Genomic DNA, 576,716 nt, shown 5'->3' on the forward strand with positions numbered 1-576,716 from the left:
GACCCCGGACGACTAGTTGGCGTCACACGCTGCCACCATCCATACCATGCAACCAGGCCTGCATGCAACAAACAAGTCCTGTGACTCCTCTCCTGTCCACCTCCGTCGTCCACTGCCACCAGGGCCTGCCTGGTCAAGTTAGCGCTGGAGAAGCAAGCTGCTTGCTCTTTACTTTCGGGGGGCTGGGCGGGCAGAAATTAAAACTGCGTCATGATCATCGTCACTCACCTCACTCAGGCGGCGCCGGCGGCCCTGCTGTCCAGTGTCTGCTGTGCCACTGCTGCTGGGGTCGGACGGTCAGTGAGGTCACGGCAGGGGTCAGACGGTGGGCGACACACAGGGGGGTCGGGCTAGGCCTAGGCGGCGCCGGGCTAGTAGCCAGGCAGTCCAGTCTAGAATAAAATTAATTTATGGGCCTGGCGGGACGTGCGCACCGACTGGCTGCAGGCTGCTCGCTCCTCTCGTCAGTCACGCGCACTACATTGCCAATGCGCATGCGGGAGGAGGAGAAATGACACCAGCCGCACCCTAGTGAGGCGCGCCGCGCGCAGACGCGGCAGAGGAGGGAGGGGGCAGGCATAATTCTGCGCGCTGCGCACAGGCACCTCCCCCCTCCTCTATTCTCTATTTGTTTTGACGGACCCGACTTAGTGAGTGCACAGCACACTGCACACATACAATCAGGCCTGCAGCGGGAGGGGGGGGGGGTGTCCGTTCGTGCAGGCCTGCTGCCTGCAATGCAAATTATAAGCGAGTGCGTGCCGGCCCTGCCCTGATTTCAACAAAGCCTGTGTGAGACTGAGTGACCACACGCTGTGCCGCCGGCGCGCCGCGGGGGCAAAACCAGCCCCCAGACACAAAACCGGCCCCCTTTTCTGAAAAACCGGCCCCCAAAACCCTCCAGCTGACCGGGGGATTGCCCGGTGCCCGGAAGCGCCAGTCCGGGCCTGTAAACATAACAACATAAAACATAAAAATCACATACACAGTTATTCTTTTCTTAGGAAGGTCCTTTTTGTGGCAAAAGTTCCCTTTAGCAATGTTCTCTTTGCAAAAGAAAAACACTTGTAACGGATGTATGACGTTACAACGCAGGCTATTACAACGCCTGCCTTTACAACGCGGTTTTTACATCGCATACCATTACAACGCATAGCGCTTTTGGGTGCTGGATAGTGAATAGTTTAATTTACTATTCCAACTCCAGTCCCCGTGGACACTAGGGAAGGTGTTGGATAGTAAATTAAACTTATTCCCTATCCTAGAGCGCCCCCCAGCGCAATGCGTTGTAATGGTTTGCGTTGTAATGACTGCGTTGTAATGGTAGTGCGTTGTAAAAGTTTCGTTGTAAGTGATGTTTACCACTTGTAACCATAAAGGTATTGGCTGAGTCTGTATGACTCTCAGACTCTTGCTTCAAGCGTAGGGAAAGTCAGGCACCCTCATCGACAAATGCCCCCACTGTACTTGTAGCACAGAATGTGCCCTCCTTTTTCGCTTAGTTTCACTCTTGTAAATCACCCCTTCACGATGCTCGAGTGCGCGCCACCCAATTACAGAGCTGAGCAACCACGATGCGGCCTGCCGGCAGCGTGCTCAAACACAACTCCCCTGGGCGTGAGCTCTGGTCCTCGATCGGAGCTGGTTACCTGAAAGTGAGAGGGGGGCTTGGCAATTCGCGTTGTCCCTCTCGTGAAGCAGCTTCTTCTTTGGCGGCGCTCCCAGGCCTCAGGAGCAGCTCTAATCTTCGTTGCGGAGCGGGAGGAAGCCCTGATTTTCCTTCGCACATCCCTTCTCTCCTTCCTCGTACAGGGCCAGCGGCAGTGATCTTGGCCCCTTGGTGACGGACTCAGGTAGTGCAGGGGCACGCACTCTCGAGTGCCAAGTCAGTTGTTCAGCAGGCACGGCAAACCTCACACAGAGCCCCGCTGTGTGCTGATAACACACTGAGTTAATTACACACAGGTAGGCAGAGAAGAGTTTACAAGGCCACAGGTAGTGCACAGTAACACGCACTCAGCGCCATCACAATAGTTCCTTCTTCAAATTTTTTGTCCCTGAGTTTGATAACAGGAGTCCAGCTCTTCCCAGGCCCTTGGAGATAGGTGGAATTCAGAGGGGGGCAAAGCACACAGCATAGCTCCTCTTCAAGCAAGGGGGACACAGCACGCAGCAGAGAGTCCCTTAGTCTTTCTCCTCATTAGTAACAGCAACTGCAGGTCAGCTTCCAGACACTCAGCAATGGCAGCACTTTTCCTCAGTCTTCCTGGCTGTTCTTCTTTGGCAGGAATTAATTCTTGATCATAAAGTTTTTCCTGAATCTAATTTTACAGGGGTCTCAGCTCTACTTTTATACCCCAAAAGTCTTTGTTCTTTTTGTGTGAGGGGTCCCAGACCCTGTCCAAACAAGTTCTGGGTGCACTCTGCTGCCAGTGCACATCTTCTTCCTTTGTGAGTGTGGGCCAGGGCCATCAGACACACCGCAGGAGTTGGAGCCAACATTGTGGAAGGCAGCCACAGCCCTATTCAGACCCAGGTGTTACTACTCAATCAATCAATCAATCAATCATCACACTTGTATAGCGCGCTACTCACCCGGAAGGGTCTCAAGGCGCTTGGGGGAAGGGGGCCGCTACTGCTCGAACAGCCATGTCTTGAGTTGTCTCCTGAAGGCGAGGTGGTCCTGGGTCAGCCGAAGGTGGATGGGGAGGGAGTTCCATGTCTTGGCTGCCAGGTAGGAGAAGGATCTGCCTCCGGCGGTGGCTCTTCGGATGCGTGGTACGGTGGCAAAGGCGAGGCTAGCGGACTGTAGCTGGCGGGTGGGCGTGTGGAAGGTCAGGCGGTCGTTGAGGTACTTGGGGCCCAGGTTGTGGAGAGATTTGTGTGCGTGGGTGAGGAGCCTGAACGTGATCCTCTTGTTGATAGGGAGCCAGTGCAGGTTCCTCAGGTGGCCGGAGATGTGGCTGCGTCGAAGGATGTCCAGGATGAGTCGGGCGGAGGCGTTCTGGATGCGTTGGAGTCTTTTTTGTAGCTTGGCTGTGGTTCCGGCGTAGAGGGTGTTTCCGTAGTCCAGCCGGCTGGTGACGAGGGCCTGGGTGACCGTCTTTCTGGTTTCGATCGGGATCCATCGGAAGATCTTGTGGAGCATGCGGAGGGTGTGAAAGCATGAAGAGGAGACGGCGTTGACTTGTCTGGTCATCGAGAGGGAGGAGTCCAGGATGAAGCCCAGGTTGCGTGCGTGGTCTGTCGGCTTGGGGGCAGTGCCCAGGGCAGGGGACCACCAGGAGTCGTCCAAGGCGGAGGGTGATAGTCCAAGGATGAGGACTTCCGTCTTGTCTGAGTTCAGTTTCAAGCGGCTGTTCTTCATCCACTCGGCGACGTCTTTCATCCCTTCGTGGAGGCTGGTTCTGGCGGTGTCGGGGTCTCTGGTGAGGGAGAGGATCAGCTGGGTGTCCTCGGCGTAGGAGATGATGTTGAGGTTGTGTTGGCGTGCGATGTCTGCGAGAGGTCTCATGTAGACGTTGAAGAGGGTGGGGCTGAGTGATGATCCTTGTGGGACGCCGCAGATGACTTCGGTGGCCTTGGAGCGAAACGGGGGGAGGCGGACTCTCTGTGTTCTTCCGGCGAGGAACGAGATGATCCACTTCAATGCCTTCTCTTGGATGCCGGTGTTGCTGAGGCGTTGCACTAGGGCAGACAGTGTCGAACGCGGCGGAGAGGTCCAGGAGGATGAGTGCCGCTGTTTCCCCGTTGTCGAGAAGGGCTCGGATGTCGTCAGTGGCTGCGATGAGGGCGGTCTCGGTGCTGTGGTTGGCTCTGAAGCCGGATTGCGAGGGATCGAGGGATCCATTAGTCTCGAGGAAGGCGGCAAGCTGTTTGTTGGCGATCTTCTCGATGACTTTGGCAGGAAAAGGGAGGAGCGAGATGGGGCGGACGTTGTTGAGGTTGGTGGGGTCCGCTGTTGGTTTCTTCAGTAGGGCACTGAGCTAGGCATGCTTCCAGATCCCCGGGAAGGTGGCGGTGTCGAAGGAGGTGTTGATGATGTCTCGGAGTTGGGGTGCGATGGTGGAGTCGGCTTTGTTGAAGACGTGGTGGGGGCAGGGGTCAGTCGGAGATCCGGAGTGGATGGTGTTCATCGTGCGGGCTGTGTCTTCGGTGGTCACTGCGGTCCAGGTGCGGAGGGTGGCAGTGGGGTGCGTTGGTTCGGCGGTTGGGTGCGAGGAAGGTGCGCAGAAGCTGTTGTGGATGTCGGCAATCGTGCCGTGGAAGAATGAGGCGAGGGAGTCGCAGAGATCTTGTGACGGGGTGATGTCGTTGTTGCCGGTGCTGGGGTTGGAGAACTCCTTGACGATGCTGAAGAGTTCCTTGCTGTCGTGGGCGTTGTTGTCCAGTCGATCCTTCAGTGATTTCTTCTTGGTGGTGCGGATGAGCTGGTGGTGCTTGCGGGTCGCGTGTTTGAGGGCGGTCATGTTGTCAGTGGTCCGGTCGAGGAGCCAGGCTTTCTCGAGGGTGCGGCAGGTCTTCTTGGAGTCCTTGAGTTCGTCGGTGAACCAGGGGGCCTTCTTGCTTCTGGGTTTGCTGGGAGGGTTCTTCAGTGGTGCGAGGTCGTCGGCGCAGGCGGTCAACCACTGCTTGAAGTTGCGGGCTGCTTCGTTGGGGTCCCGTGTGCTGGCAGGTGGGCTCTGGCTGAGGGAGGTGGTGAGCTGGTCGGCGGTGATCTTGCTCCAGCTTCTGTGAGGAACCTGTTGCGGGTGGTGGTGGGTAGTGGTTCTCCTGAAGCTGATGTGGACGCAGCTGTGGTCGGTCCAGTGAAGTCCGGTGGAGTGGCTGAAGGCGATGTGCATGCTGGCTGAGAAGACGGGGTCAAGCGTGTGGCTGGCGTAGTGGGTGGGGGTGTTGACCAGTTGCTTGAGTCCAAGGTTGGCGAAGTTGTCCAGCAGGGTGACGGTGTTGCGGTCCTTGTTGTTCTCCAGGTGAAAGTTGAGGTGAAAGTTGAGGTCCCCTAGGAGGATGTAGTCGGCGGAGGGGAGGGCGTGTGGGCTGATGAAGTCTGTGATGTCTTCGCTGAATTGTGTGCGTGGTCCCGGGGGTCTGTAGATGAGGGTGCCTCTGAGGGTCGTCTTTGGGTCGATGTGAATCTGGAAGGTGAGGTGTTCGGCGGCGGTGTAGGTGTCGTCGGCGTCGGTCGTGATGCGGATGGTGTTCTTGTGGACGATGGCGATGCCTCCCCCAGTCTGGTTGACTCGGTCCCTCCTGATGATCTTGTAACCATCCGGGATGGCGATGGCGATGTCAGGGGCTGAGGAGGCGTTCATCCAAGTTTCCGTGAGGAAGGCGACGTCTGGTGATGTTGTGTCGAGCAGGTTCCACAGTTCGACGGCGTGTCTGTGGACGGAGCGGGTGTTGAGCAGGATGCAGTTGAGGTCGCTGCTGGGGTTTGGCTTGGTGGGCGCGGTGCATGTTCGGAGGCAGGGGAACTTGCAGGTTGTGCAGGTGAAGGGTCCGTGGAAGCGTTTCGGGGCGGCCCGGCAGCAGGCGGGGTTCCGGACGGAATTGAGTGCGTTGAGGGCGGCGGCGTCGTAGGTCTGTCGAGCCGTCTTGCGTCGGTGGGTGCCAGGGGTCCTGGCACTGGGCGCGGTCCAGGCGCGGACGGGCGCAGACGGGCTTACCTTTGGCGCGCCTTCGGCGCACAATCGGCGCGCCCGCTGCGCGTGACCGCTGCGCGTCCACGTGGTCGCCATTTATGGCGAAGTGGGAGGGAGGGAGGAGCAGCTGGGAGGCGGGAGCGGGGAGGGCACAGAAGGAAAAAGGGGGCGTGGCCGCTGGCACGGCGGCAGGAAGCGGGGAGCGGGGAGCGGGGCGGGCAGGCACAGGGGGCAGAGAGACAAGTATACAGCACAGGCAAAATCAAATTCACAGTTACAGCAAATGGGGAACAATTATAATGTACACAAGATACGGGGAGACAAAAGGAATGAAATAAAAATGAACAGTGCACGCAAATACGGCGGGGGCGGGGCGGTGAGGCAGGCTCAGCGAGGCTGCGGGCAGTAGCGGGGAGAGTCACACACACAGCAGCTGGGGGCCGTGCGGCGCGGGGGTGTCCTGGGAACAGGTCACACTCACCTGCGCCGCGCGGTCGCCACTACTCCCACCACTCTACATGCAGATGGGTCAATTCAGCCTAGTGCTGACTCACCCAGTCCCCTGGAGACACCCCAGCCCCTGTCACTCACAAACGAGACAGTCAATCCACAAACAGACAGTAGCACACAGACAGGCTAAACAAGAAAATAGCCACTTTCTAAAAGTGCTTTTTCCAAACTTAGGGGCCCATTAGGATGGCGGGCGGATCACCCCCACCAGGCCGGCGGTAGCCACTGCAGGCCCGGCAGGGTGATCCGCCCGCCATTTTACCATGAATGACCGCCCCCACATTAGGTTGGGTGGGTGGTCCACGGCAGACAGAAAGCCCGTCCACCACTTCAACTGGGTGGAAAAAAGGCCATATCATAGTGGTGGTGTCTGCAAGACACCGCCATCCATATTATGATGCAGGCAGTCACTCGCCTTTCTATGGTGGCGTTGGGGGGTGGGGGGTGCACATGGGGGGTACCTATGGTACCCCCCTGCATTTGCATGCATAAAGTGGCAGGCACTGCATGGTGCCTGTCACGTTGTGCATGCAAATGTACAACATGCATTTTTGACATTGCGGCGGGTACTGCTTACAGCACCGTGTGCCGCAATGTAAAAAATCGAGTATGCACCTGCCAGTGTGGCGGGCGCATACCAATGTGTATGCCGGGAGCGCCGCGACATGGTCTGTCGGTCCTGTGTCCCGATGCGGTGTCCGCCCGCCATCATAATAGGCCCCTTAGAATTTATTTATTTATTTATTTATTTATTTTATAGCATTTATAAGGCGCGCAGCTACCCACCAAGGGTTTCCCGGCGCCAGAAACGCAAAACACTCAGAAATCACTGGGGAGAGAACAGACCAAGCAATTATTTATTAAAAAGCCACGTTTTTATGTTCTTTCTAAAGTTCACATAACTTTCCTAATTTAAAAACCATCTTCACTAAAAGATGTGTTATTAAATTCTGAGTTCAGGGATACCACATTCCATATGTCTATCTTGCAGCTATGGGAAGATATGCAGGTAAGCATGTTACACAGAATTCCCTATGTTATCCTATGGGAACGATAGCCTTTTAATAGTGAAAAACTAAATTGCCGGTATTTCAATGCCAGGTCATGTTACCCACACTAGAACATGTCCTACCTTTCACATACACTGCACCCTGCCCCGGGGGTACATTGGGCCTACCATAGAGGTGTCCAATGTGTAGGAAAAGTGAAGGGTCAGGCCTGGCAAGTGTGGACACTGAGCAAGACAACATGGCAGTTAGCAAACTACCACCTGCGGTAACAGCAATAGCATTTGAATCACCAGCCCTGGCACACTCCGTGCACTTTACTAGGGACCTACTGGTAAAACAAATATGCCAATAATAGATAACCAATCACAATAATAATTTAACCAGGCAGCACTTGCACTTTGGCACTGATCAGCAGTGGCAAAGTGCCCAAAGCATCTAAACCAGCAAAAACGAATTCCAGCACAGTGTCAAAAATGAATCACTGACAGAATATCGAAGGTCAGAATATCGACCTACAAAAATATCGAAGCAAGAATATCGAAGTCAAGAATATCAACAACCTACCTACATTATGGTAAGTAAAAAATATCGGAAAAAAAATATTGTTGTTAAAAATGTAAGTTAAAAAAATAATGTAAAATAAAGTATATAGTAAATATGATTCAAATAAACATAGTTAAAAATATTTTAAAATGTTTGAAAATGATAACTTATACATTGTTTAAAAAAGTCTTATAATTTATAAATACATCTAAACACATAAAACAATAATGTAAATACAAATTAAATAAATATATGTAACAAATAAAAAATATGTAATTTTAATCTTTTTAAAATTAATTATATACTACATTATCTGAAAAAATACAAAAAATATTAGATAGCGGAGGGAATAAAATTACTATTCCAACTACAAACAGTGCAACAGTAGTAAAAATGTTGGATAGCGTAGGGATAAAAGTTACTATTCCAACTCCAGTAAGTGCAACAGTAGGGAAAGCGTTGGATAGAGTAGGGGTAAAAATTACTATTCCCACTACAGTCAGTGCAACAGTAGGGAAAGTGTTGGATAGCGTAGGGGTAAAAATAACGATTCCACTCCAGTGAGTGCAACAGTAGGGAAAGTGCTGGTTAGCTTAGGGATCAAAATTACTATTACCACTCCAGTGAGTGCAACAGTGGGGAAAAAATTGGATAGCGCAGGGGTTAAAATTACTATTCCCACTCCAGGTAGTGCAACAGTAGGGAAAGTGTTGGATAGCGTAGGGGTAAAAATTACTATTCCCACTCCAGTGAGTGCAACAGTAGGGAAAGCGTTGGATAGCGTAGGGGTTAAAATTGCTATTGCAACTCCAGTGAGTGTAACAGTGTGGAAAATGTAGGATAGCATAGTGATTACTTTAACATACTTATCAATTAAATAACTTTTGCAAAAAAAATAACATATTAATAATTAATGAACAAAAAATTACTAATAATTACCAATAACATTTAATTAATATTTACTTTGATAACATTAAATTACTTCCCACCCTATTCCCCCATAAACACAGAACGCGCTACACATAAAAAATAACACAATTAATGTATTTCTCAATTAATCAATGAATGCAAATTAATTACCACTGAAAAATGTATTAACAATAAATGAATAATCAATAACAATAAATAAACACATATTAATTAATTAATTCAAATTAAATTACTTCCCACCCTATTCCCCTATATAACCCACTACACATAAAAAATCACATAATTAATTTAAGTAATCAATTAATAAACATTATTTACCAATTAATAATATTAACACTAAATTAATTAAGAATAACAACACATAAAAATTAATAATAAATCAACCATAATTAATATAATTATAAATTAACCAATTAATAAAGACGAATTACCAATTAATAATTAATTAACAATAAATTAATTAACAATATCAATAAATAAAATCATATTAATTAATTAATTAATTATAATTCAATTACTTCCCACCCTATTTCCCTATAAACCCACAACCCACTCCGATACCAAAATGCTAAATTTACTTTAAAAAATGACTATTTTCTAAACATTTAATACATATATTTTAAAATAATGAAAATACATTTAAAAAATGTTAAGCATACATATAAAAGACATACTAAAATATATAACTCTAATACCAATATCGATATTATTGACAACAATATTTTTGCTAACGATATTACTTACTTCGATATTTAAAAAAACAATATTACTTACCTTAAGTTCGATATTCTGGTCAGCGATATTCTTAACTTCGATATTCTGTCCCTACGATATTAGGAACTCGATATTAGTATTGGTCGATATAAAAAAATCGATATTTTTAATGCGCACAGTCAAAGATATAGAAGGCAGAGGCAAAAAGGCTGGGGAAACCATGCCAAGGATGCCAGGTCCAACAGATGGGAAGCCATGGTGGTAATGGGAGCGGATCTGGACAATCTCCCAAATGACCACAAAATGTAGGTAAACTTGCTACATTTCCAAAGGACACTGAAGATTCTCTCACTCAAGCAGCATGTGTTCAATCATTATTGGATAGTATGTTATTCCGACTAGTAGAGCTGGGAGTGCATTTCTATATCTAACAAGCCAAATCCTAAATATTCAAAACAATAACCTATATATGTAGCACAACGGAGAAGGAGGATGCATCATGAACAGACACACCCACGTCCTAGCCTAGCCATGTAATAAAAAGGGAGAGCAGTGGTGCAATGCCACCACCATCATATTCATGTTAACAAACTACCAGAGAGAGAAAACATCATCAGAACTCAACTAGGTGGAAGATCCTTTCCTGTGCTTGCTGCTAATCAGCTGCACCTTCTTTTAGATTAATTTATTCACTCCCCTCTATTTAGGAAAAAGCTAAAAACAGTATTTTTTTACTTAGTGGTAGTGTACAAGCTTTTCTGTTCGGTGATATGACATGACTTAGCATGAAAAGTATTGACACATATGAGACATTAATTGAGGTATGAGAACATATATGAAACATTCGATAGATAGTATTGACATATATAACATTAAATGGATAGTACCGACAAACATCCAACACTCAATGGCTTGTACTGACACATGTCAAACATTCAATAGACAGTACTGGCACTTGTAATATATTCAGTGGATAGTAATGACAGATATGCAACATCAAATAGATACTGATGCATATATAACATTCCATGGAGAGTATTCAGATATGTGTGACATTCAGTGGACAGTACTGACACACATTCAGCATTCAATGAACTGTATTGACCTCTATACAACATTGAATGGATAGTATTGACACATGTATAACATTCATTGGGAAGCATTCAGATATATATGACATTCAGTTGATAGTACGAACACACAGCCAGCATTCAGTGGACGGTATTGACCACTATACAACATTTTATAGATAGTATTGCCACACATTAGAATCAAGGGCCTATTCAAAAACTACATTTTGTAGTATGATTGGTAGTGCTAAAATAGCACGAATAAAGTGCTACAAAATACTATTCACCAACCTGAACATGTAAATCTCCACCTCCACCTCGCCTATCTTTTCAATGGGGAGATCCTCCTGCATGTAACTTTACTACATAGGGGCCAATTATGATGCTGTAGTAAACGGCTCCGACCCTCGGTCAGAACTGTTCCTATGGCATCAGAATCAGCTGTTCAGATTAATTTCCGACTGACCAATTCGGATGGAGACAGTCGGAAAGGAATCCGAACTGGATTTCTGAAAGACTTCTGACGGGCTCGGAGAGGAATGCCGACCCAGGGGTTACCATGTCGGATTCCGAGAGCCTTTCTGTGCCGGCCTTTCCGACACAGAAAGGATGTCGAAAGTCGACTTTGGGGGCCTCCAGCTAGGCCCCCATGGGTGCACAGCCTCTGGTTGGAGGCCGAGAGGGTACCTATGGTGCCTCCATGTTGATGCCTGCACCCCGTGGCAGGCACTTTTAGGTGCCTGCCACAGGGCCCAGGGATGAACTGCACCTCTTCTCTCTACAATGAGCGCATGCATTCCAGGCAAAATGCATGCTCCCATTGTAAAGAATAGGAGTGCGACCAAGCAGTGTTCGGTCGTTTCCTAATTGCTGCGTTAGGACCGCCGACAGGAGATCTGTCAGTCCCAGTACCGAATCGATGTCGCACGGAGTCAGGTCTATCCAAAATCAAAATCGGGCCCTTAGTAGTAAGTGTGGGAGGGACCAGTTGAGAGGGTTGAAAAAGGGGCATGCATACTTACTCCTAAAAGGGAGGAGTTTAAGGTGTAGTTAGGGAGGATTTAGGAAGGGTTAGGGAGGGGTTTAGAGAAGGGCATGCACCAACCCATAAAAGAGGAAGTCCATAACTATTGATAAACTGCACTTCTAAAGTTACAACAGCCAGTACGAGACCCAAACCAGTATTAAATTACTCCAGTAACACTCTCCACTACAAAATGATGGAGGTAGGAACTTAAAATAAAGCCCTATAGGAAATTATGTTAACTAAATATTAAATTGCATAATTAAAAATAAATTTAAATATAAAATATTTTAATATCATTTTTTTAATTTATAAATTAATGTAAATTTTTTCAAATTGCTTAAAAATTTAGAATATCATTTTTTAAAAATGTGTTTATTCATTTTTCAAGACATTACAAAAACAAAAAGTGCAGCATGACATTTTCATACACATTACAATTATTAATGTGTGATAAGTGCAGAATCAGGGGCTCCCCAAGCAAGCGCAAGGAGAGGGAAAGTAAAATATAGTTACATTGTTTTTAATTCATTCTATAAATCACTTTTAATAACTATTAATATAAGAACATAATTTTTGTGTGCTCTATTTAGATGAATAAAACATTACATTCAAAATTAAGTTAATAGTGCTCCCCATTATTTAAAAAAATATATATAACTAATTTAAATTATTATTTAACATAAATATAATTTTTTTCCAGGTGAATAAACTTTTTTACTTTTACCTATAGTTTACCAAACAGAGGCACACTATGGTAAAGTATAGGGGAAAGTAAAAAAGTGCATTCAACCATATAATAAGGTTAAACATTCAGGGCCAGATGTAGGTAGCCAAATACCGGTCGGTAACGGCCGATTTCGCCCGTTACCAACCGGTATTTGGCTTTTGACATGTAGATGGCTCTGAATTTACAGAATCGGTATATTTACCGATTCGTTAAATTTACCACTTCAGTATTTTTCCGAATCGGTAAATATACAGATTCTGTTAATCCATATGTAGGTGGCACAGTTTGCAGTGCCACAGGCCCTTAGGATTTCTTAATTTACCACCCAATCCTATTGGGTGGTAAAATACCGAATTCCAGTGTACATGCACATCTGTGCATGTACACCTATGCCATGTGACACACAGACATGCACTTAGGGCATGTATGTGTGCCACATGGCACACAAGCCTGCAATTGGGGTGCTACAGGGTGTCAAAGTTACACCCCGTTCCCCCTGCCAGGATTCGGTATTTACCGATTCTGTAAATACCGAATCGGTATTTCCCATTGATTCCTATGGGCTTCAAGGCCCATAGGAATCAATGGGAAATACCGATTCGGTATTTACAGAATCGGTAAATACCGAATCTTACAGATTCGGTAATTGTAAAATAAAAATTACCTACATCTGCCTACTTCCAATTTTCCTACTCTTAAATACCGAATCGGTATTATTCGGTGTTTAAGAGTAGGTAAATCGGAATTACCTACATCTGGCCCTCAGTATGATAGCCTATGTATTACACAAAAGTTACAAGTTACAATCAAAACAGCCCCAAAGTGTTTTAAAATCAACTACTTGTCACAAATTGGCATAAACAAAAACAATTTAAAATACAGCATTAAATAGGAAAATAAAACCACCAAAAACCCACTCACTTGTGGCTGAGAGACGGGCACTGGGCACTATTTTTACTTGCTAGCATTAGGTTCTGGAGCAACCTTGCTACGCCATGCCTCTGACACTGCCACTGACACAAACAATTTCAAGCATATTTTCCACAGACATTTTCACATTGGGCGTGAGTCACAAAAACATTTGAAACCTTCTACAAAACCGCATAAATTAGCCATGCATGATATGCATGTCACTCCATCGATATGGAAGAACATTCACAAACATCCCTGATGCACGAAAATTTGACTGACCATACATGTACCAAGTGTAATCCACAAAAAATGGCGTGGTAATATGAATTTTTGTTTGATTCTTTTCATTCGCACCCCGTAACAACGGGGAATATTGGTGAATTTTGTACAATTTCTACTTAATTTACACCTTTGGTTATGTTATGTTATGTTAATATAATTTTTTAAGCGTATGGATACCCGGAGGTATCTTGGCGCTAAACCTAAATGTAAGCCTTGGGAGAAAGCGAGGGTGAATAATTAATTTAAAAATAACCATGTTTTCAGGTCTTTTCTGAAAGAGGCAAGAGATTTGGCAGCTCTAATGTCCACAGGGAGTGTATTCCATAGTTTAGCAGTACCATGGCCTATGCTTCGACCTCCCCCGCTACAGGTTTGAATCCTTGGAACCAACATCAACCTGGCATTGGTGGACCTTAGCTGTCTGCCAGGGTGGTACCAGGAGAAAATACTTTACAGAGATACCGGTCCTATATTATTCAAGGCTTTATAAGCTAGGCAAAGTGCTTTGAACTTAATACATTGTGCCACTGGAGGCCGATGAAGTTTCTGAATGTCTTTAGAAACTGATTGATACTTTGGTAGGTTCAATAAAAGCCTGGCATCTGCGTTTTGCACCATCTGAAGTTTTTTCAGATGTTGCTTCTGCATCTCAAAATAGAGGCCGTTACAGTAGTATAATTTAGACATTACTAAAGTATTCATAACCATCCTCCTGGAATCAGGGGGGATGTAGGGCAGAACCTTCTTCAGTTTCCTTATCAGATAAAAGGTGGCTAAAACTGTGGCATTGGTGTGCTGGGAGAAGGTGAGTTTACTATCAATCAGGAGCCCGAGGTCCTTTGCCTTTTCTACCGGTTTTGGTAACTCTCCGATCTCAAGAGGCCACCAGAGTCTGTCCCATCTTGGTTGGAGATTACCAAAGATCACCACTTCGGTTTTATCCGAATTCAATTTGAGGCAATGCCTTCCCATCAAGCTACTGATTTCCCTCATGCAGTTTTGAAACTGCATTGCAGGGGATGCTTGGTTTTTACAAGCCGCAATCACAATCTGAGTGTCTGAGTGTTTATGGTCATTTTAGAGGAATTAAACTGGGATTACAAGGGACACTCAGTCTATTTTTTCTCTCCTAAGGCAATTTAATACCTCAGAAGAGGTGGCAAGTGTTTTTTTAATAAACAAATTTTATTGATTTGTAATGAGACAACAATAACTCCGATTCACAACAGGGCGGTAACATGTGATAGTATCCCGATAACGCGTCAAATGTGCACGATAAAGTTACCGGGACGGCGATAAAAATCTAAACCCCAACGTGAAAAAAGTTGCGATGGGCCCAACTGCGATAGAAAAATCTGTGATAAGTTGTGCCAGGCCTGCAATTCACACAAGCAAGGTGGAAAAAATCACTATAAAAGTCGAAAAAAAACCCCCAAAAAAGCAAAACAACTGCAAAAGACAATAAAGGTAGCCGGAGCAAGTACAGAGGACAACCAGAACCCCACAAGCCCCCCCGGAAGACCAGCCTGGGACCTCGGGGTGAGGTAAGGGCATGGACAAGAAGAAGAGGAAGACGTTGTTCAGTCCGCAGGAAAACAGGATTCTTATAAAGGAGGTGATAGAACACCATCAACTACTGTTCGTCACCTCCACTGTGTCATTGGCAACAAAAAATGGAATATGGCAGTCCATCGTGGACAAGGTAAATGCAGTCAGAGTGCTGAGGAGGACAATGTAAGAGGCCAGGAGGCGCTGGAATGGTGTGAAGTGCAAACCAAGCATTAACTCGGCAACAACCAGAAGGCATCAATGCAGACTGGATGTGGGAGTCGGGCGCCACAGGAGGAGCTGGATGAGATGGAGGAAATGTTGTCCACAGTCATCAGTGTGGAGACGGTGGCAAGAGTTGGGGGACCAAACACTGCTCAACATGACCTGACACAACAGCAACAGAGTGAGTAATAATCAGGGACTGGGGTCACGTGGGGAGATGGGCTTAATGGCACACATGCACATTTAAGTATAGCACATCTGCGGACAACCCATGCCCCAGATCCCCAAATCCCACCAAGAGACCAATGTACACAAGTATGCAACATCTCAGCACTGTGTAAGCACAGAAGTTAAAAGCACATGCATGAAAGAGATAAGGGGTAGCAAAATCAAAGCTGCAGGGATGACTCTCAAATACAGTACACACACATAACATGCAGAGCACATCAACACAGACAACAAGTGCTACAAACCGCAACATGTCCACAACAGAACAGAGGACACATCTGGTGCCGCGTATGTGTAGAAACTGGTCAAACAAATTTGGGATTGCAGGGAAATGTGAGTTGACAATGTACAAGTACTAACACACATCCGTGATGTTGTCAAAATGTCCACTGTCCCCCATCAAATAGGCAGCTCCTCCCTAAAAGTCACAATGTACCATGCCATGCAGTCTGCATGTAAACATGTACAATGTGTCAACATACATGTGAACACAATGTTAAACTGCATCTCCCCTTCATACTGCAGAGGGAAAAGCAACACCCCCTTCAGAGCAGACCGAGCCTCTCTTCTCTGATGACAAAGAGGACCACCACACCTTCGACACTGACGCCCTTCAAGAGTTCCTTGATAGCTACTTCAACCCACCTCCAGGAGCAGGGCAGGCCAGCTGCATCAAGGAGACCCCACCCCTGCACAGACCACACAACAGGCAGCACCCACCACCACGGCTGCCTCCCAGGACCCCCAGGAGGAACACATTGCCTTCCAATGCCGTGTGTTGGGGTGCCAGGAGAAGCTGGCTGAACAGTTGCGGGGGGGGGGGGGTCTTTTACCATAGGCAGCCAAACTAGTAGGCCTGGGCGGTAAGTTCCATTCCGTTCGCGGAATTTGGGTAATTTCGTGTTCTGCGGAGAACGCAAAATTGCCCTAAATTCTGCATTTCGCAGCTTCGCGAAATGTTTTGCTTGTTCACGTTCTGAAAAGCGTGTTCGCGAGATATTTCCCCCGAGCACGCAAATAGCGATTACGAACAGTAAAAATGCATCGCAAACAAGCAATTCCGCGTGTTCGCGGAATTTCTGCGTGTTCGCAGAGATTTTTTACCATTTCGCAGAGATTTGCGTAATGCGATTACACAAATTCCACCCACCCCTACAAACTAGATGCTATACGTGGGTGTCTAAGTCCCATCAGGGACCACTCACAGTTCCTAACGGACACCCACAGTCCACTCCATGCTCTCCAATGATCCATGGCTGACATCGCTGGAGTCCTGACTCGGAGACAAGAACAACTGTCCAGTCAGAGTGGCTCTAGCGATGTCACACAGGAGTTGGGACACATACGGAGGATTATAGAGAACATGGAGCGGATGCAGGAGGAAAGAGCGGCTGCTACAGCTGCACACCAGTGAGAGGTAGTTGGGTTCCTCATACCCTAAAAACCCTCCTCATGGCATTGCTGCCACAAGGCCTGGTGCGGATGAATGCTGCTGCAACCACTCCATCCACATCTCCGCCCCCTGTAGTGTCAGTGCCACACAGTGCTGGAGACAGAACACCATCACCCACATGTGAGGCGCATGAAACAGCAGAGGACGAAGATGCCGATGATTCTGCCTTCGTGGTAAGAAGGACGCAGTAGTATTCATCTCTGTCATACATCCTGTTTCTGCTTGGTTCTGCCCTCTGCATCATCACCTTCCACTGTCCCCCAATACACTCTTTGCAACTCACCTTGGACCTCGACATGGACTGCCATATTCTGTTTGGTCAACAATGACACAGCATTCAGACTGCGGACTGAACTCTTCCTCTTCCGATGAACTTGTCATTCCCTAAAGGACTCAGGCTGGCCCTCCATGGGCCAACAATGTAAAGTGGGGCTGGCATGGCCGTGTACTGCTTCAGCTACAACACTCTGCTGAATGTGCATTATTTCTCTCCCTCTCTTCCTTTAACTGTCTCTCTCTTTCTCTCTCTGTAGCTCTCTTTCTCTCCCTCTCTTCCTTTCACTGTCTCTCTCTTTCTCTGTCTCTCTCTTTTTGAGACCCTTGTGGGTATGTAGTGCGCTTTACAAATGACTGATTGATTGATCTTTCTCTCTCCCTCTCTTCCTTTCACTGTCTCTCTCTTTATCTCTCTTTCTGTCTCTCTCTTTCACTCTCTCTCTCCCTCTCTCTTTCTCTCTCTCTGTCCTTTGATGAGCCCATGACGCCGTTTCTTATCTTGAATTTTGTCTTGCAGCCTGTGACTTACAGATTGTGCAGGAAAGACCCGCCATGACTCTTCCAAATAGTTGTTTTGACTTTAATTTGAATAAAATGTTTTGTTTGAAAATTCAAAGAGGAATGAGTGATTCTCCTTTTTCTGACAACACATGAATGTTGTGTTGTAATTTTGCGACATAAGGCGAATTGTTTTGTTCATGATTTCGTAAAGTTGATGTAACATATCTTTGTCCAGGTGGAGGGGGCCCGGGAGGGGGGGGCGGCGGGCCTAGGGGTGGTGGCGGTGGGTGTTGTGGCCCTCTTTGGGTTCCCAGCTGTATGATCAGTAGCTCCATGGTATCTGTTGTTCTTCAGGTGTGGGTCAGGGCAGGGCTCCCTTTTATGGTGCAGGTTGTCATCCAACTTTACACCAGGTAAGCGCAGGTGTTAGATCCCTGCTGCTAACATGCCTTATCACCTGTTTTGGGATCTTATCACTGATCTGGCTGATCATTGAGAATGTTGCAAAGTGGTGTTTTTGCCGCTTTTTTCATGGGAATGCCTTCTCTGCATATCATTAGCGTTAGTTGCCGGGATCAACTGTGGAAATGTTTTTTGTGGCTGCTATCGCAGGTAAACTGGTGAATTCTGCTATTAGCTCCAGCTTGTGAATGGGGCGATACATTTATCACCACTTTGGCTGCGATAAAGTGCTGATAACTCAGCGATAAGTACTTGAGAATATGCCCCTAAGTGCGCATGTTTAATATCTGTGAAGGCCAGACACAGAATGTGATGCAGCAGCAGCAACATTAGTAAATACCTCTGGAAAGTTATACAATCATTTTAATTGGAAAAAAAGTAAACCTTTTTACATTTATAATAAATAGGTGACAAATTATTTTCACTTTAATTTTTTCTGGTCACAATAAGTGAAAACCCAAAGTAGCCCTCGTTTCTACATACCCAAGTGTCAACCTTCCACTACATTTGTTTTGGATTTTCTTTCCTAAATTCTGCTATTTAATATTGCCATGTAGATTCATTTCTCTGGAGCCTTTACAGACCATATCTCATTATTTTTTGTACTCTTGTATTTCAGATTTTATTGTTATCTGAAGTACAATGTTTATAGAAATCCTGGAACCCCAGTGCCTACAGAGAATGCTGTTTCCGGATATGCCTTAGCCAAGGATGACATCAATTTACACCGTATGTATTCATTAACAGTAACAGCAGGATATAAAGCAGGGTACTGAGATTTCACAATTAATGCATGTAAAAAAAAAGTAAAAATAAAAAATGTAAAAAACACGAATTATACCAGCCTTCTATGGAGTCTGATGTAGAGGAGACATAACAATACCCAGCAGCACAAAGACAAGCCCTTCTTTGAGAGGTCTTATCTGAAATTACATTGAGCTTCCAACTACAATAGCATTATTAATATTTCTTACAATTCAATAGAGTTATTAACATTTCTTGCTATACAACACTGCAATATAAGAGCCTTCCTACTTTCAGTTGCCTTGTCTGCCACAGTTCCTCAGCTGCATATGTACATTTCAATGGTGTATCTTCCTGTGGGTGACCGGTAAGTGTCTTCTGAATACATGCAAGCCCCTGACCTTGCTTCTGTTAGTATGAGTGACTGATATCCCCAGGCACCTCCTTGCATGCAAGTGCTCACTTTTGCAATACAAAACCATAATGCAGCAACATGTTCTCTTAAAAAGAAATCAAGAATGCAAGACCAATCAGGGCCAGAAAGCCCAAGCCCATTTGCTGAAAACAAAGTAGTGTATCCAACAGCATGTCACCATAAAAACAAAGTAAAGCAAATGAATAAGGGACAATCAGTGAATATCACTGGATCTTTATGACAGGCTAGGGCAATCAAACAGTGCACACTTTGAGAAGGAAAAAGACATAATTCAGCAGTTAAAATGTAATTCTGTCAGCAAAGGAAAGAAACGCCACCTCTGAGTTACAAGTTGTTTTTTCATGTATGCAGTCAACCAACATCACTATGAGAATCTACAGCATCAAACTCTAAACACAGATAGGAAATGTAATCAGCAAAAGGCCTTGGATTTGACAGTGTGCCTATTGTAGCAATAGTTTGGATAGGCTGCTTTGCCAGGAAAACATATAAAAGCCAATGATTGAAAGTGCAGGCACACATGTGACAAGGTTGCGGAAATTGAAAATAGAAATACAAGATGTCAGACTGCAAAATCCAAAATGTTGACAGAAGTCCTCATAAGAGTTTTTGTGGGAGCTTGAGACTACAAGAACACCTTTAGGAAAAGCATTACTCAGCACCTTGTGGGTAGATTAGAGTTAAGTTAGATATAGATTTACTATCTTTCGAGATTGTCCAAAACATCTTGTGCTTTAATCTCCTCTGTAGGACCAACTCTATCTAGATCCCTTTTTACTCCTCTTGTTGGCACTCGAAGTTAAGGTTAGGCTGTGTTTATTTTACTTTATTACATATTTCTGCAGATTTATGACCCATGGTGGGGCACAGGGGTGAAGAACTGAAGTGCTGAGATACTTAGGGCCAGATGTAGGTAATCCCCGATTACCGATTCTTAAATACCGAATCATACCGATTCGGTATTTAAGAACTGGCAATCGGGATGTAGGTATATTTACCGAATCAATTACCGAATCGGTACAATTCGGTAATTACCAAATCGGTATTTACCGATTCGGTAATTGCCATTGATTCCTATGGGCCTTGAGGCTCATAGGAATCAATGTCAATTACCGAATCGGTAAATACCGATTCGGTAAAATTACCGAATTTACAAGGGGAACAGGGTGTCACTTTGACACCCTGTTGCACCCGATTCTGGCTTGTGTGCAATGTGACACGCATACATGCCCTTAGGGCATGTATGTGTGCCATATGGCACTGGTGTACATGCACCGAATCGGTAAATTTACAGATTCGGTAAAATTCGGGCCCCCTAAATCTCAAAAACCAATTACCGGTCGGTAACGGCCGAAATCGGCCGTTACCGACTGGTAATTGGCGACCTACATCTGGCCCTTAATCTCATGGTGGGGCACATAGGTGAAGAACTGAATAACTGAGGTATTTAACTCTTAAATAAAAGTGCTTGTCAACTAAATATTGGAGTACAAAATAAAATGATGATAAAAATAAAATAATAGAAAATAAAACATGATGTTTGTAATGCTGTTCAATGCAAGAAAATGTAAATTAAGAGTTAAGTTAATGATAAAGTTAACTCTACATTTGAATCTCCTCCTTTCAGTGTCACATTTACAAATAACTGGCCTCTTGCTCCCAATAGCCATTAGACACTGAGATATTTATAGCTGAAAAATACAGTCATTTTTAAATGGGAGAAATTTAAAGTGAAGAAATATAATTCTATAAAACATTAAGGGGCCAAATATGATGTCGGTCGGAAAGCCTCCGACGGCTAGTCGAAAGCTTTCTGACCCCGGTTGGAGGTTTGCGGTCTGACTGCCTGATTACGATGTTGGAGGTCAGAATGTAACCCAGTCGGTCATTCTGATGCAGTTCCGAACGGTTCTCAGAGTCTTCCAGCTGGTGGGAACCGCACAATAATCCCCTGTGGACGGTATTTCCACCATCGGGATTACGATGTTGGTTTCCCACAGCCTTTCCGTTCTGGCCTATCTATCACAGAAAGGCTGTCAGACAGCAACTTTGGGGGACCCTTGCAAGGCCCCTTTGCCTCCGCTGCCTACGGTTGGCAGCCGAGCAGGTTCTTAGGGTGCCCCCTGTAAATCCATGAACTCTGTGGCAGGCACAATGGGGTGCCTGTCACAGGGTGCAGGGTTTTACACGCACCCCCTTTTCTCCATTGGAGCCTGTATTATGGCCGGTGTACGACCCTGACACAAGCTTCCATAGAGAACAATGGGAATCTGACCGAACAGTGTTCATTTGCATCGTAATCAGGCGGTCGGAACATCCGACTGGAGGTTGGTCGGTCCCGAGACGTTGTCAGTTGGAGGCGGCTCCAACAGACATCGTAATAAGCCCCTTAGTCTTAATGTTATTTTTTCCCATTTTCAATTAAGCCAGTTATATTTTATTGTTTTAAGAAGTATGTTTATTCACTTTGTATTGGTCCTATTCAAACAAAAGTCTGTATTTTGCGTTAAATATATGACACTGAGTCTACATGCCACTGGGAGCAAGATGCCTGCTGTTTCTAAATGTGGCCCTTTGAAATGGGTGAATCCATAGCAACATAAAGTTAACGCTTTAGTTTAATTTTATCCAATTTCAAAGTGCCACATTTACACAAAGCAGGCACCTTGCTCCCAGTGGCTGGAAGACACTATGCCATATTTCTAACTTAAAAATACAGACTTTTTTTGAAGGGAGAAATTTAAAGTGCAAAACATATTCCATATTACGAACCTTTTGCAGAACGTTTTTCTGCACTTTAACTTTCACCCATTTAAAAAAAAAAGGTTCTATGTTTGTGTTATAGATGTAATGGTGCCACATATGGCACACGGTGTGTACTGAGCCAGAAATACATTTGACACACAGGCTCTCAGTCATACCATTCGTACACAAACATGTTCATATATTCCCACAGACAACATTCTCACTAACACACATAGCAGTCGTGTCATAGTGCCTCTGGTCAAAGTATTTTGTTCAAACCATAGCCGCTGGCTCAAGGGACATTAGGCTGAAAGTCAATGAGACTGGTTGTGGGGTTGTCTGGTAACAAAGCAAAAGTTGTTTGTCAGTAACTCACTGTGATTTTCACTGATCATACACAGTTGTCATTACAGAAAAAGGATGGAGATCCCTGGTACAGAGGTTCAATAGTTAATTACAACGGTGAGGTAGTTCTCTAAATGAAATTTAATACACAATATTTCTGCTGAGATTTCGCTTATGAAATTCTGGTTCCAACCCTGATAAACACTTACAAAGTGAGGGGTAAGAGGAGGAGTATATCCAGGAATGATCCATCCACATGTGTTGTCCCAGGGACAGGAATGATCCATCCACATGTGTTATCCCAGGGACAGGAATGATCCACCCACATGTGGTATCCCAGTGACAGGAATGGTCCATCCACATGTGTTATCCCAGGGACAGGAATGATCCATCCACATGTGTTATCCCAGGGACAGGAATGACCCATCCACATGTGTTATCTCAAGGACATGAATGGTCCATCTGCATGTGTTATCCCACGGACAGGAATGACCCATCCACATGTGTTATCCCAGGGACATGAATGACCCATCCACATGTGTTATCCCAGGGGCAGGAATGATCCACCCACAGTATCCCAGTGACAGGAATGGTCCATCCACATGTGTTATCCCAGGGACAGGAATGATCCATCCACATGTGTTATCCCAGGGACAGGAATGATCCATCCACATGTGTTATCCCAGGGACAGGAATGATCCACCCACATGTGGTATCCCAGTGACAGGAATGGTCCATCCACATGTGTTATCCCAGGGACAGGAATGATCCATCCACATGTGTTATCCCAGGGACAGGAATGACCCATCCACATGTGTTATCTCAAGGACATGAATGGTCCATCTGCATGTGTTATCCCACGGACAGGAATGACCCATCCACATGTGTTATCCCAGGGACATGAATGATCCATCCACATGTGTTATCCCAGGGGCAGGAATGATCCACCCACATGTGGTATCCCAGTGACAGGAATGACCCATCCACATGTGCTATCCCAGGGACAGGAATGATCCATCCACATGTGTTATCCCAGGGACAGGAATGACCCATCCACATGTTATCCCACGGACAGGAATGACCAATCCACATGTGTTATCCCACGGACAGGAATGATCCATCCACATGTGTTATCCCAGGGACAGGAATGACCCATCCATATGTGTTATCCCACGGACAGGAATGACCCAGCCACATGTGTTATCCCAGGGACAGGAATGACCCATCCACATGTGTTATCCAAGGGACAGGAATGACCCATCCACATGTGTTATCCCAGGGACAGGAATGATCCATCCACATGTGTTATCCCAGGAACAGGAATGATCCATCCACATGTGTTATCCCAGGGACAGGAATGACCCGTCCACATGTGTTATCCCAGGGACAGGAATGATCCATCCATGTGTTAATCCAGGGACAGGAATGATCCGTCCGAATGATCCATTCACATGTGTTGTCCCAGGGACAGGAATGATCCGTCCATATGTGTTATCTCAGGGACAGGAATGATCCGTCCACATGTGTTATCCCAGGGACAGGAATGATCCATCCACATGTGTTATCCCAGGGACAGGAATGACCCATCCACATGTGTTATCTCAGGGACATGAATGGTCCATCTGCATGTGTTATCCCACGGACAGGAATGACCCATCCACATGTGTTATCCCAGGGACATGAATGATCCATCCACATGTGTTATCCCAGGGTGTAATGGTTGCCAGCAGGTTCCGCAGGAGCGTCAGGAATCCGAAGAATATTCCACAGCCTTCCCCTACGGTCTTCCGACTCTATCAAACCATAGAATACGAGAGACTCCCCAGGGGAAAACAGGGAGACAAAACAAGGAAAGGTGGGGGGGAAGAAGGTGCTTGAGGGTGGTCTTCAGAATGGATGCGTGGTAACTCCAGTGGGTACTGGTCAGAATGAATGCGTGGCAAATCCAGTGGGTACTGGACAACAGGTGGGCTGTAACAAAAGGTAAGTAACAACCTTATCTAAAGGAAACACTATATCTCTAAATTCTCTGATATCTTTATATACAGAAACATTACATACCCAAGGGTTTTTTCTGATATGATGCAGAACTGATGTGTAGGCTAATCATAGGAAACTCTTCTTGAGTCTGTGGCAAAGATGAGACAACACAACAGTTAAATGTTAAATGTTGTATACTTGTAAAGCGCACAGCTGCCCCAGCAAAGGGGCGTCCCGGCGCTGTATACCGCTGGGGAACCCGTCCTGGCTTTCCCTGTGGGATGGTCCCTACTAGGAATCCCCAAGGTGGAGCCAGGCATCCCCGGCGTTGATGGGGCCGTTGTGGAGATTAGGCAAGCTAATGCCCAGAGTTGCCGAGTGGGATCCCAGGTTAGAGTAGGCACCGAGGCGAGAATTGTCGAGTTCGCTGACCCTGGTCCACTACCCTGCCGCGTCGGGAATTGAACCCTGGTCCCGGGCCGACTTCTGCTCCCGAGTCTACTGCCTCTAACCAGTGAGCCACACCACTCCACTTCCACAGTAGGCACTTCTTCTACTTCAATATAAGTGAGAGTAGTATTATTAATTAAACTCCTCACTCTGACGGTTGTAGAAGGCTCAAGGAAAAAACGTCCCATAGTCTGATGGACATGTAGAGAACCTTTTTGCCAACACCAGTGACCGTTGCAATAAAATCTATGAAAACAAGACATACATTCAATATTCTGTTATAGTTATAAGCCTAATCAATATAATGTATAGCGCAAGGAGCGCTGTTACCGTGATTCTATGTCGAGATGAAGAATTCTGGATTCCACTCAGGTCCACGCAAGAACTCCAAAATAGATGAGAATGCAGGTCCCCATATAAAATATAGTAAATAAAAAAGGTTTTCCAAAAAAGGGGGGTCAGCAGCAACAAAGAAAGGGAATGGTAGGAGGAGAGAGTAATAGGGACACGCAACTATCTAACTTACTAAGGGGATGGGGAGAAACCCAGACTGGCAGCGGAGACAAAGTCCGGCCGCTGGGCGGAGTAAAGCAATGGAGGAACTTAGGAAGATATATGCCCGGCCGAGCAGCGGAGACCAAGCCCGGCTGCTAGGCGGAGCAAACAATGGAGGGATTCGGTAGTATATGCCCGTCCGAGCAGCAGAGACCAAGCCCGGCTGCTAGGCGGAGCAAACAAAAGGAGAAGGAAATGATACGGCAGAGCCCAGCCGGATGGCGGGGAAGGACCCGGCCGCCGGGCGGGACTCCAGGACGGGGAAAAATGCTCACAGAGAAATCCGCCGCAGAAGACACCAGAAAGCAGGCGCCACAAATTTGAAACGCCTGCTAAAATTGGGCGCTGGAGGGAGAGAGTGAATACCGAGGCCCGCTGAGCAACGCGGGGGCCGGGAACACTCCCGCAATGGTGACAACAGGAAGTAACAGGATCGGAAGTCAGGCAAACAGGATCTGGACGGAATTGCACCCATCAGAGCTAAACGCAAGAACGTGAAGCGTTGCTCCAAAGGTCTGGGTGTCCTAAATAGCGAGTCAATTAAAGAGACAGTGTTACAGAAGGCTCGAGGCATGACACAGGGACAGGAATGATCCACCCACATGTGGTATCCCAGTGACAGGAATGGTCCATCCACATGTGTTATCCCAGGGACAGGAATGATCCATCCACATGTTATCCCACGGACAGGAATGACCCATCCACATGTGTTATCCCACGGACAGGAATGATCCATCCACATGTGTTATCCCAGGGACAGGAATGACCCATCCATATGTGTTATCCCACGGACAGGAATGACCCAACCACATGTGTTATCCCTGGGACAGGAATTATCCATCCACATGTGTTATCCCAGGGACAGGAATGATCCATCCACATGTGTTATCCCAGGAACAGGAATGATCCATGCACATGTGTTATCCCAGGGACAGGAATGACCCATCCACATGTGTTATCCCAGGGACATGAATGATCCATCCATGTGTTATCCCAGGGACAGGAATGATCCGTCCGAATGATCCATCAACATTTGTTGTCCCAGGGACAGGAATGATCCGTCCACATGTGTTATCTCAGGGACAGGAATGATCCGTCCACATGTGTTATCCCAGGGACAGGAATGATCCATCCACATGTGTTATCTCAGGGACAGGAATGATCCGTTGATCCGTCCACATGTGTTATCCCAGGGACAGGAATGATCCGTCCACATGTGTTATCCCAGGGACAGGAATGGTCCATCTGCATGTGTTATCCAAGGGACAGGAATGATCCATCCACATGTGTTATCCCAGAGGCAGGAATGACCCATCCACATGTGTTATCCCAGGGACAGGAATGGTCCATCTACATGTGTTATCCCAGTGACAGGAATGACCCATCCACATGTGTTATCCCTGGGACAGGAATGACCCAACCACATGTGTTATCCCAGGGACAGGAATGGTCCATCTGCATGTGTTATCCCAGGGACAGGAATAGTCCATCCATATGTGTTATCCCAGGGACAGGAATGATCCATCCACATGTGGTATCCCAGTGACAGGAAAGGTCCCTCTGCATGTGTTATCCCAGGGACAGGAATGATCCATCCACATGTGTTATCCCAGAGGCAGGAATGACCCATCCACATGTGTTATCCCAAGGACAGGAATGATCCATCCACATGTGTTATCCCAGAGGCAGGAATGACCCATCCACATGTGTTATCCCAGGGACAGGAATGATCCATCCACATGTGTTATCCCAGAGGCAGGAATGACCCATCCACATGTGTTATCCCAGGGACAGAAATATTGAATTAATTAAAGGAAACTTGAAACCCTAAGTATACAATCAAACGGGATGAAATGACTGAATTTTCACCTGTAAAAGGGCCAAAGATGTGAATATGTTTGTGATGAGTTCCCGAACATGTGTGTTCTGCCCCTAGGGAATGCCACTCCAGATTTGGCATTTCGCATGTTAGATGCTTCTGAGTAACCACAAGGAACATTTCATTCAAAATAATCAGTGTCAATATTTACCTTTTTTTCTTCACCTTCCATGGCATTTACTACAGTAGTTTCAAAGCACTGAATGCCAATCGACTGCCGGAAGCTGTCGGAAGCCATCGGGAAGCCCTTGATGAGTGACAGCTTCCGCTCTGTTGATGACGGCTGTGGGCAGGGGAGGGTTAGATGGACTCCCAGGGACTGCTTGCCGCTCCCTCCCAGGGTATCAGCTTTTGACAGTGCCTCAAAAATATCGATAAGGCCAGATTTCAACAGCTCCTGAGATTATTCTCGTGGGTCTGTGGTTTATTGACACATCCGGCGCCGCTCAAAGAACTGAGCAGCAGAGGATGGGCAAATACCACGTGACCTGGGCAAATTACCAATTTCAGATGTGCCCCCCTGCACCCTTCTGCAGACAGGGCAGGCTGCTATATAGATTTTATTCCCGTGGGATCTGCTGAAGAATAGAATTCAAACAAAGTTTTGTGTTTGCCCGAAATTGCTAAAGTTTTTCCTTTTTTTTTCTTTTCAAGGTTGTTTTCCAAAACTGTTTTCGAACATGAATTTCACCGGAAATGATTTTAAGAAACTCCCAGCTGATAATGTGACAGCCTGCCAGGACCTGTGCACCGACTCCTTGGACTGCCAGCTCTTTTCTTACACTAATACATCCGGAGCTGGGTGAGTGTGAAACAAAACCTACAGAAGGTAACATTGTAATCGTAACCTTTATTGCTTGATTGATTAAAATCATTGCAAACACAGCATCTTATATCACCAAGAAAAACACATTTACATTACATACAAAACATCTTCTCATCACATAATATAAAAAAACTGTCACATAAATACAATTTAACTCCTTCCATGCTGATGACGGCCCCCAGCCGTCATGCATCATGGTGGGCGTGTGCTGATGACGGCTGGGGGCCGTCATGAACCGGCCCACTCATTAAAACGGCCGCACAGGGGCAGAATCGCGGCCGCGCCCAAGGGGTTAAAAACAGAAGGTAATGTTTACTCCACAAAGCACTAAGCTGCTGGATGTCATGCACAAATACCGCAGGGACTTACTTTAAAAAACATAGGGCCTGATTTAGAGCTTGGCGGACGGACCGTGACGGGCGGTTATTTGTTCTCCATATCTAGAGCTTGGCCTTCAGGACCGCCATCTGTCATGGATGGAGGAAGGTCTGTTGGCTGAAAATCAGTCATTGCTTGTAGGTTCCTCGTCCTCTATTGTGGGACACCACACAGTCAATGCAGGTATTGTAGACACCTGCCACCAAATGTAGAGTTGTCCACCGTTAAAGTGGGAGAAAGGGTCCCTCATGACAGAGAACAGCAGTAGAGAATGGGGTTTCCGACAGCAGACACATCCGTCAACATTGACTGACACGTCTGTCAGCACCAACCTGTCCTAAATCTACTCACCAACAATATCTGCTGCTCCCACTGCACAGGACACTCCTCAAACCACACAGACTATCGACCACTCACCACACGAAACACCTGCAGGAGAACCACTGAATAGATACTGCTTAGAATGCCTGGAAGAAGAGAATACAGATTCTTAGGAAATGAGTTAACTGAGTTGATAAATGAGACAATTAGGGTTGGTCCCCAGTTGTTTGGATCACAGATCGAGACAACAGCCACGAGTCACACTAGAGGAATGTGAGCCAGAATCATGGATACGGTGAATGCTGTCTCCAACACCAGATGCTTGCAGGAGGACATCTGCAAGCAGTGGAACAACCAGTGGAGAAGAGTTTATTTCTTCATTTCCAGGCAACACAGGGAGCCCCTACAAACCAATGGTTGATCTCCCCGGCTCCTCAACCTCATTCTCTTGGAGGAGAAGGGGTCGTCCATACTTCACACTGTAGGCTTTGGAATTGCAGGAGACTGGAATGCAAAGACAAGGAGATGATGGATGGAGCGCTGAAACCTTCCAGACACTCACCCCCAGTCACAGATGTTATGTTATGTTATGTTATAGTGGCTTATATAGCGCGCAGCTGCCCCAGAGTAGGGGCGTCCCGGCGCTTGCAGCTACAAGGTGGTGGACACACAGAAACCAGAGACATAGTGACAGCCATAAAAATTTAGAAAAACCATGGATTAGCCTAATGGGCAGAGGAAAGTCTTGACCGCCTTCCTAAAGGCGAGTGAACAGTCCATACCACGGATCTGTTCCGGCAAGGAGTTCCACAGCCTAGCTGCCAGATAGCCGGAGGAATGCCCTCCTGCCCGGCTACGCTTAACCCGAGGGACAACGACCAACTGCCCGCCTACCGACCGCAAGCTGCTCTTGGGAACGCACAGAGTGAGCAAATTCCTCAACAAGCTGGGGTGGACTGATTTCACAATTTTAAAAGATAGGCAAAGAGCCTTAAATTGAATCCTACTCTCCATAGGAAGCTAATGCAGTTTCCAGATAGTGTCAGCGGCAGAGCAGTATCGTGGTAGACCTACAAGCGCTCTTGCGGCAGAGTTTTGGACGCGTTGTAGCCGACACACTTTGGCCTTATTAGCCCCAAGTAAAAGAGACCTGGCATAATCAAGGCCTGAAAGGATAGTAGCCTGTATATCAGCTCGTGTGTAATGGGATCGAAGAATTTCAAAAGGGGCTTAAGACCCCGCAACAGGCCGAGGCAAGTGCCGGCGACTTTCCTAGTATGATGCCGAAAGCTAAGGGAGCCGTCCATCCAAACCCCAAGATTTTTGACCAGGTTCTTAGGGGTGGGAACTGCACCCAGTACGGTTGGCCACCACTGCTCGTTCCAAAGATTAACGTTCTTCCCAACCAACAAAACCTCGGTTTTGTTGACCCAGCTGATCCTCTCCCTCACCAACGACCCCGCCACCGCCAGAGCCAACCTGCACGAAGGGATGACAGACGTAGCCAAATGGATGTCGAGCAGCCGCCTGAAACTGAACTCGGACAAGACGGAAGTCCGCATCCTGGGATCATCACCCTCCGCCTGGGACGACTCCTGGTGGCCCCCCGCCCTGGGCAGCGCACCCAAACCCACAGACCACGCACGCAACCTGGGCTTCATCCTGGACTCCTCCCTCTCCATGACCAGACAAGTCAACGCCGTCTCCTTGTCGTGCTTCAACATCCTTCGCATGCTACGTAAGATCTTCCGATGGATCCCCACCGAGACCAGGAAGACGGTCACCCAAGCCCTCGTCACCAGCCGTCGGGACTACGGCAACTCCCTCTACGCCGGAACCACCGCCAAACTCCAGAAGAGACTCCAGCGGATCCAGAACACCTCAGCACGACTCATCCTGGACATCCCCCGCCGCAGCCACATCTCCGGACACCTGAGAGACCTGCACTGGCTCCCGGTCAACAAGAGAATCACCTTCCGGCTCCTCACCCACGCACACAAAGCCCTACACAACCAAGGCCCAGGATACCTCAACAGTCGCCTCAACTTCTACGTTCCCAAACGCCAGCTTTGATTGACCAGCCACGCCCTCGCCGCCGTCCCCCGCATCCGAAGAGCCACCACGGGAGGAAGGTCCTTCTCCTACCTGGCCGCCAAGACTTGGAACTCCCTTCCGACCCACCTCCGCCTGACCCAAGACCACCTGGCCTTCAGGAAGCAGCTCAAGACCTGGCTGTTCGAGCAGTAGCGGACCCCCCTCCCCCCCAGCGCCTTGAGACCCCCCGGGTGAGTAGTGCGCTATACAAATGATTTGATTGATTGATTGATTGATTGACATTAAGTTGAAGACAGTTGGAGGCCATCCAACGAGCCACAGCTGCTATCCCATCTCTAGACCTAGAGGCATTAGGAGCAGAACCTTCCGCCAAGGTGACAACCAACTGCGTATTGTCGGCATATGAGACCATAACAAGGTCCCATTGCCTGGCGACCGCAGCCAGAGGCTGGACATAAAGATTAAAGAAAAACGGGCTCAGGGCTGAGCCCTGGGGTACTCCCTCATCAATGGGATGGGCTTGGGAGAGAAACGGAGGAGCGGACACTCTAAAAGATCTCTCGGTCAGAAAAGATCTGAACCAATCCAGAGCTGACCCGATCACTCCAGCTTCCTCAAGCCGCTGTAACAAGATGTTATGAGAGACAGTGTCGAAGGCGGCACTAAGGTCTAACAAAATAAGTGCTGCGCTTTGACCGTCATCAAGAATAGACCGCAGGTGCTCAGAGGTGGCCAAGAGAGCGGTCTCCATACTGTGTCCCAATCGAAACCCATTCTGAGAGACATCCAGGATATCATTGGATTGCAGGAATTGAGTGAGCACGTTGTTAACATGTGCCTCTGCGACCTTCGCTGCCCAAGCGAGCAGGGAAATAGGCCTGAAATTTTCCGGCTTGGACGGGTCCAATGTAGGTTTCTTAAGAATGGGGGATACACAAGCCTGTTTCCAAAGAGCAGGTTCAATAGCAGTGGCAAAAGAGGCATTGATTATATTACGGAGAGAGGCCTGGAAGTTGGAAAAGGACTCTCTAAATTGAGAAGGACTTAGAGGGTCAGAAGGTGAGCCAGTTTTAATTTTTCTACTCAACTGAGTGAGCTCCTCCTGAGACAAATGAGGGATGGCTGCCAACATCTGCTGTGGTCCAGAGTCTGGGTGCACTGGGATAGAGCAGGAGGGGGCTGGAGGGAAAGAATGATAAATGGCACGCACCTTTTCCACAAACAAGGTGACTAAATCATCACACTGCTGTGCCGATGATACAGCAGGCATCGAAACCTTCTTAGACCTGAGGTCTTTAAGAATCTTAAAGATACATTTTGCTGGGTTAGGTCTCAGCTTGATTTGACTCGCATAGTACTCAGCCCGAGATTTACAAATAGCTTTATTGGACTGCTTGATAGTTGCGAGATAACACAATTTTTTCTCAGGATCATGGTCCCTTCTCCACTCTCATTCAGCTTTATCTGTGTTGAATTCATCAGTGGTCTTTAGCTCACTTCACCACCTCAGTTCAGACCCCGCTGTATGCAAATCAGTCAGCCCGAACTGTCTTTCCTGGATCGGAAACAAGCATCCTGGGACCGGTTTCTGGGTAACACCCTTCATCAGATAGGCTAGCTTGTATCGAGTGGCAAAGTGAGCAAGGGACCCACGTCTGGGCATACCCTGCCAACTTAGGGCGAACAAAGCTAAATCAAAGGAGATGATGGACAGAGCGCTGAAACTTTGCAGACACTCACCCCAGTCACAGATCTGGGTTGAATCCATTATGTATTTAGCTCACTTTAGTACCCCAGTTGAAACCCAGCTATGTGCAAATCAGTCTTGACCCTGTGCCTCATGGAAACAGTCCAGCCTTAACTGCCAAGCCAGATCTCCCCTGGACCAGAAGAAAAGATCTTGGGACCGGTTTCTGGCCAACAGCCCTCATCAGCCAGGCTAGCTTGAATCCCATGGCAAAATTAGCAAGGGACCCACATCTGGGCATAGCCTGCCAACTTAGGGTGAACAAAGCAAACACAAGGAAATGACGGACAAAGCGCTGAAACTTTTCAACCACTCACCCCCAGTCACAGATCTGGGTTGAATCCATCATCGTTCTTTAGCTCACTTTGCCACCCCAGTTCAGAACCCGCCATATGCAAAAGGCCTCTATCATTTACCCACTCCACTACTGGCAATACAAATGTATCACATGAACAGCAGTGAAAGGATGCAAACCTCATTGGAATTGGGCATGTTCCCATGTAACTTACCTTCACTCAGGTGGGCAAAGTTTTACCAGTGGCAACCATTAGGTAACAATATCAAACCATGAGTTAAACAATGAGTGGGCAGTACATGGACATTTTTGTTTTTGGGTTCATTGTGTGAACATAATTAACTGCAAAACCACAGGGAATGTGTAGCCTCGACTGTGGGGAGCCTATCGCGCGTGATGTATTACTAAAACTAAAAGGGTACTCCATCCCCTTGGCTAAGGGCATTCAAGCTCTTAATCTGCCCTTAGTTTCTCAGCAATGTTAGTGGGTACAAAAAAGGGGCTTCTTTCTGGTATTGAAGCATTGGGCTGGTTCTCCTTCAGTTTTTCACATATTTTCTTTCTCCACACCTTTCTTTTCAGCTCTCAATGTTTTCTGAAGTTCACAACAAAGATCCCGTCGCCTCTTTCTATTCTCACTACAACCGGTATGATGTCTGGGTTCAACCAGAGGGACTGCTGCAGTGGTGCGGCCTGTAAGTGTACAAGAGCACACATGGGATCACCCTCTGTATGGGGGAAATGTCAATGCTCACCTGTTAGAATTAGCTACCCCAGTGATTCTTTACAGTGAAGGGGAAAGGGGAGGGCATAGGTTTTCTTCCTACTGGCCCCTAATCCTTGGTTTTAAAAGATGACAATACAGAGAGACTGTGGTAAATTTGCTAGTGAATTATTGTCAAGTATAATACAATTAAAACATGCTTGATTCAATGCTTATGTAGGCTATCCTTTGGAGACACAGCGGTGAGACATAATTTGAGTAATTTACCTACAACGTGTTTGGGTTTAAAAAAACATAATTGCTCAAAAAGAGCTGATTTCAAAGCAGAGTTGTCAATTGTCTTCCCGCCCAAGGTGAAAGAGGGCACAGTCTGAGGTTTCCCTGCCAAATTGCTAATTTGTTGCATTACAACTAGTATTTTCATCTGTTTTTACCTTGTTACTTTGTTCTTGTTTTAATGAATTTGAATTAAAAAGGGCTTAATTTGTGATCAATGATCTGTATTGTTTGTTAACTCCTTCCTATCTGTTTGAATTTGCTACTTGTCTCAAAGGTAGCTCGGATGGCATTTTTACTCTTTGGGACTATTCCTCTGGAGTTGCCATCTTGTTAATGCGCTCTAGTTGTTTTTTGACTGCTGCTGTAACCTATTTAAGCCTGTCTGTGGCACAGCTGTGCAACACATAGAGGGTACAATCTTATGTTTCCCTGTCAAAATGCTAATTTACGCATTACAACTAGTATTTTGATCTGTTTTTAACCTGCTAATTTTGTCTTCATTTTATCAAGACTAACCTTGGTAGAACCGAGGCACAAGAAAACAGACTTAAAAAAGTCCTCTAAAATCAGCCGAACTACGAATTCCGATTTACGCATCTGTTTTCAGGAGAGACCTCAGTGCTGCATCTTTCAGCACAGTACTGATCCTGAAAAGTAATTTTAACTGTACTTAACCAGTAACTTGAATTCCCTTCCATAGGATATCAGTGCCTGCTATATAATATATATATATACATTAAAAAAATATAAAATTAAAAATAAAAATATTACAATTTCAAATTTTTTTCAAACTTTTTTTTCAATTTATATTAAAAATATGTAATGTAATTTAAAAAATAAAATATCTAAAAATACATACTTTAAAACAATGTAGTAAATCAGTATAAAAAAAATATAACAATTAATACATTTAAAAATTATCATTTACAAAACCTTTGAAATTTACTGAAAAAACCATAGGTTTCAGCCACGTTATAGTTAGGAATTAGCATTTAAAAAACCATAGAAATTTACCGAAAAAAACCATAGGTTTCAGCCACGAGATAGTTAGGAATTAGCATGTAATAAACCTTAAAAATTCACTGAAAAAACCATAGGTTTGACACATGTTAAAGTTAGCTGGACATTTCACTCATACAAAACCATTGAAATTCCCCCATTTAGGTTCAGCTAACTATAACTCGCATTGCCCGCAATGCACTCCTGATGATGTCACAAATTACATCACTCATGATATGGTCAGTGACATCACTCATGACAACTACTTTGACCAGCATGCCTTGGTGCGCCCACATGGGCGGGACTTCATATTTAAAATAAAAACCAGCTGTTCTTATTTACCTGTTTCCCGCTTCATGCCACCAGTGATCAAGAGCTCAAAGGAGCTCGAAACGCGTATGGCCAGATGGAGTGCACGCAGCCCGACTGAACGCTGCCGCTTGCGAGGTGTTGTGCTGAAACCCTGTGTGTGTGGCTTTCTCTCATGGGCAACCTTGGCGTTTTGTGTTTTTGCGGCTAGTCCGGCCGCAAGAAAGCCCCGACGCTGAACTGCGGGCCCGTTGTACTCGTAAACACGAGTGCGTGTGGGACACATGGGCCTCACCCGCTTGGAGATTTAGCAGCGGTATAGGAGGACTGGCAGAGCCTTCCTACCTTACAGGAGTGATATTGAATTGAAGTGGGAGCAGGATCCACTTGGTTAATGAACGTGGAAGTCACACATGCAATATTTGGAACTACTTTGACCAGCATGCCTTGGTGTGCCCACATGGGCGGGACTTCATATTTAAAATAAAAACCAGCTGTTCTTACTTACCTGTTTCCCGCTTCATGCCGCCAGTGATCAAGAGCTAAAGGGAGCTCGAAACGCGTATGGCCAGATGGAGTGCAAGCAGCCCGACTGAACGCTGCTGCTTGCGAGGTGTTGTGCTGAAACCCTGTGTGTGTGGCTTTCTCTCATGGGCCACCTTGGCGTTTTATATATATATTTAAGGGGAGCCGCCAGGGACCGGACCATGAAATTGGCCCTTGTTACCTCGAAAATAGGTAATTGAGGTGAGGGTGTATTGCAACATTGAGGTTACGTGGTTTCTGACTCCATTTTTACATTCAACTCCATTTTGTGTTGCCTTTACACAGGCTGCATGATTCATGAAGTGTCTCTGCCCTTTTGGACTGCAACGTGTTGAAAACCCCCTCCGTCCTTGTCTTGAAACCCATCTCAGACACCAGCTGGCCTAAACTAATTCTTGTCTGGACCACCTAATCCCTGTATCAACTATCTGTTAGCCTTTAGCATTCTTCTCGTGCTGTATCTTATCTTTTGGCCTTCGCTATTCTCTCCCTGTGTTTTTCTATTCCACAAACCTTTCCTTTGAAGCACGCAAACTTGTCCTGCCATTACTGATTGACCTGTAGGTGATGTAATTGATTGACTTATGGGTTGGGCAAAAGCACGACTCAAGGGGGATGTTCTGGTAACATGATGCCTTGTTTGAATGTTTTCCTATTCGCTAATATTTGTCAGATCTTGTATGCCCATATTAGGTATTTTGCATGCTTGCAAAAGCTAGGACTGCCCCTTATTTTTATGCTGAGTTTGTAACCCTAAGCATATAAAAGGCCTCTGTGTTCTGTACTCTTCAGGCTACCTCATTCAGTTGCTACGGCTTCTGTGTGACGTGGCCTCACTTATTAAGTTTAATAATGATGTCTTTTCATATTTCAGCTTCTGTGCCAAGTTCTTCTTTCTATTAGTGAGTATTCTTCCTCAAATGGCGCCCAACAACGTGGGCCTCATCAGAGAAGTTACTATCTGTGGGAGTGATCTTGTCAGAAGACTGAAATCTACTAAGGAGGACAGAACAGGATTCTACTACGGAGGTACTCTGTGCACAGGGATTCTGGAGATTCTTTGTTTCTGCAGCCCAGTATATTTCTGATCTTCCTGATTTTGATCCTCCACATGATGTCACTCCTGACTGAGAAAAAAAAGAGACCGTTAGGTCATGCAGAACTTGACAGAATTTGGATAACCTTTTGATTAGTAAAAGTAAGGTAGTTTAGTAACGCTTACTGTAGCTTTAGAATTTTGGAATTTGTGTTGGCCAACTTTAGATATGTTTTGGATTTTGGATATGCAAATTGCAATTTGTATAGGCAGGTAATGAGGAGATTTTTCTCTATTTGGTTTTGTTGAACGGTGCACGTACGAAAAGTACATTAAGCACTACTTTGATTATAATATTTGCATAATTCTGCAAGTATTTTTTGGCATGCCTGTTTTTCAAGCTTGCATTGAAGAATGTGTTGCTTTTTTTTTAAAGGTACCATAGTGTGATGTGAAGTAAATTAGCCGGCTTCCCTAGAGGAAATATCTAAATAGGTTTAGATTTGAAAACATATTTCTTCCTTGGTGATTTTGTATCCCCAGGGAATTAAAATATGACATAATACAAAACAAGGATCATTTGATCTGCGCAATTTTATAGATGAAAGTATGCAGAGCGATTTTTTGGTGTTCTGCCAGCCAAAGCTAGTGAATTGAGAGTGTTTTGGCTTCTTGGATATGCAGCAGTCTGTTTTTGCAGTCTTGTGGAACACAATTGAGAAGCGTTTCTTGTAAATATGACTTACAACTAGTATTTACAAATGGTTTGGTTTAAGTACAGTCTGTGGGCTGTCCTTTATTTCTGTCCTGAGTATTGATATGTGGGTTAAATGTGTGTTTAAATGTCTATCTGGTTTTCCCATAAGTGCAACTTCTGTAAGTACATAGCGATGGCGCTATTTATGAAATGCATGGCTAAAGCGCGCCATATTGTGTGTCCTGAGTGTTTTGACCCCTTTCTGTTTATGTCTGCAATGAGCTCAAATGTGTGTTTGTGTTTTTATTTAGGTTTTCAGTCTATTCAGCAAAATGTGTAAATGCTAAAAAAAAAAAAATTAAAATTCACATTCACTAGGAATAAAAAGGCCCCCAAAAAAGAATGGTGTGTTTTGTAGAAAAACAAACTTATAGCATCTTTACTTACATACATTGTATTAGAAATTTCCAGGCAAGCACTTCAGCTGAAGTAAGTTTTTGCTGAACTCAAACGAACACGCATTGATGTGTCTTCGTTTGCAAAAGACTGTCACCGTGCTCATGTTACAACCCCTGAGAGACAAGCTAAATAAACAGGAATATTTATTCAGCCAGGACTTTGCCCTCAGTTGCACGGGTGAAACTTTGCATTTCAGAATGTTGTTTTAAAAAGGTTCCAAAACTAAGGTTCATTATTTTGTATTATAGGAAGACATTTCAATTAAGGGTTTCCTCTCTTTAAACATTTTTGTAAGCATATTCTTGGGTCTGTTGCTAAATAAAATTGTCCTTTTTAGAAAGAAAAAAATGTGGCGCCAAATTTTGTCATGTTATAAGTTAGGCTTCTGTGATTAGGCTTATAAATGAATGCATCTAAAAATGATAGGCAAGGGATGCAGCTTGCTTTTATATGTGGTATTATCAAAAATGATTGGGTTTATTAAAAATAATTATTAAATTATGAAAAACAATTATTAAAAATAAGTGCTACAAAATTCGTTTTTTACTATTCAGGAAGCTTAATGCTCATACTGTGACCTCCTGGCATTATACTTTAATTTGAGTTGTGTTGCACTGCATAATGAGGACATTAGCATATGGATTCTCACTTAGCGCAGGCGTACAAAACTCATTTTTCTAAGGATTTACATGGGATATGTCTAATGTTCAATCTCTGCAATTTGTAAAGAACATTCTGAGGATGATTAATATGTAACACAATTATAGGATATTTATTTTTAAGGGCCCCAAATATCAAAGTCGAATTTGGGTAAAATAGACCATTCAATCAGCATTCTTGCCATTTATAATAGCTTCAAAGTGCTTTTAGGCTTTAGTAAATGCATACATTTAGGTATAATACAAATTTGCAGGCTGTCCTCATTTGGGGTTTGCTTTTAAATGGCCCAGTGAGATTCATTTAAGGTTGATGAAATAGGTACCATTGCAACAAGCATTTGTTCTAAAACTGGTATGTGTGTTATTAGGTTCTGTGAATTATTCACAGTAAATGTTGTTTAATAATCTGGGAATAGAGATAATTTTTTAGCGCCTAAAAAGGAGACAATATTTTTTAAAATAGAGTGAATTATTGCAGGTTAAGAGGAATTAGGAAGGCCTTTTGCCTTTGACAGCCTCAGAATGAGCAGAAGGTGGGGGCTAGGGGAGCTGCAGAGGCTGGCTCAAGTCGCGCTGAGGTGCTATCTTTAGTTTCCCTGTAAACAATGGAAGGAGGCTGTCATGTCGACATCTGTGACATTTTAAATTAGGGCCTTGTCTCTGTGCAGTGCAGAATGACCTTGCTAAACTAAAAGGGAGGGTTTCTGGTTTCTCCATAAGAAGATCAATAAAATTGAAGAACTTAATTTGAAAGGGAAATATGAAAAAAGCGTTTCTTTGAAAGTTCCAACATCATGCTAAATGCTCTGCAGAACTGATACATTTGTATCTCTGCTCTAAAAAAAAATGAAATAATGTCTGCTAGTTGCTTTTATCTGACAGAAAACGAAGTGTTGCATTAAGTCTTAGACCGAAAATAAGACGCAGCCCTTTACTAAAATTTTGAAGGCTACATGCCTAAGTGAGAACGATTTGCCAATTAATAATCATTTTTCGCCAAATTAACTTGGAGTGTCAGTGAAACAATTTTACTTTTAGAAAGTCAAAATTAAGATGGCTTAATGTTGCAAGCTGACTGACAAGATGGTAACAGTTAAGTAATGGAAATTTATGTTTGTGTTTGTTAATGTGTATCATGTTTTGTCTTCTGATTAAAAGTTATCATTGATATTTGTTTGTTATGAGAAATGTTTTCTCTTTTGTGTGTTGTGTATTTTTTTTTTTTTTTTGCTTCTGCTCACAGATCATCCATGGATTGCTCTGGGTGATTTTAAGGCTGACAAGACACGTGAGTTTGGTTGGTTGAAATGAGATGTGTTTTTTGCGTAACTCCTTTGGAAAAAATGTCCATGCGTTTTTCATATTTGTGTATTTGGTCCTATCATCAATTGTTCTTGCTGGTTCTGTGTGTCAGAAGCAACCCAGTAAGTTGTATTTGATAGCAGATATCCACTAACTGGTGATCTACGGTCAAAAAGGAGGGCAAGGATTTTAAACCTGACAAATTAAGCAGGCCTGAATATAGGGTTTTGGGCTGCAGGTTCACAGTGCATAAAGTACATAACATGGTGTTATGCGTCACCGCTCATTTATATATACTATTGTTTTGTCTATGCTTTTGTCTATGCTTTTTGTGCTTGATATACAGCAAGTATATCTGATGGCTTGACATGTGCGTTTTGTGCGTTTTATGCATGTTTTTGTTTTATGTTGCTGCTTTTAAATACTATTACAAGTTTACCTGTGTTGTGAAGGGATATACATGACGATGCATATCGCGGCACAACAGTTTGGGTAGATTTGCTCTGATACTAAATTCCACAGATATGTTATTTTCATACTGTGCATGACACAGACAACACTTCACCAGTGTATGTCAATTTGGCTATAAATAGTATTCAAGAAAAATATAAAGAGATATACAGGATCAAAGTGTTTCACTTGCTGTTAGTCACGTTACTGCCCCCTTCCCTTAAAGGAATTATAGATCTGTGACTCTTGTACATGGTGACCTAATTTCTTTATTACATTAGTCAGTTTTGTTCTGCTTCCTAAGTAGTATATGGCTTTGTACCATAAAGGAAACCAGGTTTCATTTTTCCCTGAAGAAGGAACTGGAACATTAGTTGAGGTTATCGTATATGGTGTAGCGGCCAGCGGTAGAGTTAAATTTGTGTACTATTTTGACTTTTTGTGTATCACCCATACTCTTGGTATTACGTTACATGTTTGACTATCACCCAAGTAATTTCTTGTTCTTCTTATAGATTTTTCTTTTTCTCCCCTGATTGATGTCGCATTGTGTCTAGTAATTGAGGATTTTAGCTGTGTTTTAGTTCCATTTCTCTTTCCCGTATTCCTTTCACCAGTCAGCTTTTATTATTACTGGTGTATTGTTCAGGTTCACACTTCCAGACTGCAGTAATGTACCAGGAACCCCCATATTATGCATAATCCCCTTTTGTATGACCAGACTGGTTTTCAAAAATTTTCTTTAGGCCTGCTTCGATATTTTCCAGTCTGACTGTCAGGGTAGTGATGGACTGGTTAACTTACTCAATACTATAGTAAGACACGTTTTCCACCTCAATAGGAGATACCTTACGTTTATTTTTTGAACATGACAAATTTTCAATGACTATTTTACCCTTTTGTTCCTGCTTCTTTAATTTTTGATGAAATCAGATGTGTTCTAAATCATGGAAATACCAGGACTCTTTAGTTCTTGTCTTTTGTTTCCACATTTGATCATTAGCCCGTGTGTTGCATAGTGCACCTGATACACAGTTATTAAAAGGGAGGTATCTACATGTCCCTGATAATCTGTATTATGCGATTTCCCTCTTGGGATGTTCAAGATAAGGAATTTAGGAACACCTAGACTTAATCCTGTCGCTATCTACCTTTAGATGGTGGAGGATATGCTCTCACATGGAGACCCAATTGAAGAGGCTAGAGGCACTGTTTTGCCTACTGCCTTTATCTTTGTATTGCCTTTAAGAATGATAGTGTATTCTAGACCAGAATTGTCCCATGGCGTATGGCCACTCCTTTGAAGACTGCAGGCCACCTGCTTGCAGTCCCCTTGTTATACAATGAACTGTTTTTTGTACCTAATTGAAGGAAACAACGGTATCACATTTCCTACGTCACTAGTCTCAGCACCCAGAGAGTAGCAAGGCTGGAAAGTGATCGCCAGCGCGCCATCAATAATATCTTCAAAGTATTGTGCTTGCTTCATCAGAAGGCGTTGAACATCAAAGAAGAAGGAGGATCTGGTTTTGCCACAGAACCAGAATTTCAGTGCAAAAGAGCGAAAGAGAAGGATTCCTGTTGTTTTGAGGCTTCAGTTTTCCACCTGTCATGTGCTGGTAACCTCTGACAGTGTGCAGTCCCTTGAGCCCCTTGGCCTGAGTTTTGGCCACACAACCCCTTTTCCTTTGCTCCAACGGAAGTGCAGTGCACCGGAGGATCCAAGATTGGCAAAAGGCACTACATTATGGTGCCCATGAAAGAGCAGCCTGAGCGTTCTCTGACACTGAGTAACGAGTGTTGGAGCCTGAGAATGTAGACCCAGATCTGCATAAGATGATCTGTGCGCTTGATCAATGAAGAGCACACTATTTGTAGTGCCTGCCGCAGAGGAGAGAAATTGGTGCACTGCCTTGAGACATTGAGACTTTCAAATGAGCTGTGAGTGTTTGCCAGGAGGGCACTTCAACGGATACTGAAAAACACTATTTTTCATGGGAGGCCTGAATCAAGAGGCCCATGCAACAATGGGGGAAGATTTGATGGACGATAGAAGCCTGCCAGAGAGGCTTGAACGGACTCTGGGCATAATTGTTGCACAAGTGGTTTTCGTGCGATTGCATAAAATGGGTGTTAGGAGACTGATTCTTGTTGTTTTGCTGGCATTGTTTTAAAGTAGTATTCTGTTTAGTAAAAACAGAAAAAATCCATTCCCTGTGGAAGAGTATCCCTTTTCATCTGAGAGCATTGATAAGGATCGCCACTGTTCCACCTGAATATATAATAAGTTACTGAAATGCATAGGAGCCCTAAAAATGTTACTAGATACTTTTAGAATTTGCTTTTTTTGCTTAGGGTTGAGAAAAAATCATGATTTGTTTGTAATAGTGGTCATTACTTTCTCCTGTTGTCTATATGTTAATTATGACCCAATGCCCTTTTCTCTCTGTATTCCTGCTCATACCCTTAATGAAATGTTTAGAATGGAAAATGCTCGCCTAGCAATGAATTAGGATTTGCCTGTGTAATGGCAAAAGGAGGGTCTGAGGTTACGTGGTTTCTGACTCCATTTTTACATTCAACTCCATTTTGTGTTGCCTTTACACAGGCTGCATGATTCATGAAGTGTCTCTGCCCTTTTGGACTGCAACGTGTTGAAAACCCCCTCCTTCCTTGTCTTGAAACCCATCTCAGAAACCAGCTGGCCTAAACTAATTCTTGTCTGGACCACCTAATCTCTGTATCAACTATCTGTTAGACTTTAGCATTCTTCTTGTGCTGTATCTTATCTTTTGGCCTTCGCTATTCTCTCCCTGTGTTTTTCTATTCCACAAACCTTTCCTTTGAAGCACGCAAACTTGTCATGCCATTACTGATTGACCTGTAGGTGATGTAATTGATTGACTTATGGGTTGGGCTAAAGCACGACTCAAGGGGGATGTTCTAGTTACATGATGCCTTGTTTGAATGTTTTCCTATTCGCTAATATTTGGCAGATCTTGTATGCCCATATTAGGTATTTTGCATGCTTGCAAAAGCTAGGACTGCCCCTTATTTTTATGCTGAGTTTGTAACCCTAAGCATATAAAAGGCCTCTGTGTTCTGTACTCTTCAGACTACCTCATTCAGTTGCTACGGCTTCTGTGTGACGTGGCCTAACTTATTAAGTTTAATAAAGATGTCTTTTCATATTTCAGCTTCTGTGCCAAGTTCTTCTTTCTATTAGTGAGTATTCCCTGAGAATGAAGATTTCGTTTCCTCAACATGAAACTTGGTTTCCACGCATCGCTCCCCTACAGGGCAGAAATGAGGAAGGAGGGGCGGACTACAAAGACCAGCATACCTCATTGTTTCCACCGATTGCCGCGCCCACCAGGGGGCCTATATCCCCTCCAGTCACCTCGTGACGCCCACCGTGGGATTTAACAAGCACACAATGAGCCACGAACGCTGTACGCCTCTCCACCCTGCTGATTCGACCAGCCCCCTTGAGAAAGGTCTGCTGACAGACCGAAATGCATTGGGAAAAATGAAGGCTGTAACATTACAATCGGAATAAAAGCTTTTCGAATTCACCCCCAGTTGTGCGACTCACCGTCTTTCTGTGAAAGAACTTTGTTGTGATGTTAAGCGGCTGGTCCTGCCGCAGAGGACGCACCACCAAATGAAATGAGCTTCCCATCTCTGCCCACCACTGGACCAAAACCTTCGCCTGCGAGAGCAAATCCAGGGCAGGGGAAGCCGCCAGGGACCGGACCTTAGAATCGGCCCTTGTTACCTCGAAAATAGGTAATTGAGGTGAGGGTGTATTGCAACATGAAACTTGGTTTCCACGCATCGCTCCCCTACGGGGCAGAAATGAGGAAGGAGGGGCGGACTACAAAGACCAGCATACCTCATTGTTTCCACCGATTGCGGCGCCCACCAGGGGGCCTATATCCCCTCCAGTCACCTTGTGACGCCCACCGTGGGATTTAACAAGCACACAATGAGCCACGAACGCTGTACGCCTGTCCACCCTGCTGATGCGACCAGCCCCCTTGAGAAAGGTCTGCTGACAGACCGAAATGCATTGGGAAAAATGAAGGCTGTAACATTGCAATCGGAATAAAAGCTTTTCGAATTCACCCCCAGTTGTGCGACTCACCATCTTTCTGTGAAAGAACTTTGGGGTATATTATCAACAACTAGCGATAATTTTTGTCTCTAACTTGTTTAGAGACAAAAATTATCGCCGCACATCGGCGATTTTTATCGCAGATAAACCTTGCTATTAGCAAGGTTTATCGCAAATGCGATAAAAAACGGCCGCAATGCATGAATATCGCTGAAAAGTCAGCGATATTCATGCATTATCGAGCTAATGCTCTTAGCCATGTTATCCACCTCCCATTGGATAACATGGCTAAGAACTGCTCAGGGCAGGTGTTAGCTTTTGGAGATATTCGCGCTTAGCGCGAATATCTCCAAAAGTTGGTAATAGGAGATAGCGATGTTAGCAACTGTTTCCAGTCGCTAACATCTTGGCACGCCCACTTTGCATGTCATTAGTGATAAATATCACTGACATGCAAAGTGGGGCCCATGATGGTCGCTATCTCCTATTAGCTGTCGCTAACTGGTGTTAGCGACAGCTTGGTAATAGGGAGATAATTTTATCTCCGCTTTCTTGGCTAATAAAGCCAAAAAAGCAGAGATAAAACCCCTTGATAATATACCCCTTTGTTGTGATGTTAAGCGGCTGGTCCTGCCGCAGAGGACGCACCGCCAAATGAAAGGAGCTTCCCATCTCTGCCCACCACTGGACCAAAACCTTCGCCTGCGAGAGCAAATCCAGGGCAGGGGAAGCCGCCAGGGACCGGACCTTGGAATTGGCCCCTGTTACCTCGAAAATAGGTAATTGAGGTGAGGGTGTATTGCAACATGAAACTTGGTTTCCACGCATCGCTCCCCTACGGGGCAGAAATGAGGAAGGAGGGGCGGACTACAAAGACCAGCATACCTCATTGTTTCCACCGATTGCGGTGCCCACCAGGGGGCCTATATCCCCTCCAGTCACCTCGTGACGCCCACCATGGGATTTAACAAGCAGACAATGAGCCACGAACGTTGTACGCCTCTCCACCCTGCTGATGCGACCAGCCCCCTTGAGAAAGGTCTGCTGACAGACCGAAATACATTGGGAAAAATGAAGGCTGTAACATTGCAATCGGAATAAAAGCTTTTCAAATTCACCCCCAGTTGTGCGACTCACCGTCTTTCTGTGAAAGAACTTTGTTGTGATTTATATATATATATATATATATATATAGATATATATATATATATATATAAGTGTAAAGATATTTACACTTTTAGCAAAAAAATCTCTTACAAGAAATTATATATACATAATTGCATTGAAGATATTTACACTTTTAGCAAAATAATCGCTTACAAGAAATTATATATACATAATTGCATTGAAGATCATTCTCAGACAAATCACAATTCATAAATATAACTTGTTGATATATATATATATATCCACGAAGATTCTCCCGGTATATCCACCACAGAAAATAAAGACTCGCACACCAGGGTCCGTATTTAACAAGTGTGTATTATTGGCGACGCGTTTCGACCGAGCGGTCTTCTTCACTAGCCATCTTACACATTAGCATAACCAAAATTATATCGTGCACAGTGGTAGACACAAACAAAGGACCACATTTTGGGTAAACAATAATGAAGCTGGAGAAAAGACTATTGTTTAGCCCCAGCATTCTGAAAATTCATATGATTCATGTTGGTTTTGCTTCCATAATTTTAGATAAAGAATGATTAAAGAATTCAGCAAGGAATAAACTGCATACCGAGTGGTTTGGTAAATACAGATGTCTAAAAACACAAATACATTTTTGGTTTTTAAAGTAGATTAGTATACAAAAAGTATTTCAAAAATACATCCACGCTTTTCAAACCAAGCAAAATTCAATTGTAAACTTGAATAAAATGAAAACTGTCTTAAATATATTACCAACTGGCGGTCGCCAGTAGGTAGTTATAGTTAGCACCTATTTTCCATAGGAAATCCGCAACATTCTATTCGCAATAACTTTGGCGCCGGTTGACGAATCTTCACAACATTTTCAAAACTCGTGCGGTGCTCCGGTACGCTCTTATGCTGAAAGTTTTAGTGTGATTGGAAAAGCGGGGCCGAGAAAAAAAGGGGGGTCCCATAACATGTTTTCCCCATGCAATTTCCCAAAGGAAACTTTAGACACAGCTACAGCCCGAACTGCTGAACGGAATTACACCAAATTTGGCAAAAAGGTAGATCTTGGTTGAGAAAGAGAGCTTTTTGTTAAATGGTGTAAATCCGTTCAGTAGTTGCTGAGAAAATCAAAAGTAAAAACACATATATATCTATGGCCGCAGAAGATCCGCGCACCCTCCCGATCACGAGCTGTATGCTAATTGGCTGTCAACACTCTAAACCAGGAAGTGTTGGCAGCCATCTTGTGCACAAGAAAACAGAAAAAAGTGCAAAACACACAAAGGGGGCAGGGTAGAAACACCCTGACCCCGTAGGCCCGCTTAGTGGGTCCCACAAGGACCCCCAGGGCCAAAACAATTGGCAAAATCTGCACAGGGTGCGCGGATTCTGCCGAGAAAAAACAAAAACCAAGAGCGGCCTCCCGCGTTGCATTGCTATTTAGCCCCCGGGGAGCCAAGTCCCGGTGGCAATATTGTTATGTAAAGGGGGGCCCAGAGGGGCGCCCCCAGCCCCGTGGACTGCCTCCCCCCGGGGCTTCATAAATATATGGGTGGGGGGCTCAAAGGCCCCCAAAACCCTGGGGACCGCCACCCCCCAGGTCTTGTGTATTTGGAAAATTAAAATGAAAAAAAAACATGTGAGGGGGACTTGAGCCCCCTCACATGCCCCGGAAACCGCCACCTCCCCGAGGCTCTAAATATTATTATCATTGGGGGGGTCCGTGATGGACCCCCCCACCCCCAGGGACCACCACCTCCCCGGGGCTTTTAAAATGTTGGGAGGGGGGCCGCGCTGCCCCCCTCCTGGTGTCCTTGATGGCCCTGAGGACCGCCGCTCCCACCCTGCCATAGCAAACTTGGTTTGAATATTGAGAGAGAGAGCAGGAAAACCTGCTCTCTCTTTCAAAATACAAACCAAATTGCTTTTCCACACTGGGAGCTTCATCTTAGCAGCTCCCCATGTGGAAAAGCAATGCTGGCTCCCAAGGGACGCCGGGAGCCAGCGGGACCGTGGGGGGATTAGGGACCACCCCACGGTCCCCAACGGAGAGGGCCAGCCCCGGGGGATGGGGTGCCCGGGGCTACAAGTGGCCCGGGAAGGGGGCCACGGGGCTCCCTCCCCAAATGTTATTTAAAAAAATATATAAATATAAAAAAGGCCTGCCCAGGGGCCATAAGTGGCCTGAGGAGGGGGGGCAATGCAGCCCCCCTCCAAAATAATAAAAATAAAAATAAGGCCATGCCCTCGGGATGGGGGCCGATTAAGGCCCCGGGAACGGGGCCACGTGGCCCCCTTCCAAATTTTTAATTAAAAAAAATAAATAATTAGGGGGCAGGCCCTCGGGACGGGGTCCCCAGGGTCAATACATTAGAAAAAGAAGGGGGGCCACACAGCCCCCCTTCTTAAAAAATAAATAAATGAAAGACCGGCAACTCGCCAGAGGCCACGCCCCCTCCTTTCAGCACTCTGCAAGCACGCCCCATGGTGCGTTTGCAGGTGGGGAACAAAATCCCCTTGAATACTGAGGATCCCTGGGGGCCAACTAGCCCACCAGGAACTCCAGTATGCGCCAGAGGCTGCCTTGCAGAGAGGTGTTCTGAGGCCACGCCCCTTTTTACACCTCTCTGCAACGCAGCTCTGTTGTGCTTAATGGAGGTAGCTGGTGGGCTAGTTGCACCCCAGGGACCCTCAGGATTCAAGGGGAGTTAATCCCCCAACTTAAAACGTGCCACGGGGCACGTTTTCACAGTGGTGAAGAGAGGGGGCGGGGCCTGAGGTGACATGTGTGCAAACACGCCCTGTGGCGGGTTTTAAGTCTTCAATCCTAAGGGTCTCTGGGGGCCAACTAGCACACTGGGAGCTGCATCTTAGCAGCTCCCCATGTGGAAAAGCAATGCTGGCTCCCAAGGGACGCGGGGAGCCAGCGGGACCGTGGGGGGGTTGGGGAATTCATTCTCTTTTAATACTGAGGGTCCCTGAGGGCCAACTAGCCCAACAGGTATCTCCAGTATGCGCAAGGGAGCTGCGTGGCATACAGGTGTTCAGAGGCCACGTCCCTTTTTACACCTCTCTGCAACACAGCTCTGTGGTGCTAACTGGATCTACCCGGTGGGCTAGTTGTACCCAAGGGACACTCAGGATTCAAGGGGACTTTATCTACCAAATTAAAATGGCCACAGGGCGTGTTTGCACACGTCATCAGTGATGTCATGAGTGATGTCACTGACCATGTCATGAGTGATGTAATATGTGACGTCATCAGCAGTGCATTGCAGGCGCGTGAGTTATAGTTAGCTGAACTAACTATGACAGGGGAATTTCAATGGATTTGTACGAGTGAAATGTCCAACTAACTATAACACCCCTGAAACCTATGCTTTTTTCAGTGAATATATGTATATATATATATATATGTATATATATATATATACACACACACACGCACAAATATATATATATATATATATATATATATATTTTTTTTTTTAAACTTTATTTATGGATTTTGGCAAATACAAAGGTGCGACAGACTGCCCCAGGAGGGGAGATATTAATGAATCACATAAAAGGCAAGGCATCAATTGTGAACAATCAATTGAATATCCAGCAGTACACAAAGTTGGTAATTCAGCCATACATTTAAAATTCTACAGTTGACCTTATTTCCTGCTAGCTGGTGCATCATCTCAGAGAGCCGCATTCGAAGTTCAGCTGAGAGGAAAGAGTAGAAAGTGGGGGTCGAGAGCGAAGTTCAGAGGGGTAGGGTGGGGGAAGTAGAGGTGTCTCTCTGGTTGAGTATGGGGGAGGGAGTATTGATCGGGCAGCGTCATGGCTGTTCACACCACGGGCAGCGGGGCATCTGCACAGTCAGCAGAGTGGCGGTGCAGGTAACTTTGCAGAGGTTGCCAGATGTTGTGGGGGTGTTACAGTATCGCATACGTTCCCAGAATTCTGACAATTGGTTTTGGCAGAAAGTAGCATCCCTAAGACAATCATCCCTACACGGTTTGCGCTTTCGGCCCAGCATATAGCCACCCGCCTCTTGGCCAGCAGCAGGATCATGGAGGCCAGTCTCCTGATGTCTGCCGGGAGGTCCTTTAAACAACCTAGCAGAGCAAGAAGTGGGGAGCGCTCCAACCTGTACTCCAGCATTTCACTCAGCACCTCAAAAACACAGGTTCAATAGTTATCTACGTCCAAACACAGGCTAAGTGCATAAAGGAGGCCTCGGGCATTCCACACCGTACACACCTCGCATCCGCACTCAATCCCGCTTTGCGCAGCCTCACAGGAGTTCTATACAACTGATGCAGGAATTTAAAATGAATTAGCCGCAATCTGTAAATGGGTGAATGTGCGCAGCAGTAGGCCCAGACCCCTTACTCAAACGGTGTACCCAGACATGCCTCCCATTCGCGTTGAGCGGGGGGCACGAAATTGGAGGCTCGAGCTGCATGTCAGAGTATATACGTGCGATGAGTTTGTGCGGCAAGGGATTAGCTAAGAATGCTTCTTGGACTTGAAATGCTGGGGTGCGCAATCGGGAACGAAGGATACTGGGCTCGAAGCGCGGCCCTCAAATGGAAGTAGGTCATCCTCTCAAGGAGTCCAGTGTGATCCTCTACTAATGTGGTTCTAGGTCGATAAAAACTCCTTAACGGAAAGCACATCCAAGTGTATGTATCTGGAGCTTCTACAAACATTGGGAGACCCCCGCCTCAGTCGTAAAAGGCAGCGCTGGGTGCCTTAGTAAGTGGGACCGCCATTGCGAACATGGCATCCAAACGTGCTCTACGGCGGAGCTGCTGCCATGCCCACATCGTGCATCCCACGGTGTCAATCCCAGGCTGTGGGCAGCGCTGCACCTGGAACAATCATGGGGAGTGCAACTGAGTCCGCTTCATCACTCTCAGGAGCAGTATGTGCCATGAAAAGGGTCAGGTAGATCAAGTGGAACCCAAATTGGGCCTGCGCGCAACTATGATACACTTCCATGTCAGGTGCCCCGAAGCCCCCCTGCTCAAATGGGAGTGTGAGGGCTTCCCATGTTACCCGAGGTTGCCCACCCACCCATGCAAGAGAAATCAGGTTTGAACGCAGCCTCCTCTTGAATTCAGAGGTGAGGGGGAGTGGGAGATTCATGAAGACATAATGGAACTTTGGTAAAATCACCATCTTAACGATGGCGATCTGCCAGCCAAGGAAAGAGGGAGCGCTCTCCGGCGGAGCAGTCTGCTTTCCAGCCACTCCAATAGCTTACCATAATTGCATCTCCAAAGCTCCTCATGGTCCCTGCTAATCCAGATACCGAGGTATTTCACTGGAGAGGTCGTCCATTTAAGAGATAATTCGGACTGAAATATAACTGTGGTGGCCGTGAGTGGGAAAATGATTGACTTCCCCCAACTGACGCAAACACCAGACAGTCCCCCAAATCTGGTGATTTCCCGATTAAGGGGGTCAAGATTGGTCTCCGGGTGATTGATATAAAGAGTCACATCATCCGCATACAAGGACTCCAATATAACCCTAGGTGTGAAGTCGAGTCCCCTCTGGGCGTGATGCTGCTGCAGTCTAGCCGCCAAAGGCTCTATTGCAATAGCAGAGAGGAGTGGTGACAGCGGGCACACCTACCACGTACCTCAGGCTACCGCAACCGGTGGAGATATTGCACCATTGGCCCACAGTCTAGCAGCTAGAGAAGTGTATAGTAGTGCGATATTTTGGATAAAAGCGGGCTCACGTCAATATGGGTCAGTAGCGAGAACAGATAAGGCCATTCTAGCCTATCAAACGGTGTATTCGCGTCCAGACATACGACGGCAGCAGAGAGGGAGGGATCTACTCCCTGCATTACCGCAAAGAGAGTACGGAGGCTGTGAGCAGTGCTTCAGCCAGGCACAAAGCCGCATTGGTCGGGCCTGAGTATCGTGGGGAGCAGCGGGAGTAGTCGCGTAGCTAATAGCTTAGCAAGGATCTTATTATCCACATTGATCATCAATAGTGGCCTGCATGAGCCAAAGAGAATCAGGTCCTTGTGTGGCTTAAGAATGGTCACTATCAGCGTCTAACGAAGGGATTGGGGGAGAACGCCTTGTTCAAGTGAGTCCTCATACATGTTGAGGAGATGAGGTACAAAAGCGGGGCAAACTCCTTGTGGAAAGCAGGGGTAAATCCGTCCAGTCCCAGCACCTTAAATGTAAATGTAATTTGTACTTGTAAAGCGCACTAATACCCATGGGTGTCCTGGCGCTGTACCGCATACTGCTGTGGAACCCTTCCTGGCTTTTCCCTGTGAAATGTTCACTCCTGGGCACCCCCAAGGTGAAGCCAGGCATACCAGCGCTGTTGGGGCGGTTGTGGAGATTAAGCAAGCTATTGCCCAGAGTTGCAGAGTGGTTCCATGATTAGAATAGGCACCGAGGCGAGAATTATCAGGTCCGAGGAAATTGAGCCCAAGACCCGCCGAGGCGGGAATTGAACACTGGTCCCGGGCCAGACCTCTGTATCAGGGTTTGCCGCTCTAACCATTGAGCCACACTTCTCCACCTTGTCCCCGGCATGGCTCAGATTACACTGATCACCTCCTCTTCTGAGTAAGGCTCGTCCAGATACTCTCTGTGCGCATCGCTGAGCCATACTAATTCTAGGGATTCAAAAAAGGGAAACAGGTCAGGGAGAGCCTCCAGCTGTCTCGCTTTGTATACAGCTGGGGGACCCCGATAAACCTATGGCATCTGGGTAAATATCATAATATTTCTCGCAGCATATAGCGAAGAGCAATATTTGACCATTTCAGCTTGAACTGGTGCCTGCCTGGCCACAACCGCACCCTCGTCCGTGCGATGCTCACTAATGTAATCATTTGGCCATGGCTTTTTAAGGAGACCTTCCAGGGTTTTGCCGGCCTGGTTGCCTTCGCCGTACTGACACAAACCAAATAATGCGTTTCTCTGTGCCTTACCTCCTCGAACTCTGCTATCTTGGCCTTAATCTGCCCGAGCACCGTAAGCTGATTTGACGCGAAAAATTCTGACTCGAGCAAGCGTATCTCCCTTTCGAGCAGCCGCAGATCATTCCTCAATGAACGCAAAACGCCAGTTTGCATGGCGATACACTATTCCCTGATGACAACCTTCAAGCTTCCCATAACATGGATGGAGAGCTCACGAGTCAACATTAGTATCAAAGAAGTCCTGTATGGCGGACCCGACTTCCTCGCGGAACACCTCATCCCGAAGAGCTCCAGCAGGGAGTCTCCAGGTGGAGGCTCTATTCGGTACATCAGGCAGTTGAAATTCTAACAGAACTGAGGCATGGTCCGAGTGCGTTCGGGCGAGATGAGTACAGTGTCTTACCCAAGTGTCTGCGTCACAGAAGACTAGCCAGTAATTGATTGAAGACCAAGTGGGGCCCGCAGAGGAAGTGCAGGTACCCTCCTGGCCATGCTGGTGAGTGTGGGACGAAATATCTATCAGGTCGTGGTCATCCATAAGGGTCCGTAGTTGCGCCGCTGCACGGGGATGAGGTCAACAAGAAACGCTCGACCTGTCAAGGTCTGGGTTGAGAATTACATTAAAGTCACCTCCCCAGAGAACCACCCCGGGGCCCTGGGAATCTACTAACCTCCACACCTTACTGAAAAATTGGGGGTCGTCTGTATTAGGGCCGTATACACATATGAGTCTAAATGGGCGACCTGTCAGGACCCCCGCCACTAACATACAATGCCCTTGGGGATAACATATCGCAGTGCATGTGTGCCAGGGCAGGCCTTTTTTGAGGATAATAGCTGTGACCCTGGCATAATTGGCGTAGCCTGCTATAAACTTTTCGCCCATCCATCCCGCCAGCAAGCGTGAACAACTGACTGGTATCCATGAGATGCAGCTCCTGCAAAAAGCATATGTCCAACTCATAACGGTTGAAGAGCGCCGCTACCAATCGCATCTTTCTGCCATCATTCAGCCCACTCATGTTCCAGGTTACAGCTTGAGGGTGTAAGCCCTGTCAGAGGTTACAGTCATCCCTCCACCCCCATGCATGCCTACGTGCAATTTGAAGAGCAGGGACCAACAAAAGTGCACTCCGGACCAGAGAAGGGGAGGAGAAGGAAGAGAAAAGAAAAGGCATACAAGAAGAAAAACAACCCATTGCAAACGATTCACCCGCCACCCAAACACCCCCCCACTACAGCCTCCCAACATGGCTGCAGAGCATCTACCAACTACAAAGAGTCCGGTGGCTGGAAGAAGGCGCCAGAAAGGGCTATGCATCCGAGCAGTCAGGTAGCCCATTCCAATACCGGTTGTCTCATGTGCTCATAGGGTCTCCAGACCTGCAAGGTCCGGGGCATGCGCCGGTCCAGACGGGTATAAGAGTCTCCAGAGCCAAGTGCGCAAAGCCCAGCCCTTCCAAACTGATTCAGTCATTTTCATTGAGGGGGTCTTCCACCACTTGATCCCCATTTGCGGCAGCCTTCGGTTTCACACGCTTGAGGGAGCGTGCAAACTTAGCAGCAAGCTTGGGATCTGTGAAGAAGGATGTCTTGCCAGAGTGGAAGATTCGAAGCTTCTTAGGGTAGAGCAAGGAATACGTGATATCCTGTTGCTGCAGCAGTCTCTTGTCAGGCATGAATTCATAGCAGGCAGCCTGAACAGACAAGGTGAAATCAGGAAAAAAGGAGACCGAATTACCCTTATATCTGAGGTCATGCTGTTCCCAAGCCTTTCGCAGCACAGTGCTGCGGTCCCTATAGTTTAAGAGTTGCACAATGATGGAGCAAGTCGGGGCCCCGGGGGGGGAGGGGGGCCTAGGGCAAAGGGACCCGTGAGCGTGCTCCACAATGCATATAGCTGATAGGGCATCGCCAAAGAGGGATCGCAACATTTCTTCAACAAAGTCCTCCACTCTGGTCATCGCAGTTCTTTCCGGGATTCTGAGAATGTGCAGATTGTTGCCGGGACCGCGCTTCGAGGTCTTCATTTTTGCTTCGGATTACCTCCAGCACCTTCTCCATATGGACCAGTTTTTCCCTTGTTGCGGCGTCCTCATCCTCCAGCGCGGATGTCCGCATTTCGACCGCCGCAAGGCGCTCATCATGACTCGACACCTTGTCTCGGAGCCGATCCAGACGATCTGACATCGAGTCAATTTTCAAATCAATGGTGTAGAAGGAATGTTTCAAATCAGCAAACATCTCACGGATGTTGGACTCAAGTGTGGAAGCGGCCTCCATGATCACTGCAGCTGGGTCTTCCATTGACGAGGTGTTTGCTAAATCTTATGTGGCTTTCTTTCAAGAATTGTTCTATTGCTCTCAATCTATCCTTGTGGTTTATACTAGTGTACATGGATTGTACATCTAGAGTCATAAGTAACATGCCATCCTTCCACTGTATATCCTGTATATGTTTAATAAATCATTTTGTGTTTTTGATATATAATGGTAACCTTTCCACAAAACTTCTTAGAAATGTATCTATATATTTGGCCACAATTTCAAGGAGTCCTTCCTGGACTGCAATACTAGGTCTCCCCAGGGTTTCTTTGCATCTTGATGTATTTTCGGTATTAAGTAGAATATAGGAAGTTTCGGTTCGTGTACTTTCAGGAAACTGTATTCTTCACTACTGACAAGTCCTTCACTCCGCCACTCTAGTAGAGCTGTGTTGAGACCCTGCTCTACTTCTCTATAGTGTGACATACTTATTTCTTACAGTATGATTGATCCCTTTGATGGTTGTATTCCTCTGTCATGTATGCTTTTTTAGACCAGAGAACCTTGTTTCCCCTTTTATCTGAACTTCTCACTACAACTTCAGGGTTCTTGAACAATTTGCCTATTGTATTTTTATAGCTGTAGTCAGATTTGTACACACCCTTTTTAATTCTGTAACTACTCTGTCTGCATAGTTGTCCAGATCATCATTAATAGTAGGTGGCAAAGTCTCTGATTTAGGTTTCAGAGCAGAGCCTCCCTCCTCAGAGACCCATACTCCCTCCCTTTCCAATCTTTCAAATACATTCTCCTGTTCAATGCCACTCATAACTTCTCCTTCTAATTCTAATAACTCTTGCATTAAAGCTATATCACCTACTACTAGCTTTATCTATATCTGGCTGGTATTTGGATTGACATGTGCAGGTCGGTTATAAGTGTTCATTTTGTCCATTTTAGCCAATTTCAACCTCCTGATACATTTAAAATGGTCTGTTCTACTCCCAGTATAGTCAGAAATATTAGTTTCACAGTAAGATAGTCCCAAACTGAGGTTTTTGTAATCCTCTTCCAAAAGTATCACGTCTGATAGATTGATTACCTTTGTGGTCATATCTATCAATATCTCCTGTTGCTCCATATCACGCTTCCACTGTTCTCTTCTTCGTTGCCTTTATCCTTGACCACCTCTTCTCTTCATCCTATCCCTTTGCCTTTTTGCCTTGTTGTTCCCTTCCATGGTCTGTGATTTGATCTTCTGTCCAATTTTCAAAAGTCCAACTAATCTTGCAATGTGGTGTGTCCACCCACTCTTCTCCCTTCATCATAGTTTGTATCAGAGGTACTGGTGTCGCTCAGAACTGGGTCATATGTATATATATATATATATATATATATATATATATATATATATATATATATATATATATATATATATATTGTCTGTGCTGAATAAACTGCACGCTGTTAGTAACTCTCCTGAGTGCTGCCCTCTTCTTTTTCACGGAGAAGTTTTTCGAGCGCAATATATATATATATATACATATATATATATATATATATATATATATATATATATATATATATATATATATATATTCACTGAAAAAAACATAGGTTTCAGGAGTTATATAGTTAGGAATTACTTTTTAAAAAACCTTTGAAATTCACTCAAAAAACTATAAGTTTTAGTGGTGTTAAAGTTAGCTGGACATTTTACTCATACAAAAACCAATGAAATTGCTCCTATATAGTTAGTTGTACTAACTATATTTCGCGCACCCGCAATCCACTGCTGATGATATCACATATTAGATCATTCATGACTTGGTCAGTGACATCACTGATGACATCTCAAATGACATCACTGATGACATCATCCAGTGAATGTGGTTTGCTTCGTTATTTAAATATGCATTATATATATAGCAATTTACATTGAAGAATGAGTGGATATATATAAATACAAATTTGGATGGAGAATTTAGTAGCAGTGTAATTGACTGTTTACTTGACCAATTTATAATGTCTCACTAAATATAGTGGATAGTGACTAAACTGTGTGAATATCTGTATCACTTTGTCAGTTGTTGTGTAAACTGATTCTACAGTTGGTTACTAGCTATGTGAAAGTCTATTTGTTATTGATTAGTTAACTGAGTATTTGTATGGGTGTGTGAAAGTGTGTGTGGTTTGGTGGGGGGTGTGTGACTGTCCAAAGATGTGTGAATAGTTGATTCAGTAGATATATGAAGTTAAAACTACATGTTCTAACAGTTTGGGTGAGGGAATCTCTTTATGGGTGTGGTGATGAGCAAATATATTTCTCAAAGGTACAGGTCCAACAAACTAGAAAAATAAAAGGCAGTGTATGTGTCAGTTGTTGTATATAAATAAGTATACATAAGACACAATGATTGTGTGAGTGACTGTATGGATAACTGTATACTTGTAATAAGGATTTTATAATTCACTAAGTATCACTCACTATCTAAATGAATAGAAGAAGTGGTGTTTGTATAAGTGTTTTGCTAAGTAAATATGTAAGTATGATCCATTGTTTGCATAAGTGAGTAGGATGACTTCATATGTGAATAAGATGCGTGCTGTTGTTTAATGTCAATATAGATGTATAAGTATTTTTGATAGTGTTCTATTGTTCATTGACAGCATGTATTAGTGAATCCATAGGTAAGTGATTAGATGTGTGTATACATCTATGAATCACTGAGTGGATTTTTAGATACTTGTATTGCTGTGACAATGGATTTAAATATGATACTCTGTATTTTACAAACAGTGATGAAAAATTGTAATAGTGTATGAAAAGGTGTATATGATTGTCACGTGGATGATGTCATCAGTGATGTCATCAGTGATGTCATTTGAGATGTCATCAGTGATGTCACTGACCATGTCATGAATGATCTAATATGTGACATCATCAGCAGTGGATTGCCGGTGCGCGAAATATAGTTAGTACAACTAACTATATAGGAGCAATTTCATTGGTTTTGTATGAGTAAAATGTCCAGCTAACTATAACACCACTAAAACTTATAGTTTTTTGAGTGAATTTCAAAGATTTTTAAAAAACGAATTCCTAACTATATAACTCCTGAAACCTATGGTTTTTTCAGTGAATTTCAAAGGTTTTTTAAATGCTAATTCCTAACTATATAAGGCCTGAAACCTATGGTTTTTTCAGTGAATTTCAAAGGTTTTTTTAAATGCTAATTCCTAACTATATAAGGCCTGAAACCTATGGTTTTTTCAGTGAATTTCAAAGGTTTTTTAAATGCTGATTCCTAACTATATAAGGCCTGAAACCTATGGTTTTTTCAGTGAATTTCAAAGGTTTTTTAAATGCTAATTCCTAACTATATAAGGCCTGAAACCTATGGTTTTTTCAGTGAATTTCAAAGTTTTTTTAAATGCTAATTCCTAACTATATAAGGCCTGAAACCTATGGTTTTTTCAGTGTTTTTAAAAAATAAAATTGATTGGTTAACTAGCTTATTAAGTGTATCTTAGTGAATACATATATTAGCGAGTAATGTTGAAATATTTAAATATATGCATTAGTGATGTAATATGTGACGTCATCAGCAGTGCATTGCAGACGTGCAAGTTATAGTGAGTCCAACTAACTATAACGTGGGAATTTCAATGGTTTTATGCGAGTAAAATTTCCAGCTAACTATAACTGGTGTGAAACCTATGGTTTTTTCTGTGAATTTCAAAGGTTTTTAAATGCTAATTCCTAACTATAACTGGCGTGTAACCTATGGTTTGTTCAGTGAATATATATATATATATATATAAAATTTCTATGGCAAAATGAAACCCCTCATTTTGTTCCTTTCCAAATTAAATGTATTAAGTGTTACCACTTTATTCCAATCAAGGTGACTTCAGGTGTGCCATACTTTTGTCATAAGTAAGACTGTTAGCGTTCTAGTTGTTCTTTAGAACACTCTGGGACATTCTGTCATTGGGCTATAGTTGGGCTACATCTGGCTGATATTTGGGCTACATTTGGGCTCTTTTGTCTCTGGTGGCCATCTTGGGAGACTGCATATCAGAATTTTTTTAATGAAATATAAGAGGATTTGAGAAGTCACTCAAAATGTGCCCTAATTTTTCTTTCTTCAGCACTAATCATAATTTCTATGGCAAAATGAACCCCCTCATTTTGTTCCTTTGCAAATTAAATGTTTTAAGTGTTAACACTTTATTCCAATCAAGATGACTTCAGGTGTGCCATACTTTTGTCATAAGTAAGACTGTTAGCGCTCTAGTTGTTCTTTAGAACACTCTGGGACATTCTGTCATTGGGCTATAGTTGGGCTACATCTGGCTGATATTTGGGCTACATTTGTTTTTTTTTGTCTCTGGTGGCCATCTTTGGGCTACATTGGGCTACATTGGGCTACATTTGGGCTCTAACATATATATAGCCCAATGTAGCCCAATATATATTTTTTCAAAGTTAATTTTCGTAAAAACCACTGGAGCACATATCTTGAGACATAGCAAAGGCACATAGGGCTACCAGTCCCTACAATTTTGCCAAGTTTGGTGGAAAACCATTCAGCCGTTCGGGCTAAAAGTGAGTCCAACCACCCTTGATGCGGAAGCAAAATACTACGCATCCCTGGTGCTAGCAGATCTAGCTCAATGGTCGGATTCGAACAACAAAATCCCGTTAAATCAGACAGGATTCCGTCGCGGAACTGGCACTATGGCAAATTCTATGGCACTGTGCCTAATAGCCGAAAAAAGTCTACAAAACCATCAGGAGCTCTACACCTGTTTCGTGGACTTTAAGGCGGCCTTTGATCGTGTAAACAGGAAACTATTATGGGCCAAACTGAAACAGCAGGGCCTGCCAGATTCAATCTTAACGCCAATCATTGACCTGTACACTAACACCTGGATGCAGGTTAAGATTGATAATGGACAGCGGTTAACCCGAAAGATTGGCACCTTTGATGGATTAAAGCAAGGCTGTGTATTGGCCCCCCATCTCTTTAATTTATTCATGGCCGATCTAACAGTAATCCTGGACCAGACTAATGCTCATCCGCCGCGGCTAGGAAACCTGCGTGTAACATATCTATCCTATGCCGATGATGTGGTGTTGCTAAGCCAGACAAGAATAGGCTTGCAGCGCCTACTGCAAGAACTGTCCAGATACACAAAACAGAATTTACTAGAAATAAACAGCACAAAAACAAAAACCATGGTTATAACTCGACGCCACAAAGCACCTCCAATCTTTATGATAGATAACGTCAAGCTAGAAGTGGTGGAAAGTTATATATATCTTGGGGTACATCTGGACAAGCGTTTTAATTTTTCTGCACACTACAAAGGCATCGAAAAAAAGGGCATGGCATTGTTGCATGCTTTCAACACCTTAGCAACTAAACTTAAAGGGCCTCTGGTTTCCCCCTTGCTAACAGTAATGAAAGCAAAGCTACTCCCAACAATAGCCTATGGGAGTGTATTACATCACGGCAATAGCGCGCAACTCTTAGACAAAGTACAAATGAAAATCTACAAGCGCGTATTTGCGTTACCAAGTAATGCATCAACCGCACAAGTAAGACTTGAATTTGGCTTACAATCACAAGTGTTGCTGAAAAAGTACGAGACTATCAAATTTTGGTACAATGTCTGGATGAACCAGGATATTGCGGTCTATCGTGCCATGTGGGAAACAATTCACAGGCGTCCCAACTCCGCCTATGCCAAATACCTCAAACTGTCATTAGAATCAACTGAGTCGGTTGCTCTTTGGGAAACCAAACTTCCAGTACAGGCATTTAAACAGGTGGTAAAGAAGGCAGCCAACAGGCACTCGTTGCTTAATGATAAACTAACCTTCAGTCATCGAACTCATGCTTGGATGACAATCCAATCTTATAAAAAATCTGTACCTGCATCCTACCTAGACCTTCCCTTCTCACCATTCATCAAACGCAAATATCTCAATTTAAGGTTAGGTAGCTTTCCAACGAACTCTGACCAACCAAAATGGAAGCTCCAAGAAAGTGCGGAATGCGATCTATGTGGCGCAAGAAGACAGGATTTCACCCATTTGATTTGCATTTGCCCGGCCTTGATTCAGGAACGTCGGAGCTTGTTAAAAGACAAGTTTAATAAACTTGGAATTCGCACTTGCCGGTCTGCGATTGTACAAATCCTATGCTCGATAGACCCACAGCTTATTTGCAGAGCAGACAAACTTATTACCAACTTTGAGAAAAGGCGACTATCACTGGCAAAGATTTGAACTAGCAATATGCTCAGATTTAAAAAAAAAAAAAAAAATGTTTTGATTAACTGCTTTTTTTTATATAATATTTTAAATTTTATACAGCGGTGTTAACTTTCTGCTTTTTAAACATTGTGATTTTTGGTATTTTGTAATGGTTTTTATTAACTACACAATAAAGTTATATACTAATTAAAGAGTCCAACCGCCCTATGGAAATTAACATGGGGAAAACACGTTTTGGGACCCCCCTTTTATCTCGGCCCCCGCTTGAGGAATCCCCCCCAAACTTTCAGGGAAGGAGCGGAGCGCCGCGAGGCAAAGTTAAGGAACATTTCAGGAAGATTCCTCAACCGGTGCCAAAGTTATTCCCAATAGAATATTGCGATTTCCCTATGGAAAACAATCCTAACTATATATACCTACTGGCTATCGCCAGTAGGTAATATATATATATATATATATTACCTACTGGCGGTCGCCAGTAGGTATATATAGTTAGGATTTTTTCCCTATGGGTTTTTTGAAAATTCTATGTCTAATAACTTTGGCGTTTGTGGACGGAATTGGCTGAAATTTTCAGGAAAATGGCACATTTTGTTTCTGAGCAGCCCCTGAAAATTTGGGGGGGTTTCGTCAAGGGGGGGCCGAGAAAAAAGGGGGGTCCCAAAACGTGTTTTTAACATTGATTTTTCCATAGGGCGGTTAGCCTCACTTTTAGCCCGAACGGCTGAATAGATTTGCACGAAACTTGGCAAAATTGTAGGGACTGGTAGCCCGATGTGCCTTTTGTAGGTCTCAATATATGTGCTCCAGTGGATTTTGAGAAATTAACGTTTAAAAAAAGATATATATCTGTAGCAGCGGACCGGGCAGCGCTCCAGGACGCGTACTTTTCGCGCAACGGAGCTTTGTGAAGCGAAGCTGATTGGTTCTCTGGCGTCTGTCAACATTCCAAAAAGTCCGTAGCTGCCGCCATCTTGTCTCTCGGTAGGATCGAGAGACAAGAGGAGGCCAAAACAAAGGGGCAAATAACCATAAGGGGGCATAGTAGATCCTCCCTGACCCCCTAGGTTTAATGTGGAGGCTTTAAAACGGCCCCGCGGGGCAAAAAAAAATAATTTTTTTTTTGTTTTTTTGCGTGGGTAGCGCCCGGTCCGGGAACCGGGAAGCTTTCTGGGCAGCGTACTGCAATGAAAAATGAATGATAGACTTTTCAAATACTGTTGTTAATTGATTGTTGGTTTTGTTGATTATTTTTTATTTTTTTTTATTTTTTAAGGATTGTTTATTGTGTTTAATAATTTATTAAACTTTCTAACGCGGCGCGTCATATGACGCATTACGCGACAACGCAGGTCCAGAATATAGTGAAAATGTCTCCACCAACCAGCGGACGGCACACAACCCCTTTCAGCAGGCTAAATAGTTCTGTTAAATGACAACAGAAGGGACAGGCAACAAGAACCATCAGTCAAAGAGGGGAGGGCAAGTTCTTCTCTACCGGGTCACGTTGGAGCGCTACCGGAACTGATCGAATTGGTAGTCTACAGTGTTTCTGGATGTTTCAGACTGAAGCTGGCGTTAGCATGAGAGCACCACCATTTCGTAGCTCCGTCGTGGCCATTCCACGAGCAATCATGCTAGGCGCTCCCCACCAGAAGCCTGCGGGAGTCGGGGGCCCCCAAGACTTTTGTAGAATCTTCAAGGATGAGGGGACGCTTTCGAGAATGGAGCCCAAGCTCTAGCAGACAAGCGTCCGAGTTCCAAGGTGTCGCAGGCCCATTTTAGTGGACCACGCCCAAATCTGAAGAGATGGCCGCCATTTTGAGAGTCCTGTGGCAGCCGCCTATCGCTGCACCGCAAGAGCGGGAGCAACTCAAGTACATGGTGAGCGAGACGCTGTAGTCGAAAGAGCGGGCGGTAAACAGCTGAATAGCGGAAGAGGCACAGTGTAGCAAAAGCGGGCTGAATGGCAAATGAAATGGAAAAGGGGTGCCCCACTACAGCGTGTCTTTAGGTGAAACGGATTGTGGGACAAGGTGAAGAATGGAAGAGTCACCAAAAGGAAAAAAGTTCCGCTTGACCCCGGGAGCCGGCCACCTATGTCGGGGGCGATCTCAGGCCACACCAGGGCAACACGACTTGGGGAGGGGGCCGGAGCCAAGCGCCCCCTCCGAGTCCGCGACATGACACCGTCCCTCGGGGGCCTCCGTCAAGCGGTTCAGGGTGGCACCGCATCACAACAGCCCCCACTTACTTTAAGAATAGTGAAGATGAAGCAATTGCAAATAGGCTTCAGACAATGTTACAAGCACTCCTCAAAACTTTGAACTTTCAGAGTGCATGAGTTGGGACAGCGAGGGGTGATTTGGTTTCTCGGACTGTTTTTCTGGTCTCTCACCACTGGCATACTTTAACGTTTTCTTGTTTCTAGGACATTAATAGGTTTTATCATTACGTTATGTTATCGTTTCTTTGTTGTTTAATAAAAGTTCATGTTCATGTTCATCAGTGGCCTACTGATTTTCGTTTTCCTATTTTTTTCTTTCCAGGTTGTTTCATGGTAAAGTTTCTGTTAACAGGATACAGTGATCACTTCGTTATTATTGCATATGTCCTTTTCACTAGGGGTGCTCTCTGGTCGGGCCAGATGACGTATCTCTAGTAAATGGTCCGGCTGAAAAAGGTGCATCAATCAGTGGGGAGTAGATAGGCATGACAGATTACAACGGGGGAGAAAGGTCCGCATTACGTACCCTTTCACTACTTGCAAAGATTTTCCTACGTTTATATGCAAACAGGGAATACCTCCAAAAAGAACTAATTCCCAAACAGTCAATGTTCGGACAATCAATCAATCAATGAGGAATGAAATAGGTACGACGTGTTAAAGGCTTGCGTTACCTACCCTTCACTATCTGCAAAGGGAGAGAGAATATTCCTATTCTTCCTCGTTTGCAGGTAGAGAAGATCCTTAAGAGAATTAACTTCGAACAATTCAATGCTCGATTGAAACAATCAACAAGGGGTACTGTGAACACAAATGAACGCCGCTTATGTACATACGCATTGCTATTTTCAACAGGTTGTTCCTAATGTTTCTATTTTAGCGAGGTCAAAAAGAGATCCCATTAGTGGCCTACTGATTTTGCTCGATTCCTTTTGTTTTTTTACACGATTTTTCGCTATCTGCAAAGACTAAACAGAGTATTGCGACTCTGTGCTTGTTTGTAAATAGAGAATGAACCAAAGAGAACAATCAATCAAATGGAGAGAGAAGCAGGCACGACGTATTACAAAGGGGGCAAAGGGCTGCGTTAACTACCCTTCACTATCTGCAAAGAGAGAGTACTCCTAATAGAAATGAGGGGTGGGGGGCAGTATTCAAAGCAGATCAGTGTGCATAAACACGAAAATGTTTTTACTTACCACGTACTTGACATTCGACAGCTTATGATATTTGCTATTAAAAAACCATTGAAATTCACTGAAAAAACCATAGGTTATAGACCATATATAGTTAGGAATTAGCATTTACAAAACCTTGAAAATTCACTGAAAAAACCATAGGTTATAGACCATATATAGTTAGGAATTAGCATTTAAAAAACCTTATTTTACTCACACAAAACCATTGAAATTCCATATATAGTTAGTTGCACTAACTATATATCGCGCACCCGCAATCCACTGCTGATCATGTCACATATTACATCATTCATGACATGGTCAGTGACATCACTGATGACATCACTGATGACATCTCAAATGACATCACTGATGACATCACTGATGACATCTCATTTGACATCATTCTTGTGCTAATACGATAAACCTCTTCAGACTCTAATATAACCTTAGATACACTCAGTGTAAACAGACACTCACACACTGCCACTCATCCATGGAGTTACTCACACACCCAGTCAGTCATGCAAAGAAACAATCTCATCTCCATTTCTTCAACTATACAGTTAAACACACCTTACTTATTGAAACATATACTAACACATATTTACTCTCTTATACAATCCCTGATACAAGTTCACAATGATCGATACAACCACTCACTCATTCAGTGGCTCTCATGCACAGTTATTTATATATGCCAACTTTCACATGTACTGTGTTTTACATATGTACTTACTATGACATGTAGCATTGAGATATCCATTCACTCATCAATACACTCATGCACACAGTCAACTGCCCATGTAGCTGTTTCCACATGCACTCTTGAACTCATACACCTAGTGAATAAACTGCTCACACATCTATGCATAGAGTCACACACCTTCCAGCCACCCCCACACAAACTCAATCTCCCATAGAAATACTTGGGCAACCAATTAATAACACATATAGCCTCTCGTATAGCTAATGATCAACACATGCAGCAGTTTACAGAACAACAGACATAATGATGCACAAATTAAGACAGTTTAGTCACTAACCCATGCATTCAGTGAGACACATTTAATCACTCACTCATACAGTCAGTCATGCACCTACTAAATCCTTCATCCAGACACTTATACATCCACTCAAGACATATTTTAACTTTACAGAAAAATACAGTCACTGGATGTTGTCATCAGTGATGTCATCAGTGATGTCATTTGAGATGTCATCAGTGATGTCATCAGTGATGTCACTGACCATGTCATGAATGATGTAATATGTGACATGATCAGCAGTGGATTGCGGGTGCGCGATATATAGTTAGTGCAACTAACTATATATGGAATTTCAATGGTTTTGTGTGAGTAAAATAAGGTTTTTTAAATGCTAATTCCTAACTATATATGGTCTATAACCTATGGTTTTTTCAGTGAATATATATATATATATATATATATATATATATATATATATATATATACTTTATTCTTTCTATGCATACCAAACCTAAACAACAAAAAATATATATATAAGCCAGAATGCACTACTGGGACTGTTTTAATACAAAATTGTTATGATGAGGCCTTCCCCCGTGCTCTGCTGCTGAAGGGGTTTTTGAAATTTGCAAAATCACTGGTATCAACACCAAGATTTTTCAGAAGACTTGAGATTTTAGTGGACAGATGCCACGGGCCAGCCCCCCACCATCAAAAATGTTCACCAGCTGCCACTTCTAAGGGCAGATCAATAGAGTTTGTTATTTTGGTAATTCACTACATTTTGAAAGCATGTATACCATTACATTAAAAATCCTCCCCGCCTCATGTCCTTTAAAGCTAGGTAGGTTGCGAATGTTTCTAGATCTGAAAATGTGGTTGTTGTTCTAACAAGTCAGGGAAGCAGTGGGTTACAGCAATTATTTATTTATTTATTTGAAGAGTTTCATATAGCGCTAACTAGACGCGGAGGTATCAGAGCGCTTTACATGATCGTGGAGTAAGAAAACAGTTGTACTTATTACATTGGTTACAAGAGAACAAATAATACGAACAACAAGTCCCATGGAGCATAGAGGGTGGTGGGGGAGGGAATTGAGCCAGAAGCTGGAAATCCATTGTTCATTGCATTCAACTAAGTGCCCACTGCATGCAATGCAGTGTTTATTGTGTTGGACAGAATGCTCACTGTATCCAGTCCTCTGATTTCTGATTTCCGTCTCATGCTCCTACAGTCAGAAGAATGCTTGGTACATGGCAGGCTGCAGTAAGTGCAATTTAAGGATCTCGCTGAGCGCATTGGGTTCCAGACAGTACTAACTAGTAATGTATGCACTGAACCCAGTGTTCAATGCAACCTTAATGATACACAATAGAATATAAAATGTTTAGTATGTAAAATGCTGCTTTATTTCAGGCACACAGGACTGCGCGGATCTTTTCGTGCCCGGTGTGGAGTTCCAGGGCAGCAACATCACTCAGGTCCAAGCTAGTTCTGTGCTAAGCTGCCAAAGTGCCTGCACCCAGAACCCTTACTGCCACTTCTTCACCTTCCACACCAAGGACTGGAGATTGGACAAGAGTGTGTGAGTACTGGGCTGCAGGGGGTGGAGGATGTCTGTATCATGGTCAATGGGCGGGGTCTTAAGCCTGAGGACTGTTTACCATACTTGTGTTGACACCAGTAACTCTGAAGAGTTCTAAGGGATACTCATGGCCACCAGGTGAACTCACCAGGATTGTGCAAATTTACTGTGTAATATAGTTTACATGATGTGTATCTTTCTTTGAACCGGTCTATGTTGGTGTGAGCAGAAAGAATCCTTTGTAGTCCTACAAATGGTAACTATGCAACATCAGGACCCATTGCACTGTGCTGTGCCATCCTCTCAACTTACTAATGTTTGTTACATATCACTCCTTCTAGATTGGCAGCAGCACACATGAGTTAGGTGACTCTGCATAATAAGTAGCTATGTGTCTGACATACAGACAATTATCAAAAACTTGGCTTTTTAATCAGTTTTATATTGATTTTTTTTCTTATTCGGTAGCTCCTACCTCGTAGCATTTAGCAAGTGGTTTTAGAGAGTTACCTAGTTTAGAGCACCAAAAAGCCTAGCAAACGACAGCTCTACAATTTAATGTAAAGTAACACAGTGCATCTCCCTTTTAAGAAAGTATGAAAAGCAACCAGGTGGCATTTTATTGAGCATAGCTCCTGAACCCCATTAGAGGAAAGCAAATTTTGCGCACAATTGTTCAAGCAATAAGAGTAGCTCTATTCAGCCCTGTGCTGGCTCACCCTGTCTCCTGGAATTCCCCAGCCCTTGTCCCTCAAACTCCAGACAAGGAATACACAAATTAGCAGAGGCAGGCTTGGATAGTTAGGCAAGAAAATACCTACTTTCTAAAAGTGGTATTTTCAAACACAGAATATTAAAACCAACATCACTCAGGCATACTAAACTCGAATTTCTACCTAGTTCCCTGAGTGTTATAATCAAACTGCCCCTTCTGGCCTATGGGGAACAGGTAGCCTTGCAATAGTGAAAAACGAAAATGGCTGTAATTCACTATTATGACATGCCACACACATCAGGGCATGTCCTACCTTTTACCTACAATGCACCCTGCCCTTGGGCCTACCATAGAGGTGACTAATATGCAGAAAAGGGAAGGTTTAGGGACTGTCTAGTGGGTGCACTTACCCAGTCAGCATGGCAGTACCAGACTGCACACAGGCTCTGCAATGGCAGACCTGTAACACACTTTAAAGGCTGCTTCTGCGGGTGGCACAACCAGTGTTGCAAGCCCACTAGCAGACTTTGATTTACAAGCCCTGGGCACACACATTGCACTGTACTAGGGTCTGACAAGTAAACCAAACCAGCCAATCATGGAGTCACTAATCCATTCATCAATTTACCATAGGGAGCACTTGCACTGTGGCACTGAATAGCAGTGGCACAGTGCCCAAAGCATCTATAACCAGCACAAACATCTGAGGCGCCAGCAAAAAATAGAAGGGAGACCCATGCCAATGGTGCCAGGTCTAACACTAAGAATCGCAAGAAGGCACTCACACAAACTAAATAAACCTTGTGTACTTAATTTAAGTAAGACAAATAAAAGAATTCAAATCAAAATCAAAGTTCATCTCACTAAATAGAGAGCAAAGTGCCAGATGCATCTTGCATTTTGCTCCTCACAAACGGGCCGATATGAATAATCACCTGTTTGCGAACGCAAAAAATGCATTTGTGATGCAGCAAACCCAATTTTATGATTTGGTAACCTGTTACTGAAAGGAGCGTGTGGATGTCCCTTCCAAGTAGCGAATCCTAAAGGTATGCATGAATGTTTTGCGACCGTGAATGCGGTTACAAAACATTTGCATTTTACCACCTACTTCACGTAGATGGTAACCCATTCACAAAGGGGAAGGGGTTACCAAAGGAGCCCTTCCCCTTTGTGAATGTTAGTAAAATCAGTTTTTTAAGAGCAGCCAGTGGTCCCACAGACCACAGCCTGCTTTTAAAAAATTAAAAGAAAACTTAAAATGTTTTTTTTTTAAAAACGCATCACTTTTCATTTAAGGAAAACGGGCTGCAATGAAACAAAAAAAGAATTGCTTTATTTAAAAGCAATTACAGACATTATGGTTTACTGAGCCCAGCTGGTCACCATACCTGTGATTTTTGTGATTCCTAGGGGTTCACAAATTGCGACCTACCACATTAATGTTCATGAGGTAGGTCATTTGAGATACCCTAGGAATCACTAAAAGTGTTAAACACACTTTCATGCATTCCATTTAGCGATTTCCTAATTGCGAATCGCAAATTAGGAAATCTCAAAACAGGGCAATCTTACATCTGGCAAGTAGTACTTTTGCCATACCATCAATCAGCACAGAAGATTCATTCATACCCAGTGGTGACCCACCCCTGATTACCACGTTTACTCCTGTGCACCACAAGATAAATAAGCACCAGTCCATGCAAAGTTAGAACATACTCAGCTAAAAGATTCTTCTTAATTCAGAAAAATGCCTGCCACATTCTGTATTTGGCGCCTCACAAAACACAACACCACTTGCTGACCAGCTCAACAACATATCTTGAAATCATGGATCATAACGAATCCGATTAATTTAACAAACAACAAACATAAAAATGCAGATTTTTATTTGCCGCAAACACAAAATCAGTCCCTCCTCATTCAAACAAACACAATGATGAACATTAACTCACTAATTCACAAATATGACAAAATCTTCTAGATCACAGTAATCAACAACATTAAAAGATTATTGCCAAAAATCTCACAGGCAGTGTAAATTCATGTCTCCACACAAATCCACACTCTCAAATTACAAATCCCACAATGCAATACCAAAATGTCACAATCACTCGCAATGCATTCTGCCCTACTAACCCACACTCCTTCAGTTGGGAGTAGTTCTGAGACACAGAATACTCTAAAAAATGTAATCTGGCCAGGTCATGGAAAGAGAAGAATGCAGACAGATTGCAGAACCTGGACTAACATTATCTAGGAGTAGAACTGTTAACTCATCTTTAATCTTCCTTTTGGAGGTCTCCAAAAAGTGTATGATAGTCTCAGCGCCAAATGCAGAGTCGGTGGGGTTGTCCTCAGGAAGAGATGAGGCAATGAGTCCCTAAAGTGAGAATCAGAGCAGCTTTTCAAAATACAGTCAATGAGTGAGACTGACTCAGACCGGAAGTTCGAGGTCAGTAAATTAGGAAAACCAAGAAGCTGTGTTAAAATATGAAAGTGCAACCCAGAAGGCAAAAGAAAAGCAGTCTCATTAAATCGTTCAAAAGACTAAGGGGCATACGTATGAAACGTTTTTTTATTCGCAAACGCTGCGATTCGCAAAAAAAACAGAGTTTGCGAGTAAAAAAACGCAAAACGCGATGTATGAGACATTTTCGCATTGCAATAATAGGGAATCGCTAATTTTGCGATTCTCAATTTTGCGTAAGCATTTGAGGAATCGCAAATTGCGATTCCTTAAATGCTATGTAACAAGCACCCAAGTTGTGCGATTTCTCCTTAAGAACTTCAAGTTGGTGGTAATTTGCGATTCCTTTCAAAAATGCACTTTTTGGCCTTTTTCAAGGTGCCATGTAGCGCACATACATGCCCTTATGGCATGTATGTGCACCATATGTGCACACATGCTCATTTCAGGGGTGCATCAAGGTGTCCTTATGACACCCTTGCACCCTTGAAATTATTCTCAATTTGCGATTCTCAAATTGCGATTCGCAAATTGAGAATGACTTCCCATTCATTCCTATGGGCCTCTTGGCCCATAGGAATGATTAGGAAGGTATTCCTTAATTAGGATTTCGCAATTTGCTAATCGCAATTAAGGTATACCAAGAAATCGCAAAACATTTGCGAATTTTTAAATACATCCCATTTTGCGATTCTCAAATAGCGATGCTCAAAAAATCGCCATTTGAGAATCGCAATAACCGATTTTGATACATATGCCCCTTAGAACTCATTTGCCATGAAGTGGGAAAGGGTCTTCAAAAGAGATGCAGCCTTGAGCAAAATCTGTAAAATATCCGAAGTCCATAATGTGCAGCAGATCCAGGCAGCCTCCCAAGTAGAGACCAAGAAAGAACTGCTTCACCCCCAGATTGAGGGTCTTTTATAACAATTTTCATGATACAAAATAATGGAACCAGAACAGTCACCACGCAATGAGCACATGCAACAATACAAGGGCAAATCACAGTTCAGCAACATAAAACCTCATATAATACCCCCCTCGTAGCACTAGCCCCCAGAATGAATATTAAGTTTGCCCCTTCTGACCTGATGTCATCGGAGGGGTCATAACAAATCTAGGGTCATATTATCAAGAGCCTTATCTCTGCTTTTTTGGCTTTAAAAGCCAAAAAGGCAGAGATAATGTTTTTGCGCTATTAACAAGAGGGTGATAACATGCATTAGCGCCTGTTAGCACCCTTTTACCCGACACCTCCCTTTGCATCTCTAATGAGATGCAAAGTGGGCGTCACTGCGCAGAACAACCGTGTAAATATCGCTGATGTGCACATCCCGATATTTACAAGGAGGCCCAGGCATTTTTGCAGACGTTAGTTTCTGGCGGAAACCCTGGCGAAAACCGTGGTTTCCGCCAAAAACTAACAACTGCAAAAATGCTGACTTACCTATACTTTATGTTGGAGGTGGATTATGCTGATACGACCACAGGGTCGTATCAGCAATTTTATGGCCATTTTCCATGGAACATCGCTGGAAAACCAGCGATGTTCCATGGAAAACAAGCTATTGCTGGAATAATTATCGCTGTTGTGCAATGGTTTATTAATACAGCGCTAGCATGGCGATAATTATCATCGATATCCGGCGATAACAATTCTCACGCTAAGAACGGCCAGCGATAATTATCGCTGGCCGTTGATAATATGCCCCTTGGTTACATAAATAATGCAATGATTTATAAGCAGGGCCGCTGGAATTATGCAGCATCAGAGGCCCAAATTATGCATCCGGGTTGAGTAAATCATGCAGCAAGAAAAGTCAAATTATCCAGTCTAATGTGGCACATTTATTTTTTTAATAGTTACTTCATTCTTTTATACTATTTACACTTGTTGACACTGTCTGGGCATTGGGTGCACCTCATTAGTGCCTGTTTAATCCCCAAATAGAGCAATAAGCAACAGAAAGATGACCAGTCAACCTTGGCAAAAGGCCGTCCAGTGAGCGGCAGCGAGTTGCTGCCTTGTTAGTAACTTTTGAACTCTTTGAGCTAGGAACATTATTTAGGGTTAAAATCTGCAGATTACTCAGCATATGACAGATTATGTGGCAAATATGACACATCAATAGTTGTGCAAAAATCGCTGTGGCCGCACAATCGCAGAATCCCAGTGGTCCTGCTTATAAGTGGATAGACTGCAGTTTGTGACCAGGAAGAACCTTGAAAAGTATCTGGAGCTGTGTGCTGTGTCAATGAGAAATATAAACACACAATGAACATTGTGAAGCAGCAGACACATTCATTCAAAATGGAGTCCAGGCCTGGGTGAGCCCTAGTTTAACATCAGTCTGGACGTGCCAGCATTATTGTTATATTTCAAATGAATCATGTTAATATGCAAATATGATTTGAATCAGAAACTAGATTTCCCAGGGTTAATAAGAACATCTATACCAAAATGGACAATATTTGTATTAACAATATTTAACACCCAAAATTTTATGTCAGACGATATTTCTGGTTACAATGGGGCATATTATCAAGGGGGTTTATCTCCGCTTTTTTGGCTTTAAAAGCCAAGAAAGCAGAGATAAAATTATCTCCCTATTACCTAGCTGTCGCTAACACCAGTTAGCGACAGCTAGTAGGAGATAGCGACCATCTTGGGCCCCACTTTGCATGTCAGTGATATTTATCACTAATGACAGGCAAAGTGGGCGTGCCAAGATGTAAGCGACTGGAAAAAGTCGCTAACATCGCTATCTCCTATTACCAACTTTTGGAGATATTCGCGGTAAGCGCGAATATCTCCAAAAACTAACACCTGCCCCTGAGCAGTTCTTAGCCATGTTATCCAATGGGAGGTGGATAACATGGCTAAGAGCATTAGCTCGGTAATGCATGAATATCGCAGACTTTTCAGCGATGTTCATGCATTGTGGCCGTTTTTTATCGCATTTGCGATAAACCTTGGTAATACCAAGGTTTATCTGCGATAAAAATCGCCGCAGCTCAGCGGTAAATTTCTGTCTCTAACCAAGCAATAGCGATAATTATCGCTATTGCTTGGTAATATGCCCCAATATTAAAAAAATTCGACCGATAACAGAGCAAAATTTTCACGCGGGGGACCTTGCTATACACTGAACAGGTTTCAACTGAATGAGAGATTAGTACATAAGGACATATTTCACATAAAATATATTATGCCGGAGCATAATAATAACATGCACCATGTATGACAAGAATAAAGTGCTTTCACTGAACCCTAAGGCTGCTCTATTAGTCTGAACTAACCTCTTGGGTTCTAAATTATCGACACATCTTGAAGACTTTCTTAACTGAAAGATATTACAGCCCTTAATGTCTTTCTTTCATTTTCTACCCAGACTCACCTGTTATTTGAAGAAGAGCCACTCTGGAGTCCCCACTGGAATTTCTTCCTTAACCAATGTCCTGTCAGGCTTCACCAAGAAACCCTCAGAGTTTAATAAAAGTAAGTGCGGAAGTGTCTCAGCTGGGGGAATTTGTACAGTTTCTTGAGCGTTTGTACATTGTACAGAGTGTTCTCACGGTCCAACAAAGCTCTTTCATTCACTTTACAACAATTGTGGTTTAGATTGAGCTCCAATGTTGCCGAATATAGGCCAAAGTGACCTTGTCACCCTGGCCAGAGGACCACACATGGAAGGTGTGTTTTCAGTTTCCTTGTTCACCAGTTCGCTTCTAGTGGAGAGGTGCCACTGTCTGGCAAGCGGTGGGTTATAATTAGGGCTCACAGTTTAACGGCAATTACTTTTTTACATTTCCACCTATATTTATTTTTTGCTTATTTTTTTCTGTATTTATCCATATTTTTGTTGTCTAAAGTGTAAAGCTGCAATTGGTGTAGATCCACATTTAATTAACTAATAACAATATTTTACATTTGAATGGCCATTTAAAGTACAACACAGTCATCTGAAAACATTTGCATTGTAGAACAGCTTAAGGGGCGTTCCCTCTTGCTATTTACTCTTCATTACTATTTATCTTTCTCTGTTTTTTAACTTCCTTACTCGTCAGTCTGCACTCCCACTAACCTGACACTATTAAGAATCTTTCAAAAGAAGAGCTACTGACCATATTTTGCAATTTAAAAAAAAAATACACACTCCTACCTCCCATTATGTGTGCAGGGTCAAATGGTAGGTTTCCCCTCTAGAAAGAACCAGTAAATCTCCTGAGAGAGGTGCATGAATTAAAAGACATTTATAATGGATAGCAGGGCCATTGAACCTTACTGGAGGCAACAGGGAGACATCAGTAAAGCTGTGGGACTAACAGCAGCAGCTCTGGAAACCTATAGAGATAACAGATGGTCAGCAGAGAGCCTCTGCTTCAGAAAAGAGCAGCAAAGGACAAACCAGACAACTGTTAGCAACTAAGAGGCAGCAGAACGTAACCTGCTGTCAATGGATGTTAACAGTGAGTCTGCACACTTCCTAAAAATGCTCACTCTCTGAGGGAAGAGCACAACCTTTCACCACCGACCATGCACACAACCTCAACATCATCTTCGGGTCTTCTATAAATCCACCAATCGGGGCCACGGGGGGGCAGGTGAGGGATATACCAGTATCGTGAGGAATTCGAACTTAAGGGGATGGGAGAGAACACAGGCCAACTTACATTGATGAAAGCCCAGTAATGCTGTTAAATATGTTTCTCTCAACCACTGAGAAGGTAAGGCAGCCTCCCACGATGGCGCTTTGATTAGGGCAGTTCTCCTTCTGGTGGTGTTAGTCAGCCAGATCGATGACAACAGTCCTCTGTCGGTCAGATCTGATTCTTCGCAGGTTAGGGCCTCCATCTTGCCCGTCGCATTACGAGATGTACCACTCCCTCAGTCCTTCCTCTCTAAAGATGCTGCTGGCCCAGAATATTTGGTTCTTCTGAGTCTTTAATCAAATTCAAATTCAAATCATCTTTATTCGGTTTCAAGTTTTTAGAAAAACCATAAAAGAGCAAAATACAATAAACATTTAAAGAAAAACATTAAGTTCGGTCCATTACTAAAATCTTAGTTAAAAGTAAAACGTTTTGCAGAAAGAATGCATTTTACACTGCAAAATCGTTATTATTTTGTAAGTTCGAGCGATGTCTAAGACATTGTTTTAAATACTGTGCCACTGATTTTGTCATTAGATTATTTTCCAGGAGTTGTAATGCCAAATAGGCAGGGCGGCATCTACGAACTTTCAGGACTTTCAATACAGGTAGTATCCACCTCCTGCGTAGTGAGTCATAAAATTTGCAGAAAAAAAGAACATGCAGTGTGGACTGTGACGAAGTTGAGTCGCAGGGACATACTGGTACAGTGTGTGACCAGACATTCTGGGTGGGAAATAAAGCCATATAGTGATAGATGTTAAACCTGAGGCGAGTAAGGAGTAGTTTTTCAAATTGTGACAAGTCGTATTGCAGATACGGTTGAATAGTTGGAACCTGCTGTATTAATAGACAGTGTTGGACTGTTGGCTTTCCGATTTCATTCAGCATCCGCAGTTGGGAAAGATGTGACAGACAGAGAGTTTTTAGTTCTTTTTTAGTTATATCTGTCACTGACAGTGGTTCATCAAAGAATCTTTGGAGACCAATATCTGAAAGGAAAGATTTTACGTATCCCAGCCATCGTATCTTTAACATATTCTCTAGTTTCATGCAGTCCTGGATTATTGCTCTTGTGAGCTGGCATTCGTCCGTAACCCATATTCTGCGCCATAGCATGATGGGCTGGATCTTGATGATATCAGCAATGTGGTCCAGCCCAAGTTCTAGATGTTGTTGTACTCTTTGGAACTGCCAGCAGGAATTTTAGAAAAGCGTTTTCAACTATCTGCAATTGATCGACGTTTGTTGTTCCCCATACTCCCGCTCCGAAGGTAGCTGTGCTAATGCATTTTGCATTATAGATTTTAATCATCTCCATGGGGGTTTTTTTGCCAAGCCGGAGCGAGAAGGCTTTTAGAGCACCAACTGTTCTTAACAGAGATAACTTTCGGGATGTGAGTGCATCATTCCATTTAAAAGCCTCGTCGATGGTAATCCCTAGATAGGGATACGTTTTAGATCTTTGGAGGGGTAGGTTGTCCACATAAATTTTCTTCACTTTACTTCCCTTACAGCCAGCATGCATCACAAAGGTTTTTTTTATGTTCACTTTTAGGTTTAAATTTTTCATAAAGGTACAGTAATTATTTAACGCCCGCTGAAGCTGGACCGGGGTTCGTGCGAGAATTACCGCATCGTCAGCGTATAATAATGCTGGGATCTGACGGCGGCCAACTTCTGGGAGATCTTTTAAGCCCTGTAACATTGCGGCTTCAAGGCCATTAGTGTAAAGCGTAAATAAAAAAGGGGCCAGCACGCACCCTTGTCTGACCCCCTTCTGTATTGGGAAGCTGTTTGTTAATTGTCCGGCTGTCCCGAATCGCACTTTCCCCTTGGCTCCGGTGTATAATTCTCGCAGAAAGTCGATTATTGGGGTTTCGATCCCCATTTGCAGCATTATTGCCCAGAGTTTCGAGTGGTCCACACAGTCGAATGCTGCAGAGAGGTCGACGTAAACCATGTGTAGGCCAGTTTTTTTTACTGTAACATATTTACCAGCCAGTAATGTTAAATTTAAGACTTGATCTACGGTGCTCAGGCCTTCCCTGAACCCGTATTGTAGGTCTGATAATACTCCGTGTTCCTTTGACCATTCCTGGAGTCGATCAAGTAATATCCTCTCTGCCATCTTTCCGACTGAGTCCAGAAGGGAGATAGGACGATAGCAGGAGGGATTGTCTCTACAGCCCTTTTTAAAAATGGGCACTAGGATCGATGTTGACCAGGAATTAGGAAGTTCGGTCTCCTTTGCTGCGTTTAGTACATTTGTTAAAAGAGGGGACCATAAGTCTGGTAAGTATTTGTAGAAGTCCATAGGGACTGAGTCTGGTTCAGGTGCTTTGCCGTTTTTTGCAATTTTTATTGCTTTCTCTGTTTCTTTGATGGAAAACTGGATTTCTATAGGATATTTCACCAATGGAAGGGGGATAGGTGGAGTTGATGTCCCTGATTCAAGGTCTCCAAAGACCCCTGAAAAATGTTGCACCCAGTCCTCCGCATTTATGGCTACATCCAGAGAAGGTCCATCGTTGTTTTCTGTTAGAAAGGGGCTCTTGACTGTTTTCCAAAAGGCAGTGCTGTCTCTTAGGGTGCTGCTATTTAACAATTGGGTCCAAAGGTTAGCTCGTAACTCCGTTTTCTTTGTTTTATTGCCAGCGTGTAGGATTTTCTAAGTTTAGTTACCTCTTCTCTGTTTCTTTCTTTTTGTGCTAGGGCTTTCTTGAGTTCAGAGCATGCCTTTGTGCAGTTAGTGTCAAACCATCCCTTTTGTCGTACATTGTTTCGTTTACTAAATTTAGTTAGTTCGTTACTTATGGCTTTCACTATTGCCTGATAGCTTTTCATTACCTCTGTAGGAGTTGATAGAGAGTCCAAACATTTATCGATTTCAGTTCTACATTTTTTAATTATTGTTGCCGTGGTTGCTTCTTGATCTACGTTGCCCCATCTAAGAGTATAACCATTTAATCTATCTAATGTTAAGGCTTCCTGTTGGAGCAGACCAGGATAAGCCTTAGCTGTATCGTTGCGGTGGTCGGGTTCTAGATACGTCAGTCTTAGTGGGAAGTGGTCGCTGAGTGGATTATCGTCCACTTCGAAGGACTTTATGCGCGAGGCTTTGTTATTGAACACTAAAATATAGTCTATTAATGTTTCAGCACCTCTTCCATGGAAGGTAGGAGTAAATGGAGTTATGGGCATCTTTATCAGGTTCGCGAACCCAATATCTAACTCAATCATTACAGCCTGCATGTTAATGCCTTCCACCGTATGAACAAAGTGGGTAAGTGGATTTTCCTGCTCATCTGTAATCCCGCAGATAGAAGTGTTACTACTGTTGCATATATGAAGATTGAAATCTCCTCCCCAAATTAGTGAATGTGTAACTTTGGCATGTTTTGTTTTTAAGTCGTTTACTGCTTCGGAGATTTCACTTAAAACTTTATTTAGTTCTGTTGACGTTAAGTTATTGTAAAAATTGCTAATAGTGTAAACCTCTTGATTTATTCCTTTAATGCTGATAATCTGATAATTATGATGGAGTGATGCGGACGTTATTTCACGGCACGGCCACAGATTAGAGATGTACGTAGTTAGGCCGCCTTTGCTCCTCCCAGAGTTTGATTTTATTGCTTGTGAAAAGTATGTTCTAAATCCCATAAGATGGATTGGAGCGTTGAGCCATGTTTCTTGAAGACAGATTAGGTCGTTTGAATTGACCAAATCTAAGAAACTTTTTTCAAGGTATTTGGTAGCTAGTCCCGCCACGTTCCAGAATAACATATTCCTGTTGTGTGTTTTACTGGTGTTAACTGGCAATGATGACTGGACGATGATGACTTCTTCCGATGGTATGAGGGGCAGATCAGGATTCACGAGTGAAGTATTTATTTGCTTATTTGAAAAAGAATGTGTCTGAGTCATAGGTTTAATATGTTCCTCAGAACAGCATTGTGGCTCTTGTTCCTGGATTACCGTGGATAGAATTTTTGTTTTTTCTATAAAGTCAAGTGAGCTAGGTTTAGACTTGCTTGAAGCTTTGCTGGAGAACTTGCTCTTTGGGTAGTTTGCTGGGGAGATTGAGTGGTGTCTAATGTTTGGCCATAGAGACGGGTAGTGATTCTGTGATGATGGTCAATCTACCATGTCTAGGCAACTATAACTGTTGAAAGTTGGTATTCCGACCCAAGGTTCCCTGTAAGAGGGTAGGGGTGCCCTCCTACCATAATTCTTCCAGTCGCCTTGGCCTTGGAGTCTTTAATCATTTAGAATATAGGGACAAATGAGGTCACCTCCTCAAGGTGGGCTGAGCTGAGTTCTCAACTAAACATAGCATGACAAAGGTTACTCCTCCCACAGAGAAACATTTAATGCCAATTACAATTGAGGCGAAAATTAAATTTCCACTGATTTCAGTTGATTAAACATAATCACACATCAAGCAATCAATCAAACATCATTTGTAAAGTGCATCACTGTCACCCCTATGGGTATCAGGGTGCTGTGTCTCCATCGAAGAGCCAGGTCTTGGGTCTCTTTCTGAAATGTGCCAGCCGGGGCTGCACAGAGCTGGAGGGGAAGGTCATTCCAGGTCTTGGCAGTGATGTAGGAGAATGAGTGGCTACCACTATGGCTGAGACGGATGCGGGTGATTGTGCCAGGGCACTTGAAGAGGAGCGCAGCTGTCTGTAGGGTTGGTGGATGTTCAATCGACAGTTGATGTTGGCAGGTCCTAGGTTGATGAGGATTTTGTAGGCATGTGTGAGGATCTTGAACTGGCATCTCTTCTGGATGGGGAGCCAGTGGAGGTCTCTCAGGTGGGGGGTGATGTGAGTTTATTTGCCGAGGTTCATGATGAGTCTAGCTGCAGACTCTTCTGAGGAGCTGGGTGGAGATACTGGCATAGAGGGCACGGCTGTAGTTGAGGTGACTGTTGACGAGGGCCTGAGTGACGGTCTTTTTGGTGTTGGTTGAAATCCATCTGAAGATTCTGCAGAGCATGCAAAGTGTGTGGAAGCAGGAAGAGGTGAATGCACTGACTTGTCGTTTCATGGTCAGTTGGTTGTCGAGGATGACGCTTAGGTTGCGTGCATGGTCGGTCAATTTCTGCTGGCCACCAGCTGTGGTCCCATGCGAAGGTGTTCTTCTCGAAGATCAATACTTCAGTTTTGTTGAACTTGAGTTGGAGGCAGTTGTCTCTCATCCACTTGTCAGCATTGGTCATAGTGTCGCAGAAGTTGGATCCTCGGTGAGCGAGAATAAATGTAAATGTAAATGCCAGCATTTGTAAGGCACACAGCTACCTCCAAAGGAGGTGTCCCGGTGCTGGGGGCCATCAGGAAGATTAGGCAAGCTATTGCCCAGAGTCACATGGTGCTGGGCTAACCTGCCACCAGAGCCAGGGATCGAACCATGAACCCTGTGGTCCGGAGTCAGATACCCAGGCCGCTGCACCACACCTCTTCCACAAAGGATCGTTTGCATGTCATCCGCATAGGAGATTATGTTGAGTCCCTGTGATCTGATTACATCTGCAAGAGGGGTCATTTAGATGTTGAGGAGGGTGGGGCTGAGGGATGATCCTTGTGGTACACCGCATATGATGTCTTTGGGTGCAGAGGTGAAGGGAGGCAGTCGGTTGCTCTGTGTGCATCCTAAAATGTAGGATACGATCCACTTGAGGGCATCTTGTCATATGCATATGTTGTAGAGTGTGTTGATAAGGGTGCTGTGGAAGATGGTGTTAAACGCCACTGAGAGGTCGAGGAGGAACAGGGCTGCAGTTTCTCTGCAGTCGAGGAGTGTTCTGATGTCATCTGTGGCGGCAAACAGTACGGTCTCAGTCTTGTGATTTATACAAAATCCTGATTGTGAGGCATCCAGTAGGTAGCTTTGTTCCAGGAATTCGGTGAGCTGCTGGTTGATGGCTTTCTCAGGCACTTTGGTCGGGTAGGTGAGCAGGGAGACCGGACGATAATTTTCGAGATTGTTGGGGTCGGCTGAGGTTTTCATTAGAATGGTTCTGACGTCTGTGTGTTTCCATCTGTGCGGGAAGGTTGCCATGATAGGACTTGCTGTGAGGTTGTATTGGTGGTGGGTCAAGGGCCCGTGGGCAGCCTGGAATGAACGGAAAGCATGATGACTGAGGTGGGCAGGGCAGTAATCGGAGAGCCGGTGGTAATTATTTGGCTGATGCTGACTTGTTGGTTGAGGTCATTCAGGTTGAGTTGGTGGGCTGTAGGGTGAAATTCTAGTAGATGTTAGTGATCCTGCTGTGGATGTAGTCTGAACAGGTGTCACAGAGATCTTGGGACAGGTGAGTGGTGTTCTCTATTGCTGTGGGGTTTGAGAGTTCTATAACTATTTTGAACAGAGTTCCTTTATGTGGTTGGCTGCGGCGTTGATGCAGGTGTTGATGGCTGCTTTCTTGACTACTTTGATGTGCCGGTGATAGTTGCTGAGGTCTGTTTTGTGAGTTGCTCTGTTGACGAGGTTCTTGGTGGCGCGCTATTGTTTCTCCAGTAGCTGGCAGTTGCGCTCGGTGGTCATGAGTTCTGGGGAGTACAAGCTGGCATGTTTTGAAGTTTTGTTGTATTTTGTAGGTTTCAGTGGGGCAACTCTGTCTGTGCTGTCCGTGATCAGGGCAGCGACGTTCTGGACAGCCTGGGCAAGGTCTGTTGAGGCCTCTTGTTGGAGGTTAGTGAGGGCTTGTGACCAATTAGTTTTTCGGTGACCTTGTGTTATATTCTTAACATCAAGTCATCTTTATGTGTTGTGCTTTGTACATCATTCCAGTTCCATTAGAATGATGCTCTTTGATACTAAGCTTCCAGGCAGTCAGTTAGCTCTGACTCTGTAAGCCTGGGAGCTGCGTTGCTGTGCTGCTCTATATATACATTCAATTATTTTAATATAATTTATTCATTTTGGATTCTTTTAATGGCGACGAGGATGGGATGAAGACTCTCAACACCCAGGCATCAGCACAGAAGAGAACATTTTTCCTGAACCCAACAAAAAAAAAAAGGAGCAAATTTTTTTTTATCTTAAAAGAGAAGAGTCATTCAAAAGGGAATCGACATCTTAAAAAGAAAAAAACAACAAGTAAAGGAGGAAAAGCGGAAGTGGATTATCAAAACCTGTTTACTTATTCAAAAACAAAAAAAGAAAAGAGCGATTTCTACCGTAATACTTTTGGGAAAGAAAGGTATGCAATGGAACCGTCCTGAAGAGCGTCTAATCAGACTTCCGAAAACAAAAAAGGTAAAGTGACTTTCATAATTATACTTGATCATCGACACTTCAACACGTTCAAAGGTAAACTTGAACGCTTACCGGCACAGCGCGTTGACATTTTAAATGTCAACAAGGGACGGAGTTTTCTGAAGCGAATCTTCGTCCCGGTCGGATTCTCTGTTGCCGAGAGTGTCGCAAGGCATGCTGGGAGACGCAATGCATGCAGGGATGGACGTCATCGCGTGAAGATGTGGCGGCCATCTTGGTTGTCTTAGTAACAGCTTAGCAACGAAAACGCTAGCTGTAAGCAAAACGATATTGCTTGTTGTTCAAATTTTAAATTAAAAATGGAGGAATTGTTTATACGGATCTTTCGATAAACGAAGACCAAGTAATGTGAAGTAAGTGTGTTCCCTCACATTGTGATAAGAATTCACGGAATTCGAGACTGTTTGTTCACAAGAACATAGAGATTGGTATGCTTTTAAAAGTACACAGGGTGTTATTTTCTTAATTTGATTTATTGTTCACCTTATTTACAAATAACTTTAAACTTCATTAACAGTTAACCCTTGTTTATCAGAGAGATATGGCAATGCAATTTGACCCACCAGCAAAATTTTTACAAACAAAGGGTGATCCACCACTACCCTGGGCAAGATGGAAAGAAGAGTTTATAAATTACATGAAGGCAATAGATGGAGAAAGGATGGGGGCAGAAAGAAAAAAAAGCATTTTATTACATTGTCTTGGTTCGGAGGGACAAATGGTGTTTAGGATTTTGTCTATAATATCTGTTACAGAGAATGCAGAAGCAACAAATTCTTACATTTAGGCGCTATTAAGAATGGAGAAAAGGTTTAAACCTACTAGTAATATTGCGTTAAATAGGTTCAAATTTTATACCAGGAAGCAACACGATTCTGAATCTTTTGATGAATTTTTGACTGCCCTACGTTCACTTAGTTTGCATTGTAATTTTAGGACAATATCTGATGAAATGATAAGAGATCAGATTATAGTGCATGTTAAATGTAAAAAAACACAAGAACAACTATGGGTTATGGGTGATCCCAAACTTTCAGAGGCTATTTCAATGGCAAAAGCTTTCGAACAAACAGGAAAATGGATGCACACAGTCAAGGATATGAGTGAAAAAAATAATAATACTACGGAAGAAGTTGGTACCGTAAAACGGAAAGATGAACAAAAAAATGAGACACATAGTTCAAGGCCATTTATGTCTCAAAATACATATGGCACTGGCTTCAATAGGTTTGATAGGAACGAGAGAAGTATGTCTTGTTACAGATGTGGAAATAGAGGTCACATTGCTTCATTTAACGGATGTCCGGCTATTAAAAGAGAATGTAAAAACTGTGGAAGGATTGGACACTTTGCAAACATGTGTAGAGATCAAAAGAAAAATAGTAATCAATATCAGTCAAGAATTTCATATATGCAAGAAAGAGTTGGACAAGAGCTGATTCCCAGAAGAGAAGACAAGTATGTGGAGAGAACATCCAATTCAGGATTTGTAGTATCCTTAATGGAAACTGTAGGGAAAATTGATGATTCCAACAACAGTTTAGTGATTAATCCTCCTATGTGTCTCGTACAAGTGTGCGGTGTGGAACTTAATCTCATGGCTGACTCAGGGTCACCTTGGACCATCATTTCAAGAGAGTATTTTGAAGAAAAATTGAGTAGTGTTTGGAACATTGATAACATTGCACCATCAGACATAAACCCTCTATGTTATAATGGATCACATATTGATATGATGGGCTATTTTGAAACAGTTTTGCATTTTAGAAAAAGGTTTGCCAACATACATCTGTATATAGCAGTGAAAGGTATCAATGTTATGGGTTGGAAAGATCAATGGAAGCTGGGCATAATGTTGAATCCTAGACTTAAGGATCCAGTGGTATTGGATGAGTCATGGGGTATAAATTATATTTCTGAACCGGATTCTGGAAACATGGAAAAGTGGGTGAAAGATTCCTTTAAAGAAGTATTCGTCTGAATGGGTTTCACCCGTAGTTTTAGTACGGAAACCGGATAAAGAATTGAGATTGTGTGTCGATCTAAGAGCTTTAAATACTGGCATCATTGTGGATTGTCACCCGTTACCAAATATAAATGAAGTTGTTTCTATGCTCGAAGGTGCCAAAGTGTTCTCTAGATTAGACTTGAGATCGGCTTATCATCAGGTTCCTTTGACGGAGGATTCTAAAACTTTGACTGCTTTTATTACTCCACAGGGACTATACCAATATACGAGGATGCCGTTTGGCTTAGCTTCGGCGGCATCTGTATTTCAAAGAATTATGTTTAATGTATTCAGGGATGTTGAATGTTTTGTAAAATGCTTTCAAGATGACATTTTAATTTTTTCAGCCAATGATCAAGACCACCTAAAACATTTAACAGAAGTGTGTCATAGGTTAAAAGAAAATGGTTTGACCTTGAAAGGTAGCAAATGTAAAATGTTTCAGAAAACTGTGGAGTATTTGGGGCATACGCTCACAGGGGATGGGGTTGTACCAAAAAAGTCTAATGTCGATGGTATTCTTAATGCTCCATCTCCCAAGAACAAAGAACAATTATTATCATTCACAGGCATGTGTGAATACTATTCTAAATTTGTTACCAATTTTGCGACAAAGATGGAGCCATTAAGGGTACTATTGAGACATGGTGAGGTGTTTGAATGGTCTGAAATGCAGGAAAAGGCCTTTTCTAGCATCAAACAAGATATTTTGAATGCTCCAACATTAAGACCGTTTTGTTTGAAAAAACATTGCATTATCACGGTAGATGCCAGTTTATATGGCATTGGAGGAGTGTTATCAAAGATTTGCGGTAATACAGAATGGAATGTTTGTTTTGCATCAAGGACATTAAGTGAAATGGAGAGGCGTTATGCTGTGATAGAAAAAGAGTTACTAGCGTGTGTCTGGGCTATAGAGCATTATAGAAATTATATTTGGGGTAACAAGTTCACGTTGAGAACAGATCACAAGCCGTTGGTAAATATACTCTCACCAGGTGGAGGTTGGAATGCAACAGCAAGAATCGCGAGGCTCACATCAAGGTTACAAGAATATTGTTTTAATACTGAATTTGTTTCCTGGAAAAAAAAATGTGACGGCTGATTTTATGTCACGTCATCCGTGTGAGTCGGTATCTGAGAAGACTTCTGATGATTTAGATGTTGTTACCACTATACAGGATGTGGTGGTTGGTGCGTTTGAGGATATTTCAGAGATTAACTGGAAGAAATCAGAGGAAGATGATTTGTTGTGGCAGAGAGTTAAAAGTTATTTAGTAGAAGGATGGCCAAAGAGGAAGGATATTTCTGAAGAACTCATGCCTATTTTAAAATTTCAGAGAAATTAAAGTTGGATGGGGATTTTATTTACAAAAATGGTAAGTGTGTTCCACCTTTTGGTGTAAGAGAAAAAATTCTCAAATTGGCACATTCTTCACATCCAGGGGTGTCGGCTATGAAAAGGTTGATTAGGAGTTATTTTTGGTGGCCGGGAATGGATCGCATTGTTGATCGTGTGGTCAGAGAGTGTGACATGTGTTGTGCGAATGATAAAATGCTTAAAGTTAATATTCCTCCACTTAAGAATGTGGAGAGGCCAGAGGAACCCTGGAAGAAACTGGCATTTGATATTTCAGGTCCTTTCCTTAATCTACCACTTGATTCACGTTATGCTTTAGTGTTAGTAGATTACCACTCAAAATGGCCAGAAGTTAAGTTAGTGCCAATGGCCACCACAAATAGAGTTTTGGAGTTTTTTAGGGAAGTATTTTCTAGAGAAGGATGTCCCTCTATCATGGTCACTGATAATGGGGTACAATTGATTTCGAATGATATGGAGGAGTATCTTAAATGTCAGGGTATTAAGCATGTTACCACATCTTTGTATGCACCCCATGAGAACGGACAGGTGGAACAATTTAACAGAGTTTTGAAGGATTATATTTTGGAGGTGATTAAGGAGAATGGTGACTGGAAACAATTATTGAGGGAAAGACTCTGGATGTATAGAATTACACCACACCCTACGACAGAAGTTAGTCCTTTCCGCTTGCTGAAAGGTAGGGATCCCGCTTCAAGAATTTGTCCCTGGTGGCTTAGGGAGAAATGTGAGGGTAATATTAAAAATGTTTATGACAAAGTACATACCACTATAAGGGTTAAGGAGAAACAGAGGAAGTACAAAAATTGGTTTGACAAGAACTGGAACACTAAACAACATAATTTTAGAGTGGGAGAATGGGTGAGGATTAAAAAACCAGGTATACAATCCAAGTTTTCCAGTAAGTTTTATAGACCTATTAAGATCACCAAAATATTCAGAAATTCCATTATAACTCAGGATGGCAAGTTGTGGAATATCAGACGCGTTTCTAAATGCCCTGAAAATTGTAGTACTGGTGATACAGTCCACAATCCTTGTCAAGGTGACTTGCAGTCTGATGTATCTATTCCGTGTGCTTCTCATGATACTCAAACCACAAGTAGGTCTGATGGATCTATTGCTAATAGGGTTAAAGATTCCACACGTTTGAGATCTATTCCTGCAAAAATGTTTGACTATGTTACATAGTTCTTCTCATTTCTACTTTGTTAGCTTTATGTTTTTTTTCCTTATAAAAGGGAGATATGTTATATTCTTAACATCAAGTCATCTTTACGTGTTGTGCTTTGTACATCATTCCAGTTCCATTAGAATGATGCTCTTTGATTCTAAGCTTCCAGGCAGTCAGTTAGCTCTGACTCTGTAAGCCTGGGAGCTGCGTTGCTGTGCTGCTCTATATATACATGAAATTATTTTAATATAATTTATTCATTTTGGATTCTTTTACCTTGCTTCAACTGCGGAGGGAGGATATCTGATGCCTGGTGACGACTTCACTTAATGTTTCCCTCATTCTGTTTAGTGCAGAGTATGGTGTGTGTGTGAGCTGCCTTCAAATGTCTTGAACATTGATCTGGCAGCCTACTAGCTTAAGAATGTATAAGAATCTCGTGTAGACTTCTAGAATTACTACAGACAAGTGATCTAAGGTGAAGAGTATCTAGGTTCTGGGAAGCAAGGTGATAGAATAATTACATCATCAAAATAGTCTTTCTGGTTGTGACTTTGAGAAGGTACCTAGAGACAGTGGTTAGTGCTAAACCCTTTGTCACTGGTAGTATGCTCTGATGTCTAGATTTGAGTGATTTGATTAAAAGTCCCCAATAGAGGTAAATAGCAGGGATGACAGAAAGTTTTACACTGGATGTGGGAGAAAAATGCTAAACTGTTACGTTTCTCAAAATGTTGTGTTATGAGATTTTTCCTAAAGTTTTGTAAGTGAATGCAAACCTAGTATCAAAAATGTCTCAAGAGATACAACAGGGAGATTTGCTTATTTTGGACTTGTCTTTCAAAGACACATTTTCTGTTCCAATTCATCTCATGCCATTATATCATGAGAATTTTTAAACAAGGTTCACACATGCTTACAAAAAGTTCCTTAAGGTAGTGGTAACCCACATTTCATCATGAACGCACAGTTTCATGTAATACCATAACATTTCCATGGAATTCCATAAACTTTCGTGAGTAAAATGATGTGATTTTACACACTTTTTTACATATAGCAATGTTTTTAATATAAAGCATGTCTTCCCTGGACTTGAGGAGGAATGTAAAATATACTCAAAATATTTCTATTCGAAAAACAATCCGATAATAATATTAAGAGCAAAAAGAATTAGGAAAACTGGCATAACAAAATATAACAATCAATTAAACTAATATAATAAGTATTTAAAAAATAAGGTCAAGATTAAAACTAAAAATAATATAAACCATAAAATATAAATAATTAAAGAAATTAACATACAATATTTAGTAGCAATATAAAATGTTTATACATTCAAATTCACAAACATTACATAAAGTATTCAATTTTAAAGGATTATTTGACTCTTCTCTATTCTATAAAACAGTAAGGTATGGGTTGGACTCAGGAGAGGTTATATTTACTATTCACACTCTAGTCTAACCAACAGCCTAAGCATCAGTAGAGAAAGTGTTGGAGTCCAGGGATAGGGGGTTAGATTATCTATTCACACTCCAAACAACAGTCGCCAATATTTCCAAAATGAATACACATGAATACATAATTGTCAATTAAATATTAACAATTAATTTAACACATTTTAGAAATTCAATACCTTTCTACCCTATTCCTCCCAAAAATCACAAAACTACTACTAAAAATACATTACTAACAAAAATGAAAACATTAAAATATACTAATATAATAATACAAATACAAAATAAATCACATTACATACTTATTCATAAATTATGCAAATAAATGTTCATTAATACATTAATTATTTGTATTTTAATTAATTTCTTACCCTATTACTCTATAAAACCAGTACCCCATAACAAAAATATAAATTACCAACAAAAATAAAAACATTTAAAAATAATGTAAACATTTTAAAAGCATCCAATAAAAAAAATAGCTCAATAAATAACCTATTAAAATGAGTTACTGTAACATTATTCATAATTTAAAAAGTAATTAGTCTAAGACCCCCTGTTGAGCAAAAAACTATAGGCAAGGTGCGCCCAGGGCCAAGTACAATACCAGAATACTGCTTTGTGCTTTAGTTGTCAATTATAAAGATTAATATATATTTTTTTTAAACTTTATATTTTCACAGCAAGAATTGGAAGGCAAATTTTTGTTAATAGTTATCCATGCATATATAAATATGGAACTTCTTCTAGTACAATTTCATATCTCCTGACTATTTTACATATGCGAATCATGTTACAATCTCTTGGTGTGTATGTTATGTTATGTTATGTTATTACATTATTTATTAAGCGCACTAACACTGATTAGTTTCTTGGCGCTAGTGTATACCTTTTTACGTGTGGTTATAAATCTACATATTTATATATTTGCCGACCCACTGATGAGAGAAAGAAAACAAAGATAACACAATTAAAATGAATAATTAAATGAATAGAAACAAAATTTGAAGTAAAATGAAAAGCCTCAATTTGCAAATATTTATCCATGCATAAGCATATGGGACTTTATCTAGTACAATTTATTATCACCTGATTACTTGCACATGCACATCATGTTAAAATCTCTATTCATGTATACCTGTTATGCGTGGTTATGTATCTACATATTTCGATATTATTATCCACCTACTGCAGAAAGAGAAACAGTAAAACCCATGTTTCTACTCTCCCCAAACCAATACTCTCTAACTCATCCAATTCCTCTTCAAATACCCCCTATCTCCAGTCCCTGACTCATCCCAAACCTCATTTACTACTATGAACTCGCAGGAAACTTTTTCTAAACTCTCCCCTCATCCTAACCATTTTTTATCCTACTCATCCAACTCACAGGCTACATTTCCACCAATAACAATCTATATCATCTAGTACTAATCCACCACGAATCCCCCTCTGGATCCAAAGTACCTAGTCAATGAAAAGCGCTTCAACGCCTCGTCAGGGTCAGTAGGCGCTACATAAATATATTTACAATGATGCTATCATTGTTGAGTCAACGATTAGGATAACAGGTGGACCCCATTTTGAACACAGGTAAAGTCATAGGAAGAGCTGCCTGTGTTGACACTTCAAAGGCACACAGCCTCTCACATGCGATCATAGTTACTCACATGGCTGACAGAGTATGCTTAAACAATAAGCACTGCTAGCTGCAAGGATCTGAAGGTCATACATTTGATTCCAGGGAACACAGGGTCAGCTCTCCAGACTTCCCAGGTCAGAAAATTGAGAACTATGAATGAAGTAGCAGTGACACCTTTATGTAGAGTCCTTATAAAAGGTAAAAGCATGGAATGAAATGCTCTATTTGTAGCACCATCTGTGAAATTCCTGGAAATAGCGACTTAGAATGCTCCTCTTACAGGCTATAACCACTGTTATCGGCCTGCTGAGGGGGTCATTCTGGGACTTCCAAGTCCCTACTGCCTGGCATTCCTTGCCTAGGTATGGTTTCTCTCTTCCCCACCCTACTCAGACAAATTACTTTACACTCATGGATGAGTAAGGCATATATTCTGCAAAGGGACCAACACATCCTCTAAATGACTCCACCAGTGCAGCTCTTCTGCAACATTTCAGCAGCACAGCTCCTCTGCGTCACTCCAACAGTACAGCTCCTCTGTATCACTCTACCAGTACAGCTCTTCTGCGTCATTTCACCAGTACAGCTCCCCTGTATCACTTCAGCAGCACAGCTCTCCTGTATCACTTCACCAGTACAGCTCCCCTGTATCACTTCACCAGTACAGCTCCTCTGTATCACTCCACCAGTACAGCTCTTCTGCATTATTCCACCCGTACAGCTCCCCAGTATCACTTCACCAGTACAGCTCCTCTGTATCACTCTACCAGTACAGCTCTTCTGCGTCATTTCACCAGTACAGCTCCCCTGTATCACTTCAGCAGCACAGATCTCCTGTATCACTTCACCAGTACAGCTCCCCTGTATCACTTCACCAGTACAGCTCCTCTGTATCACTCCACCAGTACAGCTCTTCTGCATCATTCCACCCGTACAGCTCCCCTGTATCACTTCACCAGTACAGCTCCTCTGTATCACTCTACCAGTACAGCTCTTCTGCGTCATTTCACCAGTACAGCTCCCCTGTATCACTTCAGCAGCACAGCTCTCCTGTATCACTTCACTAGTACAGCTCCCCTGTATCACTTCACCAGTACAGCTCCTCTGTATCACTCCACCAGTACAGCTCTTCTGCATCATTCCACCCGTACAGCTCCCCTGTATCACTTCACCAGTACAGCTCCTCTGTATCACTCTACCAGTACAGCTCTTCTGCGTCATTTCACCAGTACAGCTCCCCTGTATCACTTCAGCAGCACAGCTCTCCTGTATCACTTCACCAGTACAGCTCCCCTGTATCACTTCACCAGTACAGCTCCTCTGTATCACTCCACCAGTACAGCTCTTCTGCATCATTCCACCCGTACAGCTCCCCTGTATCACTTCACCAGTACAGCTCCTCTGTATCACTTCACCAGTACAGCTTGTCTGTATCACTCCAACAGTACAGCTTCTCTGTATCACTCTACGAGTACAGCTCCTCCGATCACTCCACCAGTACAGCTCTTCTGTATCACTCCACCAGTACAGCTCCTATGTATCACTCCACCAGTACAGCTCCTCTGTATCACTCTACCAGAACAGCTCCTCCGATCACTCCACCAGTACAGCTCTTCTGTGTCACTCCACCAGTACAGCTCCTCTGATCACTCCACCAGTACAGCTCTTCTGTATCACTCCACCAGTACAGCTCCTCTGTATCACTCCACCAGTGCAGCTCCTCTGTATCACTCCACCAGTGCAGCTTCTCTGTATCACTCCAGCAGTACAGCTCCTCTGTACCACCCCAGCAGTGCAGCTCTTCTGCATCACTCAACCAGTACAGCTCTTCTGTATCACTCCACCAGTGCAGCTTCTCTGTATCACTCCAGCAGTACAGCTCCTCTGTATCACTCCACCAGTACAGCTCCCCTGTATCACTCCACCAGTGCAGCTCTTCTGTGTCACTCCACCAGTGCAGCTTCTCTGTATCACTCCAACAGTACAGTTCCTCTGTATCACTACAACAGTACAGCTCTTCTGTATCACTCCATCAGTGCATCTCTTCTGTGTCACTCCACCAGTGCAGCTTCTCTGTATCACTCCAACAGTACAGCTCCTCTGTATCACTCTACCAGTACAGCTCCTCTGTATCACTCCACCAGTGCAGCTCCTCTGTATCACCCCAGAAGTACAGCTCCTCTGTATCACTCCACCAGTACAGCTCTTCTGTACCACTCCACCAATATAGCTCCTCTGTATCACTCCACCTGTGCAGCTCCTCTGTATCACTACACCTGTGCGGCTCCTATGTATCACTGCACCAATACAGCTCCTCTGTATTACTCCACCAGTACAGCTCTCCTGTATCACTCCACCAGTACAGCTCCTCTGTAGCAGTTCTCCAGTACAGCTCTTCTGTATCACTCCACCAGTACAGCTCCTCTCTATCAATTCACCAGTACAGATCATCTGTATCACTCCAGCAGTACAGCTCCTCTGTACCACTCCAGCAGTACAGCTCCTCTGTATCACTCCACCAGTACAGCTCTTCTGTATCACTCCACCAGTGCAGCTCTTCTGTGTCACTCCACCAGTGCAGCTTCTCTGTATCACTCCAACAGTACAGCTCCTCTGTTTCACTCTACCAGTACAGCTCCTCTGTATCACTCCACCAGTGCAGCTCCTCTGTATCACCCCAGAAGTACAGCTCCTCTGTATCACTCCACCAGTACAGCTCTTCTGTACCACTCCACCAATATAGCTCCTCTGTATCACTCCACCTGTGCAGCTCCTCTGTATCACTACACCTGTGCAGCTCCTATGTATCACTGCACCAATACAGCTCCTCTGTATTACTCCACCAGTACAGCTCTCCTGTATCACTCCACCAGTACAGCTCCTCTGTAGCAGTTCTCCAGTACAGCTCTTCTGTATCACTCCACCAGTACAGCTCCTCTGTAGCAGTTCTCCAGTACAGCTCTTCTGTATCACTCCACCAGTACAGCTCCTCTCTATCAATTCACCAGTACAGATCCTCTGTATCACTCCAGCAGTACAGCTCCTCTGTACCACTCCAGCAGTACAGCTCCTCTGTATCACTCCACCAGTACAGCTCTTCTGTGTCACTCCACCAGTGCAGCTTCTCTGTATCACTCCAACAGTACAGCTCCTCTGTATCACTCTACCAGTACAGCTCCTCTGTATCACTCCACCAGTGCAGCTCCTCTGTATCACCCCAGAAGTACAGCTCCTCTGTATCACTCCACCAGTACAGCTCTTCTGTGTCACTCCACCAGTGCAGCTTCTCTGTATCACTCCACCTGTACAGCTCCTCTGCATCACTCCACCAGTAGAGCCACTGCTCCTCTCCTTGATGGGAAAGTGTGGGGGGAAGAGTGTTGTAAGACCTACCAGCAGCAAAGGAAGTAAAAACAAGTAGAGACGTGTTGGTTTATTTTCTTCTTCTAGGCCACCTTAGTGAAGGAGGGGATGGTGGAGGAGGGGGGAGGAGAACGGGGGGCAGGAGGAGGTGGAGGAAGAGGAGGAGGGAGGACGAGGAAGAGGAAGAGAGGGGGAGCTGCTTGGCGGAGAGAGCTGCTTGTGATGAAGCTGCACTGCTTGGATAGCACACAAGGGTCAGCTACATTCAGGGGGGAAGCAAGCTAACAGCCTTATTGTCCTTCTCTGCAGGGCATTAATGGTGTCTAATTGCTCGCCTCCCATTATGGGCCCTAGCCTGCAGCTGACGCCCATACCTGGAGGAAGGGTTATTATCAGCTGTTATTGACCTATGGAGCGGGCAGAAACGCCTAGTATTACAGTCTTCTGCTGAGTGAGTGCTGCCCCCCACCCTCCAGAAGGACCTGCAGCTGTTCAAGATAACATACAGTTCTCTATTGGGTGTTTTGAATTTGTCAAATAATCTTACATAAAAAGCCTGTGAGTGACACACATCTTAATAGCTGCCTAAATATGCTTTTCCATAATGCTTCTGTACCATCTCTGTAGTCAGCCGCCCTGAGCAGCTGTGCGCTGATTGGTTGATACCGCCTCATGATGGATGGTCTCTTTTATGGGCCCCACTCTCCGATGAAGCAGACATTGTTGTTTTTGTTGTCACAGTTCCAGTGACCTCTCCCACTGTGTCCTTCCGCAGGTGACAAGGACTGCGCGGACTTCCTCCTGCCGGACTTTGATTTCCCAGGAGGGGACATTGATTACATATTGGCATCCGATGCCCGCCATTGCCAGAGGATCTGCACCCAGCACCCCCGGTGCCAGTTCTTCACTTACTCCACCGAGCAGAGCCCAAGCCACAGGAGGTGAGGTCACCACACTTCCTGTGTGATGTGTATGCACTTTATTCCTGGTTTTTGACACTTGTGTATACCTTGAGCTCTTAGCCTCATAGCTGCTGCCGTCGACCGCTGAACGTTCGGAGCACTACCTGGCTGGTGCTGCAAACGTTCAACGGCCGACGCGGCCTCGCCCACTCTTTGGAACGCCCAGCACTATGCCGAAATAACGGCCGCAGCTAAGGCGTTAAGAAGTGTAACTCAGTGGGCAGGTCACAGAACCAGGACCAGAAGGAACGACAGTCTCAGAATACCTGCAAGTCTGGTTGCAGCGTTGACTGGGACTTGAGTGTTCTCAGAGGCATGAGAAGTCTCAGAGCGAAGACATAGTTATCAAATATTCACGCAGCGCCACCTTGCTGCGCTGCATGATAGGGAAAGGGCAGGAATGTGTTGTATTTAACATTGACAATTCCTAGCGCAGGCACACACTATGCTACCTAGTGCCAGTTGCGGGTGGCATGACTCGCGGGTTTGGGGGTGGGGTCGTGCGGGGGTTCTCACAGTGGTTCACGCAGGAGGGTAATTTAAATATAAAATGAACTTACTTTCCAAGGTGCCATATCTCCAGTAGCTCTTCGGGATCCGAGTGATGCTCAAGGGGTCCACCTCCAGACCTCCCCAAGCTTCTGTTCTAATATACCCAGAAGCCTAGAGGTGATCAGGCGAGGGAAAAAAGAGGGAGGGGCCAGAACGGTGCTGCGGGGAACGAGGTAACCTGAAAAACAAAGGACAGCCTGTTATTAGTGAGCCTATCCCACCTATTTGCTCTCCACAATCTCACTGGTGATACTCCACATACCTCGCTGATTATACTGCGGAGAGGTAAAGGGAAACTGCCACCAGATGAACTCTCCGTTCCTGGAGCCACCTGGGATATTGCCTACAAAACACAAGCACAGATTATACTCCCCTTCCTTGTTCAACACTCACCCATTCACCACTCCCCCATTGCTCATACATACCCAGGGTACCCCCCGATTTGTCTTAAGGGGAAACGGACAGAACAACCTCCCCACGCAAGTAACATCAACTGAGGAAAAAGGTAAGAGTTCCAAGACTGTTCCTTTTCTGTTACTCCACAGAAACCAAGAACAAGTTCCCCTGTAATTCAGCACCAGAGTAATCAAGTACAAAGTCAGAATGGGCTCCTTACGGAAAACAAAAGAAACAAGAACGAGGTGATTCCATAATTCCCTACCACTCCTCACCCCCAGCACCTAATCGGAGTCTACAGTACCTCTGGGCTCCAGTGCCACGGGTTGGATTGGGTTACTTCTTTTGGAACCGCCTTTCTCCATAAGACCGGAAGTCAAATATCCTGCTCCAAACAAATGGAACTCCCGATGATAACAAAATGCACGCATGCTTCAGCGCACAAACAAAAGGCTCTTCTCCGCTCCAGCAGAAATAAACGAAGGGGGTGAGAAGTTATATTGATCCCGCCTCCACACCAACCAGGAGTTCTGGGACACGTAGTCTTCTAATATTAGGCAGGCGCCTTATTGCCTCAGACCCTGACAGTACGTCCTCCTCCCAAGCACCTCCTAGAACCGGGTTTCCCCGGATTGCGAGCAAAGAACAGACGCACGGCCCCAGGGGCATGCACCCCCGAACTGGGCTCCCATGAGACCTCCTCCGAGGTATATCCTTTCCACGAAACGAGGTACCAGAGACGGCCTCGCCGGAATCGGGAATCCACGATCCTACGCACCTCATACTCCAATTGACCATCCCTCACCACCGGAGGGGCCGCCAAGCGCCGTCGACCAGCTGCCGGTTTCAGCAGACTGCAGTGGAAGACCGGATGGATCCTTAGAGAAGCAGGCAGCTTCAAACGGTATGCCACTGGGTTCACCTGACGCAGAACCGGGTATGGACCAATGAAGCGTGGGTGAAAAATGCTGCGGTATCGAAACCTGATGTTCCTGGTGGACAACCACACCCTGTCCCCCACCTTATACGTAGGACCGACTTGGCGATGAAGGTCTGCCCATTTTTTGTAAGTTAGTTTAGCCCGCACCAGCTCTGCACGCACCCGCTTGTTCACCTCCAACAAGTTCTCAACCGGCGGGTGGTTCATAACTTCACTCGGTATGGTCACAGGCAGAGTGTTGGCATTATATCCGGTGTTAGCCCTGAAAGGAGTTTCTTTGATTGAACTATGCCAAGAGTTGTTGTGGGTGAGTTCTGCCAACCACAACAACGATACCCAGGATTCCAAAGCCTCCTTTGCGTAACATCTCAGGAATTTCTTAAGAGTCGAGTTTAGTATCTCTGTCTGCCCGTCCGTCTGCGGATGAAAACTGGTGGACAGGGCCACCTCCACCTGTAGAGCCTTACACCAGGCCCGCCAGAACCTGGCAACAAACTGTGGACCCCTGTCAGACACGATGACCTTGGGCAAACCGTGTAACCGAACCACTTGCTCTAGTAGCATCTGCGCTGTCTGGGCAGCTGTGGGCAAGTTCTTACATGGAAGGAAATGTCCAGCTTTAGTCAAGCTATCCACCACCACCAGGATGGCGTTACACCCCTGATCCATGGGTAACCCTACCACGAAATCGAGGCTGATGGTCTGCCATGGATTGGACGGAGTGGGTAACGGCATCAGCACCCCCTTGGCTCTGCTGTTATCTCCCTTGGCCCGGGCACAAGTGTCACATTGAGAAACCCACGTCTTCACATCCTTCGACATGGTTTCCCACCAAAAAGACCGCTGCAGGGATAGTAGTGTTTTCTTGTAACCAGGATGTCCTGCTAGTACCACGTTATGACACCAGTTGAAACCCTTCTGTTGGACATCATGTTGTGGCAGATACAGATGATTTTGATGCAAGGGTATGCCGTGCTGAAGAGTGCTCTGTCGGCTCAGAGCGACCCATTCCTGCCATTGTGCCAAAGAGCAATGATTTTTCACTCGGTCCAGGAATTCGTTCACCCTGACCCCACATAGGACCCTATCAGGAGACACAATCGCCTCTGGTGTTACCAAACGAGGATTTTCTTCATTGCTCTGTCTGGACAGAGAGTCTGCTTTTCTGTTGTCAGAGCCAGGACGGAAGGTTATAATGAAATTATATTCTGCGAAAAACAAAGTCCAACGCATCTGCCTTTCGGGACAGGTGTCGAGCGGTCTTCATATACTGCAGATTGCGGTGATCCGTATATACAGTGATGGGATGTTGGGCCCCCCACAGGTAATGTCTCCATTCCTGGAAGGCCCTCTTGATCGCCAGCAACTCTTTCTCAGCCACCGTGTAGTTGATCTCGGCTTTGTTCAGTTTTTTGGACAGGAAGGCCACCGGATGCAGTTGCCCTGTCTCCCTGTCCCTTTGTGATAGGACGGCTCCGATAGCCACGTCCGAGGCGTCAGCTTCGACGATAAAAGGTATATCAGTCTGGGGGTGATGTAAAATAGGTGCAGAGCAGAAAACCTCCTTGAGTAGCACAAAGGCCTTTGTAGCTTCAGGAGTCCAAAGAAAAGGAACACCTTTCCTCAACAGCTTCGTCACCGGGGCTGCCATCTGCGAAAAGTGGGAGATGAATCGCCTGTAGTAGTTGGCAAACCCAAGAAAGCATTGCACCTCATGCACATTTTTAGGGACTGGCCATTCTTGCACGGCTGCCACTTTCCTCTCAGCCATGCTAAAACCCTGGGGACTAAGGATAACTCCCAGAAACTCCACCTTTCACACGCTAAACTCACATTTGCTGATTTTGCAAAACAAGTTGTTCTCATGTAAACGTTGCAGGATCATACACACATGTTCTGAGTGTTGTGCAGGGGACGTTGAATAAATCAGTATGTCGTCTATATATACGACGGCTATGCGATCCAGATATTCTTTCAGCACGTCGTTCAGGAAATACTGGAATGCCGCCGGGGCATTACACAACCCGAACGGCATCACCAAGTATTCGAACAGCCCGTATCGCGTCTTGAACCCGGTCTTCCACTCATCCCCTTTGCTTATGCGGACCAGATGATAGGCGCCTCGGAGGTCAAGACGAGTGTAGATGGTAGCGTCTCTCACCTGGTCCAACAACACTGGGATGAGCGGAAGTGGGTACCGGTTCCTCACGGTGTTTTTGTTCAAGACGCGATAGTTGATGCATGCCCTCAGGTCACCATTGGCCTTAGCGGTAAAGAAAAGAGGAGAGGCTGCAGGGGAGCGAGACGGACGGATAAACCCAATAGCGCAGTAATGGTCCAGGTATTCACGAAGATGTTTACTCTCAGGGTCTGACAAGGCATACACCCTACATGATGGAGTGACCGCTCCCTCCACCAAGTCAATCCTGCAGTCGTATTTGCGATGAGGCGGCAGCTCTTCGGCTTTAATCTCACTGAACACCTCTTTATATGCAGCATACTCAAGAGGAAGCTCCACCATTTTTTCTGCTGCCGTGGCCACCTGATGCACCAGAGCGAGAGTCAAAGCTATGGAATGGTGATCTCTCATGCAATGAGACAGGCAATCCATTGACTGGAAACGCACAGTTTTCTGTCTCCAATCCATGGACGGACTGTGCCGCCACAACCAGGGCATCCCCAAAATAAGCTCATACTGAGGAGCTTCGATTATATTGAGAACAATGTCTTCCACGTGATCCTGCGGATCCCCGGGCAAAGTCAATTCTAGTGTTTCGGTGTGTTCGGTGATTGGGCCTGATTTCAGTGGAGTGCCATCCACCGCTAACACTGGTTCGGGTTTTTCACTACGTACTCGGTTCAGCGCCAACCGCTGCACTAGACCGTTATCAATGAAGTTACCCGTGGCGCCGGAGTCAATCATTGATCGGACCAGATACGTCATTTGGTTGCATGTCAGCTGCATGTCCAAAACTATATGTGACTCAGAATTTTTCAGTTCTGGAATGGTCAAAGACGGAATCTGCCACACGGGGCTCCGTACCTCCCCTCCTCCTTCTATGGAGACCATCGGTTTAGGTTCAGTTTCTCCCACCAGGGTAACGGCCACTTTTTTCCCTGGGAAATACATGTTTTTTTTCTTAGGTTTGGCCGGACACTCTCGGACGTGGTGTCCCTTTTTGCCACAATACATACACAGGCCCTGGGCCCGTCGGTTCTCCCTTTCAGACCTGGATAAGGGTGGTCTAACCGCCCCGATATCCATAGGTTCTGGCCCTGATTCCTTAGGGGTAGCCAGAGACCGGTTCTCGTACTCTTTGACCGTTGACAATCTATCTCCCTTTCGGCCTCCTCCTAGTCTATCGGCCATGTGATGATTCAACCTCAGAGTGAGATTGATCAAATCAATACACGTGGTAGGTTGGGGGTCGATTTGGGCCAACACATCCTTCATGTCGTCACACAAGCCTTGGTAGTAGAGGGACATCCTCTTTTCCTCCGGCCAGGCGGTTTCTGCTATCAGGCGGTTAAAAGCCGTCATGTAAGACACCAGATCCTTTTTGCCTTGTTTAAGCTCCAACAGCTCCTTATCCGCACTGAAAGTGGTTGCCCTACGGTCGAACACTCTCTCGAATTCTTTTCTGAAACCCTCCCAATCAGAGAGCAGAGGGTCATTGTTCCGAACCAACGGAACTGCCCAATCAGCCGCATCCCCAGTAAGATACGAAATCGCAAAAGCGACTCTAGACAGATTAGAAGGGAAAGATGCGGGCCTGCATGAAAAATGCAGCGTAATTTGAGTGAGAAAGGTCTGTATTTTCAGTGGATCACCTGAGTACCACTCAGGTGAGGCTAAAGGAATGGGAGGGGGCACGTAACATGTATTTGCGAGGTGGATGGAGAAGCATCAAAAGGATTGCGGGCCTGTCTATCCACCTTCTCTCTTAACGCAGCAGTCTCCGCTTTAGAAGCAGCCAACTCCTGCTGTACCAGCACTAAAGCCTGCAGTACATCCTCCATCGTCGCCATACTGAGGATCACCCCGACCAGGAAGAGCTCTATTTCGTGTGTATTGGATTCTGTCAGATCTCCAGTAGCTCTTCGGGATCCGAGTGATGCTCAAGGGGTCCACCTCCAGACCTCCCCAAGCTTCTGTTCTAATATACCCAGAAGCCTAGAGGTGATCAGGCGAGGGAAAAAAGAGGGAGGGGCCAGAACGGTGCTGCGGGGAACGAGGTAACCTGAAAAACAAAGGACAGCCCGTTATTAGTAAACAGCAAAGCTCTCGCAACCACAAGGCAGTAAATTGACATAATATACAGTAATGACAATAGAGTGAAGAACAACAGCAGATCTTGTATTTTCAAAATTCCCAAAGACGGTTTATTTGGATCCACATTCAGCCGACACGTGTTTCGTCGTGTTCAAAAATGGAGTCAACACGACTCTTCAGGGCTGACAAAAGATAAAACAACATATGTACAAGACATTTAATTTATGGTGTGTATAATACATACTTTCGTATCCCAGGTGCGCACAGTGGTGATCGTGAATATGAGAATCAACACACGGGTGTTGCGTGAATGGTTTCTATAATCGTGCCTATGCAAACAAGAACACTGTGCACATCTGCATGCCTATATCGTGATAACAGTGCAGGCCAAGCCTGAGATACAGTATACTGTATACTATTTGTTATGGATTCTCATCACCTGTATGGTCATGCACAAAAAGATCCGCTGATGGAAGAGGGATCAGGGTGCAAAAGCAATAATGGTGCTTGATAGAAAAAGTGTCTCGTGCTCCGTACTTAGTGGTAAGATCTATCATGTGAATGTGTTCTCATGCACAATCGAGTATCTCACGTGAGTTGCTAGACGCCTACCTAGTAAAGATCCAGGCATCTATCGATAAAATAAAGTTGCCGTAATGGAACGGTGAATCTAAATATAATGGTAAGAGAATGTGGTTAGACCAGCCACAACACTTACGAGAGGCAATATTCAAAGAGGCACGTGAGTGTGATCACAGGGTGCCCAGAATTGTTGAAATTCATTCTTACTCGCTTACCCTGTGTGTAAATCGAAAAGGATCACAGTGTAAGTAATCACTATTGACTCAGATCCGGGTTGTGAATACGATTCGGTTAGGACGTGGGCGCTCACTGAAGCGCAATGGTGAAAGCAAAAAGAAACTGTAGGGAGATTAAGGAAAATGCAAAAGTCCATAAGTGTATGTTTAAATCAAACTGACAGATTATCCATTCGGTGCAAAGCAATGAGGCACCAGTACGTAATGACAATAAACGGAAAGAAAAGTTGTTTTTCTCCACATACCTAGACACGTGTGAGTGTCAGATTCTACCGGGAGGGGATCCAAAAGGCAGGGACTAGAGTAGTCTAATTGCTTGTTTTAAAACGTAAGCGTACGCTGTGGAAGACAAAAAGCCATAAAAAAGGAAGTCAAAAAACAAACGTCAAAAAACTGCACGAGTAGCTAGCTCTAAGCCTAATACCGGCGAGTACAAGAGTAGCCAGTATCTTACCTTCCATTTGGCATCCCTCCTCTGTGTGTTCCCGGTCGCCGTGTTCCATGGACGGACACGTGACCGGAAAACGGAACCACACTAATACCTGAAGAGCAAAAAACTACTAGAGTGCCCGCATGAAGACCGAGAGGCCATAATGGGTCACCATTTTGGGTGAGGAAAATTATACCAACAATGTCATGAAACCGAGGTAAAAAACGCTGGTAAACGCGAAAATTATACTCTGTAAATAATGCATCAACCAAAACGAAGTAATGGATATAAAAAACATCCGAAAAATTCTAGAACCAAAATAGACACAAACACCCGATTTGTTTAGGGGTGGAGGCTGATTAATTTCCAAAAACCGGAGGAAGGGGTGTAAAAGGCATCTGAAAATTTCTCAAAGCCAAAATAGGAAACTCCACCCGAAATTGTATTGAGGGTGAAGAGCAATTAATTTTCGTTTAAAATAAATACTAGGCTATGTTTATTTTAAGTTGCGGAATGTATCCACTAAATGATGAACCCATATTGTATATGGGTGACGATTGATTGATTTAAGACATCACGATTAAAGGGCTAAATCTAGTATAGGTTCCGTGAGGTATCCAATAACGCATCTCCAAATATCACGAAGCGGTAGTAAAATATAGACCTATATAATAAATAGGTCACATTCAAGTTTTGACTGAATGGCGACATTGAAAAAAAACGGGGGAGAAATAAAGTTCAAAGAATATGATTGATGCTGGAATAACTGGGCATGTCAATAATAGCCTGCTAAAACAAGTGGACTAAACCCAGAAAGGTGCACCCATGAGTGTAATTGAGAAAACACGCAGTGAATGGTGACTTCAAAACATGTATCAATACATTACGAGCTGGCACATAATCATATCGAGCTGGTGCAATTTCATTACTTCGTACATAGCATACAGAATATAGTTTCACCTATATCCATGTTTATGAAACAGAAACAAAAACATAACATCTAGTATGACTCCTTGATACTTCAATAGATAACAACAAGTACTGGCAAAAGGGAGTATGTTGAGCTTCTAAAATCTGATTAATATTACTGTACAAAAATCAACACTAAGTGCAACGAAAATATTCACACGGTTCATCTTTTCAATCACAAAATTCATAAGGCCAACACATTCAGTATGCTCAGTTGACCATGATTGGTGTGGATACAGACTTAATTACAATTTGATATTCAGTTCCCCAAGAAAAATTGAAGCTCCGGGTCAAAATTTAGCCCGTGTTCCACGCATTGCAAACGCATGATCCACGTGGCCTCCCTACGTCTCAATGTAAGTTCTCTGTTTCCCCCCCTAATGTTTGGGGGGATCAGGTCGATACCAAAGAAACGTACCTTCACTTCATCCTCAAGCGGTTGACAGGTTGCAACGTGCAGAGCAACAGGGTATTTAGGATCTCTCCTCTGAATGGCTCTCATGTGTTCCGCAAGTCTCTCTTTAAGGGGTCTGATGGTGCTACCCACATATAGCTTGCCACACTGGCATTCAATAATATAGATCACATATCTAGTAAGGCAGGTGATATTTTGTCTGATTTTGTAAGTGACACCATCATGTCCTGTGAAAGTCCTCGTTCCATGTTTAGCCCAAACACATAGAGAGCAAAAGCCACATTTGTAGAAGCCTAGGCTCCGTGTAGTGAGCCAGTCTGAGGCTGAAGTATTGTGTGGAACTGTGGGACTCAGTTTGTTCTTCAGAGTACAACCCTTTTTGTATGTGATGGCCGGTCGCACTGGCAGCCATTCTTTAAGGGTTGTATCACCAGTTAGTATTTTCCAATGCTTATTAAAGCTCCTGGAAATCGTCTGGTGCAGTGCATTGAACTCAGTAATGAGTCTGATTTTCTGAGTGGAGGATTCAGTTTCAGTACGTTTCTTTAAACAATCAGGCCTTGAGAGAACTTACATTGAGACGTAGGGAGGCCACGTGGATCATGCGTTTGCAATGCGTGGAACACGGGCTAAATTTTGACCCGGAGCTTCAATTTTTCTTGGGGAACTGAATATCAAATTGTAATTAAGTCTGTATCCACACCAATCATGGTCAACTGAGCATACTGAATGTGTTGGCCTTATGAATTTTGTGATTGAAAAGATGAACCGTGTGAATATTTTCGTTGCACTTAGTGTTGATTTTTGTACAGTAATATTAATCAGATTTTAGAAGCTCAACATACTCCCTTTTGCCAGTACTTGTTGTTATCTATTGAAGTATCAAGGAGTCATACTAGATGTTATGTTTTTGTTTCATAAACATGGATATAGGTGAAACTATATTCTGTATGCTATGTACGAAGTAATGAAATTGCACCAGCTCGATATGATTATGTGCCAGCTCGTAATGTATTGATACATGTTTTGAAGTCACCATTCACTGCGTGTTTTCTCAATTACACTCATGGGTGCACCTTTCTGGGTTTAGTCCACTTGTTTTAGCAGGCTATTATTGACATGCCCAGTTATTCCAGCATCAATCATATTCTTTGAACTTTATTTCTCCCCCGTTTTTTTTCAATGTCGCCATTCAGTCAAAACTTGAATGTGACCTATTTATTATATAGGTCTATATTTTACTACCGCTTCGTGATATTTGGAGATGCGTTATTGGATACCTCACGGAACCTATACTAGATTTAGCCCTTTAATCGTGATGTCTTAAATCAATCAATCGTCACCCATATACAATATGGGTTCATCATTTAGTGGATACATTCCGCAACTTAAAATAAACATAGCCTAGTATTTATTTTAAACGAAAATTAATTTCTCTTCACCCTCAATACAATTTCGGGTGGAGTTTCCTATTTTGGCTTTGAGAAATTTTCAGATGCCTTTTACACCCCTTCCTCCGGTTTTTGGAAATTAATCAGCCTCCACCCCTAAACAAATCGGGTGTTTGTGTCTATTTTGGTTCTAGAATTTTTCTGATGTTTTTTATATCCATTACTTCGTTTTGGTTGATGCATTATTTACAGAGTATAATTTTCGCGTTTACCAGCGTTTTTTACCTCGGTTTCATGACATTGTTGGTATAATTTTCCTCACCCAAAATGGTGACCCATTATGGCCTCTCGGTCTTCATGCGGGCACTCTAGTAGTTTTTTGCTCTTCAGGTATTAGTGTGGTTCCGTTTTCCGGTCACGTGTCCGTCCATGGAACACGGCGACCGGGAACACACAGAGGAGGGATGCCAAATGGAAGGTAAGATACTGGCTACTCTTGTACTCGCCGGTATTAGGCTTAGAGCTAGCTACTCGTGCAGTTTTTTGACGTTTGTTTTTTGACTTCCTTTTTTATGGCTTTTTGTCTTCCACAGCGTACGCTTACGTTTTAAAACAAGCAATTAGACTACTCTAGTCCCTGCCTTTTGGATCCCCTCCCGGTAGAATCTGACACTCACACGTGTCTAGGTATGTGGAGAAAAACAACTTTTCTTTCCGTTTATTGTCATTACGTACTGGTGCCTCATTGCTTTGCACCGAATGGATAATCTGTCAGTTTGATTTAAACATACACTTATGGACTTTTGCATTTTCCTTAATCTCCCTACAGTTTCTTTTTGCTTTCACCATTGCGCTTCAGTGAGCGCCCACGTCCTAACCGAATCGTATTCACAACCCGGATCTGAGTCAATAGTGATTACTTACACTGTGATCCTTTTCGATTTACACACAGGGTAAGCGAGTAAGAATGAATTTCAACAATTCTGGGCACCCTGTGATCACACTCACGTGCCTCTTTGAATATTGCCTCTCGTAAGTGTTGTGGCTGGTCTAACCACATTCTCTTACCATTATATTTAGATTCACCGTTCCATTACGGCAACTTTATTTTATCGATAGATGCCTGGATCTTTACTAGGTAGGCGTCTAGCAACTCACGTGAGATACTCGATTGTGCATGAGAACACATTCACATGATAGATCTTACCACTTAGTACGGAGCACGAGACACTTTTTCTATCAAGCACCATTATTGCTTTTGCACCCTGATCCCTCTTTCATCAGCGGATCTTTTTGTGCATGACCATACAGGTGATGAGAATCCATAACAAATAGTATACAGTATACTGTATCTCAGGCTTGGCCTGCACTGTTATCACGATATAGGCATGCAGATGTGCACAGTGTTCTTGTTTGCATAGGCACGATTATAGAAACCATTCACGCAACACCCGTGTGTTGATTCTCATATTCACGATCACCACTGTGCGCACCTGGGATACGAAAGTATGTATTATACATACCATAAATTAAATGTCTTGTACATATGTTGTTTTATCTTTTGTCAGCCCTGAAGAGTCGTGTTGACTCCATTTTTGAACACGACGAAACACGTGTCGGCTGAATGTGGATCCAAATAAACCGTCTTTGGGAATTTTGAAAATACAAGATCTGCTGTTGTTCTTCACTCTATTGTCATTACTGTATATTATGTCAATTTACTGCCTTGTGGTTGCGAGAGCTTTGCTGTTTTCTCATTATTGAAAGTCTCTGATTTTCGCTGAACGGTTTGGGTTATCCCGTTCGCTCTTCACGCACCACGCTACATACATTATTTTCTAACCACACTGTAACGGTTACTGTAGGCAGAGCGCCTTCCATCTGTACTGAATATAACCCTCACAGCTGTATCTTGAGCCCGTTATTAGTAAGCCTATCCGACCTATTTGCTCTCCACAATCTCACTGGTGATACTCCACATACCTCGCTGATTATACTGCTGAGAGGTAAAGGGAAACTGCCACCAGATGAACTCTCCGTTCCAGGAGCCACCTGGGATATTGCCTACAAAACACAAGCACAGATTATACTCCCCTTCCTTGTTCAACACTCTCCCATTCACCACTCCCCCATTGCTCATACATACCCAGGGTACCCCCCGATTTGTCTTAAGGGGAAACGGACAGAACAACCTCCCCACGCAAGTAACATCAACTGAGGAAAAAGGTAAGAGTTCCAAGACTGTTCCTTTTCTGTTACTCCACAGAAACCAAGAACAAGTTCCCCTGTAGTTCAGCACCAGAGTAATCAAGTACAAAGTCAGAATGGGCTCCTTACGGCAAACAAAAGAAACAAGAACGAGGTGATTCCATAATTCCCTACCACTCCTCACCCCCAGCACCTAATCGGAGTCTACAGTACCTCTGGGCTCCAGTGCCACGGGTTGGATCGGGTACTTCTTTTGGAACCGCCTTTCTCCATAAGACCGGCAGTCAAATATCCTGCTCCAAACAAATGGAACTCCCGATGATAACAAAATGCACGCTTGCTTCAGCGCACAAACAAAAGGCTCCTCTACGCTCCAGCAGAAATAAACGAAGAACCGGGGTCCGTGTCTTCAGCAGAATGTCTGCGAAGCACCACAGAGCACCGAGGGTGAGTCAGCCGACAACACCCCCTTAGTCAGACTGTACGCAAAGGAATCCGCTCAAACTCCTTTCCTGAAAGAACACTTCAAGACCGATGTTTGTGTCTTCAGCAGAATGTCTGCGAAGCACCACGAAACTCCAGCATGTTCAGCGAGCAGCCGCTCCGCTAGGTACAGGTAAACCAGAATCCAATACAACCCGACTTCCGGGGGGTGAGAAGTTATATAGATCCCACCTCCACACCAACCGGGAGTTCTGGGACACGTAGTCTTCTAATATTAGGCAGGCGCCTTATTGCCTCAGACCCTGACACAAGGTCCCTCGTCGTCTCCACGCCTGACCTGCTCTCCAGGAACAGGAAGCAGGCAGCCTCCCTCCCCTCCCCTAAGCCAATCACAATGCTGCTAGGCAGCATTGTGATTGGTCGGGACGGCAACCACGAGGTGCCTATGGGGAGCCCATTTTCTCCATGTAAGCTGCATGCAGCCTTCATGGAGAAAAGGCAGAGTGCGCATGACTGGTTCGGTCAGCCCTAGACCAGTCAGCGCCCTCAGAAGTGGGCAAGGCACTCCTCCCCTGCCTTAGAGCAGACCAGCCCCCAACCAAACACTTCTGCTTTCTCGCAGTGCGAGAAGCAGAAACATAAAATGGTAGTTTTACAATTTTATGTTTTTGCTGCTCGCACTGTGAGAAAGCAGTGGGGCGACGCTCCTCCGCGCTAGTGAAGGAGCCGCCCCTGCCTAGCGCCAACACAGGCACCCTTGGTCCCTGGTGCAAGGCTTCCTGCATTGTTAGCAGGATTGTTTTGGTGCAGGAAGGGACACCTTCCTCAACTAAAATAATCCTCTCTGGCATTTTCCTCTTTCTATGTGTGCTGCAGAATGTACCACACATAGAAAAAGAAAAAAACCAAGGGAATATTTCTCTCTGTTATGTCAGTCATGGGGCGCCATAGCATTTTGGCAGATTCCCAGGTCTTCCACGAAATCGGGGAATGCATCAAAATTCCTGGGTGGATATGTTGGAACATCCATGCCTTTCCCATGGAACCCCCCCTGAGCCGAGTAACAACTCAATTTGCTGGGGTGTGTTACTCTAGATTTATCAAGTCATGGAAGGCCACGCGAGGTGGCCGTGTGTGGCTTGATAAATCTAACTGAAGAGTTGTGTCGCTCTCACACCCCATTCAGTGGCGCAAGGGCAACACAACCCCATGATAAGTACGCCCCACAGAGACAACCACTGACAGTCTACGGAGACTCAGAGTGGAGTAACTTTGTGATTATTCATCACCATTCCCAAAAGTGTTGTGTTGACATCAAATTGGTGCACTTACCTGTGGTACATGAAGAGGCAGCAGTGAGTGGGCTGTAAAAGTATGCAAAGTGTGTGCTAAGCCCCCATGCTTATGGGGTGTATGGCAAGGCATTAATCCACCTTAAAAAATCACTAGAAAACTCAGCTTAAGGAACCTTGCTTCACAATAGAACCATGAACCGTAAGACTTCCTGCTTGTGGATAATGCGTCACTTCAGTACGAATAGTGCACTGGTTTTTTAGGTCGAGCCTAGCGGCAGCGCACATGTGCTACTCGCTCTGCGAGACTGCTGTAGTAGAGTATAAACCATTATTTGCATTTAAGAAGGGCCGCAATATTCGTAATCATCTTGTAAGAGCTAAAACCGCTGCACCCACACAGGCACCTAAAACCACGAGGGGATTGTTGGGACTGCCTCCGGTTGTGGGTCATTTCAAGTGCCGCAATTGTGTGGCATGTGAGATGACGCTAGACTCAAAGGAAGTCAACATCAATGGAAATTTGCACATTCAAAAGGTTTTCTCCAATTGTAATTCTAAAAATCTAGTATATTGTATCAAGTGTCCATGTAATCAAGTTTATATTGGACAGACTACCCAGACTATCAAAACGAGGGTCCTTCAGCATGGATCCCGCATCAAGTGCATGACCAGAGGGGCTCCTTTGGTCAGCCATTATCAGAGTCACAATCATTCATTTAACGATATATGCTGGACAGTATTATACGTGGTATCTAACAGAAACACGTTAGATACTGAGACTATATTAAACCAATTGGAGGCCAGATTTATTGAAAAATATCAGACTTCCAAAACTGGACTGAATGACAGGGATGAAATGTGGTCACTTATCTGCTAAAGGGCTTAGCTGATTCACACTACTGTTTAAAAACTACCTTCTGGTAACATTTCCAACATATATGAGGACTGAGTATGTTTTAGTGTACGTTAAACTCACTAATAGTGTATAAAATGTATATATTGTGTTTTTTATAGAACTAAATTGAATTTTAGAATGGAAAAGGCATATGGTATCACACTGGTACTTGGGTTGCTCGTTTTTACTTGCTTTCTAAAATGTAAAATTCTTTTTCTTTTGAGCTTTCTGACTTTGATTTAGATATATTTTTTTGTTTGAATGATTCTTTCATTTTTATGAGAATTAGTGAGTGTGCAGATATTCAGATAAATCGACTTGAATGGGTCACACGTGAGATTACAGGGCCGCCATGTTGGTTGAGTGGTGTGAGTGTTCGTAGTCCGTTTTTTGTTTCTCCTTTTCTTGGAGATGTCTGGTTGGTCTAAACAGGACAGGCGGGATTCCGCCCGGGAAGTTAATTAGCCCGATATTTCTCCTTCCGTTAGCTGTAATACACGCCAAGAATCAGGAGACTCTGGCTCGTTTCCCAGATGGAAGTTGGGTTTAGATACCCTGCGGATGCTGGTAAGCGTAATTTTATTTGTATACGAAGCTTGACCTCCCCCTATAGATCTGTGAATGTTTGGTTCCGGTTTCGATGTCCTTGGAGACATGTGATACTTGACTCGGTCTTTACTTGTAACATGGGGCAACCTTTGAACTGAGTGAACTTTAATGTTAAGCACTAACTCTATTTTAAATATAAGGGTTGAATTTCGACATTTAGGACACTCTTATATCTTCTCATTAATCTGGTGTAGCGGACTCGGGTCAGTTTGTGATTTTTCGACCCTTTACTTTTGATCTAGGTGATTACATCACAAGCATGAGATTCTAATGAAATTTGGACAAGTACAGGTGTGCCTTATATAGGAAGTTCGTCCTGACTTGTGTGACACTTTTGAACTATATCAACAACATTGGACGACCATACCCCTATTGGTTTTGTTATTTGGATAATAACATTTGGTATGTATAGCTAATTCGGTTAGTTGTAATTGTTTGTTTTTCCGTGCTTTACCTCACACTTTGGCACTTGACACGGTGATGAAAGGGTCTGCAGGTTGAATGACTTTTTTACTTGATTTAATAAGTGTATCCAGATATAATGATCTTTGGTGATGGCTTTCTGATCACGTTTTCCTTTTCTGGTGTGTAAATAGCCTTCATGATACCTAAACCTTGAGGATGTTTTCTTCTCATAGTGGTAGTGGCCCCTACGGGTGCCTGTGTCCGTGGAACTGACTGTTATAATTTTGCAAAATTCTGAAAAATTTGTTATACCCTTCTTTTTTTTTTTTTAGGGGATTAATAATGAGTTTTATTAATTGTGGTATATTTTTGTTTTTCTTATGATCATGTAAATGAATTTTGTTGCCCTTTGTCCTGATGAGGCCTAAAAATTAATTGAAAGGCCGAAACGCGTCGACAGTCATTATTAATTTCGGCACCTGTTTTGATTTGGAGACTTTGTGGATATATTCCCTGGGAGCATCATTTGGTTTTGAAGCCATAAAATCATTTGGGCTTCTTATGCTTCTTGCTATTTTGGTGTCCGAAAAGGAAATAAGGCCAAGAAAAGACAATGCCATGTTTTCCTTGTAAATAAATCATTGGGCTCCTTACACAAACCTTGGATTAAGGGTCCACAACAATAAGACATTTGGACCATCTGGATTTAGATTATAAATTTTGTTTTTTGGACTCACACATGTCATTCCTTACAATATTGAATATTGTTTGGTTGATTTTAAGAATGTATAAAATGAAAAAGGATCTTAAATAATTCACAAACTGAATTACTGTTTTGTTGTGTTTTTTCCTTATTTATTTGTATTTGTAATTTGGTAATAACCATCGGATGAACGTCTTAACAGATGAGAGATATATATCATACAACTTAGGTTGCGAAGAGACAGATAATTAATATTTTTTGTTCTCATAATTAACTTTCATAATTGCTGCCTTCAAATTCGTTAACAAGCTTGTTAGTCCCTCCTTAGCAGTGCCTTGTCTTCATTTGTACCCTCCCATGGCGACTGGCCCCTTTACTTCAGTTGTTACACAGGGCCCTGTTATTTAGTTTGTAAGGACTATTTACTTTATTGAGTTTCTCTTACTGCAGGCCGACATGCATTGCTTCAGCTTAAACTGCTTGTGTTATTTGAAGCAGCACCGCCGCCCGCCTAATACGGGCGCCTGCTTTCCATCACTTTAACCCAGCATTATCTCGTATCTATTTCAAGCCCCAAAGTAAAATGGATTTAGAAATGATTAGCAAATAAAGTCATGTGAATTTCAGGTAGCACATAATCCTGTGCTAATGGGCTGAAGCTGACAACAGCACATCTGTGTTACAGCTCATCTGTACAAAAGCTACCTGACAGGTTGTTTTCAAAAGCCTGTCACCACCATTACCACCACCACCAGTACCACCACCAATACCACCACAATCAACACTACCACCTCCATCAACACCACAGCCACCAATACCACCACCACCACCACCAACAATACCACAGCCAATACCACCACCATTACCACCACCACCAATACCACCACCACCACAATACCATCACAATCAACACCAATACCACCACCACCACCACCATTACCACCACTACCAATACCACAAATTCCACCACCAATACCACCACAATCTACACCCTCACCTCCATCAATACCACCACCACCAATACCACCACCACCAATACCACCACCACTGCCAATACCACCACCACCAATACCACCACCATATCACCAATACCACCACAACACCACCATTACCACCACCATCACCATTACCAACACCACCACCAATACCACCTCCACCACCAATACCCCCGCCATCACCAATGCCACCACAAACACTGCCACAACCACCACCAATACCACCACAACCAACAATACCACCACCAATAATACCACCACCACCATCAATTCCACCAATATCAACACCATCACCACCAACACCACCACCAATACCACTACCACCACCAACACCACCAATACCACCAACACCAATACAACCACAACCAATACCAACACCAATACCACCCCCACCATTACCACCACCACTACCACCATTACCACCACCACCACCACCAAAACCACCACCATCAATACCACCATCAATACTATCACCACCAATACCACAACCACCACCCTCAATACCACCACCACCACCAATACCACCACCACCAATATCACGACCACCAATATCACCAGCAATACCACCATCAATACCTCCACCACAACCAATACCACCACCAGTACCACCACCACCATTCCTACCACCACCAATACCACCATTATCAATATCACCAGCAATACCACTAATACCACCACCACCAACACCACCAATAACACCACCAATGCCTAAAGCACCACCACCAATACCACCATCACCAATACTGTCACCACCAATACCACCACCACCAACAACAATACCACCACCACCAATACCACCACCACCACCATCACCAGCACCAATAGCAGCACCAATACCACCAGCACCAATACCACCACCAAGACCACCATCTATACCACCAATAACACCACCACCAATAACACCACCACCAAGACCACTACCACCACTACCACCAATACCACCACCACCAACACCAATACCACCAATAACACCACGACCAACACCAGCACCAATACCACCACCACTGCCAATACCACCACCAATGCCACCACCACTGATAATACTACCATTGCCACCAATATCACCACCATACCACCAATACCATCACCACCATTACCACCACCACCACCATTACCACCGCCACCAATACCACCACCAGTACCAATACCAACACCACCACCAATACCCCCACTAACACCAATACCACCACAAATACCGCCACACCACCAACAACCACCAATACCACCATCAATACCACAACCACCATTACTACCACCAATACCACCACCACCAACACCACTAACACCACCAATACCACTACCACCAATACCACCACCACTAATACCACCACCACCAATGCTACCACTACCACTACCACCACCACCACCACCAATACCACAACCACTATCAATACCACCCCTACCAATACCACCACCACCAATACCACCACCACCAATACCACCATCAATACCACTACCTCCACCACAACCAATAACACCAACACCACCAATACCACTACCACCACCACCAATACCACCACTAATACCACTACCAATACCTCCACCACCACCAATACCACCATCAATACCACCAATACCACCACAAACAATACCACCACCAATACCACCAGCACCATTACCACCACCACCAATACCACCACCATCAATACCGCCACCATTACTACCACCACCAATACCAATAATACCACCACCAATACCTAAACCACCACCCCCAATACCGCCATCCCCAATACTATCACCAACACCACCAATAACAATGCCACCACCACCAATACCACCACCACCAATACCACCACCACCAGCACCAATAGCACCACCAGCACCAATACCACCACCACCACTGCCAATACCACCACTAACACCACCACCACTGACAATACCACCAGCACCACCACCAATACCACCACCATACCATCAATACCACCACCAACACCACCATTACCACCACCACCAATACCACCACCACCACCAATACCACCTCCACCTCCAATACCCCCACCACCACCAAAACCACCACAAATATCATCATAACAACCACCACCGCCAATACCCCCACCACAAACAATACCACCACCTCCACCACCACCAATACCACCACTACCACCAACACCAATACAACCACCAATACCACTACCACCACCACCAATACCACCACCACCAATTTGACCACCACTACCAATACCACTACCACCATCAATACCACCACATCCAACACCACCAATACCACCAACACCAATACAACCAATACCACCACCACCATTACCACTACCACCAACACCACCACCACTACCAATACTATCACCACCAATACGATCCCCAATAATACCACCAACACCACCACCAATAACAAAACCATTGATAATACCTATACCACTGCCAATACCACACCACCAATACCACCACCTCCGCCACCACCAATACTACTACCAATACCACTACCACCTTCACCAATATCACCAGCAATACCACCATCAATACCTCCACCACCACCAATACCACCACCAATACCACCAACAACAATAAACCACAACCAATACCACCACCAATACCACCACGACTAATACCACCACCATTACCACCACCACCACCACCAATACCACCACCATCAACACCACCACCAATACCACCAATACTATCACCACCAATACCACAACCACCACCAATACCACCACCACCACCGATACCACCACCAATACCATCACCAAAACCACTACCACCAATATCACCAGCAATACCACCATCAATACCTCCACCACCACCAATACCACTAACACAAATACCACCAAAACCAATACCACCACCAATACCACCACCGCCATTACCACCACCACCACCAATACCAATATCACCAATACCACCACCAATACCATCACCAATACTATCACCACCAATACCACCACCACCAATAATAAAACCACCACCACCTACACCACTACCAATACCACCACCACCAGCACCAATACCACCAGCACCATTACCACCACCAAGACCACCACCTATACCACCAATACCACCACCACCAATACCACTACCACCACCACCAATACCACCACCACCAATACCAATACTACCACCACCAACACCAATATCTCAGCGTCTCTCGCTACCTAGTAATAGCAGGGGCACTGTACGAGACCAGAGCAGCAGCTGAGACCATCCCTCCCTCCCTCCATGCCTGCCATAAAGCTTAGCCAGCCCTGCACCAGGAGGTGAAGCCAGGGCCCTACTACAGCTGGAGTGTTTATCATTAGGCCAAAGATAGCAATGACATCACTCAAATCACAGAGAGGGCAGGAAATAACCCCTCCTCACGCTCTTCCTCCTGAGCCACAACAGTGTAATCACAGAGTGTAAGGTGTTGGTGCACTCTGTTAGTGTTTATAGCTCGGATCATATGTAACACCATTACCAATACCACCACCACCAATACCACCACCATCAGCAGCACCAATACCACCACCAGCACCAATACCACCAGCACCAATACCACCACCAAGACCACCACCAATACCACCACCAATACCTATACCACTGCGAATACCACCAATACCACACCACCAATGCCACCACCAATACCACCACCAATACCTGTACCACTACCACTAATACGACCACCTCCACTAATACCACCACCAATACCACCACCACCACCAATACCACCACCACCATCAATACCACCACCTCCACCACCACCAATACCACTACCACCACCACCAATATCACAAGCAATACCACCATCAATACCTCCACCACCACCAATACCACCAACACCAATACAACCACAACCAATGCCACCACCAATACCACCATTACCACCACCACCACCATTACCACCAATACCACCGCCATCAACACCACCACTAATACCACCAAAACTATCACCACCAATACCACAACCACCACTAATACCACCACCACCATCAATACCACCAATACCACTACCACCAATACTACCACCAATACCACTACCACTACCACCAATATCACCAGTAATACCACCAGCAATACCTCCACCAACACCAATACCACCACAACCAATACCACCACCAATACCACCACCACCATTACCACCACCACCAATACCACCAGCATCAATACCACCAGTAATACCACCAATACCACCACCACCAATATCACCAATACCTAAACCACCACCACCAATACCACCATCACCAATACTATCACCACCAATACCAGCATCACCAATAATAATACCACCACCACCTACACCACCACCAAGACTAAGGCCTAACTCACATGTTACTGCCAGTGGAAAACAGTTTCAGTAAAACGTTTGCTGATCTTTCTTTTCACCATATTGATTTACCAGAAGAGGTATGTTACTTATTAATCCTTGGTTTGCTAATCTTGTTTCTCACCAGGTTTTCTTGTAACTTGAAGAGATCTGAGACAAAGATCCCCATAACCATCACTCCGCTACTGAACGCGGTGTCCGGATTTTCCTTAACAAGCACTGGTGTACAAAAAGGTGAGTAGATGATGCGGTACTGTGTGTGTTTTATTTTTATGCAAGTTGAATCTTGGCAGCTCCTGTTGCTGGCTCACCACACTTTGCATAATATCTGGTTTTAGCTAACCCTAGGCGAAGCACTACGCTCCGCTCGTGGAGTTTGTGAAGTTTTTGCAACTTCGCACTACGCGAGCGGCACGTAGCACAGTGCGAACATGCGTAGTGCAGCGTAGCGTAGTGCAGCGCTCATTTTTTGCTTGTTCGCGGTCCTGAACGTCATGTTCGCGACCGCGAGCAAGCAAAATGACATCCTGGCGAGATTCTCAACGCGAGGAGGTCAGGTTTCTCATTGTGAGGGGTTGCGCATGCTCGCGACCGCTCTCAATGAGAAACTACCTGTTTGCGTTGAGAAAGATGCAGCTCGAGTAATAAATCTCCTCGAGCAGCAGAAAACTACAGCTCGCACTGTGCAAGATGCCGTTTTCAATGCTTGCACAGTGCCGGATGCTTGTCCGCACTGTGCAATCATTGAAAACGCATCTTGCACAGTGCGAACATGCTACTACGCAGCTCGCGTAGTGCTACGTGAAGTTCGCGTAGTGCGAAGTGCACTTCGCGTAGCTTCGCGTAGCGCTACTTCGCGAACTACGCCCACCCTTAGTTTTATCTTACGCCAACCATGTATCTCTCCTTTGCAAGACTTGGTTTAAACTCAAATGTCTTGCAACAATTGTGAAAACGGATGTGTGTTATACATGCATGCGCTCCACCAACAACATTTATCATGAGACCTTCACAAACTGTGTTCATCACTAGCCGGCACTATCTTGGATGCTTTTCGTACACTTATGTGAAGCTCCTATGGGGATGATTACGATGGTGGATGGTCTTCAGTCCATCCGCCATCGTATCGAGAAGTGAGACTGCCCGCCTACAAGGCGGCGGCCCCGCTGGGCTGATTACAATTTGACCACCACCACAGCGGTCGCACTTAACATAGTTTACATTGCTGTACGGCACATTTCACATTTCCGTGCACTACGTGGAAGGCACCATGCGGTGTCTAGCACATGGTGCCGGTCAATGGGGTCCCACTACGGGTAGGCACAGCTGCTATTTCAGTGATTGGGAGGCCTCTGTAGCAACGGTAGGTTCAAGGAGCCCGTTGGGTGCGTGACAGTCGAAGTTTCCAACTGCCACGGTACCTCCCCGCCATTATACTATGAGTGGTCCTATGAAAACCGTTCAGAGTTGGCTAACACTGACCCTTCACAGCCCTTCCACCCCAAAAACAATGCATCTTGGAGTCTGGTCCAAACCTTGGATGATCCCACTATACGCAAAATGCTGTTGACATTGAAACCTTCCAATCACTACAATGACCCTTTGTCATCGAACCTGATCCCGGAAGTAGGATCCTCCTTACTAACACTCTGGACAACGATCGTCAATGCTTCTCTTATGCAAGGTGCTATTCATGATTGCCTTAAATCAGGTCAAGTTACCCTGATCATAAAGAAACCAAATGCTGATCCCACAGACCTTCTTTACTTTCGCCCAATCCCCAACATCCCCACCTTAGCAAAACTCCTGGAGAAATGTGTGCTCGCCCAACTCTGTCATCACATCAACCACATCCAGCTCCTGGACCAACGCCAATATGGTTTTTTCCCAGGTCACACTACGGAGTCGGCGGTGACACACATCGTAGATGATGGACTTAGAATGCTGGATCACAATGAAGCATGCCTACTGATCTTTCTTGACCTCTCGTGAGCATTTGATACTCTCAAACACGATCACCTAATTGATCTCCTGGAACATAGGATGGGGCTGTCTGGGCCAATTTTAAACTGGTTCTCTTCATTCCTTCACACCAGATCCCAAAGCTTCAAGGTGAACCACTCCTTGTCACATCCTGCACCGGTCACCTTGGGAGTTCACCAAGGTTCAGCACTGTCCCCCAAGCTCTTAACCTGTTCATGGAACCTATGACAGAAATTCGAAAGTCATCCAGCATTCATTATCATATGTACGCGGATGATACCCAACTATACCTGAAGATCGCCTCCCCCGAAGACATCCAGTCCCTCAACTCAGACCTGCTGGAAACACAAAGATGGTTGACAAGCAATAACCTGAAGTTAAATGCTCTTAAAACGGAATTCTCTACTGATCTCATGCCACAACCAATCTCCTGCCATAGAACAATGGCTGGATCAGCTGACTGCTCTTAACTGTAGACTGCACCTTGTGGACTTGGCATCTTCTCTGGGTATCATTCAGGACAAAAGTCTGAACATGCAGAAGCACATCAGTTCCCCCACCAAAGGAGCGAACTTCCAACTCAGCCTACTCAGGTAACTCGTACCCTTTCTCCCTGCTCATGACCTAAAGGTTGCAATACAAGGACTAGTGATCTCAAAGTTGGATTATGGTAGTTCAACACTTTGTGGCCTGCCTATAGCGAGGACGGCTCCTCTTAGGGCTTCCCTAAACTACGCTATTAGGCTCTTAACTGGCACAAGAAAATACCACCACATCTCTCCAGACTTGCAGGACCTGAATTGGCTCCCATCCGAAGGTCGGATACTGTTGAAAATTGCATGCATGGCTCACAAGCCCATCCACTTCCAGACCCCGCTGTACCTTGCTCAGAAACTGGAGCTCTCCTGTGGTTCTAGAGCCTACAGAAGTGCCAGCACCCTTTTGCTAAAACCACAAAAATTCAAGAAAAAAAGACATATAACCGAACCTTCTCAGGGATGGCTCAGAGGATCTGGATCTCCCTTCCACCGGAAGTCAGGGTGAACCCCTCCACTCTCTTCTTAAAAAAAGAAGCCAAAGGACTCTTGATGTAGAAATTTCTTTCTTAGCATGACTCCTTCATTTGGTTCTGGGTCCATACCCATTGACTTTTGCCCAGACACGAGGTTCACGAGATTCTTGGTCAATTCTAGATTGTGACCTTGTTTGGCTGTTGATTCTGTTGTGTCTTTTTTTTCCTTCAGGATAATGTTTGTCAATTAGACATTGATTTTGTTGCCTTGTTAATTCTGTTTTGTTTGCTTATAACCTTTGTGATGCATAATCTGTAAAGCGCTCTGATACCCTTGGTGGTCATGTTCGCGCTATATAAAACTTTCCAAATAAATAAAATAAATGAATGGTTGTGAACATGTGTCAAACCTGCCATTTCAGGCCGGTGTGTGCGCACTTGCATCTATGATGTGCTTAAACATGTGTCAAGCCTGCCATTGCAGGCCAGGGTGTGCGCCATGGTACCTATGGTGTTTTTAACCATGTGTCCAGCCTGCCACTGCAGGCCTTTGCACGCACACTTGCAGTTATGGTGTTTTAAAGCATGTATCCATACTGCCATTGCAGACATGGGTGTGTGCCATAGCACCTATGCTCAGGCAGTCTGTGCTAAATCACTAGGTCATCCGGCGGTGACTGTTAGAATTGGGGGTCTCTGGTTGGCGCAAGTATGCACTTGTGACAAGCAGGGACCCTCTCCTCTAAGTCAGGACCAAGGATGACCCCTTAGAATTACCCTTGCTCACCCTCTAGGTGCGTGGCATGAGCAGCCAAGGCTATTCTTCAGGTGCTATGGAGTTAAGCATTTGTGATAACACATACAGTAAAAATGCACCAATCACCCCACAAATGGACACCAGGCAGGTACTATCTCAAAATACGCTCCTTTATGTAAAAATATATGTATATATATATGTCAGACTTATCACAAGATCAATAACGTCTTTGTATGCCAACAGGTTGTAAATAGGCAAGCTTTCCTTTAGTTTCCAGTTCACTGTGGATTTCTTTGTAAAATCACTTCTTTTCCCAGGTACAGTAAAAAGGGGTTCTTCTCAGTGTCTTTAGACTTTTGGGACTGGTCTAAGATCTCTTCATGGGCCACAGTTCTTTAAATGCCCCTTCCAGCATCCCTTCGTGCAGTTTCCTGTCTCCCAGTGTGCTTTCTAGCGCTCCTGTCAGTTCCCGGCTCGATAAGAGGCCCGACCGGCCAAAGCTCACGCTTCTCGCGGAGCTCGCGGCCGGGTCGGGTGTACGGGCTGTCCCGCGGTGTGCGGCTCACACGGCGGGGGGGTTTGCAGGCTTGCGGAGGGCCCAGGAACCAAAAAGGGGGCACGGAGCGGTGCGAGCCTCGTCGGAGGGACGGCTTGTACCGCGGCTCAGTCTACGCACCTCCAAGGTCTCTGGTGAAGGTGGGGGCAGACGTCCGGGAGCAATCACCACGCGCAGTGTTCACAGGGGGAAAGAAGAACGTTGCGGGCCCCCAGCCCGTGGAGAACACTGTGCGCGGGCGAGTGGCAAAGGGTGAAGGATTCCCGCGAAGGCGGGTGCGGGGTACTCGGCGGCTCTTCAAGAAAGCGAGGCTGATACCCGAGGCACCCGGGCTTCACGGGGTCTGTCTCTGGGTCTGTGCAGGTCCGGTAGAGGTTTTCAGGCGGGAGCGTGGGGGCACACAGCGAGCCTCCGTCAGCGGTGGGTTCGGTGGTTTCCCTCGGCGGGGGGGGGAGCGGCTCGGCAGAGCGGGGCTCTCCCTCGGCAGGGATGGGGAAACCTGGTGATCACGGCCTCGAGGAGGGGCTGGGGGGCACCACGGCAGCGAGCCTTCCAAGGCGGGGTGACACAGCGATCTCCTCAGCGGGGGAAGAGCGGCTCGACGGAGCGGGGCTCTTCCTCGGCGGGGACGAGGAGACACGGTCGGTCACGGTCTCAGGAAGGGGCTAGGGGCACCAGGGTCACAGCTCCGGCAGTTGCGGAAATCCTTTTAAAATACCGGCAGACGAGCAGAGAGCAGGTTGAGCCAGATGGTCCTGTGGCTCAGGTCAGGGGGCAAGCTCAGTCAAGCCCTTGGAGAAAGTTTCAGCACAAATCAGCAAAGTCTTTTCATCAAGTCTTTTCCTCTCCTTCCTCAGCAAGGCAAGTAGCAGGCCAGTCCTTCAAGCGTCTTCTTCTCCTTCTATTCGGGCAGAGGTTCGTTGTGGGAAACAGGATTCTGATTTACAAGGAGCAGGGCTCCTACTTTTATACAGCATTTCTTTAGTCTTCTCAGGCCAGGGGGGCCTTTGCATAACTGCTTTCAGTCTCTGAGTACTTGTTGGGTGTACCTCTGGCTTCTGCTTTCAGTGTGAGGGCAGGCACATCAGACGCTCCACAGGGAGGTGGAGCCAGCATTGTGTGGACAGGGGCAGCCAGGAGTACCTTGATGACAGTGCTTCGCCCTTCCTGGGCCAGGTGCAGGCTGAGTCATCAGTCACTCCCAGGGGGGTGGAGCCAGCATTGTGGTGGCAGAGCACAGCCTGATTAAGAGTCCAGAGGCACTCCTACCTCCCACTAAGGTGTAATCCTTGCATTCACCACCTGTCATCCCCCAGCCCTGTCACTCACACAACCCAGACAGTCAGATACACATACTGGAGAGGCGGGCTGAAATGGTTAGGCAAGCAAATGCTAACTTTCTAAAAGTAGCATTTGCAAACACAGGATATTAAAATAAACTTTACTAAAAGAAGTATTTTGTTATTCTGAGTTCAGGCATACTAAACATTATTTTCTACCATGTTCCCTGAGCCTGCTGGGATTATAGAGTGTAATAATTCCAGCAACCCATCTGGCCTAAAGGGAACAGGTAGCCTTACAATAGTGAAAAGCGAATTTGGCAGTAATTCACTATTAGGACATGCCACACTCATCAGAGCATGTCCTACCTTACACTTACAATGCACCCTGCCCTTTGGCCTACCATAGGGGTGACTAATATGAAGTTAAGGGAAGGTTTAGGGGCTGGCAAGTGTGTGCACTTGCCCAGCCAGCATGACAGTACCAGACTGCATGCAGGTTCTGGAATGGCAGACCCTAGACACATTTTAACAGGCTGCTTCTGTGGGTGGCGCAACCAGCGCTGCAGGCCCACTAGCAGCATTGGCATTTACAAGCCCTGGCACTCCTGGTGCACTGTACTGGGGACTGACAGTAAATCCAATGAACCAATCAGGAATATCAATCACAGTTACGCTTTACATAGGGAGCACTTGCACTGCGGCACGGATTGGCCGTGGCGCAGTGCCCTGAGCGGCGGACACCAGCAAAAACATCTGAGGCACATCAGCAAAAAGTGGAAGGGAAACTCACGCCAAGGTGCCAAGTCTAACACGTGTCCCCTCTAGCTGAAATGTGGGGGGAACTACCCTTCCCCAGGGAGTTCCTCATCACTAAGGCGGAAAAACCTGGACAGACCGTCAGCATTGGCGTGATCTGTGCCAGGTCGATGTTCCACCGTGAAGTCCATACCCTGTAGGGAGATGGACCACCTCAACAGTTTTGGATTCTCACCCCTCATCTGCATCAACCATCTGAGGGGCCTGTGGTCTGTCTGAACCCGGAAGTTTATTTATTTATTTATTTAAACACTTGTAAAGCGCTACAAAGGCCCTTGGGCATCTCGGCGCTGATATCTGCTAAATTCAGTCCTGAGGAGGATCTACCTATTGGTCAAATAACCAAGTTTTAAGTTGTTTTCGAAAGGACCACAAGGAGGGACTATTCTTTATGGTTAGCGGCAAGGAGTTCCAGAGCTTGGGTGCTGAAACAAGAAATCTTCTGTCGCCCCATGAGACCAGTTTGGTACGGGTACTTCCAACTGGAAGAGATCAGAGGACCGCAGGGACCTAGCCGGCCGGTAGGGGATAAGTTGTTGAGTCAGAAAGGCTGGTCCCTGGTTATGCAGTGCCTTGTAGACAATGCACAAAGCCTTAAACTTGGCTCTGTTCCTAATGGAGAGCCAATGCAACTCTCTGATGGTGCTCGAGACTGATTGGAATTTGGGGATGTTACCCAACAGTCGGGCGGCAGCATTTTGGATAGTCTGTAGCTTGTTGAGGACTCTCTCTTGGGCATTCAGGAATAGCGCATTACAATAGTCCAAGGTGGATAAGACCAAGGACGAGATCAAAGTTTTGCCAGCTGAGGTAGGGAGAAAAGGGAGGATTTTTTTGATAATTCGCAGTTTATAGAATGCAGAGGAGGCGATCTGATTTGCATGGGGGAGAAAAGTAAGCCTGTCATCAACCATGACGCCCAGGTTTCTCACCTTACTGACTGGGGTGGGCGGTGAACCCATGGACTGTGGCCACCAGCGGGAGGACCAGTCTGGGGATAAGTGTCCAAAGATGACCACCTCGGACTTATCCGAATTCAATTTGAGGCAGTTGGCGGCCATCCAACTTCCTATAGCCTGCATGCCCAGATTAAAATTGTCAGCCACTTTTTGCCCATCATTTCTGATGGCCAAGACCAACTGGGTATCGTCAGCATAGGAAGTAAGGCTCATCCCATGAGCTCTGATGGTATTGGCAAGGTCCGACACATATATATTAAAAAGTGTCGGACTCAGGGATGAGCCTTGGGGTACACCACATGGCAGGGACAGGGTAGTAGACCGAAAAGGCCCTATGGTAACCACCTGAGTCCTTCCGGCAAGGAAGGATGCCAGGAGGGTCTTGGCCTTATGCCTAATCCCCAGGTTTTCGACACGGTCGATCAAAATAGCATGATCGACCGTGTCGAATGCTGCTGAAAGATCCAACAATATCAAGACCGCAGTGCCACCCGCATCACGAATAATTCGGATATCCTCTGTGGCCTTGATCAGGGCCGTCTCCGTCCCATGATGTTGGCGAAAACCAAACTGAGAATCATCCAATAAATGATGGAGTTCTATGAAGGCTGACAGTTGAGTGTTTAAGGCTTTTTCGACAACTTTAGCCAAGATGGGCAAATTGGCAATTGGTCGATAGTTCTTAAGCTCGTTCCTGTCTAAGTTTGTTTTTTTTAGCAGTGGCTTAAGTAATGTCTTTTTTAGGTCAGCGGGATAGATTCCTGTAGTAATCAGAGTATTACATATGTTGGTAATGGCTGGGAGCAAAACTTCCAAAATTGGTAGCAATACTTTAAACGGGCATGGATCAAGGGCAGAGCCTGATTTAATAGGTGATAAAAAGTCCCTGACCTGAGTAATAGAGACCTCCTCAAACTGAGATAGGGAAGGACTGGTTGTAGAGGAACTCGCCTTCTCAGGGGTGGTATTCACAGGCGTTTTTGCGGAGGTGGAAAAGACAGCATAGATGTCGTTAACTTTGTCATAGAAGTAGTTGGCCAAGGCATCACAGAACAGTTGGGAAGGGGGAGGTTGAAGGTTAGGTAAACAACCAGCCAATTGTTTAGTTGTCTCAAATAAAGCTTTACTTGAGTTTTTAGAAAGTTCAATTTTTTCGGAGAAATACTTCTTCTTGGCGTCTAGGATCATATTTTTATATATGATAACCGAGTGTTTGTAAATTATTTTAGCTTCTTCGGAATAGTGCCTGCGCCAATTCCTCTCATTCTTCCGACACAATTGCTTCTGTGTTCTTAATGTATCCGAGAACCAAGGAGCAGATGGTGTTGATCTATTTCGAGAGCTTTGTTTTAACTCGACCAGGCGAGTTGCAGCGGATGCAACCCATTCATTATATTGAATAATGGCGAGTTTAGGATCGTGTGACAAAGTCGGGCTAGTTTTAATCAGAGCTGATTGTAAGCTATGGCTGTCGATATTTTTCCAATCTAAGAAGGTCTGACGGTTAGTATCTTTCCCCATTACTGGTCCTGTGGTGTGACCGGTTAAAGTGGCGGTTATAACAAAATGGTCAGACCATATAATGGGAAAAATTGCAGAAACCTGGAGGTTATTTAGATTGGAAAAGATGCCATCCAAGATATGACCTCCTTCATGAGTAGGGGCGTTCACTAATTGGGAGAGGCCAAATGTGGTTAGGCATGCCTGGAGGGTGACTGTGTCACTGTCTTCAGGAAGTGAGTCCCAAACAAGTAGGGTCTTAGCTTCTTCAGTGCCCAGACCACAGCAAATGCTTCTCGCTCTATTGCACTCCACCTACGTTCCCGTGGAAGTAACCTCCTACTGATGAAGGCCACAGGTTGGTCCCAGCCCTCCTCAGTCATCTGTGAGAGAACAGGCCCTACACCATGCTCTGAAGCATCTGTTTGCACTAGAAATTCCTTGGAGAAATCAGGAGCCAAGAGCACGGGTGCCATGCACATGGCAGTCTTCAGGGTGTCAAAAGCCCTCTGACAGGTGTCAGTCCAAATCACATTCCTGGGCTGCTTCTTAGAAGTCAGCTCTGTCAAGGGGTCACAATGGTGCTATAGCCCTTGACAAATCTCCTGTAGTACCCAGTGAGCCCCAGGAAGGCTCTCACTGCTGTCTGGGTCTTGGGGGGCTCCCAAGCCAGGATGGTCTCAATTTTGGGTTGCAAGGGTGCCACCTTGCCACTCCCCACTTGGTGTCCCAAGTACACCACTGATCCCTGCCCAATCTGGCACTTGCTTGCCTTGATTGTGAGGCCTGCCTTGCGCAGCGCCATCAACACTTCCCAGAGGTGTCGCAGGTGTTCTGGCCAGGTACCACTGAACACTGCAATGTCATCCAGGTAGGCGGCACTGAACTCATCCAGCCCAACCAACACCTGGTTGACCAACCTCTGAAAGGTGGCAGGGGCATTCTTCATACCAAATGGCATAACCCGGAACTGGAAATGCCCATCTGGCGTAGAGAATGCTGAACTCTCTTTGGCCCCATCGGTCAAGGCGATCTGCCAGTACCCAGACATTAAATCAAACGTGCTGAGGAACCGGGCAGCCCCTAGTCCATCAATGAGCTCATCAGCTCTGGGGATAGGGTGCGCGTCAGTCTTGGTGACCGAATTGAGTCCCCTGTAGTCCACACAGAACCGGAGTTCAGGTGTGGCTCCCGGAGCAGCAGCCTTTGGGACCAAGACCACGGGGCTGGACCAAGGACTGCTGGAGGACTCAACCACCCTAAGAGCAAGCATTTTGGAGACCTCCTCCTTGATGCAGGCAATGACCCTGTCAGTTACTCTGTAGGCCTTATGCCGAAAAAAGGTCAGCTGTCTCCTGTGTCCACGTAATGGCGCACCAATCTGCGACACCAGGAACCAGGGAGAACAGATCTGGAAACTGCCCCAGCTGACAACCGCATAAGCATGACAACTTTGTTTCTCCAAGATAAAACGTATCTTCAGAGTCGTGGAAACAATAGATAATTATTTCACTCAGTTAATCGTGCATGCTTGGTTTCACCAGAGGTGCAGAGAAAGTAGAAAGACAGGCGTTTTCAATAAAAGGATTTATTGAACAGTCTTCTTTCTCAAGCATAAGAAATGACTGCTACAATCGTGAAACTGGTTGTAAAATATAATGCATACAGTAGAAATAATATAATAAAATAATACTGTAACAGCATTGTATGGTTCCTAAACCATAGATAAATACATACGTAAATAACAGAGGCTAAAAGTAATCAACTGGTGCTTCTAAAATACGCCTACCCCAATGTACCTAACCTTAGCTTCGTACGAAGGAAGAAGTAAGTGAGGTGTAGCATAAATATAGTATTCTTTTTGCCAAGAATCTGTCCAAGATTTCTCTAAGGGTCTAATCAGCTCCGTACCTTAGTTTAGAATGAAGAAGGTTGGTCGTGGGACTCGATTTCCCAGTGACCCGCAAGGGTAGCTTGGAAACACTGGAGCTGGATTTCTCGGCAGGGAAAAAAACAGCGTCTCTCTCATTGCGTCTGCTGGAGGGTCGGCTTCCTTTGGCACTTGCTGTAGCAGGGCACGTCGGGCAAGTAGATAGTCGAACTGCTCCAAACCACTGTGTGTTTGCTTGGGCAAATGTGGGCATATTTATACCTTGAAGGTGCCGGGTTTGACGTACGGTTGGACATAATAACGTCATCAAAGAGCCTCAGTTCTTTGAAAGCTCCATGAGTTCTTGGATAAATCAGTACTTAAGCAAGGGGAAGTCCCTGACTGCTGAAGGCGGGTGTTTCCAAGAAATCGTTGTGGATTTTCAGAACTAGTGGAAGTAGCCCTGCCGTATTTGGACTGCATGAGCTATGCCTAAATATGGTTATTATTTCTATGCCTATATAAGGATATGGTGATTTATACCTATATAAGGGCATGAATCGGGAAACTTACAATAGGCTCCTAAAATAATACATAACAGGTTGAGGCCCAGGCCCTTCTGCCGTCACTCACTGGAGCACTGGGGAACACGAAATCTGGTCACCACTGTTATATGGGATGAGGCGCCATGTGGTACTGCCTTTCCTCACCCCTGGTATTGAGCCCTTGGGTGTACGAGGGATTTCCATTGGTGCCACCCGAATGAAAATTCCTGGCTAGCATAGACTTGACTGGAGGAGAGGGGCCAGCTGGCACAATGCACTGCACCGCGTGTCATACATAGTTCCTGGGCGTCTGGCACCATGATAGTCCACCTGCAGATTAGGCATCATCGACATTTGACGGTGAACTGAGTGGCTGGGGATCGCTGGCCACTGGGGCAGGTGACAGTGGACCGCCTGGACTCCAAACTAGGCTCTGTACTCAAGTCAAGTTAGTCTTTATTCGATCATTTCAATCATAAAAGACACAATACAAACATAAAAGTGTCATAAAATAGCATATCATATAGGCATGAGAAGAGATGAGAGAGGAACATACCGGTTGATTTCATATACACAAGAAACACTTACATAAAATAAAAGGTATAGTCACCTTATTTATGCCATAAAATCATACATTTCAATGCGAAATTTAAATATCATCATTATCGAAAGTTTCCTAACACGAATCTAACATACCAGGCAATGTAATGTTTTATGTTAAAAAAGTCATAAAACAATTTACACAGAATCTATCATAAACACGAGTCGCTCCTAAGGACATAATTAAGATGAGGTTACGGGTACTATGGAAGCCTTCAAATGTATTCTGCGTAACGCCCAGGTCCAGCTAAGAAATGTTGCCATCGCAATTACTATGTCTTCTCGAGTATTGTTTTTCAAAATGCTCAGAGCAGTCTCATAGGATCTGGTGCCAAAAGTAGAGCACAACGGCTTAAGCCACCTGTTTCGCGGACCAATGTATGCTGGGCACACGGACAGTACGTGAGCTATAGTCTCTACCATGGAGGGGCACATGGGACAGTAAATATCTAAATCATCATTCTATTTTGTCGTAAAAGATTTCAACGGAAAAGTGCCCACTCTAAATTGGTAATATAGCTTCCTATCACCAGGCCTTGTGATAAAATTCCAATAGGCTTCTAGTCTTTTGACCAGCTTATGCTCCATGAAAATGTCGGTTAGGGAGCTGCTTTTCACCAATGACATCGTTTTCCTATTGATCATGTCCCAGTAAAGTACTTTGAACTCGTTTTTGTTAGGAAACGAGTTCCCTATTGGGTCATCCCACAGGTGGCCAAGCCCCATGTCATACACGCTACCCTTAATCTTTTGCAACCATGCAATTTTCGAAGACATATCTGTCTTCTTAATATGCATTACTGCATTGGCATTGGATGCTAACTCTGGTGTCGTCCACAGCATTTATCTTATCAACATTAATTATCAGATCATGGTCGTTGCAAAACACTGTAAATCTATCTAGGGCCCGTTGCAGACCAGATTTAGTTTTAGACAAAATTAGAGTGTCGTCTGCAAACATTAAAAGTGGGAACCTAGAACCGGCAAGAGTTGGAGCATCAGAGGGAAAATTGATGTAATAGGAGATCACCTTGTTTATAAATAGGGAAAAAAGGGTCAGAGCAAGGACACACCCTTACCGCACTCCCCTATTAACTGGGAAGCGATCTGTTAAGTGGCCCTGTAGTCCCCACCTTACCTGTGCATAATTTGCTTTATGTAATTTGATAATAAAACATAAGAGTTTTGGTGGCATCCCAGCCTTCTTTAGAGACTCCCACAGCTTATGACGTGCCACTAAATCAAATGCTGATTCTAAATCAACAGACGCAGCGTAAAGGGTCCCCCAGATAAGATCACAGTACTCCAGTAAATCATCATAAATCAGAAGACTTGGTTGATGGTGCTAACATGTGGTCGGAAACCCGCTTGGTAGGTAGACAGTACCTCTTGATCGGTTATCCATTCATTTACTCTACCTAACAGCAGTCTAGCCATGATTTTTTGCAGGGTATCAATTAGGCTTATTGGCCTATAGTTGCATGGACTGGCAGGGTCCACTTTTTTATATATTGGGATAATTTCCACCCCACACCAAGTTTCAGGAATTGGAGCACCTCTGGTGACCGCCCTGACCTGGTCAGAGATGGTCGCTCCACCCGCTCCTTGGCCGTCCTGCACCGCTTCTACTCGCAGTGCCAGACTTGCCCCTGATCTCGCCTGCATCCGGAGACAGATCGTATCTCGCCCTGCTTGGTCGTGGTATCGTATCTGCTGCTGGAATTGTTTCTTTGCTGCCTTTAACTTATAACTGTGCCAGACTGTGAAATAATAACTGTACCAGGCCGATCTCGCCCCGCATTGCTCTGTTGTAGTTTGGTGCCATTGTTGTTGTTGTCCCAGCCCGTCTCCCCTCCCTGCTCCCTGCCGCTGCTCCCCCGCGGCCCCACCCCCGCTCCATACAGCATCCAGAACAGATCCCTCCCCACTCGCCACCCCGCTCCCGCCTCCCAGCTGCACCTCCCTCGCTCCGCCCCCCTCCACTCTCCATTTATGACAGGGTGTCATGTGCGGCTTTCCGCAGTCCGGGCGCCGCAGGATACATGCAGAGAACGGGAGACCCGCTTCCGGACGGAAGTGGTGTCCCGTTCTAGACCTCACCACAACAATGGGATACTCACTTCCGGCCGGAGGTGGTGTCCCGTTCTAGTCCTCACCGCAACAAGCACTTCCGGGCCAACACTTTTTAAAGTGCGTGTGGCCGCCGGATCGGTGCTTCTGATTCCTTCCGTCAGACGCGCATGAGCCCAGCAGACGCCGAAGGTTTCTTCAGGTCACGGTAACGCTGTCAATCCTCACGCGTTACGTGACTGCCTGTACCTGTTCCTGTCCGCCGCGCAGGAGCGCTGCGGGAAACTCCGTCCTGAAGCAACTGCTTCTGGCACGCTGCTACTTTCAAGCCTCAGTTATTTTGTCGGCAGTAGCGCAGGAGCGTTACTGCTTGTTTCTCTTCATAGTGCAGGTGCACTATAACATTTTTTCCTCTGTTGTTTTGTCCGAGGCGCAGGAGCGCTTATTTCATCCATTGAACCTTGCTTGGCAGTGGCGCAGGTGTGCTACAGCTTGGCTCCTACACGCAGGTAGCGTGGGAGCTTTGTACATTTGGGCCGCGCTACAGCGCTTACCCGGGAGTTCTAGACATTGCCTACTGTGAAGCGCAGAAGCGCTTTTTCTTTGAGTTCTTTTTGGTTCCTTGGGGGTCCAGGCGCAGAAGTGCCTCATTCTTCATTTCCTTTGCCACGGACGTGGGACTCCTGGACGACACAGCACTGGCCTTTTATGCAGTCAACCCGAACGAATCTTGTGGTGAGTGTAAACAGGGGCTCAGGTCTGCATGTGTCTTGTGGGGTGTTGGATAGTACGAGCGTAGTCACTAGCCCTAATCTGGTGTTTCTTGTTCCCTCAGCTGTGCCAAGACCCGTCCCAATGTCCCTATCACCAAAGCCACTTCCTTGGTTCCTTTTGGCCCCCATCCCTGGTTCCACCTCATCCTTGACGGGCGTTATTCCCCGCGGGGGTTTGTTGGGGTCAGGGGCGGTGGTAACTGTCGTCTCTGCGGGATAGCCTCACAAGCCCAGGTGAGTCTTGTGGGGTACTCGACAGAATCAGAAGCCCACGTTCTTATATCCTGCCCAGACGACATGGGAGAAACAGAGGTCACCCTGCAGGACATAGCAGCCTTGCTGGCTGCCATGCAAGCAGAGAACCTCAGCTTACGCCAAGACATGACGGCCCTACAGGGCCAGGTGACGGCGGGTTTCACCAACCCTTGGGGAACCACTCCTAGCCCCAGAACCCGAACAGAGGGGTTGCTTAGACCACCTACGTTCTCCTTTGGAGGGTCCTCCTCTGCCACCGGTCAGGACACGGCTATTCAGGTCATCACGCCCCACCCGGTGCAATTGGCTCCACCCGAACGCTTCTATGGAGACAGCACCAAGTATGGTGTCTTCATCCACCAATGCCATCTGCATTTCATGGCCAGAACAGCCGCCTTCCCTGATGATGCTTCAAAGGTGGCGTTCATACTATCCTACATGGGCGGGGACGCCGCGCAGTGGTCCATCTCGCTGGTCGAAAACGATGACCCCATGCTTAACCACTTGCCAACGTTTAAGGAGACCATGCGACGGATGTTCGCTCGCCATACGTTCGTACAAGCCGCAGATAACCAGCTGCTTGGGTTAAAGCAAGGAAACAGTGATCTACTTCACTACATCACGACCTTTAGCCGCCTGGTCATAGAGGCGCAGTGGCCGGAGGACAAAAAGGTGTCGGTGTTTTATCGAGGGTTACATGACGATCTGAAGGACCTTATCGCCCAACACCCCGACCCTCCGGACATGATAGGGCCATTCATCGACATGGTGGTCAAGATGAACTTCCGCTTACAAGAGAGGAAAACCGAAAAAGGGAAAAACAGCGACAACCGTTTCCTTCCCTTCTCTGAGAAGGCCTCCGAGAAAAGCAAGGCGGAGGCTCCCTCGTCAAGCGACACCCAGGAACCCATGCAGATCGGCGGCGTTAGAGGGGCCCTAACCAGCCAAGAGAGAGAAAGAAGGAGGAAGCAGAACCAGTGCCTCTATTGCGGAAAGAACGGTCACTTCGTTAGGGAGTGCCCGGTGAAACCAAGTCGTCCACGGAACAAACGGCCTTTCGCCTTGCCCATCGAGAAAGGAAACAAGGCGGGAAACGAGACAACCCAGTAGACAAGGGGGTCCGTCCTCTGGGTTTTTCTTCCTGCACTACAGAGATCCCTGCAGTCTTCGATGGCAACCATCACATAGGCATGGAAGTGACCTTGCGGAACCAAACCGGCGCCTCTTGGAATGTCATCGCGATGCTTGATTCCGGAGCCACCGGCAACTTCATCGACACAGTCTATTCGCAATCCCTGGGAATGAGGACGACACCCAAAAAACAACCAGAAACGGTTAAAGCCGTCGACGGTACTGATCTGACCTCTGGTCTTATCAGGAATCAGACCGAAACCTTGAAGATGTGCTTCACCAACAAGCATGCCGAAGCCATCAGCTTCGACGTCATCGACGCACCACAATTTAAGGTCATCCTGGGGCTGCCATGGCTGGTACACCATAATCCCCGAGTCGATTGGGTATCGCGGGTGATCAGTCTGGATTCCGAACTCTGCTGTAGCACCTGCTACGAAGAGGACAACATGCAAGGTATCCGGTCCATACAAGCTCGGTCGTTATCAGGGCAAGGCATGGGATTGGTGTCTCAAGCCGAAGTACCAGAGGATTATCAGGACCTGGTAGACGTGTTCGACAAAAAGGAAGCCAACACTCTACCACCGCATCGTTCCTTCGATTGTCGGATAGACCTGATACCCGGCTCTACCTTGCCCTGTAGCAGGATCTATTCCCTTACTGAAAAGGAGAACGTCCATTTACGTTCCTATCTGGATGAGTACTTGGAAAACGGATTCATCCGCCATTCCAGGTCCCCAGTGTCATCTCCCCTCTTTTTTGTATCGAAGAAGGAAGGGGACCTGAGGACCTGCATCGACTTTAGGGCGATGAACACCATCACGGTAAAAAACCGATACCCGCTTCCGCTCATCTCCAATCTCCTGGACCAAGTCAAGAACGCCTCGGTTTATACGAAACTGGATCTGCGGGGGGCTTACCATCTAGTCAGGGTCCGGAAGGGAGACGAATGGAAGACCGCCTTTCGGACCAAGTTCGGCCTCTTCGAGTACCAAGTCATGCCTTTCGGACTCTGCAATGCCCCCGCCGCGTTCCAGTACTTCATTGATGAGGTATTGAGGGAGTTCCTCGACGTCTTCTGTATCGTGTACATAGACGATATTTTGATCTTCTCCCAGACCATCACCGAGCATGTACAACACGTGCGTTCGGTTCTACGACAACTTGGAAAACACAGACTATACGTGAAACTGGAGAAAAGCGTATTCCACGTTACCTCCGTGGAATTCCTGGGTCATGTCATCACCCCCGCAGGCATACAGATGGACAACAAGAAAGTGGAGGCCATTCTTCTTTGGCCCACGCCGGACTCCGTGAAAGGGGTGCAACGGTTCTTGGGGTTTGCCAACTACTACCGCCGTTTTATTACTGGATTCTCCGGGTTGGTGGCACCTATCTCGCGCTTATTGCGCAAAGGACAGCGTTTTTGTTGGGACCAGAAAGCAGACGACGCGTTCCAGGAACTGAAGAGGCGGTTTACCACACCACCAGTGCTGATACATCCAGACACCGAACAGCCTTTCGTGGTAGAAGCAGACGCCTCGAAAGACGCCTTGGGAGGCGTATTGTCACAAAGGGATGCCAACACCGGACTGCTGCATCCGGTGGCCTTTTATTCCAAGAAACTGCAGCCGGCAGAAAAGAACTACACTGTGTCTGACAGGGAGCTCCTGGCCATCAAGACGGCGTTCGAGGAATGGCGTCATTACCTGAAGGACGCTAAACATACGGTCACCATCTACACGGACCACAGAAACCTGCAGTTCTTACGCTCAGCACGCGCCCTGACCGCCCGACAGCTACGATGGACCCTGTTCTTTAACGAATACAACTTCACCATCACCTACCGACCCGGAAAGGACAACGCCAAGGCGGATGCCCTCTCAAGATTGGACGAGTCCGAGGAGGCCACCGAAGACACGGAACCACGTCCCGTCATCTCGGATGACCACTTCCAGGGAGTAGTGGCCTCCACGGACTTCATGACCCAGTTACGAAAGGACTCGGACGGTATTGATCCAGCCGCTCTAGTGCAGGAACACAAAGGCGTGGTTCGAGAAAATGGATTCCTAGTCAAAGGGAACAAGTTGTACCTACCTAGGGAACCCTGTCAACAACGAGCGATCCAGATGTGTCATGATCATGTCATCGCGGGCCATCCGGGATACCACAAAACGCTCGACCTGATACAACGACAGTTCTGGTGGGCGACCATAGAAACCGACACAAGAAACCATGTCTCCCGTTGTACCATATGCCTGCTAGGCAAGAACAGATCTGAGCCCCCAGTGGGCCATCTCCGTCCCATCCCGGTGCCACCCTATCCATGGCACACCATATCTATGGATTTCGTTGTGGAGCTACCGCTGACCAAAACCGGCCATACCACGGTACTGACCGTGGTGGACCACCTCACCAAGATGGCTCATTTCGTACCACTGCCCAAAATCCCCACGGCAGCTGAACTGGCATTGGTATTCGTGAACAACGTGGTTCGCCTCCATGGTGTCCCGGAGGTGGTGATAACGGATCGGGGGTCGCAGTTCGTCTCCCGGTTTTGGAAGGCAGTGTGCAAACTCATGGAGATGGAAGTCCGTCTATCTTCTGCCTACCATCCCCAGACAGACGGGCAGGCGGAAAGAACCAACCACACCATGGAACAATACCTGCGCTGTTTGTTGCTCTCTGTCGAGAGGGAGTGGTCTGAGGTGCTATGGATGGCAGAGTACGCCTACAACAACAGCAAGCACTCCGCCATAGGGATGTCCCCCTTTTTCTGCCTTCAAGGGAAACACCCCCGCACATCGGCGTGGATCGTTCCAGCAGAGAGTCCATTACCCACGGTTCGGGCTTATCACAAGACTCTGTGTCAACTCTGGCAAGTGGCCAGATTCGAGTTAGCCAAAGCAAAGGACACCTACAAGTCACACGCTGACGCTCACAGGCAGCGAGAACCCGAGTATCGCACCGGCGACAAGGTGTGGCTCTCCATCCGTCATCTCAACGTGCATGGTCCCAAGAAGTTGCTGCCTCGGTTTGTGGGTCCTTTCGACATTGAGAAGGTGATCAATCCAGTGGCCATGAGACTATCGCTCCCGGCCCACATGAAGATACACCCGGTTTTCCATGTCTCTCTTTTACGTGCGGTCCATCCCGACTGCTCCGTCCCCTCTCCTCCTTCTCCGGTGGTAGTGGAGGACCATGTGGAATACGAGGTCAGGGCCATTCTGGGATCCCGTCGTTCCAAGGGGCGGTTGTTCTACCTCGTAGACTGGAAGGGTTACGGTCCTGAGGAGCGGTCCTGGGAACCCCGATCCCATGTACGTCATGCCCCTGTTCTGGTTCGTGCTTTCCATCTGAGCCACCCTCTGAGCCCGCGCCCTGCTTCCTTTCTCTGACTGACTCCCCGGGGGGGGGTTCTGTTTTGAGGGGGGGGTACTGTCATGTGCGGCTTTCCGCAGTCCGGGCGCCGCAGGATACATGCAGAGAACGGGAGACCCGCTTCCGGACGGAAGTGGTGTCCCGTTCTAGACCTCACCACAACAATGGGATACTCACTTCCGGCCGGAGGTGGTGTCCCGTTCTAGTCCTCACCGCAACAAGCACTTCCGGGCCAACACTTTTTAAAGTGCGTGTGGCCGCCGGATCGGTGCTTCTGATTCCTTCCGTCAGACGCGCATGAGCCCAGCAGACGCCGAAGGTTTCTTCAGGTCACGGTAACGCTGTCAATCCTCACGCATTACGTGACTGCCTGTACCTGTTCCTGTCCGCTGCGCAGGAGCGCTGCGGGAAACTCCGTCCTGAAGCAACTGCTTCTGGCACGCTGCTACTTTCAAGCCTCAGTTCTTTTGTCGGCAGTAGCGCAGGAGCGTTACTGCTTGTTTCTCTTCATAGTGCAGGTGCACTATAACATTTTTTCCTCTGTTGTTTTGTCCGAGGCGCAGGAGCGCTTATTTCATCCATTGAACCTTGCTTGGCAGTGGCGCAGGTGTGCTACAGCTTGGCTCCTACACGCAGGTAGCGTGGGAGCTTTGTACATTTGGGCCGCGCTACAGCGCTTACCCGGGAGTTCTAGACATTGCCTACTGTGAAGCGCAGAAGCGCTTTTTCTTTGAGTTCTTTTTGGTTCCTTGGGGGTCCAGGCGCAGAAGTGCCTCATTCTTCATTTCCTTTGCCACGGACGTGGGACTCCTGGACGACACAGCACTGGCCTTTTATGCAGTCAACCCGAACGAATCTTGTGGTGAGTGTAAACAGGGGCTCAGGTCTGCATGTGTCTTGTGGGGTGTTGGATAGCACGAGCGTAGTCACTAGCCCTAATCTGGTGTTTCTTGTTCCCTCAGCTGTGCCAAGACCCGTCCCAACGTCCCTATCACCAAAGCCACTTCCTTGGTTCCTTTTGGCCCCCATCCCTGGTTCCACCTCATCCTTGACGGGCGTTATTCCCCGCGGGGGTTTGTTGGGGTCAGGGGCGGTGGTAACTGTCGTCTCTGCGGGATAGCCTCACAAGCCCAGGTGAGTCTTGTGGGGTACTCGACACAGGGTCACTTGCGCGCAGCGGACGCGACCTATGCGCGCCGAAGGCGCGCCAAAGGTAAGCCCGTCTACGCCCGTCCGCGCCTGGCCCGCACCCAGAGCCAGACCCCCTGGCCCCCGCAAAAACCACTCCACCCGCCTTACGTACGACGCCGCAACCCTCACTGCATTCAACACCGGCCAACTCCCAGACTGCCACCAAGCCGCCCCAGGACGCGCCCATGGACCCTTCACCTGCCAAACCTGCAAGTTCAGCTGCATCAGGTCCAATTCTACAACCAATAACGCCGAACTGAGCGCAAACAACAACCACCTGAAGTGCATCCTGCTCAACACCCGCTCAGTCCACAGACACGCCATTGAACTATGGAACCTACTTGACACGACGACTTCGGACGTCGCCTTTCTCACGGAAACCTGGATGAACGCCTCATCAGCGCCCGACATCGCCATAGCCATCCCAGACGGTTACAAGATCATCCGAAGGGACCGCATCAACAAACAGGAGGAGGCATCGCCATCGTCCACAAGAACTCCATCCGCATCACGACCAGCGCTGACGACACCCTCACAGCCGCCGAACATCTCCACTTCCAGATTCACACCGACCACAAGACTACACTTAGAGGCACCCTCGTCTACAGACCCCCAGGACCCCGCACACAATTCAGCGAAGACATCACTGACTTTATCAGCCCACACGCCCTTCCCCTCCGAGGACTACATTCTCCTAGGGGACCTCAACTTCCACATGGAAAAGAACAATGACAGCAACACCACCACCCTTCTGGACAACCTCGCCAATCTCGGACTCAAACAACTGGTCAACACCTCCACCCATTATGCCGGACACACGCTCGACGCAATCTTCTCCTCCAGCAAGCACATCTTTCAATCACGCCACAGGACTCCACTGGACGGACCACAGCTGCGTCCACTTCAACTTCAGAAAAACCACGACACACCTCCACCCACAACAAGTCCCCCGCAGAAACTGGAACAAAATTACCACCGACCAGCTCACCACAGCGCTAAACCAAATCCCTCCCACTAGATCATCGGACCCAAACCATGCAGCCATCAATCTCGCACAATGGATCACCCGCTGAGCTGACGAATTAGCACCCGTGAAAAACCACCACAACAAGCCAGGGAACAAAAAAGCCACCTGGATCAATGACGACCTCAAAAACTCCCAAAAAAACTGCTGCACCCTCGAGAAAGCCTGGCGAAAAAACCCAACCACAGACAACATGACCGCCCTCAAGGACGCCACCCGCAAACACCACCAGCTGATCCGATCCACCAAGAAATCAGCATTCAAGGATCGACTCGACAACAACGCCCACAACAGCAAGGAACTCTTCAGCATCGTCAAAGAGCTTACCAACCCCAGCGCCGGCACCAACGACATCACCCCCTCTCAAGAACTCTGCGACTCTCTAGCCTCGTTCTTCCACAGCAAGATCGCTGACATACATAACAGCTTCGGCGAACAATCCACTCCCATCACCACCGAACTGAAGCCCCCCACCACCACCCTTTGCGCCTGGACCCCAATCAGCACCGAAGACACCATCCGCTTGATGAATTCCATCCACTCCGGATCACCAACCGATCCATGCCCCCACCACATCTTCAACAAGGCCGTCTCCGTCATCGCACCCCAACTCTGGGACATCATCAACTGCTCCTTCAACACCGCTAACTTCCCGGAAAGCTGGAAACATGCCGAACTCAGTGCCCTCCTGAAGAAACCTACAGCAGACCCCACCGAACTTAAGAACTACCGCCCCCATCTCGCTCCTCCCATTCCCTGCCAAAGTCATAGAGAAGACTGTCAACAACCAGCTCGCCGCCTTCCTCGAGTCTAACGGCTCCCTTGACCCCACACAATCCGGCTTCCGAGCAAAACACAGCACCGAGACCGCCCTCATCTGAGCCACAGACGACATCCGAACACTACTTGACAACGGGGAAACAGCTGCCCTCATCCTCCTGGACCTCTCAGCAGCGTTTGACACGGTCTGCCAAAGCACCCTCATACAACGTCTCAGCAACGTCGGGATACAAGAAAAAGCATTGGACTGGATCATCTCGTTCCTCGCCGGAAGAACCCAGAGAGTCCGCCTCCCCCCTTCAGGTCAGAGGCCTCCGAAGTCATCTGTGGAGTACCACAAGGATCATCCCTCAGCCCCACCCTCTTCAACGTCTACATGAGCCCCCTCGCATCCATCGCACGCCAGCACAACCTTAACATCATCTCCTACGCTGACGACACACAGCTGATCCTCTCCCTCACCAAAGACCCAAACACCTCCAAAACCAGCCTACACGAAGGGATGAAAGACGTAGCCGAGTGGATGAAGAACAGCCGCCTAAAACTGAATTCAGACAAGACAGAAGTCCTCATCCTTGGATCATCCCCCTCCGCATGGGATGACTCATGGTGGCCTCCGGCCCTAGGCAGCGCGCCCAAACCTACGGACCATGCTCGCAACCTAGGATTCATACTAGACTCCTCCCTCTCAATGACCAGACAAATCAATGCTGTCTCGTCATCTTGTTTTAGCATCTTACGCATGCTCCGAAAGATCTTCCGATGGATCCCTACCGAAACAAGAAAGACGGTCACCCAAGCACTTGTCACAAGCCGACTGGACTACGGAAACACCCTCTACGCCGGAACCACAGCCAATTACAGAAAAAACTCCAACGCATTCAGAACGCCTCTGCCCGACTCATCCTAGACATACCACGCCACAACCACATTTCCGGTCACCTGAGAGACCTTCACTGGCTCCCCGTCAACAAGAGAATCAAGTTCCGTCTCCTCACCCACGCACACAAGGCCCTCTACGACCTAGAACCCAGTTACCTCAACACGCGCCTGACCTTCTACACCCCCACCCACCACCTACGATCGTCCAATCAAGCCCTCGCCGCGATCCCACGCATCCAAAGAGCCACCATGGGAGGAAGATCCTTCTCCTACTTAGCAGCCAAAACCTGGAATTCTCTTCCCACCCACCTCCGCCTTACACAGAACCACCTCTCCTTCAGAAAACAACTCAAAACATGGCTGTTTGATAAATAGCGAACCCCCTCCCTCTAGCGCCTTGAGACCCTCTGGGTGAGTAGTGCGCTATACAAATTTTGACTTGACTTGGCCAAGGCGTTTATGATAATATGGATATATTTGACCCAGTTCTTCCTATTATGTGTGAATATGTCGGTTGCAGTCCGGGCCGGGGGCCCTTCCTGCTGGAACGCATTCCAAAGCTCTTTCTATCTCCCTGTTGCCAAAGGTTAGGACAGCATCAGTTGTAGGCTCACAGTAAACAGTTAGGACATTTGTCAGGGTAGCAAATTGGGCCTGGTAATGTGAGACCCAGAGATCAGGTGGAACATTATTAGCAGGTATAAGCTCTGATTCCCCATTACCCGATTTAATCAGTTGCTAAAATTTGAACCAATTCTTCCCGTTGCTTGCATTAGTTAGTTCTACTCATCTTTTCTCATCAAAATTCCTCTTGGCCCTATGTTGGACTTTTTATAATTTACCCTTGCATTTTTCACCTCCTGTAGATCTCCCAACTTAATCGCTTGTGAGAGTTGCCTAAATGCAGTCCCACATGCATCGTCGTACCATTTGGCTGATTTTTTTGTAATTGCCTTGGCACTCTCTTACTAGTTGTAAAGAAGGTTTTCAGTTTTGCAAAGAAGTCGTCGTGTGCCTTCATTAGGCTTGAGAAGGAGTCAGCATGGGAATCTAGAGAAGGAAGAATCAATAATATTTCTGCTGTAATTGGATGTATGTCATCATAACGCATGCTTTTACTACACATGCCTTTATAACGCAGGTTTTACAACGCAAGTCGTTACAACGACTTGCGTTGGGGGGGCGCTGGATAGTGGAATAGTTTAATTTACTATTCCAACTCCAGTCCTCGTGGATAGTAGGGAAGGTTTTGGATAGTAAATTAAACTATTCCTTATCCTTCAGCGCCCCCAGCGCAATTCGTTGTAATGACTTTCGTTGTAAAACCTGCGTTGTAAAGGTACTGCGTAGTGAAAGTTGCGTCATAAAGGATGTTTCCCGCTGTAATTAGCTTATCTGGGTTAGGGTAGTTCTTCTTCTAATACCGCTACCCATTTCAGCCTTCAGCAATTATTGGACATAATTACATCTCCGGCCAGCACTTCCTGGGGAGCCCTCTGTCTACCCGATCCCTTCGCTGCTAATGTTAGCAGCAGTGGGTCGTGGTCGCTCTCCGGTCTTTGCTGGACCAGCATATCCAAAAGTCTTGGCCACAGCTCTAAGCTAATGAGAAAATAATCAATTCTGCTACTACTTATCCCATTACTGAAAGTGTTGGTACCTTCCCTGTCCGAGGGCGATCTCCCATTGATTGCCCTGAAGCCCCTCCCGGGGTTAAACTTTTAAGTTGTAACGCCTCCTCTGTCCATTTATTAATAGGCGGCAGCAATAAAGATGATCCTCCTCCACACTGAGATTGTAATCATCGTGGCCAAGAGGCTCAAATGTGCAATTTAGATCACCCGCGATTACCAATAGAGGGCCTTCCAAATCATTTATAACAGCGTCTAAAAAGACAATGGTTGGTGATGCTTTCCCGCCCGCTAGCCCTCTCGCATATACATTAAGCAGTATGAAATCTGGCTGACACTCTGATCGAACCTTTAGGGCCAGAATATCCGGGTTGTCAGTTGTTATCTCTTCAATGTGGAAAGACGTCTGTTGCCTAACCCAGGTGATCAAACCCCCACTAGGTCTACCCTTGTGGTTTACAATTACTGCTTTACCAAACGCCAGATAACCTGGGCGGTATATCATATTCACTGACCATGTCTCCTGGAAGGCAATAAAATCAAACCCCTCAATATAATTTGACCAATCAGATGATGTTATTTTGGCGGGTAGACCAGCAATATTCCATGATGTTAGACCTTGGAATGCTGACACATTCTAAACTGCAAGTCCCACAAGCCCCACCGCGATCAGCTGACTGTTGCCAATGACGCCGGCAGTGGAGTGGTAGATACTAATGATTCCTGTCAAGAACGCGGAAGCAGTAGCAGAGCCGAGCTCCGGAGACTGACAGAACCCCCGAATAGCGCGCTCCATGATTTTTGACTAAAGGTAGGCAAAGAGCGGGCCAAACGGGTTCACACACTGCGCAAATTACGAGGGCACACAGAAGGACTAAAATCCCTCCCGTTTTATTCAACAGATTGAAGAAAACGGACGATCCATCTGCGAGCAGATCCACGCTCACCGAGGGACGCTCTCCCCTAAAGGTAGAGTGCATTTTATGAAATCTCTCCACACACTGCAAAAACCAGCACGCTTAAACGTGCAATCTGAAATAAACCCTGCATTTCTATAAATAGGGAGCCCCAAAGCACAGAAACAGACGACCCAAAATCCAAAAGGAGCGCATGAAGAAAAGTTTTCACAAACGCGGTGCCAATAACAGGTATGATTTAGAGAGATATCACACTTGCAAGGGTTGAGCCCCCCCCTATTCTGCAATCACTCTAAAACAGACACAACTATTTCCACAGATTCCCCAAAAGACAGTCAGACAGCCAGAAGGCTGTGGAACCCGGCCTAAAAGCAAAGCTACAGGTATGTTTTGGCGAAAGGCAGAGTGTAGGTGAAGCGAAATGGGCATGAACAACACAACTAAGACGTTGTTCTCTCTTTTCTCTCTTTGCACACAACACACAGCCATTAGAAGTGACAAGGCCCTGATGAGACCCCGCTTAATGAATTAACGGGATCGAAACGCGTCGGCTTGGCTTATAAGAAGGATCAAAAAACCAAACCGGACTAATTGCTATGCAGATTTATTGATTTAGATTTATTGATTTGTATCGTATTAGCCTTCTTTCAGACTCTTTGTCCTTCAACTTGTCCATGAGAAAATAATTTCTTTCATTAATAATTTGTTCATGATATTAAGTATTTTTGAACAAAATGTTGTAATGTCTAATTAATGTGCAATGTATTGTTTCATAATTTAAATTGGACAATTCTTTTTGTCATTTATCGTTTTACAAATTTGTCTAAATGTCTATATGTATCGTGTTTTTCTTATACATGTAATGATGAACCTTTTTGTATTTGGAATTCATAAGTAAAGGGTGAAACTAAATAAACCCACATAATCAGAAATAGTCCTGATTAATGTATTTGCAAATTAACGCAATCAAAAAAAGTGTGAGGGGAGCAAAATTGTATTTTACTGTTCTATTAAGGTCCAGCCCCCCCCACGTCCCGGGACCTAACTCCTTATATCTTAGCATTTAAGGGCGGGTTTTCACCCGCGAGAGTCTATAGGGCACTTGATTAAAGCGTGCTTTGGACTAAAACACATTAGCTGTAGAGAGGGACCACCCGTCCTTCTCAATACGATGTCTGAGAAAGACACGTTATCCTTTTCAGAGACCCACATTAAAAACTTAATAGCTTCATCCCCATTCGGAAATGTCACTTTAAGTACCTCTGCCCAGCAACAAAACGAATCAGACAAACTCACTAGATTGAGCAAAAAACATATTAGAACCGAACTCCATGGACACTTTCTCCTGCAGCACCTGAGGGGTGGCACCATCCCTTGGGGACTCCAGGTGAAAAATGTCCCAGTAATCTTTACGGAGGACGCAGAATATAAATTAGGCTTTAGCAAGATAAACACCAAATGTAGCCGGGACCTAATGGTTCACACCATTGAGACCGCACAAAGACTGTGCCGACAGGAACTTGACGAAATTGAGAAACTAACCAAAAGTATTGCAGAAAGTGAGGTGATCCCCGACGCAAAGAACCTAATAGAGAAAATAGAGAAGGAAATCCTGCAGTTCAAAGACATCACTATCAATAATAAAACTGCCCAATACGACCGAGATTCAAAGTCATTTACCCTAGAAAAAGCATACCCATTCTTGAGGGACGACTACTACTCACAGGCGGACTCACGCGGAGCACTATACAATTACCAGGGTCGCTCTCGTAACAGATTTAAAACATTCTCGGAGACATCCTCATCAGATTCTTCAGGCTCGGATTCCAGAGGCAACAACAAAAAACAAGTTGCTTTTTTAGAAAAGGGCCAGCAGCCCAAACAAAGGCAAAAAATACCGTGGGAAATGCGGACACGCAAACAATCGTACAAGTCATAGGACCTCCCTCTTCTGTCGTTAATTTGTCCCAAAAAGTTCTAACACAGGACGAAGAATCCGTGTTGAATCTAGGGCTCAAGTTTGTTCCCAGAAAACACACAGATTTTGCAAAAATAAAAATGGAGATCATTGCTTTTTGTCGTAAGATCCGACTAAAAGCATTCTTTGCCAACCAACCCCCAAGTATTGAAATGGAAACAACGGGACTCCGGAACAAATCCACCTTTTGCCCGAACCACAATATACCAAAACAGATTCATGCATTTGAACAAGTTTTGTTATCCTCCCTAAATAAACTTGAGAAGAACCAAAGGTATGTCCCCAGGAATATAAGTAAAGGACAACAAGTGGCCTTGAGGGCTCTCAGGGAAGATCCAACTGTGGTTATTAAACCAGCCGATAAGGGCGGGGCAGTGGTTATTTGGCCCCGCGATGAATATTTGAAAGAGGGGTCCACACAAGTTAACAATCAGGTGTGGTACAGACTACTCCATGAAGATCCAACTAAACAAATACAAGGATCCATAAAAGAACTAGTACAAACAGGGATCGACAGCGGGTTCGTGGGACCCAAGGAGGCTGACTTTCTTGTAAAGAAATGTCCACGGACACCGATCTTGTACTTTTTGCCCAAGATCCATAAGAGACTCAAGGATCCACCCGGCCGACCGATCGTCTCCGGGTGTGATTCATGCCTGGAACCTATCTCCAAATACGTAGATTTCTTCTTGAAGCCGTTTGTGGGTCATGTAAAATCGTACCTCAGGGATACTACTGACTTCTTAGTCAAAGTTGAGGGAACAGAATTTGATAACAAAAATGAAATCATGGTGACCATGGACGTCACGTCATTATACACGCAAATACCACAAGACGAGGCGCTAGAAGTCATGGAAATGTACTTAGACACCAGAGAGAGACCCCACAGGGTCCCAACATCCTTCATTCTGCAACTGGCTGAACTGACATTGAAGAAAAACTACTTCAGATTCAATGATCAGTTCTTTATCCAAATCAAGGGTACGGCCATGGGATGTCCCTATGCGCCGGAGATGGCAGTGCTATACATGGCAGAATATGAGCGTAAATTTGTGGACAACAACAATCCATTTAAATCACACATCAAACAGTGGTTGCGATACATCGACGACGTGTGGCTCCTGTGGCAGGGGAGCCACACTGAGTTGATGGCATTCCACCAATGGCTTAATAACAGACACCAGGATATAAAATTCTCTATCGACCAAAGTACCAGTAAAATGACGTTTCTCGATGTAGAAATCATCAATGATGAGGGTCACCTTAAAATGTCCCTCTTCAAGAAAAAAACTGACAAAAACACAATCCTACACCATAGCAGCGACCACCCAAGAAACCTCAGAGCGAACCTCCCCTACGGGCAGTTGCTCAGGATAAGGAGAAACTGCTCAGAAATTGCCGAATATGAGCAACATGCGAAGACATTCTGTGGCGAAATGACCAACAGAGGTTATCCCAGAAAATTATTAAAGCATTCGCTCAAACGGGCTAGGTATACTCCCCGTGAGTGCTTGCTAGTACAGGACAAGCAAAAACCGGAGCTTGACAAGATGGTCTGTGTGACCACCTATGGTCCCGATACCCATAAAGTCAGGCAAATGATCTTAAAAAATTGGCATCTCCTAGAGGAACTGGAATGCCCCTTCCCGAGGCCAATATTCGCATATAAAAAGAACCAAAGCATTGGTCAACAATTAGTACGTGCTGATGTGCGAATCCCGAAAACAAAAAGTGATTTGCTCTCTCAATGGGGCCTCAAACCTATACTGGGACACCATAAGTGTGGCAACTGCGTGTCTTGCGACACCACAATGGAAGGAGTTGAATTCATCCACAAAAACACCAAATGGAAAAATGTGGGATTTTCCAATTGCCGGACAAGAAATGTTGTGTATGCCATTGTTTGTCCGTGCGACAAAATCTATATCGGGAAAACTACCCAACAAGTAAACACTCGCATCACGCAGCACAGATCAAGACTAAAAAACAAGGTAGCGAATGCGCCCATGGTGCAGCATTTTACAGAGAAAAACCATCGAGAAACGGATTTCAAATGGACTGTATTATACAGCATTAACCAGACGAAATGTCCCCCTGACACTGAAACTGTGCTCCTAATGAAAGAGGCATATTTAATTTTAAAATTCAATAGCAGCCAAAGTGGACTAAACACACTGTCAGAAGTGTCTAGGCTTTAATTCCCTTAAATCCAGATGCACGCATAGTGCTCCGTGTGAGTCAGGTGATGAGGAGTCCCCACCTTGGAATGCTGACACATTCTAAACTGCAAGTCCCACAAGCCCCACCGCGATCAGCTGACTGTTGCCAATGACGCCGGCAGTGGAGTGGTAGATACTAATGATTCCTGTCAAGAACGCGGAAGCAGTAGCAGAGCCGAGCTCCGGAGACTGACAGAACCCCCGAATAGCGCGCTCCATGATTTTTGACTAAAGGTAGGCAAAGAGCGGGCCAAACGGGTTCACACACTGCGCAAATTACGAGGGCACACAGAAGGACTAAAATCCCTCCCGTTTTATTCAACAGATTGAAGAAAACGGACGATCCATCTGCGAGCAGATCCACGCTCACCGAGGGACGCTCTCCCCTAAAGGTAGAGTGCATTTTATGAAATCTCTCCACACACTGCAAAAACCAGCACGCTTAAACGTGCAATCTGAAATAAACCCTGCATTTCTATAAATAGGGAGCCCCAAAGCACAGAAACAGACGACCCAAAATCCAAAAGGAGCGCATGAAGAAAAGTTTTCACAAACGCGGTGCCAATAACAGGTATGATTTAGAGAGATATCACACTTGCAAGGGTTGAGCCCCCCCCTATTCTGCAATCACTCTAAAACAGACACAACTATTTCCACAGATTCCCCAAAAGACAGTCAGACAGCCAGAAGGCTGTGGAACCCGGCCTAAAAGCAAAGCTACAGGTATGTTTTGGCGAAAGGCAGAGTGTAGGTGAAGCGAAATGGGCATGAACTACACAACTAAGACGTTGTTCTCTCTTTTCTCTCTTTGCACACAACACACAGCCATTAGTAGTGACAAGGCCCTGATGAGACCCCGCTTAATGAATTAACGGGATCGAAACGCGTCGGCTTGGCTTATAAGAAGGATCAAAAAACCAAACCGGACTAATTGCTATGCAGATTTATTGATTTAGATTTATTGATTTGTATCGTATTAGCCTTCTTTCAGACTCTTTGTCCTTCAACTTGTCCATGAGAAAATAATTTCTTTCATTAATAATTTGTTCATGATATTAAGTATTTTTGAACAAAATGTTGTAATGTCTAATTAATGTGCAATGTATTGTTTCATAATTTAAATTGGACAATTCTTTTTGTCATTTATCGTTTTACAAATTTGTCTAAATGTCTATATGTATCGTGTTTTTCTTATACATGTAATGATGAACCTTTTTGTATTTGGAATTCATAAGTAAAGGGTGAAACTAAATAAACCCACATAATCAGAAATAGTCCTGATTAATGTATTTGCAAATTAACGCAATCAAAAAAAGTGTGAGGGGAGCAAAATTGTATTTTACTGTTCTATTAAGGTCCAGCCCCCCCCACGTCCCGGGACCTAACTCCTTATATCTTAGCATGATGTTAGACCTGGCACCTTGGCGTGAGTTTACCTTCCACTTTTTGCTGATGTGCCTCAGATGTTTTTGCTGGTGTCCGCTGCTCAGGGCACTGCGCCACGGCCAATCCGTGCCGCAGTGCAAGTGCTCCCTATGTAAAATGTAACTGTGATTGATTTCCATGATTGGCTCATTGGATTTACTGTCAGTCCCCAGTAAAGTGCACCAGGAGTGCCAGGGCTTGTAAATGCCAATACTGCTAGTGGGCCTGCAGCGCTGGTTGCGCCACCCACAGAAGCAGCCTTTTAAAAAATGTGTCTAGGGTCTGCCATTGCAGAACCTGCGTGCAGTCTGGTACTGTCATGCTGGCTGGGCAAGTGCACACACTTGCCAGCCCCTAAACCTTCCCTTTGCTTCATATTAGTCACCCCTATGGTAGGCCCAAGGGCAGGGTGCATTGTAAGTGTAAGGTAGGACATGCTCTGATGTGTGTGGCATGTCCTAATAGTGAATTACAGCCAAATTCGTTTTTCACTATTGTAAGGCTACCTGTTCCCTTTAGGCCAGATGGGCTGCTGGAATTATTACACTCTATAATCCCAGCAGGCTCAGGGAACATGGTAGAAAGTAAAGTTTAGTATGCCTGAACTCAGAATAATAAAATACTTTTTTTAGTAAAGTTTATTTTAATATCCTGTGTTTGCAAATGCTACTTTTAGAATGTTAGCATTTGCTTGCCTAACCATTTCAGCCCGCCTCTGCTAGGATGTGTATCTGACTGTCTGGGATATGTGAGTAACAGGGCTGGGGGATGACAGGTGGTGAATGCAAGGATTACACCTTGGTGGGAGGTGGGAGTGCCCCTGGACTCTGAATAGGGCTGTGCTCTGCCACCACAATGCTGGCTCCGCCCCCTGGGGAGCGACTGATGACTCAGCCGACACCTGGCCCAGGAGGGGCGAAGCACTGTCAACAAGGTACTCCTGGCTGCCCCTGTCCACACAATGCTGGCTCCACCTCCTGTGGAGCGTCTGATGTGCCTGCCCCTCACACTGAAAGCAGACACCAGAGTACACCCAACCAAGTGCTCAGAGACTGAATAAAGTTATGCATAGGCCCCCCTGGCCTGTGAGAACAAAGAAAATGCTGTATAAAAGTAGGAGCCCTGCTCCTTGTAAATCAGAATCCTGTTTCCCACAAAGAACCTCTGCCCAACTAGAAGGCTGGAAGGACTGGCCTGCTGACTGCCTTGCTGAGGAAGGAGAGGAAAAGACTTGCTGAAAAGACTTTGTAGACTTGTGCTAGAAACTTTCTCCAAGGGCTTGACTGAGCTTGCCCTCTGACCTGAGCCACAGGATCATCTGGCTCAACCTGCTCTCTGCCCGTCTGCCAGTATCTGTGAGGATTTCTGCCCCCGCCGGAGCCGTGACCCTGGTGCCCCCAGCCCCTCCTCGAGGCCGTGACCAACTATGTTTCCCCGTCTCCACCAAGGAAGAGCCCCGCTCTGCTGAGCCGCCCTTCCCCCGCTGTGGGAAATCGCCGTGTCACCTCGCCTTGGAGGCTCGCTGGTGTGCCCCCCACCCTCCCGCCTGAAGCCCCCTCCGGACCCCAAAGACCCAGAGAACAGATCCCCCGAAGTCCGGATGCCTCCTCCCAAGGATCTTCACCGGGCTCGGGGCCCGCAACCTTTTATTTCCCCATATGATGATCACAAAGGTACGTGCCTACCTCTGAAAAGGCCCTGGGTTAGGCCCTGGGTTCTCGAGCCTGAGAGCCCCCACCTCTGGAAAAGTCCCTGGGTTAGGCCCTGGGTTTCTCCTCGAGGCTCCTCTCATCGCCTCCCTGCTCCTCACTGCAGCTGAGAGCCCCCACCTCCGGAAAAGGCCCAGGGTTTCTCAAGGCCTCTCTCTGGTCTCCATTCAACCCACACCGCGAGATGCGTGAGTCGCGGTAGGGTCTCACTCATTTTCACCGGGGAAAGCGCCCAGAAGCGCTAAGAAGCGGCCAGGGAGTCCTAAAGAGGCCTCAGGGACTAAGAACAGTTTGAAAGAACTAAGAGAACCGTTTTTGAAGTAAAAGAGCTTAAGAAGCGATATTTGAACTGCAACAAAGGGAACACTTGCCTATTTACAACCTTGTGGCTTAGCAAAACGTTATCAATGGTCTTGTGATAAATACTTGCCTGCATAGATATATATTTTTATATAAAGGAGACGTATTTTCATATAACCACAGCCTGGTGTCCATTTGTGGGGGGATTGGTATATTTACTGTGTGTGTTATTACAAATGCTTAACTCAGAAGCGCCTGGAGAATAGCCTTGGCTGCTCACGCCACGTACCTAGAGGGTGAGCAAGGGTAATTCTAAGGGGTCATCCTTCGCCCTGACTTAGAGGAGAGGGTCCCTGCTTGTCACAAGTGAATACTTGCGCCAACCAGAGACCCCCAATTCTAACATTGGACGCAGCGGTGGGATTTGCGAATTTGCATTTGTAGTTGACATACAGTGAATTGCTGATCACCACATAGTGAGAGCAAACTTATAACGCAGCCACAGATTTCCATTTCTTAATTTTGTGAGACATCTGCCATTACTGAAGCCATGCCTGGCTCACTCCCTGCTGGAAGAACACCCTCTGTCTTCTCTGGAGAAGATGAAGTAGATTGGAGAGAAGAAGCACTGAGGGACTTGACAAATGATCAACTGAAAGGACTCTGCGGAAAGTTCAGAATTCCCCAAACAGGATGCAAAAACAAAACCCTGCTTGTTAAGGCGCTGAGAGCCTGGAAGGAGTCAAGGGAACAACAGAATGCGGTGGATGTGATACCACCAGATGGCATTGTGGAGTCCAGCAGAGGCCTGTCACCAGAGGAGCTGGCAGACAGGGCAGCAGACAGGGCACATGCAATGGAGATGGCAAAATTAGCTGGGCAACTAGAAATGGAGAAGCAAAAATTGGAAATGGACAAGCAAAGATTGGCCATGAAGGCGCAGCAACGCCAGCTGGACCTTGACCTAAGATTGAAGGAGTTGGAGCTGAGAGGTTTGGGAACAACTCCTTCTGGTGGCAGCACAATGCCAGTGCAGGTAGAGTCCAGGGTGTACATACCCAAAGATGTAGTTAAGGAGTTCTTTAAGGGGGATGACATAGGACAGTGGTTTAGGGCATATGAGGTAGCCATGTCCTCCCATCGGGTCCCTGACAAGGATTGAGGAGCGGGGTTGTGGGGGAGGTTCCTTAGCGAAGGGCGGGACACCCTACTAGATTTGCACACTGAAAGAGGCCTTAATGACCGGGTATGGGCTTACCCCTGGGATGTACAGACAGAAGTTCAGGGAGAGTGTAAAGCGTCCTGGGAGTAAGTATGTGGAGTATTTGACTGTTTTTTGCAGAGCACTGGATGGTTGGGTGACGGGTAGCAAAGTAAGTGATTTTCAGGGGCTTCTTGATTTATTTGCATGGGAGCACTTGCTGCAACATTGTTTTTCTGAGCTACGCCAGCACCTGATTGATAGCAAGCTGTCCAACCCGAGGAAGCTTGCTGAGGAGGCGGACCGCTGGCTCAGCACCAGGGTCCACAAGGTTCCCTCGGGAGACTCCGCCAAGGGTGGGCAGGGTCCCCAGCAGAAGAGTGGGGGGGGACAGGGGTAAACAAAGAGGGTTCCAACCAGGCCCCCAAAGTAATCCCCAAGGGAACCAGCAGAGAGGTTCTCAGCCTCCCCCACACCCAAAGCAGACCGGGCCCGACAGGTAGGCCTGTTCCAAAGGGGCCCTTCAATTGTTTCAGGTGTGGTGACCCGGGTCATATTGCTAGTGACCCCAATGTCACCTGTTTGGTAAACAAGCACCCACTGGTGCTCCACCCCGGCAAGTAGCTAGTGTTAATTTGGGGGAAGAAGTAGTAGTCCCCGGGGTTGTAGATCCTGTCCAGATGACCCTAGGCTCTCTAGGAGACAGTGAGATGGTCCCTGAGAACTACCTGCCCTCTAACACTAAAAAATATGGGCAGGTGGTGACCATCAATGGTAAGAAAGCTGAGGCTCTTAGAGATACAGGAGCCAGTGTGACTGCAGTGAAGCAGCACCTGGTGTCTCAAGAGCAGGTTGTACCCCATGCCTACTGTAGGGTTATCTTTTTTTTTTTTTTTTTTTTTGAAAACCTTTATTCAACAGTTAAGGAGATACATGCATAGGCCCACGACCATCTCGGTCGGCCGTAAAAACAATCAATGATAAACAGGAGCAAAACAATCCAATCGGCAAACATGATACGATAGGGTACAACAAAAGCGGTTACGAGGCCTGTAGCACCGGATTGAAGGTTTTCATTTTTAAATTGAAGAAGAGGGGGAGGCTGCAACAACAAGGACACAGCACCTCACATAAAGAACACAAAGAGACAAAAGGAACATACCCCAGTTGAAATTCGAGGCAGGCTATGACTGTAGGAACTAAATAATCAAAGCAACCGTGACAGGAATACTAAATAACAGGTCATAATACAGTAAGCAATGTCCCCAAATATCACCTCAAAGGGCCCGCCCCAAGGAGGCGGGAACCAGGAGCTTTGAAGATGTCCGAAGAAGGACAGGGTGCAAGACCAAGAGACAGCCAACCCTACTAAAGAGGAAAGAACCCTCCCAAAGCCAGAAAAGAGCAATAGAGACCATAAAACAAAACAAACTAAAACAACAAACTCCCCCCACACCCTCCACCCTGCACCCCTGTAATGGCTACGGCCAACCCACTAACAGCGTGCCTGTCGCCCAGAAACGACCCCACAGAAAGGAAAAATTACAAGAAATGGAGTAGGAGGAAAGGAGTAACAAAGGAGGCAATATAGATTCGTTGAGATGACATATAGTCCGACCAGATAGCCGAGAGGGGGAGCCATACAAAGGATAATCTACAAATGGAACGACAACAAGCGGGACTTTGACGTGATCTATTACGAAAAGACACACAAACGCGGAATTGCATTAACGCACCAGTCAGTGCCACGCCCAAGCGGAATATCACTATAGGAATCACATTCCATCCTGTCCATGTATATCAGGACGTAAGAGGGTCAGCCTGTATTATAGGGAGAAGAATCCAGTGACATGCAATAAGGCAAAGCCTCACGTGGAGCAAATCATGTAACAAGCTATTCGCCCCCAAACAGGGGTAGAAGTGGAAAATGAAAACAGGACAAATAAGCATCCAACGGCTATGCACTAGAGATATTAACACTTCCAAGGAATCAATAAACAATGCGAAAGAACAGGAACACAGGATGCAAAACTCCGCTAACCCAACCAAGCACAGGACAGCCGCCTTTAAGTGAGCGTGCTATAGGGAGAACAACAGGAAAACATAAGTCCGAAATGCAATCCCACCAAACCATAGTGACCCGCCCATAAAGTAAGCTATATTAACAAATTGCATAAAACATGAAGACATAAACAATAAACCTCCCAAGGAACCCGAACCCCTACTCCCAAGAGAAATAAAACCGGAGGAGGGCCAGTATTATACGTCTGAAACATCAGTCAGGATATCCCCGGCCGCCCCACCCCCGACCCCGAAGCAAAGCATAACCATCTCCTAGCTCCCTCGGCCACCCATCCAGCAACAGCAGAGCAAAAAACAGGAAGCAGAAAGAAAAAACTTCTTTAGCCTTGTCCCTTTCGATCCAGCGGGCCAACAGGGTGCAATAATAAAACAGCTTTCCGGAATGACGCAAACAGCCGCCAGGACCACAACAGAGCGAGGCATCGTCCACCAATATCCGTCCAGGACAGAGTCATATAGTCCACAGATGAATAAAAAGGGCCAGTACGCATCCGCAATCTTCCAAAGTCAAACAGTCGAAGTAAAAGCAGCAAGCCCAGGACTCCATGGTAAGAGTCACCAGCAGATCCCAAAAAAGTTGCAAGACATGGCGCCCGGAGGCGACCGCCCAGCCGCTGCAGCCGTCCGGGAATCCCACACCTCTCAACAGGAACTGCAGACAGGGTCGCAGTGGTATCAAGTTCTCTCACCTCCGGCGCCTCCATGCATCCCTGGATAGGCAGCTCACAATAATCGAATCCGGGGTGTGGCGAAGCGCACTGCAGTAGGATGCCATCTCGGGCAGTCGAGGATAGTGTGGTCAAAATGGCTTCCAATCGACCCCCTAGGTCCCGGGCATTATCGCACAGCACGGCTCGCAGGGCAGCCAGAGCGTCCAAAACCTCGCAAGTCTGCAAAGGCATCTCAGACATTTCACCCCGTTGCAGTGCAGCGTCGGCCGTTGTAAACACCCACAGCAGAAGGGCAGGCCAACAGATGCAATCGCAGATCACTTGAAGAATGGCCCCCCTCACCGCACCGGAGAGTGAAAGGTTGAAAGAGTCGATCAGGGTGAAGGATACAAATGTATCTCTGGCAGCTGCAACGTCGAGCCAGCGTAGTGGTAAAAAGGAAGAAGGCGCTCTGCTGCGGAAAACTTGAGCGACAGCCGTTCTCCGCCGGCCGGGTCTGTTCTGCCTTCAGTGTCCGCCGTTGCCGTAGGCGGGGCCGGCCGGCTCCGAGAACAAAGACCCAGTCGCCGCCATTACACACCGGAGTGGAGACAAGGACGTTCTACCCTTCCTGCCACAGGGATTACGTCGGGGAGCACATCGGCGGATGCGGCATCACTTCCCACATCCGATACCGCGTCGTGAGTACAGGATAAAGAGCAGGATGGGCAGCGGTACGGAAGGAAGACGAGCGGGACAGCGGAGCCGAGGGTTCAGGCGGCCATCATGGTTGCAGGCTAGGCTCCTCCCTGTAGGGTTATCAATGCTGATAATTCAGAGTCAGTGTCCGATGGGTCAAGTTCCCTTCGAGTGGGGGGGGGTTGCTGGTACTATGCAGGTCTGTGTGAGGAAAGCCATGCCTGTAGACTGTTTGCTAGGGAATGACTTGGAAGACTCCCCTTGGGAAAAGGTGGAGAAGACGACTCACCTGAGGATGGTGGGTCAACCTGAATGGGCGTGCGTGACCACCCGGTCAATGGCAGCCAGTAGGGGTGCTCAAGAGATCCTGGGGCCTGAAGGAGAGGCCCAGGAACCGGCCTTAGGGAGAAGGCGCAGGGGGCATGGGAAACCGGCCCCTGAAGTTCCCACGGTCCAGGAGGAAGCAGACCTTGAGGGGGATGCCCTGGAGCCTACGGGGAACAGATTGCTGAACTGGGGGACCTGACTGAGCTGACCCATTGGCAGCAAGAAGGAGGCCCCTCCAGGGAGGAATTCTGCAGGGAGCAGAAAGAATGCCCTTCTCTCGTGGGTATGCGGCAGCAGGCTGCAGACCAGGCCAATGGTGTTCAGGCCAAGACACATTATGTGTACTGGGAGAATGACCTCCTGTATTCAGAGCCTAAGGCTGCTGAACCTGGGGCAGCCCGTGTGCTGGTGGTACCCCAGAAGTTCAGAGCCTTCCTACTGGGGCTGGCTCATGATGTGCCATTAGCAGGACATTTAGGGATGGACAAGACCTATGACAGGCTTGTCACCCAATTTAAAAAAAATCTTTTTTAGGGTAACAAGGGACTCTTTTTTTAAAAAAAATTAAAAAATGTTTTTATTGATTTAGTTTGCAAGTTTCAGAAAGGCAACAAACAGTAGCCCCAGAAATAAACACCAAAGCCCCCCTCCCACCCCTCAAGGTATAGATACATCCACCTAACCGTCATCTTTTTTCCTACTACAGGACAGGTGGTACACAGCCATTTAGCCAACAACCCAAAAAGCAGGGCAGGCAGCGCATAAATCCCACAGCTCAGCACTTACAGCAAATGCAACATAAAATTGTCGGAAACATCTCCATTCCCCATAGCGTCCCCAAGGCAGAACCGCAAATCACAGAGCGACTCAGGGGCAGCACCCAGAGCACTAGCCAAATCTAGCCCTCCTGAACCTCAGCGGCCGCAGCTCCCTCTCCTTTGCGTGCTAGATACGTTTGGTAGAGTCCCCAGTAGTTCTTGGGCCTGCTCGTAGGGGGAAGGAGTTCACAGTAATTTTCAGATTGCGTACAGCAGTATACCATCTCACGTACCCATCGCGCAGGGGTTTGAGCAGGTCCTCTCATCCAGGAGCACGCAACTACCTTACGCGCTATTAACAGTCCCATGCCCACTAGTCTACGTACAGACACCGGCAGCTGCTTTGTGTATCCCAACAGGGCCATCCCCGAGTCCGGAGCTATGTCCGATTCTACCGCAGCGCTAATTTCAAGAAAGATCTTATTCCAGAAAGCACACACCCCAGGGCACTGCCAAGCCAGGTGTAGAGACCCCGCATCAGGGGCACGGCACCTATCACATTCCGCTGTGGCCCTCAGGCCGTATCTGTAAAGTCTGTCAGGTGTATAATATATTCTGTTTATAAATTTGAAATGTATTAGCCGATGTCGGCCATTCAATGAGAGCGTCTTAGTGGCAGTGCAACAGTATTTCCACATATTATCATCAATTACCATATGCAAATCCAACTGCCATGCCAGACGTGATTTAGTGTATGTGTTTTCTCTATGCGTTTGCGAAAGTGAGTACAGGTGAGACTGCAGTTTCTGGGGAGAGGCGGCCTTAAGTACGTGCGTGAGCTCGTGCACCTCGGGCGGTTCCGCCATGTCTCCTCCCAGAAGCTCAGAGAGCGCATGTCGGACTCTGTAGAACTGGAATTTCAGTAGTGGAGTCGGGGATTCCAAGTCAGTGATCACCTGGTCCCAGGTCTTGACAGTACCTTCAAGAAAAAGATCCCCTGCTGCCTTGATATTAAGGTTCAGCATGGCAGCTACCACCCCCTTCTCTCGGAGTGGGGGCAACCACCGCACCCAGTCAATAGGCATGATAGGGGAATACAGTAACGCACCACCTTGGACCACGCATGATTAGTAGAAGTCATGGAGTCAAGTATTCCGGTCCTACGATCTGTAGATTCAAAGACCGTATGAGGGAGTGTGAGGGGCCTAGCGAACAAGGTTTCCAACTTAACGTGTGGTATATCCCGATTCCCATGAACCCAAGTGTGTAAATGTGCAGCCTGCGCCACCCTGTAGTACACTTCGAGGTCAGGTGCGCCCAGACACCCCATGGAGTAGGGTAAGGTAAGAAGCGACCATTTCGCTCAGGGTCGGCCCCCCGCCCAGGCGAGCTTCATCAATAATTGTTGCAGCCTCTGGAAGAACACTCTCGGGAGCACCATTGGAATAGCGGAAAACAGAAAAAGGAATCTCGGGAGTACCACCATCTTCATAATGGCAATCCGTCCCAACAGGGAAAGGGGGAGTTTACACCATACCTCCACATCATCCTCAAGTTTGCTAAACGCTGTGCCATAATTCGCCCTAAACATGGTCTCCGGGTCTATGTGTAGTTGAACCCCCAAATATCTAATCGTGTCAGTGGTCCATTGAAGCGGGTATTCCATGGTGGTCAGTTGAATACTGGGGGTCAAGGGGAATGCTAGTGATTTTGACCAGTTCACTTTTAAGCCAGATAAGGCGCCGTAGAGGACCACCTCCCTAAGAACAGGCAACAAGTTATTGTCAGGGTCACGGACAAAAAGCAATGCATCGTCCGCATACATAGATACTACTATCTGATAGGTGGGAAAACATACGTCCCTAGCACCATGATACTCCCGCAGGGCACAGGCTGAGGGTTCAGCTACAAGGGCATATAACAATGGCGAAAGTGGGCATCCCTGCCTAGTACCCCGGGTGATCGGGAACGAGTCAGTGACTAGATCATTCAATCGAAGCCTAGCTCGAGGACGGGAGTACAACGCCCCTATCATTTGTAGGAAGGGCTGACCCAAGCCCATCCTCGTCAAAACCTTACTCATGAACGACCATTCAACAGAGTCAAAGGCCTTCTCCATGTCAAGGAAGACCGCTAGCGCCCTCCTGTCCTGTCAAACATGCTGTAGCACCCCTAGGACAGTCCTGATGTTGTATGTCAGGTTCCTGCTCGGGATAAACCCCGCCTGCTCAAGGGCGACCAAGGCAGGTGCAAGTAGGGCCAGCCGAGTAGCCAAAACCTTGGCAAACAGTTTTGTGTCAACATTTAGCAAGGAGAGGGGCCGGTAGGAGCCGCAGTCCTCCCTGGGCTTGCCTGGCTTCAGTATTGTAATCAGAAGCGCTTCCCTCATGGAGTCGGGCATACTGCCCTCCACGCAAATGTCATTGAATAGGGCTGACAGGTGCAGGACTAGCTGGTCCTTAAAGGCTTTATAAAAGGCAGCTGTAAGGCCGTCTGTGCCAGGGTCGCTTCCCGATTTCATAGCGGCCAGAGCATCCGAGATGTCATCCTTCTCTATCGGCTGCATAAGGAATTCTCTATCAGAGTTCGATAGCACGGGAATATCTATATGGCCAAGGTAGTCCTCAATGTCATCATCAAGGTTTCCACCCCGAGACGTATATAGTTCAGAGTAGTAATCCTTAAAAGCGCCCGCCACTTCGACGGGACCTGAAAGGAGGGCTCCATTGGGCGATTTTATTTCTATAATGGAGTGTCGTTTTCTAGTCCCTCCAATATTCCTGGCTAGCAAGGCACCAGGTCGGTCCCGCTCTCCATAGATTCTGGCAGTGGCGTACTTTCCCAAGTGTTTGATTTCCCTATCCGCTTCCTCGTGGTACTCAGACAGTAACCTGTTGATGTCAGCTATCACCGTCCCGTCTGCCTGTTCTCTTTGTCTCTTCTCCATTTCCCCCAGCTGTTTCAACAGCTCAGCTGATCTCTGCCTGATAGATTTAAGTATCCCACAGTGCTTTGACATAGCCATACCACGTATATATACTTTAAAAGTTTCCCAGACAGTCTGAAAGCTCTCTACCGAGCCTAGATTAGTCTAAAAAAAGGTGTCAATGGCTTCCGCCAGTTCCCCTCTAAACACCGGGTCAAGTAGCGAATATGGCGGGAACCGCCAAGTAAAAGGGGGGATGGATCTGCCAGGTGTCAGCAGCTCCATGAGTACAGGAGAGTGATCCGACAGCGTCCTAGGTAGCACCCTACAATCCTGAACCGCACCCATACTGCAGGAGGGAACCAGCATGTAGTCTATTCAGGTGTGTATGTCGTGGTAAGCAGAGTAATGAGTGTAACCTCCCTGTTGCGGGTGTCGGGACCGCCATACATCCTCAAGGCCCAGGCTGATCATAGCTCTCTGTAACTCTATCGCTGCCGCCGACGGTCTACGGTGTGGCCCCCACGACCTATCCAGGGCCAGGTCAAGGGTGAGATTCATATCCCCCACCCAGAGCAGTAGATTCGGGTCATGTTGGCGTGCCTTGGCCTCGACGGCCCGATAAAACTCCGGGGAATCAAAGTTGGGGCCATAAGTGTTGATGATTACAAAAGACAGTACAAGACCTGTGCACCTGGATATAACATGTCTACCCTCAGGGTCCGCTTCTAGTGTGTGCTGCGTTAGTGTGGATTTTGGATTGATCCAAGTCATCACTCCCCTGGCGTGAGTTGTGAAACCCGCAGTGGCCGTATTTCCCTCCAGACCCCTACATTTTAGCATCCCGCTGTTATTTGGGAGGTGAGTCTCCTGGGTTAGCGCAACATCAACATGTTGACGCTGTGAGTAACTCAGTACCTTCCTGACCTTTCTATGGTCATTGAGACCTCGCACATTCCAAGTAAGAATCGTAAGCTTGGGCAGAGGTGTGTGGGCCGCGCTATTCGCCAACATCACCATTAATGCTGGTCTTGTGTTTCACAGTAATTGACGGCGCCTGCATGCGCCATATGAGTCCTGCGCAAGTAGGAAATGAGTACATTTTACCTTGAGCAACTGAACCAACCCGTCCCGGACCCCCTCCACCCCCCTCCCACAGTTGACCAACCCCAACTTGGCCTAACATGTTAGCCCCCTTCTCTAGAAAAACTCCCCTATGAACAACAAAGGGCTCCCGAGGGAGCAAAGAATGCACACAGCGTTGGGGCCGAGGTTGCCAGAGGTGAAGTCAGTAACTCAAGGAGGTTACAACTTGGGGACCGCCCCTCGCACCATCGCCCTGCGTTTCATACGTAACGGACTTCAGTATTACAATATCATACCAAACACTTTAGATATTAGGCCTCTCCCGCCTGCAGACTCCAATGTCTATAAATGCAAAGTCTACTCCCACCACCCCCTCAGAGTGCGTAGTTAGCACATACAGTCTAATATTGTCATAAACCAGCATTACACACCCATGCAGTTCGGAATGATCTCACCAATAAGTCAAGGAGGTCGTATCCATGCGCATATCCAGGGGATCCAGCAGCCGCCCCCGAACTGGGGCAGTAAGTTGAGTCCCAGCAGGGTCGAGAAGCGACTCAGAGTAGCGGCGGTATACCATAGAATGAGTCTTGTTTCGAGTCTTGCTCAGCATACCAGCCCCCTTTCTCATTCCTGTTCATCCAGTTGGCTGTTATTGCTCCCACCTTCTGCCTGGGTGCCGAGGTCTCTTCGTTGGTCCTTAGTCCACACCTTTAGGGTTTTTTGAAGGTCTTTAGGGTCCGTAACAAAGTGGGAATGGCCCTGCCGGTTAATTCTCAGCTTTGCTGGGTACAGCATGGCGTAGTCCAGCCCCAGATCTTTCAGCTGTTTTTTGTATGGGGCAAAACGCTTACGCTTCTCCTGCACCTTAGCCGTAAAGTCTGGATATATGGAAATCGCTGAACCCTCGTATTGCAGAGTCTTCTCTTCACGGGCAATCCGCAGGGCCGTGTCTCGAACCCTGTAGTTCAGCAGTTTCGTGATAATAGGCCTTGGGGGAAACCCCGGACGGGGCTGAGGGCCCAGCGTGCGGTGCGCTCTCTCCACAATAAACATTGGCGAGAAGACGTCATCTCCAAGCAGCAAGAGAAGAAGTTTTTCAACGAATAATTAAATTTTTCCAGTTGGAGTCGTCTCCACAATTCCCGTGATCCGAATGTTAGATCGACGTGAGCGGGCTTCCAAGTCTTCCGATTTGTCGTGTATCACCTGAAGAAGCTTTCCAATCCGCTGACGGTCCTTGTCCAATTCCATTTGTGCCTCCTCCACCTCAGTCAAGCGCATCTCGGACATGTCCAGGCGCTCTGCGTGTTTGTCAACGCGCTCCGCCATGCGGTCCATCCGGTAGGTGAGCGCGTCGATCTTGGTGCCAATGGATGTTATACTGTCCTGAAGGCCCTTCTCCATGTTGACCAGCAGACCTTTTATGTCTGAGTAGATCGTGCTGTCAGTGCTCTTAGACATGGCTGCGCCATCCGAGTCTGGGGCATCAGAGGGCTTGGTGCGGCGGCTCTCAAAGGGGAGCTTGCTTTGCGATTTATCGCCCTTACCCATCGCGGTGCGTAGTGCCACTTCGGGGCAGGGAGAAGCCACCGCTCTTGATAAGCGCTAGGCAACAGGCAGCAGAAGCGGCGACGCCCGCAGCACACCACACCAGTATTGTTCCGCTGTGAGCACAAGTCACAAGTGCGTCGCAGGCCTCCTCAGTGCGGTACGCCAGGAAAGCCGCCCCTCGCCGTCCGCGGCTCCCAGGGTGTCGCCTCGCCACCCCCGAGTAAGGGCGGTGCAGCCCCTGCTTAGCCTGGTCAGTGGTAAAGCTGCATTGGCCTAGTTATACCCCGTCTCAAGGGTGCCTCCGGTCACTCTTCGACCCCCACTTAATGTCTCTGCGGGCCACCTCTCAGGGGTCACCACGTCCCAGGGGCAGCCAAGTCCGAGGCACAGGGGGCACAGATCAGGCGATGATCGGTTGCTTCTCACCCTCCGGGGGGGGGGGGGGGGGGCGGCAAAGAGGAGTGCTCCACGCAGGAGCCATCCGGAAATCCCACTCACCCCCAATACGAGCGCCGTCCCGCAGCCACGCTGTGTCTCTGAAGTGTGGTAGGCTGAAGGGACTTATCGCTGCTCCTCTCCGCCAGCCCCAAAGTAGTCTCCAGGGCTGTCCCCCAGGGCCGAGTCATCTGCCGGGCACAGATCGCACTGGGGTGCCGCACGTCGGGTGACGCAGAGCGGCTCACGCACACTCGAGGCCCGCGGCTTCAGGGCCGAGCAGCCGCAGCGTTTCACCGCTCGTCACGGGCGTCACAGGAGCGGAGCACGGGGGAGTTCGCCTTGTCAGGATACCGGAGGTGTCCGGGTAGGTGGGGAAGTGATTTCCAGCCCCTGTGGTCCGTATAATGAGGATAACTGAAGGATATTTCGGGCGATGGTGCGGAGCTCTAGAGTCAGGCGTCTGCCATCGACGCCGGCAAGCTCCGCCACCCTTGTCACCCACTTTTATTGGCCCCAAATGCACAAGAGCTCAGATGCTCACTGTAGATCTTGTCAGACGTGCCAGGCAAGTGGTAAGAGAGGAGCGGGGCACAAGGCTCCTCTGCAACCCTTCCCCGTGGTCGATACTCCATTCCAGCGAGTGGGTATTGACATTGTTGGGCCTCTGGACCCCAAGACAGCCATGGGCAAAGGGTTCATCCTGGTCTTGGTGGACCATGCCACCCGGTACCCTGAAGCCATCCCTCTGAGGACAGTGACGGCCCCCGTGGTGGGACGGGCACTGATGGGAATTTTCTCACGAGTAGGATTCCCTCTAGAGGTGGTGAGCGACAGGGGCACCAACTTCATATCCAAGTATATGAAGTCCCTTTGGCAAGAGTGTGGTGTAACTTACAAGTTTACCACCCCTTACCATCCCCAAGGAAATGGGTTGGTTGAGAGATTCAACCGAACCCTAAAAGGCATGATCATGGGCCTGGAAGGTTCAATGAGGCGTAAGTGGGACGTCCTCTTGCCATGCCTTCTCTTTGCATACCGTGAGGTGCCACAGAAGTCCCTAGGGTTCAGCCCCTTTGAACTGCTGTATGGTCACCCAGTGAGAGGACCTCTGAGTTTGGTAAAGGAAGGCTGGGAGCAATCTCCCAGGAAACCTCCCCAGAATGTATACAGTTTCATGCTGGCCTTCAGAAACCAGACCAGGCGATTCAGACAACTTGCTGAGGCAAATCTGGAAGCCAGCCAGGAAGAGATGAAGCGGTGGTACGACCAGAATGCCACTCTGGTAGAGCTTCAACCTGGGCAAAAGGTGTGGGTCTTGGCCCCAGTGGAGCCTTGTGCACTTCTGGATAAGTGGACAGGTCCATTTGAGGTTGTGGAGTGCAAGAGTCCTGTAACCTACTTGGTGGACATGCAGTCTCCCTGGAAGCCTTTGAGGGTCCTACATGTTAACCCCCTTAAGCCCCACTTGGAGAGGTCCGAAGTGGGCATGTTGTTGGCAACTGATGATGGAATGGAGGAGGAGTCTGAGCCTCTTCCTGACCTCTTGGTAGCCTCTGAGAAAGATGGGTCAGTGGATGGAGTTAACCTCTCACCCACCCTGACACCTGAGCAACAGGAAGACTGCCGCCAATTGCTGGGGCAGTTTCCAGATCTGTTCTCCCTCGTTCCTGGTGTGACAGATTGGTGCGTCCATGACGTGGACACAGGAGACATCTTACCTGTGAGGCATAAGGCCTACAGAGTAATTGACAGGGTCAGAGCCTGCATCAAGTAGGAGGTCTCCAAAATGCTTGCTCTTAGGGTGGTTTAGTCCTCCAGCAGTCCTTGGTCCATCCCCGTGGTCTTGGTCCCAAAGGCTGCTACACCTGAACTCCAGTTCTGTGTGGACTACAGAGGGCTCAATTCAGTCACGAAGACTGACGCGCACCCTATCCCCAGAGCTGATGAGCTCATTGATCGGCTAGGGGCTGCCCGGTTCCTCAGCACGTTTGATTTAACGTCTGGGTACTGACAGATCGCCTTGACCGATGGGGCCAAAGAGTGGTCATCAATCTCTACACCAGATGGGCATTTCCAGTTCCCGGTTAATTTATTTGGCATGAGGAATGCCCCTGCCACCTTTCAGAGGTTGTCAACCAGGTGTTGGTTGGGCTGGATGAGTTCAGTGCTGCCTACCTGGATGACATCGCAGTGTTCAGTGGCACCTGGCCAGAACACCTGCAACACCTCTGGGAAGTGTTGATGGCACTGCGCAAAGCAGGCCTCACAATCAAGGCAAGTAAGTGCCAGATTGGGCAGGGTTCAGTGGAGTACTTGGGACACCAAGTGAGGAGTGGCAAGGTGGCACCCTTGCAACCCAAAATTGAGACCATCCTGGCTTGGCAACCCCCCAAGACCCACACTGCAGTAAGAGCCTTCCTGGGGCTCTCTGGGTACTACAGGAGGTTTGTCAAGGGCTATGGCACTATTGTGACCCCCTTGACAGAGCTGACTTACAAGAAGCAGCCCAAGAATGTGATCTGGACTGACACCTGTCAGAAGGCTTTTGACACCCTGAAAACTGCCATGTGCACGGCACCCGTGCTCTTGGCTCCTGATTTCTCCAAGGAATTTCTAGGGCAAACAGACGCTTCAGAGCATGGTGTAGGGGCTGTTCTCTCACAGATGACTGAGGAGGGCTGGGACCAACCTGTAGCCTTCATCAGTAGGAGGTTACTTCCCCGGGAACGTAGGTGGAGTGCAATAGAGCGAGAGCATTTGCTGTGGTCTGGGCGCTGAAGAAGCTAAGAACCTACTTGTTTGGGTCTCACTTCCGGGTTCAGACAGACCACAGGCCCCTCAGATGGTTGATGCAAATGAGGGGTGAGAACCCAAAGCTGTTGAGGTGATCCATCTCCCTACAGGGTATGGACTTCACGGTGGAACATCGCCCTGGCACAGATCACGCCAATGCTGACGGTCTGTCCAGGTTTTTCCACCTTAGTGATGAGGAACTCCCTGGGGAAGGGTAGTTCTCCCCACATTTCAGCTGAAGGGGACACGTGTTAGACCTGGCACCTTGGCGTGAGTTTCCCTTCCACTTTTTGCTGATGTGCCTCAGATGTTTTTGCTGGTGTCCGCTGCTCAGGGCATTGCGCCACGGCCAATCTGTGCCGCAGTGCAAGTGCTCCCTATGTAAAATGTAACTGTGATTGATTTCCATGATTGGTTCATTGGATTTACTGTCAGTCCCCAGTAAAGTGCACCAGGAGTGCCAGGGCTTGTAAATGCCAATACTGCTAGTGGGCCTGCAGCGCTGGTTGCGCCACCCACAGAAGCAGCCTTTTAAAAAATGTGTCAAGGGTCTGCCATTGCAGAACCTGCGTGCAGTCTGGTACTGTCATGCTGGCTGGGCAAGTGCACACACTTGCCAGCCCCTAAACCTTCCCTTTGCTTCATATTAGTCTCCCCTATGGTAGGCCCAAGGGCAGGGTGCATTGTAAGTGTAAGGTAGGACATGCTCTGATGTGTGTGGCATGTCCTAATAGTGAATTACAGCCAAATTCGTTTTTCACTATTGTAAGGCTACCTGTTCCCTTAGGCCAGATGGGCTGCTGGAATTATTACACTCTATAATCCCAGCAGGCTCAGGGAACATGGTAGAAAGTAAAGTTTAGTATGCCTGAACTCAGAATAATAAAATACTTCTTTTAGTAAACTTTATTTTAATATCCTGTGTTTGCAAATGTTACTTTTAGAAAGTTAGCATTTGCTTGCCTAACCATTTCAGCCCGCCTCTGCTAGGATGTGTATCTGACTGTCTGGGATATGAGTGACAGGGCTGGGGGATGACAGGTGGTGAATGCAAGGATTACACCTTGGTGGGAGGTGGGAGAGCCCCTGGACTCTGAATAGGGCTGTGCTCTGCCACCACAATGCTGGCTCGACCCCCTGGGGAGCGATTGATGACTCAGCCGACACCTGGCCCTGGAGGGGCGAAGCGCTGTCAACAAGGTACTCCTGGCTGCCCCTGTCCGCACAATGCTGGCTCCACCTCCTGTGGAGCGTCTGATGTGCCTGCCCCTCACACTGAAAGCAGACACCAGAGTACACCCAACAAAGTGCTCAGAGACTGAATGAAGTTATGCAGAGGCCCCCCTGGCCTGTGAGAACAAAGAAAATGCTGTATAAAAGTAGGAGCCCTGCTCCTTGTAAATCAGAATCCTGTTTCCCACAAATAACCTCTGCCCAACTAAAAGGAGAAGAATATGCTGGAAGGACTGGCCTGCTGATTGCCTTGCTGAGGAAGGAGAGGACAAGACTTGCTGAAAAGACTTTGTAGACTTGTGCTAGAAACTTTCTCCAAGGGCTTGACTGAGCTTGCCCCCTGACCTGAGCCACAGGATCATCTGGCTCAACCTGCTCTCTGCCCGTCTGCCGGTATCTGTGAGGATTTCTGCCCCCGCCGGAGCCGTGACCCTGGTGCCCCAGCCCCTCCTCGAGGCCGTGACCAACTGTGTTTCCCCGTCTCCGCAGAGGAAGAGCCCCGCTCCGCCGAGCCGCCCTTCCCCGGCTGTGGGAAATCGCCGTGTCACCTCGCCTTGGAGGCTCGCTGGTGTGCCCCCCACGCTCCCACCTGAAGCCCCCACCAGACCCAAAGACCCAGAGAACAGATACCCCGAAGTCCGGACGCCTCCTCCCAAGGATCTTCACTGGGCTCGGGGCCCGCAACCTTTTATTTCCCCATATGATGATCACAAAGGTACGTGCCCACCTCTGGAAAAGGCCCTGGGTTAGGCCCTGGGTTTCTCCTCGAGGCTCCTCTCATCGCCTCCCTGCTCCTCACTGCAGCTGAGAGCCCCTACCTCCGGAAAAGGCCCAGGGTTTCTCAAGGCCCCTCTCTGGTCTCCATTCAACCCACACCGCAAGATGCGTGAGTCGCGGTAGGGTCTCTCTCATTTTCACCGGAGAAAGCACACAGAAGCACTAAGAAGCGGCCAGGGAGTCCTAAAGAGGCCTCAGGGACTAAGAACAGTTTGAAAGAACTAAGAGAACCGCTTTTGAAGTAAAAGAGACTAAGAAGCGATATTTGAACTGCAACAAAGAGAACACTTGCCTATTTACAACCTTGTGGCTTAGCAAAATGTTATCAATGGTCTAGTGATAAATACTTGCCTGCATAGATATATATTTTTATATAAAGGAGACGTATTTTCATATAACCACAGCCTGGTGTCCATTTGTGGGGGGATTGGTATTTTACCGTGTGTGTTATTACAAATGCTTAACTCAGAAACGCCTGGAGAATAGCCTTGGCTGCTCACGCCACGCACCTAGAGGGTGAGCAAGGGTAATTCTAAGGGATCATCCTTCGCCCTGACTTAGAGGAGAGGGTCCCTGCTTGTTACAAGTGAATACTTGCGCCAACCAGAGACCCCCAATTCTAACACATGATAACAAGGTGATTGAGGAGGGCAATAAACCACTGGGATTTGACAAAGTTACTTGTGTCTTGGTGCTCGCCTGTTGTATAGCCACCGTTTGATGGAGTACTTTGTTAAGTGCTAGAGGGGAAGGTAAGTGACTATCTGTATTCGTTATTAGACTAGGGGTGGGTGGTAGTGGTTAATCACATAGATCTAAGTCCGATAGTGGGGCAAACCTATTGGAAAGTTGGATCTCAGAAGATCTTTGTGCTGGCCTGAAAGATACCCGCTGTTGCCCTGCCCCCCTTGTACGATTTAGCTAAATGCTAAAAAGGGACCCGGGTTTATAAAAGAACCCAAGTGGTAATACGGAGATTGTATCCATATTCACCCAGTGGTTCCCACCCAGGTTGTCTAATATAAATCTAGTTGCATATTCATTTTTAAAATTTACAACAACACAATCACCCTTCCCTTCCTTCCTAGAGGGGCCTATCCACGGTGAGCGTCTAGCCATAATAATATAATTAGTAAGGCCCTCCTCCCAAATCCCGATGCCCTTCAATTTAGTGTTGAACCAATGAAAGATTTTAAACAAAAGTTGATCAGTGGTTTTAGTCTGACCTTCACGTAGGGCTGGAACATTAGTCAGCACTACCACTAATGGAGCGGCAGCTGGGGGAAGGTGTAAGGACAAATAGTCAGTTGCAGATGCATTGTGTTCCAGACGACCACGTCCATGTGTTCCTTGTGGGGGCTGGCATTTTTTAATGGGGCTCTGCTTTTGCGGATATTACCCATTGTCTCGTTGTTAGTTGCCGTTGTCACTGGCGTTGTGCTTCTATCGCCCGGAGTACTCATGATCGATTGGGCGAATTAACTAGTCATATTCCCGATATCAGGTGGGGCTGTTATTTTGTATTGGATGACAGCTTCATCAATGGCCATCCTGGGAGCGTTTGGTTTCCTTGCAGGTAGACTGGGGGGCTTTACTATGTCCGAATGAGTGGTACTAATACTCAGTTTGCCCATGGGATGCGCTGCTGAGGACTCCGGTTGTACCAATAAGCCCTCAAGAGCAGAAAAGTCAGATTTAGCCTGCTTTTAAAAATTATTAAGGTGTTCCTCGATCCTGCCCAGTCTATAAGTGATGGGAGTTAAAAGAGTGGACATTAAGTTCTCAAGTCTTCTCCACATTTCCTCATTGATTTTAGAGCAGTGATCACCTAGAGAGGCGAGGTTTAAGTCTGCATTGGTAAGGGTAGTGATTTCTATGTCATTTGCAGCAACCGTTAACGCACCGCCTCCAGTTTGGTTAATCTTTGGGGCTTTTGCGGTTTTTGGTCTCTGTGGGCCACCTCCCCTCTTCCTCTTTACCGCAGGCTCAGGAGTAGCTTGGTTGATTCGATTCTTTGTAGAAGCCGCGGACCTAGCGGAAGATCGTTGGGGCATACTAGTAGCAATCGCGCTTACAGCTACAGGCAATTTGGCCACATCCACCATTAGCCCTGTTGGGGGGGTGTCTGGCCACCTGCCTCCTCATCGTTGATAACAATAGAAGCATTTAAGAGACTGTGTTCGGAGTGCGGGCTGTAGCCATAGTACCAAGTGAGGATCTTTTTGATAGTAAGGGATCAAGAGATAAGCGACGCTCAGAAATTGCTATCTCTTTTTCCAGAACTGAGGTCGCTCTCAATATAAATTGGTCAAGAGTTCCCACCACGCTACCTCCATGAGGAGCACCTGTCCTCTTCCCTTCTCGCTTGCTCATTTGAGCAGAATTGCAGTCTGACCTCTAGGTAAGTTATATGCCAAAAGTTGGTGCGAGATATAAAAGTTGATGGCACTAACTTTATGGAGTTGTCAGGTTTAGAGGGGGGGCCCGGCCTGCTCCGGTCTCTAACAGTCTCAGATGGGCCCGCCCTTGGCCCGGGCTTTGCCAGTGCGCCGCCCGCACGCTTCGCGGGTGTCATGGTGTGCTTTTAGTGCGAGGCTGCGAGGTTGACTCCTCCCAGCAGGCAGTGGTTTGTGGGACCAAAAGTCCTTCGCGGTGGCAGCGTGTGACAGCAAAGAATTTCAGAATACTTAATCATATACCACAGATCGTAGGGTTGGCAGGCAACAGCATTGCTCTTCCTGGTTAATAGTTTCCTCAAAGGGGGGCATGGGAACCAGCGTTACTGAGTCTGAGGGCAAAGGAAGATAACGCCAGGGTGTCGGATTGCAAGAAAGATTCAGGCTCGAGGCTCAAGGTGTCTGGCGATGTCCGAGGCAGAGTGAAGGGACTTTAGTCGCTCTCTGCCGCTCCTTGTTGCAGTCAGAGATCCGGTCAGGGCTGTTCTAGCTGTTCAGGCGGGCGGGCGGACCAGCAAACCAATGCTGCGGCGACCTCTGTGGTTAGCTCACTCTCTCTGCGATCCGGAACCAGAGCTGTGTTTGGGACAGGGTGAGATCCTGACCTTGTGCATTCAGCTCCCAGCTCCTCAGCTCCTGACACCTGACACCTGACACCTGGAACCTGTCACATTTCCACAGCGTGGCACAGGGGGCACAGGCTGCTCCAAGCCCCCAGCTGTGCCGGCTGATTCAGCTAACCCAAGGCAGGATACAGATCTGTGAAGATGCCCGTATGATGGGGCGAGGTCGAGGGGGTCAAGGCGAGCAGGGGCCTCAACCTCAGCCTCGGCAGAGCACAGCAATCCCTTTAGGGGCTCTGCAGGGGCTAGGCGGCGTAGAGGACGGGTGAAAAGATGGGTGAAAGCAAGGTAAAGCAGCGAGGAACGGCGCGGCATCCTCCACCACCTCACGCTGCTCTGTACTCACAATGGATACCTCTCTCGAACAAACAGGCACTTTATTTGAGGGTCGCAACAACAAAATTACAGTCGACTTCACCCTGGAGCATGCAGATGATCACAAGCTGACTTACAAGGTACACGACATTGAGCAAGAACTAGCTAAGGTCCCCCTGAGTACCCTGAGCGCAGCGCTTATAGGTGTAGCAGCTAATGAAACATGTGAAGTCACTGGCAAGAACAGCAATGCAGTGGCATTTACTGGGACCTGGTTGCATGACATACTGCCAGCAGGTGCCGTCTCCCCATTTTTTGTTGTGGAGTGGGCCCATTGAGTGCTGGTGAGCTGCACGCTGCCGGGGACAGGTCCTAGACCCTTTCTCTTCCCCCTCCGACGGGGATTGTGATGCTGTCCTGATGGAGGTATGCAAGCTGGGGGAGGAGAAAGTGGATAATACCATAGTTATTTTCTTCCCTGACTACACCACGGGGGTGCACAGGCAGAGGGGCTCGTCTCTAGTGGTTGAGCTATTCCTCCCAGAGTTGGGTATCAAATACCTTCTCTACCCATAAAGGCTGCGAGTGATTTCAGATGTTGACACACAATCATTGATGCCACTGAACAGGTCTAGACTGGGCAGCAATCACTGTTTCTCAGGTGCTGCAGACAGGGAGCGAAGGGTCTGCAGAACAAGCTGTCCTTTGAGGAGCTAGTCGTACTGGGAGTGGTTGGAGGAGCAGCATCCCTTCCACCACTACAAGCAACGTCCAATCTACAGCACTCCCATCCCCTGAATGCTCCTACAGTGACATGGGCTCCACTGCGACTTGGTCATCCGGTTCTTAGTCCATGCAGCCTGTGGATGTGACTCCTCAGATGGCAGATATCCTAATTTAATACTGGTTGTGCGTCTCTCCTTCCACAGTTACAGACAGCTCCAGAGAGTCTCTGGCTTTCTGTGGTCCCTGGTTTCCATCTCCCTGTTGCTGTAGTTCTGGTCTACCGAGGTCTGCACTTAAAAGGGATCAGGTCCAGTCATCACCCAAAGCAAACAGAGCAGTTGTTCAGGTGACCGATGCATGTCAGGAGTGGTGGTGGGGTCTTCTTGATGCTCCAAGGTGAAATGGCAGAGATCCATGGCATCATTGACATTGTCAAGGATAAGTTGTGTGAGTTCTTTTATTATCCAAGGGCCTCATTTATGAGTACCTAGCGGCACTCTGGCAACACTGTGACGTCTCTTGTTTGACGCTCCGGTGGCGCAATGTTCCAAAGCATGTTTACAAGCCACGTAAATGGATTTGTAAATATCTGTCCCTTTAACGCATTAAACAGTGTTCAAAGGGTTTTGCTGTGGGTGCTGCCATGCCAAACCAATGATATCTGAAACATTCCCAGTTTTACGAGAAATTGTAAACTTTCGGAATGCTTCACAATCTAGCACCACCACAAAGGTGGCATTTGTTAGGGACTACGAGGATAAATGTTTTAATTTCTCCTCTTTTTTCACTCTTTCTATGTGTGCAGCATTCTGCAGCACACGGAGAAAGAGGAAATACCCTAGATTGATAGGTTTTGTGCAGGTACGTGTCCCTTCCTGCACAACACCAATCAAAATAGATAGATATATATTTTTATATAAAGGAGACGTATTTTCATATAACCACAGCCTGGTGTCCATTTGTGGGGGGATTGGTATTTTACTGTGTGTGTTATTACAAATGCTTAACTCAGAAACGCCTGGAGAATAGCCTTGGCTGCTCACGCCACGCACTTAGAGGGTGAGCAAGGGTAATTCTAAGGGGTCATCCTTCGCCCTGACTTAGAGGAGAGGGTCCCTGCTTGTTACAAGTGAATACTTGCGCCAACCAGAGACCCCCAATTCTAACACATGATAACAAGGTGATTGAGGAGGGCAATAAACCACTGGGATTTGACAAAGTTACTTGTGTCTTGGTGCTCGCCTGTTGTATAGCCACCGTTTGATGGAGTACTTTGTTAAGTGCTAGAGGGGAAGGTAAGTGACTATCTGTATTCGTTATTAGACTAGGGGTGGGTGGTAGTGGTTAATCACATAGATCTAAGTCCGATAGTGGGGCAAACCTATTGGAAAGTTGGATCTCAGAAGATCTTTGTGCTGGCCTGAAAGATACCCGCTGTTGCCCTGCCCCCCTTGTACGATTTAGCTAAATGCTAAAAAGGGACCCGGGTTTATAAAAGAACCCAAGTGGTAATACGGAGATTGTATCCATATTCACCCAGTGGTTCCCACCCAGGTTGTCTAATATAAATCTAGTTGCATATTCATTTTTAAAATTTACAACAACACAATCACCCTTCCCTTCCTTCCTAGAGGGGCCTGTCCACGGTGAGCGTCTAGCCATAATAATATAATTAGTAAGGCCCTCCTCCCAAATCCCGATGCCCTTCAATTTAGTGTTGAACCAATGAAAGATTTTAAACAAAAGTTGATCAGTGGTTTTAGTCTGACCTTCACGTAGGGCTGGAACATTAGTCAGCACTACCACTAATGGAGCGGCAGCTGGGGGAAGGTTTAAGGACAAAGAGTCAGTTGCAGATGCATTGTGTTCCAGACGACCACGTCCATGTGTTCCTTGTGGGGGCTGGCATTTTTTAATGGGGCTCTGCTTTTGCAGATATTACCCATTGTCTCGTTGTTAGTTGCCGTTGTCACTGGCGTTGTGCTTCTATCGCCCGGAGTACTCATGATCGATTGGGCGAATTAACTAGTCATATTCCCGATATCAGGTGGGGCTGTTATTTTGTATTGGATGACAGCTTCATCAATGGCCATCCTGGGAGCATTTGGTTTCCTTGCAGGTAGACTGGGGGGCTTTACTATGTCCGAAAGAGTGGTACTAATACTCAGTTTGCCCATGGGATGCGCTGCTGAGGACTCCGGTTGTACCAATAAGCCCTCAAGAGCAGAAAAGTCAGATTTAGCCTGCTTTTCAAAATTATTAAGGCGTTCCTCGATCCTGTCCAGTCTATAAGTGATGGGAGTTAAAAGAGTGGACATAATGGGGCCGATTCACAGACCTAACTTAAGACAAAATCTTAAACTTACTACTTTTGGTATTCACAGAAGGAATTTAGTAGTAGTAAAGTTAGGATACTGTCTTAAGTTTGACGTAAGACGAACTTAAGACAAACTTAAGACTGACTTAAGACAGACTTAAGACTGACTTAAGGCAGACTTAAGACAAAATCCTAACTTAAGTCTGTCTTAAGTCTGTCTTAAGTCTGTCTTAAGTTTGTCTTAAGTCTGTATTAAGTCTGTCTTAAGTCAAACTTAAGTCAAACTTAAGACAAAATCCTAACTTTACTACTACTAAGTGCCTTCTGTGAATACCAAAAGTAGTAAGTTTAGGATTTTGTCTTAAGTCAGTTCTGTGAATCGACCCTAAGTTCTCAAGCCTTGTCCACATTTCCTCATTGATTTTAGAGCAGTGATCACCTAGAGAGGCGAGGTTTAAGTCTGCATTGGTAAGGGTAGTGATTTCTACGTCATTTGCAGCAACCATTAACGCACCGCCTCCAGTTTGGTTAATCCTTGGAGCTTTTGCGGTTTTTGGGCCACCTCCCCTCTTCCTCTTTACCGCAGGCTCAGGAGTAGCTTGGTTGATTCGATTCTTTGTAGAAGCCGCGGACCTAGCGGAAGATCGTTGGGGCATACTAGTAGCAATCACGCTTACAGCTACAGGCAATTTGGCCACATCCACCATTCTCCCTCTTGGGGGGGTGTCTGGCCACCTGCCTCCTCATCGTTGATAACAATAGAAGCATTTAAGAGACTGTGTTCGGAGTGCGGGCTGTAGCCATAGTACCAAGTGAGGATCTTTTTGATAGTAAGGGATCAAGAGATAAGCGACGCTCAGTAATTGCTATCTCTTTTTCCAGAACTGAGGTCGCTCTCAATATAAATTGGTCAAGAGTTCCCACCACGCTACCTCCATGAGGAGCACCTGTCCTCTTCCCTTCCCGTTTGCTCATTTTAGGAGAATTGCAGTATGACCTCTGGGTAAGTTATATGCCAAAAGTTGGTGCGAGATATAAAAGTTGATGGCACTAACCTTATGGAGTCGTCAGGTTTAGAGTGGGGGCCCAGCCTGCTCCGGTCTCTAACAGTCTCAGACGGGCCCGCTCTTGGCCCGGGCTTGGCTAGTGCACCGCCCGCACGCGTCGCGGGTGTCATGGCGTGATTTTAGTGCGAGGCTGCGAGGTTGACTCCTCCCAGCAGGCAGCAGTTTGTGGGACCAAAAGTCCTTCGCGGTGGCAGCGTGTGACAGCAAAGAATTTCAGAATCCCGCGTCGTGGGTGTTGTGACATGCTTTTTAGCGTGAGGCTGCGAGGCTGACTCCTCCCTGCAGGCAGTGGTTGTGGGACCAAGAGTCCCTCACGGTGACAGCATCTGGCAGCAAACAATTTCAGAATACTTAATCATATACCACAAATTGTAGGGTTGGCAGGCAACAGCATTGCTCTTCCTGGTTAATAGTTTCCTCAAAGGGGGGCATGGGAACCAGCGTTACTGAGTCTGAGGGCAAAGGAAGATAACGCCAGGGTGTCGGATTGCAAGAAAGATTCAGGCTCGAGGCTCAAGGACCCCCAGAGAAGTACACTGCGCTGAAGAAAGGCTGAATTACCCTTAAGCGTCTGGCGATGTCCGAGGCAGAGTGAAGGGACTTTAGTCACTCTCTGCCACTCCTTGTTGCAGTCAGAGATCCGGTCAGGGCTGTTCTAGCTGTGCAGGGGGACCAGCGCACCAATGCTGCGGCGACCTCTGTGGTTAGCTCACTCTCTCTGCGAACCACAACCGGAGCTGTGTTTGGGACAGGGTGAGATCTTGTCCTTGTGCATTCAGCTCCCAGCTCCTCAGCTCCTGACACCTGACACCTGGAACCTGTCACATTTCCACAGCGTGGCACAGGGGGCACAGGCTGCTCCAAGCCCCCAGCTGTGCCGGCTGATTCAGCTAACCCAAGGCAGGATACAGATCTGTGAAGATGCCCGTATGATGGGGCGAGGTCGAGGGGGTCAAGGCGAGCAGGGGCCTCAACCTCAGCCTCGGCAGAGCACAGCAATCCCTTTAGGGGCTCTGCGGGGGCTAGGCGGCGTAGAGGATGGGTGAAAAGATGGGTGAAAGCAAGGTAAAGCAGCGAGGAACGGCGCTGCGTCCTCCACCACCTCACGCTGCTCTGTACTCACAATGGATACCTCTCTCGAACAAACAGGCACTTTATTTGAGGGTCGCAACAACAAAATTACAGTTGACTTCACCCTGGAGCATGCAGATCATCACAAGCTGACTTACAAGGTACACGACATTGAGCAAGAACTAGCCAAGGTCCCCCTGAGTACCCAGAGCGCAGCGCTTATAGGTGTAGCAGCTAATGGTACATGTGAAGTCACTGGCAAGAACAGCGATGCAGTGGCATATACTGGGACATGGTTGCATGACATACTGCCCGCAGGTGCCGTCTCCCCATTTTTTGTTGTGGAGTGGGCCCATTGAGTGCTGGTGAGCTGCACGCTGCCGGGGACAGGTCCTAGACCCTTTCACTTCCCCCTTCGACGGGGATTGTGATGCTGTCCTGATGGAGGTATGCAAGCTGGGGGAGGTGAAAGTGGATAATACCATAGTTATTTTCTTCCCTGACTATGCCACGGGGGTGCACAGGCAGAGGGGCTCGTCTCTAGTGGTTGAGCTATTCCTGTCAGAGTTGGGTATCAAATACCTCCTCTACCCGTAAACGCTGCAAGTGATTTCAGATATTGACACGCAATCATTGATGCCACTGAACAGGTCTAGACTGGGCTGCAATCACTGTTTCTCAGGTGCTGCAGACAGGGAGCGAATGGTCTGCAGAACAAGCTGTCCTTCGTGGAGCTAGTCGTAGTAGGAGGCGTTGGAGGAGCAGGCATCCCTTCCACCACTACAAGCATCTTCCAATCTACAGCACTCCCTTCCCCTGAATGCTCCTACAGAGACATGGGCTCCACTGCGACTTGGTCATCCGTTTCTTAGTCCATGCAGCCTCTGGATGTGACTCCTCAGATGGCAGATATCCTAATTTAATACTGGTTGTGCGTCTCTCCTTCCACAGTTACAGACAGCTCCAGAGAGTCTCTGGCTTTCTGTGTTCCCTGGTTTCCAGCTACCTGTTGCTGAAGTTCTAGTCTACCGAGGTCTGCACTTAAAAGGGATCAGGTCCAGTCATCACCCAAAGGAAACAGAGCAGTTGTTCAGCTGACCAATGCATGTCAGGGGTGGTGGTCTTCTTGATGCTCCAAGGTGAAATGGCAGAGATCCATGGTATCATTGACATTGTCATGGATAACCTGTGCGAGTTCTTCTATTATCCAAGGGCCTCATTTATGAGTACCTAGAGGCACTCTGGCAACACTGTGTCATCTCTTGTTTGACGTTCCGGTGGCGCAACGTTCCAAAGCATGTTTACAAGCCACGTAAATGGATTTGTAAATATCTGTCCCTTTAATGCATTAAACAGTGTTCAAAGGGTTTTGCTGTGGGTGCTGCCATGCCAAACCAATGAAATCTGAAGCATTCCCAGTTTTACGAGAAATTGTAAACTTTCGGAATGCTTCAGAATCTAGCACCACCCCAAAGGTGGCATTAGTTAGGGACTACGAGGATAAATGTTTTAATTACCCTAGATTGATTTTGTGCAGGTATGTGTCCCTTCCTGCACAACACCAATCAATTCTGCAACACAGAGAGGGGTCACAGATGGCCCCCGGATAGGACCCCCTGCGATCGCAGCTCCTTGGGTCATTGGGATCGCAAATGAAGGATATCCCATATTAGCCCTGGCTACCATCTCTCACAATGACATATTGAATCGAGAAAAAAATACAAGATTCGAGGTTAGAAATACTGCTCACCTTTTGAACTTTTGCAATTGCCCACCATTTTCACTGTAGCAACTGAATCGTTCCGTTGCCACCCAGGTTGAGTGGGCTCGTCGGAGGAGTGTTGCGGGGAACTGCAGCGATTCGCGCCGGATGAGATCCAGCGCTTCAACGATTGACTTCAGGGTGGGCTGAGGAAGTACCTCCGCAATCTTCGGAGATTCTCCGTGACAATGTGACGGAACTGGGTGAGTGCCTCCTACAGAAATCGCTGCGCGGTGGGATCCAGCAACACAAAGGATCTTGGTAGCTGATGGAGGGATTGCCTCAGTACTGGAGAAGAGTACATAGAGCCGGTGAGTGCTTCCTCTCTCCCCCGCCCTGCCTCGTTGTGGAGACCGGAGCTGTCTCCTAACGGAGGCTCGTCCCTTGTGAGAGCCGCTGGCAGGCTGGTCAAGAGAGAGGGCTGGTGCCACTTCCTCTCGCTTTTCCAATGCTGGCACAGCTCTTCTCTCTCTTCCTCAGGGGTCTTCGCTTCCTTGCCACATTGCGGTTCTCTATCAGTGCCCAACTGGGAGGCTACAGGGTCTCAAATGGCAGAGGCAAGCCTGTGGGATTTCATCTGGGCATCTGCACCAGTTTGGAGCATGCAAGTATTGAATTGGGAAAGAATGGAAAAAGGATTACAAAATTAAAAAGGGAGAAAGACTGGGAAAATTGGGAAGGAAAACTAGGAGATTGATCATCCTATTCACCTGAGTGTTGTGACACCCAAAAGAAGTCATATCACCATTTTAATGTGGTAACATATAGGTCAAACAGACAATTCACACAAGATGGCGCCCTCCTGTGTCTTGAACTGATAAACGAATACATTCTTCCCCAGAAACAAAAAGAGGGCTGCTACTAATATCAATACAAAAAAAACCCTGCAAAAATAGCAGCCATCTTTAAAAGGCACATTAGTCACTGGCAGACCTTCATACTTTTACCCATTACGACCATCCTAGACAACTTGGAGTGAACTCCTGACAAGAAGAATACTTTATTCCCACAACTCAAAATTACCACTAACAGAAGCCCTAACACAAATAATGTGGTCTATACTAATCATATATTCTCTCATTTACCTACAACTGTAGATGGGGTTTCAGAAACGCCACCCACAAACTTTCACAATCATAGGTGGTACCTCCCAACTATAAAAAATGGAACCGTCGGGCCCCAATGCCTTTTCTATTAAATACCCCCCAACATTTCCAAAAATGCAACAAAAAAACAAACACCAATTACTCAAATCCCATCCAGAAACTCTTTTTCTTTTTTTTTTTTTTTTAAACTTTTTTATTAAATGTAAAGAACAAGAAAATAGAGAAACAAAAGAAAACAAGGCAGTTCAGTACAAGCATGTCATCATGTGGTTTTGCGGGGGGGGGGGCACAAACGTACAGCTAACAGTATCGCATTCAAAATATACTGTGGGATGGGGGGAAGAGAAGGAGAACAGAAACAATCAATATATCTATACTGCTGCGGAGGAAACATCAGGTTGGGAGGAAGACAAGTCGGTATCAAATTCCGAAAGGGGGGGGTACATATATCTCCACGGTACACGTTCCATTGAGTCCAAATTTTCCCCCACTTGCCAGGTCTGCCCCGGGAGACATACACAGTCTTTTCACGAAACATGGACCAGTCCATGTTCTGTTGCCATGCCAGAACCGTAGGAGGCCTCTGAGCGCCCCAAAGCTGGGCAATGTCACGCTTGACTATCATATTACCCAGTGTCACCCATCGAAGCTGCGCTTGGGTACAATCATTCGGTTCCCAAACATTCAACAAGCATCTCCGCGCTTCAGGCTTCAACCGCACACCCGTAACCTCACTCATTACACCATGCACGCGATTCCAATAGTGTAGTACAGCAGGGCATTCCCAAATGATCTGTAGGAACGTGGCCACCATACCGCAACCACGTCTGCACAATCCATCCGCCGAGAATCCCATGCGCACCAGACGCGGACCAGTCACATATACCCTATGAAGAATTTTGAGCTGGACAAATCGAAGGCGTGCCGGAATAGCTACCTCCTTAGGAGAAGAGAGAGCGGCCTGCCAGTCCTCATCATCCAGCTCCAGACCATCACTTGTCCACAACTCCCGAAGGCTATCCAATAGATCAATCCTAATATTGATTAACTTTTTATAAATGAGGGAGATCGTGCTATCAGGGACATGCCCATCCAGTATCCGATCCTCAAGCGGGGACGCTTCCGGAACATCCGAGCCCAGGGGGAAAACAGACCGGACCGCGTGTCGGACCTGCGCATATCGAAAGGATTCTCTATCATTCAACCCATATTCAACTTTCATTTCATCAAACGACTTGATCCTACCTTTGATCCATACATCATCAACCTTGCTGATCCCAATCATGTCCCATCGATCGAACCTCTTCGACCGCCAGAGGGAGCCAAGTTTATCCGAGGCATAAAGCGGCGTGGCACGGGTCAACTTATCAGCCCAGCCTGTAGCAGCCGTGGCCCGATGCCACACCTGCACGACTGTTTTAGTGGGCCCCGTAAGTGACCTGACGGTCGACTTCGCATACAGAGCCCTGTTGTAGTCACCACCGGGCAACAACCATTTATCCATCCCAAAGGCCGGATTTGGCGAAGGAGTGTAGGTGCCATGGTTGATGGCCCCCAGCTGAGAGGCCCAGCAGTAGCGACGGATGTCAGGGAGAGTGATGCCGCCATCGTACCACGGGAGTGTAAGCTTCGAAAGGGCAATGCGAGACCGGCCCCCCATAGCAACTGCCTCTGGAGGCCCTCGATCTCCCGAAAATAGCTAGCCGGTACAACATCAAGCGTATTCTGAAGCGCATAGAGAAATCGGGGGAGCGACATCATCTTAAACAACGCTGCTCGTCCCAGAGGAGAAAGAGGAAGCCGACTCCACGTTCCAACATCCGCATGGAGGCGCTGGAGGGGGGGCAGCAAATTGCGTTTATATCGAAGTGCGGGGTCCAAGGTAATAAAGATCCCCAGATACCTAAAACCCTCCAGCGCCACCGAGATGGGACAGCCACGTGGCAAAAGTGGAGCGTCACCGGAAAGAACATAAATACAGGATTTTGACCAGTTGATAACTAGACCGGAATTTTTATGAAAGGAAGTCAAAACATCAAAAAGGACGATTAACGACTTTCGAGGGGACGTAAGGTATAAAAGTATATCGTCTGCGTACAGAGATATCCGATCCTCAAAGTCCGGGGACCATCTAATTCCCTTCAAGGACGGTTTCCACCTCAACCAAGCCGCCAGTGGTTCCAGAGCTAGGGCAAACAAGAGCGGGACAAAGGACAACCCTGGCGTGTCCCCCTACCAAGAGCAAAGGGGGTCGAGGCCCGCCCATTCACCACCACCCTGGCTAAGGGGTCAACATAGAGCAATTGCACCCAGCGAATAAAGGCGGGTCCAAAACCGAATTTACTGAGGACCGCCCAAAGATAAGGCCACTCGATCGTGTCAAACGCCATGGTGGCGTCTAAGGACGCCAAGATGGCCGGCTCCCGCAGAGTCCCCGCTCTCGCGAGGACTCCATGCAGTCGCCGAAGGTTAAGTGCCGTGTTTCGGTGCGGTATAAAGCCGGACTGGTCCGGGTGAACCAGATCGCCTATAACAGACACCAGACGATTAGCAAGGACTTTAGCTAGGATCTTAGGTTCAGCATTTATCAGGGAAATAGGTCTAAAGGATTCACAACGGTCACGCGGCTTACCCTCCTTATGGATAACTACAATGGAGGCCAGTCTTTGGTCAGGAGGAAGAAATCCCTCCTCCAGTGACTCCAAGAACATCGATCGGAGATACGGCGCCAGTACATCCGGACAGAGCTTATAAAGTTCAATGGGGAGCCCATTCGGGCCCGAGGCCCGCCCCGAGCGAATCGAGCGGATAGCGGTCGCAATTTCATCCGCAGTGGGCGGAGCTTCCAACAGATCCCTCTCTTGATCAGACAGGCATGGGAGCGATATATGACGTAGAAGCAAGTGGGAGTCCCGCTCCGGCCGATCGGACACCGAGGAGTACACCACCCGAAAATAGTCAGCAAAGCGCGTCACGATTCCAGCTGGATCAGTGACATCCACACCATTTTCATCCACCACAACAGGAACTACCCGACTCGCGCATTCTCTCCTATCCAACCAAGCCAGCAATTTCCCAGCCTTATCACCCACATCATACAGCCGCCCCTGCCGTTCACGACCCATCTCTTTCGCAGCATCAGTCACCAGCGCTCTATATTCAAGCTGTTTCAGATTTAGAAGGTGCAGCTTCTCAGGGGAGACCCCAGAATCCAACTCCCCTTCAAGGGCGGAAATTTCAGACTCAAGACGGATGACCTCCTCCCGCCTACATCTCTTAACATGGCCAATCGATGAGAGGGCCTGGCCTCGAATTACTGTTTTGTACGCTTCCCATAGAGAAACAGAAGAGGTTACTGAACCAACGTTGTCAGCAAAGTAGTGAGTGATCGCTGCAAGGAGTTCCTTCCTGATCTTAGGATCGCGGAGGTACCACGGGTTAATCGGGGCGAGACGACCCTCCGAACCCAGATGTGCGTTCACAACCAACCACAACAGGGAATGATCCGAGATACCCCTGGCTAGATGTTTAACCTCCCCTATAAGGGAAGCCTGAGAGGAGGGCATCAGTACGTAATCAAGTCTCGAAAGGCTACCGTGGGCCCCAGAGTGAAAGGTATACTGGCGTTGCCCAGGATGATGTAAACGCCAGAAATCAGCCAGCCCCAGCGCCTCCAGGAAGTCCCCCAACCAGGATTGAGATTGTGCGATAACACGGGGAGGGTAACGGTCAAATGTCCCAGACACTACCGAATTGAGATCCCCCCCAACCACCAGCAAACCTTCGGGGACCCCCAGAATCACTCTTCCCAGATCGGCATAAGTCGTAGTTTGGAGGCCCGGAGGTATATAGACCGAAAACATAGTGATCACCTTCCCCTCCCAACGCCCAACAATTGCGGCGTACCGCCCTCTATCATCAAGTATAATATCGTCTACAGCGAGAGGGAGGGAGGTCCGAACCATAATACCCACCCCCCTGGAGCCAGAAGTGAAACCTGAGTGTGCAATGAGACGATAGCCACGCCTATTCAGTGCATGGCACGTGTTGCCGAGCAGATGCGTCTCCTGAAGCAAAACCACATCCGGAGACAAGCGTCGCAGCATCTGCAAAACCACCCCCCTCTTAATTCTATCACCCAACCCATTGACGTTCCAACACAGTATACGTAGTCCCCTATCCCCCATCCCACAGGCCACCCCAAGGTCCCCCCCACCCCCAACGCAACACGTAAATACAGAAGATCATCAGTACAGTGCCTTGAAAAAAACAGAGAAACAAAAATCGGAACCCCTCAACCCCCCAAAACATCATCGTACCCCCCACCCCGCACCCCTGCGTAAGACTCGAGAGCCACCCCAACTTGCAGTGTGCCTGTCGCCCTAATATACAACTAATCTACGAAAAGAACCCCAGAGGAGGAAGATTCACCCGACCCCCACCCACACCCCGTTCTGACAACACAATAGCAAGCAATAGTTGCGTAGCATCAAACCACTGCCGAAAGTCAACATGGCGGCCCGGGAGCCGAGTTCGCTCCTCATTCCTGCTCCACCGGGCCGTCCCCCGCACCACCGGAGTGATCAGGACAGTCAAATTGTTCTTGAGGGGGCAGTGAGTCTAGCCAATCGCTGGCTGCTCCAGGATGATCAAAGAAAAATGTTCTATCATTGTAGACCACACGCAGGCGAGCCGGGAAAAGCATGGCATATTTCATGTCTCTGTCCCGCAGTCTCCTCTTCACCCCCTGAAATCCAAGGCGTTGCTTCTGGACCTGCTGGGTGAAGTCCGGGTAGAAGTTAACCGAAGCATTCTCATAAGCCGTAGGGCCCGATGTGCGGGAAGCCTGGAGGATCACGTCTCTGTCACGAAAGTTAAAGATCCGTGCAATGATGGGCCGCGGGGGAGCTCCAAGCTTAGGCGGGCCACCCGGGATACGGTGGGCCCGTTCTACTGCAAAAAACTTGCTAAGGCCTTTGGGCGCTAAGTGATTCAGGACAAGGTCCTCCACTAGTAGATCCACCGATGACGATTCCGTCGTCTCCGGTACCCCGACCAGTCGGACGTTGTTCCGTCGAGCGCGGCCTTCAAAATCATCCAGGCGCCGAGAGAGGTAGTCACGGGCGGACCTCAGGTTACCAACTTCAGTCTGTAATTCGGAGACGTCGGTAATAAGGCTAGATGTCTTCAGATCTAGGGATTTGACCTTCTCGTTAGTCTTCGCAAGGTCCGCCCTGATCAGGGTGACATCTATGGCAACTGTGTCCAACTTATGGGTCAGGGCCTCGTATTGCTGTCCTAGCGTGGCCTTCATCCCATTAATGGCGCCCATGACGTCTTTCAACGACAGATCTCCATCCAACAGGGAGTCGTCCCCAAGGTTGGCAGGGGGTTTACTCGGTCCACCCGGAGAGCCCTTAGTGAGGGTGTATCGATCCATGACGTTGGACTGCACAGAGCCTCCTCGAGCCGCCGGTCTGGTCTTGCGTCTTTCTCCCTCGGGCTTGGTGGCCATTTTGGGTCGTGCGCCCAGAGGGGTACTCTGAGACCTAGTGAAAATGGCTACACTCGAAGTGCCCTCAACAAGTCGGAGAATCGGTAAAGGCCAGCCACCAGTCAAGAAGCAGGGACAACCAGGATCGCCAAGCGCCTGCGGGCCAGGTGAGAGGATCAAATCACCTAGGCGACCAAGGCAGAGTCCATGAGGTGGAGGCACTAGAACCGAAACCGAAAGTTGGAGACCGGGCAGGGGAGAGTCACACGTGCCGTTGTTATTCAATTACCACCCGGCTGGCAGGGAAAGCAAGCCTGGGGCAGTACCATGGAGCAGGCCAAAAACGGTCAAAAGTCCATATTTCCGGCTGCCGGGAGCCTAGACGAAATGCGGAAACGAGGAAATGATCAGCAGGGTCACGACCACAAAAGCCCGTCGTCCAAATCAGGATAAAGTGCAGGATAACCGGTGGAGGTGGCGAGGGTCCGGGAGCTCTGAGCTCACGCGACCATCTTGGGTGCGCGCTAAGCTCCTCCCCCATCCAGAAACTCTTATTTCAGACCATTATTTCTGTACCACCAAGGGAACTAATGACCTTATATTTCATACAAAAAGAAGAGCCAAATGGAGAATTATTTTTTTCTTCATGTTAAGCATTACAGACATCAGAAAAACACCACACAGACTTAGAATTTTGGTCTCTCCCTCTTCCTTCTACAATGCAAATGCTACCATATCCATATATAATAATTGGATTATACTAATATAGGCCTTAAATTAAAATCTATTCTTAATCGACAAAATCTTCCCTATCCTAAAAAAAAGGGTCTACAACAAGTCCATTCTTCCAACCCAAAATTACCCTAATGCTCCTGATGAAACCCCCACATCCTCCTTAACGCAAATGGCTAATACTAGCTCAATCAACCCACTTCCGGTCACAAGCGATTGCCTATCCATCTTCGCTACCTCCAATCTCACTCCAGAATCATCCTCACAATCAGAGATTGAGAACCCTACTAGGAATAGGCGACCAAACTCATCTGCTCCGCCTCAATATAAAATTACCATAACCCCCGACTTCATGGAACTTCCTCCACTCCACTCACCCCATCTTACCTCTTACGTACCCGGAGAGTATCAATGAGAGCCCTCCAACCACTCCCTCATCGATCAACCATACAGGGAGCAATAATATCCACAAATTCATGTCTCCTCAACAAATCAACCTTAAATCGCCCAGATCCTCCAACCATTTTACTACCACTCTTAGTACACCACCTCCCATTACTTCTAATCCTCCTCATACATATCCACAACAACAATGTCCAACTAATAAGGACCTACCCTCTCAACATGGGGTCCCTTATAACATCACTCTGCTTACAGACCTTCCAACACAACCCAACGCTACCTGTACACATGGGTTACTGGGTAATGCAATTCAATGAGATTGATCGTTGCCTAAAACATCTTAAGGAGGATCTTCAGAGACATCTGATCTGCGGCTCTCTCAGAGTTCAAATAACAACATGATAAGCAGAACTGAATAACTCACAGACATCCCCACACTCCATGTCCCACACACAGCTAATCTGGGATCGGGAACTACACCTTACACTAATGATGCTTCTCACCGAAAGAGAGAAAATCGAGATTTAGCGAGCACTGAGATCCATAAACTCCTCCTCTCTTATCAGTCCGAAAGGAATACTAACAATTCTGATCAAATTCAAATCCACACCATCCAAGAGAACCCTTTCAGAGAACTGAGCCTCAACCACAAAGGAATAAACAAGAATAACCTCAAGCGCGTCTTTTGTCACAGATGGCCTCCCTTCATGATAATAGGCAGCTGAAGTGCATGCTCCTCAATTGCAGATCAGCAAATAAATACACTGCAGATATCTACAACCTCATTCTCTTCATAGGTTCGACATAGTTATCCTCATGGAAACATGGTTAAACAACTCCTCTCATCCCATCATAGATCTACTAGTTCCACCTAGTCACAAGATCATTAGACTAGATAGATCCAAGAAAACAGGGGTGGATTAGCATGCATCTACCATAATACTCTTTCAGTACGCCAATTGGAAACAACAGCTATAATGACATGCGAATATCTTAGCATCAACACCTCTTGCAACAACAAATCAATTTGTAATATACATGCCTTCTATCACCCTCTGGTTGATAACTTTTGTTCATTGAACAAGTCATGGAAATCATCACAATGAATCAAAATCTTTAAGGACCCCAGATCTTCCTGGGCGGCTTTAATCTATTGGAAGTCATGGACTCTATCGCGCCCCTTCAACAGAAAAATATATCCAATAAAAAATCAAAGCCCTGGTTCAACGACAACCTGAACACAGAAATACGTTATCTAAGAACAGCAGAAAGAGCTTGATGATCCTCCCCATCCCTGGAACTGCTAAAACGCCTGAGAACAATGAGGAACATATACAATAGAAGAATAAGACAAATGAAAGCTCATTTGTTTAGAAGACAGCTTAACCAAGCCAGAAATAGGCCTAGAAAACTATTTGAAATAGTCAAGCAGCAATCCCGTAACACACCCAACTCGTCAGTCTCCGGATCCAGCAGCCATCCAATATGCGAAGAAATGGCCAAATTCTTCAAGGAAAAAACCACAAAGATAGAGAACAAACTTCAACTAGAAAAGGAATTACTACCAGCTATCCCATTCAATTTCTCATACACCGCCCAGTTCACGAAGGGAATGAAACATCATGACCCCCCTCCAAAAACAATGCCTCCTGGAAAACCTTCTCCCCAGTCAGCAAACATGACGTGTACAACATTCTTTCTTCCTTAAACCCATCTAACCCATCTAACCAACTCCCCCTCTACCTCCTCGCATACTCTATGAGATCAAAACCTGTGTACTCCCTTATGGACCAAGATTGTAAATGCCTCACTACGTCAAGGCACTATCCCGGACTGCCTAAAAGCAGGACAAATAACACCCATTAAAAACAAATCTATGGCAGACTGCTCTGATCCTAACAACTACCGACCCATCTCCAACATCCCTACTCTGGCAAAGCTCTTCGAAAAATGTTTCCAGAGTCAACTCTGCAATCACATAGACAAATATCAACTCCTCAACCAACACCAATCAGGCTTCTCTCAAAATCACATTACTGAATCTGCGTGTTCTTATATAGTGGATGACATACTAAAAATGCTGGATCAAAATGAATCATGCCTACTAATATTGCTTGATTTATGGGCTGCCTTTGACACCGTCAAACATGATAATCTATTGAACTTATTGGAATAAAGGATGGGCTTATCAGGGGTCGTATTACAATGGTTCTCTTCATTCCTCCAAAACAGATCCCTAAGAGTCAAAATGAATCCATCCCTCTCTAAGTCCCACGTGATCACTCTTGGCATTCCTCAAGGATCTGCTCTCTCACCCATTTTTATTTAACTTATTCCTGAAACCACTTGCTTACCTACTAAAATCTTCTAATATCCAATACCACATGTACGCTGATGACACTTAGCTGTATGTCAAAATTGCCTCCCCAGAGGACATTATATCCCTCCATTCCATCTTACATAACACACATCTCTGGCTCGTGGATAACTATCTCAAACTCAACGCTGCCAAAACCGAATTTCTTCTCATCTCTCCACTGAACTATAGCCCCAAGATTGATCTATGGTTGAAGCATCTTACAGCCCTCAAATGCTCTCCCCACATCGTACACCCCCTCAGATCCTTAGATATTACATTAGACAAAAACCTAAATATGCAGGCTCACATCAGCACAGCCACCAAAGAGCGAACTACCAACTGGGCATTCTGCGGAAACTTAAACAAGATCTACCTCATGAAGACCTAAAAGAAGCGGTACAAGCCCTAGTATTACCCAGACTGGCTTATGGTAGTGCCACACTACCTGGCTTACCTCGCTACAATTTGGCCCCTCTAAGAGCATCCCTAAATGCTGTAGTCAGACTTGTCCTTGGAACAAAACGAAACCTACTCATCTCACTGCTCTAAACTAATTAAACTGGCTACCGGATGAAGCAAGAATCCAGCTGAAAATTGCCTGCATGACGCATAATGCGTTACATCTCAATAACCCTAGTTACCTGGCTCAAAAGTTTGAAAAATCAAGGGGCAGCAGATCCTCACGAAGTGTGCTTACCCTGATTCTGAAACCCCAATGAACTCACAAAAACAAAACGGGTGCCAGAGCATTCTCGGTTATTGCACTCAAAATATAGAACTCTCTACCACCGGATGTTCGTCTAATCTCCTCTACCTCCTCCTTCAAAAAAGAAGCCAAATCTTTCCTCCTGACAAAGTTGTTACCTTAAGACAATATATTGCCACATTGAAAATGTATAGCCAGCAAACTCTTATGGGGATTGACCTTCCTATTACTGTCTTTATTCAAGACCAATCCGTGTTATCCTATTATACTTTATGATTTGTTTGGTCGTCAAGTACGTTTTTCCTGTTTTCCATGCCAAATATTACACTACTTCTCATCGTGAAAAGTGCTCTGATACCCACCACGGTAATGTTTGCGCTATGCAAACTTTATAAATAAATAAACACAGTCACCCTTGCACCATGGCGCAAGGGTGCCTGCGTTGGTGCATAGCAATCATTGTGTGCCAACTAAGGGGAAAAACACAGGGGGGCTTATTCATTAGCCCCTGGTAACCATTTAACACCACCAGTGTGTCATTTTCTTGATGTACTTGCAGGATGAATTTTGCACCACGTTGCGCTGTATTTACAAAGTGACGCATATATGCATATGCGTGACCTTGCAAAGCCCTGTGCCACATTATACCTGCATCAGGGCCATAGGGATAGGCTGGCCCCATGCATTGCTGGAGATGCATCCTGCTTGCGACCCAACTGCAGCAATGCGCCAAAATATACGTCAGGATTCCAGACGTATCTATCATTGATTGCGCTATGGAGCGCCATATAGTAAATGTGACCAGGAGCATAACACAGCGCCCGCATTACCCATGGTGCGGGGGACCCCTGAGCTGCAGGGGGCCCCCTCAGCACAGTACTTAAACCTGAGCGCTGAGCGAGGGCCCCTCTGTGTACATTGCAGGGGGGCCACTTAAACTTTCGTTACACCACTGAATATGGCGCAGCCATGGTGTCACAATGAGGGTGCAGTGGGAAGTGTTCAATCGCTGTTTTATCGCAGCAATGCAACGCTTTTCGTGATGGGGCCCAGGAATGCGCCCTATCTTATAGGTAGGGCGCATTCCTGACCTTTTGTTTTGGTGCAGGGCAGCCCAGCAATATTCCTTGCAGTAGCACCCAAACATCTTAAATGTGGGCCCAAGTGTTTCCACCAATATTAAGACCAGCTTTTTTCTGGCCTTAAAAAACGGCCTCTAATTGGACTTAGTGGCTATTTTTTGGGTTTATCGACATACTGAGATTTTCCTGTAAATGTCTTGTTTGTGTGTTTAGTAGCAGTTTGTTGACTGTAAACCTACCTTGCACTCATTTTTGTTAAGTCCCGCTAACAGAAGTGGTGAGCTTGAAAATTTCCGTTAAAATTGCACATAACTGGAGTTGTGCCACATTTCCAGGCAAATATGGAATATGCAACTCTTCTTTGTGTGAGACCGGAATTGTCTGGTGCAGCTCGTAACATCGCGCAGCAGACATTGCGCCCAGAATTGCCTGGGTGCAACTGGATTGACGTGACCAACTGCCTTCCCCTCGCCCAGGGCAGGCATTGGTTATTGAGAATGACTGGTTGGGTTGAAGGGACGCTTTTGAGATCGGTCAGAAGCAGGTCAAGAGGATGCGTGACCCCTCCACCTTATTTTTTTGCAGAATTAGGCTGGTACCAGAAATCCCTGGGCAGGACCCTTCTGAGTGACTTACTATTCCCATCAGGCCGCTTCTGCTCCACATTCTTTCGGTAAACTTCTCAAGTGATGGCCAAACTCCCCATTTGCTAATTGCCTCCTATTTAGTCCTGCTGCCTACCTGCACCTTCTTCCCTGGGACCCTCACTAAGTGTGACTTCGGCTGCGTGCTGCCTCGTACTCAGGGGGGGGGGGGCTGGTTATCTCCAATCTGTAGGTGTAAGGTAGTTGAGGTAAATTGGAGGGTGGGGGTAAGCTTGGGTCACAGGGTCTCTACAGTGTGTTACCCATTGACCCCACCAGATATCAGTTGCACCACATTATTGTGCCTTGTGCATACGTGTGAATTGAGGTGACAGTCTGTGGACCACTTGTGTGTTGATGACAGTGGCCGGCGGTGCTGTGTTTCATATTGCTTTCTTGCCAGAAGAACACCAGGTTGTTATAATTCTTGTATATACATATTTCCAATATGGTTGTTGCATGGGGTGTTCTCCATTACTCTGTGGTATTGAATTATAAGAATTGCCAAGGTGGGCCTAGGTTTGACAACGTGTTGCACTGCATAAGGGTGTTGTGGAGGACATTGAGTACGATATTTCCCAAGTGTGCATACTACTGATGTCATTTCAACACAGTTGGGCCAAGTATTGCTAGTAACACTCCCACGTGTGATTTTTGTCCAGAAGAACATGATGTTCAGGCTGTGATGGTTATTGTGTGTGTTGATTATAAACATTATTCACATACATCACAGTGATGTCTCTTGTGATGATCAGTATTATCGTGAGTGAGTGCTGTGCCAATGATTTACACATTTCCTCTGTGATAAGCCTGGCTGCTCAGTGCCAAGCTACCCAAGGGTGAGCCCAGGTTACAGTGAGTGTTATCACCCACCCCTGACAGGAGTGGCAGGTTCTGCCCGGCTAAGGCATCGACTAAGCCAACCAGAACATGCCATTTCCAACATGGTGTAAGAACCCATGCCCAGGGAAGGAAAGCCTGAGCAGGGGTAACTGCTGATTCAAGAATCCATGAGGGCAGCTTTCTCAACAAGAGGAAGAGGGCATGGATAAGGTTAGCTCAAGTTGGATGGAGATTCCTCAGCAAGAAAAATTGTAATGTCCATGCATCAGCTTTGAGCCATGATTCATAAATTCTGTTGTCTATACTTTAGGAATCTAGATCAGTGCATGCACTGCCTCTTTGCCACTTCCCTCTAGCCAAGGCCAAGCTGTGGTGAAGTTTCAGTGTATGCGCCTTGAAAGACGCATCCCTCCATGGCATCTCTGTGAGCTTTCCTCCATGTGCGCTGAAAGGTAGCGCTGCGATTCTGATGCCCCTGTTTTTTAATGCAGATGGGAAAGAATGTGCCTCATTGATGTTACCTGGTGTGGATTTCAACGGTGATGATCTTACAATAACAACTGCGTCAGATGTCTACAGATGCCAGGCCCTTTGCACATCCAATGCTCAGTGCCAGTTCTTCACATATGGTCTAAGGTACTGTATGAGAGGCGGGCATAACAAGCGGGCACATAGATTTATTTATATAATACTTGAGTTGGTATTGTTAGATTATGTAGACCAATGTAAAGCATGATTCTTACGGATAATACCTCTTTTTTCTGGGATAACCCCAGTGGTCTGTATGCCTTTTTTTAGTATGTCTTAAAGGAAAGATTTTTCGACCTACAATGCTCATTTAAAATGCACAAAGTAGTCAGGAAGGCTGTGAGTGATTATACTTTGTGCACTACTAGCTGCCCAGTGACCCAGTGATAACACCACAAATGGACACCACACTGATGTAGGAAAATAGCTTTATCTTTGGGCCATATGTATCAAGCACAAATGCATTCGCAAACGCCGAAATTTGCGGGGGACAATCCAATATGTTGGAGGGGCTCTACACATGCCTACCCCCCAAACACATGCAGTGTCCCCCATGGAAAAAGCCCTCCATGAGGGAAAATCTTCAGAAAGACAGCAGAACCCCACACTATGTGTCACTGATAGCAGGCTGGTTTAAACGGACAGAGAAATTCAAAGGCCCATAACTCAGACCCTCTTGGGCTGATTTCTTCTCTCTGTTTGGCTCATTTTTATCCTAGTGACGAGCTTTAGCGATTGGGGGCAGTTCCAGCAGTCCTCCTGGCCTAATAAAGAGGTGTACCTGCCAGTGAGATGGCTCCACTGGTCCTCTGAGTGAGCATAACTCTTGATCTTGGTCTCTGTGTGTAGAAGTCCAGATCTGTTCTGATCCTCAGGGGGCCCAAGGGGGCAAGCCTCATTGGCCCTATGTGAGACCACAGGTCCTTGGGTCAACTGTGACAAAGTAAGTGGTCCTTTTTGGGCATCAGGGTGTTTCTCCTTCCAGTTGTTCATGGCTGTCATAGTCCCAGGGTCCAGCAGCACATAACACGAAAAACACCAACAGCCTCTCTCTCCCTTGAGCAAGAGTAAAACGTTCTAGCAGCCAGGAACCTCTGGGCAATCCTAGGGTGCCACTTCATCTTGATACCTGTTGGACTTGGCCCTTTTTGCATGGTCATCCCTGATTTTTTTGCCTTCCTCCTGTATTTTGTCTGACCTGTTTTTGTTGGTTTTATGACTCAGGGTACTTTACCACTGCTGATGAGTGCTAAAGTGCTTATACTCTCCCTATTATAAATTAATGTATGAATTGTTTATTCTATGATTGGCTTATTTGGTTTACTGTTCAGACCCTAGTACAGTGCACTGAGTGTGCCCAGGGCTTGTAAACCAAATGCTGCTAGTGGGCTTGCAGCCCTGGTTGTGCCACCCACAGAAGCAGCATATAAAAGTGTGTCTAAGGCCTGCCATTGCAGAGCCTGTGTGCAGTCTGGTACTGCCTTGCTGACTGGGCACATGCACACACTTGCCAGTCTCTAAACCTTCCCTTTTCTTCATATCAGACATCCCTATGGTAGGCCCAAATGCAGGGTGCATTGTAAATATAAGGTAGGACATGCCCCGGTGTGTGTGGCAAGTCCTAATAGTGAATTACAGACATTTTCATTGTTCACTATTGCAAGGCTAACTGTTCTCCATAGACCAGAAAGGGCAGTTAGATTATTACATTTTATAATCCTAACTGACGCAAGGAATATGGTAGAAATTCAAGTTTAGTATGTCTGAACTCAGAATGATAAAATACATCTTTTAGTGAAGTTAGTTTTAACATTCTGTGTTTGAAAATACCACTTTTAGGAAGTAGGTATTTTCTTGTCTAACTATCTAAACCTGCCTCTGCTAGGTTGTGTATTCCTTTTCTGGAGTTTGAGTGACAGGGCTGGGAGATTCCAGGAGACAGGGTGAGTCCGCCCAGTGGTGAATGTAGAGATCTGCATCTAGATGCCCCAGGGTGAGTTGAGCGCTGTAGAAACCAATTAACATAACATAACATAACATAGATGGGAGGGAGGAGTTCCACCTGGGACCTGAATAAGACGGTACCTGCCCCCCACAGTGCTGGCTCCACCCCCTGTGGTGCATCTGATGTCTCTGCCCTGCACTGTGAAAGGAGAGAAGGAATCATGTCAACAAAGTGCTCCAGGGCTGTGCTTTCCCCCCCACAATGCTGGCTCCACCTCCTGTGGGGCGTCTGATGTTTCTGCCCTGCACTGTGAAAGGAAAGAAGGAGTCATGTAAACAGAGTGCTCCAGAATTGGTTTGGACTTGGCAAAGGCACCTCTGCTGTCAGAGGACAAAGGATTTTGGGGTATAAATATTGGGACCCTGATCCCAAGAAATTAGATCACTTTTGGACTACAAGAAGAAACCTTTGCTGAGGAGAGGACCCTGAAGAAACTGAGGAGAAGCTGAAGTGCGGCTTGGGTATTGGCCTGCAGTGGTTGCGTGACTGCCAAATAAAGGAGAAAGAACTTTGTGTGCTTTATTTTCAACTTGTGAAGGATCTCCAAGGGCTTGGAACATAGCTTGCCTCCTGCTGAAGTCTCAGGGACAACAGATGTTAAACCCCAGCTCCCCAGATTTCTTTGGAAGTGCCTGCTGCTGTTTTGGGGCCTTCTGAGGGACTGCGTGTCACAAGTAGCTGGAAGCGCGACTCATGAGGAAGAAGCGTGTCGCTGTCACAGCCGCTGCCGTTGCAACTCCGAAGGAGGGTGTCGCCGCTGTAGCTGATGCATTGCACCGCATCGAGAGAAGCGTCTCGCAACGAAGAGGAAGCGTGTCACGTCGCAGCCTCTGCTGTCGCAACTCCGAAGGAGGGTGTCGCCGCTGTAGCTGACGCATTGCACCGCATCGAGAGAAGTGTCTCGCAACGAGGAAGAAGCGTGTCGCTGTCGCTGCTACTGGCGTTGCATCGTGGATGTCGCCACTGTAGCTGTCGTATTGCACCGTATCAAGAAAAGCACCTTGCATCCACGGAGAAGCGCGCCGCCGTCAGAGCTGCTGTCCTGGCATCTGGGATGTCGCCGCTGTAGTTGTCGAATTGTGCGGAAGCCTCTCGCAATGTTGGAGAAGAGTGTCGCAGCCGAGGCTGTTGCCATCGCATCGCTGAACAATGGTGTCACCGCTACAGCATCTGGAAGATCTTCACGTCTTTATTTCTTTGCACCGGAACTTTGCGTCATTTCCATCGCTGCAACACTGTTTGTTGTGGAAGCGTCCCACATTGTAAGGTACATTGACTTAAAGTGTCGCATCTTAAGAACTGGACTGAACTAAGCTAAAAACTTCCATTTTAAGTATAGTATTGTGGATTTTTGTCGTTTGTGGTCTTGTGTTAAGTCTATATAAAGAATACTTATTTTTAATATAAACCTTGTGTGGTGTCCATTTGTAGTATTGTCACTGGGTTACGGTATACACCCGTTACGACGCAACTTTTACTCCGCACTACCATTACAACGCGGGCATTACAACGCATGACATTACAACGCATTGCGCTGGGGGGCGCTCTAGGATAAGAGGTAAGTTTAATTTACTATCCAACACCTTCCCTAGGGTCCACGGGGACTGGAGTTAGAATAGTAAATTATACTTACCACTATCCAGCACCCCAAAGCGCTATGCGTTGTAACGGTATTCGTTGTAAATACCGCGTTGTAATGGTATGCGGAGTAAAAGTATGCGTTGTAACGTCATACATCCCTGGGTTACTGTATGTGGTCACAAATGCTTTACACACTGCCTCGGAGATAAGCCTGTCTGCTTGTGCCAAGCTACCAAGGGGGTGAGCAGGGGTTATTTTAGGAGTGTACCCCCTTACCCTGACCAGAGGCAAGGGTCCCTATTCGTCACAAGTACCTACCTGTGCCAACTAGAGACCCCCAAATCTAACAATACCCATGTCCCAGCCCTCCTGTACAGCATCCTGGGACATGACATAATCCAGTAGTCACTGGTCACACCTGCTCTGGTTGCTTCAGTTCTGTCTCTCACTAAAATCACTGCTAGGGTCTTTCACACCAAAACCTAAAAGAGGAGCCCCCTCCATTGTTGGCACCAGTAGTTTGGGCTTCCTCCAGTGTTCAGTGGGCCTGGTCAGTTTCCAGCTCTGGTACAGAGCGACAGGTAATTAACAGATGTAGATTTGTATCCCCACCCCTTCCTCCTCAGGACCTGCGGTAAGCACTGTCAATGACTCTTTTTTCTGTGGGGCGGCCTTTGTTCCCTCTGCTGGGAAGATATGTAATTAACTTGGCTCAGCAGGGTGACAACAGGCCTGGGCTCTGATCCTGAGCTGAGCCAGAGAAATATGACAATACTGGATGACCCATAAAATGGACAGATTTGTTTTGGGACTTGTGTAATATATCTTGGCACATCGGTTTCACCCCATTTTGATATCTTAATTGTAGAGCAAATGGGAAGCAAAACTGCCCTCTAAGGCAGACTTCCCTCTATAAGTGTCACTGCGATTCAAAACAGTAAATCATACTGGCTTTCCCTTTGAGTGTCCATTTATATTATATATATAACATGGGCTTCGATAGGAATTCATAGAGCATATTATCAAGCCCATTATCGCCGCTTTATCGTCAGTTTACTGCCGATAAAAGCTGCGATAATGTATCGCCCGTCCTTGATAATATGCCCCATAGTTTTACAGAAGACGTCCCAAAAGAACTCTATAAGAGACACACACAAATCATCATTATATTTACCTATGTTTTGCTAAAAAAAAAAGTGCATGGGCAGCTCAGTGCGGAGGTAAGTGCTCTACAAAGGAGCAATCACTTAACACACATTTTGGTCAAATGGAATATGGTAATTAGGTGGCAACAAAGAGTTAGGCCAGGGACATTATCTACATATGAACATTAAGTCCAAAATATTAATAGTGCCCCCTATTAGATGTTGACTTTTGTTTTAGAAGGACAGAGTAACTCTGGGCCTCATTGATGAAAACTGTTGCATCGCTGTGATAAAAGAGCAATCCAACAGTTTTCATTGCGCCCTCCTTGCAACATGATGGATGAGCCGTATTTTATGTACAGCACTCCGTGCCGTAAGGAATGACAGAAATATCAGGAATCCTGACGTATATGTCGGCAAAAGTCATGCATTGCTGGAGTTGTGTCGCTAGCATGACTCAACTTAGGCAATGCATCGGGTAGACCAGTGGCAATGGCATTGCGCCACCTTTACGCCTGCTATGAGGCAGGCGTAAAGATTTGACAGAGTGGCGCACTATAAGTGTTGCAGTGAGATTCCATAGATTTCACTGCAACACTTCTATGACCCTTTATTACGTGGGAATGTCCACCTTGCATACATTATACCTGAGGCAGTTATAATGTGGCGCAGGGCTTTACAAGGTAACACATATGTCTAGATGAGTCACCTTGTAAATATGGGGCAACATGGCGCATTGTTTGCACTTCTGCTGCGTCATGAAAAGTGATGCAAAAGCAGCGCAAAAGTGTCACAAGGCCTTCATAAATAAGGCCCTATGTTTCAAACTAGCACCTGTAAGCCTAAAAAAATGAGTAGAGATGCAGCCCTAGATTTAGGAAGTCTGTGCGTTGTCCTTATGTCATCCAGGGCAACGCAAGGACAACGCAAAAGCTTTAGTAATATTTGCAAAACCACACAAGTCTTGGTTTGCGTGGCCTATTTGCCTTTGTAAAGAAATGCAATGCAGCGGCGCATCTGCTTGCTGAGCTTCATGTTGCATTTCAACCTGCTGGCACCACAGCTGTGGAACTCTCTGCCGCTGGCTTTGCGGGGAGCCACTAGCCTGCTGGCTTTTAGGAAGGGCCTTAAAACGTGGCTGTTCACTCAGTAGTCTGTCTTTTGTAAATTTTCTGGCTGATTCTTCTTCTCTTTTATCTGGTGTTATGTTAGTATGTCGCAGTTTCTTCTCTTTCTCCTATAAAGCGCCGGGACACTCTTTCTGAGTAGCCGAGCGCTATAGAAAAGATTTAATAACATAACATAACATAACATAACCTGGGAGCTGTTCCATGGCTGAAGCATGGGTGTTGCCATGACTCCACCCATGAATTGTAGGGCATTCCCAGATTTACGAACACTTGGGGGCAGATTTATGAAGGCCCTGCGCCGCCGGTGCGTCACTTTTTCCCATGTTAAAAGTGACGCACCGGCGGCGCAAGGCCTTCATAAATCCGCCCCTTGGAAACCTAGGAATGCTACGAATTGGTGGGCCTCCCAGCACAGGTGTTACAAAGACAAATTCCTCTGTTTGTCCCCAGTACTTCCTTTTTCTATGTGTGATGTACTCTGCATAATACATAGAAAAAAGAAAATGCCCATTAGGATTGTTTTTGTGCAGGAAGGTACTCCTTCTTGCACAAAAACAATCCTGCTCATAATGCAGGCACCCTTGCTGCAAGGTACAAGGATTCCTGCATTGTACATTTTCTCTTTGGAGCTCACTGTCCTGGACACACTCTGTTAACACATATTTCATACTCTTTTTCTTATCACAGCCCTCGGTGCGTACTGAAGAGGAGTGGCACTGGTATCCCCACCCTGCCACTGATATCGGCTGACTATATTTCTGGCTTCTCCTTGATGGCCTCAGGACTCCAGAAAGGTACAATATACATAGTTTTGTGCAAAAGAAAGTTATTGGGAACCATGTTGTTTGCATTAGCTCTTAATCAGTATGGGCCAGATGTACATATGTTATGTTATGTTATGTTATGTTAATATAACTTATTAAGCGCAACAAATACCTGGAGGTGTCTTGGCGCTATGGAAACTACAGTAAGCCCTAAAGGTTCATGGATTAGTTAAAAAAATAGCCATGTCTTCAGACTCTTTCTATATAAGGCTTAGGAGCTTATAGACCTGATATGCATAGGAAGCGTATTCGATAACTTTGCCGTGCCATGGCCAATGCTTCGTCTCCCCCAGCTAGAGGTGCGAAACCTGGGAACCGTCGTAAGTTTGATGACAGTAGATCGAAGCGGTCTACCCGAGCAGTACCAAGAAAAAATGTTTCTTAGGAACATCGGTCTCATACTATTCCAGGCCTTAAAGGCTAGGCATAGCGTCTTAAACTTCACACGACTTGCTACAGGAAGCCAGTGAAGTTTACGGATTTCGGTCGAGACTGATTCATACTGAGGCAGATTTAGGAGGAGTCTTGCAGCTGCATTCTGCACCATTTGCAGTTTTTTAATGTCGTGTTTGCATATTCAGGTACAACCCATTGCAGTAATCTAATTTTGATAATACTAATGCTGTTACCACCGTCTTCCTAGAATCTATAGGGATATAAGGAAGAACCTTCCTCAGGTTCTTGAGCAGGTAAAATGTGGTTGAAACCGTTGCATTTGTTTGATGGGCCAATGTTAGTTTCTTGTCAATTAAAATCCCGGGATATTTTACTTTATTCACTGGTTTAGGTAACTCTCCCATCTCTGTAGGCCACCAGATGCAATTCGATCTTGGTTGGAGGTTGCAGAAAATCACTCTTTCGGTTTTCTCCGAATTGAGTTTAAGACAATGCTTGCCCATCCAACGGTTAACTTCCTGCATACAGTTTCTAAAATGCAGTACAGAAGAGGCTTCCTCTTTATAGACCGCTAAGACAATCTGTGTGTCATCGGCATAGGATGTTAGGCTAAAGCCGAAATGCTGGATCAGTGGAGCCAACGTCAGTACGTAGATATTAAAATGGGATGAACTAAGCGATGAGCCCTGTGGAACCCCACATGGCAGGACATAGGGTGTTGAATGGAAGCCATTCAGAGTCACTGTTTGTGTTCTTTTGGTCAGAAAAGATGTTAACAAGGACAGAGCTAGACCCTTTACCCCTAGCTTTCTCAGGCAGGATCGCAATAGGTGGTGATTACCGGTGTCAAACGCCGCTGAGAGATCGAAAAGAATCAGAGCGGCGGCGCCACCCCGTCCATAACTGTCCTCATTTCTTCAGTAGCTTTTATCAAGGCCGTTTCCTTTCTCTGTTCTGCACGAAAACCAAATTGCGAGGAGTCAAGCAGGTCATTTTGTTGAACAAACTGAGCTACTGGTTTATTCATAACTTTCTCCACTATCTTAACTGGAAAGGGCAGCCTAGCAATAGGTCCATAATTGAGGGGCCCTAGCAAGAGCTGGGAAGTTTGTCAATATTATTTTAATCGCACTGCCTAATGCTCACACTAAGAATCTGATCATGATTTTATACATTTTAAAATTTTATTCTATCATGTATTGTTATGTTTGTACATTACGGTTTTTATTAACTTTATAATAAAAAGTAAAGTAAAGTAAAGTAAATTGAGGGGTCAGATGCCCCCTGGGAGGGGGAGGGGGCAAATTGGGGGATTTGCCCACTCCTATATGCCCTCCTCAGGGGGACAGAAAGCACACCAGGCAAACTGTATTACAAAAAGTGGCAATAGGCATTCACACCCTCTCCTTGCTCCCCAGGATGATATTATAGAAGGTGCTGTAGATGCTTGTGCACCCCTTATGTACATCTGATCATGCTGCTGCACATCTTACACAGGGACGAGCATGATGGGACGTTCCTTTATTTCCAAAAGAACGCACTTCATTGTAAATGACATAACACTTTGCTTTTCTGCCCTACTGTGTAACAAAGACACCAAGACACAGTTAGAGAGACAAAATAAAACAGTTGGCAGGTGCACTGACTATATGCCACATAGAGGTGGTGTTTACTCAGAGAGAGGCTGTCTGCCCCAATGAAAGACAGAGCTGTGGTTTCAGCCTGAGGCCCTGTCATTAATCTATGCCTGTCTGTCCTGGCATTCAGGCACCCCCCACACACTTCTGGAGCCCAATGTGCCTGTTTGTTCAAGGAGCCGAGTCTGAATAGTTCAGGCATCTCTGTGGCAAGTGAGCTAAAATTTGGATTACTTTGGATGTAGTTTTGGCATATGGGCCAGGAGAAAAGATGTAAATCCCACCAGTCTGCCTTCCTCGATAGGAGGTGAACCCTAATATAATTGTCCCCCTAAGGGGCCAAAAGACTATCTGGTATCCAAGGCTGGGTCCTACAGCCCATGTCCTGGATGGACATGCCCCGAACCCCATTCTGTTTCAAACTTGTTTCTGATGGTCTGGTGGAATGGACCGATGTGGTGTAAATTTCCCTGTATGCCCAACTTTGTAGACAGAAAGTCCACTAGAATACCAGGGACAAAAGTGAGAAAAGAAATGGGTTTGGGGGTACTTGACTTACATGACATCAGGCCTCGTCCCCAAGAAGAAGACAGTATTTCTGCCGACAGGGGAAGGCAAAATGTGGTGGGGTTACACCCTCCCTGATCAAATCTGCACCCAAAGTAATCACAGTTTCCTCTCTCTTTCCATGTGGGATGTCCTCAACATTTTAACCCAGGGTTGTCCAGCTCCAAAAGAACCTAGCAAAACCTTTGACCAAGGGGAATTTCAAGTTGGTGTGGTTTGCATGTATCTTCACTGAGATACACAAAAAGGTGATGGGTTGAATGCTTGAATGAATATCAGCCATTGGTAATTACTCTGGGTCACCAGACCACTCACGCAGGAGCAGCCATATTCAACTCAGTCTTGATCCTAATCCAATAGGAATGGTCCAGCCTGTCTGCCAGGGTAGGCCACCTCTGAAAGGGAGCCCAAACAATCCAAGAGTACTTCTGGCCTATTTGAGCATCTTCAATCCAGTTTAACTAGAGTCCTGTGGCACGTTGGATACAGAGCCCATTGTGGGCATATTCATCACACATGGGGCGTCACACTGAGGTACACAAAAAAGTGATGGGCGGAATATTTGAATATATTTCATCAACTGGCAAATTCCCTGGATTGCATCTCAGGAATAGACAGGCTCCGCACCTTCAGCAAGATCAACCTAATCTCAACGAGGACATCAACAACTGGATTAAGAACTGTGCAGACTCCCTTTCAAACATCAAACCAAACAAGTCAAGAAGATTTAACAATCAGATCAGGTGGTACTAAGAGGGACTTTGAGACACAAAATGGCACTGCAAAAAACTAGAAATAAAATATAAAGCCAGTCAGAAAACCACTGATAGAGCCACCTAAAAGGCTGCACTCAGGCACTACAACTAGCAACAGAGATACGCTCAGAAAAGAGCATTAGCTAAACAACAGCTGAGAGGAGATCTTCTCGATTGTCAAGGATTTCACCACACCCTCAGACTCTGTCAACATCACCCTCTCCCAAGAACTCTGCGACGACCTATTGAACTTCTTCCACAACAAAATCATAAATATCTACAGCAAATTCACACACTAAACTGACCATAGCATCCTCATCGCCAGTGTCCCGTTCACCAACCAAGATGACCATCTGGCTAATGGAAAGCTCTCACTAGAGATGACACAGTAGCAATCATGCGAGCCATCCACTCAGAAGCCCCAAAGAATCCTTGACTCCACCACATCTATACTTTTGGAACACCGATCAGCAGTGCCTTCACCCGCAGCTTCAACACCTCTTTCACGTCGACCTCTTTCCTGGACAACTGGAAACATGCAGAGGCCAACACACTCCTCAAGAAACCATCAGCCCCCCACAAATCAATTGAGCAACCTATCTTCCTGCTCCACTACCCACCAAAGTGATTGAGAAGGCCATCAACAAGCAACCAACAGTCCACCCCGAGCTACACCACCTGCTGGTCAACACCCAGTCAGGAATCAGAATGAACCACACCACCGAAACAGCACTATTCTCAGCCACCAATGACATCAGGACCAACCTGGACCTAGGAGAAACAGTGGTCCTCATCATGCTTGACCTATATGCAGCCTTCAACACAGTCTCCCATAACACACATCAGAAGACTCCACGGGATTGGCATCCAAGGACACACACTCAACTGGTTTGATTCCTTACTCATGGGAAGATCACAAAGAGTCAGACTTCCACCCTTCACATCAGAGACTAAGAAACTGATCTGCAGATCCTCCCCGGCATCATCCCTCAGCCACACCCTGTTCAACGTCTACATGACACCGTTCGCCAACATCATCCTATCTCAAGGCATCACCATTATCTCCTACACTGATGACACCCAATTCATCCTCTTGCGGACGAACAAGAAAACCACCGCCAGAACCGACTTCACCAACTGCTTGATCATGGTAGCACTTTGGATGACAACTAACTGCTTGAATCCCAACTCTGACAAGACAGAAGTACTGGTTTTGGAAACATAAACCTCTCAAGGAGGACACCTGGCAGCTGTTGGAGCTAGGATGAACACCAACACCCACCAACCATGCAAGAAATCTGGGGATCATCCTAGACAACAAGCTCAAAATGATGGCACAAGTTAATTTAGTGAGCACTTCCTGCTTCCACGTCCTATGCATAATAAGAAATATCTTCAATTCTCTGCTTCAGAACACCAGACTTTCTGACATGCAATCAATGATCACACACAGGCTTGACCACTATAACACACTATGTGCAGGAATCTGCTAGCAACTCCTACGTAGACTTCGGACCATCCAAAATGCCAAAGCAGGACTCATACTCGACCTCCCACATGGCACTCATTTTGTACGACACCTCAGGGAGCTCCACTGACTACCCATTCATAAGCACAGCCAATTCAAGCTCCTCACGTACACATACAAAGACTTACACAATACTGGACCAGACTCAATGAACAGCCACATACACCTTCAACAGTTTGCAAGACACCTACGCACAGCCTCACTCTCGATTGCACACACACCCTTCCTTCACACAAGTAGAGCATGAGGTTGCTTGTTCTCCTACATCACACCCAAAACATGGAAAGACCTGCCACAGCACATCAGAGCCTCCCCTTTAATTCTGGAGTTCTGCATGACGCTGATATCCTGGCTCTTCAAATAACTCCTCGGGCACCCAACGCCACACACCTGCTCTAGCGCCTGGATACCCTCACGGGTGAGAGGTGCACTATTAAAAATACAACATAACATGACAGAATGAAAGTTCCCAGAGGACGACATTACGGAAGAAGGATCATCTGTCCTACAGCAACTTCATGGGGGAAATAGCCACCCCTAAATGGTCCCCTGCTGAACTATTTAAATTGCTGTTAAGGACAATCATACCTTCCTTAAGATGATGCTGGATGAGGCACTGGAGAAGGGAGTTGCTCTGACATTTAACAGCTATCTAGACAGACACGGCTAGTCAATGGACACATATTTATGGATAATCTCTACTCAGCAGCCCAGGTTGTGATGGTTCTGTGCACAATTCAATACCCTACAGTCTCTCAAAGTCCTTGAGCCTTTTATATTTGCGGAGGGTGTAGAGACGTTGTTTTCAAACTGATAACTCAGATCCTTCCCTGTCTCGTGCCAAGGTCATCTCGGAGGAGGATGGTACTTCGTCGCTGCCATACACTCCTTTCTTATATCCCACCACTACACTCAAGACATGGACACAGGTATAAGATTTTTCATCATTATCAGTGCTGCCTTGAACCTACGTACGATATCCCTCTATTCCCCGTAGATCCTGCTGACAAATCCATGCCCTACCTATCATCCACTTGCATCAAGATATCTACTTACCAGCCCCATGAAAGATTACAATTACATGCAAAGGCAGGACTATCCCTCTTAGGACCTCCCTGCTTCACTCCATGCCCAGTTGCCAAGTGCTGCCACTACTTGTTTACCAAAGACATGTGGAGTGCTTCTTCTGATCATATGCACAAAATCAAATCTTTTCGTCCCACATGGGCCATTCTATGAACCACATGACATACCAGCCAAGCATAGTCAAGAGTAGGCTTTTACACATCCAGAGGAAGTTCTTCAGGTCCTACCAAGGGTGTGTGTCCTCTTACATCCCTTCTGAAGTGTGGAACGACCTCCCATTGCAGATCAGAGCCTCCTCCTCTCTTCTTGAATTCCACAAGAAGCTGAAGACCTGGCTTTGCAATTAACCAATCTACCTTAGGCTGGGTTTGGCACACACATCCTCATGGGTGAGCTTGACTAAGGGATTCCATCAAATACTGCCATCTCGCTACACTTGAACATAATTTATGGGGGAAAAAAGGTTTTGCTATAAAATATTCTCCTCTCTTCTCTTGGTCATCTGTCTGACTCCTTCCCTGTCACACTGCATGCCCAGGGTACAGGCCAGATACTTTTACCCTTGTTTATGGGAGTTTGGCATAGGGCAGCGCAGCAAGGCACCTTGCAGCACTGACCTAAGCCAAAGTGAAAGGCCAGGAATGCATTGTACTAAAGCAAAATGGTGCATTCCTGTCCTTTCTGACTGCACTGGTGCCTTTAAGCGTACTTTGGTGTGCGGGTGCCTGTTTTGTTGGCAGGATTGTTTTTGTGCAGAAAGGGGCACCTTCCTGAACAAAAACAATCCTAGGAGGCCTTTTTCTCTTTCTATATGTGCTGCAGCACACATGGAAAGAGGAAACAATGAGGTGATAAAAAGATATTTCTCCTTGTTACACCTCACCTCAGGAGACATACGGATTTGGTTCTTCCTCAGGGTTTACATCACTTTGTAAATCTGGGGCAGGGTCAAGTTCCATGGGTGTTGCGGGAAAACCCACTGCAATGCCCATGGAATGCCTCCCGGGCCTAGAGTAAGTGATTTTCCTTGCGTCACATTTACTCATGATTTATGAGGCCACTTAAAGTCACGCAGGGAGGTTTTGCGTGGGTTCATAAATGGAAATGAGATTTACATGGTGTAAAAGTGAAGCAGGGCTCTCATGAATAAGCCCCCTAAGATTAAAACAAAAGGGTCCAGTTAGTCAGAGCTGTACTGCCTTTAACCTCTGTGTGCTGTTACTATGGTTTAAAGAGATGTAAGATGCTCCTCGCTGTTTAACCCCTTCCGCGCTCATGACGAGCTCAGCTCATCATGAGTTACGACGCTCGTACGCTCATGACGAGCTGAGCTCGTCATGTAACGCGGCTTTTGAAAAACGCAGCGCGCATGCGGGTAAAGCTGTTTGCTCCACTTCCATTGTATTTCTAATTAGCGGCCAGTGCTATCTACCCTACTCCTTGCCAGAGAAGTGGATCTACACCTGGGAATTGTCTGGGATTGTTAAGGAAACCTGTTCTGAAAGAGCTTCTCCACCAACTTGTTTGCTCCATTTTTTCTAAATAAATAGAATTGATCCTGGTGAATGCCTGTCATGTTGGGAAAATGTGGAAATAGATCAGGGCTTGCCCGTTGGGGAGTGACCCCCTCCCCTTATCCCTTCTATTGGAACCCCGGTACCTCTACTCATGCCCTAGTACTCCTATCACTTCCTAAAAGATAGTAACTTTACTGCCAAGTACCTCCACGTTATTTCTGCTATACCTATATATACCCCGGGGCCTGTCTCGTGATTTCTTTTACCATTGACCTCTACCACTTCCTTTACCCTATTACCGCTAACCCCCATCTATACCCTATTATACTACTAGTTTTATCTATACCCTTATATCTCTCAACCTCAGCTCTCTCAATTACTCCTGCCACTTGTTCTTGGAAGGTGTTGCTTTGTCTGATGTTTTATTTTATTTTCTCAAATCGCTTGAGGAAAGGGGTTTTCCTAATATTAGCAATTCATAAAAGGGCGTCTCTCCAGTCTGTGGTCATCTGATTGCTGTCCTCCATTTAGTTTTTTCTCCAGAATGAGGCATTGGCCAGTGTGTGTGGCATTGCTACCCTGATATCTCTGACCACTGCTTCACATAGTCTACTCTTGTCACAACAAACCCTTCCTTGCCCCATGAAACTTCACAATGGCCCAATCCAGACAAAGTAGCTGTGTCTGAAGAGTGAACTTCTTTGTATAATGCTAACTCTCAATTCTTTTATTTCTATTCAGGTTCCAAAGGCTGTTCTGATCTCATCATTCCTGGTGTGAATTTTCCTGGCAATGATATTGAAATGGTCCTCGCCGTTGATGCCACGTTCTGCCAGCTCCTCTGCACTTACCATCCTCGCTGTCGGTTCTTCACATATTTTCCCAGGGAGAGGACCTCCGCCAGTATGAGGTATGGGAGCCCTTTCACCTCACCCATCACCTGGTGCAATCTTTTAAAGGAAGTATCAACCATGTCCCCATAGCACAGGCTGAGGTCTTTGATGCAGCCTAGCAGGTGTTTTCTTCAAGGTCACCTATGGTCCTCAATCTTTCACATATGCCAGTCACTTCTATCCAAGGAAAGGTAGGTTTCAGAGGCCCAGGTGAGTGCACCAGGGGTTAGGCGGGGAGGGAACTACATCACGGTGCAGATTGAGAGTCAGCTCTGGTGGCTCAGTGGACTAATGCATTCACTGTAGGAGCCTGTGTTCGACCTCATGGTCACAGGTTCAAATACCGGCTGGTCCACTCAGCCGTTAATCCTTCTAAGGTCGATAAAATGGGTACCATTTAATTGGGTAACAATAAGCATCTGCTAATCAGCGCCAAGATACCCTTCTGAGTGAACGTGCGCTTCACAAATACGCATTGTGTTATGTTAGCCTTTCCGCCCACCTACAAATCAGGCCCAGAGTGTACAGCATGGCTTAATTTGGAAAGAGAAGTGATATGTGACCAGAAATCTTCTAAGGAGACGACCACCCACTTTAGCCTCTGCCACTACAGGTACTTGATGTAATTCCATAGCAACCTGCAGACATTGGTCCTGGAGCAGTATTGTAGTCATTGCTGACTGTAGAGCGTGCCCTTGAATGTTTACAGAACAAGAGTGCAGCAATAAAGCACAAACTATCATAGTGCATTGTGAAACAAAGGGTGAGCCCGCAGTTACTCTCAGTATTAGCTCTGTACTTCTGGATCATAGACCCCCATCACCACCCCCACACTCTAAGAGCATTCTAGTACTTCTGGCCACCTCCCCATATGCTGAAATGTAAACAGAAGAGGCCAGGCCTGAGGATCTACACTTCCTCGATGAATCACAGTTTGGTTTTAGGAAGGGCCACGGCACTGAGACCGCCCTTATTAAAGCTGCGGACGAGATCAGAGCCTCCCGAGACCAAGGAGGAACAGCAATGCTTATTCTGCTGGACCTATCGGCAGCGTTTGACACGGTCAATCATGCCACCCTGATCGACTGTGTCGCAAACATGGGCATTAAACACAAGACCAAAAAGCTACTGGCCTCGTTCCTGGCCAATCGCTCATAGCTAGTGAGCCTTGGCAAATGTAATCCCCTTCCTTCACCCTCCCATGCGGGGTACCACAGGGATCATCCCTAAGTCCGACACTATTTAATATCTATGTGTCGGACCTGGCCAAGATCATCAAACCCACGGGATGGGGCTAACTACCTATGCCGATGACACACAACTGGTGCTAGCAATCAATAATGACGGAGGAGCTATAGCTACTAGCTTTCATATGCTTGACATCAGTTCCTGGATGGCTAAAAATTGCCTGAAACTCAACTCCGATAAAACGGAGGTCATGATCTTTGGCAATTTACAGCCTACCTGGTCCCACACCTGGTGGCCCGCCGCCCTTGGCCCCACACCATCCCCAGTACAGAAAGTAAGGGCGTCATATTTGACGACAAACTCACTTTCGTAGCACAGGCAAATGCGGTCTCCTCCTCTGTCTTCTTCACGCTAAGAATGATAAAAAACTTCTCCCATTCCTCGCTCCCAGTGCAGGAAAAATTCTAATAAGCACTCTTGTAATGTGTAAAGTTGACTACTGTAATGGACTGTTTCTGAATGCACAGAAAAAGGTCATTAATAAACTAGAGCTTATACAAAATGCGGCAGCCAGGATCATAACAGGTACCCCCAAACATAGACCCATTTCCGCAGTGGTGCGCAATCTGCACTGGCTTCCAATTGGCAAGCGCATCAAATTCAAAGCCCTGTGCATAGCATACAAGGCCATGCGAAACACAGGTCCTATTTTTTTAACAAAATCCCTCTGCACTCACGTTCCCGGCAGAAACCTTCGCTCTGCATCGGCCAACCTCATTACGGTCCCTCGCACATGCAAGGTCTCCTGGGGAGACAAAAGATTCACTGTTGCCACGGTAAGATTATGGAATACGCTCCCAGCACAAATGAAATCCTCTCCAACTCTGTTGGCGTTTAGGAAACTCCTAAAAACATGGTTATTCACACAATGAGCAGCAGACTATTCCAATCACCTCCGCCGACCTCAGCGCCGAGACACCCACGGGTATTTGCGCGCTCTACAAATTGCTTAAATAAATAAATAAATACACTAAACTGTGTCCCACACCTGTGCACCAAGCACATCTGGGAGAAAACAAGGCAGTCCCGCCCATATAAACACATACAATACCTAAAACCGTCCTTGTGTGCCTCTGTTGTTGACTCATTCACCATCCATCAGATTTTATCCCAGCAATGTCCATGGTTCTTGAAAACCATCCAGTGTTCGGCTTGGGGTCCATTCAATGTGCCTGTATATTTTTTAATTGCCCAACTGCAGTACCTAATTCTGACACAAGGTGTCCTTTGTTGGCAGACAATACAAAATTTACTTTTAGGCTTTGTTTACCAGGATTGCTGCTTGAGGGACAAATATAAACTCGCCCTTTACTCCACACAGATGAGGCAGCTGCACTTTACAAATCCTGATTGATTGATTGATTGATTGATTGATTGATTCACCCATCAACTCCCTCCAATCAGCTTCACTTAGAATAGGCCCCCTCCCTTCATATCATTAAATTTATTTATTTATTTATTGAATTTATAAAGCGCGACAGCTACTCGTGAGGGTTTCCCGGCGCTAATTGACCAAAAGCAACCTGACACCAAACAGAAAAGAAAACTACTGATTAAAGAGCCAGGTCTTTACTGCTCTTCGAAAGCAAGCATGGCTGTCCTCCATACGAATGGCAGAGGAAGGGAATTCCAAAGTTTGGGTCCTAGATTAGAAAAGGCACTACCACCCATTCTGGACAGTCTAAACTTGGGTACACAGAATAGGTATTGAGAAGAAGAGCGGAGAGAGCGAGAAGGAATATAGGGCTTAACAAGAGACTGAAGGTATAGGGGAGCTACACCCGCCTTAATCTTGCACTACATGCACTATTTCCTACCGTGGATTTGCATATGGTATCCTAAAGAATTCTGAATGTTGTAGACTTATTTTGCTTCCATTTGCCAAATACACTACCACACTTGAAAACAATGCTTTGTAGGTGAAAAGTTCAGTTCAGACAGTGGGCTACTTTTGTGTAAGTTTATGTTTGTTTTGGACTACACAAAAGTGTGTGTACGTTTACCTTTGTGAATCATTTACAGAGTCCATAAAGACATGGAGTGAGGTGGTCACTTTTGCTTCACATCCAATTTGCTATCCATCTCATGAGCTTTTCCTCCCATCGGGTATCTTACTGATCACCAATCGATTCCATCAGTTATCCCTCTCAACAGCTATCCCTCCAAATAGCTCATCACCCCATCATCAGTCCTCCAATCAGCTATGTATCTAAACAGCTTTCATTCCTGTCAGTTATCACTTCCATCACATATCACTCTAGGCAGCTATCATTCAAGTCACAGGCCTCAAACAATCCACTCACAACAGTGTGTGAGATTTTATCAAGTTGAGCTATTTTTAGCACTTATTTGTCCCTGCTGGTGAGTTAACTTAAGCTGGAAGGAACAGTGTTCTGTTAATTCAAAAAGTGAATGAGCAATAAAGGCCTTTAAATCTTGTTTTTTTGTCTTGACACATTTGCTGTCTGTTCAAGGACAAAGGTCAGATGTCAGTGTTGCTTATCTGTTCCTGGAAAATGGTGTTACATTTTCTTTCTTTTATTATAGTTAGTGCTTTTTGTCATGTGAGTTATCTGACAAGAATTGTGAAAGAAAAGGCTGTAAAATGTCAGTGTTTTTCTAACACAACATTTGAACAGGTTATAAATGAATACTACAGGTATTTCAAAATATATCCGGAATTATGAAATAACTTTTTTTGCAATTCTGAAGTCTGATGCAAGCAAATATTTACATATGAGCAAAACAAATCACAACACTTTGCATGGTGATATGCAAATTACAAATATTTGTAGAAACGCGATTTCCAAACATTTTACTCTATAAAGTTTTAAAACAACATGCCAGTGGGAGTTTTCTGTACAGCAGATATGCTGAACTCGTGTATTTGAAGGTGTCTCATATGTTGTTGTTGTATGACTTAATTCGATATAAAACTATCATAAAAGTGTACACATTCAGTTCATCCTTTTAAAAACATCCAATATTGTAAGAAAGAATAATATCGCTTTGTCATACAAACAATACAAAATAGGGTGCAACTTGGTTAAAACAGGTTGTACAAAATATAGAAAATTCCTTAAAAACTATAGAAGTTTAAAACATTTCATATACAATAAGAGCCGCAACAAAAGAGGGGCACCTCGCTAAAGTTCCTTGGTCTGCGCTTTGTTCACACAGAGAAGCTTAGTTCTGGTCATCTAGGCACATCCCAGATATTTGGCTGTGCCGCAGATTACACTAGGGATGGAGGTGTCTGTTGTTAAAATGCGCAACACCTCCCTATAATTCTTAGAACCCAGATTGGAACACACGGGTTTCAGCCATTTTCTTCTCGCCTGTTCATACGCCGGGCAGGCGAAAAGAAAGTGGGGAATGGATTCCGTAGGGGAAGCACAGCCGGGGCACCTGCTATCTTTCTCCTTCATCTCTTTGCACCCTATGATGAAATCATTCAGTGGGAGTGTGCCAACCTCAGCATCAAGTAGAGTACCCTATCTCTCGGGGATTCGATGAGATCAAGAAAGGGTTCCAATTTGGAGGTGGGCTTGTGGTCTAGGAACTTCTCAGTCAAAGTGCCATGTTTCACATTTTGTGTGGCTTCTATGGAGACCCACTCCCAGTAGGCCTTCTTGACTACTTGTTTTGGCGGCGGAGTCTGGCTTTCCCAAGCCTTTGCCAATCCAATGTCCCCCACCAGCTGTTTCAATTTAGATACCCAACTTTTCTTGTGGCCTGTGTCTAGTCGGATTAATTCTGTCATAATTCAGAGGCATAATTACACAATTCCGGGGTCCTTCTAAGGCATACCCAGAATAGTAGGGGACGGAACCTTGCTATTTAATTTATTGGATGTTTCCCGTAATCATAACGGAGCTGGACTAGTGGGGTCGATGGAGGGAGTGAGACCAGATCTCTAAAGAACTTGTTCTCCGATCTCACTAAGTCCATGGTGTTCTCAAATCCCTACAGTTCCGCCCCGTATAAGGACGAGGGCAAGGATTTTCCCTCATAGACCTTAATGGCAGGGGCCACAGGTTGGACGCTGATGTCTTGCAATAGCCCCCGACACACGTTTGTGGTTAAGGAGCATTTTTGAGAGATGGGAGTTCCACTTCATCGAGTTGTTGACCCGTACACCTTTGACTAGTTCTAACGGGGAGTCTTTCAACTTGATGGTGTTTTTAAATCGTTTAGATGGTGCCAGTGCCATTAGCTTGGTTTTGGATGTATTAATACACAAGCCTCTGGAATCACAAAATTGGCTAAACCTGTCTAATAGTTTTTGTAAACCCATCGGGCTTTTAGAGATCAAGAGGGTATCGTCTGCAAAGAGCAACGTGGGCGATTTTCCCTTGCCAGGGTTGGTGCATCGGTTGGGTCCTCCCTCAAATGGTCTACCACCCCATTGACAAAGAGGGAGAACAAAGTCGGGGTCAAAACACAACCCTGGCGTACCCCTCCCTCTACCGCTACCCTCTCGGTCAGCTGGCCCTGGCAGCTCCACCTAACTCTGGCATAATTCCCCTCGTGGAGGCATTCGATGAGATCCAAAATCAGAGGGGGAATGCCTAGGTCAGACAGTACCTGCCATAGCTTGGCACGAGGGACCAGGTCGAAGGCTGTTCTTAGATCAAGAAATGCCAAGTAAAGGTTGCCTTTCTCGATTATCACGGATTTCCAGTAAATCGTGAAAAATCTAAAGACCTGGTCCATCGTGCCAATCCCCTGTCTAAACCCTGCCTGGAAGTGTGACAAGACATCATCCTCATCTATCCATTACCTCAATCTCATAAGGAGGACCCTGCCAACCACTTTCTGCACTACATCGATTAAACTAATCGGTCAAGTCAAGTCAAGTCAAGTTAAAAATTTGTATAGCGCACTACTCACCCAGAGGGTCTCAAGGCGCTTGAGGGAGGGGGGTACGTTACTTATCAAATATCCAAGTTTTTAGTTGTTTTCTGAAGGAGAGGTGGTTCTGCGTGAGGCGGAGGTGGGTTGAGAGGGAGTTCCACGTTTTGGCCGCTAAGTAGGAAAAGGATCTTCCTCCCATGGTGGATCTTTGGATGCGTGGAATTGCGGCGAGGGCTTGATTGGACGATCATAGTTGGCGGGTGGGGGCGTAAAAGGTCAGGCGTGTGTTGAGGTATTTGGGTCCAAGGTCGTAGAGGGCTTTGTGTGCGTGGGTGAGGAGACGGAACGTTATTCTCTTGTTGATGGGGAGCCAGTGGAGGTCTCTCAGGTGACCGGATATGTGGGCTTGGCGGGGGATGTCTAGGATGAGTCTGGCTGAGGCGTTCTGAATGCGTTGGAGTTTTTTCTGTAATTTGGCTGTGGTTCCGGCGTAAAGGGTGTTTCCGTAGTCTCGTCGGCTTGTGACCAGTGCTTGGGTGACTGTTTTTCTTGTTTCGGTGGGGATCCAGCGGAAGATTTTTTTGAGCATACGTAGGATGTTGAAGCATGATGATGAGATGGCGTTGACTTGTCTGGTCATCAAGAGGCAGGAGTCTAGGATGAAGCCCAGGTTACGTGCGTGTTCCGTTGGTTTGGGTGGTTTGCCCAGGGCCGGTGGCCACCATGAGTCATCCCAGGCGGAGGGGGATGATCCTAAGATGAGGACTTCCGTTTTGTCGGAGTTCAGTTTTAGACGGCTGTTCTTCATCCACTCGGCTACTTCTTTCATCCCTTCGTGTAGGTTGGTTTTGGCGGTGTTTGTGTCTTTGGTGAGGGAGAGGATCAGCTGGGTGTCGTCTGCGTAGGAGATGATGTTGAGGTTGTGTTGGCGCGTGATGGATGCGAGGGACTCATGTATACGTTGAAGAGAGTGGGGCTGAGTGAAGATCCTTGTGGTACGCCGCAGATGACTTTAGTGGCCTCCGATCTGAAAGGGGGAAGGCGGACTCTCTGGGTTCTTCTGGCGAGGAACGAGATGATCCAGTCCAATGCTTTTCCTTGTATTCCGATGTTGCTGAGGCGTTGTATAAGGGTGTTATGACAGACTGTGTCGAAGGCAGCGGAGAGGTCCAGTAGGATGAGGGCAGCTGTTTCTCCGTAGTGTTAGAATGTCGTCTGTTGCTGCGATGAGGGCGGTCTCGGTGCTGTGTTTGGCTCGGAAGCCGGACTGTGATGGGTCGAGGGAGCCGTTAGATTCGAGGAAGGCGGCGAGCTGACTGTTTACGGTTTTCTCAATGACTTTGGCAGGGAATGGGAGGAGCGAAATGGGGCGGTAGTTCTTGAGATCGGTGGGGTCAGCTGTGGGTTTCTTCAGGAGGGCGCTGAGCTCGGCATGTTTCCAGCTTTCCGGGAAGGTGGCGGTGTTGAGGGAGCAGTTGATGACATCTCGGAGATGGGCGGCGATGATGGAGTCTGCTTTGTTGAAGATGTGGTGGGGACATGGGTCGGTTGGCGATCCGGAGTGGATGGAGTTCATCAAGCGGATGGTGTCTTCAGTGGTGATTGGGTTCCAGGCGCAAAGGTTGTTGGAGGGGGGTTTTGGTTCGGAGGTAAGTGGGGCGGACTGGTCACCAAAGCTGTTACGTATGTCAGCGATTTTGTTGTGGAAGAACGAGGCTAGGGAGTCGCAGAGGTCTTGAGAGGGAGTGATGTCGTTGGTGCCGGCGGTGGGGTTGGTAAACTCTTTGACGATGTTGAATGGTTCCTTGCTGTTGTGGGCGTTGTTGTCGAGTCGATCCTTAAATGCTGATTTCTTGGTGGATTGGATCAGCTGGTGGTGTTTGCGGGTCGCGTTCTTGAAGGTGGTCATGTTGTCAGTGGTTGGGTTTTTTCGCCAGGCTTTCTCGAGGGTGCGGCAGATCTTCTTGGATTTCTTAAGGTCTTCATTGAACCAGGGGGCTTTTTTGCTACCTGGCTTGTTTTGATGGTTTTTCAAGGGTGCTAATTCGTCAGCGCTGTGGATGATCCATTGTGTGAGGTTGATGGCTGCTTGATTTGGGTCTAATGATTTGGCAGGAGGGTTTTGGTAAAGCGATGTGAGGAGCTGGTCGGTGGTAATTTTGTTCCAGTTTCTGCGGGGGATTGGTTGTGGGTGGTGGTGGGTCGTGGTCTTTTTGTAGTTGAAGTGAATGCAGCTGTGGTCCGTCCAATGGAGACCCGTGGCGTGATTGAAGGAGATGTGCTTGCTGGAGGAGAAGATTGGGTTGAGCGTGTTTCCGGCGTAGTGGGTGGGGGTGTTTACCAGTTGTTTGAGTCCGAGATTGGCGAGGTTGTCCAGAAGGGTGGTGGTGTTGTTGTCGTTGTTCTTTTCCAGGTGGAAGTTGAAGTCTCCTAGTAGAATGTATTCCTCGGAGGGGAGGGCGTGTGGGCTGATGAAGTCTGTGATGTCTTCTCTGAATTGTGTGCGGGGTCCAGGGGGTCTGTAAATGAGGGGGCCTCTGAGTGTGGTGTTAGGGTCGGTGTGGATCTGGAAGTGAAGGTGTTCGGCGGCTGCGAGGTTATAGTCGGAACTGGTCGTGATGCGGATGGTGTTCTTATGAACGATGGCGATGCCTCCTCTGTAGTTGGCAGGATCCTCCCTATCCCCCTTCCTGTAAATAGTCACTACCTCAGCGCCTTTCCAGGCATCTGGAACAGGGTGACCCCTCGCAATAGGATTCAAAACCCGGAGGATAAAGAGGGCCCAAAGATTTGGGTCGTGACGTATTAAATCGCCTGGAAGGCCGTCAGGACCCGCCGCCTTGCCTGGCGCAATGCTTTCAATGGCCGATAGTACTCCTTGAGCCCAAATGTTTCCCCTGGATCAGGGATATCAAAGGTAACAAACCGAGTCCCCTGCTCAGCGGGTGTGTTCCCTACCACTCCCGAATACAAGCCATGGAAATGGTCAAACCATTGGCGACCTGTTACGTGGTTAGGAATCGGCTCTGCTCCCTCCCTCGTGCTAATGTTGAATAGCTCCCAGAATGTGGTAGAATCCTTCAACTGAGCAGCAGATTTAAGCTCCTTCCAGTGCGTTTCTTCCCACAGGCGTTTTGCTTGATCTAATGTCCTATAGTAGATCTTCCTCGCTAGGGTTATTTTAGTGTGGTCCTTTGCTCTAAGCGCTAGTGACAGGTCCTGTCTCCTTTCCCTGCATAGAGCAGAGTACCACAAATTAGTTGCTTGTGGAGAGTGGGCTTTACGGCCCCCATTGTCTTTTATGCGGAAGAACTCCCCTATCTTTCCAGTGGCCTCCTAATATATCCTGGTGAACTTAGAATCCTGTATAGCCATTGGGGTGGAGCTGGGTAATAAATCGAGCTCCAGGATCCTCTGCTCCAAGAGTTCCCTGAAATTTTCCAATTTCTGGCCCTGCTTAGCAACCATATGCCACCTAAGTCGGCGGTTGCAATTAGATGGCTGTACGTCCCTTGTCGACAGCAGCGCGGTTCTGCCCATCGCGATAGATGTAGTATCTGTTGCTCGTGTAAGTTGCATAGACAGAGGATTGTGGTCACTATCGAGGCATGGAATGACCTCCATATTGATAAGATCAGCCCATAAACCCAGGTCTATCAATATATAATCAATACGGGAGGTGTCTCATATGTGATAAAGAAAGAATTGGCGGCTGAGGGAATTAAAATAAGTGCCCAGGATCACGTAATTTGAAACCAGTTTATATGTAAAGACCATTATAATTAAGTTTAGTGATTTTAAGTCATTAGACGTGCAGGTTTAGTAACACTTTTATGTTTTTACGGAAGCCTGAGTCAGCTATCCCCCAGTCAGCTACCCCCTCAGTCAGCTATCCATTCCATCAGATATCACTATAGCCAGCTATCCCTCCAGTCAGCTGTCTCCCAGTCATCTAACCCCAAGTCAGCTATCCATCACCAGTAAATAGCACTCTAGTCAGCTATTCCTACAGTCAGATACCCCTTCCTTCAGCTGTCAGTCCCATCACATGTCCCTCCAGTCAGCTACCCCCCAGTCAGCTATCTATTATATCAGCTATCCCTCCAGTCAGCCATCCCTCTCATCAGCTATCTCACTGATCAGCAATCAATTCCCTCAGTTATCCCCCCAGCAGCTATCCCTCTAAATAGCTCATCGTCCCATCAGCAGTCGCCCAATCAGCTATGTATCTAAGCAGCTTTCATTCCCGTCAGCTATCTGTTCCATCAGATATCCTTCCCATTAGCTTCCTATAGAGATCACTCCCATCACATGTGCTGCCAATCAGCCACTCCCCAGTCATCTAGCCATTGCATCAGCTATCCCTCCAATCAAATATCCCTCCAGTGACATACCATTCCTTAAGCTGTCACTCCATCACATGTCCCTCCAGTCAACTACCCCAGCTAGCTATCCATTACACCAACTATCCATCCCATCAGCTACTCCTCCCATCAACTATCACTCCCATCAGCCATCCTTTCCAGCAGATGTAATGTAATGTAATGTAATGTAGTATACTTGTAAAGCGCACAGCTGCCCCAGCAACGGGGCGTCCCGGCGCTGTATAACTCTGGGGAACCCGTCCTGGCTTTCCCTGTGGGATGGTCCCTTGCTGGGAGTCCCCAAGGTGGGGCCAGGCATCCCCGGAATTGGTGGGGCCGTTGTGGAGATTAGGCAAGCTAATGCCCAGAGTTGCCGAGTGGAACCCCTGATTAGAGTAAGCACCGAAGCGAGAATTATCGAGTCCTCTGACCAAGGTCCACGACCCTGCCGTGTCGGGAATTGAACCCTGGTCCCGGGCTGACTTCTGCTCTCAGGCCTGCCGCCTCTAACCAGTGAGCCACACTACTCCATTATTCAGCCACACTACTAACCCCATCAGCTATCCTTTCCATCAGCAATCCTTCCCATCAGCTATCCCTCTAATGAGCTATCCCTCCCATCAGATATCCTTTCCATCAGCTATTCCCTCCTACCACCTAATTTTCTCATCAGCTATTGCTTTTAATCATGTAGTGCACAGGTGTGAGCCATTGTACTCTAGATACCCACCCAATTTTGATTTTTAACCATACCTAGTGTTCCATAGAATAAAAGTATGATCCAAGGTTCACTACAGTATTTTTAAGTTTACATCTGGATCCCAATACTGTTGGTGTTGTCCAGTAAGATTTATGTAAGAGCTCCCTCCTGTCTAGTCAGTCTTCGAGGAGTTCGGGTCCGCCCTGGTAGCACTGTCCTACCGGGTTGGGCAGAGGATTCCTATGATGAAGCATGACACTAAGAAGTGTGTGAGGTTCCTCTTACACTAAGGAGTACTTTTTAAAGATAATAACCTAAGTTGAAGCTTTTGGTGTTCTATATATGTGTAGGAGCCAAAAACCTTGGTACCTTGAAAACACAGCTTATAATTTCATCACAGGTGACACCGTACAAATATTGTGTGTTATGTGTAATGAATGAAGGAACGTAAGTCTTTATCAGCCATTCCTTCTATCAGTTGTCCATCCATGAGCTATCCCTTCTATCAGCCATTCACCCATCAGCCCTGTATTCCAGCTGTTTCCCTCCAATCAGCTATCCCTCCCATCATCTATCCCTCCCATTTGCTATCCCTCCCTTCAGGTATCCTTCCCATCATTTATCCCTCTCATCACCTATATCTCCCATCAGATATCCCTTCCTTCTCTTCAGTTATCCTTCCCATCAGCTATTTCTTTTATTAGCCATCTCTTCTATCAGCTGTCAATCCATGAGCCATCCCTTCTATCAGCGATCCACTCATCAGCCCTGTATTCCAGTTGTTTCCCTCCGATCAGCTATCTTTCCCATCATCTAGCCCTCCCTTCAGCTACATATCCCATCAGCTATCCCTCCCTTCAGTTATCCTCCCTGTTAGAATTGGGGGTCTCTAGTTGGCAGATAGGTACCTTTGACCAAATAGGGACCCTTGCTTCTAGTCAGGGAAAGGGGATTATACTCCTCGATAACCCCTGCTCACCCTCTTGGTAGCTTGGCACGAGCAGACAGGTTTATCTCAGAGGCAGTGTCTTAAGCATTTGTGAACACATACAGTAATACAGTGAAAACACTAAAGATGGACACCACACAGAATTATAGAAATAAGTATTCTTTATATATACAAGACCACAAACGACAAATGCGAAACGTTTCTCACAACAGTACCTTGGATGGGTAACGCAAAACAAACAAAAGGTCTACAGCGAGAGTGATGTGTAAGTTCCCTGCTTCGGGGGAGGCGATGCGCCGTGCCTCAATGCTTGTACAGAGTAGGGGATGTGTCTGTTCCCTACTGGAGTGGAGGTGATGCATTGATTCTCGTACTGCAGTCCGGTTCCGATGCGGCAAGATGGCGCCTCGATGTGATGCAACAATCCGGTGCGATGCAATAAGATGGCACCCTTGATACGATGCGACGACGTTAAGATGATGTGTGTACCCACGACGGCCATGCACGAACTTTGTAACTTTAGAGCCATGACAGACCCTGCACCATGCTTCTCCGGTGATAGGACGACGACCCTTGCGGGGGTCGACACGCTTCTCCGGTGATGCAACGGCAGACAGCTGCATCGAAGACACACTTCTCTGGTGATGCGGAGGCGGCCTCTGTGGTGGCAGCACGCTTCTCCGGCGATGCGACCGCAACAGCTGCAACCGCAACAAGCTTCTTCTTGTTGAGTCGCGCTTCCAGCTCCCAGCGACACACACGCTTCTTCAGACAGAATTCCCAGCATGGAAATTCAGAGGGGATCTGGTGGTGAAGTCTTGTAGCCCTGAGACTTCAGCAGGAGGCAAGCACAAGTTCAAGCCCTTGGAGAAATATTCTGCCAGATGATGAAAGTTCCTTAAAAGTTCCTTCTCCTTTCCTTGGCAATGAAGACACCACTGCAGGGCAACCCAGCAAACAGCATACTGGCAGAGGGGCAGTCCAAACTCATGCAGCTTCCTTGGTTCTTCTCCTTGGTAAAGGTAAATCTTGTTGTTCCAGAAGTGATCTAAAGTCCTGGGGTCTGAGCCCCAATATTTATACTGCAAAATCCTTTGTCCTCTGAAGGCAGAGGGTCCTGTACCTAGTCCAAACCAGTTCTGTGCAATCCTGGAGCACTTTGTTTACAGGACTCCTTATTTCTCTTGTCAGGGTGGGGGAGGGTCCTCAGGCACACCAGAGGAGGTGGAGACAGCATTGTGGAAGGCAGGCACATCCCTATTCAGCCCCATTCAGGTACAGGTGCTACTCTTTAAGCATGGGCGGATCTAGCGGCTCTCGCGTCCGCGAATTTGCGTATTTACGGATTCGCAATCCGCGACAATACGCGAACTCTCGCGGATTTTCGGATTTTCCCGTTTTTTGTGTTGGCGAGCGTTCGCGCGGATTTTGGGACAATTTCGCAATTGCGAACTTACTTTTCGGCTCGCAACGGCCGCGACTATGTTGTTTCTACGTCTGGTTTATCATCACAGGTTCACAGCACCCTCTGTTTCACCACTGCCACCCTCTGGGACACCCATGCCACCCTCTGGTACATCCTCACTGCCACCCATTAGGTTTGTTTATCACTGTAGTTTATGGGGGTTGAAAAAAGCAAGCACACCTCCCCTACTTCAACTGCCATGATTTAATTTGGGGTTGATTAATGTGTCAGTTATTTTGAAAGTTCCAGTCTGGCTGGCACCTGCTTCCTTCCTTATCTGTAATTTGCTTTCTGTTGCAGTGCAATTTTTTTTCACAGGACCTTTATGGTCTACTTGTAGCTATTCTATGAGCCTGCTGTTTGGGTCATAGCAGGGTCATAGAATAGTTGCAAACTCTGGAGGGGCCCCTCAGGAAGCACTAGAGTGAATGTTACTAATGTTAAGTTTGAACTTTTGCACCTGCTCATTGCTTTCAGTTTAGCAAAAATCGTTTTTTCTGCAATTTCGCGCGTTTTTTGGGGCGCGAATCCGTGCGAGATCGATTTCGGAAGCCGCGAATGCTTGCGAATACACTAAGTTTTTCTTTGCGACGTGTATGTTCGCGTGATTTTGTGCGTGTTCGTGAGGCGCTTGTAGCTATACGTTTGCCAAGTTACCCTAGCGGTCGTACACGGGCGCGGCCATCTTGTTTGCGTGACGTAATTCCGTTTCCGGCCGCTATGTGTAATCTCGCAAACTGTGCTGCTCGCTAGTACAATTTCGCGCGTGCTCGCGAGGAAAATCTCGCGCGAACTTACCCACGCGGTCGTGAACGGGCGCGGCCATCTTGTTTCTCATTCATTGCTATGGTTCTGGGCATGCTTTCTGTATCCTCTCTGAATCTCTGCCATCCTTTGCTTGTTTGAAGTTTATTTGATCTATTTTACTTATTATCTATCCCTCTATTTTTCTAGCTCTATATTTTTGTGTTTTCTGCTGCTTTTAGTTACTTTTAAACTACTTTTTTTAACTCTTTTCTTTTCTTCTTCACTATTCTATTTCTTCTTTATCATTTAACTTTATTTCTGCCCAGACCATGGTAAAGGGAGCCGGGAAGCACCCTGAGAAGGGGAAGGGTCCCGCACCCCGTGCCCGGCTCCCGTGCGGGCGTTTGAGGGGGGAGCAAGTGGTGCCACGGGAGATCTTTAGCGCGGAGGAGGTGGCCGCACTCATCTTCCACGTCCAGCGCCGCCTCCCCAAGACGATCCTGGGAGGCGGCAAGATCGCAACCGGCTATGGCATCCGGGAGCGCCGGAATCGGTGGGAGAAGGTGTGCCGGGCCATGTTTAAGCTCTCTGGGGTCCGGCGCACATATAACCAGGCCACCCACCGCTGGACAGATGTCATGGACCGGGAACGGGACTTGCTGGACGCGCTCGGCGTAGAGGTCCCCGGGCTTGGTGAGTAGTAGTAGCTATTCATCACTACTCTGTTTTATCCGGCTCTGTCATTTGCAAATCTTTGTTCTTTACCAAGAGCAATAATGCTGCCGATTACATTGTAGGTAAATTATATTTCAAAATCTTCTATGCATTTCAGGTGCACTGCTCTCCTTCTCAGTAGCCTTGCTTGCTACTATGCTTATTTGTTTTGTATTTTGTGTTCATTTCATTGGCCTGAGAAATTATGTATGAGTGTAGTGTAAAGATAAGAACTGCGTAATGCTAGACACTAAGGGTCATATTTTCAATTACCGGCGCATCCCTGCAAAGTAGCAGGGGTGCGGCAGTAATTTTGTGCCATGCCACCACCACCCATTGGCCCAAAACGTCACAGAAGCCTTACGCATCTGTGCCGTAAAGGCGGCGCATTGCTGGAGTTGCGTGCCAACGATGGCGCAGCTCCAGCAATGCTCTGGGGTACCCTATCTCCCCAATGCTGCATCAAGCCGTACGTCGGCTTCAAGCGCGCAGGGTTTGAGTCATGCATCATTGTCCTAAAAGTGACTGATTGACATCTTGTAGATTTCCCTCAGCCACTTTTAGGATTCGTTCCTGCGCAGGTACGCCCTCCCTTGCGCCGGAACGCCCCCTGATGGCGCAGGGCTTTACAACGTGATGCATATATACGCCGCACCAACACCATGGCGAGTCTTTTGTTCTGCCGCTGCGTCACAAAAGTCACGCAACTATGGAGGAAAATGAGCCGCAAGGGACTTCTAAATCAGCCCCAACAGACTGAAGTCCAGTCCTTCCTTTAGACACATGGCTATAAGAAGAAATAGTGGCGGTGGTCGGTGGATTGATAGTTTGAGTATTCACTGATCTGCAAGCAGGATGGACTTTGTCTGTCACTTCGCGTGCTGCGGACTGCTGCCTGCCAGGCCTAGGCAAACCTTTTTAGTAGTCTGTTTATTGAGTTACATAGGAACTTTCTAAGTCAACGGTCCGCAAATCAGGCAATACGAATAACGTAGTATACCACATGAGATAGATCCCGTGGAATAGTTGTCTATCTATTTGCTATTTCTCCAAAATATTTTGTTATTGTTCTTTTGAAATGTTTGATTTGGTTGACAAATCTCATCCATGTTTTCTGGTCTTTCTTTCTTTCATGTTGTACATCAGCTACCCCCAAAGGGCAAGAGGAGTTGGACACAGGAGGAGGAGGAGGGTGCTGTTCAGGAGGATGCAGGCCAGGATCGGGCAGGCGAGGGCTCCTTTGCTGGCCCCAGTAAGTTTAAATTTTAATAAAGAGTACCTATTTTTTCCTAGCGTTCCTCATTCGATTTTTTCTAAATCGTCTTTGATCTTCTTGTAGACTGGATATAAATTCTTATCCTGCCTCGAATATGACTCCATGTGGTATTACTAGATTATTCTTATTAGTCTGTCTGTGTAGCTAACTAAGATTGGACATTTGGCAATTCCATTGTACTCCCATTCTATTCAGCAATAGCTCTATGCACTGTCTCCTTACTGACTAGATAGTGTGGCAGAGTCATTTAGCTCCCGAAGTCACCGATGATTGATCCCCAATGATCTTTAGATTATCCTACGCAGGACAAGAGTACGGAGTCACAGTCAAGAAGTGTCGGAGGCACTCATGCTTGCAAAAATTCCAAAACCTTTAGCTCATCCACTCTAGTCTGGAGGACCAAAAACCACAGAGTCTATTTAAGTTTAATAGCTTTATTAAAGGTAAACACATTTATTAAAATCAACTTTGTCATAAAACTATTTAACTGAAAACGGAAAAGTGCTTAGTGCTGACGATTAATTGGACACATTTCTTGTGGTCGAGCCGAGCTCTCACCTGGTTTGAACTTGATCCTGGACTCGTGTTCTTAGAAGTCAAGCTTCTGTCTGTTAGGAGAAAAAGTGGTGCGTGTTAAAAATAAAAAGCAAGCATTCATCAGTTGTGCATAAAAGTGCAGCAAGACAACAGCCTTCCCTGGAAAAAGGGACATTTTTACTTTAGAGTAGACAGTCACAAATTATTACATTGTATTCTGTTTTTTTAACATTTCTTTATTACTCCTAGACCAAATATTATATAGTAGTGAGTGGTGTATTCTAACATTCTTAAATGTACTTTGTAGGTGGAACATCTGGTGGTGGGGCCAGCGCGGAGGTGGCGGTGTTGGGCGAGGACTCGGAGGACTCTGGGGAGGAAGCGGTGCAAGAGCCGGCGGACGGTCCTGTGGGGGTTCCCACGGTGGTGGCGGGAACAGGTAAGCTATATATTCCTTACTTATTGAGATTGAAGACTGCATAGTGTGCTTTCTGCACAGGTGTATTACAAATCAACCAGGTAGTAGCCTCCTCGAAATGTACTCCGACTTAGCTGTGAAGTTTTTGGTGAGAAGAATCCCAATAAGATCTTAGATGAACGTGATGGATGGGATGAACGAAAAGCGAAAGAAGGGTGTAAGTAAGTGGGACGCGAAATTTTATGATGGCTGGCAAAGAAGAACGATATGTGTTTGCTTGGCCCCCGAGGTGGCTGGGAAGGAAAGAATATGGGGCCAGATGTAGGTAAAACTTATTTACCGATTCTTAATTACCGAATTTTACCGATTCGGTAATTAAGAATCGGTAAATAAGAAGTGGGGGTATGTAGGAACATCCAGATGTTCCATTTACCGAATCGTTAAGAATCGGTATTTACCGATTCGGTAAATACCGACCGGTAATGCTCCATTCATTCCTATGGGCTTTGAAGCCCATAGGAATGAATGGGGCATTACCGGTCGGTATTTACCGATCGGTAAATACCGATTTTTGGCAAGGGTGCAGGGGGTGTCACTTTGACACCCTCTAGCACCCCCAAAAAAGGTTCGGGGGCCATATGGCAGGCATACCTGCCCTAAGGGCAGGTCTGCCTGTCATATGGCACAGGTGTGCATGCACACATGTGCATGCACACCTGAATCGGTATTTCACCATCAAATTGAATTTGATGGTAAAATACCGATTTCTTAGGCCTTGTGGGACTCAGAAGAGTCCCACCTACATATCAATTTTACCGATTCTGTAAAAATACCGGTCGGTAAATTTACCGACCGGTATATTTACAGAATCGGTAAAATTACCGATTTGCCCAGTTTACCTGCCCCTACATCTCGGTAGCCAAATACCGGTCGGTAACGGCCGAATTCGGCCGTTACCGACCGGTATTTGGCTACCTACATCTGGCCCATGGTATGGTGCATGGCTGGGTCAATGATGAAGCAAGGATGGGTGGAAGGACAGCAGCCTGGGTGGGTGAAACAGAAACTGTATGTGTGCGTATACTTTGAATGAATGGATGCCTGGAGCATGGTATTCTCTGACTCTTAGATAGCACATGTGTATCTAGAGAGAGTAGATGGTCGCTGGATGAACTAAGTGTTACCTTGAAGAGCATGTACCACCGCACCCGCACGTCCGTTCCAGTGTAGGGAAGGCAAGGAAAAGAAATTGTAAATGTGTCCAATACTACCATGAATAGTAGCAGTACTTTGTATTGCAACTGCAAGCACAGCATATATCCGGTTATTACGGTGGACACTCCGTACCTCTCTTAATAACTTTAGTTTATTTGTAGTACGTCATTCATGTGTGGGTGTATCACTGTTCACTCAATATTAAGCAAAGCACCTAAAGTCATCCCATATGTCATCAAATACGTCCCATGTGAAGTGATAGATAATCAAATGATTTAGCTTCTTCATTTTCCTTTTCTAGTACTCATTTGCACTGTAGGGTGAAAGGTAAATTAATTAAGCAGTAGCCCTTGTAACAGAGTATTCTCAGTGCCACCCGTAATAGAAAAGTAATAGCTTCACCACCTGCATGTACTGGACCGGTACAGTAACGCCAGTGTGTCTCACTCATCATGGTGTGCAACTGTTTTTCTCGGGTGCAAGTTCACTGTGCTGCCATTCTGCCGGCTTGCATAAGATAACATACCAATTTTCCTAAACAAGAGAGAAGAAGAAGAATAAGACTGGGGTACTGTCATAGTCGACTGTAATGGAAGTCCATAGTGGTCGTAGAATTTGTTCATTAAACTACCACTAATGTTAGAGCAAGGATGCAGAAGTGGGAGGTTACATAGATACTGTCCTCAATAGTTATGTACTGTGCTTTCAATTTGCTACTTGTACTGTGACCCAACTTTCGGCTCAATCACTGTGTTATTAATGCTAAGGAGCATTGGTTACAGACTATGTCTTTCTTTCTTCATATAGTTGCTCCTTCCAAATCGACATCACGGAGGGAGCAGGCTCGAATGGCCCGGCAACGGAGGCTGGATGCCACTGTCGCCGAATATCGGCGGCTGGTGGCCCTGGAGGAGGAGGAGGACACGCAGTCGACCGGTGCAACCACCACAACATCCTCGACTGGGACAGCTGCATCCTCCTCCGTGACCCCACGGGCCGCCAGCATGCGCAGTGCTCCAGCGGTACGGAGCCGGGCTAAGAAAGCCAACCGCCACCGCCAAGCAGCAGAAAGACCAGCTGCCCCCCACAGGAGCTGCAAGGCACGCCAGCGCCGCCTAGGAGTCCGAATGTCCTACCTGGAGCAGGAGGTCCTTAGGTACAAGAACTTGGTGGAGGGCCTCCGCTTCGACCTTGCCACCCTCCGCAAGGAGTATGATGCCCTGGCCGCAAAATTCACCAGCACCCTCCAGTAGTGGAGTGTCCCTTGCCCTTTTTTTAGAGACTTTTGGGGGGTGGGATTTGGGAGTTGGGTTCTTTTTGGGACTTTTCAAAGACAATCGTTGGGGTTAGGGAGGGTCTTGAGGGAGATTATTTTGTTAGGGCTACATAAATATACTTTTTTGAACTTTATCTGACCATACCTGTTTTTTACTGCTTTTCAGTCTGGTGGGTGGGGGACGGGGGTGTAACAGTAAGTTTGTTTTCCTGAACAGTCGTAGTACTACCGTCAATCTCTCGTCTAGTCCTAATACTCCATTATACTACCTCCCACCAAACGCTTATCTTACCTGTAATTTGTGTTAGAAATTAGGGCTAGGCCCAGGGCTGGCTCCACGTGAAATGGGGATTAACGTTGGCAATCCTGGGCGGGTCAAATTTCCTCATTGCGGTGGTACTAGTGGTGTGACACAGTGGCAGTTGCATGCCTATGGAAAAAAAGAAAACGTTTCCTGGTTTGTCCTTACTGTAGCATTACAACAGTTACGGTACGATCGAGAATATAGCAGGTGACAGTACACTAGAACAGTGCCATAATGTAGCCTAACAAATGGTAAAGTATTTGCTTGCAAGTATAACTAGTACTTGCGTTGAATTTATTTGACATTGGCTCCTACTACTAGAAGAAATAGTACTGAAGCTGAGTAAGTCTAGAAGATATCCTCGTATTCCTTCGCCAGCCTGTTGCTATGACCTTATCCTCCCCAGCAAGTGTGTGGAATTATTGATGTCATTTTAGTCAGACATCAAGCAAAACAACACAGCCCGGGGGAAGAGGGTTAGGGTTTGGAAAATGGATGGGAATGGGGGTTTCTTTTTGGGTAGGTTTTGTGGAGAGAAGAAAAAAAATGCACAGCCTGGACAAACAATAATTGAAGATAAAGAAATCTTTTGGTACAAACTAAAGCTAAGCACATGCAGTCACACTCATAGAAGAAAACAATGGATACTGTATCTGTATTCTGTATGTTGTTGGAGTTGTCCTGTTGAATTTGGTAAGTAAGTTGCATGCAGCAAACAATTCCTCTTATTAGCGGCACTCCTCCATTCCAGCTGACGCTTCGTCCATCAATGTTGGTGACCACTGACAGAAGACACCCTGTACACTGCCTGCCTGGCGGATGTTGACTGAAACCCGGCCTGTAATTATTGAACGGAAAACAGGAAGTGCTATTACAATACCACTGATAAATAAATAAAAGGTATGTACGCTGTGTGGTGCAAAAAGTCACACTTTGATTTCCCTAATAGACAGTACAATATTTTTGAAATTGCGTGCTCTGTCTGAGTCACCTTTTTAAGGATAAATAAGTATGGCCAAAATATTATAGCGGATCTTTCCCCTCAAGGTAGGTGTACTGTAAACTGTGTTTTAGAACACAATTTGACCTTCCCAGCAATGCTCCCACCAAGACCCTTACTAAAGCCAGTCGCAAAAATGTAGAAGACCCCCAATCAGATCTCCAAAAACGATGCCTAGCAGAAAAATGGTGACAAAACGTACTTTGAAAGTAACAGTAGGCCCAAATACACCCTTACCGACCGTGGATTGTATTCAAACCACTTGCAAGCAAGCAAAAGTATCCATAGCCAGCATCCCTCCAACAGTGCTCTAAAACCCCAGAACTGCGTTGCAATAGAACACCCCGAAACACATGCAATCCTGCTGCTAGGGCTAACCCTAACGAACCCTAACTTTAAAAAGTGCCAAAAGGTGTTTCCTTATGGATTTTGTCCAAAACACTTCTATCCGTTATTAGACCTTCCCAGGAATGCCCCAGCCAAGACCCGCCAACCCACCCGCAAAAAAGCACGCGACAACACCCCCAAACAGCGAAAAAGATAAATCTCATACTTACTATATCTCTCGGCCTTCGGTCCAAACGCGCTGTGCAGCTAGGTCATCATCATAACTCCTGTTTTCCACCACGGATTTCCTGAAAAGCAAATGCAATCAAGATTAGACTGTCGCAGCAGTGCTTCGACAGAGACCCCGGCCGCACCCCACCCACGAACAGCAGGAAGCCCCCCAAAACGCTACATTGAGCAAGATGTCAGAAGAAATAGCAAGAAAAACGCTTTTCCTTAAGGATTTTGTCCAAAACACTTCTATCCGGTATTAGACCTTCCCAGGAATGCCCCAGCCAAGACCCGCCAACCCACCCGCAAAAAAGCACGCGACAACACCCCCAAACAGCGAAAAAGATAAATCTCATACTTACTATATCTCTCGGCCTTCGGTCCAAACGTGCTGTGCAGCTAGGTCATCATCATAACTCCTGTTTTCCACCACGGATTTCCTGAAAAGCAAATGCAATCAAGATTAGACTGTCGCAGCAGTGCTTCGACAGAGACCCCGGCCGCAACCCACCCACGAACAGCAGGAAGCCCCCCAAAACGCTACATTGAGCAAGATGTCTGAAGAAATAGCAAAAAAAACGCTTTTCCTTAAGGTTTTTGTCCAAAACACTTCTATCCGGTATTAGACCTTCCCAGGAATGCCCCAGCCAAGACCCGCCAACCCACCCGCAAAAAAGCACGCGACAACACCCCCAAACAGCGAAAAAGATAAATCTCATACTTACTATATCTCTCGGCCTTCGGTCCAAACGCGCTGTGCAGCTAGGTCATCATCATAACTCCTGTTTTCCACCACGGATTTCCTGAAAAGCAAATGCAATCAAGATTAGACTGTCGCAGCAGTGCTTCGACAGAGACCCCGGCCGCAACCCACCCACGAACAGCAGGAAGCCCCCCAAAACGCTACATTGAGCAAGATGTCAGAAGAAATAGCAAAAAAAACGCTTTTCCTTAAGGTTTTTGTCCAAAACACTTCTATCCGGTATTAGACCTTCCCAGGAATGCCCCAGCCAAGACCCGCCAACCCACCCGCAAAAAAGCACGCGACAACACCCCCAAACAGCGAAAAAGATAAATCTCATACTTACTATATCTCTCGGCCTTCGGTCCAAACGCGCTGTGCAGCTAGGTCATCATCATAACTCCTGTTTTCCACCACGGAATTCCTGAAAAGCAAATGCAATCAAGATTAGACTGTCGCAGCAGTGCTTCGACAGAGACCCCGGCCGCAACCCACCCACGAACAGCAGGAAGCCCCCCAAAACGCTACATTGAGCAAGATGTCAGAAGAAATAGCAAGAAAAACGCTTTTCCTTAAGGATTTTGTCCAAAACACTTCTATCCGGTATTAGACCTTCCCAGGAATGCCCCAGCCAAGACCCGCCAACCCACCCTCAAAAAAGCACGCGACAACACCCCCAAACAGCAAAAAAGCTAAATCTCATACTTACAATATCTCTCGGCCTTCCGTACAAACGCGCTGTGCAGCTAGGTCACCAATCATCATAACTCCTGTTTCCCACCACGGATTTCCTGAAAAGCAAATGCAATCAAGATGAGACTGTCGCAGCAGTGCTCCCAGACCCCAAAACTCACCCACAAACACCCGGAACCCCGCCAAAGAGCACCTCAAAGGCAAGCAAGTCAGCAAAAACGGCAAGAAATTTCCACCTCATATTTGGTCCAAAACACTTTTATCCATTATTAGAGCTTGACAGCAATGGGCCCAAAGCCGTCAACTCACCCGCAAAGAAGTAGAACACCCCCACAAGTGCTGAGTCTTTCTTCATTGGGCGTAATCCAGCACTCTGCTTTGAGGGAAATCGCAGTCTGGAGGAGGAGGATAGAGGAGCATGTTCTTCTGAACTTGTGAACCTGAGGAATGTAGACTGCGGCACCTTCAAATCAATAAGCAAACAAGTGAAGACAGTTCTGCTGATGGGCTTGTTTTTGTGGTTAGGTGATTAAAGTTTGAATTAAATTAACTGTGCAAAACAAAGAAAGACAGACACACAGGAATAAAAGTGAATAAGGACGAAAAAGAAAGTTATTGATTCATTGTCTCATTTTCAGGGCTCGGTGTCAGGGAATAAGAATAAGAGTTCGTCATCATACTCTGCAAATTCAGGCAGGATGAGGTCAGCGTCACCGAACAGAGAACAAATTCCCTCATCTACGTTGCTGTCCTCCTCGTCTTCATGTGGCGTGCTTTCTCGTACTTTGTAATCTGGTGGTATGAGGTGCTGATTCATCTTGATCATTGTTAGCCTCTCCACATTTTTGGGCGAGAGGCGGCTCCGTTTGGGAGTTACAATGCCACCAGCAGCACTGAAAACACGTTCAGAAGACACACTTGCGAGTGGGCAAGACAAGTAGTTTATAGCCAGGTTGGAGAGCTGTGGCCACAATTGTTTTTTGCCATGCCAATACTGCAATGGCTCATCATTAAGAAAGACCTCTGTTGAGTCATTCAGATAGTCCTGCACCATCGACTCAAGGTCATCAACGGTTCCTCCACTTTGCTTACTTTTTGCTGTGCCTGTGACTTTTTTTCGAGAACCATACCCAAGCAAACTTAGCCAATCCTCTACAGCAGCCACTGTTACTGTTGTGTGTGGTGCAGATGATCCAGTTGCCGGTGTCTTTAACGGCTGAGAGGTCACTTGTGCCCCAGCCACAGGTGCAGAAGTGGATTCTTGTGACTGGGGATGGCCTGCTGATGCTGATGCTGATGTACTGCCTTCTCCTTCAATAACCTGCCGTTCTTTTTCAAACCTCTTGGCTGACCAGGCTAGCCAATGTTTGTACTTTTGAACATCTTCATCAGTAAAAGGAAAGAATGCTTCGCCTGCCAGCGCCTTTTTGTAGCGTGGATCCAGAATAGTGGCACAAATGTAATGCTGTTCTGACTTGATCTTTTGAAGACGTTCATCACCACGTAGGCGCTCTAATAATTTCTCAGACAAAATAAAAGGGTCTTTTTTTTACATCTTTTTCAAACTCAGAAGACACCGCCATCAGTTGGTGCTCCAGCATGCACATCAATGGGATAGCTTTTCCCAAATTACAGTCCTCCTGGCTGACTGCACGCGTGAAGAACTCAAAAGGACGAAGCATGTCTGTCAGGCTTTTAACTATGTCCCATTGCGCCGCAGCCATCCGCAGGTCCTCCTTCTGAGATGTACCCTCTGTTAAGAAATAGTGATCGAGTACCGTATACTGCTCATACAGACGCTCAAGCATGTAGAAGGTTGAGTTCCAACGTGTTGCCACCTCCTGGATGAGTGCTTTCACTGGCATTCGACGTTCAAGTAGCAGCCTCCTCAGATGCTTCCGGGCCTTAAAAGAATGGCTGAAATGGTTGCACATTTTGCGGCAGGTGGCCATTACCGCGAACGCTGCACTGTCTCTATCACTCAAGAATTTTCGAACTACCAGGTTGATACAGTGCGCCAAACACGGCACTCTGAAATAGCCACCCAGCGACATGGCCTTAACTACATTGGCGCCATTATCCGTGGAAACATAACCAATCTGGCGTTTTTTTGGGGACAGCATTTTCGAGACCTTTTTGTTAAACTCATCCAAAATGTTTTCGGATGTGTGACTTTTCTCCAAGCCAAACATGGCTAGTGTTGCATGTTTCCGAGCAGCTTTGAAAACTTGGTCCGGGTCAACACCTGCGTTTAGCTTTGCTTTAACACCTGAAAAAGAGACCCAGTGTGCAGTGATGCACATGTAATCAGCGCCTGCGCCACTGGTCCACATGTCTGTTGTCAGATGTATTGTGTGAACAGCACTCTTCTGCAAAGCTGCCCCAATCGCCTCCAGCACATCTTCATGTAGTGCTGGAACCGCAACTCTGGCAAAATAGAACCGGCTAGGAACCTTCCATTTAGGGCAGAGCGTTGCCACTAATTCTAGAAAACCTACCGCTTCTACAAAAGAAAAAGGGAGAAGGTCCACAGCTAGCATTTTAGCCAGCTTAGTGTTATACAGACGCGTCAGTGGGTGGTTGCGTTCATATGGCACGTCTGAAGAAAACATGGTTCTAATGTTGCCCTGGACCAAGCATTTACGGGCTGATAATGACTTCGTTGACCCAATTTTGCTCGCTGGTGAACTTTTGTGCGTTGGTGTCTCACTCGCTCCAACACTCTTAGTGTGCCTCACATTGGGTGTGCTGCTGACAGGGGTACTGGGTGTAAGGGAAGTGTTTGACACGTCTTCTTCCTCCTCGTCATCATCAGATGCAACATCAACGTTTTCTTGAATTCGGGCTTCCTTGATCGCATCTAGGTGCGCAAACCATTGGACAGTGTGCTGTCTCCTAAGATGACCTCTCTGGCCTCCGGTACCATAGTTGGTACCTGACTTACCACGACTAACTGCAAGCTTACAAAGGGTACAAATGGCAAACTTTGGATTTTTTGGACAAACAGTAAAGAAGTCCCAAACTGGGGACTTGAAGTGTCTGTGGGGCCTGGAGGAGGCGGCGATACTGGTGGTGGTGGTCATGAAGCTAATGCCAGATGAAGTGGAGGATCTGGATTGCCCAACTTTTGTACGTTGTGCACTTTCACCGCCACTAATTAAGGTCGAGGTGGATGGAGGTCCCTTCTTGCCAGAAAGAAATATGGAAGCGGGACGAGTTGGTGTACTACTTAACTCCAATGATTGTGGTGTTTCCACTGCCTCCTCATCGACAACATCATCATCATCACGCTCAGCGGCTCTTCGGGCTAGGGTCAAAATGTCTGTTTGCTGCATGCCCGCTGGGGCTACAGTGACCTTTATGATGACTGGGTCGTCGTTGTCAGAGTCTTCATCAGCAGCAGTATCCGCCACTTCTTGTTGAGCCTCATCACACTCCATAACTCTGAGACTTTGGACGAGCTTCCTTTTACGCTTAACTACCTTTGTCAGATCATGGTGTGCCTCACTCTCAGACGGCAGTGGTGCTGGTTCCCAAGTTTGATCCATATCATCAGAAGGAGGTGTGCTTGAAGAAGATGTAGACACCACCCTTGATCTCTTCCTTGCTAGGGGTGTGGAAGACAATGAATGATCATCAGGAGGAGTGGCTTCCTCAAATGATACCTCGCCTTGATTGTCGATTTCCTGATGTGCCCCTACTTCGGGAGGAACAACTATTGTGGGCACTTGTGACCCTCCATGCACCTCTGCTTGCGCATCTCCTTGCGCTGCCTCTCCTTCCACATGTACTTGGGCTTGTACTTGCACATGTGATTGTTGTTGCGGCTGTGGTTGTTCAACACTCGTCAGATGAGCTACAACAACCTGTGTTGATTGAGGGACATTGCTGCTGCTTTCTTGCGATGAGCCAACATCACTGGTCGATGGTGATTGAACAAGTAGATTGGCTGCCTCTGCAGCACTCAAGGGCTTGGACTTAAGTTGGCGTGGTGGTGGTGGTGGCACTGAGCCCAATGGAGCGGGGGTGCTGCTGCCAGCTTGGTCCCCAGCAGATCCCGCTGCTGCTGCAGGCATACTTTTTTTTTTACTCCCAAAAAAAGGGGCGGGCGGCACACCAGTCTCCTTGGTAACTTGCTTCTTCTGCTCCTTACTGGCACCTTTCTTGCTAGAGGAGCTACGGGTAACTTTTTTTGGGGCCATCTTCTTCAGAGCAGGTCAGAACAGCAGGCAGCAGTTGCACGAGTTGCAGAGTTGTCTGTGTCCAGACGTGACGTCGCGTGACGTTATGCTGCACACACACACCGCTGCAGGACTTCTTCCTGGCACTGGTGGTTCTCTTGAGTCTTGTGCACCTAAAAGCAATGGAAGACAGAGGAACATCAGTTCAGTTATACACCCCAAAAAATCGACAAAACACAGAAAAATCAGCACAATCCCATGCCATCCATGATGTTTACATTGAAGACACCCCACAGAAAGACTAGGGCCATGCAAGTATGCAACACTCACTACCCCTGGGCATAATGGATGAAAAGTAGGCAAAATAAGTGCAGGCCTCAGACACTGCCTCTCTTCAAAATGGCCCCTTACACCCCAAGCCAGTCCACATCAACAGTACACCCCAAAAAAACAGAAAAACAGCCAAAAATCACCACAATCCAATGCCATCCAGGATGTTTACATTAAAGAGAGTGAGACCACACTACATGCACACTCAGTCCATGCACCACTACCCCTGGGCAAAAGGCCCCACCAGCAGCCCCAAAAAAACGACAAAAAACTATAAAATCAGCACAATCCCAGCCCATCCATGGCCTCAATGGTGTTTAAATTCAAGAAGACACCCCTCAGAAACACTAGGCCCATGCAACACTCACTACCCCTGGGCATAATGGATGAAAAGTAGGCAAAATAAGTGCAGGCCTCAGACACTGCCTCTCTTCAAAATGGCCCCTTACACCCCAAGCACATGTTGCCTGTACCAGCCAGCACTCAAGACGGCCACCACCACCACCCACATGGCCAGTCCACATCAACAGTACACCCCCAAAAAACAGAAAACCAGCCAGAAATCACCACAATCCAATGCCATCCATGATGTTTACATTAAAGAGAGGGAGACCACACCACAGGCACACTCAGTCCATGCACCACTACCCCTTGGCAAAAGGCCCCACCAGCAGCCCCAAAAAAACGACAAAAAACACAAAATTCAGCACAATCCCAGCCCATCCATGGCCTCAATGGTGTTTAAATTCAAGAAGACACCCCTCAGAAACACTAGGCCCATGCAACACTCACTACCCCTGGGCATAATGGATGAAAAGTAGGCAAAATAAGTGCAGGCCTCAGACACTGCCTCTCTTCAAAATGGCCCCTTACACCCCAAGCACATGTTGCCTGTACCAGCCAGCACTCAAGATGGCCACCACCACCACCCACATGGCCAGTCCACATCAACAGTACACCCCCAAAAAACAGAAAACCAGCCAGAAATCACCACAATCCAATGCCATCCATGATGTTTACATTAAAGAGAGTGAGACCACACCACAGGCACACTCAGTCCATGCACCACTACCCCTTGGCAAAAGGCCCCACCAGCAGCCCCAAAAAAACGACAAAAACACAAAATTCAGCACAATCCCAGCCCATCCATGGCCTCAATGGTGTTTAAATTCAAGAAGACACCCCTCAGAAAGACTAGGCCCATGCAACACTCACTACCCCTGGGCATAATGGATGAAAAGTAGGCAAAATAAGTGCAGGCCTCAGACACTGCCTCTCTTCAAAATGGCCCCTTACACCCCAAGCCAGTCCACATCAACAGTACACCCCAAAAAAACAGAAAAACAGCCAAAAATCACCACAATCCAATGCCATCCAGGATGTTTACATTAAAGAGAGTGAGACCATACTACAGGCACACTCAGTCCATGCACCACTACCCCTGGGCAAAAGGCCACACCAGCAGCCCCAAAAAAACGACAAAAACAACAAAAAACAGCACAATCCCAGCCCATCCATGGCCTCAATGGTGTTTAAATTCAAGAGGACACCCCACAGAAAGACTAGGCCCATGCAAGTCACCACCCCTGGGCAAAGGGCCCCACCAGCAGCCCCAAAAAAACGACAAAAAACAATAAAATCAGCACAATCCCAGCCCATCCATGGCCTCAATGGTGTTTAAATTCAAGAAGACACCCCTCAGAAACACTAGGCCCATGCAACACTCACTACCCCTGGGCATAATGGATGAAAAGTAGGCAAAATAAGTGCAGGCCTCAGACACTGCCTCTCTTCAAAATGGCCCCTTACACCCCAAGCACATGTTGCCTGTACCAGCCAGCACTCAAGATGGCCACCACCACCACCCACATGGCCAGTCCACATCAACAGTACACCCCCAAAAAACAGAAAACCAGCCAGAAATCACCACAATCCAATGCCATCCATGATGTTTACATTAAAGAGAGTGAGACCACACCACAGGCACACTCAGTCCATGCACCACCACCCCTGGGCAAAAGGCCACACCAGCAGCCCCAAAAAAACGACAAAAAACAATAAAATCAGCACAATCCCAGCCCATCCATGGCCTCAATGGTGTTTAAATTCAACAGAACAGTTGTATCATGCACCCCTAACCAACCCTGGTCCTACTGGATACTGTGGCTACCCACAATATAATTTATTTAATGCTCTGAAAAAGTTCCAAAATTGTACTTGCAGCAACTGTAATGCCCCAAACAAACTTACTTGTGAAAGTTGATTTCTAATCCAAAAGTGATCCAAAGACAGTCAAAAAGGCCTCAAATCCAAATATCCAGCAGCACCCACAAAAAGTAATCCTTCCAGCTCCAGATCCAAATGAAAGTGACCAGGAGATGGACAAAGCACTGGGAGGAGCCTGCTGGACAGGAACAGGAAGTTGGAGACTGTGGGGCACTTCCTTCCTCCCCCCCCCCCAAAAATGGACTCCTTGCAAAAAAAAAGGCCATGCAAATGTCAACCTGAGGAGTGATTCTGATAAAAATCATAATTTTCTGAAGGTTTATCCTGTTTGCTGGTGATTTTCTTGTGCAGAATTGCAAAATCTCTATTTCGCGAGTGCGAGATTGTTCCTTTCCGCCGCAACTACGTGTTCGCAATTGCGAACTCTCGCGAGGTGTGCTGTGCAAGGTGGCAAGCCGCGATTACGTATTCGCGGGCGCCAAACTCCCGCGGGATCACGCAGCAAGATCTAAAATGGCACGGCACTAGAAAAATATGATCGAGAAAAACAACTCGGCAAACTCTTAATGACGGAAAGTGAACGCCGTGCACCACGCCGCGCGCCGCAACCAAGCAAAAAATCCGCCGCGAGCGGATTCACGGATTTTCGACAAATTCGCGAGAGTTCGCGGATTGCGAATTTGCCGAAAATCCGAAAAATCCGCGAGCGGAGCGGATTTTACGCCCATGCTTACTACTCTTCCCACCACTCTACATGCAGATAGGTCTATTCAGCCCTGTGCTGACTCACCCTGTCTCTTGGAGCCTCCCCAGTCCTTGTAACTCACAAAACAGACATGCAATACACAAGTTAGCAGAGGCAGGCTGGATGGTTAAGTAAGAAAATACCCACTTTCTAAAATTGGTATTTTCAAACACAGAATGTTAAAACCAACTTTACTAAAAGATGTATTTTATCATCCTGAGTGCAGGCATACTAAATTCGAATTTCTACCATGTTCCCAGGGAGAGTTAGGATTGTAAGATGTTATAATCAAACTGCCCATACTGGCCTATGGGTACAGGTAGCCTTGCAATAGTGAAAAAGGAAAATGGCTGTGATTCATAATTAGGACATGTCACACACATCAGGTCATGTCCTACCTTTTACATACAATGCACCCTGCCCTTGTGCCTACTTGGCCTGCTGGACAACCGATGTACAAGAGGTATATCTCGTTCCATCTAAATAATAAATGTCTTTAGCTAATGCTAAAAGAATCGTCTGTGGAAGTTGGCAGTGCCCGCTGTTAGCATGAGCTGAAGCCATTTTGTTTGTGGCAATCATTTTAGTTAGCCATGTGCTCGCCACATGTTTTTCCGTCCTCACTGTTGTCTGCCCTTGTATTCTGCTGGAGTCATCAAGTATAATTAACTGTTTCAGCACTGAGCTAGAGCCTTGCACATGCTCAGAAAGACTTGTAGTTGTTTGAACGCACCTGTTATAATTGTACAAACGACTATTTGTGTGAACACTTGTACCGCCTCTTTTTGAGCTTTCATGCTTACTCTGCAAATATTTAGGTATACAGGTGCCACGGTTTCTGTACTCCGTGTGCTGCCTCTTACATTGCCTGAGGGTTGTGTATAGACGTAGTTCCACCTCATGAGGTCTAATAAACTTCTTGTTTAATTTTACAGCTTCTGTGTCATTTTCTACTTTGTTATTCTAAGGACTAGTGCGATAAGAAGGGCAAACCCCTGCACCGGTGGGCTTAGTAAGGCCCGTCCCACAGCTCTCTGATGGATAGTGTAGTAGACAACCCACATGTCTCACTCTGCTCTGTCCATTCAGTGATGTGCCCTTGTCAATTTGGGCAGTGACTGTGCAGGCCAGGGGGCTCACACTGAGGTTCAACGTGGGGCATCAGAAATGTTACATGCAGGGACAATATGAGAGGGCAAACAGTGCCTACACATGCAAGTCAGTACACACAATGATGAAAATGGAAGAGGGTCGGTTCAAAAGTACAACACGTTGCTGTGTCATAGGTGAATTTCCACCAAGAGTGTCACCCTCTGGAATTTCACTATTGTGCATAATGCTGACACAACCATGGTGGCAATATTAAGCCAGTACCCTCTGGACAGAAACTCTTGGTAATGTCACAGATGAGCCTGTAAAGAACCTCATGGACCAAAACTGCCATTAGCACAGGCAATTTCTGTCTTGACTCCAGCTTACCAAATTTGCAGTGCCGCTGTAAGGCTGCAAAAACACTGCATGTCCCGCCCATTCTGATATGCAGCCAGGGAAATGTGTAAAATAGCATACAAACCTCTTTTCCCTGAAGTCAGCATGCTAGGCCGTGCATCACACAAAGCCACACTCTCAGGCACATACTGCAGCAGATCAACTTCATGTGTGCACTCCCTAGACTCTCACTACCTATATGAGACACTTACCATGACATCTGGAGCACCATATAGCCTCCCATATTGTGTGAGCACCTCGTCCAACAGGACCTCCAGCTCCTATGTGATAAAGGGACGGGCCCTGATGTTCTCAGTCCTTGTCATCACTGGGTTCATGAGACAGGGGCAGCAGCAATTGGTGGTGAGGAGTGTCAGGCAGCAGTGTCTGGGTCCAGGAGACAGGAGCAGCAGCAGTTGGTGGCGAAGAGTGTCAGGCAGCAGTGTCTGGAAGCAGTGGAAATATGAGGCTCTCACCCACACATATATAGCCCCATGGGGTAGTTTCAGTGGTTCTAAGCTGCTGCAATTGGTGTTCCAGGTCTGCTTTTTTCAAATTCATCCAATGACCAGCCCGCGGTGGGGGAGCACACCTACCGCGATTTTCAAAATTGCATCAGGCTACCGCGATTGCAGTTCCCATTGGCTGTAAGGGCTTGGGCATTGGTGGTGACACACCGCAGGGGCCAGATGGTTGCTACAGCGATCGTGCATTTTACAATTGCATCCAATGACCGGCCCTGCGGTAGCGGAGCACGCCTACCCCGATTTTCAAAATTGAATTAGGCTTCTAAAAATTGCGGTTACCATTGGCTGTAAGGGATGGGCATTGGCGGTGACACACCGCAGGGGCCAGGCGGTCGCTACTGCTATATGGCTGCTATCAAATTGGTGCCAATGAACGTGGTTTGGGTGGCAGAGCATGCCAACCGCCATTTCCCAATGTGTCAATCACTACAATGATTGCATTGGGCATTGGTGGTGACACACTGCAGGGGCCAGGCGGTCGCTACTGTGATTTGGCCGCTTGATATCGGTGCCCATGGCCATGATTGTGTTGGCGTAGCATGCCAACCGCCATTTCCCAATGTGTCAATCACTACCACAATTGCGGTGGGCATTGGTGGTGACACACCGCAGGGGCTAGGCGGTCGCTACCGCGATATGGCTGCTATCCAATTGGTACCAATGACAGTGGTTTGGGTGGCAGAGCACGTTAAAAGCACCTATGGACACATCATACTGTGTCAATGGCAATGGCCATATCTCACCAGTGCACAGTATACACCTGATTCATGGCACAAGATAGTGCACACAATGCCAATGTAACATTTCGCCCACTGCTGACTACACCATGTTGGTGCACATGACTGCAAACATTGGCATGTACACACTCACATGTCACTTGTGATATTGCTGGGCATGTAGACAGATCAGTGTTGTGATGGACTCTCCAATATGTACACATGTCAATGTGTGATATGGCCAGGCAACACACAGTGATGAATGGCTGGCTACACAATGTGCATATTTCACAGTGTATTTTGCTTTGCTTATTGACATACAAAATCTGAATGCACAGACTGTGTTCACTGTATTGTTGATGTGTGCCCTGTTCGACTTACGCAAGAAGGTGTGGCAGGTACAGCAGCTTGGTAGGAGCCAGCAGTATTGTGGCTTCACACATATGCTGTATAAACTACTCTCAGGGCTGGTTACGCAAGATGTGGACATGTACCTTTGGGCATTCACATATTCAGATTTTGTTTTGGAGGTACTCAATGTTTGAAAAGTGGACAAGTGTACGAATAGTGTAGCTGAAGGTGTCCCTACATGTAAGTTGTGCTGTAAGCTGAACTGTGATGCCAGTCATTGTTGGCGTTGTGTCAGTCAAAATGTAAGATTTTGGACACATCTCATTGTGGATTGCAATGATATGTGTCCCCTTTCGTCTCACCTAGGAGGTGACCAAATGTGCATCATCCCTTCACAGTGTTGGTGAACATGGAGGATGAGGACATCATACGGAAATTCTTTCTGGATCGACTCACCCTACAAGACCTATGTGCTCAGTTGGAGCCACACCTGTGGCCTCACAGAATGTATCCGAATGCTTTGACACCCACGTGTAAGGTGATGGTGGCCCTGTATTTCTTTGCTACTGGTTCTTTCCAGTACACAGTGTCCACCGCAGGTGGGATGTCGCAACCAATGTTTAGCATGGTGCTACGTGATGTCCTGTCTGCTATGATGACCAACAAGGACCAATACATCCATTTCCCAAAGAGGCATGAATCAGCTGCTGTGAAGGGTGATTTTTATGCCCTTGGGCACATACCTAATGTTGTTGGTGCCATTGACTGCACGCATTTGGCCTGGTTCCACCACAGGCACGTGAGCACATCTACAGGAACAGGAAACATTTCCATTCCATCAATGTGCAAGTGGTCTGTCAGGCGGATATGATCATCGCACATGTCTGTGCCAAATTTCCCGACTCTGCCCATGACTCGTACATCCTGCGTAACAGCATTGTGCCACAGCTGATGGCTAATCTGCTTCCGGAGAGTGCATGGATTGTGGGTGAGTACGCAGAGTCAAGTAGCGTGCTGAATCACTACTTCCCTTGAAGGTGAGTAAAAACGTACAACAGGGCCATTGTCTGCTGATGTTATTGGTGGTGAAAAGGCCTATGGTAGCTTTGTGACTGCTTCCCGTTGTTGGCTCTGTGCTGACTGCTAATGTGTCTGGGACAGGGTAGTTATGCACAGCTACAGGATGTCTATGTCAATACTGTTGCTCATTGTAATGTGTGCAGATAGGAGTACCTTGATGACAAGTGTTGTGACAAGTGTTGTGTAATGGCTGTGATGCCACCGCCTGACAAGTGAATATTGTTCAGTTGGGTTTTTCTAGGTCCCTTCAGCCTCTCCTTGCCTACAAACAATCCGTGCTCCTAGTACATAGTAATGATGGTCAACATTGTACATCCTGTGATAAACATGGAGCAGACATGAATACATAGGTGTGTAAGGAGTATTTACTTACAATGGGTATATGTGACTGGGAAGTGAATATTTACAAAAAGGTGAATAGTGAATCAATGAGTTGTCAGTGATGGAAGATTAGACAATCGAGTAGTCACCACATTGATGGCCAACTGACGCCTGCCCACAAAGTGACAGTGTGAATAAGGATAGTCAACAAAGTCAATGGCAAGGTGAAGAAGGGTGGCATTATAGCTGACTCCTTGACTGACGTTTGGCAAGGTCTTTGCCACGGGATCCTCCCCAGGATTTCTTTGGACGGCCCCCTGGTCGTTTGGCAGGGGGTGGCTCTGCTGCGGGCCCATTGGGGTCTGAGGACTCCCCACTCTCTGTGGCTGCAGGGGAGGTTGGGGAACTGTCATCCTGCAGGTCACTGGAGAGAGGTGGAGGTGTTGTTTGGGCCTCAGGCCTGTCTTTCAGAACCGCTACTAGCTGGCCCAAGAGGTCCACGATTTGACCCATGCGGGTGTCTATGGACCTCAGCTGCAGATGGAGCTCACAGGAATCTTCCCGGGCCTGGCCCGTTTGTCCCTGGGCTCGTTCATAGGCCCCAATGACTCTGGCAATGTTGGCCAGGGCTTCGGACCCAGTGTCTGTTTGTGTTTGACTCCCAATTGCCCTCCCACCTGCCCTGCTCTCACGGACCTGTTGCCTTACCACTCTACGTACCTGCCGCCTCTCTTTGCCCTCCTCTGTTGCTGGGGTGGGGTGGTCATCCTCTGGGGTAGGGAGAGTGTTGCACGCAACACTGGTGGTGGTGGAGGCCGCACAGGTCGTTACAGCAGGGGTCAGCATAGCTGTTGTTGCTGATGTTGTGGCGGTGACAGTGGGGTCCTGGGATCTGCTGCACCCTGGCATGCCTCATGGACTGGCTTCTTGCTCCTCATCCTCGAAATCCAGGGAGTCATCATCAGAGACTCCATGTTCCGGGAGTAGAGACTGACTCTGCAGGTTGGTGTCGTCATCCTCTGCTATCAGTTCTTGGTCACCTGTGGGACAGAGGGGAAATGGGAATTGAAGTACACCCCACATGCTTGGTGTTAGATGTTTGGATGTTACATGTTATACACCACACAGTTTACATTGCATCACGTTGTATGGCTGCACGGTACTGAGCATCATGATATGATGTGGAGGTACATACATTACTTGTCCATGGTGTGACATGTCAATGGATACCATGCGCCACACGCAGATTTTGTGACTACGAGTACATGTTGTCATTTGACAACTAGGGGCGCAACGACTTTATGTGAAGCATCTTTGTTGATTACTCTGCCTGGCAGATGTTACACCTGAGCATGAAATTGCCATTGTTATCTCATGCATACCTTTGTCAATTAATTACAATTCAATTAGCTTTATTCGATTATATACATAATAATCATAAAAGCACAGTAAAAGGCTGACCACAGTGTATGCATACACACATTTGTAAAATTCATATAAAAAAAATCAAAACACAGCTGAGGCAAATAGAATCTAAAAATTTGATTACATCATGATTGAATTTGTACATTTTAAAACATTCTTTAAAAATATTTAAACTGAGGAGGAGTGTTAGACCTGGCACCTTGGCGTGAGTTTCCCTTCCACTTTTTGCTGATGTGCCTCAGATGTTTTTGCTGGTGTCCGCTGATCAGGGCACTGCGTCACGGCCAATCCATGCCACAGTGCAAGTGCTCCCAATGTCAAGTGTAACTGTGATTGATGTTCCTGATTGGTTCATTGGATTTACTGTCAGTCCCCAGTAAAGTGCACCAGGAGTGCCAGGGCTTGTAAATGCCAATGCTGCTAGAGGGCCTGCAGCGCCGGTTTGCGCCACCCACAGAAGCAGCCTTTTAAAATGTGTCTAGGGTCTGCCATTGCAGAACCTGCGTGCAGTCTGGTACTGTCATGATGGCTGGGCAAGTGCACACACTTGCCAGCCTCCAAACCTTCCCTTAACTTATATTAGTCACCCCTATGGTAGGCCCAAGGGCAGGGTGCATTGTAAGTGTAAGGTAGGACATGCTCTGATGTGTGTGGCATGTCCTAATAGTGAATTACAGCCAAATTCGTTTTTCACTATTGTAAGGCTACCTGTTCTCTTAGGCCAAGATGGGCTGCTGGAATTATTACACTCTATAATCCCAGCAGGCTCAGGGAACATGGTGGAAAATAAAGTTTAGTATGCCTGAACTCAGAATAATAAAATACTTCTTTTAGTAAAGTTTATTTTAATATCCTGTGTTTGTAAATGCTACTTTTAGAAAGCTAGCATTTGCTTGCCTAACCATTTCACCTGCCTCTGCTTGGATGTGTATCTGACTGTCTGGGATATGTGAGTGACAGGGCTGGGGGATGACAGGTGGTGAATGCAAGGATTACACCTTAGTGGGAGGTGGGAGTGCCACTGGACTCTGAATGGGGCTGTGCTCTGCCACCACAATGCTGGCTCCGCCCCCTGGGGAGCGACTGATGACTCAGCCGGCACCTAGCCCAGGAAGGGCGAAGCACTGTCAACAAGGTACTCCTGGCTGCCCCTGTCCACACAATGATGGCTCCACCTCCTGTGGAGCGTCTGATGTGCCTGCCCCTCACACTGAAAGCAGAAACCAGAGTACACCCAACAAAGTGCTCAGCGACTGAAAGAAGTTATGCAGAGGCCCCCCTGGCCTGTGAGAACAAAGAAAATGCTGTATAAAAGTAGGAGCCCTGCTCCTTGAAAATCAGAATCCTGTTTCCCACAAAGAACCTCTGCCCAACTAGAAGGAGAAGAAGACGCTGGAAGGACTGGCCTGCTGCTTGCCTTGCTGAGGAAGGAGAGGAAAAGACTTGCTTAAAAGACTTTGCTGACTTGTGCTAGAAACTTTCTCCAAGGGCTTGACTGAGCTTGTCCCCTGACCTGAGCCACAGAATCATCTGGCTCAACCTGCTCTTTGCCCGTCTGCCGGTATCTGTGAGGATTTCTGCTCCTGCCGGAGCTGTGACCCTGGTGCCCCCCAGCCCCTCCTCGAGGCCGTGACCAACTGTGTTTCCCCGTCCCCGCCGAGCCGCCCTTCCCCTGCTGTGGGAAATCGCCGTGTCACCTCGCCTTTGGAGGCTCGCTGCCGTGACCTTGGTGCCCCCCAGCCTCTCCTCGAGGCCGTGATCGACTGTGTTTCCCTGTCCCCGCCGAAGGAGAGCCCCGCTTCGCCGAGCCGCTCTCCCCCCGCTGAGGGAAATCACTGTATCACCTCGCCTTTGGAGGCTCGCTGGTGTGCCCCCCACGTTCCCGCCTGAAGCCCCCACCGGACCCCAAAGACCCAGAGAACAGATCCCCTGAAGTCCGGACGCCTCCTCCCAAGGATCTTCACCGGGCTCGGGGCCCGCAACGTTTTATTTCCCCATACGCTGATCACAAAGGTACGTGCCTACTTCTGAGAAGACCCTGGGTTAGGCCCCGGGTTACTCGAGGCTCGAGAGCCCCCACCTCTGGAGAAGGCCCTGGGTTAGGCCCTGGGTTCCTCGAGGCTTCTCTCATCGCCTCCCTGCTCCTCACTGCCGCTGAGAGCCCCCAACTCCGGGAAAGGCCCAGGGTTCCTCGAGGCCCCTCTCTGGTCTCCATTCAACCCGCACCGCGAGATGCGTGATTCGCGGTAGGGTCTCGCTCATTTTCACCCGGGAAAGCGCACAGAAGTGCTAAGAAGCGGCCAGGGAGTCCTAAAGAGGCCTCAGGGACTAAGAACAGTCTAAAAGAACTAAGAGAACCGTTTTTGAAGTAAAAGAGACTAAGAAGCAATATTTGAACTGTAAGCAAGGAGAACACTGGCCTATTTACAACCTTGTGGCTTAGAAAAACGTTATTAATGGTCTTATGATAAATACTTGCCTGCATATATATTTTTACATAAAGAGAACGTATTTTTATATAACTACAGCCTGGTGTCCATTTGTGGGGGGATTGGTATATTTACTGTGTGTGTTATTAAAAATGCTTAACTCAGAAATGCCTGGAGAATAGCCTTGGCTGCTCACGCAAGGGTAATTCTAAGGGGTCATCCTTCACCCTGACTTAGAGGAGAGGGTCCCTGCTTGTCACAAGTGAATACTTGCGCCAACCAGAGACCCCCAATTCTAACATTGGACGCAGTGGTGAGGATTTGCGAATTTGCATTTGTAGTTGACATACAGTGAATTGCTGATCACCACATAGTGAGAGCAGACCTATAATGCAGCCACAGATTTCCATTTTATTAATTTTGTTGAGACATCTGCCATTACTGAAGCCATGCCTGGCTCACTCCCTGTTGGAAGAGCGCTCTCTGTCTTCTATGGAGAAAATGATAGAATGGAGAGTGGAAGCCCTGAGGGTCTTAACAAAGGAGCGGCTGAAAGAACTCTGCGGGAAGTGCAGAATTTCCAAACATGGATTGAGCAACAAGACCCAACTCGTAACAGCGCTGAAAGCCTGGAAGGAGTCAAGGGGACCACAGAATGCGGTGGATGTGATACCACCAGTTGGCATTGTGGAGCCCAGCAGAGGCCTGTCACCAGAGGAGCTGGCAGACAGGGCAGCAGACAGGGCACATGCAATGGAGATGGCAAAATTAGCTGGGCAAATGGAAATGGAGAAGCAAAAATTGGAAATGGACAAACAAAGATTGGCCATGGAGGCGCAGCAACGCCAGCTGGACCATGACCTAAGATTGAAGGATTTGGAGCTGAGAGTTTTGGGACCAACTCCTTCTGGTGGCAGCACAACGCAGGTGCAGGTATAGTCCAGCGTGTACATACCCAAACATGTAGTTAAGGAGTTCTTTAAGGGGGATGACATAGGACAGTGGTTTAGGGCATATGAGGTAGCCATGTCCTCCCGCCGGGTCCCTAACAAGGATTGGGGAGCGGGGTTGTGAGGGTGGTTCCTTAGCTAAGGGCGGGACACCCTACTAGATTTGCCCACTGAAGAACAGAATTCCTATCCCCACATGAAAGAGGCCTTAATGACCAGGTATGGGCTTAGCCCTGAAATGTACAGACAGAAGTTCAGGGGGTATGAAAGGTGTCCTGGGAGTACGTATGTGGAGTATGTGACCGGTTTCTGCAGAGCACTGGATAGTTGGGTGACGGGTAGCAAAGTAAATGATTTTCAGGGGCTTCTTGATTTAATGGCATGGGAGCACTTGTCGCAACATTGTTTTTCTGAGTTACGCCAGCACCTGATTGATAGCAAGCTGTCCAACCCGAGGAAGCTGTCCAACCCAAGGAAGCTTGCTGAGGAGGCGGACCGCTGGCTCAGCACCAGGGTCCACAAGGGTCCCACGGGAGACTCCGCCAAGGGTGGGCAGGGTCCCCAGCAAAAGAGTGGGGGGGACAGGGGTAAACAAAGAGGGTTCCAGCGAGGCCCCCAAAGTAATCCCCAAGGGAACCAGCAGAGAGGTTCTCAGCATTCCCCACCCCCAAAGCAGACTAGGGCCCCGACAGGTAGGCCTGTTCCAAAGGGGCCCTTCAATTGTTTCAGGTGTGGTGACCCGGGTCACATTGCCTCTGACCCTAAGTGTCGCCTGTTTGGTAAACCAGCACCCACTGGTACTCCACCCCTGCAAGTAGCTAGTGTTAATTTGGGGGAAAAAGTAGTAGTCCCCGGAGGTGGAGATCCTGTCCAGATGACCCTAGTCTCTTTAGGAGACAGTGAGATGGTCCCTGAAAACTACCTGCCCTCTAACACTAAGAAATATGGGCAGGTGGTGACCATCAATGGTAAGAAAGCTGAGGCTCTTAGAGATACAGGAGCCAGTGTGACTGCAGTGAGGCAGCACCTGGTGTCTCAAGAGCAGGTTGTACCCCATGCCTACTGTAGGGTTATCAATGCTGATAACTCAGAGAGTCAGTGTCCGATGGCTCAATGTCCCTTCGAGTGGGGGGGGGGTCTCTGGTACTCTGCAGGTTTGTGTGAGAACGGCCATGCCTGTAGACTGTTTGCTAGGGAATGACCTGGAGGACTCCCCTTGGGAATTGGTGGAGAAGACGAGTCACCTGAGGATGGTGGGTCTGCCTGACTGGGCGTGCGTGACCACCCAGTCAATGGCAGCCAGTAGGGGTGCTCAAGAGATCCTGGGGCCTGAAGGAGAGGCCCAGGAACCGGCCTTAGGGAGAAGACGCAGGGGGCGCGGGAAACCGGCCCCTGAAGTTCCCACGGTCCAGGAGGAAGCAGACCTTGAGGGGGATGCCCTGGAGCCTACAGGGGAGCAGATTGCTGAACTGGGGGGCCTGCCTGAGCTGACCCATTGGCAGCAAGAAGGAGGCCCCTCCAGGGAGGAATTCTGCAGGGAGCAGAAAGAATGCCCTTCTCTCGTGGGTATGCGGCAGCAGGCTGCAGACCAGGCCAATGGTGTTCAGGCCAAGACACATTATGTGTACTGGGAGAATGACCTCCTGTATTCAGAGCCTAAGGCTGCTGAACCTGGGTCAGCCCGTGTGCTGGTGGTACCCCAGAAGTTCAGAGCCTTCCTACTGGGGCTGGCTCATGATGTGCCGTGAGCAGGACATTTGGGGATGGACAAGACCTATGACAGGCTTGTCACCCACCTTTATTGGCCTAAATGCACAAGAGCTCAGATGCTCGCTGTAGATCTTGTCAGACTTGCCAAGCAAGTGGTAAGAGCAGAGGGAGGCACAAGGCTCCTCTGCAACCCTTCCCCGTGGTCGGTACTCCATTCCAGCGAATGGGTATTGATATTGTTGGGCCTCTGGAACCCAAGACAGCCATGGGCAACAGGTTCATACTGGTCTTGGTGGACCATGCCACCCGGTACCCTGAAGCCATCCCTCTGAGGACAGTGACGGCCCCCGTGGTGGGACGGGCACTGATGGGAATTTCCTCATGAGTAGGATTCCCTCTAAAGGTGGTGAGCGACAGGGGCACCACCTTCATATCCAAGTATATGAAGTCCCTTTGCCAAGAGTGTGGTGTAGCTTACAAGTTCACCACCCCTTACCATCCCCAAGGAAATGGGTTGGTTGAGAGATTCAACTGAACCCTAAAAGGCATGATCATGGGCCTGGAAGGTCCAATGAGGCGTAAGTGGGACGTCCTCTTGCCATGCCTTCTCTTTGCATATCGTGAGGTGCCACAGAAGTCCCTAGGGTTCAGCCCCTTTGAACTGCTGTATGGTCACCCAGAGAGAGGACCTCTGAGTTTGGTAAAGGAAGGCTGGGAGCAATCTCCCAGGAAACCTCCCCAGAATGTATAAAGTTACATGCTGGCCTTCAGAAACCAGACCAGGCGATTCAGACAACTTGCTGAGGCAAATCTGAAAGCCAGCCAGGAAGAGATGAAGCGGTGGTACGACCAGAATGCCACTCTGGTAGAGCTTCAACCTGGTCAAAAGGTTTGGGTCTTGGCCCCAGTGCAGCCTTGTGCACTTCAGGATAAGTGGACGGGTCCATTTGAGGTTGTGGAGCGCAAGAGTCCTGTAACCTACTTGGTGGACATGCAGTCTCCCAGGAACCCTTTGAGGGTCCTACATGTTAACCGCCTTAAGCCCCAATTGGAGAGGTCCGAAGTGGGCATGTTGTTGGCAACTGATGATGGAATGGAGGAGGAGTCTGAGCCTCTTCCTGACCTCTTGGTAGCCTCTGAGAAAGATGGGTCAGTGGATGGAGTTAATCTCTCACCCACCCTGACGCCTGAGCAACAGAAAGACTGCCACCAATTGCTGGGGCAGTTTCCAGATCTGTTCTCCCTGGTTCCTGGTGTCACAGATTGGTGCGTCCATGACAAGGACACAGGAGACAGCTTACCTGTGAGGCATAAGGCCTACAGAGTAACTGACAGGGTCAGAGCCTGCATCAAGGAGGAGGTCTCCAAAATGCTTGCTCTTAGGGTGGTTGAGTCCTCCAGCAGTCCTTTGTCCAGGCCCATGGTTTTGGTGCCAAAGGCTGCTGCGCTGGGAGCCACACCTGAACTCCGGTTCTGTGTGGACTACAGAGGGCTCAATTCAGTCACGAAGACTGACGCGCACCCTATCCCCAGAGCTGATGAGCTCATTGATCGGCTCGGGGCTGCCCGGTTCCTCAGCACGTTTGATTTAACGTCTGGGTACTGGCAGATCACCTTGACCGATGGGGCCAAAGAGAGGTCAGCATTCTCTATACCAGATGGGCATTTCCAGTTCTGGGTTATGCCATTTGGAATGAAGAATGCCCCTGCCACCTTTCAGAGGTTGGTCAACCAGGTGTTGGTTGGGCTGGATGAGTTCAGTGCGGCCTACCTGGATGACATTGCAGTGTTCAGTGGCACTTGACCAGAACACCTGCGACACCTCTGGGAAGTGTTGATGCCACTGCGCAAAGCAGGCCTCACAATCAAGGCAAGCAAGTGCCAGATTGGGCAGGGTTCAGTGGTATACATGGGACACCAAGTGGGGAGTGGCAAGGTGGCACCCTTGCAACCCAAAATTGAGACCATCCTGGCTTGGGAACCCCCCAAGACCCAAACTGCAGTGAGAGCCTTCCTGGGGCTCACTGGGTACTACAGGAGGTTTGTCAAGGGCTATGGCACTATTGTGACCCCCTTGACAGAGCTGACTTCCAAGAAGCAGCCCAAAAATGTGATCTGGACTGACACCTGTCAGAAGGCTTTTGACACCCTGAAAACTGCCATGTGCACGGCGCCCGTGCTCTTGGCTCCTGATTTCTCCAAGGAATTTCTAGTGCAAACAGACGCTTCAGAGCATGGTGTAGGGGCTGTTCTCTCACAGATGACTGAGGAGGGCTGGGACCAACCTGTAGCCTTCATCAGTAGGAGGTTACTTCCCCGGGAACGTAGGTGGAGTGCAATAGAGCGAGAAGCTTTTGCTGTGGTCTGGGCGCTGAAGAAGTTAAGACCCTACTTGTTTGGGTCTCACTTCCGGGTTCAGACAGACCACAGGCCCCTCAGATGGTTGATGCAAATGAGGGGTGAGAACCCAAAACTGTTGAGGTGGTCCATCTCCCTACAGGGTATGGACTTCACGGTGGAACATCGCCCTGGCAAAGACGGTCTGTATAGGTTTTTCCGCCTTAGTGATGAGGAACTCCCTGGGGAAGGGCAATTCTCCCCACATTTCAGCTGGAGGGGACACGTGTCAGACCTGGCACCTTGGCGTGAGTTTCCCTTCCACTTTTTGCTGATGTGCCTCAGATGTTTTTGCTGGTGTCCGCTGCTCAGGGCACTGCGCCACGGCCAATCCGTGCCACAGTGCAAGTGCTCCCAATGTAAAGTGTAACTGTGATTGATGTTCCTGATTGGTTCATTGGATTTATTGTCAGTCCCCAGTAAAGTGCACCAGGAGTGCCAGGGCTTGTAAATGCCAATGCTGCTAGTGGGTCTGCAGCGCCGGTTGCGCCACCCACAGAAGCAGCCTTTTAAAATGTGTCTAGGGTCTGCCATTGCAGAACCTGCGTGCAGTCTGGTACTGTCATGCTGGCTGGGCAAGTGCACACACTTGCCAGCCTCCAAACCGTCCCTTAACTTCATATTAGTCACCCCTATGGTAGGCCCAAGGGCAGGGTGCATTGTAAGTGTAAGGTAGGACATGCTCTGATGTGTGTGGCATGTCCTAATAGTGAATTACAGCCAAATTCTTTTTTCACTATTGTAAGGCTACCTGTTCTCTTAGGCCAAGATGGGCTGCTGGAATTATTACACTCTATAATCCCAGCAGGCTCAGGGAACATGGTGGAAAATAAAGTTTAGTATGCCTGAACTCAGAATAATAAAATACTTCTTTTTAGTAAAGTTTATTTTAATATCCTGTGTTTACAAATGCTACTTTTAGAAAGCTTTTGAACAAAAGGGGAGTATGGCCCTGTGGACAGAAGTGGGGAAGGGCCCAACTATACTTTTCAAAAAAGAACAACCCACACTTCAAAATATTTCCAAAAGGTATTATTCTGATTGAAAGGATAAACAAAAACTAATATGTTTATCTTGGCAATTAATTGCACTTTTTATTCATGGTTTTTTAGAAAAATATTGTTTTTTAGCGAGAAAGGACAATATCCTTCACATACATAGCCAGACAGTCTTGCTGTCTTAGTTGTACTCAAACATATATACAAAAAAGGTGAAAAACATACAGTCACGAATAATTACATTTCACAAAACATAACATTCAAAAAGAACGGAACAGGTGAGAAATGTCAAGTTCTGTACAAATACCATCATTGAAGTATTGAAAAATAAATACAGTGAAAAAAATTCTGATTATTATCAAAGAATAAGATTTGTTCCCCTTTATTTGAGGAGCGTTTCAAGAGGACTTAATCCCATTTGCCGACGCGTTTCGAGTGTGGGTTCCTTGTACCCCAACTCTCATCAGGGCCAACTTAATTCTTTTCTCAACCTCTATCCTATTGATAAAAAAGACAAAAATAATTTTTCTTGCTTATTAAAATTGCTTCCATCAACCTTAACAGGCTCTACGTTTTAATCCAACTTAGCCCCAGAGGCCCTACCTCAAAGCTGTGGAGGTCGAGGTCACTCTTCAAACTTGTAAATGCGGCTGTGTGCACGGTTCTAAAATGAGAATCGTTATGCGTGTGTCAATGCAACACATTCTACATTTGTTTCTCATGAGATTCAAAGGGGGCAAAAGCAGGACGATCATACCTGCATTTCAGTCCCACAAAACACGGGTGTGTGTAATGTTCGTCAAAATCGAATTTCAGGGCACCACTCGTATAATTCAATTATGTTTCTTTCTGTAAAAAGAGTGACCGGATAACACCATTATGGTTCTCCTTGCACAATTTTTGAACAATCAACCCTAGTTTCCCCAGCGTATTACCTATCAGCTCACGGTGAGTGTGGCGGTAATACGCTGGGGAAACTAGGGTTGATTGTTCAAAAATTGTGCAAGGAGAACCATAATGGTGTTATCCGGTCACTCTTTTTACAGAAAGAAACATAATTGAATTATACGAGTGGTGCCCTGAAATTCGGTTTTGACGAACATTACACACACCCGTGTTTTGTGGGACTGAAATGCAGGTATGATCGTCCTGCTTTTGCCCCCTTTGAATCTCATGAGAAACAAATGTAGAATGTGTTGCATTGACACACGCATAACGATTCTCATTTTAGAACCGTGCACACAGCCGCATTTACAAGTTTGAAGAGTGACCTCGACCTCCACAGCTTTGAGGTAGGGCCTCTGGGGCTAAGTTGGATTAAAACGTAGAGCCTGTTAAGGTTGATGGAAGCAATTTTAATAAGCAAGAAAAATTATTTTTGTCTTTTTTATCAATAGGATAGAGGTTGAGAAAAGAATTAAGTTGGCCCTGATGAGAGTTGGGGTACAAGGAACCCACACTCGAAACGCGTCGGCAAATGGGATTAAGTCCTCTTGAAACGCTCCTCAAATAAAGGGGAACAAATCTTATTCTTTGATAATAATCAGAATTTTTTTCACTGTATTTATTTTTCAATACTTCAATGATGGTATTTGTACAGAACTTGACATTTCTCACCTGTTCCGTTCTTTTTGAATGTTATGTTTTGTGAAATGTAATTATTCGTGACTGTATGTTTTTCACCTTTTTTGTATATATGTTTGAGTACAACTAAGACAGCAAGACTGTCTGGCTATGTATGTGAAGGATATTGTCCTTTCTCGCTAAAAAACAATATTTTTCTAAAAAACCATGAATAAAAAGTGCAATTAATTGCCAATATAAACATATTAGTTTTTGATTATCCTTTCAATCAGAATAATACCTTTTGGAAATATTTTGAAGTGTGGGTTGTTCTTTTTTGAAAACTTTTAGAAAGCTAGCATTTGCTTTCCTAACCATTTCAGCCGCCTCTGCTTGGATGTGTATCTGACTGTCTGGGATATGTGAGTGACAGGGCTGGGGGATGACAGGTGGTGAATGCAAGAATGACACCTTAGTGGGAGGTGGGAGTGCCCCTGGACTCTGAATGGGGCTGTGCTCTGCCACCACAATGCTGGCTCCGCCCCCTGGGGAGCGACTGATGACTCAGCCGGCACCTAGCCCAGGAAGGGCGAAGAACTGTCAACAAGGTACTCCTGGCTGCCCCTGTCCACACAATGCTGGCTCCACCTCCTGTGGAGCGTCTGATGTGCCTGCCCCTCACACTGAGAGCAGAAACCAGAGTACACCCAACAAAGTGCTCAGAGACTGAAAGAAGTTATGCAGAGGCCCCCCTGGCCTGTGAGAACAAAGAAAATGCTGTATAAAAGTAGGAGCCCTGCTCCTTGAAAATCAGAATCCTGTTTCCCACAAAGAACCTCTGCCCAACTAGAAGGAGAAGAAGACGCTGGAAGGACTGGCCTGCTGCTTGCCTTGCTGAGGAAGGAGACTTGCTGAAAAGACTTTGCTGACTTGTGCTAGAAACTTTCTCTAAGGGCTTAACTGAGCTTGCCCCCTGACCTGAGCCACAGGATCATCTGGCTCAACCTGCTCTTTGCCCGTCTGCCGGTATCTGTGAGGATTTCTGCTCCTGCTGGAGCTGTGACCCTGGTGCCCCTCCTCGAGGCCGTGACCAACTGTGTTTCCCCGTCTCCGCCAAGGAAGAGCCCCGCTCCACCGAGCCGCCCTTCCCCCGCTGTGGGAAATCGCCGTGTCACCTCACCTTTGAAGGGCTCGCTGCCGTGACCTTCGTGCCCCCCAGCCCCTTCTCGAGGCCGTCATTGACTGTGTTTCCCTGTCCCCGCCGAGGGAGAGACCCGCTCCGCCGAGCCGCTCTCCCCCCGCTGAGGGAAATCACAGTATCACCTCACCTTTGGAGGCTCGCTGGTGTGCCCCCCACGCTCCCGCCTGAAGCCCCCACCGGACCCCAAAGACCCAGAGAACAGATCCCCCGAAGTCCGGACGCCTCCTCCCCAGGATTTTCACCGGGCTCGGGGCCCACAATGTTTTATTTCCCCATGCGCTGATCACAAAGGTACGTGCCTACGTCTGAGAAGGCCCTGGGTTAGGCCCTGGGTTCCTCGAGGCTCGAGAGCCACCACCTCTGGAAAAGGCCCTGGGTTAGGCCCTGGGTTCCTCGAGGCTCCTCTCATCGCCTCCCTTCTCCTCACTGCAGCTGAGAGCACCCACCTCCGGAAAAGGCCCAGGGTTTCTCGAGGCCCCTCTCTGGTCTCCATTCAACCCGCACGCGAGATGGCCGCGTGAGCTTAGGGCTCCCGAGACCCTCGAAACCTCCCGCATCTATCCTGTCGTTTATCCTGTCTTTCATTGATGTCCTCGTGAAGACGAACCACGGGTGAGGCGAAACCTGCATCCACGGGAACTGGTTTTGTGGTGCTCTGAAGATTGCGGCCTACGTCACCGTGATGCCCGGCTGTGGAGTTGGCATGGTGCCCGAGTTGTAGTTGAACAACATCGGCTTGAGGGGACAGGGACGACCGGTCCGGTTGACTTTTACTTTCGATTTGTCTTCCATAGAGATCTTCGACTGGGAACTTCACCCCCGTGCTGAGGGCTGTTATCCTGCGCTGCACTCGAGTGTGCTCTTTCATTGCCTTGCTGGTTTTGGGAAGACACTTGGCCGGTGCCCTCTGGCTGAAGCTGGGCCTCCGCTCGGAGGTCCCAGGGGCCGCCATCTTTCTATTTAGTCTAACCGCTCCAAGTTGGTCTCCATCCCGCAATGGCGGGGAAACCGGAGGGGGAAAAGCAGAAATTTAAGACCACACCGCGGGTTGGCTATACCCATAGTAACATCATGGATCGCTATGCCCAGGCTAAGGGATTCCCCGGTGGGCCGGGCAGGTCGCTGGAGGAAACAAGAGATCCACCGACTTCGGCAACAGAGCTGACTCTTCAGGACGTTATGGCCGCTATCGATGGTATCAAATCCTCCCTTGGGCAACAAATGGAGACTCTCGCCCACAAGCTCGATACTGTGGCGATAGATGTCAACCTGATCCGTACGGACTTGACGAAAACGAACGAGAAAGTCAAGTCCTTGGACATTAAGACTTCCAGTCTGACGGGTGATGTCACTGACCTACAGACAGAGGTCCGCAATTTGAGGGCCTCCAATGATCTCTTTGCGCGTCGCCTGGAGGATTTTGAAGGACGGGCTAGGCGGAATAATGTCCGTATCATCTGAGTTCCGGAGAAGGCGGGGATCCGGCGGCTGGCCTCTTCGTCGAAGATCTCAACGTTAGCCACCTTGCACCCAAGGGACTGAGTACGTTTTTTACGGTCGAGCGGGCCCATAGAGTTCCGGGCGGTAAACCAAAGATAGGTGCCCCACCGCGGCCTATCATCGCAAGAATCTTTAATTTCCTTGATAGAGACGCTATCCTGCAGGCCTCACGGATGGGTGGACCTATAAAGTTTGAGAACACTACCATCAGCTTCTACCCGGACTTTACCCAATCGGTCCAGAAGCAGAGACTTGGTTTCCTGGGGGTAAAGAGAAGACTGCGTGACATGGGCCTTAAGTACGCTATTCTTTTCCCGGCCAAGTTGAGGATCGAACATGCAGAGCGGACTTATTCTTTCGATCGACTGGAGGGGATGGCTGACTGGCTGGACACTCTGCCGAGCCAGCGTGCACAGGAGGAACAGTCTGGTGGGGCGGAAGGCGGACCGATGGAACAGGAATAGACACCTGTTGTCTGGTTTCTGGGGTCTCTAGTTGGCCTCGAACTGTGGTTTGCTGATTCTGTTATGTGATATGCTGTGACTTTCGGGGGGGTTGCGGGGCTATTGGTGGGTCTCTTTCCTCCTCTGATTTTTTTTTTGTAGCTTAGTTAGATGTGGGGGAGACAGGCACACTGCAAGTTGGGGTGGCTTTCTAGTCTCACGCAGGGGTGCAGGGTGGGGGGTTTGTAAAGGGATGTTGGTGGGGGTATGGGGGGTTCTGTTGGGGAGTTTGTTTGTTTTTATACAAGGCAATGTATTGTTCGACCTTCTGATCGAAGTGCTGGATTCTTACTGGGGTTGGATCTTCTTTCTCTTTCGGGATGGGGGTAGGGTGTTGAAACTGATGAGCTGGAATGTGAATGTGTTGGGGGATAGGATAAAACATGGGGTAGTACTGCAGTTGTTGAAACGTCTCTCCCCTGATGTGGTCCTTCTTCAGGAGACGCACTTGATAGGTAATACTTGTCATGCCATGAATAGGAAGGGGTATCGTTAGGTCGCCCATGCTGGGTTTTCCTCTGGTTCCAGGGGGGTTGGTATCCTTGTTAAGAATTCTCTCCCGCTGGATATTGACGCCACTGTCCTCGATGATAGAGGGCGCTATGTCACTCTTACGGGTAGGTGGGAGGGCCGGACCCTTTCCCTGGTTTCTGTGTATGTCCCCCCTGGCCCGCAGTCAACGACTTTTGCGGACATGGGGCGGGTTATCCTCGCTCTCCCCAAGGGGTCACTGCTATTAGGTGGCGACTTTAACGCTGTGCTTTCTGGTATGGTTGATCGACATCCACCTAGGGATCTTAAGGGGGAACAGAATTGGCTCCACGAACTCATTGACACTCTGGGCCTGGTAGATTGCTGGAGATTGTTACACCCCGCTCAGCGGCAGTACACGTTTCCTTCGGGCGCTCACGGTAGCCTTTGACGGATTGATTATGTTTTGGTGCCTGCTGCACAGGCACTTTCTGTTACTGAGGTTAAGCATTTGGCACAGGGAATTTCTGATCCCTCTCCGTTGTGGCTTCGAATGGAGTTGAATTCCGGGTCTGAGGGACGGGTAGATTGCTGGAGATTGTTACACCCCGCTCAGCGGCAGTACACGTTTCCTTCGAGCGCTCACGGTAGCCTTTGACGGATTGATTATGTTTTGGTGCCTGCTGCACAGGCACTTTCTGTTACTGAGGTTAAGCATTTGGCACAGGGAATTTCCGATCCCTCTCCGTTGTGGCTTCGAATGGAGTTGAATTCCGGGTCTGAGGGACGGGTAGCCCTGATTAATCCATGGTATTTCCGGAACCCTAAAACTCGTGCTGACCTGGTAAAATCTCTTGACCAATATTTTCTGGAAAATGAGGGGTCTGTTTCGTCTGCGGTGTCGCTTTGAGAGGCTTTCAAGGCTGTCCTTAGGGGCCAGGCCCTGTCATTAATCGCGGGCGTTAAGAAACGGAGGGATGAGGAGGTTGTTAAGATCGAGACGGAGATAGAGGACTTAGAGCTTGGCCTGGAGCAGGAGATTACCCGTGCTAAGACACATGTTCTGCGACTAAAACAGTTGGAATACAGGGCGTTGGTTACTGACTCAGCTAAGGCCATGAGTAGAGAACAACAGGGACGTCTATACGATGTGGGAGATAAAGCAGGCAAACTGATAGCGTGGCTGGATAAGAAAGATAGAGCTAGTCGTGTGGTGCCTGTGATCGAGACGGCGAGTGGTGCTCCGGTCACCGACCCTGAAGAGATTGTTCAATGTTTTGCGGATCACTTCCAGACAGTGTACTCCTCCGTGTCGGATAGGCCGGAGGAGGACTCACACCTATTGTTGCGTGATATTGCTTTACCGCGACTTTCTGATATTGACAGGGAACAAATGGACGCTGCGATAACCGCGGATGAGGTGGCTCTTGCGATTCGCTCCCTGCGTTCAGGGAAAGCTATGGGTCCCAACGGTCTGCCTATTGAACTTTACAAGTTGCGGCCTGACAAGATGGCTCCCTATTTAAGGGATATGTTTTTGGAGTCACGTGAGTGTGGTTCTCTCCCCCGTGATCAGCGTCTTGCTACCATTGTGGTGATTCATAAGGAAGGGAAACCAAGAGATAGGTGTGCATCGTACCGGCCGATATCTCTTTTGAATGCCGAACCTAAGATCCTCGCAACATTACTGGCTAACCGATTGATCACCGTTATTAGCGGTTTGATACATCCTGATCAATCCGGCTTCATCCCGCATAGAAACACTGCCCTGAATCTTAGGCGTCTACACGGCGTTCTTGCGAGGGCTGCGACGTTGCTTGAGCCGGCCATCTTGGCGTCGTTGGATGCCACGATGGCTTTCGATACCGTGGAATGGCCATATTTATGGGCCGCGTTAGCTAAGTTTGGGTTTGGACCCGGTTTTATCGGCTGGGTGCGGCTTCTCTATGAGGACCCCCTTGCGCAAATTGTAGTGAATGGTCGTGTCTCTATTCCGTTTAGTCTTGAGAGAGGTACTCATCAGGGCTGTCCCTTGTCGCCGCTCCTGTTTGCCTTAGCCCTCGAGCCCCTCGCTGCGTGGATCCGGTGGGAGCCCTCGATATGAAGGGTATTCAGTGGTCCTTTGAGTTTGAAGATCGCATCTCGCTGTACGCAGATGACATTTTTACTGTATCTGAACTCGCCCCGGAACTCATTGATGGTTTTGTGTGATTTTCTGACCTCTTTTGGTAGAAACTCGGGCCTGATTATTAATTGGCCGAAATCCTACCTATACGTTCTTTCTGGTGACGTCCCTCTTCTACCACGTAACTGTCCCATTCAGGTGACACAATCGGGGTCTAAATACCTCGGTATCTATGTTTCATTGGACCCCGCAACTCGGTATGAACAGAATCTTCTCCCGCCCTTGACTAGATTGAAGCAGGACGTCGCGGGTTGGCGTAAGCTTCCGCTTTCGCCGCTTGGTCGTGCGGCCCTCTTTAAAATTATGTCTCTGCCTCGTTTTTTTATGCTCTCCAGAATACTCTTGGTATAGTTCCTGCTAGCTATTTGCGTACAGTTGAGGGTCTTCAAAGGAAGTTGATATGGGACGGTAGACCCTGTATTGCACTTGCCAAACTGACGCTTCCGTGGTATGATGGGGGTATTGCTCTCCCTGACATCAAACGTTATTATTGGGCGTCTCAATTGGGTGCCATTAATCATGGTATGTATGGTCCCGAATTGAACCCTGCTTTTTCTATGGATAGATGGCTGTTGCCTATAGGGCGCTGTATTCAAAATCGGTGGTTAAGGCTTTGTCAGGGCCTACGAAGACGGCAGTACGTATGAGGCAGGACGCAACTAGCTCTATGGGATGGAAAGACCGGTTGACTCTAGCGACCCCGCTTTTGGCTCGGATAAGCTTGGTAAATTGTGAAAGACAAAGGGTTTCGATAAGTGGGACCTCCTTGGTAGTAGTAAGGTGGGAGACCTCTGGGTCAAGGGTCAGGTGAAATCGTTTGAGATGTTAAAGATGGAGTTTGAATTGGGGGACACAGAGTACTTCCGCTATGTTCAGGTTCATCATGCCTTGATGTCAGTTTTCCCAGTGGGGGGTGTAATTCCGGAATCGTCCCCGCTAGAAGCTATATTGTTGGATGGGCATGTGCCTAAAAGTACTATCTCCCTTGTCTACAAAAAATTAATTAACGATAGGTCGGACCTCCTACTGCATCACCGGGACTTGTGGACCCGTGACGGTCTCGAGTTATTTGACGAGGACTGGCAGTCTGCGATCTCCTCTCCTAAGGAGGTCGCGATTCCAGCTCGGCTCCGACTGGTACAACTTAAGATCCTCCACAGGATATACGTCACAGGCCCCCGTTTGGTTCGAATGGGCTTTTCTGAGGAGGGCCTATGTAAGCGTGGGTGTGGGCAGGTGGGGACCTTTCTCCATATTATTTGGGAATGTTCTGAAGTTGTTGCTTTCTGGAACGGGGTGCATGAGGTAATGAAGGAAGTGACGGGTGTTGCTGTCTTGCTGGAAGCCGGCGCTGCTTGTTAAATGTTTGGGAACCCACTGATTATAATGCAGCCCAGCCTCAGTGGGCGACCCTGGGGGCCATGATTGCCAAACGAGATATTGCTCAGTTGTGGAGGTCCCAGAGGCCTCCTACAGTCGAAGTATGGAAGGAAAACATGGACTGGTGTATGTTCAGGTAAAAAACTGTGTATTTGGCCCGGGCCGTCCCCGGAAATGGTGTAGAGTGTGGGGACCTTGGAATAGTTATCGTGGGGATATATGTACACCGCCTGAAGTAGATAACACTGATGTCCCACTCTCCCCCTGACCCCACATTCTGGCTATTTCATTATATGTGTATTGAGTCGGCCCATGTCCCCCCCTCCCTTTCCTTCTTTGATTGCTGATTTTGTCGTGATGTCTTTTCCTTCCTCGTTTGAACTAGTACTTTGTATGACGATTTTTTCGGCCTTGCTTGTTTATATTTTTTCAAATAAAAAGAAACAACAAAAAAAATATATTAAAACTGATACAGTCAACTGTTCATCTCCTAATATTTGTAGGAAAAGGAAGGCAGGGCGACAATGTCTTAAACCAATCCAATCATTCTGGTCAGGAAAGTAACAAGCATATGAAAAATACCCAATCTCAGACGAGTCAACAAAAATCTATCATGTTCTCTTGTTAGCATTCCTAAATAAGGCTGGATTCTGTCAGTAGGAACTATTAGCGGATGAGCTTGTACCGTTATTTTTTGCAATTCCACGTGTCTTCTCTTATTTTCCAAGTAATTCAAACAACTAATGTTAAAATCTTTCCTCTGGACGTCTTGTAAACTAAGGGGCTTCAAATAATATTCAGGGTGACCGAGATTACAGACAAAGTTTTTAATATACTCAAACCATCTAATATTCAGAGCCTCATCCAGACAACCACAGTCCCTTAGTAACTGTCTATTTAACTCCAGCTGTTCCGAGGCCCAAAACCGGTGCCACAGAAGTAGAGGTTGAATTTTGCATATATCTGCAATATAAGTCATACCTAATTCAGTGTGGCAAAAAAAAGTGGAAGTGCTATCGGGGACAATCAGTACAAATCTTAAAAACCTGTTCTCAATACTTTGTAATGGGTTAACATTCTCGTAGCCCCAAATGCCTGCCCCATAAGTGGCTATGGAAATACATTTAGCCATATAAATCTGTAGTAAAACCTCTGGTATCCATTTTCCCTACTTCCTACTAAAATTTAAAAGTGCAGTTACGGCTTTTGAAAACAGCAACCTCCTAGTCTTAATCGCCTGGGTCCAAGTCCCCCTCCTGTCAAAAAGGATCCCCAGGTAGGAGGAGGTGTTACAGCATTCAATATGTTTCGTACCTAATGATACCGGTCTGCATTTCGTGTTGCCCGACCCACATTTCATCACAAATGTTTGAGAAATCTTAACATACCTTTGTCATGTCATGTGCATTGCTTTATTTGTTCAACAGACCATGCTTGCTTTGTTTTCTTTTGGTCCTTCAAGCTCTGCCCCATGAAACTTTTGGATGGCATTCAGTGTATGCATGATTGTGCCCTGCATTTATTCAACATGTGATTTGATTAGTCACACTTTGGTTGCTGTGATAGTTACATATGCTTAGCTGTCTGCACACTGTAAGTGGGTAGTGGATATGTGTCAATTTGTGTGGGATGTGAGGGCTGGTGTTGTCATCTGACTCCATTCTTTTTTAGAGGAATGTTGGGGTGCATGCACTGTCTACCTACCTGTTCTGTGGTCACATTTGGGTAGAATTTCTAAAACATCTCTCTGGATGTGTGGTGGAGTGCTACAACCTGCTCAGGGGTGGGACAGGGGCCCTGGTGGAAATTGTAGTACAGGCCTCCCACCCTCAAACAGCCCTCCCTGGGATGACTGCTACCTACCTCTTAGGTGAAGGTAAACAATACAATGGCTGCTACATCTTGCAGAGCTGTGGCACAAGGGGGCCTGGTGGGAGTTGTAGTGCAGGCTTCCCACCCACAAACAGCCCTCCCCAGGAAGATGGCTCCCTACCCGTTAGGTGAACAATACAATGGTTGCCACATGCTTCTGGGTGGGGGGAGTGCTACATCCTGCTCAGGGGTGGGACAGGGGTACCTGGTGCGAGATGTAGTACAGACCAGCCACCCACCCACCTACCAACAACCCTGCCTGGGAAGATGGCTACCTACCTGTTAGGTAAAGGTGAACAATACAATGGCTGCCACATGTTTCTGGGTGTTTTGCAGTGCTACATCCTGCTCAGGGGTGGTACAGGGGTGCCCGGTGGGAGTAGTAGTGCAGGTCTCCCATCCACAAACAGCCCTCCCTGGGAAGATGGCTACCTACCTGTTAGGTGAAGGTGAACAAAACAATGGCTTCCACATGCTTCTGGGTGGGGGGGTGCTACATCCTGCTCAGGGGTAGGACAGGGGTGCCTGGTGGGAGTTGTAGTGCAGGCTTCCCACCCACAAACAGCCCTCCCCAGGAAGATGGCTCCCTACCCGTTAGGTGAACAATACAATGGTTGCCACATGCTTCTGGGTGGGGGGAGTGCTACATCCTGCTCAGGGGTGGGACAGGGGTACCTGGTGCGAGATGTAGTACAGACCAGCCACCCACCCACCTACCAACAACCCTGCCTGGGAAGATGGCTACCTACCTGTTAGGTAAAGGTGAACAATACAATGGCTGCCACATGTTTCTGGGTGTCTTGCAGTGCTACATCCTGCTCAGGGGTGGTACAGGGGTGCCCGGTGGGAGTAGTAGTGCAGGTCTCCCATCCACAAACAGCCCTCCCTGGGAAGATGGCTACCTACCTGTTAGGTGAAGGTGAACAAAACAATGGCTTCCACATGCTTCTGGGTGGGGGGTGCTAAATCCCGCTCAGGGGTGGGACAGGGGTCCCTGGTGGGAGTTGTAGTGCAGGCCTCCCACCCACAAACAGCCCTCCCTGGGAAGGTGACTACCTACCTGTTAGGTGAAGGTTAACAATACAATTACTGCTACCTCTTGCGGAGCTGTGGCACAAGGGGGCCTGGTGGGAGTTTTAGTACAGGCCTCCCACCCCCAAACAGCCTTCCCTTGGAAGATTGCTACCGACCTGTTAGGTGAGGGTGAACAATGTAATGCCTGCCACATGCTTCTGGGTGGGGGGCGGTGCATCTTGCTAAGCTGTGGCACAAGAGGGCCTGGTGGGAGTTGTAGTGCAGGCCTCCCACCCCCAAACAGCCTCCCTGGGAAGATGGCTATTTACTGTTAGGTGAGGGTGAACAATGCAATGTCTGCCACATGCTTCTGGGTGGGGGGAGTGCTACATCCTGCTCAGGGGTGGGGCAGGGGGCCTGGTAGGAGTTGTCGTGCTGGAGGCCTGTACACATACAACCATGAGAATGTTGCTGGCTACCTTTGGGGTGTATCTTGGGGCTACCTTTGGGGTGAATGTTACAGCTGTGAGACCTGTGTTGGTTATTGTGGTGCAGATGAATGGAATTCAGCCTAGGAGGTGTAGCTTTGTAGTTGTGCAAGGCAGTACATAGCAGTGTAATGGTATACATTTGCATGTACTTACCAGCCTGCACTCCCCCGGGTATTCCTGTGAGACACTCTGGGTGCAGTTTGGCAAGCACCTTCTCATCCTATGCAGTTAATATCCTTGGTGGAATGGGAGGGCCACCGCCAGTCATCTTCTTGTCATTCTTCTTGTTCACCTTGCTCTTGAGATCATGCCACCGCTTCACAATCTCCTTCTTGTTGTGTGGGACAGTCCCTACTGCATTGACCTTGTTGAATATCCTTGTCCACATTTGTTCTCTGGTGGCTAACGGTGTCTGTTGGACCAGGGTACCAAACAACTGTGGCTCTACTCTGATTATCTCATCTTTCATGACTGACAACTCACTGTCAGTAAATGTGGGCATTTTATTTTGTGCCATGGTGTGTGATGTGCAAATGGTTTGAGGTGCAGTTGTGAGAGTGGTAGGGGTGGTGTAGGTAGTGTGTGTGTGTGTGTTGATGTGAGATGTGTGGTGTTTTGCCTATTCAAGGTGCTGCAGAGTTTGGTTCCTTCAGGGCTGGAGCAGTGCAAAGGATTCTGGTCAGGGAAGGGCCTGGTTTTATACTCAGTTATGTGGGTGTGTCAAAATGGAGTATTGCTGTCAGGTGTGTTGTGTGGGTTGTCCTGGGATTTGTATTTTTTAAGTTGCCATGGGGGTGTGTCATTGGAGTGTGTTAGGTGTTTTTGGGGGCTGAGCTAGTTTGATGTGTGCACTTGGTGGCCCTGTTGTGTGTTTTTTTGTAAACCGCCATATTTGTCATGGAACGTCCTCGGTGGTGGGTATGCAACAGCCCTTCCGCCGGCTCTCCCATTCATCACTGTTTGCTATTGTGGCAGTCGGAATCAGCTGATCGTCCCACTGTCACCTCAATGGAATCCTGATTTTATATGCGGTGACTCCGCTGGCCTCGTGGCGGTTTTGTGTGTTACCGCTGTGAATCCGACCACCGCGGATTGATTTTCACCAGCCCCGTCTGCTACCGGCGGTCTTTTGTGGCATTGTTCCGCCGCGTTCGGGAATTTTGGGCGGTTGATCCTAATCGGACCGCCGCATTTGCCGCGGTACCAGCGGACGGTTGATTTCCGCTACCATGGCGGTCGGGATGGTTTTCTGACCGCCATCCAAATCGAAGTTACAGAAACTCAAATGGACAAGTTTCACCATGGTTTATGGCATACCTACAGTAATATGTCAGAGGTGAACTATATGTACCAAAACATGCATTTTTCACAAACTAATTTTACATACTGCTAGTAGAGTCCATAGGCACACTCTGCACTAGTAACCTGAATCCATATTTAAATACTGCGGGCATATTTGCAACAGAATGGGGAAGCACGGCATTAAGCAAACATTGCTAACTCCACACTCCTCCATTCTGAAAATACAGGGATGCGCTGTAGTCACAAGAATGTGGCGCACCCCTGCATTTCCCCTAGCTCTGGCGCTAAATCAAGCTGCCTAGCACCAACTCAGGCATCCGTGCACCGTAGCGTAAGGGTGCCTGCATTGGGGGAATTGATTGTTTATGTGCAGGAAGTTGTCCCTTCCTACACATAAATAATCCACAATGGCAAATTGTAACTTCTATGTGTGCTGCATTGTGCAGCACACCTAGAAGTTTCAAATCATAGTTTTTTAAAATTATTGTTTATGGGCAGGAAGGGACACCTTCCTGCCCATAAACAATCATTCATGGCATTTTGCGGTTTCTATGTATGCTGCACAATGTAGCACACATACATACAGCAAAACCAAGGAGAAAAACAAAATAAAGTATTTCTCCTAGTTTCGCCATGTTAGGACCTGGTTTTCCCTGGTCTTAATTTTGGCACTGCCTCCTATTTATGCTATCCTTGTAAAGAAAGGGTAGGATCAAAATCAATAGGTGTTGCGGTGGAACTTGGAATTGATGGTTATTTGAGATTCTTATTTGCGAAATCACAATTTTTGGGGGGATAATGCATCACATTTAGGGAATTGCAATTTGTGATTCCCTAAATATAATCGCAATTTAAGTAATCACCAATTTAGCGATTACTCAAATTGCAAATTTTGCATTTGGGATGATCCATCACAAATGCAAAAATACCAGTCGCAAATGGGCAGATTCTGAGAATCTGCCTGATTGCAACCGGTATTTTGAATGATGCATCTTGCCCATAGAGCTCTATAATTAGATATCTTGTCGCACTGGACCAGAACAAGCTTCAAAGTTCAAGTTGATCACAATGGAGCACAAGCTGAGTACATGGACTGAGTTTGGTCCACTGAACAAAAGTAACTTAATCTGATGTTGCGGAGCATTGTGTGGATTGGCCTGCAAGCAGAATATCAAATACAAGATATTGAGCTGCACAAATATTGAGTAAAAAATATTGTAGTTCAGAAATATTGACAGCAAGAATATAATGGGCAAGAATATCGACTTAAGGTAAATAATATCGACTTAAAAAACTATTGAAGTGTTTAATATAGTTTGCAAAAATATAGTTGTTAAAAATATTGTTTTTTAAATTAATGTTATATATTTTAGTATATATTTAATGTGTATGTGATGTATTGTTTTGTATAAGAATTGTTTCTATTTTAATTTGTGTTTTTAGTAGTTATTCATTTTTTTATTTGAATTTTGCGTGTTTAGTTCAATAGCAGGTTGTGGTCTTATAGGGGAATAGGGTGGGAAGTAACTTAATTATATTAAATTAATTGATTAACTTGTATTTATTATTATCTGTTTAATAGAGATTTTATAGTTTTAAATGTGTAAAGTAATTTATTATTAATTAATTACAAATTGGCTGGTAATTCATTTTACTTAATTGATTGGTAATTAATTATGGCAATTGTGTAATTAACTTTAGGTGTGTGTTGTGGTGTTTATAGGTTTAAAGGGTGGGAAGTAATTTATTTTTGATTTACAAATTAATAATTGGTTGTTAATACATTTTAAATAATTGGTGATTAATTATGGTAATTGTGTAAGTAATGTTAGGTGAGTGTTGTAGTTTATATAGGTGTAAAGTGTGGGAAGTAATTTTTTCTTAATTTATGAATTAATAATTGGTTGTTAGTAAATTTTAATTCATAAATTAATACATTAGTATTTAATAATGGTAATTGTGTAATTATTATATAGGTGTGAAAGGTCGGAAGTAATTTATTTTTCATTTATGAATTATTAATTGGTTATTAATTTATTTTAATTAAATGGATTACAATTCTTTAATGGTAATTGTGTAATAATTGTAGGTGTGTGTTTTGGGGTTTATAGGGGTGAAGGGTGTTAAGTATTTTATTTATTTTTTATTTTTATTTTATATTAATTTATATTAATTACATGGATTAAAATTGTATTATGGTAACTGTGTAATAATTTTAGGTGTGTGTTGTGGTGAATATAGGGGTAAAGGGTGGCACAGGGTTTGTGTTCAATTAATTAATATATAGTTGTTAATGAATGTTAATTTGATATTTATTTTGGGTAATTGTTTATCTTTTTGTGTGTTGTTTTTACTTTAAAAGGGGTAAAGGGTGGCTATTAAATAAATTGTAAATACTTTATTATTAGGTGTTTATAGTAATGGTTTTAAAATTAAATATATGTTTAATTGTGTTTTAATATTTTATATTTTATTTTAGCTGTGTGCTGTGGATATTATACTGGTAAAGTGTGTAGTCAATTCATGTTTATCAGTTTTTTGATTAATAATATTTTTTAATTGATTATTAATTATGTTAACTATGGAAGTAAATTTCATTTAAAATGTTGACATGTTTTGTTTTTGGTGTGGTGTTATATGGTAGGAAATAAAATTAAGATATTTATATATAGATTCATATTTTTGTTCTTATTTTATTTTATACAATATTTGAAGGTTTTTGTTATATGTAATTAATATTATAATATGCTTTTTAAATATATGTAATATATTTGATTTTTTCATTTTTTAAATATTGTTTATTTTTGTTATTTTGCTTAATTTTTAATATATACATATATATGTGTAACTGAGTATGAATAGTCATTTTTGTTTCTTCGCTATCCAACACTTTCCCTACTGTTGCTCTCACTGGAATGGGAATAGTAATTTTTACTCCTTTCCTATCCAACACTTTCCCTACTGTTGCACTCACTGGGGTTGGAATAGCAATTTTTACCACACCGCTATCCAACACTTTCCCTACTGATGCACTCCCCTCACTGGATTGGGAATAGTAATTTTTACACCTCTGCTATCAAGCATTTTCTCTACTGTTGCACTCACTGGAGTCGGAATAGTTAATTTGACCCCTCCTCTATCCAATACTTTCCCTACTGTTGCTGTCACTAGAGTGGGAATAGTAATTTTTGCCCCTCTACTATCCAACACTTTCCCTACTGTTACACTCACTTCACAGGGGTGGGAATAGTAATATTTACCCCTCTGCTATTCAACACTTTCCATACTGTTGCATTCACTGGAGTGGGAATCGTTAATTTGACCTCTCCTCTATCCAAGACTTTCCCTACTGTTTCACTCACTGGAATTGGAATAGTAATTTTTACCCCCGCGCTATCCAACACTTTCCCTTCTGTTGCACTCTTTGGAGTGGGGAAAAGTCATTTTTGCCCTTCCATTATTTAATACTTTCACTACTGTTGCTCTCACTGGAGTGGGAATAGTAATTTTTACCTCTACGCTATCCAACACTTTCCCGACTGTTGCACTCACTGGAGTTGGAATGTTAATTTTTACCCCTCCGCTATCCAACACTTTCCCTACTTTTGCACTCTTTGGAGTGGGAATAGTAATTTTTGCCCGTCCGCTATCTAATACTTTCACTACTGTTGCTCTCACTGGATTGGGAATAGTCATTTTCACCCCTCCGCTATCCAACACTTTCCCTACTGTTGCATTCACTGGAGTTGGAATAGTAAATTTAATTCCTCTGTTATGCAAAACTTACCCTACTGTTGCACTCACTGGAGTCGGAATAGTTATTTTTTCCCTTTTGCTATCCAACATTTTCCCTACTGTTGCAAAGGTTTTATTTTGACATTTAAGTTTAAATATTTTTTTATTAATTTAACGTTTTCATTATAGATTTTTGTTTTTTTATATTTTAAATCATTAATATATTTTTCTTTTTTTATATTATATTAATATTTTAACATAAATTAAAAATAATTGCGTCAAAGTAAATATATATAGTATTATGTGTGTGTGTGTTTATTTTTTGTATTATGTTAATTGGTATATTTTATTGAAATGTATATTAAATGTATTTTATTTTGTTAAAACTATATATATTATTGAATATCTTTAATATATATTTTATTTTATATCGGTATAAAAGTCGATATTTTATACATCTATATTTTTACATCAATATTTTTTTTCTTCTAAATTATATATTTTTAACATCAATTTTTTTTGCATCAATGTTGTGTCAGTGAACCATGTGGATTCCAGTCGAGGATGTGTTGAGCAGCAGAGGTGATGCACTGGCTCTGCGATGAGGGAGGCTACACTGCGAGATCCTGATGCGTCAACATCGAGGATCCTATCAACGGTGTTTGCGATGTGAAGACCAGTGTCATGGATGCACTGTAGAGTTGAGGCGATGCGTTGGCTCCGATGGGCAGGAAGCTGCGATCGGATGTTGTTGTCAATTCTGCCGTCGACAGTGATGAGAGGAACTTGTGCAGGGAAGAGCATCACGCAGTGACTGTTCCGAAGACGATGCATCGAGTCCTTCTTCCTGCCAGAGTAGTCACAGGTCCATAAGTGCACTGAAGTTGTGGTGTCAGAAGTACAGTAATTATGCCCAGTTGGGCCTTTGAAGTGGGGAGACTTCAAATACAGGCATTTGTTTCACTTTGATCTGTCTCACTACAGGGGGGGGATGCAACCCTGTGTGTGGGGACATGACACACCCAATTCCTCTGTGTGAGGCTAGGTACAACTCCTCGGTCCCATCCTCTCAGGGTGAACTATCAAGTAACACTTAAGCACCCATTGTGTGTGCCTGTCATGGGGGAATACACAAAGCCCAGCTGTCACCCACCCCAGACAAGTGATCAGAGACAGGCAGCAGTCACCAAATGGCTAAAGTAAGAAAATGCCAACTTCCTAAAAGTAGACCAAAAGCCTGGATAGAATATCCAAGACTACTAAGTGCACTAATACAAGTCACTAAAAGTGTACAACTGTTCCAAATACCAGCTTGACTGATTCTTAAAGTGAACACAATTCTTCATCCAATAAATTTGATGTAAGTCCATGAAACCACACTTTCTCTCAGTAACTAAACTTAAAGAAATGTTCAATAGCTTTTAATTGCCATAAGTAAGAAACGATGTCAGATGGCGTTGAAGAAAACTCAAAATGCTTCATGTCAGCAGAAAGGTTAACAAAATAAGAACTCCCAATGCATTTCGGGCTCTTTCCTAGCCCTTCGTCAGAGGACCCTAAAGCGTTAATACAATAACAGTGCTGTCACAATTTTAACGATATTTACAAATACATATGTGAATGAAAGCGACTTAGAGCAAATGCATATAAGAAATATATAGGGTCATTGTAATCGAGATCAAGATGGCACAAGAAATAAGCAAACACAATTAATGTGTCGAGGTTCATGTGACTCTTGCTTAAGGCTTAAAAGTGCTGTTTCAGAGTCCAAATCCAAGAAAATTGAAAATAATCATAGAACAATGTCCCTTAGTGTGCTCCCATGCATGCCACCAATGAGTGTAAGAACGACCTGTAAATAATGTAAGTGTTAGTTAAACAGGCCTTACCTTTAACGAGCATGCCCACAAGATGGCGGAATTAGCGGCAAAAGCTGAAAACAGGAAACAGAAAAAACGTATACCTAAAACTATGCAAACAACCACACTGGGTCATCTGAAAAGTCTCCTAAGGATCAGAGGCTTACCGAATGCTCAAAGAGCATAGATCCGACTCCTAGGGCCCCATTAGGATGACGGGCGGACATTGTCCGCCCGTCATCCTATCCGAGAACGATACCGCCCGCCATAAGGGCGGGGGTCCCGTGGGGGGAATTAGGATGTACCCACCACAGTGGCGTGCACATCCTGTAGTTTTAGCATTGTGGCGGGCGGTGCACTCTGCACCGCCCGCCACAATGCTAAAAATGCTTTTTTGCATTTGCATATGCAAATGTGGGGGGGTACCATAGGTACCCCCCCCTGTCCTCCCCCACCTCTGCCTACACCAGGGGAGGCCGCAGGGGGCCCTCGCAGCAAACACCGCCTGCCTTTCCGTGGCGGCATTGCCGCCGCGGAAAGGCACCTATAGCTCAGCATCGTAATATGGCTTGCGGTGTCCATTGGACACCGCCACCATATTATTCCCTTTCCGCCGCGGTCGCAAGGCGACCGGGGTGGAAAATCGGCAAACGGTCTTTCCGTCTGCCGCAGTCCCCCCCGCCATACTAATATGGCGGGGGGGAATCCGGGTAAGGGTGTCGGGCGGATTGCCTCTGCCAGGCCGGCAGCGGCCACCGCCAGCCTGGCGGAGGCAATCCGCCCGATATCAAAATGGGCCCCCAAGTCTCCAAATAGCACGAGCAAGAAAAACGCCATGTAACAAGTGAAATCAAGTGAGTTGGTATTAAACACGAAAGGCAGTGACGTGTATGAACGTCTGCACAGGTGATAGAAATAGATATTAGACTATCAAGAATGATGGGTGCTATCAGGAAATGTGAAAAGGTGAAGTGAATTTAAATACGTGAAAATAAAATCAAACCCAACAAAACAAAAATGACAACTATAAATCAGTAGAGAAATTGTGCACATAATATATTAGTGCCATTGCAACCCTTCCCGTGTGAATTGCGAGGTCAAAGTGATACAGAATCAGTGTGACACGGTGACACACAGTGACATACAGAGACCCAGTGGAAACTAAACTGACATTAACAGAACAAAACCTATGCAAATGGTGTGATCCAATGAGATACAAAACAGATTGTCATAAAAAATCCTCCACTAATACAATAAAATCTATCTGAAACATTACATAGCTAGACACAATGAACTGCAAAAGCTGAAAAAAATCGGTATAGATGTAGAAAGTTAAAGAGACCGGTGCTAATGTGGTTTGATAAAATGACCCAAAGTAAGCACAAAGGCATATGTACAGGGGCGTAACAAACACGCCCGCAGCCCCCGCGGTGCGGCGGGCCTCCAGTCTTAGGAAGGTGAAGGGGGCCCATCAGCTCTTCAGTAAAGAGCTGTGAGAGAAACTATTGCTCTAGAAAGCAGGTGTAGTCTGCAGCCTGCTCTGAGCTCCTCGCACTGACCCAGGACTGAAGAGAAACAAAGTAACAAGTTACATTGTTTCTCTTTAGTCAGAGCTGGCTGGAAAAAGGATAGGGGTGAGCCTCAGAGAGAGTATTCCCCACAAGGCAGAGGTTTTGAGAAGGGAGGAGGCAACACAGCGCTGACAGGGCCAGGAGAAGGTTTGCAGCTCCAAGAACAGGACTCTGCTGGGACCCATTGGAAGGTAAGCAAGCATTGGAAATGCAAATGGCCTCGCATTTGTTTTAGTTGGAGTGTCTCCCTGGATGGCACGGATTGTGTCCTCAATGGCCTGCAGTGTCCCCGATGCAGATAGTGAACATGGAAACATTCCCAGGTCTCCACAGAAGAGATTTTTTTTTTAAATGGATCCATAATGTTTAAAAATGGATGTACGTGCAGAAAATGACAGAGTACTTTTTTAAATAATTGAATACAGCGCAAGCTCGCCCCCAAGGTATTGGAGCGCTTTACATGAGCACCAGTTACATTACACAAGGCCACACTTATTTTTTAAGCACGGGGATATTAAGTAATTTGCCCAGAATCACAGGATGTTGAACCAATGCTGAGACTCGAGCCTGATCCCCCAGTTCCAAAGCCAGCATCTCTGGCTGTTATGCCACATTTCATTTGTATCAGTGGTCTTCCCAGTTGCAAAGGAAGGGAGAATATGTCTGTTGTTGTTGCACATTTTTGAGCGACATTTGAGACCAAGTGCAAAACTATCTGTTTATTTTTTTGCTCCCTCCTTGGAATAAATTGGTAATATTTGATGCGTTTGGTGTCAATTTGCACTGTCTGGTGCTGGCACCCTAGGCACCTGCCTAGTATTATTGACTTGCTTTATCATCAGCCATGGGCGTACAATCGTACATACCAAGGTGCAGCATGTGCAGTGGCATCGGGGCCTAGGAATGGGAGGGTCACACTGACTATAGCTGTCTTTCACTACCCAGCCAGGAGCTAGGGGTCATTTTCACCTCCTTAAATAAGGGTGTTTGAGGCTCGTGCTGCGCCACTGACTCCAGCTTAACTGAAAAACTCACATTTTAGGGGCCTCTAGAGTACTATAGAGTAGGAGAAAGTCATTCCCAGGTTCCTCAACATGAACCTTCATTTTCTTTTTTTTAATACATTTTAGGTATTCAGTTTCCGCCCATGCTGTGCACTTTATATTTTATGTTTGTTTTCCTATGAATTCGATTTTTTGTTAGTCACATTGGTAATAATTTTTATTGAAGAATCCAATAAAGAGCGTGTTATAAATTGGCATGGCCGGCGCTGGGCATGGGCAGTGTGACCCACTGCCCAGGGCCCCGCAGTCAGCCCTCTAACTTGGGGCCTCACTCCAGGCGACACAGTTAGGGCACTGCATGAAAGGTGCTACCTTGCAAGTGCGCCACCTTAGGGGGCGCCCTCCAGCTGCCTCACTGCTATGATGTAGCGAGGCGAAGCCGGGGCAGTCCCAGTAGCAAGAAGGCACATTCTTCAGTTATGTCCTTGAATTAGGCCTCCTCCCCCCACCCACGCAGAGCACAGCAGGAGGACTATTGCACTGCTGTTTAGCTCCCTGCCAGTCTTAACCCTCTCTGGAGATAAGCAACCCTCACACTTTCAGCCCTTTATGAGCTGTTATGGGGTGCTTGCCGGAGGCTGAGAGGGAGGGGGTGCAGCTTCAGTAGCAGGGGCATCTATTGATATGCAGAGTGCACTGCATGGGTCAAGTCTATGCAAATTAGAGGGGCTTGCACATTCCCCTTCTGCCCAGGGCCCCAAAAACCCTAGACCCGGCCCTGTAAATAGGTACCTAAAGTCTAAAGAAGCATAAAAGGAGCCCCCAGAACAGCAACAAAATGCCAAAAATAATAGAGATATATTCAGGGAAATAAATGGGACTGGAGTGTAGCAAACTCTCACCAGAGTCATATGAGAGAGAGTAGGACACACATAAGAAAGGGAAGGGCATTGTGGGTCGGAATGAAAGAATCCCTGTAAGATGTCATATCTAAGAAGCATTGGCAAAGCCAATAGGTCTGACGTTGGTTGCAGAACTTTTGCTGTAGTTTTGTATGACTTTATTGTTCCAAGATGGCTAATGGAGGCTGAGAGAAGAAAGACATGAAGAAATCATTGAAATACGAAAGGGTGTAAATACAGTGGGTGGACAGTAGTGATATGAGAGACAATGAAATGCTACATGGTGTAAATACAGTAGGAGGACAGTGGTGATATGAGAGACAATGAAATGCTACATGGTGTAAATACAATTGGTGGACAGTGGTGTATGAGAGACAATGAAATACAGGGTGTAAATACTGTAGGTAGACAGTGGTGAATGAGAGACAATGAAATACTACAGGATGAAAATAGGGTTGCACCATGAATTAACACAGGGCAGGGAGTAAACACAGTAGGCTCTGAAGTCGTGACCCTCAGCTGTCCTGTAGAGATCTGTACGTCAGTGCCCCATAGCCAATTACAGACCCCTCATCACGCATATAGGTCAAGCTATTTTTATTCTCTAAAATTTCTTCCCATACTTTCCTAAATAAGTAACCATTCCAGTATTGTTGATATGCATTTGACCTGTAGAAGGGTACAGGGGACATATGGGTGTCCTTGTGCACTGTGGGAATGACTATGATGAGAGTGGGTGGACTGTTAGTGACACCAAGGAAGCCGTTCATATCTTGTTCTCTCTTTTCCATAGTGCCTGCAACATGCCTTTGCGTAGAAAAAACTATCACTAGGTAAAGAGGGGAGCTTGTCACAGCCACTAATGAGATTCTACAGAGCTACCCCATTTCAACACCAGCAATGTTCCATGATTGTGTACTTAATAAATAAAATAACATGACATAATGTTGGCCCTGCCATAATGGTGGTGTTAAAGGTCAGGCTACCAACCGAATTAAAAGATCCTTATGTATTGCCCGGCGGTGTCGCCTCTTAAACCCACAAGTTATTAACCAATGAAGAGGCAGGCGCTGGAGACTGGAAGGCAGGAAACAAGGGTTTTTATTCTCTCCGGAGGAGAACACATCAGTTCGGACAGCAAGTATCGTCACGAGATGCTCTAACTGCATCTCTGAGGCCTGGCCTCTTATACACAGGTTTATTGCTTTATTACATACAACACATTCTTGGCAATGCTTTGATGTACGGAAAGACATTCTCGGAGTCCCCGCTCCAAGCCCGTTCCCACACACATATACAGCAGAAGTCCCCACCCCGATCACAACAGGTGATGAGTATCGCGCAGCTGGACATTCCGCCGATTCACGGAATGTGTGGGGTTGATCGGATCTCATAGGGTGGGGGCTTTGATCAACTCGGGGGTCCTTTGATGAGGGAAGGTTTCTACTGTACAGGGAGGGGCAATAAACAGTATCGGCAGAGCTAGGTGTCGGCCTGGGAACGAGGAAGACAACGGGCACACAGGAAAAGGGGGTTTGCATCAAAGGGCCTGGGACCATGAAAGGAATGAAGGGAAGTGTCGCGCTGGGAACAGGATGGGGTTCCGAGGCAGAGCCGCGCTGAAGAGGGGTTTATGACCCAAGACATGTGAGAGTGGGGGGGGGGGGGTTGTCGCTGCGCAGGGGGGTTTTCCTGCGAGGTCGAGAGAGAGAAAGAGACGCTGGCTATCGGCGAGGGGCAGGGAGGCCATGGAGGCCATGGTGCACAAAATGGCTGCCGCTTACGCGCACAAATGGGCCCAAGGAGAGCAAGATGGTGCCGATAATGTTGACATTTTCAGTCTAACCTTTAACAGTCCTCCCTTTTCAACATATCTAGCCAACTTGCCTACTCAATGTCAATCTTCATCAAATTCCCAACCTCGGCGTCATATAATGCTCCCATGCGTTCGTATCCAAAGTCCACGGCCTTAGGGCAAATACAGTTTGCACATAATGAACACAGGGGTGGCAGACATTGAATTCCTAAGCATAGGCCATATATTACTACGACAGGAATTAGGATAATGGTGAACAGTCTCCAGCCCCAGTTCTTAACGGTGTTCCAGAACCAACCACCAAGCGACCATTCTTCCTGTTCCTGGTGGACTTCCGAAGAGAGTCTGTGAAGATGTTCGATGGCTTTGTACACTGAGGGCGAGTTGTCCGGTATGTATGTACAACAGCTGGACCCAATAATGCGGCATGCTCCACCACGGTCCGCAAGAACCACATCTAGGACAAGGCGGTTCTGTAGGGCCACCAAGCGGACCGCTTGGAGTTCGGCGGTGTTGTTGGCAAAGATACCAGCTGTGATGTTCATTGTTGTCTCAACTGCCTGAGTCAAATGTGGGATGGCCCGGCTGTTTGCCATCGGGCCCCAAAGAGGAACAAGTCCCTTCATAGCATCGAGGAACTGCGCTCCTGTTGAGTCGGCTTGCTCAATGTCCTTGGCTCGTTTTTGCCTATGATGATTCGCTGGGGCCACATAAGTCGGAGGAAGGACGAAGGAGATGAAACAAGTGCCCCCCCAGCCTTTGGGGAGCCAGGTGTAGGCCTTTGTGCCGCAGACGAAATACATGTTTGGGGACGACACAAAGGAAGGTGGATCTGTGGTGTCCAAAGTTCTGGTAAACCGGCACTCGCTGCGGCCCACCAGCTGTGTCCCATGTCCTTCTATGCACATGTGGCCTGTGACGTTGATGACTGATAGGGCCACAGTAAGAGTGGCAGCCGTTCGTTTTCGCAGGTAGGAGAAGGTGGGTCCGGTTGGATTGTTGAACACCTGCATTTCAATTCGTTCTTTAGCAGGGATGTCCATGTGGCTGGAGTCGTTGGAGGTCTGTGGGCAGAAGTGTGTCTTTGTTTTGTTTCGCCGGACCCCGTGGGAGAAAGGCGTTACAGTTTTGCTGGAGGTGGTATTGTCCTTATAGCTTTCTTGCAGGAGGATCAGCCAAGCAAGGCAGGAGCCATGAACCGAGAAGGGTGAGGGGATGAATGGTATCGAGTGTCCAGTGGCGTGGGGTAGCAACCCACAGATCCAACAGTTGGTGGCATTGGTGGCGAGATTGTGCTGGTGAAGGAGCTGTACGAAAGAGTTATTCCAAAACTCCTTTCGCCTCTCCCTGAGTTGAGGAGAGAGCGAAATTAGATAATGTTCCTTCATGGTGGTAGGCTGAGCAGTGGTCAGGAATGTTTCGTGAGCAGGTGCATTTTCTTCCACAATCCAGAGTGCGGTCATGAGGAGAAAGCAAAGAAGGATTGCAATGAAGAGTGCGATTGTCTTTGAGCTGTGGAGTCTGTCTGTTCTTGGGTTTCTGTGGTGGGTATTTCCTGTTGTCTCCATCATCTTCTTATTTGGCGCTTCCATCATCTTCTTATCTGGCGCTTCCATCATCTTCATTTTCAAGGTGCTCGGTAGTGGGCAGAACCACAGACTTAGTTTAGCTTCTCTCCAGGCAACCCTTGATTGCTTTGGATCACCGTTTTGAGATTCAACTTAGTTTGTGGTCTACTTAGCCGAAGCTCCCTCCTTTCGACGCAGGAAATACCCTTCTCTGGATGGCACAGTGGGATCAGAGAATTTTGAAAGTTCAAGTGCTTCGGTATCAGGATAGCAGGTCAGTGACGGTCGGTCCTTGTTCAGGAGCTCTTCTTGGTCGCCGATGTTTTCTGTCGTGGCCAGGGTCGGGGAGACCTTCTTACAGTGGTGCGCGTGCAGCCAATGCCTTTTCCCCTCCACACGAAGAGCCGTCCGGGTGGTGATTAACACTTGCCAGGGGCCCGTCCACCGGGGTTCCAAACTTTTCGTCCGCTGAAAGTTTCGGATCAGCACGAAATCCCCGGGTTGGATGGCGTGACCCGGACCCCTGGAAGCATCGGGGATGGCCTGCTGCACCTGCTGATGAATGACAGACAGAGTTTCAGTCAATTTATACAGATAATCAGACATTAGGACGTCCGGGACGTCATGAATGGAAGTTGGCTTTGGTGCAGACCAGATACTCATGGGTCGGCCGAAAACAACTTCATAAGGGGTTAAGTGATGTCTGGTGGGGGTGGAACGCATCGATAGCAATGCTAGTGGGAGGGCGTCTGGCCATTTCAGACCCGTGGTAGCTACTATCTTGGCCAGTTTAAGTTTTAGTGTGGCATTGTGTCGCTCAACGAGTCCAGCGGACTGGGGGTGAAAGACTGCGTGAAATTTCTGCTTGACGCCCAACCCCTTTAAGATGAACTGGATGACTTCGGCTATGAAGTGGGGGCCATTATCGCTCCATAAAATACGACAAAGGCCGTAACGGGGGAAAAACTCCTTTAACAGTACCTTTGCGGTGGCCATAGCAGTGTTGTCACGGGTTGGGTATGCTTCCACCCATTTGCTAAAGGCGCACACCACGACAAGTACATATTTCAGGCCTTGGCACCTATCTAGCTGGATGTAGTCCATTTGCAGGACCTCAAATGGGTGGTTTGGGACCCCAAATCCTCCCCGGGGCACTACAGTTCCTTTCCCGGGGTTGTGTTGCAGGCATATCAAGCATTGTTGGACCAGACGTTTGGCGGAATCTGTGATTTTATCATTGTGCCAAACCCTGGAGACAAGTTCAATCATGGGGGCTGATCCTATGTGGGCAGGGGAGTGTGCCATAGCCAGTATGGGAATCAAGTATGAATCAGGTAGCAACCACTTGTTTGTGTCTCTTGTCCGCCAGCAGCCTTCATCGTCTTTTAATCCCACCCGTGTCCATTCAGTCAACTCGTGTTGTGTGCTAGCCGTTTGAATGTCTCTAATAGTGTCTCTAGCGTCAGTCCATTTTTCTGCTTGTGACCTGGTCACGTACATATGTGTTGTCGTCCTATTTTCAGCTGTCGTTCGGGCAGTGATGTCGGCAAGCGCATTTCCCTGCCCAATGATGTCTGTCACCCTTTTGTGTGCCTGGCATTTGACGACTGCAAGCTTGTTGGGGAGAAGGACGGCTTCGATCAAGGCGGAGACTAGATCCCCGTGCAAAATGGGGGTGCCGTGTGAGGTCAAGAATCCCCTTTCCCTCCACCCCAAAGGCATACTGGCTGTCGGTGTAAATGTTCGCTGTAGTTCCTGTTGCCAGGATGCAGGCTCGGGTCAGGGCAATCAGTTCCGCTGCCTGGGCAGATCGTTGCGTGATACGGGCTGTCTCAACTACAGTTCGGGCCGTGGTGACTGCATAGGCAGCGGAAGTGGTGCCATCGGGGAGTTTGATACAAGAACCGTCCAGCCGTGTCTCTGAGGTCAACCCTACTTCTAGTCTGTTCGTCCGTAAGAGTCACACAGTCATGTACAGGGTGCACGTTGGGATCGTTCTCTGGCAAGGGTAACAGAGTTGCCGGGTTCAGTGTGGTGCATCTTTTCAGGGCGATATGGGGTGCAAGCAAAGTCAGTTCGTATCCAGTCAGTCGTACACTCGTCAGGTGTTGCGTCTTGGTTTGGTTCAGGAGTGTGTCGACTGCATGGGGTACCAGTACCGTGAGGGAATTCGAAAGCACGATCCCCTCACTCTGTCGGATAGAGATCGCAGCAGCAGCTACGGCTCGAAGGCAGGCAGGCAGGGCTCTGGCTACAGGGTCAAGAGTGGCAGAGAAGTAAGCGCACGGTCGTTGCTTAGGGCCAATGGCCTGGGTCAGGACAGATAAAGCGCACCCCTCCCTTTCGTGAGTGTAAAGGGAGAAGGGCTTTTTGTAATCAGGGGTACCTAGGACGGGGGCTGAACAGAGGGCATCTCGTAGTTCCGTGAAGGAGGTTTGACACTCAGGGGTCCAAGGGAGTGGGAAAGGGACGTCTTTACCTAGCAGAGAAAGCAGCGGTTTCACAACGAGGCTAAAGTTTGGTAACCACTGTCGGCAGAAGGAGGTGAGGCCTAATAGGGAGCGGACCTGCTTCTGGGTCTTAGGGACAGGAGTATCTAGAATGGTTTGGATTCGATCAGGAGTGAGTTTTCTTCCTTCTTTGGACAAAAGGTGGCCTAGGTAAGTGACCTGGGGTTGGCAGAATTGCAACTTCTTCTTGGAGACTTTGTGGCCGTTTTCCGCAAGGAAGTGCAGGAGTTGAATAGTGGCTGTGACTGCTAATGGAGCGGTGTCGGCTGCTAAGAGGATGTCATCGACATATTGCACTAACACCACTCCGTCGGGTAACTGGACTTGATCTAGTTGTCTCTTGAGGGCCTGGCTGTAGATGCTAGGGCTTTCTGTGTAGCCCTGGGGTGCTCGGCAGAACCTATATGAGCGGTTTTTTAAGGTGAAGCCGAAGAGGTATCGGCTGTCTGGGTGGATGGGGATGGAAAAGAATGCGTTTTTGAGGTCAATGACAGTGAAGGTGGTGGCAGTAGAAGGAATCAAAGTCAGGATGGTGGTGATGTCCGAGACCACAGGGTACTGGGGTACCACCACTTTGTTGATCTCTCGAAGGTCAATGATAAAACGGTATGCTTTCTCATCTCCCTCTCCCTGTTTCTTGATGATGGGCAAGATAGGGCTGTTGCAAACGTTGCTAACTACTTCCTCTACCACTGCTGCGTCGACTAGCGACTGAATAATCTTTACCAATGCCTTCTCGCCCTCGGGCGATATCCGATATTGTGGAAGTTTTGGGAGTGTTGCGTCTGGTCGGACAGTAATGTGCACTGGGTCGATCAACATGCGCCCTACGTCCGAATCCGTCTTGGCCCATAGATATGGAGGCAGAGTGTCTAGCAGGGATGTGTCAGTGTCGGTGATGGAAAACATGCGTCGGGGAGGGCAATGTCTAAGCAGGACAGGGTTGTCGTAAAGAAAAACTCGAACTCCGTCTTTAGAACATCTGATCGTCGCTCGGAAGTGTTTCAATAGGTCAAGTCCCATAATGGCGTCAGGGCTATTGGAGGAAAGCAAAAACGTGGTGTCAGTGGTGTTGTTTTCTACGTCAAAGAGGATCGGGGCGGACAAAGGGTTAGTGGAGGGCGTTCCATCGAAACCTGTTGATGTTATAAGTGAGCCAGACAAGGGTGCCCCCGGAATCAGTCGTTTAGATAACGCACTACGTGTTGCGCCAGTGTCTACCAGAAATGGAGACTTGGTACCCAGGACCTTAGCAGTGACGTAAGGGCCTTGCTGGTCAACATAGAGCTCGACTGGATCCCTCCCTTGCCCTTGGCAGTCCTATGCAAAGTTGTGGGTGTCATCATAGTCAGATTGCTGGTATTGGTTCTGCTTGGGTCGATCAAACGTATTTGGTCTGCCTGATCTGTCGTTAGTCGTGTCATTTGGGGGCCCTCGCTGTTGTCCCTTATTTCTCGGCCCATTTGCTATGTCCTTGGGGTCTTTGTTTCTGATCATGTCCAGAAGAACTGGGCACTGGGATTTCCAATGGCCAGTCCCTTTACAGAAAGCACACTGGTCCTCTCTAATGTCTGTACGTCCACTGTGGGGAGTCGAAGTACGGTCCTGGGGCTTAGGGGCGTTCGTCTGATAGTTTCCCCGGTAGTGGTCTCGTCCTATAGTCACCCCTTGCAGCTGGGCTATCATCACCCTCTCTTTTAAGTCCTTCTTCTTTCTCTCTGTTGCCCTATCGTTTTCATTTTTCTGATGTTCATAATATTGGGCCATCTGGAGGATAGCCGTAGGTTTGGAGGCTGCCCAACTACTCTCGCTAGCCTGCAGTTTCTGGGAGACCTCGGATGACAGACCCTTAACATAATTCTGGACAAACAGATGGTGTCCGGTTGCAGTGGTCATGTCCTGGCCGCTGTAATCGGAGAACACTGTTTCGAACCGAGAGAAGTATTCCGATACATCCTCCTGGGGTTTCTGGCGACAGGCCGTTACTATCGACCAGTCCACTTTCTTTTCTGGAATCAGGGTTTTTAATTACTGTACGATTTTATCTGGGAGGTCTAAAATGGATTTCAAAGGCTTTTGTCCCGGTCCTCGTTGTTTATCAATTTCCTCGAATTGTGTCCAGGTATGTCCGAGCAGCTCATGGTGGTCGACTTTCCGGATTTGCTTCCACACATCAGCTGGTAGACATAACCGGAAAAACAAGTCGATGTCAGCCAGGGTCATAATCGTTGAACCTAGGGCTGTACCCAATTCAGTATAGAAGGCAGTGGGGTTTTTACGTAGGTCGGGTAGAGATTTCCGGAATGTCAGAATCTCTTGTCGGTCCCATGGCTGGTAGACCCAGTTGTACACTACTCTTCCTTTTGCATCTTGGTGGTTTGCATCATCGTGAGTCCCTGCACCTCGTGGAGGAACCCAGTAAGGGGCAGCCTCTCGTATTGGCATCATGGCGCTAGGTTGCTCAGTTTGTGGTTCGGTCGCCACGGATGCCGTGGGTTTAGTTCCCGATTCTCGTTCAGTGAGGTGGCGGAAAACCTCAAGCGTCCCCGATATCGACCTTCCGGTACAGAGTCGTTAGGCTCTCGGGACCTTGGTCTCGATATCGGTCCTCGTATGCGTTCAAGACATGGTAACACAGTCGTACAGTAAAGTGTCGTCTGTGACTGCCTGTATACGATTTAAACATATCCGTGATGTACTCTTCACCTTCCTTCCTTTCTACCAGTGTTCTTACTATCTTGTCGATCCCTGTTCGCTCATCTTTGCTTAGTCTGTTTATTCTTGCGGAACCGGTCCCTCGGGTCTCAGGGTCGCCCAACGTTGCCGTTTGCGGAGTATTTGGTACAAGGGGTTCGACCGACACAGAGACCATGGGGGCCGAAGCTGTGGCACTACCCTCATTTGCACCTGGGGGTGGTGAGTGTTGTGTTAAGGGTTGGGAAGGGGCATATGGAGGGGGCATGTAGATGGTCGGAGGGCCTAACAGCAGATCATCGCTCGCTCGTTTTTGTCTCGAGGATAAATCAGGGTAGAGCATGGAGGGCGTTCTAACCGGGCACTGGCTTGATGTTTCCATTTCTAGTTTCTGTTTGGCTTTCTCTCTTTCCTTTATCTCTCCTTCTAGTTTCTGAGCAGCTAGGTGGGCTGCTTTTTGCAGCTCTTTTTCCAACCTATTCTCAATTTTCCTTTTACGCTGTTCAGTTTCTTTGCGCCACATGCCGAAACTATCAAGCATAGCGGGCGTTGTCTTATTTTTACCTAGGGCTGTTTCTAGCGCGTTTATTTTGTCATCATCGAAGGATCCTATCAGTGGCCACTGACTTTCTCCATTCTTTTTCGTATATTTATGCCACAGTTTGTTATAGGCTATAGCGATCAATCCATGCTTCATGAACATGTCCTTATTAGGGGTGCCTTCCGGTGGAGCCGGATGGTTCATCTCTAATAAGCGGTCCGGGTTAAACAGGCTACCGATCAGTGGGGAGAAGACAGACATGACGGCTCGCAACGAGGGACAAAAAGTCAGCACTGCCTATCTTATCACTGTGTGCAAAGACTAGACAGAATATTTCTATTCTGCGTTGTTTGCAAGCAGTGAATACCTCATGAACCAATATAAAATAAAAAAACAATTCAGTGGGGAGAATAAGTAGGCTCGCAAAGGTCTGCGTTACCTGCCCTTTCACTATCTGTAAAAAGGGTGGGGAGAGGGGCTCTTTCCTGTTTGCAGACAGAGAATCTCCAGAAAAACAGTCTGTGAACAATAGTTCAGTTTCAAGTAATTAATCAGTGGGGGAGAAGGATAGACATGACAGTTGTATTACCTATCCCCCACCGTTTGCAAAGGGAGAGCCTGTTGTTTCTCCGTTTGCAGACAGAGGATCTCCAAATAAATTAACAAAGAGTAATACTAGTATTTTCTAGACAATTCAAATGACCATTTCGTAATTCGTCGTGTTTACACGACCTTACCCGGACCGCATGGACAGTTTCTCGTCTTCCGAATCCAGCGCCCGATCGTCCTCTTTTCCTCGTATTCCTCGCGGCACTCCTGATGGTTCCCAGTCAGGACCGTAGATCACTCGAGAGAGGTCTGTTCGGAACCAGTGAAGTTCGGATGATCGGCTGTCAGACGAGGGTCTATCGGACAGGTGCGCTCCCGATCGTTGCAGTCGTTCACTCTGTCGTCAGGACCTCTCCCACTGGATCCACGAGTCACTGATGGGCCCCACGTTTGGGACGCCAATTGTTAAAGGTCAGGCTACCAACCGAATTAAAAGATCCTTATGTATTGCCCGGCGGTGTCGCCTCTTAAACCCACAAGTTATTAACCAATGAAGAGGCAGGCGCTGGAGACTGGAAGGCAGGAAACAAGGGTTTTTATTCTCTCCGGAGGAGAACACATCAGTTCGGACAGCAAGTATCGTCACGAGGTGCTCTAACTGCATCTCTGAGGCCTGGCCTCTTATACACAGGTTTATTGCTTTATTACATACAACACATTCTTGGCAATGCTTTGATGTACGGAAAGACATTCTCGGAGTCCCCGCTCCAAGCCCGTTCCCACACACATATACAGCAGAAGTCCCCACCCCGATCACAACAGGTGATGAGTATCGCGCAGCTGGACATTCCGCCGATTCACGGAATGTGTGGGGTTGATCGGATCTCATAGGGTGGGGGCTTTGATCAACTCGGGGGTCCTTTGATGAGGGAAGCTTTCTACTGTACAGGGAGGGGCAATAAACAGTATCGGCAGAGCTAGGTGTCGGCCTGGGAACGAGGAAGACAACGGGCACACAGGAAAAGGGGGTTTGCATCAAAGGGCCTGGGACCATGAAAGGAATGAAGGGAAGTGTCGCGCTGGGAACAGGATGGGGTTCCGAGGCAGAGCCGCGCTGAAGAGGGGTTTATGACCCAAGACATGTGAGAGTGGGGGGGGGGGTTGTCAGCGCGCGGGGGGGTTTTCCTGCGAGGTCGAGAGAGAGAAAGAGACGCTGGCTATCGGCGAGGGGCAGGGAGGCCATGGAGGCCATGGTGCACAAAACGGCTGCCGCTTACGCCCACGAATGGGCCCAAGGAGAGCAAGATGGTGCCGATAATGTTGACATTTTCAGTCTAACCTTTAACAGTGGTACATATCGGCTCAATGTGCTCACCCACGGTTTATTGGTGCCCAAACAGGGTAAAATGCGGGGCCTGGAATAATAATGGTAATTCCTGTCTGATTGCGTGGTGGTGCACAGCCCTCATGCTAGCTTCGGCATAATGGTGGTAATTCTTGCCGTAAGATTGGTGCATCTGACATGCAACTATGACGAATAGATATTCAAGGCAGAATCTATCCATGTGTTGCAGTGGTTCATGACAATAATTGAACTTTTTCACAAAAAAGATAACTTCTTGATTTAGGGAATTTAAATTATTTTTCAAGAATGCAAAGCCAGCATTTAATAGCAAAACGTGTCTGCTTTCATAAACCGGCAAGCTGATGTTTTGGAGACAAATGACTGAATGTATTTAAAGCTGAAACTTGAGTGGTTAAAGGGCCCACTTTGGAAGGCCAACACCGAACACTCCTCTTTCACTTTGGTGTACTTGCTGGTCTCACTTGCTCCTTCAACTTGGATCTCAGCTTTTCGTTGCACCATTTTTAGGACCCACCAGCCGCCACTGATGCATGCGCAGTAGGCCCCTGACCTGAGACCTCCTGACTGAATCTGGAGCGTAGGGGGCCACCTCCATTTCCTTTGCAGGGGGGCCCCTCAAGTTTCGTTACGCCACTGCATATGTAGTCATGAGGACAGTAATACCATTTCAGATCAAAACGCCCTATGAGGTGATCACAAAAACCAGGCACGTAGATCAGGAGTGACCCCTCCCCTGTCCATACACAATCATTTGGTATAAGGGTTAAAAAGTTATTGGGAGAGAGTTTACTAAGGGGGAATGCAGTCGTCAGGAGGCAGCTTAAACCGCCGCCTAAAACAGAAACAACTATTAACCATGCAGGGGCGTAGCACAGGCCCCTGCAGCCCCCGTGCTGCGGGGGGGGGCCCTCACCCTCCAGGGGGCCCGTCAGCACCGCACCTCTGCTGGGGGGCTCTAGATTGAGTCCGGAGGGGGCCCCTTCACGTACCCTGCAGGGGGGCCCCCTCAAGGATCGTTACGCCACTGTAACCATGAAAATGTGAGGCGAATGTGGCATAATGGCCAGAGCTGCCGACTTCTGAGCTGGGGAACCAGGTTTGAGTCTTGAAGGCCCCACATCCTGTGATTCTGGGCAAACCACTTTATCTCACCTTGATTAAATACATATTATTAATAATAAACACATAACTAGCTGACTGGTGCTCATGAAAATCACAGGTGTTGATGATTAAGTGCTGGTGCTGAGCACCGGGAACCACCCGCTCAAATTAAGGCGGGGGGAAATGCTGCATAATTGTCTTCTGACTGCTGACACTACACCAACTTGAGGTATGTTAGGACTACTTACATGGCGTGGCCTAAAACAGCTTAGCTAATCTACTCCGCCATATATTTAGATGGCTAATAACATTTCATGCTTTTAGAGTAGGGAATAAATTAGTCGGTTAGAATGTATGTTTGAGTCATTTCTAAAATGTGCCCTAATTTGTATAATGACTGCTGTGTTTAAACTAATCATCATAAGTCTGATGCATATGATTTGTAGAAAAATAATGCAAAATAAAAAGTTGTATATAGTAGAGTACCATTCCTTGTGTGTGCCTTTGGAAGTTGGGATTCAGGGGCAGAAAGCCATTTAATGATCACTTGCAGATAAGGGATACTTTGACAAGTCTGTCTGACTCCTAACACTCCCTGTCCAAAAGGGCAGAGCTCACTGGATGGACTGAGCAACCCTTGCCAGGTTTGTTTTGTTTGTAAAAGGAGAGTTGCATATATTTGTTTTGGTGCTACGGAGAGCTACCAGGTGTGACCCCAGTAAATTGGGATAAACGTGACAATGCCCTGGCTTACAGGTACTGCTAGGACTCCATTGTTTACTTTACCACAGAATAAACCCATTCATTGCCTAGGCCTGGGATGAGAATGTCATTGTGCTTGAAAAATTTGAGAAAATAATGAACTGTGCATTATACTTATTTCATGAAATGTGTAAAAGTTGTTTTGTGAAATTTTTAAAGATTTGTAGATGTCAGGAGACTGGTTTGAGCATAAAATATGAAATACAGGGACATTTCTCCTCTTGAAATCTCACCATTTTTTTTTTCACAAGATATACCATTGCATGAAAATTTGAAGTAAAACACCAGCAAAACATATCTTGGGCCATTGATATCATTTCAGATGATCTTCGTGTCTCCTGCATCTGCCCATGCAGTGCCAGTGGGTCCTGTTGTATTTCTATAGTCACCTGCCTCCTGTCCATGCAGTGACCAATTGTCCTATTGTATTTTGGTATCACTGCCTCCTGCCCATGCAGTGACAGTGGGTCCTGTTTTATTTCTATAGTCACCTGCCTCCTGCCCATGCAGTGACAGTGGGTCCTGTTTTATTTCTATAGTCCCTGCCTCCTGCCCATGCAGTGATAGAGGGTCCTGTTGTATTTCCATAGTCACTGCCTCCTGCCCATGCAGTGACAGTGGGTCCTGTTGTATTTCTACAGTCACCTGCCTCCTTCCCATGCAGTGATAGTGGGTCCTGTTGAGTTTCTATAGTCACCTGCCTCCTGCCCATGCAGTGACCGTGGGTCCTGTTGTATTGCTATAGTCATTGCCTCCTGACCATGCAGTGACAGTGGGTCCTGTTGTATTTCTACAGTCACCTGCCTCCTGCCCATGCAGTGACAGTGGGTCCTGTTGTATTTCTTATAGTCACCTGTCTCCTTCCCATGCAGTGCCAGTGGGTCCTGTTGTATTTCTACAGTCACCTGCCTCCTGCCCATGCAGTGACAGTGGGTCCTGTTGTATTTCTATAGTCACTGCCTCCTGACCATGCAGTGACAGTGGGTCCTGTTGTATTTCTACAGTCACCTGCCTCCTTCCCATGCAGTGATAGTGGGTCCTGTTGAGTTTCTGTAGTCACCTGCCTCCTGCCCATGCAGTGACCGTGGGTCCTGTTGTATTGCTATAGTCACTGCCTCCTGACCATGCAGTGACAGTGGGTCCTGTTGTATTTCTACAGTCACCTGCCTCCTGCCCATGCAGTGACCGTGGGTCCTGTTGTATTTCTTATAGTCACCTGTCTCCTTCCCATGCAGTGCCAGTGGGTCCTGTTGTATTTCTACAGTCACTGCCTCCTGCCCATGCAGTGACAGTGGGTCCTGTTGTATTTCTATAGTCACCTGCCTCCTGCCCATGCAGTGACAGTGGGTCCTGTTGTATTTCCATAGTCACTGCCTCCTGCCGTGACAGTGGGTCCTGTTGTATTTCTATAGTCACTGCCTCCTGCCCATGCAGTGACAGTGGGTCCTGTTGTATTTCTACAGTCACCTGCCTCCTGCCCATGCAGTGACAGTGGGTCCTGTTGTATTTCTATAGTCACTGCCTCCTGACCATGCAGTGACAGTGGGTCCTGTTGTATTTCTACAGTCACCTGCCTCCTTCCCATGCAGTGATAGTGGGTCCTGTTGAGTTTCTATAGTCACCTGCCTCCTGCCCATGCAGTGACCGTGGGTCCTGTTGTATTGCTATAGTCACTGCCTCCTGACCATGCAGTGACAGTGGGTCCTGTTGTATTTCTACAGTCACCTGCCTCCTGCCCATGCAGTGACAGTGGGTCCTGTTGTATTTCTTATAGTCACCTGTCTCCTTCCCATGCAGTGCCAGTGGGTCCTGTTGTATTTCTACAGTCACTGCCTCCTGCCCATGCAGTGACAGTGGGTCCTGTTGTATTTCTATAGTCACCTGCCTCCTGCCCATGCAGTGACAGTGGGTCCTGTTGTATTTCCATAGTCACTGCCTCCTGCCGTGACAGTGGGTCCTGTTGTATTTCTATAGTCACTGCCTCCTGCCCATGCAGTGACAGTGGGTCCTGTTGTATTTCTACAGTCACCTGCCTCCTGCCCATGCAGTGACAGTGGGTCCTGTTGTATTTCTTATAGTCACCTGCCTCCTGCCCATGCAGTGACAGTGGGTCATGTTGTATTTATAGTCACCTGCCTCCTGCTCATGCAGTGACAGTGGCTCCTGTTGTATTTCCATAGTCACTGCCTCCTGACCATGCAGTGACAGTGGGTCCTGTTGTATTTCTACAGTCACCTGCCTCCTTCCCATGCAGTGATAGTGGGTCCTGTTGAGTTTCTATAGTCACCTGCCTCCTGCCCATGCAGTGACAGTGGGTCCTGTTGTATTTCTATAGTCACTGCCTCCTGCCCATGCAGTGACCGTGGGTCCTGTTGTATTGCTATAGTCACTGCCTCCTGACCATGCAGTGACAGTGGGTCCTGTTGTATTTCTACAGTCACCTGCCTCCTGCCCATGCAGTGACAGTGGGTCCTGTTGTATTTCTTATAGTCACCTGTCTCCTGCCCATGCAGTGCCAGTGGGTCCTGTTGTATTTCTACAGTCACTGCCTCCTGCCCATGCAGTGACAGTGGGTCCTGTTGTATTTCTATAGTCACCTGCCTCCTGCCCATGCAGTGACAGTGGGTCCTGTTGTATTTCCATAGTCACTGCCTCCTGCCGTGACAGTGGGTCCTGTTGTATTTCTATAGTCACTGCCTCCTGCCCATGCAGTGACAGTGGGTCCTGTTGTATTTCTACAGTCACCTGCCTCCTGCCCATGCAGTGACAGTGGGTCCTGTTGTATTTCTATAGTCACTGCCTCCTGCCCATGCAGTGACAGTGGGTCCTGTTGTATTTCTGTAGTCACCTTCCTCCTGTCCATGCAGTGACAGTGGGTCCTGTTGTATTTCCATAGTCACTGCCTCCTGCCCATGCAGTGACAGTGGGTCCTGTTGTAGTTCTACAGTCACCTGCCTCCTGCCCATGCAGTGACAGTGGGTCCTGTTGTATTTCTATAGTCACCTGCCTCCTGCCCATCAAGTTACAAAGAGAGGGGTCAACCCAGCGGGTCAAAGGGACCTGGGTAGTTGAATGTTGTAGATAGAGTGGTCACTGACCAAATTAGAATTACTAGCAACAATTTAAATGAAAAAAACAATAAATGACAGAATTAATGTTCAGCAAGACCACTATTGTTTATTCATATAGTGTCTGGGAATTTATCATTGCATTCTTACTTGTTTGTTTTTAAATTGTTAAACACATGAATCACATATATAGTGCCCACAGTCCAGAGGGGGGAAAGGGGTGGGTGTGTGCAGTGTTCAGGGATTAGTGCAAAAAAGGGGGGAAAATGTGACAAGTCAATTGTAAATTTCTTTTAACAATGGACAGTGGCTTCTCACAGGAGCCATATCTGAGTGCATCAACAGTTCTGTTAGGATAATTAGAATCACATCTTATTATAACTGGTGTTCATAATCACACTCTAGTCATGTGTGCGAGTCTAGCAGTCGACGTTTCGACCCTGGTTGTAGGGATGCTGTCCCTTACACGGCGGGTCTTCTTCAGGACAAGGGGAAAGAGGTGGGCATGTCCTATAGGGATAGAATTTAAAATTAATAAAATCCAGTGGATGGAGGTTCTGTTGCATAGAGGTACAGAGGAAATTACGTCATTAGAATGGGCAACACGTAATTACGTTGTGCAAGGCTAGGGCCAAAGTCCTATCATTGGATTATTACACCTGTGCGAAATTCTGGCTTGTCAATTGTAAATGGGGTACATTTAATGTAAAAAAGACAGTCTTGTGACAGAGTTAGGTAACCATTACCTCATTAAGAGCAAGGGGCTGTCTCAGAATTCGTTTCCTGAAAAATGAAACAATGACACTACTAGTAAAGTCATTTACAGGGATAGAACTGTGGATAATGTAACCTGAAACATCTAAATCGTGATTACCTTACTGCTGATTGTGTGGGGTCTCAAAAAATCTTACGATGCACCTGGAAGGGAAAGACAGTGGGCCGTGAGTGCGACTGCCCTGCAAGTACAAATCCCTGGATAATGTTCCAGATAGGCACAAAGGGAAAATTACCTGATTCATCGCAACGATGCACGAGCCGGAGTCCGTATGATTCAATGGCTCTGCCCCTGCGAAATGAATTCGGAGTGTGGAAATTAGATCTCTCATTTCCGCAATTGAATACCTAACTAGTATCTAGGTGAAACGGTAGATGTACCGTCATTACCTGTAACGTCGGGTCGAGATGCCTCGTCCCCGGCCGTCTCCTTCAGGTATCTGGCGTTCCGCACCGCAAGTGTAAAAAACACACAACGGCAGACTTCCGCGTCACGTGATCGCGGTAGAAAGAACATCGACCCGCCGCAAGAACTACCGGTGGTAAAGGAGAGCCCCGTGGTTAATCTATCGAGCTACACCCTGTCTGACAGTGAAGTCAAGGTGCTTAGCAGAGGCTTATCCTATGTTCCGACGGCAATACCCAACACATTTAATATCAAGACTGAACTACATAAGTTCTTTCGGAAAGTGAGATTACGATATCATTTCAGGAACTCACCACCAATAAGTAATAGATCGCACACTGGACTGAGAGTTCCTTCTACGTTTACACCACCGGCCCACATGATGACAAAGAAGATTCTAGCATATGAATCAGTTGTACTGAGAGACGTAGAAGCTACCCTAGAAAAGAAGAAATACACTCGTTTCAACACAGGGAGAGATGAGAAACTTGCCCTTCAGAGTCTAAAGGAAAATAAGGATGTTGTCATCAGACCGGCCGACAAAGGCGGAGCAATTGTTATACAGGATACCTGCAAATACAAGGCAGAAGTGATTAGACAATTGACTGATGGTGTGAGTTATAACAAACTCCCGGGCGATCCCTCTAAAGATTTGGCAGCTGAAATACTGCGGGAAGGAGAACAGACGGAGCTAACAGAGTTTCACACCTGGCTTAACGGAAGGTCCCCGGACATCCAGTTTACTATTGAATCTAACCCTGCTACTATTAATTTTCTGGATCTGACCATCTATGTTGAAGATGAGAAGCTATGTACTACACTATACAGAAAGCCTGCAGAAAGGAACTCTTTATTACAATACTCAAGTCACCACCCCAGAGCATTAAGAGATAATTTGCCCTTTGGACAATTCCTTCGCATTAGAAGGAACTGCTCCAAGAGAGAGAACTATATGGCAGAGTCAGAAGATCTAATTGGACGTCTAGTGGACCGGGGATACCCTAGAAGGATGGTGAAACGAGCGAGAAAAAGAGCATGGTTCAGTCCTCGGGATTCCCTCTTAAAAGGGAGCAGAAGAGAAGAACCTGAGACCGACCGCTTAATATGTGTTACAACTTTCTCAACTAAAAGCAAAGAAAACAAGAAAATTATTAACAAACATTGGAACCTGATCAGTGATGATGTCGGAAATGATCTACCTATGCATTCGTTCAGAAAAGCAAAGAACATACGCGAACACGTAGTATGCTCATACCTGGAAACACCGATACCACCGTCACTAACATCAATGTGGAATCTACCACCTATTGTCGGACACCACAGATGTGGTAATTGTAAAGCTTGTGACAATACGATTCAAACAAAAAACTTTGTTTACAAACATCATAATATCAAGCTCAAGGATTACACAAATTGCAACACCATGGACGTCATTTATTGCATTCTATGTCCCTGTGAGTTGATATATGTATTGTATTTCTATAGTCACCTTCCTCCTGCCCATGCAGTGACAGTGGGTTCTGTTGTTTTCTATAGTCACCTTCCTCCTGCCCATGCAGTGACAGTGGGTCCTGTTGTATTTCTATAGTCACTGCCTCCTGCCCATGCAGTGACAGTGGGTCCTGTTGTATTTCTACAGTCACCTGCCTCCTTCCCATGCAGTGACAGTGGGTGCTGTAATATTTCTATAGTTACTGCCTCCTGCCCATTCAGTGACAGTGGGTCCTGTTGTATTTCTATAGTCACTGCCTCCTGCCCATGCAGTGACAGTGGGTCCTGTTGTATTTCTACAGTCACCTGCCTCCTTCCCATGCAGTGACAGTGGGTCCTGTTGTATTTCTATAGTTACTGCCTCCTGCCCATGCAGTGACAGTGGGTCCTATTGTATTTCTATAGTCACTGCCTCTTTACCATGCAGTGACAGTGGGTCCTGTTGTATTTCTATAGTTACTGCCTCCTGCCCATGCAGTGACTGTGAGTCCTGTTGTATTTCTATAGTCACTGCCTCCTTCCCATGCAGTGACAGTGGGTCCTGTTGTATTTCTATAGTTACTGCCTCCTGCCCATGCAGTGACAGTGGGTCCTATTGTATTTCCATAGTCACTGCCTCCTTCCCATGCAGTGACAGTGGGTCCTGTTGTATTTCTATAGTCACTGCCTCCTGCCCATGCAGTGCCAGTGGGTCCTGTTGTATTTCTATAGTTACTGCCTCCTGCCCATGCAGTGACAGTGGGTCCTATTGTATTTCTATAGTCACTGCCTCCTTCCCATGCAGTGACAGTGGGTCCTGTTGTATTTCTATAGTTACTGCCTCTTGCCCATGCAGTGACGTGGGTCCTGTTGTATTTCTATAGTCACCTGCCTCCTGCCCATGCAGTGACAGTGGGTCCTGTTGTATTTCTATAGTCACTGCCTCCTGCCCATGCAGTGACAGTGGGTCCTGTTGTATTTCTACAGTCACCTGCCTCCTTCCCATGCAGTGACAGTGGGTCCTGGTGTATTTCCATAGTCACTGCCTCCTGCCCATGCAGTGCCAGTGGGTCCTGTTGTATTTCTATAGTCACTGCCTCCTGCCCATGCAGTGACAGTGGGTCCTGTTGTATTTCTATAGTCACTGCCTCCTGCCCATGCAGTGACAGTGGGTCCTGTTGTATTTCTACAGTCACCTGCCTCCTTCCCATGCAGTGACAGTGGGTCCTGTTGTATTTCCATAGTCACTGCCTCCTGCCCATGCAGTGCCAGTGGGTCCTGTTGTATTTCTATAGTTACTGCCTCCTGCCCATGCAGTGACAGTGGGTCCTATTGTATTTCTATAGTCAATGCCTCCTTCCCATGCAGTGACAGTGGGTGCTGTTGTATTTCTATAGTTACTGCCTCCTGCCCATGCAGTGACAGTGGGTCCTATTGTATTTCCATAGTCACTGCCTCCTTCCCATGCAGTGACAGTGGGTCCTGTTGTATTTCTATAGTTACTGCCTCCTGCCCATGCAGTGACCGTGGGTCCTGTTGTATTTCTATAGTCAACTGCCTCCTGCCCATGCAGTGACAGTGGGTCCTGTTGTATTTCTATAGTTACTGCCTCCTGCCCATGCAGTGACAGTGGGTCCTATTGTATTTCCATAGTCACTGCCTCCTTCCCATACAGTGACAGTGGGTCCTGTTGTATTTCAATAGTCACTGCCTCCTGCCCATGCAGTGCCAGTGGGTCCTGTTGTATTTCTATAGTTACTGCCTCCTGCCCATGCAGTGACAGTGGGTCCTATTGTATTTATATAGTCACTGCCTCCTTCCCATGCAGTGACAGTGGGTCCTGTTGTATTTCTATAGTTACTGCCTCCTGCCCATGCAGTGACCGTGGGTCCTGTTGTATTTCTATAGTCACCTGCCTCCTGACCATGCAGTGACAGTGGGTCCTGTTGTATTTCTATAGTCACCTGCCTCCTTCCCATGCAGTGACAGTGGGTCTGTTGTATTTCTACAGTCACCTGCCTCCTTCCCATGCAGTGATAGTGGGTCCTGTTGTGTTTCTATAGTCACCTGCCTCCTGCCCATGCAGTGACAGTGGATCCTGTTGTATTTCATAGTCACTGCCTCCTGACCATGCAGTGACAGTGGGTCCTGTTGTATTTCTACAGTCACTGCCTCCTGCCCATGCAGTGACAGTGGGTCCTGTTGTATTTCTATAGTCACCTGCCTCCTGCCCATGCAGTGACAATGGGTCCTGTTGTATTTCCATAGTCACTGCCTCCTGCCCATGCAGTGACAGTGGGTCCTGTTGTATTTCTATAGTCACCTGCCTCCTGCCCATGCAGTGACAGTGGGTCCTGCTGTATTTCTACAGTCACTGCCTCCTGCCCATGCAGTGACAGTGGGTCCTGTTGTATTTCTATAGTCACCTGCCTCCTGCCCATGCAGTGACAATGGGTCCTGTTGTATTTCCATAGTCACTGTCTCCTGCCCATGCAGTGACAGTGGGTCCTGTTGTATTTCTATAGTCACTGCCTCCTTCCCATGCAGTGACAGTGGGTCCTGTTGTATTTCTATAGTTACTGCCTCCTGCCCATGCAGTGACCGTGGGTCCTGTTGTAATTCTATAGTCACCTGCCTCCTGCCCATGCAGTGACAGTGGGTCCTGTTGTATTTCTATAGTCACCTGCCTCCTTCCCATGCAGTGACAGTGGGTCTGTTGTATTTCTACAGTCACCTGCCTCCTTCCCATGCAGTGATAGTGGGTCCTGTTGTGTTTCTATAGTCACCTACCTCCTGCCCATGCAGTGACAGTGGGTCATGTTGTATTTCTATAGTCACATGCCTCCTGCCCATGCAGTGACAGTGGGTCCTGTTGTATTTCATAGTCACTGCCTCCTGACCATGCAGTGACAGTGTGTCCTGTTGTATTTCTATAGTCACCTGCCTCCTGCCAATGCAGTGCCAGTGGGTCCTGTTGTATTTTTACAGTCACTGACTGCCCATGCAGTGACAGTGGGTCCTGTTGTATTTCTATAGTCACCTGCCTCCTGCCCATGCAGTGAGAGTGGGTCCTATTGTATTTCCATAGCCACTGCCTCCTGCCCATGCAGTGAACGTGGGTCCTGTTGTATTTCTATAGTCACTGCCTCCTGCCCATGCAGTGACAGTGGGTCTGTTGTACTTCTATAGTCACCTGCCTCCTGCCCATGCAGAGACAGTGGGTCCTGTTCTATTTCTCTAGTCACCTGCCTCCTTCCCATGCAGTGACAGTGGGTCTGTTGTATTTCTACAGTCACCTGCCTTCTGCCCATGCAGTGACAGTGGGTCCTATTGTATTTCCATAGTCACTGCCTCCTTCCCATGCAGTGACAGTGGGTCCTGTTGTATTTCTATAGTCACCTGCCTCCTGCCCATGCAGTGACAGTGGGTCCTGTTGTATTTCTATAGTCACTGCCTCCTGCCCATGCAGTGATAGTGGGTCCTGTTGTATTTCTATAGTCACTGCCTCGTGCCCATGCAGTGACAGTGGGTCCTGTTGTATTTCTACAGTCACCTGCCTCCTTCCCATGCAGTGACAGTGGGTCCTGTTGTATTTCCATAGTCACTGCCTCCTGCCCATGCAGTGCCAGTGGGTCCTGTTGTATTTCTATAGTCACTGCCTCCTGCCCATGCAGTGACAGTGGGTCCTGTTGTATTTCTATAGTCACTGCCTCCTGCCCATGCAGTGACAGTGGGTCCTGTTGTATTTCTACAGTCACCTGCCTCCTTCCCATGCAGTGACAGTGGGTCCTGTTGTATTTCCATAGTCACTGCTTCCTGCCCATGCAGTGCCAGTGGGTCCTGTTGTATTTCTATAGTTACTGCCTCCTGCCCATGCAGTGACAGTGGGTCCTATTGTATTTCTATAGTTACTGCCTCCTTCCCATGCAGTGACAGTGGGTGCTGTTGTGTTTCTATAGTTACTGCCTCCTGCCCATGCAGTGACAGTGGGTCCTATTGTATTTCCATAGTCACTGCCTCCTTCCCATGCAGTGACAGTGGGCCCTGTTGTATTTCTATAGTTACTGCCTCCTGCCCATGCAGTGACAGTGGGTCCTGTTGTATTTCTATAGTCACCTGCCTCCTGCCCATGCAGTGACAGTGGGTCCTGTTGTATTTCTATAGTCACTGCCTCCTTCCCATGCAGTGACAGTGGGTCCGGTTGTATTTATATAGTTACTGCCTCCTGCCCATGCAGTGAAAGTGGGTCCTGTTGTATTTCTACAGTCACTGCCTCCTTCCCATGCAGTGACAGTGGGTCCTGTTGTATTTCCATAGTTACTGCCTCCTGCCCATGCAGTGACAGTGGGTCCTATTGTATTTCCATAGTCACTGCCTCCTTCCCATGCAGTGACAGTGGGTCCTGTTGTATTTCTGTAGTCACTGCCTCCTGCCCAAGCAGTGCCATTGGGTCCTGTTGTATTTCTATAGTTACTGCCTCCTGCCCATGCAGTGACAGTGGGTCCTATTGTATTTCTATAGCCACTGCCTCCTTCCCATGCAGTGACAGTGGGTCCTGTTGTATTTCTATAGTCACTGCCTCCTTCCCATGCAGTGACAGTGGGTCCGGTTGTATTTATATAGTTACTGCCTCCTGCCCATGCAGTGAAAGTGGGTCCTGTTGTATTTCTACAGTCACTGCCTCCTTCCCATGCAGTGACAGTGGGTCCTGTTGTATTTCCATAGTTACTGCCTCCTGCCCATGCAGTGACAGTGGGTCCTATTGTATTTCCATAGTCACTGCCTCCTTCCCATGCAGTGACAGTGGGTCCTGTTGTATTTCTATAGTCACTGCCTCCTGCCCATGCAGTGCTATTGGGTCCTGTTGTATTTCTATAGTTACTGCCTCCTGCCCATGCAGTGACAGTGGGTCCTATTGTATTTCTATAGCCACTGCCTCCTTCCCATGCAGTGACAGTGGGTCCTGTTGTATTTCTATAGTTACTACCTCCTGCCCATGCAGGGACCGTGGGTCTGTTGTATTTCTACAGTCACCTGCCTCCTTCCCATGCAGTGATAGTGGGTCCTGTTGTGTTTCTATAGTCACCTGCCTCCTGCCCATGCAGTGACAGTGGGTCATGTTGTATTTCTATAGTCACCTGCCTCCTGCCCATGCACTGACAGTGGGTCCTGTTGTATTTCCATAGCCACTGCCTCCTGCCCATGCAGTGACCGTGGGTCCTGTTGTATTTCTATAGTCACTACCTCCTGCCCATGCAGTGACAGTGGGTCTGTTCTATTTCTATAGTCACCTGCCTCCTGCCCATGCAGAGACAGTGGGTCCTGTTCTATTTCTCTAGTCACCTGCCTCCTTCCCATGCAGTGACAGTGGGTCTGTTGTATTTCTACAGTCACCTGCCTCCAGCCCATGCAGTGACAGTGGGTCCTGTTGTATTTCTATAGTTACTGCCTCCTGCCCATGCAGTGACAGTGGGTCCTATTGTATTTCCATAGTCACTGCCTCCTTCCCATGCAGTGACAGTGGGTCCTGTTGTATTTCTATAGTCACTGCCTCCTGCCCATGCAGTGCCAGTGGGTCCTGTTGTATTTCTATAGTTACTGCCTCCTGCCCATGCAGTGACAGTGGGTCCTATTGTATTTCTATAGTCACTGCCTCCTTCCCATGCAGTGACAGTGGGTCCTGTTGTATTTCTATAGTCACCTGCCTCCTGCCCATGCAGTGACAATGGGTCCTGTTGTATTTCTATAGTCACCTGCCTCCTGCCCATGCAGTGACAGTGGGTCCTGTTGTATTTCTACAGTCACCTACCTCCTTCCCATTCAGTGATAGTGGGTCCTGTTGTATTTCCATAGCCACTGCCTCCTGCCCATGCAGTGACAGTGGGTCCTGTTGTATTTCTATAGTCACCTGCCTCCTGCCCATGCAGTGACAGTGGGTCCTGTTGTATTTCCATAGCCACTGCCTCCTGCCCATGCAGTGACCGTGGGTCCTGTTGTATTTCTATAGTCACCTGCCTCCTGCCCATGCAGTGCCAGTGGGTCCTGTTGTATTTCTACAGTCACTGCCTCCTGCCGATGCAGTGACAGTGGGTCCTGTTGTATTTCTATAGTCACCTGCCTCCTGCCCATGCAGTGACAATGGGTCCTGTTGTATTTCCATAGTCACTGCCTCCTGCCCATGCAGTGACAGTGGGTCCTGTTGTATTTCTATAGTCACCTGCCTCCTGCCCATGCAGTGACAGTGGGTCCTGCTGTATTTCTACAGTCACTGCCTCCTGCCCATGCAGTGGCAGTGGGTCCTGTTGTATTTCTATAGTCACCTGCCTCCTGCCCATGCAGTGACAGTGGGTCCTGTTGTATTTCTACAGTCACCTGCCTCCTGCCCATGCAGTGACAGTGGGTCCTGTTGTATTTCTGTTGTCACCTTCCTCCTGCCCATGCAGTGGCAGGGGTCCTGTTGTATTTCTGTAGTCACCTTCCTCCTGCCCATGCAGTGGCAGGGGTCCTGTTGTATTTCTGTAGTCACCTTCCTCCTGCCCATGCAGTGGCAGGGGTCCTGTTGTATTTCTGTAGTCACCTTCCTCCTGCCCATGCAGTGGCAGGGGTCCTGTTGGATTTCCTATAATCACCTACTTCCTGCGCATGCAGTTACAATCGGTCTTGTTGTATTTCTATACTCACCTGCCTCCTGCTCCATGTAATGATAGTGAGTCCTTGTGTGTATCCATTTTTCTAGGTTTTCTTGCTATCTGAAGGGGCGTACCTCTGACTTACCAGCAACAGTCCAAATTAATTCAGAAACTGTCAGCGGCTTTTCCCACTCCTACCACGGCGCCCAGAAGCGTGAGTAACACACATTCACCAAATGTGCAAAGCGACTAAAAGTAATTTTTGAAAAGTATCTGACATAATGATGCATTGTACCAAGCATATAGGCATACATATGTAATCTCATGCACACTCACACATATATATCTACCTATATACATACTAGCAAGAGGTAATATATCTACACCCCAATGCATATATTTATGCATCTTATCATCAATGCAGACACAGAGCCCATTCACACTTTCACAAGCAGAAACGTCTGCATGTGTACCCATGCATACACATAAACACACATACACACACACACAGATATATTCAAATCAATACATAGACACCGGGATAATATATATGTTCACGGACAGCTGCAACAGGCATTAGCAGGAAAACATGCACAGGCAAACACCCACATACCCAACCACACAATAAAATGAAATTGTAAATTCTGCCTCCCCAACAAGCCCCTGGTCTGAGAGCTGCCCTAGTGTATGTGTGTTGATGCTCCAGCCACACTCTAGAGATGCAGGATTTTACACCCAGATGGCCTCTTTATGGTAGAATCCTGACTCAAGGAATGATCTGTGTGGCAGCCAAGGAAGGCACTTGTGATACCTACAAGGAGGTTTAAGACCTCTGTGATATACTAGGCAATTTCCTTACTTCTTTGCAACCTGTTACACTGTGTTGTTAGTATTCAGGTAGATAGATTGGATGGCACTGTTGTGTGTACACTACGTGAATTATGTAGGGCTGCTAACTACTCGCATGTTGAGCCGTGTAATGGACCCGCACTTGATCCTGAGAGCATGGCCTGTTCTATTTCTACTCAGCCTCTTAGGTGGCCACTCTGGTGTGTCATTCCTCCTTCCACCTTCTCTTCTATAGAAGGGGATCTGAAAATAGGAAAAAAACATAACCCTCAGCGGCCTTTAGCGCACTGCTCTCATTTGCACAATAATCAAATACTTAACACGAGCAATAAAAAAATGGCTGTTTATGGCTGTTAATGGCATGAAACATTATTATTTCTCCTTGTTGTTTGCTCCGAAAACTTCTCAAAACTCACCTCTTCCCGCAATAACCTTTCCTCTTCTGCTTCTATCCTCAGGTGTTTGTCCGCAATCTCAGCGCTGGGACGCTTCCGGGCAGCCATGCGCTATAGAAGTCCCATATTCATTCATTCATTCATTCATTCATTCATTCATTCATTCATTCATTCATTCATTCATTCATTTCTAAGGCACAATTGATCACTCTTTCACACAACAAAGCAAGACAACCTGCTGCTCTGCACTGAGTGAAAGGGAGAGGGCAGGATTGTGCCATATTAGGAATATATGGCACATTCTTGCACAAAAACAATCCTCTGAGGCTTCTTCCTCTTTCTAAGTGTGCTGCACAAAATAATACACTTAGAAAATGGAAACAATGAGGATAAATAAACAGCCAGATTCATCATTGTCCCGTTTTGCGAGTCCTTAATAGCGATTATTAAGGAATCGCTATTAAGGACTTGCAAAACGGGATTCATGTAGGAATAGCAAAAAAAAATTGCGATTCCTACATCTTCCTTATTTGTGATTAGCAAATTGCTAATCGCAAATAAGGAATAACTCCCATAGGAATGAATGGGGAGTTATTCCTTATTTGCGATGAGCAATTTGCTAATTGCAAATAAGGATGCGATTTCAAGGGTGCCAGGGGTGTCCAAAGGACACCCTGTAGCACCCCTGAAAAGCAACTGTACACAGGTGTTGCGCACACACATGTCCAAAGGACATGTGTGTGTGTAACATACAACTTAGAAAAATGCACTAAAGTGCATTTTTCTAATTTTTTGCTATTTACCACGAAGTCAGACTTTGCGGTAAATAGCGGCCAAATATTGCGAATTCGCAATTTAAAAATGGTTGATGGATTGCATTTAAGGAATCTGAAATAGAGATTCCTTAAATGCAATTCCTCGCAATTTTGCTATTAGCGATTTTTGCATTTGGGATGATGAATCCCAAATGCAAAAATTGCCCTCGCAAAGGGCCGGATTCTCAGAATCTGGCCCTTTGCGAGCCGATTTTACATTGATGAATCTAGCTGTAAGTGTTTTGCTCGAAACATGTAAATAGGGAATTTCTCTGGAACCTGTTCCTGTCAGATTTCAATTACTCTTAAAGGATATTCTGTCCATTTTTTTTAAATTCATCTCTTCAGCTAGCTTTTACCTGATCTTGTTTAAGGCAGCCAAGTTCTTTCTCTCTTGAAGAAGCCTTTCACAAGTCCTCCTCCTACCTCAAACTACCACCCATTCACTCTTTTTCTGGATTTTCTGGAAGCTTTTTGTTGCTTGCCACCTTTCTAACTTTCTTGAATCTTGGCGGATGCTCTGGTGGTTTTTGTCCTAGTAGCGGGGCCCGGTCTGTTCTGATTTTGGGCCTGATTTAGATCTTGGTGGATCTGGCCCGCCATCACTTTTCTGTCAGTCTCACGGTCCGCCTACTTGGCTGTTCGCCCGCTCTATTTAGATGCTGACAGGTCCCTGGACAAAAGACCGCTGACTCTGCCAGATTTTCCCTCCGGCATCAACGGTCTCATATGCAAAAGCTGTTGTCGGAGGGGGTCCACCCAGGATTAACCTCAGGCTAATAACAATGTGCCTTTCCATCGGGACAGCTGTGGAGGGGATACCTCCATGTAAATGTCATGGTACTTATAGAGCGCACTGTCACCAGACGGTCACCTTGCGGTGTCGCCTAATCAGCTTCCTGGTGCTGATACTCATACCGCTGTGGAACCCCTCCTGGCTTTCCCAGTGAAGTGTTCACTCCTGGGCACCCCCAGGGTGAAGCCAGGCAACCTTAGCACTGTTGGGGCGGTGTGGAGGCTAAGCAAGCTATTGCCCAGAGTTGCAGCGTGGGGCCCGTGATTAGAATAGGCACCGAGGCGAGAATTAACAGGTGCGAGGAGATTGAGCCCGAGACCCCACCGAGGCGGGAATCGAACCCTGATCCCGGACCAGACCTCTGCATCAGGGTCTGCCGCTCTAACCATTGAGCCACACTCCTCCACACTTGAGTTGGCTAAATTGGCTAAATTGAAGGAAATGAAGGAATGACTTACCATCTTGAACCCCCATTGTCCAGTTCCAGGTCTCTGAGCTAATTTCCTTAACCATTCCATGCTCTCATACTGTTAACCAAGCGATACAAAAGGGGATGATGGACGGAGCGTTTGAGCAAATCAAACACTCACCCCCAGTCAACTGATCTGGGTTTAATCCATCACCATTCTTTAGCTCACTCAGCCACCCCAGTTCAGACATGGCATATAGCCATGTCTGAACTGGGGTGGCAGAGTGGGCTAAAGAATGGTGATGGATTCTTTAGCTCACTCTGCCACCCCAGTTCAGACATGGCATATAGCCATGTCTGAACTGGGGTGGCAGAGTGGGCTAAAGAATGGTGATGGATTAAACCCAGATCTTTTGACTGGGCGTGAGTGTTTGATTGGTTCAGATGCTCCGTCCATCACCCCCTTTTGTACCTCATACTGTTAACCAGCATGAGAGAAACGCCTGGATTTGTTGACCCTGGCTGGCCGGCTGCAATGAAAAATAATATGGTAATTAAAATATTTTATTAGCATTTTATTTTTCATGTTTGCTGTGCTGGCAGCAGGGTGGGCGATGCTCCTCCACCCTAATGAAGGCACCGCTGCTGACTCCAGGCCCCTTCTTTTCTTCTTAATACGCTTTTCCACAATGCTCTGCTAGATCTTAAAGCTTCTTGTCTCTCTTGTTAAGCCTTTCAGTTTTCTTTTTTCTGTTCTGAGGCGACAAGCAATGTTGCTTCAACACGCTGCGTCATTTTCAAAACGCGGGGATGCCCCATATTAAAAAGAATATAGTGCATCCCTTTGCCCACCTACAAAAGCTGCCCAGCGCCAAGGCAGGCACCCTTGTGGCATGGTGCAAGGGTGGCTGCGTTGCAGGGGTGATTTTGTTGTGCAGGAAGGGGCACCTTCCAGTAGATAAACGATCATTAATGGTTTTTACTCCTCCTGTGTGTGCTGCAGAATTCAGCACACAATGAAAGAACAAAAGACGAGGAGAAAGAAAAGTATTTCTTCTCGTTACACCACATTAACGCTTCCTTTTGAAAGGCGTTAGTTTTTGGCGCTGCCTCAGATTAACAAATCCTTGTAAATCTGGAGCAGTGTCAAAAACCCAAGGGTGCGCTGCCAACACTACAGCAACAACCATCGGTTGCCCAGTTGCCGAGGAAAATTGGCTTCAAAGGGCCTTTTTTACAAGACTGTGTTAAGCCACGCAAAGTGGCTTAGCGTGGCCTTGTAAATATGGAATTGCATAGAGCACCACTGGAGCGTCAATAAAAGTGATGCTCCAATGGCGCGAGGGCCTTGTAAATATGCCCCTGGGTGTAATGTTTTTTTGTGTGCACAGTCGTTTCCTTGTGTACTTTTATATTGAAGAAACATTGGGTACTGAGCTGTGTTGTGTGAAGGTTCTGCTATCTGGGCCTGAGTCCCCTTCGTCCTATTCCTTCTTTTGACACAAACAACACTCCCTCCAAGTCCTTGGTTGGATTCAGATTGTATTATTGCAATAGTCTTTATTTGGGTATTAATGTCACTTGTTACATTCAAAATCACGCGGTTCAATTGGTTCGTCTCTGCTCCAGTCATATACATCCCATTTTGAAGACTCTGCATTGGTTATCCTTTCAGGACATACAACTTATGTATGTTTCTTGGCTCTATTTATCAATTTTCAACACGTTTCCTCTGCTTTCCTCCTACTAACTATCTCCCTAAGAGACCTCTCAGTTTCACGCAACCACTCATACTTTTAGCTCCAAAATCCTGCAAAGTCCAACTTGGTGGCCGATCTTCCTCAAACCTGGCCTTGCCCTTCAGAATGCATTGCACTGGACGTAAGATCCATTTCCGGACAACATTATTTAGACAGGAAGTTAAAACCAATCTGTTCCATAAGACCTATTATTAGTCACACCCCATGAGCCATTTATGTATCTACTTTTAGCACCAAAGTCTCACTAGGTGTTGATGCACATCACCCTTACACTAGTTCATGGCCATGCGTAGCCATACGCATGCACAGACTGGTCGACGTGTCAGTCTTAGCGTCATCTTCCCCCAAACTTTTTGCCTTATTCCTACATTGTACAGTATAAACCGTGCACTTCACATCTTGAAAATAAAAAAGAAACATCACATCATTATCATTAGCATGTATATACGGGCCAGCATATTAAATGGAAGGATGTACGACGTTATAACGCATACTTTTACTCCGCAGACCATTACAACGCGACTTTTACTCCGCATACCGTTACAACGCATAGCGCCTTGGGGCGCTGGATAGTGGTAAGTATAATTTACTATTCTAACTCCAGTCCCCGTGGACCCTAGGGAAGGTGTTGGATAGTAAATTATACTTATTCCCTATCCTAGAGCGCCCCCCAGCGCAATGCGTTGTAATGGTATGCGGAGTAATGGTCGCGTTGTAATGGTAGTGCGGAGTAAAAGATCCGTTGTAACGGGTGTATACCTAAATGGAACCATAATAAATTGGAGAGTAAGAGCGAAGTGACTGCCAGATGTTTTTAGGCCTGGAGTTGGGTGGTTGCATTGCAGTGTATGTGTCACAATTTATTAAGGGCCAGATGTATCAACACATTTCCCCCTAGACACAGAATGGGCAAAACCCTTTGATACGTCAGACCCTAAATCTCATATCCAGGCCTTAACTGTTGGGACTACTGGGCTGCCCCAGTGCTTAGAAACTAGTCTCTTGGCGAGGAGCAAGGCGATGGCAGAGAATCGACGAACACCAGCATTCACTGGTTTAACCTAGCCTAACAACGCCATTAATGGGGAAGGGGTTAACTCAGAGTCAGTCATCAAAGCAAGACGGTGAAAGACTTCTACCCAATATGCTAATATTGGTGCACAGTTCCACGCTAAATGAGAGAAGTCCGCATGTTCGCGTTTGTGCCGATGGGTGCAAGAGATTAGCCGGACTTGTTCACAGCAATAGGCCCATGTCTTATCTGACAGAGAGTGTCCAAGATCCCCTTCCCATGCCACACGTGCCCCCATCCACACCAGCAAAAACAACAGTTGATGGACAGAATGCAGAACAATGTCATACATTCACCCCAGTACAGAGATCTGGGCCTAAATCCATCGTTTTTTTGCACTCCACCCCAGTTCAGACATGGCTATATGCAAATCAGCCTTGACCCTGTGCCTCATGGGAACAGTCCAGCCCGAACTGCCAAGCCATGTCTTTCCTGGACCGGAATCAAGCATCCTAGGACCAGTTTCTGGCTATCAGCCTTCTTCAGCCTGGATAGCTTGACTCCAGTGGTGTGGAGAGCATGGGACTCACGTCTGAGCATACCCATCCCACTCGGGGTGACAAATGCAAAACAACAGGTGATGGACAGAATGCAGAACAATGTCTTACATTCACCCCAGTACAGAGATCTGGGCCTAAATCCATCATTGTTTTGCACTCCACACCACCCCAGTTCAGACATGGCCATATGCAAATCAGCCTTGGCCCTGTGCCTCATGGGAACAGTCCAGCCCGAACTGCCAAGCCATGTCTTCCCTGGACTGGAATCAAGCATCCTAGGACTAGTTTCTGGCTATCAGTGACTGGAGTGTAAGGGCTAAATGATAGAGTCAGGCGACAAAGTGGGCACTACTGGTAGATGTAATGACAAGTGAGAGCGGGGGGAAATCCGCTGTTTCTGCCGCAGAAGCTTGAAGTGCGGCAGTTTTGGAGACACGTATCCTGTGTAGGAGGAACCTGTCCATATGGGACACATCATGGCCTTCTGCAAGATCCGCAGCGGATCGCAACTGTGCGTTACGGAATAGGTCACCTAAAGTGTGTAGCCCACATGGGGTTAGGGTTCTCTTGGTTAATGTTGCCGTAGTCTGGGATAGCCATGGGTTGTCCAAAAGAGGTATATGTGGGGAGTAGAGAAGGTCAGAAATCAGATAGTGACATAGTTGAGTCCAAGCCCAGTATATTTATTTATTTGTATTTTATTTATGTTGTCTGAAGTGTCTAGACAGTGCATGAGGTATAATAACGGAGAGGGAATGCGGGTGAGCCTGTGACCACTCCGGTTCTAGATATTGAAATATTGTGTCCTGATTGTACCAAAATAAATAAATAATACAAATATAAGCCCAGGGCACCAAATCCCCCATGCTGATAGGGCATTGTCAATGTCTGCCAACTGATGCGTGGCTGCCCAACAGCCCAAACTAGTTCAGTAAGCATGCCCCGCAGCGTGTCCAAAAATGTAGAGAAAGTGGAATGGGAATGTTAAAGAAAAGATATAAGAAGCGAGGGAGTACCACCATTTTAATGATGGTGATTCTTCCAGCGACTGACAGGGGGATTGTGATCCACCGGCCAATTTGAGCCAATAATCAATCAATTGCAGGCACATAATTGAGCCGAATAACCTCAGCTGAATTTCAGTGCAATGAAAAATCCCATGTACCCGGGCACGGGGGGTACCCGGGTAGGGAAGATCAACATACCAGCACAAGGGGAAATCGTGAATTAAAAGGGTCTGTTAGTGGAAATAGTTCAGATTTGGTCTAATTTATAACCAGACAATAAAGCACCCCAAACCTGTACAATTTCGCGGAGGAGTGGAGGGAGGTAAGTTTCAGGGTCCCTGACAAATAGCAGAACATGGTCTGCATGTAGTGAAGCAAATAGGGGACCTTGATGAAATCTAAGCCTCCGTTGTAAATGGCGGTCCTGCAGATGACGCACAAGGGGGTCCATAGCGATGATAAACAGTAATGGTGACAAAGAACAGCCCTGTCTGGTTCCCCACGATAGCGTAAATTGATCTGTGAATCCGCAATTTACATGGAGCTGAGCCACTTAATTTGTAAATAGGACGCAAACAAGATCAGAGAAATGTTGGGGATACCCAATTTGGGTAACATGGCATATAGGAAGAACCATTCTAGGTATTCAAACTCAAACTTTTGCTGTGTGAAGTAATATCTCTGCAGCAGGAATTATTAATTGCAAAGACCGTGAGAAGCTTTACAGATGTGGATCGACTTGAAACAAAGCCAGTTTGAAACTGGGATATTATTTTGTCCACCAGGAGAGAAATACAAGTTGCAATGATCTTAGCTAAGATTTTATTTCCTTAATTTAGCAAAGATAAGGGTCTGTATGAGGCACATCTGTAAGGGGGTTTGCCTGGCTTAGGGAGCAGAGAGATAACAGCCTCCTACATTGTAAGGGGGAGTGATCCACTAGTCTAAAGATTCTGCATAACCTCCAACAGATGAGGAATGAACTTTGGCTTATATGCTTTATAAAATATGCCTGATAGGCCATCAGTGCCAGGGGCACGGGTCCCGCTAAGGTCATCTATGGCCTGAGAGACCTCATCCGCCGTAATGGGCGAGGCCAAAAACTGCAGCTGACTGTCTTCAAGCCAGACCATGGCTACTGTGGACAAATATTCAGTGAGGACATCATCAGAAGGGGGAGAACGGGTGGAACATAAATGAGAGTAGTAGAAGAAAAAAGTAGTGGTAATGTCAGTGCTAATTGTAATTTATGTACCGTCTTCTAATTGAGGCTGTGTAATGAATGAAGATTGATTTTGGGGGCGTAATAGTCTAGCTAACGTTCAGCCTGGTCTCTCACCATCACCGTTTATCCGAGCCCATGCATATTTTACAAGATAGTTGGCCTCACAAGCAGCAAGTTCTTGAAACTCTGCAAGAAGTTTCACCCTCTGTTGTAGCGGGGGGTCGCCTATCAAGACCTGTGTATCAAGGTCCTGCAATGCTTTCTTGATAGTCTCAAGTTCCTGGCAGATGGAACAAAGCACCCCAAACTTAAGCGATACAAGTTCCCCAGATACACATTTTAAACGCCTCCCAAAGTGTGGCATAGCTGGATATCAAGCCAGTGTTTAGCTGAAAGTATTCCACTATGGCGTCTCTGATCTAACTTCTGAACACGCTGTCGTGCAAAGCCTCTGCCGGGAAGCCCTAGGGTGCATGCACTCGCGTGGCATTGGAAATGGAAAGAGTCAGAAGCACCGGTGAGTAGTGCGAAAGAGTACAGGGAAGATGCTCAATGGAGAGGACATTCAGTGAAAGGTTGGCAGATTTTAAAGTTTTTAGAGTTCTCCCAATATTGAGGCTTTTATGGTTTTATATACTTGTAAATTGTGTTAAAATGAAATGTGGTCTAATTATATTATCACTATGCGGATCCAAAGTATTATGTATGGTTTATAGACTATGGTCTAAATAAACACTGTTTATCATCATCATCATCATCAGTGAAAGATTAGGGAAAAGATACCAATGATCTATAAATGACCAGGTCCTTTTCGGGTCTGACTAGAAAGAGAATCCTTTAGCAAGGGAATGTTGGGTATGCCACACATCCGCAAGCAGGAAGGATTGTAAAAGATCAGTGAGTGCCTGTACAGAGTAGGGTTTGGTGACCCGTCGTGTCTAAAGTTGGGTTCAATGTAAGATTTAAATCTCTGCCTATTAAAAAAGTGTCAGAGGAAAGTTGGGAGATGTGTGTAGATATACTGGGGAAAAAGTCTGGTGTGTCTATATTTAGGGCATAAATGTTCACCAGGAGTAGGGTCTCTGTCCCCAGAGTTCCGGTCACTAGTAGGTATCGGTCTTCAGGGTCCACAACTACGTTATGCACTTCAAATGGTACTGCTTTGTGGACTAGGATACACGCCCCTCTAGAGTAAGTACTATAATTCACGAAAAAACGATTGCCTCCCCAATTGGATGCAAACCGATTAGTTAACTTAAGGGCATAGTGAGTTTCTTGTAAAAATGCCACTTGGATAGCATGTCGGGCAAGGTAAGATAGCACCTGTCATCCTTTTCGAGGGTTGGACAGCCCTCTCACATTCCATGTCATACATTTCAACTCTACCCCAGAACTCTTAGCTTTCAATGTCATCAAGACCATGGATATTTGTGTGAATGTATAGCAATGTACAGAAGTTCCCTAAGGCTGTCTTGCATAATCAATGCCCTGTGTAGAACAATCATCAAACATGAAACACGTAACCACCCAATACCCCCCACCCACATCGGATAACAAACCCCCCAGTATCAGGTGAATCCCAACAGTTTCCCAGCAAACAGTACAAAATCTTTTTGATGGGAGGCAACACTCGAAGCAGACCGTCAGAAAAAACTCCTGGGTTTGACGAAAACATGTACAGCCAAGTGTATCGAGATATAAAAAGGATACAGTGAATAGCCCAACATTATACAACATGGGGGCACAGTGTCAATCAGCGATCGATTTACATGAAAAGTGGTAACCAGTTTAGTGATAAGTAGCGAGAGGAAAAGTTACAAGCATTTGCAATGCAATAGGTCTCGCATTTGCAAGAGTTTGAGCTATTGGCATTGTAAATATCAATGTCTTTTCTTTATGTGTTTTGAAAACCTGCAAGCGGTGCACTTTGTACTTATTGTCCTTGCTTAGGAGAAGCAAGGCTGGCAGTTACTGCACCTCTTACTGCCAGCCTTGCTTTTCGTAAGCAATGAATAGAAGCACAAAGTGCGTGTTTACGCACCGCTTGCAGGTTTACAAAGCACCTAATAAAAAGCATTGTCATTTACAAAGCCAATACCTCAAACTCTCACAAATGTGAGACCTACTGTATTTAATGTTACACATGCAGGAACACAAGTCCTAAAATGAGAAGGAAGAAAGTTAACAGAACTAAATATACTATTGCACTTCACAAGGGACAACTTGTGATCTCTGCACATGAGTATTTAATTATACAGTGGAACCCAATATTTGGATGTATTTTGTCTATTCCCATTGCAGCTTTTAATTCGAATGAACCTCCATATTTTGACTATTGATTCATCCCTAACTAGCCGCCATGCAATGCAAGTACTGTGACAATTAAATGGACGCCGATAAGGGCCATGCTGGCTGGCTCGGGCCGCTGCATTGGATTGCCATTGGATAAATCACGGAAGGAGCTACGTTGGGGCTAAAAAGGCAATGCTAACTGAGGTAAGGAATTTAGAAAGAGTAAGCAGAATGAAGGGGCAATTAAGTTAAGGCAAAACTGGAGTAAAGCAGCTTGTGTAAGAGAAAAGGAACTGCAATAGGCATGGTTGAGCAGCAAAAGGGTGAAAGTGAAGATTGCATTACTTTCACTGGAGCACAGCAAAGAAGGGCAGGGTAACAGTAATGGTGCAGCAGACAAGAGAGGCTCCGAAGCTGTCTTACGTTCCAGTACGAGCCCATCTCCGTCAGGCTGCTGAAACATGAGCTCATAAGATTATGATGAAACGTCCGGATGGACCCTTCGGGCTCACAAGAGCACGTAGCCACCAAGCCTTGGCCTGCTATGTGCAATAATGAGCTCTCTGGGTGGGCAACTCCTAGTGGTTGTTGTCTTCACAGGCATTCATTAGCAAAGCTGAAACCAGGCCAGCTCAGGCCACGAGGATATTGGAGCACTACAAAAACAAAATAACTCAGGCTGCAAACTCTGACTCTCATGGACGAGGTGCCATTTATTGTTTTCAGGGCCTGTAGTTGTTGATTAGCACAGGCTGGCAGCAAATTGTATTTCCTGCTGCTGCGCCCCCCGTAACGGCCCCTCAATACTCGAGAGGAGGAGGGGTGGAATGAGGGAGAGGCGGGGGTCACGCCCCCAACCAGATGGCACACTGCATGCAATTAAGTGCGAGCGGAGTGACACTGTAGTTAGGCATCGCTGCCTTGGGACTACATGGAAGAGACCATAGGGCCAACAGCAATCAAGGAAACAACAGCAATACCAAACTTAAACCAATCACGAGGGGCAGGAGAAATTGCATGGAGGTGAACCCAATATACAGATTACTAAAGTCTCGCTCAGACCGCGCATGCGCTGCCAAACACGAGACCTAAAAACAAAACACAAAGATGGTTATATCGTAGTTTAGCGTTCACAGGTCTGTGGGAAGTGAATGTGGGGAGACAGCCACTCTTCTGCCAGCAGAGGAAACAGAGCCAGGTGGATGCTGTCTACAAAGGCTGGACGCCTCAGTAGGTGAATCGAAAATGTGGGCTTTGCCATTTCGGTGAATGCGCAACTGCACCAGGTAAAGCATTGCATATCAGACGTTTGCCTTTTGCAATGTTCGCTTTATGTCCAGAAATTTGCAGTGAGCTTCTTGTACCAGGGCAGTGAAATCAGGGACGAAGGCATGTGTCATGCCCTGGTGTTGAACAGTTCCCTTGTCTTGGGCCAGGCAAAGAGCGACGTCTCCGTCATGGTAGTTGAGGAGCCGGGCAATGATTAAACATGGAGGGGCACCAGGAGCTGATCTATGTGCCAGCTATTGATGGGCATGCTCTACTGTAAATGTTGATGAGAAGGCATCTCTGCCAAACAAATCTTCTAGCAGTTACTCCACATATGCACCCATGGGGCCCGTGTTAGTGGATTCTGCCACTTCAGGTATGTGAAAATTACTCTGGCGCAATCACGCCTCATAAACTTCTGTCTTAGCAGCTATCTTTTTGAGGAGTCTGTCGGGGCGCTTTAATCACTTGGCCATGGCGGATTGGGCATCTTCCATCTAAGATAGGCGCTGTTCAGCAGCCTTGATGCGAGTCTCATGCTGGTCCATGCGGCCGCACATATTACGTTATGTTATGTTATGTTCATTTATTTTTCTAATGCGCACAGCTACCCAGCAAGGGTTTCCCAGCACAGGTCCTGAAAGAAACTCTGAAAACCTAAATTAAAATTATTGGTTATGTCATCCAATCAGGCAGTCAATGTATATAATCATGCTTTGATGTTTTTATAACCAGCTCGCAGTTCTGCTATAATGGCCACTGCACCATGTGGAGGGGCGGCTCCGACTCAGCATTCCCCGGAGGGTCTCCATGTGTATGGACATCAGTCTCCTCATGCCGAGGCATCCTGGCTGCATCAAATGAGAGCTGGCATTGTTTAGCGTCACTGCGCCCCATCGCCTGGCAGGGGAGTGCTACACCTCAATGAAGGAGACCAAGCACGGCAAGTGGGGAAAGGAGTATGCTCTACCAGCGCGGGTAACACAGGTGATAAGCCTCTCCTGGGTTTTCAAAGAGGGCCTAAAGTGTAGCCTCAGGAGCCAGCAGCAAAGAGGGATCCGTTATAGTGTGATCCTGTACAGCAGCCTGTAAGCGTCGCTAATACATGCCACAGTGCCAGTACCAATGGCTCCTTCCCAGCTGTCTGCACTCGTCACTGTTCCCAAACAACCCAGATGGTGGATGGGAGCGGGCACAGTTGGTCACAGCAGTGATACATTTTACGATAAGGCTACATCCAGAGCAAAACAGGCACTCAACACCAATCAAGATCATCGGAGGATAGGGCTCACCGTTAGATATGCCTTACCGCCGCAGCACCCAAATATTGTAAGCAGCGTTGATCATTAGGCCCTGCCCAGCTGAGGCAAGGATCAGCAGTAATGCTTATAAAAATGAGGCACTCACCGCCGCAGCCCAAAATCAGCAGTCCAGTTAATGATGCAGGCCATATTTCACATTGCTGTGAAACAGCTCCGGCCTCTAGTGCAGTGCAGCGGCCCGCACGTCCGCAGCCCCGCCCACAGGCTCTCCCCCGACTCCTGTCATCGCGAGGCCTCAGAGGGTCGCGTCAGGCCGCCGATCACACCATTTTATTGTGCCCACAAAAAACCTGACACCATAGCAGGGAGGCATGGAGTTCCAAACACCTCCTGGGGTGGAAACCTCCAAAATCTTTTCTTACTTCAAAGCTGGCACCAGCTATAAAGTTTAGACCTTCTGACCCAACTCTTCAGTTCATCTCTGGACCTGTGGAAGACTCAGAGGGACTGCTATGTTGGTCTGCTGCAAGGAGGACTGATAAACTGCTACCCTGCTACTCTGCTGCCCTGCTGCTTGAGTGAAAAGGACTGGACCTTGGTGGGCTTGCACCCAGGACAACCAGAGTGACTCCAAGGGCGTTGGACAGAGCCGCAGAGACAATAAAGGCTCCAACCAACTTGTAATCAGCACCTGGACTCTGCCTGCTGTGAGTCTTGCCCCGCAAGTGGTGCCACCCATTCCTAGACCCTTGGAGGTGGGTCTAAAGGTGCTTTGCCAGTCCCCCTGTGATCTTTTGGTCAGAATCTCCTCCCAGCCTCACACTGAAACTGCTTAAGAGCAACACATCCCCAACGCAGGACCTCGCAGCGCAGCTCGCAGTTCATCAGAACCATTGCTGTGTGACACATCCACAATGCAGATCTTTTAATCTCAAGCCTCTATCAACGGCATCCTCAACGATGATGCAGGACCTCACTTCTCAAGCCTCGTCGACGGCTCTATTAAAACCACAACTGAGAGACCCATCTTCAATGTAGGATCTCACATTGCCAACCACAGCTCATCAGAACCGCTGCTGTGCGATGCATCCTCAACGTAGGATCTCACAGTGTTCAGGAACCAGGATTTGAGACACTATGCCCAGTGAGCCTCACTGGGTCCCTGTATCCGGCCCACATATGATGGCTTTGCCTGAACTTGTGACTTTTTTCCTGGTCTGGCATGACCAGATAACCACAGTTGGTGCTTTGTGTTTTACACACTATTTTCACTTAAATCTTTAAAATTGCAGATCTCCGGTCCTCCTGTTTGGGTTTTTGTCATTTTGGTCTAATACATTATAACATTTCACTCTACTGTTTTTTAATTGGTGTGGGGTTTTGTTGTGTTGTATTTTCTTTTTTTTTTACTGTCTGGAGTACTACATAAATACTTTACACATTGCTTCTAAGTTAAGACTTACTATTTTTGGACACAGCTACAAGAAGGTTGAGCACAGGTTCATTTCATGTTTGCTTGTGACTTCACCCTGACAGGAATTGTTGTTCCTGCTTTAGTAGGGTTCCTCCTTCCTCAAGCAGTATCCCAATTTGCTACACAGACATTAACAAAATTGTGGATGTATCTATTTTAAGTCAATGCATGTCCCCATTTAGGTGCCTACACTTTTGATCTCATCTTCAGCCAAGCTGAAAGGACAGTCTGAAAAACAAAGTAACACATGGCCTGATTCACAAAGGCAAACTTACACTGTTGTGTGAGTTTATTTATAATTTTCTATTCACAAGGTATACCTTCCTATCTTTGTATGTGCCCCATTCTCTTCCCCGACTGTGGAGCCTTTCCAGACATAAACTTACTATTAACTCGGAGTTTGTGAATAGCAAAAAAATAGTAACCTTACACTGAAGTGTAAGATTATTTTTTAATCAGGCCCACAGTGTGGACACCAACATCTATTTTCAGTAATACCCAGACGAAGTGAGTGATGGATTTCAGTTAGAACATAAAGAGGAGGGAGAAGGTACTGTAATGTGTAGAAATTATATTCAACAGGGAAAGTCATAGAAAGACCAATCCATCAGAAGCAGGATAGGTATTGTGGCAGAACAGTCTTGGAATGATGCATTTAGATCACCTATGTTATTACATTTCCTTTCCAAAGCAGAAAAAAAGAAAATAGCTCAAGAGGGCAGAAAGGATGTTTACAAGAACATACCATGTGATAGGTCCATATTCATATTGGTAAGATGTGGTAGACCATTGAACAGTCTTAGTGGGTTCTCTTATCTCTCACTGTTGTGCTGGAATTGTTGCTTGTGTTATTAAGGAAACCATACAATAAGGTGGCTCAAGGGGAGCACATTGTCTTTTCCGACATGTTCCCAGCATCCTCGGACAGTGACCATTGTATCTCCTTTAATAAAGGCAGCCACATGGAGGGCCTGATATTTGTCTACAGGTCTTCTGAAGGACAACAGACATGCCAAGGTGTAGCTCCCTTGTGGTGATCATGGAGCATTTTCAAGAAGGTGTCACTTGATCCTTGGGTTTAGGGGATCTTGCTGGATTTATATTTCTTGGACTGAAGCATTTCAGGGGAGACAACCAGATGACCCACACATCAATCTATTTCCATCTACAGAATGGAAAGAAAATGTTTCAGATCAAGTCTTCTGGTCCCTTGAGGCTTGTTGAAGACTAGTCAGTTGATAGCACGGCAAAATAAAATAACTTTTGATCATGAGCACCTGGGCGCTTTTTGCCCAGTTACTTATTTTCTTTGATTGTGGAAGGGCTGAGTTTGTATCCAGTCAACGAGGAATGTGGTCCCATAACTTTCTGTGAGCTCTTGTGATTTTCTTGCAGACGCATCCTGAAGACCAATTAACCTTGGACTCATCTGCTTTCTAGCTGATGTTTTCCATTCTGTATAGATAAGTGAATCTTGCCTGATCTGTGTACACACTAATGTCTCTCATCTTTTTATTTGAAACCATGAACATCAAGGCTAGCATCATGCAAATCATATCCAATAATCCCTTAAGGTTTCATCTGCTGGGGGCACCTGGTGATGCTGCCTCTGGACCATTGCTGACTGCAAGGACATTCATCGCTGACAACCAGAGCCTTAAAGAATTCCTGTTGTTCTCATTTCCATCTTTCTCTGTTACTGTTCAGCAATATTTGATCCGCTGGTTATAGATTACAAGTCTTGCATGCTGGAGCCTTCTGCCAAACCACAGCTTTCACTATGGATCGATGTTTGTACAACCTCAGATCAGAAATCCTAGAGGAGTTATTGAGCCATTGACCTCCTCAAACCAGAATACTGTGAACTCTATCTTAGTGGAGTAGCTCTAGTTCTTTGAGGCTAATTTTATATATTGCAATCAGTCACCAAGGAGGTTGAAGGTAACAGCATGTGAAACAACTCCAAATTTACACTTTCTTCACTGGTTTTCCAGTTCTGTAAAGCATGTGTTATGCTGATTTGGCTAACACAGAAGAAAATATATCTTGGCATGACAATGAACCTGGACTAAATCCTGGCTCTTCTATGAAGGCTGGGATTTTCTTGCAGCCGAGATATACTTAGGCTGATGATGTCCTGATTTGTAAATGGAAAACCCCAGCTCAGTCTTTCCCAAGGTCTGCAACAATTCTCTGTATTTGCCTCGTGATAAATTGTCTGGTCCCTGATTATTTGTGCTTTTGGAATCAAAATGGCAAGTTGTTAGACCTGTGAGATTTAGGGCGGTTTTCCCCCTAAATTTTGCTTTCATACTCCTCACTTTCTGATCTCGGTTTTGCTGGTATTAGTACTCTGAGCACTTTACCAGTGCTAACCAGTGCTAAAGCCCATGTGTTCTCTCTACTAAACATGATAATATTGGCTTAGCCACAACTGGTTTATTTAATTTACTTATCAGTCCCTAGTAAAGTGCACTACATGTGCCCAGGGCCTGTAAATTAAATGCTACTAGTGGGCTTGCAGTACAGATTGTGCACCCCACTTCAGTAACACTTTAAACAGGTCTCTGGTCTGCCATTGCAGCCTACGTGTGCACTTTAAACTCCAATTACAACCTGACAAAGTAAGCCTTTTGAAAGGCCAACACCTTTCTTTTTAATACATATAAGGCACCCCTAGGGTAGGCACAGCCCAGAGGGCAGGGTGCAATGTATTAAAGAAGTTGTATATGTACTTTTAGGTTTTACATGTCGCAGTTGTGAAAAACTCTGAAATTCGTTTTTCACTACTGCAAGGTCTATATCTCCCGTAGGATAACATGGGAGTTACCTTATTGCATTTTATAAGTGTAATTTCCAAATGAGAAGATATAACTTAATCCAAACTTATAGCGCAGTTTGATTTTAAATTACATTTCTAAAAATGGCACTTTTAGAAAGTTGACATATTCTTGCTGTAGCCATTTGGTGCCTGCAGCTTGCCTCTGGCCAAATGACTGGGTGTGGTTGGCAGTTGGGCTCTGTGTATTCCTTGGAGACAGCCACACGCAATAGGAGCATAAGTGTGACTGAATAGGCCATCACTGGCAGGATGGGAGGGAAAAGCTGGACCCAGCCTCACTTACACCTGAATACGCTGTGTCCAGTCCCACCTGTAGATTGGCTGTAAGGCAACAACGTGGAGCACACTATCAGGAATAGATCAGGTCACATTTGGAGATGATGGGATTGCCTGAGTGGGTCTATATGACCGCACAGTCCATGGCTTCTCGGAAAGAGATTAAAGAGTGTCTGGAGCCTGGAACAATGGCCTAAACAGATGCCAGGAATGAGAGGGGAAAGGGATGTAGGAAACCAGCCTCTGATGTTCCCACGGTTTGGGTTGACGGGGCACCTGAGGACGATGCCCATGAGTCAACCGAGCAGGACATTGCCACCGTGGATAACCTGCCTTAGCTTGCTGGTCGACAAATTGGGGATGGGACTACAAGGGATGAATTCTGCAAGACGCAGAAAGAGTTTCCCCACTCCAGAGGGCTTGGGATGGCAAACTGAGGCCCAGACATCAGATGACACCTCTCGAGATCACCTAATCTATTGGGAGAATGATCTCCTCTAGAGCAAGACTAAGGCTCCTGGATCTGGGGCAACCGGTGTGCTGGTGGTCCCCTACTGTTACAGAACCTTCCTACTGATTTTGGCTCATGAGATACCCCTGGAAGGATACCTGAAGCAAGACATGACCTTTGCCAGGCTTTATGTCCACTTCTATTGGCCCCGGATGAAGATCGCCTCAGATGCATTCTGTAGGTCTCATCCTAACTCCCATGCCAAAGGGAAGTCCTGGAAAAAGCTTAACACTCCCTGACTTCATTACCTGCCATTGGCACACCTATTGTGGAAAAGTAAATTTTGCCATGTTATATGTGCCTACGTGTTCCCCATCCTATGTTATATGTGCATGATCGATATGCATATGTATTCCTCTCTGATCGATTAAAGACGCAATTACAGTTGTGTCCATCTCTAGTGTGCCAGTTTCCAGTTTTCGTGAAAGCAACGAATATCAGGCCTATGTAAAACCTACGTTGCCACATTTTACAGTGTGCACGTTAATTCATTGAATTGTCCCCGTTTCTAGGCCTCAAAAGGGCCCGGATTCAGATTCAGCTCCTGTCTCCTGAACCCTCTCCGAGGAGCGAAACAGCCCCCACCTGTATCCCTGACCCTTCACTTACTTCATGCCTCGCAGTGCCCGGCTCGGCCTGGCTCTGCCTCCCAGTCTGCCAAGAGTATGTTATGTTTCTAGTTATCAGTCCAGCCCTCCTTCTCTGCATTCCTAAGCTACTGAATCGCATCAATAGTTCCAGTCATGGTCTAGCCTTTATGTCTCCATGTAAGAGAAATACTGTATTTATATTCATAGAATATTCCTCGCACACACAATACATATGGAATTATGCATGCACCAGTCTTAGTATCAAGTAGCCTTTGCCCTGATAACTTTTGGATTCTATCAACATGTTCTCTAAACATTAGATACTAGATATGCTTAGGTACATGTCGCTCTGACACTCCAGACTTTAGTCTCCTCTTCTAGGGCAGAAGTCATAGCCCCCAGTTCTTCCTGGTAACACGTCATTGCCCATTTGCGCGTACCACTAGGTTAGAGGTCCCTGCTGCTCAGGTAGCCCCCTCCAGGTTTCCGCCCCGTTTATGACATATTCTGTTACGTTTACATCACATGTCTATGTATACGCCCTGTACACGCCTTCTTGTTACATCATTTTGCCCTTATCTTTCGCGACTGCTACGAACCACGCCTACTGCTACGCCTACTGTATTGAATGTAATGTATTTGTTTAACTATAAATATTGTGCACTGTTATTAAAAGTTTTTTTTTCCCTTATGCTCTAGCCATCCCGTTCCTGCCCCCGGCAGCTGCCATTCTATTCCCGTGCAGGTTGTCCTGTTCCTGTCCTTTATGCTTTATTAAAACCTGTAAACTCCAGCTACCTCGAATCTTGACTCTTATTTATTGAGCTACCCGTTTATTGATTATTCTGAAAAATAGAACCGGTATTTAATTATTTATTTACCACATAATGGCGCCCGAATAGGAACTTGCCCTTTCCCCACGCGCCGGCGAAGACACGCAAGCCCCCTGACCCTCTGCAGCCGTGACGGAACCATCCTGCGCACCGGCAGATATTTCTGCTTCAAGTATCCCTCAGGTCCACGGAGGAGACGGAGGTTGCGGTCCAGCATCCAGACGAGGCGGTGGAGGAACGCGGCGAGTCCCGACCAGAGCCCAAGCCGAGAGTTCAAGGTCCGAGGTATCTGGAGGCCCACCTGTAACTGAAGTCCGAAGTTCGTAGTCCGTCGTCGTAGCAGTCCAGTCCAGTCCGAGGCCTTCCGTTCTTGCTGCCCGGTGAGTACCGTTGCTGGGGTAGTATCTAGACAGGGTCAATTAATTTGTCTCTGGTCCGTGGGTTTGGGTACGCAAATCCAACACGAAGTGTCCACCTAGGTGGATGCGGGTCCTGACGTGTCTTTATGAGACCGGTATGTTTCGTACTGTTTCAGCAGTACATCTAGTAAGTCTAGTAAGTTCTGTTCTCGAGAAATTCTTGTGTTTCTGTTCTCAGTATTCCAGGTAGTATTCTATTCGAACTGTTATTTTAAAAGTTATTTCATGTGTTTTCAATGTCGTGGTATGAGTGATCTGTTTTCAAGTTATTATTGTGTTTATTGTGTATTGTATTTTGTCTAGATTCCAGTCTAAGTCATGCCTCTGTTCTCTAAGTTACGTCAGTTAAAAACTAGAAAAGGGCTGCTCGAGGAAGCAGTCCCTGTCCCGCCTAGGGACAGTCCAGGTCATTTTATGTATCATAAGCATGGCTTAAGTGCCATAATATATCTAGATTTATGGTCTGATTATACCAGACATCTCGAAGAGAAATATAGATGGCCTGTATCAGGCACATGGGATGCCGAGTGCATCATGCGAGTAGAAGAAGCATTATGGAAAAAGAAAGCCAGACAGTCCCAGAAAGATGCCATCGAGTTATGGCGCAAAGAATCTCATAAAAGAACCGAAAAAGAATTCAGAAAAGCAGAATTAAGTAGAGAATCCTCAGAAAGAGCCCAAGAAAGGGAATTAATCGAAATAGGTGAACAAGTTAAAACAGAACAGTCAGACAGACAGAGGAATGCCCTTATTAAGGGTATGTATCCTCTTCTTGCCGAGGGCTTGCCAAAAGCAGCCCCGGAGGCATCCAGTAATTTTCCGCCACCACTAGTTCCGACTAAGCTACGTCACAAACCGACCGCAGCTGATATTTTTCTCTCGTCCTACTTGGACGACACAGTCCCAGAATATGCAAATCCTGTTCCGCCTGCTCCCGTAAATAATGTAATTCCTGTTCCTCCCGCCACCGGGGCACCCGTTACAGCACCTGTTACGGTACCCCCGGTCCAGCCCACAGTACAAGTACCCGCTACATCAGTCACTCTGCCAGCCCGTACAGTACCCACCGACGATTCCAGTTTAGGAGCCGCGGGGGGAGGTTCTCCTCGTACCCCGCCTCAACACAGACGTATGACGCTACATGAGCTAGCGGTACAGCGTACACCCAAATTTCAGTCCGTTGCAGATATCAAGCGAGCACTTACCGAATGCCGTTATGATCCAGTCCCAGGCGATGATGACATGGTCTTGTATTCATTGCGTGTAAGACGGGTGACCGAGTATTTGGACACCCTGCCGAATATGAAAGGTATATTTAAAGTTTCGAATTAACTGTTTAATAAGAGAACAAGATTATCCAGGAAAAGATCCAGAAGAAATGAAAGTCCTGACCAGGTGGAGTGACCATATAGCCGAGGGAAGACACAAGACACTAGCTAGTATAGAGAGTATGTACAAGAAAATCCGTAAAGAAATAATAAAGTTACACGAGAAACGAGAAGCAACACAAGCAACCGAGAAAGAAAATGACTCTTCTACTGAAGAGGTAGATGACGAGAATCCTTCCAGAATAGCGTATGTAGGTAGAACTAGACTTTCCGACCGACATTCACGTCTAGACTACAAGAAAACTGTTCCTTCCCCAGTACCAGAACAGTGTTCTCTAGAACAAGTATTTCAAGCTACCGACCACATTCTGAAATCACGAATAGGTTATAGTGAGCTCAGTACTATGCATGAACAAGAACTAGCCCGATCAGCAGTCCGATGGACTACTGATTCTACCACTTTTCCAGATGAAATAGTGGCACAAATGTTTCTGAAACTGCCCCCAGCCGAGCAGCGACTGGTGGGTATGTATATGATCCAGCACCTCATCACACTGTATGAGGGACAACATTCTGATCCAGGTCCGTTGCATGATGTTCTGAACGAGTTACTCCAGTATAGATGGAGAGGTCTAGGTACCGATTTAATTAGTATCATTCTAGAACAGCGCCACAAATACCGAACGTTTCTGAATCCGCATTTTGTTCATGTCTCACCTCCAGAAAGTAAACCATTCTACATAGATAGACAGCATCCGTTACGAGAAGTACATCCAGTTAGAGGAACGGGTGGTGGACTAGAACGAGTATTTGTTTACACCCCCCTTACAAAGATGGAACTCTTAGAGATGAAAAAGTTAATTCCCTGTCACGACAAAGATCCAGCAGGGTTCCATCGAGAATTAAAAGACATGCTCCGTATGGGAGAATACACGTATCCTGATATCATTAAAATGTTAAAAGTCCTGTTGCCCGCAGGGGTATATGAAAAACTCAAGGAAAAAGAATGGGAGGTGGGAGAGAAAAAGATAGATTGGACAGCTCTAGAAGCTGAAGATAATATACGAGTACCAGGTACCGGTCTTGGGGACAAATGTAAAGAATTGCCCGAGTTATTGATACAAGTTTTGCCAAGATTACTAGCCACGAAAAAGGAAGATTGGGATGCAATCTCAGCATGTAAACAGAAACAGGATGAAGATACTAGTGATTTTTATTCTAGATTTGAAAAATGTTTTATTATTAACAGTGGTCTGAAAACGCGTAGCGAGTCATACCCTCATCTTTTTGTTACCAAACTAGTCGAGAATTCAAGTCCACAAGTTAAAAATCGAGTTTTGAAGGTCGAAAGTACCTGGCAAGCTAATACCCCGTCACAAATGCTTCAGATGCTCCAGTATCACCAGAACAGGATCAGGGAAGAACAAGATCACGAAAGAAGACGTATGAAAGACACGAAAATGAAAGTATTAGTTGCACAATCTGTTCCTCAAGACAGTCAGAAGAGGGGTCCGAATCAAGCCAGTCATCCTGCAGCTCCCGTTAAAGGGACTTGCAATTACTGTAAACAGCCAGGTCATTTTATAAACGAGTGTGCAGTTCTGAAACACAACATAGCTACTGGTAAGACTAAAGAAAGACCACGTCCGCCTAGACAAGAACAAGTTTCACAGACTTCTCAGTCACCACAGAATGCACAACAGACAGTTACAGTACCGCAGCCTATAGCTGCAACACAGCATGTTACACAGCAGATGTACCAGTATGCCCAGGCAGAGTATCCAGAGTATCAACAGTATTCATGAAACAGCCTAGAGAGGGAGGTAGGCTTGCCTCTCATCGAGATACCTGTAGATCAAGAGGGTCCCTATGTTCACAGTCAAGTATTAGGGAAAGACAGAAAGTTTCTGATTGATACAGGGGCGAGTAGGACTACTATCAGTCATGACGAGGTTCCAGGGGCTCCGCTCTCAGGCTCTAGAAATGTTTCCCTTGGATTTTCAGGAAAGCCTATTGTAAACGAAATTTCAAAACCAGTTTCTCTAGAAGTTGGTACATTGTCCCGAACTACTGATTTGTTACTTACGAAAGCATGTCCAGAAAATTTGTTAGGCATCAAGACATTGAAAGAATTAGGTGCAGTTATATGTTGTTCCCCAGAAGGAGTCCGTTTGTTTTTGCGTGACTTTAAAGGTCACTATGTATTACGTGATTTTGATCCAAGATTACTGAATGTCCCGCAGCATCTATGGGCGCAAGGTCCAACTGATGTTGGTTGTATGAACATCACACCCCACCGTGTGACTCTGAAACCAGGTATAGTTTTGCCACGAATCAGACAGTACAGATTGCCACCTGAGGCTGTAGCAGCCTTATCCAAAATTATTGACGAGCTTATTGTTCAAGGAGTGGTTGTAGAAACTGACTCCAATGTATGTAATTCTCCTATCATTCCAGTTATGAAACGTACTGATCCAAATGCACCTCCAGTATATCGATTAGTGATTGACCTTCGAGAACTTAATAAATGTATTATTCCCCAGTACCCAGTAGTCTCAGATATTTCTTCCCTATTGACAGCCATTGATTCTGAAGCCACGTTCTTTACTGTCATAGACCTCAAGAATGCATTTTTCAGTGTCCCCATTCATCCAGACAGCCAGTACCTTTTCGGTTTCTGTTTAAATTGAAGGAGCTACAAATTCACACGAGCTCCTCAAGGTTTCACAGAAAGTCCTAGTATTTACAGTCAAGCACTCAAGAGACAACTAGACAATACTCACATGCCAACTGACACTGCCCTGCTCCAGTATGTCGATGATCTACTGATCACAGCCCGTTCTGAACGTGACTGCGAGCGAGCGTCACTTACAGTCCTGTATTTTCTAGCCGAGATGGGGCACAAGGTGTCCCCTTCGAAGCTTCAATTCTGTGTCCAGCAAGTGGTCTACTTAGGACACTTACTGTCCAAGAGGGGTAGGCAGTTGACACCAGACCGTATCCAGTTAATAGCGAGTCTTCCACAGCCCAAGACACAGAAGGAGGTACGAGCTTTTATCGGCCTCACTTCTTATTGCAGACAATGGATTCCTCAGTATGCATTTCTAGCCAAGCCACTGATACAGTTAACGACACAGGAGGCAGCCGTATCGACTGTCCTCCCTTGGACATCTGAACATACACTTGTTTTTAATGAATTAAAGAAAGCCTTATGCCAAGCACCTGTTCTAGCTACACCGAACTACAGTAAGCCTTTTACACTTTTTGTCACAGAACGTGATGGTACTGCATTATCTGTTCTCACACAAGATCAAGCAGGACAGTACAAGCCTTGTGCTTATTTTTCGAGCACATTAGATCCAGTAGCCCAGGCTCTGCCTGCGTGCCTCAAGTCAGTTGCAGCCACAGCACTAGCTATCAGACAAAGTGATTCCATAGTGTTAGGACACTCCCTGACAGTACAAGTTCCACACTCCGTGGAAGTTCTTTTAAACCGAACACAGACTCAGCACTTGACAATTGCACGTTTAACAGGTTATGAATTGACACTGTTCCAGCCACACATAGAAATCAGACGCTGCAACGTTCTGAATCCTGCTACACTGTTACCGTCAGTTACCTCAAATCCTGCCACACATGACTGTGTGGAAGTAGTTAACACCATGACAAAGCCAAGACAAGACTTGACAGATATTCCATTACCTGATCCCGACCTGACACTTTATGTGGATGGTTCATGTATGAGAACAAGTACAGGAGAACTAGTAGCCGCGTATGCAGTGACTACTGAGACTGAAGTTATAGAGACACACCGTATTGGCACCCTGTCCGCTCAAGCAGCAGAGCTAGTCGCTCTGACCCAAGCCTGCATACGTGCCAAGAACCTGAAAGTAAACATATATACAGATTCACGTTATGCATTCGGAGTCGTACACGACTTTGGAGTGCTCTGGCAAGAAAGAGGTTTTATGACTACTCATGGAACCAAGATTCAGCATGGCCCCCTCATTCAAGCTCTGTTAGATGCAATACATTTACCGACAGCTATCGCTATTATGAAGTGCAAAGCACATACGAAAGTCACTGACATTATTTCCCAAGGTAACGATCTAGCAGATCGAACAGCCAAGCTCACAGCTCAGACTCCAGACATTCCAGTTAACACGACACAGACATCCACTCTAGAACAGACTACTTGTATGACAGTTAAGGACCCTACACAAGACGTCATAGACATACAGTTACATGCTACTTCCGAAGAAATCAAGAAATGGTCCGAACAAGGAGGGGTCCAGACAGATCAGGGATGGGTGACGAAGGGAAAAGCCACATGGTTTCTCCCCGACTCAATGGTTCAAGTCATTATTAATACCGCACATAGTCCTGCACATTTAGGAGAAAAAGCTATGTTAGACAGTATCCAGAACCTTTGGTTCAACAAGCATTTACGAGCTGCAGCCAAGCAGAAAGTCCGTACCTGTATGATATGTTGTCAGTTCAATCCAGGTAAAAGTGTCCCGGTGGAACAAGGGGGATTCCAACCTCCTGACCACCCTTTTGAAGTCCTCCAGATGGATTACATTCAGATGGAGCGATGTCGAGGTTTCAAGTATGTCCTCGTAGTTGTATGCGCTTTGTCCAGGTGGACAGAAGCATATCCAGTTCCAGATTACACAGCTGCGACCACTGCCAAGCAGTTGGTTCGTGAATTCTTTCCCCGCTATGGACTCCCTAGGGTCGTGTATTCTGATAACGGCCAGCCATTCTCATCTGAACTAATGAAACATGTGTCCCTTCTGTTGGGGTACCAGTGGAATTTCCATTGTGTGCGCCATCCTGAAGCAGCCGGTCTCGTAGAGAGACATAACCAGACATTAAAAATCCGACTTGCCAAAGTTTGTAAAGAGAAAGGTGTAGACTGGCTAGTAGCCCTGCCAGTTGCTTTATTTTATATGCGCATGGTCGCACATTCTAGATCAGGTCTGTCCCCGTATGAGGTCGTATTCGGCCGCCCCCCAAACATGTGGGGTACACCTAGACCCCGAAGTATTACAGATGTTTCCAGTAATATGCTGACAGATTACCTAGCTTCCTTGATGTCTGCCCTACACTCTTGTCGTTCACAGGTTGCCGCCGCATTTCCAGACAACACCGAGGTTAAACCGCATGAAATCGTTCCAGGAAACCTTGTACTTGTCAGGAACTTTGATCGTTCAAGTCCACTGGAGCCTCGTTGGAAGGAGCCACGACTAGTTCTTCTGACCACCCGCACGGCCGTGAAGTTGGAGGGCCGCAAAGGCTGGGTACATATGTCCCATATAAAGAAGTTCCATGGATTGCGTATAAAAACATTTTCTAAGAACATTTCTAAGGACTGCCTAAAAATTGACTCTGAATCCAAGCCTCCTCTGTTAGAGGAAACTCCGCAACAGGAGTATAAAAAGAAACTCCGGTCTAGTAAAATAAGTCAGCCAGTTTAATTGTCTAAGTCCCTCTCGGGTGAAACGGTTAGACAGGTTTCTGACATGTATGAGATAGACCCCAACAGTGAGAGAGTTAGTCAAAACTCTATAAGATGTATCGTTTTTCTAAGTTTTATATTGTTTCTAAGTCTTATGGTTACCTGCACAAGTTATGCATTACATTTATGTTTTCCAATTTCTCATGTAAATAAGTTTTCTAATGCTACAGTAGAGCACACATTTAGCGATCTGCCTCCTCACGAGCTATCCTATCGCCTTGCTATGCGTAATAACACGTTTATTAGAATGCTACACTATTCACACCAGACCAGCAATGCCACTAATTGTTGGGTGTGTGGTCGACTCCCCCCTTTCCAGACACCGAAGGGAGTTCTGCCACTCTTTCCTTATCCGTTTTCACATAATGGTTCGTGTGGAGCATGGTCCACGTTAACGTCATCCTCAACTGATATGTCCCTTCTGAATAGTACATGTTTTCCAGACAAGCAAGGTCTCTCCCATAGAACAGGGTTAGATCTAGAAAATGAAGTATATGATTTAGGTAATTATTCTTCGAATTTCATGGTCCTGAATGTTCAGTCCGATACTACTCCAGATCTACCTGCTATTTCAGTACTGCCAGTCAAAGGCGAATTATGTGTCAGAAAGAATGGTTCCGCATATGTAGGACACAGTGATTGTACTACTATTGTCGAGTATAGTGACAGTGGGAAATCTATTTTCAAAGCCTCACGTCATTCTTATTTTGTTTGTGGTCAGACCGCATATGTTCGTCTGCCCCTCGATTGGGATGGAACATGTTACATTGCCTTCCTACTGCCACCAGTTTTTCTAGCCCCATCTGATTATCACAGAAACACACATTTAGTACACGTCAGACATAAAAGGGAGATCGAGTCCCCGATTGTCGATCAAACTGAAACTACTCTAGAACAGTATCAAGACTTTAATAAAGGTTTCTTCTTCTTTATAGGACCTATCCAGAATAGTAAGTTAATACGTAGATTAACCAGAACCCTTGAAGCAGTAGTGAATGAGACTACTTCTGCTCTAGGTAACCTAACCGAAGAGCAATCTGCTATGAGATTTGTCGTGCTCCAAAATCGTCTCGTTCTTGACGTCATACTGGCCGATAGAGGAGGAGCATGTAGAGTCATCGGATCTAGTTGTTGCATTTTCATTCCTAATAACGCGCCGTCTGTTTATTCAGCTATAACCAGACTTCATAAAATTGCCCATCAGATACACCAGAATCCAGGCACCTGGACATGGTCCGGTTGGCTCTGGAGTATTATATCTGCCTGGGGATGGAAAGTATTGTCATTCCTAGGTATAGCAGTAATGATCATATTCAGTTGCTGCCTCTGTTTACAATGTGGCCCTGCGATTTGCGGCATGTGTGCTACCTCTTGTATTCCCAGTCCTAAATCCCGTTCCAAGACAATTCGAGACGAGCAAATGATGCTATATGAAATGATAGATGGTATCATGAATATTGATGTTTCCTGATGGAAACGTAGGGCACAAGGAGGGAATGTGGAAAAGTAAATTTTGCCATGTTATATGTGCCTACGTGTTCCCCATCCTATGTTATATGTGCATGATAGATATGCATATGTATTCCTCTCTGATCGATTAAAGATGCAATTACAGTTGTGTCCATCTCTAGTGTGCCAGTTTCCAGTTTTCGTGAAAGCAACGAATATCAGGCCTATGTAAAACCTACGTTGCCACATTTTACAGTGTGCACGTTAATTCATTGAATTGTCCCCGTTTCTAGGCCTCAAAAGGGCCCGGATTCAGATTCAGCTCCTGTCTCCTGAACCCTCTCCGAGGAGCGAAACAGCCCCCACCTGTATCCCTGACCCTTCACTTACTTCATGCCTCGCAGTGCCCGGCTCGGCCTGGCTCTGCCTCCCAGTCTGCCAAGAGTATGTTATGTTTCTAGTTATCAGGCCAGCACTCCTTCTCTGCATTCCTAAGCTACTGAATCGCATCAATAGTTCCAGTCATGGTCTAGCCTTTATGTCTCCATGTAAGAGAAATACTGTATTTATATTCATAGAATATTCCTCGCACACACAATACATATGGAATTATGCATGCACCAGTCTTAGTATCAAGTAGCCTTTGCCCTGATAACTTTTGGATTCTATCAACATGTTCTCTAAACATTAGATACTAGATATGCTTAGGTACATGTCGCTCTGACACTCCAGACTTTAGTCTCCTCTTCTAGGGCAGAAGTCATAGCCCCCAGTTCTTCCTGGTAACACGTCATTGCCCATTTGCGCGCACCACTAGGTTAGAGGTCCCAGCTGCTCAGGTAGCCCCCTCCAGGTTTCCGCCCCGTTTATGACATATTCTGTTACGTTTACATCACATGTCTATGTATACGCCCTGTACACGCCTTCTTGTTACATCATTTTGCCCTTATCTTTCGCGACTGCTACGAACCACGCCTACTGCTACGCCTACTGTATTGAATGTAATGTATTTATTTAACTATAAATATTGTGCACTGTTATTAAAAGTTTTTTTTTCCCTTATGCTCTAGCCATCCCGTTCCTGCCCCCGGCAGCTGCCATTCTATTCCCGTGCAGGTTGTCCTGTTCCTGTCCTTTATGCTTTATTAAAACCTGTAAACTCCAGCTACCTCGAATCTTGACTCTTATTTATTGAGCTACCCGTTTATTGATTATTCTGAAAAATAGAACCGGTATTTAATTATTTATTTACCACAGTTAGACCTTTGGAAACCAAGACAGTCAGGGCCCTGCATGGGGATTTTTAACTGGATGTGGTAACCCTAAAGAGATAAGGTTTGACAGAAGCAATAACTTCATGTCCGCGTGCATGAAGTCCTTGTGGGATGAATGTGGGATAACTTCCAAGTTTTCCACACAGTGTGACTCCTAAACGAGCGGTCTTGTGGAGAGATTAAACAAGACCTTGAAAGTCATGATAATGGCCATACCTGAGCCCATGAGGGGTAAGTGGGATAACCTCCTTGCTTGTTTTATCTTTGCCTACAGAGAGGTGCCACAGAAGGGAGTGGGGGTTAGCCCTTTTGAATGCCTCTTTGGCCCACCCTCAGGTGACCGCTTAACCTTTTATAGGAGGGGTCACAGCAAGCTCCCAGGAAACCCCCTCAGAATGTGGTCAGCTGCATGCTGGCCCTCTGCAGCCAAATGCAGCAGTTCTGGAAAAAGGCAAAAACAATCTTGAGGCCAGTCAAGAAGTTATGAAACTCTGGTATGACCAGGGATGCCCAGTGTGTATGCAAAAGGGAAAGTAAGGCCTGACAAGTGGTTGCACTTGTCAGGAAAACATTCTAACTTAGCAAACTGCGCACAGGCCCTACACTGCAGGCCTACGTTCCCTTCTCCACGCGCCTTTGCATTACTAGCCCTGGCACACATAGTGCACATCACTAGGGACTTTACTAGTAAGGCAAACATACCAATCATGGCCAACCACTTACCATTACACTTTACATAGGGAACACTTGTACTTTGACAGTGATCAGCAGTGGAAATGTACCCAAAGCAATTGGCAACTCTATGTGAGGAAAACGGTTGGGGGGAAAGTAAAAAGTTTAGGTAACTTTAATCAAAAAGGCGACGTCCTACACTGCCCCACCGGGTGCCACTGCAGAGCTTAGGTTTCCGTGTGGACTATTGGGGTCTCAGCTCTGTTCTGAAAACTGATTCACACTCCATCCCCCGAGCTGATGGGCTCATAGATAATCTGGGCACTGCCAAGTTCCTCAGTACTTTTGTTATGTTTCATATAGGTACCCTAATATAGGCCCCAGTAACATCATATTCTTCCACCTACATCACCTCCCCTACACAGATACTGCAGGGGCTCTGCACATCATATGTTCCAACGTGAGTACTGCGCTCCGCAGATCTGCATCTAGCATGCACTCCTAGGAGCAGTGCGGGGGGCGCTCGTTTAGGTCCCTTGCCTCAGCCCTATGGAACTCTATACCAATCACGGCACGTAGCACAGAATATCATTGGGCACTCAGAGAACAGATAAAAACCTGGCTGTTTTCATCCATCTAGCACATGATATATGGCTTGCTACGCTCTTGTCCCCATTTAACCTAGTAAGGCATCGTAGGAGTACACACGCTTTCTTTTATCATGCATTTTATATCCATGTATGTGTTCATGACTATTGAAAAATGGTAGAACTGTACTATCCTTTTATATTCACCGTCCTGCTGATCATATATCTCTGCTACTGTCTAATGGTTGTCGCAGCACATATATATTATACTAGAAGAACAACTGTGCAATAAATGCTTATTGTAAACACCCCAAACTTTTTTTTCTGTGTAACTCTCTGAGAAGAAGTAAGTGAGCACGAGTGACTGAGAGAAAGGTATTCCATTATCCTGGGGGGGTCAGGGTTGTCATGTTCTAAGGTTGCCTGAAACTGTTCTCTCACCGATGAGAGGAGATTATAGTGGCACTGTGAGCTAGCTAATGCAAACAGGCTAACATACTCAGTGGGGGTGCTCAGAGTTAGTCTGCTACCAATCCTACAGTTTGTTATCCAAACACGCAGGTCCTGTATGGGTAATATAGAAACTGCACAACACTTTTGGTTTAACATCAGGGTACGGGCAGATTGCTCTGACTGAGGGTTTAAAAACGAGGTCTGCATTCTCAACCCCAGAGGGCCGGTTCTCGTTTTGGGTGTTGCTCTATGGTTTGAGGAATTCCCCTTCACCTTTCAGAGCTTGCTCAACAGGGTAATATCTGGGAAGGAGGCATTCTGTGCTGCCTGCTGGCTGGACTACATAGCTGCCTACATCTGTACTACTTTCAGGAAGTGCTTCAGGTCTTGCAGCAGGTGGGCCTGACTATCAAGGCTAGTAAGCACCAGATAGGGCAGAGTTCCCTGGTTTATCTGGGCCTCATGGTGGGTAGGGGCAAGGTGCAGCCCCTCCAGGTCAAGATTGAGATTATCATGGCCTGGCAACCACCTAAATCACAGACTGAAATGTGGCCTTCCTGGGCCTCACAGAATACCATAGGGTGTTTTATAAGGGATATGGCACCATTGTTGCCTCTCTAACATGGCTGACTTTGAAGAAACAGCCCAGACACGTGATCTGACTGATGCATCTTCTCTGCTGAGAGGTGCATTCCAAAGCTGAGCTGACGCAACTCCTTAGCTGAGCGGCACCTCTCCGAGCAGAACCAACACATCGCTGCTGCAGCATGGATTGGGCTCTTCGCAAAGCCCTATATTACCCTCGCAGCTTCTCGAAACTGACCCATTGCCCTGGCGAGGTGGAGCATCTGCAGCCCAGGTTCTTACATCTCTCGTCAAAGGCAGCATAGGCGATGATTCTGGACTCCAAATCACAGCCTCGCAGCTCATTGGAACCAATGTATCCGCAGCTGCGTGCTGCATCTGTCAAGTACCCCACAAGACTCTCCTGGGCTTGTGAGGATATCCCGCAGAGACGACAGTACCTACCGCCCCTGAACCCAACCAACCCCCGCGGGGAATAACGCCCGACAAGGATGAGGTGGATCCAGGGATGGGGGCCAGAAGGAATCAAGAAGTGGCTCTGGTGGTAGGGACGATGGGAAGGGTCTTGGCACAGCTGAAGGAACAAGAAACACCAAATAAGGGCTAGGGACTACGCTCGTGCTAACGTACACCCCACAAGATACATGCAGAAAGGAGCCCCTGTTTCTGACACTCACCACAAGATCGTTCAGATTGTCTTTGTAGAATAGGTCAGTGCAGTGTCGTCCAGGAGCCTCCCGTCCGCGGCAAAGGAAACGAAGAATAGGCACTTCTGCGCCAGGACCACCATGGAACCACAAAAGAAAGTCAATGAATAGCGCTTCTGCGCTGAAAAGCAGGAAAGGAAAAGAACTCCAGGGTAAGCGCTATTGCGCGGCCCAAATGAACAATGCTCCTACGCTTCCAGCTTGTAAGAGCCAAGCAGTAGCACTCCTGTGCCACCACCAAAACAAGGTCCAAAGGAAAGGTAAGCGCTCCTGCGCCTCGGGCAACAGAGGAACCAGGAGCTAAAGTGCGCCTGCACTAGAGAAAACAACAAGCAGTAACGCTCCTGTGTTACTGAAATGAAAGGACAGAGGCCGATAGTTAGCAGCGTGCCTTGCTGCTGCTTACTGCAAAAAGGTATCAGCAGCGCTCCTGCGCGGCTGACAAGTCTTGGAAACTGACGGCAATCAGTCACGTAACGCGTGTGGGATGGCAGCGTTACCGTGACATGTAGAATCCCTCGCTGTCCGCTGGGCTCCTGTGCGTCTATCGGGAGGAATTAGAAGCACCGATCCGGCGGCCACACGCACTTTAAGCGGGTTGGCCCGGAAGTGCTTGTTTGCAGATGGAGGACTAGAACGGGACACCACTTCCGGCCGGAAGCGAGTATCCCGATGTCTGTGGCGAGGACTAGAACGGAGACCACTTCCGGACGGAAGTGAGTATCCCGTTCTCTGCATGTATCCTGTGGCGCCCGGGACCGCGGAAAGCCGCCACACGACAGTACCCCCTCCTCAACACAGAACCCCCCCGGGGAGTCAGAGAAAGGAAGCAGGGCGCGGGCTCAGAGGGTGGCTCAGATGGAAAGCACGGACCAGAACAGGGGCATGACGTACATGGGAGCGGGGCTCCCAGGACCGTTCCTCAGGACCGTAACCCTTCCAGTCAATGAGGTAGAACAACCGCCCCCTGGTACGGCGGGAACCCAGAATGGCCCTGACCTCGTATTCCACATGGTCCGCCACTACCACCGGAGAAGGAGGAGAGGAGATGGTGCAGTCGGGATGGACCGCACGCAACAGAGAGACATGAAAGACCGGGTGCATCTTCATGTGAGCCGGGAGGGACAGTCTCATGGCCACGGGGTTGATCACCTTCTCAATGTCAAAAGGACCCACGAACCGAGGCAGCAACTTCTTGGGACCATGCACGTTGAGGTGTCGAATAGAGAGCCACACCTTGTCGCCGGTGCGGTACTCGGGTTCTTGCTGCCTGTGAGCGTCAGCGTGTATTTTGTAGGTGTCTTTCGCTTTGGCTAGTTCAAACCTGGCCCGTTGCCAGAGCTGACACAGTGTCTGGTGATAAGCCCGAACCGTGGGTAAAGGACTCTCCGCTGGAACGTCCCATGCCGAGGTGCGGGGGTGTTTCCCTTGTAGGCAGAAAAAGGGGGACATCCCTATGGCGGAATGTTTGCTGTTGTTGTAGGCGTACTCCGCCATCCATAGCACCTCGGACCACTCCCTCTCGACCGTGAGCAACAAACAGCGCAGGTATTGTTCCATGGTGTGGTTGGTCCTTTCCGCCTGCCCGTCTGTCTGGGGATGGTACGCTGAAGAGAGACGTACCTCCATCTCCATGAGGTTGCACACAGCCATCCAGAAATGGGAGACGAACTGCGACCCCGATCCGTTATCACCACCTCAGGAACACCATGGAGGCGAACCACATTGTTCACGAACACCAATGCCAGTTCCGCTGCCGTGGGTATCTTGGGCAGTGCTACGAAATGAGCCATCTTGGTGAGGTGGTCCACCACGGTCAGTACTGTGGTATTGCCCGTCTTGGTTGGTGGCAGCTCCACCACGAAATCCATAGAGATGGTGTGCCATGGATAGGGTGGCACCGGGATGGGACGGAGAAAGCCTGCTGGGGGCTCAGATCTGTTCTTGCCTAGCAGGCATATGGTACAACGGGCGACATGGTTTCTTGTGTCGGTTTCTATAGTCGGCCACCAGAACTGTCGTTGTATCAAATCAAGAGTTTTGTGGTATCCCGGATGGCCAGCGATGACATGGTCATGACACATCCGGATCGCTCGTTGTTGACAGGGTTCCCTCGGTAGGTACAGCTTGTTCCCTTTGACCAAGAATCCGTCTTCTCGCACTACGCCTTTATGTTCCTGCGCTAGAGCGGCTGGATCTATTCCGTCCGTGTCTTTTCGTAACTGGGTCATGAAGTCTGTGGAGGCCACAACTCCCTGGAAGTGGTCATCCGAGATGACGGGAACAGGTTCCATGTCTTCAGTGGCGTCCTCGGACTCTTCCAATCTTGAGAGGGCATCCGCCTTAGCGTTGTCCTTTCCGTGTTGGTAGGTGAAGTTGTATTCGTTAAAGAACAGGGTCCATCGTAGCTGTCGGGCGGTCAGGGCGCGGGCTGAACGTAAGAACTGTAGGTTTCTGTGGTCCGTGTAGATGGTGACCGTATGTTTAGCGTCCTTTAGGTAATGACGCCATTCCTCGAACGCCGTCTTGATGGCCAGGAGCTCCCTGTCCGACACCGTGTAGTTCTTTTCTGCCGGCTGTAGTTTCTTGGAATAAAAGGCCACTGGATGTAGCTGTCCGGTGTCGGCATCCCTTTGTGACAACACGCCTCCCAAGGCGTCTTTCGAGGCGTCTGCTTCTACCACGAAAGGCTGTTCAGCGTCAGGATGTATCAGCACCGGTGCTGTAGTAAACCGCCTCTTCAGTTCCCTGAACGCGTCGTCTGCTTTCTGGTCCCAACAAAAACGCTGTCCTTTGCGCAATAAGCGCGAGATGGGAGCCACCATCCCGGAGAATCCGGTAATAAAACGGCGGTAGTAGTTGGCAAACCCCAAGAACCGTTGCACCCCTTTGACAGAGTCCGGCGTGGGCCAAAGAAGAATGGCCTCCACTTTCTTGTTGTCCATCTGTATGCCGGCGGGGGTGATGACATGACCCAGGAATTCCACGGAGGTGACGTGGAATACACTTTTCTCCAGTTTCACGTATAGTCTGTGTTTCCCTAGTTGTCGTAGGACCGAACGCACGTGTTGTACGTGCTCGGTGATGGTCTGGGAGAAGATCAAGATATCGTCTATGTACACGATACAGAAGATGTCGAGGAACTCCCTCAATACCTCATCGATGAAGTACTGGAACGCGGCGGGGGCGTTGCAGAGTCCGAAAGGCATGACCTGATACTCGAAGAGGCCGAATTTGGTCCGAAAGGCAGTCTTCCATTCGTCTCCCTTCCGGACCCTGACCAGATGGTAGGCACCCCGCAGATCCAATTTTGTGTAAACTGAGGCGTTCTTGACTTGGTCCAGGAGGTTGGAGATGAGCGGAAGCGGGTATCGATTTTTGACCGTGATTGTGTTCATCGCCCTAAAGTCGATGCAGGTCCTCAGGTCCCCTTCCTTTTTCGACACAAAAAAAAGGGGAGATGACACAGGGGACCTGGAATGGCGGATGAACCCATTTTCCAAGTACTCATCCAGATAGGAACGTAGATGGATGTTCTCCTTTTCAGTAAGGGAATAGATCCTGCTACAGGGCAAGGTAGAGCCGGGTATCAGATCTATCCGACAATCGAAAGAACGATGCGGTGGTAAAGTGTTGGCTCCCTTTTTATCGAACACGTCCGCCAGGTCCTGATAGTCCTCTGGTACTTCGGCTTGAGACACCATTCCCATGCCTTGCCCTGATAACGACCGCGCTTGTATGGACCGTATACCTTGTATATTGTCCTCCTTGTAGCAGGTGCTACAGCAGTGTTCAGAATCCAGACTGATAACTCGCGTTACCCAATCGACTCGGGGATTGTGGTGTACCAGCCATGGCAGCCCCAGGATGACCTTAAACTGCGGTGCGTCTATGACGTCGAAGCTGATGGATTCGGCATGTTTGTTCGTGAAGCACATCGTCATGGCTTCGGTCTGATTCCTGATAAGCCCGGAGGTCAGATCCGTACCGTCGACGGCTTTAACCGTTTCTGGTTGTTTTTTGGGTGTCGTCCTCATTCCCGGGGATTGTGAATAGACTGTGTCGATAAAGTTGCCGGTGGCTCCGGAATCAAGCATCGCGATGACATTCCAACAGGCGCCAGTTGGATTCCGCAATGACACTTCCATGCCTATGTGATGGTTACCATCAAAGACTGCAGGGATCGCTGTAGTGCAGGAAGAAAAACCCAGAGGACGGACCCCCTTGTCTACTGGGTTGTCTCGTTTCCCGCCTTGTTTCCTTTATCGATGGGCAAGGCGAAGGGCCGTTTGTTCCGTGGACGGCTGGGTTTCACCGGGCACTCCCTCACGAAGTGCCCGCTCTTACCACAATAGAGGCACTGGTTCTGTTTCCTCCTTCTTTCTCTCTCTTGGCTGGTTAGGGCTCCTCTAATGCCGCCGATCTGCATGGGTTCCTGGGTGTCGCTTGACGAGGGAGCGTCCTCCTTGCTTTTCTCGGTGGCCTTCTCAGAGAAAGGAAGGAAACGGTTGTCGCTATTTTTTCCTTTTTCGGTTTTCCTCTCTTGCAACCGGAAGTTCATCTTGACCACCATGTCGATGAACGGCCCTATCATGTCTGGGGGGTCAGGGTGTTGGGCAATAAGGTCCTTCAGGTCGTCGTGTAACCCTCGATAAAACACCGACACCTTTTTGTCCTCAGGCCACTGCGCCTCTATGACCAGGCGGCTAAAGGTTGTGATGTAGTGGAGCAGATCACTGTTTCCTTGCTTTAACCCAAGCAGCTGGTTGTCTGCGGCTTGTACGAACGTATGGCGAGCGAACATCCGTCGCATGGTCTCCTTGAACGTAGGCAAGTGGCTGAGCATGGGATCATCGTTTTCAACCAGCGAGATGGACCACTGCGCGGCGTCCCCGCCCATGTAGGACAGTATGAACGCTACCTTCGATGCATCATCAGGGAATGCGGCAGTTCTGGCCATGAAATGCAGATGGCATTGGTGGATGAAGACGCCATACTTGGTGCTATCGCCATAGAAGCGTTCGGGTGGGGCCAATTGCACCGGATGGGGCGTGATGACCTGAATAGCCGTGTCCTGACCGGTGGCAGAGGAGGACCCTCCAAAAGAGAATGTAGGCGGTCTAAGCAACCCCTCTGTTCGGGTTCTGGGGCTAGGAGTGGTTCCCCAAGGGTTGGCGAAGCCCATCGCCACTTGGCCCTGTAGGGCCGTCATATCTTGGCGTAAGCTGAGGTTCTCTGCTTGCATGGCAGCCAACAAGGCTGCTATGTCCTGCAGAGTCACCTCTGGTTCTCCCATGTCGTCTGGGCAGGATGTGTGGACGTGGGCTTCTAATTCTGTCAAGTACCCCACAAGACTCACCTGGGCTTGTGAGGATATCCGGCAGAGACGACAGTACCTACCGCCCCTGAACCCAACCAACCCCCGCGGGGAATAACGCCCGACAAGGATGAGGTGGATCCAGGGATGGGGGCCAGAAGGAATCAAGAAGTGGCTCTGGTGGTAGGGACGATGGGAAGTGTCTTGGCACAGCTGAAGGAACAAGAAACACCAAATAAGGGCTAGGGACTACGCTCGTGCTAACGTACACCCCACAAGATACATGCAGAAAGGAGCCCCTGTTTCTGACACTCACCACAAGATCGTTCAGATTGTCTTTGTAGAATAGGTCAGTGCAGTGTCGTCCAGGAGCCTCCCGTCCGCGGCAAAGGAAACGAAGAATAGGCACTTCTGCGCCAGGACCACCATGGAACCACAAAAGAAAGTCAATGAATAGCGCTTCTGCGCTGAAAAGCCGGAAAGGAAAAGAACTCCAGGGTAAGCGCTATTGCGCGGCCCAAATGAACAATGCTCCTACGCTTCCAGCGTGTAAGAGCCAAGCAGTAGCACTCCTGTGCCACCACCAAAACAAGGTCCAAAGGAAAGGTAAGCGCTCCTGCGCCTCGGGCAACAGAGGAACCAGGAGCTAAAGTGCGCCTGCACTAGAGAAAACAACAAGCAGTAACGCTCCTGTGTTACTGAAATGAAAGGACAGAGGCCGATAGTTAGCAGCGTGCCTTGCTGCTGCTTACTGCAAAAAGGTATCAGCAGCGCTCCTGCGCGGCTGACAAGTCTTGGAAACTGACGGCAATCAGTCACGTAACGCGTGTGGGATGGCAGCGTTACCGTGACATGTAGAATCCCTTGCTGTCCGCTGGGCTCCTGTGCGTCTATCGGGAGGAATTAGAAGCACCGATCCGGCGGCCACACGCACTTTAAGCGGGTTGGCCCGGAAGTGCTTGTTTGCAGATGGAGGACTAGAACGGGACACCACTTCCGGCCGGAAGCGAGTATCCCGATGTCTGTGGCGAGGACTAGAACGGGAGACCACTTCCGGCCGGAAGTGAGTATCCCGTTCTCTGCATGTATCCTGTGGCGCCCGGGACCCCGGAAAGCCGCGACACGACAGCATCTCAACAACAGACTTTGCATCACCATCTCCGTTGAGGGGAACCTCAACGACACAAGAGGACTTTGCACTGCAACCTTGGTGCATTCTGAGACCGGCACTTTGGCTGCGCGGAGCAGTGATTCTGTTACCCAGATCCATGCAACACTTCACCACCAGGATTTAAGGTCCTTTCTTCAGCAGGCCTGACTGGGTCTCTGTCGTTGGCCCGTGCTCTATTGCAGTCATCCTGAACTTGGCATTACCATATAACCCTAATAGTGCTTTGATCTTGTTTGCTCCATTTTTCACTATAAACATTAAGATTCAATATCTCCAGTTTTAGCAATTGGATTGTTTGTTATTTTGGTCTTGTTTTACTTATTAACATCTACACAATTTTGCTAAATTTTTTGTGGGCTCCTTCTGTGGTGAGTTTTCACTGTTTTGCTGTTTGAAGTGTTGCACAAATAGTTTACACATTGCCTCTAAATTTAGCCTAACTTTTCTGTGCCAAGATACTGAAGAGGGGAGTACAGGTTAATTTGGGGTTTGCTTGTGCCTTACACTGACAAGGATTGTGGTTGCTGCGTAACCAGGAATCACACCCCAGCCAACCATCAACCCAATTTCTTACTCTAGTTTTTTTCTTATCCATTTCATCAGATAAGTTTACATGTTTTACATAATGATTTAGTCGTTCATCTCTGTACCTTATTTCCCTAGAACTTTGCACGTTTTTTAAAGTAATCCTATCCATGTGCCCTGGTCCCAATGTTTAAATGTGGTAAAAAATGTCTTTTAACCCCTCCCATGTTCATGACGAACTCAGCTCATCATGAGCCACGGTGGCCGTGTGCTCATGACGAGCTGAGCTTGTCATGATCGTTGCGCCCCGCCCACGCGGGGATAATTGCCCTGCTGTGCTGGGCGTTCCATTTGAACGGGCGTGGTCGTGACGAGCTAAACTCATCATTAGCACACGCCCACCATGGCTCATGACGAACTGAGCTTGTCACGAGCACCGGGGCGCTGCGCGTGCCCCCCCTCCCCCCAGCACAGGGGGGGAATTAGCCCCGCAGGCAAGGGGTTAAAAAAATACAATGGTGTCTTTGCAGCCCTTAGCCGCTTTCTTTCCTTGCCTTGAGCATATTGCTGAAGTGTCCCCTGATGTTTAATCTACCTGTGAACTTTCACAGCCTGCAACACATACGCGTACAGTAACACAGAGTTTCCTGGATATGGCGAACGCACTCTTCGCACAGCATCCTTTGAGTTGTGCAGGGATGAGTGTACCCAGGATCCCTCTTGTCAGTTTTTCTCCTACGCCACTACTGCCTACGCTGATGCCGCTAAACAGTAAGTACATTTTCCATCCTGACTGTTTCTATTCAGCAAATAATAAATAGATTTTTTTTCAGAGAGCATTATGTGTTAATGTTCTCTCAGAAAGAGTACAATGTCAGGAGGATACTTAGAAATACAAGTCAGCTACATTGATGCATTTCATTAGAGAAGTGCTCCGATCAATCAAGAGTCTTGTACAGCGCGACTACTCACCCGTAAGGTGCCGCTAACTGTCTTTCGTAAACCCGGCACCTGAAATATGGCTACAAGGAGGGATGGCCTTGCAAGTTCCATCTTGTTATGTTACTGTATGTTATGTTTACAAATTTTGTAGAGCGCACTGTACCAGAAGGTGTCTAAGCGCTTTGGGAAGCAGTACATCGCAGCCTGTAGTAGTGCAGAGAATGACTAAGGGGTCTGGTAAGAAAAAAGACATGTTTTCAGATGTTTTCTAAAAACAGAACAAGAGTCAAGTCCAGAGATGTGTAAAGATTAGTAAAAAGTATTGTTTACTGTCTTGTGTAAAAAGATAGCAGCCAGGCATGAACTGACCCCGCCTTACTCTACTGAGCACTGGGTATAAGTGAAGTATGTACGGTATACCAGTGTTGGAGCAGAGTCAGAAACATGGAGCGGTTGCAGGAGAGATGCTGAGATATGGAGCTCCAACTTTACACATAAAGACCCAATAAGGCACACAGGAAGGCTTTACATGACTTGGCGTGTTCCTACTAACCGGCTATAACCTAGGTAGGGTTACAACTAGTGATTATGAATGTGTAATGAAATGTGACTATGGATTCTCAAGCCTTTGCCCTAATGTGGACAGCTCTGATTATTTATAATATTTGGAATCCTTCTAATGCGCTTGGTTTGTGTATAACTATCATACAGTGTAAAATGCCAATTATTGTGTGTGTCCTGGTTGATTCTGGCAGGCTCTGTGAGATAGCTGTAGATGAGAGAGTCTTTCACAGGTTCTGTCTAAGTTCTACCTTTCCTGTGTATATGAGCTTAACTCAGTAGGGAAGGAGTCAGAGACACCCGCTAATACCCCTAAACACCCCAGTTTCCTTATAAGGCTTAAAAAACCTAGGAGCATATTATCAAGGGCTGGCGATAATTATCGCGCTTTTAATTATCACCAGCTATTGCTGGAATATATCGCCACGCTAGCGCTGTATTATCAATGCTTAGCGCTATGGCGATAAATATTCCAGTGATAGCGGTGTTTTCCATGAAACATCGCTGGTTTTCCAGCAATGTTCCATGGAAACGGCGATATCCTTGTTGATAGGGCCTGTGGTATTAGCCACACAATCCACCCCCCATGTTAGGTATGCCTTAGTCAGGAATTTAACAGACGTTAAATTCCTTCGTTAAGGCATACTTAACGCGATTTGAAATGTCGCTACCCCTCTTTGATAATATCGCGAAGCTGCCTTCGGGATATTTTCCCTGGTTGGTTTCACAGCCACACCTACTTTGCATCTCATTAGCGATGCGAAGTCAGGCGTGCTGGAAACGGGCGCTAAGTCAGCAAAACTCGTGCGTGTCCTTGTTGATTAGGCTATAAACTTGTTGCCGCTTTACGCCCAAAAACAGACGCTAAAGCGGCAATAAGTTTATTGCCAGCCCTTGATAATATGCCCCTGACAGTGTCGCCCCAGTTGCATGGTTACGTGACAAAGTCTCCAGCCATTACTTTACATTTAAATTTGCTTATCATCTACCTCAGCAGTCAAACCAAAAATATTCAGTGCTAGTCTAGGTCAAACCTTCATTCCAGTTTAGACAAGTTCTATGAACATTTATCATATGTTGAGATCCTGAAAATGTGCCTTGAATGTGTACCTCCTGCAACAAAGCAACACACACCAGACCTAAACTAATAAGCATAAATTATCCCTGGCTTTTGACCCCCCCCCCCCAACAAAGATGGTTTTTTTGCAGACATTAAATTACATATATATAGCTCACAGACAACTTAACAATATGGAATATTACATCAAACTAAAAGACATTCCTACAGAAATGTATAAAAAAGAACTGGATACGCAATTGGAGAAATGGAAAAACATGAATCTGCTAAATGATGATGAAGTAAAATATCTAAAAAGGGAACATCCGGTAATGGAAACCATATACTTTCTACCCAAAGTCCATAAACATTAGACAAAACCACCAGGGAGACCCATTGTCTCGGCGAAGGGTTCTTTGTATGAGCCAGTGGCAAACTACGTTGATCATTTCCTAATGCCCTTTGTTCTCAATCTAACATCATGCATAAAGGATACCAGCGATCTGTTACGACATCTGGCAGATCTACCATGGCAGGATTCATATTGTCTAATAACGATGGATGTTGTCGCATTGTATACAAACATCAAAAACAATGTTGGAATCAAAGCCTGTGAGTATTTCCTGCAAAAGCGTAACATCAAATACACGAAACATAATGAAATGATCCTAAAAATGATTGAACTGTGCCTTAACCACAACGTATTTCTTTTTGGAGAAGAAATATACAATCAAACAAATGGAACTGCTATGGGTTTTTCCTCAAGTCCCAGTTACGCGTGCCTAGTGATGGGCTGGTGGGAGCAGCACTTCGCTTGGCACCCAAACAATGACAGATACACCGAGAAAACCATTATGTGGTTACGATTTATAGATGATTTATTCATCATATGGGACGGGGAAGAACAAGAGTTCAAAAATTACTTATCCTGTCTAAATGCAACAGAAGCTGGTTTCAAATTTACATATACACTGAGCAGAGACCGTGTAACCTTCTTGGACACAGAGATTTACATCAATGAAGGAAAAATCCAGACAACCCTACACCAAAAGATAACTGCTGCCAACTCTGTGTTACACGCAAAGAGAAACAACAAGGGATGAAATCCTGAAAGAAAAAATAACCACCCCTGAAGAAGGAAAGATAAGGTTCATAAAAACTTACTCAGGAGAGTCTAAGGAAATAACAAAAATTTTGAGAAGGATTTGGAAATTCCTAACAATGGACCAAACAGTGGCAGAAATAGTAGGGAATCACCCGGAAGTAACATACAAATGAGCAGGCAACCTAAAGGAAAAACTAGTATAAAGTAATTATTGGAAAAATCAAAGTAAAAAGAAGGACTGGCTAAAAACAACTGGCTTTGTAAAATGTTCTAGCTGTAAAGCGTGTCAGATTGCATAAAATACAAAAACATTCACAGGCTTCAATAACAGAAAATGGAATATTCGGCAATTCATAAACTGTAAAACACCATACGTAGTGTATATCATTGAATGCCCTTGCCCCCTGAAATATGTGGGGAGTACAAAAAAAGAAACAAAACTCCGAATTTTGAAACATGTGAGAGCTACCGCAAATAAAGACAGAAGCAATGCGGTTGCGAAGCACATGGAGGACAAACACAACAGTAATGGGAAAGACCTGAAATTCTATGGTATTGAAAGCGTGAATAAACACGTAAGAGGTGGGGACAGAGAAACAAGACTCCGGCAATGTGAATCGGGCTGGATTCTTTCATTGAGAACATTTACCCCATTTGGACTTAATCAGGATGAGGAGATGTATGTACACTTCCTATAACCAGCACATGTATACAATTTGACTTCCAAAGAAACGTATTAGTCCGGAACGACTGAATTCCAAGAATGAATAGGTTAATTAACCTTTCCTCTAACATTCCCATCCCTTTGGCTTAAAACCTTCCCCATCCCTCCTCTTCCCCTTCCCCTGGACCCTAATTCATTTCCCCTACCCGTTTTTTTCCCCTTGTGATCGATATACAAGATATTTAACAGAGGCATTAATTTGTGAGTACAAACTATGCCCAAAATTCTAAGTAATAAGTTAATTATGTAGAATGTATAAAGTAGTATATGAATTGCCCACTGGAGGGCATAATTAGAAATTTCAAGTGTAATTATAGCTTATTTGACAAAATCATTTAGGGTATTTTCTTTAAAATTTATTGCCACAAATGAACCTTAATTTGTTTATTATACACTGTGGATTGGAAATGGACTTGAAAAATTGATTGAAATGCAATATGTCATGAACAGACTACATTTACCTGAATGCCATCTGTAATGGAACAGGAAGTCATGTGATTAACAAACTTGTAAAAAATGTATATATGCTTTAAACAGAGAAAGAACATCCGACCGTGATCAAGGTGTCAGTAGACACTGAAACGCGTTGGTTGTGCAAATCTGTTGGAATAAAAGATAACACTTAAAAAGTACCTGTGAGTGCGAATCTTTCTTCGTATGGAGAGTGGGAAGAATATATATATATATATATATATATATATATATATATATATATATATATATATATATATATATATATATATATATATATGAGAAAAATAAAGGCTTCTTCTGGAGCACTTGGAACCCGTGGAAGGTGGCGCAAATACCGGCGAAGCAGTCCGGTGGATTAATGTAATAGGAGTCTTTCACGAAGTGAATTGCATGCGCTCTCAGACAAGAAGGCAAGAAGAGGGTCAAAGTAGTTGGTAATGCAGTTTAATGCACAACGCGTTTCAGCAAAGAAAGCCTTGTTCACGTGCAACCCCACACTCATAGACACCAAGTTTAAATAAAGTTGTTTCAGACTGTAGGCTCATAGTCAACAACAAAGTAGGACTAGCAAAGATACGGTTATGTGGCAGACATTTTGGAATGGTCAAACGGAATATACATCGTTTTTATAAAATCTTGCTCGTATTCGATGAATGATACACACAATTAATGAATAATTCATGCAAATTTGCAAATCAATAATTATAAAGCTGTACCATGTAATCAAAACAATTGTTGTGGAGAAATCCCATTTTGTATGAGAAGATCACACAATCCGAATATCGGCTATTGCGTTAGCCAAGTGGCATCAAGAGGTGAAAATGAGGCACATACTATGCATCTATTGCCAGGAGAATATTATGCAGCACTAGTCCCATTGGCTATACTTAGACAAATATATATACATGCATGCCAGCAGCTCCGGACTGCAGAGCAATCTCTGCAGTAATCCAATCAGGCTCAATGCGCTGCAGAAAAACAGCACACAGCTCAAATTAAATCAAATCGAAACAAAAGTTAACAGCACCCCATGCTGCATAGCTTATAGAAGTGATAGTCCAGCATAAAAAGTAAAATACACTTGCGTGGCGTGGATCTCTACCAACAAAAATTCTGTAAATATATGTATAATACAAGTGTGTGAAGTCCATCCTGGGCCTCTGTGGTAGGCATGGATCCGGGCAATGGCTGGGGAAAGTATTACTGAATAAGTGTCACCATCAACCCAACCATTGTTTGTTTTTTATGGTTGGGTTGATGGTGACACTTATTCAGTAATACTTTCCCCAGCCATTGCCCGGATCCATGCCTACCACAGAGGCCCAGGATGGACTTCACACACTTGTATTATACATATATTTACAGAATTTTTGTTGGTAGAGATCCACGCCACGCAAGTGTATTTTACTTTTTATGCTGGACTATCACTTCTATAAGCTATGCAGCATGGGGTGCTGTTAACTTTTGTTTCGATTTGATTTAATTTGAGCTGTGTGCTGTTTTTCTGCAGCGCATTGAGCCTGATTGGATTACTGCAGAGATTGCTCTGCAGTCCGGAGCTGCTGGCATGCATGTATATATATTTGTCTAAGTATAGCCAATGGGACTAGTGCTGCATAATATTCTCCTGGCAATAGATGCATAGTATGTGCCTCATTTTCACCTCTTGATGCCACTTGGCTAACGCAATAGCCGATATTCGGATTGTGTGATCTTCTCATACAAAATGGGATTTCTCCACAACAATTGTTTTGATTACATGGTACAGCTTTATAATTATTGATTTGCAAATTTGCATGAATTATTCATTAATTGTGTGTATCATTCATCGAATACGAGCAAGATTTTATAAAAACGATGTATATTCCGTTTGACCATTCCAAAATGTCTGCCACATAACCGTATCTTTGCTAGTCCTACTTTGTTGTTGACTATGAGCCTACAGTCTGAAACAACTTTATTTAAACTTGGTGTCTATGAGTGTGGGGTTGCACGTGAACAAGGCTTTCTTTGCTGAAACGCGTTGTGCATTAAACTGCATTACCAACTACTTTGACCCTCTTCTTGCCTTCTTGTCTGAGAGCGCATGCAATTCACTTCGTGAAAGACTCCTATTACATATATATATATATATATATATATATTCAAAAGTAGAAAGAAATATTTTGAAAAGATTTCGTTTTTTAAAACACATTATAAATAAACGTCATTGAGGCAGTAAGGTTTATGGTAGTATTTGTTTACCTAAGGGGGTTTTCGCCCCATTCAGCGCCGGAATAATCCACGCAGTAGCCTCACGCTCTATACATCACCCACAAATGAAAAAATGTAACTGGAAACTTAATTAAAAGAATAGAATTTCCCACAAATAATAAAATAACGAAACTGTGACATTACACTATAAAATACCATTATGGGCAAAGGTTGAAAAATAGTTTCAACAGACAGCTAAGAATGCCTAACAGATCATACTGTGACAGTGGCAGCCATGTTTGGTGACACATATGGCAGTCATTGGAGATTTTTTCTGTTGTTTGATGGACCACACCAGCAAACATGACCTCTGGCAACTTGTAGGCCTGACCCTTCTTCAGCAGATAATCAGAAAAATATCTTACCACAATTACAATTCATGTCTAGTGAACTGCTCTAACATACCTTTAACCAGAGCAGGTAGGCACACTATGCCCTTGCCTAGTCATTCAAATAGTAATACAAATGTATTCAAAATTAAGAAAAGCCAACCATGATCTATATTACTTAAAATATAACCTCATTTGAGTCCCTAGATCCACTGAAATAGATTTTACTTAAGTTTGCTTCTGATTAAACATATTATTTTTAAAACATAGTGCTATGGGATCTTTAATGATGGTCAGGAATCTGAACACTTACCATGTGCAGAATCCACTGGTATGTGTATTTAAAAAATATATCTTAAAATGTAAACTTAGAAGCCCATTGTCAGGCTTTTAAAAGAAGCTGCCTTTCTGGCTACATTTCCACCATTTTAATTTTTTTTCATGTAGGTGACATAGGGTCCCATTATGATGACGGGCGGACTTAGTCCGCCCACCATCATACCGGGACCCGGGACGGCCGCCTTAAGGGCGGGGGTTCCGATCAGGGCATTAGGATGCGCCCGCCACACAGGCGGGCGCATCCTGTATATAGTACCATTGCGGCGGGCGGAGCAGAAATCTCCGCCCGCCGCAATGGTAAAAGTGCAAGTTGTGCTTTTCTAAGTGCGACATGACAGGCACCGCACGGTGCCTGCCATGTTGCACTTAGAAATGCAGGGGGGTACCATAGGTACCCCCCATGTGCACCCCCCAAGGCACCCCCCAAGCCACGGACTCCCAGGGGGCCCGCAAGGGGCCCCTGCAGGGAGTCTCCGCATGCCTTTCCGTGGCGGCATTGCCGCCACGGAAAAGCATCAGTAAAAGCCCATTGTAATATGAAAACAGGCGGGCGATGTTTCATACCGCCACGGTCCCCTCCACCATCCTAATATGGTGGGGGGGAATTGGGCAATAAGATGTTGGGCGGATTTCCTCCACCAGGCTGGCGGTGGCCACTGCCAGCCTGGCGGAGGATATCCGCCCGACATCGTAATAGACCCCATAGTATTGGAGATGCTGGCCAGGAAAGACAGCTTTGCAGTTCTTTTGTTTCATTGTTACCACTGTGTTTGGAATTCTATATAGATCATTGAGAAATCCATTTTTCCAGTTCACCTGTAAAGTTAGTCAAAAGTCTCACCTGGAAACACCTGTGGGAGACCCAAGTAGATTAGAGGTGGGTCAATCGTGTGCCCAAAACGGGCAGAGTGAGTTATTTGGTGGCTGCTTCAAGCCACTGCAGACTGAGCTTAGGTGTTGGGCACAGCTGTGTGCCTCTTGGGCCCTGTGTCTTGAGCTGTGGATTGTAGGTGCACAGTGCAGCATGCTCTGAAGTAGAGGCCGAAAGGCGGCATTGTTAAAGTGAATAAGCCTCTGTAACCAGGGCATAGCTTTAGGGGGTCTTACACCCCCCCTAATAACTGTGTTTTCTGATAAATAGTTGGATACAGGTGATTTCAGTCGGATATTGTGAGATGTCAGTCGGATTTCAGCAAGAATTCTACATCCAGACAGATAAAAATGCCAACACTTTCTCACTCTATTTTGAAAATCCTCAAAAATACTGGTTATTTTACTAAATATTTTGTTTTCTCACTTAGGGGCATATTAGCAAGGGCGATATCTCCGCCTTAGCTGTACTTTTTCCCGCTTAAGCGGCGATATTTTTATCGCCCTATTAGCAAGCTGTCACTAACAGCAGTTAGCGACAGCTTATAGGAGATAGCTACAGGTTTGCAGCCCGCTTTGCATGTCAGCGATATTTATCGCTAATGACATGCAAAGTGGGCATACCCAAACTGTTAGAGACTGAAAACAGTCGCTAACACAGCTATCGCCTATTAGCAAGCCAGGCGAAGCGATAAAAATAATCGCGCTAAGCGCGAATATCGCAGAACCTAATGCCTGCTCAGACCACGACTTAACCTGTACATCCTATGGGGGATGGATATTCAGGTTAAGTCTGCCATTAGCGATAATGCCTGAATATCGCTGGATTTCCAGCGATATCCACGCATTGAGCCGGATATTTTGTCGCTTTAGAGATAAACGTTGCTAATAGCACGTTATCTCAGCGATAATAGGCTGCGATAAAAAAAATGGGCTAAGCGCATTTAGCGATAATTATCGCTATTTGTGATAATATACCCGTTAGTACTCCTACCACTCCACATTCCTCTACCTTCCCACTGCCTCTTAGGTCCCTCTCATGCACCCTGCTTGTCGTATAATGTATTATAACCCAGCCTGATTGTCTGACAATCTAAAGCTCAGAACCACTGGGCAAATGGTCAGCTGGTTGTTTGCTGGTTCTTCCATAAGATGCAGTTGTCTTTTATCCCCTATGGGCTGTAAGATGGCGACTGGTTTGACCCTTGAGAAACACTTCCACATCTTAGGTTTGGCCCTTTCTTCAGGCAGACACAGAGTTGAATTCTTCTCCAAGTCCACTTGTGTTTTGAATTATCTGGATGAAGAGACTTTCGTGTAGCGGACACTGACTTGTGATTTCCAATGGCACATAAGCCTATCCGAAGAAAGCTTCAAGATTCATCTCTCTTTTTTAGTCCTTCGTGTAACATTCATAAAAATCAAGCACAGTAAGTGTTATTCTGTGCTGGCAGAAATCCAGTGCCACAATGCAGAGCTCTGTCACCCCTGGCCAGTTGAAAAGAGAATCTCCCAGTCTCTGCCAGCGAGAATCCCCATCAACTGGTTTAGAGTCCAGGGTGTCTTCTGGGGTGTCAAGAGTCACTGTGGCTGTGGGCAATAACAAACCTTTTCTCCCTGGCTTTTATAAGTCATCTGTTTTTTCGTATTGCATTCTTACATAACTTGAGGTGGGAGTTGTATGCAATTATATCCCCTGTTTTCTATTCTAGTTCTGCCTGTGCTCAACTGCTCCTTAAATCCCTTTGTTCATTAATATGAGTTATTCATGTCTTTCATATGGGCTGGAGAAATCTGATTGCTGCCAAACCAGGAGGAGGAGACTGGCAGAACTAGCTGAGACATCAGACATGGATAAACAATTTTCTTCCATAAATAATTTTTGGGAAATCCACGTTTATCATTGTCTACCAAAACAAATAGATATTTTACACATGACACAATTATATTGTTTTGGCTTTTCCTGACATAAGAAAATATTAGTTTTAGTTTATTAGAAGGCGTTTATCACATGGATAACGGCTTCAGCTGGTGCAAAGCAAGAATATCGTTGTAAAAACATCGACTTGCACAAATATCGATGAAAAAATATCATGGGTCAGAAATATCGACAGGCAAAATATTGTGGTGAAAAATATCGATTTTAGGTAAGTAATATCAATGTTTTAAATATCGAAGCGTTTAATATCGTTTGCAAAAATATAGTTGGTAAAAATATCGATTTTTTTTATTAACTTTATGTATTTTAGTATATATTTTATATTTATGTGATGTATTTTTTTGTATAAGAATTGTTTGTATTTTTATTATATGAGTTAAAATTTAAGTAGTAAACATTTTTTATTTGAATTTCGTGTTTTTAGTTCCATAACGGGTTGTATGATTACAGGCGAATAGGGTGGGAAGTAATTTATTTATATTAAATGTATTGACGGTGGATTGATGATTCCCAGAAGAAAATAAATGGGGATTGTATAATAATAAATTTCCGTGGACCGCACATGCTTCAAAGCGTATTAAGTAGGCAAGAGCAGGTATTCCCTCAAAAATCCTGCGTCTTTGCGCTCCCTTTAGGCTACTTTTATAAACCCCACGCCATGAATTTTGTACACGCCAACACTCCGATATCTCTCCAAAATAGATTCCAGGCGTTATCCGATTTAGATGCCTTAGACTGACAACTAACAAATTTATAAAATTATATTTATCCCATAGTTGTAAACCAGTCAAGCAGTAATATTGAGCAGATAGGCCCTCCATCTACTCAGTGCCCAAAAGGCGAACAGGATGAGGAAAATGGTTGCATTATTATGGCTGAGCATAAGGGTCGACCATGGGTGGAAGAGTCTTGTGGGACACTGCCTAGCATTATCCAGCCCCCCCCCCCCCTTAGAGGAAACATCTAAATCGCCTAGCCCTAACAACATAAAGGAGTACAGAAGACACCAGAATTATGTCTAACGTCCTTGAATATTGCTGGGTTAAATAGGAAACTCAGGGACACCGAATGGCTAAAATATATTGAACAAAGTGACATCTGCCTACTGCAAGAGACCTGGGCACTAGACACTCCTCATAAAGTTGGGTTAAAGACCTTTTGCATTAATGCTACCCAATCAGCTAGAGGCATGCCATCAGGGGGTCTTGTCATATGGATAAGAATTACTCTCAAACTAGAGTTACCCCAATTGGACATACCATCGCAGGACCTGCTAGGTGTGAAAATTAAAACATGGGATAAGAAAATACTATATTTGATAAACATCTATAATAGGCCGAGCCCAACCACAAAAGAATCCCTGGTAATCAAACACCTTGACTCTTTTTTTAATTTATTAGAGCCAGGTGCTATGGTAATCATAGGAGGTGATCTGAATTGTAATTTTAAGCCAGTGGTGGGATTTGAGGACCTCTTTGAAGAGGAAGATATAGCAAACAACAATCCCGCTCTTAAAAGTAGTTCAACATTGCCCTGAACAATAGCTGCCACACAAATTATGAAATTGACAACAGGGCAGAGAATTAGAGCATGTAATGATCGCTTATCCTCGGATAGACCAAAGAATTTTACTTTCAGTAGAGGCAATTGCAAGAGCCATTTAGATTATTTATTGGTATCAATCGAGTTTTGGCCAAATCTACTTGATTTGAAAATAGACTCCAGAACTGATAGTGATCACTGTCACACTTGACATTAGCAATTGATCATTTTATTGATTGTATAGAGTATAATGAAGATAGCAATATCGCAGCAGATGGCATTTTAGTTAGTAACAATCGACGAGCAGTAAAGTGGCCACATATTCTAGGTGATATCCAAGCTATAACGCAGATATATGATACCTTTGCAGAGGTTGTCTCCCTACACATGGCCTCACCAGTCGAGTCTCCGACATTGGCTGCACACTATGCACTGATAGAAAGCTTATCTCCCATTGTAAGTAGAATAATAAAGACCGTAGTGGGAGAGACCCAAAGACAAGAGACAATCCATGGTACAACAAGGAGTGTCGGGAAGCAAAGGCTGATCTCATACTGGCACTTAAAACAAATGACCTAATGGGCATAAAGGAGAAAAGGCTTAATTATAAATGCACTCTTAACCATGCGAAAAGAATATGGGAGGATAATATTTGGAACGGACCTAATTAGTGCAGCTAAATCAAGGGACCAAGTAGGCTTTTGGTACCAAATTACAACGGGCAATAAAACAGGTAAGGACACTAAGGATATTTACCTTGATGCTAAAACCAGGGTAAACAACCTTTACAACGAAACTTTTACAACGCACTACCATTACAACGCGGTCATTACAACGCAAACTATTACAACGCATTGCGCTGGTGGGCGCTCTAGGATAGGAAATAGGTTAATTTACTATCCAGTAACCTTCCCTAGTGTCCACGGGGACTGGAGTTGGAATAGTAATTTAAACTATTCACTATCCAACACCCAAAAGCACTATGCGTTGTAATGGATTGCGATGTAAAAACCGCGTTGTAAAGGCAGGCGTTGTAATAGCCTGCGTTGTAACGTCATACATCCTAAAACCAGTCTTTATGCGGCTGCTCAAAGTGAGGAAACCCCTGTAAGTGTAGCTTTTGTAGCTAATTATAATACTAATGATCTTCATTTCAGTTTGGAAGAAACGCTAACAGCAATCAATGCAGTTAAGCCAGGGAAAGCGCCCTATAAAATTCTGGGGGGCATGTTGAAGCATGATAGCAGTACATGGGGGCCATATATAAATCGTTTATGCAATGCCATTGCATCTGGTGCTCCCACATCTGAATCATAGAAAGGGGCAGAGATAATGACGGTTTTTAAGAAGGGCAATCGTTACGATCCCACAAATTATCGACCAATAGGGTTAATCAACAATTTACAAAAAATCTTCTCTAGGCACATTTCAATGAGATTAAACGGCTGGCTTGATGAGAACAGTGTGCTCTCCAAATTTCAGGCGGGTTTTAGATAAAAAATAAGCACAATTGATCAGGCTTTTAGATTTATTTGTTTGTGTTGGGAATACATTACTTTAAAAAAGGGCCATCTGTATATTGCTTTAGTAGACATTAGGGCCGCCTTCGACCTCATCCTACGGAACTTACTTTGGGAATCATTGCAATCTCAAGGTTTACCAGATGAAATGCTCATACAGATAAAAAAATTACACGAGGACCATTACGCCAAAGTAAGATGGGGTCCGAGGGGCGAACTCACTAAGGCCATCCCGGTCAAAAGGGGCGTGCGCCAGGGGTGTGTACTGGAGCCCACCCTATTTTCATTATATGTTAATGACATCCCAAAATATTTGCTCAGGTGTACCAATGACTCGCCTAAGTTGGGGGGGATTTGGTGCCGGCACTCTTATTTGCTGACGATACAACACTAATATCACAAACCCCCAAAGGCCTACCATGCTTATTGGACTCCTTCAATACATATTGTAAGAGCAAGGGCCTCGAAATAAAGGCCAGCAAAACTAAATACATGGCTATAAACCCTCATACGTCTTTTAGAAAGAATCTAGTAATGTGGAGTGGTGTGGCTCACTGGTTAGAGGCGGCAGACCCGGAAGCAGAGAACGGCCCGGGACCAGGGTTCAATTCCCGACGGGGCAGGGTCGTGGACCAGGGTCAGCGGACTCGATAATTCTCGCCTCGGTGCCTACCCTAACCAGGGATCACACTCGGCAACTCGGGGCATTAGCTTGCCTCATCTCTACAACGTCCCCCCACGTTCGGCGGGGATGCCTGGTTTCACCTTGGAGATACCCAGTAGGGACCATCTCACAGGGATAGCCAGGACGGGTTCCCCAGCGGTCTACAGCGCCACGACGCCTCAGGGCAGCAGTGCGCTTTACAAGACACATACATTTACATTTAATCAACAACCAAAAAATAGAATATGTTCAATCTTTTAATTATTTGGGTATAACCCTGGATACAAAGTTGTCTTGGTAACCACAACTAAAAAAAAACAAGATTACCTTGCTCCAGAATACGTTGCCCATAATAAAGAAACATGAAAGCAGCATTTCAAAGGCAGTCTTTTCCGCCCCAGAGGTTTTCAAACATAGAGCTCAATCAACTTCTCTTTATGAGGCAGAAATATGGGGGCCTAATTGCAAAAAGAGCTTTGAACCAGAGGAGAATACATTTGTCAGAAGATTGTTAACCCTGCCTGTATGCACACCTTTAATCCCAATTGTAATGGATCTAAACATTAAAGGACCAGACCATTATGCAATCTAAAGGCCTTTATTATACTGGGTCTGGCTCTGGTCAACCTCAGAAATGATCCATTATAAGGAAGGTCTAGAGGAGATCCTGAGTTTTGACCAGAGCAAAAACATTCTGTGGCTCAAACATGTCTACCTGGTTAGAGAAACTGGGCCTGTACCATTTCTAGGAGTTTCCTACACAGCTAACATCACTTTCTAGGGCATTGCTTAAATCTAGATTCTGGACTAACATTCAAAACAATGTGTTTTATGCTAGGGACAATGGTTCACTAACAATAAAATTCCTTTTGTTTATGTAGGTAGCCAGTTTCGAGTCCTTCTAAGATGAAATTCATCCACAATTGGCCAGATCCTTATACATGAAATTTAGATATGGAGTGCTACAGACAAATATGAACACATTAAAGTGGGCCAAAAATCAAGATTGTAACAGTAGCGAATGTTGTGAACTATGCCAAAATATGTCCAAGGAAACTGATTTACATATATAATTCACCAGTCCGGCGTATGCCCAACCGAGGAACAAATGGATTAAACTCATTTGACGCAATTTGAATATCAGATATTGCATAGAAGCAGGACGAACACTGAAAACTGATACCTCACAAAAAAATAGTTTTTAGTGTGAGTAGATTCTTATTTAATGTAAGTTTTATAAGGGCAAAAGTAGGGTAAAAACTGTAAGGCCCATAATTCCAGTGAATATGTAGTATCATGTCAATGATCAATTTATGTACCGAAGGTTAATGGTGCTACAAGGCTGAGCTCTAATTGATTGTTTTAAAGTATTGTAATTTGTGCTAAACATAAGAGAATATTATTTAGAGCTATATATAATGCCACCTGGAGTTACGGATAACAGTTTAAATGATAATGAAAATGAATTTTAAATGTCTATTATGTCTAGTTTTAATTATTTATATGCTTTATATTGTCGACAATTGCGCTCAAGAAATGGAATTTACTTTTTTGAACGATAGCCCTAAACCCGTTGAAAATACCATCCAATATAAGTTTTAAGTGTGTGTTGTGGTGTTTATAGGTGTAAATTGTGGGAAGAGTGGGACGTAATATTTAATTGATGAATTAATAATTAGTTGTTAATTAATTTTAAATAATTAATTTGTAATTAATTTTGGTCAATGTGTAATTAGTTTTATGTGTGTTTTGTGGTGTTTATAGGTGTAAATGGGGGAAGGGTGGGAAGTAATTCCTTTTTAATTGATGAATTAGTAATTCGTTGTTAATTAATTTAAATTATTTAATTTGAAATTAATTATGGTAATTGAGTAACTAAATTTAGGTGTGTGTTGTGGATAGTACAGTGTTAAAGCATGTGTATTTAATGAATGTTTATTTTTTTATTATGATTTTTTTAATGAGTATTAATTATCTTATGTAAATACATTTTAATAAAACTTTTTAAGATTTTTTTATTGGTGTTGTGTTATAGGGTAGGAAACAGGATAAATACATTTATGTTTTAAAAAAAAATTGTGTTTGTTAATACTTCCTCTTTTTAAATATTGTTTATAAATGTATTTATTAATTTATTTTATATAAGATGTGTAGCTTTTTGTTATATTATAATATGTGTTTATTTTATATGTTTAATATATTTAATCATATTTTATTCAATATTTTTATGATTTTTTAACTTTATTCTATTATTTAAATGTTAGTAAAAAAAAAATCTCTGCTATTCAACACTTTCCTTAATGTTGCACTCACTGGAGTGGGAATAGTAATGTTTACCCCTCCCCTATCCAGCAGTTTCCCTACTGTTGCACTCACTGGAGTGGAAATAGTAATTTTTACTCTTCCACTATCCAACACTTTCCCTACTGTTGTACTAAATGGAGTGGGAATAGTAATGTTTACCCCTCTGCTATCCAATACTTTCTGTACTGTTGCACTCACTGGAGTGGGAATAGTATTTTTTACCTCTCTGCTATCCAATACTTTCCCTACCGTTGCACTCACTGGAGTAGGAATAGTCATTTTTTTTACCCCTCCGCTATCCAGCACTTTCCCTACTGTTGTACTCGCTGGAGTAGGAATAGTAATATTTACCCCTTCGCTATCCAATTCTTTCCCTACTGTTGCACTCTTTGGAGTGGGAATAGTAAATTTAATTATTTTCCTATCCAACATTTTCCCTACTGTTGCATTTGTTGTATTGTGAAATGTAAGTTTGAACTTTTTAAAATAATGTAATGTTTTAATTTATTATACAATGTATTTCTAATTATTGATATATATATTTTATTTATTTATAATTTTATTGTTTAAATATTAAAAAACCATAACAGTTAAATACATGTATATGTATAAATTATTATGTTTGTGTGTTTATCTTTTTATAAATTAAGATTATTTTTTATATTTAGTTAACTTAGATATTTTTGATTCGATATTTTTATACTTACCTGTTTAAGTATAGGGAGTCGATATTTTTGTAGTTGATATTTTTATCAATATTTAGAACTTCAATATTTTTTACATCGATATTCTATCAGTGAACCGCTTCAGCTTATTCAGTGAAACACACTTTCAAATCTTGTTATTGTAAAGACTTCCAGACTTCGTATGTGGCATATCTCATTTCCACACATTATGCACCCAGGCCTTGTGGTCTCCAAGCCAATACTTAGAGGTGACTTAGCTAATGTGTGAAACAGGCTCTTAGGCATGTATAAAAGGTGTAGGTTGACATTTGACTGTTGCAGCTATGGTCTACACTTTTAAGATCTACATTGTCTGGACACACTGATGTCCGGATATGATATCTGACTTTGGGGCCAAAGGTGCAATTTCGCTGCTCCAAAATATGGCTTTCCCTAAAAGTCATATATGGCAATCACGATTAACCAAATATTTACCACGTTTAATGGTCATAGCCTGTGCTGTGGTTGGTGTTTAGCCAGAATCCAAAACTTGCATCCAAGTTCAACTAAACCAAAATAATCTGGGAGAACAGCCGAAAGGTGAATTTCCTTATATTAATCATGTGAGCTTCTGGACTTATTCTTTGCACACTTGGTCCAGACTTCTTTGCTAGACTAAAGTTACTGTCAGCACTGAACATCTTCAATGCCATCCTAGTGTAATTCGGTTGTGGACTGCTTCTCAATTGTCCATCGTGAGCTTATGTGTATATAAGCGGCGCCCATCAGGTACAATGCACTGTCGTACCTATGCCATGTCACCAATTACTTTTTACCATATCGCTGGTGCTGTCCAGTGCAAGCAGTCTGTTCTCTAGCTGTCCCAGCTGTTCACTGTTGTATCTACTATCTGCCTTTCTCGGGTCTTCATGTTACCCTTGATTAGTTTCTCCATACACAATGCTCTGGTTTGGAGGTATGTGAGTAAAAGCGGTCAACCATTTCTCGTCCAGCTCTCCTTTTCACGCCCGCTAATCACACCTCCAAGATAATCTTACATTTCAATGTCTAGCTGATATTGCAGGTAACAAGATTTGTTTCATTTTCAGGGGTATCTGCTACCCAAAGAATGTCATGAGCCTCCCAAACCCTACTCAGATGGATCTTGTTCCGAACGTCACATCTGGATTCCCTCTGAGGAAATGTGAGGGGGATATTCAAGGTAATGAGAGTCTTTCGGATTGCTTTGATTGGCCCTTTCCTTCCCTCCCATTCTTTCTATTCCTCTTCTCACTGGGCAAGACCTCCTCGGAGTCACATACATGTTTGCCCTAATCTTTATTAATGTATTTTTGCAAAATTTCCAACAATTTATTCCTAATACAACCTCTCGTTCCTTGAAAGTCCTTGAAAGTCAAGCCCCCGCAATCTAATAATACCATGGGGGTCATTAGTCTGCCTGCCATTCCCCCGGGAATAGGGACCGCCCGCAATGCTTGCGGCGGTCCCGCACCCACAATTAGGATGTGCCCGCCACACTGGCTGGTGCATCGCGCATTTGTAACATTGCGGCGGGCGGTGCTGAAAGCACCACCCGCCTCAATGCCACAAAGGCAAGTTGTGCCGTTCAATGCACAACGTGGCAGGCAGCTTGCGGTGCCTGCCACATTGTACATTGAAATGCAGGGGGGTACCATAGGTACCCCCTAACCCTCCATGTGCACCCCTCAGAGTCCCTGGGGGCCCGCAACAGGATGCTACACACTTGAAAAAGGGCACAGGACATATCATAAATTGTTTTCCATGTTAAGATAATTCACATCCTCTGGATATTCTTTAATGTGAACACCCCAGGCTCAGTGGGTTTTGGAAAGCACGTCATTTTAATTATTTTGGGGATACTGGGTATGACATTTGTTTGGGGCCCCTATATACAAATACCAATTTTAATTATATTCATGGTGGCCTGCTAATCCCAGCCTGCATGATTCCAAACAATGCTAAAGTACATGGTAAACAAGATCACAAAAAATAGTTGAAATATGTCTTGCCAAGGAGCCACAAAAATCCTTACGAGGACACTGGGTGGCGGGGTGGGTTGTAGTCGGGAATTCCACTGGTTGTAGGCCTACACCTCCCTGTGTAGGGTTTATTGGCCCTCTTTTGTGTCCATGGAGTGATGCATGTTTCAGTCTTGCTAAATATTGTTGCGTTGTTGTATCTTCAACAGGGTATGTGCCACCCCTCCCGATTGAGATCCCGGACTCTACTTGTAAGTACATTTTGGTTATAGCAGTCTTTTACCAAGCAGCCCATGCCACTCCCTCTTCCCCCCTCGGTTCCCTTCCATCTAGGGGTGGAATGAAGGTCCCTGCAGCCATCCTTCAGGGCCCCAGATTCAGCCCAAAGCCAATGAATATCTGTGAGATATGGGAGACTCAGGGGTCCCTGGTCAGATTCTGCAGAGGGGGGTACCATTTTTCACTATGACGCAGCTTCCGTGCCACTATCCCCTCCCTCTCACATCTGTCTGGGTCCTCTCTCTGACACAGACACCCTTATCTGTGGTTAGTGAATCAACACACATGGGCGACTCATTTCATGTTTGACATTTTTAGGGTATTTCAATACAACAGCCTTGCATGAGGTCAAGGATTTTCAGCTGGCAACACATGTTTGCAGTGAAAGTAAAGCTGTAGCCAAGTTGGCACTGTGTGTGTGGGGGGAAGGGGCGGTGTGGCAGGAAGGGTTCATCAAGGAGGGGGTCAGGAATGAAGTAGGGACATCTAACAATAAGAACCGTCTAGGAAGGAAGTGGGCATCTTTAGGGAAACCAAGCATTGGCAAAGTCAATGGGTCTGGCTTTAATGTGCTGCACTCAGCATTCTTACAGCCACACTGCTCACCGTCACTGAAATGCCAGAGTACATTTTTACCTTTTGTTTACAGGGAATAGTATTGAAAACTAAGTAGAGAGACTGAACTTGAGCTCAACAAAGAGTGTATAAGAAGAGGAAAAAATGCATTTGAGAGAGAATATATAGTAGAATCCGAGATCTGAGCTACTCAGGACAAGTGCCAGCAAGTGCAGTGTCCCAAACAAGACCCATTTACTCACCTGTAACCTGCGGAGAAAGTAAAACTTGGATTTAAGGGATGCGAACTGAAATAAATAAAGCAATAAATGTGGCATCTGCATTTTGTACAACCTCAAGATGATATAAGATATTTAATTGACCCGAAAAAGAATGCATTCCTATAGTCCAAACACGATGAGTTAGCTGCTTGATCTTGCTGATATAAGGGCAGAAGACAAGAACAGTGTTGATTGTAATGCCAATGTCTTTGGTTAGAGTAGCAGGGGTTGTTGATTTGCCAAGAGCAAGTGACTGCCACACCAAGGACTAGGTTGAAGGATGAGTCCCTAAAATAAACACTTCATAGATGTGACTAAGGCAAACATTGTGGTAGTTTCAAAGGCAAAATGAATTTCTACCACATTTTTTCAGGTGTTGAATATCTACAATTAAAACAAAAAAGTAATGTAAAAGAACAAAATTGAAGCAACTAAAGAGGTTAAATATAAGTTTAAAAATAAGTTGCCATTGTTTTACTCTTAAAAAGAAGAAACACTTTAAGAAAAAAAATAGAAGACATAACATGATGAATGCCCACAATGAAAATAAGACATCTCTAGCACCACTTGAACTACAGCTATGTGACAGAAAGTCCCTCAGTGTTATACAATGTATACAGTATAGCCACTTTCAATCGTGTGAGTCAAGGGGTTCGTAAAGGGAAGTTCTTCCTATTGTAACTGTCACAGTGTTTTCAACGTAAACTCCTACTGCTTGCATTTTTCAGAGAGTTCACTAAGTAAAATCTCCTTGTATATTTGTTACTGAGTTCAGAATGTAAAAGCTGACTTTCAGGGTATTCAGACAAAGCAATCAAAGGCTGACTGAGTCAGAAGTGGGCGAGAAACTCATAACAGTAATGCACAAAAATTACACACAATGAATCAATGTTCAACCAGTTGTTTTTCTTCTAAAAAAGCACTTGAATGCACACACAACTAAATACTATAATCAAAATGAAGGTTATGAGAAATTTGTGTTGTTTGATTTCACGTAATTGCATGAACATTTTAAAAATATGTTGCAAAATAACACATAAGTAGATAAGATTCAAATCCACCATTCAAGGCTATATTTTAGTATGAAATGCACACTCACATCAGTTTTTCACATTTCACTGTAAAAAATGAGCTCTAAGAAAAAAGGTGTGCCAAGTAATGACAACTCGTATTATGGCCATTTCAGATATTCCAGAACATTTACTGTAAAATTTTGCTATGAGCTATGTGTTATTACGTGACGTTCTGTAATTTTAAAAATTTCAAATTACAAGCATAATGCAAAATTCTTAAACTTTTGTGGATTGTGTCAGAGTAATTTAAAGTTCATCTGGGCCAAATTAAAATGACATATATTACGTTTTCTTTTTTAATTTTTTTTTGAGCAGAAGACAATAAAAAAAACCTTTATACAGAGATCAATACATCAGGGAATTCTTGTAGACATTGAGCGAAATCAAGTAAAATCCAATAATTCATAACATTTAGCAATAATCATTAATATACATTTAGATGCCAGGCAAACCAAGAATGCATTAAACCAGAAAATACCAAGTACCGAGTGCAAACATTTTCCACTCACAGTTTAACAATTTCAATAATTAAAATACAGATGCAAAATATCATAGTCTAGTCAAAGCTGCTTATGCGAAATCCCAGCAAAAGAGACATTTTAACATGCCTAGCCTAGACTATTAATATTAATAAAGTGTCATGTGCTAAAGTACTACAGTGCTGAAGTAGTAGAATGTTAAAGTGCTAAAGTGCTATGTGCAAAAGTGCTACTTATCCGGCAAAAAGTATTCCCTTCTCTAACCTGTACTTAAATATTGCTTTCTAAAGTTCCATGTGGTAGTAGTGGTTTCACAACTGGTAAAATATTTCCAACTTTTTGTGAATTTTAGCACTGACCCCACTCTTTTGGCATAAGTTTCTTCGAAATTTTTGTCCGTCTCATTATGTTAACCCATTTAAAATAGGATGGTACCTCCTATGACCTCCAATTCTGGAGGATTAGAGAACGGGCGATTAAAGTGCAGATTGCAATATAAATTTCTTCTGCACTGGACAAATCAGTTCTCTTTGTTGAAATACCGAACAAGGCAATCTCGGCTTCAGGTTCAATCACCTTGTTGATAGCCTGACTTATTGAGGAAAAGATCTTATGTCAAAAATTCACCAATTTCGAACATGTATAAAAAATATGAAGCCAATCGCCTCCCTCATGCAGCTGACATCTAAGACATTTATTGTCTACTCACGAAAAACAATTACTTAAAGTTTTAGGAGTAAAATAAGCCAGCCAAAGAGATAAAAACGACATCCTCTTAAAATTGGCCGCTCTGAGAGCCTTGGTTCCCAACTGGACGATCCGCTCCCAATCCTGCCTCGAGAAGGAACAGTTCGTTTCTTGAGAAATTTTATCCAGAATTTCATCAAGTAACTGAAATTCTTCACCCTTTCTGAGAGAATTATACCGATTCCCCTCTCCTGTTAATTTCACTTTATACAGAGCAGAAGCCAGAGGCATTACACCTGCTGATAAATTATATTTATGTATAAAGTTTATGATCTGAAGAAATTTCAGAAAAGAACCTAAAATCACCAAAACCTGAGTCCGTCCATTTTTTAAGTTTGGTCGAATGGATTTGAATCCCCAAGATCTCACGCTCTTCTAATTTCAAGTAGTGCAATCCACCACATATGAAATATCTCGAATGGTCTTTTACCTAGTCTTCTTTGGTAATTTCGCAGTTTTTGAAAAATTGGAACTTGTGAACCTGCCTCGAGTACCATTTTTCCGTAAAAAAACATATCGAGCTGTCCATTGGGCTTTAGTAAACGTGCTGTTAGATCTACTATTGCTGCCATATAATATGTACCTAGGTTCGGTAAAGCTAGGCCCCCTTGTATAGTTCCCAGCTGTAGTATACTCAATTTCACCCTTGAAACTTTCTTATTCCAACCAAAATCCTTGATCAAAGATTCAATATCTCTAAAATAACACGAGTTAATTTTTAACGGTACGTTTAAAAAAAGAAAAACCAATAAAGGAAGGATAGACATTTTAATAAGTTGAACCCGACCAATCAGAGTTAATGGTAAAATCGTCCATCTCTCCAGTAGAGTTTTAATTTTGTTTTGCATTGCTTCATAATTCAAGCTAAATAATTGATCGAACTGATTAGAGACATAAATACCGAGATATCTGATCGGTTCTTTTTTTAATGCTTTTAATCTTAAGTTTGGAGGTAAAACGTTACCATCCGAATTTAGTACCAGTATTTTAGTTTTATTCTGAATAATTTTATATCCACCAATCAGTTCGAACTGACTGAATTCTTGTAAAGCTTTATCAAGATTTAATTTATCAGGATGAAGGTATAAAATAATATAGTCGGCAAATAAGTTAACTTTTGCCATTCCTACTATCGGTGGCTTAATTTCATGATTTCCGCGTATTCTTATTGCTAGTGGCTCAATGAAAAAAGTAAACGGGATGGGGGACATCGGGCAGCCTTGCCTGGTGCCGCGATTGATGTTAATTGCCCCTATCAAATTGGCATTAACTACCACCTTTGCCTGTGCATCCTGATAAATATTTTTCAACATATTAATTGTCTGAGCCGGAAAGCCACATTTTTGCATTCCAATGAAAAGTGCATCCCAATTCACCAGGTCAAAAGCTTTTTTTCGCATCGACCATTGAAATCAAAGTAGGAATTTTATTGTTAGAAACAAAATCTAAAGCCTGAATTAAAAACCCTGTATTTGAAGACATAGACCTTCCCAGGACAAAGCCTGACTGATCTGAGTGAATTAACGCCTGGACAATCGGGGAGAAACGCAGGGCCCACATTTTCATTAAGATCTTAAAATCAGGGTTAAGAATGCTGATCGGCCGATATGAATTAACATCCTTAAAATCTAAAGGAAAAGATCCTCCCAATCTAAAAACATTAAATAATTTAACCAAAAAATGAATCAATTCTTTAGCAAAGGTTTTATAAAATTCGATTGGGAGCCCATCTGCACCACACGCTTTTGCCCCGGCAATTATTTTCATTGTATCTAGAATTTCTAATGCTGACATTTCGCTCTCTAGTTGATCAGATAATGAACCGGGTAGAACTGGAAGATTAACTTCATCAAAATATTCATGAATACAATCTCTCTACCTCATATTTCGTGGAATATAGCTGGGAATAGTGATCCAAAAATACCCGAGCTATATCATCTTTATCGCTAACAATATTTTGCGTTTTAGGATCAATGATCTCCACTATTATGGCTTTCTCCTGTTTGGTTTTAGTTTGCCCGGCTAGCATTTTTCCCACCATTTGGCATTCCTCATAAACTCTTTGTTGATAAGTTTGGAACTATTGATTTCCTCAATTACAAAAAATTCTTTTAATGCTGCCTTCGCCCTTCCCAGTTGCAGCGCCGCATCTTCCCTCCCCAAATCTCTCATATGTATAGCATTAGACACATCCTGTTGAAGTTTATTGATCTTATTCCGCCTCTCTCTCATCTGCGTGTCTGTGGGCGCAATCATCTGGCCTCTGATAGCTGCCTTAAACCCTCCCCAGACTGACAAGATTTCTGGGGTACCCTTATTTCGGTAAAAAAATTCTAAAATCCATTCTTTTGTTTGAGCCACCCAATTGATATCTTGGAGGAGTAGACGATCCATCTGCCACCTGGATTGTGTCTTACCCCCCCCCCCTTCAACCGCAAACTCAACTACTAATAAAGAATGATCTGAGAAGGGATTAATCCTTATGGTAGTGTCTATAACCTTCTGGGATCGAGAATTAAGAAAAAAATCAATCAGCGAGGCTGTATAAAATTGGTTAGAGTAGCACATAAATTCAGCCGCAGTCGGATTACAGTTACGCCAATGATCAACCAATTGATGTTCCTGCAATAAGGCTTCCAAAACTTTCTTTGTTTGGGGTTTCAACATTTTTTTATTTTTATTTGAAGTATCTTTTTTTTAAAATCTTGAATAAAATTGAAATCCCTGCCCAAAATTATTTTTCCTGGAGACCCGCTGAGTAACTCGGTGATCCTAAGTAAGGGCGTAGTATCATCAATTATTGGACCATAATAGTTTATAAAATTTAAAATCATCCCATTTAATTTGGCCTCAACCCAAATCCATCGCCCCATCGTATCTCTCCTAATTTGCCCAAATTCCCAGGGAAGGCTATGGCAAAAATACATAGCAATTCCTCTTTTGGCTAACCCGGCCGAGGCATGAAAAAAACACCTAGGAAGATATAATTTAGGAAAATGTGTTTTCAAGTGGGTTTCCTGAAAAAATAATACCTGTGGCGAGCAGGAAACCAGCCACCTTATTAAAGCTCCATATTTGGATTTATTTAAAATCCCATTAACATTGATAGATAAAGTATGACACCTATTACTCATTTTTTGTACTGGGTTTCAACATATCTATGAACGTACTCCACCAGTTCTGAAATGTTTTTACTCCAATGTCCCTGCAACTGCTCTTTTTACTGCTAAAGTTTCTGCCCCTAACCCTTCCCCTACCCTCTCGAACCATCCCCCACAAGAGGTGTACCCCTACAATCTCCACACACACCACCCCTTGCGACCCTCAACCATTTTATAGGGTATCATGGATCTGCACCCAGGTTAACCTCCCCCCGTGGTATATAAATATTACTCACAATCTGGCTATATAAAAAAACACACTTTTATCCATTGATTCATATTTGATTCATTTTTCATCACCCGTCCAGACCTTTCAACACCATAGGAGACGAAAAACAACAACAAAAACATTTTACTATCAACTTATTGAGGCCCAACATCTCCTTAAGAAGCTCCTGCGCCTCATCTATATTAGTAAACGTGAAATTTCCCCTTCACCAGTACACGTAATTTAGACTGTTGGGCAATTTATGCCTGGGCGTCTTGTGCCTTAAATAGAAAGAGCAATTTAACAAATTCCTTGCGCCTCCGGGCCGCAGCTGCAGACATATCTGGAAAAAATCTACAGTTAGCAGTCTTGTTTACTGGGAATTGTTTTTATTGTATGGCCTTAGCCAGAATCCTCTCTTTTATCCGAAAGTATGAGAAGTTGACTAGGATTGTACGTGGACCACTCGAACTTGGCAGAGGATGAAATGGAACTCTATGAGCCATAGTGATTGTTAAATCTCCACAAAACTGAGGGAGAACTTTTTCCTTAATAAAGGTCTCGACCCATTGTGGTACTTGAGTCCCCCCCACCCTCTCTGGAACACCCACTATACGCAGATTTGACCGACATGAGTGGTTCTCCAACTCCTCCAGTTTATTTTCTATCAAATTTTTGTTCTTAGTTACTTCCCATACTTTGTTGAGCAATCCGGACATCTGATCTACCAGCTGAGAGATCCTCGTCTCTGCTTCCTGTATTTTAAGTGCAAGGCAAGCAACTGCTTCCTCTATTTTTCCTAATCTTGAATGAAGAGAGGCAATTTCGTTCTCCTGCGACCTCTTCATGTCTCTGATTTCGTCAAGAAAAAGGTTGAGGAGTGTTTTAATTTCCAGCTGTTTGGTGGTAGCAGGAGTTACGGGATTCTCTATTAGAGCATTTAGAGATTCTATACCAGGATCTAAAACTGGCAATTGTGACTTACAAGTCGTTTTCTGGACCTGGTCATAATTATGATCTTTTTGCTGTCTTTGCTGTTCCAACGGCCCTAGGGGAGATATTGGGTTGCTGACACTCAGTCTCTGGTCCTGGTTTGACTGGTTTGATTGGACAGATGATTCCTGCAGTACAAAGTCTGAGGTTGGCGGAAGAACAGAGTTCGGTAGGTTAGAATTCGATTCTTGCAACAGAAGAGTTGAGGATGAGGGGAGGATGGATTAGAGGATGAGGCTAAAGGATTTTGGATAACCGGGATGGCTGGAACCACAGAGGAAATACCTGGTGAAGACGATGAGCTTAGGTCCGATGGGAACTGGCAGGGAGAGGCTATATTGATGACTGTGGTCTGGTATATATTCAGCTGAGGAGGAATAGGATGTGCTGCTTTTTTTTACGAAGAGGGGAAACTCCTTCAAGCTCTTTTCCTCCTTTTTTTCCCACTTTTACCACTTTCAGGTATTCCAGCCTTATCCCCTGCCAGGCTACCAGTATCACCTGGTACACTCAGAGATGCTGCTGGGGAGGTTCTAACTCCCTGGGGTGTCCCAGGAGGCTCTGCTGCTGGTGGTTCTGGCACAGGCTCTTTTTCTGAGATCTCAAAGCTTGAGTTCTATTCCTGATGATCCCCCTGTAATCCTACTCTGCCTCCTCCCACGGACACGGACAGATTTTTGCTCTGTGCCAGAGCCAGATGCATTTTCCCTTTTAGGCCCGTGGCTGTTTCCAATTTTGCAGTTAGCTGGTTTTGTTTAGTATGTCGCCCCATAATCACTCCAATTTTAATTCAATGAGGTGATAAAGCAGTGAACAGTATAGCAGAAAAGCTATTTCAATCAAAGCTTCCTCTGCCAAGAAAAAGAAAAGAAAAAAAATGATCCCACTGATATTGCTCAGTCCGTTCCCTTCTCCTTAACCTGCCACCTTCTGGGTACTATCATGCCCATACCCTTAAGAGCGGGTTGCCCTCCTCATCTCTAATGTCACCTCTCCACTCACGAATGTCCTTAACTCCTGCTTGCCTCTCCCCAGACTCGGGCATCTCGTACCTCCTCCGCAACACCTTGTCAGAGATCCAGCAATAGCTCACTCCTAATTGTCGTTGATCCGATATGTTGGGAAAGCCGTCGAAGCCATCAAAATGCTGCTCTGCCCTTCAACTATTCTGGCACAGAAGAAGCCGCTCCGAATACTATACTTGGTCGCACTTTCCGTCCCGGCACCGCGCAGCTTCACAAACACCAGCATACACGAGGAGCAGCCAGGTACGTCGCCATTACCCCCGGGGGGCGTGGTTACCTATGACTATCCGGAGGTGTTGTTCTCCGGCATAGCTCCTTTATATTACGATTTCAGATGGAATTTAAAATTGTTGCACTGTATGGAAGTTGCACATGAATCAGGGTGCAAATCATGTACCCTAAAGAAATATTCACAACACACATGAGAGAGGAGAAAGAAAGCCACCCTACACCTTCCTAAGGAGTCCCAATTACCAAAAAAGGTACGAAAGCTGTTGGTAGAAATATCACAGTTTGAAACTAACCTTGTAACTGTAGTCTGCTCCAAGTTTTGTAAGGTACAATGTCACATTTTTCCCACAAGCAGGCACAAAAAGGTAAAATCTATTATTCGTCATGTCTTCTACAACTTACAGTGAGATGATTATTGCCTTTGTCACCATATTTAATAATCAACAAAGCATGATATATAAAAAAAGATCATGCGGTCTCTTCTTTTAAAAACCAATCAAACAATTAGGAAGACCTAAACTATATGCATTGATTTAACATTGTATGGTTTATACACAAGTTGCATTTTGTAGTATGTGAAGTAACACTACTCGTATTGCAAAATTCGATTAACAAATCTACATGCAGATGCTTTTTCCTCTGCTTCGCCTATATTTTTATGCAAAGATCTTCTTCGCACTCATAAGTATATGATTTAGGTGTAAATGTAGGAGGGATCTGGTGAGCGGTAAGAAAATGGGCAATCATTACTCAAAAATGGTAGGGGTTTAGGGAAATGTGAGGAAAGTTTACAAACTAATACTGCTAATAGAAACACATACCCACAAAAGACCATTTCTACTCACAAACTACACTCCTAAAGTTCCGGCAGCCCTAAAGGTCACAAAACAGTCATAGATGTACTCAAGTCTTTTCTTGAAGTAAGTCTAGCTGCAGACACGGTTATTTAGAGGTATAGCAACAGATTCCTGTAGAAAATGTAGCAGCAGGGACTTATAATAACATTCCATAGGAAATTCTGTGAATAATGACTAAATTATTTACATATTGAGGCTTTAGGTAAAAATTTGGAAATATTGACATTAATTATTTACATACGCTTTTGTAAATGTACTAAATACTTATTGAAATAAAAATAGCTAGTAAAGCTGCTTTAATTTTGTTTTAAAATTAACATATATAAAATAAATTGATATAGGTAAATTATATAACTATTAAATACATATTGATTTTGAAAGATAGGTAATGCACTGCCACATTCTATTCTATTAGTTCTAGGATAAAATATTATTTTAATTTATTTAACATTTATATTTCACATTAAAATATTTTTAAATATGTTTATTTAAAAATTAAACTGTAATAATTTCACCTATAGTTTCCCATAGGAAGATCTCTTTAAAATAAATAATAAAAAAACATTTTCTATTTGGGTTTCTAATTTTAGTTAAAGCATCTAAATCACTTAAAAATGAGCCCAGGGGAGGAGCCTAGCTCGCGTCCGAGATGGCCGCGTTTTAGCTCGGCTCCGTTCGCCTGCCCGTTTTCATCATATATCCTGCTGTTATCCTGCCCCGGGAAGTCCTCTTTGCTCTACTGTGGCATTCGGATACCTTGCAGGCACTCACCTTTGGCTCTGGTTGTCCTGGGTGCTGTGGTTCCTGAACGGCGCTCCCGCTCGCTTTGGGGCCTCCGGAGCGGGCTGGCCTAGATCTTCTCGGCGGAGCCCGGACGGGGCGGAGCGCGATGATCGGCCCTTGATGGAGCAGTGGACGCGGTTATGGAGGCCGTTGTGCGTGTGGGCCGGCTGTGACTTGCCGGCCGATTCCGGCGGACCGGTGGCCCCGGGTGGAGGCGCTACCTTCTGTAGACGGGGCTGACCGTACATTTGGATTGCTCCCCCTTTGTTCTCCGGTCCGGCCATTTTGATTCCCTCCGCCCGGACTCGGAGAGCGGGGCCGGCGGCACTGGGGAGCCGGCGATCCTCCTTCTTCTGGTGGCCCCCCCTTTCTGCTCTGGAGCGGCCCTGCTGCCGGTCGGCTGGTCTTCATTTGCCTTGCAGCGGCCCGGACGGGGGTTGGCGGACGCCGCGGCCCCGTCGGGCTCCCAAGATGGCGGCCGACCCTGAATGTCTCTGCCGGGCCTGGACGAGCGCTGGAGGCCCGCCGCATGGCCCGGGTGCCGGATACTGTGAAGGTTTCCCTACACTTAGGAGCATCCTGGACGCCCTACACTCCTGGGGAGCTTCTGTGGCCGCACCCGTTGTCATCCTGGAGGTGGACCCTCTCTCCGGGCCGTTCGGGCCCCCTAAACTGGGTGCGGCTTCGCCGTTGCCGGGTACGGCTGGAACTATCCTGGGAAGAGTGGGTCCGGCGACTGCCGCTTCCATGGGTGTGCGGAGTTCTGCTGCCCTTCATCGTCCTGTGCTGTCTCCTGCGCCACCGTTCCGGGGGCCGGGTCCCGTTCGGACTGGACTCGATGGTTCTTTCTGCCTCCCTTCGCCTCGAATGGCCGACTCTGGCTCCTGTGCCGACCCCGCGGGGTCGGCTTTCCTTGAACTGTCCCTGGAACTGTGCCTGCATTGCTTGCGAGGTTCTCTGACTTTTCCGGATCATCCGGGTTGTACTCCACGTATCTTATCTGGACTGCCGTTTGATCTCCCTGTTCTTCGCCTTCTGTTCCTCGCGGTCTGGTTCTTTGTGAATCGGACGACTACAACTTTGGACAAACAAGGACAGGGCTGAGACGAACTTGCCCCTGTGTACGGTAGTCTTGTAATGATTGGATGATCGGCGTGTAACGATATGATGTGTGAATTCGTGGTTCTCCTGGAGTGTATCCTTATATTTCTTCGACTTCCCGAGGGCTCTGTCTTCTTTTCGGGCCGGTGGGTGGGTGCGGATGATCCTGTTCTATGGCCCTCTCCCATGCGTTTTCTTTCCCCTTTTTCCCTTTTTCCCCCTCTCCTTTTTATCCTATGTTTCCGTCTTATCTTCGCTCTCCTATATTTCGGGTTCTATTTAGGGCGACAGGCACGCTGCTGGGGGGTAGGCCATAGCCTTCTGCAGGGGTGCAGGGTGGGCTTGTGGGGTGGGTGGGGGGGTCTGTCACTTTGGGGGGGGGTTTCCCCCCTTTTTTCCCCTTCTTTTGTTCTATGGCTCTTCACTCTTCTCTTTTTCGGGGCTCCCCCTTGTCTTGTGTTCCCCTGGGGTGTTTTGGTTGCACTGGCCTTCTGGTCTTATTGTGATTACGGCTCACTATGTATTCCTGTCGCTGATTCTAGTGTATGCTGTGTGCCGGCTATTGTTTTCCTGTTTCGTTCGCCAGGGGGCACGTGTTTGAGGAGAAATCCCTTCCTTTTTCTTTTTTCCTTTTTCCCTCCCCTCCCTCTTTCGTGAGGGTTTCTTTCCTTTTATTGGGGTGTGTAACGTATAGCCTTATACATCGGGCTCTATTGGTGTCTGTGTGTTAGGAGCGCAATTGCCTCTCCTGGTGGTGCTTCCGTTGAACTTGTTTTTACCAATATGTTTAGTCCTTGTCGGATTTATCCTGTACTCTTTCTGATCGCCTGTTCGCGGCTCACCACGGCCTCCCCTCCTTTTGATATGACTCATTGCCCGTCATGATCCTGTATTTCCCGTTCCCATAATATAAAATCAACCTTCACATATCCTGTCCCTGCTGGTTGCTCTATGGCGTTCGGCCCATGTCTCCTGTACTCGTGTTGTCTTCTCCTGAGGGTACTTTTGTACTGTTAATTCTGCTTCGGATATGTGGTGGCCAGCCCGCTGGGTTGTAGGCCCGTATTTGTGAGCACTTTCTGTACAATAAAGGTTTAAAAAAAAAAAAAATGAGCCCAGCTCCAATAGTTCAGTTCAGTTCAGTAAATCTTTATTTCGAAGAATAAAAAATCCTCATAAAAATACATTACACAGTAAAAATGTCATTAAATTACATTTCTGAACTTTTGGTAAATTAAAACTATTGGGAGGAGAGGATACAATTCATAAGGAGAAATAGTTATTTACAAAGATTAGTTAATTTCTTGTATTTCTCAGTCTTACGGCTACTTTTAAAAAACTTAAAATGGAACATAAGGTATGGGTATCACTAGCTTTCTTTAAGAAAAACAGTGCAGCTCTTGCGTGGTGAAATTTCTGTTTCCTAAGGATGTCAACCAAAAATAAACGCCTAGGAGTTCGATAAAATGAGCATAAAAGTACAAAATGAAGGGTGTCCTGCGGCACCCTTCTGCTCAATCGTTACAGTAAAACCAGAGGGGTAAGCTAAAATGTTTGGTAACAGATTGACCCTAAAACGGCACATTAAAAATCTATGATACTGGCTATACATCAGAAACAGATAGGGTTCCATTCCCACCCCATTTGTCACTAAGCCATGAGCTGCTATTGATCTCTTTACAGGACCAAGACCACATCTAGCAGATTCAAATTTTTCTAGAAGCAACTTTTTCACCCTTAATTTACAGCTGCTAGAGATCAAGGACGGGTCACTAAAGAGGTGAGACTGGTCTATATTCACTAAGGAGCCTTTAACTTATTTTAACCAAGGAATTTGTAACCTCTTATCCCTTTGCAGGCAGTCCAAGACAATTTCCCTGCTCAGTGATGCCTCCGGATTGGTCCAAATTCTAATCCATGCTATAATTGGCCTCAGTTTAACATAATCTGAGATATATGGCATCCCAAGTTCTGCATGAGCAATTTCGGCAGAGATGGAGTGTGGGATTTTCAGGATTCTGCGGAGAAATTTATCTTCCTCTACTTGTAGTTGTTTGCAGTCCCTGAAGCCCCACACCTTCGCACCATACAAGGCCTTTGCCATACTAATTGAACCATATAAAGTCATTACTTGTTCGGGGCACCATCGCCCCAGCCTGCGAGCAAAGCTTAATATTGCACCATTCGAAGAGATTAGCTTGGTACAATGTTCCTCGACCAGTTGGCTAAATTGGATTTCACCATCAAATAGGAGGCCCAGATAGGGAAAAGTGTTTACTTTATCCAAGGTATGTGACCCTATTTTGAACACACACTTATTTGCGCGTTTTTTGCCAGTCACCATAACAAAGGATTTACTTAGATTAACAGATAGATCTAGGTCGGCCATAAACTTGACAAATCCATCCACCAGTTGTTGTAGGGCCCTCGGTGTTCGAGCAAGCAAGACCGCGTCATCCGCGTACAATAGTACTGGGATTTGACGCGGTCCTACTTTAGGGCAGTCCACAGCTAGGGAGATGAGGGCACTCTCTAAGGCATTGATGTAGAGTGAAAAAAGAAAAGGGGCAAGAATGCACCCTTGCCTTACTCCTCCTGAGCATAGAAATGGGTCAGTACGCCCCCCCTCTGGGCTAAAACGGACCCTGGCGGTGGTGTTCCAGTGCAACTCTTTCAAGATATTTATCAGCCCCGCATCCATGCCTATCTTGTGCATCATGGCCCACAGTTTAGTCCTATTCACATTGTCAAAGGCCGCAGCCAGGTCCATGAATCCCATGTAGACCGTGCCCTTGCTAGCTTTTGTGTATTTGGCAGTTAGCAGGTACAGATTCAGACACTGGCCGCTAGTTGATTTCCCGGCTCTAAACCCGTACTGTCTGTCAACTATAGTTCGGTGCTCCTCTGTCCACTCCATAAGCCGATTCAAGATCACTCGACCTAATATTTTGGCTGAGACATCAATAAGCAAGATCGGCCTGTAGCATTTTGGATCATCCCTACTCCCTTTCTTGAAAATGGGTACGATCAATGCAGTGGACCAGCAGCTCCAATAGTTAATATATGTATAAATGTATAATATACATAAGTCAGTGAAATTACTTATGTTTAACAAGGCATTATCATCTTCAAGCATCCACTGATGACAATCCTTTCTCAAATTACCACTCAAGTGGTCTATTCACAGGGTGGCGATCTACACCTGCATGCGAGATATTGCTAGTAATATCTTTAAACTTGTAAATGTCATTTTACATGTCCGCACTCCATGAACATGGGGGTGGAGAAATGTAAGTATACACTTAGGTGTGAAGCCACACTCTAAACTTGTGAGAAGCACAAATGTGTAGACTTACACCTAGGAGCAGGTGTAGATTTACAGTGATTGTATTTCCACGTGTAAATGCACCTCTGTATATATGAATCTGGAGAGGCCAGCCTGTCACTGTGGCCAGGCCTAAAAAGTGACCTCTGCACTAAATGTAAAACCCCTTTCTATTGTATGTGTCACATAGTCAAGTTGTTATCTAATGGATTTGAGAGATCTGGTTCAGGAGGTCTCAGGACAGTCAGACATTAGTAACCCCAATTGTACTAATGGGGTCTTTTGCCTTTGGTGTCCTGGGACCCTCGTATTCCAGACCGTCAAATTGGGGAACTATAGTGCCCACTTTAACTAGGCAGAGCATTTCAATGCTGAGTTGTGGACTTGATGCAGGTTAGTAACTTAGAAAGAAGCAACACACTGCATTAACACCTCATACATCTACATCCAGCAAGTATTTTTTCTTTATAACAGAAAAGTTACTTAATGCACCTACAACTAAATACTAATATAATAAAAACCCATACTTAAGGGACTTCAGATGGACTTACAAGTTAGAACATCTCCTAAAAGGTTCTTGCAGATTAAGCAGCGTGCAAATCATGCGTGCTGAAGAAAAATTCCAAGAGGCACCTGGCTCTGTAAATGTGGTGTGCTCACCTTATATGGGAAATACAACAAGACAAAGTGTGCAACTGGAAGCTCTAACTGTAATAAAAATAAGTGGTCTACTACAAAACATGATGATTAACATAATCACTAAGGCCAAAATGTTCACTATATAACATGAAAGGTCTACCTCATTGTCACTATATCTAATAACCATATTTCAAGCCTCACAGCTTTAGGTTGAATATAAACAAGACCTCTGCACAGAGGGACTGATCAAATCATTTAGCAGACTCAAGACTACATTGACTTGAACATCAACTATTCTGCAGACAAATGCATTTACAGCGGCTGGGCTGAAACAGGGACATGTCTGCTATTTGTATTGAATTTTTCAGAGAGATGACATTATAAAACACTTTCTGATTGTATTTGTCAAATACTTTATTTATTTATTTTATTTTTAAAGTTTTATAGAGCGCGAACAAGATCCTTACGGATATCAGAGCGCTTTACACACAGAATGGGATAAAAAGGCAAAGGAGTAATAATTAAACAAAACATTTTGTACGAAGATGAGAAAATGGTTACAAAGAAAAAACAAGGTAAGGTAGCAACGATGCATAGGGGGTCAATATACATAGTCATAGCAGGAAGAGTACTGAGTTACGAGATTAGATTAGTGAAAGTTCAGGTAAATTTAGCTAAGAGGAGAGACTTTACTTCTTTTTTGAAGGATGCCGTGGATGTAAAGCCTCTTTTTATGGAGATCAGAAAGTAAAACTCCTTCCTATGGTACTTGTCAGAGGGTTTACAAGGTAAAACCCCCATCGATGGCACTTGGCAAGGAGTTCCCTAAGCTACTTCAGATGTTTTTGGTAAACAGTTGAATGTAAAACTCCTTTCTGTAGTATTTTCAAGAGAGTTCCCAATGCGAAACCCTGTCCTACTATATTGGTCAGGGCCCCTTCATAATATATTTTATCTGGGGTCAGCGTTAGCATTCCTCCTAACAGCAATGAACAATAGAATTACTTATTTGGTGACTAGCACAACTATTCCTGAATCAAATGCTTGTAGAAAAGATCAGGAAGAGGGCAAAGCCATGGGCTCTTTTTTTACTCTGTTTCTGGTGATTTCTTAAGCCTTGCAGATGGCTTTACCATCAAATGCATACACAAAGGGATGGGTGGAATGTTTAAGTTAATCTTAGCCACTGGTAATCACTTGAGGCCACCTCCCAGTCCAGGACTGGTTTTGTCTTAGTTAGGGGCTCATCAGCCGGGTATACCTCGAGTCCAGTGTTACAGTGAGCACGGAACCCACGCCTGGGCATATCCATCCCTCTTAGGGTGACATAATAAATTTAGAAAAAAATGATAGATGGAATGCTTGCATTAATCTCAGCAACTGGTAAACACTCAGGCCGCATCATTATTTTGCACAGCATGCCACCTCAATTTCAACTAATGTTTTAAAAACTTTACTTCACTATCAAACAAGGCCTAAAAATCCCATTGAATTCTACACAAATATTGTTTGTCCTAAGGATGCTAATCAAAACCCTTACCTTCTACAGTCATATGTAGCAACACATGTTACAAAATACTTGCCTACAGGCGTTAACAATCTACTAACAATGGAACCATACAGATCTTTTGTGTTTAACACATGCTTTGCACAATAAATAATGCAGGCCTACTGCCTGTGTTATCATTTTCATTAGAAACTGATCAGACCTATGGCATCTGACATTACTTTCCCCAATGAACAAATTAAGCTTAAACCTTTATCACTGCCTGGTCACCATAACCGACACAGGCCTACCTTATTGAGCATAGTCTGTGAAATACAAAAGACTCTTTTTCAGGGGAAGTAAACAACTTCCTGACCAATCAAATCCAATCGAGAGGAGGATCACCATGTGGAAAGACAAAAGTTTCTTAGTAGAGTTTCTTAAAGCTCTGGTTATGTTGACCACATAAGGTGTGGCGACAGCGGTGCTGTTAAAGTCAAAGTCAAAAGATAACTTTATTCGATTTTAGAATAAAATCATAAAAGCACAATTTAAAAATATGTACATTCAGATAAAAACTCAAGTTAGACACATTTAAAAGTACATACAGTTATACATAATTCATAGTGGGATACCCTCCAAAACAGTTTTTGTTTGTAAATACGCCACTGCAGTTATCCCATAGTGGATCTACATCTGATTGCGAATTTCAAATACTAAGATACAGCAATAGTAGTCATTTCATCAGATAGTGTGAGTAGTTTAAGTAAGGCGGGTCTACATTGTCTCAAATTCCAGAACCTCAAAAGAGGTAGTAGGTATCTCTTCCGCCCCCCCTCATAAAATCTACAGAACAAAACGCAATGAATAGTAAATTGATTTGAGCAATCATCACAAGGGCACTTGTCTAATATTAACGACCAGTCATTAGGGTTGGGAAAAGTTAACATCCTAAAAAAGCTACCAGTTCTCAAACGAGTTAAAAGCATTCTGGTGTAGCTTGTCTTGTCAGGTGACAGGTAGAGCTGCAGGCCAGGGCCCTGCAACAAAAACTGGTGATAAATGACAGAAGCCTTCTTTCCCTCTAAAGACCAGCGTTGATCTTCCAAGAAGGCAAGACAGGAATCCTTCAAAGCTTTTCTTGTAATTAAGGACGTTGATAAGGGTGAATTATAGAATTCTTGGCACCCTATATTTGTAAGAAATTCCTGCACATAGGAGAGCCATTGAATCTGTTTAGGTCCCTCTAGTTTAATACAATCCATGATAGTCGCCCTGTTGAGAACAGTTTCTGTAGTGGTCCAGATTTTGTGCCATAACAGCACCGGGCTGATCTTAATGAAATCGGAAATATAGACCACAGCCACCTCCTTGTAGCAGACGTTAGTGGAGGTGGATTTGGAGACAGCAAGCAGATATCGCAAGAAACCATTTTCCGTTGCTTGAATTTCTCGACAATCTGCAACTCCCCAAATGCCAGCACCATAGACCGCAGTAGATACGCATTTAGCCGAGGGGACTACTGAAACCTTCTCAAACAGGTTTCAGGCCGGGCCAGGGTACTGAGACGGCTATGGTCGTGGTTGTTGAAGAGGCCAGGAAGATCATCGATGCAGGAGGATCAGTGGCAGTGGTCCTCCTTGACCTGAGCGCGGCCTTCGACACCGTGAACCATAGTACGCTGGTCCAACGGCTTAAGGATGTGGGAATCTCTGGATCGCCACTTGCATGGCTGAAATCCTTTCTGCACAGCCGATCATATCAGATGGCGGAAGGCAATTACATTTCTGAGGTTACCCCAATACGTTATGGAGTGCCGCAGGGCTCATCATTGAGCCCTACGCTGTTCAACGTATACATGTCCCACCTGGAGAAAATTGTAACCCCTTATGAGATTAAATTACTGACTTACGCTGATGATACTCAGCTCGTTGTGTCTCTCAGCCAACGAATAATGTGGTCACTGATCTGTACTCGTGTCTGGGTCAGATAACCAGCTGGATGAATCAATCCCAGTTAAAACTTAATGGGGAAAAAACTGAAATAATGGTCATGGGTAATCAGTCCCTTTTCCATCCGGAGACTTTGTGGCCCCCATGCATGGGTCCCCCTCCGACTCCAAAGTCAGACATTAAAAGCCTAGGGATATGGCTGGATCAAGGGCTCACACTTGAAACTCAAGTAAGGAAAACGGCAGGAGTCTGCTTTGGACTTCTCCGTACCTCCCGAAAAATCCTTCCCCTGCTTCCGGTTCAGTCCAGGAAGCTCCTAGTTCAGGGATTAATATTGGCAAGACTTGACTATGAAAATGCCCTTTACTTGGGTGTGCCCAAGAAAGTGACGACTAGACTACAAGTGGTGCAGAACGCAGCTGCCCGGATTCTAACGGGCACCAACAACCGATGCTCTGCTAAACCGGCTCTTCGGGCTCTCCATTGGCTGCCAATATGTGAAAGAGTGCAGTTTAAGGCCCTCTGTTTGACCCACAAAATCCTGAACGGCAAAGCCCCACCCATCCTCAAAGATCTCATCGTCCCCTACATCACCAATAGGACACTTTGTTCCACGAACGCACACCTGACTCTGATACCCAAGATCAAGAGGGCGAGATCAGGGGGACGTTTGTTTTCATACAACGCCTCCAAATTATGGAACTCGCTCCCTCTACAGATGCGGGCACAATCCAATCTTACTGCATTTCGTAAAGAGCTTAAGACCTGGCTGTTCCCATAAGACTCTCACCACCAGTCGTTTACATCTATCTCTAGCGCTGGGACGCTCACGGGCAGCCACGCGCTCTATAAATTCTTAAATAAATAAATAAATAATAAATATATATCGAGCAAAATGCGCACTGGCCTGCCTCCTAATTTATTGGCAAACTGCTTTAGTGCACCAATAGCACGTGAAAAGGCTAGATTCCTAGACCTAATAGCAGTGTTCCCCTTTTATTAAAAACGATCCCTAAATATGAAAAAGAATTCGTTAAACCTATCTTTGACTTTCCTAAATGTGTGTGGCACGAAATTTTTGCCTGTGTTGAACAACACATGGTGAAGGTTTTCCCGACATTGAACTTAAGGCCCCTATCCCCCATGTATGCTGAGAAGCAGGTTAGTGCCTTTTGGAGGCATACTTGGGTTCTAACCATAATAACCGCATCATCAGCATACAGTAAGATGGGCACTGGTTCACCTCAATTTGGGGGTAATCTACCTCTAATTTAGGTAAATGATCTGCCACACTATTAATATAAAGATTAAAAAGAAGAGGTGCCAAAATACATCCCTGGCGTACACCCTTCCTAATTGGAAATTTAGGAGTGCATTCACCATTCTTACCATAACAAACTTTTGCTCCTGCTCCCCTATAGAGTTCTTTTAGGAAGTTAAGTATGTTCGAGTCAATGCCAAGATCTCCCAAAGTTGCCCACATGATGTCGTGGTTCAGACAATCGAAGGCTGAACTAAGGTCTACGAATGTCATAAATAGATTGCCCCTCTTAGCTGCAGTGTATTTACCTATCAACATGACCAGATTTAAGCCCTGTTCAACAGTGCCTAATCCAGACCTGAAGCCATATTGAAATTTAGAAAGGACAGCTTCGTCCTCAGCTCAAATCTGCAGTCTGTTTAATAGAATTCTACCAGCGACCTTCATCAAAGATTCGAGGAGGGAGATGGGCCTATAGCATTTAGGATCATCACGATCCCCCTTTTTAAATATAGGTACTACAATAGCTTCCTGCCACGTTGTTGGAAAGCCTTTGTTGTTATAGCTATTTAGCACGTTAGTCAGGAGAGGTGCCCACAGGGTGATGTTGTCCTTATAGATATCTATTGGGATACCATCTGGACCCGGGGCTTTGCTATTAGAACTTTCTTCTATTGCTAACTCCACCTCTGGTAAAGAAAAAACTACATTCAATGGGAATAGGTCTGCAATAGTAGGCTCTACAATATTTGACTGTACAGGGCTTGATGGCTTGGAACTGATACGGGGATCTTGCTTATAGAGCTCAGTGAAATATTTGACCCAGACATTCTTCTCTATAGCAATCTCCACCTGGTCAACATTCCTTTCAACGAAAAAAGGGGCATTTACTGCTTTCCAAAAAGCAGTTGTATCTTTTAGAGAGCTTGCCTTTAATAATGCTCCCCAGGCTGCCTTCTTCAGATCCTTGCGTCATTTTTGTAGGGTGGCCTTATAGAATGCCCTTGCTAATCTGATATCCAACACGTTTCTTGGGGTCTTTTTTAAAGTTTGGATTAAATTGGAGTGTGCTTTAGTGCACTCATGGTTGAACCATCCCTCAATTTTACGGTTCCCCCCTCCCCGTGCTGTACCAGTCAATTTACTACTAATATTGGCAGAAATCTTATGGAATGCATCAATAACCTTAGTAGGATTGGGGATATCCTCAAGGCAAATCTTAAAATCCTCTGGCTGACCCTCAACTAGATTCTGCAGGAAATTTGTGGGATTTACCTTATTCCATTTAATTACATAGCCATTAGTTCTGGTCAACTAAATCCCATGACAATATAAGTTTGCGGCTACGTTTGGAGCTTTGCTTCCACGCCGCCCTACATCAAAGGTAGAACTAACGGGAAAATGATCACTAAGCGCAATATGCTCAGTATTAAATGAGAGGACACTGCGATGATAGCTTGTAGAAACCAGTGTATAATCTATAACTGACCGAGACCCCCGCCCAACAAAAGTGGGTTGAAAGTTGACCTGTGGGTACATAATTTGTTTACAAAACCCAGGTCCCAGTCAAATAATAAATTGGTAAACAAATTCCCAAGCGCGGAATGCTCAGAGTGAGTGCAAGGGTCGCCCTCAAGATTCACCAACCCACATATCTCAGTGTGGCTATATGGGCATAGGTGGCAATTAAAATCACCCGTCACTGGATGTATGACGTTACAACGCATACTTTTACATCGCATGCCTTTACAACGCGGTTTTTACATTGCATACCATTACAACGCATAGTGCTTTTAGGCGCTGGATAGTGATTTATTTAATTTACTATTCCAACTCCAGTCCCCGTGGATAGTAGGGAAGGAGTTGGATAGTATATTAAAAACATTCCCTATCCTAGAGCACCCCCCAGTGCTATGCGTTGTAATGGTTTGCATTGTAAAAGTTGCGTCGTAATGGTAGTGCGTTGTAAAAGTTTCGTTGTAAAGGATGTTTCCCCCCGTCACTATAATATATCGTTCGTTCTGTTCAGGCCCTGTTCCCCGACGTAAGGCCTCATTTAGATCTTCTAAGACCCTGTGTTGGTCAGCCTTTGGGATATTATTATACAGGTTAATCAGGGTAATGGACTGATTTTCACCAGGCTTTATCGAGAGAACCTGGTAGTAATCCCCCCCCCCCCTTATTTAAACATTTACTGCTTAAGTTGGCCCTATTAGAGATGAAGGTACATACCCCCCTGAGGGTCTACCTCTATTGTTCGGCTGTGCCGCTAAAAAATGTGTGCGGTAGCCCTCTAGGTGTAGCTCAGATTTTACCCAGCATTCCTGGAGACAAATTATATCAAATTTGCCAACCAGTGCCAGGAAAATAGGGTCCTTTATTATATTTGACAGGCCCGCTATATTCCATGATAGTAGGCCCATCCTGACCCTCTGATCATAAAGAGGTGTCCCTAAATCTTTCGTAGAAGTGATTAGCGTACAACTAGACCGGGAAGTGTGAACTGCTCTCTCTCTATCTCCATCATCCCCCACAAACTTGGTTAATGACTCAATTTTAGCTGACATATTAGCTTCAGTCTCCTTAAGGTGGTGACTCTCCAATGCGTCCAACCTAGTCGTCCCCTAGTCTATGGGGGGCGGACTAATGGACAATGATAATTCAACCCCATCCCTCCCCCCAGAGGTAGTCCCCAAATCACCAAGGACCATATGTCTAAGCTCCTCATTGGATCCAATGCACCCCTCCCAATGCCCAGGCAAGTCTCCCGCAGCCGGTGGCAGTCAATCTACCATCTCAAGGCAGCTGAATCTGTTAGCAGTCTGAATGCCTCTCCAAGAGTCCCTGAAGGCAATATCCCTATTGAGATTTCTATTGAAGTTCCCGCCCCAATCCCCCCAATCGCCTCCCCAGTCTCGACGGCCTATTCTACGCCAATTCCCCTCATAATCAGGGCCCAAACGGCTCCTAGGTGGATAAAAAAAGGAAAGGCGTTTAGTTTCAATGCCTTCATTACCACCCTGTGTTCTCCAAGAGCAAATGTAGTCGGCCATACAGGGATCCTCAAAGTTTACCACAATGCAATCACCCTGAGTTGATTTCCTCTCCTGCCCTACCCAGGGTACCCTGCGCACCATTACAATCTTGCTCGACCGATTATGTGGAAGCGGTCTATTTTGATTTAGCCAATGGTGAACCTTGTTCATTAAAGACCAAGTCGGTTCCTCCACGTAGTTAGTCAGCTCTGGAACCCCCGTCATGACAACTACATAGGGGCTCGCCTCAGGCGGCAAATTAACAGCGAGCCTACTATCTTCTACACCCCTATTCCAATCCCTGATTGGAGGCACAGACAGGGGCCTAGTAGTTTTTTGTTCTTCAGTACGGTGTGTGCTAGGGTTTGTAGGTTTATCTATCCACTTGCTCTCTGTAACTGCAGGGGTCTTTGGTTTTGCAGGAACCACAGGGGTTGGTGTTTGTTTGACTAATGGGCCCGCTGATTTATTCGATTTGTTTGCTTGATTAGGTTTATTGGCCCCAACTTTGGGAGCCACAAGGTTCGATTGATTTTTGGTGTAAGTGCATAGATCGCCTAACTGTTTTTCTATATTTAAGAGTCTGATTTCTATTGGTGAGAGATGCAGTTTGAGAAGTTCACGCATTCTAGTTAGAAGTAGCCCATCGGCTTCTTCATCTTTAGAATCACCAACAAGAATAGCTGAGGCCTCGACACTACCTAAGCTAACATCCCCATTTGTCCCAACTAAAGGTGATTGACCATGCCCTATTAATGGAAATCGGTCTGGTACCTCTCTTAGTTTATTGGTAAATTCCGATACCTCCCCAGGGTTCTTTGAGTTGCTCTTTTTTCCCTTTTTCTTTGGTATGGCCCCCTCCCTCCTTCCCCTGGACCCCCTATTGCTGTTATCAACTGGTGTTAAGTTCATAACTAATTCAGGGGTCTTTTCCAGAGCCAGGCTTAATTGAGAGTCGCTTAGAAGTTGGGACACCGACAAATCAACCTCATCTGGAACACTATGTACGTCAGCATGAGTATGTACAAGGCCTGGTTCTCTAGCCTGCACTGGGGTTCTAGCAGCAGCAATCAGACCCAAGGACGATCTCTTTGCCAGGGCCAGATCTTGGGACACTTTACGTTCCATAAGAATGATCCCTTGATCTATAAACGAATTGGCCCTTACAATAAAACTATCCAATGGGCCAATCAACTTTTCCCCACCCGCTGTCGGTTTGCTCCGGGAACCTCTGGTAGACATGATAAGGTGCTAAGCACTATAAACAGAATCAAAAACACAACTGTAAGAGAAAAGGCTTAACAGTTTGTAATAGAATCAAATAGGCTTAGAAATTGGAAACTCACAGGACCTAGTGGAGGAGCCCGGTCCGGTCTCACTCGGTCTACAACGGGCTAAAACGGGCCTGCCCTTGGCCCGGGCTTAGCCTGGCGCACGCCCGCGCGCGTCCCACGTGCGCGGATTAGCTTCCAATAAAATAGGTGACGGTGAGGGAGGGGCGGGAAGAGGACCAGCTGCGGCTGATCAATGCCGCTCAGCAAGCTGGTCCTCGCAGTCCCGTGACTAGCCTGTGGTTGGGTGTCCGGTACCAAGTTCAGCACTGCAGCAGTTCTCCACGTTTTAAAGGCAGCACTCCCTTGGCAAACAAAGAACAAGGAACGAGCGGCTCCCGCGGAGCGGGGCCCGCGAGAGGTGGGCGAAGTACACAAAGATTTGCTGCAATAAAGATCAGCACTCCGGGGCCACAGCAACACACCCCAACAAGGTTAAGTCAGCACAATCCTGTGCTGTTAAACCACACATAAAGAAGCTGTTTTGTTGTCTTTCATCTCTAGCTCAACTATTCCAAGGAAAATACAAAGGAGAGGAGGCAGAATGGAGGACAGAGGAATTGAACAGTAATAAATAAAACGTGAATATGCATTTTAAAGCAACGAAAATTGCCTTAAGTGCCTGCACGAAGAAATCAGGGATTGGTTGGAGAGGGGGAACAATATGTCTAACTTCCTGAAATGTAAATGTAAATGTATTGGACTTGTAAAGCGCACAGCTGCCCGTAGGCGTCCCGGCGCTTGCTTAGGGAACCCATCCTGGTATTCCCCTGTGAGAAACCCCGGCAGGGTGTCCACAAGGTGAAAGCCAGGCATCCCGCCGCGAGGGGCCGTAGTGGAGATTAAGCAAGCTATTGCCCAGAGTTGCAGAGTGTGACCCCGTGAGTTGAGTAGGCACCAGAGCGAGAATTGTCAAGTCCGTGGAATTTTTGAGCCCGAGACCCGCCGAGGCGGGGAATCGAACCCTGGTCCACAGTCGATCTCAGCTTCTGGGTCTGCCGCCTCTAACCACTGAGCCACGCTTCTCCACTAACGATCCATGGTAGAAATTACACTTTCTAATAAATGGACTGTCATATTCTCAAATATGTTGCATTAGAGGATTCATTTCCACAGTGTGATAAACATTTGTTCCCGATGATTTTGCTAAAATAAGCAATTTTAGACAAAAGGCAAGAGATTTGGAAAAATCCCTTTCAAGTTGTAAAGCTTGAAGTGCAGTGCTCAGGTTAAAAAAGGCAAAAGTCGTAAAAAAGTATTTTATTCTTCCTATCGGCAAGCGTTCAGACATGCGGCAGTGATAGGTGGTATGTATGTACCTATTCTATCCATAGCTGCATATTCAGGCTCACAAATCATTTATTTATTAATTTATGTACTGGGGAATTATTTAGGTTCATGCGTCCCATTATATAACAATCTTGGAATTTGCGTGTATCACACACTAAGCGTTAAGCTCTAAGGGGCATATTATAAACAACTAGCAATATTTATCGCTAGAGAAGATTAGCGACCTTTTTTTATATCGCCAAGCTTCGCCGGATTTTATTGCAGAGATAACGTGCTATTAGCAACGTTTATTTCCAATGCGATAAAATAACCGGCGATAGCGGCGAAATGCATGAATATTTGCTGGGAAACAATAAAAAAAAAAATTATTGCCTTGCTAATAGGCGATAGCGATGTTAGCGACTGCTTTCGGTCACTAACTGGTTGGGTATGCCCACTTTGCATGTCATTAGCGATAAATATCGCTGACATGCAAAGCGGGCCCCAAACTGCTCGCTATCACCTAAAAGCTGTCGCTAACTCATGTTAGCGACAGCTTAATATGGCGATGAAATTATCGCCTCTTTGCGGACAAAAACGACAAATTTCGCCTGCCTTGATAATATGCCCCTAATTCTCCAGCATGTCTCACCCAGAAAATTCGTGGGTTCCGAAGGAGATGGGCACTCCCGGTTTGCCAGGGCTTTTGTTCTGCAACCACCCTTCTTCCGGAAGAAGAAGCTTTCTCTGGGGGGGCACCCAGAATCTGGAACTCGCTGCCACCCAGCGTCAGAAGAATTCCTTCCTTGTCTAGATTCAAGAAGGAAGCCAAGACTTTCCTAATGGGTAAATTCCTTCCATGAACACTCCCAGAGCATACAAAGGTCAGCGGCCTAAGGATATGCTCTCTTCTTGACCTCTACCAGTGTATGCCAATCTGGATTTCTTAGTTGCAGCCTACGCAATATCTTGCATCATGGTTGTTGCTATCTACTTTTACTTCATTTGTACTTCACTGTCACTTTAAGGGGCAGAGACGGGTGCTGTGCAGTCTGCCTCTGCTCCCACCAACGTTTGTTTTTCTCCCTTAAATTGTACCCATGTTCGCCTATTCCCTCTCATTGCAATATTTTGTTTATCACGGAAAAAAGTTCTCCTGATCCGTCTGTTCTGAACTTTTAGCCCTATAAAGCGCTTTGATACTCCAATGGGTCACATTCGCGCTCCATAAAACACTAAAATAAATAAGTAAAAAAAATATCTATACATCTATATATATATATATTTATATGTTTGCAGTTTGAGAAAGCGGATCACTTGGCATATCAGCCTTTTCTGACAACAAATTATGTGGAACTAAAAATTGCAAGCAGTGAACAATTCTGGCTGGTTGGAAGGAGCCCTATCAGATTTGCAGTCACAACCATCTCTAACAGTGATTGTGATTTGCAGCCTCTGAACCAATTAGAATTGACCCATGTTAGGCAGCCAAACAGAATAGATTGCGGCAAATTGCACTCTTCTGAACTGGCTCATGGTGCTGGTAGTCTGAAGTCAAACTTAATTCTGATCATGGAGGAACCTGACAATTTTTCACCAAACAAATGCAGCAGATTGTTGCTCCCTTTAGGTGAAATCTTAGCTGAAGATTTTAAACACCCCAATCCATCAGTATTCGGCAATACAAGTGCAGCAAGTCAAATTTTGCTTTATTCGAGGTTCACTCATAAAAGCATATACATTCTCCAATATAATACACTAAAATAGTAGTTAAAAAACTTGATATACAAACAAGTAATATAAAAACATAGTGAAATTACATCATAAAAATTAAATTGAAAATTTAAAATACAGATACTCTTTTGTTACATTATTTTACCAGTTCAATGATAGTTTACAAAAATGCCAGAATCAATGATCTAAAAACTTCTGTCTGACATTCCATGCCCATCCTAAATATTTAGCGGTAGCTATTGCTATAGGCAGTAAAGTGCTAGTACATATAATTTTTAAGGCTACAGTGCTACTAGTAGTACCTAAGGACTTACACAAAGGAGTTAACCAAATGCGTCTTGGTTCTGCATAGGCCGAACAAGCAAATAAAAAATGGCCAGTTGTTTCCTTATGTGCTCCACAAGCAGGGCAGTTACTGGTGGACAAACCACGCCACCTGCCTGTCAAAGATCTAAGTGCAGCATGTTTAGTATTTTCTGTTGAATAAATTGGGTCAAATATAGAGATTTGAGGCTCTCTTTGATTGTGTGTTTCTTTCTTGCCTTCTAGGCTATTTCAACTGATATTTTTGATCCACGGATTTACCTGGCCTTGCTCAGAGTTGGGCTCCCAGAAGCATGCTTTCCTGTACGGCTTGCACTGATGAGGGCGAGTGCATCAAACCTAACCCTTGGAATCAGAACACGTGTGGTGTTAACTTCTAATGTATGGGAGTCTGACAGCAGCCAGACTTAAAAGTGCCTGATTGTGTGAAGGTCACTGCACCACTACTATGTTAATATGTTAATGTTATTGTATTTTTAGAATAAAGATGGCGTTTAGGATACATGTATGGGACAATAAAGACATGGGTGAAGTGAGTCTCTCCAGCAAAGTCAATTATTAAGCAATGATTTTGTGAAAGTGGGAAGTAAAGTCATTTATCCTAATATGGAGGCGAAACAGCGCCAACCAGAGGAAGGGAAGAGAAACTGCATCAGCCATTAAAACGCATTTGGCAAAGGCGACACTTCCAATATGGCTCAATCTTTGATTGATTTATTCAGTACTTTCAGATCAAGATGGATCCAAAGGGAGAAACCAAAGAAAATAAAGGGAATAGACATTGCAGTAAACATCGGGAACATGATGAGTTCACACTACCATCATCAGTGAGAAATTCAGGACATTGAAAATAACCTGAAGTTGGGGAGATCAGATGAAGCGTTCACGGGATCAGGAATGGAACTGTAGACTTCACAAAGTTCACATCTGAGTATTGATGCAAAGTCAATCAGCAAAAAGGGGCACGTGTGACAGGCTCCGCAATGCTTTCTACCTGGCTGTAGTCTAGCCTGACCAGGTGTCCCTACCACTGTTACCCACTTACTAGCGCATGGGACGTGGCCTACATATTTGTTCACTCTTTTGGTGCTGATTGGTCAAAGGCGGACAAAGTTCTAGACGCCTGGGGTTCAACGCCACTCCCAAAGGGAATTTATTGCTAATGATATCACAAAAATGGTGATCTGACCAATGGGCCATTTGACATGAGTTTACACATCCTGGAATACATTTTCCCTTTTATTGTTTTGCACAGATATGCACATTTTCTCACTATTTAAGAGTTTTCATCTGGGTTTTTCTGCTATGCCTGTGACATAGCAACATCAGGAATCAACTGCTCCAAAAATCTCATATTTTCCTACAAGTTGAGTTGGAAACGTCCTTGGGGCTTGCATTTCAGCAATGTCATTTTCAAGTGGCATTTAGTCCGGCACTGGAGTCAAGCTATCCAGGCTGATGACGGCTGATGACGGCTGATAGCCAGAAACCGGTCCTTGGATGCTTGATTCCGGTCCAGGAAAGACATGGCTTGGCAGTTCGGTATGGACTGTTCCCATGAGGCACAGGGTCAGAGCTGATTTGCATATGGCCATGTCTGAACTGGGGTGGTGTGGTGAGCAAAAAAACGATGGATTTAGGCCCAGATCTCTGTACTGGGGTGAATGTATGACATTGTTCTGCATTCTGTCCATCAACTGTTGTTTTTGCATTTAGTCCGGGACGCCATCATCATAGGAAATATACTCTGCCACAGATCACAAGGCTTAGAGTTGATAAACTCTGGCCAGGTTCGTCTTCAAACTCTGAGGCAGCGTACCACATTTCATTATGAATCACCTGCTGAGAGTCCTTTTACATGAAAGGTGCCAACCATCATCTGAGGTGTTGCTGCATCGCATTATACCAGGAGCAGATTCGCTTTCCTGCAGTTAGTATCAGGTTTTCCCAGAGTGTAAAATACCTTAGTTACCTATCCTGAGCTCCAAAGCATCTGTAAATGCAGTACCACTTCCTACAACTTTCTACTTGCTTATTGCACAGTGGGATGGTTGAATGGCAAGTGTGCCGTAAGCCTTTGTGTTGGGTGTCACCTAAAACATCACCTCCTGTGCTTTGCATGGTGGAATAGTTTGGATGTTGAGTGTGCTTGGACGCTGGGGACCTACAAGTTAAAGTCACCTATGACATCACTTCCTGTACTGTGCATGGTGGGTTTGGATAATGAGTGTGCTTGGACGCTGAAGACCTACAAGTTAAAGTCATCTATGTCATCACTTCCTGTACTGTGCATGGTGGGTTTGGATAATGAGTGTGCTTGCACGCTGAAGACCTACAAGTTAAAGTCACTCATGACATCACTTCCTTTACATTTCATGGTGTGATGCTTTGTAGGGCAAGTGTGCTTGGACCCCTGGGGATCCAGATGCTCAAGCTTAATCCATCATCGTTCTTTAGCTCACTCCACCACCCCAGCTCAGACATGGCCAAATGCAAATCAGTCTGACCCTGTGCCTCATGGGAACAGTTCAGCCCGAACTGCCAAGCCATGTCTTCCCTGTACTGGAAACAAGCACCCTTGGACTGGTTTTGGATTCATAATCCTCATCAGCTACGCTATCTTGAATTTAGTGGTAGAGTGAGCAAGATACCCACATCTGGGCATACCCTGCCAACTCAGGGCGAACAAAGCAATATCAAAGGGGATGATGGACGGAGTGCTTGAGCAAATCAAACACTCACCCCCAGTCAACTGATCTGGGTTTAATCTATCATCATTCTTTAGCTCACTCCACCACCCCAGCTCAGACATGGCCATATGCAAATCAGTCTGAGCCTGTGCCTCATGGAACAGTACAGCCAGAACTGTCAAGCCATGTCTTCCCTGGACCGGGAACAAGCGTCCTGGGACCGGTTGCAGATTCGGATTCATAATTCTTATCAGCCAGGCTATCTTGAATCGACGGGTAGAGTGAGCAAGGGACCCACGTCTGGGCATACCCTGCCAACTCAGGGCGATGAAAGCAATACCAAAGGGAATGATGGACGGAGTGCTTGATCAAATCAAACACTCACCCCCAGTCAACTGATCTGGGTTTTATCCATCATCATTCTTTAGCTCACTCCACCACCCCAGTTCAGACATGGCCATATGTAAATCAGTCTGACCCTGTGCCTCATGGGAACAGTACAGCCCGAACTGCCAAGCCATGTCTTCCCTGTACCGGAAACAAGCATCCTGGGACTGGTTTCGGATTCATAATCCTTATAAGGCAGGCTATCTTGAACCCAGTGGTTAGAGTGAGCAAGGGACCCACGTCTGGGCATACCCTGCCAACTCAGAGCGAAGAAAGAGATACCAAAGGGGGATGATGGACGGAGTGCTTGAGCAAATCAAACACTCATCTCCATTCAACTGATCTGGGTTTATTCCAGCATCATTCTTTAGCTCATTCCACCACCCCAGTTCAGACATGGCCATATGCAAATCAGTCTGACCCTGTGCCTCATGGGAACAGTCCAGCCCGAACTGCCAAGCCATGTTTTCCCTGGACCGGAAACAAGCATCTTGGGACCGGTTTCGGATTCTTAATCCTCAACAGCAAGGTTATCTTGAATCCAGTGGTAGAGTGAGCAAGGGACCCACGTCTGGGCATACTCTGCCAACTCAGGGCGAACAAAGCGATACCAAAGGGGATAATGGACGGAGTGCTTGAGTAAATAAAACACTCAACCCCAGTCAACTGATCTGGGTTTAATCCATCATCATTCTTTAGCTCACTCCACCACCCCAGTTCAGACATGGCCATATGCAAATCAGTATCACCCTGTGCCTCATGGGAACAGTACAGCCCGACTGCCAAGCCATGTCTTCCCTGGACCGGAAACAAGCATCTTGGGACCGGTTTCGGATTCTTAATCCTCAACAGCAAGGTTATCTTGAATCCAGTGGTAGAGTGAGCAAGGGACCCACGTCTGGGCATACCCTGCCAACTCAGGGTGAACAAAGTGATACTGTCGTGTATTCCTATAGGTTCTGAATCGATCCCCCTATTCCTGACCCTATTCTGGTTAAACTAACTATCAAGTTAACTAACAGTCAGCCCATGAGGCAAGACAAGCCCCCATGATGCAGATACCGTTATCTGACGCAGTCACACTACGGCACAGGAACGTGTTATCTGATTAGGTCATAACGCTTGAGATCTAATTAGACAAGCGACATTCCTCCAGCCCCTGATAAGGCATACGACGTTCTCATAACAAATCAAACCTATGACAACCTGGAAAATCCGTGCGGCCATTGTTTTGATTTCACAGAGAACTTTAGTAAAGAATGTGCTAACGAGCAAGTCGTATGACATCTTTATTGACGTATCTATGTCCATCCTTACGTCAATCTCGGCACCTTTAAGGTATAAATATTGCCGATCTTGCCCTATGCAAACACACGCGCGGTGACAAGACGGAGCAGCCATACTTGCCGAAGCCGAGAGCAGAAGCAGACCCCGCTGGCAGCAGCCCCGCCTTCCTGACGCGCTGAGAGACGCGCTGCTATCTCAAGCCGAGAGACCCAGCACCGGCGTTTCTGGGCAGCCCTCGCAGGCAGCCTGGAATATCGAGAGCAGAGAAAGAGATACCATTCCTCATTCATCCTAACTTCCAGGTACAGAACTGAATAACCCCTCACAGAGAATTCTTTAGTTATTCACTTGGCAAAAACAAACTTAACTTAAACTGTAACTTTCTATTCCCGCCCACGCATTAGACTTAGGTCAGGTACACGGGGTAGGCGTATTTAGAAACACCAGTTGAGTACGTGTAGTCAAATGTATATGTGTATGTAAATATATTTTAATCATTTTAAACATCATATGGCTCAGAAACCATATCAATGTTTTTACAGTATTATTTTATACTATTGCTTTTAATGTATGCACTTTACTTAACTATAAGTATTGCAATAATATCGATCCATTTCTCATGTATGAGAAAAGAGACTGATCAATAAATAACACCTTTTTATTGAACACGCCCGTCTCTTCCTTTTCTCTACATTCTGATGAGACTAAGAATGCACGTACTGACTGAGTAAAATAATTGCCTTGTGCTCACACGACTCTCGAGATTGACTCTTGATTAGGGGAGAGCAAAGTTGTCATGTTCTATGGTTGTCAGAAACTAAATCCCTTCTTGTCTAATCAGGGAAGTTAATTCCTCCTTGAACATTCGAGAAAGTTTCTAGCGAACTCTGAGCTACGCTGGCAAACCCAAAAATTAAGTCTAGTATCGACAGTAGTAGACCTAGTTAACGTCTGGTCTAGGCCTTTACTGCTGTAGGTATTATTCCAATGCGCAGAGCCTATTGGGAAAATAGGAGCTACACTACATGGCGCCCAACGCGTTTGGAAAGGGCGATAAAACTAACGTAAGACATTTAGAGTAACTCAGTCGTGCTTTCTCACTCAGACCCCTTTTTCCATTATACTCCAAAGACGTCTGGAGTGGGTGAAAGGTTATATCCTCCAAAACCTCGCAGGAGGGAACTCCTATGTATGGTTCTTGGTATAGTCAACGTTGAAGGATACACTGTTCCAAAATATTGTGCATCTAATCTTTGTTCCATAAGAAACCTGATCTGCAAACAAACATAATACCATCCTGTCTGTAAAATGGCAGAGAGTGATGATGAAAGAGAGGCAGTTAGATTAGCAACTGAACTCGCAGATGCTGATGCTACCATGCAAGCAGCAGACCCGAATATAACACTCATTCCGGTCATTAAAAGGAGATCTATAACCTTAAAACTTATAGAAAATGGACTGACACCTAGAGGTGGCACAGTCATATTCGTAATCGAGGCACACGAATATCGGCAGACAGAGGTATACTATTCATGGATACATTTTCCAGCAGCAAATGCTGTAACAAAGTACTTCCACTATTACAAAGTAGAGGAACCTCCTGAAACGTACACTCCTTTCGAGGAGGTGGAAGTACCACTCAAATTCCAAGAGCATTTGCTCTTATTTGATGGCGCCCTAATACATAACAATCACATTACAAGGCTCGGTCCTTTAGGAAGACCAGGAGCAACGTGGCCGGTCTTAGCCGGATACACACCACATCCAGACATCGAAAGAATGCCTGCAGCAGAGCTGTTAATACAGCTAAAACAACTACTAAAAATTCATAGACAATTAGTTCAGTATGTAATGCGGACTTCAACAATTCAGCCAGCGATTAAACTTCCACAGCTGACCCCTCACCAGGGGAACACAAATAAAATTACACCACAGAACATCCAATCCTGCCTAGGTAAAGTTCCAGCTAAACGGGAACAGATACCATTCTGGTTGGCACAGAAAATTACCCAAATAGAGGCGGTGTTTCCTGACACCACCCCATTAGAAAAACACAGGATTCTGACTATATGTCTCCCAATGGGAATCGCACCACACATTGAGGACTGTGACACTTGGGGTACAGCCTTTGCTTCCATCTACACAAAAACGCACGGTGTTCCATCCATTTCGGTAATACCAGATGTGCTAAAACAAATTCAAGATGAATACGGTCCAGAACCTGCTTTAACCCTTGGTATGAAATTACTGAAAGACTTCAAGCAGGTCTCGGCTATATTATTAGCCAACATAAAAGGTGAGGCAGCAAACGTGGCGATCCGCCAGAGGTTAAAAGAGACAGATATAGCAGACCAACCAGCTGAAATTGCCAGAATCATAGAAAAATCCTATGAAGAACTAGGCAGAGATAGTCTAGGTGGAATACCAGTAAAACCGCAACTGACTACAAGTCCAGAAAAAATATTTTTTAATAATAATTCACCAAAAAAGAACTGGGATGGAAACAAACAATCCAATCCTAAAGAAAAGAAATTCCAGTCCCGAGGGAGGTCTCCCAGGCGAAGAGAGAAATCTCCAAACCAAAGACAGAGGTCACCGCAGAGTGACCCCTCTGGGAATAGATATAACCTTAGAAATAGGGATAATATTAAAAAACCTGATAGATATCAAGACATTGATACACGTCCCTCTCAATCTTTTCAGACTTCCTCGCAGAAATCGGAAAGAAGAGGACGATCAGAAGAGCACGCCAAGTCCAAAGACAAGGAACCTGCTCAGCTAAAAAAGAAATTACAATTTCCAAAAAAGAAGGTAGCCAGTATTAAGGTAGTTAAAAATGCCGAGAATACTGAGGACACAACTGAAAAACGGAGAATGGGCTCAGACAATGCTAGACAGCGCAGCAGAGGTGAGCATAGCTCGCAAAGTCCTTATGAATCATCTGGAGACAGTGGACACGAATGAATACCTTCAAGTGGAAACTGCAGACACCAGAGTTAGCAAGCCCCACAAGATATACGAGATAACATTACGTATAGAGGGAGATAAGACTAGGAAAATAAGGGGACTATTTTGGGATAACCTCTCAAAGGGTTATGACATCCTTCTAGCTGAAAAAGACTGGCCACCAGAGTTTGTCAGGGAGTTCCCTCATGGCGAAGAAGTAATTATGCCTGCCTTCTCGAATCAAATCCCGATTCATAAAAAATACACACTTGCTAGAAAGTGGGCAGTGGCCTTAGCACCTGCTTTATATAAAAATCATGTAGGATGGGATGAGGACTCCCCTCCTCACAAAATCCAGTTAAAATCACAACCTACTGCACAAAGGCAGTACCCAATTAAGCAAGAAGCTAAAAAACAGGTAAATGAAATACTAGATCAGCTAGAATACCAGGGGGTGATTGAAACTTGCACCTCACAAATGAACAATCCTTTGTTTCCGGTCTCCAAACCAGACAATTCATATCGTCTAGTTTTGGATTACCGACACCTTAACACATGTTGCAAAACCTTTGCAGTGCAAAACTCACACAGTGCTGCACTAATGAATAACATAGTGCGCAAAAAATACAAAACAACCTTGGACATCTCCAATGGATTCTTTTGTCAAAACATAGCACCAGAGAGCAGATCTTTAACTGCATTCTCAGTAAATGGCACTCAAAAGCAATTCTGTCGGTTAGCCCAGGGGTACAAGAACAGCCCGGGGGTATTCTCAGCGAGAGTAACAGAATTACTACAACTATATGATGATGAAGCATTATCTTATGTCGATGACATTTACTTAACAGATGATGACTTGGAGACTCACTTGAAAAGGGTGAACACCATAATACTTGGGTTCGCTGCAGAGGGTTACAAATTCAACTTTAAAAAGTCCAGAATTGCCCATCTGACGGTCCTATTCTTAGGATATGAGTTATCAAGTGAAGGCAAAAGCTTGGCTGACAATTTCCTAGAGAAATGTGCCGTAATCCAAGCTCCTAAAACACTAAAAAACCTACAGTCAATTCTAGGTTTCCTAAATTTCGGAAGAACATACATTGCAAATTACGCAGAAAGGGTCAAACCCCTTTATGATCTAATTAAACCAGACTTTAAAAGATCCAATTGGACTCAAACACACACAGAAATTTTGAGATCCTTACAAACAGACATGCTAATTAAAACAAAATTAGAAACACGTGATAACACACGCAATCTTGTGATTCGAGTCATCCCAGGGAGATGCGGATTCACATACCTGACTTCTAATGAAGGAGAAAAGGTACCAATTGCATTCAAATCACACTTGTACACAGAAGCTGAACAGAAATTCAGTAATACAGAAAAAATCATTCGTGCAGTTCAAACCGCAATAGCTAGAGAAAAAGACATAGCTGACGGTAGACATATCACAGTCAGAACAGCAGAATCAGCCTTTGAGGCATTAACAACACCGTGTAATTTACCAACAACAACATTGAATCCGGAATGGATACAATGGGTGAATTCAATCACAACGGACAAAGTATACTACTACTTTGATCCAGAACTAGAAGAATTAAAAAATCTAAAATATGAAAAGACGTATCCTCTGCCAATCGACATTCTGCCTCTACGACATTACGCCTGTGTAATCTATACAGACGGACATGCTCAACCCTCCGTTTGGGGAGAACAAGCATACAACCCCACATGTGAGATTACAAAAGAAGTGTGGCGGGGAGGTAAACTAAGACCTCTATTAACAAAATCACACTCAGTAGAAACAAATTCAGAACTACAAACTGAAATAATAGCTTTGAAAATGGCGCTAGATAATGCGGATCGCGAATTCCCGACACTTATAGTGTCAGATTCATATTACTGCGTCAAAGCATATAACGAGGATTTGCAGACATGGATTCAGAACGGTTACAAAGATGACACAGATGCACCAATAAAGCAGAAACTGCTCTGGGAACAAGTAGCTCTTTTGAAAAAAGAACTACCAAAGACTCACGTGACACACTCACTGAGTCATCAGCGTGATGGCGTTCACGTTGTGGGGAATTCATTGGCTGAAGCAGCCGCAGCGGCAGCCACTAAACCGGCTCCCGTAGATCAAAAAAAGCGTACATTAAAATACATTGACGGTGAAACGATGCTGGCGGTGAAAACGTCATCAAAAGGCGACTGCTCAGCGTTACCGATCAACTATCCACTCAATTATACATACATAATCGATGCGAACTCCGTCCCTTTTGCTCGAATCCCTGGAGTGGGGGATAGAGTAATGCCAAACATGGACAGGAGAAACTTGTTAATCGCAGACGCACACAGGGGCGAGGGTCTCAGACACCTTAAATTAAAAGATTCTCTGGAAGAATTACAATCACGGTACTGGTGGCCAGGCATGAGCCTGCATTACACCATGTTTGTAAAAAACTGCCCAAACTGCAACAGAGATCGCAGTGGGGAGAGAAACAGTTTAATACCTCGTCGTATCAAGGCAGATAATATTACCAGCAAAAAGAATGGCTTGCGATTAACATATACAGGCTAGTTTCCACTTATAATGTAGATCACCAGCACTCGGCTGACGTCCGGACTATTATACAAGATTAGCGAGTCTAAATGGCATATACGCTAAGAGCATGTTACGTTCGACCATTGTTTTCACTCTGGCACACCAGCCTGGGGGGAAACATGGCCAAATGAGCACAGCCCAGCGGGAATCTTCTCACTTCCTTCCTGAGGGTACTGGATGGTGTAAAGAAAAAACCAAGGCAGAAAGCAATCTATAATGGAAAGGATATTAGGTTCGGGAGCTGGGTGGGTCAAACATCTAATAAGTGTCCAACGTAGTCTAAATAACTTGCCAAGAAATTCTCTGAAGGGATTCAGTCCGTACGAATTATTATTTGGAACTAGGATGTTGATCTCTGACCTTGATAGTCAGACTTCAGTGGTTAAAGAAAAAAGCTTTGATGTCAAAGACCGTTTGGCTATTTTGCAGGACTTAAACAAAACAAGAAAAGACCTGAGCAACATACAGTTGAAACAACAGCCAACGACCACTGAAGAATCACCACCTGTCCCAGCAAGACCTGTCTGGATTCCAAAAGTCGGGGATCTAGTCAGGGAAAAGATCGCGGTAAAGAAGGAATTTGGGCCTTCCTACAGAAAAGCAGTTCCTGTCTTGTCTGTCAACGGGACAAGATCAGTTGTACTACCGCCACTTGCTGGTAAAAAGGAGAACCGAGTTGTATCCATCGACCTGGTAAAACCACAACATGTGGCCGATAACAAACAGTAGGCCAAGTGGACTCCCAATAAGTAGCAGAACACCAAGGTTTGCTACCAGCACAGAGGTCCTAACAAAAAGGCTCATCACATTCGAAACGCCTAAAGAAGAACAAGAAGGACTATGCAACAATGCAATAGAACTCAGACCTCTTAAAACCCAAATAAAGACATTTAGCAGAGACACACCAATCTATACTGAAGTACCAAATGATAATGCAAGAAACAGTAATCCTGAAGGGTATACACCCGTTACGACGCAACTTTTACTCCGCACTACCATTACAACGCGGGCATTACAACGCATGACATTACAACGCATTGCGCTGGGGGGCGCTCTAGGATAAGAGGTAAGTTTAATTTACTATCCAACACCTTCCCTAGGGTCCACGGGGACTGGAGTTAGAATAGTAAATTATACTTACCACTATCCAGCACCCCAAAGCGCTATGCGTTGTAACGGTATTCGTTGTAAATACCGCGTTGTAATGGTATGCGGAGTAAAAGTATGCGTTGTAACGTCATACATCCATCCTGAAGCAATTGGAACAATTGACAGAACTGCATCCGGTTACTTCATCAACTTCGATGATTCCTCTGACGGCTTCAGTGAATCAAAGACACAGCCATCATCAAAATCCTTTAAAGACAAAGCTAAGGAACTTTTGAAACATCTGAAAGAAACATATCTGGTTTCTCCATGGATTGAATTTTGGGTGGGTTTTGGTGCATTTATCCTCATACTTTGGCTCATCATGGTATTTACTTTGGGACGCTTCATTGAGGGAAAATATGCTAAAATGGACACAGCAAGTCAGAACATCAACTTGGTCCTCAAACCACACACATCTTCACACGTCGAGAAAAGAGAACTTTCTTCAGCCAACTTCACAGCCAATCCTATACCTGGTGGGGTAGCCTGGGACAACACTGACTATGAAATTTATGGTCCGGTCGAGATCCTGAAATATCCACACCAAATCAAGATCTCCTTGAGTGACTTTGCAAAACCAAACTCATTTGCTGATGATTGGGACTTCGAAAGTATTAACAACATGATGTCTGACTTAGTAATGTCTGCTAAATTTACAAAACATGATTATTTGCAAGGTTCTACAAATTATGATAGTATGTATTGCTATAACCATTATGGTAACCATTTTTTACATAAATCTGCACAACCTAGAAATGTTTTAAATTATAATCAATGGGAACATTGTGCTACACCTCCAAAAGGAAGCTCTAGAACCGTATATGACAAATATTCATATTTTTCAGGTTTTAACATAAGTAATGCTGAAACATTTTATTTTAAATTGTCAAACAAGACAGGGATGAAAACCATGATAACTAACACAAAATTGATATATTCAGATTCATTCTTTGAAAAAATGAATACATTTGGATTTGATTATTGGGACAAAAATGTTGATTTGAAAAGTGTTTGGGGTACAAAAGAATGGCAAGTACAGGGTATAGAAGCTTTGTTTAGAGCCTGCATGATCCCAGAACAAATGATATTTTTAAATGACACTGTTCAACAAACCACCTGTCTTGGCTTAGCCAAAATCAAAGATTTAATTAAACCGTCTATTCCAAAGCCAACAATGTTTAGCAATAGCTCTGATACAGATGAAGAGATAGACGTAAACCATATACTAAACCAAAACAGAACACATCCTGATTGGAAACAATGGTTGATCTGGCCCACAGATACAAATAACTGTCAAGATAGATTCCTGAATAAAACACAGGGTTTCAAAATGACCAGGCCAGACCCTAGATATCCCCAAAGACATCACCCAGGGATAATAACAAGCTACAGTGTGGGCAAATTATGCCTTCAATGGCTACAAACTTCCACACTGCCTGAAATTAAGCAACACCTAACTTTACTTACTGATGGTGCTGACTTGCGTGATTTCATAATGGGACCACGCAAACAGCGTCAAAAGCGTTTCATAGCAGCCTCTGTATATGCAGCATACAATGAGGCCTGGAAGGTTACTCAAATTGAGACAGCAGAAAGAATACGGGAAATTGACCGTATTAATTTGGAAAAATCACTATCTGTAGTGGACAATGGGTTAATGACTCTGTCCTCCAGAATTTTTTCATTGGACAGCATTGTGTCTTCAGCAATCGATATATTATCGCAAGACTTACTGTTATTACAACATGGTCAGTCACAATTGCGTTCCATTGTACAGCTTGGCTGGACGTTACAAAATCTGCGTTCAGGCTATGTGCCTTGGCGTTTAATCAACACAACGTCACTATTCCAAATCTTTAACCTTACTGATAGACAAATCGGTATGGCGCAAAAGGGTGCTGATTATACAATCTTGAGCATTGAAAAACTAGAAAGATTACCAATGACAATGTCAGAACGACCTGTCAGTGAATGGATAATCCACGGAATCATAAATATTCCAATCTCAACCTTCAGGTTTCAATACTGCCAAAAATATATACAGGCTGGCATGTACGAGAAATTGGGAAAGGGGTACCTTAAAACAACTTGGAACCTGCCCTATTCACATGCATGTGTCAGTAATAAAGGACAGAAAGTGTTTCTTAGTGGCAACAATTGTGCTATGTCACTAAGCGGCACGCTTCTGTGTAACGGTATTAGTTTGCACGGAGCCTGTGAAGGGAATTCATACAACCTTTCATGTCACCAGCAAGGCGCACCTGCAACTGAAATAGAACCATTCTTTCAAAGACTCTATAATGGGAGTTACATTCTTATTGTAGACCGCAGATGTTGTAGTCTTATGCCCGGGACTCCTTATCTAGTCACTACGACGGCGAAGGTCAAGTGCTGTGGACGTTCTTTGTTCCCCAGCTCCTTTCCAGACAGGGAGGCAAGGGCATGGCCCAGTTTGAAAATTACTTCTATTCGAATAGATACTTTAAGCAGAATGAAAACAGTGCTTCTTCAGACGCCTACAAGGCTCACGTCATCAAAAGAAACGTATGATCTACAAGTCGCAAGGACGACTGCAGAGATACATACATTATTATCAACTAATTCCCCCGTACATTTCGCGGAAATCCTGAGCGAAATCTTAAATATTTCTGATACCAATGGGATCTCAGGGGTATTTAAGACAGTATTTTCGATGGCATTAACACCATTCAAAGCCATACTGGGTATTTTTCCAGATTTCGTCCATTCGATTTTTGGCGGACTTCCCCTGATCCTGGGACTAATTGCAGGAATCCTATTCTTAGTCCTTATTTTTCGTTATGGCAACCCATGTCACAGATCAAACTCTCGCGACAATGGAAGATACGATCCTAGCCATTGGATACCGGGACCGGATATCAAAAATCCTGGGACTCTCCCGGCTTAGAGACCTAAACATGACTTGGTTTCTATCATTTCGACCAATGTGGCAAAGGTGTGTTTTACCTGTACTAAGGTGTCTGCTATGCGGAGAAGAATGCGTGTTAGACACCTGTCTGATGCTACAATCGGATGCGCCAGTGGATGCAGATACACTGTTGGTTCCTACCAAGGTTCACGCTTTGTGCTGCCCTCAAAGGCTGCCAATCCTGATGACGGCATTCCTGGAATCTTCACCACTGCGATTGAAGAGTAGTGAAGTTCAAGATGAAAGCAGCATCGAACAGGTACGACCTTCTGTCAGCAATGCGAATCAGAATGTCAATGCAGACAATCATGCGCACGAATGCATGGTTACCCCTATTTCCGACTTAGTGGAACTTTCCCATGAAGCTGTTGACAGTTTTTCGAAAGCCTGAATGATATGATGTTCTCTCCAGAACAGAAATAGAGACTTTTGAGCAAGCTCGCACACGGCGTTCCCTGAATTCGGCCTTCAACTTTAAAAATAAAGTCACATGAACAATTCTTCCCACCAGTTCACGGACAACAATTTTTTAGCAGCCCCAAATTATTTTTCACAAATTTTTCGGGACACTTATCTTCTGCTTAAAGTAAGAAACTATTCCTAGAGAACTAAGATTTCTATTTTTAGATACTTTATAAACTTTGATTGCCCGCTGGGATGTTCACAAATATTTTATTATGTGATGAGATGGTCTCGAACTTCCTTTCTGTATAGCTATATTAAGAGCCATTTCATGTGTATTTTTCAAATACCAAATTAGCAATAATGCATACAAATGCGTGTTTACTTTTGCATTTAATTCATAGCTTAAGTGCATACAATATATATGACTGCAATTTTTCAGTATATTTGAAAATTTCGAAATGCATTTATGTATTTTGGGGTGGTAAGGTATACACTATTCTCTATAGTATGTTGTACTATGTTATACTATGCATAGATTAGTAAATATGTCCATAGTTAGCGTGGAGTGGGTGTCGTGTATTCCTATAGGTTCTGAATCGATCCCCCTATTCCTGACCCTATTCTGGTTAAACTAACTATCAAGTTAACTAACAGTCAGCCCATGAGGCAAGACAAGCCCCCATGATGCAGATACCGTTATCTGACGCAGTCACACTACGGCACAGGAACGTGTTATCTGATTAGGTCATAACGCTTGAGATCTAATTAGACAAGCAACATTCCTCCAGCCCCTGATAAGGCATACGACGTTCTCATAACAAATCAAACCTATGACAACCTGGAAAATCCGTGCGGCCATTGTTTTGATTTCACAGAGAACTTTAGTAAAGAATGTGCTAACGAGCAAGTCGTATGACATCTTTATTGACGTATCTATGTCCATCCTTACGTCAATCTCGGCACCTTTAAGGTATAAATATTGCCGATCTTGCCCTATGCAAACACACGCGTGGTGACAAGACGGAGCAGCCATACTTGCCGAAGCCGAGAGCAGAAGCAGACCCCGCTGGCAGCAGCCCCGCCTTCCTGACGCGCTGAGAGACGCGCTGCTATCTCAAGCCGAGAGACCCAGCACCGGCGTTTCTGGGCAGCCCTCGCAGGCAGCCTGGAATATCGAGAGCCGAGAAAGAGATACCATTCCTCATTCATCCTAACTTCCAGGTACAGAACTGAATAACCCCTCACAGAGAATTCTTTAGTTATTCACTTGGCAAAAACAAACTTAACTTAAACTGTAACTTTCTATTCCCGCCCACGCATTAGACTTAGGTCAGGTACACGGGGTAGGCGTATTTAGAAACACCAGTTGAGTACGTGTAGTCAAATGTATATGTGTATGTAAATATATTTTAATCATTTTAAACATCATATGGCTCAGAAACCATATCAATGTTTTTACAGTATTATTTTATACTATTGCTTTTAATGTATGCACTTTACTTAACTATAAGTATTGCAATAATATCGATCCATTTCTCATGTATGAGAAAAGAGACTGATCAATAAATAACACCTTTTTATTGAACACGCCCGTCTCTTCCTTTTCTCTACATTCTGATGAGACTAAGAATGCATGTACTGACTGAGTAAAATAATTGCCTTGTGCTCACACGACTCTCGAGATTGACTCTTGATTAGGGGAGAGCAAAGTTGTCATGTTCTATGGTTGTCAGAAACTAAATCCCTTCTTGTCTAATCAGGGAAGTTAATTCCTCCTTGAACATTCGAGAAAGTTTCTAGCGAACTCTGAGCTACGCTGGCAAACCCAAAAATTAAGTCTAGTATCGACAGTAGTAGACCTAGTTAACGTCTGGTCTAGGCCTTTACTGCTGTAGGTATTATTCCAATGCGCAGAGCCTATTGGGAAAATAGGAGCTACACTACAATACCAAAGGGGATGAGGGACGGAGCGCGTGAACAAATTAAACACTCACCCCCAGTCAACTGATCTGGGTTTAATCCATCATCATTCTTTAGCTCACTCCACCACCCCAGTTCAGACATGGCCATATGCAAATCAGTCTCACCCTGAGCTTTATAGGAACGGTCCAGCCCGAACTGCCAAGCCATTTCTTCCCTGGACTGGAAACAAGCATCCTGGGACCGGTTTCAGATTCATAATCCTCATCAGGCAGGCTATCTTGAATCCACTGGTAGAGTGAGCTAGGGACCCACGTTTGGGCATAAGCTGCCAACTCAGGGCGAACAAAGCAATATCAAACGGGACGATGGACGGAGTGCTTGAGCAAATCAAACACTCACCCCCAGTCAACTGATCTGGGTTTAATCCATCATTATTCTTTAGCTCACTCCACCACCCTAGCTCAGACATGGCCGTATGGAAATCAGTCTGACCCGGTGCCTCATGGGAACAGTCCAGCCCGAACTGCCAAGCCATGTCTTCACTGGACCGGAAACAAGCATCTTGGGACCAATTTTGGATTCCTAATCCTCAACAGCCAGGTTATCTTGAATCCAGTGGTAGAGTGAGCAAGGGACCCACGTGTGGGCATACTCTGTCAACTCAGGGCGAACAAAGCGATACCAAAGGGGATGATGAACGGAGTGCTTGAGCAAATCAAACACTCACCCCCAGTAAACTGATCTGGGTTTAATCCATCATCATTCTTTATCTCACTCCACCACCCCAGCTCAGATATGGCCATATGCAAATCAGTGTGACCCTGTGCCTCATGGGAACAGTCCAGCCCGAACTGCCAAGCCATGTCTTCCCTGGACCGGAAACAAGCATCCTGGGACCGGTTTCAGGTACATAATCCTCATCAGCCAGGCTATCTTGAATCTTGTGGTAGAGTGAGCAAGGGACCCACGTCTGGTCATACCCTGCCAACTCAGGGCGAACAAAGCGAGTGAGTGAGTGAGTAAGAATTTATATAGTGCAACTTAGCCCAAGGGCAACAAGGCACATCCAGGATGGTACTACTGTTTGAGATGTAAAAAGACGTCTGCCAACTATAGATAGGCTTCTGTGTAGAGCCAGGTTTTTAAGGCTTTGCGGAAGAGCGCAAGGGATGCTTGGCCCTTGTGCTCAGCAGGAAGCATGTTCCATAGTCTGGGGGCAAGGGAGAAAAAAGCCCTCCCACCCCATCTGGCCTTGGAAATTCGGGGAACAGACAGAAGTTTTTTATTGGCAGAGCGAAGAACCCTGCCCCGAGCCTAGAAGGACACAAGGGACCTAATGTCTTCGGCTCCAGACCCATACAGAGCACGATGGGTGAAGCATAAGACCTTGAAGTTTATCCTGGCCTGCACAGGAAGCCAATGCAGGTCTTTTCTAATTGAGGAGCCTGATGACCGCCTAGGGGCATCCACAACAAACCTGGCTGCCGCATTCTGCACTATTTGTAGACGCTGGACTAGTCTTTTATTTATGCCCAGATATAGTGCTTTGCAGTAGTCCAGCCTTGAGGAGATGAGAGAAACCGTGACCTGTTTCCGGGCTTCAGGGGAAAGATAGTGCGTGATCTTTCTCAGAATTCTTAACACACCACAACAGGTAGAGACAGTCCTGCTGGTTTGTTTGTCAAAAGAAAGGGAGGTGTCAAAGATCACCCCGAGGTTGCGGGCAGATTGAGAAGGCATGGGGCAGGTTCCAAGAGCAGAGGGCCATCAGTCCATCGACCAGACCTCCTGTTTGCCTCCAAATATAAGAACTTCGGTTTTTTCCCCATTTAATTTCAGGAAGTTTTTGATCATCCAGCGTGCCACTGCTTCCATGCAATTCCTGAAATTAAGGGCCGTGATTTCCCCTGATTGGGAAAGGGATACCATGATCGGGTGTCGTCGGCTGCCAAGCCATTTCTTCCCTGGACTGGAAACAAGCATCCTGGCACCGGTTTCAGATTCATAATCCTCATCAGGCAGGCTATCTTGAATCCACTGGTAGAGTGAGCTAGGGACCCACGTCTGGGCATAACCTGCCAACTCAGGGCGAACAAAGCAATATCAAACGGGACGATGCACGGAGTGCTTGAGCAAATCAAACACTCACCCCCAGTCAACTGATCTGGGTTTAATCCATCATTATTCTTTAGTTCACTCCACCACCCTAGCTCAGACATGGCCGTATGGAAATCAGTCTGACCCGGTGCCTCATGGGAACAGTCCAGCCCGAACTGCCAAGCCATGTCTTCACTGGACCGGAAACAAGCATCTTGGGACCGATTTTGGATTCCTAATCCTCAACAGCCAGGTTATCTTGAATCCAGTGGTAGAGTGAGCAAGGGACCCACGTCTGGGCATACTCTGTCAACTCAGGGCGAACAAAGCGATACCAAAGGGGATGATGAACGGAGTGCTTGAGCAAATCAAACACTCACCCCCAGTAAACTGATCTGGGTTTAATCCATCATCATTCTTTAGCTCACTCCACCACCCCAGCTCAGATATGGCCATAGGCAAATCAGTGTGACCCTGTGCCTCATGGGAACAGTCCAGCCCGAACTGCCAAGCCATGTCTTCCCTGGACTGGAAACAAGCATCCTGGGACCGGTTTCAGGTACATAATCCTCATCAGCCAGGCTATCTTGAATCCTGTGGTAGAGTGAGCAAGGGACCCACGTCTGGTCATACCCTGCCAACTCAGGGCGAACAAAGCGAGTGAGTGAGTGAGTAAGAATTTATATAGTGCAACTTAGCCCAAGGGCAACAAGGGACATCCAGGATGGTACTACTGTTTGAGATGTAAAAAGACGTCTGCCAACTAGATAGGCTTCTGTGTAGAGCCAGGTTTTTAAGGCTTTGCGGAAGAGCGCAAGGGATGCTTGGCCCTTGTGCTCAGCAGGAAGCATGTTCCATAGTCTGGGGGCAAGGGAGAAAAAAGCCCTCCCACCCCATCTGGCCTTGGAAATTCGGGGCACAGACAGAAGGTTTTTATTGGCAGAGCGAAGAACCCTGCCACGAGCCTAGAAGGACACAAGGGACCTAATGTCTTCAGCTCCAGACCCATACAGAGCACGATGGGTGAAGCATAAGACCTTGAAGTTTATCCTGGCCTGCACAGGAAGCCAATGCAGGTCTTTTCTAATTGAGGAGCCTGATGACCGCCTAGGGGCATCCACAACAAACCTGGCTGCCGCATTCTGCACTATTTGTAGACGCTGGACTAGTCTTTTATTTATGCCCAGATATAGTGCTTTGCAGTAGTCCAGCCTTGAGGAGATGAGAGAAACCGTGACCTGTTTCTGGGCTTCAGGGGAAAGATAGTGCTTGATCTTTCTCAGAATTCTTAACACAACACAACAGGTAGAGACAGTCCTGCTGGTTTGTTTGTCAAAAGAAAGAGAGGTGTCAAAGATCACCCCGAGGTTGCGGGCAGCTTGAGAAGGCATGGGGCAGGTTCCAAGAGCAGAGGGCCATCAGTCCATCGACCAGACCTCCTGTTTGCCTCCAAATATAAGAACTTCGGTTTTTTCCCCATTTAATTTCAGGAAGTTTTTGATCATCCAGCGTGCCACTGCTTCCATGCAATTCCTGAAATTAAGGGCCGTGATTTCCCCTGATTGGGAAAGGGATACCATGATCGGGTGTCGTCGGCGTACGACAGTACTTCAAGCCCGAAAGATCTTACTAGCCTGGCAAGTTGGGCCACATAAATGTTAAAGAGTGTGGGGCTCAAGGACGAGCCCTGAGGGACCCCACACTGCACAGGCTTTACGGGGGAGAGGAAGTCACCCAGTTTGACCCTTTGTTTGCGCTGCTTGAGAAAAGACGTCAGGAGGCTCAATGCAGGACCATCCACTCCCATCTCACTAAGGCGAGAGGCGAGAGGCCAGAATGGAGGGGGACAGGGTGTCAAATGCAGCAGTAAGGTCGAGCAGGACCAGAAGAGTAGTCTGGCCACTGTCGACCTTAGCGCGGATGTTGTTGATCACCACTGTAAGGGCGGACTCAGTGCTATGCGCCCTCCGGAAGCCATGTTGAGAAGAGTCAAGCAGGCTGGAGTTATCCAGGAAGGTGCACAGATGGTAATTGAGGTGGGCCTCGAGCATCTTAGCGGGGGCAGGAAGCAGGGATATGGGGCGAAAGTTTTTCAAGGTCGCGGGGTCTAGAGTAGCCTTCTTCAGGAGGGGCATGACAATCACCATCTTCCACGAAGCAGGGAAGATGCCTTTGGAGATTGCCAGGTTCATCCCCTCCAGAAGAGGAGGTAGCAAGACCTCCCTACACTCCTTAAGAATCTTTAATGGACAAGGATCCAGAGGGGATCCAGATCTAAGCTTATCCAGGAGCCGATTCAGATGATCAAGAGTGAGAGGGGGAAAGTTAGAAAAGTTGCTGCAAGGTCCATTAGCCGGGCCTTGCAAAAAAGGTATATCCAAGGGGGGTAATGCTTCTAGGTCTAGGTTGTGGGCTTCTAGGGCAGTGTGAATATCCATAATCTTGGAGAAAAAAAAGGTGGAAATATGCTCACACAATTCCTGGGTTGCTACAATGGGGTTGGGTGACTGAGAGAGAGACAGGGAATCTACGATATTAAATAGTTCCCTGGGAGAGCTGAGGGAGGCAGTCAATTTAGCAAAATGTGCTTTCTTTTCTGCCAAGACCGCAGCTTTGTAAACCTTAAGCAGACTTTTATGTATAGCTTTTTCCTTCGGATCCAAATGGGACCTCCAGAGTCTCTCTTGTTTCCTACAATCCTGCCTCAGCAGTTGAAGAGAGTCTGAGTACCAGGGGGCAGAGGGGCGTTTCCTGGCGGAATAATGCTGCCTGGCCGGGGCCAAGGTGTCCATGGCATTCGAAATGGTATAGGCAAGATCAAGGGCAGCAATGTCGGGATCCATTGTCGGGGGGGACCTAGGGCTAGCCATCAAGTGGGGCAAGGGACTCATTATTTAGACCCCTGTATTTCCTTTTCAGTTTCCACTTGTTGGAGTCCAATGTGGGCTTAGAGAGGTGTCGAGGGATGAATTCAAGTGGGACGGCCAGATGATCTGATCAGGATAAAGGGAGGGAGGATCCTATTTCCAGCCTAGGGTCATTGGTAAATACCCCATCCAGGGTATGACCGCCTGAGTGAGTGGAACTACCAACTCCTTGTGAAAAGCCACAGGACGCCAAAGAGTCTAACAAATGTACGGTGTCGCCCGAACTCAGAATTTCCAAATGGAAATTGAAATCGCCAAGAATGGTCATATTGGGCCTGTCGATGTATGGTTCCAGGATTTTCAGAAGGTCCTGGCTAAAAGCGGACCTGGGGCCAGGAGGCCTATAAATCAAGATGCCTGCAAAGGACACCATAGGGGAAGAGTTAAGGGTGAAGTGTATCTGGAGGGGAGCGGAGGGAGTCGGTCCGACACCTTATTGAGCTTTTATATAGTATGCCAAGACCCACCCCCCTGCGACCCACTCTATCCATTCTTGACAGGGCATTTCCCTCAGGGATGGCATTTACGAGCTCGGGCCCTGTGAACTCAGAGGCCCGGGTTTCGGTGACGAAGGCCCATGAGGGTTTCCTGTCCGAGATAAAATCTCTAAAAGCAATGTTGTTCTTGACTAGGGACCGTGCATTAATAAGAAACCCAGTTTCCCCACTAAATGAGGGGAAAATTTGCTTCTTGGTCAAGGGCGGCTGACATGAGGCGTCAAGAGGAAAGGAATGACTTACTCCCCCGGTGCATCGGCACTCGAAACCATCTAGTAGCCTCTCAGGTGAGAGCCTGTGATGACAGGGCTGCCAGGGTGTTTTCAGTGCTTGTAGTGCATATGGGGAGTAAAACGGACTTACTGGATCAAGGATATAAGTAGTACCAGCCTCCCTGGCCCCTGGCTCTTCCTCAGCGCTGACGGGCGCCGACGGGCTGGACTCAGGCGCGACTCCGGCGCAGATGCGGTGCGTCCGCTGATCGCGTCCGCTGCGTGGAGACATGTCCGTCTCCTTATATGCTGGTGACTAGAATGTAAAAATGTGATTCCTCCCACCCAAGGTGGCCGCTACGAAATTTCATCGCCCGGGTCTGTGGGACTCAGCACCTGACTCGGCTGAGCCTAGCCCAGAATGCGGGGTAATGGATTTAAAAATGAAAGAATCGCCGAATATTCAGCAGGGTGCAGGTAAGTTAATAAAACAGAGATTTAAAATCAATGGCACAAAACGGAAGTCACAAACGAAAGGATAGTAGCACACAAAGCAAACATTCCGGCTTTTCGCCTCAGGAGGGACCAACAAAGAGTAAAGCGATACCAAAGAGGATGATGGATGGAGTGCTTGAGCAAATCAAACACTCACCCCCAGTCAACTGATCTGGGTTTAATCCATCATCATTCTTTAGCTCACTTCACCACCCCAGTTCAGACATGGCCATATGCAAATCAGTCTGACCCTGAGCTTTATGGGAACGGTCCAGCCAGAACTGCCAAGCCATTTCTTCCCTCGACTGGAAACAAGCATCCTGGCACCGGATTCAGATTCATAATCCTCATCAGCCAGGCTATCTTGAATCCACTGGTAGAGTGAGCTAGGGACCCACGTCTGGGCATACCCTGCCAACTCAGGGCGAACAAAGCAATACCAAAGGGGACGATGGACGGAGTGCTTGAGCAAATCAAACACTCACCCCCAGTCAACTGATCTGGGTTTAATCCATCATTATTCTTTAGCTCACTCCACCACCCTAGCTCAGACATGGCCATATGGGAATCAGTCTGACCCGGTGCCTCATGGGAACAGTCCAGCCCGAACTGCCAAGCCATGTTTTCCCTGGACCGGAAACAAGCATCTTGGGACCGATTTCGGATTCCTAATCCTCAACAGCCAGGTTATCTTGAATCCAGTGGTAGAGTGAGCAAGGGACCCATGTCTGGGCATACTCTGTCAACTCAGGGCGAACAAAGCGATACCAAAGGGGATGATGAATGGAGTGCTTGAGCAAATCAAACACTCACCCCCAGTAAACTGATCTGAGTTTAATCCATAATCATTCTTTAGCTCACTCCACCACCCCAGCTCAGATATGGCCATATGCAAATCAGTCTGACCCTGTGCCTCACAGGAACAGTCCAGCCAGAACTGCCAAGCCAAGTCTTCCCTGGACTGGAAACAAGCATCCTGGCACCGGTTTCGGATTCATAATCCTAATCAGCCAGGCTATCTTGAATCCACTGGTAGAGTGACAAGGGACCCACGTCTGGGGATACCCTGCCAACTCAGGGTGAACAAAGCGATACCAAAGGGGATGACGGATGGAGTGCTTAAGCAGATCAAACACTCACCCTCAGTCAACTGATCTGGGTTTAATCCATCATCATTCTTTTGCTCACTCCACCACCCCAGTTCAGACATGGCCATATACAAATCAGTCTGACCCTGTGCCTCATGGCAACAGTCCAGCCCGAACTGCCAAGTCATGTCTTCCCTGGAACCTAAACAAGCATTTTGGGACCGGTTTCGGATTCATAATCCTCATCAGCCAGGTTATCTTGAATCCAGTGGTAGAGTGAACAAGGGACCTACGTCTGGGCATACTCTGCCAACTCAGGGCGAACAAAGCAATACCAAAGGGGATGATGGACGGAGTGCTTGAGCAAATCAAACACTCACCCCCAGTCAACTGATCTGGGTTTAATCCATCATCATTCCAAAGCTCACTCCACCACCCCATTTCAGACATGGCCATATGCAAATCAGTCTGACCCTGTGCCTCATGGGAACAGTCCAGCCCGAACTGCCAAGCCATGTCTTCCCTGGACCGGAAACAAGCATCCTGGTACCGGTTTCGGAACGCTTTCCTAAAAGGGAAGCAATCTAGAGAGCGGCTGTTCTAACTGCAAAGGCTCGCCCGCCAATCCTGGCTTTAGAAAATCAAGGGATGTGGAGAAGCATCTGGGAGATAACCTCTAACTGGTCTGGGTTTTGAAAAACATGGCCCAAACTTGCTCTATTTAAACTTGCCCTTAGTTCTGCCAGCCACGGTATGTATCCACCCTTGACACATTTTAGACAATCAACTATGATCTCTCTGTTCAATGAGGCTGTTGGATTCTGCCAAACTTTTTGCCAAAATAGGGCCGGCTTGACCTGATGTAATCTTCTATATAGGACAGTTTTAGCTCATTATGACAGACAAAGGATGAAGAGGAGATAGGTAAGTATGGGCGAAATTTGCGAATACGCGGTCCGCGAATTCGCGGTCCGCAAAATCCGCGAATTTGTGCGAACTCGTGAATTTTTTTATTTTGTCGTGTTCGCGGAGTTGTTTTTTTAGCGCGGCTACCACGAACTTAACCATGCGGTCATTTTTGGGCGCGACCATCTTGTTCGCGGGAGGAAAACAACTCGGCAAACTCAGAATCAAGGTAAGTCAACGCAGTGCGCATGAGATTGTATTTTTGAAGCGCGAACAAGCAAAAAAAAAAATCGCAAAATTGCGAATTGCGGATTGTTTGGCAATTTTGCGTGATTCGCGGAACTCGAAATTGCCAAAAATCCGCACATTTCGCGAGCGGAACGAATTTTCAGCCCATGCTTAGATTTCAGCAGCAGCCGTAGTAGGCATAAGATGTGTGTCATGGGTTGTTGTATTTCTATCTAGGACCCTAATTTGATATTCCTAGTTTATGCCCTTATATGGCTATATCAAATAATATCCTTATAAAGGCATAGGAATCATTTCCATATTTAGTCATAGCCCATGCAGTCCAAATTAAGCATGGCTACTTCCCCTGACTCCTAGAGAATACAACGCGTTCTCTAAACAAAATAAACCTCCAGCAACCTGGGAAATCCCCATTGCTTCTGTTTCGATTTGTCCTAGAACTCCTGCGAACACTAAAAGAATGGGCAGTTCTTAGTGACATCTTTATTGACGTCTTATGTCCAACCTTACGTCAAACCCGGCACCTTTCAGGTATAAATATACCAACGTTGCCTTAAGCAAACACACAGTGGTTTTGGAGCAGAGCGGCTATCCACTTGCCCGAGAGCCCAGCTGATGCGAGAGCCCACGGACGCCGCCCCTCCCTTTTGACGCACTGAGAGAGACGCTGTCTTTTCTCCTGCCGAGAAATCCAGCTCCGGTGTTCTCAGCCGCCCTTGCGGGTTGCTGGGATATCGAGTCCTGAGAGAGAGATACCAGAACTCCTGCTTTCTATTACCCAGGTACGGAGCTGACTAAACCCTTGAAGAGAATTCTTGACTCAGATTCTTGGCAAAACCAACTTAACTTAAACTGCTACTTACTTACTCCTTCCCACGTATTAGGCTTAGGTCAGGTACACCGGGGTAGGCATAGTTAGAAGCACCAGTTGAGTACCTTAGTCAATGTATTTATGTATGTATATATTATATCTATTTTAAAGTATCATATGGCTAAGAAACCATATCAATGCTTTTAAAGTATTATTTCATAATACTCCTTTTACTGTATGCACTTTACTTTACTATGAGTATTGCAATTGTGGCAATTCATTTCTCTTGCATGAGAAAGAAGACTGCTCAATAAATAACACCTTTTATTGAAAACGCCCGTCTCTCTATTCTCTGCACTCTGGTGAAACTAAGTATGCACAATTGACTGAGTGAAATAGCTGTCTATTGTTTTCACACGACTCTAGAGATACACTCTTATTCTGAGGGAGCAAAGTTGTCATGTTTTATGGTTGTCAGAAGCTAATCCCTTCTTGGCTATCCAGGGAAGTTAAACTCCTCCTTGTTTATTCGAGAAAGTTTCTAGTGACCTCTGAGCTAGCTGGCAAAACTAATTAAGTCTAATATAATCAGTAGAGACCCAGATGACATCAGTCCTATGTCTAAACTGCTGTTTATATTATTCCAATGCACAGAGCCTATTGGGAATATAGGAACTACACTACATGGCGCCCAACGTTTGGTAAGGCGATAAATCTAACGCAAGACGTTAGAGTAACTCAGTCGTGCTTTTTCACACAGACCCTTTTCCCGTAAAAACTCCAATAGACGTCTGGAGTGGGTAAAAGGTTAAAATCCGCCGGAACTTAGTAGGAAGAGCTTCCTATGTATAGTTTTTGGTTTAGTCAACGTTGAAGGATACAGTGTTCCAAAATATTGTGCACCTAATCTTTGTTTCCTTGAAACCTGATCTGCAACAAAAACCTTTCTGTTAGTAAAAATGACGGAAAGTGAGGACGAAAGGGAGGCAGTTAAAATAGCAGCTCAACTCCTAGCGGATGACACAAGTCTCCAAGAAAATGACCCGAATGTTATACTCATTCCGGTAAATGTAAAAAAAACTATAACTCTTAAACTTATAGAAAATGGACTGACATCACGAGGGGTACAGTCATATTCGTGGTAGAGGCCCATGAATATCGGCAGACAGAGGTATTCTATTCATGGATAAACTTTCCAGCAGCAAACGCAGTAACACACTAATTCCACTATTACAAAATAGAGGAACCTCCGGATGTATACACTCCTTTCGAGGATGTTGAAATCCCATTAAATTACCAAGAGCACCTGATGAATCTTCTGGAGACAGTGGACACGAATGAATACATTCAAGTGGAAACTGCAGATACCAGGGTTAGCAAACCGCATAAAATATACGAAATAACACTACGTATAGAGGGAGATAAGACTAGGAAAGTAAGGGGTCTCTTTTGGGATAACCTTTCGAAAGGCTATTACATCCTTTTAGCTGAGAAAGACTGGCCACCAGAGTTTGTCAGGGAGTGCCCTCATGGCGAAGAAATGATTATGCCTGCCTTCTCAAATCATATTCCAATTCATAGAAAATATACACTTGCAAGAAAATGGGCAGTAGGGATGAGGACTCTCCTCCTCACAAAATCCAGTTAAAATGTCAACCCACTGCACAAAGGCAGTACCCAGTTAAACAAGAAGCTAAAAAACAAGTCAGGGAGATCTTAGATCAACTTGAATACCAGGGGGTGATTGAAACATGCACCTCACAAATGAACAATCCTTTGTTTCCTGTCTCCAAGCCAGACGATTCATATCGTCTAGTTTTGGACCACAGACACTTAAACTCATGTTGCAAAACATTTGCAGTACAAAAATCACACAGTGCAGCATTAATGAATAACATCATGCACAAAAATACAAAACGACATTAGACATCTCTAATGGATTCTTTTGTCAAAACATTGAACTAGAAAGCAGGGATTTGACCACTTTCTCAATAATGGGGTCGCAAAAACACTTCTTTCGACTCCCACAGGGATTCAAGAATAGCCCAGGATTATTTTCAGCAAGGGTAACAGAGTTACTACAAATGTATGATGATGAGGCATTATCTTACGTCGATGACATCTATCTCACAGATGATGACCTGGAGACACACTTGAAAAGAGTAAACACCATAATACTTGGGTTTGCAGCTGAGGGCTACAAATTCAACTTTAAAAAGTCACGAATTGCCCATCTAACAGTCCTATTTTTAGGATATGAATTAAGGCAAAACCCTAGCAGACAACTTCTTAGAGAAGTGCGCTGTACTCCAAGCACCAAAAACACTGAAGAACTTACAATCAATACTAGGTTTCCTGAATATCGGAAGAATATACATTCTAAATTATGCGGAGAGGGTTAAACCTCTCTATGAATTAATAAAACCTGATTTCAAACCAATCAATTGGACTCACAGAGATTTTAAGATCATTGCAAACAGACGTGTTAGCTAAAACAAAATTGCAAACACGCGTAAACGTACGCAACCTTGTAATCCGAGTCATCCCAGGAAGATGCGGATTCACGTACCTGACCTCTAATGAGGGAGAAACGGTACCAATAGCTTACAAATCACATCTGTACACAAAAGCTGAAATGAAATTCAGTCTTTCTGAAAATACTGTAAATGCGGTTCAAACTGCTGTAGCAAAAGAAAGAGCCCAAGCCCAAGGCAGAAGGATAACTGTTTTTTACAGCAGAATCAGCCTTTGAGGCATTAACAAGCCCAAGCAATTTGACTGCTGTGGCATTAGATCCAAAATGGATACAGTGGGAAAATTCTCTTGCTGCAGAAGACGTGAAATACTATTTTGATCCGAAAATGAAAAAACTAAAAGATCTAACATATGAAGAAGAATATCCTCTGCCAATCGAAATTCTGCCTCATGAACAGTTCACATGTGTAATCTACATGGACAGATTTGCACAACATTACGATGTAGAGAAAAAATCCTACAACGCTGCGTGCGCGATTGTTAAAGGTCGCTGGCGCTTTGGTAAATTCAGACCAATAGTCACGAAAACTGAATCACTCAGAAACTGCTCAACTCAGCGAGCTGAAATAAGATCTTTAAAGATGGCGCTTGAAAATGCTGATCGCGAATTCCCCACACTAATAGTGTGCGATTCGCATTACTGCGTCAAGTCTTACAATAATGACATGCAGTACTGGGTTCAAAACGATTACAAAGATGACACAGGTGCCACAATAAACAGGTAGCTCTTTTGCAGAAAGAACTACGAAAGACTTACGTGATACATGCACTGAGTCATCTACTTGATGGCGTTCACGTTGCAGGGAATTCATTGGCTGACACAGCCACAGCGGAAGCAACTAATCCGGCTTCCGTAGCCACAAAAAAGCATTCAGAAAAATACATAGACGGGGAAACCATGCTGGCGGTAAAAACGTCTTCAAAAGGTGACTGTGCAGCACTACCTGTGAACTATCCACTCAATTATACATACATAATTGATGCAAACTCCGTACCTTTTGCTCGAATCGCTGGAGTGGGGGATAGAGTAATTCCAAACACGAACAGGAGAGTCTTTTTAATAGCAGACACACACATGGGATTGAGTCTAAGGCACCAAGAGATCCAGGAATCTCTGGAAGAATTACAATCAGAATACTGGTGGCCGGGGATGAGCCTGCAACATTACAAATTTGCAATGAGCTGTCCAAACTGCAACAGAGATCGCAGTGGCGAACCGACCGGAGTATTGCCAGGACCCTTCTTTTAGATAGCATAAGGCTATCTATACGCAAAAATCCAGCAGGAAAAATGTGTGGCATTAATGTTTAAGACTAGATTCACTTAAAATGCAGACACCAGCACTCGGCTGACGCCAGAACTGTTATACAAAGATTTGCGAGTCCATATCGGCACATACGCAATTGGCATGCTACATTCTGAACAGGGTCCTGCGTTTAGCTCTCGAGCTTACAAAGAGGCCATGACCAGCATGGGCATTGCATTGCGGTACTCTTGTCCCTTCCATCCTGAGGGAAATGCGGTAGTGGAAAGAGAAAACCGGGACATAAAGCAGTCTATAACGACGAGGGTATTAGGTTTGGGTGATGGGTGGGTCCAACATTTAACAAGTGTCCAACGTAGTCTTAATAATCTGCCAAGAAATTCTCTAAAAGGTCTCAGTCCGTACGAACTATTGTTCGGTACTAGAATGCAGATTCAGGACCTTGATAGTCAGACTTCAGTGGTAGAAGAAAAATGCTTTGATATCAAAGACCGTTTGGATGTTTTACAGGACTTAAATGAAACAAGAAAAGGCCAGAGGAACATAAAGTTAAAACAGCAGCCAACAGCCACTGAAGATAAACCAACTGTCTCAGCAAGACCTGTCTGGATTCCAAAGATTGGGGATCTGGTCAGAGAGAAGATCGCGGTGAAGAAGGAAATTTGGCCTTCTTACAGAAAAGCAGTACCTGTCTTAGCTGTCAGCGGAACAAGATCAGTAGTACTACCGCCCCTTGCTGGTAAAAAGGAGAACCGAGTTGTATCCATCGACCTGGTAAAACCACAATCATGTGGCCAATAATAGGTAGTAGGCCCAGTGGACTCTCAAGAAATAGCAGAGTACCAAAATTTGCTACAATACAAGAGGTTCAAACTGAGAGACTAATCACATTTGATAAACCTGCAGTGAATAAAAAAGGACTATGCAACAAAGCCATGGAACTTATGCCTCTTGAAACCCAAATTGCAACAGTTCGTCAAGAAACACCTGTCTACAACGATGTAGCCTCAGACTATGCTAATGAAACAAAAAATCCAAAAGCAAATGAAAATTTGGAAGCAATTCCAACAATTGACAGAACTGCATCTGGCTACTTTATCAATTTCGATAACTTTTCTGAAGATCCAAGCGAACTTGAAGAAACGCCAGCAACAAAAACTTTCAAAGACAAAGTAACTGAACTCTTTCATCAACTCAAAGAAACCTATCTGATTTCTCCATGGATTGAATTTTGGATTGTGTTAAGTGTACTTTTCCTCCTTCTTTGGCTCATCATGGTTCTTTGTTTGGGAAAATTCATTGAAGGAAAATACAGATCAATGGACACAGCAAGTCAGAACATTAACTTGGTCCTAAAGCCACACAAGTCATCTCACATCGAGAAAAGAGAACTATCATCAGTGAACGTCGCAGCCAATCCAATACCCGTTGGGGTAGCATGGGACAAAACGGATTATGAAATCTATGGCCCCATTGAGCTCTTGAAATATCTACATCAGTTCAAGGTTTCATTAAGTGACTTTGTAAAACCAAGTACTTTCTCTGATGATTGGGACTTTGAAAGTATTAATGATATGATGTCAGATTTAGTTATGTCAGCAAAATTTACAGAACATGATTATTTACAGGGTTCATCAAATTATGAAGAAATGTATTGTTATCATTTTGGTCATCACTATTTGCATAAATCTTCTCAACCTAGAAATGTTTTTAGTTACAATCAATGGGAACATTGTGCAACTCCACCTAAAAGCAGCTCTAAAACATTCTATGAGAAATTCCCATACTTCTCAGGGTTTAACACAAGTGATGCAGAAACGTTTTATTTCAAAATATTAAATAAGACAGGCATGAAAACAATGCTGACAAATACTAAATTGATCTATTCTGAAACATTTCATGAAAAAATGATTACATTTGGTTTTGAATTCTGGAAAAACAACATTGAAACAAAAACCACCTGGGGTACAAAAGAATGGCAGGTCCAAGGTTTAGAAGCATTATTTAGAGCCTGCATGATCCCAGAACAAATAATATTCTTGAATGACACCATTCAACAGACTACTTGTCTTGGCATAGCTAAGATTAAAGACTTAAACAAACCGTCTATTCCAATGGCAACACCTGACAGTAATAGCACTACAGATGTTGAGATAGACGTATCCCATATTTTATACCAAAGCAGAACACATCCTGATTGGAAAAATGGTTGATCTGGCCCACAGACACAAATACCTGTCAAAGTAGATTCCTGAACAAAATGCAGGGGTTCAAAATGACCAAGCCAGACCCAAGATACTCCCAGAGACAACATCCAGGGAAAGTTACAACATACAGTGTAGGGAAACTATGCCTCGAATGGCTACAGAAATCCACACTGGCTGAAATTAAGCAACACTTGACTTTACTTAAAGACGGTGCTGACTTGCGTGATTTCATAATGGGACCACGCAAACAGCGTCAAAAACGTTTCATAGCGGCCGGTATATACGCTGCGTACAACGAAGCTTGGAAAGAAATGCAAATTGAGACAGCTGAAAAAATACGAGAAATTGATCGTATTAATTTGGAAAAATAACTTTCTGTTGTGGACACTGGGTTAATGACTCTGTCCTCCAGAATATATTCACTGGACAGTATTGTATCATCTGCAATTGATATAATAGAGCAGGACTTACTAATGTTACAACATGGTCAGTCCCAATGACGTTCTATTGTACAGCTTGGCTGGACGTTGCAAAATCTGCGTTCAGGCTATGTACCATGGCGTTTAATCAACACAACGTCATTATTCTCTATTTTTAACCTTACTGATAAACAAATCAGTTTGGTACAAAAAGGAGCAGACTATACGATTCTGAGCATTGAAAAACTTGAGAGATTACCATTGACAATGTCAGAAAGACCTGTCATTGAATGGATAATACACGGAACAATTACAATTCCGATAACAACTTTCTAGTTTAAATATTGCCAAGAGTATATACCAGCGGGTCAGTATGAAAGGTTGGGTAAAGGGTACATCAAGTCAACATGGAAATTACCTTATACACACACATGTTACAGTGAAAAGAAAAGTAATGTATTTCTTAGTGAAAACAATTGTAAAAGATCACTGGGCGGTACACTTCTTTGTCAAGGTATTAACTTGCATAGAGCCTGCGAAGGGTCCTCAAATAAACTTTCATGTCACCTGCACGACACTCCAGCAACACAGATAGAGCCATTCTTTAGACAACTTTCAAATGGGAGTTATATTTTTATAAACGACCACAGCTGTTGTGGCATGGTGCCAGGGAAAGCCTATCTCGTGAGCGTAAGTTCTATGGTCACTTGCTGTATGCAAGTATTGTATCCAAACGGCACTCCAGATATGGAGGCGACAATTTGGCCTTCTTTGAATATCTATTCTATTCGAATTGATACTTTAAGCAGAATGAAGTCTGTTCCTTTACAGACAACTGTGCCTTTAACGTCATCAAAAGAAATGTATGATCTGCAAGTTGCAAGGACAACGGCCGAGATACATTCCCTGTTATCAACAAATTGCCCCGTGCATTTCGTAGAAATGCTAAGCCAAATCCTAAATATGTCAGATACCAGTGGCATCGCACATGTATTTAAGACAATTTTTTCGGGACTGTTAACACCCTTCGAAACAGTTCTGGGTATTTTTCCCAATTTTGTCCATTCTGTCTTTGGCGGCCTACCACTACTTTTGGGACTCGTAGCAGGAATTTTATTTTTGATCCTTCTGCTCCGATATGGCAAGGCAAGTCGCAGACAAGACTCCAGCAACGATGGAAGAAACGATCCTAGCTATACGCTATCGGGATCGCATAACTAAAGTCCTCGGATTAGCCCGGCTAAAAGATCTGAATATGACCTGGTTTCTTTCATTCAGACCTATCTGGAAAAATTGCATCTTACCTGTGCTTCGATGTATGCTATGCGGAGAAGAATGCGTGTTGGATGTCTGTCTTACACTACCATCAGCAGTACCAATGGATACAGATACTTTGCTAGGTCCTGTAACAGCTCATGCATCGTGTTGTCCCCAGCGGCTACCCATTCTGATGACGGCATTCATTGAGATTTCACCGCTACGAGTATGTGGCAGTGAAGTACGAGTTGAGAGCAGCATTACCCAGGTACAACCTTCTGTGAGCATTGCTGATCCTGACAGCGATGATGGAAATCATTTTCACACATGCACTGTTTTGGCATTTTCAAACTTGGTCGAACTTTCACCTGATGTCGTAGACCAATTTTTTGCGAGTCTGCCTGAAATGATGTTCTCCCCTGAACAGAAAAAATAACTTTTTAAGCAACGAGCACACAGCGTTCCCTGAACTCTGAATTCGGCCTTCAGCTTTGATAAACAAAAGCTACTGAAAATATTTGGAACTATTTTTTTCACCTGAAAGCAAAATTATTTTTTTTCCCACTTCCAAAACATTTACCTTTTTCTGGCACATGTACTCTGCTTAAAGTAGAACTATTCTTATAGAACAGAGCTTCTATTTTTGGAACTCTAGAGACAATATATTACCATCAGCCTCTAGCACATTTACAGCATCTGTATAAATATGTGATGGAATGGTCTCGACCTTCTTTTCTGTATTTAGAGCCATTTCATGTGTAATTTTCGCAATTCATTCAGCTGATATATATATGCAAACTGAATGAAACCACTGATTGATAAGCGTACAGTACCAATACTCATTTTCTGTATTTACCATATACCATTTAAAATGCAAACTATGTATTTTGGGGTGGGTTGGAAAACACATGCACCATTATATGTTTACTATTGCTTAGTTTTAAGTAATGAGGGACATTAGATCGTGGAGTGGGTGTTTGTAGTATGTACTTTATTATTAGTATACTAGCTCTTTAAGGAATGCCTTCTTTAGAGTTCCTATTCCATGTTCTTAGAATGTTATACTGTATGCTTTGACCATTGCAAACCTGGTATTCTACTTTACTGGTCGTGGGTTGATTTACTCTGCCTGAAATAAACCACCTTATCAACCTTTCTGTCTGGATCTCCATCCTTATTTGATCCACTACCTTACTACAATTATTGGCGACGATCGGAAGCTGATTGGCATCAAACCCACCGACATGAGCAGTTCGACCATGAACTTTAAGGTCACTGGCTCCAACGTTTCTGTTAAAATCGGATTTTAACTTGGGAATTTTCGTTTTCATCTCTGAAACCACCTTCACATAAACTGTGAGTTTTTTTTTAATAATTTATTACCTGGAAGCCGTCTTTGAGCGCTGCCTGCTCCATACCGTTTATTTTCAAATGCGCGAAGCATTCTACGCTCGTGAGGCTAGCTGTGGAATTGTTTTCGTACGCGCTTCTGGCACACGCGCAGTACGTCTACAGCGTCACTCTGGAATGCGTCCAGCGTATGCTGTGATCTAAGTGCGCCCCAGCTTTGTTTACGTTATCGGCGCTCAACTCCAACTGCTTACGCTCCAGCTGTATTTACGTGTGCAGCGCTTGACGTCAACTTCTCAAAATAAAACGTCTATTTCAGCGCTCCGCGTCTGCTTCATATAACGCTGACAGGCATCGCACTCCTCAACTTCTTGTCAACGCGACCTTGTCTGTGAAATTTTGGTCGTCTTCTGTCTAGGTTTAAAAGATCGTTTTTCCTGACAGTGCTATTTCAAGGCTGACAAGTAAGAAATTATCATAATATATAAAAAAAATTTTTTGTGTGAATTATTATGGCTGCTTCAGGTAATAACAACAATGGGATTGTAGCACCTCCATCTTTTTTAATTGTTCCTGGCAAACCTCCTACTCCATGGCACAAATGGCTACGTGTATTTACAAACTATTTGGAAGCTATAGATGCTCTAGAATATCCTGCATCCAGAAAAAGAGCTATCCTGTTCAATCACTTAGGAGATGCTGGCCAACAATTATTTGACAATTTAGCAGTAGTTCAAGCTCCTGCTGATGATGACTCATGGAATGAATATACCGAGGCACTAACACGTCTGGGCAAACAATTTAAAGATGATCCATCAGTCATGGTTAAAAGGAAACAGTTACAAGAAGAGTCCATAGAAGACTATGTAGCTACTTTAAGAGTTCTTGCATCGAAATGCGAATTTGGTACCTATCTGGAGACTGCTCTTCGTGATCAGTTAGTTTTTAATTGCTTTAATAAGAAGATCCAAGAGCGAATTTTGACATGTAAAAATCCAACTTTGGATGAAGTCATTGTAATTGCGAAAAGTATTGAGTGTTCTGTTGTCTCCTCTAAAATTTTAGCTGAACATGCCTCTTCTTCAACTGTTTGCAATATTTCGCAGGCATCAGGGGACAATTGCAATGTTAATGTGGTTTCTAACCGTAATATTGGGAAAAAAGTTTTTGAACCCAAAACTAATGCATTTTGTTACAGGTGCGGTTCAAAGTTTCACATTGCAAATAATCCAAAATGTCCTGCACAAGGTAAAAGATGTTCTAATTGTAAACGTGTAGGTCACTTTGCTGCTTCGTGTCGTTTACCCAAAGATAAGTCTAAGGTTAATATGGTTTATTCTGAGGAGGAAATTTGTGATGCGTTAAACCTTTCTTCTATTTCGTTCATTCAGGTAAATGCTTTGTGTGATTTCAGCATCAAGGGGCCTATTTGCACCATTTCTATTGGGATTCAGACCATACAGGTTATGGCTGATTCCGGATCCCCTATTACCATTTTGGATGAAACCACTTTTCAGTGCTCTTGGAATAACAAAGAATTATTCACTACTGATGTTAATCCTAAAGCTTTCGGGGGTTTTGACATAACTATGCGTGGATATTTTCCAGACAACATTGATTTTAAAGGTCGTGTTATCTATACTAAAATATACGTTGCACACAATGGCCGTGATATTATAGGTTGGCAAGACCAAGCCAGACTGGGCATTATTTTAAAACCCGGTCATCCTGAACCCGTTACTTTGGGTGATCTTCCTTTACTAGCTGTTTTTGATTATTGTAATGACCCCATTCTTTGTAATGTATTAGAAAAATACAAGGTTGTTTTTGAAGATAGGATTGGGTTGGTGAAAAATTTCGTGCATGATATTAAGTTAAAAGACAACGCTTGCCCTGTTATTCAAAAGGTGCGGCCTGTCCCTCTGTCTGTGAGAGAGGATTTGAGAAAACATATTGAATCTCTTATTGCTCAAGACATTATTTCTCCTATTGAGTCTTCAGAATGGGTTTCTGCTGCCGTCGTAGCTCGAAATCCTTCTGGGGAAATTCGTTTATGTGCAGACCTGCGTGTACTCAATCGCAACATTATCATTGATGTACACCCCTTACCTAAAATCCATGATATGCTGGCCAACATCGGTAGTAGCAAATATTTTTCCACTATCGATTTGCGCTCAGCGTACCACCAAATTCCTTTATCTTTAGAATCTCAACCTCTCACAACATTCGTTACACCTTTTGGTGTATATATGTATAAAAGGTTACCTTTTGGGCTTGCCTCTGCAGCCAGTATATTTCAAAGATTAATGGACTCCATTTTTTATAATTGTCCCGGAATTCAGGCGTTCCAGGATGACATTTTGGTTCATTCTGAATCCCTGGATCAACATTACATATTGATGGAGTATGTTTTAAAGTCTCTACTAAATAATGGTCTTACCGTCAACAAGAAGAAATGTAAATTTTTGGCTAGTAATGTAGATTACTTAGGCCACAACCTCTCAAAAGATGGCATTAAACCCAAATCTTCTTTGCTAGATGCTATTAAAAATGCTCCTCCCCCTCTTGATAAAGACTCACTCAGGGCATTTTTGGGGTTGAGCGAATATTATGCTCGTTTTGTTAGGAACTATGCTCTTGTAGTTCAACCCCTTAGAGATCTGTTAAAAAAACATGCTAAGTTTGTGTGGTCCCCTGAATCTCAATCTGCTTTTAACTCTGTCAAAGATCTGATACTCTCTGCTCCTGCCATCAAGCCCTTTTCCCATGGTGTTCAAAGCATCATTACCGTTGATGCTAGTTCCCGTGGCCTAGGAGCTGTTCTGAGTCAAATAGTTAAAGGTGAAGATTGCACCGTTGCATTCGCTTCTCGTTCATTAACTTCAGCTGAAGCAAATTACAGTACCATAGAACGAGAAGCCTTAGCTTGTTCATGGTCAGTTGAAAAATTTAAAATGTACATTTGGGGCACCAGATTTCTTTTATACACAGACCACAAGCCGTTAATTTATATGCTCGGCGAGAGTTCCTCCAATAGAGCTTCTTCGCGTTTAGTTAGACTATTGGCACGTCTTCAAGAATTTAATTTTGAAATAAAATACTTACCTGGAGGAAAAAACATTCGTGCGGATTGTTTATCACGCATTCCTTTATCCACTTGTAACATTGTCAACTCTGACTTAGAATATGTATTTGCTGTTGATGATGCCCTTCAAGGTACAAAACTTACTAAACAAGACTGGTTAAAAGGTATGGATAACGATTCTTGCTTACTCAATGTCAAAAAATTTTTGATTAAAGGTTGGCCCAGAGATAGAAACATGTCAATGGAAGAAAAACATTATGCACAAGTTGCATCTGAATTGTCGGTGTCAGGTGACATTTTGTTCAGGCAAGACAAATTTGTCCCACCCGTTGGCATCCGGCAATCCATCATTTCTCTGGCCCATGAAACTCATCCTGGTATCACTGGTACCACCAATAAAATTAAAACCACTTATTGGTGGCCTGGTATCGATAACCAGGTTAGATCCTTTGTCAATCAATGTCCACAGTGTCTATGCTCTGATAAACACTGGAAGTTGTCTAATTCACCACTGGTTCCTGTAGAGTGGCCTGAGTCTCCTTGGCAGAAAATTGCCATAGACTTTTCTGGTCCATTTGCTGTTTTTAAGGATGACCTCAAATTCTTAATAGTTGCCATTGATTACTTTTCCAAATGGATTTATTTTTCTTTAGTCAAGAACCCTAATTCTGTTGCTGTAATTTCATTTTTAAAGGGTTTGTTTGTCATCGATGGTACTCCACATGAAATTGTTTCCGATAACGGTTCACACTTTGTCTCACAGGAGATGAATTTGTTTTTAAACAATGTTGACATTAAGCACATGTTAGTTCCTCTTTACAGTCCTGCTTCTAATGGTCTTGTAGAAAGAGCCAACCGTTTGTTGAAGGAAGCTATTCAAACAGCCTGTGCTAATAAACTTGATGTAGCTGAATTTCTTAGCGAGAAAATTTGGAACTATAATTGCACCCCGCACAGTACCACAGGAGTGTCCCCTTTTGTTTTACTGCGGGGCAGAATTCCCACTTCTAGGTTGAACCCTTCTTGGTTGATGAAAAGTTCTCTTGTCAACGTGGATTTAACTAAAATTCGTGAACATGTCAAGAGTAAACAAGAGAGTTACAAAAATAATTATGACAAACGCATGCATGTCACAGAAAAACCTCTTATTTCGGGTGATTGGGTCATCATTAGGAAACCTGTGAAGGTAACTAAGGGGCAATCCAAATTTTCTGCTCCGGTTAAAGTGTTGAAAGTTTCTCGTTCTGCAGCTCTTTTATTTGAAAGGGGTTGGTGGAACAAGAATGCCCTTATTAAGATCTCTGATCAACAAGCAAAGATAATTTCTTCCAACAAACAGACCTCAGATTTATCGGATGATCGCTATTCTGACTGGTTTGGTGTTGGTGAATCATCTACCTCTCCAAATGTTCCTTCTGTTCCCGGCAATAGCCTTGTCCTGGACACTTCCCTGTTAGCACATGGTGATTCCAACGTTCTCATGCCTCCTCCCACTTTACAGCCTGTTTCCAATTCCATTGGTGCGGGGGATGGTAGGGATCACAGTCGGAGAATTAGATCTGTTCCTGTAAGATTCCATGATTATGTGTTGGATTAATCTTGTTTTTCTTTGTATGCATTTGCTTACTTTACTTTGTTTTTTTATCTACTTTTTATCTTTATATTTATTAGGGGAAGGATGTGTAGTATGTACTTTATTATTAGTATACTAGCTCTTTAAGGAATGCCTTCTTTAGAGTTCCTATTCCATGTTCTTAGAATGTTATACTGTATGCTTTGACCATTGCAAACCTGGTATTCTACTTTACTGGTCGTGGGTTGATTTACTCTGCCTGAAATAAACCACCTTATCAACCTTTCTGTCTGGATCTCCATCCTTATTTGATCCACTACCTTACTACAGTGTTGTATTTCTATCTAGGACCCTAATTTGATATTCCTAATTTATGCCCTTATATGGCTATATCAAATAATATCCTTATAAAGGCATAAGAATCATATCCATATTTAGTCATAGCCCATGCAGTCCAAATGAAGCAAGGCTACTTCCCCTGACTCCTAGAGAGTACAACGCGTTCTCTAAACAAAAAAACCTCCAGCAACCTGGGAAATCCCCATTGCTTTTGTTTTGATTTGTCCTAGAACTCCTGCGAACACTGAAAGAACGAGCAGTTCTTAGTGACATCTATATTGACGTCTTAAGTCCAACCTTACGTCAAACCCGGCACCTTTCAGGTACTATGAGTATTGCAATTGTGGCAATTCATTTCTCTTGCATGAGAAAGAAGACTGCTCAATAAATAACACCTTTTATTGAAAACGCTCGTCTCTCTATTTCTCTGCACTCTGGTGAAACTAAGTATGCACAATTGACTGAGTGAAATAGCTGTCAATTGTTTTCACACAACTCTAGAGATACACTCTTATTCTGAGGGAGCAAAGTTGTCATGTTTTATGGTTGTCAAAAGCTAATCCCTTCTTGTCTATCCAGGGAAGTTAAACTCCTCCTTGTTTATTCGAGAAAGTTTCTACTGACCTCTGAGCTAGCTGGGAAAACTAATTAAGTCTAATATAGTCAGTAGAGACCTAGATGACCTCAGTCCTACGTCTAAACTGCTGTTTATATTATTCCAATGTGCAGACCCTTTTGGGAATATAGGAACTACACTACAGGGTAAAGGAGTTGAACAGTGTCAATAGCCATTCCTGTAAGTTAGGGAGGAATATTCTGTAGAAGTCTGTGGGGAGCTCGTCAAGGTCTGCGCTTTCCCACCTGGGTAGCTCTCGGAGGGCTCAGTGAAGCTCCGTGAGTATAATTGGAGTGTGCAGGAGGTTAGCGTGAAGAAGGTTAATTGGGTCCCAGACACAGTCTTGTAAGTAAGCATCCATCGTGCCCTTGGGGGTGTCATCTCGTCTATATAGGGCCTGGTAGTAGTCTAGTCGTAAAATGCTTGTCACTTAGCCCTCTCAGTGGTTGCCCATGGAGCATCCCTTGTCTGGATTTTTAGAAATATGGGTCTTGGCTTGTTGATGGTATAGTTTGTGGGCTAGTAACAAACAAACCTTGTTCCTCCCCTCATAGTACTTCTTTTTTAAGGCCAGGGGAGAGCATTCAGCCTTGTTGATCTTATGCACTCTTAACTGTCCCCACAGGATTGCAAGTTGTCCTTTGATGTGTCTGGTGAGGGTGATTTGGTCAAGCATCTCAAAGGCCTTAACGCCTGCCGATATAGCCATTTTTACCAGTCCGGCCTTCCTCGCTCTCACTTTGGCAATAGAACAAATAACCTCCTGTAGTGAATGAATACCCACCAAGTTTGGTAATAAATCTTCTTTATTCCTCAAGATATGCAGTACAGATAAAAAGGTGCTGCCAGCTTGTAAACGAACTCCAGACTGACCAGCACTCCACACACAAGCATAGTGACATACACACATTCTATGCATGACCTACAACAGTTCTATCATTGCTAAAGAAGCACTTCTAAAAATAACATTATAAGCATTACTACACATCCTCCTCCTAAAATAATAAAAAAACAAAATCAACTTAAAGAATTATTTACAGACAAAATCATTTAAAAATCTTGGAGTAACAACACTTCTACCACTTCTGGTAAGAACAAGAGGTTGCAAACTCTCAGCGACAGGAGGATTGTGATCACATTGAATTAGAGAAGAAGATGGCACAGAACTAGGCTCTTTACCAACGTTCTGAGGTTCTTCGACCAAAGACTCAGATCCAGGAAATGGAGTTGAAGACTGACTAACAATATTGTCACCGTCAGAGGGAGTTGAAGACTGACTAACAATATTGTCTCCGTCAGAAGAATCTGTGCTGGAATCCAAGGACACAACTGGAGTCAACCACCAAAAGTCACCACACACATCCCCCTTCTTGTTTTTACAAGGATCAGACCCTCTGGCAAAAGCAATCTTACTCATGTGATGAATGGAACCATCATCTAACAAGACGGTATTACGCATTACTTTAGTGATTGTCTTGGGATCAGAAAATCTAGGTTGTAACTTCCCAATTTTCTTGGAAGATTTAACTCTAACCAATTGGCCAACTTCAACGTGAGTATCTTTAGTACCATGTTTTCTATCATAATACAATTTGCTTTTATCCTGAGATTTGCAAATATTCTCTGTGACCTTGTCAGAATTCCAAGCATACTCTTTGCTTCTCCCCATCCACACAGGATTTAACTTGGAATACGGAAATCTGCCTCTCATTAAACCAAATGGACTTTCACCACACGTTTCATGAATAGTGATTCTATAAGACCATAACATTTTGTCAAGTTCGCCATACCAATTTTTTCTGTTCTTGTTGGCTAATTGCAAGGTTCCTTTAATAACCCTGTTGACCCTTTCTACAACAGAATTGCCTTGGGGATGATAAACAGCAGAAAATCTTTGCTTGATACCAGATGATTCCATAAATACCCTCATGGTATCAGATTTGAACTGAACGCCGTTGTCAGTTAGAATAGAAGCAGGAAGACCTTCTCTGATAAAACACTCATCCAAAAATGATATAACAGTTTCAGTGTTGACTCTGTTAACTACTTTCAATTCGATCCATCTGGAGAATAGATCTACTAAGACTAAGATGAACTTGATAGAATCATCTTGCCACACAATAGGTCCCATAATATCTAATGCTAATTCCTCCCAGGGTAATTTGGGACACCTAAGTGAGGACATTGGGGGATTAAGCGTTTTTTGACTTTTGTCAGAACACTCACATTGCACACAGTCTCGAACAGACCTTTCGATCTCCAAGTCAATGCCTGGCCACCAGTACAAGGCTTTTATAATTCTTTTTGTTCTGGATATTCCAGGATGTCCCTCATGGCCCAAAGAGATAATTTTTTGGCGTACTCCTAACGGTGGTATGAGTTTGTCACCACGACATAAGAAATCACCGTCAAGACTGAGTTCATCTTTGACCTCCCAGAATGGCTTCAATTGACTGTCAGTTTTAGTTAAGACAACCCAACCATGGTTGACTTTTATTTTAACTGTTTCAAGAACATTATCCTTGCCAGAAGCTGAATTCCACTCATCCTTTGATAAGCCATGAGGATCAGAAAAAATTCCAGCAACACAACAATCATTCCAAGAGTTCAAATCAATTTCCTTCATTGGTAAGGGTAATCTACTTAAGAAGTCAGCGACCACATTCTTTGCACCAGGTACATACTGAATAGTGTAAATGAAATCTTGGAGTCTCATGGATAAACGAGCAATCCTGGCTGAAGCTCTGGACAAACCTTCCGTAGTGAGGAGCTTGGTCAGAGGTTTATGGTCTGAACGTAAAATAAACTGTTTACCCCAAATAAATTTACGAAAATGCTCCATTGCCCATACCACAGCAAGCGTCTCACGCTCGATCACAGAGTACTTTTCCTCACAAGGTGACAATGATCGTGAAGCGAAGGCTATGACAACTTCATCACCTTGTTGAGAAATCTGTGAGAGAACACTCCCCAAACCAACTCCACTAGCGTCAGTGGTCAAATAAGTTTTGGCGCACGGGTCAAAACCTTGTAGCATAGGCGCATTCACTATGGCATATTTGATTTCTTTAAATGCAGCACTACATTTCTCATCCCAAACAAAAGGTGATTTGTTCTTCATGAGAACACGCATGTGAAATGTTTTCTGTGAAAACTGATTAACAAATTTAGAGTAAAATTCAGCTAAACCAAGAAATGATCTGAGTTCATCCTTGGACTTAGGTTCAGGTGAATTCACTATTGCTTCAACTAATTTTGTTTTAGGTCTTATCCCTTCATCACAAATTTCATGACCTAAATACGTAACAGAGCTCTTTGAAAACTTGCACTTGCTGAGCTCCCCAACCAAACCATTATCAGCTAAAACCTTAAGAACTTTTCTCAGGAGATTGTCATGGTGATCTTTATCCTTTCCCATAATTAAAATATCATCCTGGAAAAAGATTACCCCTTTGATGTTTCCAAAAAGGTTGGTCATTAGCCTCTGAAATACTGCCGCAGCAGAGGCTAAGCCAAACGGCATTCTTTTAAATCGAAAACATCCAAATGGAGTAGCAAATGATGTAAGATGTCTACTTTCTGGATCAAGAACAACCTGATGATAAGCTGCTGATAGGTCCAAAGTGGAAAAAACTTTTGCATCTTTGGTTAAGGACAACATTTCATCAATGCGTGGAAGTGGATATTGATCAACCAAAATTTGACTGTTCAAATATCTCAAATCCACACATAAACGGGCCTTGCCATTGGCCTTGCGTGCGACGACTAATGGCGAAACCCATTCAGCTGCTTCAACAGTCTCAATAATATTAGCATTTAACAATTTATCAAGTTCGGATTTAACCTCATCCCTAATGATGAGAGGAATATTCCTGGCTTTGTGAATTTTAGAAATAGCATTGTCTTTAAGTCTGATTTGATGTGTAAAACCTTTCAGCTTGCCAATAGTGCCAGTAAATACAGAAGGAAACTCATCAATCACCCATTTCTTGGTGTCTTCACTTATGCAGGAAACCAACACTTGTTCCTTGCTATTGGGATCCAAAATTATGTGTAGACTTTTTTGATCCCTCCAACCCAACACTGAAGGACCATCCTTCGACACATACAACTTGCAAGTGGCATGCATACCTTTAAACTTGAAAATTAGTAGTCTGAACCCTAAAATCTCTATTGTGTTGTCGGTATAACTAACAGGTGAGATATCAGAAGGTTCCAACCAACTTCCAATTTGGTTAACAAATTTCTGATCCCAAACATTCTTGTTCACAATAGTATAGGGTGACCCAGAATCTGCAGCAAGTTGCGTCATGACTCCACCTAATGAGACTTGGCATAAGGGTTTACTAGAATCAATATCAGAAATGTTCAATACTACCTTTTTTTTAACTGCATTTTGTACAAGTAGAACTTCTTCATCAGAAGATGAGGTACAATCCTGTGCTACCTCTTGAATGCAAGCAATCTTACCTTTTGAATTTTTAAAGACTTTTCTTTTACAGACCTTAGCAAAATGCCCCATAACCCCACAGTTCAGACATTTAGTGTTCTTAGCAGGACACTTAGGATAATGAGCAAGGTGAGAATGACTACCACATCTATAACACACAGGTTCAGAGGTTTTCTTATAGTCAAAATTTTCTTTTTTAGCATTAGTAGACCTGAAATCTTTGTTACTTCTAATAAAAGATTTCCCTTCAGAAATTTTGTTTACGATTTCAGTTTCCTTTTTCTCACTGGAAAGAGAAGCCTTTGCGCAACGTTCTGAGAGTTCAGCTTTTTTAACCATGGCGATAATTTCTTTCAAAGTTCCATCACCTTCAACCCATAGTTTATTCTGAATGGTTTTAGTTTTAGTGTACATGACAACTTGATCTCGAATAAGATCATCATGAAGTTGAGCAAATTTGCACTTAACAGCTAATTTTCTAAGTGCGGAAACGTAATCCTCAACTGATTCGGATTTATTTTGCTTGCGTTGAAAGAAGGAATGTCTGGTGACAGCAATGCAAACACAAGGAGAGAAATAATCATCGATATCCAAAAGTGCTGAATTGAAAACATCAATGTCACCAGCAGATCTATCAGTCTTGTCCAACTGATTGTAGATTCTTAATCCTTCAGGGCCAAGACCTAATAATAAAATCCTTTTTTTTCTTTCAGGAGTGAAAGGTCCACTAACATCTTCAAGATTTGCAACATAGTTCAAGAAATATTCTTTCCAATCTAACCAAGCAACAGGAGGATCACCAGGAACAACTAAAAATTCTCTTGGAGCATTTAGGTTCAGGCCATGTACAGGCTTTTCACCAGAAGAAATGGCACTGTTAGTGTCAGGCATAATGACACAAACCCAGAAAAAAAATAATATATGTAAATATCAATGTATATCTGTTTTATCTTATTGAGGAAAGATACAAAAATTATTGCAGGCAGCACCTTACTTGAATTTGATATTGTCAAAATAAATAATACTGATAAACGTTTATAAATACCAGAAAACAGCAATTGCCAGCGTCCAGAATCAAATCGGTGTGAAACGCGATGAAAATGAAGAAAAATCGGCATAAAACCAATCTAAAATGGCCGCCGACGTGACCTTACGTGGGGTCGTACCCACAATTCAATGCGCGAGTACCCACAATTCCATGCGCATGTAGTAGTGATGAGCAGTGCACTGACGCGCGATGACAAAGGAAGGTTCTGCAAGATGCCGCGACGTTCAAACTCACTGGAGCGGGAGCTAACACGCTGTAGCGGTTTGTGAAACGGTGGCGTTTGAAAGATGCAGAGTGGGTAGGAAGCTAAAATAAAGTGGTTTTCTTCATTTTTTTTTTTGAAAAGATAAATGAAAGTCTCACCGCACTAAGGCACAGCTGTTTTGAAGAGAAACGAATAGTTTTCTTTGAAACGAAGAGTTTTCTTGAATCCAGGATAACAAATGTAGAGTTGTATGAAGCAGGATATCAATTTCATTAGAAAATTGCCAGTTTCCCTCGTCGCCAAATTTGTAGTGAATGAATACCCACCAAGTTTGGTAATAAATCTTCTTTATTCCTCAAGATATGCAGTACAGATAAAAAGGTGCTGCCAGCTTGTAAACGAACTCCAGACTGACCAGCACTCCACACACAAGCATAGTGACATACACACATTCTATGCATGACCTACAACAGTTCTATCATTGCTAAAGAAGCACTTCTAAAAATAACATTATAAGCATTACTACACCTCCCTAATGGGAGCCTTGTACGTGCTCCAAAGCGCCTGATGCAGTGTGGCCGGGAGGGCATTGAGATCGAAATACTTTATAATACCTTTTTGGATCTTTGCAGTGTCTACTGGGTTCCTAAGGAGATGCGGGTGGAAGCGCCATCATGGCAGTCCTCTATGGGGGCTCAAGCCACTAGTCCATACCAGCTCCACTGACAATATTCTGAGATTCAGATGTATGAGATGGTTGCGGTATGGAGATCGCGGAGTAAGAACTGTGTAAGAAAGATGGCAGACCTTGAGAAAACCATCAGCCTCCAGGATCCGCGATGACCCCCTGGGGACCGCCTCTCCTCTGGCCCACAGAGGTGTCCAGTAAGATGCCCAAGGGGAACTGCACAAACAAGCAGGTCCCGGTGCTTCAATACTGCAGGAAAGGTCCACAGGGATCCGGAGCAGAGACGAAACATGTCACACTCCATTTCCGTCTTCGCCACGCCCCCTGGGAGGCTTCTTTAGTGGTTGTCTCAGAACTTGGGTGTGAATTGTTACCACCACCAATGCCACTATCATTTCTACTACACCCACGACCATTACTTCTCCTGTTACCATCTCCACCAACATCACCATTACCAACCACGTTTACAATCATCAAAATAGTAACCACTTGAAAGCCAGGCCTATTCTCTTTGCATTGATCGTTTGGTTTCTATTCAAAATATTTGGTAACTGTATTGATTGTTCTTCTTCATTGTTGCCCTTTTTAACAGGCTCTCTCTGGTGTGGCTTCTGCCTGCCCCTAACCATCCTTTCAGTCTTCGTGTTTTTGTCTTTGCCCCCCAGCAAGATCCCCATGTTTTGTTGATTTCTACAGTTTTTCTCTGTGTTCCTTCATGTATGTTTCCAATCTATACTCCTGCAAATCTTCTTATTAGCAGGATTATTGCCCTCTGTGGGAACCTATCATAAGAATCTGGATTTTCTTCTAAAAATCCTTAGGGTTTCAACAAATAGAGGAGCAGGGGTTCAGATTACACCCTACTGCACAGGGTAATTGGGGTGTTTGGCGACTCTGTACCTATTTCCAACGTTGTGCCTCAGGGGGGCACACTGATTGTACGTCACCTCATGTGTGTTGTCCTATCACTGCACCTACCAATGGCTTATCTGTCCTTGCTCCCACCTTTGTAATATCCCTTGGAGTACATGCAATAGGTTCCTTCAATTTCATGGGTCACATGCAGTTCAAATGAGGGAATACCTGCTAGTGACTGCACCAGCAGAAGACATGCACCAGCGCAATTCACATTAAAGGGTCTACCCAAGTGTTTCTGGCTCCTTCTGTAATACCATATTTCGCTGCGCACAAAGGCGTGCAGCATCATAAAGCACTATCTAAAACAAGACCACTGGTTGATAGAAAATGCCAGGAAAGGACTGGTCATTCTACAGAGACAGATTTCTCTTTTATCATTCACATTACTTTGCCAGTTATACCCCTTCTCTAGAAATGACATTTCCATTTTGATAAATGCCAATTCTCCAAACCTAAGGCCTTGCACTTTCGGAAAAATCTGAAAATTGTGGGAAATGTTGCCATTTTTCTCAAGTGAAGAGCACTCTGCGGTGGTTGCTGTGACGAATAAGAGAATTGGGTCTGCCCGAAGATTACTCTAACTTGAGCCTCCATCATGTGTTGGTTTTCTGGTCCAGCCTTCTACAACTCTAATTTCTACTCTGATAATTAACAAACTTTCATTTCCTTTACATTCTTTTCTCAAATACTTCAGTCTGTAACAACAGTTTCTTAACCTGTCGTCTGCAACCCCTACTCAGGGGAATTGTGGCTATTTTGAAAATTAAATTACATTAAAATACCAGATTAATAAAGTGCATTAACATAAAAAAGAAACATGTAAAATATATTTTTTAAATGGTATATACATGTGAAGAAATTTGAAAAAGATGGCTAATATTTGAGATGGTACCCGCAGTCCCTATATCATTCTCTCCCCCAGGTAGCATCCCATTTTACCTTCCCCCTCCTTGGGATCAGTTAATGGTCCTAGATCCGTCCATCCTCTTCTTTGGTGGAGCAGTTGACTGGGAGAACATTGTGATTATGTGCTGGTTCATTGACTGGCTAATGCTATAATGTGCACGAACACTCATGTGACGGCCGTGCTCTTGCACCATGTCGCTGATCTCATAATGACCAGTGCTGTGCCGACACCGCATCAGAAATTTCATAACTTCAATCAACGATACTGTAGTGTTTAAACATTCTACGATGCAGAATAGTGTTTAAACATTCTACGATGCAGAATATTGCACTGCTAGGCACTTTCCTCTCAGCACGGGAGAATTATAGCTGATGTCCACCTTTCTGCCCAGATTTTGTTGGGTTTTTCCCAAGCATAGGGCTGTTTTCCATGGTCAAGTTCCATAAGGTTTTACCTGACCAAATGTGTCCATGAGAAACCCACAAAGTGCAGTACTGTTACTCTTTTTGCAATACCTCTTAGATCAGAAACCCCAGTTTCGGCGCAAAATCTAATTTACAAACTTGGAATGAAGGTGTTTTTGGTGTCACAATGAAGGCATGATGGAATTTTGCTCAAATAACATTTGAGTTCTAAGATTGACAGTTCTATTTTGTAAAGGATGTTCTAAGTTTGGAATGAGAGTTCTAATTTGGAATTGAAAGAATTCCTTTAGAATGTAGATTGGAACAACGCTTCTAATTTGGAACGTTCAAACTATATATGGAATGCAAATTCTACATTTGGAATGCCTCTTGCACAAAACATACATTTTTTTTAAGGTTGAAGCAGCCAGCAGCTATGTGTGAAATCTTAATTTTGGGAGTAGAAAACAGTACATCCCAAGACTACATATTCCTTGGGCACCTTGACCCCCCAGGGTATCCAGAACTACCTTCTATTGAATGCATGTGTGCAATGCTCTTGAAGCCGTGTATAGTTAGTAAGAGTCTATGGAAGGCCAGGCCAGCAGACAGGCTAACACAGACGAAGACTCAGAGCCCAGCCATAAGACCGCTGCCAGGCTCTGCTAGTCAGTGCAGAAGACTGATGTAAGGTGTCTTCTAACCCTTAGATCCCACCCTGCCATTTGGATATCTGAATCACACCTGTGAAATGGGTAGAGCAGATAGGAAGAAACAGAATGACAAGCTGTGCATTCCTGTGCAGTACACTAGGCCCATCTCACCATCGCCTTTACAGATTCTGTTAACATGTACGCAATAAAGAGAAAACAGGAAACCTTAATAATAAGATTATTGTAACTGACTTCCTTCGCTCAATCTTCTGGTTCTGTGATGTTATGTGACAGATGGACCTATATCTACCAACATAATGTATCACTGGTCCCCAAAGGCAGCCTTGAGTGTTATCAGCATTTCCCATCAATCGGTTGTGATGTCATCACCTACATCACACCCCTGACCCTGGCTGGTTTGTGACATAATGTACCACATCACACCCCTGGGTCTGGCAGGCTTTATGACATCATTCACCTCTTTGCTATATATAGAGGCATAGTCGGGGATGCCTGCAGTGTGTGTGCAGTCAGTGAACTGGGATATGAATGGTGTGAAAGAGGTGTGAATGGGGGACTTGGGGGCACCGAGCTAACATCAGACTCACAGGATGGCCGTGGCAGTTCTGTTTCTCGAGGCCTCTGCCATGTGTTGTTTGGTCGTTCAGTGGGAGAAAACAGGCAGCACCTCGCAGACCGCCAGTGAGATGCACTTTGAGGTGGGGGCGGAGCATTCCATAAGGTGTGGTAAGGCCTTATGAGGTTCCTTGTCGTTGCAGTAAACAGCTTTTAATAGCAATTCCTGGGGTTCTCTTTGCAGGTGAATTGAATTTTGCCTTGAGCTCCAGGAACTCTGGCACCGCCCCTATCTGGATCTGGGTGCGGAATGTCTGTGGGTCTAATGGGAAGCATGGTAGTATGAATGAATGTGTGAATGGGGGACTTGGGGGCACCGAGCTAACATCAGACTCACAGGATGGCAGTGGCAGTTCTGCTTCTCAAGGCCTCTGCCATGTGTTGTTTGGTTGTTCAGTGGGAGAAAACAGGCAGCACCTCGCAGACAACCAGAGAGATGCACTTTGAGGTGGGAGGGACGGAGCTTTCCATAAGGTGTGGGAAGGCCTTATGAGGTTCCGTGTAGTTGCAGTAGACAGCTGTTAATAGCAATTCCTGGGGTTCTCTATGCAGGTGAATTGAATTTTGCCTTTCGCTCTAGGAACTCTGGCACCGCCCCTATCTGGAGCGGGGTGCGGAATGTCTGTGAGTCTAATGGGAAGCACGGTAGTAGGAATGAAGGTGTGAATGGGGGACTTGGGGGCACCGAGCTAACATCAGACTCACAGGATGGCCGTGGCAGTTCTGCTTCTCGCGGCCTCTGCCATGTGTTGTTTGGTCGTTCAGTGGGAGAAAACAGGCAGCACCTCGCAGACAACCAGAGAGATGCACTTTGAGGTGGGAGGGACGGAGCTTTCCATAAGGTGTGGGAAGGCCTTATGAGGTTCCGTGTAGTTGCAGTAGACAGCTGTTAATAGCAATTCCTGGGGGATCTCTTTGCAGGCTAATTGAATTTTGCCTTTCGCTCTAGGAACTCTGGCACTGCCCCTATCTGGAGCGGGGTGCGGAATGTCTGTGAGTCTAATGGGAAGCACGGTAGTATGAATGAAGGTGTGAATGGGGGACTTGGGGGCACCGAGCTAACATCAGACTCACAGGATGGCCGTGGCAGTTCTGCTTCTCGCGGCCTCTGCCATGTGTTGTTTGGTCGTTCAGTGGGAGAAAACAGGCAGCACCTCGCAGACCGCCAGAGAGATGCACTTTGAGGTGGGGGCGGAGCCTTCCATAAGGTGTGGTAAGGCCTTATGAGGTGCCTTGTCGTTGCAGTAAACAGCTTTTAATAGCAATTCCTGGGGTTCTCTTTGCAGGTGAATTGAATTTTGCCTTGAGCTCCAGGAACTCTGGCACCGCCCCTATCTGGATCTGGGTGCGGAATGTCTGTGGGTCTAATGGGAAGCACGGTAAGTATGAATGAAGGTGTGAATGGGGGACTTGGGGGCACCGAGCTAACATCAGACTCACAGGATGGCCGTGGCAGTTCTGCTTCTCAAGGCCTCTGCCATGTGTTGTTTGGTTGTTCAGTGGGAGAAAACAGGCAGCACCTCGCAGACAACCAGAGAGATGCACTTTGAGGTGGGAGGGACGGAGCTTTCCATAAGGTGTGGGAAGGCCTTATGAGGTTCCGTGTAGTTGCAGTAGACAGCTGTTAATAGCAATTCCTGGGGTTCTCTTTGCAGGCAAATTGAATTTTGCCTTTCGCTCTAGGAACTCTGGCACCGCCCCTATCTGGAGCGGGGTGCGGAATGTCTGTGAGTCTAATGGGAAGCACGGTAGTATGAATGAAGGTGTGAATGGGGGACTTGGGGGCACCGAGCTAACATCAGACTCACAGGATGGCCGTGGCAGTTCTGCTTCTCGAGGCCTCTGCCATGTGTTGTTTGGTCGTTCAGTGGGAGAAAACAGGCAGCACCTCGCAGACCGCCAGAGAGATGCACTTTGAGGTGGGGGCGGAGCCTTCCATAAGGTGTGGTAAGGCCTTATGAGGTTCCTTGTCGTTGCAGTAAACAGCTTTTAATAGCAATTCCTGGGGTTCTCTATGCAGGTGAATTGAATTTTACCTTGAGCTCCAGGAACTCTGGCACCGCCCCTATCTGGAGCTGGGTGCGGAATGTCTGTGGGTCTGATGGGAAGCACGGTAGTATGAATGAAGGTGTGAATGGTGTGAATGCCCAGTAGCAAAGGTCAAAACCTTGGCGTGGTGCTACTGCTCACAAGTTTACCCATGAACTTGTGCTAATTTGACCTGTTTTGGATGAAAGGGGTGTGCACTGTTTTCTTCCTATTCTGTGCCTTGTTCCTGGATGCTTTCTTCCTGTCTTTTCTCTCCTGCTTCCGGGAGTGTTATCAGCATTTCCCAACAATCCCTTGTGATGTGATCTACTAGATCACACCCTTGGCTTTATAACATCATTCACCACACAGCTGTGTATAGAGGCATGGTCTGGGATGTCTGCAGGGTAAGTGCAGTCTGTGGACTGGGCTATGAATGGTGTGAAAGAGGTGTGAATGAGGGACTTGTGGGCACCGAGCTAACATCAGACTCACAGGATGGCTGCGGAAGTTCTGCTTCTCGAGGTCTCTCCCATTTGCTTGTTTGATCGTTCAGTGGGAGAAACTGGGCAGCACCTCGCAGACCGCCAGTGAGATGCATTTTGAGGTGGGGCTTCCATAAGGTGTGGTAAGGCCTTATGAGGCTCCTTGTCGTTGTACCAAACAGCTTTTAATAGCAATTTCTGGGTTTCTCCCTCAGGCGAATTGAATTTTGCCTTGAGCTCCAGGAACTCTGGCACCGCCCCTATCTGGAGCTGGGTGCGGAATGTCTGTGGGTCTCTTGGAAAGCACGGTAGAATGAAGGTGTGAATGGTGTGAATGCTCAGTAGCAAAGGTCAAAACCTTGGCGTGGTGCTACTGCTCGCAAGATTACCCATGAACTTGTGCTAATTGGACCTGTTTTGGATGAAAGGGGTGTGCTCTGTCTTTGATTTCATTTTCTTCCTGTTCTGTGCCTTGTTCCTAGCTGCTTTCTTCCTGTCTTTTCTCTCCTGCTGCCTACAGTGGTATCAGCATTTCCCAACAATCCCTTGTGATGTCATCTACTACATCATACCCTGGCCTTTACACGCATTATGACATCATTCACCACTCGGCTGTGTATAGAGGCGTAGTCGGGGATGCCTACAGTGGGAGTGCAGTCTGTGGACTGGGCTATGAATGGTGTGAACGAGGGACCTGGGGCCACCGAGCTAACATCAGACTCACAGGATGGCTGCGGCAGTTCTGCTTCTCATGGCCTCTGCCATTTGCTTGTTTGATTGTTCAGTGGGACAAACCGGGCACCACCTTGCAAACCACCAGTGAGATGCACTTTGAGGTGGGGGCGGAGCCTTCCATAAGGTGTGGTAAGGCCTTATGAGGTTCCTTGTCTTTGTACCAAACAGCTTTTAATAGCAATTTCTGGGGTTCTACCTCAGGCGAATTGAATTTTGCCTTGAGCTCCAGGAACTCTGGCACCACCCCTATCTGGACTTGGGTGCGGAATGTCTGTGGGTCTAATGGGAAGCAAGGTAGTGTGAATGAAGGGGTGAATGGTGTGAATGTTCAGTAGCAAAGGTCAAAACCTTGGCGTGGTGCTACTGCTCACAAGTTTACCCATGAACTTGTGCTAATTTGACCTGTCTTGCATGAAAGGTGAGTGCACTGCACTGTCTTTGATTTCTTTTTCCTGTTCGGTTTCTTTTTCCCTGCTAATTTCTTCCGGCTTTTTTCTTTTCTCAGTTTTAACATCTACATCTCACTTCATTCTCCTTACACTTTCTTTCATTCCTTCCTTGTTTAATTCTTCTGTGGGCTGTGTGTTTCGTATTGTTTTAGTCTTAATTTTGTTCTTTTATCTCATTGCCTTCCCTCGCTCCTCATTTCTATTCTTCTTTCTAAAGTTGATTCCCAGACTTTCTCTTGTCCAGAATATATTTTCTAATTCCTTCGTCCATACTTTCTCTTTTGTTTCTTCGTCATTCTTTATGCTGTCTTTATTTTATTGTTTCATTTCTTGATCATGCATTTTTACTTTCATCATGTAATTTTCCCTGCTCCTTATATCATTTCTTTCCGACATCGATTTTTCATGTCTTCTCTTTTCCTCACTTTATTCGCTGCTGTTTGGTTTCTCATTTTACTCCGCCATTCTTTTATTTCTTACTTGCGAATTTTTTTGTGCAATTACCAATTTGTTTATTCTAGATTTTTGTTTTTAAGAAAATTACAAAGATAATATGATAGGGATGGGCATTGGGCCATCCATACTGAGACTGCAGCTCCGGGAGGATGGGGGAAGAGGTTGGCCAGACCGTCATGCGCATGTAGCCTTTCTCCAACCCTTAGCTGTGTTGTAGAGCCGGGTGGAGAACCAACAAAGGCTCCTAGTTCCTGTCTGGGCGCCGAACCAGAAAATAGTATTCCCAGGGTGAAAAAAGCCCTGGGATTGGCATCTGGGATCCTGCACAGTGGGCAGCAGTGTCTGACGTCAGAAAGATGACGATCGGGAGCACGTGGGCAGCCATCGGACCAGGTAAGTGCAATTTTATATATTTTTAGTTCTGTCTTCAGTGATGTTTTTGGTTTGTATTCCCCCTCCCCGCTTCACCACTTCGCAATGGGAGCAGCCGCTACTTCGATATTCGAGTGCCTAAAAGTCCTTCAGCGTGTCTCATCAGTTCAATAGTTGTACTAAATAAACATTTATTTGAAAAAACAAAATACATTCCAGACAACCCAACATCTCTCAGACCTGCCACAAATCCAGAACTCATGGTGGTTGCATGAGGGAGTGGCAGTACACAATACCTGTCCACAATAAGGATTACAACTTATTTCTAAAGACTTCCAAGTGGTAAAAACATTCAACAAAAATAGGCAATAAATTGTTATCAAGATGGGGGGCTGATGTAACGGCAGGTGAGGGAGCGACTGTTTGGTGAGAAACTTTGCAGGCGCCTTTAACATAAGCCTGAGGCAGTATATTTAGCTGATACCGGAAACAAGCATATCTATAGGGTAATGCTTGAAATACTTCATTGGTGTTTCCTAAAACCTTGCTGGTCTGACTTTTTTTGTACTTTTCTACAACTGGAGGGGTTTGACTCTACAAGTCATTCACCACAGAAGCACACCTTAAGCTAGACACATAAAATAACTTGCTGGAGTAACACAAACTGCTACCAAACAACAACAGATATACATGGACCTCTGCTGTCCGTACAATATCGGAAGACAGTAGTGCAGGCGTTGGTGGGATCTAGATTAGATTACGCCAATGCACTCTTTGCAGGTCTGCCCAAGTATCTTCTGGCCAGACTGCAAGTTGTGCAAAATTCGGCGGCCAGAGCTATCTTCGGCTTGCCAAGGAGAACAAGCGCACAACTGCTTTTGAATAGGCTGCACTGGCTGCCTATTTCGAAAAGAATAAGATTTAAAATTCTTACGCTGGCCTTCAAAGCCCTTCATTCCATCGGTCTTAATTATATTAGGAAGCGGATTGCTTTCTATGTGCCACGGAGGGTGTTACGATCTGCCGATCTGGCTAAATTGGAGGTGCCTCCGGCTAAGCGTGTTCGGATGGGAGAACGAGCCTTTCAATTCGTGGCAGCCCGATGTTGGAATGAGCTCCCTCTCCCTCTACGCAAAGCTACGAACCTCCTGGCGTTTAGGAAAGAGTTGAAGACTCTCCTCTTTTCTGTGTAATTCTTTTGACAACTGTGCTGCTCCTCTATGTGTCTGTAGATCTTAGGCCTCTTTGCAAAAGCGCCGGGACGCCCCCTTGGGCAGCCGTGTGCTCAAAAAATATGGCCTTAACATAACATAACATAACAATTCACCATAATACCAGGTGTAGGGGCAGTGACATTACACACCCTTTGATACCCACTTTCACTCACACACTCATACTTACACATTAGTGGAATAAAGAATTGACAGAAAATAAAGAGTGTGATGCCCCAGCTGCCCCTGTGTTCCTGCCACTCAATTTGCCACCTCTGAGGCCAGGGGTCGCCAAGGCAGTGCCAGGGTTAGCAAAGGGCAAGCCAGGGGTCGCAGCTTCGGCCCTTAAATGACGTCCATGATCCGGGCCGGGCCACCGCACCGGGTGCTGACTTTGCATTAGGGCGCCTGTTTGCTATACTATATCGTTTTTAAAGGACCCGTAGCAGTGTTCCTGACCTCCAGCAATTTCCAGCCAACAATAAAAATGTCAAGCCTACTCCGGTGAGCGATGTGATGTTCTTCCTGAAGAGAAAGAAGTTTTGTCCAGTTGGAGTTTTGACTGGGGGATGTTTTGACTCATCATAAGTTAGCGCAGAGGGTCAATATGCCTGCTGCAAAGAATGTGCATCATGCAAATCCCAAAGTGAACACAACATAAATAGGTCAGGGGGTTACTGCTTTGTCAGAGACTTTGTTTTGTTACTTATAGTTTATTAGTTAAAAAACTAATAAAAATCAGTGAGCTATTAACTGTCATCAAAGAACGGAAATGCAGACTTCAAGTATAGTTTAGAGCGTATTAATTTTTCCCTTAGACTTTCAATATTCAAATGTTGTACCAAGTGTTTATTTGGGTAGAAATAAATTCCAATTATTAAAGATAATCCCCAATCATGATTTTACATTTTAAATTCTGAGTTTGTGCTTCTCCAGATCAAGCTCACCTAAACTTTACTGCCTACCAGAATGGATGACATAAAAATCCTACCACTCTGTCTTATGAAACGTTTCCTATACATTGATTTACGCACATATGATTGAGTAATGTGTGTGCAATGTAAAGTGCTCTGACACCCTTCACTTTTATGAATTAAATAAATGGAATTAAATGCATCTGAGTGGGAGTGGTTATGGAGACTGTCACGGAGTGGTGGTAGTGCTGGAATTTGTTGCGCAGGTGGTCATGGGGCACCAAAAATACATTGTCACACTGGGCGCCACCTGTGCTAAAGCCGGCCCTGTTCATGACAATACACGGCTCAATGGTGCATTGTGGGTGATTTTGGTACAAGAAACGTTCCCTCTTTCCTGGCACGTTTGGTGACTGCCGCCCCTGGAGTGAAGGCCTGGAGGCCTGTAGGATACACGCGCCCTGCTGGTGGGGCATGTGTAGTGCCTGCTCCGGCTGTCAAGGTGCATTATCACCCTGGAAACACATTCCATGTTCAGGAAACAGGGGGAAAAAAACTGGGCAAAAGTTCCCACAAAAGACCCTGTGTTCAATAGGGGAGAAGCAGAGAGACACGTAAAGAAAGGTACTGCTTTCATTAGATCAAAAGAATATTGATAGCCTCGCACCTGTCCATGGAGGTGACAATCTCTGGGCGGAGCTTCTCGGCACTGCAAGGACTGTAACCATAAAAAGAGGACTGGGCAGTAAACCGTGGAGCTACACCCCCACCCACAACCCCAATTCCTCCCCGCGGATCAAATTACCCACGTGGTCATTTACGGTGATAAATGGGAGAAAAAAATCACTCTGGAATTAGATATCCATTTGCAGTAAAGAGCCTGGTCATTTCATGTCCACATCATCTTTCTCTATTCTGCGGGGCACAGGCTCATCCTTGCATTTTGCAGGGGTGCCATAACCAGCTTGAATCAGTAATTTTACCAAGTAACTCATACCCAGGCACATGGTCTACCATGAAGCTCATCTTGAGAATCCACTGATGCATTTTATATTTTTAGACTCACTGAAGCCTATTCTAGCTTGGGGGCCATTAATGCCTATTATAGAATGAAGGCGATTGCTACCTGTTACTAGTTGAGACCCATTAATACTGATTACAGCTTGAATCACATTAATGTCTGTTACTACTTGAGGCTGATTGATGCCCAGAGCTGCCTGAGGCCTATGAGGCTTGAGTGTGTCACAGCTCGGGGCCTAATAACGGCAATTACATCTTCAGACCTACTGCAGCCTGTTACAGCTCGCTGCCCTTTCGATTCATATTACAGTTTCGGACCCACTGAGGCCTGCCACAACTCACTGCCCATTGATACATGTTTCATCTTGGAACCCACTTCGGCCTGTAGCAGCCTGCTGCCTAGTGAGACGAGTTACAGCTCGGGACCCCCTGTGACCTGTTACAGCTTCTCATTGATGCATGTGACCTCTCGGAACCCACTGAGACCTGTTCGCTGCCCGTTGATGCATGTTACCGTTCGGGACATACTGATATCTGTTACAGCCCACTGACCCTTGATATATGTTACAGCTCGGGACCCACTGAGACCTGTTACAGCTCGGTGTCTATTGATTCATGTTACAGCTCGGGACCCACTGAGACCTGTTACAGCTTGGTGACTAATGATTCATGTTACAGCTCGGGACCCACTGAGACCTGTTACAGCTCGGTGTCTAATGATTCATGTTACAGCTCGGGACCCACTGAGACCTGTTACAGCTCGCTGCCCATTGATATATATATTACAGTTTAGGACATTCTTCGGCCTGTTCCTGGTCGCTGCCCATTGATACATGTTACAGCTTGGGATGCACTGAGATCCAGGGGCGAAACACAGGGCCCCGCAACCCAGCATTGCGGGGGGGGTCCCCGAGCTGCAGTGGGCCCCCTCAGCACAGACTGAGCTACAAATTACTGCCATCAAACACAGCCCCTGTAGGCTGCCAAACAATGCTGACAAAAGCAGTTTTCCTTCAAAAGTGGTATTTTACCAGTTTAAATGACTGGTGAAGTGAAACTTGGATTTTTGTAGATTTTTACAATATGTGATCAACTAATCCCTTTACTTAAATTAACGATAAGCTATTAGAGAAGCCAAAAGCATATTTGCAATAACAAGTAAGCAAAAACTGTTCCTCCCCAGACATTTGTAAGCTTTATAGCAAACTATGAAATTCATGGTTTTAAAAGTAAGTCTATATAAAAAAAAATGTGTCTTAGTGGAAACTGAGCAAATTTATCTTAGCCATCTGTTATTAAAATTCACCATGCACCTCTTGTTCTGCCGTCATCTCTGCTAAATCCGCACTGTCTCCGCATCTCATCCACTTACACTCAGCTACAGCGCAAGCGTTATTCACCAAACTGATAGAATCCACAAGCAGGCCCATGTTTACAAAGCAAGCTACCCCATTTCAAATGGTTCGATCGAAGTTAGCTGGGTCACCCAATAAGGCACTTGGGGCCCAATTACAAGTAGGACACATTTCGGGCTTTTAAATTGCTTGAGGCGTTGGTTGCAAGGGCAGCGAAGACTGTGCCCTTGTCCCAGATTTTGTCAGAATGTAATACTCCCCCCACAACTAGGACACATTTTAATCCTTCCCTCCCAAGCAATATTTTAGGAGTCTGTGAGAGAAAGCATTGGGAAGGCCAATAAGTCAGACTTATACCTGAAAGTGCATCTATTGGCAAATTTGTGTCTGTGGTATTGTAAATTGGTGAGTGACAAATGAAAAAAAGTAGTCACTGGGTGATTAAATGAATGCAAAGATGAGTGACCATGTTAATGGGGGAGTAGTAATTGAGTGGGTGGCATCATACATTAATCCAACCATTGACTCATTTTGTGCAATCACCTATTCATCCATCCACAATACTCATACACTCTTTTTTTTGTAAAGCAGCACTTTCACTTAGAAGCCAAACCAATTCCCTTAAACAAGGCTTGTTCTTGCTATTTCAAATTTAGCCTGGTCAAATCAGCTTTCACTTGTAAATGTTTCAGAATAGCAATTGAATAATCAGTCACCCATACTGAAAGTTAGTGGAACATTTTTAATGCAACATCACACAACAAAACAATGATGCATTTGAAATCACACACGTGATGTTATTAGAATTAATATCTTAGTCGAAGTGACTTTAGAGGCCCACCTAAGGGGCCGATTAGGATCGCGGTTTTCCCGCATCCTCCGGGCCGGCGGAAGCCACCGCCGGCCCGGAGGATGCGGGAAAACCGCTGGGGAGGCACAAAAGACCCACCACCAAATTAGGAGGGCGGTGGGTCTCAAAATCGGTCCGCAGCTTTTCCGCCGCGGTCGCCTTCCGACCGCGGCGGAAAAGCTCTAACATGGCTGGCGGTGTCTATCAGACACCACCAGCCATATTAGGATGGCGAAAAACAGATGCCTTTCCGCGGCAGATTCTCCGCCGTGGAAAGGCATACAGTGAATTCTTTGGTGGCCGGTTGCGGGCCCCCAGGGTGAGTGGGGGGGTGGGGGGTGCACATGGGGGGTACCTATGGTACCCCCCTGCATTTGCGTGCACGAAGCGGCAGACACCGCTCGGTGCCTGTTGCTTTGTGCATGCAAATGCTAAGCATGCATATTTAACCTTGCGGCGGGTGCTGCTTCAAGCAGCACCCGCCGCAATGTTAAATATTGAGGATTTGACCGCCAGGCTGGCGGTCACATCCTAATTGCACTGGAGGGACCGCCGCTGCCCCTGCGGACGGTCCCTCCTCCTCTAGGGTGGCGGACGGACGCAGGTCCGTCCGCCATCCTAATGAGCCCCAAAGTTCGGAGTAAGAAACAAGACAAAAGTATTTATAGAAAGTGGCTTGTGAATTAGGCCTAGAGAGATATATAGAAATAGAAAGATATGGAAGGAGAGAGATTGATCAGAAAATTGAGAGACAGCGACTGATGAATGGATATATGGATGAATGCATGGATGGATGAATGAATTTGAATGGATGATGCAGGAGCCGTTAGAGTATTAGACACAAGAATGGACAAAAAAGATTGAGAGATGGACAGAAGAAGAGGCAGAGGTACATAGAGAAAGATGCTTTATCAGAAAGACAGACAAATAGAGGGACAGATAGAAAAACTGACTGACAGCAAAGATACCAATGAACATATAGAAAATCAGATGTATAGAGGGAAAAAGACAAATACAGACGGTTACAACAGAATGCCAAAAAGACAGAAATGCCAATGATATGATCGATAGCGGACAGGCATGTTTGGGTGTAAACAGGTAGACGGGCAGATACGTATTCCTGAAATGCCTATTCATACAGTACTCTAATATTATACTCTTTAAAACAATTATAAGAGCTCACGATAGCTGAGTAAAAACGAGTTCCTTCTATATTTCGAAAGCCGCTTCCTTTCAGAAAATATCTGCAGACAATGAAGCCTTTAACACTGACCTGTTGACTGATGCCAATAGGTAGAGCATGCTTCTGCATGTTTCTCAATCAGTGGTTTTTTAGCGTACAGAATGAATGTATACACCTTTAAGGGTCAGATGAATGACCATTCAGGTTAGCGAGTCACAAATTGCGCTGAATTGCGACTCGCAATTTGCAACTCGCTAAGCTGAATGTACAACAGTGTCTCAGACATTGTTTAAGATTCCCAATGGTGTCAAAAATTGCATGCCTCATCAATATTCATGAGGCAATCGTAAATTGCGACCCCATAGGAATGGATAGCACTCTCAGGGACGGTGGCCTGTGGGGTCAGCAGACCACCATGTCTGTGACTGCTTTTTCAATAAAACAGGTTGTTTTTTTTCCTTAAAGGAAAACGCAATGCATTTAAAAAAGAAAATTAAACTTTGCAGTTTAATTTTTTAGGGCAGGTAGTGGTCACAACCATTCACCATTCACAAAGGGGAAGGGGTCCCGTCGGGACCCCTTTTCGTTTGCGAGTGGCTTACCACTAACCACTAAACTGCAATTGTTTTGCCACCGCAAATGCGGTCACAAAACAATCATACATTGGTGTTAGACTCGCTATTAGGAAGGTACTCCCTTGGCAGGCCCCTTCCTAATAGGGAGTCGCAAGCCTAATAGGTTAGCGACTCGCAAAATATGATTTGTGCATGGGGCAGACCAATTCTGCGGTCGCAAACTGGCCGAATTCCCATTTGCCACCGCAAAAAGCGGTCATACATCTACTCATAAGGGTTTTGCTTCCTATGGTTCATCCTATAGTACTCTTGGAGCCAGATGTACGACGTATTTTTGCATGCGCAAATGGGTTTGCGACCTGTTTACGCACGCAGAAATATCTAAGGACTCGCTGATTTGTATTTGCAACTCGCTATTAGGAAGGGGCGTTTCAAGGGCATCCCTTCCTAATAGCGAGTCTTAGCCCTAGGTATGACTGTTTTGCAATTTTCCACCTACTTCAAGTAGATGGTAAAGCATTCGCAAACGGGAAGGGGTCCCCAGGGGATCTGTTACCCTTTGAGAATGCATGGGAAAATATTTTGTAAGGGCAGGCAGAGGTCCCAGGAACACTGCCTGCCCCTGAAAAATGAACTGGAAACGTATCATTTAAAAAAATAAAAATTCAGCCCGTTTTCCTTTAAGGGAGGGCCAGCGATTCCTAATGGGGCATGCAATTTGCGACCTCATTAGGCAGCGCTAACATGTTGTACATTTGCATTAGGGACTCGCAATTGCAACTCCAATTTGCGAGTCACTAATGCAAAGGGTCGTACATCTGGCCCTTGGGGAGTGGCGAGTGGCATGGGTATGGTAAAGCACCATCAGGAGGTTTACGACCTTCTCATTGATGGCTCGCCGGATGTGCTTTTTCTAACGGAAACGTGGCTCCAGGACTCTGACTCCTCGATAATTAACCTAGCCTTTCCCCCAGAGTATGCTATTTTTACTTTAAATCGGACGACTAGAGGTGGAGGCATTGCGATGGCCACCAAACGGTGTTATCCCTGCGAGTGGAAAGCCGCTGAACTTTTGGGGTGTGAGGGTGCCCTATTTAAAATAGCGTTTAGTCACCAGTTTACCTTCTCTGGTTTATTAATTTACCGGCCTCTGGGCTGTGACTCTGTTTTTAGGGCTGCTCTTCCTGAGTACATTAGTACAGAGGCACTAGGATGCGCAAATTTTAATGTTGTGGGAGATCTTAATCTCCATTTGGATTGCCCTTCTTTACCCTCTATTAGGAGCTTTCTGGCGGATCTTGAGGCTCTACAGCTCTCGCAGATGATTACTTTCCCCACACATAGAGGTGGTCATACTCTTGACCCATTCTTCACAAATCTAGAAGGATTCAGAGTTCTTGGTTCCTCCCAGTTGGTCTGGACAGACCACATGCTGGTGAAAACGGCATGCTCTTTGTCTGACTCTCCTTTTCTATCTTAGGACAGACTTGTTCTTAAACGACACTGGAACAAATTAAGACTGGAGGATTTTTACCATCTGCTCGAGGAGGTTCCTTTAGGTCCGCTCACCGAGGTTGATTGTGGATACGACTCCTTCTGTGAGTGGATATCTGGTGCCCTCGATTCTCTGATTCCTATGTGTTGGTCCAAGTGTCATCGGAAGGAGCCGAGTCCTTGGTATGACACTTCCTTGGCATCTCTTAAGGGGGCCTGTAGACAGGCCGAAAGATTATGGAGGAAGTCGTACGACCCATATCTGAAGATATGTTATCTGGCCAAGGTCAAGATCTACCACAGGGCAGTGTGTCAAACTCGTGCTTCCTTTTATGCTCAACAGTTTCCGAATTCTGCCAATCCATCGAAACTTATTTTCAAAGTATTAAAGGACCTGATGGCGAAGAGAGCAACTGCAGTGGAAATATGCTCGGACTCACATTGTGAGGGTTTGGCCTCTTTCTTCCATGAAAAAGTGCAAGCCATCTATCGCACTTTTCCAACGGGTTCCCTGATGTTAGAGCAGGTTGGTCGCACCTTAGGTGAGGGGGAATGTCTTTCTATCTTACCCCCCTTATCTCTGGAGGTGTTTGACTCTCTCAGCGCCAAAATCAAGTCTGGATCTCCGGCAGACCCACTGAAACTGGCCCAACTCAAGACCCTGGCGCCGGTTTGCCGTACCCCGGTGCTGTCCTTGATCAACCTGTCCCTCTCTACTGGAGTGGTTCCCGTCAGATGGAAGCAGGCAGTAGTCACGCCAATTCTGAAGAAGGCGACCCTTGACCCCCTTAAACCTGAAAGCTACCGCCCTATCTCCCTTCTCCCTTGGGCCACGAAAATAGCGGAGGCCCATGTGAATGCCACTCTTACAGACCATCTTGGTAGGCTTAACATTCTCGACCCTACCCAGAACGGGTTCCGTGCGGGTCACAGCACGGAGACGGCCCTTCTCTCGATGGTCGAGCATCTGCGTTCCGTGCTGGATTCCGGTCGGACGGCGGCACTATTGTTATTATATCTCAGTGCCGCCTTCGACACGGTCTCGCACGGGATTCTGATTCGGCGTCTTGAGGAGGTGGGCGTTTCTGGCTCCGCCTTGCACTGGTTTCGATCCTTCCTTACGGATAGGTCATTCCAGGTGGCGATCCCGCCCGGTAAGTCGTCATCCTACCCGTTAGATCAGGGAGTCCCACAGGGGTCATCACTGAGTCCCACCCTTTTCAATCTGTATGTGAGACCGTTGGCTGCGGTCGTCAAGCGGTGGGGCCTGACCATGGTCTCTTACGCAGATGACACGCAGCTGGCGGTCACACTGAGTGGGGACTCAGACCTGGAGGCTCCCGGGTTCTGTGATGGTCTGCGGGAAGTGGCTAACTGGATGAATTCCAACTGTCTCCAGTTAAACACCAAGAAGATGGAGATTATGGTGGTTGGTAAACAGGTGGCTTTGTGGGGTGACAAATGGTGGCCTTCGGAGTTGGGTGTGACTCCCCTCCCAGCGGCAGAGATAAAAAACCTGGGGGTGTGGCTTGATCCTTCTCCGAGTTTCATCTGTCATACCAAGAAGGTGGCGGCTTCTTGCTATGGCATCATCAGAGGACTTCGACCCATCCTCAAATTCTTTGATGCACCCACAAGACAGCTGGTGGTCCAAGCATCAGTGCTGTCCAGGCTGGACTATGCCAGCTCCCTATTGGCGGGGGTTAACCAGTCAGAATTTCTGCGGCTCCAGCGGGTTCAAAACGCTGCGGCCCGACTGGTGACAGGTCTGCCTAGGCGGTGCTCGGTGTCCAATGCCCTGCGCTCTCTCCACTGGCTCCCTGTGCAGCAGAGGATTAGATTCAAGGTTCTCTACCTTGCATTTAAAATCCTCAAGGGTACTTCCCCACAAATCTTGGAGAAACTGCTGATCCCCTATGTCCCCTCTCGCACTCTTAGATCGCTAGGCCAGAACTTAGCAGTGGTCCCGCGTTTTAAGTTGAGCAGAATTGGTGGCCGCTCCTTTCGAGTCCTGGCAGCGAGCTGGTGGAATTCTCTCCCTCCACAAATCCGGGCCATCGATGAGCTCCTTCAGTTTAGACAGGCTATCAAGACCATTTTATTTGTTTAGCTCAACTGTTGTGTCTCTTCTCCTTTCTGCCCGCTTTTAATGCTGTGTTGTGTTTACCTTCTCAAAGCGCCAGGACGCCCCTTTGCTGGGGCAGCTGTGCGCGGTACAAATAAAAATAACATAACATAACATAACATAACATGGGTGGGTGAAAGGCAAGACTTTGAGTAACGTACTCATCAGTAGTGCTTCCTCCGCTAAGGCAGAGGATCATCGCCCCACTGCTTTATGCAGTGTAAAAAAAGAAAATGATAATAACTTGAGGTTATCATCATAGTAGTTGTTCCTGTTGCGGCGTCTTTGTGGGGCGGGGCTGCTCTCAGAGCAGGGGGAGGAGTGATTTGCGCTCCCTATGTGAGCATGAGTGTTTGGACGGCCCCCTCTCGCCCTCCAAACAGACATGCGCACCTAGCATGTTCTCCATGCAGGCTGCATTACAGCCTGCATGGAGAAAATGCCAACCTCTCCAGACCCTGGATGAGCGCAGTGTCACGGCACTCAGACTAATCACAACACTGCATTGCAGCCTTGTGATTGACTGCAGGGAGCATGACAGCCCTGGTGCTACCTGCTTCCTGTTTCCCCCAAGAAGCCAGGAAGAAGACACAAGAGAGTCGGCGGCGGACAGCCAGCCAACCAGGAGGTGAGTGATCATTTTTTTAACTCGATCCCCCCACCCCGCACCACTACTGCTTCCAGGTAGCAGCCGCCACTGGTACTCATCTGGTGCGACCTAGACCCATATGTACTAACATGTTTTCCCATTGATGCCGAATGGGAAACGCTTTCATACATCCAGCCCGTTGTGACATTAGCAGAGGGTGAGACGGCGGCTTGTGTATGTAAGTAGGGTGTGCTGTTTCAAAAGGTCTGGGGTCTAGCTTGCCTATAGGGCAGTTTGGCAGTGCCCGAGAGGCTGGTCTCACAGGTCTCACAGATCAGTAAAGTCAAGTCAAATGATATTTATTCGGATATAAAATATCCATAAAAGTACAAATCATCACCACCAATTAATCATAAAATGTACAATCATCAAAGAACAAAATACATTAAAAGTAATAAAAATAGGTTTGGGTAAGTCAGATCTAACATCATTAATAGCATAAAGCCAAGGTGCAAAGGATAGCAATAAAGTGCAAATAAAGTGCTGTATATACATTTGACAAGCAGCAAGACTAGCAATACCATTGTGCAAAATCGCAAGTTATAAACTTTGAGCTAAGTGCAAAATAGGCAGTTACATGTTAATTGAATACTCTTAGACAGGCATTACATGTGAAAAACAGCAATATTCTGTAGATAAAGTGCTACGACGTGCAGTATAAAAGAAAAACTGATTAAAAAAGCAATTTCAGATATATTACATGTTTTAGGGTGTATTCATAGAGGCTCATGATCGTACCACAGATTGCAAAAATGAGCTTACTCGGAAAATCATATCATCACTTCCTAACCGCAATATTTCATGGTATGCCAGATTAAAATCGATAATGTGCATGTACCTTAATATTGTTTGGTGTATCTGACATAAAATTTGCAATAGAATAAAAAATCTAACAGTGTTTGTTTACTACCAATGCCACATGGACAGCACAACTTATCCAAATTATTATTAAAACCAATCGGAAAACAAAGTGAGTATTTTATGCTGCCATCCCTAAAACGAAAAAGTAAACTCCTATTCCATCTCCCAATATTTTTCCTGAGATATTCCTCTGGCATATGATGTTCATTGCCTGATAACACCAGAATAGGGATATATCTGATAATTGATGGTTTACAGAGCTCAATATTTCCTCTTTCCTTACAGTATAAATCATACACTGCCCCCTCACTGTTTTTAGATTTATACTGTCTGTGGCTAAGGGGTGGAGGAAGGTGTGCTCCAGCTTCACGCTGGCTAGGCTATTTTTTACTGAGCCAAGCCAAGGTATAATGCTTCCCCTATCACACTTAAGGCAATCTGCGATTATCTCTTGTGTTAAAATTGCAGCGGGATTTCTCCATATCTTTAGCCAGAATAATGCTGGCCGGGATTTAATAAAATCCTCCACATAATTTAAACTCAATTCTTTATGGCATATATAATTTGGCGATGAGATTTGTGCCCCTAGAACCTTTGTACAAAATTTATTTTCCTCGGTTTGGATCCCGCTACAGTTTGCATATCCCCACACTTCGGCGCCATAGGTTGCCGTTGGTACACATTGGGATTCATAAATCTGTAATAAGGGTATCACCACCTCTACCTGCTTAGGCTGTCGCAGGCTAATGATAGAATTAACCACCTTACCAAGTTTATTTCTGCCATGGGCTACATGTGCTAGCCATGATCCTGGATCTGAAAAAACTAAACCCAGATAAGGGAAAGTGCTAGTGCTTTTTAGGGAATCATTTCCCGACGTTATATGATTAATGCGATGCTTTTTTGGCCCACAGGACATTATATATGATTTTTTTAAATTAGTACAAAGGTCCAAATCTGCCATGAATGATACAAAACCCGTAATTAAAGTGCGAAGTGCGTTTGGTGTGCGGCCCATAAGGACCGCAGCGTCCACATATAAAAGTACGGGGAACAATTTACCACTAATTTTAGGTACATCACATGTCAGTTTGGACAGGGAATTATTTAGTTCATTTATATAGAGAATAAAAAGTAGAGGTGCTAAGACACAACCTTGTCTAACCCCTCTACCAATTAAAATATCCCCGGAGACCTCTCCCTCGTTGCTTATCCTCACCCGTGGTTTCAGATCTCTGTGCAAATACGCCAAAAAATGAACAAGTGCCTCATCCAACCCATAATTTAAAAGAATCTCCCATAAAGGTGATCGATTAACAAAATCAAAGGCTGAGGTTAAGTCCATAAAACCAAAATATAGTGGAACTTTTTTAGCAATGGTATATTTACCCAATATAAGGTTTAAGTTCAGACACTGTTCCACAGTGCCAACATTACTCCTAAAACCCAACTGACAGCAATTTAAAATTTGATTGTCCTCAGCCCAGTTCCTAATTTTATTAAAAACAACCCTGCCCAAAATCTTCAAGGTAGTATCTATCAGAGATATTGGGCGGTAACTGCTAGGGTTGGATCTATCGCCCTTCTTAAAAATGGGCACAATAATACTAGTTGATCACGTTTTTGGGATTGTGGTATTGGTCAAATTGTTAAAAACATTACATAAAACAGGGGACCAGAAGTCGGGTTCAGATTTGATAAAATCAATTGACAGTCCATCAGAACCTTGGGCTTTATTTCCTGCACTTTGATGTATGGCATCTTCAACTTCAGTTATTGATATAGCAACCTTTGTAACTGGGAGATGACTATCCTCGGTCGTTATGGGAGCTGTATATATTCTTGAAAAATGCTCCTCCCAAGACACACTAGCTATATTGCAGCTTATGGGAGTGATATTTAATCCCATGGACCTCATAGCTTTTACGTCACTCCAAAACCCGGTTACATCTTTAAGTGCGGCAGCGCAAGCGAGAGAGTCCCACTGTTCCTTCAGTATCTCCTCTGAGCGTAATTTAGTTGCTTTCTTTTAGCGCTCTCTCAATACTCTAACCAAAGTCATGTCCCTGGGTTCCCCAGCTAATGCTTCACGAAGTTCTCTGTTGGCCCGGGAACAAGTGCCATCGAACCATCTAGGGTTCTTACTCAGGTTCGTGACAGGTTTAGAGATTTTGCGTTTAATGCCAGCGCATAACCTGGTAAAGGCCTGGACAATCTTTGTACCTGAGCAGCTACTAGACAAACACGTCTCCACCAATAGAGGGTAGGATTTTATAGTACGTGCAAGTAGGGCCTTGTTATCTATGCCCTTCCAGATCACTTTAAGTTTGTCGGTCGATGCAACCAGGTTCTTTGCCCCTATTTCCTTCCGTTTTATAAATTTGCTAAGAATTATGATAGTTGTCAAAATTGGGTTATGATCACTATGACTAGTGCCTAAAACTTCAGCCTTGACTAAACAATTCTCAAGAGATGAAGATATAAAAACATAATCGATGGTCGATTAACAGCCACATCCTCTATAGGTGGGCAATAGGCCTTTGTCTGACACTCATCCAACCTTATCCATTACATTGATTAAATCTTGAGTGGATAGATGATTGTGCAGTTCTTCCCCTCTTTTGCACGGAATTACTTGGACAGGTGTAACAACAGGGTTATCGATTCCGTTGTACAAATGAGCATTGAAATCCCCCCAAAACAGATTCCGTCCAATTTGCCATACCTCTGTTCATCTACCAAATTGTCAATAAATTCAAACAAGTTAATTAAATTCCTATTTGGCAGTGATGTAAAATCATTGTTATAAAAATTAATTAAACATAGCGTAATTCCGTGTGAATAGGTAATAGCCTGAAAATTTCCATCATTTGTCTCCAGGGGTTTTATACTACTTCCTGCTGTAATCTTTATCCATGTGGATAATCCCCCACTAGGTCGACCAAATTCAGGGCTGGGTACAATATTATTGTAGCAGACAAATCCCTCAAGAAACAAACCACTGGTACACCATGTCTCTTGGAACATTAAGATGTCAAATTTACTAACCAAGTTAATCCACTCCGCTATATTCAATTTAGATTTTAGACCTGCGATATTCCAGCTAAGTATATTTAAGTTGTGGTCTAAAGTTCTGGGTCCAAAAATGACAGGACAGATTGATAGCGGTTCTACCGGGGAAACTTTCTGAAGGATATCTGTGGGCCTAGGTTTGATATCAGCCGGACGGGCCATTAGTAAATCCATCGGCCCTACTACAGTGGTCAAAGGTTTGTTCTGTAGTCAGTCCTGTCTCTCCAGGTCAGACACAGCGGTAAACCGGTTATGTGTAGAATATGTCGGGGTGACTAAGTTACAAGCTCTCCGGGGGGGTCTGTAGAAAAAACCCAATGGTAATGAAGTTATGAGGGTTGGGGTGCTAATGTGGTCGGTTTGGCCTTTCAGTATCCATTTCACCAGGGAAGGGTACCTAAAGTTCACAACTATACAGTCGCCCGTAATGTTCTTAACTGAAGGTCCTTCCCCTCCCACCTGTCGCACCATCAAAATTTCGTTAGGAATCTCCCACCCTGTCCCCTTATAGATAACCAATCAATATACTTATTTTTAAGTTGGTCCTAGGACTAGATTTTATCTTCTTTCAATGGAGGTACACCAGCTAGAATTACGACATAGGGGCATGCTTCCGGGGGTAAATGAAGAACAGCCTCTGCGTGTTTTTTAACCTGTATATCGGGAATGGGGTTATTATTTAGGCATGTCACCGATTTCGTAGAGGCTGGCGCAGGCAAATCGGGCGGGGCTAATGTGAGTGATGGATTATTACTAGATGACCTGTTCTCGATAGGTGCATTTAACAAAGGCAACTTGCTAGCCATAATATTAGACGTGAGATTGGGTGACAGGCTGTTCTTTTTACCATCACACATTTCACATGCATTATTGGTACCAGAAGGTATACGAGTACCATTTCCCCCCGCAGTGCCCTTATCAATTGCTTCCATGTCTTTTAAGAGCCGATCACCCCTAATTTGGTCAATGATAGTAACCCCTTTTCTTTTGGCATCCTCTTTCTTCACCAAGCTTTCCAATCTATCCAAACGTTTAAAAATAGCATTAAATTGTTTATCCATTAGACTTTTCAAACAATCAAAAGTAGAGTCCACTATAGTGTCAATTACCATTTCCATTTGGCCTTCCTTGTACGACGTTTACAGATGTTGTCTCAGTTTGAGTACAGATGGAATTAAATACAGCTTCCGTTGTGGTCAAATCTACAGTGCTGTCATTTAGTTGCACAGTCGGACTAACTAATACCCCACTTGTTCCAGTCGCTCCTCGTGACCACATACTCAGAGGGGTAGGTTGAGATTTGTTGCGGGGTGGTTGTTTCCTCTTACTCTTAGTCAAGTTCAAGTTCAAGTACTTTATTTAGTTAATTGACAATAACCATCAAAGCATACAACATGAAATTTCATTTACAAAGAAGTTGTACACCTAAATCCCTATATAAAACAATTTTCCACACAAAGAAACAATTAAAATTCTTCCATACATTTAATTTAGAGGAGGGAATATTGCACTTGATTTTCAATCTAAAAACAGTTTTAAAAGACAATTAAAATTCATCCAAACAAATTGATTTCCACAATTTAAATACCTGTTAAAAAAATTCTGAGACTGTTGCGACGGTAAAAACTGTATCTAATTTTTGTAATTCTAAAAACGCTGGGTGACATCGATTTAAATTAATTTCCTTAAGGATTGGAATAATAAATTTCCTGCAAGGCAATGTATAAAATTTACAAAACAATAATAAAATGGATATCAGACTGGGCTGAAGAATCATCACATGGGCACAGAATTAAATCTTGGGACCAGGAATTCAATTCAGGGAAAGTCAGGAGTCTAAAAACAATAGTTTTTTTTTTTTTAGTTTTTTTTATTAAAAGACCTTTATTGTACCTTATTACCAGAACACAGCATATGGCCTACAACCCGTTGCAAGGGCCGGCCACAAAGCAATTCCAAGTCCAGACATCAATCCACGTGTCAGAGTTAATGGTAGATACCAACTGTGCAACGCTACAACAAGTCAGCATTGGGAACCGATGTCTGGCATTTCCATCATATAGGTTACAATCGGTCTCATTTTAGGCATACAACCAGAACAACTAATTGCTTCAACATCCCCCCTCCGCAAGAACCCAGATATCAATCAGGTCATCGGTCAACAATGCAGCATAGAAACAATACAAAAAGACAGAAGTCGTGCAGGGCCCAAAGGTTTCATCACAGCATTAATCAAGGTATCGGATAAACTATACACACCGAGTAAGCGTTCTCGCATGTAAAAAGACATCTATACTACTATTATAAAGTAAGAACTGGGAACCTTTGAGGCGGGTAAACTTGGGAACCACAGAGCCAATCCAAACACCCAATACATCATTGGAATTGGCAGGGTCTGCAGAGTGACATAGGCTATACAACCCCCAAAAATATACGTTCTTTAAAAAATATACCTTACAAAAAAAATAGTCCCTTGGAAGTAGCGCCGGCGGTGTGCACGAACGTGCTGACATCATCAGCAGCGCGAGGAGTACAGCTGTGGGGAGGAAAACTAATGCTGCGTTCGGTGGGAGGAGCACGGAAGAGAGGTAACGGACTTCCTGGAGCGCGGAAAGGAGCAGACAATTTGTGACGGGTGTAAGTATTGCAGGGGGCCCTGAAGCAGCCTTAACGTCGGGGCGGCCGGGGGCCCAGAAGGAGCCTTTTGCTCATGGACAACGTCGGGAGGGGCTACAAATAAATGAATACACAGGCAAAAAGAAGGCCCCTCGACAACTCAGAAAAATAAATAAAAGAGGCCTGTGGTTACTCGGAATCGGTAAAAGTGTGCAGGAATACAGGGACTGAGGCCCGGATTAACCCTCCTCCCCCCGGAGCTACGGAGACTCACAAGAGGCAGAGATAGTTGATAAAAACACCTGATAACGGAACATGGACACGGCAGGCGGGGGAGGGAGGGTGGGAGGGGGAGAGAATCAGGGGTTTGTGATATTCATCGGGTGAAGTCATTTCATATTTGTTTCTGTTTCCACTTTAACACCACGCACAGTAAATGTCTCTCCTGTTATTAAATCACATTTATAAAAAATGGAATTCTACATCGCAAACAATTTGGGTGCTGAGGTTTTGTCAGGTCTCTGCCAAAGCGCTGCTTTACAGTGATCAATGAGGCGTTTAATCAGTGCGTGACGACACCGGCATCACTGCGACCAGAGGCCCCAGTTTACGGGAATTGTGGCATTATAAATTGTCTGCACGTGTTAAGGTTTGTCAGCATTACAGTGAGATTGCAACAGGCGTTTTTACACACCCCCTGGCAAGGGTTGCAGACACCATTGCGACCAGAAGCCCAAGGTTATGAGACTGTGGCGCTAAGCTGTGTGCAAGTTATATGGTCATAAAAATACATGAATGATGGATGCAGGGTGGGTGCATTGATGTTTGTTGGGTGGATGAGTGCATGCATGATGGGTGGATGAATGGATGAATGATGGATGCAGGATGGATGCAGGATGGGTGGGTGGATGCATGAATGATGTATGGATGGATGCATGCATGATGGATGGGTGGATGCATGAATGAATGATGTATGGATGCAGGATGGGTGGGTGGGTGGATGGATGGATGGGTGGATGCATGAATGAATGATGTATGGATGCAGGATGGATGGGTGGATGCATGAATGATTGTTGGGTGGATGGGTGCATGGATGGATGGATGGATGCATGCATGATGGGTGGATGGATGGATGGATGGATGAATGATGGATGCAGGATGGATGGATGGGTGGGTGGATGGGTGGACGCATGAATGAATGATGTATGGATGCAGGATGGGTGGGTGGATGGATGGATGGGTGGGTGGATGCATGAATGATGGATGGATGCAGGATGGGTGGGTGGATGGATGGATGGATGGATGGGTGGATGCATGAATGATGTATGGATGGATGCATGCATGATGGGTGGATGGATGGATGATTGATGGATGCAGGATGGGTGGATGGGTGGGTGGATGGATGGGTGGATGCATGAATGAATGATGTATGGATGTATGGATGCAGGATGGGTGGGTGGGTGGATGGATGGGTGGATGCATAAATGATGTATGGATGGATGCATGCATGATGGGTGGATGCATGATGGATGATGATGTATGGATGCAGGATGGATGGATGGATGGGTGGATGCATGAATGAATGATGTATGGATGCAGGATGGATGGGTGGATGCATGAATGATGTATGGATGGATGCATGCATGATGGGTGGATGCATGATGGATGGGTGGATGCATGATGGATGATGTATGGATGCAGGATAGGTGGGTGGGTGGATGGATGGGTGAATGCATGAATGATGTATGGATGCAGGATGGGTGGATGCATGAATGATATATGGATGGATGCAGGATGGGTGGGTGGATGCATGCATAAATGATGTATGGATGGATGCATGGATGCATGCATGATGGGTGGATGCATGATGGATGAGTTGATGCATGAATGAATGATGTATGGATGCAGGATGGGTGGGTGGATGGATGGGTGGATGCATGAATGAATGATGTATGGATGCAGGATGGGTGGGTGGGTGGATGCATAAATGATGTATGGATGGATGCATGGATGCATGCATGATGAGTGGATGCATGATGGATGGATGGATGGATGGGTGGATGCATGAATGAATGATGTATGGATGCAGGATGGGTGGGTGGATGGATGCATAAATGATGTATGGATGGATGCATGGATGCATGCATGATGGGTGGATGCATGATGGATGAGTTGATGCATGAATGAATGATGTATGGATGCAGGATGGGTGGGTGGATGGATGGGTGGATGCATGAATGAATGATGTATGGATGCAGGATGGGTGGGTGGGTGGATGGGTGGATGCATGAATGATGTATGGATGGATGCATGGATGCATGCATGATTGGTGTATGCATGATGGATGGATGGGTGGATGCATGAATGAATGATGTATGGATGCAGGATGGGTGGGTGGGTGGATAGATGGGTGGATGCATGAATGATGTATGGATGGATGCATGCATGATGGATGGGTGGATGCATGAATGAATGATGTATGGATGCAGGATGGGTGGGTGGGTGGATGGATGGATGGGTGGATGCATGAATGAATGATGTATGGATGCAGGATGGATGGGTGGATGCATGAATGATTGTTGGGTGGATGGGTGCATGGATGGATGGATGGATGCATGCATGATGGGTGGATGGATGGATGGATGGATGGATGAATGATGGATGCAGGATGGATGGATGGATGGGTGGGTGGATGGGTGGACGCATGAATGAATGATGTATGGATGCAGGATGGGTGGGTGGATGGATGGATGGGTGGGTGGATGCATGAATGATGGATGGATGCAGGATGGGTGGGTGGATGGATGGATGGATGGATGGATGGATGGATGGGTGGATGCATGAATGATGTATGGATGGATGCATGCATGATGGGTGGATGGATGGATGATTGATGGATGCAGGATGGATGGGTGGGTGGATGGATGGGTGGATGCATGAATGAATGATGTATGGATGTATGGATGCAGGATGGGTGGGTGGGTGGATGGATGGGTGGATGCATAAATGATGTATGGATGGATGCATGCATGATGGGTGGATGCATGATGGATGATGATGTATGGATGCAGGATGGATGGATGGATGGGTGGATGCATGAATGAATGATGTATGGATGCAGGATGGATGGGTGGATGCATGAATGATGTATGGATGGATGCATGCATGATGGGTGGATGCATGATGGATGGGTGGATGCATGATGGATGATGTATGGATGCAGGATAGGTGGGTGGGTGGATGGATGGGTGAATGCATGAATGATGTATGGATGCAGGATGGGTGGATGCATGAATGATATATGGATGGATGCAGGATGGGTGGGTGGATGCATGCATAAATGATGTATGGATGGATGCATGGATGCATGCATGATGGGTGGATGCATGATGGATGAGTTGATGCATGAATGAATGATGTATGGATGCAGGATGGGTGGGTGGATGGATGGGTGGATGCATGAATGAATGATGTATGGATGCAGGATGGGTGGGTGGGTGGATGCATAAATGATGTATGGATGGATGCATGGATGCATGCATGATGAGTGGATGCATGATGGATGGATGGATGGATGGGTGGATGCATGAATGAATGATGTATGGATGCAGGATGGGTAGGTGGATGGATGCATAAATGATGTATGGATGGATGCATGGATGCATGCATGATGGGTGGATGCATGATGGATGAGTTGATGCATGAATGAATGATGTATGGATGCAGGATGGGTGGGTGGATGGATGGGTGGATGCATGAATGAATGATGTATGGATGCAGGATGGGTGGGTGGGTGGATGGGTGGATGCATGAATGATGTATGGATGGATGCATGGATGCATGCATGATTGGTGTATGCATGATGGATGGATGGGTGGATGCATGAATGAATGATGTATGGATGCAGGATGGGTGGGTGGGTGGATAGATGGGTGGATGCATGAATGATGTATGGATGGATGCAAGGTGGTTAGGGCTCGCTCGCTGCGCTCGCTCGCTGTGGTGCAATATGCAAATTAGTTTACGCCGCACCACTTTCAAATGTCACCAGCCGCCCCTGATTGTCTGCATTTTTTAGTTTATTCCTGCATAACGCGTGCGCTGTGCTTGTGAAGTCAATTGTATCTATCCATACTAATATAATAAAGAGAGAGCCCAAACCTTTGAGGCGGGTAATCTCAGGAACCACAGCACCAATCACAACACCCAATACAGCGTTGGAAAGGGCAGTTGTAGCAGAAGGACATAGGCTATGCAGACGCCCACCATATACATTTAAAAGGTAAAAGAACTGTGCCAGAAAAGTAGTCCCTTGTGGGCATGTCTGCGTTGAGCTGTGGGGATGTGCTGGGGGCGTGACAAACGCTGGGGGTGTGTGGTACGTTCCACCCTTCATGCCATGTCTCATATCGTGTACTGTGGGTGTGTGCTAGGGGTGTGGGCGTGTGCGGGGCGCGGGATTGCGGAAAAAAAGCGAGCGTTGTGCCCAATATTTCATTGTTTTTTCTTCCCAGGTTATGTACATTCCAGCTCCGGGTGTCCACCCTGCTCCCTTAGAATACCCCTGCACCCCATAATCATAACCCACCCTTACTCCTTAAAATACCCCAACACCCTTAAACACTAACCCATCTTAACCCTATAAATATACGCTGTACCCCAAAACGCAAAACTATCCCTAAACCCTAAAAATACCCCTGTACCCCAAAACCCAAACCTAGCCCTGAACCCTATAAATACCCCCGTACCTCAAAACCCAAACCTACCCCTGACCCCTAAAAATACCCCTGTACCCCAAATCCCAAACCTAGCCCTCAACCCTAAAAATACCCCTGTACCCCAAAACCCAAACCTAGCCCTAAACCCTAAAAATAGCCCTGTACCCCAAAACCCAAACCTACCCCTGAACCCTAAAAATAACCCTATACCCCAAAACCCAAACCTAGCCCTGAACCCTAAAAATACCCCTGTACCCAAAACCCATACCTATCCCTAAACCCTAAAACTACCCCTGTACCCCATAACCCAAAACTATATCTGAACCCTTAAAATACCCAAACAGCCCAAAACATATACCCCTATACCCATACTTACCTTATCCAAACATTTTTAAAAAACATGCTTTTACCATTCATGCATTTACAACGAATTTTGTTGTAAATGTATGCATGGTCAAAGCATATCAAATTTAATGCCATGCGTTAAAATGGCATTGCGGAGTCATGGTACTTTTGTAATGAAAGTATGCGGAGTGATGGTATGCGGAAAGAAAGTTGCGGAATAATGGGTCATTGGTGTCACGGCGGCCCACATCTCCAGCAACATACTCATATTTTTTCACCATCCATTTGAAAAATGCACAGGTCTCTCTCATTGATGGCCAGCACCAACATACACTTTTAGACACACCTCCCGCCACAAGTTCTAGAATTGCGAACTTTAGAGCTGGGGAGCTGCGTTCGAATCTCGGCAACAGCTCAACATCCTGTGATTCCAAGCAAATCGCTTTGTCTCCCTGTGCCTACCACAAATGAATGTGTTCTTCTGTAATGTAAATTGTCCTCATGCCATGTTGTCGAGTTCGCGCTATATAATATTGCAAGGAAAAATAAAGTAGGGAAACTCGAGTTCACACACTACTGAAAGTGCACTCTTAAGTGCATCAGCAGTGCACTGTGAATCGGCGCGTTTCACAGGCCTGTCACAGATAAGAAATGCTATCAAAACGAAATCCTACAAAACAATATACTACTGGCCGGCAGCAATTCATACCCAGACAACGTCGGGACGGGCTGCTAGTAGCTTATACAATCATTCAAGAATTCTTTTGCGACGACGCTATTCTCACAGAATATTCAATCGTTGATAAAGTATAGCTACTTTACCCTTCTAACAGGTAATAATGAACTCATTTCCCTCTGAATGCACATTAAGTTACAATTCGAACGAAATTACAAAATCATTTACGCACTTTCAAACAGAGAGTTTCCCTAATCATACATACATGAAATCTTGATAGGACTTTAACCAACCATAGAAATCCACATTTGCCAGTAAGAATAGACAACGCTACCTTACCCTTCACACAAGCTCGGATAAATTCTATTACTCTTTTCGCAGTGAGTTTTAAAACAGGCTCCAAGTCCCTATACTCGAAAGCTACGATTTCATAGACAATTTAGATTTTTCACAGCCTGGTGGGCAGAAAATCTGGATTTTATTAAAGACACGGAGGCTAATATTATGCAAATCTCCTTTATTACTACAGCCCAGTAGCAACAATGAGAATGAGAATATAGAACATCCATGAACATTCTAGACAACTACATAGTCCCTTCGTGACCAGCCATCTTCCTTCTTTGTTTGAACTGCGAGGAAAGATCAAACTTCTTGCAGAAAACAGGAATACAATTGAAGACAGCTTTCCAAAGGTCGACCAAAGGGAAAAAAATATATTTTCATTATGAAAGAAAAAAGTAATATATCAAGTATCTTAAGCAATATATCAAGTATCTTATGCACAATGGGAGGGATAAAAAGTGGAGGGATAATATTAGCCTCCGTGTCTTTAATAAAATCCAGATTTTCTGCCCACCAGGCTGTGAAAAATCTAAATTTTATGGCACGACACGGAGGCCATATTATGCAAGTTCAAAGTGCATTAATAACATTAGCAATCGGATTCGAAATTGGTCTAAAATAACAAGTCCTGAACATGCTATCATTCGACCAGTCAGCTGCCCTAAGGATATCTTGTAGACTTCCTCCCATAAAAAAGGCCGTAGAAGCTGAAGCACCTCTGAGAGAGTGAGCTCTAAAGACGGAGATATCTAGACCACTTTTATGCATAACCTCTTTAACCCATCTTGCCAAGGTCTGAGAAGAGACACCTTTATGAGGTGATCTATGTGAAATCAAAAGTTGACATTCATTCATTCTTAAATTTTTCATTTTCTTTTCATATTCTTTCAAACATTTAACTACACATAGTCTTTCATTCTGGGGAAAGAAAGGGTAAAAGATAGAGGAGGACATTGTTTTAGTTCTTTTCTTGAGGTAGAAGCAAACACCTTTGGGTTGGAGGCCCTACTAGAGATATCCAAAGCTTTAACATCAGAAGTTCTTCTAAAAGACACCAAACATAACAAAACAGTACGTTTGTACGAGATGCGTTTAAGTGAAAGAGAGAAATTATCACCCCAAGAGAAGAGAGTTCTAAGAACAAGGGTGACATCCCATAAGGCGCAGTATTTGGCAGAAGGAGGGTTGATGACTCTCATGCTCCTCATAATCTTTTTAGTTAGTAAGGATTGACCAACAGAGATTCCATTAATAAGAGAGTGGCCAGCAGAAATTGCGGATCTATAAACGTTAACAGTTCTATAAGATAGACCGGATGTGAACAGATCAGACAGGTAATTAACTACGTAAACTAAATCAGTTGAAACTGGATCATAGTGTCGTTGAAGGCACCAGCGAACCCATTTGCTCCATGCCAATCGATAAGCTTTCCTTGTACCGGAAGCCCATGATTCTGAAATGAGAGTGAGAGCATTTGACGAAAGTCCTGGGATTCGCCATTGTCTCCTGAAATCTTCCATGCCGTCAGAACTAGAAGACCTTGCTCTACCAGGGGATGGATCTCTCCTAATGGACCCCGCAGTATCTCCCTGAAGGGGGGGATCAGGATGGGAAAGTCTACAGACATTTCGAGAATTATGGGAAACCAAGCTTGGGATCTCCAAAGTGGTGTTATGACGACCATGCTTTGTTTGTAGCGACGAGCATGAAGGAGTAGGCGTGGAATTAGTGCAAAGGGTGGGAAGGCATAAGGGGCTAGACCGGTCCAATCTTGGAGAAAGGCGTCCACTCTGAGAGCTTGAGGGTCTGGTCTCCAGCTGAAAAATTTGGTTAGTTGAGTATTCAAACGATCTGCAAAGAGATCTATCAGAAAGGGACCCCAATGAGACTGTAGGATTAAGAAAATTCGTCTGTCTAGTTTCCAATTGCTGGAGTCCTTGAAGTTCCTCGAGAACCAATCTGCTACGCCATTGTTCAGCCCAGGAATGTGTTCTGCCACTACAGAAATTCCTTTGTTCAAACAGAAATCCCAGAAACCTATTGCAAGGTCCGACAAACCTTTAGAATGTGGACCTCCTAGTTTGCTGACGTAATGTACTGCAGAGACATTGTCCATCCGAAGTGTTACACAGCATTTGGCTGAATTCTGAGTAAAACAGCGTATTGCAACCAGCTAATAACTCCAAACAATTGATGTGCAATCTCTTCTCTTGAGGAGTCCATTGACCTCCTGCAGATAAGTTCCCACATCTCGCTCCCCATCCTTGTAAACTCGCGTCGGATTCTAATATTAGATCTGGTGTCTCCCGAAAATGGCCCTACCATTCCATGCTTCCACATTCTTCAACCACCACAGGAGTTCTGTCTTTGAGTCTAGATCTAGGGAGATCAGATGAGAGTAAGAATGATTCAATCTCAGGGATCTGGCCTTTAGTCTCTGAAGTGCCCGGTAATGTAAGGGTCCCGGAAATATTGCTTGAATTGTTGAAGAGAGTAAACCTAGGATTTTTGCCAGAAGTCTCAAGGGGAAGAGGTGTAGACTGAGTAATTTTCGGATTTCCTTCCTGACTTTCCTGACTTTGTCTGATGGAAGTCTTAATTCTGTTTTCACAGTATCTACCAGGAAACCCAGAAATTGAGTCTGTTGACTCGGAATCACACAAGATTTCTTTGTGTTTATGATGAACCAGAGATGCTCTAAGAGTTGGATTGTGAGGTCGGTGTGAAGAGACACCGTATTTTTTGATTGGGCCATTATAAGGATGTCGTCGAGGTATATAATTAACCTCACGCCCCTTTCTCTGAGCCAGGTAGTTATGGGTCGGAGTACTTTGGTGAAACACCAAGGGGAGGATGAAAGACCGAGGGGAGGCTGCAGAACTGATAAAGTTTTCCCTTTCCTTAGAATGTCCCTCAGAAGGTGAATCCCTTCCATTTTGAAGTGTTGGTATACGACCCACTGATTTAGACCCTTTAAGTTTATCACTGGTCTTTGTTCCTTGTTTTTCTTTTATACTCAGAAAATATTGCTGCGGTAACCTAAGCAGTGTGTTTCGATGATGGCACCTTTCTTTAATAGGTCATGAACCTCCTGGGAGACTAGGGCTCTGTCCTTTTCTGAAAAGGAAATTTCCTGTGGAATTCTTATTTGGGATGGTAAATCGATAAAATCTATTTTGTAGCCTCTCACTGTTTGTAGGATCCAAGGATCTTTGGTCACTAAATCCCAATTCTCTGCGAATAAACGTAATCTCCCTCCCACCTTTGGAGGGGTAACAGAAGGGTCTTTCGAGGTTCCTACCTGAAGAGAAGGATCGTTGTCTTCTTTCACCTCTGAATGTGCCACGACCACGGGATCTCTGTCTTTGGGGATAGAACTGGTGAGATCCGAAGTTGCTGTTGTACTTTCCGCCACGTGCCATGAAGGGTCTTGATGAGGAGTTTCCTTGGCCGGGGAAACAACCCCGCATTCTCCCGGCCCTGGTGAAAACACGATCCTGGAACACCTTTTTAATGTCCTTTTGAGATTTTTGAAACAAATTAAATGTGCCATCATATTTGGCCATGTCTTTGATAAACTCTTCGCCAAAGAGAAGACCATTTGATTCTGGTCCCCTATCATTTTTAGCAAGTTCGATAAGCTTTGGGTCTATCTTAAAGAGTACCCCTTTTCTTCTCTCGGTGGAGAGAGCGGTATTGGCATTGCCGACCAGGCATATGGCCCTTTGGATCCACTCTCTTAACTCTTTAGGGTCTACATAAGAGTCATCCAAGTATGCAGATTCTGCCAATTCAAAGATGTTGGTAAGGGGCCCAATGACTTCAAGGAGACGGTCTTGGCATGACTTTAAACCTTTATCTATGCTCCTCCAGGAGGATTTTGTTATAAATGCCACAACTTTGGGGTCTAATTCAGGTGTCACTGTTATCTTATTGGGGAGGTTAGGTCTGGGGCATTCTGAGCGTAGTCTTGCTCTAACCTCTTGTGGGATATCCTTCCTTAACCAGTAGGTTATGTAGTCGGCCACATGTTGCAAAGGAGCCCATTCGGGGGACAAGGGGTGTTTAATTAATAGCGGATCAAACATTAGATCTCCAAACGGGTCCAAAAGTCCCATATTTGATTGTGAGGTCTTTGAAGCCTCTTCCGAGCTTCCAGTCCCCTTAGGTGCCACTTCCACATCCGTGTTAAAACCCGAAGAACATGATAGATCAATACCCAATTCAGAATTGTCTTCACTGTCTTCGCTATCAATATTTATTGGAAGCTCAGGGCCTGAATCATGCCCACACAGGGTGCCCGAGGCACCAGTCTTGTCACCGCCTTGAAAGCGAGATGGAGGAGCTGAGGTTTTTGCCTTTTTTGGGGCGGAGGACTTGACCTTTTTTAGATCTTTTCGTTTACCTCCTTGCATCCTCTTCTTTGGAGCCTGAACTGCTCCTTCTTTTGGGGTACTGGTGGAAGGGCGTGGGGATTTAATAGAGAAGCTTTCTAATTTTTTATTGATGGTATCATCAATGGAACCTAGTACCTTTTCGAGGGCCTTATAGACTAGGTTTTCCAATTTATCCTCGATATCAATTTGAGGATCAGACATTTTAGTAGATTGGGTTAGTTATAATGTTAATTAGCTTAACAGTTAGTTAATTCTATTAATGGGATAGATGGGCGATAAGGGGTTATGGTTTTTTTTATCCTGAGAGTATATTAGATTAGGGAGAGAGTTTGTCACCTGATCGTGCAAATCGGCAGTTTAGTCAAACTGTCGGGTTCCGATGCAAATCGTAATGCCCCAAGGTTGTAAAATGTCCATCGCATGTAAAACTGCTTCGTTTTCCCATTTGTTAAAATGGCCGCCACGCACGTACTAACGTGCTTGGCCGCCTGCTAATGTACTTTCCTTTAATCCCGGCCCGCTCTAGAAGTGTTTCGGAGTATCGGGGAAGAGAAGTCGGGGGACGCGATGATGACGGCAATAAACCACGGAGAGAGGTAGGGATGTCGGGTGCGCATGTAAGCGCGAGTGAGCAATTTGTGAGAGCGATTTAAAAGTATACGATCGCAGTCGGGCGCGAGCAATTTCAAAAGTATACCAGTGGGGTTAAATCTGTAAGAGCCTAGTCCGGTCCAAATGGGACCGGAGGGGAAAAGGGGAAAGAGTCCCGAAAGTATAGTAAAATAAAATTAGTCTGTTAAGTAGTAGGAAACGACAGAAGGACAGGAGTTGAAAGAAAAAGGTCAATAGGTACCCAACATAAGGAAACAATACAATACCTTGAATAAGGTTAATATCCTCAATACGGTTAATTCAATTAACTTCATTAATCATAGTAAATCCATCAATCATATAAAATGCAAGTATCGTTATGAATGTTCATAAGGTAGTACTTATCTTTCTGAGCAGCAGCAACAAAGAAAGGAAGATGGCTGGTCACGAAGGGACTATGTAGTTGTCTAGAATGTTCATGGATGTTCTATATTCTCATTCTCATTGTTGCTACTGGGCTGTAGTAATAAAGGAGATTTGCATAATATGGCCTCCGTGTCGTGCCATAAAATCCTCACTATACATTCTACCTAGCACACCTGAAATCCCTGAACTTGTGCTGTACGTCCACAACACTAGTGATATATGACAATACCACTATTTTGAAACAGAACAAATGCACTGTGCCACTTAACTTGTCACACTACTCATATGCCGGCACAATTAGGAATTTTCACACTGCTGGAAAAAACCTTTCGACAACATTTAACAACTTGACAAACTTAACATGTTTTAGTCATAGATCCTATGTAACTACCATGTAACATGTCAGTTACCATAGTAAACGAACTCTGCTACCAGAGAATTGATCCAGCGCCCCTATAGAAATTCTGTCCCAGCAACTCTACCCAACACCAGATACTCACCATTAATCATAAATCACTCACAAGGCCCATTAACCAACGAGACAGATTTTTGGGCAACTGAATCATGTGACCTAATTATTCAGAACCTATTCACAAACTATTTACACATTTATATTCATGACCATGGTTTTGCGCATAAAACATTTAATTAAGTCACTAAGGTAAATGGATCACCTAATGGTAACAAGACCATGAATAAACAAGACCAGCTTGCTATTTCAGAATCTTATTGTATTAACTTTATTCAAGTAAGTGCATTTTATTAAATTCTTTATTAGCAATTTTAGCAGCTTTTGTTGAGGAATAGCACATTAGACTGAAGATTCAAAGTAAAATCAATTAGCATGATTTAAGTCAAATAAACAGTTTCCATCACCTAAATTCTATTTTCCCTGTCTTAATCTCACTTAACCTAAAGAAATAATCATTAACCCTATTGATCCTTACGTGCTCCAAAAAGTCCTTCTTTTTTACAAGAACAAGGGTCCTTAGCATTTTAGATAAAACTCAAAAATAATGAAATATAGGCCATGATTGGGGACTATATTTTGTCACTGTCCAGCCGGACAGGACGTTTTGTTTTTAACAATGTAATTCTTGTAAAGAGGGATAACAAGGCACAATCCTGTACCACACAAAAAGGAAACACAAGAAAAATGAAATTTTTTTTTTTGAGAAAACAGGCAAAAGAACGAGCAAATGTTGGCCACTTTTAAAATCAGTGTTACATTCAAGGTATGCCAAACAACTGCCAAGACACAACAAATTTTACACAGTGGTTTAGGTTGTGAGGCAATTAACATAGTCGACGTTTCGATCCCTAGTGCTCAATTAATTGGGACCATCATCAGGACTGACAAATTTGAAGTATTTGCCTGTCAAAATCACGTAATAAGCAATTGTTAACCGCCCAGGGTCGGCGGGGGTGGCGACCCTCTTCGTGGTGGTGGTGGAATTGTAGGGCATCCACCTTATGGCTTCGTACTGAGCAAGCTCCGTTTTGTGTTGTCAGATGCTCGTCGATTGAGTACGTTCCCTGAGGGCTTGTGGAGACCAATCTATGTCACGGTCGACATAGTCCGGCAGCGGGCGTGATTTTGACAGGCAAATACTTCAAATTTGTCAGTCCTGATGATGGTCCCAATTAATTGAGCACTAGGGATCGAAACGTCGACTATGTTAATTGCCTCACAACCTAAACCACTGTGTAAAATTTGTTGTGTCTTGGCAGTTGTTTGGCATACCTTGAATGTAACACTGATTTTAAAAGTGGCCAACATTTGCTCGTTCTTTTGCCTGTTTTCTCAAAAATTTTTCATTTTTCTTGTGTTTCCTTTTTGTGTGGTACAGGATTGTGCCTTGTTATCCCTCTTTACAAGAATTACATTGTTAAAAATAAAACGTCCTGTCCGGCAGGACAGTGACAAAATATAGTCCCCAATCATGGCCTATATTTCATTATTTTTGAGTTTTATCTAAAATGCTAAGGACCCTTGTTCTTGTATAATAGTATTTACCCACAGTCCACAGCAAACTGGTTGGGTTACCTTGTTACAAAAAAAAACCAAAAAGTCCTTCAGCACGGCACGCCTTACTGGATTCGGAAAGCGAGAGAAGCGGCCTCCCTCCAAAGGGGTCAGTTTTTATACCTTTTCTGACTAGCTAAAGTATCTTAATCACGCATTCTTTCTGAAGATCCGAACTTCTAATTGGCTGAGCCATGTCAGTCCACCATTAGATCATGTTCTCCTGACCAAGTCCGGGGCCTCATCATAGCCCTTATTGTTCTTAGTTTCTCCATCCTTTTTGCTTCCTCAAGAAAGATACATTCTCCTAGCACAAAACTTTTCACTTCCTAATCTTGGCAGGCCATACTGCTTCCTGTCCTTGGAAATGTCACCAAGAACACATCCAACTCGACCACATTTGCTTCTGCATTAAACCTTGTCAATTCAGCAAAATTCTCTTTCGTCTGCGCATGAGTGAAGGCTTCACTCTGGTCAAGTGTCATACTCTGTAGCACTGCCAGCCATTTTCTTAGGCCCATTCGCAAAACTAATGTATAAACAAACACAAGACATCAATTAATGAAAGGATTAGAATTCGTTCTGTTACCCACCCTCCTTTGCTAATTATAATCCCATTATTAAATGTTACCTAGCCAAAGCATTTTTAGTAACAAACAGGATTCTTTCTCAAACTTGTGCCACATAAAGACAAAAAGTCATAACATAAGCACACACAAATAAGCACATGCCATTAATTAAAACAGCAAAAACAACAAGTGATGGACTGAATGTGGATCAATGTCACACACTCCCCCAGTCAAAAGATCTGGGCCCAAATCCATCGTTTTTTTGCACTCCACACCACCCTGGGTTAGACAATGGCGATATGCAAATCAGCTCTGACCCTGTTGCCCCATGGGAACAGTCCAGTCCGAACTACAAAAGCCATGTCCTTCCCAGAACGGAATCAAGCATCCGAGGACCGGACCGGTTTCGAGGTAACACCTCTCTTCAGCCCGGCTAGCTTGATTCCAGTGGTGTGGAGTGCCTGGGACCCACATCTGGCCATCCCCAGCGCACTTAGGGCGGCAATTGCAAAAACAACAAGTGATGGACTGAATGTGGATCAATGTCACACACTCCCCCAGTCAAAAGATCTGGGCCCAAATCCATCGTTTTTTTGCATTCCACACCACCCTGGGTTAGACAATGGCGATATGCAAATCAGCTCTGACCCTGTTGCCCCATGGGAACAGTCCAGTCCGAACTACAAAAGCCATGTCCTTCCCAGAACGGAATCAAGCATCCGAGGACCGGACCGGTTTCGAGGTAACACCTCTCTTCAGCCCGGCTAGCTTGATTCCAATGGTGTGGAGTGCCTGGGACCCACGTCTGGGCATCCCCAGTGCACTTAGGGCGGCAATTGCAAAAACAACAAGTGATGGACTGAATGTGGATCAATGTCACACACTCCCCCAGTCAAAAGATCTGGGCCCAAATCCATCGTTTTTTTGCACTCCACACCACCCTGGGTTAGACAATGGCGATATGCAAATCAGCTCTGACCCTGTTGCCCCATGGGAACAGTCCAGTCCGAACTACAAAAGCCATGTCCTTCCCAGAACGGAATCAAGCATCCGAGGACCGGACCGGTTTCGAGGTAACACCTCTCTTCAGCCCGGCTAGCTTGATTCCAGTGGTGTGGAGTGCCTGGGACCCACGTCTGGGCATCCCCAGCGCACTTAGGGCGGCAATTGCAAAAACAACAAGTGATGGACTGAATGTGGATCAATGTCACACACTCCCCCAGTCAAAAGATCTGGGCCCTAATCCATCGTTTTTTTGCACTCCACACCCCCCTGGGTTAGACAATGGCGATATGCAAATCAGCTCTGACCCTGTTGCCCCATGGGAACAGTCCAGTCCGAACTACAAAAGCCATGTCCTTCCCAGAACGAAATCAAGCATCCGAGGACCGGACCGGTTTCGAGGTAACACCTCTCTTCAGCCCGGCTAGCTTGATTCCAGTGGTGTGGAGTGCCTGGGACCCACGTCTGGGCATCCCCAGCGCACTTAGGGCGGCAATTGCAAAAACAACAAGTGATGGACTGAATGTGGATCAATGTCACACACTCCCCCAGTCAAAAGATCTGGGCCCAAATCCATCGTTTTTTTGCACTCCACACCACCCTGGGTTAGACAATGGCGATATGCAAATCAGCTCTGACCCTGTTGCCCCATGGGAACAGTCCAGTCCGAACTACAAAAGCCATGTCCTTCCCAGAACGGAATCAAGCATCCGAGGACCGGACCGGTTTCGAGGTAACACCTCTCTTCAGCCCGGCTAGCTTGATTCCAGTGGTGTGGAGTGCCTGGGACCCACGTCTGGGCATCCCCAGCGCACTTAGGGCGGCAATTGCAAAAACAACAAGTGATGGACTGAATGTGGATCAATGTCACACACTCCCCCAGTCAAAAGATCTGGGCCCAAATCCATCGTTTTTTTGCACTCCACACCACCCTGGGTTAGACAATGGCGATATGCAAATCAGCTCTGACCCTGTTGCCCCATGGGAACAGTCCAGTCCGAACTACAAAAGCCATGTCCTTCCCAGAACGGAATCAAGCATCCGAGGACCGGACCGGTTTCGAGGTAACACCTCTCTTCAGCCCGGCTAGCTTGATTCCAGTGGTGTGGAGTGCCTGGGACCCACGTCTGGGCATCCCCAGCGCACTTAGGGCGGCAATTGCAAAAACAACAAGTGATGGACTGAATGTGGATCAATGTCACACACTCCCCCAGTCAAAAGATCTGGGCCCAAATCCATCGTTTTTTTGCACTCCACACCACCCTGGGTTAGACAATGGCGATATGCAAATCAGCTCTGACCCTGTTGCCCCATGGGAACAGTCCAGTCCGAACTACAAAAGCCATGTCCTTCCCAGAACGGAATCAAGCATCCGAGGACCGGACCGGTTTCGAGGTAACACCTCTCTTCAGCCCGGCTAGCTTGATTCCAGTGGTGTGGAGTGCCTGGGACCCACGTCTGGGCATCCCCAGCGCACTTAGGGCGGCAATTGCAAAAACAACAAGTGATGGACTGAATGTGGATCAATGTCACACACTCCCCCAGTCAAAAGATCTGGGCCCAAATCCATCGTTTTTTTGCACTCCACACCACCCTGGGTTAGACAATGGCGATATGCAAATCAGCTCTGACCCTGTTGCCCCATGGGAACAGTCCAGTCCGAACTACAAAAGCCATGTCCTTCCCAGAACGGAATCAAGCATCCGAGGACCGGACCGGTTTCGAGGTAACACCTCTCTTCAGCCCGGCTAGCTTGATTCCAGTGGTGTGGAGTGCCTGGGACCCACGTCTGGGCATCCCCAGCGCACTTAGGGCGGCAATTGCAAAAACAACAAGTGATGGACTGAATGTGGATCAATGTCACACACTCCCCCAGTCAAAAGATCTGGGCCCAAATCCATCGTTTTTTTGCACTCCACACCACCCTGGGTTAGACAATGGCGATATGCAAATCAGCTCTGACCCTGTTGCCCCATGGGAACAGTCCAGTCCGAACTACAAAAGCCATGTCCTTCCCAGAACGGAATCAAGCATCCGAGGACCGGACCGGTTTCGAGGTAACACCTCTCTTCAGCCCGGCTAGCTTGATTCCAGTGGTGTGGAGTGCCTGGGACCCACGTCTGGGCATCCCCAGCGCACTTAGGGCGGCAATTGCAAAAACAACAAGTGATGGACTGAATGTGGATCAATGTCACACACTCCCCCAGTCAAGCTAGCCGGGCTGAAGAGAGGTGTTACCTCGAAACCGGTCCGGTCCTCGGATGCTTGATTCCGTTCTGGGAAGGACATGGCTTTTGTAGTTCGGACTGGACTGTTCCCATGGGGCAACAGGGTCAGAGCTGATTTGCATATCGCCATTGTCTAACCCAGGGTGGTGTGGAGTGCAAAAAAACGATGGATTTGGGCCCAGATCTTTTGACTGGGGGAGTGTGTGACATTGATCCACATTCAGTCCATCACTTGTTGTTTTTGCAATTGCCGCCCTAAGTGCGCTGGGGATGCCCAGACGTGGGTCCCAGGCACTCCACACCACTTGGAGTCAAGCTAGCCGGGCTGAAGAGAGGTGTTACCTCGAAACCGGTCCGGTCCTCGGATGCTTGATTCCGTTCTGGGAAGGACATGGCTTTTGTAGTTCGGACTGGACTGTTCCCATGGGGCAACAGGGTCAGAGCTGATTTGCATATCGCCATTGTCTAACCCAGGGTGGTGTGGAGTGCAAAAAAACGATGGATTTGGGCCCAGATCTTTTGACTGGGGGAGTGTGTGACATTGATCCACATTCAGTCCATCACTTGTTGTTTTTGCAATTGCCGCCCTAAGTGCGCTGGGGATGCCCAGACGTGGGTCCCAGGCACTCCACACCACTTGGAGTCAAGCTAGCCGGGCTGAAGAGAGGTGTTACCTCGAAACCGGTCCGGTCCTCGGATGCTTGATTCCGTTCTGGGAAGGACATGGCTTTTGTAGTTCGGACTGGACTGTTCCCATGGGGCAACAGGGTCAGAGCTGATTTGCATATCGCCATTGTCTAACCCAGGGTGGTGTGGAGTGCAAAAAAACGATGGATTTGGGCCCAGATCTTTTGACTGGGGGAGTGTGTGACATTGATCCACATTCAGTCCATCACTTGTTGTTTTTGCAATTGCCGCCCTAAGTGCGCTGGGGATGCCCAGACGTGGGTCCCAGGCACTCCACACCACTTGGAGTCAAGCTAGCCGGGCTGAAGAGAGGTGTTACCTCGAAACCGGTCCGGTCCTCGGATGCTTGATTCCGTTCTGGGAAGGACATGGCTTTTGTAGTTCGGACTGGACTGTTCCCATGGGGCAACAGGGTCAGAGCTGATTTGCATATCGCCATTGTCTAACCCAGGGTGGTGTGGAGTGCAAAAAAACGATGGATTTGGGCCCAGATCTTTTGACTGGGGGAGTGTGTGACATTGATCCACATTCAGTCCATCACTTGTTGTTTTTGCAATTGCCGCCCTAAGTGCGCTGGGGATGCCCAGACGTGGGTCCCAGGCACTCCACACCACTTGGAGTCAAGCTAGCCGGGCTGAAGAGAGGTGTTACCTCGAAACCGGTCCGGTCCTCGGATGCTTGATTCCGTTCTGGGAAGGACATGGCTTTTGTAGTTCGGACTGGACTGTTCCCATGGGGCAACAGGGTCGGAGCTGATTTGCATATCGCCATTGTCTAACCCAGGGTGGTGTGGAGTGCAAAAAAACGATGGATTTGGGCCCAGATCTTTTGACTGGGGGAGTGTGTGACATTGATCCACATTCAGTCCATCACTTGTTGTTTTTGCAATTGCCGCCCTAAGTGCGCTGGGGATGCCCAGACGTGGGTCCCAGGCACTCCACACCACTTGGAGTCAAGCTAGCCGGGCTGAAGAGAGGTGTTACCTCGAAACCGGTCCGGTCCTCGGATGCTTGATTCCGTTCTGGGAAGGACATGGCTTTTGTAGTTCGGACTGGACTGTTCCCATGGGGCAACAGGGTCAGAGCTGATTTGCATATCGCCATTGTCTAACCCAGGGTGGTGTGAAGTGCAAAAAAACGATGGATTTGGGCCCAGATCTTTTGACTGGGGGAGTGTGTGACATTGATCCACATTCAGTCCATCACTTGTTGTTTTTGCATTAATTAAAACAGCTGCATTTAATTCTCACAAAAACAATAGAAAAGGTTAGTTTATTATTTCTCACGTACATGCAGATGCAACATAGAGCACATATATGAGCACATGTATTAATCCCTTGTGTCGTGTATGCATTTTAATCTAGGTTGATTAATATAATTCACTTCATGCTGATTAATACGATTATTTTATTATGGAAGTTTAACTTTGCGAGTCAAAACAAATATATTTCTGAATCTCGCTCCATCACTACCCATTACACTCTGAAATCACTCATCACTCGCTCACGGTTGCAGTTCCTGTGCTCAACACCCTGCTGGCCCAATACAATCCTAGTGCTCCTAGATCAGCCTTGAGAGTGTTTACTGGCTCAGGTGAAGTGTAACTGTTACAATATTATAATTGGCATTTTTTCCTGTATACTTATTTTGTGTATTACTTTGGTATGTTCCTTACACCCCCGTGCTTTCCTACCTAGTGGAACCTTCCACCTGTGAAGGCTACCTTAGAATGTTCATGTGTGAACAGTGCGACTGCTGGAGAAGCGGAGCAGGATGAATAAAGGCAGTTAAACTTCCACTTGTCAAGTCTCTTATGTGAAAATAGACTTTATAACAGTGGCGACGATCTGTGGAAGGGGACAGATTCCTGCTCCTCCCCTTTTGAATTAATTATGTGCTTATATAGCGCTGGAATCACTCCCGAAGGGGTACCTCCGCGCTTCGACCGCTGCGAAACCCTTCCTGGCTTCCCTGAGAGATGGTCCCTTAATGGGTATCTCCAGGGTGAGACCAGGCATCCCCGGCGGTCTGGTGGGGCCGTTAGTGAAGATGAGGCAAGCTAGTGCCCAGAGTTGCCGAGTGTGATCGCTGATCAGAGTGGGCACCGAGGCGAGAGAATTATCGAGTCCGCTGACCCTGGTCCAGAAACCTGCCGCGTCGGGAATCGAACCCTGGTCCCGGGCCGTCCTCTGCTCTCGGGTCTGCCGCCTCTAACCAGTGAGCCACACTACTCCACTAGAATGAACTCAGGCAGAAAATAACGCTGGCAGTGAAGAAGATAAGGCAGTCATATGAATGAAAAACGGAAAATGAATGGCAGAAGTGCTTCTTCTCTAGCAACATCCAGCGGCGTGAACTGGTGAGGTCTCTTTTAAAAATGTACAGGGCAAAGACTTTCTGGTTAATGGATTGAAATTATAAACTATTGAAAACTTAAGGAGAAACTAGCAGCGCTCTAGCTATTGGCACGATGATTAAGAAGGGAAGAAAAACTTCAACATGAATAATGCCAAATGATCTTAGTATTAATCATCACATTGCGTAGCCAAGCCAACTCACCTCGTCAAGGGTCACAGCGTAACTACGGTCTGTTTCCCATCTACCTTTCAAGCTAGAGGAGGAGGAGTTGGCCTAATGGCTAGGGCGCTCGACCTCGGACCTGGGGATCTGGGTTCGAGTCTTGGTAACGACGCCAAAAAGACCTCCTGTGACTCTGGGCAAATCACTTAATCTCCCCGTGCCTAAAATGAATGTGTGTCCGTCCTCATGTAACGTAACTGGTGCTATGTAAAGCGCCTGATTCGGCTTTAAGCATCACGTCAGGAGTTCCTCCTGCACCCGTTTGCGATTCCTAAATTGCGAAAATTAAGAAATCGCAAACTGTAATGCATGAAAAGTTTGAATTTTTTTTTGTGATTCGGTATTTTTCCTTAATTGCGATTCACAATTTGCAAATCGCAATTAAGGAAAACCCTTCCCATTCATTCCTATAGGCCAAAAGGCCCATAGGAATGAATGGGAAGGCATTCACATTTGCGAATTTCAAATTGTGATTCGCAAAATGTGAATGCAATTTCAAGGGTGCTGGGGGATGTCCAAAGAACCCCTCCCTGCACCCCTGAAATGTAACTTCAAATGCAATTTACACACACACATGCCCCAAGGGCACGTGTGTGTGTAAATTAATACTTTCAAAAATGCAATTTGTGCATATTTGAACGTTTTCGGTAAATTAGCATGAAGGTCAACTTCATGCTATTTTACCACTTCCAAATTGCGAATTCGCAATTAAAAAATGATCATGCATTGCATTTAAGAAATCTGAAATTGCGATTTCTTAAATGCAATTGCAATTTTAGAAATCGCAACATGGTTGCGAGTCCTAAAATTGCGAAATGCATGATGCATTCCAAATTAGTCAATTGCATTCGCAAACGGCCGAAAATTGTGATTCACACCGTTTGCGAATGCAATTGACTTTGATGCATGTGGGCATAAGGGCCATATGTATCAAGCCGTTTATGAATCGCAAAGGCCGAATCGCAAACGGCCTTTTTGCATGTTTTAGTATGTATGTAACATTCGCAAAATAAGGAATAGCAAAGATTTGCGATTCCTTATTTTGCCATAGCATTTAAGGAATCGCAATTTTGCGATTCCTTAAATGCTATGTTTGTACCATTTTTGGGTTGCGAACTATGATTAAGAATTCACAAATTACCACCAACTTGTAGTTGATGGTAACTTGCGAATTCTTCCAAAAATGCACAATTTGGCATTTTTGAAAGTGGTATGTGATGCACATAGGGCATGTATGTGCGCCATATGCACACACATGTACATTTCAGGGGTACAGCAGGGTGTCTTTGAGACACCCCTGCACCCTTGAAATAATTCTCAAATTGCGATTAGCAAATTGCGAATTCGCAATTTGAGAATTATTTCGCTATCATTCCTATGGGCCTCCTGGCCCATAGGAATGCATTGGAAATTATTCCTTAATTGCGAATTCGCAAAATGCGAATTCGCAAATAAGGAAGATTAAGGAATCGCTAAAAAATAGCGATTTTCTTCATACATACCATTTTGCAATTCCTAAATAGCGATTCCTTAAAAATCGCTATTTAGGAATCGCAAAATAGTTTGTTGATACATATGGCCCTTAGACTTGAGAAAGCCGTGCATGGTTTCCGTCGTATCTGTCCTTTGAGACGGTGTGGCAGGCATATTAAGTTCCCGGGAGTCATTTGCCAAGTTGTTAGCGTGTTCAGCGACCAGCGGGCAGCGACTCTTAACCAGCCACCAGGCTCTTCTGCGCAACTGAATCCTGTCAGGAACGCCCGGAGTTCACGGCCTTCAGCGGACCGCCTCTTTCTACGCAGCAGCAATTAAGGGCCGATATTCCCAGAAAACAACAACCACATCGTTACGGAGACACGCACATTTAATGTTTTGAAGCTTTCCTGTGTGTGTCAACCTTTGTGATGGTCATTTTAAAAATAATTGAATAAATACGCTATTACAGTGTTGTAGGCAACATTAAGGTTAATTTTGATAATACTAACACCAGTTTAAAACAAATGTAAGCTTTATACTGCCAGACTAATACCAAGGTGCACCTAGATGTTCAATTATCCTTATCAACTGCAATTTATGAAATTACAATATCTGTGTTAAGGTTATGGTGATAATCTTGTTAGTTTAAAGTTGAAATGCTTTCCATTGTTCAACGGGCCTTGTATGGGCTGGGCCCACTCTACTTTCAGAAGCGCTTTGTCTTTTACACGCCCTCTAGACAATTGCGATCTTCGGACAAACTCCTCATACAGACTCCCCGGTTTAAACGCCATCGGCTGGGCGGCTGTTCCTTCACTCGCAAAGCTGGTTCAGCTTGGAATGAGCTCCCTCTTGCCCTCAGGATGGTCTCTGACCCGGCAGTTTTTAAGAAGAAACTAAAAACGCTGCTGTTCTGATGCCTTTTTCCCTCCTGATTTGCTGAGTCTACAGCCGGTTCTGTGGTAGGCTCTTTGGTAGCAGCGCCGGGATACTGTTAGTAGCTGTGCGCTCTATAAAACTAGTATAACATAACATAACATAACATAAAGTTGTATATTGTAGTCATAGTGAAACTTATCACTTTTTGCTTATAAAGGTTATGACATTAAGGTAAAATAGCAAGTATATTCTCAAAAGTTATTGTAATAAGTACCCAGAATACAAGTGATATTTAGTAGAGTATGCTGCTAGTGGAAACGTGAAAATAAGTGAAAATATAGATAGAACGATAAACAAACAGTAATCCTATCTCGTTGAATGGAATTAAATGTTTAAGGGAATATTTCCTGTGTGGGTCACAATTACATGTTAAAACTCAAGTTGAAACTTGGGGTATTCAGTTAAAATTGCATACGTAAACAGTTACTCTGGTTTTAAGTTTACAACATGGCAGCGGCAAGTATGACACAACCTGCGCCATTCTTAAATGAAATAGGGGAACCAAACATGCCTTGGGAAGAGTGGGAAAAGATCTTTGAATCATATCTTGCGGCAATTGGTGGGGAGAAATTCAGTGAATTTGGGAAACAACATATCCTATTACATAATTTGGGTCCCACAGGGAGAAAAGTGTATGAGTCACTACCAGAACCAGAAGTAGAAGATGACGATAATGAGGGAGTCTATAACATCACACTGGTCAAACTAAGAACACATTTTGGGGATAAAATAAACATAGTCTTAGAGAGGCATACATTCTTCAGTCGAGTCCAAGGGAAACAAGAGTGTGTATCAATGTATGTAGCCATACTAAGGGGTCTTAGCAAGTTGTGTGATTTCAAGGACTTGAATGACTCATTAATCAGAGACCAGCTGGTACGTTGTACGAATAATAAAGAAATTCAGAAGAAACTTTTACAGAAACAACCTGATCTGCTGGAAGCTATCAAGATCGCAAAGTCAATTGAACACACTGATATGTGCATTAAGGAAATGAACAACACAGATAACAAGGTGGCAGAAATTAAAAACACAGAAGAAGAAAGTGAAGTCTGCAAAATAAAAAACGACAATTACAAAAATCATAATAAGAAAGAGATAGAACAAAGCAATGCAGGGAATCCAGAAGGTTCAAAATTAAAGTGCTTCAGGTGTGGAAGCAACAACCACCTAGCAAATGACCCCATCTGTCAAGCCAAATCGGCATGGTGCAGGAAGTGTAATAAGAAAGGGCATTTGTCGAGATTATGTGGATGCTTCCCTAAGAAAACGTGGAGCAATAGACCTGGAGAAGACAAGGCCCAAGTAAAGAAAATAATCCTACAGGTCAACAAAGTGGGTATGGAAAAACAGGAGTATCCGTAGTGTGAAGTCAACCTTGATGGGAAGAACTTCAAAATGTTTGCGGACTCATGTTCACCTTTCACTCTGGTGAACTATTCAGATTTCATATCAGTTTTGCACCAGGATGATAAAAAGCTGACAAAAGGAGACATAAACCCCAGTGGGTACAATAAAGACCCTATTCCAATGAAGGGAATGCTCAAATCTATAATTGCATTCAAAGACCGCACTACAGTAGGGAAGGTGTACATCGTGGGAAAATGATCTAACTTATTAGGATGGCAACACCAGAAAGAATTAGGAATTAGATTAGACCCTAATCATCCGGAACAAGTATTGTGCACCAACCCAGGAAATGACATTGAGCATATTGTTGAAGAATTCAAGGAAATCTTCTCAGAGGAACTAGGATTGCTTAAAAATTACCAACATAAAATAAAATTGAAACAAAAAGCAAAACCTGTGGTGCACAAAACGAGTCCTATTCCCCACTTGATGTGGGAACCGCTAAGGAAAGAATTAAACAGACTTGAAGAATTGAAGATCATTGAACCGGTGGATTGCACAGAATGGGTGGCCCCCATTGTTATCGCCCGAAAGAATAAGAGTCAAGACATAAGGATGTGCATCGACCTGCGTGACTTGAATAACAGCATCCTTGTTGAAAGTCATCTTTTACCACGCTTCCATGAAATGCTAAGCACCATGGGGAAAGCAACTCATTTCAACGTGCTGGACTTATCCATGGCGTGTCATCAGGTGGAGCTACATCAAGAATCAAGAAGGCTCACAGCATTCACCACCCCAATGGGAACTTTCATGTTCTCCCGCATGCCATTCGGGCTGGCATCGGCAGCCGCCGTGTTCCAAAAGATTATGCAGCGGATCCTAGATCGTATACCAAAGACTCTATGCTTCCAGGATGATGTCCTAATCTACGGTGCAAGTGAAGAGGAGCATGACCAGATCCTAAGACAAGCTCTTTCCAAATTCAAGGAGGCGGGCCTCACCCTAAAAAAAGAAAAGTGCAAACTAGGTGTAGAATCGGTGGAGTATCTGGGACATTGTATCTCCAGAGATGGATTCAAACCTAAGTTCTGCCTGGTGGAGGCCGTTAAGGATGCTCCAGCACCGACCAAAGGAAGAGCTGAAATCATTCCTTGGTCTGGCAGAATATATGGCGAAATACGTCAATCATTTCGCCAAGCTCACTGCTAACCTGAGAGAATTAACTAAAAGAAATGTTCCTTTCAAGTGGTTAGAAGAACACCAACATACTTTTTCAGAGGTCAAAGAAAGCATAATTTCTGCCCCATATCTGTGCAACTTCGAACATAACAGAAGAACCATCCTCACCACAGACGCAAGTGGAAAAGGATTAGGGGCGACACTGTCACAAGTTATTGATTGGAAAGAGAGAATTGTGGCATTTGCCTCACGTACATTAAGTAAGGCTGAATTGAACTATTCAGTGGTAGAAAGAGAAGCCTTGGCTTGCTTTTGGGGAGTAAAACACTTCAAATTTTTTATGGGGCATACAATTTTGCATATGCACCGACCACAAGCCTTTAGTTTTCATGTTCAATCCCAAGAACAACTCTTGTAACACCCCACGCATAGCTAAGTGGATTTTGGGACTGGAAGGGGTTTGCTTTAAAATAGAGTATGTACCAGGTACACAAAATGCTGCAGCAGATTTTCTTTCAAGGAGTCCGCTCAACAAAGAAGAACAATTTGATGTAGGCGAATACCCTATCCTTCAAATAGACCTATCAACAATTTCTTCAAAAGAATGGTTAGATCACATGGACTCCGATAACACAATGAAACAACTCAAGTCATACACTCTACAGGGGTGGCCAGAATCTCAGGAACAATTAAATAATGACATAAGAAAATTTTGGGAAGTTCGTAACGAACTGTGTATAGATAAGGGACTGTTCTTTAGAAAGGACAAGATAATTCCTCCTGAAGCGATAAGAAAGAAGATTATAGACCTGGTACACGAAGGTCATCTGGGCAGGAGCTTAACTAAGGCAAGGTTACGAGAAAACTATTGGTTCCGTAACATGGACACATTAGTAGAAGAGAAAGTAAAGCTTTGCCAGGCATGTGGTAATAGTGACAAATCTAAAACAACAAGAAAGGTCCCTATTTTCCCTCTTCCAGTACCAAGCAAACCATGGGAAAGAATTGCTTTCGACATAATTGGTCCTCTTAACCTACAGAGAGTGCTTAAGAAATTTGCAATAGTCCTAATAGATTACCACTCACATTGGACGGTTGTTAAAATGGTAAACCAAACACCAACAACTACAATTATTCAATTTCTAAGAAACACATTTGCCACAGAAGGTATACCTGCCTCCATGGTTACGGACAACGGGGTCCAGTTCGTATCCTATAGTATGAAAGAATTCCTCAACATGCTAAACATAAAACACATCACTTCACCACTGTACTGTCCGAGGGCTAATGGGTTAGTAGAAAGGATGAACCGCATGGTTAAAGGAGGAATTCAATTAGCCAGTAGCAACAACATCCCTATTGAGCAAGGCATCCAAGAAATGTTGTGGGCCTATCACACCACGCCCAACCAAGTCACAGGAGCCTCTCCTTTCTCAGCATTAAGAGGGAGGAAACCATGCACCAAATTCTTTCCCAATTGGCTAGGGGGAGGGTCTCTCATCACCAGGGACATGAGTGTTTTCACTGACAGAATCCAAATCCATCAAGAAAGGTACAAAAAGCATTACGACTCTAAACATAGCACTAAGAGCCAAAAATGAAATGTAGGTGATTGGGTTTGCATCAAAAATCCCAGGAATAGCAATCCTGATAGTAAGTTCTCTAAACCCATGTGCATAACAGCGGTCAAGAAAAACACCGTCATCCTAGACGATGATCAAATGTGGAGCATGGATAGACTAGTCAAATCCCAACAAGAACAAAACAGGCAGTCCCAAAAGCTTCCCAGTTATGGGCACCCATCTGATCCTACCCATATTCAAAGATCACGCAAGACACCGGGATGGCACAAGGACTTTATTGTATACAATTGAACTTCAACAAGAAAACATTTTAAGTCAAACTATGCAGTTAGAAGTTATTTATTGCATTGGTTCCAAGGGGGTAAGATGTGTTACAATCTTATAATTGGCATTTTTTCCTGTATACTTATTTTGTCTATTACTTTGGTATGTTCCTTACACCCCCGTGCTTTCTTACCTAGTGGAACCTTCCACCTGTGAAGGCTACCTTAGAATGTTCATGTGTGAACAGTGCGACTGCTGGAAAAGTGGAGCAGGATGAATAAAGGCAGTTAAACTTCCACTTGTCAAGTCTCTTATGTGAAAATAGACTTTATAACAGTAACACATTGCTTCTGCCTGCATTACACAACCTCAGCCTGCTGATGGAGTTTGTGCAGCTCGCGAACTGCCATGCCTGGCACTGTGCAACGGACCCTTGTGTAGAAACTCACAGTATCTCTGCGATCTCTTGAGACTTGCTTGGCTTATGCAGGTGTGAGTATAGCGCTTTCATCTCAACTCTCAACCTTTATCAGCTGACACAGGGTTTCTCCTGCCAAAGGTTGACTCTTGACCTATTACTTCAGCATCACCGCCTGAATCAGCTGGAAGAAACAGATTGTTGGAGACTCTTGGAGGACTGTGAATTTAACAATACAACCCATGCCCCATTCACCGATTCATGCATTCAAATATTCATCTAGCCACCCATCTAACCATGATGCCACTGTTACACCTGTGCACTCTGTCACTCACCCATTCATTCTCTTTCTCCAACTTTGACCCCCTCCCCTCTCCTCCCCTCTTCTCCCCACCCTCCCCTCCCCTCCCCTTCCCTTCTCTTCCCTTTCCTTTCCCGTCCCTTCCCTTCCCTTCCCTTCTCCTTCCCCTTTCCCTTTCCCGTTCCCTTTCCCTTTCCCTTTCCCTTCCCCTTTCCCTTTCCTTCCCTTCCCTTCCCTTCCCCTCTCTCCCCTCTCCCCTCCCTTTCCTTCCCACCCCTTCTGAAATGAAGATACAGGGAACAGCAATTGTGGTATAAATTCCTTTAATCCTGAGGAGGCTGAAAGAACACGTCAGCTCCGTGCTCTCTCCGGTACAATGGAACTTAGAACCAATACATGAAAATACATTCTACAGTGCAACATGCACGTGGACACACGAGCATGTGAAAGAATAAAAAGCAACACAACACCTTCCCTGCGCTTCGCTTCCCTTCCCCAGTGACGTAGCTAGACCTGAGTCAACCCAGGCGGTACCTAAGTTGGCCGTCCCGCGGGGGGACTCCTTATAGGGGAGGGAGAGGGTGCTGGCGAATCCACAGATTGCCACCCCGCGACAATGCCACACTGAAGACAGCAGGTGAGAGCTGTGGGAACGGAATTTGCCATTTTATCACCCAACTCAGTGACATTTTCTCACTCTTCCTAAGTAATGACACCTGTGGTGGCCCGCACCCTCCCTCCTTCCTACACCACTGCCCTTCCCTTTCCTACCCTTCCCCTGGCTTCCTTCAGCCATTCCCTCACCTCCACTTCCCTCCTCTTTTCTTTTCTTCTCTTCTCTTCCCATCCCATAACACTTCTCCCTCCCCTTATCCTGTCCGGTTGCTCTCAGCCTCTCCCCACTTTATGTTCTCATGTTTTGTTCAACTCTTTTATTTTAACACTGGATAACTTTACCATGTCACTCTTGGAAGAGGTGTTACCCTGGAGCTCAGGGTTCTAGCCCTGGCGCCGGCGTCAGATCAGCCCAGCCCAGCACCATGTGGCAGTGACCCTGGGCAATAGCTCGCTTAATCTTCCCGACCGCCCCCAGTGCCGAGATCCCCTCGGGTAAATGTTTGGCTTTACAAATACTGGACATTTACATTACATGCGACGCTCCTCATGTTTTGCTTTAATCATTTCCAGTGAGCTACAGATGTTTAATAACCAGTTCTGTGCCCTTCCTCATCAATGTTTTATTTTTATTAGGACATTTTATCGTTTACATAAAAAAAATCAACCAAATCACTACTGGAAATATTTACAAAATATCTGAGTATGGTTGGTGACTTTACACGTGTGAAGAGGCAATAAAGGAGACAAATCACATTTACATGTCAGATACAATTACAAGTCAGATACAATTACATGTCAGATAACAATTTCATGTTACATGTCAGATTACAATTTCATGTCAGATTACAATTTCATGTCAGATTACAATTTCATGTCAAATAGAAATACATGCCAGATACAAGTAGATGTCAGATTACAATTACATCACTCAGAAAAGATTACTCGCGATATACAGGAAGCAAAACAGATAAAGACAAGTAGTCGTGAGGGGAAACATCCGTTACAACGCGGATGTTTCCCCGCGGTGCTGTTACGACGTGTCTGTAACAACGCAAGTCGTTACCACGACTTGCGCTGGAGGGCGCTAGAAGATTAAAAATAGTAAATTTACTATTGCAACACCTTCCCTAGTGTCCACGGGGACTGGTGTTAGAATAGTAAATTATACTATTCGACATCCGCGCCCCCAACGCAAGTCGTGGTAACAACTTGCGTTGTAAGGGACGCGTTGTAACAGCACGCGTTGTGACGGTACGCGTTGTACCGTCATACATCCAGTCGTGAGATTCATGCACCACACAAACGCTTCTAAAGTAAAATATTACAAATATCGGTAGGCAACATGATGCTTTCACCTTGTGTTTCCTATCCTGCATCCTTTACTACTTTTCTTTGCACTGTAGATGTCCTTATTGTATCATGCATGTGAATGCCTTAGATGTCGGACACAAGAGGTAAGAGCCAATAATAAGTGTTCTGCACCCTGGACATATATCATCTGAAGTTGGTCAAACGCACAACCTGGTATAAGTTATCACTTCACAGCTGTGATGCTCGACTTTTTGAAGTAAGCAATAAAAAAATGGTCAGATTAGTAATATCTATGGTTGAAAACACATTATTTCTGACTCTTCATTTATAAAACCTGCCGGGGAGAATGACTTTGAATTACAAATGTGTCAGTACCATAACCCAGAAATCTTTATCAATAACCTATCCAATTTCTAATATACTGAAAGAAAGAAACCCTGATTGGTGTTTTTCCCAGAGCTCGATGGCCCCCGGCCTGTTGGCATTACCTCCTCTCCCGCAGAGATTTTGTTAATCAGCTCTGCCCTCTCCCTCATGGCCATCAGTGATTGGATGCGGGCCATGAAGCCCGGTTTGGCTTCCTCTTTCTCTGACATGATCAGGAGGTCAATGTACTCTACCATTGAGAGCGGGTTTGGCTTCAGGGCGATTTCTTCTAGTCTCCGAATACACCGAGAACTCTCGGTAATCAGATCTACAACTTTCTCTCCAACGCCAGCAAGCTCCTCGTTCAGCTTCTGAAATATCCCTTCAGTTGTCATCACTTCGCCATGTGCCTTCTCAAACTTTTCCTTTAACTTGTCGTAAGTTCTTTTTTGTATCTCAACGTCATAAATCCATCTGTATTTCTGATTGAAATGAACACTCCAGGTACATTTTTTGGGACAAATACGACAGTTCTTATTTCCATCCATTGCTCAACACTCATACTTCTTAGTATCATCAGGAATCTGACATGGATAGTGACAGGTGTAGTGACACGTCTGACAATTAGTTATGAAATTGGGTACCTCTTCTTTTTTTGGCACTGTTATCTCCACTTCATACTCAAAGTCCTCATTGGCTTTCATCTTATCCTTGCTCTGCTCCAAGATGGCCTTTGTTTTCCTGATCTCTTCCTGTTTTATCAGTCCAGCTCTGATCTGGGGCTGCAGACCTTCCACAACAACCTCAAGTTGCCTGCGCTCCTTAAGAACTTCCTTGGTTAATCGCAAGCTTTTGGTTTCCAGCTTGCTTAGTGTGATAAAAAGCTTCTTCAGATGGTTCGCGCTCATCTTCCAGAACATCTTTTCAAAGTTGTCATCCTCTTCTGCATCCTTCGTGGATTCATCGAATCCATTGGAAGCAAACAGGGCAGAATAGTTAAATTTGAAATGGACAGGGGCACCGTTGTCCTTCAGACAAGGCACCTCCGCCACTCTAATTGCTTCCAGCGCTGGAAGTTTTTTACCTTCAGCAAAGGTGACCAGTAAAAGTATATTGTTTGCCACATCATTCCCAAAAATAGAGAGGATAGAATCAAATATATATCTCTGTGAAAGAGTGAGACGAACAAATGAGGACTGGACTACAAAGCACACTGCGTCTAGATGATCAACACCACCAGGTTTAGAAAATAACTCTCTGATCTGTTCAATGATGAACCGGTCTCTTTCGATGCCCCGAGTGTCGCCGAATCCTGGTGTGTCAATAATAGTGAGGGTGAATGGCACCTGGAAACCCTCATGGTGAATGAGGCGATACGAAGTTATTGAAGAAGTCTGGCTCTCCGCTTGTGATCGACTGGTCTCTTCATCGATTAGTTTAAATCGAAAGTCATCCTCCCACTGAACTCCTAAGATGTGGTTAATGATCCCATTGATTAAAGTGGTTTTTCCTGCCCCTGTTGCCCCAAGCAGCATGATCACCTTGTCATTGTAGGAAGATTTCTGTGGTTCAAAAGTGCACATATGAAGATATCCAGCCTCGTCAATCGTCTGTCTTTGAAGTTGAAGTTGGTGAATGGATGGTTTGCCCAGTTCCTTCTCAATCTGAATGCTTTTCTTCAGAAAATCCTTTGCAGAACAGAGCTTGCGATCTGTTGAGAGATGTAAATATTTTATACATATTTGAAATGAATATAAACTATTAAATAGCATTTCACATAATTAACTAATGCAGAGCAGATGAAGAGGCAACATGAATTGACAGAATAATAAATCATTAACTCGTTTTCTGCATGTCTGTGATTCACATTTATCATTTCTTTACTAGATGTTGCGCCTTTGTAGTGGTTTGATTGGGCTCTATTAACATCATGTTTTCCTCACCTAAGTTAAAGTTAGGTGTGCAAAATATTGCATCGTAGTGCATAATCCCATTTGAGTTAATTTAGCATTTGCATCTATTTATAACCACAAACATAGCTGGGTGCCACTGAACATGCGCCAATCTGGACACATTTCCATTGGTTTTACTTTGAATACAAATTTGATCCAAGTTTAAAAATTCAAGCATTATTGCAATACGATCAAGAATATTCTCTACCAAATGAAATCTTTCCTCTAGATCAGTATGAATATATTATTTATACGGACGGATCTGCACAACTAGTGATAAGGAGTAAGCAGCAATATTTTTCAGCATGTGCTATCGTTAAAGGTTGCATGAGTGATGGCACGTTCCATTCTAGCTGCACAAAGACGGAATCTCTAGGAGACTGCATGGCTCAGTTGGCAGAATTAAAAGCACTAATACTGGCACTTGTAAATACGGATCACGAATTCCCCACACTAATCATGTGTGATTCTTTTAGATGTGTGCAGTTGTACAATGAGTACTTACAGCATTGGGAACAAAACGGATTCAAAGATGCAAAAGGTGGCGTAATTAAGCATAAAATGCTATGGGAACAGGTAGCAGAGTTGAAAACTGAGCTACCAAGGACTCATGTGATCCATACACTGAGTCATCAATGTGATGGCGTTCACGTTGCAGGGAATTCTTTGGCTTATGAAGCCGCAAAGGGGGCTGTTTGTACGGCTTCCATAGCTGCGCTAACTCGTTCAAAAACGAGCATTGAGCGGAGATAATATGGTAGCTCTCATTGCTTCACGCAAAAGCAGCACAGCAGTACCTACAAAATTTCCACTCAAATACTCCTACAAGTTAGATGCACAAAACATTCCATATGCTCAGATTCCTGGAGTGGGGGATAGAGTAATATCAAATATGGATCGTAGGCAAGGTTTAAAATACTAGCTGCAGACAATGGTTTGGGCTCTGCGCACACAGGCGCTACAGCAACTATTTCTTTACTGAAACAGTGCTATAGGTGGCCAGGGTTAAGTAAGTAAACTCAAGACTATGTCTTGAAATGCGACATCTTCCAGCAGATGAAAGGCTCCAACGTTACACGCCCGGCACAGACTCCATTACTGAAATAGACAAACCTCTTGCATGTGTGTACTTGGAACACTGCGGCCCGTTACAAACGGACAGGGCTTACAGATATATCATGGTTGCAGTGGATTCCTCCTCGAGATTCCTATGGGTTTAACCTCGATATGTTATAAAAGATTTACAAGTGTTTATCGGTACATACGCAGTTAGCACGTTACACACTAACCGCGGCCCTGCTGTTAGCTCTTAGGCTTACAAAGAGGCCATGGAAGGAATGGGCGTAGCATTGCCATTCTCATCTCCATATCATCCTGAGGGAAATTCGGTTGTGGAGAGAAAAAACAGGGACTTAAAGCAATCTTTAACTGCTAGGGTATTAGGCAAGGGCGGTAGTTGGGTCACACACCTATATGGGGTCCAGCGAGTGTTAAACAACAAGCCAAGAAACTCTCCAGGGGATGCCACTCCATATGAAGTCGCATTTGGGACACAAATGTGGGTATCTGATCTTGATTGTGAAGACCCAGTGGCGGATGAAAAACCATTTGATATCCATGATCTTTGGCTGTTTTACAAGATCTGAAAGATTCCAGGATAAAACAAAGCAATGTCAATCTAAAGCAGAACGCCACTGAGGAAGTCAAGGTAGTCACTGCAAGAACTGTCAAGATCCCAAAAGTCGGGGATCTGGTCAGAGAGAAAATTGCGGACAAAAAGGAATTTGGACCTTCATACAGAAAACCTGTACCAGTCCTTGCAGTACAAGGAACAAGAACTGTGCTGCTCCTGCCTCTTACCGGAAGAAAGGAGAAATGATTTGTCTTAATCGACTTAATCAAACCACACTATGTGGCCGATACTAAACAGTAGACCTATTGGACTCCACTGTAGCAGACACCCTCCTCTAGCTACAATCCAAGAAGTTCAAACAGAAAGACTCACCACATTTGAAGAGCCACCTGTAAGGAATGAAGGACTAAGCAACAATGCTATGGAACGTGTTCCACTTGAACCAGACATTCAAATTCTAAATGAAAATCACAATAATTCACAAGTTGCAATTAGACCTAATACAGATGTCTACATCAACATGCCTCGTCGAGAGGAAAATAACAATTCAACTAATCCTGATGCAATTCCAACAATTGATCGAACTGCTTCTGGCACATTGCGTTTTGTGTGGTTTCCTGTTGCGGGCACTAAGCCTACCCACACATGTGAGGTACCATTTTTCTCGAAAGACTGTGGTGAATGCGGGGTGGGAGGAATTTTGTGGATACATGCAGATTCCAGAACGTTAAACCACAAAAATGAGAGAACAATTTGTTTTTTATTTTCCACATTTTTAATTTGCAAGGGATTCTGGATAATAGTACCTGGAGGGAGCCAGTCAAGCCACCCCATCCTGGATTCCCATGGGTGTCTAGTTTTCAAAAATGTATAGGTTTGCTAGGTTTTCCTAGGTGCCGGCAGATCTAGGGTTCAAAATCTACAACTAGGCACTTTGCGAAAAAAGGGTCAGCTTTCACTGTAAAAATAAAGTGTATCCACGTTACGTTTTGAGCCATTTCTTGTCGTGGGCACTAGGCCTACCCACACAAGTGAGGTACCATTTTTATCGGGAGACTTAAGGTAATACAGAATTATAGAGCAACTGTTATTACCTATTGACTTTCGATGCATTTCTGCCTTCCAAATGAAAGACAATCTGTAAAAAAGAAGTTATTTTGAAAAACGAGCTATAATTAGGGTGTCCGGAAATCAGTTAAAACCGATTGTGCACGACCGTACCCTACCGGCTGATAATCAGCTGACCCGGTTTAAACCGAGTATTACTGATTTTTTACTTATTTGTTGCACCGCTTGGCCACTTGAGGGAGCCAAAGGAGTACAAAAAAGAACTACACTGGAACTTGCAATGCGGAAGCAAACACTGGGAAACAATGTGAGTAACCCCCATTAAATTAGGGGCACCACATTGGTTGGCAACGTTGGTGGGCGGGATTAGATCCTATTTTAATTGCTGTCACGACTATGTTTGTCCCCAAACATCTCCGTCCACATTGGAAAATCAATACGAGACGACGACTGCTGGTGCTCCAAGACTCAGCAGAAAAGTTATGTGAGGGAGCTGTTTTATGTGGGAAGGTGGCGGGCCTCGTTCAGTGGTGCATTAATTGACCTGCCTTTGCGGCCCGATCATTATGGAAATAAATTAGCAGTGTTGGCCGATAAGATAACTGGTTGAGTGGATGAGCCTCCTGCATTGGTCTGGGTGCGAACACAGCGAATCCAAAAGCAGAGGTGGACTGGCCAATATAGAAATCTTGAGTTTTTGTGGCAGGCCACTGCCTCAAAACAGCATGACAGAATTGTGGACAAGTCAGTAATGTCAGTTACTGGCTGACAAATCGTGTCACTTTTCTAGCACAGGTGCATGAAAATTTCCTAGCAATTAGCTACAAAATATAACACATTTTCCAAAAGGCCAGTACATCGTGACGGACAGGGTCTACTCTGCCTCTCATCATTCTGAGGTCGATACAATGTATATTATTTAGGTGAGCTTCTTTTAAGTACGACTAGCATTATTTACAAGTATTGTAATGAGGTTGGGGGCCGTGATTATTATCATTAATACAATTAATGTAATTAATCAATGAGATGTACCCACCTGATGGGATGGCGCATTAAGGAGGCCATGTGGGAAGCTAAGATGCTGCCAGGCAGACGTGCAACGCCCAAGGAGCGCAAAGTGCTGTAGCCTACTCCCACCGCGCCTCCACGCCCAGCCTCTGTTGTGTGTGTTAGCCAGGGCTGAGACAGTTTCCCGGGCACACACAGAGCCGCACCTGAGTACATCACAGGTCTTTAAAAATACCATTTACTTGTTAACGAGGCTTTGTAGTGTTTACACACCTTCATCTCCACTCTGCCTATTGCTGGAAGAATTAAGGATTCCCTCACCCCCCACACCCACAATTTGGCTCTAGTTGCACCTCTAATGCCAGGTGGGAATGGTGCAGGGTTAAGTGGAGTGTGCAGGACGCCGGATGCCTGGGATGCTGCTATTGCTGACTAGAGACGTGTGGACTGATTGAAATAGCAAGCCTGGCTTCCACGCATCCCCACAGTCTGACAGGAGGATAGCAGAATTCATGGAACACAGTTGTTTTCAACTAGAGTCACTGAGGGCAGCCGAGGGATGGGACAGCTACAATTAAACTGATAAAGAAATGTTCACGTCAAGTCCGGGGATATTGGGGCTTCTTCCTAACCTGACTCACAGGCGAGCCACAAATCCATGATGAACTGCAGCACTTTATTTGCTATGCTCTGTACTTTTTTATGTACGCACACTCATTGATGCATCATTCATCTTGCCACAGAAGGCAGCTGCTACTCAACCCTAACTTGCTCTGTGTTACCCCTGGCCCAGCCCTTACTGGTCTCGTATTATTAGGGTGTGCACATGGTGACGTAAAGGCTAGCACCTGGAAGCTTTGAGAACTGCCACAATAAAGTTGTAGACACAGAAGACTGGCCTCCTAACAAGGACTGTGAAATTAACTAGACAAAAAAACTATTTTACATTCAAAAGCTTCCACTCCCTCCCCTTCAACCGGTCATTCAGCTGCAAATTGAAGATTGTTCAGGGCTAGGGGGAGTCGGACCAGTGGGGTGAGGTAAGCGGGGCTACAGGAGGCAAGGGGGAATCCCTAACATTCTCAAGGGTCAAAGAGTTAGCAATAGCATCTTCGCTGCTGTAGCTGAGTCTGACTTTTATTACTAAAACCTTTAGAGGTACAGGGCTCCATTTTGTGAAGTTGATTAACGGATGCCAATAAGTGGTATTTCCATTTCCGACACTGACCTTTATTTACAAGGCAAATCCACTCTCAGACACATCCCGTTTTGCATATGTGCCCAAATAAAAGATTTGTTCATTAGTCTATCCTGTTGGACAATTGCATTTTAAACAATTTCCCTGTTCGCTCATATTGCACATTTCATTTGCAACAATATATATATATATACTTATATATAGCTCTTGCTATGGTGATTAGGTTTTGACATGCTTTAGAGCATGTAGGACTCCATTTTGGAACCCAAGGCTAGTGATTATCAGGTGGTTATTTTTGGTTATTGGGGCTAGTCTTTTGCTATCTAGGAAACCATTCCATACATTTACTCCTGTTTCTTTGTATTATTTATTTTAAATGAACAGGACTTAGATCTGTTCATGGGGGGAGTGGGAACTGTGTAAATGGTTAGTTGGTTAACTGGATAGTTGAGACAAGATTATGTATTGTTACGTTGCAGGGATATTAGTTTGAAGTACAAGTTCAAGTTCAAAAATGTGTATAGCGCACTACTCACCCAGAGGGTCTCAAGGCGCTTGGGGAGGGGGGTACTTTACTTATCGAATATCCAAGTTTTTAGTTGCTTTCTGAAGGAGAGGTGGTTCTGTGTAAGGCGGAGGTGGGTGGGGAGAGAATTCCAGGTTTTGGCCGCTAGGTAGGAGAAGGATCTCCCCCCCATGGTGGATCTATGGATGCGCGGAATTGCGGCGAGTGCTTGATTGTACGATCGTAGTTGGCGGGTGGGGGTGTAAAAGAACAGTCGCGTGTTGAGGCATTCAGGTCCTAGGTCGTAGAGGGCTTTGTGTGCGTGGGTGAGGAGACGGAACGTTATTCTCTTGTTAACGGGGAGCCAGTGGAGGTTTTTCAGGTGACCGGAAATGTGGGCTTAACGGGGGATGTCTAGTATGAGTCTGGCTTAGGCGTTTTGGATGCGTTGGAGTTTTTTCTGTAGTTTGGCTGTGGTTCCGGCGTAAAGGGTGTTTCCGTAATCCAGTCGGCTTGTGACCAGTGCGTGGGTGACCGTCTTTCTTGTTTCGGTGGGGATCCAGCGGAAGATTTTTTTGAGCATGCGTAGGATGTTGAAGCATGATGATGAGACGGCGTTGACTTGTCTGGTCATCGAGATGGAGGAGTCCAGGATGAAGCCCAGGTTACGTGCGTGGTCCGTAGGTATGGGTGCGGTTCCCAGGGCCGGTGGCCACCATGAGTCGTCCCAGGCAGCGGGGGATGAACCTAAGATGAGGACTTCCGTTTTGTCCGAGTTCAGTTTTAAACGGCTGTTCTTCATCCACTCGGCTACTTCTTTCATTCCTTCGTGTAAGTTGGTTTTGGCAGAGTTTGGGTCTTTGGTGAGGGAGAGGATCAGCTGAGTGTCGTCTGCGTAGGAGATGATGTTGAGGTTGTGTTGGCGTGCGATGGATGCGAGGGGACTCATGTATACGTTGAAGAGGGTGGGACTGAGTGATGATCCTTGCGGGACGCCGCAGATGACTTAGGTGGCCTCTGATCTAAAAGGGGGAGGCGGACTCTCTGGGTTCTTCCGGCAAGGAATGAGGTGATCCAGTCCAATGCTTTTCCTTGGATTCCGACGTTGCTGAGGCGTTGTATGAGGGTGCTATGACAGACTGTGTCGAAGGCTGCGGAGAGGTCAAGTAGGATGAGGGCAGCTGTTTCTCCGTTGTCCAGTAGAGTTCGAATGTCGTCTGTTGCTGCGATGAGGGCGGTCTCGGTGCTGTGTTTGGCTCGGAAGCCGGACTGTGAGGGGTCGAGGGATTTGTTGGATTCGAGGAAGGCGGCGAGTTGACTGTTGGCGGCTTTCTCAATGACTTTGGCAGGGAATGGGAGGAGCGAGATGGGGCGGTAGTTCTTAAGTTCAGTGGGGTCTGCTGTGGGTTTCTTCAGGAGGGCGCTGAGTTCGGCATGTTTCCAGCTTTCCGGGAAGGTAGCGGAGTTGAGGGAGCAGTTGATGACGTCACGGAGATGCGGTGCGATAATGGAGTCTGCTTTGTTGAAAATGTGGTGGGGACATGGGTCGGTTGGCGATCCCGAGTGGATGGAGTTCATCAGTCGAATGATGTCTTCCGTGGTGATTGGGTTCCAGGCGCAAAGGTTGTTAGAGGGCGGTTTTGGTTCGGAGGTGGGTGGAGTGGACTGGTCTTCGGACTGGATTCCAAAGCTGTTATGTATGTCGGCGATTTTGTTGTGGAAGAATGAGGCTAGGGAGTCGCAGAGGTCTTGTGAGGGAGTGATGTCGTTAGTGCCGGCGGTGGGGTTGGTAAATTCTTTGATGATGTTAAATAGTTCCTTGCTGTTTTGGGCGTTGTTGTCAAGGCGATCCTTGAATGCTGATTTCTTGGTGGATCGGATCAGTTTGTGGTGTTTGCGGGTGGCGTTCTTGAAGGTGGCCAGGTTGTCAGTGGTTGGGTTTTTTCTCCAGGCTTTCTCGAGGGTACGACAGAGCTTCTTGGATTTCTTAAGGTCATCGTTGAACCAGGGGGCTTGTTTGCTACCTTGCTTGATTTGATGGTTTTTCAAGGGTGCTAGTTCGTCAGCGCTGTGGGTGATCCATTGTGTGAGGTTGGTGGCTGCTTGGTTTGGGTCCGAAGATTTGGCAGGAGGGTTTTGGTGAAGCGATGTGAAGAGCTGGTCGGTAGTAATTTTGTTCCAGTTTCTTCGGGGAATAGGTTGTGGGGGGTTGTGGGTCGTGGTCTTTTTGTAGTTGAAGTGAACGCAGCTGTGGTCCATCCAATGGAGAGCTGTGGTGTGATTGAATGAAATGTGTTTGCTGGAGGTGAAGATTGGGTCGAGCGTGTGTCCGGCATAGTGGGTGGGGGTATTGACAAGTTGTTCGAGTCCGAGGTTGGCCAGGTTGGCCAGAAGGGTGGTCGTGTTGCTGTCGTTTTTCTTTTCCAGGTGGAAGTTGAGGTCTCCCAGTAGAATGTATTCCTCGGAGGGGAGGGCGTGTGGGCTGATGAAGTCAGTGATGTCTTCACTGAATTGTGTGCGGGGTCCTGGTGGTCTGTAGATGAGGGTGCCTCTGAGTGTGGTCTTGGGGTCGGTGTGGATCTGGAAGTGAAGGTGTTCGGCGATAGAGAGGTTATCGTCGGAGCTGGTCGTGATGCGGATGGTGTTCTTATGGACGATGGCGATGCCTCCTCCTGTTTGGTTGGTGCGGTCCTTTCGGATGATCTTGTAGCCGTCTGGGATGGCTATGGCGATGTCGGGAGCTGATGAGGCATTCATCCAGGTTTCTGTGAGGAAGGCGCGTCCGGCGATGTAGTGTCGAGTAGGTTCCAGAGTTCAATGGCGTGTCTGTGGACCGAGCGGGTGTTGAGCAGGATGCATTTCAGGTGGTTGGTGTCGGAGCTCTTCTTTGGAGTTTGTGGATTTGGTGCGGGTCTTGATGCAGTCGAACTTGCAGGAGTGGCAGGTGAAGGGTCCATGGATGTGTCCTGGGGCGGCTTGGTAGCAGTTTGGTTATTGGCCGGGGTTAAGGGCAAAGAGAGTAGCGGCGTCGTATGTTATGCGGGTGGAGTGGGATTTACAGGGGCAGGGGGTCTGGCGCTAGGCGCGGTCCAGGCGCGGACGGGCGTAGACAGGCTTACCTTTGGCGCACCTTCGGCACGCATGGGGCGCGTCCGCTGCGCGTGAACGCTGCGCGGAAGAGCATCTGTCATAAGTGGATAGTGGAGGGGGGCAGAGCAAGGGAGGAGCAGCTGGGAGGAGGGAGCGGGGTGGAGAGGACGGGCTCCGAGGCACAACAACAACAAAATGGCAGCAAAATCGAAACCGGAAGAGGATGGGGCACAAAGTAGGAATACGCTGTGGGCAGTGGCACCGGCACAATAAGGTATTAACAATTGTATTTAACTCAGTGATGTGAGCGCTACAATTACAACTGCACAAACGAGCAATACAAATAATAAATAATGGTCTAAGCTTCACAAGCGAGCAATGCACAGATGAGCAATACCGATTAGGAATGCAAAAAACGAGCAATGTATAAGTGAGGCAAAGCGCTATATAATTAAAGCAGTCCGCAGTTTTTAAAGGCACAAAGCAGAGAGCGCAGCCCAACGATACCAGTGAAGACCAGGGAGCGTGGGGAGCGACCGCTACTGAGAGCGTCAGGACGGAAGAAGATGGTTTTGATCTTTGTGGTAAGGCATGCAGAGGGTGATGGTTAAGGAGATGGTCATTTAATAGGAAGGAGAGAGAAGAAGTCAATAGTTTTAGATCAATGAAAAATAGCTATGTATGTTTTCAGGATTATGTAGGAAGCTTTTTGAGAAAGCAAGCTATTTGAGGGTGTAAACCTGTGGAAATAAACATTATTTGCTTGTGGAAAAGCATGTTGCTCAGTGGCATTTGCATAGCTCTTACAACCCCCTTTTATAAGTACTGCTTATTTTAGACCGCTTCCCACTTCAACGCATCAGGTCACCCTATTGGCTTAAAAAGCTATGTCAGTGGCCAGATTTGGCAAATTGTGTAATGGCTGTTTTGGAGCTGCCCATCTCAAGTGCCAATGTTGAGTGGGTCTTTTCACAGATAAAAGTTTATGTGGGGAGATAAGAGCGAGCACGCATGGATAAAGGCTCACTGAAGAAGTATTGCATGGTTTACTACAATAAAGTTTGATTTGTAGAAATGTATTTGAACCTCATATATCCTGTACACACACGGTCTATATACCATGCACTCAGTGCAGAAAGCAAGCAATACCAAAATCAGAATGTTCCATAAACACCTGAAAAACACTGTTTCTGTTGTTTTTAATGGCGCAAAAATGTGTAAACACTGATTACCGATGTTTTTTCAAGGTATTGAAATCACTGATAAAACCCCACCAGAATTTACCAAAAATAGAAACTGAAAACAGGAAAGCCTACCTATAATTCTCATGATAGTATGGGTAGTCACAATTTCGGAAATGTGCAAATATCTAGTGTTTCTAAACTCTATATTTAGTTCCAATTTCAGAAATACATAGGTGTCTCTCATACCGATTTTTCCATGTATATATTTTCCCAAATTAATTGCTATATACCCAGTACATAATGAAAAGTCATTGCAAGAAGCTGGTCAGTTATTGGCTCTGGGCTCATCGGGTTCTTGGTGAACCTACAAGTCCTATATATCCCCACAACTAGAAAGGTCCATCGGATGTAATGGTATATTGCTTTCAAACAGCTGTCATAATTAAAAGAAGTTACAGGTGAAAACGTTGACACAAATGGCTATTTTTCCAACTATTTTTGAATTTTTCCTATATTCAACTGTTAGTTTCTATAAAGAAACATTGAAGGATCTACCCCTTGCTGAATTCAGAATGTTGTCTACTTTTCTAAAATGTATAGCTTTCTGGAAACTATTATTGCTTTTATACCCATTTCTACCATTAACTAGAAGGAGGTTGAAAGCACAAAAAAATAGAAAAAATAGGCTATGTTCCAGAAAAATGCCAAAACTGTGTAAATTATTTTGGTTTTCTGGAAAAAGTCTGCTTGTCCCTGAAAGCTGGGAGGATGGTGATTTCATCACCATAAACCAATTTCTGATACCATTTGCAGGGATAAAAACAGATGCTTTCCTCTGTACCCCTTTTTTCCATTTTTCCAAAAATAAACAAAATGTTGCTCTATTTTGGCTAACTTCTGCGTCCCCTCCAGGAGAATCCACTAACTGGGTACCTTTAGAATCCCCATGATGTTGGAAGAGAAGAACGCAAATTTGGCGTGGATACCTTATGTGGTAAAAAAAGTTACAGGGGCCCAAGTGCGAACTACCCAAATAGCTAAAAAAAAAAGCTTAGCACAGGAGAGGAAAAGGCCTAGCAGCGAAGGGGTTAAAGGTGGAGGATTCGATCATGCCAATATTATATCTGCTTCCCAAAATTCATAAAAATCCAATTAAACCTCCTAGAAGACCAATTATCTCGGCTATAGGAAGCCTTTTTGAGGCAACCTCCCGTTACATAGATAATTTTTTAAAAGATTTTGTTAAAAGTCTTTCTTCCTACATTCAGGACACAAGGGTTTTTTTTATGGAGGATTCAGAATATTCCTTGGGATGAGTCTTATCTCATAATTTCACTTGATGTAGCCTCGCTTTATATAAGCATTTCACACAAAGATGGACTAAGGGCCTTGATACACTATCTGAACACAAGACCTATTTGCTTATATCAACTTTCAGAAATGTTATGTTATGTTAATCGTACTTGTCGAGTGCACGGTTACCCTGGGGTGCCCTGGCGCTAAGCACTGGTTGCTAGGGACAGAAGCATGTGTACTACTGGGAGAAAAGCCATGTCTTCAGCCCCTTTCTAAAGGAGAGGAGTTCCGAGGCGTTCCTGAGGTGGAAAGGAAGCTCGTTCCAAGCACTGGAAGCACAATTGATGAAGCTCCTGCCTCCCCAGTTGCCTTTTTTAAATGGGGGACTTGAACATGTTTAGCTCCTGTGGAGAGTAACATTCTTCCCGGGACAGCTTACACACAGACTGGTTGAAGGAACAGGTGCTCAAGACTAAACATGTCATCAAATGGGGTGAGAATGAGGTCATGTTGACAAGATTTATAAATGACCTTTTCATCCTATGGAAAGGTTCAAGAGACTCCACCAGTAGATTTGTTTGTGCTCTGAATGATAATTCCCTAAATCTACAATTCATTAGCTCAATCACTGATTCGCAAGTTTGCTTTCTAGATCTGGATCTATGAGCCATATGTATCAAGCTAATTAGCATTTGCAAAGGCCGAAATTCTGCGAATTTCGGCCTTTGCGAATGCTAATTAGATAAATGGTATGTATCAAACATGTTTGATGCAAAATTTGCTATTCCTTATTTTGCCATTGCACTTAAGGAATCGCAAATTTTGCGATTCCTTAAATGCAATGTATCAAACAAAATTTTTTCAAAAATTGCCATTAATGATTCGCAAATTACCACCAACTTCTAGTTGGTGGTAAGTTGCGAATTCTTTTCAAAAAGCTTTTTTACAAAAAAACGAAGGTGCCATATGACGCCCATACTTGCCCTTAGGGCATGTATGTGCGCCATATGCCCCCAAATGTCTTTTTCAGGGGTGCGGCAGGGTGTTCTTGAGACACCCCTGCACCCTTGAAAAAATTCCTAATTTGCGATTAGCAAATTGCTAATCGCAAATTGCACTTTCATTCCTATGGGCCTCCTGGCCCATGGAAATGAATGGGTAATTTGCGATTAGCAATTTGCTAATCGCAAATTAGGAATGCTAAGGAATCGCTATTGAAAAGCGATTTTGTACATACATACCGTTTTGCGAATTCCAAATAGCAATTCCTTAAAATTCGCTATTTGGAATTCGCTAAACGGAAGTATGATACATATGGCCCTAAGTGCGAAAAATTAGAAGATACATGCACTCACTCACAGAAAACCCACGGCAGGGAACTGTAGTTTACACTCTTCCAGTGTCCACCCACAGAAACTCAAGTACAGCATCCCATATGCGGAGCATTTATGCATGAGGATAAACTGTAGTGACATTTCTTCTTTAAGGGACACCCAGACTAAACTTTCACAGATTTATAGAGGGAGGCTACAGTTCCCAGGTGTTGAAACAAGCTCAAAGCAAAATAGAGGACTTTTCAAGGGATTAATTACTCTTTCTAGAAAAAACATTAAAGAGTAGGAAAGATCAGAACGATGTGAGAATGATCACGGGGTACAATGCATATCAGGTGAAATAATATAAGGTCACACCTAGTGTCGTGATGTCACTGCCTGACCTCTGTCTGCGACAGGGCAGGCAGGAAGGGAAGGGGCGGAGGAAGAGAAAGGAAGTAGGAGGGAGAAGGCAGTTAGGAGGTATGCACGTAAGAATAAAGACGTGTCCACCTTACCTCCTCGGCTCCCGTGTTTCATTTGGGTGGAGAGTGACAATGGCGACGAGGGTGGGATGTTCAGACTGAATCCCACGTCGCTCCACCACCCTGCTGCTCGCGAGCAGCCGAACACCCCGAGCCTGCAGCCCGCGTCGGAGCAGTGAGCGAGCGGATGACAACGCGCTCCCCGCTGCCTGGTTGCCATCAAAGTGGCATCAACAAAAAGAGAAGCCGTCTGCCAAGGAAAGCGACCCTGATTAACCCGGCGGCTGTGACCGGGAAAGAGCGCGAAAGACGCTGTGACCGCCTGACAAGAAAAGAAAAAAAAAATAAAGAGGCGCGAGAAACGCGGCGACCACGAGGAGGAGAGCGCGAGAGACGCTGCGGCCACAAGTGGACGGGGTGAGTCCCTGAAATGCAGCGCCTAGCCCCCGGTGCAGTAGTACTCTAGCAAGCACCCTGCAGCACGCTCCTACAATTAAACCTGCCTCACACAAACAGAGCCACGTGTCACAAATGGCGGCCATCTTAAAGTCAGGCATCGCCCATAGAACTTCATGTACTTCATCTGTGTCGGCCATTTTGAGGTCAGGCACCCAACAATAAGTACAGAATTCATTCAGAAATAAGCACTCACACCAGGGATGTCAGTGCAACCTACATCATCCAGTGATACAGGAGGAACCCCAGCGACACAAGCGCCAACGCAAAATCCTGTAGTGATGAACCCAGGGCCCCCGACAATCATGGGACCATCGTATCTCAGGCCACCAGAGCCTCTGGAACTTACTTCCGGCAGCAGCATGGGCCCCAAATGGAAAAGTTGGTCCGAAGACTTTGAGGACTATATGACTGGGTCGCAAGTTCAGGACCCCAAGCAGAAACTAATTGCCCTGCGCAATCTAGTGGGGAAAGACATTGCACAAATCAAACAAGGAGCTGCCGGATGCAGCCACTGCTTCATATGATGACGTCAAGGGAACTCTTGACCGGCAATTCTTACACAAATACAATCTCGACTATGAGCGATACACATTTAACCTAGCCACGCAGGAAAAAGAAGAACGAATGTGCGACTTCATACTGCGCATACGACGACTAGCTCGCCACTGCAACTTCGACGACTTCAACACTGAAGATGCCCTACGGCTTCGCATAATTGAAGGATGCCAGTTTGAGTCCCTACGGCGGCGTCTACTGAAAAAACACTACTCCTTGGCGGAAATCGAAGAAATGACGCGCATAAACGATCAGGCAGAAGATCACGCCAAGAAAATGGAAACGAACAAATCAGACAAGAAAGAACAAGCATTCAGGCTCCATGCTCATAAAGATCCAAAACACAAGTCTGATCACCAAAAATCAAGCAAGTCATCATACCACATGTCATCTCGGAGAAGATCTCGAGAAGCACGACATACCAAACCCAACAAATCTGCGTCAGCCTGCTACAGGTGCGGACAAGACTATCCACACTCCGGCCAGTGTCCAGCTATGGGGCAGCGCTACCACCGCTGTGGCAGGGACAATCACTTCGAAAACGTTTGCCAGTCTAGGTCATCAAGACAAAGTTCACCGCGCTCAGGACGCCGTTCGTCACGACCTCGGTCTTCAGCACGTCATCATGCACGAGCAGTAAGGGAGCGGGAAAGACGCTCGACTAGCTCCTCCCGATCCAGCGACCACTCGCTCAGATCACGTCGGTCACGACGATCAAGGTCAACATCCCGTGACTCAGTGACACATACACCGGTGTCCCAAGACAGTGATGAGTACATCTGTATGGTCTCGGACCCGGACCGCCTACGGAAATACCCAAAGCTGGACATCCGGATAGGCGATCATCCAGCCAAGTTTGTCCTAGACTCAGGCGCCTCTCTGAACTACATCTGCGCCCTAGAATACCAAAGCATGAAACCACGACCAACGCTAGAACCGGCAGCGGTGAGAATATTCACATGGATGTCCCGGAAACCACTGCCATGTCTTGGTCGTTTTCACACAACCCTATCATTCAGGGACCGAGCTATTCCAGCCTACATTCACGTAGTGGAGGGACCTGATGTAGCCGATTGCCTACTCAGCTTGCCGACAGCGGAACGACTTAAACTAGTGGAACTCCTCTACATGACCGAGGATGCCCCGGACATCGTGGCCAAGTTCCCAAACTTATTCAAAGGACTTGGAAAACTGAATCAATTCAAAGTCAAACTACACATAGATGAACGGGTAACGCCAGTGGCACAACACCATAGGAAAGTACTGTTTCACCTGCAACAAGCAGTAGACGAAGAACTGCAAGAACTACTCAGAACGGACATCATTGAACGCACCTCTGGCCCTACTCCGTGGATATCACCGGTAGTGGTAGTCCCCAAAAAGGGTCAAAACAACAAAGTGCGCCTGTGCGTGGACATGCGTGCGGCCAATGTAGCAATCGAACGGGAACGTCACCCTGGCCCACACATCAGTGACATGATTGCCCGCCTCAATGGAGCCACCATCTTCTCGAAGCTGGACCTCAATAAGGGCTACCACCAGCTTGAACTTCATGAAAAATCCCGTTACATCACCTATATGTCCCGTCACCCCGTAGTCACCACCGCTGCACCGCAATCAGTTGCGGAAGAATACCTACATTTTGTCATTGATGCGGCGTGTCCTCCCACAGTCCCGCTCGCAGCCATTCTAGAAGCTTCCATCCAAGACCCAATCTTCCAGAGTGTGACTGAACGCATTCGCGCCAACTCCTGGCGTCACGTAACGGAAGACCACAGTACTCAGTCTCGTGAACTTCTAGCCTTCAAACACGTCCACGACGAACTGTCCATCAGCACTGACGGTCTGATTTTGAGAGGGGGGAGGATTGTCATTCCTCAACGACTGAGACAAGGTGTGATCAACCTTGCCCACGAGGGCCACCGAGGGATAAGTGCCACCAAGAAAGCGCTACGGGAACGTGTCTGGTTCCCGTCATTAGACCAGATGGTTGAAGCCACCCTCAAGGACTGCATATCATGTCAACTGGTAAGCCGAGACGAACCACCAGCTCCACTACAGATGTCGGAATTGCCTGAGGGAGTGTGGCAACAAGTTGCCGTAGACTTCTTTGGACCCCTGAAGTCAAGCCAGTACATCCTCGTCATCATGGACGAATACTCCCGGTTTCCATTTGCACACCTCATATCATCCACCAAGGCCACTGCAGTAATTCCAACACTGGACGAGGTATTTGCGGCATGGGGTATCCCACTACGTGTCAAGTCAGACAATGGACCCCCATTCAATGGCCATGAATTCGCAGACTTTGCCAAGCATTTAGACTTCAAACACCAAAAGATCACACCACTCTGGCCTCAAGCAAACGGCATGGTGGAAAGATTCATGGGCACATTGAAGAAAGCTGTACAACAAGCGGAACTGGCCCACAGAGACATCCAACAAGCACTGAATGAAGTGTTAAGAGCCTACCGCACCACGCCTCACAATACTACAGACCAATGTCCAGCTACTCTCATGCTAGGAAGGATTCCACGCACTCGACTGCCCACTCTAAGCAGTGCGAGTCAGTCCAGACCTCCGAACATTGATCATGAAACATTAGTCAACATCGATCAGGAGAAGAAACTAAAAATGAAAACGTACGCTGATCATCGCAGACATGCCAAGCACACCGACATCCGAGAAGGAGACTGGGTGGTAGTCCGACGCGATCGAGGAACAAAAGCAGACAGTCGCTACCTTGCCCATCCCTTAAAAGTCAGCCGCCGGAAAGGAACCATGATCACGGCGCAAGGTGATCACAAGAGAATCACACGGAATGTGTCGCATTTCAAAAAGTACAGTCCACAAGAATCTGACGATCGCCACACTTGGGAATCGCCAACGGATTCCGAAAGCCAAAGCAGAAGCAGCGACTGCAGCCAGTCCAGCCCAGCTAGGCGTGATCACCACTCACCTCAACGACGCATCTCGGAACCATCTGAGAGACCAAGACGTCAAACTCGGCGGCCAGAACGCCTCATCGAAGTCATCTGAGATACAGTAAGACTTTATACAAAAGGGGGAGATGTCGTGATGTCACTGCCTGACCTCTGTCTGCGACAGGGCAAGCAGGAAGGGAAGGGGCGGAGGAAGAGAAAGGAAGTAGGAGGGAGAAGGCAGTTAGGAGGTATGCACGTAAGAATAAAGACGTGTCCACCTTACCTCCTCGGCTCCCGTGTTTCATTTGGGTGGAGAGTGACACCTAGTTAGGAGTGACCTTATATTAGGCAGCATAATTCCACGTAACCCCCTCGTAACATTTAGAAGGGCAAAGTCCATGAGGCATCAATTGGTGGTAAGCAGCCCGGAGTCACTGAAATGGAGGGATGGCTGAAGGGAAATCTGAGTTCCATTAAATGCCATAAATGCAAGGCATGCAAACATGGCATGAACAAGACAGACATCCAATCACCCATCCTGAGCAAAGCATGGTTAATCTGCTGTTCCTTCAACTGAAGAAGCAATTTTGTTGTTTACATCTTGCAACGTCCTTGTCCAAAAAAGTACTTGGGGGGCACTATTCATATGGTGGGTGCATGTAAGGATCCACCAACATTTAAGGCAGTTAAAAATAATGAGAAATTGTATCCCGTTGCCAGACATAATCATGAGGTCCATGGTGGAGATATTAATGAACATTCTTATTATGTTATCGACTCTATCCCTAAAAAAAGTAGGAGGGGAAATCGAGGGTTGAAACTGAGACAGATAGAGATGCATTATATTGTTGAAAACAAAGATCTTGCATGGCATGAATTCAGAAGAACACATGTATGTTCATATATAGAGGAAAACTCTTGTGAGTCCGCATTTGAATAGCAGGAAATCCAAAAAGAAAATGTCCAGGTTGATGAAACTGTAGGAAATTATTTATATATCTTGGTAAATTTACTATACATGTAATAGTAGTACAGGTCCAGTCAGATGACTCAAACGAAAGTACTTGCACCTTAGATAATTAGATAAGCACCTCAAATGAGAGATGATCATTGATGGTTGGTGCAAATATTCAACAAGCATTTGCAATGCAATCGATCTCGCCTTATATGTATTTATCTATGCAGCACATTAGCCTGGGTGCTGAAACATCTACTGTACAGGAGTTGAGCCATCCTAATTTCCACCCCTCTATTGGTGGAGATAGACTTGTCAGAGGATCATTGCCTCTGTCGTAAATGGAAACCCTTCAGACTGACTTATCGTTAAGGGCCCAGTACGGTTAGAGTAGTATGGAGAGTAAGCGTCTAATAAATGTTTGTGCCACGCTTTATGCTTCAACACTTATAAACCAGACGCTATCCATACAATAGCTCTGTACAGTAAGCAAAACGCACCAATCATTGCTTTAATTTCAACCTTTTGCTTAATACTTAATTGGTGCAAACATTCACAGTCCTACAGATAAGCAGCAACCAAATATACAGTCAAAATATGTACTAACTGCAAACATGAAAATTACTTACTGAAGGGGTGCCGTAAGCCACAAACAACCACCAGCGACTGTCTAATTCATATTTAAATATGGGTTTGAATGAATATGTATTTAAACTGCTCAGGTTGCAGACATCAACAAAATCAAATATTAATAGAATCCCTGATTTCATTCATGAGGCATGTATAACTTTTATGTCACTCAAGCTATGAAAGATAACTTACTAGAATGCTAACTACAGTGAGACTCTGTTTAGTTGAAAGAGAGTTGCCTAATGACAATAAAACACTTTCAGCACGATAAACATTTGTACTTTTTGGATACATTTGAAACCTTTATTAATAATCAAGAGAAAGGCAGAAAAACAAAAAATGATCTGAGTTGCCATATTATGATATCGGATAAGGTGCACCATACAACGGCATAGGGCTGGGTGTAGTTTGCGAAGTAGCGCTCTGCCAAGCTACGCAAAGTGCACTTTGCGCTACGCGTAGCACCACGCGAACTGCGTAGTACCCTGTTCGCACTGTGCAAGATGCCGTTTTCAATGATTGTACAGTGCGGATAAGATTTTTACTCGAGCAGCAGCTTTCTCAATGCGGAATGGTAGCTTCTCATCGCAAGCGATCGCGAGCATACGTGACCACTCGCAATGAGAAACCTGACCTCCCCGCGTTGAGAACCTCGCTGGGAGGTTTATTTTCCACGTTTGCTGATCGCGAACGAGGAAAAAGTCTCGCCGGGATGTCATTATGCTTGGTCGCGGTCGCCAACTTGGCGTTGAGGACCACGAGCAAGCAAAAAATTACCGCTACGCGTGTTTGCACTGTGCTACGTGCAGTTCGCGTAGTGCGAAGTAGCCCAAACTTCGCAAACTACACGAGCGTAGCGTATTGCTTTGCCCAGGGTTAGTTAGTATGTGGAGATGACACAAACAAGCACTGGCAAAGCCAATTAGTCTTGGTATAATGTACTATCATATCGAGTATTAGAGTGAGACACGAAAGAGGGAACCCGCTGGAGTGGCAAAGAGAGCTACAGCAGTAAAGTAATACCTCATGAAGTTTAATGCATGCACTCAAAGGGCCAAGAGCATTAGGTGAGAGATAAATACTACACTGGTATGATTCAAGATTTCAGTGACAAAGACTCAAAACAGAGGCCCAAAGAAATTTGTTGAAAAGAAGGCAGTGGTCGAACAGGGCAGACCCGAAAACCCTTTCTGCGAACATAATTAATAATATGTCTATTGACAGCTATGCAGTCAAAACTGAGATCCAAAAATACTGAGTGTGCTGTACAGGTCTACAGAAATTGGTTTATAACATGTAAGTCGATGTGGGATGATGGGTAAAAGAATATTAATAAGATGTACCTATTTGTAAATTTACCAAAGTAGGGAGTACAGGTATTGTCGCAATTCTAAACGTAACTCTACAAATCGCCTTTAATAAAATCCCACACAGGCTATAACTCATTTAATATTGAAGATACTTCAAACATAGCTATCAGTAAAGATGAATTTCAAAAATAATGTTCTTTTTAATCCTGCTGAAGATGTTGAACCGGAAGGTATAGTCTGGTAAGCTGCTCATGATGGGGCTGATAAAGTGTGACAAAGTTCATTCAGGAAGAGGGACTCACCAGCCATCATTCTCTTTAAGTGAGAAAAGGAGCTTCTTTACATATCTATCCCCCAAATACAGAGGAATTACTTCCTGTGTTAATCTATATTTAATCTGGGAAGCATATTTCAAATAGTTTCCTTATCCTTCAGTTACCTTAATTTCAAAGCCTAGACCAAAGCTTTCCTGTCATTTTCTTTGCTTGAATGGCACTGTGCCCAAGTACTACAGCCATTCTCATCGAAATTTGCAACCATTTCTGCTCATTAAGATGAGACCTGGGATAATCAGGGGTTTGGCAATGTTTTGCCCTATACCTCGTCTCCTTTGGCATCCTGGGGAGGCAACAACAGCGATGAATAGGGCCTCCTAAAAATAACAGATCAAAGTCATTCTCATTGCTTGACCATCTCACCTCTTGACAGAATAACAGAAATGGTTCAATTCCACAGGTGGCTTTCTGAAAGTGTTGACTAAATCCATAAGTGCATACATCTTAGCCATCAGTCTATGATCCCTTGGCTGAATGAGCAGTTTAACATGTTGAAGATAGAAATGACTAACTCTGACATCTGGGGGATGAAATCTAAAAGCCAACAGATCGAGCATCATTTGATGCCACCCCCGACGTTCCTCCATACTTGATCATCCACGATTCGCTTTCAAGGCCTGCCTCATTATAAATCCAGATCTCATCAAATGTAAATGTAGTGCATATACAGAGCTCGGCGGCACCTCCAACCCCCCTGAGCGGGGAGGGGGGGCGGCCAAGCACTTTGCCGGGGCCGGTTTTGTTTCCCAGTCCGGCCCTGGACATGACCATGTGTGCGGATATGTCTAGCTTTTTCACTCCACAATACGCAAAGGCGCTGCTACACAAGCACATGACCTCCACCATTTACATATAACATTAAAAAAATGTCCCAACGGGAGCTGCGCATATGCACACCCTTCCAACCCAAACACAACAGTGTCCTATAAGCATAACAACCCTTCTCTCACCATTTTGCTCACTACACGCAATGGCACAGAGGCATACAATATGATAAGAGCACAGCCATAGTCATCATACACAACACGGATAGCTCACCTCGCAGAGGCTACACTTCAAACACCCTTCTAATTAGGCACAACCAATAAATGATCATGCTGCCCATCTGCTTCTCATCAGTGGTTGTAAGCGCTATATAAATGAAACTATAATACAACAGAGTTCACCAAAAGGTACAAAAGAGAACATGAAAACAGAGGAAAAACACTTTAGAGACTAGCAGTTCAGAAATTAAGACTGTGGACCTGATTTAGGCTTTGGAGGATGGGATTCTCCATCACAAACATAACAGATTTCCCGTCTGCCACATTAAAGTGCATTATATCCAATGATATGTGTAATATAGTGGACAAGATAGCTGTCATTTTTATGATTTTGTATCCCATACACCAAAGTCTAAATCAGGCCCTGAGTTGGGTAAGTTGAAACAGAGACCCACTCCCACAAGCAAAGGAGAATACACCTTCATTGTACCTCTGAAGCGATCACCCAAATATCCTTTTCACCTTCACTGGTTTTTTAATTATATTTTTTCAGACATAAATGATTAATTGAAGACATGAAATTTATATTTAAACGAAACAATCAATCTGTTATATTTCATATAGGTACCCTAATATAGGCCCAGAGAACATCCTACCCTTTCACCTACATCACTTTTTAGGAACATTTTAAATGGCTTTTTAGTAGTTTTATGCGCTGAGATCTAGTAAAATGTGTATCTGGCTTGCATATTATTATTATTAAATATTAGGAGGAGTGGGTGTTGTGTTTCATATAGGTACCCTAATATAGGCCCAGGAAACATTGTACCCTTTCACCTCCATCACCTCCCCTACATTACACACTAACAAGCCATTTTAGGACAAAACTCCTTAGAAGGAGTAAACGCCTTTTATGGACTGAACCTTTCACCTAGTTTCTAGGCCTGGGTGCAGAAGGAGGGTTTTTCCCGAACAATAGTGCTCTATAATTTCATCCTTAACACATATGAATAATTTATAGGGAAACCATCCAGGGGTTATACACCACCTTCTTACTATCTAAGCACAAGGTTCTTCTCATACGTCATCCTCATACTAAACAATGGCTAACACAAGCACAAGGTACAAAGGGACTCTATACTCTTTCTGTAGAAATACAGCACCTCTTGCTATCAGTAGTTAGAGGGAACCAAGACTTCCAGGCCAACACACTGACCGGAGACGCTGAGGCTCCTGCATGCAGTCGCTCCATCTGACAGTGGTATAACCATCCATAGCGGGGGGTCCAACTCGAGACCAGGATGAAGTCCCGCACTCTCATTATTCAGGTAATGGGGTTCGACTAAGTCCTAGCGGGATTCTTGTCTCTTTTTGCTTCTTCTACACCTACTCACATGCTAGGTACACTTAGGTATATCTAGACAGGCATCGTAGGAGTATGCACTCTATTTTATATATGCATTTTATATTCATGTATGTATTCTATTCATGACTATGACACAATGGTAGAACTGTACTATCTTTTTATATTCATTTTATTGCTGATGATATATCTCTGCTACTGTTTGACAGTTGTCGCAGCACATATATTTTACACTAGAAGAACAACTGTGCAATAAATTCTTATTGTAAGCACGCTCAATTGTTTCTTCTGTGTAACTCTCTGAGACCAAATGAGCAAGCACGAGTGACTGAGTGAAAAGTAGTACATTGTTTCCATGATTCTGAGAAATTAGGGTTGTCGTGTTCTGAGGTTGCCAGTAACAAATCTCTCTGATTAAAAGGAGATTCTAGTGGCACTGTGAGCTAGCTAGTGCAAACAGGCTAACATTCGCGTTGGGGGTGCTCTGACTCAGTCCGCCACCAGTCCCACAGTGTATGTTATCAAAAAGCGCAGGTCCTATTGTAGTCCTATAGTAGTGCTATAGGAACTACACTGCAACGTTGGTTTGGTACTTATTTAACAGTAGAATCTGAGTAGCTCAGTCGGGCTTATTCTCAGAGACCGCTACTCACAAAAAACAGAGATTTTTGGGCTGTTGGTTATTCAAGCTTAAAAGGACATATTGTTCCTAAATTGTGCATAAAACCTTATCATAATTTCCTAGGAAAGGTAGTCTGTGTTCTGTACACAATGACTGCACAAGACTTAAACACATTAGACTAAGCACTTCCTGAGTCAGAAGAGGAGGAAGATGTCAATTCAATACACATTGCACCCAATGTAAGACACACACTCACACTTAAACTCCTCATACATGGTTTACCAGCCAGAGGTGGTGTGGTAATATTCGTGATAGAGGCACAAGAAGAATTCCAAACAGAGGTGTTCTATTCATGGGTTACATTCCCAGCAGCAAATACTGTAACAAAAACCAACAGTAATTACACCACATGCAGCTCCTACACAGAGCACAGCTATTAAAATGACTCCACAATCATTAGACGTGGTAATGGATAAATTGCCCACAAAACGTGAACAAATTCTTTTCTGGGTAGCTCGGAAAATCACCCAGTTAGAAGCAGTATCCCACGTTTGAAAAAGACAGAATGTTAACAATCTGCTTGCCCATGGGGATTGCACCTCTTTGGGTCCAGTCATTGTTGCCATATATTCCAGAACTTATGATATTCCTTCATTAGCAGTAATATCAGATGTATTAAGACAAATAGAAACTGAGTATGGAGCAGAACCTGTCCTAAACTTATGGATCAAGTTATTAAACAACTACGACCAGGTATCAGCCATAATACTAGGCAATACTAGCTAATAATAAAGGGAAAGCAGCATCAGTGGCAATCTGGCAATGTCTAAGGGAGTTCAGCCCGTTAGAACAACAAAATTAATTACCCAAAGTAACTGAAACTGCATACGCAGAATTAGGCAGAAACAGTTTGGTTGGGAAAGCTTTAAAACCTCAACTAATGGGCTGTCCCGAAAAGGACACTTCTAAGCATACACCTACTTATTCTAAAAAGAAGTGGGAAAGTAAAAAACAAAACTCTAAAGAAAAGAGATCTTAGACCCGAGGTAGGTCTCCTCCACAGGAGCCCTCTGAAATTAGGTACAACCTTAGGAATATGGACGATTTTAGGAAACCTGACAGGTATCAGGATACTGATACATGTTCCTCTCATTCCTTTCAGGGCTCTAAGAAAAGCTCAGAGAGAGAAGGACGGTCAGAACACAGAGAGGAGTGCACACAGTCCAGAAAGAGACAAGCAGTGCGCTCAAGACTTTACTTCCAAAAAAGAAGATGAGCAAAAATCAGAACCTCAATTTAAGAAAAAGAAAATTGCAGGTCTGAAAGTCAGACATGCCCAGAATTCTGAGGACACAACTTCTGAAGGGGGAATGGGCTCTGGCGATGCTAGACAGTGCGGCAGAAGTGACAATAGCTTGCCGGAATCTGAAGGAATTTCTGGTGACAACGTACTTGAATGATTACATCTTGGTGGAAACACCAGACATGAGGGTGAGCGTCCCACATAGGTTACATGAGATAACACTCCCGATGGAACAAGCTGTTAGCAGAATAAGATTGGCCTCCTGCATTCGTTATGGAGTGCCCCAGTTGAGAGAAACTGTATTTTCCTGCATTTTCCAACCTAGTTCCCATTCACCTTAAACATACATATGCACGGGAGTGGTCAGTTGCCCAAGTTCCAGCATTGTACAAAAATCATGCTGGGTGGGATGAGGACTCAACCTACCACGTGATCCCGTTAAAAGTTTCACCTAATGCTCAGAGGCATTACCCAATTAGTAATTAGCATTACCCATTACCCAAACAAGAAGCTGAAAAACAAGTCAGGGAGATCTATGATCAACTTCAATACCAGGGGGTCATTGAAAAATGTACCTCTCCAAAGAACCATACTTGTTTCCTGTCTCTAAACCTGACAATACATAATGTGTAGTTTTAGATTACAGACACTTAAACTCATGCACAAAGGCATTCGCTGTCCAAAATGCACATAGTGCTGCATTAATGAATAACATTGTGCGGTAGAAAATACAAGACAACACTTGATATCTCAAATGGATTTTTCTGCCAAAATATAGGCCTAGATGTATCAAGCCTTTTGCGAATCGCAAAGGCCGAAATTTGCAGAATTTTGGCCTTTGCGAATTGCAAACGGTCTTTTTGCATGTTTTGGCATGCATCAAAAATTCGCAAATTAAGTAATAGCAAAAATTTGCGATTCCTTATTTTGCCATAGCATTTAAGGAATCACAATTTTGCGATTCCTTAAATGCTATGTATGTAGCATTTTTGAATTGCGAATTTTGGTTAAGAAATCGCAAATTACCACCAACTTGTAGTTGATGGTAATTTGCGAAATCTTTAAAAAATGCACAATTTGGCATTTTTGAAGGTGGCATGTGACGCACACACATGCCCAAAGGGCATTTTTTGTGCGCCATATGCACACACATGTACATTTCAGGGGTGCAGCAGGGTGTCCTTGAGACACCCCTGAAATTATTCTCAATTTGCGATTAGCAAATTGCGAATCGCAAATTGAGATTAATTTCACAATCATTCCTATGGGCCTCCTGGCCATAGGAATGAATGGGAAATTATTCCTTATTTGCGAATTCGCAAAATGCGAATTCTCAAATAAGGAAGATTAAGAAAATTGCTAAAAAATAGCGATTCGTTACATACATCCCATTTTGCGATTTCTAAATAGCGATTCCTTAAAAATCACTATTTAGAAATCGCAAATGGATATGTTGATACATCTACCCCATAGCGTCTGAGAGCAGGTATCTGACCGCATTCTCAATGCTAGGGTGCCAGCGACAATTTTGTCGACTCCACCAAGGGTGTAAGAATAGCCCCAGGGTATTTCCAGGGAGGGTTACTTTGAAAATTTGATGAAGGAATAGCGTTGTCCTATGTGGATGATATTTATCTAATGGACGACGATTTAGAGAGGCCCTTGACATGGATAAGCACCATTATTATGGGATTTACCATTGAGGGCTACAAATTTCACTTTAAAAAATCAAACATAGCCCACCTCAATGTCCTATTTTTAGGATACAAACTTTCAAGTGAAGGGAAAAGTCTAGCAGCAAACTTTTTAGAAAAGTGTGCGCTGCTCCAGCCTCCAAAATCATTAAATAATTTACAATCAATACTGGGATTAATAAAATTTCAGCAGAACATACATTTTAGATTACGCACAAAGGCTAAACCTTTCTACGACTTATTAAAACCTGACTTTTCAGCCAGAAATTGGACACAAGAACATACTAACATTCTTTTTTCACTTCAGGAAGACAAGTTAGCTTCCAAACACTTGCAAATACGCATAAACGTTCGCCACTTGGTGACCCGTATAATTGCGGGTCAATGCGGGTACACTTACTTAACCTTCAATGAAGGAGAAACAGTACCAATCGCATATAAATCACACCTGTACACAAATACAGAAATGCGCTTCACTTCAACAGAAAAAATACTGACAGCTGTTCAGACTGCTGTAGCAAGAGAAAGAGCACTATCACAGGGGAAAAACATTATTGTCGTAACTCCGGTACCGGCTTTAGAAGATGTTACAAAGGCCAGCATTCCAAATACGAAAGCTTTACATAGCTGCATTCACATGTTCAAAAACAAGAATAGACTATGAGATTATGGTAGCTGTCATTGCTTCACGCAAGGGCAGCACAGCAGCACCTAAAATATTTCCACTCGAATTCTCCTACAAGGTAGGTCGACAAAACATTCCATATGCTCAAATTCTGGAGTGGGGAATAGAGTAATACCAAATATGGATCGTAGGCAAGGTTTAATGGTTGCAGCCCACAAAAGCATAGGTTCTGAAACATGATGGACTCTCAGCGACTGTTTTCTTTTTGAAACAATACTACTGGTAGCCAGGAATGACAAGGCAGACTAGACACTATGTCTGGAATTGCGACATATGCAAGCAGATGAAAGGTTCCACCGTAAAACGTCCAGCGAAGATCCCATTGTTAGACAGCGTCAGACTGTCCATTTGCGTGGTTTATCTGAACCTCTGCGCTCCCTTGCAAAGTAAGGTTTGCAGTGAGTTCATGCTCGAGATTCCTATGGGTATGGCCTCCGCGCTTGGCTGACGCTCGAACTATTATAAAAGATTTGTGTGTCTTTATCGGCACATACGCAGTTAGCACATTACATTCTGACCGCGGCCCTGCATTTATCCCTCAGTCTTACAAAGAGGCCATAGAAGGAATGGACGTAGAATTGCGGTACTCCTCTCCATACCATCCAGAGGAAAATCCGGTTGTGGAGAGTTAAAACCGGGACTTAAAGCAATCTTTAACAGCTAGGGTATTAGGCAGGGGTGGTAGTTAGGTCAAACACCTTTATGGGGTACAGCGAGCATTAAATAACCAGCCAAGAAACTCTCTATGGGGTGTCACTCCATATGAAGTCCTCTGTGGGACACAAATGTGGGTACCTGATCTTGATTGTGACAGTGCAGTGGCGGATGAAAAACCATTTCATATCCATACTCGTTTGGCTGTTTTATAGGATCTAAATGAATCCAGGACAAAACTAAGCAATGTCCATCTAAAGCAGACCACCCCTGAGGAAGTCAAGGCAGACACAGCAAGACGTGTCTGGATCCCAAGAGTCGGAGATCTGGTCAAGGAGAAAATTGCAGACAAGAAAGAATTTGGATCTTCATATAGAACTAGCAGTACACGAAACAAGAATAGTGCTGCTCCCGCCTCTTGCCGGAAAAAAGGAGAAAAGATTTGTCTCAATAGACTTAATCAAACCACACTATGTGGCCGATATTAAGCAGTAGGCCTAGTGGACTCCGCTGTAGCAGGCACCCTCCACTCGCTACAATCCAAGAAGGTCAAACAGAAAGACTCATCACGTTTGAAGAGCCACCTGTAAGGAATGTAGGACTAAGTAACAATGCTATGGAACTCGTTCCACTTGAATCAGATATTCAAATTCAAAATGAACATCTGAATAATTCACAAGTTGCAATTAGACCTAATACAGAAGTCTACATCAACATACCTCGTCAAGAGCAAAAGAACTTTTAAACTAATCCCGATGCATTTCCAACTATTGATCGAACTGCTTCTGGCTACTTCATGAACTTTGATACGTTTTCTCTGGATCCAAGCGAGCCGGAAATGATGCCAGCTAAAACACCAATCAAGCAGCAAGTCAAGAAATTTCTTCACTTTCTTCAAAAGATATACCTGGTATCACCTTGGATTGTACTCTGGGTAATTTCTGGGATACTGGTTTTTTCTTTTCTGGCTAGGCTTAGTAATAACTTTTAGTATGTTTATTAATGGACGTTATCTCCAGCAAAGCTCATCAGCCCCTAAAGCCAACTTGATTTTAAAGCCACACCTGTCATCACACCGTGACCAAAGAGACTTGTCATCAGTGAACATAACAGCAGTTCCTATACCGGATGGTATGGGACAAGTTTGATTTTAACATATTCGGCTTGATACAACTTTTAAAGTTTCACATTTATTTAAAATTTCATTAAGTAATATCATTACCTCCAGTACATTATCCGATGACTGGGACTCTGAAACAGTTGATAATATGTTGTCTGATTTAGAGAAAACTGCTACATTTTCTAATAATGAAATGTTAGAGGTTCTTCAGATTATTACATTGTACGGTTACCAACATCATGGTAATTATTTCCTTCACAAATCTTTTTCACCTAGAAATCTATGTGAATACCAACAGTGGGAACATTGCCCAACACCCCCAAAAAGTAGTTCTCAAATGTTTGCACAGAAATTTTCATACTTTCAGGGTTTAACATCACAGATCCAGCCTTAATTTATTATAAGGTTGCTCCTACATCGGCACTGACATTTATGTTGACAAACACTAAACAGATTTACTCTGCTTCCTTTTTGGCCCAATTGCCTGAACACGGTTTCAACCTATGGGAAGACAGAATTGACTTAAAATCAGTTTGGGGTTCGAGGGACTGGCAAGTCCAGGGAACAGAAGCACTATTTAGAGCATGCCTCATTCCACAGCAGATGATCTTTTAAAAGGATTCTGTGCAACAGACATCCTGTCTTGGACTAACCAAGAACAAGGACCTGAACACTCCTAGGTTTCCAACACCAACACATGGGGGTGGCAGAATTCAACTACAAAAGAAGGGGCAACAGTAGATGACATTATACAGTACAATAGGACAGACCCAAATTGGAAGGAGTGGGTGGTTTGGCCCTTAGACACAAACATAAGTCATAAGCGAATACTGAACATTACTGAGGGACTCAACATCCACAGGTCAGACCCACGTTATGTACAGAGAGAACATCCGGGGGTAGTGACATCCTATTGTGTTGGAGAATTGTGCCTCGATTGGCTAGAAACCTCAACACTTGCAGAAGTGAAACAACACTTGTCTTTACTTTCCCATTACATGGATCTTAGGGACTATCTAACATATGTGGTGGTGGTGCTCTGACTCAGTCCGCCACCAGATCCAGAGTGTATGTTATCCAAAAGCGCAGGTCCTGTAGTAATACTATAGGAACTACACTACAAATCTTTAAATAAACAAAAATGTTTATCACTGTCTCCCTCAAAACAAATAAAATAACTTACGTTGTACTCTTCACGAAACAGTTTGCCATCATCTGCTGATCGTATTCTACCCTCCACCTCCAAATTCTCCACTGGGATAGGAAAGTACCTCTTTTGGCCCATTGGTGATGAGCTGGGAAGCATAACCCTCTGTTGTTTTGTCAAACCATGAACAGTAAACAATACCATTGAATTTTGTGCATTGGGGCTAAATGAGATACATGTAAACCCTGTAAAGTGCAAGATTGAGAAAGGAAAGCGCAAACCTTTGCCTTATCAAATACATCCATTACAGTATCTAATGTCTACAGGTTTCTAATCATCCACAGACATTTTCAGGCTTAAATAGTTTTCCACCAATAAAAAAAATTGGAGTTTTCGATGCTGCAGAAGTTGTGGCAAACCCTGAGTCTGACAATGATGAATTAGGTTGACAATCTCAAGCCGGTTCAGAATTGAAGATGAAAAGCTAAATTCAATAGACTTTTCTCTCAAATGTTAGCCAATATTAATACAGGTCTGAGAAGTAGGTATGTAATAACTTCATTTTGGAAGTGACACTATTACCCTGTCTTTCCACTAGTTAAGACAAAATTCCATTGCACCGATGCTCCTGAATACAGGTGTAAGAACTTTCGTCCTCAAAACTGGATATACTTGATGGGACATAGATCCAAATTAATTCACCTGTGACGTCATAAACCGCACAGAAAGCGATCATAACCCGCTACCAATACATCTGAATTTAAACCACCAGATAGCTGACACAGGCCAGGAGATAGGCTATCCTAAAGAAGATGAACCATTGAACGTGGTAAAGGGAATTAAGTGGCAACCTTTCCACTCGTCCCTGGTGGCTAAATGGCTTGACGACATAAAGTCTCTACTACAGGATCACCCAGGGAATACTCTCCTATTAAACTGTGATAAGATTGCCAGAGAGTTGGGAGCATTTCTTCAAGGCCATTAGGGTCTCCCAAAGTGATCCCAACAACTCCTAAGATACACAAACAAACTTTTGCCAGAATGGAGCATTAACCTCACGCGTCAGTACCCGAGCAAGAAATCCCGCTGGCTCAAACTTAATCCAACACACGGAAATCTATTGGCAGTCAAGGAAGCACGGAATGCCCACAAAAAAAAAACATCTGGGCCCTGAAATGAGGAGTAATGGAAAACGATCTTCTTAATCCTAAAACAACGACCCTTAGCTCGATTCTGGCAGTATATGAACACCTTCAAATCTCTCGGACCTCCAAGATCAAATGCGGTCCGGGGACCTGTGTGGGAGAATCACATGAGAACCCTATTTTTGGCAAAGAATCACTCAGCTACCACAACCACAGTCTCATTGAAAGGAGAAGAACACCAAATCCAGATCCAACTTGAGGAAAAAAATCAATGAAGTCCAGCGGGATGCCAGGCCCAAATGGGCTCTCTGCGGGGATCTTCAAATCTGCCTCAGAGGGCTGGGCAGCGCTACTTACCCCATTATTTAACAGAGCATACACCCTTGGTAGACACCTGAAAATTGGAGGGGCTCAATACTTCGCCCAATCTACAAAAAAGGAGAACATCTAAATCCAACCAACTATCGTCTGATAGCCCTGTTAGATCTGAAAGCTAAAGTATACGCATGCATCCTTTTGGAAAAACAGGAAAATTGAAGAGAAGAAAACAAGCGGCTCCCTTTCTTTCCAACAGGCTTCCGAGGCGGAGCAGTTATAACTGACAACATAATCTCTCTATTGGTTCTCTGTCACTAAGCCATCCAGCCGGACCAACCTCCACTCTTTTGCTGTTTTGTCAACCTAACGGCAGCCTTTGACAAGGTCGACAGACAATTGCTGTAGAAGAAACTAGCAAATAGGGGCATACCATCTTCACTTCTAACAGCCATAATGTCCCTATATTCGGAAACCTGGGTACAGGTGAAAACAGGCCCCACATCTCTCTCCGCTAAAATCTGTACGACCGGAGGTCTGAAAAAAGGTTGCATGCTGGCTCCCCTCCTTTTCAACTTGTACACGGCAGACCTGGGAAAAGCTCTTGTCAACAGCAGCCTGGCTCCCCCTCGACTAGGCAATCGATCCCTACAAATTCTTCAGTACGCCGATGACATAGTCATCATGGATCACACCAAAGTGGGCCTCCAACGAGCCCTGACCAGTTTATGTGAAACCAGCACATTGAGGTACCTTACCAGCAACTCAGAAAATACCAAAATTATAATAATACGCAGGCAAAAGCACAAAAAACATATTACATGCACCATAGGCCCCAGGACAATCAATCCAGTGCAGAAATACTAGTACTTGGGGGTATGGTTTAAAGAAACAACAAGACCCTCTGCCCATAAAAAGGAATGACTAACAAAATGACTGCCATAACGTATGGTCTGACAAAATTGTACAAGATAAAAAGCCCCTCAGCCGCGGGCATCAGAAAGGTCACTCAAGCTTCTCTTCTCCCAGCACTCTCGTATGGGCATCAAGCGTTTCCTGGAGCATGTTCGGAAATTCTAAAGCGGGCTCAATGTGTGGCCTATAAAAAAATCTTTCTACTTCCAAAACACCTCTCCAGAGCAAGACTTAGGCTGGAGCTTGGGCTGGTCAAACAATCATTAATATAGACTAACAAAAGGGAGAGCAAGGGATCGTGTTCACCTAGAGTGAACGGAGAGTACTCCTGTTCCCCTGATTAAAGACTAAGTAAACAAAGAGAGGAGTACCACCATAGAGAATCAAGAAAAATTCCTAATGGGGTGTGTAAATGACACAAGGAAAGAATTTAATCTTTTGTTCATAAACCCCTCACTCACCAACCTAGTGGTGACATGCTTCATCATCGGGGTCCACCCTGGTGGCCTAGCGTCACCAGGGTGTGCTAGAACACCTGAATTACAGTGGGGCTGGTTGTGGGTGGAAGTGCAAAAAAGTGTGTTAAAAAATTGTCATGGTTTAACTTAGTGCGAAGATAAATTTTATTTACAAGTAACTGGACAATGTTAAAAAAGTGTGGTGAGATACTATGAGGGTAGTTATGGTTGAAGCTTTTATTCGATATGCAAGATATCTTGAAAGCGTACACAAAATACAGCATATATATAAAACTAAAAACAAGACATTTTTTTAAAAGCAGTATTGAATGTACATTAAAAAAAAAAAGATAAAAGGACTTGTGATGTCAGAATAAATTACCTAAAAGACAAATTAAACCGCTATTGACAATCTCTTGCAACGAATCAACCAAAAATGTTTTAAAAATGTGGCTACATCACAAACAATAGGAGGTGAAGTGTCCGTCATTAAGATGCGAAGGGCTACCAGATAACTACGTGTACCCATATTGCAACAAAGGGGTTTGAGCCAAAAACCCCTGGGTTTAGCATAGTCCGGACATTCGAACAATATATGCGGTATGGTCTCTGTCCTCGTGGTACAACGGGCGCAAAAGGGGGACGTGTGGACACCCAATTTCCACTTCGACACCAGGGCGCCAACTGGAAGGGAGCCCACTCTAAATTTAAAGAAGTGGACGAAGCCGTGCTTGATCTTTAATATTCTTACAGCCAGTGTCGAGCAGCACAGGCACCGTAGGGGTGCTTGGAGGCAGCGCGATTAGAGATTTCAGGAGCTTGCTCTCTGCTGTTACCAAGGAGTCCAGACAGCAATGCCCCCATAGCTCTGCCCCATACAGGGCTGATGTTACTCCCTTGGCCTTATAAATGTCAATTGCTGGAGCGAGCGACCTCCTCGGTGAAGCCCGGAATTCCCTCAGAAGGGCCCCTCCTACTCTCTTGTGATTCAAGACCATCTTAGCAATGTGAGGTGACCAATTCATGGTGTCCGTAATCCGTATTCCGAGATAATCAAATTCGGATACTTTTTCCAAGGGAACAGAGTTAAGAATGGGTGGGCGGCCCAGTTTCCTTGGAGGATTTAGAATTAGAAACTTAGTTTTATCCACGTTGATTACCAAGCCCCTTGAGTCACAAAAGTTCTGGAAGCGGGAGAGCAACTTCTGGAGGCCTTGCGGGGTCTTAGAAATCAAGAGTGTGTCGTCCGCAAAAAGTAGAGTTGGAATCCGCACTCCCCCTAGACAAGGAGCGTCTGCTGGTTCTTGCTGGAGATAATCCACCACCCCATTGACATATAATGAAAAGAGGGTGGGCGCTAGAACGCATCCCTGTCTCACACCCCGAGACACTGGGATCTTCTCAGTTATCTCTCCGTTCCTCCCCCAGCGAACCTGAGCAAAGGTATGGGCGTGTAGGCTAATGAGGAGGGACAAGATGTAGGGAGGTAATCCCAACCCATAAAGCACCCTCCATAGCTCCCCCCGAGGAACAAGGTCAAAAGCAGTCCTTAGATCTATAAAGGCCAAATATAGACTGCCCTTGCCTAGTTCCACCACCTTCCAGCCAAGGAGTGCCAACCTAAACACCTGCTCTATCGTCCCTGTACCTGCCCGGAACCCTGCCTGGAAGTCTGATAGTATTTTGTTTTCCTCCACCCAATGAAGAATCCTACCAAGGATAGCTTTACCTGCTATCTTTTGGGTGGAGTCAATGAGGCTTATGGGACGGTAGTTCCCTGGAATTTCTCTAGATCCTTTTTTGTAGATTGGGACCACCACCGCCCCTTTCCAGGATTCGGGCACTGGCCCCCCCTTCATGATGTCATTGAGGAGTGCCGCAATGACCCTCCCCCAGGCCACTGGATATGCCCGCATAAGATCCCCCGGTAAGCCATCTGGGCCTGCTGCCTTCTGGGGAGCTACCCACCCAATCACCTTTTCAATTTCTAATACTGAAAAGAGATTGTAACCATGAGGTTCAGATACTAGTGGGGGGAGCATCCTGACATTTAGTGCCCCATCCGCCGGAAGGTATAGAGCCCCAAAATGTTTTACCCAGCTTTGTGGGGGGATGTTACAGGGTCTCATGGCATCATCAGGCCTGTTCCGGGAGCCTACAAGGTTCCAAAAACCCCTTGAGTCTCTGCTTTTACTGGCGACAAGTAGGTCCTCCCAAAATTTCTCTTCCCACTCTTTTTTAGCAATTTTAAGGGATCTGTTGTAGGCCTTCCTTGCTTCCAATATATCGGGGTGGGATTTGAGTTTCACTGCCTCTACAAGTTTTGATTTGTTTAGCCTACATAGTTGTGTGTACCACCCACTACCTTTCTTTACACCTCCTTTCTTCCCTGCCTTATTCGAGGGGATGGAAAACACATTAGTCAGCGCCTCTGTTAGGGAGGCAAAGACCTCGCAGGCCCTCCCCACCCCTTCCGGGAGGGTCCCCAAGTTTAACAATGCGTGATCTAGGAGGGTTGTTATTTCTCCGACCTTTTTCTCCGACAGGACCAATTTGGCCCATTTTAGGCGCCTTCCATAAAGTGAGACTACCGAGTCATCGGGGGGGCTAGTGTGGGGTTAATGAGACCCTTCTTAGGGTGACACCACCACTGGACCATGGTCAAGGAAAGTGGATGGTGATCGCTTTCAACCGTCGGGACCACAACCATGTCCCTCACCTGGCTCCACAGACAAATATCTAATAAGATGTAATCAATTCTAGAGGTATGTCCTGGTCTGTTGTAAGTGTGAGCCCCCCCCCTGTCTGAAGCTGTCCTCCCGTTCAATGCCCGTAAATTTGATTCGATGCTCAGGGTGTATAACTGTAACGCCACCTCTGACCATCTCCTAATGGGTACAATCTCCAGAGTTGGGATCCCCATCTTTGCGTCCTCCTCATCCTGCTCTAAGGCAACATCCGAGCCCAAGGGCTCGAATGTACAATTCATGTTTCCCGCGACCAGGGTACACAACTTGTGTGAGGTTGAACTGAGAAGGCTGTCCAGAAGAGATAATATAGTGGACTTCCTCCCGCCCTTAGTCCCTCTGGCGTATACATTATAGATATTCAATATTGTACGACCCCTGGAGTCTCTTAGAATAATGTTTTGAATATCGGGACAGCCTGTCTGAGACTCCTCTATTCTACAGTCTAGGGAATCTGCCACCCATATGAGCAAGCCACCCGAAGGGCGTCCTCTACCCGATTCTGAGATTTGTGCAGGCACAGAGTAGGAAGAATATCCCACCCTGTGTAATGGGTCCAAACTCCAGGTCTCCTGGAAAATGCATATGGCGTGGTCGTCAACCAAAGCATTCCAGTCTGGGAGGGCCAATTTTCTCGCGATCCCTGCGACGTTCCAACTGAGAACCTTAAGGATATGGTCCGTCACAGCTGGTGCGTCGCTGACCATGAGAACACTCCTGTCTATAGGCCTCACAGGGGGAGCAGGCAGATTACTGTCCAAAAAAATGGGCAGAGAGTCTACCAACCCACTGTCACCTGTACTTGTAGGAGAGGCTATTCGGGGCGGTGGTACTGTTGTTGAGCCTATTCTATTGGCAGTTACCAAATCTGACACTACAATTACCCTCGTGTCACCCTCCTCCAGTCAACATTTCCCTACCCCCCATAGAGGATTCTGCCCGATATGTCCAGGACCCCCAACCATACAAGGGTTCCAGCTCTGGCCTGTGCCAGTTGTACTCAGGCCCACCTGGGATGACATAACAATTGGCCTGGGGTAAAAAAAGGTTAGATCCACTAGTTTAACCCCTACCACATCCATGTTTTTTATAGGGCCATAGATGAAACTCACCACTCTGGGATCTTGAAAATTTATTATTACACAGTCCTCCTCCTGTGTTTTTTTCCCTTGGCCTATCCACCCTACTCTGCGGACACTTAGAATTAACCCATCCACACCACTCGGGATTGGCTTATTTAGGTTTAGCCAGTGAATACACTTATTCTTGAGGGACTGGTGATTCTCCAGCTGGTCTTCCTTCAGTGGGGGAACGTTTACTAGAACAGCAACAAAGGGGTGACAATCTGGTGGTAAATTTATTGGGGGAGTCCGCCGTGGTAATTTACGGGGAACCATTGTAGTAGCAACCGGGGCTACAGGTTGAGGGGCAGTTTTAGCGACCATCTCTGTCGCTACTCCCTTGCCTTTATGTTGTATGCCAGAGGCTTGACTATCCTTTGCCGTCCCTCTGCTTGTCAGGAGCTGCAAATGGGATGTTAATTTAGGTGTACCTTTGGCAACTTTTGGAGATGTTTCTATTCCTTTTAGTTGGAGCCCTACTTTTGTTGGGGGAGGAATTGCAGGTAATGGTGCTTGTACTTTGCCGATGTTTACCTTTTTTGCCCTAGTTGGATGATTAGAATCCGCCTGAAGTTGCGAGGAAACTACAGTGGGCATACTCCCATTTAGATCCAAGGCATGGTTCTCACTCACTCTTTTGTGCTGTTTAAGTGTGGATTTAAGTGAGAAAAAGCCGTCAAGGGTTGATTGCTCTAGCTTGTCTATTCGAGCCCCCAGACCCGTAATCTGGTTTAGCAACGGGATAAGAAGGATATTTACCCTCTCCATAATCCTATCAATGATATTTGGGTCAATAACTGGGGAGACATTAGCAGCACTACTAGTTGTGGACGGACAGTTATTTTTACCCGTGGGTGTGACCACAGAGCCTCCCTCCACCGCTACCTTATCCAATGGGACCTGCCCCCTTTCGTCCCTCTCGCCCTGCCCAAGAGATTTTCTCGGTCGCTTGTAAAGCGCGGCATGTTTCACCAGCCTACCCTTACTAGAGGAGGCTGCCCTTTTATTTTTGGCCCTTTTACTTTGCCCACTCGAGTCATACACAGATTGTGCCCCAGGTAGATTTACTATGTTGTGAACAGGTGGAGTTGGTGCTAATATTTGGGTAGTGCTTATGTTAAGGGGAGCAGGTGAAAGTGTTGGCCCTGCGCCGCACTCTTCCACAACACCACTAGGAAGAGGCGCAGCTAGGTGTTCCAACCTATCTATATTACTCCCTGTTTCTACCATATGGGGAAGATCAACGAAACCATCCGGGACATCAGGGGGAACAGAATGAGCTCGCTCGCTAGCCGGTGATGAGACCTGGGCTATACCCCCCAATGAGGAGCGTCTCGAAGGGAGGTAGACCTCGGAAAGGCGGCGTTCGGAAATAGCGATCTCGTTTTCAATGACCGCCGCCACTCTCGTTATGAAACGGTCCATAGATCCAATCACTGGGCTCCCAACAGCGCCTCCCCTTTCGCCCTCAGTCCTGAGTAATTTGCCAGAACGGGTTGACATGGTAAAAGGTACGCCTTTAGAAAATGACACGCAACCCGCCAGGGCCCTGGGCTGGATGAAAGAGACGTGGCCCAGCCCAGCCTCTGGCAGCCCCTGACTGCCACAGACTACCTGCCCTTTGCTCGGGCTTCGCTCGGCGTCCCGCTCGCGTCTCGCTGAGTGTCAGGCCGTTGGTTTTAAGGGGGCGTTGCGGGCGGGGGGCGTGTCCTGCTGGGGGCGCGGCCGTACACACCTGTGCAGCGCAGGGACTCCTGGTCTTCAGAGTCCCTGCAGCGCGCGCTCACCTCAGCCTCACGGAGCTCCCTCCTCCTTCTTCCACACACTGAGCAGCCCTCCTGGAGCCTCGACCCCACGCCTCAAGCCGCACAGCGGCACCCGCGGAGCGGGTGCTGCAAGAAGTAGACGAGCGGCAGAGGCGGTCAATCCCTCCGGGGATACAGGGAGGCTGGATCACAGGAAGTCAGCGTCCATAGAGGAGTACCACCATAGAGTACTAAGTAAGGAGTACTAAGTAAGGAGTACTTAGCAAACAATCATTAACCCTCGAGGCTGACTTTATAAAATATTATATCCAAATTCTAAAATCTCCGAGGAAATCTTTAAAGAGCTGCCTCAGAGACACAATCGAAAAAACTGGCTTGCCATGGAATAAACAGCTTACGAGAGCCATGACCTCCCTCAAAATTAACAAACTAGCACTTGCTCTCCTCGGCATTTCATACGCTATCTGGAAATCGTATATTAATAAACAAGTCCTGCTAGTCTTGTTCCAGCAAGGCCAGGCCACATTAAAAAATCTTATCCTTCCTGACTCCGCTGAATGACTCATACCTAGTAAACAAACCTCAGCCCTACCTTGCCGTCCCGCTTAACCCTAAAACCAGGAGAGAGATTATGTGCATGTGATTGCTGGCACTTCCAATTACGGATTTCGGCAGGGCCTGGGCAAACCAAAACACCGAAGGAGCATGCCGACTGTGTGATTACAAATGTGAATCATGGCTACACCTCCTGTGCTGTTGCCCAAACTTAATCATAGAAAAGAGGATTATTCTGAGAGAACTAACAGCCTGATTCATGTAGGCAATAGCGCTAGCAAAAGAGCCAGATTCTGAGAATCTGGCCCTTTGCGAGTGCGATTTTTGCATTTGGTATTCACAATCCCAAATGCAAAAATCGCTATTTAAGAATTCGCATATTTGCGAGGAATGGCATTTAAGGAATCTCTAATAGAGATTCCTCAAATGCTATTCATGACACATCAAGAAATAGCGATTTTGCACTTTTGGGGCCGCTATTTACCGAGAGGTCAGACCTGTCGGTAAATAGCAAAAACTCAGAAAAATGCTTTTAAAAGCATTTTTCTAAGTTGCATGTTGCACACACACATGTCCTTTGGACATGTGTGTGCGCAACACCTGTTCAAATGTGCATTTTAGGGGTGCTACAGGGCGTCCTTTGGACACCCCTGGCACCCTTAAAATCGCTATCTCATTTGCGAGTAGCAAATTGCTACTCGCAAATAAGGGATACTCCCCATTCATTCCTATGGGCCTCTTGGCCCATAGGAATGAATGGGGAGTTTTTGCGAGTAGCAAATTGCTACTCGCAAATGAAGAACATGTAGGAATCGCTATTTTATTAGCAATTCCTACATGAATGCCGTTTTGCGTGTCCTCAATAGCGAGTCGCTATGATTCGCTATTAGGGCCACGCAAAACGGCCCGTACATGAATCAGGCTGTATGCCTGGGAGAAAAAATAAACACTTATCATGAGGCCTCTGCCGTATGTTTTGCACAAAAAGAACCTCACATCCTGGCCCGCTGCAGAAGGTTTGTACAATTGATCAGAGGTGCTATGTACCCCGGAACGACCCCCCATCCCAGTCCTCGTAAGGTCCAAACTCTGATACTGGACTATTTTTTAAAAAACACAGGATGGTGAAAGAACACTTCTCAACACAGTCGATAAGCATAACCACTCTATAAGCGAACGAGTGTCAGCACGTGGAATGATAACAAAATAAGTTCGGCAGATGGCTGTTACTTTTTACAGGGGACTCTAGTTTTTGAGATGGCAGTAAGAGCCGGGGAGTCATCATCTATTTAGCAGCTATAATTATCAAAAGCACATTACGGGGAAGCAAGATAGCATCCTGTGGTAGATTGGTCTAAAATAACGGAGTAGTGAGTTGAGCCTCCATGGCCCATACCTGGAGTGTCAGAAATTTGGGCTGAGAAGCAGCCGGCCTGGCGTAAGCAGGAGCTGGTCTACAAACACGGAATCAGAACGGCACGTGCATTTTGAGGCCTATTCAGAGCTTAGGGAGGGGCGATGTTGGGGCAGACAGCCCATTCCGATTGGGGAGGAAGAGGTCACCTGCACAGTGCTGCCTGGCTCGGCTTTGTGCGTAGGTGGAGAGCCATAGGTGGGCTATCTGATACCAAATTGGAGGAACGAGGGAGGGCACCTGAGAAGGGACTAGCTGTAGTAGAAGAGGACTGGCGGGCTAGGGTCATAGACTTGTCAGCCCTACCTGTGTTACCCGGGAGTTACCTGGTAGGATGGGAGCAGCTGGGAGGTGGCCACAACACAAGCATCCCGACGGGCGGTGTGTTAGGCGGCTCCTTGGAGGCGCTGGTAGGGGGCCTAGTAGTTGCCATCAGCCGGTAAGTAGCTGGTGGGGCATTAAGCTGGTGGGAGAGGGGGCTGGCCCACTGGTAGTCACTGGATTGACTGGCCATCCCCGAGTTGGTTGCCCCATAACAGATAAGCAAGATATAGGTTGGGGGAGGACAAGAGCGCCAGTAAGTTCCTTGCCCTGTGGCAGGGTCCCAGGCAAGAAAAGGGTGTGAACTTACCTTTTTGGCATTGACTGGCTGACCCTGGACAGGCCAAGCATTCATTGGGGTGCTATGGACCGGCCAGGGGGGGGGACTGACCTGCTGGTGGTCCTGAAAGTTTCTGCCCTATCCAGGTTGCCTGTGAGTATGTTTAAAAAACATTGGAGTGGGTATACCTTGGTCTGGGGGTCCATGGCATAAGCAGTGCCCCGGTGGTAGGGCCTCTCTCTGGGAGGAGGACTAACATGGAAAGTTACAACTGGAAAACAGTGCAAGTTGGGGCCTGGTGGCGCAACAAGTACAGGGGCCATGACGAGGATGTATGGCCATGATTGAAATGTAAATAATATTGTTTGAATAATGCATTCCTGGGGATGGAAATAATCTAACGCTTTTGAGAACAAGTATGTTGGGTGTATACCTTTGCCTTGAAGAAATGGTCAAGTACCTTAATCAAAGATGAATAAAGGATTACTCTGCTTTAAGATGTAATAAAAGACTATGCAGTGATCAACAACAATCTGTTTCATGTCTTTTAAGTGGCCATATGAGTTTGGGAGGAGGGATAAAAGATGTTTGGCCTTCAGGCAGGAGGGGCGACTTGCATGCTGTATGCACACTATGGGTAAATTATATGGTAAACGTCTTTTAATAGAAAACATGACATTTTGCTACAAAGCTCAGATATTAGAATGAAAAAGAGCCGGCGCTACTAACTTCTATAGAGGAAGCTGTGCAGCGCGCCGGTATCTTGGGTATGTCAACAAGCTTAAGACACCCTTTCATTCCATAAGGGTAGCACCTGAGACTGACTACAAACACCGCCATTTGATGTGGGAAGTGGAGCATGCTTAAAATAAAAAAACGCCTCCAATACATGCCCTGAGATTGCATGTTCTAATTTTCATCCCAAATCACCCGAATGATCACTGATTGATGTTTTAGTAATGCGCTAACGAACACAGCACACATCAATTTTAAAATCAAAGTTAATAAAAATGTGCTTTACCTTGTTCTTCTAAAATCCCAATTGGCATCCTGACAGCCTTCTGTTGTTTTCTGAACCTAAACAAAAGTCAGGCATGTTGGTTTATTACACTGCAGTAAACAACTGAAGCATCGCAACGCTATTTTGCAAAATAAGATCCACAGGCCAGGTTAGCCTCGTGAAGCTCTTTTTTTCTTATCGTGAAAGCCAGTAAGCGCTGTAACACTACTCCTCCTTCAGCCGCCAACTAGCTGCCTCGCCTCACACAGACATACAGAATAAAAACACACGCACTTCCTGGTTGATCAGGCAAAGCAGGCTTGGACGAGTGACCCCATGTGACACGTGCAACTCTTACCTGAAGAAATAGGCGGCCAGCAGCAGGAGCACTGTTGCCACCAACACTGGCTCCGACGTGAGCGGCGAGCAGGTTTCAAGGTGTGAAAATGTAACGTCTGTAAATGAAACACAGAGAGAAGGCATGGTGAAAACAAGCATTGGCAATGCAATAGGACTCGCATTTAGGCAAGTCCTATTGCATTGCAAACGGGAATAGATGCGGGCAACAATGCGGGGGGAGAAGGCATCAGACTGCGGAAGGGGGAAAAAAGTAGTCGGTGCAGTAAAGGGGACAGTAGCCATGGAAGGACGCGAATGACGACATGACTGTCATAAGGAGGGACTAACAAGCCTACAACCAATCAGAAGGCAACATTTAGGACACAAGCCGATCAAAAAGATGGGTGGAGAGTGGGAGGAGCTTCCACACAATACTAAATACTGCATGCCTCGCAAAGTGAGTAGTGCATGCGCTGCAACGCTAGGCGTGACCGAAAAAGAAATTGAGCAAGGGGCCTGTTGGGTCAAGCAGTATGGATGTGACATTATTTTTGATTATTAAAGAAGTAGGACTATTCTACAGTGACTGCAACATTTGCACATTCAAGCACGTGTACTTTATCTGCATGCACGTGAACCACAAGATTGGATCCTTAACCTCCACTGGAATGAGCCCAGCGATCCCTTTATCACCCTCCTTTCCAACCTTCTCGAGATCAATGACCTAGAGCAACTCTCTCACTCCCCGACCCTTTCCAAAGGAGCTATCCTAGATGCCATAATTACTAGCAAAGATCTAGCCCTCCTATCCAACATTGTTCCCATCGACTGGTCCGACCATCATCTCATACTGTTCTCTATAGCGGTCTCTGCCACTCCCCCGCCCACGAAAACCACTAAACCGTCGAAACTGACCAGAAATTTGAATAATATCCCCCCGGATGTACTGGAATCCAAACTCCATGCCCAACTTCTCGCCATCCCGCCCTCACTTAACACAAATGAGCTTACAGAACACTACAGCAAAGCAGTTATCGAAACCCTAGACCTCCTGGCCCCGCTTAAGCTCAAAAACCAAAGAACCGTTCCTTCCAAATCATGGTTTAATACGGAGCTTAACAATGAAAGACGCTCACTGAGACAGACGGAAAGAACATGGAGACTGCACCCTTCCCCCTTCCACCTAGCTCGCCTTAGACTTGCAAGATCCTCCTACAAAAAACACATCTTTAAACTAAAAGCATCCTTTTTCAGAACACAACTTTGCCAAGCCAAAAACAGACCCAGAGAACTGTCCAACATTGTTCGCAATCAAACCTCAGCCGCTCCACCTGTACTTATGGCCTCGACGACCAGATGCGAAGAAATAGCCCTCTTTTTCTCTGAAAAAATTGCGAAAATAGAGCAATTCTTCCTACCGACTCTGACCCCTACCTCCATACTACACATCCCCCCTACTGCACCTGCTTCCTGCCCACTCCCCCCACCCCCTCCACGACCCTCCATAATACTGATCTCACTCCCTCCTCCTTTCCCGCCACCCTCCAAGATTCTAATCCCCCTAACACTCGCCCTAAAAATAACGCAGCTTGGCATAATTTCCATGCAGTCACTGAAAGAGATGTCTTTGACATCATTGCAAAACTTAAACCCTCCTCCCACACTAAAGACCCCCTCCCTTCTAAACTCGTCCAAAACCTCAAACATATCATCACACCTGCCTGGACCTCGATCATTAACACCTCCCTAGCCACCGGCTGTGTCCCCACCTCCCTTCAACTGGGACAAATCACCCCCATTCCTAAAAACCCTACGGCTGACCCTAATGACCTCAACAACCTCCGCCCTATCTCCAACTTGCTTCCTTCCTCTCGAAAGCCCTTGAAAAATGTGTCCTTCTTCAGCTTGACAGACACATTGAACTTTTTAACTTACTTGACCCCCTCCAATCAGGCTTCAGGAAAGGCTGCAGCACCAAAACCGCCATGCTTAACATTATAGATGACATCCACCACTCCCTCGACAATGGCGAATCTAGCCTATTGATCCTCCTCGATCTCTCCGCAGCGTTTGATACCGTTAACCACTCTGTTCTTCTCAAAGTCCTTAAAGAACGATTCGGCCTTAATGACATGACTCATAATTGGTTTGTCTCATACCTGCAACACCGCGCTCAGCAAATTAAAATCCACAATTGCCTTTCTAACCCCTCCCCCATCTCTCTAGGAGTTCCACAAGGATCCATACTATCTCCCTCTCTCTTTACCCTCTTCATTGAACCTCTCACCCTCATTCTCAAACCAGCAGGGATTAACTATCACCTCTACGCTGACGATACACAACTCTACCATAGGATAAAAACCCATGCTGACATCCTCCACCTCAACAACACCCTCATCAAAATTCAAGCCTGGTTCCACTCGAACCATCTCAAACTTAACCCAAAAAAACCTGAAATTATTCTTTTCTCCCCAAAAAACAACCAGCTCCCCATCCAAAAGTGGATCACAGACCTTAACGCCCTCAACTGCTCCTTCTCCCTTGCCACCTCAGTCAAATCCTTGGGCATCTCCCTTGACAACCGCCTAACTCTCAACGTACACATCAACAACTCTGCCAAAGGAGCCCTCTTTACCCTCCGTAAACTTAAGAAAATGAAGCCCTTCATTCCAATTGATGACTTTAAACTGGCAGTCCAATCGCTTGCTCTATCGCGCATTGATTACGGCAATGCCATCCTCACCGGAATTCCCAAAACCCACCTGGCACCTCTTAAATCTGTGCTCAACCTCGCGGCTAGGCTTATCACGGACTGCAAACGATTTGACCACATCTCTCCCGCCCTTAAATCCCTTAAATGGCTCCCCATTGAAGCTAGATCCACATATAAAACAGCCTGCATTACACACAAAATCCTCCACCAAAACACACCGACATACCTCTCCAACAAACTGACCAAAGCAGGCTGCACGCGATCACTGAGAAGCTCCAACACCCTCCTACTTATCCCCCCCTTCAGAAAAAGAATTCCACTCAGTCACGCTCCTTTTCAGGCAATGTCCCACTTATTTGGAATGCCCTCCCAAAAGACCTCCGCTGTAACCAGTCCTACCCCAGCTTCAAAAAAGAACTCAAACTTCTTTCCTTAATAAATACTGGGGTTTCTAATCGCTCCCTGGTAGCCTCGCCCCTCTGCATCACCCCACCCCGCCTAGCTGCTCCGCATATGACTTGTGACCACCCGCCTGGCCAACTCCCTTTCCTTCTATCTGTTCACCTTACCTCCCCTCCTCATGATCCTCAGTTCTCTTGCATGTTTTTTTTTTTTGTATACTTAAGTGAGGCTTTCTGCCAAACTGTGACCGCTATTTTGTATTAATCATAGTGTCTAGCAATTTGTTTTTACTCTCTTATCTAGATGTCATGTATCCTATGTGGACTTGCTCTTTTATTATTCCATTGTCTGTGCTTATACACACTGTACCTGTATGGAAACACCTTATAAAGCGCTCTGATACTCCTGGGTCCAGCCAGCGCTATATAAAACCTCTTAAATAAATAAATAAATAAGATCCACAGATATCTTTCATCAAATGAAATCCTTGAAGGAAGACAGCACTTGCACTTTATATTTGTTTATGAAGAATATTGTTGGAGATTGGGTATGTACAATATTGTAACATGTGATGAAATAGTATATATCAATTATCAGGATGTTAGAAGTACATTATTTGTATTTTCACTCTGAATATTAGATAACAAACTGCTACCCTCTGCGTAACATCCAATGTTTATCATAAAGCACTAGCACGTTGATCCATTGGAGAAAATAGATTGTGAAATAAGAAATGATACATTTCTCTCTTTCAGCACTTGCAGTTTGATTTGATTCGTCCAATGAGGATTAAATTGAATGATAATTTTGAGCACTGGCACTTTAATCCAGGTGAGATTTGGGATTGTGCGATGTAGAAGGATACTTCTCCCGCTTTTAGGCACTTGCACTGTGATAGGCCAAAAGGACTTAACTGTGCAATATTAAATTAGCGAGTGAGTGAAAAAGGCTTTATTTCGATACGTAAATATCTTAAAAGCAATACATTACAAAATGCAATTTCAAGAATTAAAAAAATGACATACAGTTATAATTTCATAAAACAGTCGGATAAAAATACAATAAATAATTAAAATAAGATTAAATTGAGATGGAAAGCCTTTTTGCTCGATTAAATTAGCAAGATACCGTAATGGTCTATGCCTAAATTGATTTTTATTAAGCATTGGAAGGCACACTGTGAGAGTCAAAAGTGTACATAGGTAACAAAAGGAATGATAAAAAGAAAAATATTTTTAATGAAAATTATTTATGAAATGCAAAAAAAGTTGAGAAATATTGTTAAAAAATGTATATATCACAAACAAAGTGAAAAGAGAAATTGTAACAAGACAATGACATTGGTTTGCCCTGTATGGTAGTGAAAGAAGTATGTTTTTTATGTTTAGTATACTGTGTGACCAGCCAACCCTGATAAAACAACAAGAAAAATGGCGCTCAGTGTGTGAGAAAGGCAGGAGGCACTGCAGAAACGCATTACAACAGTAACAACAGCATGAAAGAAAGAGTGCAATATTCTTACCAGCCTGCTGTGTCGGTGTCCGGTGATAAGAAAACTAGAAGTTGAAGGATACATATATATATATATATATATATATATATATCTATATATATATATATATATACACATATATATATATATATATATATATATATATATATATATATATATATATGCAAACTCACTTTTCCTCCACATAGACCGGGACTCTTCACCGGCGGTGCGGTTTCGGGCTTGGAGGTTCCCGAAAATATGCACGTCCTCGTACTTCACCAGTACCTCGCACTCCACACAGACAATAACGCTCAGTACTCCGTCTGTCTCGTCAACATGGTGGTTATCTGCTGAAACGCGTAGGGTTTTCGTAATTTTGGCTTATGGTTTAATATCATTAAAGAAACCATGTTGACGAGACAGACGGAGTACTGAGCGTTATTGTCTGTGTGGAGTGCGAGGTACTGGTGAAGTACGAGGACGTGCATATATATATATATATATATATATATATTTTTTTTTTTATATATATATATGTATATGTCACAGAAAAAAACATTAGGTTTCAGGGACGTTATAGTTAGAAATTAGCGTTTAAAAAAACAGAGAAATTCACTGAAAAAACCACAGGTTTCAGGGACGTTATAGTTAGTTGGACATTTCACTCATACAAAACCAGAGAAATTTGGCCATTATAGTTAGTTGGTCGAACTAAAACTCGCGCCCCCGCAATGCACTGCTGATGACGTCACATATTACATCCCTCATCTCATGCTCAGTTACATTTTGGCCCCGGGGATCCTATCCCCCAGGGCATGGCCTCCTTTTTTTGTAAATATAGGGAAGGGGGACCGCTTGGCCCCCCTCCCCAGGCTGATTTCTTACCCAGGTTTCCCATTCCCTGGTGCCAGGCTATTTTTCTTTTAAGTAAACGGAGGGGCTACGTGGGACCCATACCCCGGGGCCGGTCCTCAGCGTTGGGTCCGTGGGGAACCCCAAAAACCCCCAGCCGGGCTCCACACCTCCTGCGGGAGCCAGATTTGCTTTTGGTCAAGGGGATCTGCTAATATGCAGCTCCCCTTACCCAAAAGCAATTCTGCTTTGCTTTTTTGGAGCAAGAGAAGGGCCTCTGGAGGCTCAGGGAGGGGGTCCGCTTGGCCAACCTCCCCTTTTATAAGATTTCGGATAGGTTTATTGAGTTTTTGTATATCCTGCAGAAGTCCCACAAGATTGCAGCATTTAAGCAGATTTATTTTTTGGGCTCAGGAGGGTCTCTCTGGATCCCCCTCATAGGTCCGAGGGGGTCAGGGTATCATTACGCTAACCAGTTAGAATATATATATATATTTCTTTACTTCATAACAGGGGACCAAGTCCCTGAGTCCTGTAATTGCTGCCAGCAAAGTTTTTCTCATTTTGCTGGCAGCGAATCAGAGCGCTCACTCGATTGAGACTCCTGCGGCAGGAATATGACCCAAAAGAAACAAAGCTCTAACCCTGGGCTCGCGTAGTTTGCGAAGTTTGCGCCACTGCGCACTACGCAAATTGCACGTAGCACAGTGCAAACACGTGTAGCGGTCATTTTTTGCTTGCTTACGGTCCTCAACGTCAAGTTGGCGACCGCGGGCAAGCAAAACGACATCCCGGCGAGACTTTTTCCTTGTTCGCGATCAGCAACATCAAGTGGAAAATAAGCCTCCCGGCGAGATTCTCAATGCGGGGAGGTCAGGTTTCTCATTGCGCGTATGCTCGTGACCGCTAGCGATGAGAAACTACCAGTCCACATTGAGAAAGCTGCCGCTCGTGTAGAAATCTACTTGAGCGGCAGAAAATGACAGCTTGCGCTGTGCAAGATGGAGTTTGCATTGACTGTACAGTGCGGACAAGCATCCGGCACTGTAAGTAGTTCGCGTAGCTCACGTAGTGCGAGGTGCACTCCGTGTAGCTACTCGTAGCGCTACTTCGCGAACTACGCACAGCGTTACAAAGCTCCCTGGGCCAATCAATAAGCTTTTGTGTTTAGATTGGTGCCCCTGCAAGAGTCGAGACTCTCGCAAACTGAACCGTGTGGAGATACAATTATTTTGCAACCTTAATTTCTCAAAAACTACTGAACGGATTTACAGCACATCAAAAAGCACAGTCTGTGGACCAAGATTTAACTTCCTGACAACTTTGGTGTAATTCCACTCAACTGTTTTTATTTAGCCTTGTCTAAGGATGTCTATAGAAAATCCATGGGGATTTTGCATTTTGGGATCCCTGTTTTTTCTTGGCGCCAACTTGACGGTTCACCCCAAAACTTTAGGTGCACGTAGTATCGATTTGTGGAGATTCATCAAAAGGTGCCAAAGTTATTAGCAACAGAAAAAAGACTTTTCCTACGGAGCAGCTGATCTAACTATAACTCCCTAGTTGCGACCAACACTGGGTAATAAATATAGATATATACACACACACCCACACACATATATCCATGCGTAACTGAAATGGCCCACTGCCAAGAAGTAAGTTGTTACTGTTCAACATCTTTACCCATATAAAGTCAGTCTAGGACAAGGTGCTTGGTAATTCAGTGCTCTTGCAGGAGTATATATGATTTCAGGTGTGTTTTGGAAAGTAGGATCTGCTTTCATGGTTCCCCCAACGTTTTGCCTGGTGTTATGCTGTTTCTGACTAGTCTGACTGGGATCCTACTAATCAGGAATCCAGTCTCTGTGCTTTCGCCCTTAAATTGGCTATGGTAAGTACTTGGGTACACCCTGTATTGGCTACTGGTGACCATTATAAGTCCCTAGTATATGGTACCAAGGTTCCATGGCATAGGTACACCAGGGTCTCCCATGGGCTGAAGCATGTATTATAATTGTAGGCCGCACCCTAAGCAGTCAAGCGGCTCAATTCATCTAACGGCACAACAACATTATTGTAGGAACTCAGTGCAATAACAGAATAGCAGTATAAAACATATATGAATTTTACTTAAATTATTATTAAAAGGGTAAGTGACATATTATATGTACAATGCAACATGATTTAAAAAAAATAACACTAATTAGATTACAAAAATTACAACAGCTGGTAATTGCTACTAGGCACATAAAGCACTACAGACATAAATACATATATACATAATGAAAAAGGTTGCTATAAGATGGATCTTCTCAATGCGCATTTCGACGCTAAAAGTGCCTTCATCAGGAGAGCTACACTTTTTGTCTTGCTGTCTATAGGTGGTTAACTGAATTAAATCTGGGAGCTGATGTCAAAGATATGCACCAGAACAACATTTTAAATGTGCACATAAAGATGTAACTTTGTCGATAAATATTCACGATTCCCAAAATGGTTATTCTTGATACTGCGCGACTCTGACTGTCAACTCCATCCGTGTCAGGATGTTATAAAGCCAAGATGAAAGGGCAATTTGGTCCGTATGTGTGTTTACGTATTGAAAGCGTAGCGTTGCGCTCAACATTCTAGTAAAGCTCAGTGCGGTATGTCGCTCTGGCGCACGGGACTCCTCTCGATCTGCCATATACGAGTTCCAGTTTCTGAAGCATGTATTATGCTACCCAAGGGAGACCACTCTAACTGTGACTATATGCCTGCCATTGCAACCTATGCAAGCTTACAACAGATATAGTTTTGCTTATATCTGAGGTCACTGCACTTAACCCCTTCGGCGCTGCTGATGACGAGCTCAGCTCGTCATCAGTTGCTCCGCTCGCACGCTGATGACGAGCTGAGCTCATCATGTAACGCGGCTTTTAGAAAAAAGCCGCGCATCGCGAAAATAGCCGCAGCGCGCATGCGGTTAAAACCTATAAGTCACCCCTAAGGCAGGTCTTTCAATCCTGATAAAAGGGTGCTCGGTTCTAAGTGTGAGGGTGTCCCTGCATGAGCAGGACACCCCTACAACCTAGAGAGTCCATTCTCCCGGGTTGTTAGTGCATCAGCCACTATGATATATAGAGTGGCCATGCGTCATTATGCGATGACCATCTCTAAACTGGCTGTAACAAACCCTGTCATGTTTGGTATCAAACCTGTTGAAATCATACCCCCATACCGTAAATGGTGTAAAGCTCATCTGTGAGACTAGAGTGCTGTCAACAAGAGACATGTTTCTGCACTCCTGCTGCTGAACCAAGCATATATATCCTGTAACAGGGAGGTGTAACCACCTCCCAGGCAGGGTTTAGTGTATTGGGGCAGGGTGGGGGCGCTTTCCAGCACCAAGGAGACTGCTTCAATGGCACATTTCGTGTCCTCCTCGCATCCTCCAGCTGCTCTGGCACAAAACTGGACATGTGAGCATCCTACCTACTGTCCAGCCCCTCGTCTGGAAGGGACCCTGAATCATCTTAATCCTTTCCTTAGGGTACTTAAGGGCTTACCTGTGGGTGGGTCCCTAGATTCGTTGTGGGACAAGATTCAGATCAAGATATCACTACATCTTCCACCGTATGGGCACTCTGGACTTTAATGGACGTCTGCTCTGGGCACCGAGACTGGAAAGACTCCATCTGTTCCTGGTCTAGTCGTCCTGCTCATCTCCTGCAATGTTTGTGCTTGTGTTCCATAAAGGAACCTTCCAAGGCCTGTGGACATCCAAAATCAACTGAAGGAATCTCCCTTGAAGTGAAGGAGTCACTTTTATGCATCTGCAGGCACCGCAAAGCAGCTGACCAGTCCACTGATCCTGGGCCCCCACGGACTCTGCAAGGCTCAGAAACACGGGTGGTGGTCTACAACTCCCTAAAGGCCTGCACTGTTTTCTCACCAAGTTTTAGTCCAGTACACCTCATGGGAACCACAGGGACCAGACCCCTATGAACCAAATTGACTTGCCGTTGCCAAGGCTTGTTTGCTCTCCTCACCAGAGATATTCTGGTTCCTAAAAGCTCAAGCCACAAGCATCTCCTACAACAAAAGTCTTTGTCCTCATCACATCTCTTGCACCGTGGGACTGCATCTTTGGTGAGCTGCTCGAGGTCCTCTTGTGACTCCTGTGCCTCCGGCCTGAGGGTCCTCTCGAGGGTCTTCTTCGACTTCATTGGGCTCCACTGATTGCTCGAGGCCTACTCCAACTCCACTGTTTGTGGTGAGTCAATTGGACCTTGCTAGTTCTAACTCTGCACCTTTTTTTTGCTTGCCACATTGTTTGCACTTGCAGAGGCTTGTTGGTGCTCCCGATGGACACCAACTCTTCATCTCTTGTTATGCGGCCTGGGACTGATCACAAATGTCTCCTGGTCTTCCACAGCATTGCCTGGTCTACAGAGATGCAGCTCCAAAGTCATTGTCAACTCTCCTACATTTCCCGTCATCGGTGGTCATTCGTCTCCCTTGCCTCCTGGTCACTACAGAGTGGCATAGACTCTGTTCCATCTGCTTGCAGGTACGTCTCAACTTGAATCCACCTTTGGGTTCCACCAGACACTTTCACCTTTTTCTCCAGCAGCATCTTCCTGAAACCCTCCAATGAGATTGACCGTGGTTACTGACGCCAACTCACACCCATGCACTCAGCTTCCCTGGTGTAGGTATCCTGGTTCCTCGCGTATCCATGGGTGGGGTGGCTCTTCAACCTTCTGTCTTTCAAGGGGTATCTACAGGGTCCACTGGAAAGGGTCCTTTTTCTTTAAAATTGCAACCGCAACTTAACCATTGACTTGAATTGAGTATGCAGTCATATTCCCACACTGCACATGGCCTCCTTGGGGTTCCTGGTGTCTTACCTCGGGTGGTTCATTGGGTCCCCAGTGCTTTTACTTCTACTGGGTAAAGTCTTAGCTAGAATCCCGATTCGCATCCCTCTATTTAGTATATGGTTTGGTCTCCCCCGGCAACCACTGCGTATTCGTGCTACTTACCTGTTTTTATTGCAAAGTATTGTGTGCATTGTCTTATATCTCCGTGTAGGAAATAGGGTTATGTGTTAGTGAGTGTCTTATAATAAATACCTATTTTTATAAATACATTGTGTGGTTCTTTTTAACCTAACCTATACCAATACGATTAGGATCTGGTAAAATGAGCTGCTTCAACACCTTCTGGACTAAGAATGAAGGCTGATCTCCACAGCTACCACTTAGAGAGATTTCTGAGGTTGTCTAAGACCACTAAAATCACCATAAGGGTTGTCTGAATTAGTGCCGGGTGCTACACATGCATAAGTGAGCACCATTTACTAAGCCAGCCTTCTACAAATACACAAACTTAGAGCAGGCCCAAATTGACGGCAAGTAGATGGGGCGTTCAGCGAAGCCTGGGCGTTCAGCCTAAATGTTTTAAATACAATAGAAAAAGCAAAATATCATATGATAGCCGTCTGTGCTTTCCCTGCTCGTTTTCACATTCCTGCTCAACGCTGCCCTGGCCGACATTTTCATGAGTCATGCTATGCAAATCATTTCCAACTACTCTCCCCTGTATTCAGCACTCAAGAGTTTTATACACACTAACGGGGGTATTTGAAATAGAAAGATGGTCTTTTGCATACATTAATAGAGTGCTTTCTGCTTGTTTTCTACGGAATTGTTTCTGGGCTCCAGCAATCTGCTGTTCTTGTCAAAGGGTGGGAAGGGTGCTCCCTGCAGAAAAACAACAACAGTTGTGTCAAAAGCAAACAATATCAGGTTGCCAGTGCCTAACGCCATGGAAAAAGCAATTCATTTGTGGTGTTAGTTCAATGCATAGGACAGCCGCAGTCTGAGGAGGATATGAAATCCTTTACTTTCTATGATTGTTTATTTGACAGGGATTTTAATGGCTATGATCTTAATGAAATCTCAAATAACACATCTAAAGGTGTGCAGCATTGTAAAGCCTTGCTGAGCTGGTAGACCAGCATATTGGTATGTTTCTCAATCCCTCTTTGAGTTTGTGGCCTGCTCTCACCTCTAAGTATTCACTGTGACGGGGAACATCCTTTACAACGCAACTTTTACCACGCAGTGCCTTTACGACGCAACTATTACAACGCATGATATTACAACGTATAGCGCTGGGGGGCGCTCTAGGATAGGGAATAGATTTAATTTACTATCCAACACCTTCCCTACTATCCACGGGGACTGGAGTTGGAATAGTAAATTAAACTATTCACTATCCAGCACCCCTTAACGCTATGCGTTGAAAAAACTGCGATGTAAAGGCATGCGTGGTAAAACCATGCGTTGTAATGCCATACATCCACTGTGACACATATTTCGACTACACAAATACACTACACACAACACACAATTCCACAATTAACAATTCTAATGCAAACCACTTCCACTCCACAGCACATACATCCACTGAAATCCAAAACAAGCATTGGCATAGCCAATAGGTCTCGCCTTTTGGACCTCATAAGTGTTTAGCTAGAGCTATTGGCTTAGCCAATGTGTTTAAGCTATGGTGTAGAGCAGTGTGGCTGATGGCACTTCTGTCAGCCTCTTGAAACGAGAGACAAATAAAGAAACTGCGTGTGCATTTTTTGTTGATTGTGAGATATTGTAAGCGAGAATTAGGATAAGTAAAAGGGGGTGACTAGATAGTGTGTGTTATATTGAGAATGAATGTAGGAGATATTAATTGAAATAAAGTATGTGTGTGGGTAAATGTGAGATGTAGAAAGAGAGAAGAGAGAACTGGTTGCTGCAACGCTCCCAGGCGCTTGCTCCCACTTCCACCCGCTCTTCCAAGTCAAATAGAATTTCAGCCCCATGGTTCAATGAAGCTCTTAGGCAGAGCAAAAGCGCCTGTAAACATCTGAAAAGAGTATGGCGTAAAGATTTTAACACAGAGGACAAAGAAATCTATAAACAAGCCCATCACAATAAAATTAATGAGGCAAAAAAACATTTTTCTGCTTCAAAATTGAGTCATATGATAATAAAATCAAGGACATTTTCAAAATTGTGAAAGACATTTTTTCACCGAATGCGGCTGCCAGGTCAGGCCCGGACTGGCCGTTGTGGGCACCGGGCAATCCCCCGGTCGGCCACAAGGGTGGGGGCCGTTTTTGGGCCCTGGGGGCCGTTTTTGTTGCAGAGCCGGTTTTGCAGCATAGCTGCAAAATCGGCCCTGTAACAAAATCGGCTGAAAAGCGGCCCTGGCAAAGCGCTCGCCCCCCTCCCGCCCGGGGGGCGGGGTGGGCCGGCCAAGCATTTTGCCAGGGCCAGTTTTGGTTCCCAGTCCGGCCCTGTGCCAGGTCTTTTACTCCTACTATGGAATGGACAAGCCAACTTGCCTCATACTTCCATGACAACATCAAAACTATGCAAGACTCCTTCACGGAGACCCCCCCCCCCGGTTTATGGATGGAGCACAGAATCTCTAACACCCGGCGCCCATCTCTATTACAGTTTCTCCCTCTGCTATTGCAGACTTCCCTGGCGATTATGTAAGGCCTTAAGTCACGCTCCCACATGGACCCCTGCCCTGAAAAAGTGCTGGCCTCGGTGGCCGAGGTAATTAACCCAGCTGCTAATATTGTCTTTAACTCCTTGCTGAGGAATGGGCAGGTGCCATGCAGGTGGGAAAATGCCAAATTTCTACCACTGCCAAAAAAGTCTGCTGCCGAACCTTTGGCGTCATCCAACTATAGACCTATCTCACGCCTCCCATTCTTTTCTAAAGCCCTAGAGAAATATGTGAACTCAGTCATCATGGATTACGGGGAAACTAATAACCTTTTCCACCAGAGCCAGTCTGGTTTTAGATCCAATTTCAGCACTGAGACAGCTCTGCTCGAAATTTCTGAGTCCATTAAGGAGAAGCTGGATAAAGGAGGAAAAGCTGTGTTGATCTTGCTGGACCTCTCTGCGGCTTTTGATACCGTGCCACATGCATAGATTACAGAAGTGTGGCCTCAGTGGCATGGTGTTTAAGTGGTTCTCCTCCTTTTTGGAGGATAAATACCAAGAGGTCTGATCCCCTCCTTTTACCCCTATGATGATGGGTGTCCCTTAGGGTTCTATTTTGAGCCCGACACTCTTCAACCTCTACATGTCCCCCTTGCTCCCCTGGCTGAAGCTTGCGGTGCAACAATAATCTCCTATGCGGACGACATGCAGTTTCAGTTTACATGTGATAAAGGGTGAGGACTTTGTAGGGGAAAAGACCAACAAATGCCTGACTGGAGTTTTTACATGGCTCAGAGAGAATCAACTTAGATGTAACCCAGAGAAGCCAGAGATAATCTTCATCGTCTTTCCTTCTCGGGATGAGTGGAAACAATGGTGGCCATCAGACATGTCACCTCCCCTCGCCTCGGTTAACACGGTCCAAAACATGGGTGTTAAGTTGGATGACACCCTGTCCATGAACGCCCAGATACAGTCAGTCACAGGAACATGTTTTGGCCTCCTGCGGATGCTCAAGAAATTTCTCCCCCTATTGCCTCTCACCTGCAGGAAAACTGTGGTCCAAGCCCTCATTGTCTCAAGGTTGGACTATGTAAATGTCCTATACCTAGGCCTCCCGGAGTACCTACTGAGCAGACTTCAGGTGGTCCAGAATGTGGCAGCCAGAGCAGTCCTCATGCTTGGAACGAGAGCTCAGAACTAACCTCACCGGAAGGCTTTGCACTGGCTTCCCGTCTGACTTAGAATCTGCTTTAAAGCCTTGGTTTTGGCTTTTAAGGCATTACAAGATAGAGGCGCTCACTATCTGAGAAGGAGAGTCTCACACTATGTCCCCGGCAGAACCCTGAGGTCGTCTTCACGGCATCAGGTGGTTGTCCCGAAGTTTTTCCGCACCCGCATTGGAGGCTCCTCCTTACAAGTTCAGGATGCCCGAGTCTGGAACCTCCTGCTGGTGACACGTATACAGGTGGCGGATCTACTTGCCTTTAGGAGATGCTGAAAATCAGGCTGTTCCAGCAACAACCTTAAGGTTCCCTCCCCCCCCTTCAGGGGCAGTAACACTCCAGCTTCGGGGTTCATAAGTGCCAGGACACTCTTCCTGAGTATCCGTGCACTTTATAAATACCCTTTAGCATAAAATAACAGAAGGTTGAAGAGTTGAGACTGAGAGAAAAAAGAGTATCATACCGGAAAACTAAAGTCAAAATTATTGTAATTAGAGGTCTATATAAAAAAAACCTAGACAAAGTTTTTTTAATTGTTGTGCCTCATTACAGCAGGGCTGTCTCCAAGTAAACATGTAAAAGAAGTGTAAACGACTGACATTGATGTGAGATAAACAGAGACAAAATGTAGCCATCTGACGCACAAAATCTGCGTCTTCATCCTTTTACACTAAATGCAATCCCAGAATGTTTTGTTTTAATGTATGTATTAATTGTTCTCCCTAAAAAAAAGGCTTTAGACTTTGCTTTTTATAGGAGTTTTTCATAACGAAAACTGAAGCCAAAGGTATTTGCACACTTTACATGAGCAGTTACATCACAAACAAAACCATTTATTTTTATGCACGGGAAGATTATGTAATTTGCCCAAAAGTACAAAATACGGAGCCTCCCCAAGATCCTACTTAGAATTTTATAATCCACCGTGAGCATGGAGAGCAGCCGATAAGCCGCTCTGGAGCTGGGATTCCCACCTCTCTTCAGTAGTGGGACTATGATCGCCTCCCTGGTGGTCATTGGTAGCCTGCCTATTTCCCATGCCTCTCTATACACTGCTTGTAAATGCGGCGTAAGAAGGTCTATATACGCTGCGTAGAACTCTACGGGAAGGCCATCAGCCCCTGGCGTTTTCCGTCTAGCCATGTGTTTAATTGCTGAATGGATCTCCCCTAGCGAGATATCCTCTCCCTACCCCTTTTCATGCTCCGGGTCTAACCACGGGAGCCGCGCTGCGGTCAAGAAGTCTGAGGCGCCACCTGGGAGGTCCCGCATTGAACTCTGATAAAGCTGTGTATAATAAGCAAGGAACTGGTTGTTAATTTTGGCTTGTGAGTATACTAACCCCCCCGTCTGCGCGGTCAGTGACAAGATCGGGGAGCCCAGGATCGCCAGGTTAGCCAGCCAGGCCAATAAGGACCCTACCCTATCTCTCTCAGCATGGGCTCTCACAGAATACTCCTTATAATCAAAACAGCGCAACCTTTCAACCTGTACTGCCACCCGCTCGCGTGCTTCCACAACTGCTTCCTGCCCCTTCTCCCTCACATGACTATCCTTCTCCGCCCGACGTAGGCAGTCTTCCTCTTGCTCTATGTCACGTAGCAACGTTTTACGGGTTCCCGCCATTGAGGAGATACACATCCCCGTACCACCGCTTTAAAGGCATCCCACTCCTGGGCTCTACCCGACGCCGTCCCCGCGTTTTCTAAGAAGTAGTGTCCAATTCCAGCTCCGACCTCCGCTCTAAAAACCGGGTCCTCTAACAGCACTGGGTACAAGCGCCACGTGGGAATCACCTGACGCTGCCTGGACCACCGCACCGTCACCAGACAGGGATTGTGATCAGAAATAGTCCTCGCCAAATACTCACTATGAAATGTGAGCTCCTGAGCCCCTGGAGAGCACAAGACACTGTCTAATCGTACATGCAAATCATGCGGCACTGAATAAAAGGAATAATCCCTAACCGTGTGGTGGTGAGTTCGCCACACATCCACTAAATGCCAGGAAGATTGCCATTCTTGTCGTACCTTAGCCAATCTATGGACCGCAGACTGGGCCAGTGGCGGGTGAGAGAGGTCCAATTCCACATCAGTGACAGAGTTAAAATTGCCTCCTAGAAACACTGTACCAGTCAGGAAGGGCGCCAACTTCCCCGACGCACGCGAAAAAAAGGCTGAGTGATTAATATTCGGGCCGTACAGGCTACACAATGCCACATCTCTCCCATCTAACTGACCCAACACCGCCACAAACCTCTCTTCTGGATCGACCACAGTAGTCACAGGTTGGAAGGGAACACCCGCCCGCACCCAGATCAACGTTCCCCTTGCAAACGCAGAGTATGTGGTGTAAAACAATTGACCCCTCCATCTCCGCTGCAGTGCTCGCCCCTCAGCTTGAGTAATATGAGTTTCCTGCAGGAAGGCCACCTGTACACCCCTACGTATTAAATATGCATGCACCTTGTAGCGTTTTGTCATGGAGTTCAGCCCTCGCACATTCCAGGTAATACACTTTAATTCAAGTCGTGTCCCCATAGCGGAGCATGCAACAAAACAATGGTCCCCGTGGTCTAACAGGCACACTGACAGTCCCCTGATCCCAGAAACATTCCCAACAAACCCCCATCCCTCCCTCCCCCAGAACAGGCGCCAAACCGTAGTAACCCATCCAAACCCACTCCCGTCTAGCGGGCTTCTCTGGTAGCTACTAGAGTCTCACAATTTAACGTGAGGTCGAGGGGGCGACTCTACACCAATTCGAGCTGGGCTACGAAGTCCTGAACCTTCCTGTCCGCTCTCAGCCTCCCACATGCCATGCCCCCTGGGGCCACCCCGACCCAGATAAGCCCCCATTCCAAGCAACCACCTACCACCTCCCCCAGGATAAATAAGACCATGGAACGGGCCCCCTGCCAACATTATTGGAGCACCACCATCCCCTCCCCCAACATCCGCCACCACCGTAAATGTACCCTCTTACTACTTGCAGACTGTGACCAGGAGTGTTCATTCGTCCAATAGACCATCAGCTGTTCCTGGAGTGACATGAGGCAAGTTCTGGGTTCCTTCCTCCGAACCTTCAGAAACCAACGCCTCCGATCCCAGCTGAGATCCTGAGTCCACCACCGAGGCAGCAGCCGCCGCCCCCGATATGACAGAGACCGCTTGCAGTGCCGCCTGTCTTTCCAAATCTGTCTGCGATGTGGATGGCCTCTGGCTAGCTGTTGGGCGTTTCCTGGTTAATCGACTCCTACGGGATTTCGGTCGGTCCTCCTCTTTCCCATCTGCTCCCCTATTAACGTCAGTCCCAGCTCGGTACAGCTCCAGCCAGTTCCATGCTTCATCCGGTGAACTATAGAAGGACGCCCTACCATCCACCATCACTTTCAGGCGGGCCGGAAATAGAAGCGAGTACTGTATGCCCTCATCTCGGAGGGCCTACTTAACCGCCAGAAAGGACGATCGGTTGCGCTGAACTTCGTAGGAGTAATCAGGGTAAATGGAGACAGAGACATTGTCCACCTGGTAAGGGCACACTGTCCGTGCTTTCTGCAAGATAGTGTCACGATCTTTAAAGTGTAATAGGCGCGCCACCACAGGACGCGGGGGCCGGCCAAGAGCAGGCAGACGCGCCGGCACCCGGTGGGCCCGCTCCAATGTGTAGAATTGCGCCAGTCCATCTGGAGCAACCACATCCCACAACCAGGCCTCTAGATATGTTACCATACTGTCCCCTTCAATTTTCTCGGGCAGACCAACCACCCGAATGTTATTGCGCCGATTGCGCCCTTCGGCATCCTCTGCCCTGTTCTCCAAGTGCCGCACTCTCCGCAGCAAGTCTCCCATAGCTGCATCCGTCGCTTTCTGGGCTGGCTCCAAGACTTACAGGGTCATTTCGGCCTGTTTGACTCGGTACGACAATTTCCCATGGTCCGCCCGCAGCAACCCCAGACTCGTAGACACCTGCGCAATGTCTTGGCGCAACGCATCCTTCGTGTCTGCTATAGCCTTCAGGATTTGATCCATCTGTTGCTGCTGCAGCCCCGCATGCGTCACATCTGCGGAGTCCTGGTCCGGATTCTCCGGCGGGTCTCCAAAGGGGTCAGGCGGCGTCGGTCCCGGCTTTGGCCTCAGCTTTCCCATTGTCAAGCCCCGACTGCGAGTCGGGCGGCGCAGAGGCGCCGCAGGATGCAACCGACAATCTCCGTCGCAGGTGAGTACCACCAGGTAAGCCAGCCAACTCTTCCCAAACCAGCACCCCAAGGCGTATGTTACACGGCCTCCAAGGCTGGGTGCCACCGATCCGGCCGGCTCCTCAGTTATCCAGCCAATTTACTCCAGTACCACAGCGACCACTTCCAGCGCAGCCTCCGCAGTCCCTCACTGGGCAAGCCCTGTAGCCGCCGCCACTCCTCTCCGTACCGGCCGCCCAGGCACAGTCCACAGCGACTATGACCGGCAGGGCTGGGACATCCGGCGTCACACCGCCGTGCATCCCCTCTCTCCCAGTCGGCTCGGCCACATCTCCAGCTGCGGGGAATTAGTCCGGAGGCCCTCCAGCTATCCACAGGCTCGGTGCCCCCAATGGACGCTCCGACGGTCTATCCACTCCTCTCCGTCTGGTGACAGGTACTCAGGGTCTCCACAGTCACTCTCAACCCCTCAGGTTGTGGCGGAGGGGCGAGGGGCGACAAGAAAAAATGGAGGGTGAGGGGGGGCGACGAGGGGGCGCTCCCTCCATGCACGCCGATCCACTGGCTCACCTCTGCTCCCCCACCTGTGGTGAATCTGGGCTCCCAGTCTCCTCTCGACGATGGGTCCAATGAGGCCACAATGGTGAAACCCCTCCACAGGTGCCCTGCTACAAATTGCCCCGGTGGGGAGAGCAGCTCCACAGGTCCGCCGGTGCTCCCACACTGCAGGCCCCCGTACCATGGCCGCAACGCGACCGCTCCGGCCAGCGCAAAATCAGCACCCCCAGCTCTCGCTCCGATATTCTCCAGCAGCCGGGGATCTTATCTCCAGTAGCTCCGCTCCAGACTCCAGAGCTATAAGTAGAGATTGCCGCCCGGTCACCGCCTGGAAGCCGCGAGTGCGGCACTCCGGTTCGCAGTGCGCTCTAGGCCCAGGGAAGATGGCCGTTGCCGTCCGTGTAGGCCGGCAACGGAGTCCGCCACCAGACAGGCAGCGCTACCCCGATCAGCCCGCAAATCGCCCACAGGGGTCAGCAATACGCCAGGGGGCTCCCTGATGTCACGGGCAGCACCAGGGCGAGCAGGAAATCAGGATTTCAAGCGTGGCGAGCGCGGAGCTCTTTGCTCACACAGCCATACTCGCTGGTGTCCAAGCCACCCCCCCGTGATGCCCTGCACCATATTCACAAAGTGGTGTGTAGCCATTTTTTGTGGCTTAATGCCACTTAATAAATGTGGTACCTGATAGAAATGTGGTTTCTGGTTTGTCAGGGTATGCACCAAAGCCACGCAGAAGCCACCACTCTAGTCAGGTTAAGGGAGTTACACACCTACGTTAAACTCAGCTCACCCCCTTGGTAGAGCAGTCAGGCTGATCCCAGAGGCAATGTGTAAATCATTTGCAGAATACACTCAGACACCAGTGACAAACTAGGCACACCACAAAAAGAGACTCCACGCAAGGTGATATAAAAAATATCCTTTTATTGTACATCAAACACATTAGACCATAATTACATACATCACTGTGCCATTTGGACTCCTAACTTTAGGACTCCTAAATGCCTTCTGTGGATACCGAAAGTCTTAAAATTAGGATTTTTCTCAGTTTAGGAGTCCTAAAGTTAGGAGTCCTAACTTTACTACTACTAAATTGAGAAAAATCCTAACTTTAAGACTTTCGGCATTCATAGAAGGCATTTAGGAGTCCTAAAGTTAGGACTCCTAACTTCTGTGAATACCGAAATGAGTAAGTGTCTTCTGTGAATACCAAAATGAGTAAGTGCCTTCTGTGAATACCAAAATGGTAGTAAGTTTAGGATTTTGTCTTAAGTTAGTTCTGTGAATCGGGCCCAGTGACACCAGCGAGAAGCACCTGGGGAGTGCAAGGCAGCCTTCTCATTTGTGAAAACACACAGAGCTCCCAGCAAGCATGCAGATTTCCAGTTTTAGCACAGCACCTAATCGTGAGGCAGCCGGCAGTGTCAAACCGCCAGGAACTTCCTGTGAGGTAAAAGCACCGGAAAGTCGCAAATACATAAGGCACTGTCCAAGCTACTCTCTTTCAAGGACAAGGGGATAAATGCACTCCTTGGAGCACACTGATGACACATCAGTAGGGTGAAGGCAGGCAGCAGGCCAGCACACAGGGTCCTTGGGGCAAAAGATGCAGTTTTTCCAGCAGGGCAACCCAACAAGTCAAAGTGAAAGTGGATCCTCCCTGGCAGCACAGCAATCCTCTGGTGCAGCATGTAGAGCCAGCATGATCTGATTACAAGTCTGTTTACCAGAGAGAGCACATGCACTTTACCACTGATCAGAAGCGGCAAAGGGCCCAAAGTCATAAAACCAACGAAAACAGGTCAGAAAAATACAGGAGGAAGGCAAAAAGTTCTGGGATGACCCTGCAAAAAGGGCCAGGTCCAACAGTACCCTTTCACGCAGGTATCTGAAAGTGGCATTCAATGGGTGTTGCTGTGGGCGTTACACCGCTACAGCGCTACACCCAGATTTACAAGGAGATTTAAATCTAAGGCAGTGCCAAAAACTAACGTCATGCAATAACAAGAGTTAGAATGGAGCAACAAGGAGAAATACTTTCATGTCTCTTCATTTTTGCTTTCCTATGTGTGCTGCATTTTGCAGGACACATAGAAAGAGTGAGCAAGATGTAATTAAAGATAGTTTATATGCAGGCGGGTGTCCCTTCCTGCACATAAACAATCATTAAATAATAGCGATGTGCTACTTCCACGTGTGCTGCAGAATGCAGCACACATGGAAGTAGCAAACCACTAGTATTGATTGTTTATGTGCAGGAAGGGACACCTTTCTACACATAAACAATCATCCCGGCAAGGCAGGCACCCTTGCACCATGGAAAAGGGGTGCCTGTGTTGGGGCTAGGCAGCAATTATTAGCACCAGCGCTCGGGAAAACACAGGGGTGTTCCATATTGCATGTATAGTGCATCCCTGCATTTTGGAAAAGTGTAACACCCAGGGCCGGACTGGACATTTTTGTCAGACCAGCCCCCCAGGACGCAAGTGTGAAGCACTGCTGCTTTTGTTACTGGGGCCGATATTGCAGCACCGCTGCAAAACCGGCCTCAAGTAACGAAACCAGTCCCTATTACTGCAAAACTGACTCCCACCCTTGCAGACTCCCGGGAAAAGGGCTGATGCCCACTACTGCCAGTCCAGCCCTGGTAATGCCCCGTGGACACAAAATAATGCAGAGCAGTGTTTCGCACTGCTATGCTGTACTTTCCATAGAAACCAATTTAAATACCAATTAGTGTTGCTTTCTTAATCCCCAAATAGGTTTAGAGTCGGGTTAGATTACTACAAGTAATGCTAACCCTACCCTAAGCCTTGGTGAATCTGGGCCTAAAACTCTTCCCACATAGATTTCATTTCAAGTACAGCACCCAGCCCCCCTCTCAACAAGCCAATCGCCAACCCTCCCCAGTAACTCGTCCAATAATGCGCTTCGGGGCTTTGCAATGGGGATGAAGCGCTCTAAAAATGCAGTTTTGTCTGTTTTTCCACAACAGTGCACCGCTCTACTTTTTGCTATTTACCACTAAGTACTGTAACAGGAATATCGCTATAGGGCTGTTATGACTAATCTTCATGCTATTCGTCTAAAACCTACAGTTGATCTTACTTGACTCACAGCCACAAGAGATGTCATATTCAGGCTCCATTTTTCTGCTTCGAAATGCTGTGGTTGTGATAGGCAGAGACAGCACTAGCTGCGCCGTAGGAGAACAGACCCAGCGAGGTACCTCCTTCAGTGCCACCGACCCGAAGGAAGCACAACTTGCTACTCTGTGAGGTACAATGCAACCTCTGACAGACTAATGGAACAGGTTAAAAAACCATTTTTTTCACTATATTCACCACTCAGCACTGGTCCTGAAGAAAGCCAAACCGACCTGTAGAGGCAACTAAGGCTGAAACATGTCGACCATCTTTTTAAATACCACTGTATTTGTGCATTTGGATTCCTAACTCTTCCATAGCAGCACACCTATATTTTGTTGACCAGAACCCAGACTAATTAAAGTTTCAGTCTGTTAGTTCAGGTTTTTTAATAATTTCCTTTAACACCAATCACCCACTATTCACGATCACTACTGTTTTTAACTATGGGTAAAAACCTCTAGGTGGAGGGTGCATAAATACTAACCCCATGATTATGCACACACGTGTCAACAAGAGCGGGGAGACAACATATACCGCTACGAGATACAACCTTACACGTGCATGAGGGTTTTTTACTTGGGAGACACCCCACGTCGACCTGCATACCCTAGTTATGCAGGACAAGTGATCCTTTCCCCCTCTGATTTAGTGTCGAAATGCTGTAAACCACAACCTCCTCTTACTGGTTCTTCTGTAACCTAGAACCTCCTCTTACTGGTTCTTCTGTAACCCACAACCTCCTCTTACTGGTTCTTCTGTAACCCACAACCTCCTCTTACTGGTTCTTCCGTAACCCAGAACCTCCTCTTACTGGTTCTTCTGTAACCTAGAACCTCCACTTACTGGTTCTTCTGTAACCCACAACCTCCTCTTACTGGTTCTTCTGTAACCCACAACCTCCTCTTACTGGTTCTTCCGTAACCCAGAACCTCCTCGTACTGGTTCTTCTGTAACATAGAACCTCCTCTTACTGGTTCTTCTGTAACCCAGAACCTCCTCTTACTGGTTCTTCTGTAACCTAGAACCTCCTCTTACTGGTTCTTCTGTAACCTAGAACCTCCTCTTACTGGTTCTTCTGTAACCCACAACCTCCTCTTACTGGTTCTTCTGTAAACCACAACCTCCTCTTACTGGTTCTTCTGTAACCCAGAACCTCCTCTTACTGGTTCTTCTGTAACCTAGAACCTCCTCTTACTGGTTCTTTTGTAACCCAGAACCTCCTCTTACTGGTTCTTCAGTAACCTAGAACCTCCTCTAAATAGTTCTTCTGTAAACCACAACCTCCTCTTACTGGTTCTTCTGTAAGCCCAGAACCTCCTCTTACTGGTTCTTCTGTAACCCAGAACCTCCTCTTACTGGTTCTTCTGTAACCCAGAACGTCCTCTTACTGGTTCTTCTGTAACCCAGTACCTCCTCCTACTGGTTCGTCTGTAACCTAGAACCTCCTCTTACCGGTTCTTCTGTAACCCAGAACCTCCTCTTACTGGTTCTTCTGTAACCCAGCACCTCCTCTTACTGGTTCTTCTGTAACCTAGAACCTCCTCTTACTGGTTCTTCTGTAACCTAGAACCTCCTCTTACTGGTTCTTCTGTAACCCAGAACCTCCTCTTACTGGTTCTTCTGTAACCTAGAACCTCCTCTTACTGGTTCTTTTGTAACCCAGAACCTCCTCTTACTGGTTCTTCTGTAACCTAGAACCTCCTCTAAATAGTTCTTCTGTAAACCACAACCTCCTCCTACTGGTTCTTCTGTAAGCCCAGAACCTCCTCTTACTGGTTCTTCTGTAACCCAGAACCGCCTCTTGCTGGTTCTTCTGTAACCCAGAACCTCCTCTTACTGGCTCTTCTGTAACCCAGTACCTCCTCTTACTGGTTCTTCTGTAACCTAGAACCTCCTCTTACCGGTTCTTCTGTAACCCACAACCTCCTCTTACTGGTTCTTCCGTAAGCCAGAACCTCCTCTTACTGGTTCTTCTGTAACCTAGAACCTCCTCTTACTGGTTCTTCTGTAACCTAGAACCTCCTTTTACTGGTTCTTCTGTAACCCAGAACCTCCTCTTACTGGTTCTTCTGTAACCCAGTACCTTCTCTTACTGGTTCTTCTGTAACCTAGAACCTCCTCTTACCGGTTCTTCTGTAACCCACAACCTCCTCTTACTGGTTCTTCTGTAACCCAGAACCTCCTCTTACTGGTTCTTCTGTAACCTAGAACCTCCTCTTACTGGTTCTTTTGTAACCCAGAACCTCCTCTTACTGGTTCTTCTGTAACCTAGAACCTCCTCTAAATAGTTCTTCTGTAAACCACAACCTCCTCTTACTGGTTCTTCTGTAAGCCCAGAACCTCCTCTTACTGGTTCTTCTGTAACCCAGAACCTCCTCTAACTGGTTCTTCTGTAACCCAGAACCTCCTCTTACTGGTTCTTCTGTAACCCAGTACCTCCTCTTACTGGTTCTTCCGTAACCCAGAACCTCCTCGTACTGGTTCTTCTGTAACATAGAACCTCCTCTTACTGGTTCTTCTGTAACCCAGAACCTCCTCTTACTGGTTCTTCTGTAACCTAGAACCTCCTCTTACTGGTTCTTCTGTAACCCACAACCTCCTCTTACTGGTTCTTCTGTAAACCACAACCTCCTCTTACTGGTTCTTCTGTAACCCAGAACCTCCTCTTACTGGTTCTTCTGTAACCTAGAACCTCCTCTTACTGGTTCTTTTGTAACCCAGAACCTCCTCTTACTGGTTCTTCAGTAACCTAGAACCTCCTCTAAATAGTTCTTCTGTAAACCACAACCTCCTCTTACTGGTTCTTCTGTAAGCCCAGAACCTCCTCTTACTGGTTCTTCTGTAACCCAGAACCTCCTCTTACTGGTTCTTCTGTAACCCAGAACGTCCTCTTACTGGTTCTTCTGTAACCCAGTACCTCCTCCTACTGGTTCGTCTGTAACCTAGAACCTCCTCTTACCGGTTCTTCTGTAACCCAGAACCTCCTCTTACTGGTTCTTCTGTAACCCAGCACCTCCTCTTACTGGTTCTTCTGTAACCTAGAACCTCCTCTTACTGGTTCTTCTGTAACCTAGAACCTCCTCTTACTGGTTCTTCTGTAACCCAGAACCTCCTCTTACTGGTTCTTCTGTAACCTAGAACCTCCTCTTACTGGTTCTTTTGTAACCCAGAACCTCCTCTTACTGGTTCTTCTGTAACCTAGAACCTCCTCTAAATAGTTCTTCTGTAAACCACAACCTCCTCCTACTGGTTCTTCTGTAAGCCCAGAACCTCCTCTTACTGGTTCTTCTGTAACCCAGAACCGCCTCTTGCTGGTTCTTCTGTAACCCAGAACCTCCTCTTACTGGCTCTTCTGTAACCCAGTACCTCCTCTTACTGGTTCTTCTGTAACCTAGAACCTCCTCTTACCGGTTCTTCTGTAACCCACAACCTCCTCTTACTGGTTCTTCCGTAAGCCAGAACCTCCTCTTACTGGTTCTTCTGTAACCTAGAACCTCCTCTTACTGGTTCTTCTGTAACCTAGAACCTCCTTTTACTGGTTCTTCTGTAACCCAGAACCTCCTCTTACTGGTTCTTCTGTAACCCAGTACCTTCTCTTACTGGTTCTTCTGTAACCTAGAACCTCCTCTTACCGGTTCTTCTGTAACCCACAACCTCCTCTTACTGGTTCTTCTGTAACCCAGAACCTCCTCTTACTGGTTCTTCTGTAACCTAGAACCTCCTCTTACTGGTTCTTTTGTAACCCAGAACCTCCTCTTACTGGTTCTTCTGTAACCTAGAACCTCCTCTAAATAGTTCTTCTGTAAACCACAACCTCCTCTTACTGGTTCTTCTGTAAGCCCAGAACCTCCTCTTACTGGTTCTTCTGTAACCCAGAACCTCCTCTAACTGGTTCTTCTGTAACCCAGAACCTCCTCTTACTGGTTCTTCTGTAACCCAGTACCTCCTCTTACTGGTTCTTCTGTAACCTATAACCTCCTCTTATCGGTTCTTCTGTAACCCAGAACCTCCTCTTACTGGTTCTTCTGTAACCCAGCACCTCCTCTTACTGGTTCTTCTGTAACCTAGAATATCCTCTTACTGGTTCTTCTGTAACTCAGAACATTCCCTTACTGGTTATTCTGTAACCCAGAACCTCCTCTTACTGGTTCTTATGTAACCCAGTACCTCCTCTTACTGGTTCTTCTGTAACCTAGAACCTCCTCTTACTGGTTCTTCTGTAACCCACAACCTCCTCTTACTGGTTCTTCTGTAACCCAGAACCTCCTCTTTCTGGTTCTTCTGTAACCCAGTACCTCCTCTTACTGGTTCTTCTGTAACCTAGAACCTCCTCTTACCGGTTCGTCTGTAACCCAGAACCTCCTCTTACTGGTTCTTCTGTAACCTAGAACCTCCTCTAAATAGTTCTTCTGTAAACCACTGATGGAGCGAGATAGAAAACAAAATTTTGTTTAAACTCGCAAAGTCACATTTCCATAACATGAATAAAATTATTAATGATTTGTGATATGTTGTGCTAATACAACCTAGATTAAACTTTACACGTGGGGGGACTAACATGTGTGCTCATAAACGTGCATAAATGTTGCATCCTTTTGTTCGTGCAAAATAATAAAATAATTTATTGTTTTCGTTTTTGTCATTACTAACTGCTGCATATTTAAAATAAGCATGTGCTTGTTTTGCTTTTCCTTGTCTGTATGATGTCATTTCTACTATTCTAGGTGCATATGGGTCTCATAGAAAAACGGAGACTGGTAAATATAAACGCTGCTTTATTTGTTTGCAATGGCTAGGTAACATTTTGATTAATCGGGTGGGTTAATTATTTAGTAAACCATGGGGTGGATACAGAATATACTTTATTTCTTACATTAATACTTTTCTTGTGTTTGTTTTATACTAGAAATCATAAGTTGCCTGCTTTTGAGGCCTAACTATTTGAGCCGCACAAAAAGAGCTAATTCATATTTCTGCAGAAAGTCACGAGACGCCCATTCTGAATTAAAACGTTTATTGAAGCTGCATTCACAAAGCAAAAACTGATGAGCTGACATCATTCTGTCGGACATGGCCAAGGTCGAAAGTGAACTTTTTGTCAGTCCTTAACTTGGCATCCGCGGAAGTTGCTCTGAAAAGCTATGGAAGCTGCGAGGATGACTTAAAACAAAGTTGCAATCGCAGGAAGCCTCTGGCTTCACGTGGAAGAGACAATGGTCTTTGTAAGACATGATTTTGTGGAACTTTTTAAGAATCGGGTGACATGTCACTTGTCACTTTCAGCCAATGGGACGTCGAGTATTTCTGAAAACTTTCCTTTGCTAGTTTAGTTAGCGTAGAAAGGTATAAAAAGTCATGCCCTTAGGGTTGGGCTGGCTGCTGCTTTCTGACTTTCCGATGAGGGTGATGTGCTGCTGGACTTTGCGTGGAGCACGTAAGAATCCTCAAAGAACTTTACTTTAATTTCTGTCTATTTAGCTCAGTTAGGGAAATAGGTTTTAGAAATGCTAAACTTTATATAATTTCTTTAAATTTGATTAAATTGCTTAAATTGTATTTTTCTTATTTCTTACCATCATGCTTGCTTTATTGCAAATAAATTTCATTTATAAAACTTACAACATATATACTATTATCTAGAAAATAAAATCTTACTTTTGACAAACAAGCTGGTCTTGGTTATTTAGAAGTATAGGTTACCTTTAGCTAGATCACGTCGCCTATGGTGGTCGTTTAAATGGTTGGGTTTTATTCTAATGACAATATTCTTTCTGCAAATGTATAAATATGTTTATAGTTTGTAAATAATGTGTATATAGATTTATTTGACCACCTGATTCAGTAGGCCCAAAAATATATCAGGTTCATAAATGGGTCCATGTATAGTTTAGAATTTTGTTTATAGGTTATGAAATTGGGTAGCGTAGTTTATGATATATTTTCTATAGCCCGCTGGATCAATTATCTGGTAGCAGAAATTGATGGTTGCTAAGGGGTAACCAAGGTAACATGTTGGTTGCTAAGGATTACGTCATGGTATGCAAATAGGATTAATGTTTTAACACTTGTTAAGTTCGTTTTTCGTGCCTATCTGTAAGCTATACCGGTATAGATTGTGTGGCGAGAAATTAGTCACGCAAGCCATCTGTTCGTTTGTAGTGATATCGCCGAGTATCACAAGAGGTATCGCCGTGTACCATAGTGTTGTCGCCGAGCAGCACAGTTTTAGGGCTAGGTCTGAATCTTGTATAGTGAGGATTTTCTAAGAAATCAAAGCAGCATGAGAATAGGGACAAAGCGCCTTCCATAAAACTCACTGTGATGAGAGTATTAGTTATATCCAAGCTTGAGTGAAGGGTAAAATTTAACGTCGGTGCATGATTATCTATAAACAGGTTAGAGTCCTGTACGGGTACATGTTTCATATCTATAAACAGGTGAGAGTCCTGTACGGATAACGTCGTTATTTTGCTAACGGTGCATGATTTCTATAAACAGGTGAGAGTCCTGTACGGATTTCGTGTGTGTTTGAAATTAGGGAATTTTCCGTGTAAAAGTGCGAGTTTGAATTGTATTTTATGTTCAAGTGGAACTCTTAGAACTTTCACTTCGCGGTGGGTTCAGAGCAAAGCGAGTTCATAATTATACGTGTTAGAAGGGTGGGGTAAGGTTACTCTACTGACAATTGAATATTATCCTTAGTGTGAATAGCGCCGTCTATTCCGAAGTGTGGATACTTGAATGTATGTAAACTATCCTAATTAGTGAAACGAACAGATGTTGTCTTTATAAGTCATTGTTAAGAATTAATTCACACTGAAAAGTGTTCTTAAAATGGCGCTGTGAAAAGATTTTGTGAAGGAGGGGTAAGCGCCAGGAGTGAGAAACGAGAAACCGCAGCTGCTGTGTACGTCACAGAGCCGCGCTGGGATTGGGTGACCTACGTCACAAGCTGTATTCTGATTGGCTCCTGAGTCTCTGACGGCCTGTGAGCTGATTGGTCCTTAGGAAAATCTCCAAAATTATTGGTCGAGCTGAAAAGTGACGCAACTCAACTGCCATTGGCTTGTTAGTGTATTTCGCGCACGGATTGGTTGTTTTGCGGAACATCCCGGAAATATTTTACGAACGATTTTGTGAATTAAATTTTACTTTTGAAAATGAGTTATCATTTTAAACATGTTGAGAAAAAGACAACATTATTTCAGAAATTTAAGAATTTATTTTCACCTGACAAGAAAATCGAAACGCGAGGTGGTAAACTACTTCATAAGTATAAAACACCTGCAGCATACATGGAAGGTGAATACGGATATCATACTGTCTTATGGTTCGACAGTTGGAAACGTTATACTAAAAACGATGGTGTTTTGGCTTGGCCTGATGATGGTTCATTTAATGTAAGAGTTTTAAGAAACTTACGAGAAAAAATGAATGCTCTTGTTCCAAAACCGAGACCAACTCAATTTGAAGCTTTAGTTGAGTGGGAAGATGAGATGTATCAGTTACAAAGAGAAGCTAGTGGAATTAAAAGACCTTCTAAAAATCCATCATGGAAAAGAGAAACTCATGAAGATAGATTACGAATGTGGAGACAGGGAAACATGAGTGAAGGATTGTATTTAATTCATGAAATGGTAATGGGTTCTCCTACAGGAAAATCTATGGAAAGTGAATCTGAGGATGCAATTATGGAAGAAATATATACAACTGCTAAAAATAAACAGCCTAATCAGCCTTTGAGACCTCCTAGATCATGGTCTACTCCGGTGGTTTCTACTGAAACTTCACCGAGTGCACCTCCAATTAATGAAGCTCCTAAACTTTATCCAAATAATTGTGAAATCACTGAAACTCCTAGAAGACCAGAATTTGAGAATGCTCGAAATGAGGGTAGACATTTTTCAATGACTCCAAGAGCAAGGGAACCTCCAAAAGAATATACAAGAGAGACAAGAAATGTTGAGGATGATGATTATAATGAATACTTAAGGTCTAAAGAAGAATTAATTAAAAGAATGACAAAAGGCATGGAAGCTGTTACAGTTCCAGTAACAATAGGTCCTGTTCAGCCTGTATTTGAACAAAGAAATACAAACAAAACTGGATTAACTATTCCTTTAAATACAGAAATTCAAAAGCCTGCTGAAAAATTTTATTCAGATTTGACAAAATTAAACACTTCTAGATCGAGAATGCCTGATTTAACTTTTAATGAGGATTTATCTCCAAAAACACCAATGGGTGCTATGTCAGATGTAGGAAGTCCTGAAGTCAGGGTAACTACACCAAAGCTTGATGTGGCCAAATTAAAAGCGAATATAGAAGAATTAATAATTGGAACAATTGGCCCAGATAGTTTAAATTACTATCGGGATGATGAACTACTATTCATTTGCAAAAGTATTCAGTGGAAAACGAAAAATAAATATGATCAATTAGAGGATCTAGCTGCAGAACTTGAAATCGATGTGAGTAAACAAAAGAATTTTGCAAAACATTATAGATTAGATTTCTCAGAAAGCGACATTGAGAGTTTGAACTCAATGGGAAGAATAGTTCACATTAAAGATTTAATTGTCTATATCAAAAAGCTAGGAGAACTGAACAAATGGAGAGTTAAATGGACCAAAAGAAAGGAAGATGAAAGATTAGAAAGAATGTCAAAACAATTTCCAATGAGAGAAGTTGCAGGTGGAGGATATGTTCATGTCCCATGGTCGAGACAGGACATTCTGTTATTCACAAATGACTTTCCAAAATTAAGAGAGAAACCTGTTGAGTGGTACAGGCAAGTCGATAGATTTATCAAAGTGTCAAAAGTTCTGTGGATTGATTTGGATGGATTTTTTGACATTGTTGTTCCATCTGATCTTTGGACAGAATGTAAAATATCTATTAGTTGGCCAAAAACAGAACCTGAGCGAATCAAAGAAACAGGTGCCCCAAATCCACTTGTAATGGATTTTTATGAGAAAGTAATTGTTTGGATGAAAAACAAAATTCCACCCAAAGAAGTTGATTGGGTTAAAATAGAAAGAACAGAGCAGGAAACAAAAGAATCAGTTCATTCTTTTTATGAAAGACTACTGTTAATCTTTAAACAATATAGTGGTTATGAAAAATTAGATGAGAAAGACATGAGTCATTTTATCTATAGATTTGTTTATGGACTAAAACCTGAAATTGGAGAAATGATCAGAACTAGTATTGTCGGATGGCAAGCACTATCTATAGATGATATTCTGAGAAAAGCAAAATATTGTAGCGATGAATTAGAAGTAAAACAGAAGAAGCTAAAGGAGAAAGCCATGTGGGCACAGGTAAAGGTAGCTGAGCAACAGATTGCCAGCATGGGAAATAAGAACACTAATTTTGTTCAAACTGGAAATATGAACCAGATACAAGGAAAGTTTAAAGGTAATAATTTCCAAAAGAAATTTAGCCCAAAGATAGAAGAGCTGAAACAAAGATTACCTTGTTTTAATTGTGGCGAAATTGGACATTGGAGGGACGAGTGTCCTCATCCTCCTAGAAACTTAAAGAATCCCTTATTGAATCCACAGATGCAGAATGGTGTTAACGTGCAGCAACAGCTACAGATGCAACAGGGGTTAAATGAATTTAATATTCAGCGACAATTACAACAACAGCAACAACAACAGGTGAATAATCGTCAGGACCAGTTGCCACAACCACCTTTTCCGAATTGTGGGGGAGTTCAAAAATATAATCCAAAAGTGGGATTTCAGGGATGTGAACAGGTAATAAAACCACAAAAACAGCAAAAGCAGCAAAGGGTTCAAATGCAAAATGCTTCACAACAATTTTTATTAACAGAAAGCCAAGACAGTGATTCTGATGATTATTGCTGACGGTGCCCGAGAGAGGAGGAAGAGTGTGTTGTTGGAGCCACTCTTGAGGTTGACCAGTCTGGTCCTTATGTAAACGGGAAAGTTAATGATGTAGACATCACTTTTCTAGTGGACACTGGTGCTACCCGTTCTACTGTTAGATCAGTGGAAATTGAAAACCTACCTCTCTCTGGGGATACCATCCAAGTTGTCGGAGTAAGTAATCAGCAAATTAAAACAGACTTAACTGATCCAGTACCAGTTGAAATTGGAAATTACAGAGACAAACACAGATTTGTGGTTTGTAATAGTAGTCCAGTAAATCTATTAGGTAGGGACATCCTATGTAAAATGAATTGCAGAATATATTGTTCTCCTGAAGGAGTTGAATTACAAACAATGGAGGAAGATGGTTTGTACAGAATGACAATGATGATGATGGAAGCAGAGGAAACAAAATTGTTTCCTGCATTTGAAGAAAAAGATTTACCTGAAGAGCTAAAAGAAACAGTGAAATCTGAAATATGGGATTTTACTGGGAATGAGATGGGTCTGATGAAAAACATAGATCCTGTTAAAATTGCATTGAAGCAGGGAATAGAATTTCCAAACACTCCACAATATAAAATGAAAACAGAGACAATTGAAGGTATTACACCTGTAATTAAAAAATTAATCAAGCAAGGTGTATTGAAAGAAATGAAGAGTAGCTCTTGTAATTCACCAATTATGGGAGTTAAAAAGGCTAACGGAACATTTAGGATCGTACAAGATCTGAGAAAGGTTAATCAAATTGTTATTCCATGTTGTCCTGTGGTTCCAAATCCAGCAGTAATTCTATTTCAGATTCCATATGACGCTGAATGGTACACAGTCATTGACCTTTGCAATGCATTCTTTACTGTTCCTCTACACCCAGACAGTTATGAAATCTTTGCTTTCAGATTCCAAGGTAAGACCCTTGGATGGACAAGAATCCCTCAGGGCTATACAGAAAGTCCTTCAATCTTTAACGAACTGTTAAAAAGATCATTAGAAGATTTAGACTTACCAGGTAGGTCTACGTTGGTGCAGTATATTGATGATTTGTTAATAGCTGCTAAGACAAGAGAAAATTGTGTAACAGACACAATAATTCTGTTAAATCGCCTTGCAGAAGAAGGACATAAAGTGTCCCCAGCAAAACTACAGTTTTGCAAACAGGAAGTGAAATATCTTGGTCACAGAATTGCAAAGGGAAAAAGACAAGTAACAATAGAGAGAATAAAAATGATTCAAGCAATGTTACCGCCAAGAACACAAAGACAGGTCAGAATGTTCCTGGGAATGGTAGGTTACTGTCGACAATGGATAAGTGGATTTTCGGTAATTGCGAAACCACTACAAAGACTGACCAAATCAGATGTAAAAGATCCAATTATTCTCAAAGATGTTGAGATGGAATCTTTTGAGAACTTGAAAAAGAGCTTATGCCAAGCTCCTGCTTTGGGTATGCCAAATTATGAGAAAGATTTTGAACTGTATTGCAGTGAGAGAGAAGGATGTGCATTATCTGTGTTAATTCAGAGACATGGGAACCTAAAGAAACCTATTGCATATTTCTCTGCAGTTCTTGATCCAATTGCAAAAGCATTACCAGGTTGTTTAAAAGCAGTTGCAGCTACAAGTATCAGTCTTGAACAAAGTGAAGGAATCATTATGGGATTTCCTGTAAAAGTTTTTGTGCCTCATTCAGTTGAAATATTACTGACAAGAGGTAAGACTCAACATTTAACAAGTAGCAGATTGACAAAGTATGAGAAAATCATACTGGGAGCAGATAATGTTTCGATTTCAAGATGTCTGAATCTGAATCCTTCTACATTACTGCCTGATTCTGAAATTGTTGATGACATCGAGACAGAACATGAATGTTTAGATGTCATGGAATTCTGCACAAAACCAAGAAAAGACATCAAAGACAGACCTTTGCCTGAATCGGATTTTGTCTACTTTGTAGATGGCTCATGCTTAAGATCCGAAGGTGGTGTCTTGAAAGCTTCATACTCAGTTTGTACAGTCGAAGATGTTGAAGAGGCATCATGTCTTGAAGGAGTTCGTTCAGCACAAGTGGCTGAATTGATTGCTTTAATTCGTGCATGTGAAATATCAAAAGATATAAGAGTTACCATCATTACTGATAGTCAGTATGGGTACGGAGTTGTGCATGATTATGGACAACTCTGGTCACAGAGAGGATACATGACATCGACAGGGTCACCAATTAAAAATGCAGTTTTCATTAGAAGATTAATTGAAGCAATACAATTGCCAAAAGAAATTGCCATAGTCAAGTGTGCAGCACACACTAGAGGGACTGATTATATTTCCAAAGGAAATGCCTTCGCAGATGAAACAGCAAAGTACTGCGCAAGGAAAAATTATTCTTACAATCGGAATAGAAGTACAGAAACTGATTCAAATTCATTAATGCTAACAACTATTGTAGAAACATGGAATGAGATTAGAGATTTACAAAACGAAGCAGATGATGAAGAAAAAGACCAGTGGTTAAGATCAGATTGTAGACAACGTGATGAAGATGGAGTGTGGGTTTACAAAGATGGGAGAGTAGTTTTACCAAATTGCATGATTTCTGACATGGCCAGATTATATCATGGTCCTGCACATTTAGGAAGAGATTCTATGGTCAGACTGTTTAAAGAAACATGGTTCAATACCAAGTTTAGAACCATTGCAGAATCTTTTTGTCAAAGGTGTTTGTCATGCCAACAAATGAATCCTAACAGAAAATCAGTGGTGGGGACAGGAATAATTGGTCGAGAGGGTGGTCCCTTCACCAGGTTACAAATAGATTTCATTGAAATGCCCTTACACAACTGTTTGAAATATGTACTTGTAATTGTATGCTTGTTCTCAAGGTGGGTAGAGGCTTTTCCTACACGACATTGTGATTCAATTACAGTAGCAAAACTAATGCTCAGAGAAATCATCCCAAGGTACGGTTTTCCAGTCACTATTGAGAGTGATGGAGGAAGTCATTTTGATAACAAACTGTTGAAATTAATTTGCGAAGCTATGAGTATTGAGCAGAAAATACACTGTGCATACAGACCAGAGGCATCAGGTGTAGTTGAACAAATAAATGGAACTATCAAAAACAGAATTGGGAAAATGTGTCTAGAGACAGGAGTGAAGTGGACTGATGCTCTTCCACTTGTTTTGATGTCAATAAGAAGTACACCAGATAAAAAGACAGGTTTGAGTCCTCATGAAATTTTGATGGGAAGAGTTATGAGGCAAGCTTTTGTACCTGTAGGTAAACTGTTGAGCATAAATGACAGTGCAATTTTGGATTACTGTAAAAGGTTATCTGATATGGTAACTTCTGTATCTAATCAGGTGGGAACTGAAGCACAATCAAATGACAAAGTTTTGACACATGATCTGAGACCTGGAGACTGGGTCAGAACGAAAGTACATCGGAGGAGGAATTGTCTATCTCCTAGATGGCAGAAACCTAGGCAGGTAATCTTGATCACTACTAATGCTGTAAAGTGCAGAGGATTGAAGCGTTGGATTCATCCAAGTCATACTATTCCAATACCAACTCCTGAGAATTCTGATGTTGAAAGTGATACCACAGATGACTCTGATTCTGAAGCAGAAGACAGAACAGAAGGTGAAGTAATTCCAGATTCTGAAGATCGACAAGAAAGTCGACATCTGGAAACTGTGCCGGTGAATGGAAATCTGACAAGAAAAGACTTAGAAATAATTGAAATAGATTCTGAAGGTGAAGAGAATCTGTTAAAAGGAAAGATAACTGAGGATTCGGTTGTCTATATTGAAGACAGAGAAGCTGAACCAAAAGAAGTTTCAGACCAGGAGAGTATCGAAAGGCAGAGAACAAACTCTGAAGTAAGGAACAAAAATCCGAAATCTGGGAAGCTAAAGGTAATTGAGGAAGAGGAGGAGAACGAATTACCGAGTACCAGTGACGGAAGACAAAGTGAAGTTCCTGAAGGAGTGAAATTGCCATATAGAGAAGTTCCTGAGTCAATTGAAATTTCAGACTACGAAACTGAGGAAAGTGACGTGGAAGGTGGAAGTGAAAACAGAAAGAAAAGGACTTGGAAATCAGAATCGAATAATTCTGAACCAAAGAAAAAGTACGTGAGAAAAGCAGACTACTGGCCTGGTGGAAGATTGAGAGTGAGATTGATTAAAAAGCCAATAGAACAAGTTGAAGAAATCAGTAGTCAAAAGAGTCCTGGAAAAGAGGTTGGAGTTGGAAGGAAAATAGAAGTGATATCGAGAAAAGGGAAGAGAATAATTAGACCAAACCAGAAATACAAGTCTCCTGAGTGGACTTACTTAGTAATTCCACCCGTTATTGACATATATGATAGTAGTGAAGAAGAAAACGAAATCCAAGAAATTAGTGACAATGATTGAAGTACAAATTTATTAAATTGGCATAAGGCTGAAGAAATCCTGTTAGTTGACACAAAGTCGAAGAAAAACTGTCTAGTAGAAGAAAAACTTATGTATGACATAAGGTCGAAGAAATCTTGTTTAGGGTTATAAAAAGAAAAATATTTTAAAAGGGGGGTGTATATAAATTTTAAAATTTATTTTTATTTTTAATTTTATTTTTGAGGCTAAAACTAACCTAAAAATGCCTTACATTAAGGAGAGCACTTCAAAATGCTCTGTTTTTAAAAGATGCTGTAAGATGACTCTGGTGTGTCTGCTCATTTTAGTTCTGCTCTGGTTGATACTAGCTGTGATTATACCTTTAGAAATGAATAGAGAATTACACAAAGTTAACTTAACAAGCAAAGCTCTAATTAGCCAAACTAAACATAGTACATCTGCTAAAGTAATTGATCATCAGCCTAACATTCATCAAGATAAATCAATAGGTGATTTTTCAAGCAATACATTCACAAAGCTTTTGAGTGAATATGTAAAGGTAATGGATGCAAAGGACTGTTATGTGTGCGTTAAGTTACCCGCTTCTGTTTCTGAGGGAGTAACATATAATATGCTTCCTCTCACTTATGCTGTTACATGTAGTGTATTAACTAGTTTATTTTATCAAACTGGTCGTTTAGAATATTACTATTCAAATTATGATGAGATTTTTGCTAATATCAAGATTGATAATGCTTTAAATAAGCATAAGAAAGCTAAACAATTGAGAGAATATTTCCTTGTTACTAATGAACTCACTTATGAGTATGCTTACAAGAATAATCTAACATGTAAATTAAGTGCTGAAGGGAAGAAATTTCTGAATATGGTTGAGGAGAGAAGAGCAATTTATAAGAGAAATGAATTAGTCAAGCAGACTAAGTCATCATTCTGGCAAAAAGAGGATGAGAAACTAAATGGCAAAATGCTTGAAAATATTGCAATTCACATAGACAAACCTGTTAGTGGAAAGCTTTGCATTAGAAGAGATAACACACTTTTTGATAATTATTTTGTAGGTGCAAGCAACTGTGAAGATACTTATCAGATTATGGGAGGTTGGGGATTTAAAGGTGGAAAAGATCCTATCTTTCCTGGAATTTATTTTGTCTGTGGTGACAAAGCCTACTACAACCTTCCAGACCATTGGTATGGAACTTGTTATGTGGGAATTGTTTTTCCTAAAGTGTTTCATGTTGACAGAGATTCAGAAGGATTATTTAAAATCCATAATTATGTAAATAGAGCTAAAAGAGAAACTTTTACTGAAGTTCTGGGAGATATTTTTCAAGCTGTAATACCTTTTGTTGGTATAACCCTAAATGCAGGGAGAATCAGAAAATTGTCCACTATAGTTGATAGATTATCAACTGACACTGCTGATGGATTTCAATTAGTGAATGTTGAAGTTATTGCAATTAGATCCATGGTAATTCAAGACCGTCTTGCTTTAGACATACTCCTAGCAAAAGAGGGAGGAGTCTGTGGCATTTTACATGTCCAACATTGCTGTACATATATACCGGATGAAAGTAAAAATATTGAAATGTATATTAAGAATATTACACAAATGCATTCTGAAATAATTCCTTTAGAAGAAGAAGATTTTACTGGGAAACTTTCAAATAGGTTTCAAGCAATTAAAAACTGGTTTCATAATATCGGAAGTTCAATTCTTGGCAAGATTCTGGCACCTTTGATTATAATAATATTCATTTTTATTTTGACTAAAGTAGGTTGTTTGTTGCATAAAAGAAAGAAGCATTTGAGAGAAAAGAAGAGAATTTATAAACTCAGAAAAGAAGAGGAAAGGGAGATTGAGTTGCAGGAGTTACATAGAGAGCGTCATGTTAATTGTAAAGATTATGCTGAAACAGACTTTTAGGTTTACTAATACAATGAATTTGAATCGATTTCTTATAAATTAAATTTACCAAATTTTTGAGTGCTGGTGTGGTGATTTGTTAATCACCAGATGAGGGAGTTGATGGAGCGAGATAGAAAACAAAATTTTGTTTAAACTCGCAAAGTCACATTTCCATAACATGAATAAAATTATTAATGATTTGTGATATGTTGTGCTAATACAACCTAGATTAAACTTTACACGTGGGGGGACTAACATGTGTGCTCATAAACGTGCATAAATGTTGCATCCTTTTGTTCGTGCAAAATAATAAAATAATTTATTGTTTTCGTTTTTGTCATTACTAACTGCTGCATATTTAAAATAAGCATGTGCTTGTTTTGCTTTTCCTTGTCTGTATGATGTCATTTCTACTATTCTAGGTGCATATGGGTCTCATAGAAAAACGGAGACTGGTAAATATAAACGCTGCTTTATTTGTTTGCAATGGCTAGGTAACATTTTGATTAATCGGGTGGGTTAATTATTTAGTAAACCATGGGGTGGATACAGAATATACTTTATTTCTTACATTAATACTTTTCTTGTGTTTGTTTTATACTAGAAATCATAAGTTGCCTGCTTTTGAGGCCTAACTATTTGAGCCGCACAAAAAGAGCTAATTCATATTTCTGCAGAAAGTCACGAGACGCCCATTCTGAATTAAAACGTTTATTGAAGCTGCATTCACAAAGCAAAAACTGATGAGCTGACATCATTCTGTCGGACATGGCCAAGGTCGAAAGTGAACTTTTTGTCAGTCCTTAACTTGGCATCCGCGGAAGTTGCTCTGAAAAGCTATGGAAGCTGCGAGGATGACTTAAAACAAAGTTGCAATCGCAGGAAGCCTCTGGCTTCACGTGGAAGAGACAATGGTCTTTGTAAGACATGATTTTGTGGAACTTTTTAAGAATCGGGTGACATGTCACTTGTCACTTTCAGCCAATGGGACGTCGAGTATTTCTGAAAACTTTCCTTTGCTAGTTTAGTTAGCGTAGAAAGGTATAAAAAGTCATGCCCTTAGGGTTGGGCTGGCTGCTGCTTTCTGACTTTCCGATGAGGGTGATGTGCTGCTGGACTTTGCGTGGAGCACGTAAGAATCCTCAAAGAACTTTACTTTAATTTCTGTCTATTTAGCTCAGTTAGGGAAATAGGTTTTAGAAATGCTAAACTTTATATAATTTCTTTAAATTTGATTAAATTGCTTAAATTGTATTTTTCTTATTTCTTACCATCATGCTTGCTTTATTGCAAATAAATTTCATTTATAAAACTTACAACATATATACTATTATCTAGAAAATAAAATCTTACTTTTGACAAACAAGCTGGTCTTGGTTATTTAGAAGTATAGGTTACCTTTAGCTAGATCACGTCGCCTATGGTGGTCGTTTAAATGGTTGGGTTTTATTCTAATGACAATATTCTTTCTGCAAATGTATAAATATGTTTATAGTTTGTAAATAATGTGTATATAGATTTATTTGACCACCTGATTCAGTAGGCCCAAAAATATATCAGGTTCATAAATGGGTCCATGTATAGTTTAGAATTTTGTTTATAGGTTATGAAATTGGGTAGCGTAGTTTATGATATATTTTCTATAGCCCGCTGGATCACCACAACCCCCTCTTACTGGTTCTTCTGTAAGCCCAGAACCTCCTCTTACTGGTTCTTCTGTAACCCAGAACCTCCTCTTACTGGTTCATTTGTAACCCAGAACCTCCTCTTACTGGTTCTTCTGTAACCCAGTACCTCCTCTTACTGGTTCTTCTGTAACCTAGAACCTCCTCTTACCGGTTCTTCTGTAACCCAGAACCTCCTCTTACTGGTTCTTCTGTAACCCAGCACCTCCTCTTACTGGTTCTTCTGTAACCTAGAACATCCTCTTACTGGTTCTTCTGTAACCCAGAACATCCCCTTACTGGTTATTCTGTAACCCAGAACCTCCTCTTACTGGTTCTTCTATAACCCAGTACCTCCTCTTACTGGTTCTTCTGTAACCTAGAACCTCCTCTTACCGGTTCGTCTGTAACCCACAACCTCCTCTTACTGGTTCTTCTGTAACCCAGAACCTCCTCTTACTGGTTCTTCTGTAACCTAGAACCTCCTCTTATTGGTTCTTCTGTAACCCAGAACCTCCTCTTACTGGTTCTTCTGTAACCCAGTACCTCCTCTTACTGGTTCTTCTGTAACCTAGAACCTCCTCTTACCGGTTCTTCTGTAACCCAGAACCTCCTCTTACTGGTTCTTCTGTAACCTAGAACCTCCTCTAAATAGTTCTTCTGTAAACCACAACCTCCTCTTACTGGTTCTTCTGTAACCCAGAACCTCCTCTAACTGGTTCTTCTGTAACCCAGAACCTCCTCTTACTGGTTCTTCTGTAACCCAGAACCTCCTCTAACTGGTTCTTCTGTAACCTAGAACCTCCTCTAAATAGTTCTTCTGTAAACCACAACCTCCTCTTACTGGTTCTTCTGTAAGCCCAGAACCTCCTCTTACTGGTTCTTCTGTAACCCAGAACCTCCTCTTACTGGTTCATTTGTAACCCAGAACCTCCTCTTACTGGTTCTTCTGTAACCCAGTACCTCCTCTTACTGGTTCTTCTGTAACCTAGAACCTCCTCTTACCGGTTCTTCTGTAACCCAGAACCTCCTCTTACTGGTTCTTCTGTAACCCAGCACCTCCTCTTACTGGTTCTTCTGTAACCCAGAACATCCTCTTACTGGTTCTTCTGTAACCCAGAACCTCCTCTTACTGGTTCTTCTGTAACCTAGAACCTCCTCTTATTGGTTCTTCTGTAACCCAGAACCTCCTCTTACTGGTTCTTCTGTAACCCAGTACCTCCTCTTACTGGTTCTTCTGTAACCCAGTACCTCCTCTTACTGGTTCTTCTGTAACCTAGAACCTCCTCTTATTGGTTCTTCTGTAACCCAGAACCTCCTCTTACTGGTTCTTCTGTAACCCACAACCTCCTCTTACTGGTTCTTCTGTAACCTAGAACCTCCTCTTACTGGTTCTTCTGTAAGCCCAGAACCTCCTCTAACTGGTTCTTCTGTAACCCAGAACCTCCTCTTACTGGTTCTTTTGTAACCCAGAACCTCCTCTTACTGGTTCTTCTGTAACCCAGAACCTCCTCTAACTGGTTCTTCTGTAACCTAGAACCTCCTCTAAATAGTTATTCTGTAAACCACAACCTCCTCTTACTGGTTCTTCTATAACCCAGAACCTCCTCTAACTGGTTCTTCTGTAACCCAGAACCTCCTCTTACTGGTTCTTTTGTAACCCAGAACCTCCTCTTACTGGTTCTTCTGTAACCCAGAACCTCCTCTAACTGGTTCTTCTGTATCCTAGAACCTCCTCTAAATAGTTCTTCTGTAAACCACAACCTCCTCTTGCTGGTTCTTCTGTAACCCAGAACCTCCTCTTACTGGTTCATTTGTAACCCAGAACCTCCTCTTACTGGTTCTTCTGTAACCCAGAACCCCCTCTTACTGGCTCGCTTAAGGTGAACTCGCACTACAAACCCCAGAATGCATCAGGTAGGTAATAAAACGCCCAGGACTAACAGAGGGCGGTCCTGAATGGCACGAGTCAGTCTGGACAAGTCTTAGAGGCATCTGAGCTAAAACAGTAAGTAAATAAAACACTGTAGGAAAACTTACAGAACCTCCTATTTCTGTTCTTGTCTTCCCTTTCACCCCTCCTCCAGCCGTCTCCGTCTTCTCGACCGAGTATCTCGGTAAAAGCACACAGCAGCGCCTTATAGCGCCTTGACTGTGATGAACGAATGTGTGCGTCTTTCTTTTATAGGCGGATAGTACTCACTCTGTCACATACCATCGCTTGCTACAAGGTGTGTTTCACTCTCGTTTCTCCCCCGCCCCTCCCTCCACCTGAGATTCCTTTCATTTCTTGAATGGCCGTAAATTTAGGGAAACGAAACTTGCGAAATGTTAAAAGATAGAAAGAAAAACAGAGGTTCGGTTCCTCATTTGTTCATTTTCAATGTGAGGTTCACCTGCCACGGACCTCCCCTCCCCTCCCCCTTTTTGGGTGAACATCAAAGCCACTTTATGAGCTCCGAATCCACAGTGGGATTAGTGGTGATCGATGCAACAAGAGCCCGTGCAATTTAAACCAGGCACAGACGTCAGGTGAAAATATTGTATTGTACCGTAATTGCATTTATATACCGCAGTAAGGTTGCTTCAGAATTACAGAGGTGTATTTGTTTAACATGCGGCTTATATCACTGCATCGAGAAGCGTTTATTAAGGTGATAGGGCCTCATTTATGAAGCTGTGTGTCACTTTTACGCCGCCGGTGCGTCACTTTTTGTGACGCACCAGTGGCATAAAAAATGCGCCTTGTTGCGCCATATTTACAAAGTGACGCATCTAGGTAGATGCGTCATTTTGTAAATCCCTGCGCCACATTATACCTGTGCCAGGTATAATGGGCCTCATTTATGAGAAATGACGCATCGCTGCGTGAAAGCGGCGATGTGTCACTTTTCAGTGCGCACTCCTTGCGACATTCCTGATGCATCATATTTAATGTATGAGGCATCATGTCGCAAGGAGTTACAGATACGTCAGTATTTCTGATGTATCTGTAAGCACAAACGTGACGCATTGCTGGAGTGTGTCACAAAAGTGACGCAACTCCAGCAATGCGTCCTTTCACATGGGGGAAGCCCCATGTGAAAGGGCCTGCATCAGTCTTATGCCTGCTGTGAGGCAGGCGCAAGATTTTGACGGAACAGCGTCCTAAACGTGACGCAGTGAAATATCATAGATTTCACTGTGTCACTTCTACGACACTTACTTGCGTCAATACGCCCCCCCTTGCATACATTATACCTGGCGCAGGTATAATGTGGCGCAGGGGTTTACAAAGTGAGGCATCTACCTAGATGCGTCACTTTGTAAATATGGCGCAACAAGGCGCATTTTTTACGCCACTGGTGCGTCACAAAAAGTGACGCACCGGAGGCGTAAAAGTGACGCATAGCCTCATAAATGAGGCCCAATGTATGCAAGGGGGTCGTATTGGTGCAAGAAAGGGTCATAGAAGTGACGCAGTGAAATCTATGAGATTTCACTCCGTCACTTCTAGGACTCTGTTGCGTCAAAATCTTGCGCCTGCCTCACAGCAGGCGTAAGACTGACGCAGGCCCTTTCACATGGGGCTTGCCCCATGTGAAAGGACGCATTGCTGGAGTTGCGTCACTTTTGTGATACACTCCAGCAATGCGTCACTTTTGCGCCATACAGATACGTCAGAAATACTGACGTATCTGTAACTCCTTGCGCCATGATGCGTCAAATTTACAGTTTGACGCATCATTGGTGTCGCAAGGAGGGCGCAGTGAAAAGTGAGGCATCGCTGTTTTCACGCAGTGATGCGCCACTTTTCATAAATAAGGCCCATAGTATTTAAACGTGACCTTAGAATAGGGTGAATAGATTGTAAAAGCCAAAAACCAGGACATATGTCACAAAAATAGAAGGACTGCATTCAACATCATTGGAGAGGCACCAAATGACTTCGCGCATCAATATAGAAACACAGTCGAGGCACTAAGGAAATAAATAAAAAGTCATTTTAAAATCCAGTATCATACATGTTAT

At 45.4% G+C, this 576,716-nt stretch overlaps 1 protein-coding gene and 1 pseudogene across 3 annotated transcripts; one reads left to right on the top strand and one right to left on the bottom strand.

The window, feature by feature from the left end:
- The first annotated feature begins 109,605 nt into the window (after window positions 1–109,605).
- LOC144821563 (plasma kallikrein-like) lies at window positions 109,606–386,402 on the top strand. 3 transcript variants are annotated; one of them, XM_078678748.1, is made up of 11 exons: window positions 146,357–146,638; window positions 146,732–146,817; window positions 146,906–146,969; window positions 190,401–190,545; window positions 196,986–197,092; window positions 205,350–205,518; window positions 298,353–298,459; window positions 339,042–339,201; window positions 356,828–356,940; window positions 357,949–357,990; window positions 386,094–386,402. In XM_078678748.1, the coding sequence occupies exons 4-11, from the start codon at window positions 190,424–190,426 to the stop codon at window positions 386,105–386,107; spliced, it is 834 nt and encodes a 277-aa protein (XP_078534874.1). In that variant the 5' UTR covers window positions 146,357–146,638; window positions 146,732–146,817; window positions 146,906–146,969; window positions 190,401–190,423; the 3' UTR covers window positions 386,108–386,402. The 3 variants fall into 3 exon arrangements, with proteins under 3 accessions (XP_078534873.1, XP_078534875.1, XP_078534874.1); XM_078678747.1 differs by lacking the exons at window positions 146,357–146,638; window positions 146,732–146,817; window positions 146,906–146,969 and adding exons at window positions 109,606–109,733; window positions 116,261–116,367; XM_078678749.1 differs by lacking the exons at window positions 146,357–146,638; window positions 146,732–146,817; window positions 146,906–146,969; window positions 190,401–190,545 and adding exons at window positions 109,617–109,733; window positions 116,261–116,367.
- Window positions 386,403–488,937: 102,535 nt separating this feature from the next.
- LOC144821690 (uncharacterized) lies at window positions 488,938–504,218 on the bottom strand (annotated as a pseudogene).
- Window positions 504,219–576,716: the final 72,498 nt, after the last annotated feature.

The sequence above is a fragment of the Lissotriton helveticus genome, chromosome 2_2, assembly GCF_964261635.1.
Source record: "Lissotriton helveticus chromosome 2_2, aLisHel1.1, whole genome shotgun sequence".
NCBI classification, from domain to species: domain Eukaryota; kingdom Metazoa; phylum Chordata; class Amphibia; order Caudata; family Salamandridae; genus Lissotriton; species Lissotriton helveticus.

Excerpts from the sequence above, each read along its gene's own strand:
- LOC144821563 (XM_078678747.1), top strand. The coding sequence starts at position 190,424 with ATGTTACCTGGTGTGGATTTCAACGGTGATGATCTTACAATAACAACT. Across the intron at positions 298,460-339,041 it reads CTACCACGGCGCCCAGAAGC|CCTGCAACACATACGCGTAC; the intron begins GTGAGTAACACA and ends GAACTTTCACAG. Across the intron at positions 339,202-356,827 it reads TACGCTGATGCCGCTAAACA|GGGTATCTGCTACCCAAAGA; the intron begins GTAAGTACATTT and ends TTTCATTTTCAG.